The sequence below is a fragment of the Apus apus genome, chromosome 3 (genome assembly GCF_020740795.1).
Source record: "Apus apus isolate bApuApu2 chromosome 3, bApuApu2.pri.cur, whole genome shotgun sequence".
Taxonomy (NCBI): domain Eukaryota; kingdom Metazoa; phylum Chordata; class Aves; order Apodiformes; family Apodidae; genus Apus; species Apus apus.
In genome coordinates this window covers 70,705,005-71,128,566 of record NC_067284.1, presented here as the reverse complement: position 1 = coordinate 71,128,566, position 423,562 = coordinate 70,705,005, and the positions used below count along the sequence as shown (strand labels likewise).

Genomic DNA, 423,562 nt, shown 5'->3' with positions numbered 1-423,562 from the left:
ACAGATAAGTACTTTACAATGGAACTCGAGACTTCAACAGGCAAAAGGGGAATGTTGGAATCTGAGAAGAAAAGATGTTTGACAGAATGCATGCTACCCGACTTAACAAGCCACACTGTGAGTTAGGCTAACAAGTCATCTGTTTGCATCTGTATTGAGCTCCTGAGGAAAGAGCAGCCTAGATTATGTCTGGAAGCCACTCTTAAAAATAGTAAAGCCCTGACCAATTAATTAACAGCTGCCAGTTCTGCCCCACCTTTCCAATATTTTGAACTACTGTAGCAACTAGCTTTTATAGTAGAAAACAATCAGAACTTTGTGTAGTATCAGAGCTACAGTGTGGTTGTGTGACCTTGCTTGTGCCAGTGGTCAGCATAAGACTTATCTAGTAACATGGGCAGTTTTTAAAATTGGGTGGAATTTAAAATGGATAAGCATATATATTCAGTATCACCAAATGGATAAATGCAGACAGGTAACAGCGTAGTAGTAGATCCAGTGGATCATAAAACTTTAGTAACTTTGTGAAGCCTTGAGGACTTGGTTAATAGGTAAACCAAATAGCTGGAAAACTCTGTCTTCCTTATCATGGTTTTAAAACGCAGCTGAAACCTCTGTCATCCCGCCTTCGTTTATAGAGAGCAAATTAAAAAAAAATACATCACTGCACATACATTTCACCACACACTGCTGGTGACTGGAGTTACTATTTAACTAACTCAAGCAAGAACCTTTAAACCCTTAGCAGCAATTCCAGAAGAGGGTTAGCAAAATCTTATATTGGAGTACTTATCTGCTGTGTGTTTGATCAAGCCTATTTATCAAAGTATTCTTCCAAATGACGATGACACATTGCTCCTTGCATGATTATCATCATCAGCTGTTTACTCAGTTCACTAGAGGGCAGGATCTGCTCTGAAGGTGGTGTTTTCACCACAGAGATGGTTGGAAGAGTTTGATCTTGAGCCAGTTTGCAAGAGAAACCCGAGTGGGCCGGGGAGGGAGGAGGTTTTGGGGAAGATGCGCGGTAATGGGAAACGATGCACCTTGCTGCGCGGGAGCTGTAACCCCTCGGTGGGGCCAGAGGGGGGACAGGTAGGGGGGGAAGCCCCGTGAAGGCAGAGCCGGTTCGCAGCGGAGCGGGCACTAGGGGGTGGCAGATCCCCGCGTAGCCGGGCGGCAGGAGGGTCGGGCGGGAAGGCGAGACGGCGGCTTCGCTTCCAAAAGCACCCAGCTAGTGGGGGGGGTTTGCTTCAGGGAAGTGCCGGGATACGGGAAGAAAAGAGGTGTGGGCGTTTTATCCTCCAGCTCCTCGTTCTGCCCGGGCGTTTTATTTTCTTCGCTCTCTTTCACGCTCAGCCCTGACGTGCCAGGCCGGGGGCTGGCCCCTGCGTGGGTGACTGCTCACAGCTAGTGCGCGGGGGCGTACGGCCGCCCTCCCGCTGCCCCCGCGGGTCCGGGCGGCCGGGGATGCGCCCTCCGGGTGCCCCCTCCCCTCCTGCAGCCCTGGGGAAGAGGAGGGGAGGAACCACATGGGAGCGCCAGCAGCATGGCGGCGGAGATGGGGGGCGGGGATTCTGGAAAACCAACGCGAAATGCTCTAATAACCTCCCCCCGCCCCCCACCACCCTTCCCCCCCCCACCACCCTTCCCCCCCCACCACCCTTCCCCCCCCACCACCCTTCCCCCCCCAGTCCAGTTGCTTTCCTTTGCAAATGTGTTTTCAAAGCGTAGGGTTCCTGCTGACGTGGTCAGATTTGCACCCTTGGATTTCCAAGGGTCTGACATCCCGGCTCGGAAAGCTAAAGAGGATCAAACGCCTCTTGCTGGCTTTAGCAGCAATAAATTTTTACATGTCCCTCCGTTCTCCCCGTTTGTTCCGGGGCTGAGCAAACGCGGGAACGGACGGAGGGTGCCGAGCCGCTGCCTCCCGCCGCCGTTCCCACGTCGTGTTTGCGCAGCCTTATCAGTGCCGGGGGGCGGGGGTGTTTTGCACGGCGGCTCCGGCCCGCCCTGGGCGGCCCGAGGAAGGAGCCCCGCCGGCAGGGACCCGCAGCTACCCCCGTCCTCGCCCAAGGGGCGAGGGCAAAGCGGGCAGCCCCGCGGGGGGGGCTCCCGGGGCGGCAAGGGAACCGCGGCGGGGCTCGGCGAGAGGCTTGCGCAGCCGGGCGGGTCACAAGATCTTGGCGGCTGCCGGGCCGCGGCGGGGGGTGCGGGGTATCGGGGGGTGCGGGGTGTCGAGGGGAGCGTGGGAGGGGTGCGGAGAGGGAGGGGGTGTATCAGCCCGGCCGGTGCACTTAGCACCGCCTCGTCTGCCCGCCAAGCTCTCTCAAACTCGGAAAAAAAGCAAAAGATTAAAAAATCAAAACTAAAATAAAAACAAAACCCAGAAGAGGGGAGAAGCGGCGGGGCGCGCAGCCCGTGCCCAGCCGCCGTCCCGCAGCCCGCACCGGCGCAGCGCTGGCCCGACCTTTGTTTCAAAACCAATTACGTGGCAAAAGTTTCTTTTCTGTGGGGCGGGAGGAAGGTGTCCCCGCCGCGCCTCTGCCGCGGCACCGCGCTCCCGCCTCCACTCGGCGGCACCCGCCGTCCGCCCGGGAAGGCTGCGCGGCGGCTGCGCCGGGAACTCCCGACCCCTGTTCGGGTCCTGGGGCCGCGGCGCCCGCGGGGGCGCCGGGAGCTCGGAGAGGGGTGGGGAGAACGGCGCTTCGCAGGGGCCTCAGCCGGTTCCGCGCCGGGAGCGGCCCTTGCCCCGCCAGCAGCGCACCCGAGTCGGGGAGCAGAGCTGAGGTCCAGTGCCCCGCAGCTCTTCTAACCGCTCTGCAAAACTTGGGGCGGCCCGGCCGGTCGAGGCGGGCCGGGGCGGGCCCGTCGGGGCGGGCGGAGCGGGGCACCGCCCCCGCGGGCCGCGGCGGCGGCGTTTATATGGGGGCGGCGCGGGGCGTCGCGGAGTTCCCGCAGTTCGCCCGCTGCTGTGCAGCCGCCGTCGCCGCCTCGGCCCGGCACCCGCCGTCCCGCCCGCCCCGCCGGGAAGGAGACGGCACCATTTCGGATCTCAAGCAGACGGCCCTCTCCTAATCTAGTCGTGGCTTTTCCAAATCCTCCGAGGAGAGCGGGATCTTTCGGTCCTTCCTGTATTTCCGACCATTACAGGATCTAGAAATGTCGACGACACTTTTATCTGCCTTCTACGACATTGACTTCTTGTGCAAGGTAGGGAAGGAGCGTGGTTTCCCAGGCGCGACCCGGGTTGCTAGTGCTGACCTGGTGCCGGGTTGTGCAGGACAGAGCCCCCGGGCTGCTCGGGCTGGGGATCGATCGGAGCCCGGCGGGGCGGGAGGCCGACCCCCGCCCGGGACACGGGGCGTGCGGCTGCTGCTGCGGGCGGGTCGCTGTCTGACAGGTGGCCTGGGTTAAGGCAGCGCGGGTCCTGCTGCGAGGCGGCTGATGCAAGGCTGCGAGCCTCGGAGGGGCGTGCTGCAGCCTCCCCACGGCGGCTGTCAGGGTGGGTTTTTTAGTGAAGTTGCAGAGGTGCCGAGCTGCTTCGCTGGCGCCCGGTCGCCAATGTTGCGCTGGCGAGAGGAACTTTTTTTAAAGTTGCGCGTACAGCAAAGCCTGTAAGGAGGGTTTCTGCCCCGCTTGCCCTGGCACGCCAGCCTTTGCTGCAGGCCCGCTTTCGCGGCCCGCCGGGCGGCCCGACCTCCCGCAGCCCCCTGCGGTGCCTTGGCGGGGGACGCCTGGCCCCCGCGGGAGCGGGGCGGTGGGCTGGCGGTCACCCTGCAACACCCTCTCTCTCTCCCGCTCCCTGTCTCCCCCGCCCCTTCCCTCCCCTCCCCCCGCCCCCGGCAGACGGAGAAGTCCCTGACCAACCTCAGCAGCATGCTGGACAAGAAGGCCGTGGGGACCCCGGTGACCCCCCCAAGCTCCAGCTTCGCGCCGGGCTTCCTGCGGCGGCACTCGACCAGCAACCTGCCGGCGCTGGCCGGCAGTTCCAAGTTCCCCAGCCCCACCGGTTCCAGCTCTTCCTCCACCTCCTCTTCCTCCTCCTCCTCCTCCTCGTTCGGCAGCCTGAAGGAGACGGGCTCTGGTGGAGGCGGCGGCGGCAGCAGCAGCCCCACAGCCCTGCTCAACAAGGAGAACAAGTTCCGGGACCGCTCCTTCAGCGAGAACGGCGAGCGCAGCCAGCACCTCATGCAGCAGCTCCAGCAGCAGCAGGCGGCGGCGGCCGGCAAGGGGGGCGGCTCCGGTGGGGGCGGCGGGGCCCCCATCAACTCGACGCGCTACAAGACGGAGCTGTGCCGCCCCTTCGAGGAGAGCGGCGCCTGCAAGTACGGCGAGAAGTGCCAGTTCGCTCACGGCTTCCACGAGCTGCGCAGCCTCACTCGCCACCCCAAGTACAAGACCGAGCTCTGCCGCACCTTCCACACCATCGGCTTCTGTCCCTACGGCCCGCGCTGCCACTTCATCCACAACGCCGACGAGCGCCGCCCGGCGCCCGGCGGCGGCACGGCCGCCCCCCCCGCCTCCGCCGCCGCCGCGGGGCACCACCACCCGCACCACCCGCCCCCGCACCCCGCCGGCAGCACCGGCGACCTCCGCGCCTTCGCCCCCCGCGAGCACCCGCTGGGCGGCGGCGGCTTCGGGCATCCCCGCGCCGGCGAGAGGCCCAAGCTGCACCACAGCCTGAGCTTCTCCGGCTTCTCCGCCCACCAGCACCACCACCAGCACCACCACTCGCACCCCCACAGCGCCGCCCCGCCGCCTCCGCCGCCGCCCGGCGGCCGCCTGGACGCCGCCCTGCTGGAGAGCCCCGGTGGGTCGCGCACGCCGCCGCCGCCCGCCTCCGCCTCCTACTGCGAGGAGCTGCTCTCGCCGCCCTGCGCCAGCAACACCTTCCCTTTCACGGGGCAGGAGCTGGGCAGCCTCATCGCCCCCCTCGCCCTCCACGCCCAGAACTTCGCCGCTGCCGCCGCCGCCGCCTACTACCGCTGCCAGCAGCAGCCGCCGCCCCCCGGCGGGGGCTGCCCGCCGCCCCCCGCCTCGCCGCCCTTCAGCTTCCAGCCCCTCCGCCGACTCTCCGAGTCGCCCGTCTTCGACGCGCCGCCCAGCCCCCCGGACTCCCTCTCCGACCGGGAGAGCTACCTGAGCGGCTCGCTCAGCTCCGGCTCCCTCAGCGGCTCCGAGTCGCCCAGCCTGGACTCGGGCCGCCGCCTGCCCATCTTCAGCCGCCTCTCCATCTCCGACGACTAGGGGGGACGGGCGCCCGGCCCCCCGCGGCTGCCGAGCAAGTAAGTTCACAGCGAAGAAAGCGAATCCTCTCTTCTGTCTTTTTTTTTTTTTTTTTTATATATCTATCTATATATACACCGAGAGCTGAACAAAACAAACAACAAAAAAAAAGCATTTTGCAAAAGGGCAAATGACACGAACTGAACAAACCTATTTTTATAGAGAGACCTTGGAAGAAGGGGATTTTTGTTTCGGGGTTGTTTGTTTGTTTGTTTGTTTTCGTTGTTCTTTGGAGACAAGTTATGATACGCACCAGCAGCAGCCATTCCATCTGTGTTCCAAAACAAAACAAAAAAGCGTTAGAAAAGACGCCACCAGAAAGCAACAAACAATCCGGGGAGCCTGAGTCGTGCCTGTCCAGCTCCTCCAAACCTTCAGACACACACGACAAAAGTCACAGACTAGTTTGTCTTTCAATCCAGTTCGAATAAAAACACAGACCGTACTAAACGTATAAGCTTTTAAAAGAGAGGAAAAAAAAAAAAGAAAAATCCAACATCCTGCCAAGAATATGCCTTGATAACAACCTTCTTTTTTTATATATCTATATATTATTATTATAACAAATGCTAAAACCTTCATTCCAAAGTTTAATATTGGTTCCATTGCCACCACTTAGTGGATGTTTGGCTTAGAACAATTTTTTTTTTTTCGTTGTTGCTTTATTTGGAAGCACTCAACTGAGTTTAGTTTGTAATTGTTGGAGAATAACTGCTGATTTTTTAAATTTTTTTAGCTGTTTTGAGTTGATTGCATGAATGAGTCACTGCACACAACTCAATATGAAACTATTTAACTTATTTATTATCTTGTGAAAAGTATACATTGGTAATTTGTTCATACTGTATTTATCGGGTATGATGAAAAGCAATAGATATATATTCTTTTATTATGTTTAAATTATGATTGCCATTATTAATCGGCGAAATGTGGAGTGTGTTCTTTTCACAGTAATATATGCCTTTTTGTAACTTCACTTGGTTATTTTATTGTAAATGAGTAAAATTCTTAATTTAAGAGATTGTATGTAATATTTATTTCATTAATTTCTTTCCTTGTTTACGTAAATCTGAAAGATTGCATGGTTTCTTTATAGAAATCGATCTCGATGCTGTGGAAGTAGTTTGAGGAATTTCTGAGTTTTAGAATGTAAATGGTTGTAGCCCGTCCGAGTTGCAAAAGAAAAAGAACAAAAAAAGAAACCAACAACAACAACAAAAAGAGACTGACTTAGCAATCAGACTTCAAAGTGGCGAACCTAATTCAGACTAGTTTAAAGTAACCAAAAAGTATTTTTGTTGCCTAACTCCACCAATCACACTGTGATATAGTCTCAAGTATGTAGCAATAATTGGGGGTCCCAGTATTATGTCTCACAGTGCCTTCTTGAGGGTCCATGCTTGCCTTAAATATCTCTCAACCAAATAAGTATTTTTCTTAATGCTTGAGATAATTTGAATGTAGGGATGGGTTTTTAACTACAGCAAAATTTTGCCACTCTTTATTTTATAAGAATGGAGGCCATCTTTGGATCTGAAACTTTATACAGTACATGAACATATCTTGTTAATTTCTGATTAAATTCCAAAACGTGTAATGTTTATTTTTCCTTATGTAGAAAGTCGGGAGTTTTCCAAAACTTTCCTGGACGGTGGATGAATGAGCAGTAGCTTAGTTTTGTTTGTACATAGGTACAGATTGAGCACTATGTACTCTTTTGGACTACTTTAACAGAAGTATGTTTTGAATGTAACTAAAGGATAAGTCAACTTGAGTTGTAATATATTTTTCGGGAGTCAGTTCACTACAAATTGTGTGAGACTGTAAACTTTGTACTGTAAATGTTTTGTAGTTCTCCCAATAAAATTTTTTTGGAAAAAAAAAAAGAGAACACTTCACACTGTTGAAGCCCTGTCTGCCAGGCAGCGAGTATTTCTTGCTGAACACCACCACCACCACCACCCCCCCAGTCCCAAATATGTCTAGCTACAGATTAACCAGTTTGCACTGCAGCTCCTGTCCACTCCTGCAGCAATCACTGGTTGCGAGCCAAAGCTAATACATGCTTCCAGAAGGTTCGGGACTTTTAGTGGTGTGCTGTTTGCTGCTGCTTTTTAAAACTTATTTTTGTTTCAGAAGGGGGGAAAGGATCAAATCTTTGCTGCTTGCAGCTTAACAGGTGGAGTGGAAAAACCTAGTAATGGCATTTATCAATTGCATTGCTTATGGGGATGTGTGAGCATGCCATTAGCCTTCCTGCCTTTTTTTGGGGTAAGGAGGAAATGGCAGTTTGGGTAATAAAAAGGCATAATTAAGGTTTACCCTTTGTCCCAAAAGCTTTCTTCCTCTTCACTTGCAGGAATGTGGACTTCTGCCTCAATGCTTTCATCACCCAGCCCAGGGCATATCGGTGTTAATCAGGCTAGCATTAAATGTGTTAATCAGTTTTCAGGGCTTGGGTTTTAAACAAATTGCCTTTCTGAGTGTATATAACAAAATACTTGGCAACCTGGGGACTCTGTATTCATTAATAGTGGAGGAATTTTAGCTAATAACTCCACAACTTGGTCCCTTATTCCAATCAGTCCCTTAAACTTTTAAGTAATTATCTTTACTGGCTTATTTTTTGTTCTTTTGTCATACTAATAATAAATGTTGTGAACATTATGGCATCTGTGTGCTGCCTGGACTGCTGCAGTACTTTCTATAAATACAAGACAGAATGTAATACCAGTGCCATATGTTTGTGTAACAAACCTTGGACTGACTCTCAGTTTAAAATTAAAACAAACGTAAGCAATGTATGACAACACAGTCCAGCAATCAGCCTTTTTTTTTTTTATGGATTGGTCTGATGTGTTTGTTCAGAATCGCTCGCTTTGACTCTCAAACCAATTTCTGAAGAAATTTCTTTTTTGAGCTGCCTGCACAGTAGCACCAAGCATGGCCGGGTCCTTCCATGGGCATCCCTGGGACAGGTACCAGGGCTGCAAGGAGGAGGCATTTGCCAGGATTTTGCAGGAATGGAGTAGCTGTTGGTTTTGCTGGCGTCTTAAGCTGATGTCTTAGCCCACCTTAGGGATTTTGAAACTAATTGTCAAATGGTGTTAGTTAGGAGTGCAGGTCTCTTTTTTAGCTTCAGATTTTCTTTCTTCCCTAGGTGTTTTTTGCTTCCCTTCATTGCCCACCTCTTCCTGTAAGCCTGCCTTTTTCCTGCCATGGTAGATAAGGGCCTTACTTATTGGTGTATTTCCCTTATCTAGGACAGCTGTACTGCATCAGCACAGCACTTTCATCTTCCCTGCGGTTTTCTGTTGCTCGAACAGAATCTGGGTGAGGGTGCTGGGGTTGGCTGCCGTGTCTCCTGGCTGGAAGAAGAGCTCTGGAAGCTTGTCAGCAGCTGCCCCGCATGAAGCACAACTGCATTTTGTGTGTCAAAAAGGCTGTCAGGACGGGATGGGTGACAGCCCGCGAGTGTCTCCCTGAGGGCTGGTGGTGTGCCAGTCTGGGAAGAGCAGGGCCTGAGCCACCCACGGTCCTGGTCCTGCTCCAAGTCAGTGATGCTCCGAGGCCACCCGCCCCGCACCCTGCCTGGTTTGTATCTGCAAAAAGTGTACTGCAAAACAATCTGTGGCAGCGTTATGTGCTGCTGGTCAGAAAACCAGGAGTCCTTGAACTGGGAAGATAAGTGTCTGTTTCTTGTGCTGCACAATCAAGTGTTAACCTTTAAACTGGTGACTTATGTTGTTGATTTAAGGAAATGTTCTCTTGGTTTCATTTCAAAACTCAGCAAAGCGTGTAAAGCTGGTCAGACCATTCAGAAATTTCCTGATACCTTGCAATAAATCGATAAATGCATACAAATAAACGGATTTTCGTCAAGAGCTTTGGGTAGAGAAGGAACTCAGGGTCTCTCCTATTGCCCATTAGAGGTGTGATACTTCTCTGGATTTGGAAAATGGGGATTTTACTAATTATTGCTTAGGACTGAGTATTGCATGCTTATTGCAGAAAAGACTTAATTTTGTTGAAATAGGTGTAATGATACAGATCTTGAAATAGGAATTAACGTGGCTTGGTAGGATCATTAGGGGGTTTTCAAATGTATTGAATCAGCAGTTTTGATGTTTATGCCCTAGTTCTCTGAGGATCTTGGAGGGCTTATTTGTTTGGGTTTTCTCAGTTTGTCTTTTTCAGGTAAAGTGAGTGCGCTGTAACTGGTGCTTTTGCCTTCCCTGGGCTTTGAGGTTTGCTGCCTGACCCAAGGTAATACAAATTAAACCTGCTGCAGCACACAGCTGAACTGGTTGTGCACCACCGAAAGTAGTCCCAGCAGTGTGCCACGAAGCACAGGAATGTTTCTCTTTGCTTAGCCCACCACAGTTGAAACCTGAGCGAATCTCTATACCCCCAGGTACACCCCCAGTTCAAGTGTAGAGGCTGGAACTGCAGCATGCTCTGGGTCGGTCGTGGAATAGGGCTCATGGCCACCAGAGGCTCCTCTCTCTGCTCTGCTGCTGAATGCAGGCTGCAGCAAACCAGTACCTCAGTGGGTAAAAACATAGGCAGGGGGTGAACCCTTTTCCAGAACGTCATTTAAATGTCCAATGTGACTCTTAGTTTTTTTTAAAAAAAAAAAGTATTGTCTTCCCTCTGCTTGCTTCTCCCATCACATTCCAATTAGGTGTGCAGCTCAGATTTTTATTTTTTTTTAAAGGGTGCATCTGAGAAAATAATTTTCAAAGAAGGCCCAACATTTCATTTTTGTTTATGATCAAGTTGTACTTTTTTAAAAATTATTTTTATTTTGCTAGTTTAGCAGTAAAGCTAAGGGACTTGTACTGTATGTTTTTAATGTGTGGTATGTCTTTTCTTGCTGACCTTGAGCATGAATCTTACTTGACAGAGCTGCAGGTGGGGATGCCCTGTCATTCATAAGGTGGCACATTTCAGGTTTTGCCTGCTGAGCCAACAGATCTTGGCAGCACATAAGCTCTGGAAATTGAAACTTCACTTTTTGACCCTTCAGCTTAAACTCGGTTCCTCAGTAGTTTAAAGCAAAGGTATCAGGCTTCCTGCTTTATTGCATCTGAAGTGTAGTTACATCATCCCTTCTGCCAAGCCTGCAGCTGGTTGGTACCTGCCCAGAGAGGGGCAGGAATATCCTGAATGACCACAGCCAGATCTGCAAGGGCTCATTTGCTGAAGAGCTAAGTGGAAGGTTGGGATGAAAATGATACACTAGAGGTGATGTGTAGCAGTCTGCCTCCAGCAGAAGAGAGCAGCTTCTCTGCTCTGCTCCTCCCTGGCCCTTTCTTACCCCATCCCTGAACCAGTTTGGGTCCTTGATCCATCTGCCAGAGCACCCCAGCACCCTGCTCGCCACTTGCACCCCATGTCTGGGGATGGGTTTGTGGTCCACTGCCACTAAAAGGTCCTCTTGCCTGCAGACAGCTCTGACACTCTCCACCTCTGTTTGGGGGTTGATACATTTTATTAGCCAGGGAGCAAGGAAAAATCGGTGTTTTCTGACGGAGTAGAGTTGAAGTGGGTTAGTAAAGAGTCTGGTGAGTTTCTGTATTGGTGATGATAAATTACTCACATAGACCTTGAGTATTTCATTTGCCGTTTGTCGTGATGCCGACATTTAAGGGAAGGCTCGGATCAGGGCAGGGCTTAATCAATGAGAATGTATCCCTGAGTAGTTCTTTTTTTCTGGTTTACTGGAAATCAAATAATGGTTGTGTGGCAAAGCTCTGCATTATCTGAGAAGTTCTGAACGTGAAAGGAAATGCTTGTTATCAACTGGCATAGATTTAACAGGTTGCGTAATTTTTGCAGCCTGAAGAACTGCACTGAAGAGCATTGATTTGTAGGTCTAATTCCTCCAATAATACTAAGAATTTAATGTTGGAGAGAGGATGGTAGAGGTAAAGGGAGATTCCTCCCTTGAGGACTAAAGGGTCTTGTCTCTAAAAAGACTTTTTTGTCTCAAAGCTTAACCAAACAGGTACAGTAATTTCATCTCTCCTTTCAAAGAGATATAATGGATCTGTTAATGGAGACATTTTGGGGTGAAACCCCCAAATTTGCATTCCTGAGGAAAGCAGGCAAAATTACCCTGACAAATCTGTCTGTTGCTGAAGAGGGATAGATGACATCTGCTGAGTAATTTCTATTCTGTACACCATCTGAGAAGGAAATACAGGGTAATTTAACCCCCCTTTTTTCTACCATGGTTAATAACATAAACAGGGAGCTGGGTATGCTGAAATCTAAATACGAGGGTCCTATATCAATGGATTATTACCTTATCTTTTCTGAATGACGTTCACTTGAATACCTGGAATCGTAATGGCTACTCAAGATAAGAAATGGAGGGAAATTCAATAACAGTAAGAGGCCTGGTAATTTAGGAGATCTTGATTAGCCTTCAGCTGCGCCTAAATGCTGGAAAAGGATTCCCTGGACTGTATGCAGAGGGAGATGAATTGCATTGTGGAAACCATTCCCTCCTTGCAGAGGAGCACTAGCAACTGGCTTTTTGTGATTATTAAGGCTTTCTTGTATCTACATATATATGTGTGGACCTTCTGACTCTTCCACGAATGACCATTTTTCACCCTAATTTTTATTTGCTTAAAAATTCCAGCTTTGCTGGCTGTGGATAGCTGGTAGCTCTGGCCTCTGTAGTGGTCTCAGAGCTCTTGCTGGCTTGGGGGGGCACAGAGTGAGTGGTGCACGTGCCTCTCTGAATCTCCTAAACACCATCAAATCTGAATTTGGACTTCCTCTTCTTGGTAGAGGCCCTCATCCAGCTAACGACAGTGCGTGGTGCTTTGCTGGTGAGGGTGGGTGAGCGAGCAAGGGGAAAGAAAAAGAGTTTGGTGGTGACCCATCCAGCTGCCTGCCCTGGCAGGGCCCATGAGCTGGCCTGAGACCTTGCTGCTGCCCAGCAGCCCAGTGGGAATGGTGGACGTGCGTCAGAGGGAAGGCCCAGATATCTGCTTCTGGGGCAGCAGAGCCCCGGGTCAGTCTGTGCCCGTCGTGTGCCTGCAGCGGGGTGAGGGCAGGTTGTTCCTTGTGCTGGGTGCCGCCTGGCTCTGCTGCAGCAGCCTGAGCTGGCAGGGTGCGAGACGGGCTGCTGCCCTGCAGTTCAGGGGGCTGAACAGCACGCTGTAAATCTTAGGAGACGAGTTCAGTGTTAATAAATACTTTTTTTAAAGGTCAGATTAGATGAGGAATGCAGCGATTTGCCAATCCAAATGAATGCTAACTCTAAAAAGACAGGAGTTTGTTTTCTGCCGAGATGAGTGCTCTGATCTGGACTCATCCCGTGGCCTTGTGGCTGTGGAACAAAAGCACGAGCGAGGGCAGGAGTATGTGAGTAACGTGAGACTCTGGACCTCCACTTTCAGCATCAGTGCAACTTTATAGGGACTTGAAATGCTAGTGAAACTGCAGCCTGGGTTATGATCCGTGGGGGTGTTTTTCTGCATACGTGGTTGAAATCCCAGGATGTATCAAGAGATGTCCAGGGGACAGGAGGAAGCAAAGCCTCGTGCAGCAAACTCTATTGAGCTTTCTGGAGCTGAACCTGAATATTTTTTCTCAGTTTGGCTGTTTTGTGTTTGGGGAAGTGTGGCTGGGGAGACTGAGGAAGTGATGTTGAGGAAGGGGAAGCCTGGAAGCCCGGAAAAGATGTCCCCTTGGAAGGGGTGCACACCTCTGAGCTAATATCAGCATGAACACCAGGTCATGACCTCTCCTGTCTACTCAAAGTATTTCCTGTGGTAACCTGCATCTTAAAATGAAATTCAAGATGGAGTTTAGAATTCATAGCACAAAAGTGAATACTAAACAATTTCCTTCAGGAGCATTGCAAAGCAAGTAATACGCATCTCATTTTATGGGGTCTATCTCCATCTGCAAATATAAGGCAAGCCAAAATGAAAGGCTGTCATTTAATGTCTGTCACATTTGCAAAAAAACGTGTTTTGATGACTGTAAACAAAGCATGGGGCTGGTTAATATTTCCAATAATACAACTCTTCTACTGTCACAAATGATCAGTCATAAGAAGCTGAAGGGATGACACACCTGAAATCTCCAGATCTGCTGAAGAGGGTGAGAGCAGCTCATTAGAAACTTTCTCTCCATTTTCCCATCCAACAGTGGATGTGGGCACACAATCATGGACAAACGTGGATTGGGTTGGTATGACTTAAAGAAGTATGTCCCAAAAGTTCAGCACCTGGGGAGCTGGTAGAACTTGGAGGAAATAATCCTAACTCTTAAAATGTTTACAGAAATTCAGCTTGACTGGTGAGCACTATGTCCTGTGGCAAGACTAATGGCAAGAGATTTAGAAATGGATTCCTTCGAACCACTGGTAAATATGAGCTTTCAAAGACGTTACATGAATATCACAAACAGTGGTGTATATATCATGTATAGGCAATGATATATACATTAGGCAATACTAAACTGATCTGGGGAGCAGCCCCTTGTAGTTTAATGTAGAATAGGTGCTATTAGCTTGGTAGGAACAAATAAAATGTGATGATGAATTAAAAAAAAGTTGATTCACTGTTAATAACTGTAAAGATGGTAAATTTAGATGAGATGTACAGATTTATTTCTTAAAATGCATGTTACCAAAACCTTCCAGAACATAGAAACTTCCATGTATGTTTTATGTCCTGAAAAACAGTGTTGGGGGTGTGTCACTGAATCAAGAAGCCCTGGTTCTTGCAGAGGCACATCCTGTTGTCAGATGGACTGCAGCCTTTGCCGAAGAGCAGGCAGTGGAACGAGTCTGTGCTCCCAGCTTGCTTTCACCATTCAAAACTGGGAAGAATTTGACTCAGAGTATAGCTAGGATTGAATCTGGAGGAGACCCTTTTGGGACAGTAAGGCCAGGAGGGGCAGGATCCTGCTCAGGCCTTTACTGCAGAGGTGCAAGTGTTACTTTAGCATACCAGAGATATATTTGCTGCTGGTTTTACTCATTTTGATTGTTTTATTCAAAAATACTATTTAGCCTTACAAAGACTGCTCCTGGCATTATTGAATTGGAGACCTTAATCCAGTACTCAGTATTTGATTATAAATTGCCTCAGCTGTTTACCAGGGGCTCTGGGAGCTCAGCTGGCCGTAGTTTTTACCATAATGTATAGCAGGAGTCCCCAGTGAGTGTCTTGAAGCCTGGAAGAGCTGGTAACCTACCAGGTGAAGGTAGTTGTCTTGCTTATCTCTGCCCTAAAACAAGAGACTATTGGTTCTAGGTGGGATGCTCCCCTTGGGTCAAGCTGTTTCCTAGGCTAAGATTTGGTATCTAAGCAAGGGCATGTGTATTGAGAAAACAAAGGAAAGCCTCTATGAGGCGAAGTTCTTGATCTTCTGATAGGAGCCATGAAGGGAGAAGGATTTGGTTGGGTTTCTTTGCTTCTTTTTGTTAAACAGCATTTTATAATGTGGAGTGTTTTCAGCTTTCAACTCTGAAAACTGACTGGAAAGAGCAATTGGTCAAGCGGTGTGGAATTAATAGAGATCAAGCAGGTAGTGTTGTACAGATGGTGAAGGCAAATGCTAAGTGTCTCAGGAAGGCTTCCTTGAAATTACAGGAAATGTACTTTCTGTAACTCCAGAACTAGTAGTAGAAAAAGAGAGGGGGGTGGAGATTAGCCAGTTAGGACTACAATAACATAGAAAAAAGCAAAACTTAATATTTCATGGTTGTGCCGTCCTTTGCTTGCATAATGCTATCATCTTGTAAGTTAGAAACCACAGTGTGTAAATAGCTTTGTTGCCTTGGCTGCATGGAGAAAAGCAAAAGAAGTTGTAAATACTATTGTATGCAACTTCCCCTTCCCCTTGTACTGCATCCAACATAAAAGAAATAATTCACTAAAGCATTTGATATCCCACAGCCTCTTGGTATAGTTAGCTTTTTGGTCCATCATTTTATTATTTTGGACACTTCCCAGAGACTAAAATGTTCCAACAGAACCTAGTCTCATGGAATTTGTTCAGCATTCTCTGAATGAGCCCAGTTACATCCAGGTGGAAATGCTTGTACTTCTAAATGACTTGCTGAGACACAGCAGTCCTGATGAGCTTTGGGTGAAAGGAAGGTCAGGTTCCCAGTAGGTAGTAGAGCCTATGACTACTGCTTCCCATGGCTTTCCACCACTCCTCAGTGGTTTTCTTCCAACTCAGTGCACAGCCTGCAAGTAGCCTTGGGTCCCACGCCCTAAAGGTGTCCCATGCTGGCTGGTTTCCTCCATTCATGTGTGCCCGTGTGCTCTGTTCCTGCATATTGTTTTTGTCTTGCCAACTCTGACACAGGCAATAACTGTATCTTCATGTGGGTGTTCAGCAACTTCAGTGGTCTTTTCTAATCCATCATAAAATACACTGAACTGTGGCCTTCATGTTTCCAAATACATGGTCTCCAAAGGACCTTGTAAATCCCTCTGCATTACAGCACATTTTTAGCTGGCTAATGACTGTAGTATAGCCATAGAGTAGATGCCTTGTGTCTCTGTTATGTATATTGTGCTTTAGTTAGAAATGATCTTCTGGTGTCTGAAAGGGCCAAGGCAGGAGCATGTGTTTTTCCCTTTACTTGACTGAAGCTATGCACAAGTGCACCAACACTTATTTGCTGTATTTCTTTGCATGTGTTCACTGAACTTTCTCACAACAGACTTTGGTTTGTTTGCTAAAAAGTGGAGTGCAGTTGCTGCAGTTTGTAGGGTTATGTGCCTGGGCTCTCATTTAAATTTTATCAACTTCCTCAATTTGTTATTCTGAGTGTTAACCTTGCATTTTGTCTATATATTCCCTCATGGAAAACATGTAGCCTGGCATTAGTCACAGGAACACCAGATTTCTGTAGAGGGCAAGCAGCAACCCCATTCCAAGTTGTGCAAAGCTGTTTATTGATCTTGTGATTGTAGAAATGAAAGAGCTGTCTATGTTTTAGCTGGGCTGGTGTGTGGTATGTGTGGCAGTATACATTTACACATGCATATGTGTTTTATGCATTTATAGCTGATATATTTAAATATAGGTGTTTATCTAATGTGTATTTGTAATAGATAGGTATTTAATAATAGCAACTTAGGGATCATGCCATCCATTTGGCTTCAATGTGGGCAAACACCTTGGTCTGTCATGAGGTGCAAGATACTGGTAGAGGGTAGAATTTCTTGTGTAAGGATAGATTGAGAGGCTGCTGGTGACACTGTATACGAATACTTACACAAATCAGTGACTTGTCATTACCTGAGCCATCATGTTTGATAGAAAAAGCAATGATTTCACTCATGCTGTGTGATGATCTTTTATCAGGCTGTGTATGTTGCTGATGGGTAACGTGACATTTATGACAGGTTGGTGAATGTGACAGTTGTGGCTGCACCCTCTTTAAAGTCATTATCAATACAACAAGTGTTGTTCAACATCTGACCATTATATTCTATTACATAACTTTACATTCTGGCAGCAGAATTCCAAGCAGATGCTGATGCACTGTTAGAGGGGACCTTGTATTATTAAAGGGTACCTTGTATTATTTGTGAAGAAGTTGGAAAGAGGTTCTGAAGTTACAAGGGAAACTTTCCATGACTGAAAAGTGTTACAGTGTGCACTTGCCTTGTATCTCCTGGATCTTCATATATAGTTGGATGTATATTAATAATCTCGGAGCTGCCAGGCATCTGCTTCGTCTCCACACCATTATATCTATTTGTCCAGAGTGGCAGCTTTGTCATTCTTGAGCTTATTTATTGCTAGGCTAGTTCAACTTAGGCATACTGTGCTCCAGATTTTCTGATCTCCTTATTACTTGACCTGGGGTGTTAGGCTTTGCTTGGTATTGCACAGCTCTTCAGGAATCAGTTTTCTGTCTTGCTGTTCTGGCTTGTGTGGGCATGCTTCCAGGGCTTCAGTCCTGATTTTCTTCTTTCCCCTTTCAGTGTGGGAAACTGAGAACTACTTTGGATCAATAGGAAGGCTTTCTCGGGAAGAAGGCTGCTTCATATGTCTGTGTTAGGCGATAGAGTTTTTGCAGCAAGGGTTTTTTCTCTTAGACACCAGGGAGGCCGTGTTCCTATTTTCTCACTGACCTCTATTGAAATAAATGGAAATGCTTGGGTGTAGGCTTAAGTGTAGGTGTATTTGTATTTGGACAAGCTGTGATGGTTAATGTGGTTAATATTCAATCACTCTTGTGTCATTATTGAGATGAGGTGACCACGTAGTGCCCCCTTATATGGCAGTTCCTAGATGGATGTGATGAATCCAGTGTCTGCTGGTGGAGTTACAATATTCCCCTGTTGGTCTGAAGTGCTATACTGAAAACAAGGTTAATTTAAGAAGACATTATGCTATTTCCCCTTTTTCCCTCCCTTCCATCAACCCATAATGACTCATTCGTGGCACCTGAGGATGGTTAGCATCTTTTATGTACATAACACTTGGTGGTTGTAATTGGTGTGTGGTTTGTCAATGATTATTTACTTGGGTATGGAAGGACTTACAGATATTATTATTGATGCCAGTTCTAATAAGAGGTTATTCAGCTGGCAAGGAGTTTTTGAGAGTAGTCCTTTAAGAGGATATATAGTTTTAGGAACCAACAAGAGACCATCATGCCTGCCTCTTCCTTGCAGCTATTGGGAGCCTGCTGTAAGAGGGAGCCCAGTTCTCTGATTCAATCACATCTGCAACCAGTGTGCCAGCATCTTCATTTGGGCTGGATGACTTGTCCTCTGGGCTCTTGAAGATGTAAATTGGGCTTTAGCATAGAGGAGGTGCATCTCTGCATTAGAAGTGCACCAGAAGTTGACTTTGGTCTGTACTTCTGAGGGATGTTGCCTGAGACACTGGCCGTGTTAGAAGTAGACATTGTCTTTAATAGCAGTGGATGTCATTAAAAATGAGAGTGGAAAAAACCAGCAGCTCATGTTTTTGTTTGCTGCCTCAATAATTCTAATGCCAGTTCTGGTGAGAATCTCTGCTTTCTCAGAATTTGTAGTGTCTAGTGGAGGGGACAGTGGTCTTAAAACCTGGGTGCCCTGAGTCTAGGCTGCTGAATTTTTAATCTTGTTGTGATCTTGCACAGACTTGCCCTTCCTTGTTTTTATTTCCCTTCAGTGCAGATGGCCCAAGGCATACCTGCTTCGCAAAGCATTTTGAAAACTACAGAGAAAAGGATACCTCTAGCATGGTAAATCACTCTTGCATATTTGACATATTTGCTTGTACAGTTCTTAAAGGTGTGCACCTCCAGCACGTTTCCAGGCAGGAGTAGCCAAATGCTGTTACTCGGGACTGTACCACAGCTCTGAGAGAGAGAGAGAGAAAAGGTGTGTGGCATAGTTTTGGGAGGGGAAGCCTTCTTTAAAGCTGCAGTGGCTGCACTCAAATGGCAAGGAGGTAGAAAATCCTGCTAAACACTTGTTTTTTTAATTATTTGTTTCACCCATCATTTTTAAACTAATCTACATTGATGTGTTCCTTAGGGACATGGTTTAGTGGTGGACTTGACAGTGCTGGGTTAACAGTTGGACTTGATGATAATCTTAAAGGTCTTTTCCAACCAGAACAATTCTATATACACTCACTAGTGCAGAAAGTAAGCCCAGTCTACAAAGCCTTGGTAAGAGGCTTTCAAACCTCTGGGGACTCTAAGGCAGGGATCAAACTGTCTCTTGCACATTTGGGATGCAAAACCCTTTTGATTGCGTCTGAAACGAAAGTGACTTGTTGAGTCGTTGACTTTTATTACCACTCTGTTTAGTGACTGTAGATCTTTGCTTCCCATTGACCTTGTGTTCCAGACACTAAGCCTTCGTAATGTTGACGATCTATTAATCTTAATATTTATCCTCAAAATACATAAAAAGGAATTATGACCTTGGCATAAGAAATGAAAATAAATAGGTAATGGAAGCTATTATTTATTTTTTCAACATTTGCATTCTGTGTAAGACTTCACAAAGTGTTTTTCTAACATTAATTCATTTCTTCTAACACTCTGATACCCCACTGATTTGTTCTTAAAATACTCCTTTCCGCACAGCAAGCTTAGTGCTTCACAGACCACCCAGAACAATTGTACTTAAACTGCAAGCCACATACAGTGATTGGGCCTTTTTAAAGTTTTAAATAATATTGTGTTTTCCTTGACTTTTTAAAAATTAAAGCTTATGTTTTATATGTGAGATTTTAGAGGATTAAGAAAGGGAGTGGCTGTTCTTCTCCTATTTGCTAAACCCACCGGGGGGTATTTAGCCTGATCTCATTTGAGCTCATGTTTGTCTGACAGAGCTTACTCTAATGTCAGAGGTATAAACTGTACCTATGCAAATAATAGATGTATTTGCTCATGCTAAGGGATTGATTAGTATGTGTCCATCAGTGGCTGTCAGTACACATTCTCTGTCTAGCTAGGCTTTTCCCATCTGTGGGTTGTTTCTGCAGCAGAATTCTGCTCTTTCTTTAAATTCACTAAGAGTCCCTCCAGCTTTGGTTTCAAGAGTGTAAATTCAGTTTTAAAGTATGCCATACTGGAATAAGTTGCCATGCTTGCAGCTCAAGGAAGTAGAGGCGAGGTACAATAGGCAGTGAAATGGCAGTCAGACCAAACCAAACCTGGGGTAAGAACCCACCATGCTGGTGCCCTCCTGCTCAGCAGCCACGTGTCCCTGGCACAGCTCTTCTACCTGCACTTGGCCAGAGATACAGGAGCTCTTGGGATGCTCAGGGAACATTCACTAGGAGAAACAACACACTTGCCCATGTCATTTTGGCAACAGCTACTCAGTGCAGTGGTGGCATGTTCACCATCCCCTGGTAAAGAATTAAAAGGCAAACCCAATGAACTAGAACAGCCCTCAGGGAGTTATATGATGTGATGCACAGCCCTGCCCCCGAGGGGATGCAGCAGCGAGTATGTGTGGGGAGAAGGCTGCTTAAACTGACACTGAAAAAACTATCTGCAAAACTGCACGTTGGCTCCTCACACAGCACTTTTGCTGTCTTTTAGCTAGGGTTACGTAATTGTGCAGAACTTCCTAATTTGTCACTAGAGAGGAATTTCCATCTCAGAATATTTAGTAGATGTGTAAATACAAGAGATCTACATTCTTGAGGATGTTTTGCTGACAAAGTACACCTACGTGGATTTTCTTTTAAATTGCACTCTCAATGGAGAATTCTTCTGGCCTTTTGGGGATGCATTCTGTATTATACTTTGAGATGGATAGAATGCTAAAGTATATTTCAAATTTTCTGCCATTTCTTGCTCTCTTGACAATAGTTTAGTCGTTTAGTGAACTCAGAAGAAGCAATAATTAGACTTGCCTCCTATAAGCCAATCTACAGTAAATATTGCTTCGCAGCCAACACATGACAAAACAAAAATAGTGTTTTCAAAGGAGAAAATTGTACTGCAAAGGATCCTCTAATGACTTGGGGCAATGGCTTTACCCTGGAAGAGGGCAGACTTAGGTTAAACATTAGGAATAAATTCTTCAATAGGAGGGTGGTGAGACAGTGGCACAGGTTGCCTGGAGAAGTTGTGGATGCCCTCTACTTTGAAGTGTTGAAGACCAGGTTGGATGGGGCTTTGAGCAACCTATTCTAGGGGGAGGTGTCCATCCTTCTGCAGGGGTTTTGGAACTAACTGATACTTTAAGATGATCTTTAAGGTCCCTTCCAGCTCAAACCATTCTATAATTTTATGTCTTGGGTCTCAAGACCTGAAGAGTGTTGTCTGCTACAACAGAGCCCCCCTTACCTGTAAGGTGGTGTTAAAAGCAGCTTCACAAGTTATTGTGGGAACTTGTGTTCTGTAGGATTTCTTAAGTTTATCTTGCCAAATATATGACACACCAGTGAAAAACTACTAACAGTGGGCACAAAAAGAATAATCTTAGCAGTTGCCTGTCAAACCGTCTTGGATCTCCACAGAGGCAGCTGGGAGATTGCAGCAGATGAAGAAGACACTGAGCATGTTCTCAGTGAAGGAGTTTTGGAGGTGCTGAACAGGAGACAAGGACCAAGTCGAAAGTGCATCTGGGTTGCAAAGAGGGAAGGGAAAGTCTGTTCTTGGTTGTTAGATAAAAGACACTCAAACACTGAAAAGGGGGAGGTGCTGGTCTTGTTTTCCACTCTGTTTTAGTGGTTATGTTGGTGATGTGTGCACAGATCAGTTATAAAAGTGACTGCTGGAGCATGTGTTGGGAAGCTTGAGGTCTGCTCGTGTTGGCAGCACTGGAGCTCAAGTTATCCTCTAGTCCCATCTGTCCTAGGGAGCCTTTTGCTACAAAAAGGCTAAATCAGAGGCATCACTGAGTCAGTGGTGATGATGCAAGCAGCTGGCTCAGGTAACTTGTGCCCTGTCACACAACATGGAGCACGACACTCTCCATAGACTGCTTAGGAGGCCTCAGAGTTTCCTGCTGCCTTTCCAGGCAACTGCATCTTCTGTGGTGCAGGTTATGAGCCACCACAGAGCTAAGTCAAATACTGGGCCCCCCAGTTGGGCCTAATCCTTCTATACAGGCCACAGATATTTCCAATATCAGTGTGCCTTGGGCTACTGTGCTCCTTCTAGGCAGCTTCTTGAGCCTGGTTCCCGGAATGGCTTTTGTAAATTACACTGGAAAAACAGCATGAAGCCTTCAAAGCCAGCTGGGGAAGAAACTTTCTCAGCAGAGCTCAGATACCAGTAAAGCAGGTTGCAGCTTGGTTGTCATTTGCACTGAGTGTCTCTCACTGTGGGGAAAATTAGAAGAAACTATTATTTTGAATTCTCTCATTAAGTGATGATTGATAAGAGCTGTTCATCACAGGGAAACTAACCCAGGAGTCAACAGGTGCATCTTCTGCATTCTGCAGCCAGTCATGGTAAAAAATGAGAGAAAACACAACAGGTTATTCTGATGTGACATGCAGTACCTGGGAACAACAACTGACAAGTCCCAATTTGTGTCCAGCTGCTTAAAAACTACCACCCAGTTCAGTATTATCCTTCTGCCCTCGGGGGAGCTTGTCCTGTGAGAAGAGTTATTGATGGCCGATTTCAGCATTCCTCAGGGCTGTGCTCATGGTGAAATACCTGCCCCAAGTCCTGATGTCAAAGTAAATGATCTCTGCATCATGAATAAGAAATACTTTTATTTAATGTATTCCCTTTGTCTATCATCTCAATTCTTATATAAATCACTCCTTTTTTTAAGCTTTCTGCATGGAAATATCACAAGTTTGAGCTACAAGTCTTAGCAGAGGTGATGCTACAGTGTTTTCAAGTTCCATTACACGACGGACTGCATTATGTGTTTTTGTGCTCTTAGTAGTTACCAATTTAAATCTGATTAATAATCCATGTTTCATACAACCTTCCTGATTAAACTACAGTTTCCTCGCACTCCCAAGAGCTTTTCAAAAGGGATCTTACTCATTCTCAGGTTTCTTCTGGATTGTGGGGGGCTGATAACAGAGGTCATGGTAGGGGTTGTATGGCCGGTGGGTGTGTTCAGGCTGGCATAAGTGATGTGCCCTGATGTGCTGCCAGCTCGCTGCAGACCTCTGTCTTGAGATCCCAGAGTGGACAGGCATGAGGCTGGGGTGAACTGTCCTGGCATCTGTCTTTGCATTTCAGTGGACTTGCTGCCTAAGACCACATTGCTTGGCACGTGCTATACAGCCAAAACTTAGATATCACATGTGGAATAATGCAGCTTCATAAATGGAGACATTTCATGCCATTTATCTATCCTAGGGTAAGCACAGCTCAACCTAGTAGAGCTGGTTTACAGCTGCTGCTCCAGAGAGGCTGGGTCTCCTGCAGCTCTCATGGCATACCTAGCAATCCTTAGCAAATGTCCCAGCATTGGGGCAGCCCAGATGAATGTGAATGCCTGTGTTTGGGCGTTTTTTGTAGATAATGTGTGGTACGTACAGCAGCCTGGTAGAAGACAGGCTAAGAGCCCCTGATGATGACTATATAAATATGTATTTTAAAAAGGAGGTATCAACAGGCTTCTCTGCTTCTTGGCACATCTGTGCTCATTAACACTGTATTAGCTTCCTTTCTGCTCTGCCTCTCCCTTTCCTTTTATCTCTGACATATCAATCTAGAAACAAGGGTTGGTGGACATGTCCTTCTTCCAGAAAGGCATTTCTTTTCTCAAAAATAGGTGCATCGGTTAGTTCAGTTCTCACTCTCTTCCCAGGAGAAGAGATGTACCTTTTCTATTCCCCCTCTGTGCACGTTGTTTACATGAATGAGTATCAGTGAATTGTGACTGGAAGTATTAACCTCTGTAACCCAGAAAAGAAAACAGTATTGCCAGCTACGTGCTTAGAGTTGCATCATTATTAATCACCTGTAACTATTACCATCTGAAAAGCCATTCTTCTGTAGTTGTTTATGGCTGATTTGTGTTAGTGTATAAACACAAATAAGAGATAATCCCGTCTACCTAAATAAACAAGCTACACAAAGCCTGCAAGAAAGCAAAACTGTGAAATACTTCAGCATATACAAACTCTTAATCTTTCTGGTTTTCACCTCCATTTCTGTAAAATGGAGTAATGGGTTATCTTCTGAATTCAATTTAGATTGTGACCCCACCAAAACAAAGATTAGCTTCTAATTGTTTGGGGTGGGTTTTTTTTTGTTCTTTTGTGCTTCTACAGTGTTGATCATCAGATGCCCTGATTTCCATCAGGAGTTGGGAGTACCACTGCACAAAAAGTGTGTTGGGAGGAGTGAATATTTCGAGTGCAAGGAAAATTATGAGAGACAGAATGGCATAGATTCATGTGATACTAATTGCCACCTCTCATTGCCTCATTTGCTCTACATACGCAGATATGTCCCTCTGCCTTCAACTGTGCTTATGCAAAAAGCATGAAATGGAAGTTAGAAATGCCATTCCTACTACAGCAAAATTCAAGGCTTTTGTAATGAAGTAGGAGTTCCTGAGCTTGATTATTAAGTTATAGGATAACTAAGAAAAGAAGAACCTTTTTGGACTTTTCTGCTGTTGTGGTTGTTTGTTTTTGAAGTATATTAAAAGCACTGATCTATAGACCAAATCGTTGTGCCTGGTACATTCTGTATTTTAATAGAGGCCTTTTTACAGGACTAGGTGACTCTAAGATTTTTTTTTTTTCAAATAACAAAAACAACTGGGTGCATGAATCTCCACTGGAATTTTTCTCAAAATAAAGCTAATCCTATTCCCTTCCCCACTGCAGTTGATTCTGCATTGAGATATGTAGTGCATTTTAGGTGTTCAGCTGATGTCTATGCACAAGTGGAATTTGTAATGAAAACTTTGGTAAGCATCTTTCACAAATGTTTGAAAAATAAGGGACTTGTAAGTAATAAAAATGTGTGGTAGCCTTGGCAAGATGGTATTCAAACAGTATGTACTATTTTGTGAAGTGTGAATTTGATGTGTCATCAGTCAGTGAGGAAGAATGCACTGATCATAGACATGGGTGCTTGCAGAAGGGAAGACTGGGTTAAAGATGCAGCTTAGGGCACAAGATGGGGAAGCAGCTATAGCCCTAGGTCCCCCTGTGCTCCCTGTAGCACTTCTCGGGGCATCTCTGCCTGCAGGACAGGGCTACTGGGAGCACGGAGGAATCTATTCCTTTTCTTCAGCCAGTCTCAGCTGTGACTTCTTTGCTTTGGATGTTTAGTGCCTCATGCATGTAAATATCAGAAAGAACTTCTTTACTGTGAGAGTGACAGAGCACTGAACAGGCTGCCCAGAGAGGTTGTGGAGTCTCCTTCACTGGAGACACTCAAAACCCACCCGAACATGTTCCTGTGTGATGTGCTCTAGGTGATCTTGCTCTGGCAGAGGGGTTGGACTAGATGATCTTTCGAGGTCCCTTCCAACCCCTAGGATTCTATCCTCTGTCTCCTTGGCACACAGAGTCTAGCAGAGAAGGACAAATAGTTGAACAATGTAATATTCCCTCATGTAAAGCTCCCTGATGGGAGATTTGCCACTGCAAGATTGGATCCCACTAATGGAAAAGACTTACTAGGGGGAAGGACTAGATCAATGCACTAATGTTCCCTATGCTATATTTAAGTGCATGTATTTTGCGGAATTTTAAAAACTAAACTTCTACACCACATGTTTCTGAAGGCCCTATGAATAATTGGAGCTATTCATTTACTGCAGTGGTGTAAAGTGCCTGTTGTTCAGAACAGGGCAGTGGCTTTCCTGTCTCATCTTCAGCAATGGTGATGAGAGAATAATTGTGGTGGCAGCAGGCGAAGGTACTTATTTTTGCAGGGATGACTGGCTAGGCTGTGGGGGTAAACTGAGCTTTGCTTATTCCTTCCCCACCTGGGTTCCTGGGCTGACTTGAGTTTTAATTTCTTTTGCTGGTTTAAATTTGTAATAAAGATGTGGATTAATTTCACATGCCTGGTGATCGTTAAAGGGCAGCTGCTCTTTGCCGTTTCCCTTTAGCAGATAAATGTGTCTTTGTTATTTTTGCATTTGTTTTCCCCTGTTGGTTTTGTATCTATCGGTTTTTCTAATTAAAACAACAACAGATGAATGAATGCTATTTCTGAAAAGCAAAAGCCCACTGCCCCCAGTACAGACAGTCAGTGTCATTTTGGTGACAGGATGCTTTGCTTTTAAGAAAATCTGGCATTTGAGCTTTTCCTTGTCTTTTGAGAGGAGCCAAATGCATAATTCACTTGGTCTCTGTGTGCTACTTTTGAATTCTGCTGTGGCTCCATTTGCAAGAGAATGGTGGGAAGAATGTACAGTGCCTACTTCTTTCTTGAGCTTGTGACACAAAGAAGGGGTGTTGGTTTGATTAACTATAGGCTACTGAAGAGACAGATGAAAAGTAGCAAAAATGTAAATGAACTCACCCAGCTACTGTTATTGTTTGCCATCGTGTATAATGGCCCATGACACTGAAAACACAATTTCTTGAAAACTGGTATTGTGTGAGCTTTCATCAGAGTGTTCTGAAGGCACACTTAGGATTTTGGAGGTGCATCTTCCGGAAGAGAGAAATCCTTGAGAATACAATGAATGTGATGGCTGTTTTTGAGATGATACCGGTGGCAGCACTTTGGGTGTTAAATGGTGTGGCACACCTGCAGTGGATGCCTGTGCATGCAATTTTGCAGGAGCAGGTTTTGAAACCTGAGCTGTTGGGCGTGATCTTACCATGGATTAGTGTTAAAAGCCTTGTTTTTCTTGCCTGAGACTCTTTCCCTTACAGCTGTAAGGCTCTTCCTAGTATAAACAGCTATCCCTGAATGCTATCTGTTGTCTGACTTAAAGAAGGTTTGAGCTGCTTTTCTCCAATTCCTGGCCTGATAGAGGTTGGAGGATGGTGGAGGTTTATGGCAGAACTACCAGGATAAGGTGAAAACATCTCTTCTTGCTCAGGCATGTTAACATGGCTGTTGGAGCGAGTATCACCAGGATCCAAACTCTTGGGAAGGTGTTTTGTAAAGAGGGAGAAATGGGTGAGGTATCCACAGTCTGAAGAGTCTAGGATTCCTCAGGAGGGAAGACTAGAAAAATACATTTCTTTGTGTCCTGCCAAGGGTGAAGTGATACAGAGATTGCCGAGTTGGGACCTGTGTGAAGTATGCAAAAAAAAAAAAAAAAAAGCCCAGGGCAGGTGAGAAATACATAAAATATCTGGATTTCTGGGTTTAATTTGCAGTGAATTTTTCTTTAAAAAAGAGCTACAGAGCTTTTTTTCCCCTCTCCCTAACTATGTTAATTCTCTAATATTACTAGGGATGGTATACTCACACTTTTCTCTCTCATACATTTTCCGAGTTCTTTGCAAATATTAAATTGTTTGGGGTTTTTTTTTCCCCTACTGATCCAACATCAAAAAAAATCAGTTTACTTCTCTTAGCATAGATTTGACCATAAATACTTCCTTGTAGTATAGTGATGGCACGCAATATTGTGTGATACTAAAAATTACCTTAGGTACAAGAAATAGTTGACTGTAGTGGGTAAATGTAAAACAGTGCAGAAAACTGAAGATGTATTGGTAAGGATATGAAAATCCCAAAAAAGCTCTCTTTGACAGGTGATACACACTGAGGCAGTATCATTAACAAAGTCTTTGTTTCTGGAAGCAGCTTTTGACTGGAAAGGTAACATCTGTGTGCATTGTAAAAACCTGGTGTGGGTAGAGGGACACCTTCTGCCCAGATATCTTGGTGGGATCTCTCATGTACACAAGGCTTTTGTAAGAGATAAGCAATGCAAAACCTTGCCTTGGCACACAGGCATATCTCAGCCTCAGCTAATTCACGACCTACCCAATTTGATTTTGTCTGCTCAAGCTGTGGCACCACTTGTGCCATGAAGACTATTAAATTTGAGAGTGTCTAAGCACAAACACCAGACAAGTGGTGAAACTCGGGATTTGCACTAGTGTGCAGGAGATGAGACACTAGAACTGGTTGCTCAGGGAAGTTGTGGATGCCCACAACCCTGGGAGCATTCAAGGCCAGGTTGGATGGGGCTTGGAGCAACCTGTTCTGGCAGGAGGTGTCTCTGCTCGTGCAGGGGGGTTGGAACTAGATGATCTTTAAGGTCCTTTCAACGCAAACCATTCTGTGATGAAAATGGGCAGCCATCGGTTGCTGAGAGGTGTGCAGCTGGTGTGACTTGAGCTGTGGCATTACTTTGCTGATGGAATGAGATACGAGTAGGGAAACTGCACCGTGTAAAGCTGGAGGAGTCCTGGCAGGGCCAGGGTCTGTAGCACCTCTGCAAAGCCCACAGAGCTAAACATCCCCCTTACGGCATTGGTTTGCTCTGTTTTGTGTCTGCTTCAGCACCTGAGCTGCACCCACTGCCAGCAATAGTCCCAGCCTCTCCCTGCCCCGAACACATCCCCAGTGTGTGCTGGCACAGATACACCTGGAAACCAGCTTGGGAAACTGATCCAAATGAAACCAGCTCAGCAAATACAGCCCAAATACTTAGCTTTTGCTGAGATTAGCTTCCCAATTCTGTTTTGCTGTGTGGCCTCTTGGTTGTTTGTCCTGGTCTCAACGAGGGGTGAGCAGTCGGACAGGGTCAGACCATGCATTCAGGATCAATATGGCCTTATACTGCCTTTGAGGTACTCACAAAACTAGACTTCAGATTTGCTAAAATGTGGTTTCCTGTTTTTTAGTGAAGTGTTCACTTTCTTCTTTGGTATTCAGGGAAGAGTGCTAGTGATCTTAGATTAGCCAGCAACATTCATCGCAGCACTAAGCCACAGGTTTATTAAACATCAATAGTTGCCCAAAATCAGTTAAAAAGTCAACAAGCTAAACCACACAGAATTACATTAAAATAAATTGTTTTACATTTAAAAATGTGGTTTATTTATTGTTGGCAGACCGAGCAGCAAGATAAGGTGGTGTGGAGCACTGCCTTGGTGAAACAGTAATTTTAGTGTCTAGAGGACTTTGACTATATGCATCAATATACAAAGCCCTGGTATATTAGTGGTGGAACTCTTCCAGTTGTCACTCATCACTTGCCCTCTTATTTCACGTTTTTTGGTTTTTTTTTGGGGGGGGGGGCGGGGGCAGGGAAAAGCAACAACAACCCCCCCCCAAAAAAAAAAAAATCCAAAAACCCAAAAAAACCTGGGCAGTGAACCTAGAATGTGTTAGATCAATGCAGACACCATGAAAAATAACCAGGACATGCCTTTGTGGCTTTTTGTGTAGCCATGGCTTTTGCTGAAACTAACAGATGCAAAAGCGAACTGCCAGATACCCAGTGCCTGTGCCAATGCTGACAAACCTGCCAGATGCCTGGCAGCTGGTCTTGCCCCAACTCCAGTGGCTCTCTTGTGCACAGATTGCCTTTTGAACAACAAAAAATGTTTCCCTGAGCTATCTCATGAGAGCATCTTTCCATAAATACAGTAAATATATATATTTTTAAACATCAATAATCTACTGAGTTCATGCTAGGAGGAAGGAGGTTGCTGTAGCCTTGATAATCTTTATTCAGTACAAGTCAAGCTTTTCAGGGTGTAGCTGAGTTGCAAAAATTGGATGGTCTGCAGTTCAGACTGTAAATGGTCATTCTGTCCCCTACAGCAAAAGTTGTTATAGGTAAGCCAACTGGGCAGGTTTGAGAGAAAAAGCTATTTGGATTTTTATAAACAAAGCTTTTGCTGTTCCAGGCTATGATGTTGAAAGGAAATAAATGTTTTTCAACCAAATGTGGTTTTATCTGACCAGAATAAACAGTTGTGACAGATTATTGATGCTAAGTTTATTAACAGTGTTCTCTAGCTTTGACATTCTGGGAAAAATTACCTGAGATAGCCAGAAAAAGTTAAAATCACCTACATTTTTTTGCATTTACTTCCTATTTAAGCTTCAGTTAGATGTATGACAATTTAAACAGATGACCTTGAATATACTGTGCAATAATTTATATTATTATTATTATTATTTTGTACAAATACAGTTGAGGCTAGGATAAAATATTCCCTGAGAGGACTATATGACATGATCCGACAAGGAACAGGATCTCTAAATCAACCATTAACTTGATGCTGACATCTTAACAACTCAATGTGGCAATTTTTGTTAATAATTTTCAGGAAATAAGATTTCTTTCTGTTCAGATTGCAGGGCAGGTGGATTGACTTACAGATTGTAGTGTGTGAGCTTCAGTTCTGTTTTGGTTTTTTTAAGTCCAGAATTCATTTTGTCCATCGTTACGTTAATGAGACTCTGTTCTCCAAATGATGCTCCAAGATTTCCCTGAAGGTTGGAAATCACCACAGTTTGCATCTGCAATTCTTTTATGGGGCGTTTGGCAGTTGGGGAGCGGTGGGGGTAAGGATGCATGTTTTTTGCTGTGTATTATGCCACAAACCCTCCTGAATCCATCACTTCCTTCTGTGGGCTTACCATCAGCATGCTCCCAAGATGAGATCAGACAGCTTTATTTCCAGTCTGAAGTATTTTATCACCTTACATCTTTCTTCCTTATAAATTTTTCCAAATGTGAACACCAATGCTATGACTGAATTCTTGTGGCCAAACCCACAAGACTAGTTTGGTGTTCCTACAAATGTACAAAGGGCTCATCATAAAGGTCATAAACCTACAGACTTGTGTAGGTTGGGTGCAGATCATGAGTAGGTGCATCAGTTTTAGCACAGCAGCAATGCTGTAAGGTAATTTGCAGGGAGAAAATAGAAAATAAACACACCTTCCCATTTGCAGCTTCAAGTGTGAATTGTGTTCTGCTTAATCTGCTACAGACCTCTTTCTTTTTTCCTCACTTACTTTCAACTTTGCACTTAGCCAGACTAAATTATGCCAATGCTCCTAGTGCTTTTGAAGCACGTTTACTTGCTTTACGAGGTATGGAGAGGAATGCTTTGAAAAATCAGTTGTTATTATTATATGAGCCTCTTTTAGGTAAAGGTAACTGTAATACTCTAGTTTCTCTGTGTTTGAAATATTCTATCAAAACCACCATTTGCTCTTTAACCCAAGTTAGCAAACATGCTGAAAATGAAAGAGCTCATTCAGGGCCTTGGCCCTGCCAAGCTGTGGCCATGTGTTTCCCAGGACCTTGTTTACAAATGAGTTCCACCTTCCCAGACTTGTAAGTGATTCAAGAATATGAAATTTTCAGAAAGGATAAAAAGAATCACTTATTTGCTTGCCCTATGAAGAACTGTTTAGCAAGATCACTGTGAGGTGTTTTGCATGCTGAATGAAGACTGAAAAGGAGCTTATTTACCCCTAAAGTGAAGTATGTTGCAAAACTGGAAAATACATAACTGCCTTGGAGTCAAAGGCCTTGGCAAATCCACTCACTTGCTTAAGAAAAGGTACAAAGCAGGATTTGGTCTTGAGTGGCCCAGTTCCTCATGCCTATCCCAATGTATACAGTAATTATCTTAGCATAAAAGACTTTTTTTTTTTTAACTTCATCTTCTGAACTGCCAATCCTGTTCCTTTTTTGAATACCTTTAAGCGAAACATGGGGAAGAAGTCAGAGAAGACGTAAGTGAAGCTAGTATTTGAGTGATATGAAATTATCTGTTGTTTGTTCTGTTGCATATTAGGGTGTACAGAGGTGTACAGTGTGTACCTTGATATATGGTTGTACTCATTGATACTATGACAAGGCTGAGAAGAAGATTACTAGGCTACATACTGCTGGCGTGTGACACTAATAGTTGGACTCTGTGTTTCCTCTCGAGTATTTCCACTATTGTTTTTATTTTAGCTTTAGAACTGTGTTAATGTGCTCCTTTATATTGCTGAAGTCACAGTAGGAGCCTGGAGGTAGGAGTTACCCCCATCTGATGGGATAAACCCCTCCAGTTGTCTCCATTACTGCCCAGTCTGCTTCCCTGCCTTCCCTCTGTCACCATCCTGCTCTCAGGTAGACCACTGGGTCAGGCTGAGCAGCAGGTACAGATCCTGCCACAATCTTTCAGCAGGAGCAGAAGTCATCTGGCAACCACCTGAAGAAGCTGTTATCCTGCCTCTGTACAGATGTAGCAGGAGGGATCGGTGATCAAGTCTCTCAGTGTTTATCTACCTCCTGGTAACAGGAACAGTTTTCACAATTGCTTTCTTACGCAGTCTGCCTACCACTGCAGCAAGGACTGGAAATCTCTTCAGGCAAAGTGTGGAACAATGACCATGAAAGGCAAAGGGCACTTAACACTAGCGACCTCTGTCCTTGGGGCAGGTAAAGGAGTGTTTTTGCTGGCTCACTTCATAAGAGGGTTCCTCTGAATTTTTGGAAAATAAGTGACAAAGCAGATCTTTCAGTTTGTGCATAGAAATCAGGCATGAGGTTGGGAATGTTCAGGCAAGCAGCTGGGATAAGGAGAGGCCTGTTCTTTCCAAGCCAAGAAAGAGCCAGGGACAAGTGTGGGAAGTGGTAGCACTCACCTAGATGTGCCCTCTGTGTGAATTTATGTACAGAAATTCGTGTATCTGAAGGAAGAGGAGAAAATCTGTTGTCTAAGAAATAGTCTGCTTGAAACTTCCATTTACATGGACTTCACCCCAGAGGATGGTTTCCAAGCCAAAGTGACTTATGGACCAGGTTTTTTGGGAAGACCTTGATCTTCAGTGGATATTGCCTTGCAGAGAGGACTGTGTGAGGGATACAGGTGTTGTGGTCTTTTATATGGCTGCAATGCCTGGGCAAGTGACAGCATGGGAATGAATGCAGGTGGAACCAGCCCAAACAAAGGCTGTTGCTCAATTTTCTTTTACAAGTGTTGGCTCACTGCTGTCAGCCTGAACACAAACCTACAGCGGGCTTGGATGCTGCAGGTGTTGTAGCACATTGGTCTGCAAGGGAACAGAAAGCCACTTTGATCTGTGGGGCAGTGAGGGGAGAGAGGATGCTGGGCATGAATAGATGTGGGGGGATGGGGAGCCCACTATGGTGACCCTGTCTCCCCAGGGAGTGTGGCTCTTGCTGAAGTTGTCTGTCTTCATGGACATAATGCAGTAGGTTGCACTCCAACAGGGACACGTCCCCTGGAGGAAGCTATTTAACAGCAAATTGGCCTGGTAATTTTTAGTGATGACCTTGTGTTAATTACAAGTTGCTATATTAGTAAATCCCTTCTGAAGGCCAGCTGTTGTGTTGGCATTAACTCCCAGACTCAAAATCAACTGCTTGTTTACTAAGTCCCAGGATAATTAAAACTCTTTCTTTTTTCCCCCCCTTTTATTGTTTTTATTCAGCACAGCCGGGTGATGAGCCCTCTTTTGCTCTCCCTTGTCACTGAGCAGAGTCTTCCTGTCTAGCTGCTTGAATAGACCATGTCTCATAGACTTCTTGTGAAGCCCTGGGTGCTTGCCTGCCTTACTGTGAGATGTTGGCAGCCCTATCCTGGACCAGTGCTCTGCTGAGAGGCATTGAGCACAAAGAGAAAACTGGCAGCCCCTTTACTGAGGGTCTTGTTTTCAGTGAGGTGTTGGTGGTCACCTAGAAACTCTTTGGAAGTGGAAAATATTGTTTTAGAATGGCAATAGTCATGCTGGGAATAGGTCATCATGGAAACAGGTCTTCCATAACTGGAGAGACAGGGACTGGAGACAGGGAAAGGAAGATTTAGGCTTGGTTTGGATGGTGTCTGGTGGTCGCAGCACCATCCAAGATGTGCCCAGGATCACAAAACAGCCGAGAAAAATAGCAAAAAGGCTACTCGGGTTAGGTTGTCCCTGCAGCAGCTGCTGTCTGCTGTACCTATTTGGGATAGCATGTCCCATTTGCTCTGACAGTGGTGTGGTACAGAGCTGTTCCATACAAGTCTCCTGCTCTGGGACCCAGTGTGGTGGTAGTGCCGTGTCCCCAACAGATGACACAGTTTCAGAACTGGGTAAACTTTTGGTACCAAGTCCTTCTTAAGATTGTAGGGTGCATGGGGCTGGGGAAGCGAGTAAGGCAGGGGTTGTGTGGGGGGCTGGGGTGCTGCTGTTCCCTCTTGGTGTTGCAGCTCAGCTTTGATGTCTTCTAACATCTCTGTATGCAGGTACTGCTGGGAAGGACTGACTTCTGGTTAGGGAGGCTCATGTACCTGTTTCATTAGTGCTTGGACCAGAGTGTGGGTGTAGCTCTCAGAAGTACTAGTTTACATAGGTATTTGCATAGGAGGATACAGGGAATGGAGCACAGAATACTGCTGAGGACTGAATGAGGCTCATCAGTGGCTCCCCTGGGCATCATGCCTGGCACTGGCCAGAGCAACTGCCCTGGCACCACAAGGATGTCCACTCAGATGGGGCCGCAGTGGTCCTTCAGTCCTTAGAGCAAACTTCTGGGCCTAGGGAGGAAAAAGTGACTGGGACCAGTCCTTCTGGATGTACTAGTCGTGGATAACGACTGATCGACCTGATTCATTTATTTGAAATTACTGGATCTGTGGATGAGGGGAGAATAGTCATTAATATCAACTTTAGCAAGGCTTACAATCCTGTCTTGCAGTGTTCTTGGATCTAAGCTAGGGTAGACATCTAGGTGGGTTAGTTGATCAGGTTCAGAGAGCAGTGGTTAATGGGTTGTACTCTGTCAAGATGCCAGTGGCAAGAGCAACACTCTGAAGGTCTGCCCTGGGCCCTGTCCTGTTTAACATCTTTATTAGTGACCTGGAGCAGATGACAAACTACACTCTTATCAGGTTTGTGGATGACACTAGGCTGGGAGGACCAGATAGTGCACTTGAGGACAGGCCTGCCATCCAGAGGGACATGGAAGGCTGGAAGGATGGGCATACAGAACCTTATGAAGTTCATCAAGGACAAATGCAGAGTCCTGTGCTAGTGGAAAGGAAGACCCCATGGCAAGGATATGGGCTGGGGAATGGAAGGGCTGGAGGGAACAGCTCTGTGGGAAGGGCCCTGGGAGTGCAAGAGGGTATGTGAGTCAGCAGTGCAGCCTGATAGCAAAAGAGGCCAACAGCATCTTGTGCTGTATCAGCAGACTGAGGTAAGTGATTGTCATCTATTCAGCACTCCCTAGCTCACATCTAAGAACTACATCCTGGCTTGGGCTCCCTGGTACAAGAAATGAGTGATTTCATCACAGGCCACCACCACTACTTGCCAGGTGAGGACAGGCTGAGGAATTTGGGCTTGCTCAGTCTGGAGAAGAGGTGGCTTTATGGAGGAACTAATGGCAGTCCTCCAGTGCCTGGGGAGAGGTTATGGAAGGAATAGAGCCAGGCTATGCACAGCACTGCACAGCGGGAGGGTGAGCGAAAATAGACAGAAATTGGAAATAGAGGTTCAAACTGGGCATAAGGAGAAACTTTTTCCCCCATGAAGGCAGAGAGTGGAGCAGGTGTCCAGGGTGGCTGTGCAGTTTCTGGCCTTGGAGGCTATAAAGACTAGACTAGATAAAACTCTGAACAACTTGGTCTGACCTTACAGCTAAACTTGATTTGAGCAGAGACCTTGGACAAAATACTTTCTAGGGGTCCCTTCCAACTTGAATTGTCCAATGAGAAATGTTTAGAAAGCTAAACCAGTAGAAAAATCTACATTCTCTGGAAAACAAACATGGTTTGCATGCAAATACATTTCATTTAGGAGTGAAGAATGGAACTAAGTCAGGCAAAGTATACCAAATACTACATTTATAGATTGTCCTCCACTGTAAACCTCAAAGTACATAGGAAAATGAAAGAAAAGACATCCTGTGCCCCTTTCATAGATAAGGCATTTGGAATTGTATGTGCCTAAAACTTGTCTGTTTCATCCATCAGAAAGCAATTGGTATTGAAGATACAATGTAGCAGGTAGAATAGATCTTTATCTGGATACTGATTTTTAATTTTTTTTTTTTCCCCCAAGGGTTCCTTATCTGTCTCCTCCTGAAGACTAGAAGGGAATCTTATACGTCCCTCCTATCATGAGTGTCTCATCACCAGTGAAAGCTGCAAAGCAACCATACTTTTGTACATTTCTTCTACCCCATGTTTTCTGACCACGTGTCTGTCCATGGTTGCACGCTGTAGCTTCACCTTGTCCCCAGCCCAGCTCCCTGGCTGCTGTGAGGCTGCGGTGCGTATGCAGGCACCATGTGGGTGACAGTGGCAAGTCCTACTTTTGTGTTCCACCCACAGGAGAGGCTTCCATGCAAGTGTGGTACAGCTGGAAAGCTCTGAGCATACACCCCTGCCTTCTCTCAATGGTGGGTTGATTATTTTCAGACAAATAATAGAAAAGGGCGTTTGTTTGTTTAACTCGCCTGAGAATGGGCACCTTGATGTTGCAGGATGTGTTGTGTATGTAACAGTAAGTGCACTTGCATTTCATCTGTGCCAGTCCCAAAGCCCTGTGTATGAGTACGTAGGTGGCATGTCACTGTGTGCTCTCTTGGTAAACCTCCATTCCTGTCTTGACTGTGAGTGATATTGGTGTGCATAGTCCCCAGGTTGGATGGGGCTTTGAGCATCTAGAGGCGGGGAGGGCATCTCTGCCCATGCAGGGGGGTTGGAACTAGGTGATCTTCAAGGTCCCTTCCAACCCAAACCATTCTCTGATTCTATTTTGTCTGTTAATGAACTTGAAAGCTGGAGCTTTGTGTTTGAACAAAAATGTGATGCTTTTAGCAATTGAGTAACTTCTGGGCAGATAGTATTTTAGCAGTACAAGAGGAGAGTTTTTCAGGCAGTGTTGCAGTGGGAGCAGAGGTATCCCCAGAGTCAGGAGCCTAAAATGTGCATCTTCTGCTGCCCTTTATGTTAGCCTCATGTTTGTGTAGCTTATATCTGGTGTAAAGCAGCAGATGCAAGTTCTTTTCTAGATGGGGGAAAAAAACCCCAAACAACAACCCACAAAACTTTTACTATTAGGATCCCCAAAGAGGAGGGGGTTTTGAGTAAATGATGTAATAAATTATTCTCTAACTTAAGGAAAAAACTTCTCCCAATCAGATTATATCCATGCACTTAGATATGTTAATATAAAAACATCTATTAAATATATAGTAAAAAATATAATTTAAATTTTAAAAAAACCTCACCCCAGTCATAAAGGTGGGTAACTTGTTCAAAATTAATTAGGTTCCCTGACTTCCCAGGAACTCTACAGGAAACTTGCAGCCCTCTGCTTCCCCATTGGCTCCTGCCTACCAGCTCATAGTGAGAAGTCCTGATAACAAAAGCGAACACTGGGCTCAGCTGAGGGAGAGGGAGTGAGTACTGACTTGAGGTCTGACCTGTCCTTGAATCCAGTGCTTCCAACTGGGACAAAATCACAGGTTTACTCGTTTTAAATGAAGGTGCTGAGAAATTAATCCTGAGAGCATTTTCAAAGGGCTTGTTTTTCTGTTCATTATCATCTTGTGATCTTTTTTTTTTTTTCTAATCAGCAAGATTGTACTGAGGATTAAGAAATGCCAGGGAGCTATATTAATGGAGCTGTGTCCATAGCCTCTCTAAATACACAATATACGTGCACGTCAGTGGCACATTGTCTTTTGTAGGGAGCAGGATGGCTACATTTCATAGTTACTTCTAGCTGGTTACTTTTGTAGCAAACTGCTCTCCTTGTCACTAGAGGCCATTGCAAAAATTTACGCTTTTGTGCAGAGCAGCTAAAATAATTCATGTCACCACTACAGTATATCACCTTGTTACAGTGCCTATCTGCAGGGCCAGAGCAAGGTTTTTCCACTGCCCCAGGCAGGTACAAAATTGCTGCTTAGATAAGAAGGGGCACTGTTGGTATTGCTGCTGGCAGTCTGAGCTGCTCTTCTGACATGGCTTGCTGCCCTCTAGTAGAGGTGGCAAGAAGGAGGCATATGGCCAAATTTTAGCTGCTTCCAGCAGTTTGAATAAAGATGCTAATTTGTGACCTGTGAGGGTGGAAGGTGAGTGTGCTCCCCTTTCTTCTATGTCTGCTATCAGCTACGTTGGGTGGCAGGTGGTGTAGGTAGCTGGAGGCGGTGAATCCTACCAGAGCAGGTGAAGTTGGCTCTGAATTGGAGCGGTGGAAGCAAGGTCTTAATCTTTGCTTCGCTTCCACAAGTGGGGTAATAATTTCAAGTGGAGGGTAAAGTGAATAGGTGGGCATTGTAGCACCTTAAATTGGGTGACTCACATGCCTGCACTTTCCCTCAGCTGAGAGAACCACCACTGCAACAAGGGTTTTGCTACCGTAGATCTGTGCCATTTGTTTACTAGAATCAGCCATGCTGAGACAACACCCAGCAAGGCTGTTGCTACATCTCAGCCTTACATCCACCACTAGATTAGACATGCCTGTGACAAGGGGCTATGGTAGTCTGCTTGGAATAGAGATCAACATGGTGAAAGCAAAGAGAAAGATGAATTGTACCTGTTGGGTAGATCCAACATATGGACTATGAGGGAGGTAAGGCACTGGAACAGGTTGCCTAGAGAAGCTGTGGATGCCCCCTCCCTGGAAGTGTTCAAGCTCAGGCTGGATGGGGCTTTGAGCAATCTGGTCTAGTGGGAGGTCACCCTGCCCATGTGGGAGAGTTGAAACTAGATGATCTTCAAGGTCCATTCCAACCCAAACCATTCTATGATTCCATGATTCTATGACTGAAGTGATGTGTCAGCATTTCATAAGCCTCAATGGTGTAAAAATGCGTTTCTGTCAGTGTTAGTTGCCACTGGGGATGTTTGGCAGTTTTGCAAAGCACATCAGAATGTCAAATTGTTCACCCAAGAAATCAGAATATGCTTTTAATGACCATGCAGGGTAGTCCTGTTTGGTTTCTGTGAATTTAATTCTTCTGTTTGGGTGCTCAAACTACCAGAGAAAAGGCAAAGACAGTTTTCATTTCTTCAGAGCTGGTGGGTGTCTAACACCATTTGAAGAAGAAGGCTACGGTAATTATGATAGGCTGGGAAAGAGATGCTAATCACACTTGCAGAAAGAACTAAGCTGTTACATTGAAGTTTTCTCTTAAACAGAAACATTGACCAGAGGCAGACACCTGGTATGGAGCATTTCTTCTCAAACAATGAGAATTTAGCAAGCTGTTAATTGGTAGAGTTTTACGATGCCAAGTCTTGGGTGACCTTAATTATAGGCCCTGCTTTCTGTAATGTGTGTGAAGTGTTTGCATGACCGGGTGACGTGTAGATACATATTCATCTCCCTTTTAATTTTAATAGTAGTCTGTTCTTCCAAAAGCATTCACCCTTGAGGCCACCTGAAGGCAGAATGATTTCACTTGGGACTCTGCATAGGTAGGTAGCAAAACACTAAAGTTTTAGCACTAATAATAGTTTGCTCGCATTCGGTAGGGAACCTTCCTTGGATGTAATCCACATACCAGTGCAACAGCATACTGGGACCATAAAATCCCCACAATCATGTGGATTTCCACAGTGTAGGCATTGCACCAGTGCTGTCACTAGCAGCCCCGTTCTGCTCCCTGTCAGACTTGTCCTAACTGGTATCCTTGTGCCACGTACTGTTGTGAGTCTTGGGGCTGCTCCACGTTGCTGAGTGAGCCCAGGTCAGAAGTTACACTGTTTTAATTCTAACCTCTGGTGTCTCCCACAAACTGGGTGACCTTCTTCCTGAACTGTACCTGTGCTACTTCTTGGCCACTGGTGAGATAACTGGAGATTTATGCCTGCATATAAAAGAATGTAACTGCATTGCCATTATGAGAACACTCTTCAATTTTATTCAGGAGTGATTTGTCCAATTTGCATAGAAATTTAAGTTTGCTGGGAGGAAAAAGTCTCATAGAAAGCAGTAAAATCAGAGCCATAAGTGTATTGCAATAATATATAAATTAAGATTTAGGAAATTATAAAACATAGGGAAAAGATCTCTACAGTGTGGTGGCTTGTGATTCACAAGTATTTGGTGCTGCGCTATCACCAGGTTGAGAATTAGGTTTATAGTAGTTGGTAGTGCTGATATAATCCATTCAGTATTCAAGAAGCTGTATTATAAAACTTGGTAGTTTGACATGGAAGTGTCTTTGACCTGTTCATACCTTTGGAATTTTCTAGTGGTTGTTTTGTGTTTATGTTTTTGTTTTTTGGTTGTGTTGTGTTTTTTTTCTGCAAGTCTTAAATGAATATATTGATTTTTCATGTATTTAAAATGAAAGCTGAGATTCTCAAACAGAAATACAGCAGCCAGGAATTGAATAATTGAAAAGTACCACCACCCTCAGGCCCCTTCTAAACAAACAAAAGTAAGCTGGCCTGTGTATCAGGTAGGATACTGGTGTACTCAGCTTTGGAGAAGGCCACTGAAAACCAGAAAATTTGACAGGTAACACTGATCTCAATGGAAGGCAGATGCAGTTAATTTTTACTTTTTTAGCTGACCTAACAATTTAATTCAAACTTTCTGCCAAATATATTAAAGCAGCACTGTTTAGACTTCCCTTCATTGTAGATTTTAATATCTGCTGAATCCTTACAGGACAGTGTGTTGTTTCAAAGCTGGTATTGTTTCACTGTTAGACAAAGTTACATCCAATTGAAACCATGAGTGACTGAACCTTGCTTAAAATTGTTAGCTGAGCAGTAAATGTTTTTGTTCCTTTGCTTTAGTGGACTTCCATTTTTTTGACACTCAATGCAGGAACAAAGGACTGTGCATATAGCACACCAAGTTTCTTAGTCTCCCTGTCTCCAAGTAGAAGTTCATGGGTGTTATGATAAGGAAAGATTGCAGTGATTCTGTCCAAGTTTTTCTGTTGCATGAACTTTAAAAATTATGTTAATCAAGTATAGTAAAAATAACAGATGCCTGTTTCACTGGAGATCTGGAGAAATGTAGTGTCGTTCTTAAATTTACACTGCTCAAGGCAATGTCAAGAGGTTGTAGAAGCTTATCAAGAGTGGTGAACATCATTACTGGAAAAGCAAACTCTACCTAAAGCCCTACCCCCAGTCACCCGTTCTTAGGAGCCCGACTCACGTTTGCTTCTGGATTTAGGTGAAGCTGTTGGCTCCTCCCTGTGGGCTGTGTCTCTGTCAGCGAGATCGCTGTGCTTATAGTGAGCTGACTGGCTGAGATGGGCTGCCAGTACTCAACAATTTGCATCCGTGCATGTTCGTGTCTACTGCATTTGGCAGTAGTTTGTGAGATCAGTTTTCCTTTTCCCAAAACTGTTGGAGGAAAATGGGAAGGAGAAGGTAAACTAAAATACACTGGTTCCCTAAAATAAAGGGAATGAGGATATGATTGGTAAACTTTTACCCTGATAATTACCTCTGATTCTTGTAATCAGCTCTGAGATGGAGGAGATCTGGATTAGAGGTAGTAGGTCTCTTTTTGGCATAATATTTTATTCATCTTCATTAAAGAATTGTGGTCTTGAAGAAGAGGGTCTAAACCTCAGTTCTCACCACTGCATAATATCAGTTACAGATGAAATGTAGTCATGACATCTTTAAGGAGTTTTCTAATATTATTTCCCACAGTCAAGGTGACAACAGGGGAAACTGAGCAGATGTTGTCAAGGAAAGTGGCATCAAAACAATTTTGACAGCTTCGTTTGTAATGAGGATCACATTGATACTGACAAAAGTGAAGTTGGAACATTAGCATAGTTCCTTGAAGACTTCAGGAAATCATTGAAACTAAATGGCGTGACAAAGTATAAGTGACAATTAGGCTTTGCATCAAAAGTGCTTGCTCTTTGGTAGGTCAAATGACTGCCACGCTTCCTAATGCCATGTAAAATGCAACAGTGGTATATCTGTAACGCAGAGACCTTTGGCCAGTTCACTGTTGACGTCTGAATTGTTTTTTCCTCCTGCTTCTCAGTCTGAATTTAGAATGTGGGACCCATGATATACAAAAGTCTTTATTTTAGAGATAATTGCCCTCTTGACGCTCATCAAAGGTTTAGTGTCCAATGGTGAATGCCTGAACAGCCTTTTTTTTTTGGCAAGTTTAAAAAAAAAAAAACAAACAACAACAAAAACAAAAAACCAAAACAGAAAACCTCCTTGTGTCTTGGAACTTTATATCTTTCATTAGTTGTTTTAAAACTCAGATTATGTGCTCAGTTGTAATCAATGAGTCTTCTTGACTTGAAATCTGATCATATTCTAGATACTTAAAAAAACTCCACAACTGAAAAGCTGTGTGTGATCCAGCATTTCAAATGTTTTTACTTTTTTGGTAAATTTTTGGATGTTATTATGACCACATTTTAAAAAAAAATAAAGTTTAAACATGTGAATATTGCTTGTCTGCTGTTGTGTGATGTCCTTGGATAATAACAAAAGAAGCAGCAATAGCATTGTGTGAAATAGATTAATATCCTAGATTTGTACAAAATTAAAACCAAATGAGGTTTTCTTGCACCATGATTTTTTGAGATCTGGAACTTGTCAACAGGACAACTTCTCTCATAGGTCTAATGTAGCTAAATATTTTTACTGCCACTGCTGTAGATGGACAGTTTATAGGCAGCTTCAGCATTTTATCACAGATGCTTTTCTAATGTTTAACATGGTATTTGCAGATTTAAAATACAGGTTCATTTTCTTAGCTGACAGTTGCTGTCCAGGTAAAGCGAGTTATTTGGGAGTTGCCTTGGACTGAAGATAATACCTGCATCTAGATTTCACTGTTGCAAATGTTGACTTATCTTGAGGAACCTTTTGCTGAAGTCAATTTGGTGTGATCTCTCTACTAGTTTTCAAGTGCATAGCACACTACGAGGTTGGAGGATGAGGAATAGCTTCACTGTGCCTCACTCTTTGTTGCTATTTGTTTAAATTTTACTTTGCTGCTATCTGTTCACTGAGGAAAAATGATAACCGTAGGTTGCATCTCCTGCTGCATGCTTACATCACCTAACTTACGGCCTGAAAAAAGAATGAAAAAGAACAAAGCACAGCTACAGAGATGGAGGGTCATTACTGGAGGAAAGCCAGTTGAAACCTGGTCCCCCATCCTTCCTGGTCATGCATGTAGGCAGCCTGGCAGGTTGGCCATGGCCTGCCAGGAAAGAGCATCCCGTGGGAAAAGTCCACTCTCATGCCCCTCTGCAGCAGCCAGCCACTTCCCATCCTTCTCCCTGCTGAGTCACGCTGTCTCTATGTTGGGAATGAAAGCACAGATGCTCCATGGGCCCAGTGTGACTCAACCTGTGCAGAGTAGAGGCCAGAAAAGTGCTGCTGCTGCTAATGGCTGTGACATCATTCATGTGTCAGAGCTGGGCTTGAACTCCTGATGTAGAAGGCCTCTGGGGACCTACAAGAGTGGCCACAGTGTGTGGTGCTGGCAAATTGGATTCAGGGGCTGTCAAATTTGCCACTCTTTCTTGCTGTCTGGTGTTTTTCTTTAAAGTATTTTCTGGAAACATGGAAAAGGCACCTTTTGTTGGGTTTGGAGAAGAAGGTAGAAATGTGAGTCCTAAACATCTATGAGACAAACAGAAGAAAATAACTACCTTATTTTTTAAATTTTAAATCTTAAGATTTTACTTTTTAAAGTCCTTCTCAAAACAATGACTTTTGAATGGTCCTTCTGAAATTACTCTTCCTCTGGAAGTCCAGCTTCAGATGGTATAGTGACTAATTGCACAGTGTCAGATGGTGTAGCTACTCAGAAGCCCAGAAAATCGGATATTTTTCATCCTGTATCTTTACTCCTCTTGCACACGTGCATACACACACAATCCAGTCCCTGATAATGCTTGGGTTTTGCTGAAGTTTTGAGTGCTGCTTTGTTTTTTGGAACTGCTGTTTAATGGCTTGCCTGTATCTTAACTGAGAGATGTTTGCTTGCTCATCTTTAGGTCAGAAACCCAGGTAGTATTTTGGTTTCAGGATGAACCCATTCTTGCTCCGGTAGTCAAAGCTGGAATATTTTTTGACTGAAATAATTTATAAGGACTGCTGTTTCATTGATAATCTAATTGAATTCTTGTTTACATAGGGGTGGGCTTTGTGCTGTGTTCTTTCTCTATCCACTTCTGTACTGAAGTGAAATGGTATGTGTGCTCTGCTAAAGAACAAAAGGTAGCTAAGTGGCTCACTCAGGACTATCCTCCCTGACAAAACACAAGGATTTTGTACAAATATGCCACCCTTTTTCCTTCCATGAGTAGCCAAATTCAGCTGTGCCAAAGAAAGGACCTTTTTTTTTTTTTTTTTTAAATGCAACCCACACACAGTGGAAGTTGCAGTCATATTTTCCACTAACCACAGAGCTGTGAGTGATGGCACGTGTGTGTTAAATAAAACTGGGAGCAGAAGTGATGTTAATGCTCTCTGAGATGTACTTTTTTTTTTTCCTTTCTGCATCTTTCCCCCTGTTTTTTTCTTCCTCCTCCTTCCTCATCTGTTGAATAATATATGGATTTTTTGCTTGTGTTTTTTTTGGTTTGTGTTTTGTTGTTTTGTTTGTTTGTTTTGTTTTAATTTTTTTTTTTATTTTTCTTGCTGCAAACTCCAGTGAGAAACTGCTTAAAAGGGCAGTTGTAACACCTCAGGCCAAAGTATGGATGGATTTCTTTAAAACCCTTAAAATTACAAGGTGGTGCAATGTACCAACTTGTATAATCATTAATAGGTTTTTTTTCCCTTTCTTTTCTGGAGGATATAAGCGCAACATGATACTCTGGTAGGATACATGAGCAATGTGCCTGTTTTTTCTAGTGGCATGTTGAACTGCAATTATCAGATTCTTCAGTGAGATCACAAAATGATTTTGAAGAAAAAAAAAATTCAGTTTTAGTTTAATAAACCACAGAGAGGCTCATTCTAGAATGACAAGTGAAACCTGTTATTCCTCTGCTGCTTTTTCTACTGCTGCTTTCAGTGATTAAAATAGTTCAGCTTCTGCTAATAATGGCCTGTTTGGGAACATTCAGATCCAAGATTTTATATATTTTCATGGGGAATAGCACAATTTTTATTTTTTTTTTCTTTAAGGAAATAATTCTAAGTAAATTTTTGTACTTACTAAGGTTTGAATTCAGCCTAAAAGTAAATAAATTCAGCCAGACTGCTTAGTGTCTGGGCATGTCTTCCTCTTGAAGTCCGGCTCCTGTTGCACCAGTACAGTATCTCTGCCCTGCAGCCCCCCTAGGGTGGCTCCAAAAGATGGATCACAGTCACTTTTTGAGGAGGCTTAATAATCAGTACTCCTTAATTCCCAGAGGTATTATGCAGTTATGTGACAGGCCACCATGTCAGCTGGTCTCTTTGCATACTATTGGCAACCGGGAGGTATCTCCAGTTAAATTCCAGAGACTGAAGGGTTAAACCTGTGCTATTCAGACCTCAAGGTTAAGCCTGAACTCTGAAGGTTGGGATTGCTCAGGTTACCTCCTACTTGCTGTGGGTGAAGAGCACAGGGGCAGACTGCCTCAGTGGATGATCTGGCAGTGTAATTCATTAGCTGGAAGCACCTGGTTTGTGTCTCTGCCCCTGGCCACTTCTGACAATACCACTTAAATTCATAGTTCCATTTTCAAAATAACCTCAGGATAGGAGCCATCACCATTGGAGCTGATCTGACTTGGGACTGACGTGGCTCTTCCCCAGTCACTCCTTCCCACCCTGCTCTTGTCCCAGGAAACCGTGTGGAGCTGATTTATCACACTAAGCCAGCTGAAAGCTGTCCCCTGTGTTTATTTTGAGAATTACCTTTCTGCTAGCAAGGCTGTTTGATGCAACACTATGTATGGTCAGGAGCATGCCTGCTGTGGAAGGAGTGGGAGCATGTAGGGTGTAAGTCAATTTGAGATGTGGTTGCACAGTGGTTTAATCCAGTCTAAATCATGTCAGACAGTCAACGTAAATAAACCTTTACTGTAACGGAGACAAAGAGACATTTGCCTTGCTGAAGTTGCTGCAAGCAAGAGACAGCTGAGGGAGTGCAGAACAGGATCATTCATGAGCAGGTCTCTGCTGCAACACCTGAAAAATACTCCGAGGAGCTGTCAAAACTGAAAGTCATGTGCTGTGAGAACTAACAGATCTCTCTTGGATAGTGCTGAAATATTTTTTTGACAGCAGATACAGTGAGAGCATACTGGAAAAGAAAATGCTGAATAAGCCAGGATAACAAAGTTTTGACTTGATGACCATGGTGCAAATGTTTTGTTCTCCCTCTCCCAGAAGCTTGCCCCCAGAAACAGCTGAAATACAGGGCACAGGTCCTTACTCTCAAAGCCTAAGGTTGGCATATAAAGCTACCATAATTAGGATTATATTTAACATCAGCCTATTGGAGTAACTTTTGTTTAAAACTTCTCTGTTTTTCCATAGTGGTAAAAAATCCAGAATTATGTAGCCTCTAAAGACAAAACAAAACAAAAAACCAGCACAACAAAAACTTTCTTTAGAAAAGAAAAAAAAAAATCTTAACTTTCTTAGGCTTTGGTATCTACTACTAATTTAAGTGTTATGGGTTTTTTTTCCCTTAAGTTTTGAAGGTCTGCTGTAGGTAATAAGACTAGGATTAGACCTTTTCCAGTAGCTATGTTGTATATTTACTTAAATCCTAGTTCTTCAAGAGAGGAGACTTATTCTCCCCAACTCTATACCTCCTGTGCAGGTTTTCAGTTTTCTTCAGAAAAACACAAACTCCTCTGAAAAGATGTGTATTTATTAATCAGACAAGTAGGAGGAACTAATTTCAGAATTACATCTTTGTTGCTTTCAGGGAAAGCAAGTGACATTCAGCCCAAAGGAGCTGCCAGGAAGGCACGTGTTTTTGCAGACTTCTAATAATCCTTATACTTTCTTTGACAAAGTCAACACCATCTACTGTGTGCACAGTAAAAGCTTTGGAGACAACACTTTGCAGGGAATGTGGCATAAGCTTGGCAGGAGCTTGTGTGCAGGAACTTCTCAGAGCTGGCAGTTATACACCACATTTTGATAAGAGCAGAACAGTGTGGCTGTAAAATATAAAACCGAGACCAAAGCGCTGCCATATCAGTCCAGCTCAAACCCCAGCACTTTATGACTGTTAACAGTACTTTGCCCTGCTCAGTGTGCACTTTAAATGTTAGTTAGAGCTGACAGTAGGCTTGCAGGTTACTGTTATGTCCCTGCAGTGTAAATGCTATTTATAATAAGTTATGACCATAATTTATTTACTAGAGGGAGGAGGAGGGGAGCAGACAAAGAGGCAGTCACTTCATGTGCTAAAGTCAGTGACCAAATTGGAATAAAATCCAGGTGCCCCTGAATCTAGTTCTTCCACTTCCAGTTTTTCCACTAAGCTGTATTTTGTGTGACTGATGTTATATTTTTGTAACTGCACCTCCTCGAGTGGCAGAGATGGAAGCCACATGGATATTTCATTCAGCAGAAGGAAAAGTGACTTACTCCTCTGTCCCCCTTCCCAGGAAAATAGTAGTAAGTTTGACACTACAGTTAGATGGGAGTGCAACTTGATAAATAAATGAACAATAATTCTGCATTTTTCTTCTGTGAGCCTCAAACACTCACTTTTTTTTTTTTTCTTGTAACAGTGAATAAGAAACTTTGAAAACTATACAAACAGAGGTCAATAGTTATTTTGCCTCACTTTACATTTTGATATAGCTGGAGATCATCTTGGAGCCCTGTTCTTTTCAAGAGATAGTGTATACATTTCAACAGCCTCAAGACCTGCAGGATGCATAGATTGTGCTCTGTCTTATCCTACCCAGGGCAAACTGCAACAAACTACTCCCTGGGACAGTGCAAAGTTATAGCTGTAACACATGTGCAAACAGTGGGGTCACACTCCAGTATTCAAAACATATATAAGCTTTGGGTGTGCTGGTGACTTCATGAGCCTCACTCTTAAGTCAGCCAAAATAAGCTAGAAAGAAAAATAAATACATGCAAGCCAAATGATTTTGAGCTATGAATGAAGGTGATTTGCAGCATTAAAAATGGTGTATCTTTGTTCCTACGTGAAACCTACTTAGTGTGAGACAGATTGGTTTAGTGACCACAATAAGCATTAATGTATTTCCTGTAGAACAGCATGTTGCATGCAATAAATATTTTTGCTATAATAAAACAGGTTAGTTAACAAATGCTTTCTGCCAGTCTATGGGCAATACTTGTGCTGACAGGCAGATTGAAGACTTAGCCATCACCTAGACGAGGTGGAGCTTAAGCTCTCTTTCTTGCAAAATAATTTTTTATAGGCTTGGTAACCTTTGTGTAGCTAAGCATGTGCAGAGGGAAAAAAGAAAACATTTTCTGGTAATGCTGTCAATAAGAGCTCGTTGTCCGGCTGCCTGTTGCACCTGGCTTTGTGTGATAGCCTCTAGTCCTAGCTTGCCTTAACAGGATAAAGTAAAAACTGTGTGTATATGAATGAGAAGCAACAGTCTCGCTGCACACTGAATCCAAATAAAGAAAAATACCTATGAGGTCAGATTCTGCACAAGCTGTCATATATAAATGCTGTCCTCAGGGCCTGATTCTGATCTCATTCCTCTGTAACTTCAGACAAACTCCAATAAAGCTGGTAGTGCCTACTGTGAACTGCCATGAGGTCAGGCTTATTTACCATTATATTAATTATAAACAAATGTTGTAATGCTTCTGCAGCTTTTAGAAAGTGGCCTTCTCATATTTTAGTGGTGGCATTGTTGTAGCTGGGGTGGTTTAAGAAGCAAGGGCTAATCTACACAAAAAAGAAATTCCATTTCACCATTTGCAATTTAATGGACTACAAGGAGGCAGGGAAAACACTCTACATAAATACAGATGTCTCCACTTCTGAGGCTTTTCTGTGTTCCTACTACTTAAATGGGATCAAGAATCATATTGTTCTGTGGGTTCGCTCTTCGTTTACAATAACCTCTTTGAAAGTCAATGTCAAAATGGGTTTCCTGGGTTGGTTATTGAATTCTGCAGGCTGAGCCTCCACTGTGAGCACTGGGAACCTTTGGCTTTTTCCTTAAAAATAGCCCAGGTTTTGAGATTTGAAAAGCAGCTGTATTTTGCCACCACACAGACTGTGGAAAGGGCTTGTTTCTCTCCTTCTCTAAATTTCAAGTATAATGTTTGTACCAGAACAAAAAAGTCTCAGTAAAACCCTTCTCCACCCAAGCAGTAGAATTTTACTCTCCCTTTGTGTGGCCATAAATGACCAAAGCATGGGGATGAGCAAATCTAGCTCAATGGTTTTACGGATGCCTGAGCTGGTGGCAGTGAAATATCATACAGCAAATGTAAATTGTCAAGGATGACAGTTTAACCTTGTGAACATATACACAGAGACCCTCTTGTTCTTCCTCAAGCTCTGCCATGTAAGTCAGCTGTGGCCAGACGCTGTAAAATATCACAGACCTCATGCTGGCTTTTGCTGACTGTCCATGCTAAAACCTCTACTTTCCCTCCAAGTGTGTTTAAACAGATCAACTCTTTTGCCAAACTCTCCTGCTGTGCCACCCAGAGCATCTACCAAAGGAAATGGAGCAAACAGGCCCAGTTTTAGTGTTGCCAAATGTGATTATGTTCTTGATCCATTGTAGACGGGGATGGCAGGCATTTCCATGTACACAGTGTCATATGCAGCTTCCTATGCTTACTGTACATAAGATAGCTTAATGACAGACTTCTAGCCTCTGCTCCAAATGTTGTGGTTTTCTATTTTTTGTTTCATTTCAGTCAGACCCCTGAAGTAATTAGCATACCCTGTGGGTTTTTTTGTGTGGTTTCTATCTGAATACCCATGAAGGAGTTAATTAGCTTGTTTGCAGTATCTCATTAACTCATTTTCAGCTCAGAATTTAATTGCTTCTTTATTACTGATGAGTAAAATAGCTTTAGGCTCCCAATCAAAATGGACTTTGATGGATGTATAAAAGCTGGGCTTTCAGCTTGTTGAATGGGTGGTAGAATTGCCATTCTGCATCCCAGTGTATGCCAGTCTCCTTCACGGCAGTACTTCTTGGGGACAAACTCTTCCCAGTGGCAGACTTGGTCTTGGAGTTGGAGCCACTGACTTCATCTGCTGGGAGGGAAATCAAAGGGAAATTAGTACCTGTAAAGGTCTGTGGGCAGGTGACACTCAAAAAACTAGATGGGACCACTGGAAAAAAAGCTTGTCACTGAGGCAGCTGAGACATCTAGAGAACAGTAGTTCCCTCTATTATGAGATGGTGACTTTACTGAAGTCAGGTTCCCAGATTTCTGCCTAGGGCATCCTGTGTTGTACTGGAAGGCAAAAGCTGTTTCCAGGTGTTTGGGGCATATCAAGCATTTGTTCTTGAAATAACTTATCTTCCTCCTGGTGTATGTGAATGTCTAAATGCATATAAATTTACTTTTCTGGGCTTTGATTTCTACTAGGACAGTAGTACTTCCTTTCTAATGTATTTTGAGATTGCTGGATGTCAAACATTATAGAAGAACCAGAAATATGGATGTTATAAAGAGAAATAGGCATATTAATTGGAAATAAGAAAGTTGCAAATCTGTCTCTTGCTTTTTTTTTTCTTTCTTTTTTTTTTTTTTCCCCCTTCCCCCTCTGTGTGATTCAACATGAAGAATACATGATTTATATTCCCAGTGGTGACTGGCTTGGATCCAATGACCTTTGCAAAATATCTATTGCTAGCATGGAAAATGTAGTAAAACAATGTAAGCGTGCTTACTGCAGGCATGTATATTTCTTAACACAATAGGGTCCTGAGACTAGCTGAAGTCTCTGGATTCTTCTGCAAGAAATGATCCCACATGGGAGCTATTGGGATGCTCCCTCTGCTGGCTCCCGATCTGCCTCCAAATTTTCCTTAGAAGACCTCACTTGGGCATTGATCCAAAAACGAGGCATGGCAATGTGAAGGGTCAGTACAGCCCAAAGCAGGGAGACTATGTCTCTGCTTTGAATCATCATGAAACAAAATCATAAAGAAAAAGGCATCTACCTTCAGATAAGATGATCACAGATAGCAGGGGGAAGAGCAAAGTCAAGACTTCTATAAAGTCTTCTTTATAGACTAAAGACTTCTATAACTTCAATTGTAATCTATCTAAAAGCTATTTGAAATGCTTTGAGTACATTTATGTGAGAAATAAATGCTATGAATGGTTTCTATTATAGAAAAAGACCTAAAACTTTGTAAGCTGAATCACAGAATGTTTTTAATACTGTGACAGCTTATTTGCTTCACTCATAAAATCTGAACTCTTTCTGACATTTCCTTAATTATGGGTTTGGGAAGAATTTCTGTTTCCTGGAATAGTGAAGGGGGAAAATCCTGTTTACTTTGGAAATAATTTTTTAAATTTTTTTTGCTTTTCTCAAATCAGAAGGTCACAAAATGTGACACAAAAATTACGAAACAAGATGATGGAATACAAATTTAAGCCAAATTAAAAAAAAAAAGTAAAGAAAAAAAAAAAAGAAATGCTGACAAGCTTGTGGCATTACAGTCTGCTAACAATTTACTCTGGAATTCTCTATGAAAATTTCAATTATTATGCAATATGTGAAATCTAGCTATGACTATTCTTTTTCCAAATGGCCAGAAAGGGAGTGAAGTAGCTCCCTTAGATGATATTATGGCATCTCTGTCCCTGCTTTAGCTGAATGCTTAAACACATGCTTAATAAATGTGCTTAGAGAGCCTGCTGATCTAAGCTTTGCTTTGTTACCAACTTTAGTGCTAGCTCAGGCTGACTGGAGGTACTGGAGTTCATTACTGGTGTAATAGTACAGAGGAACAATTGCTTTTCATTCTCAGAAGTAACATGTCTTGCTGTCTCAGATGGTGTCCCTTTAGACTGAGAAGGGGAGAAGGTGCCTTGGGATGAAGGCAGGGTATGGTTGTGATCTGGGGTGGGGAGCCCAAATAGTAAAGCTAAGCTTTCAATTTTATGAAGTGGGAACTGAAACAACAAGATGTGAGTAGGACACAGGGAAGGAGTCAAAGGGCAGCTCACATGGGTGCAGGCAGGCAAAGGGTGCACCAGAGACCATGTATGGCTCGGGGTAAGCCTGGCTCCTGCCTGTTACTTCTTGCTTTCTCTGGGTTTTCATGGTGATGAAGCTGCCCTGAACTTGCAAACAGTTATTCTGGGTGTTGCTGAAAGGAAGTACTGCTCACAGGAACCTCAGTTCCTGGCAAGAGCTGCTCTGCCCTAATTCTGGCAACTCTTTTGGCCTGTCATCATCACCCCAGTGCCTAGACAAAGACTCTTACTGAAATATCTTTCTGGATGATGGTCGTATTTGTGGTTCCTTGGGTCCTGTTTCCCTGTAGGCACTGGCTTATACAAGAAAAGCTCATTAAAATATCTTTCTACCAGGAAGGTTTCTTCTAACTTGACCTACAGAGGAATGAGGCACTGGTGCTCAGGCCTATGTGTGCCAGGCTGGTTTGTGGCTGTGGCTGTGGACAAAGGCAACTAAGTAGAGTTTTAGAAGTGTTTTTTGAGAGTCTTGTACAATAAAGATACCTGTGAAGCTGCCAACCAAAATTTAACCCAACTGTCCCTGCCAGCACTGGCTCCATTCTTTCCCAACCAAGGTTCATGTTTATTGAAGCAATAAAGATAATTATTTTTTAAAAGACCCAAAAAAAGCAAGCAAAAAAAAGGTTGTCACACTTTTTGTTTAACTAGTATTGATGCTTCTGTGGATTGTGTTTATTGATGACTTGGTGAAGTATCTTTGAGGTCCGGTTATATTCACAGAGGATGTATGTGTAAACTCCACTGTGTTAAGGGAAAGTGACTTTTCTCACAGTTCCTGCCTGCTTTCTAGCAGAAACATCACTTCCATCTCAGTGTTCCTGGGCTAGTGCCTCCCTGGTTGTATCTGATGTGTCCTTGCTGCCTTCTTTCTGTGCTTGTGTGGTATTTTTTGCTGCTTATCTCTTGCACACAGCTCCAAGTAATAGCTTTCAAACCCTCCAGAAACCCCTGAGACATCACAGCACAGCTCTGCTCCTGCTCCAGCCCTGCACGTGGCCTGTGTTTTTGGCGGTGACTTCTCTTGTTTTGGTTATATATCTTATGAAGTAGCTTCACACTTTTTTTACACTGTCCCTGAGTAGGAGGTGGTTATTGCCCCCATCAGCTTATAAGGCCATAGCCAGCGACCACTTCACCAAAGTGGCTTAAGTCCAACAGAAAGAGAGGGCCAGACTATGGTGAAACTAAGCAACGTAATTCATAGTGTGTTGGACATAAGTTATCATCACTACAGCCTCATTTTAAAGCTTTTATGCATGCTAGACTTGAGTATCATGGTTACTTAAATTTGCACATGGACATAATTTCCATGTGACCTACCTTCATAATTACCTAAGATGTTTGCAGTGTCTTCCCATTTAGATGAGTTTGGTACGAGATCTGAGCACTCCCAAGAGACCAGTGGCTGATTGAGACTCAGGCAGACCTGGCATAATTGCACTGCAGTCAATGGCAATCTGACCCTGGACTTCAATAAGCACAGGGCTCGTCCCTTCAAAGAAAAAAAGAGCAGTAAAGAGGCAGAATGATGGTGCAGTAAAACACATCTGAAGGAAGATGTTTGTCATGGCAAAAATGTCAAGTGATATTTTTAGTTTGCAAACTTTCCCTTTTGTTCCTTTTCAATGTTTTGATTGTTAGGAAAGTTTTGACTGCATTGTGAGATAACTTTCTCACTTTTAATTGTTTTTGAAAAATCATTTACCTTGTTAATCTGAATGGATCTGAAGACATGGGGATGTATTCTTCTTTTTTTGTATGAATGGCTATAGATTAGTACAGGAGCTACCCACTTACAGCAGATGAAAATCTGTCCCTTTGTGTCTTTTAAGGGAAAATTTCTGCAACTGTATTTCAAAAAGTCACATTTTTTTTGTAATGTGGGAGCCCCAGGCTGAAATAATACTGTTAAACCAGTATAAAAGTTTCTTAATTGCTGCTCTGATAGAAGGCATTTGGTTTATATACTGAATTAGAGAGTGCAGTTTTCATTGCAGTGTGGTGAAGTTATTCAGGATGGTATTTTCCTGTAGCAGCACAAGAGGGCTTATATCCCAAACAGCTTCAGGAAAACTTAAGGACAGTTTCCCCTCTGTCTTACTATTTTATGACTTCCATGTTACTACCATACAGTCTAAAATCTGCTAATAGATGCATGTAGCATTAGCATCAGATGTGGTAGGTGTGAGAACCATCACAGTTCTCACATCATGGAGTTGTGAACTCCTCTGAATCTGCTTCTCACCTTGGTACTATCGTAGAGGAGGAGAGTGACCGTTTGCAAAGTCGAGCTCTCTGTGTCCTGGCCAAATCCTTTAGAGTTGGGCCAATTTCCTTCCCAAATGTTTGATCATGGTGGTGTCACTGATGTTCCAAAGACAGCCTGGCAAACGGCTTCTTTTTACTGGCAGGAAGGACCAATCTGTGGAAATTTAACTCTGAGTTCACTTATTCCTGGTAAAATGACAGTCAGATTTCAATGACCAAAAAGATTCAGACCTTTAATCTTGGTCAGTCATCCCTCATTTTCCCTTCTGAAGTCCAGAACGGTTATTTAGAAAGCAAAGAACTTCAGTGAAATGGGAAATATTTTCTAACCAGATAAAGACAATCCAGAAAGTGCTTCTGGGCTCTGAAGTATTGGGCTACAGTTAAATGAGAGTTGGGATTTTTTTTTTCCTGATAATTAATATATTCTTTCTCATTTTACATATTTGATTAAATAATCATGGAGAATATTAAATACATGATATTTCATAGTTTCATACTGGAGCCTCTTTTGTCTCCCAGTAAGTTTGATTCTGACTAAATGTTTCCGACTATTTGAAACTGAAGATTAATTGTTGTACTCAACTTTACCCGTGCATGCAAATGTTTCTGGGAAGCTGACCGTAAACTAGGCCATAAGCAACCAGTGTCCCATAGATTATGTCCCAAGGCCAGCTGCTAAGATATTGCAATATGTTATATTTTGTTGCAAGATAACACAGTGCCTTTCCTGGATGTGCAAAAGACAACTAGGGAGAAGTTTTTGGTGGGGCAGCTCTGGGGAGACTGGGCCAGAGCTAAAAGAAACTCTGGGTGGGAGCTAAAATTATAATTATGAAAACTTCTGCTGACCTGATACCTAAACACTTCGGCTTCTCAGGCACAGGGAGCTCTCTTCTGCATGTGCGTTCTGCCCAGATGTTCCTTGGTGTTGGTGGGGTGAAACAGCTGGGTGCCTGGTGTACCTGTGGACCCCTGGCCCCTGTGGTGGGTGCCCCTGCCTGCAACATGCTGCAGCTCTGCATGCAGTGCTTTGGTAGCTGCTGTTTCTAAAACACAGCTGGAGGGGGAAGGGGCAATGCTTGATGTCTGCAGCACTTGCCCCAGTTCTTGTCTAATCTGATATCTAAAGGGAAAGATTGTGGTTCCTGCTTCTGATCCAGAGGATGCTTGTGCAGGGTTGTGTGGAAAGGGGTGGAAATCCTCCTCCCCTCTTCTCCTTAGTCACGGGGGCAGACAGCATGGAGCAGTCTTTGCTCTCTTTCCCTGGTGCAATGAATGTTGTCTTGTGCAAGGTACAGTGGCTTAACAAGGAAGAAAAGGCACGGAAATATCTTCTATCCCTTCAAACAAGCTTCAGCCTGGGCACTGGGGCATGTCCCTGAGGGCAGGAGACAGGACAGAAATCTCTGAACTTGCCTTTTCTATTTCTGCTTGGTGCTTCAACCACCTTGTTATTTTATGGATCTGGGAAGGTATCACTGGCTATGGACTAGCAAAACAGTTGAAGTCCAGGGCAATTTTTGAAGGAAAGGGAGTAGGCAGGTAACTTCAGGGTGTGTTTCCTTGACACTCAAAATGAAATGGCACATTGAAAAAGCCCACCTGCCCTCACTTGTTATGGAGAGAGCCAGAGCTGCCTGTGTGTGGTAGCTACAAATTGGGGTGTGGGATCGTGTTTGTGCAGTATTCACAGAGGCACGGAGCTTAACAGTGGTCCTGAAGCCCACTCTGTGGCAATGTACCTGGTTTTTAATAGTTAAAAAAAAATTTAGGCATCCTTTTCCCTCACTGGTGGGTGTGTTACTGGCAGCTTTTTAATTTCACCTAGTGTCAAGGCTGTCTTTTTTTTTTCCTCACAGAAAGCAGGAGAAGCTCTACCCTGGAAAGGTGCTGGTGGTGGCATTTCTGACTCAGGGCTTCTTGCAGATGTTTGTTCTGCTCCTCCCATGTGAGGAGTTATGTTGCTTCTTGAGTTGTGAGTGTTGCTCAGTGCTCCTACACTGCCGCTTGGTCCCGTGCGACGGGTACACCACATAACCATAACCTCTTCCTCTGGCAAACAGTTGTAAAAATAGTGCAAACAGCAAACTGTGGTCTTTTTTTTTTTTTTTTTTTCCTTGACGACTTTCTCCCAATACCTCCAAGTTGTTACAGAAATGTTAAATCATAATGTGTATCTGCAGCCTGGAATCTCTCTGTTGACATGCTGGGTTTAGCAGGCTTGACATGCGTCCCTTGGTAAGGCTGTGGAAAAGAGTACACTGAGAAATGTCATGGATAAATGGAAGAAGTTGCTGTCCCAGCTGTTTCTTGCTGCTTTTCCACAGTAGATTGCAGGGTGGTAAAGCTGGAGGTGAAATAGCATGAGTGTGTGCATCTCAACTGCTTCTGGGCAAAGAGCTGCGGCTCAGGCAGCTTGTGTCAGCAGCTTGTGCTGAAGGGTTTCTCAGCAGTCATACACCTGTGTCAATCCAGCAGCTTCTCACCACTGAAAGGGATGTCCCCCTCTTCCCCTCCCACCCTGCAGTTGCTGTCCTCCATTTCTTGCAGAGGGAGCGGCACCTGTCTGATCTGTTGGTTCATTTCATTTGATGAGCAGAAAAAATATTGGGGGGAGGGAGGGGCTGAGTTTGTTGTTTGAGTTTGGTGTTTGGTTTTGTTGTTGAGTGTGCTTTTAGATGTGTTTTGTTTTGGTTTTTTCTGTTGGTTTTTTGAGGTTTTTTTGTGTGTTTTTTTTCCCCCCTCTCGGTTCAGTGAGCTGAGCTGGCTCTGGGAGGCCAGTAAGACTGGGAGCCTCTGCAAAGAGGCAGTAGGAGTGGCAAGAAGGGAGGATTGCCCCTTTAGTCAACAGTAGCTGTTAGACCAAGCTCAGCTGCATTGGCAACCACAGCCTAATTAAACAGCAAACTCTGTGGCATGCTCAGCATTTTACCCTTCTCTGAATGCCACAGAGTGTAGACCAAGCTGCAGATCTGCAATGCCAGGAAGAAATCTACTTCTGTGAACAAAAGAAAACTTGCTAATTATATCTTATTTTTATGGGGTAACTTTTATAGTTTCTTCACTGTATGTTTTTCTATGTTTTCCTTTTTTCTTAGCCACAGAGAAGAAAAAGAAAAGAAAAACTTAAAGAAAAAATCCTGACAGACAAAAATGTTATGCCTAGTGGCTAATGCAGCTAAGTTAATTGGGTATTTTTGTGTTTGGTTAAGAAAATAAGACTTCCAAAGATGGAAAAAAAAAAAAAAAAAAAAGTTTAGAGACATCAATACTTCAGATGGCTGTTTTTGCTAGTAAACAAAAAAAATTGTGCAGGTAATTTTGAGCTACTTCAAATCCCACAGGTCAGAGAGGTGGAAATCCATTCCTTGAATTTGAAGGAGTTTGTGGAAATAATTTCCTCTGTCCTACAAGGAGAATTAGGAGCTCTGCTCACAGAGATTCCTGGTGGTTTCACTGAAGATGTGGGGGCTGGACCTGCCTTTGCATACGCAAAGGGCAATAAAAGACACAGCCAAATGGTCAGAGAGGTCCCCATAAACATATCAAAGTTTAATACTCAGTTTATGTAGTGAGCCTCCAGTGTCTGTAGGAGATGGGTTTAAGCTGGACTGCCAGACTTGGAAGCAACGCAGGCACTAACACATACTTGGATTCCCAGCCCTGCTGTGAGGGCAGTAACAAATAGGGGAAAGGAATGGGGACCAGAAAATGGACAACACTTTTAAACTACTGGTTTGTGAGTGTTTGGTGTGTGAGTGTATGTCAACACCTATAGAAAAGGGAAGACGTGCAGCATTCGGTTTGTTTCATTTTTTTGCAACCCTGTCATTTAACAAAGAAAGCACCAGGGCCTCAAACAAGCAACAGCTTCTGCCATTGATGCCTATAATAGGACTGTGCGGGTAATAAATTATGGCAATGAGCTTGTTAGCAGAGTCCAGGCCTTAAACACTTGCTTAGTTACCGTAGCTATAGCTCCAGATCATCCAAGTGCTCGAGGCGACCCAGTGCCTGTGACAGGAGAGCTCCTCTAACCCAGGCTCTGCCAGGGGAAGGGACAGAATTTCTCTCTCTCTGCCATACAGGGCTGTTAGTAAAAAGGCTTAGCAACGCTCCCCACAGCACTGCTGACAGCATTTTTTCTTAGCTTTTTTTTTTTTTTCCTTTTAATGTATTAATTTGACGTACTGTTAAGATGTGCTCTGACTAGTTGCATATAGAAAGAACCTCTGCCTGAGCCTATTCTGCAGGCAGAAAACAGCTTATCTTCAGTCTTCCATGAAGGACTTAGACGAAAAGGAAGATGGGATCTTGTTTCACTCAATACTAATCACAGTAATGTAATATGTATTTGCTTTTCTCAATTATAGGCTTCAAATGGGAGGCTGTAGGGAAAACATTTTTTTCCCTTCTCTCTGACAATCTTATCATTTTAATGCTGCCTGCTGTTTATACATGAAGGAAGGGAAAAGAGGGAATGCATGAAGCACTGTTACCCAGGCTTAGAGCAACAAAAGCTCAGTGGCAGGTCCACAGTTGCAGGCTGCTGCATGCAGGTAAGGAGGAGGAAGCCCCAGCACACAGCCACATCTGCTAGCCTAACGTGACTAAGGGCCTCCTTTGCTGGTGACATTTCAGCATGGCTTTTCTTGGTGGCTGGGTCTGATGGCCTCATCTGGCTGGCTTCAAAATGTCAGTCTGATCTGGTGCATCAGCCAGCTCCCTCAACACTCTCGGGTGGATGCCATCTGGGCCCATCAATTTGTACAGGTCAGACTCCTGTAGGAGTTGACACACCAACTCTTCCTTCACTGATGGCGGGCCAGTGTCTGCATCAACCTGGACTTCTGTTCCTATGGCCTGGGACCCAAAAACATTGGTAGAGAGAGGTGAAGAAGGTGTTGAGGACCTCTGTATTTTCAGCATTGTTGGTGGCTAGTTCACCTCTCCTGTTTACTAGTGGGCCAATATTATTCCTCTCTTGCTATTTGTGGTTAACGTATCAGAAGAACCCTTTTCTTGAAGTTTTTGACATTTCTGGCCAATGTCAGCTGAAGCCGAGCATTTGCTTTCCTAACTGCATCTCTGCATACCCTGGCAATGCCCTTGTAATTTCCAGTTGGTAATGTTTCACTTTTCCACCTCTGTTACATTTCCCTTTTGGTTCTGAGCAGACCCAGAAGCTCACAGTTAAGCCAAGGGGGTCTCTTGCTCAGCCTACTTCCTTTGCCTTTGGAGGGGATGAACTGGTTTTGTTTATCTAGGAGAGTGTTCTTGAAAAACTCCCAGCACTCACGAGATCCTTTACCCTCCATGGAAGCTTCCCATGGGAACCCTTCCAACTAAGCCCGGAGCAAACTGAAGTTTGGTCTTCTAAAATCTTTGTCCTGGAATTAACCTTCATTGTGCTCAGCAGTATCCCAAACTCCACAACACTGTGGTCACTGCAGCCAAGTCTGGCACAAACCAAGATATTACAGAGCAGTTTATCTTGTTTAGTGAGTAAGAAGTCCAGCTGTGCCCCAGTGCTGGTTGGCACATCCAACATTTGTGTGAGGAAGCAGTCTTCTACACATTCCAGGAACTTGATTGATGTCAGGTGAGCTGCAGTGTTGTTCTTCCAGCAAATGTCTGGGTAGGTAAAGTCTCCCATAAGGACCAGGTTCCTTTGACCCAAAGTTTGCTGAGCGACCTGAGTATTGCTTCGTTTGTCATGTTGTCATGGTTTGGGGGCTAGTAACAGATGCCTACTGTAAGGTCACCCTTGGAGACAACCTCTCTCATTTTGACCCAGAGGCATTCAATAGGACTACCACAATTACCACAGCTGACTTCTGCAGGGATTAGGGGAGAACGCAGGGTGTCTGTGACATGAGAAGTGTCAGGGAATGGGATGGGTGGTCCAGGGTTGTCCCTGGGGGAGACCAGAGTGACTGAGAGGTGGAGGGACCTTGAGAGGTTATGGGGTGGTACGGGAAGTCCAGAAAGGCAGCAGCAGGCCATACAGCTACGCTTCTGCTGAGGTATTAAGTGTGTTGTTTCCAAATAGGTAAACCAAATCACTGAACTTGGCTCTGTTTGGAGAGACATATCTGACCAGCTGTGTACTTAGCTACTGTCCTTTTCTCATGTAGGATCTAGTCCAAGCTTCAGTAAAGTCAGCAGAACCTTGTTGACTTAATGGATTGTGTCTTTTAGGGCCAAGATATTTTTTCCACAAATATCTTAGAATTTGGGCAGTGGGCAGGAGGGCAACTGGCCAGCCCTGCTTCCTTTCCTTGCAATTAATTTTGGTCAGGGAAAATTTTGTTCTTTTCAGAAATGGTCTTTATTTAAAACCAGAACATTTTTTTTTTCAAAAGAATGCTTATGATTTTAGAAAACTTTTAATGATTGAATTGAAAAAAACAATACAAATACATTTTCGTGGTTTTACGTTTCTGATTTTTTTATTTTTTCATGTCTTCCTCTTAAGAAGCTAAAAAGGGAAGGAATGAAAGGAATAATTATAAAGTTCTTTTTCAAGAAGAGGCTTTTGAAAGTAAAAAAAAAAAAAAGTCAGTTTATACAGATTATCACCAACTTCTTGCCTCAGACCTTGCACATACTTTGCTTAGGTAGAGTTGATAGGAATTTTAGGCAGTCGTCCAACAGGAGAAAGAATCATGGAATGGTTTGCGTTTGAAGGGACCTTTAAAGGTCACCTAGTCCAACCCTCCTGCAATGAGCAGAGACATCCTGAACTAGATCAGTTTGTTCACAGCCCTGTCCAAGCTGACCTTGAATGTTTCCAGGGATGGGGCATCTACCACCTCTCTGGGCAACCTGTACCAGTGTTTTTTTGATGCAGCCCAGGACACAGTTGGCTTTCTGGGCTACAAGTGCACATTCTCAGCACATGTCCATCTTTTCATCCACCAGTACCCCCACGTCCTTCTCTGCAGGGCTGCTCTTAGTCCCTTAATCCTCCAGCCAGTATTGATACTGGAGGTTGCCCTGAGCCATGTGTAGAACCTTGCACTTGGCCTTGTTGAACCTTATGAGGTTCTTATTGGCCCACTTCTTATGCTTGTCTGGGTCACTCTGGATTGCATCCCATCCCTCAGGTGTGTCAACCACACCATGAAAAGGGAGCTGTATGTTGTCCAGTTCTCCAGTTAATTTGAAACCTGAGGAAAAAAAGTTCTCTATTTGTTCGCATCCATCTCTCAAATTCAGCAGGTCGCTGTCAATAGGACAGCTCAGAACTGGAAGATTACTGAACTGGAAATACGATTCGGAGTTAAGATGCAGTGTTTCAGTGAGGGGGGCCGATGTGTCAGTGAATACATACAAAGATGCTAAAGAAGGCTACAGGTAGATATCAAGGTCTTATTCACTCCCAAAATCACTAGCCTGTCTTATGTATTCAAGCTTCCGGTTTTCTGTTTAAACCAATATTTATACAGAATGAAAATATTCACACTATAATATTTTTAATATATAAACTGCTCTATCCTCCTAATTATTCAGTCAGTTTGGACATGTTCACTGACAGAGACGGTATGAAGAAACAGTGGCTTGAGTGTCTTTTAGTGTGAAGGGTGTTTTTATCTGTTAGCAACTGTTAGTAGGCAGCAAGCACTTCTTAATAAATATTTTCTTATCCTGATTTTGTTTTATTTTTTCCTGTTTCCTTATTTCTACAGCTTGCCCATCAGCTTCATGCCAATCTTGGTTAGTCTCATCTGAAGCATCAGAGGCAGTGAAAACTGTCCACTTTCTGGGTGGGTTTTCTTCTACTGCATGGCTTTGTTTACAGAATTTTTATTTCTATAAAGAGCCCTTCATTGCAGAGAATCCCTGGCACCATCAGTGGGTTTATTGAGAAGCACCAAACTGGTTTTTAACGTGTTGCGAAAATGCAGCCACCTCTGAGGAGGAAGGTGTTATTTTTGCTGTTTGAGACAAGGTGCAAGACAAAAATATCTGCCTGAACTCAGAGTGTGGAGCATAGGGAGGTGGATTTCTAGGATGTTGTTAGGTTTCTGGAGTTAAAAGAGGATGTAGAAAGGCTCTGTGTGTTTAGGTGCTAGCTTGGGTCTTATTTGAGAGATGGCATCTCCTCGACTCCTTTTCTCATGTTATAAAATTTGGTATAGGTTTGAGAAACAGTACACAGTCTGTTGGGTCAGAAAGTAATGCTCCCCTTGGTGACTCCCCCTAAAATGCTAACCAGATTGAAAAATATTGATCCTGTGGTGTGGTGTTTCAGAATGTTTGAGCATGCAACTGGGAGCCCATACCCAGCAAAGCACAATGACATTTCAGCGCAAAGAAGGCTCTGCTGGTGCTGAGGTAATGAAGGACCCCACAGCTGTGTTCCTCCAAGGTTTCTCATAGTAATTTTCCATGAAGCTATGGAAAAATATTTATCCTTCCTTCTATAAACATGTCTGTAGGAGATTTAAGGGAAGGCGAGCGAGCAGACACACACAGAAAAAAATTCCCTTACATAGCCATAATTAACAAAATGTCTATGTTTTAATATTCCAGGAGGTTACAAAAACCCCTGTGTTTTCTTTGTCACCCACCTCACTTTTATGTATAATTAAATACAACCTATGCAGTAGAGGTCTAAGGTTTGCCCCACCTCTGTGGCAATCTAGGTACTGGGAGAACCATCCTCTGGGATGGTATAGGTTAAATAAACTACTTTCATGTCCTTCAGTAAGTTTGGGGTGCAGAACATGAAAATAAATGCTTACAAGGCTGACCTACCTCTCTCTCTGTTCCCTCCTTGCTCACGTATACCTGGATCTCTTGTCTCTGCTTTCAGGAAATGCACTTCTATGTAATCGCTAATATCTCATTGCAGCAAGGCCCTGTTAATAGTGAAGCTGGTGCTTTTATCTGCAATTATGTCTCATCTTGCCAACATGCACAGTAAGGTAAAAAGGGAGAGCCAAGCACATGCATACTCTCAAATGGAAAGTTGTGTTTATGTGGTTGTGGTAATGGTCGGACAGTAACCAGCTTTGCATTCCTGGGCATACACAAGAGATGTGTCTGAATTTTCTGAGTCTGCCAGTTTGCTCAACATTATGTTCAACAAAAGCTCTTTGATTGGGTCACAGAGTGCAAGGTAAGAAAGGAGTTCTTTGGCCAGGTGTTGTGTTTCTTGCTGATTTACAGATATAGGACCGAAAGGGGTGGGCATGGATGCAGGTGACTTTTCTGTAGGATGTAGAATCTGAACAACTTTCCTGAGCCTAAGTAGACTGCGATTACTGGACCAAATCTTTCTTCAAGCCCCATCCAGTAGGAAATGATGATGTTTCTCTACAACAAACAGCTCTTCCTAGAAATCTAAAAATACCCCCACAAATCCAAACCTGTCATGTAGAGCGAGTCAAACCTATTATAGCAGTTTTATGAAGAACCATGTCACTTTGAAATTTGTTCCTGTTCTGCAGCTGAAATGAAAATTACCATTTTCAAGAACTCCTCATTCACCATCATTTTCCAAGAGTTTTAACTTCTGATTTTTTGTTTGTTAGATGTTCAAAATAGCGTCGAGGTGTTTCAGTGCCAAACGTGATATTTTGACTTAGACTAAGATTGGTATATCAATCAATAGATGACATTAAAGTCATAACAGTATTTCTAGAAAAAAAACAACCGACAAACAAAACCAAAACCCAAAATTCTGGAGTAATTAATCTGTTCTGTGCTCATATTGTAGGCAATATTCCTAGAATCACAGAATCATAGACTCATCAAGCTTGGAAAAGATCTTCAAGATCACCAAGTCCAACTGTGTGCCCTACAACCCCTAACCACTAAACCATATCCTGAAACGCCACATCTACCCGTTTTTTCTAACATCTCCAGGGATGGTGCCTCTACCACCTTCCTGGACAGCCTGCTCCAATGCCTCACCACTCTTTCAGTGAAGACATTTTTCCTGATACCCAACCTGAACCTCCCCTGGCGCAACTTGACTCCATTTCCTCTTGTCCTATTGCTGATCACCAGGGAGAAGAGGCCAAGACCCACCTCACCACAACCTCCTTTCAGGTAGTTGTAGAGAGCAATGAGGGCTTCCCTCAGCCTCCTCTTCTTCCAGCTGAACAGCCCCAGCACCCTCAGCCTCTCCCCATACGACCTGTTCTCCAGACCCCTAATCAGCCTAGTTGCCCTTCTCTGCACCCTCTCCAGCACCTCATTGTCCTTCCTGTAAGAAGCATGAAAGGCCACATAATGGCATTTTAAATCACATTTCTTAACTTTCCTCAATTACATTTTAAATACTTTTTCCTGTGGGGCTTTTCCTAGCATTAATTGAATTTTAAGAAGAAATTGTGGTTTTATCAAAACAGACTTTTTGGAAAGCTATTCTGACCACATATAATATTAATCAGCTGGGTTTTCCCCCTTTCTTTCTTTTGGAAAATGTTGACTGTTGATAGTCTAGTTTTTGGTTGTTGGTTTTTTGACGGAAACATCAAATTTAGATAGTGAAAACTTGTAACTGTTAAAGAGTCTTTGGCGTGGTGAAGACAACTAGGAGTGCTAGCCTTGATACTGTGATGAGTTTCTGTTTGGAACATTTAGCACCTGTATCATAAAGAGAAATATCGTGGTCCATAACTGCATCCTGCTGAGAACTGCTGTGTTAACCAGGCCAAAGGGACTTGGCAGGTTCTATAAGAGGAAGATTAAACCTTAAACAATTATAAAGACATCAGCCTTGGTAAGGAAGCTCAGGTGATGGAATGCTGTTCCAGTCCAAGCTTTATTATCCTCCTACTGATACTTTTTTTCAGTTTAGAACTTGGTGCTTTCTTTTGGTCTGAACATTATTTTTATTTCAGCTTCCAGACACTCTTTTTCTGCCAAATCACAGATCTATATGACCTCTGACTATTCACATTCCCTGCTGGTAACTGGAAATTGTAAAACATGTTTAACTTTCAATTTGATGTGCTATGTTGATCCTCTTACATCTGTCAATGTCAAGCCTTTCCAGATCTCCAGACACGCACTTGGCCAGTACTGGTCTTATTAGATTTGGAAACACAAGGGAGCACTCCCCCCCTCCCCGCCCCTTTTTTTTGTTTGTTTGTTTTGTTTTGTTAAACAATATTCCTAAATGTAAGTCTGCTTTAGCACCATGCTATTCAGATGGAATATGCTATGGAATATTCAGATGGAAACAGCTATGGAAGCTGTTAAAGAACAGGCCAAAAGACTAATCAGTCTTTGTTACTACATACCATGTTTTGTCACTTTCAGATGTTACCTGCAGTTATTTTATACATACTTCTTCAGATTGTTAATTTGGGTGTCAGAGCCTGTTGAGCACAACATGGGCTGCTACAGTGTGTCACTAGAAACCCATCCTTTAGAAACCACCATGCCACTGGTGCATATTGCCCAGTGTGATCCTTAGGTGGGTTATGAAGAGATGCTGGTTTTAGTGGGACTCTGCAAAGCTCAGGGAGCTACCATCATGCAGCAGCTTGTGAAATCATGGATCAGAATTTCTGAAAGAGAGACATCACATTGCCACTTTCTTATTTTACTTACTGTGCCTAAAATCTTGCAGTGCAATTATTATAGGGGCCATTACTATATTCTGCCTACCACTGAAATTCCATTTTCTGCCTAAGTGGCAGTACTTTTGAAGAAAGTTGTCTCCAGGGGTTGTCACTCTCTCTCTCTTGTGCCTGATACTTCTGACTTAACAGCACCCAGCAGAGCTGCATTTAACTTTAGCTTGCTCAGGGCAGACTACTGTTGGCTCCAAGTTACAACAAGTAATGAAGCTGAGAATCTTATTGCCACAAGGAATCAACACACCTCAAGGTCTTAGCAGGATCCTAGAAAGAAACAGAAGCTCATTTGCATGCAAACAGATGAATGAGAACATCCATAATTGTGTGAAGAAGGTACTGGCCTGTCATACCTCAGACCTGCTGCCTTTTCTAGATTGCAGTTGCTCCTCTTTCATCCCTTCCTTTCTTTACTTTTACCCTTCTCCCTCCTCTGGCACGTGATAGTGCTTGTCTACCTACATTTTCATTTGTACAGCAGCCATGGTATGGTATCAAACAATATTCTAGCTGCTTCTCATTGCAATATAAAAAAAAAAGCACTATGCCACTTCTGTAACTAGTATCTAGAAATTGATTTAGAGGAAGGAGTTTTCACTAAAATCGTCCAACTGGGTGTTGAAGGTGAATCATTTAGGTAGGACAGTTGTAGCCATTGCTCTCTTCGTATGGCGTTTATGCCCATGTAACTGGGGGATGTGTTGAGCCCTATGTCTCACTGTCTACTTCTTTTAGTAGCCTTTCACTTTTATGTTGACTAAGCCTTATTTAAATATTGGTCCTGTCAAGCTGGGAAGAAACAGAAAGGAGAACTGCAAGAATGAGACAAAAATATGATGTAACGATGCTAAAATAAACATGGTACAGGAAAGGCAAGAAAGTCGAGCTCAGTGAAAGCTGTCAAACGAGCTGGAAATCTTCGTATGGAAGACTTTTCCAATGGAAAACGCTGATTCATCCAGCCCTTTGCAAAAAGGTGTTAATTTCAAATAAACCTTATTTAGAAGGAGTGATTGAAAACCATTTCCATAACATTACAGTCAACCTTTGAAGGTCTGAAATTACTCCAGTTTTGTCTTTGATATTATTCACTCTGTTTTGAAATTTTGATTGGCTGGGAATTTCATTTTCTGTTTAGCTTTTGCTCTTTTTCAGAATGGATTTGTTAATAAGCACTGTTTGATTTATTTTTTTAAAATAGGAATGCTGGCCTTTCTCACAAAGGCAAAAAAATAGGTAGGTTACACAAATCAGTTATAAGGAAAAAGGGTAGATGAGCAAGAGTAACCTGAAGGAAAAAGTCTACAAAGAAAGTTGAGAAGATTTTGTACAATGGTACCTACAGCAGTACATGATGCTGAACCAAGCATTTCAGTGGCAGGATCTCCAGGGAGCCCAGCACTGGATGTACGTAACCAGACCATCAGAGTGTTTCAGTCAGAGCTCATCCCCATGTGGTGGCCAATGAAGTATGCCACTAGGTTTCAGCAGGAAAAACCTGTGCTTTTCTTTTCTCATTCTGTTCTTGATCTCGGTTTGCCTTTTGAAAACCAGCAGAGGATGGTCCCACCTGGCCACAGCCCTTTCCCATGGCATAGGATGGCAAACACGCTTTCCTGCTTGGTGTCTGAACCCTTCAAAGCTTGAAATGAGCTAGCAGAGTCAATCTGCCCGTGTTACTGGCGTCTGTACTTTTTAACCTCATGGTCCTGTGGGGTTCAATTTTGTGATTTTTGGCCACTCAGGGGTGTCTATCCCAGAGCACTGCTAGAAAACACTGTACTTACTTACAGCCAGGATAAAGTGGGTAGGAAGACTGGCCTTAAAGACCAGGAAAGGAAAGCAAGGCGAAAAGCAGCATGTTTTTGTAGGCTGGCTTCTAGCCAGATGAGTAACAGCCACCTTTTGTTTGACATGCAGGTAGAAGCTACCATGGAGGGCTTGGGTGGGGGCGGGGGGCAGGGGTAACACTGTGTGGGGTTAGAAACAGTAAATGCCAGCCAGGCATAGCTATTGAAGCCTGTTTAAATGGCCCTAAAGGAAGAGGGAAAAAAAAAAAAAAGAGAAGCTTTTTGAATTAAGTACTCACTGCGTGAGGCTTGAAGCTTGCCAGTGTAACTATCTCTTGAGTCTTTGTTCAAAAAAAAGTAGGACTTTGAACTATTATTTTATTATTATTATTATTATTTTAACAGAAGCATTATTGCATCAATAAGAGAACAGACGCTGTCATCAATTTTTCTGCTTAATGGAAACAATTTTGGCTAACTGCCTGGGGTCAGCAAAGACTGAGAACTCGTACACTGCTGAATCACTTCTACAGCACGTGCAGTGTTCTGCCCACAGAGGTCTAGGTGTCCAGGTGACCCAATTCAAGAGACATTCGGGTCTTGGCTCCTTAGTCAAAAGAACATAGGTACGATGTTTTGCAGCTGTGGTATTTGTATCTTCCAAGTCAGGAAGCTGTAGAGGCAGTAGCCCTTTGTAACCACTCTCCTGGAAGAAGCAGCCCACACCGGAGGGGTGAGATGGAGAAATGGGGACAGCTTAGCTTGGGGCAAGGACTGTGACGCTGCACCTCACCAGTGGTGGTTCGCTGTCACATGTTGGGCTGTGAACTGTAGCAGATCAGCTGTTGTTTCATAAGCCGCAGAGCTGTCCCGGCAGGGAGGGTGAAAATCGCCAGTATAGGTGTGGGAGGGAAACCTGGGGAACTACTGCAGAAGTTGCAGGGTAAGCCCTTTCCCTGCATGAATCAGAGCCCTGGCTACGAGACGCGGGTTTAGCAGCTACCTGGAGACATAAACACATGCCTTTATTGCTGTAATGAGGAATAGCGTGGAGACTGTGGGCCACAGGCAGGGAAATGACCTGTGTCTGTGTGAGCAGCTGCTGCTGACCTGTCCGCAAATTAGCATGAGAAATAAACACGAAAAATGCACATAGGCCCATCGCGCATTGAGATCTTTGTCTGGAAGGAAAACAAAGCATGTGTTTTAGAAATAAAAGCAAAAAAAGAAAGTCTGGTAGCACAGCCCGCTGAGCCAAGCATTCCTGCTCCTCACAAGGACAATGGTTTGAGACGATGCCTGTTGTATAGGAAGATACACTAGTAGGGTGATTATATCTGATTTGCTGTCACTTAGCATATGAAAAGCTTGCTAAAAGAGTGGGTGGGTAGTAAGAATGAGTTGTGATATTAGAAGAACCTGCTGAGCCACCTTTGCAACTATAACACTGCTACAAGAGAGAGAAAAACTTAAATGCGACCGACCTACTCTGCAGCTTTGGTGGTAGAACAGAAGTTCCCGGAGTTCCTGAAACAATCTTTTGTATAAGGCAGATTTGATCTCAGTCAGGGCTTAACCACCTGCATATTCTCCTGCAGGTCGTGTTTAGATCATGAAAACGGAATGTTTAAGACCTGTCAGCTAGCAGGCTTAATTAACACTGCTTTTAAAAGTTCAGTCTGTCTAAATTAATGTTTAAAACAATGAGTGTATACATATAGGTTTTTTTTTTTTTTTTAATATTGAAGATGATTAGTCCTTTTTGATAACAGGTATAATATATATTTAAAATGTTGCTAGTTATGAAATGCAGACAAGCAAAAATAAAGCTATTTTCCCGTTGCAGCTGTGGCCTGAAGCTGTATAAAGATTGTTGATTTTTTAAATAGTGCTAGAAGTATTTACTTGTCTCCTGTCAGCCCTTTTCAAATCTGCTTTGGTTTTGCGATGCAGATGGGATGTGCCTGGCTTAGCCAGCTTGCTAATAACCTGGTGATAGGTGCAAGCGTGGGCACCTTCCAGAGAGCCAAGATCAGGGGCAAGGAGGTGGCACGCAGAAGTAATCAGGCCAGCGCAGCATCGCTTGCCTGATGCGTTCAGGTTCGTGCTCATTCTGCCCCGAGTCCTCTTTCACAAGCACACACATTTTAATGACGAGTTAAACGGGCTTGCTTGTTTAGTTGCGCGAGGCTTTTGGCTTTCCGAGTGAATCATCCTCGTGGTGCATCCACGGGTGCTGGTGGCGGCTGTTGTGCGCGGGGAGCTCCTGGCAGGGCGCCGGGCATGCGCCAGCGGGGAGCAGCGGCCGCAGCTGTGGGACCCAGCACACTGGGGTTGTTTGTAGCTGGTGGACAACTTGCTCTGTGCCATTCTACAAAATCCCTGCTCCAGTACAGCCAGGGTCCCATCCTGTCCTACGTTTTTCAACTGGATGGGCTATGCTGGCTGCGGGCTCATGTCGCTACTTAAATTTCTCTAATGAGTCTTGCTTTCCCCCCTCCCAAAAAAAAAGGTGAACGTTTTTGTACCTGGTGAAATCCAGTACAGTTACAGGATGAAGGGAAGCAATAAAGCCAGTTATCTGTTTAGTTCTGAGAAATCCCAAGCTCAGATAGCAGTAAACAGCACTAATTTATTGTTTTGGCAGGTATCTAGGATAGTTTTACCTGTTATCTGTATAATCCAGGGCGGGGAGATTACATGTACACACACGGCTGAGAGGGCTGGGGAGGCAAAAAAAAAAGCCCATCTGACTTAAATATTTACACAGTTTTGGTTGAGCAGAAGAACATTTGAGTTCAGCTCACCCAAGCACAAAGGATGTGTTTCTTCATTTCCACAGGGCGAGGGGCTCCTTCAGCTGAACTTTGCTTCTCTCCCACCTGCAATTTCTGCTAAAATAGTTCCTGCTGGTGCTGTTTTAAGGCCAACTCTGTGTCATTAACCTTGTCATCAGGTTTGACTGCCTCTGGACTGACCTTGTCAACTGCATAGGAACAAGTCAGAAGTCGTGAAGAACAGACATTTTCTCTATGTACCTGTCCTGCTTCCAGAGGTGGGCCTTAGTGGGAGCCCTTCAGCATGCACATTCCAACCCCATATTCTTAATTTATGGTTCTATGTTTAGGATAGTGCTTGGCTTTTGCAAGTATTAGACTTTTAGGGAAGGGGATGTAACTGTCTCTAAGGATTTTGAGAAAATGTTTTTGGTTGACCGTTGTTTTAAATTCTGGTATTTGTAAACCCATTTTATCTGCATGTGTGATTAACAGCATAAGTCACCGTTGGTGTATGTATTTGTGTTTCTTTGCCAGCTAAAGAACAACATGAAATTTACCCAGAGTTTTCCCTGTAACCCCTTTGTCTCCATCCCTCCCCCACCCTCCTTTTCCCTTGCATTTAGAGGTGCTGGCGAGGAATCCGGCATAAACTTGGCTGCTCTTTCCTTCGTATTTGCTTCTCCTTCAAATGGGATGTCTGTTGTGGTCATGATTAGAACTTGGAAGCTGCCTGATCTTAGCAATGGGTTACAGGGTTCTGTGCCTCTTCTCCTGTTACCTCAGCATCTGCAGCCCTGGCAGTGTTAAGGTGTGTTCAGGCATGTCAGTCCACCAAAGCCTGAGGTTAAACAAATGTGGCTGGCTTTTGGTTTAATCTAAAGGCAAATATAAGCACAGAGTTGTTAGTTCCTACTCCCCTCCCCCTACCACCCCTCCTTTTTTTTCTTTTTTTCTTTTTACATTCTAAAGAAAAAAAACCCTGATTTCAAGTTACACCAGGACTGTTTTGGCCCTGACATAACTTTTGAATGGTTGGTAGAAATGGGCCCTTCTGTCACAGGAACTACAATGGACAGCAGGTCATAGGCAGGCAACAGTTTAACGAGCTTCACTTGTTCCCTGGAAATAGAAGTTCCCTGTCCCTACTAGAAGTATGTTTTGGCAACAAAATATTATTTCTCCAGGATCCCTGAGCTGCCTCAGCCTTGCAGGATGAAGTTGCACAATATGTTGGCCTCAGCAGTCGACCTGGGAGAAAATCCTTCCCAGCCCTCCTTTCCTGCTCTGGCTCCAGTGCCAGGCTTTGCCGCTCCCTCAGCTGTGCCGGTCAGCAGCCTGCATGGTGGTGGTGAGTGAGCTGCACAGAGACACCCTGAATTAAATTGTCCCCTTTCGCTTGGGTCTGCAGGAGAAGGAGAACAACGAAGGAGCTGCGAAGTAGAAGGGGAGCTGGCCTACCACAATGGATGCAGGGGTGAGCGCTTGCAAATCCAGCCGCTCTGCTGGTGGAATAAGAGGCTGCCCCTTCTTGCCAGCATGAAGGGTAAAGGGTTCCTGGTCTGGCTGGAGGTCTGCAAATGTCTGGGTAGGCAGCCATGATCTCTGCTCTCTGTCCTTCATCCTTTCTGGTGTTAGTTGCATAGTGTTAGGTGACATTTTGTGTAAAGTCGATGAAAGCAGAATACACAGATACTGTAGTGAAGTGCTGAAGGCCGTACCCGTGGTGCCATCCTGCATGGGCCGACCCCAGCTTTATCTCCATTTACCTGCAATGAACCTAAATCCAGTATGGAGCTGAGCAAAAAAGAACAAGCATTGGATCTTGGAGGCAGAAGTATGAAGAATCTGGCTAAGAACAGCAAATTAACTGCAGCAAAAATGTGTTTGGCAGATATAACCTTTCTGTTTACAAATACTATGCAAGCATTCTTTTATTTTTTTATTATTTTTTTAACCAGCTTTTCATCTTGCTTAGTGAATGGTTAGAGGGATCATAGCCGAGTCTGGAGTGTACTTGTACATGATTTGAATATTTGTTATTTGCTTTAGCTCCATTGGTTGCTTGCAGTGTGCTGTGTTTTTTTGGTGTTTTCTTTTTTAGGGTTTTTGTGTGTGTTTTTTTTTCTTTTTTTGATACCTACCTTGGGAATTCCCAAACCACAACAAGCTTTTACATTAGCTCTGCAAATGTTCTCAATGCAAATAGTTGTGCCAGTCTTTTAGCATATCTTCATTAATGGATATATGTTTGCACAAGACCTTGCAGTGTTATCCATGTTTGTGAACCTTCTTGAAGATGGAACTAAATTGCTGTGAATGTTTGCAGTAAGCTCATGAAAAGAAACCTTGAATGCCATGAATTTGCAGGGTTTTCTTGAACAAATACCTGTAAATACTTCTCCTTTCCCCTGCTGTACTATGCTATCCAGTATGCATGTAGCTGGGAAAAGCAATATTAAAAATGTTTTTAAAAAGGAGAGCTTCACCACTCATCACTGGAAAATTACTTATTTTTGTCAGCTGAATATAAAACAGTTCCTTAAACTTTTGCTGTGCAGTAGAGCGAGGTGTGGACCAGTAAGCTCTGCAGCTTGTGGAGAGAGAAAGGGTAAAAGCAGGCTGAATTCTTCCAGTCCCATGCCATTGCTTACTGGAAATAAAACTTTGTATTTGTAAAACGAGTCTGGAGCCTATATGAATTGGTTAATGACAGCAGCTGCCTGCAAGAGGCAGTCGGTGGGCCTGTGGAGGTGGTAGAACTGTCCTGGTAACTGCTCCATGCTCCTGAATGGAGACAGTGCACCTGGGAAGGCTCCAGTCCTCACCAGGCATTTTCTGAAATGAATGCTCCAAGTTCCTACATGCAGCCCTGTTTGTTCATAAAGCTTTCCTGTAGGGATGTGTTATAGCACTACTTTTGTGTCCATCAAGATAGGAAAATTCAGTGTAATTAGTGAAGCTTTTTTGCATATTAAATATGATAGTCCCTTAATATGTGTCTCATCATATATACGACACACTCTGTCTCTGCTTGAATTATTTGTTGTTTTGACTAACTCGCCTTTACCTGAAAAAATACGTACTCGCCTTTACCTGAAAAAAATACATTTTCTAATTTGGGGAGAGCTATATGTTATTTGTTTCATGCCTCAGTATTTTATAAACTCTTGGGTAGTCTTTGAAGGTGGTTTCATGTTGAAGCAAGCGTAATCCCTTTTTTTTGCATGAGGAGAGACAGCTTTGGCTCCTTTTTTTTTTTTTTTTCAGAGGTGTAGAATTTTCAGAGAGTATATGCATAACTATCTGTCAGTTGCTTTTTGCCTTTCTTTTTGTATGTGTATCTTGCTGTTCAAGTCTCAGCAGAGAGGATGTTTTGTTGTCTGCCGTGTCTGTGGTTTTGCCCTGTGTTTGTAGAGTGTGTATATATTTACTATTTTTGTGAAATATATGCCTATCCATTATTATGTTATACAAATGGGCTTTATCTGTTCAGCCCATGTTGCTTGAATCCGAATGCATGATTTGTCCTGAGGAAATAAATTAATTCTGGCACTGCCTCCTGGTTTTAGTCCTGACAGGCCTTATCAGATAGTATAGACTTTGAACTTTGCATGTCTCTTCCTTTTTGTCTGTTACTTCTACTAGATTAAGTTGAAGTAACATTGAGCCTATGCATGGCCTGGTATATATACAACCCTAGTAATACATGCTAAAAGTTTTGGGGTTGCTATCGATAACTCTTACAGTATGTTCTCTTGTGGTTTCTGGTCATTTTCTACTCACGTGGTTTCGCTTCCTTATCTTCTCAAAAGCAGATAAACAGATCTGCCGTTAGATTACTTCAAACAGGAATATAGAAACACATACTGTGGTTGTGAGGATGGCTCCTTGATGATGCCATTTGTCTTTCCAGACCAGGCTCAGGATATACATGCACAGTTGTCCCTCACACATGGTCCTATGCATGCAGGAACTAAAATAGCATTTCTCAGCAAGACTATAGCTTTTACATATAAAATCGTTGCATTACCCAAGGCAGACAAGACACATTCTGTATTACCACTGAAGGAACTTATTTAAAATTGGTCTTCTGTGGGTTTTGTCTTTTGCTTTTTCTCATCTTTGTTACTCCTATGTGGTTTGTTACAGTACAAGACTATATCAAGAGACTTGTCAAAGCAGAAATGTTGAAATTGTCATTAATATTTAGCAGTCTTAGATTTAAAGTTATTTCTCCAACAGACCACCTCTGGAGTATGCTAGTATAGTTTGCAGTTCTCCGAACACCAACCTAGCTTTCTGTTGTCTGTGTGACCACCTGGACCACTGACTGTAGGGTAATGTCAAAGAATTCAGAGCCCTGCTTTCAGGAAAGGTCTGATGACAAAAGGCAGTTAATGCAGAGGAAGTAATAAATGCTGGATGGCTTTGGCTTCTTGCCTATCTCTTGATCCTTAAATGTTGAACTTGGTGTCAGAAATAAGTGGCTTTCTGTAAGGATGTTAAATTAGAAACCTAAGAATATTTATAATACTTTCAAGTCATGACCACATGCCAGCAATACAAAGCAAGAATGCTGTGATATTGCTCTAAGGACAGTAAAAAAGACAAAGAGGCAGATCCTGCTGAACTCCTAGTAAGAAATAGCTTTCATGGGCTGCAGAAGCAGCAGCAGTAGCAGTTTGAAAGAACCCATGTAAACTTCTAGTAATGCTTCAGAAATATCTTCAAACTGCAGAAAAGGCAGGAAGTATCACATGCAAAGAGTTTCATCAGCTGTGGCTGAGAAGTGCTTGGTTAATATCAGTGGTACAAAATGGATGATTTGTGTGAACATCAGATCTCAAAAATCAAACTATACCTTAGCAGTGAGGACAGAAACAGTGTCATATTGAACAGGGCTGCTCAGAAAGCTAGGAATAAGCCCATTAAATATGACAACTGTGATCCAAGATAGTGAGGCAGCTCACCTCAAACACAGTGTAAGCAGAAGAAAAAGCATAAAAACAAACCAAGTTTTGTTCAGAAACAATTGCACAGAAGAAAGCAGGAAAAGACAGAAAAATGAGAAGCAAGTTCTGGGGCAAAGAAAATCTTGCTGTATTGAAAATTCTACAAGTATGGTGCCACCTGCATTAATTTTGGCAAATGATATCATTATTGAAAAGTTTGTCAGCATATGTAGACCCACAGAAAATATGATAATGCCTGTAAAAGACAGTGCTCCAACTCTAGAATAATGTGAAGCGGTTGTAAACCTCAATCTAACACCAGCACAGGGCAACTGCCTGCAGACAGGAAACTATGCTGTGTGGTGTGTGTTATCAGTGAAAGCATTGCATATTAAAAAGAAGAACTTGTAATCAAACACTGCAAATATTAAAATCTTCATAACAGGTCTTCCTCATTCCACTGTGCCAATCTGAAACACAGGGAAAGCAGCAAGAGGAGTTTTACAAGACAAACAGTGCAGTTCATACTGACAGTGCTAAAGTTGCTGCTGGTCATCAATATTAGTAAATTCATAAGCCTAGTATACACAGAATGGGACAGACAAGTGATTCATATCAAAGAGGCACAAGGAACTCTAGACATCTAGTCTGAGCAGACATATATTGTGGTATCCCTACAGCAAAATTACTGAAATATTATCAAAATGTATTTGAAGGTCTGATATTTCTTCCAGGCACCTGGAAAAAGATTAAAGAATTCCACTATAGCACTTGCCCCACATGGTAATTGCTGTACAAAGAGGAAAAAATGTGAGTTATAGAGAAAAAAGGTAATATTGCTGGTTGTAAATTCTACACAGGGAATTGGCACGTGGTCATAATGGAAAAGCCAGCCAAGTTGTGATTTGCAAAGCTGAGAACCTTTGAGCTTGCTTGAAAGTGTGTATGATTGAGGAACCACTATCTCTGTGGCAAAAATGAAATGCAGCCATCTTTGGCATGGAGTATTGAGGGTACTGGCAAATAGATGTGGAAAAACACTTACTTTACCACGTTCTGGGCATCAAAAAGCCATCAGAGCCAGTTAAGGATGGTGTTTAAGATCAAAGCTGAAATGAAGATTATCAGTGTTTCTAATAGGATACATTAACATACAGGATCTGTTACTGATGATGTACATTTTTGTGGACTGATACAGGGATGTGAGTGGAAACTGAAGCAAATCAAAACCTCAAACTCATCAACCTGTTGGGAACAGTCAGGAAAGTAACTCCATAGACAAATGGAAGTAAAGCAAAACAGTGGTTGTCTGCAATGCTGTACGTAGTTGTGTATGCAGTTTCTGGGTTGCAATGTCCTGACCCCAGTAGTGCAAGTTCTATGATAGATGTCCACAGTGAATTGGTGGTTACCTCTCTGATCAATTTAAGCTCATACCAGTTCTCACAATCTCCCCAAGGGTATTTATTTCCAGCTTCTCAGTAACAATGTGGAGATCTGGATATGAACATGTGGCATGGGATATTTTTCAGATATGCTGCACCTGATACACTTGTCTGTGCCACCCACGGACAGTGGCACAGTCGTCACTTGTGTAAGTGTGCTGGTGACCTCACTGTTCCCACTGAAAATTGTATCAAATGTGATGCCGGTGAGATAGTTTATGAGATGTTCTTTAAAAAGGGCAGTTAGTGGCTCTCATGTCACGCCACTCTGATTAACAGTGCCAAAAGTCAATCCTATTGAAAAGGGTCTTCAGTGATATGCTGTGTTTTTTATGCAAATAGTGTGAATTTTGGGTATAAGGATTTGCATTTGCATCCTGTGGCTTTTAATTCTTCATATATTTCTATTTTTACAGCTGTCTCTGCCCACTGTGGTGATATGTTGGTCTGTATTGAGACAATCTATTGTAACATAAATGTACTGACCTTTGGAAATATAAGCACCTGAGGTAATTTTGACATTAAGCCCTGTGAATGTTGGAAATGCCTCCTCTGAACTGGGCAGCTTTGTACTTTATAGAAAGAGCTGCTGAAAAGTCTTTACTGGGAAGTACCTGTTTCCTGCCTCAGCATGGAACTTCCCTTGTGAGTGGAAACATGCTTGAGAAACAGCCCCTCATGCCTGTGTCAAACTTCAGTTGCAGTGGTCACTGTGGTGACCTGCAGAGGCCACTGCCAGAACTGCTCTGAAGACTTGAGTCCTTCTACCTCAGTGAGTCTAGCTGCAGGTCTGGTTATCTGCCCAGCTGTAGAAAAGGAGTAAAGGTATTTGAGCAAAAAAGAACCATCGACCACAAGAAAACATGTCACTAAAACTTCTGATAGTAGTAACTCCACAAGTCTTTTAGTACAGTGTTGCAAAAAAAAGTGTACAATACTGTAAAAAAGATGAATATGTGATTAACAACCTTATGTAAAAAGAGTTTATAGTAAGAAATTGTGCAACTGAGTAAGATCGTGAGATCCTTGGCCTGATAGAGAGAATAAGCCAATCCTGACACGGGCCAGTGTGTGGGCAGTGGCTGGAAGGAACTGTGAACAAGCTGCTCAATGCAGACAGAGGTGAAAGAAGGGATGGTTGTAGGGGAGGAGTTGCACTTATCTCCCAGAGTTATCAAAGTGAACAAAAAGTCCAAGATAACATCACCTGAAAGCAGCTGGATCAGTTTGTTCAGAGAAGAAAATATTTAAGAAGGATATAGTGAAGTAGCTGATTAAAATGCTAGTGATATCATATTCTTGTCATAACAACCCGTTAGCCAATACCTGATGAGCAGTTGTAAAGTAATGAAGCAATGAAGCCAAGAGAAAAAAAGATAAAGAAATACACAGCATTTCTGAATGGCCTTGGAGACATTTTCACATGAAGCCCTACAAATTGCCTCATTGTTGTAAATGACTGTTTGGATTTTGAGAAATCAGTTGAATTGTTAGATGTTGTTATTGTGATGGTTGTGGACAGAGCAATGGTGCTTCCAGGTGACGTGGTGTCCCAGACTACAGTTTCCATTGGTGGGCTCTGCTGTGCTTGTTTGAGGTTGGGCAGTTTATTTGGCAAAGAGAAATCTGTCATAATGCATTATTGTCACTCCACAACTGTTTAAGTGGTGGAATCGAATCAGCATTTTAGGTTGCTAAGGTTCTTTTAGACAAAGCTGCAGCAAGGAAAACAGATGGAAAGCTGCTCTTGCTTGAAGAAAGTGCCCAGAAAAAAACATAAGAACATCCAGGTTAAAAATTTGGTGTCAAGATGTGCTTGGACTTTGGTACCCATTGCTGTGGCCTGCAATAACTGTCTGAGAAATCATCGTGTCCTGGTGCTCTGGAGAGTCTGTTTAGACTTATCTTTCCAGGCTCTGTATAGAATCATAGAATAGTTTGGGTGCAAAGGGACCTTTAAAGGTCATCTAGTCCATCTCCCCTGCAGTAAGCAGGGACATCTTCAACTTGCTGTGGTTGCTGTGGTGGTCCCTATGAAAATGATTCTTTATTTAGACTTTGATTTATAAAAGATTAGCTTTTAAGGCCCAAGTTAGTTTTTCATCCCTCAAGATGCAATATACACTGACTTCCAGATGCTGAGGTATAAGGCAGAAACTGTTCTGTATAGTTTTGCGGATTTCCTTTACAAGACAAGGGATAAAAGAAATTTGATTGACTGGTGGATACACTGGTGAAAGAAGGGCAGGCCTCTCAGAGCAGAATTCCAAGAGTTCTGGGCTTCACAGAGATATGCAATCAAAACCCATGGAATTTTTCCCTCTACCCTTCAAACTGGAATGTGTAGGATTTCTGTTCATACACATTAGTAGTCCTTTTGGGTTCCAGAGACAGCCTGCACATATCTACATGACTTGAGATTTTTTGTACTGCTTTGCCCCCCTAGAGAAAGGGGCATTTTTATCCACTTGCTCATTAGAGTGCACACTACTCGTGTAATGACCAATATTTGCAAGTCTCTTTCCAGGCTGAACTAAACAGCCAAGGAGGCTGAGTTGGCCCTAGTGAATTGTCACTTTCCTTATGAAGTTGTTTTGGCCTTTTCTTTCCTGTTTCTTTGTTTTTTTAAATTTTATTTTATTTTAATTTTTTCCCCCTTTTGTGAATACAGAGATCCTTATTTGGTGTTTTCAATTTATTAAAGACCATGTGCTGAAGAGTTGCTGTAAAAATATGTGAGCATGGAGGGAAGGCACACACCACAGTGATAAGTGCAGATGAGATGCAATAGTAGCTTGGTTTTAGGACAGGGAATCACCAAGTCCTGACAACTTTCTTACACTCCTTCCCTCTGAGGCACTGAATAAGTTGCTTCCCTGCGTTAGTTTCTCTATCTGTAAAAACATAAGACCAATGTGATGATGTCCCCTAAGGGGATTTGAGTGGATTAATTAGTTAAAATCTTTAAAATGCTTTGAAGATGAAAAGTATAGTGTAGATATAGCCCTATTAAAAGTCTAGGATCAAACATTCATATTAATGAGAGTATTATTCTGGAAGTTCAGCACAACATGCAATATAAAAAAATTCATTTATAGTGGTGCAGTTCATGGCTTTGTTCTCAGCTCATAAGTCTGCAGTGAGAATGCAAAGGTGGGAAAGAGAATAAGGGATTACTGTAAAACAGGGCAGAACGCATGTTGTGGACTAGTACAACATGTAATTTTGCCACTAGAAAACCATCTTCAGGCAGCTGCAAGGATTTTCATGTACTGGAGCTGGAACAGGAGAAAAGGAACAGATCTTGGTAGATTTGCTGCTATAATAATAATAATAATAATCTATTTTTCCTTCCAGGCAAAGCCACGGGGCTAGACCTTGCTTGTTGTGGTGTTTAGTCACCTTTGCACTTTATCATACCTGCAAATCTCAGGCTGGGAATCAAATTGCAGCCCTCCTCGGCAGCTTAAGTCACTGTGATCTACCTTCTATTGTTGAAGAGTCATTGCTAAACCAAATGCAGGAGGAAAATTACCTGTCCTGGGGTGAAAATCAGAGGCAATGCTGTCCTTCCTTCTTGAGGCACCAAAAGGTGATGAGGCCGGAGAACTCTGATTTTCTTTTCGCTTTGGGTGGGACCAAACTTCCCCCCCCCCCCCTTTCTTTCACAGCAATACTTTTTGTGTGTCTGATACATGGCTTGAAACCATTGCAACTTCGTTGCTTTCCCTTGAGTTAATATTTAATTCCTTCTTAAACATTAACCTTGGCTAGAGTTGTTTTTATAAAAGAGGGCTGCTGTGCTAATAACACTAATCATTTCCTTTGAAAAGCATGGGAACAATGTGGAGCACTGTACATGTCTGAAAAGTAAACTGTCTTTTAATGACATGTTACTGTTTCACAACCCAAATTTTTTTTTTTTTCTGTTTCTTCTGATGTTTACAAACTGTTCCTGTCCAAACTGCAAGCCATGAATATTCTGTGGTGAACCCACCTCTTGTGCCTACACCTTTGTTGTGAAGCAAAGTAGTAAGGCAGGGATCAATGTCCTTTTACTCTCACCAGTTCATGTGGTATTAAGGCAAGTGCAAGTCAAATATAAATATATATGTAGCTATAACTACCAGATGAATGGCACTTGGTGCAAATATTTCTCAACCACAGACACCAGGAAGAGAATTTTTTTTTTTTTTAAAGTTATCAGGCACCAAGGACTGCACAGTCAAAGGCATATTAGCCATTTCTGCAGAGGTGCATGAGTTGGAATGGTATCCTTCAGGTGGGAGCCCAGCTGGATTAATCCTCCCACATGGGAAACGGGCATTTAGAGCCAGGGACTGTGGGCAGCAGGGGTTAGAAGAAGAGGAGGAGTTGTTTCCAGGCACCCACAATGGGCACAGCTCTGCAGGTGGAAGCAGGTTGCTAGAGAAGGTTTAGGCTGGATGGCGGCCTAAAAAGCCTAGCTGAAGGGTGTGAGGCAGCCCGTGTTACAGGCCCCAGTCTGGAGCATTGACTCACAGCTGGAAAAGCTTTCCCCCTTGTCTCCCATGCAGAGTTTAGCTGTCCTCCATATCCAAAATATGAGAAAATATTGATTTTTATTCCTTTTTCTCCTTATAGAGGAGTAAGGCTCCTCTATAAAAGCAGCTTTTTAGGTAATTAATGGACATTAAAAGAACAAAAAAAATTTTCCCTTCAAAAAATAATCTGCATATCAGCACATAAACTCCTGTGCTATTTCAAAGATCAGTTCTGAAGCCAATACAAGGAAAGCAAAACTCAGGCATGGAAGGTATTTTATGCTGGCTGTGTTGAGGAGAGAGGCTGTGTCAGGGAGGTGAGAGGAGCACAGGGGGCCAGGCTTGATGTCTGCCCTGTGAAAGTGAAAGCCATCGGGGGAGCTTTAGGACAAAGGGGGAGAGTGGTAAATGTAATTACATTTTTGGGTTTATATTGCTATGAACAGGAGCAAAGGGATTTGAAGCAGCCAGACCTGGAAATGGTGTCCGTGCTGGGTGTTGCTGGCAAGTAGAGGATTGAAATAATCTGTGCGAACATAACCGCCTCCACTGTCTGGGCATCGGTGCTTTGGACCATGATGGCAGAACTATGAGAGGTGCCAGAACCAGTGCTCAGTGCTGTTGTCACCCTGAATCACAGGGCCTCATCTCCCGTGTGTGTTGCTGCCACCAGTGCACCTGGTTGAGCAAGGGTGGTAGCAGCACAGGACTGCAGAGACTGAAGACTGAAGGAGGTGCTGCCAGGGTGGGCAAGGGGAAGGATGCATGGTGGTTTAGATCTGCTTTTCTTGCTGACACTGTTCTGAGTACAGTTAGCACAGGCTTTCAGCCCTCTGCTGATGCAATTAAGTTCTCCTAGATACCTTTTCTGCAGGGCAGGAATTGTCCTAATTATTTTGCGGTTCTGGCAAAATCAATTTTTGTTGCTGTTCCCCTTATATTTGCATAGTAAGCTATGCTGACCAGTCAGCAGCTCTGCAGAAAACATCCCAGAAATGCTGCCCCTCCAGTTCTGCCAGCCTGGGTGATTGCCCAGTTTATCTGCTTAGATGTGCTGGCCCCACTGAACTCCCCCATGCTCCTCTTCAACCTTCAGCAGTCCTAGGAACAGAAGAGATCCTGGAGCTAAGGACTTGTTCAGGAGTTTTGGTGCATACTGTTTTGCAGAATAAGAGGGAACGGAAAGACAGGCCATTAGGTATTTCAAAAAAGGAAAAAAAAAGGCTGAAACTTATTTCTAAAAAAAAAAAAAAAAAAAAAAAAAAAAGGCTCTGAAGTTCAGGCACTGCTTTGCTCCCTCCTCCTACCTTGTGAAAATTATACCAGTCCAACAAGCTCCTTTACTCGTTACCCTTTACTTCCTGAAAAAATGAAGACACACAGAACTGGAAAGGACCTCTTGGATTAATGAGTCTAGGCACTCCTGTCTCAGCAAACATGTTGCACTTGTGTGATCCCTTTTTTAAAGTTGTGAGGTTTCTTCTAAAAGCCAAGTACATTTTTTTGGAGCCAATACCCTATACAGACACCATAGGCCCAGCCTGGTGACCAGTACCTTTCTTACAATTTGTAGCCTAAGAGATACCAAACCCATCCAGTTGACATGAAATGTCAGCAGTGTCCTGCAGGTTGTTCTTTGTTTCTTTCCTTTCCTTTTCTTTTTTTTTTTTGGTTGGGTTTGTTTGTTTTTTGCCTGGCAGAGGTAACCCTGCTATCTTTCTGCTTTCAGGAGCTATTTCACTGCACACCCAGCCAAACCCAGTGCTTGGGTAGCCCATGCTTCCTGTACCTGCTGCCCTGTCGGGCCTGTTGCTGCCTCTGCCATCATTGCCACTGCCATCACTGCCTCTGCCAGCCCTCTGCCCCGACAGGCTTCCCCTTGACTCAGACCCAACCTGATGTGAGGAGTAGGAAGGTGTGGAAATGTTTTTTGATGAGGAGATTGGCATAAGAAAGCATCACAAAAAGGAGTGGTATTCGCTGGAGACGGAGGTAGGTAGAAGGTGGGTGGCTGCTTTACCTATTAGACAGGGCCTCTGCAGGATGTACAGAGCTAAAATGGGACAAAAATAGGAAAGAAATAGGAAATCAGAGTGGAAATAAAGACAGATGGACCCTGAAGTGAGCCTTGGAGAAGAGAGGGCAGACTGTTGTTTATCAGGAAAGGACAAGAGGCACCACAAGCAGAAGGGTGGCACAGTCAAATCAGTAGGCAAGGAGAAGGATTGACAGTTAAACTGATGGGTTCTTGCATGGACAGATACGTGGCTGTCGCACACGGAGCTGTGTTTGTGTTAGGCGGCAGGTATGAGATGACTGTGCACCGTGCAATGCTGAAGTATAAACTTCTCTCTCTCTTTGTATAAAAGCTCCAAGGATATCCCAAACACAAGGCCCTGCGTTTCAGATTTTTCTGTTTAGTCTGTGGACTATAATTTAATCTAATATGACAAAATATTTGTAAGCACACATTTGTTTTGTCATGTGCATGTTTTACTTCTGATCTGAAGCAGAATTGGCATCTCGCTTGTGACGCTCTTTCTTCAAAAGAAAGGAAAAAAACCACCTCCTCTGCAGCACTGGCCTGATCTTTTGCTAATCTACTCCGATCAGGTTTTATGACCTGGGGTCACACTAATCCCCAGTGGTCATGTAGTTACTATAGTTTCCCTGATAGAACAAGGTTTGTGCGCTGCAAAGCGATGCAGCGTCTGTTCCTGGCCAGGGTAATTCTGGATGGCTGCGCGGGCCTCGCTCCGACCTCTCGGCCTCCTTTGTAAATAGACTCGGTGACTCTTTGAACCAGGCAACGCCCCTTTTCCGCTCATTCAGCTCTTTCTTCTTTGCTTGCATGATTCTCGGGGGGATTTAGTGTGGTTCTGGACTTACTGTGACTTTTGAGGTTGAAGTCGCATGCTAAAAAAATAAAAAGGGGGAAAGAAAAAAAAAGTTTGCTCAGATTTTGTCTCTTGCTTCATAAAAAATTTGTGTTGCTCTAGACTTGCAGATAAGTAATCTTCCCAGGACAAAGGTTACAGTAAAACTGCAAACTTTATGGATTCAGTGGATGGACTATGGGTGCAAATATCAGTAGTTCAGCAATGTTTTAAAAGCTTGGCTTATGGGTTTCTTTTTTCTTCCCAGTTCACCTCCACATACCTCAGTTTCACCATGTGTCAGGTAGGAATAATGACAGTTTTTCTTGCTTTATAAATCACTGGTGATTCTTAGAAGACAGGATAATGCCATATTAATTAGTTTGGGGCAAGGTGAGATAAAGCCTCAGAGATTCCTATCTGCTGGGCTTATCTTCTAACTAACAGATAAGCTTTGAGCCTGTTTGTTTGTTTGTTTGTTTTATGTTGGTGAAAAGGAAAACTCCATCAAAAAGTGTGATACTGCTCATATAAATGCTGCCATGACTCTGCTGGTGACAGACTGTTACTAGAAACCCACAGAACTCCTAGAGTTCAATTGAAGTTGTATTGAGGTCTTGATCCATTGCTTTGAATTTACATTTACATTTAAATTCATTGATTTGAATTGCACTGAGAAAATAAATTCTCAGCTGGGGTGCAACTTCCTTGTGTTCCTCTTACCTGCAGGAGGAAGAGCTGAAGGGCTAGTTAAGGAGTAAGGCAGGAGGGATGTGGTGCCTAACTACTTTACAGGAAGGCCCCGTTTGGTGCTGGGCAGGATTTCCACACGTGCACGTTCCCACCCTCCACCTCTGCCCTGGGACCTGCAGAGCTGGGCAATGCCTCCTCCTGGTTTGTCTACTCTGCAACTGGAGGATGTCGGTCTCCAGAAATGTCAGCCCATGTCAAGCTGCTTTCAGCAGCTCTAAATTTTGCTAATGGCGTTAATTTACTTTAAATACTTTTCCCCTTTCAAAGTCTCTGCCAGTCTTTGTCAGTAGGAAGGGACTGGCCTCCTTTTGAGTTTGAAATGGGGAAACCTTTCTGCTCACTTGCCAGACTAGCTCTACCTTGGATGTAGCAAATGCAGTTTGATATCTCCAGCAGACTGTCTCCTTTTCTTTGTCTCTTATCCTGTAAACCCTTCTCAACCTGGAGGCAAAAGCTGAAATGTCACAAAGTAGGCAGCTGCTTCTTCCTAAAACACCTGTGAGTCATTTCCCAGTGGGCATGAAGATGAAGATAACCTGGAAGGCTTGCAGGGACAGGCTTCATTCATCACCTTGCAGTTCCTTGCTAATCTGTTTTAGCCCTCCCAGACACTTTTTTCATCGGTCTTACAAAACATTTCAAACTTCTTGTCAGCCAAAAGGACCATGTTGACCACTGGATATAGGAGGAAGCTGGGGTTCGGTTAACATCTGACCCGAATCTTAAACTGGTGTGCATTTAAGGTGTTTGTGAGCTTTGATTTCAGCAAATAATAACAGCTATTCTTATTTCCATTGTTGTGAAAGCAGCTACTGACATGGCACGTTGGATGCCTGCCAGTTCACAAAGTGATACTGTTGTATGTTGTCATTTCAGTTATGCAGAGTTACCTTTCAGTAATAGTTACACAACACTATCTGTGATACAGAGATAATTGCTGAATTGTTTTTAATATCTTGAGAAAAGCTCCACAGTAGTCCTAGATGTACCAGAAGTATGCTGTTTGTTTAAAATAAAAAAGGATATTATACAAAGAGATTTTCTCTCCTCTGTCCAAACCCCCCCCTCTTTTTTTTTTTTTTTTTTTAATATCGCATCTTCTGAGGATTAATATAATAAACCCTGCTCTTTTGTTTTAGTGTTTTGTAGCTGAGCTGTCTGCTGGAGAGAGTGAAAAGAATTTAGGCAAAAGAATGAAAAAGGCTGGATTGCTTAACTGTGAAGCACGGCCAGGCTGATATAAGATGCTACTGCCTACTGAATCTCCAGGCTGCAGCATCAGGCTGAGGGTATGCTAAGATACAAATTGCTTCACTTCATGGGGCTTGAGGGGTTCTGGTTTATAGCTGTGTTCTACCCACAGAAAATTCTCTCATGTTGCTCATGGTACTCATATTTCTTTTCCCTATGTCCTTGTATTGTCAAACACACCCATGTAATTAAATAGCAGAAAAAAACACAAACCCCTTACCCCCCCCCTCTATTTTTTTGTGTATTTGAGGCTGTGGGAGTGCAATCTTATGTTTTCCAATTATTTGCGACTAGCAAAAGGCTAGAGATAGATTTGTTTGGAAACAATCTATTCACACTCACCCCCCCACCCCACAAATGAAAGCTGAATAGCTCACCTCATTATCTGGATGGAATGTTTGAAGAAAATCCTGGAATAACATGAGAATTACTAAAACTGGGTAACAAAAAAGAGATTCGTACTCAAGTTCATGACAAAACACCTGTTTTTTGGTGTGAAGGCCCTGACAAGCAGTAACACACCAAAGACTTGTAAAGCCTGCAAGATGGTTAATGTTCTTACAGGAAGTCAGGCAGAAACAGGAATATTTTTCAGAGTTTTGTTTTGTTTGTTTTGTTGTGGTGTGTTTTTTTGTGTGTTTGTTTTTTTTTTTTAGCTTGCATTGCATTATTACTTTCTCTGAATAGCTACTGTGCACAAAAACTGAGCTACAAGCTTTGTGGCTTGTTCAATTTTTTTCACTTAACTCTTTGTTAAACAGTCATTTGGTACATAGTTCCCCTCATTATTTGATATTCTTTGGTAATGCGCTCAGGAGAACACGTAGCAACAGAGCAAGCACATTGTAAGGCTATTAATAGTTTATTTCTGAAGAGGCCTGATTTTTTCTTGATGTTTATTTCTTAAGTAAGAACTGCTGTGTAACATGTTGTGAATAAAAGAAAATTCTCTAAAGTATAAGCAAAATGACAAAATGTGGACATCATTCCTCTTTAACTCTTTTGCTTTAGTCATAAACCTAAAGATGCGTTTAAGTTTTAACTTTTCTTAATAGTTTGTGCTTTTGGGGAACGTGTACTGTAAATCAGTTATTCAAATGAATAAATTAAATGACAGTGGGTTTGAATTCTACATCCCCTAAAGTTTTTTTGTGTTATAAAGCTCAATTTCATTTCCCACAATGCTAGTATCTTTGGAATGCACTGCAATGTGGCCTCAAATATTTTATGAAATAAGCCACTATTTTAGTTCCTAACATAAATGAACATGCCATTCCATAACTAAACTTACTCATTTGCCACAGAAAGAGTTGTGTTAAAGAATTATATAACAAACACTTTTTGCTATGGAGAATTGCAAAGGCTTACTATTTATTCAGAGTTGTCTATTTAGTTCCTTTATTGTTTAAGAACAGAACATAATAGGATTATGCCAAAGCTAAATCATACCTGTCCACACAGAAAAAAGGCTTTTAAGGGTGTAGGTTTTTTTTGTTTTTTTTTTTAAGACCAAAGATTAATCAACACAATAGTAATTATTACTTCCCACTGCTGAAAGATTTGATTTTTCCATCATCTGAGTGGTTTCTGAACTGGAAGATTTGGCAGACACATTGACTAACAAAAGATTTTAAAACTCTGAAGTTTTTGCTGTAGCTGATGTAGCCTTTTTCTGTACGTAGAAACTTGGGCCACTTTTGCAGCTCTACTAACAAAGACCTTCAGGTACGTTGTGATTTGCTGTGTCAGCACAATTGATGTCAAAGTAGTATGTCCAGTTGACAGAACTGTGGTCCCTATTTGCAGGGATTATTTGTCCCTGGAAAACACTTATTTTTTCAATGGTGGGGACTGCTAAAAGGATGAAAAGATGACAGGTTTAGACTGTCTCGTGCATTCTTTCAGACTCAACCTTATGTTTGCAGAGAACAGTGAATCTGACGATATTAATAAATATTCCCTTTTCCTGTCCCTTTCACTTCTGAATTAGAGTCTTGGGGAAGGGCAATAGGAAGTGTGAAATAGAAAGAAGTGCATAGGAAGAAGTAACTGAACAATGCCCGAATATAACTTATTTTCTAACACTGCATATGTTTTGTCTTTTTTCTTTTTTTTTTCAAATCACGTATCAACAACATACCCATCAAAAAGAGTTATAACAAATAATTATACAATGAAATCACAATTTACAAAGTACCTACTGTGTGGGAGGGTGAAGGAAGGGGATAAAATTTTATTGGAGATGAGGCTTGCAATTTATTTTGCAAGAATTAATATGGAAGAGTCTTAATCAGTTATGAAGCATAATTAAGTTCATTAAATAACAATAACTTGTAATTGCTTTTTATCTATATTACCTGTGAGAGTTTTCTATAAGTGTATAAACTGATCTACAGGATACAGGGATCTCTCACTAATTAGTTACTCAAAGCCAGTGCTGTGAGTCCAAAAAACACATGGACCACTTCTATAGTGCTATGCAGTAAACTTGAAGTATTGTTAACCTCTGGAGAAGCCATGGCCTGGCATTATCACTTATCTTTTTTATAGGGTCTGCTTCTTTATGATATGAGTAATGATCTGCCATTAAGAATGTCCTGAAAACTCAGTTTCCTCTGCTGAAAACATACTGTTCGGGAGTGGCACAGAAAACACTCAACTGCAGTACTCACATTAGATCAAGACCTGGCTGCATAATGGTAAGGTTTTCTGCAAAAGAAGAGGAGACTTTCACAGGGCAGCAGCTTACTGCTTTCTGCCAGGAATGTCTTGCTGATGAGCAGAGAGCGTGGCAGTGCATGCCAGAGAGGATGCTCAGGACTTGAGAAAAACTGGAGAATAATTAAAGGCTTTTGACCCTCTTGATAATTTCATCTTTTGCAACAGTTGCAGTCAGAAGAGGGTAGCCCTGTGGAGGGGGCTTGATATGCTAGGCATGGCTACATCAGCCTGCGTGTTCGGCAGCCACCTATACAGGGAGTGCGTCTAGAATGCGGCACAATTGAAGCAATACATTTATAAGGCAGATGGCCAGTGGTGGTCCTTCACTTGTTGGCGCTAGGAAAACCTAGTCTGTTGACCTCAGAATATCACCCACTAATTGCAGGAGTCTTCTGCTTCTGGGGAATTATATGCCCAAGCGGAGAAGAAGGAGAAATTGAGAGTGGTTGGTGGTGTCTTGCAGTAAATTGTTCATCCCGATTACCAGGGTGGTTTTTCCATTTCATTACAAACTTTCGTCCTTTATGCAGCCTCCTAAGGATTTTCTCTAATGACATCAGTCATGGTAGGTTTTCTTGTAAGTAAATTGAGCTTTTGTGTTTCAACCCACTGTATCATGTTGAAGTATGCAAAAGCTAAATGAACATATGAAAGAATTATGCAAGACCATGAGGACAGAGGGGAACTTCCCTGAGAAACTCTGTACTTTGTGAGAATCTCTGGGGCACTGCAGGTATACAGGGTTAGGTAACAAGTTTTATTCTCAACAGTTCTGCAGTTAGACTGACAGTTACAATGTGAAAAAGTTCAGGCCTGGGTACCCTTTGGCTGACAGATGGTCCTAAATTCATGTTTCTGTCTGTCATTCTGCCATGACTTTTGCAGAGATATAGTCAACACACAGACACACGTGTGATGTATGCTGTACTTGGCATTGCTGTATGAGCTAGGCTGCATCTGCAGTCTGTCCTGCAGCATAATTCAAGTCTGTGAATCTTTCTGATGAGCCCCTTGGCTCATTCCTCTTGTTTATGTTTGCTGTAAAAGTATCTAAGGAACTTCTGTGAGATGAGGTTCACAGTGTGGGTTTTGCTCTCCTCCACTCCCACTGCTTGGAGCTCCAGAGGTTCTGATCAAATTCCAAGTTTGCTGCAGCACAGAGACTTTATCAAGAGAAAGCATGCTGTATGCAAAGCATTTTGAAGTGCCCTCTTATGAAATGAGGTTTGACTTTCTGAGATATAAAAAAACCCAAACATTAAGCCAGAATTTAATATATCCTGGGAAATCATATTTCACAATCTAATGCCTGGAGCCCTTTTCTTTTGAATATGAGGATCAGAATTTGGATCTCTCTTCTGGTTTGCCTAAACATTTTATGTTAAATGACAGTAAGTTAATAAGTACAAAAATAGTGGGTGGCGAGCTACCGTTTAGCAGGCTAATACTTTGTCTAAATGGGAAAGCTGTTGGTATAAGATAAGGAGCAAATTTTAAACAGTAAAGCTAAATCAGTGTAGCCACATCTTGTAGACACTCCTGTTTTGGTATTTAACTAGACGGGGTTATTTTGGCTTACTCTTTATGAAGTCTTTTAAATAGTGAGTCTTATCCTGCCTTATCGTGGAACAAAGGTCTATCCACGTGAGGGAGTTGTGCTAACGCATCTCTAGCTGCTCAGCCATCTTGGTAGGATTGTTTAAAGCCTTTGAGGCAAGGAGAGCTACTGAAACTGTTGCCAAGTGACTTACTGAAAAGAAAAAAGTCGACATGTGCTAAATGTGCAGTGACTCCTTCGATAACATGTGATAGTGTGGAACAATGGAGTGGGTGAGCTTGATAAGAATTTCCAGTAGCTTTGCACTGAGGGAAAGGAGCTATGATAGCTGGGCAGAAAGCGGCTTGGAGCAGCCTGATGAAATGGCAGCACTTGTGAAATGAAAGGAGGGGAGTGGATGCCTTCCACCCGAGCCAGTAATGGGCTGCTGAAGCCAGGGTGGAATTATCAAGTTGGGACACTGCTGCAAAAGCTACTGTGTGAGCACAGGCCTCTCCTCCTTCAAAAGGAATGGTGGGGATGGTAGTGAGATAATGTCAGACAAGGGTGATGTTGGTGGCTGTTACGGCTGTTTCGAAGAGCTTTTTAAAATACCAGTAAAAACACACTGTAAAAGAGTTTATACTATAGTTGCCCTCATGAGGAGGGTGTAGTATCCCCACTTGTCATACAGTGACACTGTACATAATCTTTTCTCCATTGTCAGATGATACTGTACAGGATTGATAATAATTTCACATGCTTTACTTAGGTATGAACCATGCAATCCTCCTTATCCTAGTAGTTTGCTACGATTAAGTCTTGAGTGGTTTCTTTAGGGAGAAAAAATGGATGATGTGTATGTCTGGGATGCAATAGTTTACAAACAATACCTATAAAGTCCTGAATATGTTGTGTATCAATCAGCAGGGGAATGTTTCTTGGCATTCTAGCTTTTCAGAGGTCTCTGTTATTTTTTTTCCCAAAGTGTTGGCACAAATCCTTCTCTACTGTCTATTGATGATTGTGCTTTGCTGATCTTCTCTCTCATATATGCAAAGCACCAGCAAACTCCATGCAGCCTGCAGCTTTGCTCTTTTCTACCTGACATGCATATGTTTGCATTTAAATCCCATGGAAAACTCCTCAGGCTGTGTCTGGTTTGATTCCCATTTGTGAATTTTTCACAGAATATTTTGCTGGTGGTTCCTATCACCTGGGTTTCCTATTTCATTGAGTAGTGTAGCTGCAATCACCAGCTTCAGTGGGCATCCCAGCCGTGCATTAGTATGGTGTGACTGTTCAAGGTGAAAAGAGGTGAAAAATTTAGACAATGAAAACACTTGAAGGCCTTTCCTAGACTAGGCAGAGAAATGTAATATCCTTGATTAGGGGTAGGACAATCATATGATCACAGGGGAGCTGATCTTTGACAGAGACTACATAGTAACAGTATGCAACCATTGCAAAATTTACCAGAGCACACCAGCACTGTTCATAGGTATGAAAATGAAGGGGCATTTAGGAAACTTTCCAATTCTCTGCACAGCATTATGGGATGGTATAAAAAAACATTCACTGCAGCTTTGTATCTGCTCCTCTTTCACGGGCTCAATGGGACGCTGCTCAGAAAGAGAAACCTCAGTCTGCTGTTGCATATGTATAGATGAATTATAAGATTGTGATATCAGAGTGCTGCAAGGATTCAGTGTTCATGCCATGGTGCTGTCTTGGCTGACTCTGCAATATACATCAGCAGATTAAAAAAAAGTTGCATTATAAAAAGCAAACTAATACATTTTCCATATTTTTTTCTTTTCAAACTGCCTCAAGAAGGTCTAAATTATCTGAAGTTGGCAGGTTCAAGTGTGACTCAACTCATTGTTTTCATTCTCTCCTTTTGGCAGCCTTCAGTAATTCCAGATGTTATTTCTCTAACCACATGGAAAAAATCTTATAAAAAAAAAAGGGAGGGTTGGGGGGGACGTGGGGAGGAGAAAAACAGTTTTCCTGCATTTGGTGCATTTTTAAAGCAATGATGATATGGCATAGACAGTGATCATGCACAGGAGGCACTAAGGGTAGCTGGAGGCATGCCCAGGAGGAGACAGCCCCAAGATAAAAGGCTCTGTATTATAGGGGAGAAATGAGAAAAAAAGCCAAAAGCAGCTAGTTAGTTCAATAAAATGGAGTTTTGTCATTCTAGGACCCATTTGTTGGGAATTGTAAGGGCAGGCCAAATGGGAAATTTACCCTGAACTGACTATACTGAGGAAGCTTGGAGAACTATAGTATCATTTCAAGGACAGAATGAATGTTTTTCTTGCACTGTTACCATGGGGAAATATATAGTTAACTGATAAATAATACCTTGCTCTGAACAGAAGGTTTCATGCCTGTTTGGATGGTGTTTTTTTAGAGCACATGAATCTACTTACTTTTCTTGGCTCACCTGACATTACTCAGCATAGGGAGAAATGGAGAAAGCGCTTCCTAATTTAATATATAATATAGGCTTGTATGTATATTGTGGCAGTACTGTTCATGAGGCCAGCCCAGCCTCTCCTTCTGCAATTTTGAAGTCTCCATCAGGATCCAGGAAGACCTACCTCCTCTATGCTGAAGGGACTAAAGGGCAACTCCTTTTTGCAGTTCCCAGCCCAAGGTGACAACAAAAAGTGGTGGACTGAATCACACGGCAATAGTGCCTTTTCACAACACGGGATAATCCTTGGCTGCAGCAAAGCTGAGCTCCCAAGCTCTTGTCCCACCAGGAGAGAGCCCTCATGGCGTGTTTATAGCCCCCCCTCTGGGCCCAAACTGCACCTTGTACTGATAGTCGGTGGTTTTTCTTTCTAACCCAGCTGGATGCTTGAGGGCATGAGCATGTGAACTTAGGACCCTTCAAATTTAGGAAAATAATATATAGTGCATAGATCATCACCCACACTCTCTGAGCTATCACGCGAGTAGCAAAACTTACTAATGAAAGCTGGTTCAGTGAATACATGTATAGCAGCAGGCTCAGGAGAAAACACACAGGAGGAAAAAGCAATTTGCTTTCCAGAACTGTGAGTTTTCCCTCTTAAATGCAGCTTTTACATAAAGGACCTCATTGACACCTCCTTATAAGACCAAGTTTTGGAGTTTTCTCACTCTTAGGGGGAAAAAGGAAAGCCCTTTCAATGTGAAAAGAAAGGCCAGCCTGCATCTAATTGATTGGCTTGCCATGGTTTACTTTTTTTGCTGATGTTGCTTCCCACCCCCCCCCCCCCCCCCGTCCACCCCCCCCCCCCGTCCACCCCTGTCCACCCCCCACAGTGCACAAGATGCAGCAAAATGGAGTGGTGCTAGCAAAAAAAGAGAAGGGTTTTCTGTCTGGAGGTGGTTCAGTGCTGAGAGGCCAGAGAGGAAAAAAGAAATGCTCTGTTATGTCGCTGTTGGTAAAAGTGAGAAATGTTACTGGAAAATATTTTGTTTTGAGATTAGTTGGTGGTAAACCATGACTAATGCTCATTGTGCCAGTATATGCTTGCATTTGGGTTACCAGGTCTCCCTCCTGCCCCCCTTGCCTGTTTTATGTAGCTGATGGAGCCTGCTAAAACTTGTACTGTGAAGTCTTTAGTGCAGGGACTACTTCAAGATTGTTTGCACATTGTGGGGGCCCTGGCTCAGGACTAAAGACTCTGGGCATTATGATAGCAAAAATAGTAAATTCAGTGGTGGTTCTTGCTTGCACTGACCTTTGCAGCATCTGGGTCACTTCAGTTTTGGGACTCTGGGGACCCAGAGCTAATGTTGGGTTTCATTCAGGGAGTGGAAGCCAAGACTCCAGTCATGTTCATTGTGAAGTTTTCAAAATGGAAAACAATTGTTGATTCAAGTCCAAGACATTTTCTGGCTCTGGTAATCTTGTGTTCAGCATGATCACAATTAAATACATTCAGTATTGGTTTTAGGGGCTTAGTGGGATGCATTGTGTTAGAAGCAAGGGAAAACAATGCATTTGTTACTGGTTTTTGTTTTATTTTAGGCATTTACTTACTTGGGGTTCTCTGGTTTTGTGGATAACCCTGAAGATCTTCTTGCAAAGCTAGCACTGATTGCTTCACTTTTCAGTAAAAATAAAAATAAAAATGAGAAAAGGCCACACATAGCTTTTGTCTCCTTCAGGTATTCCAGAAAGGACTTGCCTTACTAAGCCCCATCTGGCAAATTAACAAAAATCTGCGTCCCCAGATGATCATTGATAAGACACTGTGCTGGGAAGTGATGTGATGATGCAATTACTAACAGCTAAGAAGTGCTTGTTCTAGTACTGACTCTTGGTGACCTACACTGGACCAGATACAGACAGGACTGCTACAGTCAACAGCAGCTGCAAGGTCATAACAGCATACATTTTCCAGAGCATATAAAAGCCTGCTGGAAGGATTCAAATGAAAGGAAACATACTTGACAGCATTGCTTCTAGCTTGGGTTATTCCTTTTGTGTAGTGTAGGGAGAGGACACAAGAACTATGGTGCTTGAAAGGAAGACCTGAGTGTCCATATGGAAAGGATTGATTTTGTTCTGTTCCCAGGGCACTGTTTAAAAGAGGTGTTTGTATACCTTGGTAACATAAGTTAAAATAAACCATTAAATGTTCTGGGTGTTCAAACTCCTGTTGCATGAGACAAGGTATGAGTACACTGGGGAAGTCAAATGTGTCTACCAAAATACTGGACCAATCAGCCAGGCAAGAGCTGCCAATATTGCTGCTGACGGTATTATTTCCTGCAGGTTCAAATACTTGCGGTCTTAAAAATCTCTATGGAGGTTTTAGACAAAGGTCCAAGTTTTACTGAGTTCCCACCCTTTTATAAAATCCTTCTCAGAGAAAAATTTAAGAAAAAAATACTTTGGTTTTAAGTCCTGTTGCCTGGCTGACTTACCTTAAAGAACAAGTGTTTGGTGTACTCTGATTCAACCTGATTCTCTGTACTTGGTTTGTAGATAGCTGTTTTCTTCAGTAGCAATCCAGAAGAACCACCACTTGGTGATTAATGAGGGATCCTTTTAAAAAGTAGCTAGCTGTCATTTTTCTGCTTCTTCTCCAAGTGCTGGCGAAGTCTAATATCTCTTTTTTGTGTGTGTGTACAAAGCAGCTGTAGGCAGCAGCCCCTCAGTTAGACAAATGGTTTGACTAGAGAACAAGGTTTTGTAATCTGCAGCATCTGGCAAACTTTTTTGTGTCTTTCATTCATGGTGTAGTGATAAAGAGAATGCTAGCATGTCACTTGTGAGGTATATGTAAATAGGATATGTGCTTTCTTTAGACTGTGGTTAGACCATTATAAGAATCAATACCATTTTACTTAAAACCATTATTTTGCCTTCTAACTGCTGTCTAAGATTATTCTTAAGAAGGAAGAGCTGAGTGTACTTTGTTGTTCACCCACAGGGGAAGTTGCCATCATTTATACGTGAACAGGTAGGAGGATCAATAGTCCCAAGTACGGAACAGATACTGAATTGGGTAGTATGCAGCCTGAAGGTTCCTGAGGCCTGTGGTAAATCAGTCCATCAAATGGGACAGCACTCTATTTTGAGCCTTCATGTAGCTCTCCTTATTTCTTGCATTCATGGAATGCTGATTCCCATCAAAAAATGGAGGGACCATAAGGAAGATGGAATCATTGAGAAAGTAAATGCTAAGTACATTTTTACAGGTGATAAGGTGGAATGTAGTCAGTTTATACACAAATGTTAGAGGCACAGGACTGGCCCTTTGAAAGCCTTGAGTTATGCAGAAACCAGTGTACCAAGTACTAATGAGTATGGAGGTTGAATGGAGACTTAAAAATTGCTTTAGTTTCTGCATTCAGGGTGTGCCTGCTAGTAGTAAGATTATATGAAAGCCATTTGACTATTTCTGACAATAGTTTTGAAATACCTGACATTTTCAGTAGTTTTCAGTTGACTCAGGCAGAGACGTCTTAATTATGAAAGTGTGTAATGGTAGCAGGGAAGTGCCACACAGCAGTGACTAACACTCTAGCTTATAGTGAATATTAAGCAGGGTGACTTTAAACAGAAGGAGAAAAGAACAACACTGGGAAGTGCCCATGACTGCTGTAAGGCTGAAGTGTTACTTCTGTTATCCTGGAGAGTAGACGAGTCCAGTCAAAGGCAAGTTTGTGACTTGAGAGACAGAATGAGAGTTTATGAAATGGAAGATGCAGAATAATTCTCACTGGTCAGACTCTATGGGGCCAATGGAGTTGCTGAGCAGTGCTGAATTTTGAGACTTGCAAGCTCTAGCTTGTCCAGTATCTGTCATTTTGCTGCAAATTGTCAGCAGCCATTTCCAGTGGCAGCAGGTCCTATCTGTTCCAGCAGTGGCAGAAGGCATACAAAGAATGGTTGGAAAGCGGAGCTCTGCTTGGAAATCTTTGCCTAATTAATAGGGAATGTAATAATCATATAAGAGCAGCTCCTGTTGTCCTATCTCTGGCAGTGGTCAGTAATGAGCTAAAAGTGTAGGACAGACTTAGTGATGCTTTTTAAATGTACTCTGAGTTTTCAGTAGTGTGTTGCACTCTGGAGCCAGAGGTGATATACTTGAGGTTAGTAGCCCTGGATGGATAGAAGGTCAGTGATGTCCACCTATTGTGCTGGTTGAGTGGTTGGATGTAACAAGGTTGATGGGACTTATTGCTGCTGACACCTGCAGGTCCTTGTGAGAGAAAATCTGGTTACTAAGCTCTTTGCTTCTGTCTTTCAAGTGGTTAGGCTGACCACTTAGGTATTGTAGGAGACAGAGATGTGGACTTCTTGGAGGCTATGGTATGACTCAGTTGTTGTACTGTGCAGTCAGGATCATAAATAAATAAAACCGCATCTCTTAGAAATCTTAGATCTGAGTAGTTAGTGACCAATGCAGTTTGTCTAACTGCAACTATGTCTCATCTGAGCATTTGTAAGAGGAAACAACTCAACCCGACTAGGAACTTTCAAGATCAGACCCATAGTACTTGTGCTACTAGTAGATGATTTAATCTGTGTACGAGACTTTTATTTCTATCAACTACACTGGAATAACTGCTTCAGTGATCTCTGCCTGCCTAATACTGTTGCTTTTTATGACAGACAATGTAGGTCTTCCTGTTTACTTTCCCAACCAACAAGTCAGTCAAGTAACCTTTTAGGAAATACTGCAGGTCACTTCTGAAGCATGCCTCACTGCGTGGAAACCTTTATTGCTGGGATGAATGATATTCTTAGATATTCATGGGAAATAAACAGCAATAATCCTGACAGGAGGTGTTGGCAGAATGAAGTGTGAACAGGAAGAGATTAAAGATAAAAGGCAATCTCAGGAGTTACCTGTAGTTCTCTGTGTTATTATAGGTGTGGCTGGAACAGGTCACAACACAATGTAGCACCTGCTAACAACAAAGCAAATCAGGATCCAGAGTTCTCTCCTCTCCCAGGCTGGACCCATGTATCACTGGTCTGATCACACTGAATACAATACCTAGTGCTTTAACACATGCTTTTTTAGCTTTGGCTGTTTTTCAGGATAGACAGAAACATATGCTATGTGTCTTATAAACCAAGTTGTAGTGACTCCTAGATTAAGCTTCCAAGACACTTAGTGTTAAAATATTTATCTTCATTTTCATTATAATTATGCAGTGAATGAGGCAGCAGTCTAGGCAAAAACAGTGTGTGATCGTGTAATAAGGACTGTCTCATAATGACGAGGGAGGCAAATGATGGTTGCACCATTCCACCTTCATTATTGTATTTCCCAACCACTGTGAGTTTTGTGGGTGGTTTGTTTTTTGTGGTTTTTTTGTTTTGTTAGGTTTTTTACTTTTAGTGCCATTGACTCCTTTCCTTACAGATTTAGTGTAGGTTTTAAATTGTTTAGTCTAGTTTTAAATCATACTGTACATACTCTCTAATACAGAAGGTCATGCATATTATCTATGTGATTATCAAAGTATCAGTGGCCGGTATAAATTTTTTATCTATTTTAATTTACTATTAGTTCTCATTTATGAATTAACAGGATGTGTGACAAATGTCGGCCATGTATTTTGTGCATGTTATTTTCTTCCATTTCTGAGTATACAAAGTCTGAATCCTTGGGCTTTGGGAGAAGAGACAGAAAAGATTAAATAATAAATAATACTTAGTGTTTTAATGGAACTCTCTGAAGTTACTCTTTCAGTTTACAGCCTGGAATGGATACCCCTCCATGCCAATTATTTAGCTTACCCTCCACCACCCTGACCTGTCTTCAGAGAAATCTAAATCAATTCAGAAGAGAGATGTTTTCCTGTGGGGAGCAGGATGTGCAAGTCTTGCATAGGACATGCTCTTCCTGCAAATAGGTAGCCTTTATGTGGGACCTGTCATTTACATTTCAAATGATGTGGCCAAGAGGTAATCGGACTACCCCGTGTAATTAGAACATGCATATGTGGCAGATGAGTTCACAGATCTGAATCTGAGCATCCTTAAACCAATGTTGGTGGTGAGAGGGGGCAGATGAAGGGAGCAGATCTTAGTTCTCCATAGCAAAACCCCTTCATGCTCAGGTCTGTCTCTGGTCCTTGCTCTCTCAGATTAAGAGTGATTACCACTCACCCTTATTTATTCCTACCCTTTTCTTCCCCCTATGTGATTTCTTTGTGCTACTGTTTGCATTTGTTGCCAGGTCTCAGCTTGCTCAGGCTTTTCAATTGTTTGCCTTGGTTTAATCTTCTTTGAAAGGTCAGTCTTGTGCTAAAGAAGGATGAGCTCTGTATTGAGCAGTGCAGTTCTGGGCATTCTGCAGCCTGGGAAGTTCACTCTGAGGTGGTACTCACTAGCTAGAGCAACCAAATTTACCAGGAGCAGAATGTATCACTTATGCAAGTCTTATGTAAGATACTCTGCAGAACAATTTAGACATAATCATTGAGGTAAGAGGGTGGTTCCAGGATGTACCCACTGTTCTTAAAATATTAGCTCAACAAATCAGCAGTAGGTAAGCAAAAGGAGCAGACTAGTTAGCTAAGCAGTTTCTTTTTGTTGATGAGTCTTTCTAACGCACTGCCCCACCCGTGATGAAAAAAAGTCTGATCTCCCATCTTTCGAACTGCTGCAGAGAAATTCACTTAGACACCAGAAATGTTGCTGCATTCCCTCACCTGGAGAGGGAGTAATTGTTTGGGACACATGATTTGCAGTTCAAATTCCAGCTCCTCCCTGGGTAGGTCTGTTTACTCTAAACTGTTGGCTGGGTTTGGGTCTAAGGGCACTCACACACAAATGGCAAACAGGTTTGACTTGACTGAGGACTTCACAGTGGGGAGGTTGGAGGCAAATTGCAAAGCCCCAGCAAATGAAAGACATGAAAAATGAAGCAGCCTAGTTATGTTTAAAAAGTCTGAAGTATCCAGCCTTTTGTTTCCTTTACTCATAACTTTGAGGGGGAACTGGCTTAAGAGGAAAAGAAAAGCGAGACTGCTCCCAGGCTGCCTCTCCAGTGCTTCCCTGTGTTGTTTCGCTCCTGCATTGCACAAAGCTAAGTGACTTTATCCTTGGAACTGTCAAATCTGGAAAAAATTTGGACTGTCTGAACAATGACTAAACTATTTTTCAAAGTTTCTAGGATTAAATGTTAGTTCTCAATCATGCCTCCCAATCATTTTATTACAGATATGCACATATGTTCTTCAAAAACACAGAACAAGAACCACATGAGTATATAATTGCTCATAAAGTTAAAATTTCCTTTGCTAGCACCTTTCAAAACAATTTTGGTGTTGTCTTTAATGTTAGGGCAGAATAGTCCTTACAGATGTAACCCAAACATCTGAATATATATTGCTGTAGAAGACATCTTTCACCAGCAGACAGCTGGAAGCATTTCTGATGTCAAGGGAGGGAAAGGAGTCTGCAGAAAGAGGTGAGCTCTGACTCTCAACTTCAGAGTTCATAAAGGCTGTGTTTGCAGTAGCCCTGCCAAGCATGCACTATAGAAAGGCTTTGCACTGCTTCAGGGACTCAGTGGAGTCATGGAATGATGGAATTGTCAGAGTTGGAAGGAACCTCTAGAGATATCTATTTCAACTCCCCCTCTAAAGCAGGATCCCCTAGAGCACATCACTCAGTACTGCATCCAGGCAGGTCTTGACTATCTCCAGAGAAGGGGACTCCACAACCTCCCTGGGCAGCCTGTCCCAGTGCTTTGTGACCTTCATAGTAAAGAAGTTTTTAATAATCTTTAAATGGAACTTCCTATGTTCCAGCTGGTGCCCATTTCCCCATGTCCTGTCACTGGGAACTATGGAAAAGAGTCTGGCTCTATTCTCCTTCCACCCACCATTTAGATAGATACTTGTAGGCATCAATAAAGTCTCCCCTCAGCCTTCTCTTTTCCAGGCTAGATACCCAGCTCTCTCAGCCTTACCTCATAAGAAAGATGGTTCAGTCCCCCAATCTATGCCTGACAGGGCTCTCATGTAGGCATGAGGTTATGGGAGCTGGTCAAAACACAGCTGTGAATCCTAACACTGTTGGACAAAACAGTCAATTGTTAACTCCACACCTCATTTTGCACCTGCTCTAACAGAGCTCTGCATCCCTGCAGCACCTCCTGGTGTTGCCCCTGACAGCACCTACGCCTGCACCCCTCAAATTAGGGCCAGGGCCCACAGTTTTGTTAGGGAAATGGTGGTTTGGAAACTTTCCACTCTCAGATGTGAAGCAAAATTGAGACAGCTTCTTTGGTTTAAAGGACATGGCATGTGAAATAAAATTAGGTGTAATGGGGATAGCACTCATATTATTTGATGTGAACCATAGAAAGCAACAAAAACCTTGAAGTTCTTAAGAATTCAGACAACTGAAGCTAGCTGAGTAGAAAGTGTGTGTAAAAAGCTATGTTGTCCAGTGTAAAATTTCAATTTAACTTGCTCCAAGTGTGTTCAGGTCTCTGTAACAGCCTTCAGTGAATGTTCCAAATTTTAAATATGCTATGTAGAAACTCATGACACATGAATCATATACAGGTTTTGGAAGTGAAATGTAAATGTTCTTCCTACAACAATTAATATTCAGTGAAAAGAGCTGTGCTGGGTCCAGCACTGTTGCTATATTTTGTATGTTGTTATTTGGAAAAAAGAAAAAAAAAAAAAAGGGAGAACATGCATGGACAGTAGGACAGGAAAGCCAACAGTCAAAATGTTTTCTAGATACATGGTTTTGAGAAAAGAGAGTGATCATGGACTAAGGGCTTGGAGTGGGAAGGTAAAAATGCAGCCTGGGGCATGGTGTAATAGGTAGATTGAGCCAAAACAGAAAAGTGACGCTATGAAGAGGGGAGGATCCTGCCCCCACATCAGTGTTTGTTCCTGGCTGTCGTGGTACTGACAGCTCTTCTTTTTTTCTTGGATATTTTTTTCGTTGGTTGGGTTTTTTGGCTAGTATTTGCTCTGTGAAAGGAAAAGTGAATGCCAGAGATTGTGCCCTTAGGAGATGACTTGGCCACATGGCTGGGACAGGGGGTGAAGTAAGGAACTCACTTTTCTGCAGCTCTGAGCTGTTACGTTAGTGCTGGCTCAAGCTACAAACCACTGTAAGGGGTGAGAGCAGCTGAGGGTTCATCTCTCCCACATCTCATTCCAGAAATCAACCTAGCAAACAGGCGCTGTGAGCTGGTATTGCAGGCAATTCTCAGGTACCTCCAGGCCCTTCCTGTGTATGTTTTGCTCTCTGCTGTTTATGTGCTGCCCTTGTGTTGTCCTCATGTTAATTTGTGAGGTATCTACTGACATTTAGTGACATCAATAATGCTTTTATTTTAACTGCAGAAAACCTGGGCTGTTGTATTCAGATTTGGAAACTAGTGGCAGAGTCCAAATCTAAGATGACTGTAATTTTCTCTAGGGAAAAAGAAGGAAACTATAACTTCTGTGAGTCATTGCTGATATTCAAAACCATGTACTGTAAATGTTTCTATTAGGGAAAAATTTGTATCTATTCTGCAGGAGCACTGCAGGCCATCCAGCAGTCAAACCAGTATTTCTGCTGAGGCGATGGAGGCTCTTCTCCCTCAGAAGCCTTTCTTTTTTCTCCCCCAGTATGTATAAAAGACACACAAAGCCAGCTGGTCAGATGGATTAGAAAGCACTGCACCACGTCAATGGGCACCCTTGTTTGTGTTGTTGAGAAGAGATTCTTAGTTAAGAAAGAAAGAAATGCCTCCTCTGTAATCTCCACTAACGAGGAGACCCTAGTGAAGTTTTTGTTTTTTAAAAGGCTTTGGCAAAAGACGTTTCAGACTCTCAGATTAGTTTATGTTTCCTCCCCCTCTCCACTTGATCCTTGAGGATTTGCCTGAGTCATGGATTTTTACTGGGCTTGTTAACTCTGCTGTTATTTTTTTTCAGCCAAGGGGATAAAGAAATCTTTTAGTGAGAGCCACTCACTGGGGATTAGCTGTGAGTGGACGGAACAGTGCGGTGGCTCCCCAGAGGGGCTGACCCCTGACTCCCAGCTCAGCTGGTGACTCATCTTGTGCCTCCTAGTTGGGGCAAGCTGAAGGCTCCCAACAAGGGTTTTCTCCATCCTCACCAATCTCCCTCCACGCAGTGACAGGCAGTGCAGAAGATGGCTCTGTGTTATCACAGCTGCTGTTCTGCAAAACTGGGGAAAATGATAAAGTAGGTAGAATATCAAAGGATATGGCAACTGTTATTGGAAGGAAACCGTAAACTCTTTTACCACCTAAAGGGACCTGTCTGCTTTCCTGCTCTATACTTTTCAGAGCTGCCTTTCCAGCAGGGGTTTTCCCTGCACAGCAATGATGCCTTAATTCATTGCGGAGTTGAAAGGTGGCAAGAGTGGTTTTTGGAAAAGTTTCTGTTATAGATGGTAATTCTGTCTGGTCCTGATGGTATCACAGATGCTGTGGTGGTGGCGGCAGCAGAGAAAGGTTTCAAGTGAGCCACTTGCACAAGCTTTGACTGCTGTATGAATTGAACCGATTTACTGTGGCTGGGAAGTCACAAGCAATGCATTTGGGATGCAAAGCACAACAGGAAGAGAAGCCAAAAATTAAACTGAAACCTTACATGTATTGGAGGTCAGACTGTGTAAGGCTAATATGTAGATGAGTATCACTGAACAAATGAGTTATGCAGATTAACTCTGCTTTTGAGAAAATGGGTTAAATACTATACTATCCATTGCTTTACACAATCTTTGAAATCCTGGCTGTCTTACAAAGCAGTCAATGGCATCTTTTATCAGGTTATCAAGGGCTTGGATCAATTCATGATGAATAAGTGTCCAACCTACTCTATTGAAAGGTCTGTCAGTCATTGTAGTATACCGATAGGTTTTCAGGAAACAGCTGTGGAGAAAGAACCTTTCCCTCCTAGCTATTGTTAGAGGAAAAGTAACAAATCACTTTCATTGTTGGAAGGGAGTGTCAGCTCACACAGAGTCAGCTTTAGTGATGTGTGTTATTTTTTTATGTGAATAAACTGGATGGAATTAGACGAAACTCCAGTGTATTAAAGCATCACACCTTAAAATGGGATTTCCCAACAAGTCAAAGGAATTAAGCTCCAGTGTAACTTAGATAGATGCCCTGGCATGCAATGAATGTGGGAGGAGGGGAGACAGTGGTATTAAATATCCTGCATGCATTTAAGTATATATGTATTTGATACATATTCATGTGCAAATACAAACATGTAAGTGTTAGCTTTTTGCATCCCAGCTTTTCATTAGTAGTTGATTTCTTGTAAACATGGGTGGCAGAGGAATGCTCCTAGAGTCTTTATAAAAGGCTAGGAGCTGTAGAGATAGGGAGGGTCTTTGTGTAGGAGGTGGCAGGGAAATAGGAGGAAGTTGGGTAAAAAGCAGGCAAGGAGCAGGAGTAATTAAGAAAAGGGGCAGGTGCTCTGCAAGAAACATAGAAAGAGGAAGACCTTTAGGATTAAGAATATGGCAAACTTTGTGGCTTTCCAGTATCATCTCTGTCACTCACTCTGTGTAGACCTGGTTTATTTCCAAGTTGTTTGCAGCTCATGAAATTCCTTGTCAATACAAGCAGTCTTAAAACTGTTAGCCATTGGAAAACACAGACGCTGCAGTGTACATTTCTCCAGCAATGGCAGCTGTCATGACTGCATCAAACTTACCCCATAGAAAGCCAGGGCAAAAAGTATTAGAATAGGTTCAAAGTCTCTCTGTTGGCTGTCAGGGTCCTTACTGGCCTGGAGTCGGGGTTTGTGGCAGACTGCTGGGAGCTTGAGGAAGAGAGCTCGCTGCAGCTGGTGCTTTCACTCCTTGGCTGCAAAGAAGCCTTCCTTCTTCAGTCAGGGTCAGATTGCTGAAGGTAGTGACCAGTTACAGCTGATCATGTCTCTTTTTGTAGTGGGGACACCTGGTGCGCTGTCCTCATTTTATTGCTCTTCTTCCCTGCTGCTGGCTGCCTAGTCTCCTGGCTGGCAGCAAGACTAGCCCTCGTCAGGCCCAAAGTAAAATGGATTCAACTCACTGGCCTGGAAGAAAGCTAATGTGACAAAAAAGTGAATTGTTTGCTTCTGGGTTAATGAACTTGAATCAGCCCAGTGCAGGCTCTGATGAACATTATTTTGATGCAAGAGAGGGTGTGTTAACATGACTGGGGTGGAGAGAAGAAAGGGCAGGGTGCAAGCGCGGGATGTGCTACTTTTGGCAATGATGAGCTAACTGTGAGGGTGACTCAAGTCTGACATGTAACTTCCCCAAAGGGTCTTAATATGGGACTGTGAAACAGGAACTGCTTTTAACACGAGCTGTGCCATCGCCTGTCGCTATCATAAACAGCCAGCGGTATGTGTGCTAAAACTAGACATTGCCCTGCACATGCAGGACTCCCAAATTCAAAGCACACATGATAGATGTTAGCCACGCTGTTAAATGCACTGCTTCAAGTCACTTGGGTACTGTAAAGGTGAAGGTTGTGTTGAAACTTACTTGGGGGGGGTGAGAATAAGTAATGAAAATGGAGAGATTTATTCCCAATCTATTTATAACCATCATGAAAGCACCGTCATCCTGAAGAAGAAACACGCTGTCTTTAGAATATGATGAAAAAGTGTTAATCAGAGGTTAATTTCTGTAGTCTGGACTTTCAGGGTATTCCAGGTTTCTCATTTATTTTGGTTGTGAAAAGCATTTATCATGGCTTTATTAAGGCTCATGTGACAAGTGTTTTGGAAGCTCTGTTTCACATCAGCTAGCCAGGTTCCTTTTAGTTGTGTTCCACTGAAGGTCAGGGCTGAGACCTTTGCCTCACAAGGTGATCCAAGAACTTGGGCAGAGAATTATGTTCTGATTTATTGAAAATATGAAGGAGAAAGTTTGCATTTCACAGTGTGTTCACAGCTTCAGTGACTTTGAACAATCAGGTCTCTAATGAAAATCAGTAGTAACTAGTATGAGTAAAGATTTTACTTTAGTAAAGGAGAAACGTTAGATATTTAGTCTAAGCTTTTTGCCTGCATGTCTTTTTCTCTTGTAATTTCATCCCCACATTGCATGCTTTTTTCTTTAGTTGAAAAAAACTTTAGTTCAAAACACATAGCTAAAGTCAAGAGAGAACGAACATGCTGTTCTACCTGAAAGGTTTTCTTTGCTGAAAATATAAGGCCAAGCCATTTTCCTAGTAAAATTCTGTAGACAGCTAATTGTGGAAGTTCAGATGGTGTGTGTGAGTCTGGGACCCTCCCGTCACCCCTTCCCAGCTTGCACCTGGTGTTATCCACATGCTTTTTGACACCTCTGTGCTTCATTTGTGGCAGGAGAAATGCAAGTGCTTCAGTCCTGAGCTGGCTGCTCAGAGAAGTGCGGGACTCTCACTACTCTTTTTGTAAAGGCTCTAGTGCAGTGCAGCGTGAATATGATGGAGCAATCTGTGGGCTGCGGTTAGCCCCCAGATAACTCAGGATTAACTAAGCCTGTTGGTACTAACCTGTCACCCATGACAGTGAAATGGCAGTTGAGGACATAACACGCTGAAGCATCACCCTTCAAACAGGTAGCAGCTCTTCTGCTGAAACAGGACGTCACACAAAGGTCTCTCAGCCCAGGGTGTATCAGGGAAGGAACGAACCATGCATGCATCTTGGCACTGGTCACACTTCAAGGGATAGCCCTTAAACTTCAAAAAAGAAGCATGCATTTTAATAAACCAGCCTATCTTCAACACTCTTTCAACTTAGATGTAACAATTATTGGTATAACGGAGTAATTGGAGACATCAGAAAGAGCTAGATACCATAAAGTTGTCCTTGATACAGTTGTTTATAGTAACTTCAGGATTTAATTGCCTCATATCCTGCTGTGGCTTCAGGAAACCTCAGGTTTGCCACAGTTTAGTCCCATTTTAAGAGTCCATCAAGTCTTAGTTTTGCTCTGACCTGAGCTAGCTTTTAGCTTTCACATGCATGTTATTGCTATTGACATTGTGATTTCTTCTTTCCTCAAGGGAAGCAATAGCCTTTATTCACAGGAGGGAGGACCCTGTGGAAACAAAGACTCTTATTTCAGGTTTTTCTTTTTAGTTATAAATGCCTTTGAAATATATCTGAAAATGCGGGATATAATTCGGATCAGCTGGACCATTACATTCAGTGGATCATGCACAGAAAATTGTGGGTGTTCCTCATATGTCATCCAGATTTTAAAAAGTGTTCTTGGCTTTAACATGATTTTTTTGTGTGGACAGCAGTACTAACATTCTGTTGACCCCCCCCCAGCCCGCTGCTAACCACCTGGAATTAAGTTATTTTTATAATTGGCAGATTTTCTATAAGCAAAACGGTGCAGATTTAGCAGCTGGATGGAAATGCCTGGCATGCTTTCTGTGGTCATCCTTGATTGCAGTCATTACAGGGTAAGGCAGATGTGCTGCACACATGTGGTATGTTTGCATCTTTCTGAAGAGACTGATGACTGGCCTAGCTGACTTACCGAGGCACAGGCCACCTAGTCTCCACCTTGAAATCTTCCTAAAAGATTGGTGTGTCCTGAAGCTGGAAATTGGCTAAATCTGTGGTGAACTCTGAAAATTCACAAAATCTGAACACAGAGTCAGTTCAGTGGAACTGTTGAGTCTGGCAGATTGGTTTAACCAACATTTGCTGCAAAATGCATTATATACTCTAATATTCTCTTCCAAGTATCCTGACGTTTTTCTTCAGTGCTGTGGGACAGAACTTCAGAGTGACAGTCTTGATGGGGACCCTTCAGTGTTTCTTAACACATCTTTGCAGATGCTGAAATTATCTGTTTGCCTTTTCTGCTCTACAGATTTCTTCCCATTTTCTGTTTTGTCTGAACTCAGGCAAACTAAATAAAGAGAACTTTAGACTCACCTTGCCCTGGGCCTGCATACTGTGACACTGTCTAGGCTGTCATGTCACTCTTGGATTTCTAGAGGAGGAAAGCAAATAATGGCTGACTGAAGTACAAGAAAAGGGAGAAAATTACTGTTTGATGGGTTTTGTTTGTTTGTTTGCATTTGTTATTTTTCCCCTCCCCACAGTTCACTTAGATTAAGAGAACTTTCCACTTTTCCTCATACAAGAAATAAATTCTTGAAATGAGCAGGACCATGGTGGAGTCACAGCTTAGCATGACCTTGAATCCTATTGCCTCTGGAGAAGGTGATCCCAAGCACTATGGACTCCCACAGGTCAGGTTGGAATGAGAGTCCCCTGAGCCTGTGACAGGGTGCCAGATGCTCCATCCCAGCAAGCTTTAAGTCCTAGTGCTCAACATAGCCAGTACATGATTTTGACTTTGCTGCATGGCCCTCAGTCTCTGACAGTTACACACATTTTCAGCAGCAGAATAGGGTTCAAATGATGATAAAACAGATAGTGGGAAGCTGACAACTGAGTGTCAGTGGAGTCTCAGTGGTTGTCAGCCTTTCTCAGTGTCCTATAACTGTTCTGGTGGAGGTGCACACTAGCTTGTAGAGCTGAGTGTCTCAGGCCCTTGATGTTTTGCTTAATATTATTTACCCATAATTTAGGCCAGGAGTCTGAGGGCCATAGACTGAGATAATTTCCTGCTTTCTCTGTATGCAGCCAAAACTGTGTGTATGGTCTTCCTTTTGTGCAAAGCTCCAGCAAGCCTTTCAACATGGGTGCTGTTAATGTGACAGGGTTGGGATTTTACCCCAGGCATTTCTACATCACTGTGATTAAAAATGTCTGGGCAAGTCTTCACAAGCACTGTCCCTGTGCCACATTTCATAGCACTGTACAGATGTTACACACATGAGGTGGCAGGAGTAGGAGGGTGACTTTCAGAGCAAGTATTGAGCAGATAGGCCTCAGGGCTACAGGAGCAGGAGCTCTCTTTGAATCTTCATTTTAAGTGGTAAAACAGGGTGTTGCCTACGGGCCAACACAAGCACTTGCCCAGCACCCACTTTGAGGCACTGCAATACTTGTACAAACAGTTTTTCTTCAGCTATCATCCTTCACCGATACTTTATGCCTCTTCCTCCTGTGCCTTTTTGGCTGCCCCACATCTTGGTGGTCTCTGTTCTGTTTGAGTGTGATTCCTTGCATCCTCCTGTTATGTTAGGAAATGCCTAACCCATTACCTTTAAGAAATGTATATGGTAGGATAGACATTGGTTTCCAAAGAAACAGCACAGAGATCCAGACCTGTTCATTCCTTGGCTTTTAGGTCTGGGGCTCTTCTTTGATCCAGCCCCACACACGGTAGGTCTGAACCTGTGCCAGTGTCTGATCTGACAATGTTTTGATTTGAAGAAACATGCCAGTGTTTCTTTGATTAGTTTTTTATTTTTTTTTTTTTTTTCCATGAGAGAAATTAAACCTCAGTGGTTTGAAGGGGAATCTTTTAACTATTTGGAACAGTTTCTATGATATGAAAATAGTGTGATTGATAGCTGCTGAAATATGAGTGACAGTCAGACCCTGGGCCTCATGTCCCTGTACTCAGAAAAGGACCTGAGACCAAGACAGCTGGGGAATTCTCCCAGGCTTTGCAAATCCCTAGGTAAGTTCATTAGCAAGTAAAACAGATGTAAGTCAGTTTAAATATAAAGCTAGGTTATGGTGGATAGTTTGAGAGATGCGCAGGAGAAAGCTGTCACAACCCTTCACCATTGACCTCAATTAGTTCCCTGTCTCCAGAGCATGCCTGGTGAACCCCACACACTAGTGGAAACTGCTTGGACAGGCTACGTGGAGCAAGGAGATGGGCCACTTGTTCCAAGAGGTTTATTCACCCCCTCTTGTTCTGTTTGATTGTAGAGCCATTTTGACAATATTTTGGAGGCAGAGTTTTTAACCTCTTGAAGTGTTACTTGTACCTAGCTTTGTTAGAAGGAAGAATTCTGCTCACTTGTGCTGTGTTTTGGTGAGTAGAAATTGTATCGTGGTATTACTTACAGCTTTTCATTGCTGCCTACTCTTGACAGCTATTTCAGCTAAAAGGTACATTTTGAGAACCAAGCAAATTTATGTATATCTGGAAAATGAAGAGTCACTAAGCAGAGAAGCCTATCGGTAAGATTAAATCCAATTATTTTTGGACCTCTGGTGTGCCAAGGTCATGGCAAGGCTTTGCAGTCAAGAGTGTTGTATTTGTAGCCTGGAGTACACTTGGCAGTGTAATGAATTGCCAAAGAGGAAAGGAGGTGTACATGAGGCGAGAGGGGGTTGTCAGAACATTCGACTATGTCTAATTTTTAGGTGCCAAACATAGTCTCTGCTGTTTGATGTTGGGATGAGGACTCCTGTGAGTAGCAGTTAATGTCTGGCAGTTGCTATTGTATTTGTACATGTCTGGGGTGTCCACAGTTTTCCAAGTATGTGCCCATTTGGTCTCTCTGATCTGCCCATCTCTCCACAGCCTCGTGGTGCAAGTTTGTTTTCTGAATTTTTGCTGTTCAGGGTGGCAGCCGTGGAAGCTGGGACCATGCAATTCTGTGGCCTAGAAAACTGCGTTGGTTCATGATGGCTGCAGCTTTCTGTCTTAGTCAAGAGCCAGGATATGCTCCAGGTCAAGTTATGCATCAGTCTCAGCATTTCCTTACCTCCCATCTGCAATAACACAATTACCCCTTCTTTTGCACCAGCACCAATGCTCATGGAATTTTGCTGCACTCTCTCAGGGAGCTGATTCAGCCAAAACGTATCCTGAAAAAGAAGTTATGACCTTTGTGAACCTTCTCCCAGGAGGTCACATAAGTGTTAGTGCTGGTCCATGGGAGAGAGTGGGAACACATATGCCAGAGTGAGGGAAGAGCTCTAGCTGTGTGTCAGAAGAGTTTATGCTGCATACAACCACAATTATTTGGATGGGGAATTTATAACTGAGAACCATCTGAGTCACCAGCTAATTATTAATATTACCATGTTTGCCCTGCAGTAAGTAATATTGGGAGGCTGCAATCGTGATAGCAGCACCACTGTGCTCTCTATGCACCAGAGGAAAACTTCAGTGTTTGCAGACTTCAGAGATGTGACAGACAAACGCAACCAATGACAACACACATGCTTTGCCCAGAGGAGCTGTGCTGTTCCTCACAAGTCCCTGTCACCCCCCTGCCCTGCATTCTGCCCAACAGGGGCAGTAGCTTTAGAGAGGGTGCAGGAAATAGGGCATATATAGTCCTGCTATATCCTGGCAGCTGCCGGGAAGTGGGATTTGTGGGTTGTAGGTTGTCTCCAGGTCATAACAGTTACTAAGGGAGACTTATCCTACAGGAGTATGTCTGAACTGAAAAAGTTCTGTCTTGAATGCCTCTGCAACAACCCATTTTACAGTGTGTTTCTGTCTTAATCAATGTGATTGTGTTCTTAAAATTCACTTGAAGTTCCTTATTTTTTGTATCTGAGATAAGGTGAACAGTTACTTCTTATTTATCTTCTCTATGGCATGCATAACTTTGTCAGCCAGTGTAAGTTCAGCTATATTAAATTTTTCAAGTGAGGTGACCCAACCTTTTATGACCTGGGCTGTTAGTTGGGGAAACTGCTGCTATAGTGGTGGGAACTGTGTGGTCTCCTTTATAAAAGGGTTGAGTCCTCACCACTCCTATGGCACGATCTTCTCTTAGTAATTCTGGGAGTGGAAGTACACTTGCAGCTATATGCTGCAAGCTGAAGGAAGTATTCCTCTGTGTGTTGCTGTAGGTTTAGCTCTGTGACTTGATCAGCGGTATGGCAGATTTTTTTTTTCTGGTTGGATTTAGCTGTAGGCTAAAGGTTGAGCGTTTCTGACTCGCCAAAACATTGCTCTGTAGTAGAAGATTCTGTAATGAAGGTATGTAGCAACTTTTCAGCCATCACTTATTTCATGCTATTACCATGGGCTGTGAACTGCAGAGCACTGAGGAGCAGATATTTATAGACCTCACAACTGGGCAGCAACCCTGGGTGGAAGAGAAAACACCAGCAGGGGCTGGTATCCTTTTTAACCAGTACAGTCAATCCTTTTTTGTTGAACTATTTAAAAGCAAAAGGAGTGACCTACAAGCTTTAAAGGAGTGCACTGCTGCCCTCTTTTCATGAGGATCACGGTCACATCCTAGTGTGTGTCACCTGTTCAGGGGCACGCTGCATCATCTGCTGCAGGTGCCTTGATGTCCTTTCTGCTGGATGAACACAGTGTCATTTGGAGAATAAACAGGTAATATTTCACAAGTTGGCAAGTTTGAGAGGATTTCATTAGTTATGATCAGTAGCTCCCAGGAATAATTTAAGGAACAAGTCCCTTAGCTCAGTTCACAACAGAACTAGAAAGGGAATGCAGTATGTCCCAATCTTGTTTCCTGTGTAAGTACAAGCAATATAAAATAATTTACATCAGTTTTTTTGTTAAAACTAATGATTATTTCCTTCTCCCATTCTTTGGTAACCCTAAGGATGTAATTAGATGTTAAATAGATTTTATTTGACACAAGACAAACTCTAAGAAATTCCTGCTTCCCAGCCCTGCTTCTTGTGGCTGCCCCTGCACTGCAGTTTGTCCCTGCACTGGTTGTGCTGATGCAGCAGTTTGTGGGGCTCTGCTGAAGTGATCCAGTTTAAACACCTCCATGCACAAAAGCATCCACCACTAAAACCTTTTATTCTCTTATCAACTCAGATCTGCAGGTCCAATATATACACGTATTTATATACATTCCTCCACAAAGTTTTACTGATGTGAGGTGTCACTGGACTGTGGCATGTAGTACAGGTTTGTAGTACATGTACATGTGGTACATGTAGTACTGGCTTTGCACCCAAGGAAAATGGGTGGTAAAACACAGGACTTTTTGAACAGAATTGTGGAAACCAGTGGCACTGGTAATTCCTGGTGCACCCTGTGGCCTGACCCAGCTTCTGCTTTCAGCTCATACATGCGCACAGAAGCTCCAGATAGAAGTGGCCTTAGCTGCTGGGCTACCTGACAATATGGTAATACTCACTGAACGTGACGTTTTAGGGGGTCTACCTCATTCTGATTTTTTTTTAATACCTGTTTTATATTTAGCAAGAAAGCACCTGTGGTCTTTCACAGGCTCTTGGAATAGGAACAACTGCATTACATATAAAACACTCAACACAACTCTTCACAGCAACTGGAAAGAAAATGTGAAGTTGAAAAACCAGGCCACTGGCTTCAGCTCTGTCTCTGTGTTCTCCACTCATGCTACAGTAGAAGATGGTAGATAGAGGCAGCTTCTTCTGAAGATCACTTAGCATTTTTTACCTTTGTTTACTAGTATAAGAAGCATGGAATGATTTCAAGGCTTAATGCTTTTTCTCCCAGCTTACACAGTTCCTGCCTCTAGGACAGGAAGGTTTGGCTGAGGATGCTGCACAATGGTCCCATTTGTTACATTACTCAGTTCTGCACTGATATTTGATACCTGAATATAAAGATGAGTTTGGTCTTTTAAAAGCAAGGCCATGAAGAGATGTTGAGTGCCTGTTCATTGTTGGATTGCATCTTGTACTCTTTTACTTTTCCTCTAATCTCCACAGAACTGGGTAAGTCTGGAGAACTCTAGATTTTGCCTCCTCTGAGCATGCCAGATAGAACTGGTATGTAAAACCTTAAATAGTCTGGAGCTCAACCAATTGAGAGAGATAATTATGAACTGGGTTGCAGAGAACTCCTATTCACTTGCAGCATTCTATAGTTCAAAAGTTTCTTCAGAGGAGGTGCAGGGATAACACTCCAGGGTGGGAACACTTCCTTTTAAAATTACTCAGCAACATTATTGTCTTAAATGTAAATTAGATAATTAGCGAGGTCAAGAGACCACACAAAAGATTTTATTGGTTTGAATAAAATGCAGCCTGGCATCAACTAGTATAGTAACAACCAGATTTTCTGAGTAAGTATGAATCACTGTATTAGATGCAATTTCACTATGTGTCTCTCTCATCTACTGTGTTCCCAATTTATTATAGGCTGTAATTATTTAAATACAGCTTTGCTAGCTATAGATACTGTATTACCAACTCAATTTCTACATAAGGGCTTGGCTTTGATTTCTATTCAGTCTTTGTTCTATGCTTGATTTTTCGTTGACTTTTCTCTCCTTAGTGCTTTGTTTCTTCTTTTCTCCCTGAGGTCTGTTTAGAAGTTATGCAGACTATTTTTTTAAAAAGCATAAAGGCATGAGTATAACAGATTGTAAATTACAAAGTTTGAGTTGTCTTTTTGGCCATCACCCATGTGTTTTGGCTTTTACTACCTATTTGGCATGCACTACTTTTTCATCCAGATGTAAGAAGTGCTACTAAAGTGAAAAAGCTGTGACTGTGTTATAGTGATGTTTTTCACTAAATTCTCATGCTAAGGATTGTAGGTCTTCCCAGTGAAATAAATTTGTTATTCTCTGGAATATACTCTGAATAGATAAAATAGACAAATGGTGAGAGAAGAGATGCTATTTCATCTCGATCATGTGCAAAAAGAACAGAGGTATTGGGAAGATGTGGCGAGAACATATGTGAAGTTTACAGGAAGTTGGAAACTTAATTCAAGTCACGTTGTTCCTGTTTCAGTGCGTCGCGAGTAAGAATTATCTCCCTTTCCTTCAGATTCTCCAACTCTAAGTTTTGGATTGGCATGGTTGTTACAGAATACTTTAAATAATAGTATGTAAATTTTTACCTGAGGAGAACATGGAAAATTTTACATTTTTAAAATTCTTATTTTCTGGGTAATATGGTTAAAAAAGCATTGTCTTGCCTTTATTTACATATGAGAGACAAGGATCCTGCCAGCCAGCCATGGGAGCAGAGCTTCTCGCAAGTGAAATGCACTGTGAGGTGTTTAAAGCAGCAGGGCTGGAAGAGAAGGCAGGACTGGCTCTGCCAGTTAGGGAGACACGCTAAATAAATTGAGCGCTTTATGCAGTGGCAGGAGCTGAATCATGTGCCAGACAAAGCAGACAGCAGGCGTAAAGCCCAGTTAGCATCCACCAGTTATTAAGAAATATCTGACCACAGACATGAGGGTGACAGAATTGGATTTTGTTTAATTCTTCACAGGTCTGTGAGGTTGTAACCCTGTGCTTTTACTTAGGCCTTGCCTCTTTCAGGCTAGATGTGCAGCACAAGGCTGATGTGAAACCTCATTTTTGTTTTCATGCCTCTTTGAAGTGGAATAGCACCCAGCTTTAGCAGGTATGCTGACTGTCCTTGCTACAGCGGGTATTCGGTGTACTTGGCGAGATAGGGAAATGTTACTGTCTTTCATTTTATGGACAGTTATTGCAGCACAAAGTAAAGAAGGCCCAGACCCTCCAAGGTACGTTGCCTGGCTCTAAATTATTTCAAGGACATTCAAGGCCCTGCATATTTCTGAGGATGATGTGATTATATACTGACACCAGCAGCACATGGCTTTGTCATGGGCAGTGCTGGCAGAGCCAGGATAGGATTTCGAGGTCCCAACCTAGTGGTTTAACCACTGGACCAGACTGACTTTCCTAATCTTTTGTTCAGATCTCTGCCTTAAACCTGTCTGTTCTGCATGATGAAAACCACAGTGGTTTTTACGCTGAGCCTCTGCCTCTGAGCTTGAAAAGACAATGTGCTTCTTGGGTATGGGAGGTCTGTTTTGTTGGATTTCTGCGCTGTGGGAACAAAAAGCCCAAGTTACAGTGCTGGGTGAGCAACACACAGCACATGCTCACCCCAGGCCTCTTTACTGATTAAATCCTGCACTGTGAGAGTGTAGTGAAATAATAGCCCAAATTGCCAGATAATTTGTAGTGTTTAGATTGTTTTAGCAGGAAAATCTTCAGGAAAGTGTCCATGCAGGAAACAAATAGTGAAGTAAATAGTGTTTCTGCAAACTGATTGTGAACATGCTTATTATGCATGTCTGTGTTTAAAAACAGAGTTTAATAAAATCACAGATTAATTCCAGGTAATAAGCAGACTGAATTGTGCATTGTTTATAGAATTCTGCTGGAGAAGTGTGCTTTTCTGAAATTAAATTTTCTGCTTGATGCCATGCGGCTGGCTAAAAAGTGAGCAAGGCTACCCTTCATTTGCTTGGAATCTTCCTGTGAGTTAGAGAAGACATGCAGTAGATAACTTTGATGGGGATTTAGAGAAGGGGCGGGGGGGGGACAGAGTATCTCTGTTCCCTCCCACTACGAGGTTTATTGATGCTGTCTGCAGATTTGTGTTTGCTTTACTGCTGGTAGTTAGAACTGGTGATCAAAGGCTAGTATAGCCGTACCCATGAAGGGACATAATTGGCTGGACTCTTTGAGTCCTCTGTAACAATTCTCGGTTTTGTTGTGTTAGGCAGCGCTCCACAAAGTATAAAACATTGTATGACTGCTGGGGCAGTCGGTCAAATGTTTTCTTCTCGTCTCGATTCCTTTTATACAGGAAACCAATATAGCTCAGAGCCCAGGGATGAAAGCTTTAAACCTGGAGGGTGCCTGGTGCTTCCTGACAATCTCACTGGGGAAACGTTCTGTCCCGAAACAGCTCCACTGACAGATAGATTTTTATAGCCTATTATTTTCACTCCTCATTCTTTGTTTAATTTGAATATAATAGGGTCTTTATTTTTAAATACTCATCTGTTCCTGCTGTTTATATTTTCACCCCAAAATTATAATTCTCTGGGTTACTTTTTTTTTTTTTTGACATCGCATTTGGTTACTGTTGAACATATGTGCTACTATGCCTGTGTAGAGGGGACATTGTTTATTTTTTGAGTAATACATTTTCCATTTTCCTTTCTGTCTTTTCAAAAGAATCCCATATTCCAATTTGAACCAAAGAGTTATAGATCTATTTATAGTTTTTGAATTTTGGCAGTGTTGTAGGCATGTTGTGTGGTTTTATGACTTCATGAGAGAAAATGCTGGAGTTGCAGATGAATATGTAAAAATGTTGCTTTCCTGATTCTTTCTTTAATACATGATGTGGAGAAAATACTTCTGATGCAGCTCCTTCTAGGTGTAGCTTGTATATTCTGGGGACTGCTCCAGGGTCCAAGCAGAGAAGCCATCCATGTCTTTAAGCCGCTGAGAGAAGTTTCCAAGTGGATTCAAACACGATCAAATTTGGTGAAATAAAATGTACAGAATGGCTTCATGGCTGGGCAATGTTTAAATGTGGAATATGAGCCCCACGCTACTAGTGAAGTTATTTTTCTTTTCCATGCTTTCTAAAATTAACTGGTTTGTTTAGTCATTCAAAAATAAGAAATACACATCTTTCTGGTGGGATAGTTTTTAATTTAGACAAATAAGCTGTGTAGGGTAGAAACACAAGTTTTTAGGAAACATAAGATTGTATGTGTCGTGTCCGTTACAATTTGCCTGGAGGCAATACAGAAGAGGGGGGGCCTCTGAAGCAGCACTAAGTCCTGGGAGCTGAAAGGCTGCAGTGCCCAGAAGGCTGTCACCAAAAGTGACACGGCTACCTAGGCCACGTTTCTAAGGACATCCCACTGTGTGAAGCGTTCACAAGATTTAAAAACCACTGTAAGAGGAAGGCAGCATGTTTGATACTTGCATTCTTCATAGAAATTCCATTTTAGGGTGCTGTCTGTGAGAGTCAGCCTCCCATGGCTGCTGCGCCCCTGCAAACCTGCACCCTCCAGCCCTGGGGCCAAAGCAGTGACGTTTGCCCAACTGCCCTTTGCACGCAGGTGACTGTGCACAGCACCGGGTCAGCGTGACATGAGCGCACTGCCTCGGATGCATTGCAGCAGGCTTCTTGGCAGGTTCCTGCCCTGTGAAAGCAAAGCAAGCTGAAGAGCCAGAGGCAGGCTTTGCTCTCTGTGCTGCCACTGGCTCTGAATGACTTCTGGGTGAATTCTTAAATCTGGTTCTTAGCTGGCCACCTATAACTAGGAACTGCAGTCTCTGCCTCGGAGAGTATTTGACAACAGAACTGGTGGGAAAAGAGACTTCTGTCCCAGAAAGACTGTAGAGATTAAAATGTTCTGTATATATGCATATGTGTGTATTTATGCATGTAATTATTTAATATAGAACATATACTTACATCTATGCATAAAGCTATAAATTTAGTCTCCAATTTAATCATAATGAAAACCCAAATAATTAAAATCTTAATTACAGAATATTTTCTCTTCTCCAGATTTGTTAAGGCTCAATCATAATGCATCTTACTGAGGCAGTCAAATGCTTCACTGGAGTTTTGCTAATCTGTGGTAAAAAATGGTTTTGGTGAAATGGGATTTGCTGCTCAAAAGCAATGAAGATTCAGGAGTGCCTTTCTGTTGCATAATTTAATGTAGTACCTGGAAATTGTTTTAAGAACAGCCAGAGATCCATTACACTATACTTAGTAATTATAATGCAATTAATAATTACTGTTATGATTACTTAACCCTTTTAAGTATGCGTGTTCCTTTTATGTGCTTTCCTTCTTGCAGATTGATAATCTTAATTATGGTATTTCTGTTTGCTTGTACTTAGCACCTATTAAAACGAAACTTAAAATGCTTTCTCAAGCAAATTGGAAACTGCTTTTTGTGTTTGGAGGCCATCGTCATGGGAATGGACTAGCATTTTTCACCTCTCAGTGCTGATAGTGCTTGGACTTTGCATTATGTCTTTTTCCCAGACCTTTGACAGAAAATGCCCTTGCTGTGTTCTCAGTATTTTGAGCATTACTGCTAATAGTCTAATGATAAACTCTTGGAGCAATGGGGAAGTGAGTGTATACCATCATCCCAATATAGTGAATTCTGCCATGTCCTGAAAGAAAGAAACCTCTATAAGTTTGCAGAATTGACACATTTTGTAACGGGTGTCAGTACTGGCTTTTCACGTTTCAGTCAATATTAAGGGTTGTCACTGTTCACAAGCATCTTGGCAATTAGACAGTTTTAAAATCTTCAGTGGATGGAGGTCAGCATGCAAATCTGCACAGGAAACGTCTGCAAGACTGCACAAATTACAGATACAATTTTAAAGAGACCTAGAAACTGTTTTACTCCACTCTAAAATAAGTAATAACAGGGTAACAGAAAGGATAAAACTACCTGCATAAGTGGTCTCCAAAATCTGGTGAGATTAGGCTTAAATTTGAGCCTCGCTGAGCTGAGGCCCTGCACTGTTTGCAAAGCCCTGTCTACACGAGAAAGATGAGTTGAACTTTGCGGGTTTTGTTTCTTTTTCTTTCCTGCCTGCAATGGAGTGGCCTGATGCAGCTGCTGCCCACACTCACCCAGACAGGCAGTGCAGCAGTGGTGTGTCTCTTGCTGTGTCAGTGTTTTCAGCTGAGCTTCTGTATCTGCAGAAGTGGCTCAAGCCTAGCCAGCGTGGATGTACTGGAAGACTGGAAGGTCTAATGCAATATGCAGCTCTTCCTCTCCCACAGATAAGCCCTTGCTAGCTGTGTGTCTATAGTATCTCCTGGGCAGCTTTCCCATTCCACTTCAGCTGCTTCTGTCAGGTCTCAAAACTTTTCCTTTTGATCTCAGGTTCAGGTCTCTACATTACTGGGGAAGGAGAGCTGAGGTTTGGGATTCAGAAGATCTGAGTGTTGTGTGCTCTGTTTTTCTTTTTCACTAAAGTAAACTATAATGAGGAGCAGAATATTTGACTGCCTTACCGGTTCATGCAATGTTATTTGTAACAGTTTTTGAGATACTTGCAGGCGAGTGCCCTTAGAAAGTGAAGTGCTTGTGGTGGTGGTGTGACACTATGATCATGTCTGAATCTTTCATCACTTAAACACAAGTCTAAGTGTTCTGCACCTCAGCTTAGAATCAGTTATATCATCATCACTGGAATCCAGGACACTGTACATCAGTAACTACCAGTTATTTGTGCCTTTCGTAGACCAAAGGACAAGGAAAGAAAAGGAATGGATAAAGGTTTCTGTCATGGATCAGAGCTCATATTGACCAAGTATTGCTTTCTTTCCTTCAGTTTGATAAGCTTTTCCAGTTTCTTCAGCCTGATTGCTTTTATGCTGCCGTATTTATCACTATATAGTTGTGGGTTTTTTTATTACTGATATTAGCTTATTGAGACTTAAGGAACTTTATTTGCTTAACCTTGGATCTCTGGAGGAGAAGCTGGTTACTTTGAACCTTTCAGCCTCCTGCTCTTAAAAGTGTTGAAAGAAACAACTAATTTAGTGCTTTTAATTGCAATTTTAAACACACAAATAGATGCCTTCATTCTCACGATCAACATCAAGAGGCCAGAGAGTATGGAGTGTATCAACCATATGTTGGTTGCTCAGCATTAATTGACTTACACATGCTGATGCTTTATCAGGATCTCTTCTCCTTCCAGTGTGTTCACTCAGCCCCACTGCTGGAGAAGTACAAAGTCAGGAGGAATCTGAATAGGCCCCAGTTGTTATATGCTGTGTATAAGGACAACTTGGTTCCTGGCATAATTTGGTACAAACATAGTGTTTTGTCACACAAATGAGTCTCTGTACTTATTTATATGCAATACCATTACACTTCAGCTACAGAGTTTGGATCTTCTCTTTGCACTTCTCATGAAGATTGCTTAAAATAACAGATCCTAACTGTTGCAGACTGATTAGTTAATTTTATAACTGATAAAAGCAATAAACTAATAAACATCAAAGCTCTTAGGTCCAAAGTCCAAAAATATAAAGAGCAAAGGTTTGACAGTTAATTTCCAGCCCCCGTGCTCATGTATATTTATATGTTATGACCCTTCCCTTTATGTGTTGTGCAGCCTGTGCATCATCACTGCTTGACTCCAGCCTGTGTGTTGCACAATTTCTTTGGGCTTGCATCTTACAAGCCAATTGGGTTTTGTGAGTATTCTAGTTCCACAAAGTGAACTATTTCTTTGGATAGGAAATACAGCAAAAAAACAGAGATATTGCTTTAGAAGGACAATGTTCTTGTTTCTGTACGTAGGTAATACTTTAACAGAGGTTGTGCATACTAGATTTCATGCCTTTTTTGTCTTACCTAAAATATGATTTGATTGCAAGTGTAATACATGGAATAAAATTTTAGATGCATATTTTTTTCCTAAAGCAACAGAGTTAAAACATACTTCCTTATTCTTCCCATTCTGATGTTCCCTCTGAACCTTACTATTATTACTTTCATACACCAAAGATAAGCTCACTTGCCATATAAATCTAGTGATAGGTAAACTCTACCCTGAAAATCTTGTATTAATGTGTAAGAACGCTAATATTCTTGCTAGATAAGCTTATTATGCAGAACAGGAAAAGTTATTAGATCATGTGACCTGCAGTCACGTAAGAAATATGTAAGAAATAAAGAAATTAGCCTAGATCTCCCAAATTTCTATCCGTGTGTTTATCAAAGACCATCTTTCCTCTGTTCATTTCTTCTTTTCCTTTCTCTTGCTCTTCCTCATCCCAGGAACACACTTTATGGTGATAGTCCCAATAACAAGGAATTAAAGATAATATATGGACTAACTGGTAGAGAAATATAAACTCACTGTCTATCTTATCTATCTTATGTATCTTATCTGCCTTATGTGTATTATCTATCATTCTATCTATCTATCTATCTATCTATCTATCTATCTATCTATCTATCTATCTATTTTCCGCCTGCCAGCTGTCTGTATTGTGGCAGAGAGGGAAGAAGCTGCTGGACCCTGTGGCTTGGGAGTTCAAGGAGTGCAGCTGAGCAGATCTACTTGCTCACCTTTGTCCCTCCCTTTCCCTACTGTTAGCTGTGATGCATGTAGGACAGTGTGCTACCGTCATTCACTTCACTGATGTGGCTGAAGATGGGTCCTGGGTAGTTTTTTGTGGGTTACTGAATTAAACTGTTAAGGTAAGGAGGTCTACAGGTGCTAAGACCACTTCAAGAAAAGCCATGGCAATTTCCCTCATGGGAACCTTTCCGCTTTTCTGATTCACTGTCTTTGGAAACAACAAGGAACGATTTGAGAGAAATTATTCCATGGTGATAAATGTAGCACAACTGTTTTGTAATTTTGCTTTTATTCACTAGATACAGATCAGTGTTTTTCTTTTCTCCTGAAGTCTCCTTTATATTGTGGGATTGTCTAATGACAAGCTCTTCAAAGGAGAGAAACAATATTCTTACGCACATGGAAGCCTTCCATTGTTTCCCTTGCTGCTCCTTTGGCTCGATGCTGTAGTCAAGGAGCAATTGTAGGAAGCCAGTGCTCCTCTTCCTAAACATAAACTAGGTTGAACTGCACTCTTCCTGCCTGCTATTGTTAGTAAGAGCATTAGAAAATTGCTGTGTACCAAGTCAGTCATGGAAAAGAAAAAGCAGAACAATTAGCCACTTTTTCATGGCTGAATGCAATGACTACATTTTCACCTGCTATACATAGGGTTGTTTGTCAAATAATCTCAATGAGAAGGATTATTTCATTCCCTTTAATGAAATAATATGCATAAATAAGCAAACAAGGTTAGATTCAGTTGTTGTTTTGTTTTGATTTCATACCAGCGTTAGCCCATGAAGGGAACAGTTTTATGTTTGTTCAGCAAGAATAGTAAAGACTTTTTCAGATTTTTAGTGTGTCCCTAGCTCAGGTCTTTATTAAATAATTTGTCCTGAGCTTTCTTCGTGTTGCCTCAGGAGAAGTCAGTGAAACACAGTCAAACTTAGAACCATATAAGTAACTAGCTTCTATATTTCTTAGGGTCTTCTTACTTTAGGTTGGGATCGGTGGAAGAGCAAAAGAAAAGAAAAAATAAACCCAAACCAAAACTTTGTATATCTGAATATATTTATTTGCAGCAAAGGATTAGTTTAAAATATCATTGAATTAGTATAAAATATGTGTCAGAGGAATGCATTACATGGTTGCATATGTTAAGGAGATTTCTACTATAGATATGTTCTTTTCAAGCCTGAATGGTTAGAATGAAGCTCTTCCTGCTGCTAAAATATTCTCCACTGATAGTCCTTGGGACTTTGTTATTCACAATCTTCTTTCCGATGCATGGAATTTTCACTGTGGTCAGAAAAAGTGTTGTTTTAGGGCAAGTGTGAAGTATCATATGGAAATTCCTAGTACAGAGGAAAAAAAATAATTTTATGTTTGGAATTAGTTTCAAGTTTTTTTTTTTGCGGTTTGAAAGATACTTCAAGAGCAATACTAATTTTCTTAGCAACACATTGAGTTGCCAACTGTCAACTTTTAAAGCATCTGTCTTATGACATAGTGTATTTCCAAGTATCAGATATGGCTGATTTAGATGAAGAGATTAATCAACTTAATCTAATTTAACTTTTTTTTTTTCCTTTTGTTTCTGCTTCTTATAAGGAAGGAGATTTATAAGGCATCCTTATAAGGTGGTGGCACATATTGTTTTGTTACATTATTCAGAGAAGCTTATCATCCTTTTGATTAGGGTAAGATTTTTTTTTTTTAATTCACAAAGACAGTGAATGATGCTAAGCATGATGGAAGGATTTTTAGGTTAATGAGGCATTAATAAGTGTTAGCTTTTCATGAAGAGATGAATAAAATGATTGTATTTACTGTGGCTGAGCAATGTATTTAAGAGTATCTAATATTGCTGTTCAAAAATGCTCGTTTAATAACCTTTTTGTGCAGATAATGGTAGGCCCAAGTGAATCTTAAAAGTAAGGAGTCCTTTTCTACATAGAAACTCATTAGAGATGAGTTTGAAATTTGCTTCTGCAAAAGCAATGGAAAAACAAGGGTTTGTTTGGCAGAAAGAGTGACAAATTGTAGGTCTTGAAATGTGAAATGAGATCTAATGGTGTGTGCTACAACAAACACTACTGACCTACATGGTTAGTTGAAAAGACTAGATGGATTTTGGGGTACATGTCAATCTTAAAAATGTATGTTTTCATGTCCTTGCATTCCAGAATAGTCATTATACAGGCCTGAAAATTGGCTTTAAAAGTTGAGACCTGTTATAATTTTCTGTCAAAGAAAAATGTTGACAAGTTTCAGTCTAGACAAATCAAGGCCTCATTCAAATGGAAGCATTTAAATTCAGCAAAAATAGTTGGAGCAGAGTCTATCTGAAATACTCTGGCCTTCGTGTATGAGTTCAGAAATGTGTTAAAATTGATCTTGAGAGTCTGGTTTTCAAGGAATTATTTGAAGTATTCTCATAGCAAAGCAATGCCATCTTCCTTATCACTTTGTGCACTGGGGTGCCATTTGGTCTTTGTATCTTAGGGCCTATAATGAATATTCAGCAGTTCTGTAGGGATAAGGAGTAAAACCCTGACCCAGCTGAAGTCAGCAGTTTCAGTTGATCTTATAAATACAGACTAGAATATTCTTTATTTTTTTTTTAAACCATAAATATTTGTTAATACCCTTCCCAGATGGTTAAGCTGGGTGTACACTGAGCTAGAAGGGCATTTCTTGGCATAGGATGAATGGTTCTGAAGAAGTTTGTCCCATCTAAACTTCCTGGCCAAACTTTATGGGACTGGAAGTACAGGAAGAGGGTTGAAGCAGCCACCATAAGCTGTTTGAGGCTTCCTGTGGTGCTCAAGTAACACCAGTTTTACAGCTATAGGACACATGGGATTACTTGTGAAATCTTCCTGACATTGGAAGATTTCAACTTTATGTAGGTCAGATTTGCATGAGCCCTGGTTTATGTATGGGGCCTGTTGTTTTAAAGCTGAGTGTAATGACTTACCCATTGCTTGGCTGAGGGCTCTTTTTTAATGTTAAACACCCATGGAACTACGGTGGAAGCAGCCTCAGTTGGCCCCATTTCTGAGAGAAGTGCATCACAATAGCACATTAGTCATCCTTGCTTGATAAAAACAAGAAGGGTGAATGAAAAAGCAAAGCACAATGTAGGGCTCTCAAGAGCGGCTTATATTGAAAGAGCTGGTTGTTTTGGGGTTGTTTTTTGGTGTTGTTTTTTTGTGTGTGTTTTTTTTTTTTTTAAAGTGTGTGTTTGTGAAGATACTGTTGCTACTTGAAAGCCTCTCAGTTCTAGGTTTGAAAAACTACCAGCTCCTTGGGATTGCAGGCCTTGTAGGAGTGGTTGATTTAGCCTTTATCCTTTGGAAGAAGAGAAACAAAATTCTGGCTTCTGCCGTAGCATGAGGCATCTGATGTGTCCTTGAAAACAACAAAGTAGGAAAGGTCTGTCTGCTCTGTAAACATTCAAGAGCACACAGCATTTTCTGGGTGAGCTGTTTTTTTGTCCTGACTCACTACATTCTTTTTTCTCTCCACAACTGTGCAGTTAGCTGTTGCTTTACAGCATGTTACACAGTTCAGTTGCATTGCATGTGAACAGTGTTTGGAGCACATGAAATACTCTTTAAGTAATAGTGACCAATGGCACTATATTGAACAAATACTCTTAGCCTTTTTTTATTTCAATGTGCAATAAATGGCAGTTTTCCAAGATTGATTAAATGGTGCAATCCCAGATGTTAGGATCTGTTGGGCTGTATGTAGATCTCAGGGGGAAAAAGCAGATTGGATGATTTATGGAAAGACTTTTGCTCACAAAGGAAAAACATAGAGATACTTTCTTTAGTCTTGTAGTTTTTGACAGAAAAAAAAAATAGAAGGAACTTCAGACGGAAAAGAATGATTTCAGCACTGGGTATGTGAGCTGGCTGATCAGGATTAGAATGGTATTTTACAAGGAGAAACGAATCAGTCAGATGTTACCCAGCCTTGCAGGAAAGTGGCAAAAATACAGTAGTAAAGAGACCCCAGTCCTACCTACCAGGTGATGCTCTTAATGCTGAAGGCACCAAGCTCACACCTGTGAGTTCAAGGGCTTAACACTTGCTCTTTCATTCCCGCATTTGTTCATCCAGCCCCTTTGGTTCTGTAGGCAAAATTATGTGGTGTGAGTTGCTTAAAACTGATTCATTAATTCACTAGATAAGAAGAGTCCTTTAAGAATATGAAGCATTTTTATATGTAATATGATTTATAAGTTTGCTTTTTTCTGTATGATTAATTTCATTATAATTTCAAGCTGTGATGTTACACAACAGAGAGAATCACCCTCTGCTGTTACAGTTCCTTTTATTCTCTGTCTCTCATTTGGTTTGCCATTGAAATTTTGGGACAAATGCCTCAAGAAATGGTGCAACAGTCTCTAAGGCTTGGGAGGCCTGGACAAAGCAGTCAAGAGAACATGCAACGTGCAACTTATGCACTAGGGAATCACGAAGAAGACATTCAGTTATTGTTTTTTGTTTTCTGCATAAAATTACAGTTGTAATTAAATTATAATGCAGAACTCGGGATTATGAGGTGTTCAGTACCCTCTGTTCCTTCTGACAACAGTAGGTCTGAAGAGTGACAGATCAGATTTTTTTTTTTTCCCCTCCCATGGCTGTACACTGCAGTGGCATTTGTTCCAATTCTGAGATGGCGTTTAATCTAAACTTTTGGAATCAAAGTCTCTAACTCTGCTTAGAAGACTTAACTCCAAGGCAGGTAATAAGTCTATGAAGATAAGCTGCTGCTTCTAATTAGTGGAAATACTGCTTTAAAAACCTATGTGTGTGTCATAAGAATCCAGGACTAGATTTGTGGGTATTTTTAAACTCTTTTAAAAAAATGCTGGATTATAATTGGGCATAGTCTGTGTTTGTGTTACTCTAAAATACAATTGACTATAAATGAGTCTTGACACAGTGTGCTTTTTAGGAGGTCACTACTCTTTAAAGAAAACCTTCATTTGATGAGTTACAAGTGGTGTGTCCTAAAATATAAATTTCCAGCTAAGGATTAGACCTTACGATACAAAACTTTGTTTCATGCCCAAGAAAATAATAAGATCGCTTGTCTGATATTCGGCATGAAATTAGGATTAAAGAAAGGTGTCTTAAAAAAAATGGGGAGTCCTTGAATGTAACTTCAGAAGGGCAGGGGTTTTTTACTTTGTGTATACTCCCTATACATTTGGCTTTGAATGGAATGACAATGTGAATTTTGAGCATGTCAAGGGGACAATGTAAAAATTAAATTAATTTTGAGAAAATGTGTCTTTGTTTCATGTCTTCTGTATGTCAAATTTAAAATGCAGTTGTCTCTGGAATGAAGTTGACAATAAAGAGAGTAATTAGTCAGTATCAGAGACCAATTATTTATGCATCTCACCTTAAAAGTCCACAAGGACCAAGACAGCCCTACCAAGAGTCTGGGCTGAAGCACCCACTCACAAGATGTCATAGATGCAATTTCTGTTTCAGAGGAACTGAAGTTGACACTAAGCTTGCTGGTAACTGAGCAGGTTCTGTAGGTGTGTGTATCACATGTTGCCTCCATGTTTGCCTGGACAAATCTCATTGCTACTTTTTATGCCTCTATCACTGACTTCGAAAATGTGATGGGGGGAAGTTTGTCTTCACTGTTCTTTGCACTGTTCTTCATATGATCCTACCTTTCAATCCTGATATTCAGGGACCTGCAGAATGGCACTGTTGCTCAAAACTGGTTTTGTTCTTGGATTCTTCCCTTAGAAACAGCTTTTAGATGAAGAAGAAAATAATTATTTCTTTTACTGAAAATTAGTAGACTGGGGTTAATTGAGGATGCAGGCAGGACTACAGAAATCTACTTAATGGAATGCATCTGAGTTTCCATGTCCTATGCAGAAATAAGAAACCAAGAAAAAATGCAGGTGTCACACTCTAGTGATCTGAATGTGGGAGATTAGTTTCAGAGCATGGCTGGCACTTTTCCGGAGGGAAGTTTTGGTTATTTTTAATCTGAATTAAAATATGAGCACACTTGCAAATTGAGCTTAAATATAATGAAAAAAAAAAAAGGGGGGGACCGAAATCTGGTAATCAGTTATGAAAATAAAAATAACTTGTGACAAAACCACTTTCCATTAAAAAAAACAACGCAGCACGGTAGATGGATCTTGTCCTGTTTGAAAATATAAGGTCTTTGTATGTCTCTGCAAAATGCACAAAAATTGGCTCCTAGAATTTCAGTACTTTGACAAAGCCTTAAAAAGAGCTGAAAACGAGGGAGTCCTCGATCTCAACATCAGCGACTTGGCAAGGCTTTGGACAGTTGGCATTAACATCAGTGCTAGTGTTCAGCTGACATCCTTGTTCAATGTATCTTTCTTACTGCAACTGGCAAGGGACAAGAGCTATTGTGACTGAAACTTTGAAAGCAATATTTAATTAAGTAAATTGATGTGCTTATTGGGAAATGGCAAATAATTTTTATGTGGCCTTCTTTCTTTTTTAAGGGCTCTTGAAGGGATGCTTTGTACGTTCAACCAAGTTATATCTTTACAGTAAGTATTTGGGGGCTTGCATGTTTCAGCTTTCTGTTTGCTTGTGTGGGTAACAGTGGTGGAGTTTTTTCTTTAAACCTATGCATTCTCCATCTACACCTTCAGGAAAGAATACATTAAATGGTGTTTGACTTGTGCCCAGAAGGTAAAAATGAGCATTTTTATTAAACCCTGAACTGTTGTTCAGTTCTGCTTAAGGACCCAAATCAGGAAAAAACCCCACCTATTTCACTGAGTTGCTTCCCCACTGCTTCCAAAACTGTTTTTGCATACATAGTGCTCATGGAAGTGAAAAGGAGAAAAATGCTAACATTTTGGAGGGGAAAACAATCAGTGGCTTATCCAGGGACATGTAACCATTGTCCTCTGCTTGGGCCTCCCAAAGAAGAGGAAGAAACCAAAATGTGAATGCTCAAGGGTTAACCACAGCATTGAGAGCAATTTGTCTGTTGTTTCTTTATTAATATCATTCACCAACTTACCACTCATCACCTTTTCCAAGTAGTCTCCCTATAGCAACACATGGCGCCATAGACAAACCAGATGCAATCTCGTCTGTGTTTTCTTCCCATAAGCATTTGCAAATTTGTTAAAAAGAAAAGTAAGGGGAAGTGGGAGAAAAATGTTTATTTTGTAGAAGCTGCACTAAGAAGCATTGAGATCAGGGGACTCTATTTTTGCTGTAACCCTCCTTTGCTATCTGATGGGCCTCTACATTTCTTTGGTATGATTTGATTTCCTTGAAGGAGCTGTTATGTGTCAGTGAAATGAACCTAGATTCCCTTCACAGCAATCTTGATGATCCTGAGCAGGTATTGTGAATATTTAAATCATGCTGTCAGAGCCTTAGGTTCAAAATTGGACTCTGTTCCTCCCCACCTTTAGTTTGCAGCTAATTTTCATATCTCTGTTTAATTCCATAACACAGCATTAGTCTTCCTCAGTGACATATCTGCACATATTTTCTACATGCATGTATTTCCACCTGCAGCATGGTAGCATGAATGCATGGATGGTTTTTTTGGGTTTTTTTCTTTCAGCAATGTTGCTCAAAGTTCCTGAATTTAAATCTTTACTAGGTAAATCCACTATTTTTCCTTAAAAAGACATAAATAGTTTTTCTCCTTTTTTGGTCTCTAAGCTCCTTTCAGTTGTAGCTGACTTTAAAAGTTGGAATGTATCTTTCTTTACATGGAGAACAACCATATGCTTTATTTGAATGTAGGTTATTTCAGCTTAAAACCAAACCAAAACCAAATGAAAAATCAGCCCAAAGTTGTGAAAACAAAAAGTCCCAGCAAGAGTAGATAGTTTGTATCTCTCTTCTGGTGGTTGAATCTGAGATGAACACAAAATGCCAACTGTCCTCAATAATAGCAGATTTCTAGGATTTTACAAGCATAAAGAATTGTTACATTTATAAGAGTTACTTGTTTTCCTCTGATGCATCTTTTTTTTTATATGAGATTTTCAATATGCTGCCCAGACTAGGCTCTCATATTGTGACCAAGTGCTCGTCTGCAGTCCAGGTAAAACTTCTGGAATCTGATCACATAAAGAAGTCATCCTTCATTCAACCACCAAACTGTAGCAAAAACTAGTCAAAATGGATTTAAAACAGTTGTTCTTTGCAACAGCAATTACTGTAGTTTTTGCAAGGAAGTTGGATGATCATAAATGGGGGGGAAGGCCAGTTCAGCAATTGTGATTCCTTGCTGCTATTAATTTCTCAGTGTGGAGCCTTGAGCGAATGGAATTAACTTGTATTTCTTTAGAAAATACAATTGAGAGAATATTTCAGATTTGCCACCAAGTTGCAGAAAAACTCATTAGTAAAAAGAAAATAAAAGGAAATTCTTTCCTATCAGTTGCACAACAATTGCATTCAAGTTTCTCTCATCGCATTTGATGATTTGAAGTGTGTGCATATAGGCTGGTTGGCCTATTTAAATAGTAATGCCAAGACCTGAAAAGTTTATGGCCTTATATGCAAGATTTTTTGAGAACTTCTGTCACCTCTTGTGACCAGTGGGGAGCTTTGCCATATGATGTTAGTGGAGTAAGACTCTGCCCAGTGTTGCTGTCCCCTAACACTAGAAATGTGCCGAAAAGGCAGTTCGGTTTCCTGACTGAAGTTGCATTTGATGTATCTGTGGCTCCTGGTGTTGAACAGGAGAAAAAAACCTTACACTCAGATAAATTTCCCTGGCTTTTGAAGAGCATCTTGTCTCCTTATCTGTTGCAGACTGTGCTGTAAACACTTCTTTAACTACTTCCAGAGCTCGTTTCCACAGGCGCAACATTTGGCTATGCCATCTGATTACCACCTAAACAGAGGAAAACAGTCTTACATGGCCACTTTGTTGCTTGCCTTATACTCTGTTATTGTCCAGCTGGTGTTTACAGGATACCACAGTTAACGCTGCCCAGATGCTCTATCTGTGGGAAACCCAGAAACCAGGCAGCACCCACCACCAGTGTTTTCTGAATTCAACAGTCTTATCCAAGGTCTGGCCTGTTTGTGCAAGCCAGGGTCACCCCATGGCCCGGGTGTGCTGTCAGTTAGCCCTGACAGGAGATAGCACTGCTGAAGATGTTGAAGTTTGTGTTGTTTAGGCCACTTAATGGCTTTTCAGCAAACATTTTAGAACGAAGTGATGCGTTTTCCCTGGCAGCTTGTTGACCTAAGGGCATTTTTTAACGTGAAATTAGGGTAGGAATACTGCCTCTTCTCTAACTACAGGAACATTTTATGCAGTTGCATGGATGGTGCAAGAGTTCCATCATTTCCAGAAGATAGACTATAAATTATATTCAGCCTGTGTTTTCCTTTGGTCATTATTTTTGTTTGTGCATACATTTTTTCCATTTCACTATTTCACACACGTTGATGATTACTAAAATCAGTCATATCAGCTTTTCAAGGATCAACTTTCACAGGATAGCATGCTCTCAAGGAACACACAAAAGAACATTTTCTTGTGACAGATTTCGAAATGCATGTATCACATTTGCATACCCACTGATCCTAAGAATTTAAGCAGTAAAACCATTTTCAGCCATGCTGAGAGGACATTGGAAATAAAATATATTATCAAGCTATGCAGTGTTACTATAGATTTATGCCAATGATATTTTTAGTAAAAGATAATTATTTTCATAAAGTAAACATGTCAGAAATGGTCACATTCCACCAAACATATATCTGGAGTGTTAAAAAATTTAAGAAATTTGTAGCACCTCCATTCATTTCCAACAAATAGTGTGAAAGTAACAGAAATCTGGCCTATACAGCTTTTAAAAATTAGATATCTGTTGTTCGGGTTTTTTCAATATGTATTTAAATTTCATCATCCCTTGTTTGAAACCTTTTTTTTTTTTTTTAAGAGGTTCTTTGGAGCTGTGTATTTCTATTTAAGAAAGGGGGAGTTCTGTTTGTTTGTTTCCTGTGGAATTAATATTTCATTTCCTGTGTATTTTGACCTCCTTATACAAGAAACGACCCCGTTACCTGAGGTCCTGCTATGCTTTTAAGTGTGAATAGATGGTTCTTCCAGTGGCTTCTTCCTTTAAAGGCTGGAGGTAGGGTTCTTTTAACTGCTTCATATCCACATTCCAGAACCTATTTAAAAACCTGAGTCTAAAGTCCAGCTGACAATGAACTCTATTTTCAGCTAAAACCCCCTCCTCCCCCACTTCACCACACACTGTTTCTGCTGCTGGTCCACTTGTGATAAAGACCAAAACTGTTGTTTGGCTGACATGCAGAAGGAGTCGTTTATCAAAAGGAGGCTATTCTAGGAGGATATGCTCTTTAAACAGAACAATGGGGATTTTGAAGATAACCAAATCAGTACTACATAGGTGTTAGATCTGTTTTAAATTGTCTCTGTGTTGGAAAGTAGGAGGGGGCCCGGGTATTTGGCTTTGAATCCCTGGCTTGCAAGTGTGAAATGGCTAAATCCAAATTAGCTGCCAGCTGTGCTTTGTACTGCAGCTCAGGCGTATCTATAGGGCATGAGCACAGCACCTGGGGAGCACAGCACAGCCTCGAAAGGGGCCTCGAAAAATCCAATTTCATGATCCAGCTGTACCTTGCACTTCACCCAGCGTTTTTAAATCCATCCTAGGTGCTGCCTAGCTCAAATGGTGGCTCCTAAAAGCAGATCTACAGACATAGTCACATTTTACTAGTCAGATCAAGTTATAGACTCTTAGCCATTCTACAGTTACAGATGAACTGGTTTCTGGACATGCGGGGAACTATTGATGGCTGAAAGTGAGAGGAAAAACTAAGGAAAGTTGTTGGAAACTTAGTTCCATACAGAAGATAGCAGATGTTATGTGATTAATTTTTGTTTGCTCACCACTTCTGCAGAGGGAGTTACCATGAGTAAAGGTGACCTTCAAAGGCAAGGGAGAGGAACATTTTCTGTCAGGCTCTTACATGACAGTTTCTCTTCTTTCTGAGCTATGGCAATCCCAAATTTCCTCTAATGAAAGCTTTCCTGAAAATATTTTCTCATATATTTTCCTTATTTAGTTACCAGGTCCCACTGAAATTTCCCCTTTCTCATTTACTTGCAGTGATCATTTGTGATACGGTGATCTCATTTAAAAATCTTTTTCCAAAAAAAAGTGGAGATTCCCTATAAATAGAGTCAACTTTTAAAAGCTTTCTCTTTCTTTCTTTCTTTCTTTCTTTCTTTCTTTCTTTCTTTCTTTCTTTCTTTCTTTCTTTCTTTCTTTCTTTCTTTCTTTCTTTCTTTCTGTCTGTCTGTCTGTCTGTCTGTCTGTCTGTCTGTCTGTCTGTCTTCCTGTCTGTCTGTCTTCCTGTCTGTCTGTCTTCCTGTCTGTCTGTCTTCCTGTCTTCCTTCCTGTCTTCCTTCCTTCCGTTACAGAATCACAGAATCCTAGGGTTGGAAGGAACCTCAAAAGATCATCCAGTCCAGCCCCCTGCCAGAGCAGGGTCACCCAGAGCACATCACACAGGAACGTGTCCAGGTGGGTTTTGAACGTCTCCAGTGAAGGAGACTCCACAACCTCTCTGGGCAGCCTGTTCCAGTGCTCTGTCACTCTCACAGTAAAGAAGTTCTTCCTGATATTCACATGGAACCTTCTATGCTCCAGTTTGCACCCATTGCCCCTTGTCCTATCACTGGATGTCACTGAAAAAAGCCTGGCTCCGTCCTCCTGACACTCACCCTTTGCATATTTGTAAACATTGATGAGGTCACCCCTTAGTCTCCTCATCTCCAAGCTAGACACTCAGCTCCCTCAGCCTTTCCATCCTTCCTTTCTTTCTTTTTCTGGCTAACAGCCAATAGTGCTGCCTGTTTTAATATATTTCCTCTATCCATGAAAAGAAAAGAAGCAGAAAACTTCTGATCGTATGTAAGTGATTTATTTAAGGCCACAGAGTAAATTGCTTGCAAAAGTGGGATGGTTCTCTCTGCAGTCATCCGGTTAAAGGTCAGCCTAAATATGCATAGATATTTATTTGCAAGTGGTTTAGGAGAAGATCTGAGCTGCTCACTTTTCCTAAAATGTCTCTTTGGATTGATTATGGAAGGGTAGAGGTTTTAGGTCTTTTGTATTCAGCTTATAGACATCTCATGACGCCAAAATCCAGCAATAATCTTTATTTTCAGCTGAAAGTTTCCTATCTTCTCCCTCTTCCAATACAAATGCAAGCTTGAATTATTTTAACTATGGAAAAGGCACCTACCCGAGTGACCCTGCCTAACATCGCTGACACAGTTTGGCATCTTCACCTGAAGCCTGGGTTTATTTTCTTGAAGATTACCCCTAGGTACACCCCAGGGAAAAACTAACTCTTGACAGCTCTTTCTGTTTTGACCATCACTTTTTACAGCCAAGAGCGATGATGTGGAGGTGAGGAGGGGCAGTCATCTGGTTTGTGCTGGAGCCAGCGTTTGCCGTTTGTTTTTTACTCTGTCCTGAAGTGGTGCATTTTCAGAGGCTGTACCACACAACCAGGAAGAAAAAGTGACTCCCTGGTTATTCAGACAGGTGGCACTTTGCAAAGCAAGGTAAGTGGTGTAGGCTGATTATTGCAGTAAGTTTTGCCAGAGGCAGAGCTGGCAGGAGTGACAAGTAATGAACCCTTTTCTGTGCTTGCTCACAGTAATCATGGTGTCGCAAGCAGACACAAGTATATCTTCGTCAACTGTGACAGCCCTGTAGTTTCCTGTGGTGGGCAGTCCTGGTGGAATTATGTGCTGTGCTCTGCTGCTAAGTTTGCAGACTGCTTTTTAGGTATGTTGCCTGGGATTTAACCAAAAACAGATCTCATTAAACCAGAACGATCCTATTTAACTGAAATAGATTCCTAAAGAGGGATGGGGCTTTAGTTAGTGCATCCTAGCACAGATTTAAGGGCCTGTTGTTTGCCCCTATGTTTGAAAATGCTGCCCTTGACTTTAATTTATTTATTTATTAATCTTACCCAAGTCAATAAACCATACTTCCATTTGACTGTGTTTTTTTGGCTTTGTTCTAATAATCCTTGACCTACCCACGTAGATTTAACTGACTGGGAGTGAGGGTTGTCCCTGGTTCTCGCAGTAGGTCATACACATTGACAGAGGTGATGGAAGCAGTTTTTATGACAATGTAAAGGGTAGAAACCCTACTGAAGAGGAAATAAATTCTCATACTTAAAATACCAAACAATATAGTGGAAGAACAGTTTATACCTCACTGTGCTGCTGCAGTCCAGTGAGCGCTTCTCTGTTTTGCAAGAGTCCACATGCCAAAGTTTGCCAGCATACAAATTCAGCACACGGATTGTTGCTGCTTGCACTCTGGACTTGCTTTGCTGATTGGTTGTTTGCTTCAACCACAGGGCTGTATGGAGCCTTTAGAGACTATCACAATGGAAATAAATACATGTGTGTTTGTTTGTAGCCTTTAAAAAAAAAAAAACAACAAAAAAGTGTATGTGTCAAAGAAGGGGAAAAGCTGTTAAGGCCTCATTTGCATGCCTTTGAGATGCAGGAGGTACAGGAAGCAATGGGTTTAGGGGAGGGCTAGTAAAATAATTCCATAGGGGTATAACAATAGGGAAACACCGAGAGTGGTTAGATGCTGTTAGATTAGATTAGTGCAGATTGATTTGGAAGTGGTGTTTATTTTGCTATTAATCATACAGAGGTACTTGAAACTTGCAGAAAAAGTCCTATTCCACAAATCACAAATGAAGAATGGTTAGTTTAATGGGCTGGTTGTTTTGTTGTGCTTTTTTCTATCATCCACAGAAAGAGATTACAATATTTAAAATATTTTTGAGGGTAAAAAAGCTAGACTAGAAATTGAAAATGAAAGGTGGCAGTAAAGTAGTTCAGGCATAATAAATTTCTCTGCTGCCATGATTGTCCCTAGGCTGGATTTTTGTTCATCCATTGCATTAGTGATATTTTTATTTGGGTTTTTGCCCTTGTTATAATTTTACACGTGATGAAATATGCTGACTCGTACCAAGTTTTATGTTTCAACAAAGGAGAGACTGCAAATAGAAAGAACAAATTAATTCACAGTTGGCTAGAGCTAGTTTTGTGTCGTTACTAGCTTACATCATGGATTTTTCTGCCAGTTAGCTGTTTGAAAGTAAAATAAGAGGCATGGCATGGCCTGAAACTGAGGGAAAGGCTGGAATTTCAGAGGGATAGCCTCTTCACACCATTGCCAAATCACCTCTCATTTACTTTGCATTTGTAGACATAAAATAGGGCACAAGTCTGGTTGCAGACAATCCTCCTCGGTATTTATGGATTCCCTTAAAAAGTTTTATTTGCTGTAAACTTCTAGTTTTCTGTGGGGGAGGAACATGGTGTAAGACAGGGCCATGGAGCATCACAGAAGTCGACAAAACAGCCTGAAATGCAGCGTCCCCACCTCTCTAGAGTACCTCCTGCTGCTTGCAGTGCTCCCTGGAACAGCTCAAAACAGCCATACTTGCAAGTAGGTTGTGATGCCTGTAGCCAGTGGGAATCTTTTCCAGCAGTATGTTCCTGGACTAGCCAAGCCCTATTCCATGCTTTTGACTCTCTTCTGCTACCTCCTTCTGGTACAGCTCTTTTATGCTTCTTTTTTCCTGGTTTAACTGCTTCCTTTTCTGAGGACTACAAAGATGTGTGATTCCATCTTAATTTACAAGCTCTTAATCCTACTGTGAGGGAAGGCTTCTTCCATTGCTTTGCTTCCTTGTAACACAACTAAAGCCACCGTCATCTAAAGGAGGGAGACGGTTTGTTATCAGAGCTTCACCTGACCTCCAGCCCCTCCTGTCAGGTACCTCACTTTAACCTGCACCTTTAGTGGATAAGCATCTCTCAGTGCAGGTCCTTCTTGCTGGAAAGGGACCTGTATTATCTTTGGTGAATACATGTTTGCCACTGTATTATTTTATTAACGTAGCCTTTCCCCAAATCCCATATGCTGGCCTACATATCCACACTGGTTCATTGTTCTGCTTTCTTTCTTTTGATTTCTAAACCAAATTTTAGCTAGCTATTAAGTGCTACAAAACCAAGTGTAAAATAGTACTTTCTGACTGAAGTTAAACTGTAGGATTGATTTGTATTTTTCAGCATTTCCTTTGACCCACTTTGCTAAATTAGTTTCCAGTTTCCTTGAAAAAGAATGTCTTGTCTCTTTTCTGGTTTTACTATTTCCTTTTGTTGGCTGAAATATTTAATAAAAAAGCTGCATCAAACAAAAGCTATGGACAGAAGGGTAAGTGGAGGAAGCTTCATTGGCTGAACGCTGCAGGTCAGAATTAGTGACCTTCATTTTTAAAATATATTTTCAAACCTTCCTCAATTCTTAACTGAATACAATTGTCAAGATTATTTTTTTTTCCTTGCTTGATTTAACTACTAACGTGTTAAGCAAGCTAAAAATAAATTGTGTTCTTGTTCAGATTTTACTTTCATGATGGTGTCATTGCACTTGCTCTTAGGTCATCCACAGAGTGTTTCATAGTAGAAGTGTTGTCTGGTAATAAACCAGTGGACTCCCTCTCCCTGTATTGATTTTTTTTGAGAGCAGAAGAATGTGCATTCTAAGTTATCTTGAAGGAATACAGGAAAATGAGATGAGCACTCCCTGCCCCTTTGCAGTCATCTCTTAAACACTTGGTACTGCACTTGGAAACAGTGAGTAATCCTTACCTTCACATCTCTGCCAGCCTGGGCATTTCAGGTGAGAAATGAAGTATTTTGCTGACACAGGGTCCTGCTCACTCCAGTGAGTTTCTCTTTGTACCTTCTGAGATGCCAGAAAATCTAGTACATAGGTCACACCAAGGCAAATTAATTGGGTGCCATCTCGTTTCAGTTCCCGCTTATCCTTATCATGTGCCTGTGCCCTCCGTGGGCTGGCACAGGCTTTACGGGGCGGCTGGTGACAGGAATAGCAGGGAGAGCTGCTTTGGGCTGGAGCAGGGCTGTCTCCCCTGCCCTTAGGGAGCTGGCTGGCTCTGTTCCCACCCTTGCCACTTGTGCCTCCAGCCAAAGGTGTCACACGCCCTCTCCTCGTCTCTCCTCCTCCTCTTGTACTCACAGCATTTCTGGATAATTTCAATAAGATAGTCCTGAAAACATAGCATAGCAGTTTTAGGGGCTGCCTTTGGGCAGGGTTTACATGCTAGACACCAGATCCTGCTCGTCTCTGGACAGGTATACCTGCTCTGAATTCACCTTAGCTGCAGGGAAACAGAGTTACAAACAGAGAGGAAGAGGGCTTGCCTGTGCTGTTTAGAAGGCCGGCAGGAGGGAGGCACAGAAGATGATTGTGTCAAGGTTTGATGTATTTGGGCTAGTTGGAGCCACAGTAGTGCAAACAGTACGTAGGAGACTAGGACAAGAGCAGTGAAAGCCACAACCGAAGATCCTCTCATCTCAGCGCCATACACCCCTACCAGGACTTGGTGGCATTGCAGCTACGTAAGTGTGGTTCAAGCGCTGTGAAACAAAACTCTTCCAGATATCACAAATAATTTTTCTTTTGGACGTTCCTCATTGTTTCAGACTTCCCGCTCCTCCCGGCCTCAAACTCCTTAGCATAATAAATCTCACCCTCATTTAAAAATCTTTTCTTATTGCACACACTACCTATGTTATGGAGACTGTGACATTCCTTTTTGATTAGTCTCCTTCTTTCACGTCATACCTACTGTTTAGCACTATCCTCATTCACAAACTGAGCATCTTTTTCTGTTTCATGTGAATTTGACAGTGTGAAATATGTGCACATAACTGTAACCACCTGCTGTTTTCTCCATAGTTACCAGTAAGCAAATCCACTATAATTATTTGTATCTCCACTTTGGATGCTAAAGAGACACTGGTAGCTTTTGAGCCAATCATCTCTTGGTCTGACATGAAAAATAGCCTCACTAGGGTAGGAACCTTGTCCTTCTCTTGTCTTTCTACTGTTTAAGAATTTATATTGCACCTATAATATTTTGGATATATGGAGATATCCAAATTTGTCCTAATCCTAGGTTTGGAAATAGCTTCATTTCATAGATTCAACAGCTATAGCTATTTTTAAAAATGTTTAAAGTCTGCACATACCTGGATAAACTATAGAGGACCTTTCTTAGCTCTTATTTTAGTGGTGTGTTTCAATGGTTATGCTAGTGACCTTTTTTATTACGAGAATTCTTGTTAATTCATGGCAAGCCAGAACATTATTATAAACCTCCTGACAGTTCTGTTTTTTAGGGCTTGGACATGTAATCAAAGGTGGATTTACCTAATACTAAGAGATGAAAGAATCACCAGCCTTTGGTTTCCTCCCTCTTATTTTTCTAGGAGGTTACTGCCAGAGTAAACTGAAATTGGAGGTGGTTTACATTAATACTGCAGCCTGTAGACTGTACTTGCTGAGGAGTTTATCCAGGAGGATCAGCTGATCTTGCTGCAGGATGGTGACCTCTGGCAGAGACATGGGACAGAGACAGCTGCCTCAGCTCTCCCAGCTAAACCTGCTTAAGGTGGTGAGTGGGAGTTGTTAAACCATTATTTGTTTAATTGTAGGGCTAATAGATTTTGTATGTGTGTGTGCTTTATTACAATAAAATACATTAAATGGAAGCAGGGGAAAAATTGAGTGTACTACTTGGGAGCTGGTTCCCAATTATTATTCCTTTTTCTTAACAAGAGCCTAAAATGAAAAGTAACTGGAAGCAGACTCGGCTTTAAGCTTTCTAGTTGTATGAAATTGCAGCCCACCCTGAAATGTCTGGTGACATGGGGGTGTATGGTGCTTTTAGCAATACAGGGCAAGGGTGAATTTTTAATTAGACTTGTCTTCCTATTTTTCTCCAAATATAGACAATCACTTAGTTTTCTCTCCTTCAATATTTGAGAATACCAGCCAGCTGTACTCTGGGAACTATTTTCTAGGGAAGTCTGTTAGAAAAAAGGGAATCTGAATGTTATTTCTATTTTAATAATGGCAGGGTAAGTTTTTAATGATGACAGCTTTATGAAAGTGCAATCCTTTCCCCTCCCTTGTTCCCCTCCATATTTCCCTTTATAAACAAAACAGAGATAAACCAAATCCTTTCTTCACAAGCTACTGCAGGGATCTCATCGGCAGCGTGCTGGCCTGTGAAGTGCTGCCTCCTTGTTTCAATATGCCCAAGCCCTGAAAATCCGAGGGAAAGACATGTGCTGTGGGAGCTACCTCCTATGCACAGGCCCACTGCAAATCTGCAAGTAGTGGTCCTCTCAAGAGAGAAGCTGAGAGCACTTGGCAGTGGAAAGTATCTTGCCCATACTGGAGATGGTGACAGAATTGGCAATGAGGAGGTGACTAGTCATTCTGCAAGGCCTGGTCTGGGGCCAGTTTTCATTTTCACCTTGTTCTCTTTCTGTTTTTCTTTCTCTTTTGCTTTTGTTATTTATACCAGTGACCAAATGTTGCTTATTTTTAGCAGCCTTTCTGTTTTGCTCAGGCACTGATCCTAAGTAATGGAATGCCTGTGGACCTCCCTAAGGCACCATCCCACCTCTATTAAGAGCAGATGAGTGCAAGCTTTGGTGTTAGGGAGTTAGTGGTTTGCTTCCTGGCAAGTAGGTGTGTGCAATACATGTAAAAGGTGCCTATGCATTCCATATACTAGTACTCCAACATCTTAGCGAATGACCTTGTATGATCTGCCTTGGGCTGTTGGTGAGAAATTATTTCTTTATGTTGTGTAGTTCCATGAAGCTAGCAGCCTTGCAACTTGCTTATTTTAGACCATATAAATCTGACACTCAAAAACCAAACACACCCAAAGACACACACCCATTTCCACTAACAGGGCAAAGCAAAGTCCTCCTTTGAATGCAGACAGTTTCAGTTCTGGGAGGAGGAGCAAAGGAGATGGATCAATTCATGGAAGCAGATGTAAGAGTTACATAGATAGGAGTGCTTTATGTAAGTGCCATTTTTCTTCCTTTTCTCTCCTAGATCTTGTGTTGCCGGCTTGCAGAGATTCTAAAGCAAGGGACAACAGAGTCCCGAGGCATGCAGTTATGGGAGACTGGCTACTGATTTGTGGATGTCCAGGGAACCCATGCCTCGCAGATTAGCAGCTGACCATCTTCCACTGAGCATCCTAGCAGCTTTATGTCTGCTTTCCTACTTCAAGAAACAAATGTATGACCTTAGACACTTGCCCCTCTTCTAAACCTCTCTAAGCTGGAAGTAAAATGTAAGGGAGGATGTATCCAGCCTGAGACACAAAGTTTATCCAAAATAACTTCAGAACCAAGCAGGAGTAGCTGCATACTTGAACTGCAAGGTAGGAGGTGCAGACTTTTATGTCTTGCCCATCCATGCCAGGTCTCCATCTCCTTGAGGTAGCGAGGGTTTTACTTGGTCACTTCTGCCTTCTTTGCATCAACATAACTGCTCGTACACACCAGCATTTCTGTTGGTGGTGGTGAGGTGTTTTCTGGCTTATGCCTATTGCATGGCTTCAGCTGGAAGGAAGGCAGATGAGGCGGTTGTCCCACACCCTCAGTGTTGCTGGGATCCTACCCAGCCTGCAAGCATAGATGTACAACTGCTTGGTTCTCCCAGTAGGGTCTGGCTTAATTTAAATTCTGTAGGTATTTGTCTTGCACAGTTTCAGGCCTGGCTCATTTTGTTAGGGTTATGGTCTTACTACATGCATGTTTCTGTTGGCAGAGGAAACTAATTTGTTGCTGATAGAGGAAGAAAAGAGGCTAGGATTGATGTTACTCAGGTGCAGCCAGAACAGCTAATGGCCCAGTGCTTAATTTGCAAATACCATGTCCACCCAGGTGTTCTTACTTTTGCCCCTGCTAGGGAATTACTATTGATTGCAATTGAAACATATTTGAGACAGGAGGAGGAGAAGAAACCTTGTTTTGGAAAAAAAGTTATGCTGCCTTTTTGGGGGACCCAAATACCTTTTCTACCACAAATTTTTTTTAATCCTTTCACCTTTTTTGCTGCTTGAGTTTCTGCTGATTTTATTCTCGCTCTGGTAGATCTCTGGGATGAAGCAAATCTTCTTTGTGCCAAGTGCCTGTCTGGTTACTGTTATTCAAGATCCAGCTTTTATTAACTATCCTGAACCTGTTGGAAGATGGGAAGGTATGTATTATGAAGCTGCTCTTTTAAATTCAGCCCTGTTTGTACACTATGATCTATGTGCCTCTTTGCTTCCAAAGTATTAAAACTGCAGCACAGTTGTCCAAGACTTATTTTTTAGTAAATGACTCTTATAACTGGCATTCAGCTTAATTACCATCTTAGTCTTAAATGCAGTAAGACATTTAAGATGTGTGGGTTATGATACCCACCTCAAATAAATACAGCACTGCATCAGTAGATGTTTTCGTATTTTCAGGTAAGCAGGCTGGTGTTGGGGAAAAAGTTTAGTCTATTAACACCTCTTCTCAAAGCAAGCCAGCTTCCTTTCTACATGGGATAATTATTTTTTCATATAAGGCCTATAGTACCTCTGATATGCTTGCACTTGTGAGTCTCAATGTTGCAATACAGATCACCCTGTATGAGCGGACTCTGAGGTCACGTGTCTGCATTTAATATTCACTGTGCACATGCCATCGTGCTCTGGCTTGTGAATTCTGTAGCTGTAAGGGCTATGGGCCCATATTTCAGGTGTGAAGAAATCAGGGCTTTTTTGGTACTTAAAGCACCCATGTGTGCAGCTCACAGCTGTAAGTACCTTTGGCAGAGCTTTAAGAATTCTGTTGATTCATAGCTGGCATCCACCATTGGTATGGGCAGGATTACATATAAAAATATCTGTCCTGTACATAACAGGACCATTTAGAGCATCCCTACAGTATAAAAAGAAAGTGAACTTGGGCACAAAAGTAATCTTACCGCTGTGGAAGACTTGCTGGGGAGAACATTAAATGGCTAGTTTGTCTGCCATAGTCCAGGGCTCACAAGTGATTTTAGGTAGCTGGTGATCCATGCTTCTGTTTACACAGTTCCAGCAAGGATTAAGGATCTCTAACAAAAACCAGTTCAGAAATAGGTGATGGTGGGAGAATGATTGTAACCAGCATGCCAAGGAAAAGTCAGCAATAGGAAATCTTCTATCCTGGATCAAGAATCCTGGGGCTTTCATGGATAAGAAGTTGCAGCTGGAGTTGGAGAGGGTGTAATGACACACAAATCTTCAGTTTAATCATCTTATAAAGTCATGCCCAGGGTTGGCTTACAGAAGATGAAAAAAGCTAATGAGCCCTGAGAAGGGCTGATCTGCAGCTGTCCTCAATAGCTTTCTTGAAGGAGGTCTTATTGCATTTGTAACTGCTGCACATTGCTGGTTTTGAGCAGCTGTGTCTTGGATTCTCCAATACACTCATTGCTGGAACTATCTCTTAAAACTCTGGCCAGCACCTGAAAAAATATTATTGTTTGAGATGGCATTAACATCTAGGATCCAACCGCAATTTTGTGTTGGGTGCAAAGCAGTTGAAGTAGGAGAGGCTGCCTGTGCCCTAGAAAGCTTATTTTCTACCTGCAGACACTTAACTTTGAAAGAGGAAATGGGTAAAGGTGATCTAGTTTTTTCATCCAATATGAGCTGGCTAGGTCAGTCAGTGAGATTCTTAACAGGTGTGAGATTGCAGTAAGATTGGAGCAATCTGGCAGAAGTGCAGAAAATTTTATTAAAAAAAAAAAAAAGTTCTACCAATCCACACTCAGTAGCAGGTCTAGCAGAAGAACCTCAGGACTGAAGGCTAGGACAGAATTTCAGCTTCTCTTACTAACTTTACCACTAAATTACTGTGTACCTATGTACAAAATCCTTCACTGCTGTTCTAAATCCAGAATTTATACCTTGTGCTGCTGTATGCCACAATCTGTTACTCTTGCACCTACAGCACAGGTCACTAGGGGCATGCCCAGGTGGGCCAGAGTGACTGTAACTGGGCTGGTGCAAGAAGTCCTCATATAAGGTTAACTCTTAGTCTTGCAGAGTATGAATTTGTAGAAGCAGATTGGCTTGACAACCTGAAGGGGGGAAAAAAAAAGACAGAGGAGAATATATGATGCAAAATATCTCGTGGTACAACAGTGCAAAACGCAAACAGCTGAGCTGCAAAGAGGAAGGCAATCTTGTAAATTCGGAAATGTAAAAAAAAAAAAAAAGTCTAAAAGGTATCTGTCTTTACTTAGCAGACTTATTTTATTTTACTTTATTTTTCCCCCAGCATATTTCCAGCTTTTTAAAATCAGAAATATTTACTGTGGAGAAATGATTAATGAAAGCCAGTGGAATGGTGACAGGAGGGGTAAGTGCATATAATTTCAGGCACTTAAGGGGTACATTCGCAGGGAAAAAGGTACATTACCAACATCTGTTAATTAAAATGCAATACATAGTTGGAGGTAAGAGTTTAAAGCTGCCCTCTGTGCTAACAGGCCCGGGTAGGAAAACTGGGGGAGCCCTGGGGTAAAATTTGCAGGCTGTGTGAATGCCATGTTCAATATTATGGCTATGTTTTTAAACTACTGCAAGTAAGGTGCCTTTTTGTCCTAGGAAGGATGAAGCATTACATTAGCTGTTTTGAAAATGTTTAAATATATGCTTTTGTTAATACGTTATTGGATAGTTAATGTTTTGAGTAAAATTAATCATTGTGAAAGCTTTAAAAATTAACTCTTTGCAACCAATCATTTAATCATAATTAAAGTCGGTGAAGGAGACCTGAAACATTTGTAGTTTCAGAGTAAAACTGAGGATGGTGTTTTCTGAGATTCTCTAATATTTCTGGTGCAAGAAGAGAGGCAGGGAATTTATTTTAAGAAATTACTTTTGGAAAAACATCCCTACTAGTAGGTTTTTTTGTTTTTGCTTTTTAATCCATGGAATATCCAAAAGATGGGGGGAACCTCTGGGAAGAAAAAAACCCAACCAATGCAACTTGCTGCTAAAGGCGTTAATACAACGCTAACGAACCGTAGCCTTTCCACCATGTAGCTGGCAACATTACCACTCATCTGTGCTGAATGGGAGGTGCAAGCAGAAGTCAGGGCTGAAAACCCTCCACCTGTTTTTGCAAAGTGCGCGCACACTGAAGTTACTCAGCGCATTCGTTCCGTCTCTGGCGGTCAGGGTGATGTTGTTACTACTGCTTTTCTGCTGTCTCATATCTCCCACCGCCATGTGCCAGCTGATAGGGGAGCTGTGACATACCACACCCCCGCGGCCGGGAAGGGGGTCACATGGACTGGGCTCATCCAGAACACTTTAAAGAAACTGATAAGCTCTATCTTGTTTAACTTGGTCTTTGGAAGACGCTTGTGGAAATTTCTGCAAAGGAGGTGACATCAGTTGTTGTCACAGCTGCAGTGTAAGTCTGCAAGACTGTGTCAGTTCAGTATCTGGCCAGGGTGTGTGTGTGTGTGTGAGTAGATATTGTTAATAGATTGCACTTAAATCAAAAACAGTTCATATGAAGTTGGTGAGGAGGTTCAATTGCTCAGAGTAGGTGCATTATCATCGAGTCTTGAGGCAATGGTGGAGGACATAAACTTAATAAAGGAGAAAGATGACCAGCTTTGGAGGGCCAGTGTTACATTTGAAACAAACCTCGGGGAATTCCAAGTGTTAGCATGTGGGACGTACTCCAACTGCTAGCTGCTCAGACTTTAAATAAACCAGGCAAAATCCTGTATTCAGGCTCTACCAACTGAGGCAAGCTGCTATTGCAAACCTTTCATCTTCTGTTTTCTTCCAGCTGGGTCAGAATGACAAATATTTTTGAAAGAGCATTTAAACCTTAGTATTCTGCGCAGCTTTTCTTCTGATTCTCTGGAGTGACGTGTATCTCAACATAGTTACAAATTTAGCAAAGAAATTGCTTTGTGCAGGTTGAAACTCTGTCCCAGGAAGGCTGGAATCGAAAAAGGGTTAGAAGAAATATTTCTACATGGAGTGACAATGACATTGCTACCAGTACTGCTATTTTCCTAATCTAGGTTCTTTTGCAATCACAGCATGGCTTCATTAATGGAGGACTATTCTCCTTATTAAGTTGAAGTGGGGAGACCCTTTTCCATAAAGAGAAACATGTGACTTTAGGGTGGCACTTTTTTTTTTTCTTAATGTACTGAAGAGGAAATAATTTAATGTATCTGGAATACACCATAGCAGAATCTCAGGAAAAAAAAGACAGCTGGGAGATGCATGTCTTTTTGACAACTAGAATGTGAATAACTTTGAGGGGGTCTGAAAATAGAATACAGTACTGTTTGCTTTGTCTTGTGGTTTGAGATTGACTTCAGGTTTTTTATGTTTTGGTTTTCTTTTTATTTTAATAACCCTCTGACTACAATTTATTTCTAAAGTACAGAGCTGCTTGGGAGGGGTGGGAAACAAGCAACTTAATGCAATCTATGCAAATGATGTCTAAATTTTTTCTTCTACCATTACCCTATATAAGACTTCATTCATCAAGACTGCTCAGTTTTTCTGTGATAAAACCTGTTGAGCAACGTAGTACACAATGTTTTGGAATTTAGTGCTCTTATTACTGTCAAAGCACAGATATCAAGCTATACCAGTCATCTTGAAAAAAATGTACAAGTGACACAACCTACCTTCCTGCTTCTTCTCTTCTTCCTTTAGACACAGACACACAAATTCTTGTTCAAACCAACAAGCTTATCCTGAATGTATTTATAAAGGTGAACTCTGCCAGGCGATGGTTAATCACATACAGTGCCAGGGATATCTTTTGAAGGTATCCTCAACGCTGCGACAGGCGTATTTGTCACTCAAACTATTTATAATTCTAGGAGTTTGGAGGGCAGACAGATGTTTTATATGAAATTGCAGCTCTTCTTTTGTAAAAAAGAAATGAGCTCTGTCTGTATGGACATGTCAGGCAGATCTGGAGCATGCTGGTTTTGGGAAATGTCATGTTTGCACCCCAGACACACTGCCTCTCACCCAGTTAGGCTTGTGGTGTCACAAATGGCTTTGTAACTCTGTGGCAGTCAGCCCAGTGTCTGCTGGACCTCTTGTTTCTGTAGACTGATGGAAGAGGTCAGTGCAGGGTAACTCAAGAAATGTGAAGCTGTTGTCCACATAGAAACTCCATTATAAAACTTATAAGGGCTTCCAAATTCAATAAAACAGTGAGCCTCAGTTCTAGTGTTACCCACAACATTTTTATTTTTTTTTTAATTTTTCCTCCACATGGTGTGCAAAACTGTTTGTCAAAGGCTGACTGGCCTTAATATAAGACTGATAACCATCACAGTTTGTTTTTTTTTCCTTATTTTCCTAACCACCTCAAGCAATTAATTTTGACGATTTTTTACAAACCTTACATGCAGGTCAGCCTTCCCTCCTATTCCTTTTTACATATCTTGAATTATTCTTAACTCTGTGTTTCTGGGGATCGTGGGTAATGCACACACACAACACCTTCAGCAGGCACACAAGAAATGTGAAAGTAGCAAGCATCCCATTTCCTTGGTCACTCGGCAGGTTTATGTGCCAGTTTAATGAGAATGAATGATGAGCTGTTGTTCGTTGACAGAGACCTTATGGGTCTGTCTATGCACAAGAGGTTTTGGAAGTAGATAACCTTTGTGCTTCAGGTTTTGTTTGGAATAGATAGAAGAGGAGAAAATATTCTTGATAAATGTAAAACTGGAGAGACAAACTGAAGGATATTAGCCGCACTCTGGCAGTAAAGCCGAAATATCAAGCTGTTTATACAGTTGGAAAAAGAGTTAGGGTATTTTCATTATTTTGGCATGCAGCTTTTACAGAATCAGGAGATGCTCCTGCCTAGACTTTCAGTCTCTTCTATTTTTTAGGCCTCAGTAAGATGATGTGATATATCACAGCTTTGGTCTGAGGGCTGGCCAAGTATAAATGGAAGTGCGGGTTTTGAACTCTGAAACTGAGAAGTCTCTAGGTCACTCTAAACTTGGCTGGAGGCAAGGCATGTTAAAGTGTTTTTTGCCATTGAAGAGCAAGATAAAATATCCATAGAGAGAACCACTATTACTACTATATAAGTTATTCACTTCAACACCTTTCTCATATCATATCAACTTAATGACTATTTTGTGCATCTGGTATACATCCAGAACCCCTGTTGTAAAGTCAAGGTTGCATGAGATATCCCAGTTTGCATTAGTAAATGCTATAGCACACTCTAGACAAGTATCATAAAGCTGTGTAAACAGAAACCATACTTTAAAGATTATATTTTTTTCTAGACGATACGAAGTAAAGATTAAATACTGAACTTTGATTTTCAGAGATAGTACACACACACTTCCACACATCCTAAATAGTGAATTCTTGGCAACCTAAAATGTCAAGTGCCTGAAATTTTTAGCTTTTTACACCTAAAATGTAACCATCTTTAACTGAAATGTAAGTATTATGTCTAATGGAACCATGTTAATTCCAGAAGGAACACTTGTCTTCTCTGGTATTTATTATTTCATAATATCCACTTTCTTAAAAATTTTATTGTCTCAAATGTTCCAGCAACTCTGCATTTTAAGCTCTTGAGGCTCATTTAAAATTTCACTATGCAGTTTTGCAGGGTGATAGAGAGCTCAAGCCAAGACTTAAGGAATTGGGTCCTAATCAGAAGTTACCCCTGTGCAAAAACATATTTCTGAAGCAAATGGGAAAGAACTGGGTGCTCTTATGAATATGCCTGGAAGATATTTGGAAATCACTGTGATCTGTTTTTCAGAAACAAGAACTATAAAAAAAACCTCAACCCTCCTGGAATGACGAGAAGCATGCGTGTTTTCTTTTTTGGAAGGCATTAGTGTAGTGTTTTTCTGCATACCTATGATATGGTGGTTGGAATGGCATTTGGAAGGGCTCCTTAACAATGGTCTCATCACTGTCCTCATATCTGTGCTGGCTGTAGTGGAGACAGTGTTATTTACCCCAGTGTCATTGTATAGCAACCTGTGGAAGTTTGTGGCATAACTGCGTCTGTTGCTTAGCCTTGGCAGCCAGGCCAGATCGTGGCAGTGGAGGAGAGAGTCTTGTGCTGTGCAAAGCCAGGGACAGTGATGCTTGTTGAGCTGGAGGTCTGATGGAGGGAGGAGGCAGGACTGGCCTCAAGAGCCCCCTTCTCCCATGTGGTGCAACAAGGGGAGAAGGCAGGTGACAAAACTACTCTCTTGGGAGCTCCATCTTTCCTAGGTGTGGGCCTGTGCCTAAATGATTTCATTCAGCCCTGAACTTGTAATGGAAAATCTTGCATGATTACAACTTAATATACCATAGTCTGTATTTATGGCTGAGTTGGCTTGAGTTAACAGTACCTTTGGAGATACACTGCTTGCAAAACATGCACCACTAGCCAAAGCATGCCTTTTATCAAGATGGGTTGGGAATATCCAGTGCTTCCCTACAGGCATGTCGCTACCTGTAGCTGAATTTAACAACACATATATTTCTAGATTATTGTAGGGAGGTTTATACTGGCTTTTTTTCTTCGTTCTTATGAATCTATTTATTTACTTAATTTTCCTACCATCAAGAAAAAAACCTCTATGAGTACTTGCAAGAGAAGGGTCAGATGGTGAGACTGGATTGAAAGACAATATTTAGGTTCTTAGGACGATGCTCAAAGGAGCCTGTGGGCTTGACTATGCTGCACAGCCAAGTACACTGCAGAGATCCTTGAGCTAATGTCATGATAGGAAATTCTGTTAGTGTTGTGTTCTCCCTGGGCTAATTAACAGGGGTGCCTCTCAGCATACCTAATTAGCTCCATTCCTGCAGCATCCTCAGGGCAGGGCTAATTAGCGTGGGTGCTTTGCTATACAGACACAGCTATATTGCCTCTGGGATCTAAGCTAGCATCCGTGCATGGCATTGCAATGTACCATGTAGACAAGCCAGTTTCCTCAAAGCTACCTCAGGATCTCTAGCAGCCGTTTGCTGTGCAGACTTGCCCGGTGCGTTAATGAGACCCCAAAAGCTTGTGCAGGGAGAAGGATAGCAACTCGGGATGTGGGCCAGAGGGTAACATTTTGGAAGACAGATGTGTTAGGGTGAGTCCCAGATTAATTTGCATTTACTTTACCTCTGGATCTACTTGTTACCTTTGGATTAAAGACAGTATTAAAAGTAAGCACCAGTTACAGTGAGGCAGAAAAAATGGGCCTATACTGAGGTGTATGAAGTCTGAACCGGCTACCTTGCAGCTTGCTCATTTTTGCTTGTAGGTTCTCAGCTAAACTTAGAGCTACAAAAGATAGTCCTGACCTAATGAACTGAAGAATTTTTAAAGCGTATTTTCCTCACTGCTGTGGTCAAATAATAATGGTAACTAAGTATCCTTTATGGTTTTACAGACCCTTCGCTCTCTGATCTTGAAGTGCTTTGCAAGCATGAGTAAGCACAGCTTCACATGAACCCTGTGATGAGGCAATACAATGATTCCCATAGTACCAGTAGTAAATTTGAGATGCAAAGACCAGCGAAAAGTAACTTCCATTTATTAGAAAGAACATGACCTCTCTGGTTTAACTTATTCTCGCACTGTGCTCCTCAGAATTTTCTTGTACTGACATTTTTCTTATCAGCACTGTTTTAACTCAATGATATCAGGTGATTGCAGATTCGGTTCAGCTGAGCTGACCTGAAAATGTTGCATTGCATTATACAAGAGCTGCAGAAAGGTGGCTTATTATTCACAAAGGGGCTGTATACTGCAGAGAGCTGATAAACAAAAGATCCACTGTTTCTGTCTTCTGCTTACAGTATCAGTAGCAACAAGCTGCACTGATACCTTCCCTGATAGCTCAGCCTTGCACAGAAAAATAGTACCATTTGTGGTTGCAAATTCCAGCCTCTGCATGGAGTCCTCAGGGGCTCAGCACCTCCCAGGAACTCAGTGGGAAACTCTTCCTGACAAGTGGAAAAGATCTCTCAGAGACAGCCTAATATACCTCTTAATCTTGCTTCACTTTATTTTCATGGTTCTAACCACCCCAAAGATGCGTAACATACAGCTACCCAATTTTCTCTCCTCCCCACAAGGAAAGGCTGTGGCTACACCTGCATCATATCTGAACTGATCTTGGGAGTGGTTTGAAGCCCGCAGTGCTCTTCATGTCTTTGCTGCACGTTCAGGTTGCACCTTCTCTGGTAAATTATGGTGATTCCCATTTATGAAAGACCCTTTCTTTACACAGAGGACAGACTGGATACATGGATGTGACCTGGTCAAGGCAAGGGGAGGTGTCTGCTGGAGTCCCTCTGCAGCCATTTACGCCCCTCAGAGCCTTGACATGCACAGGTCAGTCCAGAACAAATACCAGGAGGTAAAAAATTTAGACAGTCCCTAACTATGTCCTTAAGTTCAGCCTCAAGGATGAACGTTACCTAAAGTAGAGAGCAGAGGTAGCCTCTGCTTCTCTCACTTCCAACTGGGAGAAATGCTGTGAGCGATGCTGAGCCTTTGCAGCATTTCTCTAGCCATGCGGGCAGAAGAGGACTCTCTTGCAGCCATGTCACCCTGTGGCTGGTTCCACACCCACCAGCCAAAAGCAGCAACCTACCAAACCCTGCTGTGGTGCAAAAGGGAGTGATCTTCCTTACTTCACTGCTTTCATCAGTTGTAGTTAAGCACAGCAGATGAACTTTCAAACAAGAGGTAAGACCTTCTAGTTAGAGCTCTTTACAATTCCCCCTTCGTAGAAATAACTTCTGGTTTTAATAAATGATCATGTGCAGTTAGAGAACAGCATTATCTACACATATGGATTCCCCTTCATTGAAATCCCAGAAACATTCTTGCTTGAACTACGTGCAAAAGAAATCTGGGATTAAAAAAAGGCGTCACGAGCAAAGAGAAACAAGAGACAATAAGAGATGTGTGTCTCAGCAAGACTGCTACAGAGAAGCCTCAACATGTGTGCAAGGTGAAAAAGAATAACTGGATGACTTCAGCATTGGCTTGAGATGGGCAAGGGAGGGCCCTTTTCATCACAGTCTGGCAGAGAAATGTATAGCTTCAGATGAGGCAAGAAGTACAGATCCTTATTTCAGAAATATAAATCCTTTTTTAATAAGTGACTGAAACTGTAGGAGTTCCTTAAGAAAGTCAGCTTTCCTGATCTCAAATCTTTAACTCTTTCCCTGCTAGATGAAATGCTGCTATTGCTTTCACTTTCCTGCTTTGCTCAATTGCCTGTGCATTTTGGGGAATGAGCGAATGAGCAGTGTTACCTTACACAAAGAGGTCTCTAAAAGGTCGAAAATCAATGCCAAGACCTGCTCCAGAAATAGCTGAGAGTCAGGGCTGTTGCAGAGTTCCCAATGGCCACATGATCCCAGCTGGAGACATCAGCAGGGTAGGGCTGCTCCTTTTAAAGGATAGGGCACCCACATTCTTACTGAATGTGGTTTTTTTTTCTTTTTCTTTTTTTTTTTTCCCCTGAGGCTTAGGTTCCAGTAACAGATTAATCTTGCCTATCATGAGCAATGCATCTGGTCACCCAAGTCCTGTTTATAGTCAGTGAGGCTAAATAAGCATGTCCAGAGGGCAATTCATCCCACCTGTTTTGATCTGGGGAGGTGAGGGTGGAAATAAGTGCCCCTGGGAAGGGCTTGCCTACTACAGCTGACCACACAGGGAGCCCAAGCAACTTTCTGGGAATGATTTTTGTCCATGGCAAAAGTCTGAGTAATTCGGTGCTGTTTATGGTTTTGATTTGGTTGAAGCAAGGAAGTACTGGAAAGTACATGAAAGATGCTGTTACCTTGCTGTTCTCAGGCTGAAGCCCTAAACATTAGCCAGGCATCTCAAAAGTGTAAGTAAGGGTCCACGCCTTAGAATAAAGGAGACAGATAAGAAAAACACTTGTAATTTAAATATGCTTGTACATGAACAATTGCTAGCAGGATGGGAACATGAGACATGAAGTCAGTATTTGCATGCTGGTTTTGGTCTGTTACTGTTGAAGTTGTGATCAGGTTTAGAGGCTTACACTAGAGGAAATATGATATCCTTGAAAATGATTTTGCAACACAGATAAAACATAAAGAATCACCCAGTGCCATAATGCAAAGTTTTCCACTCCCCCTCTTATGTTCTATTCTGATATCTGTAATCCACCAGCATAAACAAAACAAATGGGTTTTGATTTACTTTGTGCAACAAAAGTCAAGGCTAATTTTCCTAAAAATATTTAATTTTTGTCTTGAGATAAGACTGAACAACCAGATTTTGATAGACAATTTTATCAGTGCAGTCTAACCTATAATGTTGTAATGACACTCACCCTGAGTAAGCAGCAGGTATACTAGCAGAGACGAGAGATTTCCCAGCCTAATGCATCCCAGATGATTCTAGTCTGGGCATACTGCGTATCTGTGCAATCTGAGTGAGGCTGGCAACTGCGTCTAGGTCTCTCTGCTGCTTTTGTTGGAGCCAGCAGCCGGCGAGGGTGCTCAGCACCCGGCAAGGCTGAGTCTGCTGGGCTCTGGGATGGTGCTGAATTGTGCTGAGAAGAAAAAGACTCATGAGAGCAACTCGATTCTGTGTTTCTCCGTAAGTGGCTTGCTCTGCTGAGTTTAGCAAAACTGTCCTTAGCACGTGTGTGTGGGAGGGCAGACAGTTCCTCTGTAAATTACCTTACTTTGTGTAAAATCAAATCCAGAGCAGTGATTTCTCTCTCCCTTCTCTCTTTGCAAATTTCTGGAGCCTCACTGAGGAAAAAAAGAATACTTAAAGTAATCAAGTTTATGCGAAGGAGGAAATGTAAATAGGAAGCAAGCTAGCAGAAAGTTTCTTGCTGAAACTTGAAACTGTCCTGAATAATGTCCCAGAGCTGTTTTCCTGCCGTTTGTTTCATGACCTGATTTATGAATTCCATGTGCCTAACAGGTACAACCCTGGCATGGGACATATATTTTGGTTCAGGCTGAAAATCCTTCCTGTGCCCTCTCCCTACTTCTCTGTCTCCCCATGGCAGCAGAAAAATTAGGACATGTTTGTAAAGGTGCTGTTTTTTCCTTGGCCCATCGTGCTGGTTGGATGACTCATAAACCAAACATTGATACTATCAGCTGGCAGTTACTTAAACTCCTTTAAAAGGAGTAACAATGAATGCAAATCTAGCTGGTGAGAAACTGTTTGCAATGCACGCGTGTGTGTTAGGGCTTGAACATTTATAAGGATGGTTACCACAAAGCCCTCTGACATGCAATTGTAAGACGCTGTATCGAGAGTTGCTTCTTGGTTGTCTGTCCATTTTGATTGTGTGGGGGTGTACTTGATTTTTAGGTAAACCCCCCAAAACTGCAACTTGACCCTGGGCTCAACAGAGAGGACACCTATCATTTTCCTTGCAAACAGCACTTGTTAATGACAGGGGATTGCTGGCCACTTGTGACTGCCTGGTGAAAGAGGAAACTATTGCATGGTAGTTTAAAAAGACATTAGTGTTGTGTAAGTACCAGTAATTAGTTAAGCTCCGCTTGGGAATGTTCCCATGGGCTGGGAGGTGATCATCTCTGTCTGTGATCCATAGGAGCATTCCCTGGTGACAGGGCATCCCAGAAACCATTCCAAGAGGCAGGTTGCAGGCAGCCATCCACTTCCACAGGCTAAGAGAGGTCGCTAACATAGACGTGGACAATTTGCAGGACAGTTGAGCACAGTTCTCAGAAGTGTCCAGACAGATTTCATCGTCTCATTCTTTCATTGCAGCAGTATCAAGTATGATGCTGTCAGAAATGTTTCAATTTAGAAAATGTCCAGCTTATTCTGTTAGGGAAAAATGGCCACTTACACACCCACACACCCCGATTTTTTTTTACTGTGGAGGGACAGGTGGCTTCACATTTTCTGGCCCCTCACGATTTTCCATAGCTTCTCTCCTGTGCTGCTGAAAGAACCGCATTACTGCTGCTGATTTACCTCTTTGCAGTGTTGCTGGTAATAACTGTTACAGACTCCTGAATGAGAAAGTTCTTACTGAGCCCTAGGCTGAACTGGTGAAACACCAGTGAATATAAAAAGTAAGCCAGCAGCAGACAGGAACTGTCTTAATTCTTGTCCTTTCCTACAGTGGCGACAGGAAATGGAAGAGCTTCTGGGATACATCCTCACTCTTCCGCTTCTTATCTTTAGGGCAAAGTCTGTTTCTGTTTCCAACAGTTGTCCACCCCCACCTCCTCCTAACCCCCAGGAGTTTAGATATGCTTAATTTTTCCAGGGGAAACCTGAGAGAATATAGCCTAGATTATATTAATATAAGTACCAAGATTGCTCACTTTGAATACTGAAATAGTTTTGAGAGTTACTTTATGGTGTGTGGAGAAAATCAGTCTATAATGTTCATGGTAATAGTGCTACTGCAGAAAAGGAAAAAAGTGACTTCTTACGAAGAGAGATTCTACTTAGACTGTTTGGTAGGTGTGTAACTGCATTCCTACCATCTTCTTGTTTTGATTAATTTTTGTTTGGTTTTGAGCAAAACAGGGATCAGGGATTCTTTTGTTTTCTTTTTGAAATTCTAGTCAGAAATGTGATATTATACTGAGAGGAATGGCTGGATCTTCTGCCAGTAGATCTTCTGGATTTGTGATTTGTTGGGCTGTATCACTTCACTGAACTTACTTCATTGTGTTAGTTGTATTGCACTGAGTTGTATATTCATTCAGGAAGAGAGACTTTGATCACAGCAACATGTATTACCTTTGGGCTTAGCCTTCACTGGGGATATTAAATTAAACTACTTGAAATCCTGGAAACATTTGTGAACAAGAAATATAAGCACATTAAAACATCCCAGAACAATTTACAAATAGTTTAATTAGTGTTTAGAGTAACTTACCTTTAGCATACTTAATAGCTAATTGAGTGTTTGAAACTAAGCTAGTTAAGTGCCAGACTGGACACAGGAATTAATTTCAGTCACCTAATTTCCCATGATGTGCTCACAGTTCATCAGAGACCTCATGAAAGATTCATAATTCTCAGGAATAGGAAATTCTTAGAAAAAACTGCAGATGAATATTTGAAGTTGTAGGACAAAACTTAAACTTCAGTAGGTCTTATTTATACAAGTCCAGTTCAGCTGATTCAATCACAAGCCGTTTGTTCTTGTTGTGTAAGCATGACCCAACTGAGATATGAAAGTGGAGTTATTTTTCTGAAACCCCATCCACTGTACCTCACAGCTGTGTCTTTCTCTCTTCCTGTGTGGTTTTGGACAACCATACATAGAAACCATACAGGCCTCCATCTGTAGTTGCTAGCTGTAACACAGCAAAGCCTGTGAAGTGGTGCAGAATTCTGTGTGCAGCTGAATCTCTGGAGTTTGGATCCATTCACTGGCAAATAAGATTGCCACAAGGACTGCTCCTTTTCTTTTTCCAGTTCTCAGATGGGAAGAGTCTTTCTGTGTGGCTTTCAGCCTCATAAGTCACTTTTGTTTTCCTTGTTGAAGACCACTCCTGGAAAGTTTGCTGTTTATTCTCTTGCCCTTGCTAGCAGGGATGCTGAAACAGGGGTGCAGCTGTTTACATGTTTAAAAGAGTAAAAGATATTTCCATTTTTAATAAAGCTAAATCCCCTCAAAGAATGCTACTTCTCTGCTGAGCCGGTGTGTTACATGAGACTTTCCCCAGTAATGGTTAGGACTTTCAAGTTAACGGTAGGGTTATTGTGGTGCTGTGGGCAAAGATTTGTAGCAGCCTCTGGACAGGCACTCACTGTCCCCAGTGGGACCATTTTCTTTTTCTTCTGGGGTGGGGGTGTGTGAGGAGGAGATGGAAAGGGCATGGGATCAAGGAGAAAACAGGAGTCAAGTAGCACATGACAGAACTCAACTTGGCCCAATAACAGAAATGTGAACCAGAAGACTCTTCTAAATATTTTGCCAATGTTGTTTACGCAGGTGGGAGCTCAGGTGCAGGAAGAGTCCATTCTATACAAGGAGCTAGCATACCTTCTCCCATAATATTTAAAATAGAAAGGGAGGTGTAGCTTGCCAAAATAACTGCTAGAAAAGCTCTTGAAGTGAGGAGTGAGGTGGACAAGGATGACCTGGATGAAAAAGGGTCTGGTTATTGATTGGGACATATGTATTAGGACACCAGTAAAGCAGAATGTTACATAGAATGGTGAATGCCACCAAAACCACAAAGAGTGCAGTTTTATTAACAGAATGGAATTGTTTTGTGTTTAGCAGATATCTGCTATAGTGTTTATCCTACCTCCTGCATGATTTGCCACCAATGTAAAATCTGAGAAGAGATGAAAGGATGGTGCCAGTAAGTGCTCTTTTTAGGAAAGTAAGACTGATACTGATTTATTTACCTGTGTTTATGTTAGTGTCCGAAATGTGTTGTGTGTCTTGCAAGAAGATCTGAGACAAAAGAATAAAGCCAGCCTCAGAGCCTCTTGCTCTGATTTCTTGCTCCTCAGAGTGCATGTTACTCCGCTGAACACAAGGACTGACCAAATCCCAGTCCATGTCAGTGCAATGACTTCTGTTGACTTCAGTTAAGTTTCTGTAGGAATGCACCTTGTCATGTTCTGTCATAGCATTTAATGTTAGCTTTTAAGGTCAGCTTCAGTAGCATTGCTTAACAAATTTTAGAAGTCAAGGTCTTGTCCAGCAATTTTAAAATATTCAGCAGTAAAAACTGAATTTCTATCCTTTCACATCACCTACAGTGATACCAAGTGACTACTGTATGCCCTGTCTGCAAGTGCTGTAGTTTTCTCCTAATGATTCTTCTAGATTGTGAAGTGATATATTAAGATACAACCCGTATCAGAGAGATTACAGATCAGAAGTAGTCTGATAAAAATACTTGGCAGGCCATGTTTGTTTGAAGGCATGTTAAAAGATAAAAAGAATTATCTAGAAAAAAAAGTTGCTCTAATGTGTAAAATATTTTTCTTCTTAAGTGTTTATAAGAACTTTTTCTAAATTATCTGTTTCACCTCTTCAAAGATTTAAGGAATTACTTAATCTCCTGGATATTTTCCCTTACAGCAAATCTTAAAGCACTGCCAAATTAATTTCCAAGAAAATCCTTCCTGTTTTTCTATATCTCATTGTATATCAAGGTGATAGCTAGCAAGCTATGCTCCAGATCTCTTGCTTCAACAAGAAAATTTGCTTTCCAACTAGCTTACCTAAGAGACATGCTGACATGTAATGAAAACTGTAGCAAAAACTTATAACCTAGATGCAAAATACTGGTCTTTGAAGAACTATAAAAGTTGCTAATAGCTTAATCTGTATAGTTTTTCAGGTTGCACAAACCCACCTAAATTTAGGTGGCAGGAAGGCCACCTAAATTTTTAAAGGGCTCTGAGTTATCTCAAGGTATTTACACAAATGCAGCTATACTTGTGTTGCCTAGATTCAATGTAACAAACCTTGGAGCATGTGGTCACAATTTTAAAGGCTCCTGCAGTTCATCAAGAAGACAAGGCTGTGGCCACATGTTTTCAGGTGCCTAATTAGGTAATATTTGTACACTGCTACAGAAAACAACAGGTTTGTATAGAGAAGTATGTAAATATTGGGTATTATTAATTATGTTTTCCTGACTGACATAATCTGTTAAATTATTAAATTAACTGTTGAACGTGTTTCTGACCTATACTTGTGGGGTCCCCTCTTCCACAGTATCTGAAGACCTCTGATTTCTTTAGAAGAACCTGTGAAGCAGGAATGTGGTGCTGTCCTCATTTAATGGGAAGAACTGAGACTTGATGCTGAGCCGAGACTTAACTGTGCACCCCACACGAGTGAGCGTGTGTGCAGGCTCTGGTGTGGCACCGTGCTGTGCCTGCTGTGTGGTGCAGAGCTGTGCTGTGGGCTGCACGATGGGTGCCTGGAGCTGCCCAGGGGTCTCTTGCACTCTGCTCCACCATGCAGCGTGGTTGGGTGGTAGACCAGCTGCTTATGGTCATGTGGAGGGCACTGGGTTTTCTAGTACCTGTAGGGAAGCTTTGGCCCATCTTTTTTCTCTCCTCTGGCACTGTGGAGAGTGAACTCAGAATTAATCTGGGCATCCACCACCCCTGGGGGAGAGGCTGCCCTGTTGTGTGAGGCTTACAGAACCAAGTTCAGGCTTTTAGCAATGTTGGGACAGTGCAGGGTTTTGTGGGCTGCCTGTCCCCATGGGGCTGTCCAGTGTGCCTCCTACCCCAGCTGCTGGTGGTTTTACAGGGAGTGACGCTTCTGCCAGTACTACTTTCCTGCCCTCACCTTGCCCTAGGCTGGCTTTCTCAGGAAGGCATCCCAGGGCTGACTGCAGCCATCACACGTGCCTTTTGAAATGAGGCATTTCTCCTCCATCTCAACAGACCTTACTTTAATTTGGGTGGAAAGTGTTTACAGATCATACCCCCTACTTAATAATGCCTCTGTGGCAACTGTTTTGTCCAGCTATCATAATGATGTCAACGTTTTCAGCCAAAGATCATTGGATCCCTATTAATATGGTACACTTTCTCATGTGTTTCTTAATTGCTATATATTTGTCCAATAAACTTGCTGAATCCACAATGTATATTTTTTCCCCCTCTACTTCTGTTTCAGGGTAATGTTTAGTCCAGTACTTGCAACAGCTTTTCATTCTCTTCAGTATAATAAATTATATGAAACGGCACTAAACTCCTTTAAGCTTAAAGTTGCCGAGCTTTTGTTTTGAGGTTGAACAGTGAATCTTACTTAGAAAGCTTGTTTTTCACTTGTCCTGAAACCTTGCCCCTCCTACCTCCCCCTTTTCATGCCAATAAAAGGTAACCAGAGACAGCTGGGGATTCTCTTTCTACCTCCCTTCAATGGGAGCGTCTTCTGAAAGCCTCTTTCATGTACCTGCAAATAGACCCCGCTCTGCTAACCGCTGCGGCCCGAGGTTCTCAAAGGTTCAATAGGTTTTCATTGCCTGCATTTCTGGTCTGAAGCAGACTGAGAGAAATGAGTGTTAAGTAAACGCAGTGGCAGCCCTGCCAGCGTCAGCATTCCAGCCCGCAGCCTCGCTCTGGACCGGGACAGCGCCGGCACATCCAGCTGTCGGGGGATTGTTTTACTTGTTAGCAGTTGAAAAGAAGAGGGATGCGAGGCAAAGCAAAGACTGGCGAGTTTAGTTTTTATGAGGCTGTTTATTCTTTCTATAGCAAGTGTGTGGTGCCCTATTGATGTTAAATGGGAATTTAATACAGTGATAAAGTAAAACTGTAAACTTACCAAGTCTGTTTTCATCTGCCTTTGTTCTGTACCTCTAAGCATCTGCAGAAAATGTGTTGAACAGCAATCAAACACTTCTGTGAAATAATACATAATCTTATTCAGCACCTTAGAAGTCGGTGTTTATAGGCTTTTAAGTGAAAAGAGAGTTTTATTTTCCACTTTCTATAATGAGCATTTTACAAATATTCTGTTGTAGTTTAAAGACAAAGATTTAGGAAACACGTACTTGATAAAAGAGGAGTTTGGATTTGCTGTTTTTGTGAGGGCAAGCTCCAAATGCTCAGGTCACAGTGGAAGTTACACATGGAAGGATTGTGCATTCATAACATGCTAATAACAACTTCTTTGTTTCCACAAACACCTAGGCATTGTGTAGACAGGAAAGTTTTCCCCTTCTACCAAAAGAACCCTATTCCTTACCACATGTAGGCACTCTTATACCAGTTCCAGACCTTCCCAAGTGAAGACAGTTTTATTCAGGAATGAGAATGTGCACTCAAGAAGTTATCTTGTTGCAAAGGTAGTGTGGGATATGCAGATTGTTCCAGTTGCCTCTCTGTCAGTTAGAGAGGTTACTCCTGTCCCAGCTGCTTGTTCGAGATCTTTTGCTGGGTGATGCTAATCCCTTAGGTCTGCCATGGAGTTGACTTGGACGATACTCCCCTTTTTGTTTCACCCCCACTGAGGTGATGGCTGTAGCTGCATTGAGGGCACTTGAATAATCTCAGCATTATCTAGGTAAGGTACCTAATGTGGATGTTCTAATGATGGCCAGAGTAGTGCTGTGGTGGTGTTAGTATTGAATTCTCAGCCTAATATGTGTGATGTTAGGAGTTAAAATGACAAATAAAAGAGCTTGTGGCTGGTTCATTGGTGCAGGTGTAACTGTAGACATGGGAGCTGGGAAGTTACTAGCATATGCATGTGTTCTGCAGCAGTCCTGTGCCACCCATGACCTGTGGCAGACACAGCAAAAAGGTCCTGCAGTGGAGATGGGAAGGAGGACTGCAAGCAGCCTCACCAGACCAGTGCACTTCCATTATGCCCTGCAGCACCACAGCTTCTGGAACCCAGAGTCCAGCTACATGCCGGTAGTCTTCTGGATGCTGAGAAACACAAACTGGAGTATCTCATCCTAATAATTTTCTGCATTAGTTCCCACAGCATCTGAAGTCACGTTTAAAAAACGTGTGTTCTTCAACTGTTGGTCCCAGAGGAAAATTGACATGCTGACTTCAGTGTCTACTGATGAACAGTGCTTCAACTTCTTGGAAATGGGCTATAAAACATCTTTAGAAAGACATCATCTCTGTATGCTCAGAACCAGGCCCAATGCATCTTTGATTGAAGGTAATTACAGTCTTAAGTTCTTGAAAATGAAGGTCCTTTTCCTCTTTTTTTTATTGTTGCAAGTATATGTTACCGTGCCATGAGGATTTATTTTTTTTACTCCTAAAAGATGGTGCTGTGTTATTTGGTTAGTAATTGTTTTCAGTTTTGTATGTAGATGTTTGTCAGTTTATTGAAATGAACTGCCATTCCAGCACCTAGCATCAAAGCAAAAAACATGAAATTCCACGTGTTGCACTTTTGAGAGCATCAGCAATGAAGCTAAACCTTTCACCCTTGACTTTCTTTTAACCCTAGTTTTGAAAGACAGTAGCAAACAATTTAGCTAACTTCTGAAGTGAAAGAATATTCAAACTAGCTTGATTGTAATGCAGTGTCCTTTTCAAGTGACTGGGAGATCTCAGAGTAATGCATACAAATACAGAGGCTGGGTAAGTTCATTGCTTTGGAGTTTCTGGTGTGGCAATAGCAGTGAAATGGTTAAAAGGCTGGCTTTAAAGTGGTCACAATTAGGCTTCAAAGTTAACACCCCACCCCACTGAGATGAATGGGAGCAGTTGACATTTCTTAGTGCTATTGTTTCAGTCTGGCTTGCTATAGCTTCTAAAATAAGACAACAGTACATCTGTTTACATTCTGCTTCCGCAAACCCAGATGGGCTAGAAACTTCATTGTTTCTTAAGTGGAAGCTTAGATTCTAGAGAATACAGCAATATCCACAGGGTATCTGTAGGCAGAAGAGCTGAAAGCCTCCTTAATCAGAGACATCTCTCCCATCCCTGTAAAATTCTATTGTCCCAGGACAAATCTGTAAACCACTGGGGAGAAAAATACAGTCATGTATATTTGAAGTACTTTTTACTTACTACATGACATGCACACAATAACTTCTCAACAACTCCCTAGCATGCAAATTTTCATAAGTGGTCGTGAGGTTTGTACTTTTTAAGTAAGTAATGTGTGCTGTAAAAGAAGGTAAAGGTCCTGCTTTTACTGAATGTGGTAGCTTCCCCTAGCCTCTCCTAACAGAAAAACTAGTTCTGTCTCTAGAGAAGCCAGAGTTTCACCCAGGAGCGTTTGAGACCAGGTGTTACTTTCTGTATTCACATGAGCAGAATCCTTTTATTTGACTCTGAGAGTGATAGAAGGTTCTTGAGAGGTATGTGGTGCATTTTTCTGTTACCTTAGTAGGGCAGCTACATTAACTGCAGTATGATCTTAGGAGCTGGAATGGATTGATAAAGGTGCAGCAGGGCCAGAATTTGTAGCAGATGGTCTCTATTACCCCATGCCTCAGTTCATGTAGGCAGTACACAGTGTCCTCTCTGACTTTTGTTGAGGGGTCTGCACAGTGGCAAACTGCCCTCAGTAGCAGCCAGAACCCTATGAGAGTTTCTCTGATAAAGGCGGCCCATTAGATATGCTCAGGCTGTAGATTGAAACCAGCTGTGAATCTGTCGGAAAGATTTTCTTCATTGTGCTTTCATCAGGGTGGAATGTTTGTGGCTCGTTCTGCATATATATGTATTTTGGGCTTCACTGCTCTGACTTTGCAAGCCCAAGAGTCTGCCAGTGACAAGAGCTCTCATGCATACAGGCTCCTTTTGTACGCTGGCACCCAGAGACCCTGCCTGCCTTTTGCTCGTGGACAACACAGCTTGTCCTTCGGAAGCGACATCATGGGGGCTTCCAAATGGTGTCTCCCAGATTTCAACCCCTGGTGAATCGTATGGTGAAGGCAAGCATGCCATCTGTGGTTTGGGCTCATAAAGCTTGTCTCCTGCCCAGCTTCAAGCAGCATTTTCATCCAAGTATAAAATAAAGCAGCCCTGAGCCTAGACGGTCCTCCAAATTGAGACAAATGTGGGAATTTCAAGAGTGTAAGCTTTCTCCTCTCTTGCTCTTCTCTTTAGTCCTGTGCTAAGTGGGGGAGTGCAACAGGCTGGTCTGTATGAAGAAAATGCATGAGAAAATCCAAGAGGAGTATTTATTTTGAAAACTTTTCTCATGAATTTATCTTTCTGTTTTAAAGCATTGCTTTACAAGTAAAATAATGTTAAATCATGCTGGAGAAAAGCAATTCCAGTGTGACAGAACTCCTACAGTGTGTAGCATGAACCACTCAATACAGCTACAGGAGGAAGGGCATGTTATTTAACCAAACAGAGGGTTAGAGAACATCAAAGCATCAAATATGCATTTCTCTTATTTGTTTTCACTTTCCCTATTCTATTTCTGACTGTGGAGGTCTAGAGTATTGCTCAGACATGAGTTATGTCTTGCTCATCTTCTGGAAGAAAATAGATATCCTATTAGACCTTTCAAAGTCAAAGTGACTTCTGCAATGTTATAATACGTCAGGGGCAGAGCTTAGAGAAGATGTTAGGAGACCTGTTGGCCAGTTCTATATATGCAAAACTAGCAAACTGACCTGCTTCCTTGTATTGCAATAACATTGTGACAACTACACGTTCAGAAGCCTAACCTTTGTATCCTCCCCTAACACGGAGAGTTTCCTGAATAGACCTGAAAAAATATGACTATAGCTTTTCTACCACTTGTGCCCCAACCTGCTTTTTGCCCCATATTCAAAGGTGATTTTGATAACAGAATTATCTTCTAGGGAATATGAAATACCAGGGATTCAAAGAGAAAATTCCAGACAGGGCAGGAATCTGCCATCATGATGACATTACAATGCAATTTCTGAAAATGTTATCATGTTATGAGAAAAAAACCACAAGCTTTAATTTTTTTTTTTTTAACTTTATGCTGTTTTATGTTTCTTTCAGAAAAGAAAATGAATGGAGCCTACAATTTTGAGACTACTTAGTTTTGAGTAAATTCTTAATTTCCCTTTTGTGGCGTATTTCTTTGCTCAAATTATGGTTTGCATACCTACTGCTCCCAGACTCTGCTGGTCTGAGCTTGTTTGCAATGGGCAGAATCCTAGTTCTCTTTCAGCAGCTTGGTACGTTATGGCAGTCATTATCCTTTAGAAGAGGATGAGGGATGCAGGTGGTCACTCCTGTAGCTCTCAAGAGAAATGCTATAAGAAAAGAGTCCAGCAAACTGAAACAAAATTTTTCATGAATACTAAAATCTGGAATTTCTTCCTCAAAAACCCCAGAGTTTCATTTCTTATTAGAAATTCTTTAAAAACATTGCAAAAAATAGACAATTACTTATCCTGGCTTAGGAAAAAAAAAAAAAAAGTCTAATACTTAAGTATTATATAGAATTACACTACCGTTTTTTTCAGCTTTAATTAGGATAATGAAGTACAAAGATTTTTTTTTTTTCCATTTCTTTGTCTTCTTCCTTTTTCCACCGTAGACAATGAAAATAATTTAATCTAATAGCTTTTGCATTGTGGTCTGTGGACCAGAGCTGCCTTGTAAAACTTTTTCTTTTAGTGGCTTTATTGTTGAAGAGCTGGTGCTTCCTGTTACTTCTGGCCATGCTTTTTGATTTTGTGAATGAGCATGCTTAAAGAAAAGAAGAAAACCAATCAAGTATATACCTTTTGTACAGCTTTACATTCTCTTTAAATTAAAAAATGATGCAAGAACTGTATAGGTAACAACTGGTCTGAAAGTTGGAGTGAACTGAAAAAACACCCAATTGGCAACATTTAGTAAGGAGAAATCTGGGACTTCTTAACTTCAGGCATTTGATAAGGAAGAGGAAACAGCACAGGTAAAACATGACAGAGTATTAGGTCTTACTACACATATTTTAAACTTGATGGCCTAGGAATGGTGTTTTGGATTGCTTTTCAATGAAGAGAAAGTCAATGGCATTCTGGTTCATGGTGGGGGCTAATAAACCAGGTAGTGATCAATTACAATTTAAATAAGTAAAAGCTATATGATCTTAGCTCCTGCATCGTACTGAGTATTTTTGTTTCCTTATTACCGGTTGTAGTTTTGCTGTTCTAATTTCTAATGCTTAACTTTGGGTAGTTTGAAGGTTGCTGTGTGTGTGACAAGGTTCACTCCCTACTGGGATTTAGGCCAAGATTTTCCAAGTGATTGTTTCTTTTCAGTGCCTCCATTTTTAAAGGGTCCAAACCTGAGAAATTTTAGAGTAGGATACCTTGGAAGGAGTGCGGAACATACAACTTTTAAAACTCAGTTGTCTGTGTGGTGTGTGAACATAGCACAGAAAAATGACAAAGCAAAATAAGGATGAAGTCAAAATCCTTGTTCACTCTTCATCATTTCAGTGTCTGATCTTTGGTTTGCTGAATGGAGGCAGCAGATACGGGTACTGCTGTGCTGGAACCTGGAACATGTACCCTGCTGTGATCCAGGCTAAAGTAAGCAAAGCCATGCAGTGTGACAGTGCCCTGACTCTGCACTTCTCTTCTGTAACTTCCTAACTGCTCTGAGGCTTTGTCTCAGATTCAGATGTGGTCTTCTGCTAAGAAGGTAGTGAGATCAGTGCTGACTGTACCAAAGGGGGTGTAGATGTAATAGCTACATAGTATACATTATAATGCATATATAACCAATGTATACCATCTCTCTGTCCATTGTGTGGGTGAATCTAGCTAAAGCAAGGGCAGCAGGAGGACAGCCTTTTAAAAAGAACAGCACTAGCATGGGTGCTGTTAGGATTGTTGGCTTAGAGTTTGCTTTTCCCTGAAATTCTTTCTTGCTCATACAGAGCAGTACTGTTTGGGTTGCAGAAGAAACTTAATTGAAAATAAATACTGGAGCTGAATTAAAAAAGAAGTCCTGGAAACATTTCTATAGGCTTTGAATGCCTATTTTTAGGATTAGATGTCAGCTGACATAACTACTTTAAAAATGCACTTTGGATTCAAGGAAGAAATAATGAAGTGTAAGCTGTGAAGTCTTAATTGTTAAAAGCACAATAGCTTAAAACCAGGCTGCAAAGCCTGCTCTCACAGCTGGAGGAAGGGATACTTTATTAATAGTTGCAAGGAATGGGTGGATAGGGCCTGAAAGAGGCAGCAGGGGATGTAAAAAGAAGCCTTATAACATGAAGCCATTGCCAAAACCCCCTAGTGAGCAATTTATGAAAGAGCTTGCATCATATAAGCATGAAGGTAACACACGATGAACACAGCATAACAGTGTTTGACTGATATACCTCATTGAAGGTTAGGGTTCACAAGTGCTCCGCTCCAGCTCTGCTGTGATAGACAGTTTGGTGGGCTGGCATGAGCACACATGACTCGCTAGTCAACAGCTTATCTTTTAATGACTCAAAGTTTCCATATGGTAAGACATAGATGATGGTTAGATTATGGTTGTGGTGACTGGAGAAGGCACTTGCTGAATAGTCATCACACTTAAGTACTTTTATAATTTGATAACTCCTCCCAAATGTCCTTGCAACTGATAGCCAAGATGTTCTGCTAGTATGACCTGGGACAAATAATTCTAAACACTCATTTTCTGGGCAACATGGCAGGGAAGATCCCTCTCTACCGAGATTTCATGTAACTGCACTTCTCCCAAATTAAATCTCCAATTTAAGCACAACTGCATGTTTCCTGTGGCCAGGAGCTGCCTGCACGGATGATAAGGGGACTGCAAAATTCCCCTTGTCACTCCAGCCCAAGCTGTAGGGTCTCTGTGCTCCCACACCACCTCGGTGTGCAGCACTGCAGTGTCGCACACTAGGCTGTGACTGGTTATGACAGATCCAAACTACTGCAATTTCCTCATTATTCCTTAAAATGAGTCCTTATATATCTGCCAATAACCCTCAGAAGTTGGGAAAGTCTTGGGAGCAGAAGGGCTAAAGTGCTAGGAGTTTTGACTTCATTTGAAAGCACATATCCACAAAATCACTTTAGCGCCGACTCCCTCTCTCATGCCGTGCTGACTCTGTGTGAGATCTGACATTGTTCTCTGCTCTTTAATCACAAGAGCTCTGGGGGCAGGGGAGAGGGAGAGGAAATATAAGCAAAAAATCTGAGCCTGATTTTTACCATCGTACAGATTTAATCCAAGTTGCCTGTGCCAATCATAATCCCTCCTTTCAGATTTGTCCTTTCCATGTGGGTCAATGGCAATGCAATGCCTGATGCATCAAATCCAGAAACTTGCTGAGACTGTCAGTATCCCTGGTAGCATCACATGGTGCAGATGACACTTATTTTGCCTGTGGTACATGGCAAATGTATTCTCAGGGCCAGTCTTTGCTGTGGGCATGGTATCAGCCTGGATTCCCTGCTTTTCTACTGCTTCCCTCTGTTGTAGGTGTGTTGCACCGATGGGAAGTGTTGTTTGTCTTCACCTTAGTTTTAACTGTGTTACCAGGTTTGTTTGTTTTATTGTTGTGCTTTTCCTAGTAAGCATGTTCTCCTTTTTCACCAGTGATCTTAGCCAGCTTCACTGGAGTTGATGGGAATCTCTGCTCCTGCTACTCTGCAGCAGATGTCCTTTCTAAAATATTTTTATTACTTTCTGTATGCTGTACCAAGCAGGTGTACCCTTGAATAGACACTGTTTGTTTGCAAGGGGAATTGACAAGGTAGGTATTTCCTTGCAGCTTTTCCTGCACAACATTTCCTCCCCACCCTCATTGCCCTCTCTGGGTTAATGGGAGCAGCAGAGCTGCCAGATGAGCTGTCATGTTGCTCAGATTTGCTTTGGGGCTGGTATAAGCAATTAACTAGTTAGAAGACCAGTCCTGCATTCATGCTGGTGTTTCTGTGGCTATAAGAGAAGTAAAAATGTGAAGACAGATATTGTGTGTGGCACTGCTGAGGAGAATTGGTGCTGCTAAGATGGGAGAAGAATTGCATTTCCATTAGATGTTTTCAGCTTTGTCTGCTGCATTCCTTATTTTCCTACGCTGTGCAAGAGAAATATTTAACAGGATACCCTGTTACAGACTGTCTAATCTAGTGACAAAAAGAGGGTGATTCCAACTGCTTTCATTAATAACTTCTAGGTTGAGAATCTGTTATGGTAGACTTTATAAGACTTGATCTGAAGGAAAGGTAAAGACAAATGCTCTTTGTTGCAACCACTGATAAGATTTATATCCACAGTTTTTTTATCAAAGCCATGCTGGCATGTGACAGAAGAAGGGACAACACCACTCCTCGTTCTGTCCAAAAGGGATATGTATTTCTTATTTCTATTGGCATGGCCTTAAGTCTGGTCAGGTTCTCTCCCTTTGCTCAAGTATGCTTTTGGTGAGAAAGGGTTTCCTTTCTTTTGAATGAGTGCTAGTCATGGTTTGATTCCATGTTTCAGCTGCCCCATACGGAAATATTTCCATCAGAATTTCCAATTTGGTCCCAGGAAGGCCTTCCTTACAGTTTTCTAAATGATGACAAGTTGATGTTAAAATGCTGCCAGCCATGCATCCGATACATAGAAAATATGATTAATGTTAAAGAAAATAATTCAGTCTCCTTTTTTCTTTTTACTCAGTTTTGGTTTAAAGTGTGTTGAACATCCTGCCTGTACCAGAACATGTTAAATGCTGCTTACACTATTACTATTATATTCCAAGAGAAACTAATCCTTTCAGGACCTACTCCTTATTTATTGGATTAGGAAAAAAGAGAATATAAAAGATGTCACACGAGGCAGAAACTGTAGCCCATCTGTTTGGAGTCTTCTTGCTGCTGTAGGAAAGGCATGGTGATGCTGTCCTTGAAACAGCAGGACTATTCCTTCCAGTGGCTGAGGCATGTTCTCAGTGTGTGGAGCTGCACACCCTGATTTTTTTTTTTTTTGTGATAGACAGCTCTGAAAGTAGCATTATCTCCCTGCCTTTCCTTTACTGGCCTTTTTAGTACTTTAAGGAAGCAGTTCTCTTCATGTATCTTTTTATGATTATAGTTACTAAAAAATGCAAGTGGCTTGTGTTGCCCACCTAAACAGCTTGACTGAAGGCCTGTGATACTTGCCTTTCTCCCTCCTTTTGACAGTGAGACTACAATTAATGAAAATTTGTAAGCAGTTTGTTTAATACACTATTATTTTTTAAGGGTTTTTTCTCATCTCACTACCAGCATTGCAACCTGTGCAGATTCCTTGTACATTTTCTTTAAACATTATTCAGAATAAACAATAATAATTTTGTTACTTACTTGGACTTTGAACCCTTTGAAATGAAATCAAGTTAGTTTGCCTGTACTCAGCTGGTTAGGATCTTAAGACCTTCTACTGTTTTTCTGTGTAGGAAGTGACATAGCTGGTTAAAAAAAGATTTAATCTTTTTTCTGATCCTCTAGATTAGCAGGTTAATTTTTTATTTTTGATTTACAGCAGTATAACAAAGTTGTATGGTATCACTGTAGTCTGACACTTCCATAGGAAAATATGTAACCTCACTGGATTTGACTCTCCTCAGTCCTACTGAAATGGAGAAGATGGAAAAATAAAAAGTACCAAAGATTCCATTGCTGTCTCCAAAACCAGGACTAAACATGATGACATAAACACACCCATATATAACACTATATGCTCATATATAAAATCTCTATATATCCAATTCTGTACATGTTCTCAATCAGCTCTGGCCTCAGTTCATTAAGTTACTACTGTACACGCCTTATACTACATATCTATACATGTGATAATTGCATGATAAAAATTAGACACAGGCAAAAGTGTCTTGCAGAATTTGTGGTCCAAATGACAAGATTTATCCCATATGAATGCCTACAGTGTGGTAATTTAAATTAATTCCTCTGCTGTCCTAGTAAGTGGTAGCTGCTCTAGAAAGCCCTCTGAGCTTTCCATAACCAGACATGCCACTAGTAAACTTTCCAAAATGTGTTGTCAATGGAGCTGCAGCTGGTTAAAGGGCTATGAGGGGCAAAAAGTGGTATTAGTGGCTAATAAAGGCTAATTCTTTTGCAAGCAAAATTAGCTCGCTTCACTAGCTTGTTATGACTTGAAGTGTCTGGCCATTGAACTATGCATCTGGTTCATTTGTTGCTCTCAAAGAGATAGCACCCTGACTGGCAGCTGTACTGGACTGGAAAAAAGTAGCCCAAATGAGTAAGAACAAGGGGACTTCAGTTTGTGTGACTTTAGGACAGTAGCAATTCATGCAAACAGCCTTAATAAGCAAAAGAGGTGAACCCAACAAAGAATGTGTGTGATGCAGGTCCTAGTTCAGGACACTGATTTTCTTTAAGTAACTGGTTCCTAATGCAGAACTTTGTCATCCACAGATGCTGCCTCCCACTCACATTATATACAACTACCTAAAAGACACAAATGTCCAATAACTGCTTGCAGCAACCCTAAATAATCTCTAGAAGCCTAATGTCCAGATCTTCCAGATCTTGTGATGCTTTAAAGTGATTCAAGCTGCACCAGAATAGCCTAAACTCTGTGGATGGGTATTTATTTTTACTCACTGATGGTTTGGGGTAAATGCCACATCAGAGTGTTTTTATTATTGAGTTCCTGTTCCTGCACAATGCAGCTGTACCTATTCTAAACTCCTTCATCAAAGGGGACCATTTCCTTTTTTTCTTAATCTCACATCAGTTTACCAAAAGCAGTTGTCCCTGACTTCCTTAAGCTTGCCCTACATAAAGGCTTTTTTAAAATCTTCCCTACATCTTTTCTTTCCTTAGCACATACTTAGAAATGTGTGTGTGTGTACATATAAACACACAGACACACACACACATGCCCATGCTTATTTTAATCAGTTTCTGCTTCAGTCCTGCAGCCTTGTGCATGGTCAGACTGGCAAGGGACTCATGGAAGAGCTTACTGCCGGACAGCAGCAAAGCACACACTTCCTTGTGTAATTTGGGTGCTTCCAAATGGTTTTAATGCCTTCTTTATTTATGAGATGGTTCAAATTTCTGAGCTCTGTGATAATATCATGCAGACAAACATGCACTAAGGTCAGGACTGATTACTTTTTCACTGTGGTGTTGTTTTTGCAGGTGATTTGAGACTCAATGTTAATACGGATCATCAAGAGTGAAACGTTGGTGATGTTGTCTTTTGTGAATTTAAACCCTTGAATCTTGTTCCTGGATTGAGAGTTTATAGAAACCTCATGGAAATACTGGTTTATGTTGTTAAGTAAATTCTGGGTCCCAAACTTTTTTCATTATCAAACAGTTTTTGAGTTAAAAGGAGACCTTGAAGTAATTAATGAGTTTGGCTTCTGTAGCACGTCTATGACATTGCTTTCTTTGCGCTGCAGACTCATGTGAAGTATCACGACCAGCATTTTGGTAGAGGGTGGAACAGTAAAGGGAAATCTCCCAAGAGAAGACCCCAGATCCAGCTCATCACTCCAAAAATGACAAAGAAGAAAGCAACTAACGTCTGTAGAAACATGATGCTTGAAATTGGGCTTTTGCATCTGTATTGTTTTGTTCCTCGTGAATTTTTTTCTGATTAGCCATGGTTGGGTACAGCCTGGATGCCCAGCCCTGTGAGAGGTTGCGAGATGGTGAGAGGCGGCAGTATGAATGCTCTTTTGCTTACTGAGGCTCTCAGGAAATCAGGCAAGACGAAACCCCCAGTATTTTCTTTTCACACCAAAATGGATTTTTCTCACAGAGAGAAAAAGAAAAAAGGTAAAGGCTCTTCAAACCAGTGGCAGACATAGAGATATACTTTAGTATTGTGTGGAGAGGAGCCCAACTTACAGTGTTTAGTAAATGATAACTTTGCATTTCAAAAAGATAATGAGAAATTATAGAAGAGGGATCTTGTAACAACCAGGATGGTAGAGAGGAGAATTGGAGCTAACATTGGACCCAGAACAAAACTAGCAAACAAGGAAAGCATTTGTGAGGTTAATTTGCTTGCCAGGGTACACCAGAGATTGATGCTGAGGAGCCTTCCTCTGTTTAGATGCCACCACGGTTAGAATGTCAGAAAGACACCAACCCTGCTGACCGTGCTCAGGCTGCAGGTGACAGCCACTTCTCCTCTGCATAGGAGTATTAGTAGCATGTATTACCAGCAAAGATTGGCAGAAAACTTCTAACGATACCATGATCTGACTGAAAAGTCAGAATTATCTGTCTCTTGCTGGATCAGACGGTTTCTCTGTAAGGAAGCAAATAATTACTGAAATAATGTAGGATGTGATATCTTCCTGCTGCCATTAGCTTTTACCATTGTCCTTCCTCTCAGTTTGTTGTCACAGAATTTTGAATCTGATACAGGGAGTGGTAGGCTGTGATCCTTTTCATATTTTTCTCAGTATGGGTTACACTGTGACCAGTGTTGTTACCTTTCCCTCTCCTTTGGCTGCTGAAGAAATCTGGCTCTATAGGAAGATTCTTGATTGTGTTCTGCTGTTACCACTCTGCCTCTGTGGTTTCAGTTCATCTCACCACACTCTTACCAAAGACAAAAGCTCTGTTCAGAATTTTTTTTTTTTTTTTTTTTACTTCTACAATCTCCCTGGTTTCTCTTCTGTAACTCTACATCTGAAGTTTTTTCCCCTGCTTTTCTATCTTTAGTCTGTGAAGATGTTTTTGTGCAAAAAAATAACATCATGCTACAGCAACAGCCAGAAATAGTGCAGTTGGCCCAGTGCTAAACTGATAATGCAGATGGCATTGAAGCATTTCTACTTTTGTGCTTTGAACTCCTTCTTGGAGCTGCTTTCCTGATTTGTCTCATTAGCACTGATTTGCTTTGTACTCTGAGTGCAATTGCCCTGTTGGTAAGAGTTACAGCAACTCCATTTTTCCCTAGCACAGGCAAAGCAACAGTGACGACTGCCTCTCCCTGGTTTTTCCTTGGCAAACTTCCCAGAAAGATGTGTACTTCATTGTAATTTGCCCTCTGTGGTCAGCGGCAATATCTCAGCTTTTAGTATCTCAACAGCGTCTATATTTAACTCTGTGTATGTCTAAAGTCTCACCTGCCCTCATACAGAGTAGCTCTGTGTTACAATTATTTTGCATATATGCAACAGAAATGATCGTGTTTATTGTATACACAGTTAATTCCCCTTTCATTTGCTGCTTCATCTGCTTGCTGTGACTTCACAACAAACCAACCAAAGAAACAGCCCCCTCCCCACTCCCCCCCACACAGTTTCCTTTGGAAAAATAATATGGCTTTCTGGTGAAGGCTTCCTCTCCTTCCTTGTTAAGAATCACAATGCCTGTGCATCTAATATATCATACTAAATCTGTTACTGAGTTTTAGGCAGAGAAGCAGTTGTCTGTCAAAATGTTTCAAAAGAAACCACAAAATGAGCAAGCCATAAATCCAGGAGCAGCACAGGAGTAGGAATATGAGATCTGCAGTATGTAATATGAGTCTTTTAGTCTAACCTCCCCTGTTTCCACCCTGGTGCTAAATATACTGCTGACGTCCGTGCAAGAAAACAAATGCACTGAGCTTGGACATCAGTGTTTTTGGAACGCCAATGGCACTGTTAGTTTAGGGTCAGTTTTATTTCTGTAGATTTGCTAGATGATACATGAGAAGGAGAGGCCAAAATCTCACAGTTGTATTTGTGACTGTGGTGAAGTTTGGCAAGTATCAGATCAAATAATCAAATGTTTAATTTTAAATCTAGCATTTCAATTTTAAAATATATTTTAATATAAATTAAACTTTCAATCCGGGTACATACCATCCTCTCCAGGAACTCCTCTTTTAGATTAAGAAAAGTAAAATTTGCATTTGAAGTGCATTAATAATTGCTGTAAGGTAAGAGGTTATTTAAAAACGTTTATCTTGCCTGCAGCATTTGCATCAGATCAGTCAGCAGTACTTTGCTAGCCACTGTTGTATTGCATTTTATGCAAGAGACAGATTACCATCCCTGCATGTCCTAGAATGAGCCTTTCCCTACTGTGGGTCAGGTGGTACTTTGATTTTTGTTTCCTCTAACTGCAGGGAATGTAAGGAAAGGCAATATTGTTGAATAAGACCCAAACAAACAGAATCAGGTAAGCTTGAAATTAAATTAAAAACTCAACTAATTTTTAAATTTTTTTAAATGTGTTTAAAAATAGTGTGTCCATTTTGAAAAATAATTCTTCAGCTTTTCCAGATTTCATATCTTTCACCCATCAGCATCTTTCCTGTCTAGTTTTATAATGATGCTTGTTCATCCCTGAACTGAATTTTTGGGAAAATGTGTGATTTGCCATTTTGTACTCTTATTTCTGTTAATTCAGAACAGCAAGCCTATCCAGTGCTGTAAATGGCACTTCCTCAGGATTTTACAGCCTCTTCTGAAATATTCTGCATTAGTGACAGCAACACTTGTTTTAAACTTTTACATGTAACTCTGCTTTCTTTCATAATAGCTAACTAGGAATATTTTTGACATTTTTTTTTTTCCTTAAAACCTCTGATACAACTTTGCAGCAAGCTTTTCAAGACCTCTTTCAGGTTCCATTCAATGAATAGTTCAAGTGTCTTTTATAGCTTTTTATTATCAGAATTTTCTAGTTACTCAATTGTTAAATGAAGTGTTTAATGGGTCTTAAAGTATTACATATTGCATACAAGTTGCTTACAAAACCAGGTAGGTTTTGTTATTGTGTTTTATTTCAATGTATAAACAGTATAAGTATAAACAGTAAGTTTCACTAAACGACTGTGCTCAGAGATGAATAGCACTTTCTATAGGTTTTTAAATAAGACTGCACGTGCTGCCCCAATGCATGTGGATTCCTAACATGTAAATCTGATGCAAATCACAGGGGTAAGGACTGGCATGTGCCAAATGTTGGACATGGTGGGTCACAGCTTGTATGCAGGAGCACCCCTAGCCGGTTGTGCTTTGCTGTGCCCCTTTCTCTCCAGGGGCACAGCCTCAAGTGGCAGTGGAAGGGCCATGGCATCAGTTTGCCAGTGGAAAATCCCTCTCTGGCCTCTATGGGGCACAGTCACCCCTTTTCAGGGATTACCACAGACTGTTGCCTCTTAGGATTACAGAGCAGTGCACTCAACTTCGGAGCGAAAAAGCGCTGCCCTGGAGATGCATGAGAACAGTGTTGCTGTGGTGCAAATTAGAGGGGAGGCAATTAGAAGTGTCTTTCGTCTGTGAGACCAGATAGAGTCCATAAAGTGCAGGAACTTCTGCCTTTTCCCTGATTTTTCCATTCTAGGCCCTACAGCAAGCCTACTACTGGCTGACTCCAGACACCTTGTGATTCTGAGTTGCAGTTTCTCCATCTACAGAATTAGAGGTAAGGATCAAAGTATCCTGAGATAGCGGGATGAAAGAACCATGGTTATTATGATTATACTGCTTGCTCTTAATATCAGAAAGGGAGATACTTATGTTCTTACATTCAGAAAGAATCAAATGCTGTGAAACTAGTGGACTTGTAACAATAGCAAGAGGAATGCTGGTAAAATACCAGCATGACATGGCTTGAGTTAGAAATATTGGTTTTTTTGCCACATGTTAAGAACCACTAACCCCAGTAGCTACTGTAACTGATTAATAACTGTATGAAAATCTGTTTTCAATATCTGTGATTTAAAAATATCTTGGAATGTAGTGCTAGAAAAGAAAATATATTTCCTGAAATCTTCCTTAATGCCATTTTGTCCCTATCTAATTTCTGGTTTTCTTCAGGTTTGGTTTTTTTTTTTTTTAAAGTGCATTTATTTTTTTAAATATTATTTTATATATTGTGTCTTCATTTTCCCAAATAACTGATATTTATCAGAGGTCACATGTGGTAAAATCAGCTGTATAGTTCTACTTGCTTTGTTTTGTTTTTTTTTTTGCAGAGAAAATGTAAGGCATTTCAGGGAGAATACTCTATTTGTCTTCTTGATTCTTGTAATACAAAAGAGAAAGGAAACTTGAAATATTTTCTGTATGCTTCTGTCACGTCTATTGAATGGGGTTTTTTTGCCTTAAATATTTGATCATCACAGCTGACAGGATCTGATGAAATACACTAGGTTTTTTACAGTTCCTATGGTCTCTACTTAAAGTACATTAAGCACTTAAGCTCAGTCTGACTAAACTGGAATGGATGCTTTAAAATAAAAATTATCTTCCATTTTGTAATAAGGAAATGAAAACTGTAGAGCTACAAGTATCATCATGGCCACTTTTGTTGTAAGCTTTAACTTACTAATAGCATACTTTCTGCCCTGTGGACTTGAAAGCTCAATGAGAAGACTTTCCCATGCCACAGAAAAGAACAAGATATCAGCAGTTCTGAGTCCAGTTTCTAACTCTGACACAGATTTCTTCTGTGGCTTAGAACAAAGTATTTTTTCCTCATATGTTTTAGCTTACTCACCAGCTATATAAAACCTCTGAGGTGTATATGTCTGTAAAATGCTTTAAAGCACTGATGTGGAAGTTTAAAAAAATCTTAAAAAAAAAATTTTCACTGAGGCCTCAGCTTCTGCAGTTGTCAGGGGAAGTTTTACCATAGATTTAAATGGTCAGAGTTAGGTTTAGACTAAGTTCTTTTAAAATCCCAGCTATAAAGAGCTTTGTAAATTTAAGTGTTGTCAGCAGTTGCTTTCATTTAAGTTATGGGCTTTATGTAGGTAAACAAGGTTTCTAGTCTTCCTCACACTACATTCAGATTAGAACCTGATTCTCCTAAACTGTACTAGGAAGTATTCAGGCAATTAATGTAGTTGGCCTAATTCTTCTCCTTTCATCCACCTAAAAACATGCCTTTCATTATCCTCAAAGCCATATAAAAAAAGGCAGCTCATGCCTGAAATGTCACCATATTTAACAGGTTTGTTTTGGAGGTGGCAAGATCCAGTGTCCCTGAATCTCAAAAAGCACTGGCAGTATTCCCTTTGTTCAGTAAGGGATTCTGGCTTTAAAACCTTCACTGCCCTTAAACATGGAGTAGGAACAAGTGCTGTTCAGATACTGGACTGTAGGCTAGAAGTGGCTCACTAGGACCAGAGGACTGGCTATCCCAGCTCAAGAGCACTGTAAACCTCTCAGCAAGGTGTTCTGATCAGTAAGCAAGGAGCAGCATGTTGTACAAGCACACAGGTCTGCTGCTGAAATTGATACTGCCAGGTTGTCCCACAACCTGACAGGTTCAGCATCTATGTATCTGTCTGTAGACCTGTGGTGAGTTCATTATCTCCTCCTGCTAGTTGCTCCTGGATTTTCCATATATCTGTTGGCTTCCTAAGGTCTGCACTGGGTACATTGTTGATTTGGAAGGCTCAGGTGTGTAGCCCGTATGGCCACAGCTATGCAGATAGTCCCCAGTTGCTTCCTCAAGGTCACTGTGCTCAACTTCTGTTTTCAGTGAACCACAGTGATCTTGCTCTGGCCTGTGCTTCAGTGTTCTGATAGCGGCTGAAGTAGATACAACCACAATAATAACAAGCAACAGCAGCAGCTGTCCTAATGGCCACGTGTACATTTTATGCAGAAATTATTTCAAAGTGGCATTCCTCTAGACTGAACATCAATGGGAACAGTTCCACCAGAGAACAGACTTGTCTATTTGTATCAAAGACTGCAGCTACAGGCTCCAGATAGTGAACTAGGTATGTGGTATCCTGCAGCAAGCCAGTAGAAGATGCAAATCTACATGCAAAAATAGAAATCCCAGCAAGGCAGAACTTTTCTCAATGTCAGATTGAATCTAGTGGCTCTTCAACCTGGAAGCAATGCTGCCAAATCATCTGCATACGGTAGTAATACTTAGCAGCAAGTTATTGAGCAGACAGTTGGAGGCATAACAAATTCTTACAGTCTCAAGAAAACTTTCAACTGCAGCATTCTGATTTGGGGAATTTTGTCCTCAGCGTCAGGAAAACAATTCCCATAGATGGACTTAGTTTCTTAAAAGCGCTGTGTTTTTAATAAGGTTATTTTAGACATCAGCACTTCAAAAGCTGAAATTATGTAAGGTGTTGGAAAAAAATATGTCTGCAGAGCTTGGTCTTCGTGGCTTTATAGAATTACTCATACTTCCTTTATTCAAAAAGGAAGCACATTTCCCACGTCCTAAAAGCGATAGTCCTTTAGTGAAAATAAGAATCTGGTAATCCTCAGCTTGATGATAGAGATCAGTGAGATGCAGAAACACACTGATCCAGATGCGCATGCAGGGGTTAACGGGTTCATAGCCCAGAAGAAACTATATAGTGGTTAAAAACTACATGGCAAACAAGGTCAGCTCTGAGGCTATTGTGAGTTTTCTAGTCAGTGGCCATAACACTTCTACTCTAAAACAAGTTATTTATTTGTCACTACAAGTGATGAATGCCCAGTTGAAGCACTACTTTTATAATGGGAACTGGCTGAGTTACTTCTCCTGGTTGGCACTGAACTAGACTTGGTAAAAAATGTTTGAATGGTCTTGGCACATTTGGTACTGTGTAACTACTGACAAAATGTAAATGATTACATGGTAACTAGAAGGATGCATGCCAGGTTAGTAGTGTGAGAATGCCTTGGCAAATTAGATTAATGACTGCATGGAGGACACCCTAGTACAGCTCCTATTAGTCATATGAGCATGTTTGATGAGAATGAAATGTGTCTGGAGGCTTGAGCAAACACAGTCTGAACCAAGTGTTCATCCTGTTAACAGAGAAGACTCCCATAGTCATATAATTGTGATCTGTCTTTCCATGTGTGTTCACACATCTTGCTGTCTGATCCATAAAGCTGCAATGACCAGTTGAGGCACTTGCAGTCAGTTGTTCAAAGACATTTAAGACAAACAGGAGTTTAGCAGAAGTGCCAGAAGCTATGAGCTATTTACCACTGTTGCTTTAACAAAGTGTTTGTGAAAATCCAATCCAGGACTAGGTCCACCAGAGAACTTCTGTGTTCTAATGCACCTAATGGAATTTATCCAGAAAAGATTTACTATACTGTCAGAGACCATCCCTGGACACCTTAGAAGGGAATGCTCAAAACTCTGCACATACCGACGAAGAAATTGCTAGCAGGTAGGAATTGTTTGGAAGAAAGATAGGACTTAGCTTACTTCACTTTTCTCTGAATTCAGGATGCAGGTCAGCCTCCTTCCTCCTAGTATCCTCAGCCATGAACTGCTGTTGTGTGACACAGGTTGTCGCTGCACAACTAACATAATCTTCTATAGTTTCCCAATGTACAAACAGCTCCCCAAAACTCTTTAGCCAGGTTTAGCCCTTCTTCAGCTCCTAAAAGTGTTGTCTTTTCAGCAGCTTTTCTGCAGCCCACCGCTCATTTTCTTACATTGTTCCTACTGCCTCTAAAATAAATCTCTCCTTCCCTGACCCTACTTAACTATTTTTTAGTGGTTACACAGATGCCAGCCTTCCAATTCAGTGGGATTGACACTGATACTGATCTACTGTTTCATTTCTTTGCTGATTAGAATTAGTCTCTACAACTGTTTTCTCAACAATCAGTGTTATTTTTTTGCAGCACTGCTACTTTTCAGCTCTACAAACTCTTACATTTTCTAGCCTTATGAAGGGTCCACATAATTAGGTAGCATAACCATTTATACAACATAATCCATGGAAATACACATAATTAGAAGAGAAAAACTGTAGTCTTGTTTATGGTCATTTATGGTCATGTGCTTAAATAGCATAACTGGTTTTAGGTATTTTCTTTAAAAAAAGTTGGCTAAATCTTGACCTGTGTAATAAAAGTATGGTAGTCTTGCAAAATAAGACCCACAATATGATGCTGAGATAATGAATCATGTTAATTCCAGGAAGTTTAAAGTGACCTCTTATTTTCCACAATAGAAAGGAAACTAAAAAGAGATGATATTTGGTTATTCTCACCAGTTAACAAGCAAGAAAGCAAGAAAGAAGCCCTAAGCCCTAAGCATTGTGAGGGGAAAATTAGGATTATATATAATGGAAAAGTTTATAAACATAAGGACTCATAGACAAGGAAACCAACTGCCAAAAGAAGCTTTGGAATCAGCACCACTAAAGATACTCAGGGTTTGGCTAGACACCCGTGTAGCAAAAAAGGATAAAGAAATCAGCCCAGTCACAGTGTAGAGATAATCCAACAGAGTTCCCTGCCAATTTTCTACTCCAAATAATGTATGGAGTAGCACTTTGGCTTTTTAGATCTCTCACTGATTTAATCTTAAAAGCACAAATTCTTCAGTCTTAAAAAAAATTATTGCTGCTAACTTAAAAAAATTAATATTTATTGTAACTGGATTGTGTAGGCTATACTATAGTTTCAGACACAATGATCCTAGCTTAGAATGTTGTTACATTTTAATGAAATTTTAAACACCCACTCTACTTAGAAAAAAAACAAAAAATAGGTCTTAGAATGAAAAATTGTTTCAAGACATCTTTTCATAGCAGTTTTCTGGATGTTGTCAGATCACTCATATGAAGCATGAGGAAAGACTGTCAGGAAGATGTTTAATTGGTTAGGAAGGATGATAAAACTCGAGAGTTAGGATAGTTATAATGGTATGGTTACCTTCTTACCTCTACATCCTGACTTCAGATACAGGCCAAGAGGGATACTTCTCATTCATTACTTCTGAGTTACTGTTCAAATGGGTGGTAATGGCCTGAGGAGGTAGGTAACACTCATACAGTTCAAGACTGAACTGAGCTAGCAGGCTAAGATTACTTGTCATTGAGAACTGGGGTTCAGATTTTTATGGGTATCTAGGCCTTTTATGTTGAAGTAGTTGCCTATCGCAGTGTTGAGGAACTTGAAAACACCTTGAGCTGAAGTGAGTGGAGCTAAGGTACCTAAGCTCTTTACAGAAAGCTAAGCATACAGTTATCTGAAACATTTCACAACTTTAAAATTACAGCCTAGCACTCTCAACAAATTTTCAATAAAACTCTGATTCACCACTCTAATTCACTGCCTCTGATTTCCTCGTTGTTTATACTAACACATACTGTAGAAGGGAAGATGGATGACAGTTTTTTAGCTTTCAAGTACACTGCTGCATGCATAGTCTCCTTTCACAGCAGTGTCTTCCAAAGCATCAGTCATATCAGAGATAGCAGGCTAGCACAGAGAGGAAGTAGATAATACCATTTCAAAGAGGCTGTTTCAGAAGTAGAATTAGCCTTAAATAACAAATGAATCTTCAGACTACTTGACTGTTTACTGATTCTCTACAGAAATGTAACACATCGAATTTAATATTTGCAAACACAGTACGGTCCATAACTTGAATTCCCTAATTTATACTGTAAAAGTCAGTGCTAGTTCCTAAGGAATTCTGTAGAGTAGGTCAAGGCTAATTCTTTGCAAAAGTAGGTCTGCCACGTTGTCACTCCATATTATGAAAATGTGTCACATGATGGAAGGGAAGTATGAATATCTGCTATCTGATGTATACAATTGAAAAGGGAAAACACAGAGTGAAATCATCAAGCCACATTAGCCAGAGTGAACAGATAAGAAAGGGTATAACATTGGAACTGTAAACAATCAAGCAGAGATTACACCTCTGTGGAACTTTGCATGCTTTTTATATGTGAAAATTAGATTGTTGATAGTAGAAGATATAAAAAAACCAACCCAAACTAGCACTGTTTATCACAGAAAACGTTCAAAAGGCTGTATGGATGGGGCAATAATAATTATATGTACAATAAAAAACCTGGTATTCTGTGTGTCTCTTGAAATTGATCTGCAAGTGACACAAAAGCAAGGAAAGTAACTGCCACTGGACTTTGATTTGTCTCATGTACGTATGTGCATTCTGTGCCTCGCCACTCCCTTCTTCTCTAGCTGCTTGCTACAACTCCGACAGTGTCACCGACTGTGCCACAGCTCTCTGCTGCCTCACAAGCCTGGCCTGGCACCCAGCACACCCTTCTCAAACACCACAGGAAACAGGTCATGCATGTGCCTGCTCATCACCTCTATCTTCCCTTCTGAACGTTTCTGTGAAACCACGTGCTCAAGTTTATAAATATGGACATCAGGTAAAGTGCAAGAAAGCTTCACCATCAGAAGATCTTGCCTTTGAATGTGGCAGTGTCTATTTTCCTCATTCTTTCCCCCTCCACCACTAAGAGAAAAAACACAACATACCATTTCCACTTGAAGAGACTCATTACTGCTGTCAGTAGCTCACATTTACCCAGATCTTGCTCTTTCAGTGCTGATGCACTTTAAGCAGCACAAAATACGAGACTTACCTGTACATTCTGTATTGCTTAAATAGGACATTTTGGTAGTGGAAACAAATTAAATCAAGTTACCTCATAACAAAAGCTTTAATAGTTGACTGTTCAGGCAGTGCTGCTGACTGCTGAGGTAGCTCTTAGTAAGAATGTGCAAGTTGTGCTATTTTTACTTGCTACTTGTTTAGCACTAGACTCGTTTAGAATAATGTATTTATTCTTGCATATACAGGTTAATATCTAGCAACATGAATTTAGAAGAATTCTCTGAAGCTAACAGTATTCTCATAAGCCTTCCATTGCGGAGGGAGAGAGAGAAAACCTTGCTGAAAGAGGCTTTGAATGAATTTCAAGTAAAATGTCTAAAGGAATGTCAAGGTTTTGCCTGTGGTGAGCTAATATCTTGTTAACTTTTTATATTTACCCACTCATCTAGTTCAGTGGGTTTTATTCTCTGGTTTTCAGCCACTACCCTTTTAACCAGTTTTCACTCTTTTCAGCTTGCACACAGACACCATCAGGCTTTTCCTCCAGGGTTTCTTAGACAAGGGCAATCTAGTCAGCCTTGTGAAATCCAAACCACAGGCAAAAGAAAAACTGTAGAAAGCCTCCACAAGACAGGCTTTCTCACTTCTGTGTGAGTGGCACCTACATTACCCACAGCAGTTGTCTGAATGAAAATCACATCTTTAACAGTAAATTATCTTCTCAACCAACCTGCTCTTTTCCCCAAACTTTTCCTTTCAACTTACTGGAGTTACTACAAGTCTGTTCCAGCGAAGAGAAAGTTTGACCAGTGTGTAATTACAGAGCTTCAGAGTAGAACATTATGTAAGAAACTGTCTATAAAAATGCTTGGAATAAAGTAGATTAAGAACAGATTTACTAAAGAAATTAGGAAGTCATTCCAGTGTTCTGTTCTAAATAACAGTGTGCCAATAAATCTATGAGGCAAGATTCTGGACAAAGACATTCCTTTGAAAAGAGACCACAAGATTCCTGGTCTTCTTAATGGAGAAAACAGAAAGAATTGGTCTTGGTCTGACACACTTGAAATGCTGATCCTTTTGAACAATGTGGACAAGTACAGAATATTGTCCAATATATTAATCCTTAAGCAGAAATAAAACAAATTTCTGTGTGCTCTGACTGCCTTGTAGGAACTGAAAAGCAACCAAAAAAAGAACCCTCACTGTCTTTTTAATGTTTGTTAGTTCCCAAAGTTTCTAAAGGAATTTATTTGGGCAGGGCATTTTGAACTATATATCTGTTTTTCCCTGAGAAATTATGATCTACTTACACAGTTTGGACCAAGGTATTCTTTTATTTCAGGCTTTGGGAATCTAAAGTCAGGAAGAAACTGCTTATCTACATAGATGCAATTCCCTGTTGCTGGCTACAGAGTGAGGACTGAGGTGAGTTCTAGACAACAACACAGCCATCCCAACTTCTAAAGACTTCATTTTTATTTTTCATCTTTTGTTATGTTTTATTGTCTCTCCTGGTGTAACTGTTACTCCTGTGTGTCTTCAGAGGAGGAATGCATATGTTGGTCCTGCTGTGGCAGAATAAGTTAAGTGAAATGAAGAAGACAAGCAAGTTTTCTGTTGTACATCACAGAAAGGTAAAAAAATAATCAGCCACTTTCTTTGCTTGGCAGTCACAAGGTTGGAAAGGAGGGTGTGTGAAGCAATAGTTGGGGACCATTGATACAGATAATAGTTTTCAACCTTGTTAAATGCTGTGTGAAAAGCAGCATATATTGCTGTCTGCTCTGAATATGACTGAGATTGTATGACATTTAGATGATAAAAGATGGTCACGTAAAAAAATAGGTGACAGATGTGCTGCTATCTTTGCTTTCCCCAGTGAAAACCACAATTTCACTTTGGTCTAATGAGTATGCCCTGATGATATTAGTAGGTTTACATTTTGGAAGGATCAGAAGAGTAGAAGTAGACTGGCTAATGCTAGCAGGGAGCAGTGTCTGATATTAATTTTGTAGTCTAGAAATGGGTTTTTATTGCTTTTTGAGCTTTCTTCTAAAATGGTGGCCTTTTCAGTTAACACTGTACAGGGAAAAATCTTACTGGTTGAAATTCTTGTGTTGGTTAACAAACTCAGTTATTTATCAACAGTCTCAGAAGGGTGACTTTTAAAGCATGTGAGATATATCAGCAATCTATGTTTTTAATTGCAATGGATGCACAGGTTGCCTTTGAGTTCTAATGAAGGATTTTGGATCTGGAAACCACAACATATTAAGCTTAATTTTTGTATTCATTTTGCAGCTTTCCAAGGTATCTGAGATGTTGCTAATAATAGTAGCAGGTGTTGTCTGTTCCTCTCAGCAAGTGGCATGAAAGTAGTGTGGTCACACAGCTATGCATTATTTACATGGTGTCAACATGTCAGCAAGTGGGATGGCAGAGAGCCAGATTAAATCACTTCTGATTTTAAATACAGAACACTGAATAATAACACTGTGTCACACTTGAGGACACTGGAATCTGGCAAATTAACCATAGCTTAATGTGCCAAGCTCGTTTAAATGGCTTCCCCCGCCCATGAATGATGAAGGAATCAAAACTAAGAGTCAAGGCAACTGTGAAAAGTTGTTTGTTTTGTTTTGTTTTTTTCCTTGAGGCAGAAGATTGTATCCAGTAAAGAGACACTCTTTGATTGCTTAATATAAAGATGTGTGGGTCTCTGCTCTCATGCAGGAGTGTCTACTCCTGAGAATGGGCAACCACCCTATGGTACATCTGTTTGCCAATTATCTTTGTTATCTCTAAGAGGTAAATCTGTTTGGTATGATTACTTTCTTGCATTGCTTTTTTTGGTAGAAGCTAATGCAGCAGGTTCACAATCTCCCATGTTAAGTGTGTTTGTAACAGGCAGTCACAATTTTTAGAATGGGTGCTTCAAGGGTTTGAGGTCTCAAAAAAAAATCTAGGAGTGCTGTTCTCAGCCATTGCTTCTTCTGCAGCAGCTCTGATTCATGTAGCACTCCTAGAGCTGATTCACCTTGTCAGCTGGTATAAAATTAACTCAGCAAAATAAAAACATGAGTAGCTTTCTCTTCATTTAGTAATCCAGCTGGGTTGACCAACAAGCCATGTGAAAAACAGAGAAAGTGGAAGTGAAGGAATGGGCCTGTATGCCAGGAAATGAAGGATGAAGGGAAAAGTAGAAGGAGCAGGACTGTTAGATGGGCAGCTCCTACATGGAGCAACTGTTTACAACAGTTGAAGGAAAAAAAAAAATATAAGAAGCACTGTAAAAAGGAGCCTCTGACATGTGATGCACACTTAAATAGCTTACCCAGTAAAGTTCATGTCACTATCTTTGTTTTAGACATGGGGTGGCTGAGGGTGTGATGCAACTTACTTGTTGCGGCACAGTAGAGGTGGGAATAAAGCAGAAATGGCCTAAAATCTTAGTCAAGGACACTGCTTGCTGGCCCTCTGTAATGAGTATCTCTAGGACAGTGAAATCAGGCAGCTGCTGAAGAGTGAGAATTGTGTTCATGGGGAAGATGAGATCCCAGCAGTGCACTCTCCTACCTAGTGTTCAGCGGTCTCTTGGCAGTATTGTTTTGTTTGCTGCAATCAGCTCTGCTAGGGAATCTTCTTTGCAGATCCTGTCCTCAACAGCATTCTTTTACATCCTTTGCATAGAGCTGAACTGTGTGCTAAACATTTAGGATGAGAGGAAATGACCTCTGATTGAGACAGGGAAGGTTTAGATGAGATATTAGAAAAAGTTTATTCACTGAAAACATTATCAAGCATTGGAACAGGCTGCTCAGGGAAGTGGTTGAGTAACCATCTCTGGAAGTATTTAAAAGATGTGCAGATGTGGTGCTTAGAGACATGGTTTAGTGGTGGACTTGGCAGTGCTCGGTTAATGGTTGGACTCCATGATCTTAAAAGTCTTTTCCAACCAAAACGATTCTGTGAACTCAGACATACTGCAAAACCGCACCCTAGAACGGTTAATGCACAGGGAGGGAGCTGTTGGAAGGTTAAAAGAAGCATCTGAAATACTGGGATTAATTTTACCTTGTCACCATAATACCCTTTTTATGAAACTAGAGCTATGTATGCTCATAAAAACCTCTTGCTTTTTTTATTTTAAAGGATAATGCAACCATTGGAGTCTCTGCACAGTTCTTTCAAGTTAAATGCTTAGTTAAACATTCCCCTTCCATTTCCTGGTAGAAAATATTTTATATGAAAGCAACTTTAACCTTTCAGAAGGGTTCATTTACTGTTACGTTTGGTATCAGCTTTCCAAAAAATGCAGTTTGCATTTGGCATATTATAGGTTCTGGTTTTAATATTGGTTTAGAAAAAAAACCAAACTCATATGGCATAAGTCAGAAACAAATTATTGTGCCAGAATTCTCTCTATACATGAATTCCCCCCATGAGTGAGCGGTTTAAAATAAGTCTGATCACTTAAAGCCAAGACTTGGGCTCAATGTATCCATGAACCAGCTGGTATATAACTCTTGGTCACAGGAAGCTGTTAGGTTGCCTTTTTATAGACAACTACAAGCCTAAAGCTCCTGAAGCATGAGAGAATATCATACGGTCTCGGAAAGTGTTGGATACCTACCATATGCATGTAAAGAAGGATAATAAAGATGAAAGACCTGAACTGAGCTTTAATTCCTATTTTTCTGCTTTTGATTTCTCAGTGGCTTCTGCATTGTGGCAATTTTCTTTGGCCTAAAATTAGGTAGAAAATGCTTGAATTGCTTAGTTTGATCAAATCAGTCAAACTTAGGCTTCCCTCTCTGTCAGTATAACAGATGATAAATGTAAAACTTCAAAGCACTTGCGTTCTATTCAGCATTATTGTGTGTTCATTTCTGAGGTGCTGACTGCTGTAACAATCCACTGCAGTGGGCAGTTCCTGGCTGTGTCACTGTTATGGAGGTGCTGCAGTCACGGTGATGGGCACTGAACTGGTAGAGCTGTATCAGGGTATCTCTGAACCAGACCTAGAGCTGACTTGGTTGGGTGCAGGGCATAAGAACATGGTTGAACTGCTTTTGGGACCATAACAACTTCTCTGCATAGTGCTGCAGTATGCTGTGGGACTGTCTCAGCTGTCAGGTTCGCTCAGGAGCGTCTCCACTGTGGTCCATTGCTGAGTAGGCATGTATTCTTCAAATTATCTTCCACAGGACTTCTGCTATCAATAAGCACCTCTCACAGAAAAAAGGGCCTTCAGACAGGCCTAGTCATGAGTGAGACAATAAAGGCTAATCCTCTGTGCTGCTGAGCCTCAGTTTCTAATAAAGGACTCAGAACTTGTAAGGGTAAAGCTTAAAAGTAAGTACAGATTTACAGAGGGAGGGCAGATAAGAGGGCTGTAGCCCACCCAGTAAGACCACCTGGTCCTGATATATGGTAGCAGTCAGCTTTGTGTGACACTCTTTCCATATCCTAACCTTGTTCCAAGGAGTGAGATTTCCAAGAATTCTGCTGGCGATGTACTTGTCAAAGTTGGGTGTACTACAGAGGTTAAGTCTGTCATCCATACATAATATTTTAATCACCCCTTGAAATGCTGCAGCTAAATCTAAGAGCGATGATGAAGCAGCACCTCAGTAAAATAAGGTTTATGACATGTAATTTCACTCATCTTTTCTGCTAATGAATGCATGTCTAATGCTTGAAAGATGGAAAGGTCTGCAAAAGTCCAAACTATTATTTTATCTGGAAATACGTTTTGTGGCATCCCAAAGAGTCCTCTTTTGTGCATGTGCAGGAGTTCTCAGGATTTTTCAGCAATGAGTCCATATGGGAATAATTTCATTGTGAAAAGAAGGCTTCCATTCTATCATGAAAAAAGGCTGCATGGAAATCACGGAAAGCTACAGAAGGAAGTATCAGTCATTGTTTGAAAGCATTGTGGCCTATGGAGATGGAAACAAGAATGTGGATTTGCCTCCAAATTTTATAAGCTTCTAGAAGCCCAAATGATGAGAAACAAATGTGAAAAGTTCACAAAGTAGCGGTTGCTTAAAAAAAATATTTCTTCAAGCCCTGTTGCTTTTATGGTGAACTGACCTGGCAAGAAGGTTATTAATTATCTCAAATACCATAATTTAAACAGGTAGAGCTATTTCCAATATTTTTTGATTGCCACCTGGATTAATATTACACTCCTCAGTTGTTAACAATTAAGTTATCTGCCACTGGAACAAATTATTAAGAGGAACAGTTAGCTTACCATTTCTTGAAGTCTTCAAACTGACAGTGGATGGTATGCTTTAGCAAACAATGGACACACAGCTGGGTGAAATTATACAATCGTGCTAAAGAGAAGAGAACGTGAGATATATTCTATGTGGTTCTTTCTGGCCTTAAGAGATACAGGTTTATAATTTCACAAAAATCATTACAAAGAACTCAGAAGTAAAGATGACCATAGGAGCAATGTGAATCCGTCTCCTCATTTAGAGTACATTATTCCAAAGTATTTTTAAAAAGTAAATTATAGACTCTAGTACTGTTTCTACATGTTTCTGCCACTATAACTCATATTGCTAGCATAATTTTACAATGTTGGAAATACCTTCCTCTCCCCCAAAGAGCTCAATGTACTTCAGTTCATGAAAGAGTGTGTAAAAAAGTAAGCATGTATGCTGCTGGTTTCCCACCTGATATATTTCAGTCATTAAAATCTGAAATAAATAATCTAGATTCACTCAGTGAAATAAAAGACAATCCATGAAGGAGATTACAATATACTTCTCATTATAGTAGACCATTTCTAAGCTAAACTTTAATTTTCTCCTCCTTGTAGGGTGACCTGGTACACTGCTTAAAAGAGAACCTGAAAAGACAATTTTTTTTTTTGCCCCATAGCAGTCCTGCAGATGAGAACAGCTAATCCATTCCCCCCCATATTTCCAGTGTTTTGGGGCATTGAGCACTGCAGAAACAGTTGGAAACTTGGGAAAGCTGTACATGACTGAGCAGCTGGACATGAAAAGAATTGTTCTTCGATGTTGAGATGCATTTTTCTTGCTATAAAGAAGGAAGGAATTAAGTGACTACACGCTTGGAAGAAAGACCTTGCCGTTTCATGATGGCTCTCAGACATCATCTTTATAACTCCACTGAACTGTTCCTCTGCTAAAAGACTTGTAGCCTATACTACAAAGGGCTTTGAGTTTATGTACAGCATATACTGTTATCAGCAATCACCGCAACAGTCACAAAAGGTATTGCTTCACTGTGGTTAAACAATCTAATTAATCGTATGACAAAATTACTCCTGTGCTAGTATGTCCTCCAACCACAGAGGTAGGTTTAGCAGCATAGCTAGGACAGCATATTGGGGATGTCCTAAGTAACACTAGAAGATCTGAAAAAACATCATGGTATAGCTTTTCAACTGTTTCAGGGAAAGCTGATCGTTTTCTGTCCAGAATGGATATGCGTAATTCCAGAGGCAGGTTTTTAGATTATAGGTGACCTTTGCTTCTGTGAGGATCTGAAACTCTGTGTCTCACTTCTTCTATATATGTGCGTTACATTTAAATAAATATCTCAACTGTCCCTCAGCTGGAGGGCTGTCTGCGAGACATTCTTTAGCCAAACACAGTGTGATACAAACACTCAGATAGTGACAGGAGCACAATATAAGAGAGCCCAGAGGAAATCTGATAGCTTGTATACAGGTATTCAGATTGCTTTATCAAGGAGTCTTTTCTGGTCTTAAGTTCCATACATTCAAGACTTGTTTTGATTCAAAGAAATTCAGCTTTCTCTTGCTATTGTGTTTTGTGCTCTTGAGAAAAGATAATTGGAAAAGCTGGATACGTAAAAAGAGGAGTGGTCTGTGACTGCTCTTAAACTTTCCAAATATATTATCCTTTAAAAAAACCCACCAGAACCCACTTTGTCATAACAGTTTCAGCATCAACAGTGACTAATCTATTTTCCATGCAAAGGCCATAGTAAAATGCAGGTGTGTTTAATACTTTGATTTAATGTTTCTACAAGAACAATTTTGGGTTGATTTGGTTGAAGGAACTGCTTGGTTATTAGTCCCTTAAAGACTATCTGTGTATCTGTCTTCTAAAAAGTATAATCATAGAAGTTAATAAAAGGGAAGGAGAATAAGTCACTGAACATTTGAACATTTGGAGGTCTAGACTATGTTTCCATTCGTCAAGGTTGTCCTCAAAAGTAATTTTTGAGCCACACTGCAAGGAAACTGGAAAGAGCTTGAACTTCTGATGTTCACTTTATTGTGCGGATACATAGAAAACAATTTTCTTGTCCCACAAGGATTCTGTTGATTCTGAAATTTTGGGCCTGGCATGGCACTCAGTGAATATATGAGTTACTTAAGAAACAAACAAACATATTTCATTTTAATGCTGACCTTTTTTTTTTTTTTCCCCTTAACCTTTTAATATAAATTTAATTAAGTTTCAACAGGAGAAGATGCTTTTAACCACAAACCAGAGACTTTTTGTTTAAAAAAATGTTGAAATGGCACATTTCTAGAATTTCAAAACCTGTTATTCTGGGTTTTTTTTGAGGACAGGAATCTCTCTGGGGAATAATTTCAGTTTTGATGAATTGTAAGTTGTGACCATCTCTCTTCTCTATGAAAGCCCTGTTCTCATTCCCAACACAAACCCCAAGCTTCCAGTAGTTTCCAGAAGTCTAAGGTATGATTGCCTTAGTCACCTTACTGATGCATTAGAATGAGACAGATTTTGGGCAACTAACTTTAATGTTGTGTAGTAAGACAACAGTGAGAGTGTTGTGATGGTCTTAATTGGCATTCTTCCTCTACAAGTACTTGAGATTGTAATAGTTCTGTTTTGTGTTTCTATACTTCACATATGTACTGTTTCATGTCAATTACTGTTTTACAGTTTGCAGACAAGAAGATACGAGTTTACATGTATGCTAGAAATTAATTTCATTAACACACTGTGTTTTTTCGTTACATTTGTCAAGAAGGATTACTTATAACTAATGACCATAGTTGTGTTGATGAAACAAATTTTATGCCTTCAGTGAAGGATTGTTAATGAACCCTGCTTTAAGAAGTCTGGATGGCTTGTACATCTGGAAATGAACACTGGATTGTTGTCACTTTTTATAGCAATATTTGTATATATTTGCATTACCCTAGAAATAAACTATTTTCATTACTTGACTGAATGGACCATCTATTCTGCTAGGAAGAAACTAAGGCACAAATTGCTCTGCAGCCAGAGGACCCACCTGTTCTGCAGGCTGGAGATGGAGGAGGCCACAGTGGTGGAACAGAAGCACTAAGGGCTGGTTAAGGTCTGCATAAATACTGCCAAATTACTCCAGTGAAAGTCCTTATGTTCCTCTCCTATGTGAGAAGAGAAATCCAAGCTGAGGTGTTCAGTACTCTGACAAGAGGAGTTGGTTCATAGGGATTGAATAAGGAAGTTATCAAATAAGCAAGAAGGGATTTCTTCCTAAAACCAAAAATGCTTTGAGCTCAGTAGGCTCTTCCCTTCCCTCCTCCAACCCAGCACTCCTATACAATGTCTAGCAGTTAGTAAATGTATGTTACCAACATTGTGCCCAGATACAGCATATGCAGCCTTTTCTAACAATATATTATTGTCATGCAGCACTGGCTTCCAGAAGTAAAGGGCTCTCGTGGCAGAGGTGCTGTTCTTTTTTCTCAGGAATTAACCACACTTCCGGTGAAAGCAGGTATTGGAAATTGCTTTTTATTCTATCTTTGTGGTAGTGTATTTCCTTAAAGTACATGACTCTGGAATGCTGAATGATAATAATGTAGCTGGACCAAAAGTGAAATTCTCAGTTGTCAGTTTTCTGAGATTAAGTGCATGTTTACAGCTTTTCAGACTTGAAAGTAGCTCTCCTCTTTTGTCTCAGGTTTAGCTGTGAAAGACCTGAGATTTCCTAATATAGATATTATCTTTACATAATAGCTTACATCACAAATTTTCCATCAAATGTGGTGAAGGCCTTGCATAGGGATACCTGGCTTCAGTGAGGTTTCCAGCACTTTATTCACTTAAATGGATTTCCAGCACAACCCATTCTGAAGCTCAGATGTTGTTAAGGACACACTTTAAGATATATATGTATTCTCAGTTCTCTCTTTGCTTTTTTTTTTTTTTTTTTTTTTTTCTTTAAACAAAGTTTTGAAATTGTAACAAATAGTCTGAGGTCCATCTGGAGACGGATTAACACTGTCTCTGGGATCAAGATGTCTTTATTGCTAGACAGCTGAAGGGAAATATATTTTGTCCATTTCACTGTGTCTGTGTTCCGTGCATATTATCAGAAGCACTCTTCTGAGCTGGAGGAATTAGCAGTGGCTTCTGCAAAGCATCAGCACTTCTCTATAGTCCCAGAGAGAGATGGTACTTCTTGATGCATCCTCTTCCAAGTAACAGTTTTGAAAGAAGCATCCCATTATCCTTTCAGCTGAGGAAACCAGAGTACTTTTCTATTTTCTGTGCCAAGACCTCGTTCCATCCATATTGCAAGCTGGCAACCCACAAAGAGCAGCTAGTGGAATATCCCATTAGCCAAATGTATTACTGAAATTAAATGCCCTACTCATGTATTAGCCTTCATGTAACAGAACACTTTGAGTTTCATCCCTTGCTGTCTGTGCTCATCATCAGCACTTTTCTGCTATCCAGTTCATTTTGTATTGTTTCAAATCCTAAATTTGAAGCATAACACCAGTGTTATTTTTGGACTGACAGAGCACCAGTGCATTGTAGAAGATCAATGGAAAGATTCTGGCAGTGAAGAAAGGAGCAACAGGGATTTGTGGTGCTGTCCTTTGTGCTTGGAATAGAGGCAGGAACGGAGGCTTTTGATGGGGGGAAAAACTGTGTGCTGCTTTTTGTCAGGCACAAGCAGTTTGCTGTTGAAGGCAGACGAGATTTGGTTTTTGTGCACCTCTTGAGCACTGTGAAAGTGGCTAACTGCTCTTTCATTCTGAAACTGAAAAGGAAGCACATCAGCTTGTGGTTCTGCTGCTGAAATCATGTGTTACAATGGCAATTCTTGTTTCTAAGTCCTGAAGATTATTTGATTTTGCTGATTGTGAGTTTGGAGCATCTGCAGGCTCAGGAAAATTTCAGTAGCATCTATCTGACATCAGTTTTTATGTCCTTCTTCATGACTATGGGATAAGTCTCTATAAAAAGAAGAATAGCTCTTCTTGTGCAGTTATATGGCAATTAAAAAAAGCAATTATTTGGAGGTTGATGGTAATGGCATTTAAGTGCATTTTCTACTTACCTGCTTACAGCTGCCTTGTAAAATGAGTGGTAGGCATTATAGTACATAGAAACCTTGTTGAAAATAGTATTACATCTGAAAATCAAATGACTTCTCAGAAGCCTACTCTTAGTACTACATTTTTACTCTAATAATTTTTGTGTCTTGAATTCTCACTGTCTGTTGGTTCAGAAGTAGGTGTGGTTGTTGTAACCTCATCCTGTCATTGCATTTTTTACAAGTATATTAAATATTATGTACATATTTATGCATGGGTGTTGTCAATAGATACTATGCACCATTAAAATTGAGAATACAGTTAAATGACTTGATAGATCAGGAAGGCATATAACATCTTGCAATGCTGATTTAAGTACCAGCCAGAAGAAGGGGCAGTGCTGATAAACAGTCTGAATGGTTAGGTTTAATTCTTTGTTAGGATAAAACAGAAGCACTGGATTCTGAATAATTTAATATTTAATGCATTCACTATGATGCTCCTCACTATTTCAGGCTTTTGAGCAAGCTTATATATACTACTAGCTGAATACAAGCTCACTCCATTGTTAGGAAATAATGTACTTAATATTTGAAGAAAGACCCATTCTTTATATTGGAACATTTTTTTCTTTCCCACCTGTGGTAGTACATGTTCTGTACTTCCACACTCAGCTCAGAATAATCTTTGCAACTGTTGTTATACAAACAAAGATATCTACTGTCATAGATTAGTCCTGACCTGACTTCATCATAGCACAGCTCCTGTCTTCAGATTAAATTCTTGCAGAGGCAGCTTAGGAGTTTGACTGAAGGAACCTGTTGTTTGCAACCCAGCCATGAAGAGCAGCATTTCATACTGACTAGCAAGAAGAGATTTATTCTGGACTTAGGAGATGTTACTTGTATGCATATTTTTGAAAATGGAAGGGAAATAAGTAGCCTTCTACCCCCTTCCCCCTGAAGCAAGGAAATTTGACAGCTGTGAATGGAACAGGCTGAAGCCATTTTGGAGATGGATGTTTAAGTTGTACAGCATGGATAGGATTCTTTAATAAGTATTCTCTCTCTCTTTTTTTTTTTTTTTTTTTTTCATTACATGAGGTTTTGCTTTTCTTGGATCACACAGATTCTTGTAAAAATGTAACAAGCTACTATTCTGAATATGCCAAATAAGAAACAGATGGATCTCTTTAAAGAATAGTCTATCAGTAATATTAATGGGATCTCATATTTAGGAACCAGGCACCTCCCTTTCCTCATGCCAGCCTTCTTGGACTGAAAAAAGAGGCTCTTCTAGCAATGACTTGCACATGGCAAAGGAGAAAAAGGAGGTTTTGGTAGCTACAAAATAAAGCACAGTATTTTTTCTCTTTTCACAGTGTATTTTAATGTGCTTGGCTATTGTGCACAAAGTTTACTGTGATGGACTGATTTAAACACAAGGCTTGACCCTGTTATCAATGCCTCTTTCACACCAGAATTCAACTGGTGTAACTCCATTGCCTCTGTGGAGTTAAGTGTGATCTGACTTAAGTGTGATCCTCCTGGATTACCATCGTGTAGAGCTATATTCATGTGACTAAGCAAGAGCCTTCTGAATGAAGAAAATTACAGTTGGTAGAGCATGTAACAGGATGTACATAATACTCCTTAGACAGCAATGCATTGTAGATTAGAGCTTTACTTCAGGTTTTGCATTATCTTTTTGCTTTAGCTGAAGTGGCCCTGTACCCTCCTGTTCTCTTGCCTTGTGACACCTTTCTCAATAAAGCATGCTTAGCTGTATGAGTGACCAAGTACCACGTGAATGGCCATCCTCTACTTCTTCATGAACAACAGCTTGGTATCACAAATAACATACATTTCTGTGCTATATACTAACAAAACTTGCCTTACCTGATATGCTGAAACTAAACCAGAATAACAGCTTCAGAAATGGCTGGAGTATGCCCTTTTGAGCTTTTTGGACTTGATGAGTGTACTTGGTGTGTCAAACCTTGGATTGCCTGTGAGACAGGCAAGTGGTTGAAGGCAAGTGCAAGACAGATTCTAGCATTCTTGAAGCCACCCCAACTGCTCCCAAGGATGTTATGGACAAAGCATGTGAGTTGCAAAAAAGATGAAGTTCAGAAAAATCAAATAATAAAGCTGAGATACTCCTTTACTTCTGTGATTTTCTTTTACTTGGGATATTTCCAAAGTTGGGTAGATGGGATGTACAGTACTTGTTTGTTGATGAAATGATAATTTAACCTTGATAAAGCAGATGCATACTGTTAATAAAAGAAACAAAGCTCACATTTAAAAGGGATATATAATACAGTAAACATCCCTTTGTACTGGCCTAGTTATTTTTATAAACTTGTGTGAGGCTGAGGTATTTGCCTTCCGAAGTAGAATTTTTGCAAGAGTCTGCAAGTCTTGTAATACCTTTTCCAGTATCTGTTGAGTGAGCCAAAGGTCTGTGGTCAAGTGGGCATCTCAGTTACAACACTGTTATTGAGCATCTAATACATTAGGCTTTAAGGCCTACAGATCTTTCTCTTCTTGAGCAAAACTGTTGAACATTTAATTTTCAACTTCATCCTAGTTCCAAGGAAAACACCAGAAAATCAATCCATGATGATGTCCATGAGTCTTGGGTGTCCATGATGTTTTGGTTTTAACTATTCAAAGTGATCAGGAATATATATATTTTTTTCATTTTATTTTAGAACAATCCAAAAACACAGGGAAAGAATATACATTTTCAAATTTTAACCCTATTTCCCTTGCAGTGCATTGGAAATTGCCTGAGTGTTTTGTATTTGGGGTTTTCTTCCTGTGACACCAAGTGTTAACTTGCATTTAGAAATCTTCCTGGAAGCATTCAAAATAGTTTGTCTTTACAGCAGATGAAGATTGCTTAAAGAACTGAGCCCCTGCCTGGAGGGGGTGCTTGAAGTTTCAGAATATATATAGTTTATTTTTGTCTTGAATTAGAACAGAGAGTAAAAAGTGCTTGCAGAAATCAAAAAATTTGAAATGTTTCTTTTTGATACTATCAGTTCAAATATAAGAAAACAAAAATCCTCTACTTTCAGAGAAGAAATGCTACATATTTGATGATGACAATATTAACGACCTTTGAAAATGCATTATAAACCCAAGACAATGTCAACATGGGTATTAGTGGTGGATAAGTTTGTTTAAATAGCATTTAAAGCAGCTTATTCATGACACACAATCTTCTGGATGTTTAGAAATGTCTTATTATATTATTATGCTTAGAGCTTACAGTTATTATACTTAGGGCTGACCTGTTGCTCATTTAGCTGGAACTGAGAAGTTGTCCTTGCAGTCTATCTTATTTACTTGGAAGGAAGAAAGACTGGCAAAAAGTAGCATTGCTGATAACTTTGCTTCCAGTGAGGAGGCACCGATAATGTCTGGGTAACCATTCAAAGCATTAGGCCTTCTCCATCAGAATGATGTTACGTACCAACATGTTCCACTGTCAACTGTAGCCAAAAGAATCCTAGTTTAGTTTCTCTGAACAATGTTGGTAGACTGTGTTGGATTTTTTGTTGTTTTGTTTTTGGTTGGGTTTTGTTTGTTTGTTTGTTTGCTTGTGTGTGTGTGTGCAAAAGCACAATGCTGGCCACACTTCTTCATAGGGTAGTCATTAGTTGTTTGATTAGCATTGTTCTGAAATATGCTTTTCCAGCCAAAGCCTAACAACCTTCCCCTCAGTCCCCCTCTGTGAAAACTATGCTAAAACTCTGTAAGAAACAATGAAGTTTTACAATAATGTAGTGAGCGCACTTCTGTTCTTCAGTTGTGCCTGTACAATAAGGGGAAATCTGCAAAGGGATTAATATCCTCATCCCCCACTAGATTCAAGAAGCACCAGAGTTTATTTAGTCTTTAATATCTCTTTCTAAGAACTTTCCATTCTGAATTATCAAGATGGCCTTACCAAAATGCTCTCTTCCAGCAATGAGGAAGTGTATTATATTGTAAACAAAAGACACTATGCTGTGCTGATTTGCAGAAGTCCAGGTTTTTCCATGGCTCTGAGAAAACTGATGTATATAAGGAACTAGGTATGTTTTGATGGGAATTTTTGGTATTAAAAACAAGACATAGGTCCAGCTCTCAAACTGAAGAGGCTTGGTGCTGCAGCAAGAGCTTGGTACTGAGACATGTCTGAATCTGAGCTTCAGTAGTGTGTGGTGGAAGATGTGTTCCTTTGCTTTATGAGTTTGGGGTTGATTAGTGTGAGTGATTGCCTCTGTGGCCCAATTTTCTGTTTCCAAGGTCAGCACAAGAGGAAAACCAGGAATAGACAGGACTAATGCCTTCTACAGATTATGTAGTATATTAGTATTGAGACTTCCCTGCTTTTTCAGTCTGTGTTACAGAGGTACTAACCATCATCAACAGCAGAGGACCCAAGAATTACAGAATACTCCTTACCATTTCTTTAACACTTGGGCATCTCTCCAGATCTGCAGAATACAAAGCTTTCTACAAATGGTGGATAAAAACATAGGTATGAATCTATTATACTCTGAATTTTTAATCATATCAGGTGAAGATTAAGGGGGAAAATATAAAGAAAATGTATCCAGTAAAGTTTGATTCTGTGCTTCAAGGCTGAGAATACTGAAAGATGTGCATGACAACCTACTCTGTATGTGCTAAAGCAGTAAGCTCTGTGCTCGTGGCATTGAGCATGCAATTTTCACTCAGCTACAGAAGGTAGCAATTCCTGACTTCTCTCTATGGACAAGACTTGATATCATGAGGTTAAGGGTTGCAGCCTATTGAGAAGTATGGGAAGCTGTAAAAGGTAGTTGCCCAAGCTATCTGCGAAACAGTGATACGTGAAGGGCAGAGGTGGCCTATATGGTTTACCCTATCTGTTCCACGGGAACTGAAATTATGCATGTCTCCATTCTTTCTGTTGTAGACCTGGTGAGGTTTTCTATTAACAGGGGAGGGTTTTTTTTCTCCATCAATCTGTGAGCCATTTCAAAACAGTTCTGCTCTTTCTCTTTCCTTCAGTGATGGCAGGTAGGGTAGAATGAGTGCTGTATGAGCTTCAGTAACTTGTTCATAGCTATGGAAAGTTGTATAGAGGGGACTATGCCACTGTGGGTGTGGCACTTAGAGCGATGGTCTAGCTGATGTGGTGGTCTTAGGTCATAGGTTGGACTAGATGATCTTAGAGCTCTTTTCCAGCCTCAATAATTTTGTGATTCTGTGGTTAGCTAAAATTGTCAGTGACCATGATATACATGACATCTTGTTTAAGATTGAAAAGGTATATCTTCTTCATGAAGTTAAAGAGGCTTATTTCTGCTGAAATTCTGCACAGATGGAAAATGATGGCTGCCTTCCCTGTTGCTGAGAAATGCTTGCAAACACTGATAACTGATCTTGCAGTACTCACTTCAGTGCCAGTATCTTACTCATGTGTCCTGTGTTGGCAGTCACAGACAATTATTTTAGCTGGAAAGCTAGGGCAGCACGCATGAGGTGTCTGGTTTTGTGGTTAGAACCTGGGTTTGGGCTTGTTGCAGTATTAGTAATCTTTTGAATCTGCTAAACTGAAAACTTAACCAGCTAGGATCTGGAAGTGAAAGACAATGTGCCATCAAGGTTTCACTGTGGTGCTGCATGAAGCAGGTAAAACAGGGAGCTTTCAACATGTAGTTCGGTTGGTTATAGGGTGTGTGTGGGGAAAGTCACAACTATTTATGGAGCATCACTAAGCTTGAGGAGTTTCCCTGATTTAAAAAACATTAAATAAGAGTGATATATATATTCACAATCCTGTAAATATGTTTTCTTTCTTGTTTCTGCCTGGATAGATTGCCCTGACCCATCTAGATTGTAATGTATGCTTTTGTCTGCCTTTGTCTCTGAGTTGCACTTGATCTTTCTAGAAGTACACAGGACCTAGATATCAGGACCTGTGGTCCTCCATGCCCTGGACATCTATCATATTCCTGCCTGAAAACTTTGTCTGTCCTTGGATATCTGCCATGCCAGCCTGCTTCCTGCATGTGCCCATAAATTGAGAGATCTGTGTGACCCATGCTCCTGGATTACACACGACTAAGCTCCAAATCCTTTAAGGCATAGCATTGTTTTGGCTTGTGCTCCTGCATGTAACCTTTGGTGCCTGTGATTTGGTCTGATAGAGGCCTGGGATCCTGATGGTCTACATGGCATATACTGCACCTAAGTGACCAAGTTAGACATGCTACTCTGATCCAAATCCTTGATCCACAAGAAAAGGAGATTCTCTTGGGACCACTCTTGTAGTGAGGAAGTTCACACCTTGTACGTTGCAGCTTATAGTGGTCACAGAGATGAAGGCATAAATGTGGCCATAAGAAGGGTCCTGTACCTGGGCCAGGGCAACCAGAGATATGAATACATGCTGGGGCAAGACATGCTAGAGAGCAGCCCTGTGGAAAAAGACCTGGGGATACTAGTGGATCAAAAAGGCTTGAAAGAGTCCAGCGCAGAGCCACAAAGGTGATGGAGTGGAACATCTCCCTTTTGAGGAAAGGCTGAGGGAGCTGGGTCTCTTTAGCTTGGAGAAAAGGAGACTGAGGGGTGACCTCATCAATGTTTACAAATACGTAAAGGGTGAGTGTCAAGAAGATGGAGTTAAGCTTTTTTCAGTGATGACCAGTGACAGGACAAGGAGTAATGGATACAAATTGGAGCATAAGAGGTTTAAGGTGAATATCAGAAAAAAATTTTTTACTGTGAGAGTGACAGAGCACTGGAACAGGCTGCCCAGAGAGGTTGTGGAATCTCCTTCTCTGGAGACATTCAAAACCCGCCTGGACGCCTTCCTGTGTGATGTACTCTGGGTGACCCTGCTCTGGTGGGGGGGTTGGACTAGATGATCTTTCGAGGTCCCTTCCAACCCCTATGATTCTATGATTCTATGAAAAGCTGGACATCAGCCACTGATGTGCAATTGCAGCCCAGAAGGCCAACTGCATCCTAGACTGCATCAAAAGAAGTGCCACCAGCAGACTGAGAGGTGATTCAGCCCCCTACTCTGCCCTGGTGAGACCTCACCTGGAGTACTGCATCCAGCTCTGGTGCCCCCAATGTGGATAGATGTGGACTTGTTGGAGCATGTCCAGAGGAGGGCAACAAAAATGATCACAGGGCTGGAGCACCTCTCCGATGAAGACAGGCTAAGAGACAGGGGTTATTCAGCCTGAAGAAGAAAAGACTCTGGGAGGACCTTATAGCAGCCTTCAAATACCTGAAAGAGGCCTATAAGAAGGCTGGGGAAGACCTGTTCACAAGGGCATGTGACGATAGGACAAGGGGTAATGGTTTCGAGCTAGAGAAGTGTAGACTTAGGTTGGACATTAGGAAAAAGTTCTTTAACATGAAGGTGGTGGATCACTGGAAGAGGTTACCTAGAGAGATGGTGGAGACCCCATCCGTGGAGACATACAAAGTCAGACTTGATGGGTTTCTGAGCAATCTGTTCTAGTGTGAGATATCCCTGCGTATTGTAATGATGTTGGACTAGATGACCTTTAGAGGTCCCTTCCAAGCCAAGGCATGATACTATGATTCTATGATTCTTTCTCTGCAAGGAATAGTAGGAAAGGGGCCTTGAATTCACTTAAAAAGGAAGCAGAACATCCAGAGGCATAATTTCAAAATCTTTCATGTTTGGAGAAGGAGAAGGAAAACCTCCAGCTGGGTGCAAAGGAAATTCATGGCACAGTGAAGTACACAGATGATCACAGTTTTTTCCAGAAGAAATGGGTGTTCTGACTTAATCTTAGATTTAGACTGAGTTCAGTCTGAGCGGCCAGAGCCAATCTTTGCTCTGTTATGGATCAGTGACCATTTTTAGGTGTTTTTACTTAGGTTTCTGTAATTTTCTGAATCAGACAGTATGAAGTTATCTGTTTATGAACACTTTTCTCACACAAATCTTTTCAGCAGCACATGAGCTTGTCAATCTGGGCAGAGATAACTGTTGTGATGTCAAAAAGGCACAGCTTTACTAGGCTCTGTCAAAATGGGAAGGGATTTTTTTCCAGCTAATTAGTACTGAAGAAAAAAAGCAAAGACCATGTCTTTCTGAAACACAGCACACCATGTACTTCTTATAAGGATAATACGTGTGCCGAGTGTCACATTTCAAACTTCAGCTATTTTTGCTCTTGTATTATTCAAAACCAAGTATGGTTAGAATTTCATTACAATGGGAAAAGTGTGTGTGTGTAAGTTTGTTTCCCACTATTCCATAGCACAAAAGCTGTTGGGTATTTGCTCCCATTTTAGCAAGATGTACTGGTATTGTGTTTTGTTTTGGTTTTTTACCCTAAAGTATTTTAAAAATCAGCTTCAAAAGTGGATAAATGTGAAACCAAAAGGCTGAGGAAGAAAATATTTTTCAACTTTAACTAGTTTAACTAGCTATTACTGTGACAATTGGCTGAATTATTTAGCTAAGGATCTCAAAGTACATAAAATTAAAGATACAATTAGTGTATGTATTTCTGAGGGTTCAACTGAGATCAAGCTGTTATGTGATGTAGTATGTTACTTCTGTAAGTAGCTTTGTGGCTTCTGTGTTTTGCTGCAGGAATCTTTTTGTGGCTGGATATGAGGTGTTTTAGGACTCTCCTATGTTATTCCAACCACATCATGTAGGGTGAAAGGGTTAGTGTACATGTCTAATTTGACAAGATAGATGAAGTGAAGGAGCCAGTCTTTATTGTTGAGATAGGGAAATGGGGTGAAGGAGACATATGCCAAAGATCAGGTAGATTAAATTTAAGAACTGAGGCCGTGTCTTACAATTCCCTTAATGATAAGAGAAAGCATTTCTTTTTGGTTATGGCAAACACAGGTAGTGTGGTGTACTGAAGTAATATCTGGTAAGGTCTTTTGGAATTCCCCTCTCTTCTCCCCTGCCTGTTCACAGCAGAATGTATTTTCACTAACAATGATTCTGCAGTGCTTTTGTACTATATGTCCAGGAAGCTGAATGACTGTCTGGGGACCTTTTAACTAGATCTATAAAAAGTCTGTGTCAATAAAATCCTGTCAGATCTATCCTTCAGTACTGTGATTACAGAAGAGGAAAAAGAAAGGCATTGCTCAATGTGACTGCAATATTCCAGTGTGTAATCTTGTCCCATGTGGCCATGTTTCCTCAGATAAGAAAAATTGCTGCTCTGGTGTCAGTGTGGATGGGGTCACTGAATGGGAACAGGACCGTTTTCATTTTTTTCACAATGGACAGTTGTTTTGTGTGTTTTCCTGACTGGATAAACTATGTCCATGGTTACTGAGCAAAGTTTATTTCTGTAGGAAATAGGTAACCATGTTTGTGCAGTGGGGGTATCAGAACACAGAGGATTTGAAAGGAAGGGTGCAGAGGTCATCAGCAGAGGGGATATGATGAGGAAATGCAATGAGATATATCATGTGGATTCTGGCATATACTTCATGGGATGCTTCCTTTCAAGCACTGGTGAGCAAGAGAGGCTGATAGAAGCTCTTTGATAACACAGCAGAAGGGTAAAGTCATTTCAGGGCCAGCTCTTCACCTTCTATAAAATAGTGCAGCTGATTTATGCCCACAGAGGATTTGGCTTGAAGCTTTAATTGCTTTTTTGGCTAAGTTCTCCTTTGCTTATGTGTGCTCAGACTATCCAAAGAGTGTGAAATGTTATATTTCACCTAAACCTGTTGCTCCTGCCACACTATTTGTTCATTATGTTCTCTTGAAGAATTGCTGCAGAATAACTTTATTTCGTAGCTCAAATAAAACATGTGTCCAGAACTACAGATGGCTTTGTGAATGGCAACAGTGTTTCTAGATTGTCCTTCCTTGTTAAGTGACCCGTGGAATGCTGACAGGCTGTAACTGTAGCATTAATCTTACCAGATAATTTATGTTATTGCTACACTATTTGTAACTTGTGTTTCCACATTCATCTTTAGGTTTCCAGGTATAAGGTGTGCTGTGACCTTGTGGAACATTGGTACCCAGAGCACCAATTAAACTGAGTACAGCTCATGTAGGCATGAGTGCAAAGCTGAGTGCAGTAGAGAGTGAGAAGTATTGCTCAGAGTAGACTCAAGATCCTGCCCAAAAACCAGAACAGAAATTCAGGCACTTGGTTTCTGCTGAGTGCTATGCTGTTATCCTACTTAAGTTTAGGACCTGAGGCTCTTCCAAATTAACATCTACTTCAATTGAATTTACTCTTGAATACTGTGTAGCTCTTACAAGGAGAAAGTGATGGTAGCTTCACAAAGGATTTACAGTATAAAATAACAACAAATAGTGGACAGCAAGAGAGACATATTTAAATAACTTTTGCAAGTGTTCTGGTTTGGTGGGTTTTTTTGATAGCGGGGAGAGGGCCACAGGAGTGGCTCCGGTAAGAGGCTGAGAAGCTCCCCCTACTTCCAAAACCCAACCAAAAATCCATTAGAGGGACAATAAATGCGCCTCAGCGATTAACATACGAAAGAACAGCTATAACACCTGAGTAGAGAGGTACTTGGGAGAAGAAGAGCTGTGTTGGAAGAGAAGAGCGGTGCTGGTGGTTGGTGAGGAAGAAGGGGAAGAAGGTACCCAAGCAGAAGTTTCCTTGCAACCCATGGTGAGATGGCAGCTGTCCCCCTGCACTCATGGAGGAACGTGGTGGAACATTCCCTGAAGGTAGCAGGAGGGGTGAACTTGGCCAGTGGACTTGGATTTTGTGACCAGTGGATTTGCTGCCTGTGGACTCTGATTATGCATCTTTGGAAGACCCTGGCACCAGGGGAGTTTATTCCTGAAGCAGCCCATGACTCTGTGGGAAGCCCAGGCCGGAGCAGCTCCAGACCTCATGGGAAGGACTCATGAAGGAGAAGTTTGTGGAGGACTCTGTCCCATGGGAAGCAGGGCAGGACTGTAAGGAATTCTTCTTCCTGAGGAGGAAGGAGCAGCAGGAACCACCAGCCTGTGAACTGACTCTAAACCCCATCCCCTGTCCTCCTGTGCTGCTGGGGGTAAGGAGGGAAAGAAACCGGGAACGAAGGGATTTGGGCCCGGGAAGAAGGGAGGAGTGGGGGTAACGTGTTTAAGCCATGCTCTTTGTGTCGTCTGTGTCCTGTGTGTGTTTGATTAATGTGAAATTAAATTATTATTTTTTCCCCAGGTTGAGTCTGTTTTGCCCGGGACCTTAATCGGTGAAGAACCCTCCTTGCCCTTTGTCTTGACCCAGGAGCTTTGTCCTCCTCATTCCAGAGTGTGTGTATGTGTGCTGGGGGAGTTGAGTGAGCGGCCATGTGGCTGCTCCTTTGTTGTCTGTTGTTCCAAACCACAACAGCAAGTAAGAATCAAATACATGAAGATGGAATGATTTACATAGAATCATGCTAAAAAATGTGAAATGTGGAGTTAAACTGAAATTTCAGGACAGGACCTTAAGGTCATGATGCAGACTACTTTTGTTTCACTGTTGCTTTGTACTTATGTACAAAAGGTATTGATATTTTGTTTATACTTGAATCATAGTCAAATACTCATGGTAGAAAAAATGGCTGTGGCAAATTCAGGTGTGACTGTATCCCTGGCTGTTTGTTACTATATTTCTGAGCGAGGTGGTGGAATGAGATGCAAGAAAGTACCTCATCTGCCTCAGTGCAGAAACCATTTGTGTCTGGTTTAGCAGGGAGCTGGTTACCTACAAGTATGGAGGGTAACCTATGGATGATGTTCTGGTGGAGAAAGTAAAAAAAAACATTCATTGAGACCATTTCCATTATAATATATACTATCATCTTGTACAATAGCCTAGAAAAAATTGTACTCATTAGAAGACTCATCATTACATTCCTCATATCCTCCAAAGGATGTCAAAATTTTTAGATCTTTGAAGTCTCACTAGAGGTGGTTAGAAAGGAGTGAAATTGAGCATTGCACTGCACTCATAGTAAAAGATAATTTTTGCATGGGTAACATACCTGTCTAAACTGTAGCAGATTTTTCATGTTACCTTTTCTCTCATCAGCTGTGTATTCTTGGTACTGGGAAGCTGAATGCAATCTAATACTCAACAGTTTGTGTGGCACAATCAATCTGCTGCTCTTACAGCCATAATAATGCCTTCTAGTCACAGCATGTTTTGATGCAGCACAAGAAGGACAGTTGTCCTCACAAGCATGCCTGAGGTGCTGCTGTGGCCTGAATGAAAGAAAGTGAAATAAGGTATTAGAGTAACTTTTTGGTTCATCTGAGAGAACCGGACAGATTGGAGCTTCCATTTCAGTGGTAAGTATTTTGTTTGATTGACACTCTGAGGGGCAAAGTCAGCTGAAGCTGAAAGCATTGGTGTAGCAGCTGGAAGTTCACATAATATAATTTTTGGGATTAATACTCAAGAATAACCCTTTTTTTGGTGCCTGCAAAATTCAAAGAGGAAAACATTTTTATATTCTGAGAAACACTATATTATATTGCAGAACTGAAGTTGCAGAAACTACAAGAGGAGAATAAATAGCGTATTTTTTCCAAGATCTCTATTAGGAATACTCTGAGTTAAATCCATGCTAGAAATTGAAGTATGCTTTTTGGTTTGAATCTTTAAATGATCTAATGCACATGGCTCAGTTTTTATTCACTATGTACAGGACAAGGTATATAATCAAGTAATGAGTGAGAGGATAAGATTTTGAAATCTTTGGCTTGTTTTTTTGGCATTTAACTGGAAGAACAATAGGATAGGAATCACCTTCAGATGGTATTTCAAAAAAGAATAGGGTTATATCATGCTGTCAACTCTGCCAGCTTTATTTACCTAACTGTTCAGCTGATATCACTGATATCTCAACAGGGCTATTCACTTGGGAAAGGAGGGGTTAGGCAAGCAATTATTGGCAGAAGTAACTTAAATTTAACTTGTTTGTCCCTACGTAATGAAATATATTCCTCTTTAAAAAAAAAGGTCCATCTTCTGACTCATTTTCTCATTCTCAATGGTATTGTACTCTAACTCTAGTAAGGTACTTAGCAGTGAAACACAAACAAAAGTAAATAATGAATTAATCTCATAGTTTAGCTGTCTAAAAGTTGCACCTATCTGAAGTGGTTGCTTTGGCTACTTCTAAAATGGAGGCAAAGTAATAGGTTCTCAGTCAAAGCTGTTCATCCCGTTGTAGGAATACCTAGGTGAATAAACTAAGGTTTGTTCACCCTTTAGTTAGTGAAGGCTACATTAGATGAGCTCCACTACAGACATGATAGAATTTAATCTTCTGTTTGCAAGACTGGTCGTATTTTTATATATTGACCTTTGTAGGTGGAGCTGAAGTAAATTAAGATGGCATTCTAGTATTCAAAAATAGCCTGTGAATCATTACAGTACATTATGTATTCTGAGAAACCTACATTCTCCCAGCCATTAAAAATAATATGATTTTTATTGTCTAAACTAGCAATCATTTGTTACAATTTTTATAGTATGCAGCAGACTTGTTCCTGCTCAACAGCTTTCTGAGCAGTTATTTACTGTGCCGCAAAGTGGGATGCAAGCCAGCAACATGAACAACATAAAATAACAATAGTGGATATTAATCTATCAGGTGCACACCTTCAGCTCAAATATTTAATGTATGTACTGCTTTTGGTCCTGCAGTGCACAAAGAACCTTTTGTCCAGACAGCCAATAGAAGTAATGGAGAATCACTTCATATTTTCTGCAGAAGGTACTGAGATTAGCCAGAGCAGAAAAATACCAAAATGTCAGTCCTGATTATGCAAACATTAATTCAGAACAAAGATTTTTCTTTTATAGCAGTATTTTTTTTTAACAATTACACTGTTTCTGAGAAATAAGAGATACAGTCTTAAACAGACTTCTGCACCAATTTCCACAGTCTCTTGGCCATGTATTCAAGGTGAATCTGTCAGCTGGGAATTACTGAGCCCAGCAAAGACAAAGTGATTTTAAGCATGATAGAGCTATGCAACCAGAAGTGCAGCCGCAGAATTAATACACCTGATGTTCTATGATCTGTTCTATGATCTGAAAGGATTAATTATAAAATGGGTTAGAAAGGGTTAGTTATAAAAGTCTTACAGTGCTGACTGTGATGAATATGCTGCTCCAGTGATACTTGTGCTGAGGGAAGTGTTTTTTTCACCAGATCTCTCTTCTCAGTGAACCTTGCTCACAGTCAAGTGGCTGAGAGTAACAAAGCACTTGCTTTTCATGAAATATACCAGTTTTATAAAGTTCCTTTTTTAACATCTCTCCAGCCAACTTTGTGCTTGGAACACGACAAAGTCCCCTCTTCAGTAGGCCCCCCATGTCTGACAGATGAGGCTACCCCAGGGTTCTTCAGCGCTGCATTACTTATGTTCAATTTATTTGCAGAACTTCAGTCCCCTGTTTTATAATGTCAGTAGGTCCAGCTTTCAGCAGACTGTTGGTTCTTTAGATGTCTTAAATGGAACAATGCATTATTCATACACCATAATATGAATTCATGGCCATTTCCGCAAAGGAAATTACTTTTACCTACTTCTAAGACTTCTCCCATTGAAGAAAATTAAATGAAGCACTCAGGGATGTTTTTAATTGCTTACAACTCAGTTGAGAAACTTCTAAGAATGAGTTTCTTTTTGTAATGTAACTTTAGAGCTCATTCATGGAATGTAATTATGCTGTATGATGGACTGAGAAGGGTAAGTGGAGAGCTAAATAAGATGGAGATGACAAAATAATGGTAATAAAAATAATAGTGCTTGGGTTATGTGATACTTCCTCACAGTGCCCATCACCACACTGTCACTGTCTTTGAATATGAATGTAGCCTTATGGCTTCTTCCTGTAGCATATATTTAGTAGATGGTATGCTTTGTCTCTCTTCTGGACTTTATTGTGCAAATGACTTGGCTGCATGTTTTGGAGCTCTTTGGAGAGGTCACAGTGAGAAGGCATTTTGTCCTCTCTGTGAAGTGACTGCAGACCTGGGTCCTTGGTGTCAGTGTGCTACCCCTCTCATCTATGAGAGGAGTTATTTTCGGTTATGGAGACTAGCCATGGTCCTGCTCTTTCCCTGCTTGGGGGCTTAGTTGGAGTCTGAGGTGAAGCCTCCAAAGAGCTGTAAAGGCTGCTGAGTGCAGACCCATCTGTCTAACACCATGGTGACCCAGATAAGGCACTGAAGTTGTTTACCACTAATGAAACCTCCATGACTTTTTCAATAGCAGTGTTAGAAAAGGCTTTTATAGATTCTTTAACACAAAGCAAACACATTTTATCAGTCACATGAATGAATGTGTTTGACTGTCTAAATTGCTGTATGGTGCTAGGGCTGTTCCTGTTAATCTGTAACTAGGAGGCTGGCTGGAGAAGAATCACTTTGCCACCTCAGTTAAGTGTTCACTGGGGCCTGCAGAGGAGGGGAACAGCCCACACATTCGTAGTAACTAATGGAGGTGGCTGAGGTATAGTTTCAAAGAGAGAGCAGGAGTACTTCTGAACATGAGATGTAGGGAGGAAAGGCTTATTACTGAACATTTTCTTTTCTGAGTGAAAACTTTCTCTGTAACTTAAGAAACCAGACTGCATGTGCTTTCCAGACTCCCTGGTTTTGTCTAGTGAGACAGATCCAGCCTTTCCCACTCTTCTGTTTCTCTTTTCCCACCCTATTCCAGATGTGCAGGCCTGCATGAACCAGCAGGATTCCAATTATAATGATACTTTCCCATTCACTATTCATCCAGTTTTTTCTTGATGTGAAAATGAAATGTGACCCAAAATAACCCAGCTGGGGGACGACGACAACTCTATCATTACGTACATGCAATTTATTTTTCCAGAGTGTTTCTTTTTTTCTTTTTTTCTTCCAAGTTCTAAAACAGAACAAAAACCCCTCAAACAAGAAGAACAAGAAAATGGATGTATACAGAAGACTCTTACTCAAACCAATGGCATCTGAGGACAGGAATTCTCTCCTAGATGGAACAAATGAGCAAGACTCTGATACATAATGATTACTAATTAATAAAAACAATATCAAGACCCATAGTGATGAGACTTAGAAAAATTACTTCTGCAAACAATACCAGCATTCTTGCTAGGAGGATACAGATGAATAATAAGAAATATAGAGAGCAAAATCTCTGACACTAATTCCTGGAACAAATTTTTGTTCAATATCAGCTTTTCTGGGATTACTGAAATATGAAATAGTATATAATAACTGAAAACTAAATGTTATAGTATGTACACCGCTTTTAATGCTGACTTGGGGATTGTAATGCTGTTCTATTTTTCTTTTCCAGGTAAGTTGTGAGAGCAAAAAGAACGTGCTGCATTTTGTTGTGCAGTTGTACATCAGAATTGGGATGTGTGGCATTTTACAAGCTAAACAAACAATATCCAGAGGCAAGCTCAAGTGTAAATCAGGAGTGTAAGATTCTCTCAGCTCCTCCCCACTTTCCAAAAAAAAAAAAGAAAAAAGAAAAAAAAAAAAAAAAGAAGAGCAGTTTTTAAGGAGTGAGCCATTGTATTTTGAGTCTGGAAGGAGGCTGAAACAGGGTATGAGGACTTAAAAAGAAAGGCTAGAAAGGTTTGGGAGAAGATGCAGCCAGCGATCATGTATCTCCAGAAAAAATGGAATTGATAATTTAGAAAGCACAGCTGGGTTTCTTTGGCTTTCCTTTGCTTTTATCTGAAAAATGTCTCAACAGTGCTTTCCTACAACAGCATTTTGAGTTTTGTTCAAGACAAAATATTTATAAAACTTGTTATAAGAGAGTCAGTAAATAAGTTGATTTGATTTTTGTTGCTAAACAATCCAAAGTTAGAGGAGTTTTGTTAACTGAGTTACAAACTGTGACAATGAAATTCATCAGGATAAAGAAGAATGTGCTGAACTATTATGAAGGAAATGTTTTAAAAATGAGCTGTTTCCAGTGACTTTGGCTTTCAGGTGTGGCAAACACCTGTCCCCTGCCAGATCTAATTGCTAGTATCAAGGTCAATGCAAAAGTTTCAGGAGAACCAGAGGAGAAAGTTGTGTCCTGATGTAAAGCCCAATGGATCCAGCCAGTCTCTGAAAACAAGGTGCTCCAGGCAAAGTTCTCAACCTGATTACCCCATTTCTGCACCACAGGAGATCCTGCCCCTTAAACAACAAGATTAAAGCTCTGATCAACAAAATGGTCACATATCCAGTAAGTTAAAAATGTAACAGTTTTAGATACTTTAGTCACATTCCTCTTTCCATCCCCATAGCTTCTTCCCCATAGTTTTTAATGATTGCAACTAGCCTTACTAAGGAATAGTTAGTACCTCTGAAACATGGAGTCCCTAATTACTGTATCCTTCCAGGAACATGCAGGGTGTAACTGTGCAACAGTGGTGGAAGGTGAGGATGCTTTTTCCTTTTTCTTCACCCTTGACATTTACTTAGTCACATACATACTACTTTCAAATCCTATTTCTCATACATTTGGAATAAAAGACACTATAAACTTATGATAGGGGAAAATCATGTAGTTGGCTGCCTATCTATAGACCCGTTAACAAGTTACTAGACATTGTAACAGAAGTGGCATGTTTTGTAATAATTTTGAATACAGGACTGTAGGTTCCAAATAACTTAATATTTTTAAAGCTTTATTGTATAATTAACATTATTTTTCTCTAGAATATTTTCTTTGTAAAACACTAGTGTATAGCTGGAATTTTCTTATGCTTCTCTGCTTGGCTAGTATCATTGCTTGAATTAATGGTAATCTGTGCCTTTAGCAGTTAAATGACCAGATTTTTGCAGAAGACCATGCTCTGAGCACAAGAGAGACATACCAAATCATAGACATTCTCATGGGCATCCATAAATCATTTAAGTAGATTTGTTTGAAATTTAGCTCTTTACCATTAACACAAAAAACTGGACTCAGAAGTGGATATTTATGTGAAAATTCTTGCTTAAACCAAAGGAAATATTCTAGCACAGGGCTAATCTATTAAACCCCCCCCAGTTATTCAAGGAATTGCATAGCAAAATATGCCTCATGAATTCAGAGCAGCCAGAAGAGCTGCCTGTTGCTAGTACTTCTCAATGGAACCTGATATTTTTATTTATTTATTTATTTGATTAGGAAATTAATATAAAGCTGAGACATAGGTGAGAACAGAAAATTACAAAGGAAGTCTATTGCATCCTTGGGACTGGAGCCTCCGTCTCCTGATACATATTCTTTTCCTGTGCTGGCAACTACCAGCCAAGGAGTTCCTTTCACAGTGATGCTGAGCTATCATTGGAATGAAAATAAGATACGTTCTTTTTCATTCATCCCACTGAAAACTTTCTTTCAAAATTAAATAGTGGAACTTCTGGGATGGTTTCAAACTGGTGAAATTCCACTGAGGTCACAAGTTTTTGATGGCTGACAGCTGGTGGGATAGGATAAGAATCAGGCTCAGAAATTTTGCTTTAGAAGCCTGGTTAAAAAAAATAAGTCACTTTAAAAAAGGCTGAGCACTGGCCTGTGCACTTGATAAGATTTTAAACAATTAGGCAACCAGCAATGGCTTCTGATCCCATGGAAATGGCTGTAGAAAAAGAAGGCCTTCCTCCAGTGAAAAGTGATTCGTTTAAAGCATTCTGTCCCATATTTGTGAGTTTGATGGCGGTTTCCATGGGGATGGGAGTAGAGGATTGCTGCAAATGGCACAGATGGAGGTTAAAAGATGTAAATTATATTTCAACAGCACCTGAAAATGTATTCATTTTGGAGGACGAGAAGGAAAAGGCAACAAAATGTTTTTCCCATTTTTCCATCTGTAATTCATCTCTGATAAGCGATGCAACTAGTCAGAATAAAATCATATGATCTTTCTGTCCTCTCATTCATAGTTCTGCAATGTAGTAATACTTACTGCATTGAGAACATGATGACCAGGGGTGTCAAGTATGTTCAAAAGTAGATATTATTATGCTTATTTTATAAATCGCACAACCAAGTCAGAAAAAAGGCTAAGTGGCCAAAAGACCAGAGATCAGGAATATTGCGGGAAAATCACTCTCTGTTTGTTTCTGAGGCCCTGCCTATGTGACTGTACAACTCAAATAATGATTTTTTTTTCAGGATTCCAACCTCAGGGCACTGGTGGGACCAAGAGGTCCCAGTGTCCCTGCCTGGCCCATGAGGCTCCCCTCGCTCTGCCAGGAGCCCAGAGCCCTGTGTCAGCACCCCAGGCTGCCAGCACCTGCCCCCCAGAAATGCTGCAGCAGGGCTGGGCTTCAGGTCCCCATGGCCCTGCCCTGCGCAGCCCTGGCCCAGCTCCAGGCCCACCTTCAGGACCATGACTGGCCTCAGCCTGTCCTCTTCCCCAGGGAGCTGCCTGATGCGTGAGGCTGGAGCTGCCCTAGTGCCCCCAAGCTGCTCACTCCTGGCTGGGGCAGTGGATTGTGTCCTGGCTGCCAGACCCTGCCGGGGGCATCCTCCTGGAGAGCTGCCAGTCCAGGCACCACACGGAGCCCCAGCAGGGGCTGATGGCCCTGGACTGGGCTGAGGTGGAGTCCTGGGCCACGGGCAGGGTGGGGGAGGCCCCCATCTCTGCTGGGGAGAGGCAGGGCTGCAGGTGACCTCAGAGCCTGGCTCCCCACTGCCAACCAGTAACTAGCACAAGAGTGTTCTCAGGAATTTATTTTTAAAGCTTTTCATCTCTGGCAGTCCGAAATGGAAAGGGAAATTTTGCAGCTTCTGCAAATGACCTCAAATTGAGTGCTGCACCATTGTGGCTTTCTAACATCTCACCTGTCTGTGATGCGGAGAAATTATGGCACTCGAATCCGGTGCTCTGTCTGTTTCAGCTGGTGGTTGGGCCTGAAACCTGAAGGGTTTGAATTACTCATGCTTTGATAATTTCTGCACTCAGCCAAACAGATACCTAAAGTGGTATTTTGGAAAGGAAGAGGGGGGGATTTGGGAGGTGAGGAAATGTGTACCACTCTCACAGATCCAAGCTGAGAAAAAGTCTTTTTGTCACCCTTCTTTGTTTTTCTCGTTGGTAACATTGAGGACATAGTTTGTGACTGTGAACTGGGAAGTATCTGCATGGAGATTAAAATCTCTTCAAGAGATTCATGACATGAAAAAAAATTGCTATGTGGATTGCTCATGGAAAATCTAATTTTAAACAGTATTACTTAGCTGTGATTTGTTGGAGAGCTGCACAGCATCATTCCTCTAGTCTGATGTGATGAATATTGAGGTGGTTCTATGTATTCCATACCAGCTCATAATTTCCTATGAAGGACATAGGATGCACTGAAGAACAGATATACTGGACTTTGTTTAATGTTGTCTCAGTACTGCATTGTGCAAACACAATGTTTTTTTGCCTATAAATATTTGTGACAAATATATAATTCAAGTATTATTAGTTCTAGTTTCTTTAAAATATATATATATTTGTTAATCATAATACATTTCAGTTTATCTTTGATCTTTTACATTGTACTGTGGAATTCTTTACAGTTAGCGCTGAAATTAATTTTAATTTCAAACTGACTTCTAACCTTATCAACATTTAGTGCTTCTCTGTGGTCTGCCTAAATTTATTTAAATAAGGAAAATATTCTTTCCACTGTCATGTTTGGGTAGGAAAAGGCATCAATCCTTTCACAAGTGACAAGAAAATGGGGGAAGAATGTTTTAAAGGTAAATGCCACATAATTACTTGCATGATTCTTGACATTTGTATATATTGTGATTTGTATATATTAATTTTTAAACCTCCATCTGTAGTTTTGTGACTTCGTGAAGAGTCAGATTTGCTAGAGAGAATTACTGAATCAGACTGCGGAAGTCTCACTTGCTAAAGTTCAAATCTGAATTTTAAGATTTCAGATTTGTTTTTTTGCTAAATATTTAAATAATAGAAGACCTTTTTAATGAAAACATTGCTGTAAAATTTTAAGCTTTGTTTGGCAATAAACAGCACAAAAACTATAAAAATGCCTTATCTCACAAAGAAATCCAGGAATTTCAGAAAATATGTGAAGATAATCAGTGGCTGAAGTGCAGAGACTGTATTAGAGGGATAAAACAGGGAAATCAGCTCTGTTTGGAAGAGCTACAGCAAGGAAATAATGCCATTGGTATTTCAGTGGCCAAGAATGTCTAGAAATCAAACGAAGGAAGGGGGTGACCCATCTCTTCTTGAAGAACTAGCCTTCATTTCTTTAATTCTCTGTAAGTGTGAAGACAAGAAAACATGTGAGTTCAGATTACATTATAAAATGTATTGTACCTTTTTTTTGGGTAGGTTTTAAAAACCCCTGAAACTCTCCATCACCTCCTGCTCTGTTCATGTAGAACTTAAAAACTGCAATTGTGCATCCTTTCTTAATAGTCAGAAGTAAATTCTGTGAGCTGAAAAATATTCTAATATTCTTTCAATAACTCTGGGAATGTGCTTTAATGGTTCTACAGGCTCATGGTAAAATGCCCATTATAGGTACATAATTCTGACAAATTTTGTAACGTGCTGTTCAAGGTTGAAGAACGGCTTACTGATAATGCATCTTTGTGGCTATTTAACAGAAAGCAAGTATTTATGCACATTTTCAGTTAATTTGTATGCTGAGTGGAACTGCTGATGGTAACGCCACTACCTGGTTTGACAGTGGTGCTGCATTATCACAGTTGAAATAAGTGGAATCTTAGTTTATGCTGTATTTAAAAAAAATTTTAGCTATGTCCACTGTTGACAGAAAAATATAAATTGAAAATTAAATAGGAACCTTTGAAATACATATTAATAAACAACTTTGAAAACTACACTGAGATTGTTGTGACTGTAACCCAGTCACAACAGAAAGTTAAGCTCTGTTATACTAAGATTTTAGTTATATCCGTCACTGAAAGAAGAGCTAATACAAGGCTCAGGATAGTAAACTTTCTTCTAGAAGAATATATAATTCAATATCTTGTGAAACTTGGAGAATTTTATTACTTAATTTGCTGTTGCAGTCCAGTGGTTTGTATGAATGATGGAAGACTAAACTCTCATATATTTTTTTTTTTTTGTACGAACATTAACAATATTTTTTGTTCCTCTGAGAGCCTATACTGATTTTTTTTCTTTCTTTCTTCTCATATCTGTACCTGAGAGTTCACTGCTATGAACAACTGAGAAACTCCTGCATAAACTGCAGCCTTGTGGCCAATGTTTGTCTTTATTGAGCTATGTGAAATGATCTTTCAACTTGCTCTGGAAAGAACATATTGTCTTCTTAGGGACTGGATGTAGGTGAGATGTAATCATTAGAGACACTAGCATGTCTACAATCTGTGAAGGGAATGCAATAAACTGAAAATTCCCAGCTAGAGCCAACCTATGGTCCTGATCACTTTGCTCTGTATTTTCAGTGTGTTGGTCCAGTAGACTCTAGACACCATGCAGGATTTTTCCTAGAGAAAGTATGCAGGATAAATCTTCAAATACTAAATGATTAAGCATACAGGAAAATCCTGGCTAACCTAATTTTAAGACAGACTGGAGCTATTCTAGGAATTTATTTCACACTTCTTTTCCTGTGCATTTCAGTGGCATTTCTAAAATAAGTTCATAAATTAATTTAGAATATTTGGATTTTAAGGTACTGCAAATGTGTAAACTTGTTTTAGATAAGTAGTACATTTGGATGAATTTCAGACAACAAGACTTTGAAAGGGGGGGAAATGAATAATTTCCACAAGTTTTCTTTATCTTTATATGCTATTTCTGTATCTATATGTACAAAACCAGAAATCTGGCTTAACATTTAGATTTAAAGAGTAAAATGTGAATGATGAAGCTAGATAATTTGGTTTAATTTCAGATATGTAAGTTACTGTATCAATGCAAATAATTCATTTTAAAAGTGTTTTTTAAAATTTTTTTGGTTTTAGTGTTTGTTAATAAGTTCTTGCAGAGAAATTCTCTACTGAAAACAAGGCTACTTAATATTTATATTTTTATTGTCATCTTTAAGACAAAGAAAGATGAGAAATTAATAAAATAAGGCATTCTGTTGAGGGATAGAGAGTCATTCTGTCTGATTTTGTTTCAGGCACTTTCTGACTTTCAAAAACTCAGCTGACTTCATTTTTGCACTGTAACTCTGTTTCTTGTTCCCTGGTCTTCAGTGTATGTTTATTTTTTTTCCAACTAAAAACATTTTTTTCTGTAATTCATATATTTACATGCAAGACAGACTCCATAGGCAGGTCTCCATAGTGGAAACTGCTTGCAGATCTCCAATTATCTTCTGAATGTAAAGATTTTATTTATGAACAGCAAGTTAATCTTCAGTATCCTTATAATTAAAATAAGTTGCAAGTTCCAATGTTTAGAAATGTAGAAAGTAAATAATTTATATATTATATGTGTACATATATATATGTATGTATGTAGTCTGCATATATATTAAATTCCTCTTCCCAAAATATCAGAAGCATCTGAGGTTCCGAAACTTGCTTATTAAGAGTGATAAGAAGCACAATGAAAAACTTCATTAGTGACTTTACGTGATGTATCCTAGCACTTGGTACAACCCATCACTTCTGGAAACAATGTATGAATAGCTGAGTGTGACTCTTGGTGCAGCAAACTGTGTGTACAGAGATTTCTAATATAGAGGTAGTTATTCAGAGTCAGTTACTGGCAGTCAAATCAATATAGATCTTAAAAATGTCTGAATCTATTTTTGATGTTGAAAAGTAAGAGCAGTTACTGAGACTCTAAAAACTCTGTGATACGATTTTGAGAAATTGCGTGACTGTTTATCCATGCCTTACTAGTCTGTGATAGAAATTGATGTGACTGTTTTTTGCATCTCTATATTTAATATATATGCCCATATACACAACACATTTTTCTGGTCTAAAAAAGAAAGGTCTGTAGTGGAATGTGCTATCTGTTGCCATGTCCAAAGCTGGCAGCACATTTCGAGCAGCTGATATTTGCCTTCACATGCAGGACATTCCTTCTATGCTGTACAATACAAAAAAGATATAAAAGGCAGAGCAACGTATAGCTGCTTTTCACTCCTGATGATTTTCTCATCTTAAACACTGGTTGTGTGCTATGTACTCTTCTGTCAGATCAGACTGACATATGGGATAGAGTAAAAGTCGGGAGAAAGGTTATTCTACAAGCTGTGAAACAGTTCTGCTGTGGCTGGGAGGAAAAAAAAAAAGTGTTAGCATATTTAGAGGAAGCTTTCATCCTAGGGAAATGCCCCAGTGTTATTTCAGTATAGTATAAGTTAATTTCCCTTACATCTGTTTCAATATTTTTTTGTGTCATGCATATTGATTATAAAATGTCTTTGTTGCACTTGCAGTTTTCAGCCTCTCATATCCACCATAGTCCCTCTGCTCTGCCCACAAAACCAGAGTCCAGTGTAGTGAATTCACTTGGTCACAGTGACTTCCCATGCTGCCAGATGTCATCTGAAATAAAATATTTGGCTGTGAGTGGTCTTTTTAATGAGAGAGGCTCACATCCTTCAGAGAGAATAAACTGAACCTCCCAGTCTCCCCATGGAGAATATACAGTTATTGACTTAAGTCTGGAAGATTTCATTTGGTTAAACCATTATAGTTGAGAGAAGTCAAAGAACTGGGCTGACATTTAAAACAAGACCCAAAACAAAACAAAATAGCAAAACAAACAAAAAAAAATTAAAAAGGGTTTTAAGTTTGAGAAAAACCAAGCAGTTTACCATAAATGTTGTGTTCCATTCTGGGCCTCATATTAACAGGAGGTATTGTCACCCTCAAAGGAACCCTTACAGGTACAACCCAGGTATGACAATTATTATGATGGGGGAAAAAGAGAACGACCAGCTGAGACACAATGTAGCAGCTCAAAAGACGTTTTAAAGGCTAAAAATTCCAAGCAGATAGATGCCAGGAATGGAATCTAAAATAGATATGTATTTCCTCACAAAAAGATGTTGAAGGGCTGTGTAACAAAACTATGTAATACAAAAATTGCACTGTAAGATCCCACCAGAACAAGACTCCAGGCTTGCAGTCACAAGGGACATTTTCATGCAGCATTGCCCCAAATTCAAATGTCAGTTTTGGTTCCACTGCCATTTAACGAGAAAGAAGAGCTGTCTCTTGATAAGACAGCTCTGGGGGACAAATATTTTTTCTTTATAGAGCTTTAGGACTGCTGTTGTTGCCCTGCCTGGATTCCCTATGAAGAACTCACCTGTCTCTCTTCTTCACGGTGTCTGCAAACAATTCAGTCAGAAATACATTATGAACTCTTTTCTGGTGACTGTAGCTGAGTACAGTATGCGGCATAGTAATTACAAGATGCCACAGGTTAGATCTGGTGTTATTTTTTTATTCACCTGGTGCAAATTGTAATGTATTTGGGCATTGTGATCCAATCTTTATGTTTCATCTTGCCATCTTCCTGCTGTAGCTAGCAGCTATTCTTAATTGGAAAAGTTATGGAATTTGAGTGTGGAGTACAGAATATACAATGTTGCAGGTTAAAAGATTTCCTCATAGGTGAGAATTTTGTTGTTTTCAGGAGGGAAAGGGCAAATTTATCTGGAGTGTCCTAATTCTGGGATGGAAATTACCCACATTTCTGTTGAGAAGGAGCTTTTATGAGCAGCAAGCAGATATGACATTTAGCAGAAAAGAGATATACAAGGAGAAGTTTTTTAGTAAATGGGAATTTCAAAGAAATCACACATCTGTATTTGTGCTTATGCTCCAGACATTGTTCTCTTGGCATTTCTTCACTTTACACATAGAGGTGTAGAGATACGCAGTTGAAATAGCTTTTGTACAACTAATATGAAACAGAGCCTTAGTTAATTTGTCTCACAAATATATTTTTTTTTTCTACAGAGACTCATCAGAGATTCGTAGCAGTAGCATTAATTGTAATTCTCAGTGTGTAAAAAGAGAACGTGGATTTTTCTGCATGCTAAGCAAATTCTCCAAATAGCGCTGACTGTACATTAAAAAGTTTACAATCTAAAAGGTGTTTGGCAACTTGGGGTTCTCTGAACCCTCACTTCCCCCTCCTCAACAGTGGTTCACATAGTGTATTTGTTTTGTATCTCTATGGTCTTTAAAGAGAGGGGGAAATACAACTGTGTAGGAGATGATGTCAGCCTCTGTTATCAAAAGATACAGTGAGTGTGTGTGTGTGTGTGTGTGTATGGAAAAAAGAAAAAGATACTGGCTTTGAACCCAAGTAAGACAGCTGTGTCTGCCACACCATTACTAGTGCTGGATCAGTACTGAGAGAGGAAAAAAAATCCTTTGGACCCTCTGCTTCTGCAGCTGTCAGACAAAGGTCTGAGCTTCCTGCAAACACTGTGAAGACATCGTCTCTCAAAGGGTCTAGGGAAAGCTTTATAAAAGCAGAGAGGTGGAGGGGAAACCTCTCCCTCTCCCTTTCTCCCTCCCATCTACAGGGCACTCATCCACTGGTCTGCCAGAAATGAAGTGATTTTCTGTCTGCTCTGCCTATACAGCCTCATTTCCTGTGCATACTTGGGCCTCAATCCTCAGCTAGTTTGGCACAGCTCTTCCCAAGTCAATGGAGCTGCCCCACTCAGGAGCTAGCAGCTGAGGATACAGCCTTCACTGTTATTCTTAGGCTCTCTGGCATGCTAAATGCAGAGAGGAGCATCATGCTAGTCTATGCACCTTTTGACAAGGTGACTTAATCTTACAGCTATGAAGCTGAATGGGTGTGAGTTTTGAGGGGATGGATGCACTGTTTTCTGGGAACAAATTCCTAGCTGTTGTTCTGTGTTTACTTCAAAGTTGGAAATCTAGACTGCTAGGTCAGTTAAATCCTTTGGGAAAGTGCAGTTTTCTTTAGTTTGATAGTCTAAATTCCGGCACTCTGGATTTGTTTAACCATTCTAATCTCTCCTGAGAGAAACTAATCCCAAATCTGGATTTTTGTTTTCATATTTATATTTTGTGCCTGAATTTCTGCCAGATTAAACCCAGGGAGGTACTTGAGCCTTTAGCCATATAATGGGTGACTGAGTTTGAGAAAGTAGGTATTTTCTGCACCTTAATACTTCTAAGGACCACAAAACCTACATCTAATGCATTTTTAAACTTCACGTGGGAAGGAAGGTCTGGAAGTATTCAACAAACTGAATTAATTTTCTGAGTGTTTTGAGAAATTCTTCCACTTTTTAGGTGGAATGTGGCAACTGTTAAAGCATACATGGCAGCCACAGAGACATTCTGGAACAGGATGGGAGACAGGAATACAATATTTTTGTGGAAATTAGGGGGGAAATAGAGAGAAACAGACTGCCATACAACAGAGTCTACGATCTGTTTATGCAGAGGAATGCACAGTTGGAGGGGTGGGGGGTGGAAGGGAAGAGAGGAACAGGAAAAATAGACTTCCCCTCTGTGAAACTGATATTATGTGAAACAATAGCTGAAAATTTCTCAAATTACCAGAAAATATGATGCTGAAGAATACAGAAACAAATACAAAACTGAAGATGGGGAAGGAGAGAGCAAGAGAAATTTCAAAATCATCTGGATAGTGCTGGTAATTTTGAGATTACAGGAGTAATGTTTGTTCTAATCTGTGAGCCTTCTTGATAGTAATTAAATAGTACACAGAAGATAATTTAAAATTGTTAATAATCAAAATTCTTATCACAGAACATAAAACCATGGGGATTTTCAAGCAAGGACTTCCTAAATTGAAATTTAGATAGGACCTTTTTTTGTTTGTTTGTTTTGTTTTAATTTCTCTTTTTAAGGTTGTTACTTTTTGCTTGCAGTTATTTTCAAGGGAAAAGTGCTAATTCTGAGCCTACAACCACAATATGGCAGGTTTCAAAATAATTTTGCTCCCATTTTTATCCTAAGATATATGACAAACTTTCAAAATCTTTTCATGTACCTTTTGTAAAAGACAGAGACCTCCGTGTCTGGCTGTAAGCTTTTGGGTACTGAACACTTTCAAAAATCTCTGAGCCTTCTTTAGCTGCCTAATTAGGCACCACTTGTGAGTAGTGGAGCATGTGAAAAATTGCTCTTTGCCCCAGATGTCAAAAAAGATGCCACTCAACCTTTCCTGCACTCTCTAAGTTCCACTTTGTCTGAGACTGTACATCACAAATGTGGTTCATGGCTGCTCAATCTTCAGTTTTGCTGTGTTCCCAAGGGCTTGACCTGTGAGTTTCTGAGTACTGCTGCTGACATCCTTTTAGTTTAGCTGGAGAGTACTCCACAACTCACCAGCCTTAATCTGATGGTGTTATCCTGTCATATGCTTGTCCTTCTTCAGGAAGCACTGAGGTTTCCTTTTTTCTTTTTGCCTTTTTTTCCCCTTTTTTCTTTTTTTTTTCCCCCTTTTTTTCGCTGAAGTCAATTTAAAATGTGAGTTACACAAGATTTATAGAACTGCTACTGTTGCTGATGCTAGAAAGTGAGGTATGTAGCACAAGTAAACCAGCTATATTTGAAAAATCTTCATCTGTATGGCTGAACTTCGGAGCCTCTGTCAACTTCAATGAGCACAGAAATCTGCTTGTGCAGCTCAGACCCTAATTTCGCAACCAGGACTGTTTCGTTTTTCCATAATACAGCATGTCAGCAGAAACATGAAGGGTAGAGCCAAGGGATCCTGGCTCCCAGGCTCTTATGCTTTCGCTGGACAATAGTTTTCCCTTAGAAACCAATAAGTTATGGACTAAAGACTGCTCCATTTAAAACTATCTTGGGCTTTAAGGCTAAAAGAATTTAATAAAATAGGAGTGATTACTAAAGTATGTTACTGCTGAGGGGGGTGAGGATAGTTAAAACTTATGAAAAGGTTTTGCTTGCAGCAGAAAAGCACAGTAACCACTTAAAAATATCCTTGCTAGTGTTTTTATTTTAAAAATGGAAAAAGTGAGTCAGCACTGAAGGCTCTGTATTCGCTGCTGTGTCCAAACTCAGCTGCTCTGGAGAGTCTTCCCATTCCCTCCCCCCATCCATGCTATTGGCACAAGTGAATATAGCTACTCCTAGTTTAGCAACAGGCAGTCACTACCTTTGCATGGGCTCTAACAATGATCCTGAGAGGTTTTCTGTTGTATGAATTTCTTTTCCAAGGCTGTAAGCAATGGTGACCTCTGTGCAAGAATACTAGGAAAATAATATGCAGGAATAATTTTCAGGTGACAGGTGTGTTCTGTCTCCAGACTGCTAGAACAAGAAAGTGATTCTAGTGTAGTACACCTCCAGTAGCAAGAAACCAAGTGGCTTTCCATATACATTTATAATTTATATTTGGTCGAGAGACTGATTCATTGTGGTTGTAGCTCTGAGCATACCTACAGAAATAAATCTTTCAGAATTCTAGAACATTTTGTACCTGTGCTCTGGTCTTGATCAGCTCTGTATTTTGCATCACGATAAGAGGTGGAATAGCTGTATTAGAAGGTCTCTAGCAGTTATGGGGTCCACAGGAAATAAATAAAGATGGACTCTTTTCTATTATAAGAAGTAAATACTGTGGTGTTGTCCCAGAGGTGTGTATGAAAATGTGGAACATGCCATCTTCTGTCTCCTTGTGCAGAAAGCTTTCCTGCCTGGCATGTAGGATTTTTTTTTTTTCCTAAGGAAAAGCTACAGTCCATTTTTTTTCTGGAATATCTCCTGCAGGTCCAAGTCTGACCAGGTTTTCAGTGCACACTGTAATCCTAAGTGAAATAGGCACAGTGCTGGGAGAGGGATACCTTACATAAGAGGTCTCTGAGGCTTAGGCAGTGCTGAGCTGCAGTGTAAACTGTCTCCAGGATGGACAAAAACCATCTTGCAATTGAGGATTAACACCTATTTTTGTCAGGGACTCCTGATTTGAGAGAAGAGAAGGAAATTTGCTTGTGCTGTTTTAGTGAGTTTTAGCAGCTATATAAACCACAGTTTGAAAGTCTGATGTATATCTAACCATCCGCATGCCTGAACTGTGTTTGATAAAAGGGGCAATGAGCTCCAGTTATGCAGACCTTGCTCTCATTGCTTCTCCTTTGCAGCTAGAGAGCAACTGGGGCTATTTACTTATAAATCCTGAGCATTTGGCAACTTTTGCTGCAGCATGAGAAAAAGGGAAAGAAATGCAGATTCTCCACAAGTTAGTTTGTGTTTCAGCCACACTACAGGAGGTTGAACTTATCCACTGCTTGGCAAGTGATCCCAGCAAGGCAGCTGGGGGTCTATCTGCCTGTCTGCAGCTTCTCTACAATGGCCAGAGCCATATATCTGAAAGATTATCTGATGTTCTGGAATAAAAAAGGTGGATGTAGTTTGACCCTTCAGATACTGTGAGTTTTACTTAGTTGAGAGTGAGACAGAGCTTTCCTTGAGGTCACTCCAAAACTCATGACCAGACATCAGAGACTGCTTGTTGTGACAGAGTTCACTTACTTCCCAACCCAGTGGAAGAGAAGCTACTTCCGCTTTGACTTCTCTAATACCCAACAAGCTGCCTTCTAGCAGCACACACAAGCTAGGCGGTGTCCTCCCAGACCTCCAGGAGGGCATTCTAACACATGCTCCTTTTTGCCTCAGGGCACAAAAGTTACATGTTACTCAAACTTCCTCACAAACCATTGGCAGGCATTGAGATTGCATTATAGACGATGAATACTTTAAATATCTGTGTTAAAACAGATAAAAAAACCCCTAGCTTGTGACCCATTATCCTTAATATGGGCCTGCATGGGAGAGAGGTGGGTTGGAAGGAACCTCAAAGGATTAACTAGTCCAACCTCCCATGCCAGGCTTTATAGAAGAGAAGGATTCCAGCTCCTTTCAGGTGGAGGAGAGTTTTGAACTGGTTTCTGTTGATAATAAAAATGACAGCAAAAAGTCAAATCCTTTGGAAGATCATGTGCAGAAGAACCTATGGCCTAAAGATGTCTAGACTTGGAATGAAATTACAGATTTCTGTTATATTTTTCCAATGCTTTAGCAAATATTGCCAAAACAAACTGTCCAAGTTATCTGAACCCATTAAACTGCCATCTATACTGAGGATAAACATTGTCCTACTGTTGGCAGCTCTTGTAGCAATAAGATTTTTTAAAGCAGGATTTTATGAACAAAATGTCTCCAAAAGGATATTATCATTGCTATGAAATCAGGCACTTTTTTTTTTTTTTTTTTTTGGAAAAAACATGCCAGAGTTAAGATTTTCTTGAAAGAGCCACAAGAAAGCATGCACTTTTAGATAAGGCAGTTCAGTTACTTTGCAAATGCAGGCAGATTTGCAGGCTCTTGTTGTTAGGGTGCATAAATGACGCAGACTGCAAGACATAAATGTCTGTTACTGTGGAAGAGTGGGTACAGTTTTGGGTGAGCTGTGGTGTGATATTTCCATCTGATACTTTGAGTCAGCCAATAGCAGCAGGTGATGAGAGGCTGAAGAGTACAATATGTTCCAGTAGCACCTGAGGTTTTATCTTTGTGGAACACTTGCTGCACCCTGCACGGCGAGCCTCTGTCATTGCTTCATTGCTGCCTCTCAATTTGGTGCATACAAACAGAAAGTATACTTACTTTCTTCAGATCTTCAATAAGTACTGACCATTTCCTTAAAGGTATGATCCACTGAACCCAGAAATAGTCTGTGAACGTCCTGGAGCAGGCATTGATGATTCTCTAGCAGATATGCTTTTACTTCCTTTCTTTCTGGTTTGCATTTGAGAGTTGTGCCTTCTGCAGAATTTCACTCCCTACTGTCTGCAGTAATTACAAATTATAGGGGTTTTAATACTTGCCAAGCTATGGTTCTTCTCTGCACAATTTAGAAAATCACAACCTCCATGATGAGACAATAGGTAATATGTCTTGTAGTACGTGGAATCAGAAGCAGGATGGATGTTTCTTTTCCCTTCGTGGAAAAAGAGAAGGTGTGAGCAGTGTTATCTCAGGGAATGTAGATGTGCCTACCCAGGCTATTTTACTACTTTCAGAAAAATGTTCTCTGGATTAAATGCATCAGTCTGGGGGACTCAGCTGCCACAAGTAGAGGGACTGTACCTAAAAGTTTGGGTTTTGCTTTGGGTTCCTCATCTCTGAAATACAAATCTTTGACAAATTGGAATGAACAGTTTTAATAAAGGTGATCCTATAGTTTGGCCTCAGGATATGTGGGGCTGTGGTGTAGTGCTTACTTCACAGGGTCCCCAAAGGCAGAAGATCGCAGAGCTCATTTTGCACATGCAGCTGAAAATCCAGGATGAACATTGTGTGACAGCTTTCTGTAGAGAGAACAGTCTGGAAAAGGGCTACTTGCCGCTGAATCCAAGCAGAGATAGCCAAGTATAGATAAGATAGTTTAGGTTGTGAAAACTGCATTGTAAATAAGAGTTTAGATCAGAACCGTCCCACTTACCTACTCCTGCACTTGCTGGGTTTTGCACATTTTGGGGGGAATATAAGTACGTGGGATTTTTTTGTGTCTCTTTTCTTGACTGGTTTGTGTTTTTTCTCTTCCTCTCAAAAAATGCAATTGTGCTTTCATGTCCCCAAGGAATCCAAAAGCCTCAAAGTGTGAAGAACCACAGAAGTGGCCTACAGGGTTGTATCTCAATTTTGCAGAACAAAGAAGAGCAATGAGTCTGGTTGCGATCTGTACTTTTATTTATTTCAGGATGGTACCCAGGACTTGTTGCTGCCCACTGATGAGCTGTGCAGTCAGAAGAGCTCCTCAGCTGCATGAAGTCATATTAGTCTAAGCAGCAGGCACTCCTAAGTTGCAGAGAGGGGAACCTGTTTCTTCAGTACTTTCTTCTGGTGTCTTCTAATGCTGGCTGTAACATCCTCTGCATGTTGTGGGTTTCAATCTCCTTTCAGTTTTAGTGGTTACATTGGTTTGTTACAAAGTTCTTTTCCTAGTCAGGCTGAATTATTTTGCAAACTGTAAGTGACAGGAGAATCTAATATCTCTGTTTTATTTCTACCCCCTAAGTCTGTGTGGCCAATGTGCCTTTTAAATCTCAAGTGTACAGAGGAACAACTGAGTGAAAAAAAACTAAATGCAAATTCCTGATCTTCTGACACACCAGAAAAAATGGTTTTGTCTTTCACACAAAAGGAGTGTAGCCTCATTTCTGCAGAATCCCCAGTTTTGGGCTCTAACTTAGATCGAGTTGATACCTCAAATATCCAGATGTAGGTGTTACTATAAATAAGATATCCTTTGAGAATTTTTCTTTTCAGTGGGAGTTCTTTATTTTCCTTTGCGATTCATAATGTACTTGCAGAATTTAGGTCAACACATTGTTTGCACAATGCAAACAAATGACAAGTCATTAAAGACAACTTTTTAGAATTAATATGTGTTTTGCCCAGATGGAATTTTGTGACTGTCAAAGAGAAAATGAAAATTGATTATGGGTGAAAAAGTAATTTGATACACTTCTAATGTATGAAATCCTTCAGCTTGTGCCAGGAGAAGGGAGTGTTACTGGGTTATACTTAGCAGGAGGATGCAAAGCTGAAGTGAGATTTATGTCTTACACATACTTCTGCGCCATTGTCAGTTGATTTGACTTCCACATTTGTCTCTTTTGTTTTTCTGGTATATTAGTCCATTGCATACAGAGAACCCTAATTAAAGAAACCATGTAAGATTTTAAGCCAGGCTGTGGTTAAACTGTGCCTGATTAAGGAGAGAATGGAGTTGTGTTTTGTGGTTGGTATATCCCATTCTTTAAATGCTCTGTGTTTGTTGAAGAGCTACTTATACAAGACACCTTTTCCACAGGGTGTCCAAACTGCTGTGTGAGGTGATGCCAGTGCCTGCACACCCTTTGGGAGAAGAGCTGCTCCTTGAGGCCCAGAAGAAAGAAGGCCCATGGCCTGTACATAAGGTAGTGGAAAGCTCTGTAATTCTTGCTGATCTGGTAGTGCTGTGAAACTACATAAAGGCCAGTCATTGCCTTCTCCTGGATAGCTGTAACAGTGTGTTATGACCATTTGTGAGAGGATCAGCTTACACCAAACTCCAGTGTCATGAGGCATCTGACTTTCATGTTGCTCTAGGAACCAACCTTCTCACCTTACCCTTTAACCCTTAGCACAGAGACAGACGTGAAAGCAGATTTGCTTGGGAATTTAAGACCAGAGAGGCACCTTGCCAAAGGCAGTTCTCTGCAAAATACAATATATGTATTTTGTGTTTATGGTATTGCTGCTGGAGTAACTTGATTATGAGTTTTGTGTTTTCTCAAGTCATGTCATCATTGGTTTCAGAAAATAGTTTTTTTCTGCTTTCTTCTTCTGGTGAAATTCCGGTGAAAATTAGAGTTGTGTAGTATCATTGTTAAGAGATAGCACTTATATGGACAACACTAGTCTTGAATGATCTTGGTCAGGTATTACTTTGTGAGTTTATTATGACTGTGCACTAAAGATGTTAAGCACTCTGGTTATGAAGAGTTTTGTGTTGTATTTGACTGTATGGCAGAGATCTTACCAACCTGCAATGTAGTGGTTGAGTCATGCAGACGTCCTGTGCTAAACATGGAGGTAACAAAGATGCTGACATCTTGGCTGTGTCTAAGGTAAAATTGCCCCAACTGTCAAAAAAACCTTCTTGCCTCCTGAGTGACAACTTTCCAAATTGCTTTGTAAAGTATTCTACTGGCTGGACTAGATGAAATTACCTCCTTTAGCAATCAATATAACACAGTGTGAGCATATGTATCCTTAATTTCCTATCAGGTGATGAAAACTCCCATTACACAATAGAATCAGTGGAAATTCAGGGGCCTTGTTACTTAGCAACACTATGTCAATAAATTAGGAGCTTTTGGGGCTACTCTGCTTTATTGCTTTTGAAGTGTCCCTACACATTTATAGTGCTGTGTAAATTATAATCCTTAGTCTAGCAATATCGCATTGTAATAAAAATAAATACATAATGGAAAACCAGGCTCATTAAAGAGGGATATCTTTTAAAGAGTTTTTAAACACCATTGGGAAGACCCAAGTTCATTCTTAATCAAAAGAGAGAGACTGCCTGTAGCATTTAAGTAGTTTATTCAAGTTCAGAATTTAGTTAAAGCTTGTCAGTTTTTGGGCTAACAATATTTCTGTAGTTAAAATTAAAAGCACTACATTAACAATTGTAGTAAATACAGACAACATTATCCAGCTATGTCAAAACCCAGTGCTGTATGCAACTTCTGTGTCATGAAAGGGGCAGTGGTGAAACACACTGGCTGCAACGCAGCTGGTTCTAGTTCCCCATGTATAGTCTAGGGCCTGTTTGACAACATGGCTCTCACCATACACCTGTCTTCTGAGATCAGCAGGAAGGTGCATATGATGGGCGAGGAAAATGGTGCTCAGCATGGACCTACTTGAAGATGTGGTCAGGATGTGGTGAAAGGGCATACCCTGCCCTTGGAACTGCCATGCCCTCTTGCATACTCTCTAGCTACAGTTCTTGAGTTTCCTTTTTCAAAGTGTGTGGAATATGAACTCTTAAAGAACTGGAATAGTAGAAGTTAAATTACATTTAAAATAAATTTTGTTTAGTTGCTGCCAAAAACAAAGGAAAGTTTGCATTTAGAATGTACAGCATGTTTACTAGTGCCTCAGGAACTGGAGTGATAAATTCTTCTCCCTTTCAGAAATAATACTTTTAAACTCCTCTAACCCGGATCCTTCACTGTGTGTCTTTGATTCTACATGGCACAGTATATCACAGGTCAGATATATTAGGTCAAGTCCCAGGAAGAGAACCAAAATTTAGTGCAGTTCTGCAGCAGAAGTAAAAAAACCTGAGCTTTGGCAAACTTTCCTGTGGGTTGAACACCCACAGTTGTAGGTTGTTACAGCATAGTGATCCCGAACTTTGCACTGAAATTGCAGTGTGTATTCCTGCCTGATAATAATTTCTTTTTGGGGTGCTAATACTGGTACTGAGGAGACCTACATGACTTTGGTATGGAACTCTGCAGGTAATGCATCTTGTTCCTCAGCTGTTGTTTGGAGCCACATGGGATTATATCCCTGGCAGAACTTGTAGTATGGTGGTCAGACACACACTTTGTGCTTCATAGTCATAACTACTCCTTCCCTGAGGTGGAAGATAGTTTTCCCCTTTCACCACTAGCTTGCTGAGGCTCCAAGTAAATCATACAACTTGCTGCAGAGTTTCTGGCCGAGCCTGGAACTGAAACAGCATCTTTGTGTCCCAGCCTATTGTCCTAGTCACTCTCTGTTCTTCGGGATCTGACTCAGCTCTCCTCAAACATCCCGATTTCCATTTTTCCTTTTTTCTGATTATGTATTCCTCCCCCTCAGCAAACTTCTGCCTCTGCTTCTGTTTTCCCTTCTTGCCACTCTTCATAATTTGATCTTTAAATATTCAGAAAACTCAATGAATGGCAATATGACATTGTGGAAAAAACTGTTTCAGTTGGATGATGCTACATAATCTCATTGCTTATTGTGTTCGAGTTGATTTATTCTGTTTTATCCATTTGTGAATAGGTTACCCTTTTCCAAATAATAGGATGTGGGGTTTTTTAGCTCACAATAGATCCTGAAAGTTCAATACTATCTATTTTCATTTATTAAAATTAGGCTCCTTTTCAGGGGGAAAGAAAAGAATACTGAGTTTTCTCCAAGTAAATTTATAGATTTTGCCAGTGTGTAAGCTCTCCAAGTCTGGACTGGAAAAAATGAGGAAATGATAAAATGTCATCCAAGATAGAAAAGAAATGAAAGGATTCTTTTTAAGCATGGTCATAAGAAACAACAATAATCTTTAAAGATATTCTGCCCCCTACATTTTTAAAGTAGGTCATCATAACCAAAGCCAGTAAACTCCAGTTGTAAACTATTGATGAGACCAACACTGGGAGGAAAGAGTTTGTTTTGGAGAATCATTTCAGGCTCAAATGCATTACTTTGAAAGCACACAATGTTACTAGGAAGAGGAAATACTACACCTCATTTGACATCATTGCATTGTTTCATGGTCTGTGCTTTTGTTTTATCTCCTTGTTGGTCTGGGAACATCACTTCTTTGCAGGTTAAAATGATGATAAGTTGGCATTTAGCTGGCATCCTTTGTTTTCTTCATTTAAAAAACATAAGTCGGACCAACTTGCTTTGGAGGAATAGTTTGATTTAATAGTTTGGTACTGGCACTACTAGTCTGCATAACTGTATCAGCAACTTTTGTGCTATGTAAGTATATTTCAGTTTGGTGAGAATTGGCCGAGCTAATTTTTCCATTAGTTCCAATTCAGTATCCCTACAAAGTCATGTGTGGTGCTGTGCGTACATTATAGGTGGGAAAGAGAAGGATAGTCTTAACCTCTGATTTCTGTAGTCTGGTTCCTGGACAACATACTGGGTTTATTACCATGATATCAGTGTTCTGTTTTTTCCTTTTCTGTCACCCACTTTTTCTCTTCATGCAAGTTGGACACAGGAGACAGACTTTTTTATTTGTCATTTTTCTAGTAAGTTTTCCTGTCTATCTTTGATGGGAAGCTGCAATGTTACTACTTACCAGCGACAGTAAAATCTTAATGAGGTATTTGAGAAGTCCCAATGGAGAACCTGCCACATGTTAAAGAAAACACAGAATAAATGCAGGAAATACACAGGCAAATGCTTTTCTTTATGGATTGTCCCATCACACATAACAGAGATCTGTTCATTTAGTAATTTGTATGACTGTTCTTGATGAATATTTTTCATATAATTATAATTTTCCTAGCAATTCCTCACAGGAAGCTAGGTAGCTGGTTTCATCCAGTCACTTGATCAGAGCAGCTCTGCCTTTTGAGAAAATTCATGTCTGTTTTGGAGATTCACACCCACTTCTACCCTTAACTGATCATGGATTAACTTTTGTTTTGACGGTTTTGTAGTAATCTTTTGTTTCTAAAGATTCCACTTTTGGTGTCTGTTGCTGAAGGTGAGGCTAGTGAAGGATCAGAAGCTGAGACTCCCCTCTCTCATTGTCTTTTTGTCGAGGTGCTTTTCCTATGGCTCATTTCTGGAATTTGACAACAACTGAGCTTTCAGCAAATCAGTGCATGTTAACACCCTCAAAACAAGAAAATCAAAGCTAACTTGTGCAGCTGTAGTGCTTTAGACAGTCTGAGAGTGACTTACTTTCTATATCAGGGTTATGCTCACACTGCTGTCTGGCAAACTGCAAAGGTAAACGCCCAAAGAGGGGAAGGCAATGGCCGTGGGGTAAGCTGTAAATACAGCAGTCTGTGAATCAAACCACTCTCTCTCTCCCACCCTTTCTAGAAATCTATCAAGCTGGCACACTGTCCTGCTTGAAATAAATGTGGAAAATATTATGTAACTTTGCCCTGTTCGCTGCACTGACAGCATCGGCACTAGGCAGGTTTTAGTTACACTATCTGCTGTGGCTATTTTTGGTGACCAAAGGCTTCTCTCTTTAAATTTATGTCTCTATTTCCTTTTCCCCCACCCTCTCATTAATTTTTTTTTTCCATTAACAACAGAGTGCAACTCATCATCTGCAAACAGGAAAACAACATCAGCAAAGCTGCTTAAGGGCAGGCTATTCCCTTAAAAAAAACACCCCAAAACAAAACAAAACAAAACAAACTGAAGAAGGAGGGTTATATTGCCTATAACTGTAGCTGAGCACTGAAACAGTCTCCCCTGGAGTTATATGCTGTGTCAATACCTCCCTCTGCTGAAAGCTCTACATTTTTCCTCTCTTGCTTGACTTTTTTCCCTGTGACAGGACTTGTATAGATCAGGAGCAATCTGTGATATATAATAGAGCAGCCTGCTTACTGCAATACAGCTGCCCTACCAGGATATAAACTCTGGGGAGTGCATAAACTTAAACTACTCATCCTTCCCCAGCATGACCGTTTGCAGGCTAGAATCTGAGATTAGGAAAAGATGATAATTCAGAGTCAGATGACTTTAAAAAATGCTCTCTATGGAATCCCTGTGTTGGATTGCCAAGGGACATTCTGTTTAAAGAGAATTCTATGTGCATGTGCCTTACAACTTAAATTTGTTTCCTTCAGTTTTAGTCACTTAATTAGTTTTTGTTCTAGAAATAGTAAAATTACAACATGGTTTGTGATCCATTGTTCTGCATAACCTACCATGTAAGACTTTAAGTGCTGTGTTACTCAAACAGATTGAATTATCTTAATGGTTGGAAAAATCTATGAATCATCTCAACTACAGCTGGTGTGGTTATTAGGGAGCTCAAAGTCAAGACCTCAGCTTTTCAGAGGCTGCAGGATAGGATAAAGATTTTAAAGTGGCCAGTAGATTTTATTTTTTTCTATTTCAGGTACCCCAGACTGAGACACTGAAAAGGCGGAGGGTTGGAACTAGATGCACTTTAAAGTCTCTTCCGACCCAAACCATTCTGTGTTTCTGTGATTTTGTTAAAGGTAATGATTGAACTTAGTGGAGAACTGGGCAACTTCTAGATGCCTTGAGTTAAGCTCCTAATTTTAGCAGAGGACTAAAAGCAAAAGGCCCTACTTCATAAAAAGCATTTTCCTTTATGTCTTCCTAACACTTCAGAAATGGTGAAATTTCTGCCAGTGTGGCAGGAAAGGCTGACTAATACACTACAAAGCAGTAGCAAACGTGCAGCAGCTCCTAGCTTTTTAGAATAATAATCCTTAATATTTCATCATTATGTTCAGCTGCTTCAGATGCAGTTGTTTTCCCTCTATGTGATGGCAGATGGCAACAACCTCTTTACATCAACCTTGTTTCTGAAGTACAAACAAGGTCATTCCTATTAACTTTTTCAACAGCACTTTTAATGTCTTCAGGAACTTTGGTCATGTTAGAGATGAGAGAAGGAGTAGGTCATAGAAGCAAGCAAATATCTAAGGAAAAACAATAAATTCTGTCTACAGACAAATTGTCCTCATTGGGTGGTGCTTAAAAAAAACAATACAAAAAGCAGGGCAAGGTTGGAAGGCAGACAACAGGGTGCAGGAGGGAGCACAGCTGTAGGGAATAACCACTCAGGGGAAGGGCTTATAAGAAGGAGAAGGAATTGTTATCACATGGGTGAAGTTTTCAGAAAGGTGCTGTTATATGGGGAATTTGAGGAGGGAATAAAGGACTACTTGCTGAAAAAAATGATGGTCGGAATTAGGCTTTGGAGGAAGAGGGGTGTTGTGTTTGACTGGAAGTGTGCTCTGAGGTTGAAGTTTCATGTTTCCCTAGAAGATGGCTTCTCCTAGCAGGAGACAGCTTGTCCAGGGAAACATTACTTGAGGAATGATGCCCTGTACAGAAAAAGAGGTGTCAAAGGTATGTGTGTGATTCATTAAACTTGAGGTTTTGTACAGAGGTTTGGTTATTCTTGATTACTGTGCAGAATATTGTATCATTTTTGGCCCCTGTTTTGGATATTTATAACTGATAGGAAAATGCTAGCAAAACTGCTGGATATATGGAAATAAAATCTTGACATGTGTTTATACTTGACATTTCTTCAAAATTATATGACGGTTAGAGTTTATTTGGATATTAAGTCGCTCATACAAAGGTTTTGTGAGATACTCGTGGATTTGACCTGTTGAGCTGAACCTGAGAAGCAGAGGTGCAAAATTACTTAAATGGATATGCAAAAAAGGATCCTTACAGATTTTTTTTTTTAAATTATTTTGGTTTTTTGTGCTTCAGTGGTTTCAGACTTCTAACATTAGGCTGGATGTCATTATTGCAAAAGAAAAAGGCATATTTTGCCTGCCTCTGATTCTTTCCCCCCAGACTGTGGTGGACAAGGCTGATTTAGACAAATACCTTTGAGTTAACTGTTCAGTAATTAGCACATAGGTATTGCTGAACTTTGTGTTAGCTTGTGCTCTGCAAGAGTTTTAAGTGGATGCAGTTAGGAGATAAGGTCCCAGCCTGTGCTTTGCAGTTTACTTAAGTACTGCAAGCACTCAGATGAATATCTCTTCTACACAAAATTAGATTTTGATGGCAAAGGAAGGCTGTAAAATGTGTGTCCTAGCTATAATAGGACACTTAGAAATGCATCTGTAATGCTGTGGGGATGTAGCTGTTTGCAGTCAGCTGAGTGACAAAATCTAAGTGGTAACTCAATGGGGAATTTGCTGCTGGCTTTGGATTTCCAGAGCTGGTCTCGATTCTGTGAGCTCTGGAAAGTTCCTCCACACTCTGCAAGACTGTTCAGGGATGAAAATACTTTATGGAAGATAGATTGTTATATTATGCATTATATTATTTTACATTGGGATGTGAAAGGCTGTGCACTCAGCATAACTATACTCAATTTCTATCACTGTTTCAGACAACAAGCTACCTGTTTCTGTAGGCCTTTTTGCTTAGTACAGTGACCGTACTCTAAGGTGCCTTCTAATGAAGCTGCATTTTAAGTTTCAAAAATGTCTGAACTAGCTGTGCTTACAATGGATGAAACACATGAATGTGTAAGAGACCTAGAGCAACTTGCTAAGGGCACGCTTCTGCAAGATTAATGCTACATGGTTATGTTGCCCAGCTGTTATAAAGTAAACAAAAAAACTCAAGGAAACGGAACATATATCAGAAGGGATCACTATCAGTTGTGCTAAATACTCAGTGAAAACTGAGAGCAGGCAAATCTCTAGTGGTTTTAAGTTTTCTTACAATCAAAACTCAGATCGGGTTCCTTGAAAGTTCAAGAATTTCTGAGCAAACCTAGACCTGTGGAATACTTGGAACTTGAATAGCAGCTTTACAGTACAAGTTTAAAGCACCTGCTATAAACAATACATTCCCACAGCACCCATGTGATTTAGAGGAGTTTGATTAGCCTCCTCTTACAATTCAGCCTGTAAGTAAACAAAGAAACAGATTTCTCAAGGGTTTTAGTATGAAATTATGCAGTTGAGTATCTCAGACAGACCTACACAGGTAGGCCCTCTAGGTTCCTATCTGGTTTCTAAGGACCTACAAGCCTATAAAAGTATTCTACTAGCTTGGTGAAGTTTTGTTGTGATGAGAACTAGATGAGAGCTATTAACTGACAACAATATAGGTCCTATTTTTGGTTTGTAAATTAATTTCTATTTCAGTATACCTGACTATTATACACCATCGGGTGAGTTATTAAATGGAGCATTCATAGATGGATCAAGTTTTGCTCTGTAAATACTATTATTTGAATCCTGGAGATATTCTCACCATCCCTTGATCCCATGGCTGCAAAGCCTAGTGAGATGTACAGTGTTTAGATGTGAATATTTGAGTGAACACATACTAAGGTGTTCTGCCACACATGTTCTGCTAATTGTTTATTTTTGGCAGGGATCCTATAAAAAGTGGTTGTTATTATTGCATAGGGTAGATAATTTGGATGCATATGGGTATGTGTATGCCAGCTTCTCCCCTTGGTCCCCTAAGGAGTTGTACAATGTACATGTGCAAAAGAGACAGGATGGCCTCTACATTAAGCCACTGAACAGGAAACCAGGAGAGTTAACTCCTGTTCCTGACTCTGAAACGTTTTGCCTGAGAATCTGGGAAACCCACTTAGGGAAACTGAGGCACATGAAATATGTCTATAAAATGGGATACTGGAATAATTTCACTGTTGTATCTGAATTCTTAAAACTGGCATGGAAAAAAACCCATGGAAGTGTCTTAAAAATACTGTTCAAACTGGCTTTGAAATCTTCAAATGCTTGTGCCCAAGTACAGATAATACTTTCAATACTTCAAGGTTATAGATAGATATTAGCCCCCCAAAATGTTCCTTTGACTACTTTTCAATAACAAAAGCAAAATTTGGCAATATCAAAAGACAGATCTGTAATGATTCTGTGAGTTATTCTTGAAGTGTTTGTAGAACTCTCTAGCAAAACTTAACATTGTTGCTTGATGTGCCCCTTTTTTGATGAGGGCCAAATGAAATATATTGCTTGTACTTTGGCTTTTTTAATGACATCTCAGTTTGTGTACAGCCTTAGCGTTCTGCAAATGCAAAATAATTCTTCCTTTTCAAAGCTGGAAGAGACTGAAACTCCTCTTATCCTTTGTTCTGATTAGTTAAATTGACATGCTTTCACCACCTGTAAATGCTTTGGATATTCTGTTTTGATTTTAGTGTTAGTACTCTACCATATCTCTGCTTGATTCCTTGAGGGGGTTTACATTCAAACACATAATCCTAGGAGTGCTAGGACTAGTAAGCCTGATGCCCTATGGTTTTGTCTTCTTAATATGGCTTGGAAATTTTTTGTGCACTTTGTGTTCATAAACTTTGTCTCTGTTCTCTGAAGACTCCTGGGTGTCTTACAAGGTGTGAGCTTGTTGTTTTTTCCATTAAAATGTCTACCAGGAAGTGTCCCTGTTTCCTTAAGGGAATGTCCCACATGCGCAAGAAAAAAATACTGCTAGGTCACTTCTCCAGGTTAATTGCCTTGAGAAAAGGATGGCATGTTTAGCTTGCCTCTTCGCTCTGCCTAGCTGCCTACTTTAAATAGAAAATTTGGAAACACCTAGGCCAGTTTAGGCCATGGGAAACAGACCTTAAACAGAGGGTGTCAATACAGAGTGTTAGACCCTTGAACTTTTTTCCTCTTCCTGAGTCACAGGGATGACATACCTTTAAGTTTCTGTGTAAACTCCTGAGCAATACTTCAGGAATCCAGTCTCTTTTTTTAAAGAAGTTGAGGCAGATACTTAATGGATGACACCTCCTACTAGCTACATTACTTAAATTCTAATTGCAACCTGATCCACTTCTCTAGATCTTCCTCCAGCTGTATAATCTGTCACCTTGCTGATCCTTTAGCAACTACTACTTCAGGCACCTATTTTTGTACATCTGTTCATCTCTCCAGAGTTCCAGCTCTGGACTGGCCAGCAGTGGGTGCCAGGGGGTGAAGCAATCAGCACCTGCCTATCTAAACACCAGGGCACCCATTCTGCCTGTGCAGGATGAAGACGCTAAGCTGGCTTTGTGTTTATAAACCTTGATTGATAACTGCACCTGCGTGGCTGCCAAGGTCAGTCTGTCTTTGGGAGTGTGTTTTATCACTGTGGGCACCTGGCTTACCCTAAGATTTAGGGACGTGGCCTGTCTTCGATGACATGATTCTGGCACTCTGAGAAAACTTAGTTGCAAGGCATTGGCTTACAAACTCTAGCCAGGTGACAACTTTGCTTTCTGACAGCTATGAGGAACTTTGAACAAGGTGGAAAGTCTGAAGCCCACCTAATGCATCAATAACTGATGTTAATAAAAGATAAAACTTTTTTCCAGTGATGAATATGCTCTTTCTGGAGACTTGAAGTTAAAGATGTTAGCGATAACTTGCACCGTTTTTGTTTTGTAAAGCAACTAACAGGTACTGCTCTCACAAATCAGTGTATTTTGACTTGAGGGAGGAGGGATGCCTGGGAAGTCAGATTGGGTTGCTCATGGCTTTTGCCAGAGAGCTACTCAAAACCTCCTTGGATAGACACTGCACACACTTTGGACAACCCATGTCACTGTCCTCAAGAAGTGGAGAGTTTCTCATTGCATTTAGTCTGAACTTCTCTTGCTTCAGTTTGTCTCTCATCATCCCAACAAATATAACTGCATTGTGTTGCTCCATCACCTTGGCAACCTTCACACAGGCAGTGGGAGACTGCTGTTGGTCTTACCCAAAGCTAGTTCTCAAGAATAAGCAACTTTGTATTTATCAGACTCTACTTGCTGGGCAAGTGTCCCAGCCATAGTGGGATCTCACACTTTTATCAGCAGAGCAGAATGGAAATCTTAGAATGAAAAAGGTAAAGGAGTATTGTAAAGAAGACTAGGGTAGATGGAAGGAAAAGCTATCCTTTTAGAGTAAGATGTTATTCTTTTAGTATTGCCTCACCCTTGAAAGAAGTGTATAGATTGTTTGTAAATGGGGACAGCCAGAGGTAGAAGCTTAATATGTTGACAGCAGGGAGCTGGAGCTGCTGAAGGTTGTGCAGATGGAAAAATATGCATGGTGCTTCTGCTTGGCAGGGTGAAAGGAAAGGTGGGAAAGCTGTGGGGCTGGATACTATTGTAACTTTTCAAACTGTGAATTGAGATGACACCATGAGTTGGTCATGACGATATTCTTCTAGAACTGCTATAGTTTTTAGGCAAATGTTCAAGTACGCTATGGTTTTATGAGCTGCGTTTACTATTCTCAGCTGTCACTTGCTGAGACAACAGCAGTGTAAATTTACATGCTTTCTCTAGTGTTACCAGATACTGAACTCCTGAATATATACTAGTCTTTCTCCAAATCATGCGAGCTGGTGTTTCAAAGCACTGACCTGGATTTAAAATACGAGACTATTCAATACTTCCTGAGGTTGCCTCCCAACTCTTTCAGAGCCTTGACACATCTCTGCAATGATAGTTTTGTATTGAATATAGCATGCTCTTTGTTATTCTGCTGCAGTGATCTTTTAGAATGCTCTGTTCTGGAATGGCTGGAAATAAAACAAGTCAATAGGATGCTTAAATGCTATGTTGCATTAATGTGTTTTACGGTATTTTGAGTTGTACTTGCAGTAAGGCAACCATTTCAGAACAGAAAACTTTGCTGCAAGATTTGGCTTATGCAGGGGTTACGTATGTTGGGTTATGTAGTATGTTTAAATTTTTTGTAGTGGTTTATGGTCCCTTGGTATCCATAAAATGACTACTTGTACTCAAGACAGGACTGCTAACATACTTAAGTAGTCTGTACTCCTCCTTCTTCACACCCTAATGGGTAAACTCATGTATTGCCTGAAAGTCCAACTCCAGCAGAAGCAGTACATGGGAAAATGTAAGTCTTCCTGGTGAATTGGGTAATAAAAATGTCAATCAGGCTTAGGCAATTATGCTAAAGCTTTTCTTTAGAAGCTTGTGTCACAGGGTTAATATGAGTGTGGGTTTTAACCCACAGTTTCAAAGAGTTTTTTGGCTGGATCAGAGGAATAGCTGGCTATGTTTGGTGTTCATGTATGGATTTGGGCAGGAAAATGATGCCAAGCACCTTTAATTCCATAGATTTCTAGATTGTGTGTTTAAAGGGGAAATGCACAAACTTTTATAGGTGCTCTAAACAACAGAGGTAAGGTCTAGGTTTCAGGTGCTGTTTGAAGATGAGGGTGAAGATCTTTAGTAATATCTTTTAAAATGACTGTCTTAACATGAGTGAACAAACAAATGTCCTTTTGGCATACTTGACTGCGAGTACAAAATGTACTGCTGTGTCTAGAGTTTTCATCCATATTATTCAGAACCAGACACAACTGGGAATGAATTTCATTTTACTCCACCTGTTTTTCTTCAAACTACAGTCTGTTTTGTCCCCTGTTGCTTAGTCTCCCATTTGACTGCTCTCTGAAAAAACCTGTTGGCTCTGTAAACTTGCTTACTCCGTAGGTTGTATGCTTTTTTGTGAGTGCTCTTGCATCATGATTATTTGTGTATTAGAGCACTCTTGTATTTTTCCGTGCTTATGGAGATAGAGAAAAATGCTCAGAGATTTATCTGAGAAAAGCAGTTTGGCAGGAAACTTCATGTCATGCTGGAGGCCAAACTCTGTCCAGATTGTTCATCTGAAGCACTATCTATAAAGATCTGAAGATACTTACTGGGTTTTGGATAAGGCTTTTGAATCCTGAGTTTTAAATACAATGTCTTTTAATTCAGTGGAGTTACTCCACTCTGTCATGCAAAATGAATAGGTGTATGGCATGACTGGCGAATCTTATTGCTTTGTTGTAAGTGTTCTGGTTCTTCACTATGTAGTTATGTACCATGCTGATTACCTATTTATTGATATAAAAATGTCAAGTATTTTATCCCTTTTCCAAATAATAATACTAGGACACTGCATAAGGGTGTGCAAAAAAAAATTATCTTCATGAATCTATTGCAAAGGTCTCAAAGTCCCCATAAAAGCAAATCTTCAGTCACAGCAGTCTGTTGTTGTCATCCACTTTTAGGTGGACAATAGCTAAGCTTACTGGCAGCTGCTTTCCAATTTATAAGCACCCAGCTACAAATTTATGATCTCCTACTCTTTTGGACAATGTGAAGGATGTCTCAAAAGCTCAGCTGAAGAGAAATTGGAACAGGATGTCAAAAAAGAGACCATGTGTCCTGATGTCTTCTTTGATCTGTTTACATCTAATAGACCTGACCTTGTTTCCACTGAAGCTGATGGAAAGATTGTTTTGCTTTATGGAATATATGTCTTAATTATATCCTTGTTTTTTGAATCTATCATCACCTACTTCTAGAAATCCCCAAGAGGGTGAGATTTTGTTGTGCTGTTTGCTGTAAAAATGAATAAATGAAAGAAAGATTGTACCCCTGGCAGCTCAGGATTATCATTTGACAAGTGGATCAACTGGGGGAATAATCACCCCCAACCTCCCTTTCCCGTGTGCTATTTTCTGGTTTCTTTTGAGGGAAAGACTTAAAAGCTTGGAGCAACTGGTAGCTTTAGACCACATGAGGTGATTCTTTCTATCAAAGTGATGTTTGTAGTAGCACTGGATGATAATAGTCTGACTGCTAAGGTGGAGCATAAAACGTGCAACTTCTAGCTTCTCACTGAGTTTCTATGTAATTTCCACCACTTTGTTTCTTCTGTTGTCTGTGTGGGAACATCTATATGAAAACTTTACCTTTGCTATATTCTGTCATTCCTATCACACAGTTGCCACTAACTGGCTCAGTTCTAATGTTTATTGCTGTTCTGGTAGAGGCTGTGAAAGAACGGCTGTGTGCCTGTACAGTGTGCACCACAGCACCTCAAGTGTGACTGTTCCATAAGCAGCAAGGTGTAAGCACACGGCGTTTTAACATGACTCCATTACCTCAGAAGTGTGAAACCACATACGGAAACCAAATGGGTACCAGGTTCAGAATGTGCCTTCCTGTTTTCTACTGTTTTCTGACTTAAGCTTAGAGCGTAAGCAGACCTTAAGTACTTGAGATTAGAATTAGGGCTGTGGTGTTCATCAGAGGTCTGAGTCATACGAAAGCCATTCCTTTGGTACTATTTGCTATTGTTAATAGAAAAGAAAATATCTAAATTAATGCATGGTACATACTTTGCCTATATTAGTTTTCACCATCTCTGGTTTTGTATTCCTTGGTATTGGTCAACTTCGGTAAGAAAAAACAAGTTGGATGAGTTCACACTAAAATACTGAGTGCAAAATTGTAATTAAGAAGTTCAGCTTAAAAGCTGCTGTATAACAACGTAGGGGATTTGCCATTAGTTGAACTCTTGACCTCCATACTGGATACCTTTCTGAAAAACATGCTTAGTTTAGTCAGATGTTTCAGACTTGCAGCAGGACTTGCTGGGTAAAATTCTTCTCTATTTATGTAGGACATCAGCCAAAGTGGTCATAGGTTTCTTTGTTTCTGCTTTTCATGTAACTGCCATTGACTTTCAGGCAGTGGAAAATGGCAATTATATGTACTCAGGTACTATGTATATAATCTTGCTGCCAAATAATTGGCTAAAAATACAGGCAACCAAGATTGGGGAAGGGGAAGCATTCAATGCCAGGTAAAGGAAAGAGTGCATGTAGAATGAATTGCATACAGGCAAAGCCATTATGAGGTAGTTCTTAAACCTAAAATAATTATTTTACATACAATATTCAGTCCCTGTTCCAAAGGCAAGTTGATGCAGGATTTTCCTACAGGCATCTTCAGGGTTGTTGTAATGCTGAGCAGCCACTGGTGTGTGTTATCAGTATGAAATGAAAGGGGAGTGTCTTGCATTTCTTAACTTATTTTTGTAACATTATCATGCTTTTAGTGCAGAAAACTTGGATGACTCACCAGCAGGACTTTGGAGCTATCTTGGGCTGACTGGTAGTCATAGAAGGTTGTTATTCTGTCTGGGCAAGTACAAGCATGGCATGAAATCTAAACCTTGCTATTCAGCTACACCAATATTGATGTATATGTAAGCAAGGGGGAAGAAGGGTAGTCAGGTTCCCATTTCAGACTTTAGAGGAGAGTAGACTTCATTCAGCAACTTCAAACTCTGCACCATTTATGCACAAGGTTTCTCTTGTCTTTAAGCTAGATTTTTCTTAACTTGCTCCTAATTTTGTGCATTAGTCCCTGCAGCTGCCCTGTGGTCAGCCTGGCTCTGAACTCTTTGTCCAGCTTACCTCCTTGTTTCTCGCTCTTACCTGCTCTCAGATCCCAGATCTCTTCCTGCATTTCTTGTTCAGTTGGGCAGCTTGTGTCTTCTGACAGTAAAAGCACTGTCCAGCCAGATCTAGTCCTGCCTGTTTCCCTCCCTTGCTACATTGCTCATGTGTCCTAGACCTGTCAGTCATATCCCTCAGACTGTTTAATGCTTATTTTCACGTCCACCTTCACTTTCCTGTTTTCTTCTGTGGGTCTTTAGATTGTACTTAGCCCCTCCTGGTCTTTATCACTGTTTTCCATTTGTAAGTGCTTAGTGTGGCAGAATAGAGGCAAGAATACCACAAAGGCCCATCTCTGAAAAGATTTCTCTTGTAAAATGTAGTATTCCTACTTCAAGCTCTAGAAATGCTAGGGATGCTTGAAGAAAAGGTCAACAGAGACTAACTTAACTTTTGATACCCCTTATTCTCAGACAAAGTTAGTCAATTGACTGAATTTCTTCCTCTTCTTCCTTTTCTTCCCCTTCCAGTAGGGTTTAGTCAAACACATGGCATGGACGAACTTCAGCCTTGTTAGTCTTATAAAATTATAAATTTGCTTTCAATTCATTATAAAGAGAAGTCTCTGAATATAATTAAAGGTAGGGCTATGTTCTCCACTGTTGTAAATATATCTTCTCATCATCTAAGCTAAGTAAAACTAGAAAGAAATCAAATTAAAGAACAAAAACTTACTGCATCCCAGTTTCCTGCTTTTGGTTACTGATCAGATGGATGGAGGGACATTCGTGTGTGTGTATATATATACACGTAGATTGACAATTTGGCCCCATAAATTTTTAAGAGTAGTCCTCTTCTAAGCCTAGCTTTTTTCTTTTCCTTTAGCCCCCAAACAAAAATTTGAAAGTTCTAGGTTTATGCTTTGTATTCTGAAAGTCATATTCAAGCTCCTTGATTTTATTTTAATTTTTTTTTCCTCTTGGAATGCTGAACTTCCTGACTCCTTGACCTCAGGTTGGGCACCCAACAAACTAATAGTGGCTTTAAGGTTATTCCCTTTGGACAACTTCAAGATGAAAAAAAAAGTGGAGACTTCCTGGCTGGTCACTTTTTTTTTTTTGATACCCATGCAATAAAACATTGGGCTTTTTTCACTGCTATGCAAAGTTTAAGCAGATAGAATCAGTAAGCAGCAACAGAAACGTCAAAATTAGTTGGATTTTTCTTCCCCAGACACATTGTATGTGAGAAGTCCTGAAAACTGAAGTGCTCTACTGTTGAGAGATTTAATGGCACACAGTTCAAGTTCAGCATTGTTTTATTATGAATGACTCTCTCAGAAATGAAACAAAATAGGTTATATTTCACAGTCTCTGCTGCTTCAGGTTTTCTCTTTCTTATGCTGCTTCCCCTGTTGGTATTGATAACCTTAGCCAAATTTATAGAAAGCTGAGAATGTGTATGCAGGAAACACTGGAGAAAATTTGGTAACAACAGTAACTTTACATTAGCATAAATAACATATAATTTAAATATTCCATTCTTACACCTGGTACTTTGGAGACAGATTAAAAATATGGGTTGACTGTAATTCATTCATCACCCTTCCCCTTATTTTTGGAGCAACTAGTGGAACAAGAAAAGATGGTACAGCTGAAGCCCCTAGGGACAAGAGAAGAACTAGAGCTGAAGCCTTCAGAGAGTACAAGGTTTCTGTTGTAGTCTCTGCTGTAACTGATCACAGCTGAGAAATGCCATGTGTTGACATCTGAATCCATACATTTCATACTGGTGGCTGCATTTTTCCCCCCCTCCTTATCCTAGATCTAAGTTTTTCAGACATCATAAGGTCTGAGCTGTTACTCTGCTAATTAGAGTGCAGTCCATGAAACTGAGAAACGGTCTTTCTTCAGTTACAAATCCTAAGGGAAAGGGGTGATTCAATCTCATGGAGCAGGGAGTAGAATGCTGGTGGGCCCTAGGGCAGAAATGTGTGTTGGTGGGGAGGCAGTCCTTACTGCCAGTATTTGTACTGCTAAACATGGCTGCTTTTTTATCAGCTTGCTTTTTGACTTTCCCACTTAATGAAATGTCTTTCTAAAAACCACTGTATTCAAATGGGATAAGTTACAAGAGTATTTGTAATGATTCCCTCTGAGTCTTTGCGCAGAATACGCAGTAACAGCTATTTCTATTAATACGGGGGAGTTTCCCCAAGGCAGCTATTCATATCTCTGCACAAATGTTTTTAGAAAGTCCTACACCGTCCTTTTTTACAGTGCAGTAAAAGTTTGTGGTTTAAACCTCTTAAAGAATGCTTATATATAACTAGACTGAAAATCCCCCTTTGTGAATGCTGTTAGTGGCCAGTCAGGTACTTCATATTTTTCTTGTAAGGATGAAGAACTGCAATGAGGTGCTATTTGGCAAAGATGCTAGTTAAGAAAAAGGTTTATAAAGTGTTATGTAATCTGTTCAGAAGCAATGTTTTCTTATATGTCTTCTCTAGATCTAGGAGTAAGTGTGTTTTAAACAGCTTATGAAGCTTCATGCTACACAAGCATGATTGCTTAAGTTAAATTCATGAGCTGTTGAACCCAGGTATTACTTTATTTCAGTAGACAATCTGGAAAAAAATACCCACCCCACACCTATTTGTTCTAGATTAGTCCAACTGAGTTTTCTCTCTTATAGACCAAAAATAATGCTCAGATTTAAAAGTTGGAACATTGTTATCTTTCCTCAAGAGGAAAAGCTGACACTAAACCTGGTTCTAACACCGGTGACAAAATGATGTCTCTCTGGTTTCTGCAAATTATTTTTCTTCATGATGCAGGAGAACTCCCTTGTCGATGGAAAAGGCTATTCTGGTAGCAATGCCAACAAAGTCAAAAAGGCTCATTTAGGACACAATATGTCCTAGTAATGTAACTGCAAAACTAAAACTTTGAAAACATGTGTTCTAGTTGCAGTCTTGGTGCTGATTGTCTCTGATCTTGGGCAAAAAGATTCAACTCTTGCCCCTTTCCTGTCTTTTAGCTGGCTTGTATATGTTGGCCTTGTCTCTGAGATTAAAATGTACCAAAGGGAGTGAAAAAGTTTTCAGCAACTGTTGCAAACTAAGTGAAAAAACACAATCTATTTTAGTTTATATCTCTCTGACCTTCATTTGCTTATTTTTTTCTTTTTCTCTTTTCTCATCCCCTTTCACTTTTTTCCCCAAAGATATTTGCAAAAGTAGTGGGAAGATGAGATGAAGCCTAGGGATTGCCCTTTGCATAGCTAGAACTTTCCTTTGAAAAAGAAAAGTTTTCCTGAGATTTCTATGGTTAATCTCCTGGGTAGATATCAGTCTGTCTACTGAAGTAAATGCTGGATGAATTTGCAAATTTTTCAAAAAATCAGGAGTGGGATCACTGCATCTGTAAGGGCTGGCAATAATCTGAGCAAAAAAAGCAGCCCAGTTCTGTTGCATTACACCCTTGATCTCAACTAAGCTTGCCCCTTTGAGCTGTATCTCATTACTTTGTGTCCTGCCTCCTTAGCAGAGATGAATGGCAGATGCAGTTTGGACAGCACCACCAGATCCTACTGTAATTCCAGATTATCTGAGCAACTTTGTTGTAGAAACCTCAGCCTGAGAAACGAGAGGAACAGTAGAGTTACGTGTGCCAGTGGCAACTGTGTAAATGTTCAGAGTGAGTGTGTTTGTACTCTGTTCTCTGTGCATACCTAAGGAATAAGACTGCCCAAGCTCTGACAGTAGAGCTGCCTATTGACAAGTGCCAGCTGCTTGAAAATGCCATTTTCACAGTATATTGTAAAAAAAAAAAATATTGAGGTTTTCTTTTGATTCTGTGAATATACTTACAGCATATTTATCCAAATATGTTTGCCTACTGGGTTTTAAAACAACATACTGTTCAAACCAGCTGGTTTTGCTGAAAATGGCTTTTTCTGAAGTTCCTACTCCTGTTAAAATTAACTTCTTAAGGTGGCCTAATTGGCCTTCCACCAAACTAGATTTTTCTGTTACTTGGCAACTGGAGGTTCATTTGGATTGTCACTTGCAAAAATGAGAGACAAGGCCTCTGGTTCTCTTCCAATTTTAATTTTTATATAAGCCCCTCAAAAGCCTACACCAGCCAACTCCCATCTCAGGCTTTCTACTTAACAAAATATTTCTAACATTGTATGTACCCCTTATTGACTCTGTGTGACTCTGTGTGACATCAAACACAGCTTTACTCTTTACTAGGTAAGCAATTACCATAACAGAATGCTAACACTGTAAGCCATTGTATGGTGATAGAAAGGCCAGTAAAAATATGTATATAGATTTTAAATTAAAATGCCCCATTAGAGGTCTTGGCAGCTTCTGTTAGCTTCTCTTAGCAACAGCAGCGAGAAGACAGAATTTGGCTCTAACAGCAACATGATCTCATTACATAGGATAGGAATACAGAGTGAAGAGACAAAACGCACTGTACTAATTTTAGGTTCCATTTGAATCTGTGACATGTCTTTAAACTTGTCTTCCCAGCATCTTAGTTTGGGTTGAATCTCTTCAATAAAATTTTATTTGAATGGATCCATGATGCACAACACATTCTTGGTGCTGCTTTGCTTACTGCCTAGTAGGAGAAGGATTTTAAATTTATTTTGGTACTTTCCAGAGTGTCAGTCAGATACTTGCATTAGAATCAGTCAGAGCAGAGTATCATCTTAAACTTACCTGTAGGGACCTACATATTCAAGCTGCCAGAGTGCAGATGATATTTCAGTTGGACCCATCTCTAGTATTTTAATCCAGAATGTTTAGAAAAAAAGAGGAATTCACAAGTAGTGCATTCTTAAAATGCCATTGATATAAAATAGTAATTTGACATTATCCTTTTTATAATCTTAAGTAACTTCTAGGCAATCTATACAAATTCAGTGCAGTCACTGTAATTCTGTAGCATATTTTGTGTTAGTAATGGGTGGAAATTCTGGGACACCTTGACATCAGAGCCATACCCAAAGCTGATCTAGCATGCCTGTGCTGCTTTGATAGCTCAAAGAACTCGAAGCTGACTGATTTCCCTAGCTGGGAACTTCCCAGGTGCAGGGGAATCTGCAGCTGGTACTCTCTGCATAGCTGTCCTCCATGAGTACCAAGCTGCAGCTGCGCATAGGGGAGCCTGGGACCAAGGCACCACGCATGAAAGCTAAGGTAGCTTTGTGGCTGCTCTGACACTCTCCCAAGAATTGTTCTTTTTGCAATCTGCTTGAAGCCTAAGTGTATTGGAAACTGTGCTTAAAAAAAAAAGGGGGGGGGGGGAGGGAAGGAAAAAAAAACCTACAAATTTTTGACTGCAGTGATCCACAGGTGGTTTGGATTACTTGCATATATTCTGAACTGTTTGAGTTACAGAAGAAATATCTCCCTCTCATGCTCTAAGGCATAAGCCCAACATAAAAGCTTAGATTTTTCAGAAGGACTTAGGATGTTAGGCACATAAATCCTACTGAATTTTAATGGAATTTAGCGTATTATTTGGTCTCTCTTGAAAAATTAATTATAAATCTGTGCAGGATTAGAGGAAACTCCCACTGTGAACAGAATTTTTTCCAATAATGCACACCTTTTCCTGAAGCTTCTAGCCACTGTTAGTGTTCAAAATATCACTTCATGCCTGAGGAGTCTGGCACAAATCTTTTAAAGTTCCCTTCACTTCAGTAGGCTGCACACTGGTCTAATTTACAGCAACAATTCCTATTGCCCCATGAAACTTTGGACTTGCCTTTCATTTTAGTTAATAGAATGAGAATTTATATAACTGTATTAACAGTTGCTTGAGGCAAAGAATATATTAGATAAAGTCTACAGCAGTGGGTTTTCCTCTTATTTTTTTAATGAAAAATTAGGTGGTTTCTGGTAGTGTTTTAATTGACATGCTGTAAAATCTGTGTTTTTCTTAAAGTGAACATCTTTCCTGTTTATGACAACATTTCAGACTTTCAAAATCCTAGGACTTACAATAGCTGTCTTAAGCAATATTGCCAATATTACTTCATCCTAAGGCTCTGCACCCCACTCAAACAACTGTCAGATGTTCTGCCCTACTGAGTCTGCGTTTGAGTCCCCGTAACTGCATATGGTCTCTGCTATAATTTCCTTTCAAGATAAAGCAGTTTACAGGTAGTGTAAATATTGTAAAAGTTGGTTGCCAGATATTTCTCAGCTCCAGAGAAGAGCTATTTTCCAGATACTACTTCAGTCATATATTGCTATTAGCTATTGACTTGCAGCTCTTCTTCTGTTCCACTCCTCACTGAGCTAGCTGCATTCCCGTCTCTGAGAAGAGGAATCTCCTGGTGCTGTTTGGCTTCCAAAGTGTTTACACTGAAACATCCTTGTAGAAATGGAAAGAAGCAAAGGTCATGTTAACAGCCCCATGTTAAAGGTCAGCAATACCATGGTAACAGTAGAAATTCATCCAGCTGCCTGCAGAAAAGGTGAACCCCTTATGAATAGGAAATAACCCAAATAAACAGGGAGGTAGATAAAAAGCAGTATCTTAGCTCTGAGCCACACATCCAGTGGAAACGTAACATTTGAGAGCTTGCTGGGTATTTCCTATGCCTAACTTTGAACTACATGGCTCAAAATGCAAAACAGAAGCAAAGATGAAGAAAAAAATAACTGCCTTATAAACGTTCTGACTCTCAACCTGAGGCTTTTTTTTTTTTACTGCAAGCATGTAATGCAGCCAAGTGTTGTTTAGTATCCTTCCTGTGCCTTAAAGTGTGACTTTTATGGGTGACGTTATGTTTATGGGTCTTTGTTCATCCTCAGCCTCATGTACCCCACTGCTGCTTCCTCTGAGGCTTTGCCGCCACACCGCAGGGTGTTAATTTCCTGTTTTGAGTCTGTCACAGACAAATTCAGAGCCTCCATTAAAACACAACACAGATACATGCTGCTGACAAAAGCACTAATAAAACTCTAAAGTTTAAAGGTGGCCCTGGTGTTTCCTCACTGAGCAGCACGGGGACCTTTCACCTTTTGGAGACATGCTGTTTGCAAAGGTTTCTTTTCTTTTTAATTAGGGCTCGCCTGAATGTGTTTTAGCAAGCTGCTTTAGCATTTGGTGTTTGGTTTATGGATGCATTGACTATAAAACTTGCACAGCTCACTTGAGCTTTTTTTTTTAAAAAAAAAAAAAGAAAAAAGGCAGCCTTATGAAACTTGCAGAAACTGCAAAGGAAAAAAAAAAGGCTTAAACAGAAAATGTGTTGGTTATGATGAGGGGTCTGGTATGCATGGTTTTTGTAAGACACATGCATGGGCATCTGAATTTCCTGGCCTCTTGTCTTGGTTGTTGAGCAGATTAAGGGGGGGAAAGTGAGCTTTTTCTTGCTGTTGTGAAAATCCTTCCATTTGCACTCACATCCAGCAGTGGAAGACTGGCAAAAGTCTTGCCTTAGGCATGAATTTCTACAGGGTTTTTTTTCCCCGCTTATTCATCTAGCATAGTTAAAATTGTCTCAGCAGACTTATTTTAGACCATCTTGTAGAGTCACAGATCTAACTAGCAAAAAACTTTTTCTATTAATCAGTACTTTTTTTTTTTCCTCTTCAGTTTTTAGTGTTGCTCCCAGCATTGCTTTAAAAGCCTTTGCTCTCTGTTTAAATACTGCACATATGTTAACAAGCATGCGTTTTAAACTTGGATTTGTTCTAAAGGAGACCTTGCTATTTTCATGCAGTGTTGGGGCCTTTCTTTTTCTGTTCCCAGTAAAAAACACCTTATTTCTGTATCCTAGTGAATGTTAACATTAAGAAGTAGATTTGAAAACTTCTTTTTCTTATCTAGTAATTCTGTTATATTACTACTTGTTTGCATGTCTGCTACATCTACTCAGAAAGCCAAATACTTCATCATAGAGTCCCTTCATAATCAAGAGGGAAGCTCTTGAGTTTCTACACTGGTGTGTCTTAAAAGATCTCTCTTGCAATATAGCTTACGGGTAACTAAACTGAGTCTAATTATATCTGATTAACAAATTTTGCTGTCTGATTTCTTGCAGCTGTGCCCCTCTCCCTCATGTCAAAGGAAATACCAGCCATGTGCTCTTCAAAGTCTTTAGATAGAAAGGGCTTTAAAGTTATGTAGCATCTGCCTCTGACCACACCTTACCTGGCTATCTTTAAGTCTGTCAAGTCTTCTGTCCTCCTTGTCCTCCAGAGTTCAATGTTTGACCCGATATGAATGATTATTTGCTTCTCCTGTATATCCCTACCACAGTGGTATCCTGTGAGCCCTGTCTTCTCCCCCAGCTTTCCTTGCCTGCAAAACCAAGTCTCGGTGTGGCTGTGAGGATCACTTCAGGCCTGATGCATGGAGAGGGCATCATGCTGGGCAGTGCGCAAATTCATGTAGTACAGGTGCTACACATCACTTTGTGCATATTACTATCTGGTACAGAGTGGAGGAAGTTAGCTTCAAACTATACATTTTGTCTGCCTTTCTGCTGCAACATCTCCTACTGTCTAGGTCTATAGCCTTACATTGTACCTGATGGGTTCCTGGGCCCTCTGTTTTCTGTCTTTCAGTAGAAGGAAGAAACTACACCTCTGACTCGCTACTCTGTATTATCTGCGCAATTAGGTTGTAATACTTAGCTGAGGGAAGCAAGAAAGGTGGTCCAGGTCACACCTCAGTGGCTGGTTAAGTGACATCTGGTACCTCCAAAGACATGGCCAGGCCATGTGGAGCAAGGTGAAAGACTACTTTTTAATTTCCTTTTTTCTTTTTTTGTAAGCAGTGTCCTGAGCCAAGTAAACTGCTAAAGGTTTTTGTCTGAATATGACTGAATTTTAATCTAATCCGTTTGAGATATTGTACTTGATGTTTTCCTTCCTTTACTTTTTATCAGCTGTACTTCGACCTCAAGACTTTCTCTTCATCTCTGTCCAGTTTGCTTTTCACTTTGGTGGCTGTTTCCACTCCTTCCTATTTAGCTTATACCATTTCATCTAAATCCTCACCTAGGACGGAGGAAAAAAATTGTTACTTCTGCAGACTGCTGCCCCAGACTGCCTCTGTCTTGTCTATTTAGATTGCAATGTGGACAATTCATGGACACGGAACCACTCTTGCAAAAGTTGAGAATGCCACACTTCCTTGGTATTTGTGGATATTTTTTGGGCAATGAATGTGGTTATTAATTTCATATAAGAGGCTGGTCTATTGCTTAGTACAGATTTTGCTCTGTATGTTCAACACAAAGGGAGCTAAAAACAATGTGGCACCTACAGGCCTCCAGACCTGTTGAAACAAACTCTTAGTTCAAACTCTGAAATTAAAATTCCAACTAAGAAAAGTTTGGCTTACAAGTAAGCCTAATGCTGTGCTTAGGTGCAGACCAGCCTTTGGTGTTGCTAGTCCTCTATAAAACACTGCAAAATGTGACATAAACCGATATGTAGGCATTCCCGTTGTGTAGAGTGTATATCAAAGATGAAATGGGATGCAATGGCTCTATGCTCCTCAAGCTGTAACTGGAAGGGATCAGGAGTGAAATGCTACTACAAAGCTTTGGGCTAAGTTAAAGTATTCATAAGAATCCTTAACTCTCCCCAAGGGTGAGTTTAGTACATTTTAAAACTCTCATATCTTTACTTTGCAGGAGCCCATTTCTGCTTTCAGAATGTCTCATTGTTACTTGCTATGGCTGAATTGACCTAAGGATTGGTAGAATTAAGCTGTAAGTCTTCTGAGGCAGCGATTCTTTGTTTGACTCTGCACTAAATAAACATCAATATGGGTGGCAGCCCATAAATGAGATCTAGACACGCCTGCTATATGTATGATACAAGTGCTAGATGAATGTTCAGCATTGTTCAGTCTTTTCTGTTCTGAAGTGGTACATTCTTCATTGGTCATGCCTTCAAGGTTTCATCTATGGGGAACAGTACTTCATAGTAATAAGCCTTTTTTTTTTTTTTTAAAAAAAAAAAGCTGTGTTAGCAGTGTGATAGCAGCCACTCTATAGCTGGGATGAGCTGTGTAAAAATGAGAAATGTGAATTATGTTTTAGATGAGTTAAATGTGATGTGTTCCATGTGCAGGATGTATGTACCTCCCTCTGCATTACAAGTAAGATGCAGATCTCATGCAAGTCATGGGTTCTGTTTTTTGCAAAATATCTGTGACTTCTGACCCTCCCAGGCTTGTGTTCATGTGAGTGAGAGCACTGGTGTGCTCACAGACTGTGGAACAAGCTTCACTGCAAATAACAGAGAAAATCTTGAATGCATGAGAAAGGCTAGTGGAAAGCTGGACACCAGTGGCAACACTGGGTGACACAAAAGACCTGACCAGTTTCCCAAAGCATTGAGTTTTTTTAGCTAGACCAACTGAAAAGGAGATGTTCTGAGGTTTTCTCAATTTTTGAAGCTGATGTTCCTAAAGTTATTCAAGTGCAAGAATGATATGAAAGTGATGCACTGAGGCTGTTACAAATGAGTTTATTTTAAAATAACAGGTAGCACCAGCTGTGTCTGCAGTGCATGCACCATTGAGTAATCTGTGAAACACACCTCTGAGTGCTGGCTGTCAGCATGATACAGAATAAAGCAGCATCATTCAAATCCTCTAATTTCACTCATGATAGTGGGGCATTAACAAATTCTTTAAGAGCTAAAGGTGTTTCTCTGCTCTAAAATAATTTTAACTGCTCTTTGCTCTTGGATCTTTGCCCTGCTTGTCTCTTGGCTACTCTTTTTCTCCACTTTTTCTCTTCCTTTTAAAGAGTGTGTGGTCTTTCTCTTTGAGTCCCTTCCCCAACTTATTTTTTCTTCATTAAAACTCTCTCTAACTTTGTTGACTTCTGTTTCTGCTCTCCCCTCACTTATTTGCAATCAAACACAACCACCTTTTTAACACAGAATCATCACAATTGGAAAAACCTCTAAGATCACAAAGTTCAATCGTATATGCAGGATGAAGGAAAAAAACCCCAACAAAACTAAGCAAACCACCCACCATGCCCACTACAGCATGAAGTGCCACATCTACCTGTTTGTGGTGTTTTTTTGTTGTTTGTTCTTTTTATGGTTGTTTTGGTTGGTTTTTTTAATATCTTCGGGGATGGTGAGTCTACCACCCCCCTGGGCAGCCCATTCTAGTGCCGGGCTACTTTTTTGGTAAAAAAATTCTTCCTAATATCCAATCTAAACCTCCCCTGGTGCAACTTAAGGTTGCTTCCTCTGGTCCTTCAATCATTATTCACTTGAGAGAAGAGGCCAACATCTACCTCACTACAACCTTCTTTCAGAGAACAATGAGGTTTCTCCTCAGCCTCTTCTCTAAATGATCCCAGTTCCTTCAGCAGCTCCTCAGAGGACTTGTGTTCTAGATCCTTCACCAGCTTGGTGGTTGTTCTCTGCATAAGAAGGGCTACAGATAGCCTTTATGCTTCTGTCTGTAGTGCTTCACTTGAGTGGTGATCTTGCTTTCATACTAAGTTATTTTCTGATGTTGTCCTTATTTCTTTTTGCCCAGAAGTCTCCAGTATGGGCCTGTTGAAAGGAAGCTGCTACCACTCTTCTAGTTTGGAAAACCTGAGTGGAGAAAAAAACACAATAAACAAACAAAATGTCTTGAGATGGCAGCATCTCCCTTAGATTATGTCTGCAGAGAGCTCTGCACCAACCTCCCTGGAAAAAAGAAGCATCTCCTGGGGTGTACAGACAAAAGCACTGATTGCTTAATGCTTCAGACTAAATCACAGCTCTGCCACCATTAGGAAAGGCATAGTCTTGGCCTCCTGTATCTGCAACAGGTTAGATGACAGATTGAGATTTTTAAGTCATTTTGAGGAGAATTATTTGAAGCCTGTCTTTATCAAAGGTTTTCTAATGTGCTGGAGATGTAGCATAGGTGCGGAATATTCCTGCTTGCAGACTACAAGAATGCTGTTGTATATGTTATGTTCTTTCAATTCATTTGCACATTGAAAGCTGCGTTTTTCAAAATTTTAATCAAGACTGCTACAAAACAATAAGTACATGATGCAAGAGAACAGCCTAGTGCTAGGAAAGTCAGTCACTGAACTCACAGAATAAATATATTGAGCTCTAGGTTTTTAGGGTCATCAGCTTGATCATGACCAGGCTGAAGAAGGATTGTAAACTCCTTTTCTAGAAGCTAGAGGCAAAGACAGACCCTAAAATTATTTGATTTTTTTTTTTAAATGAATAGTCCTTATTATAATAGGCTATGATATGCAAAAGGTTGCAGCCCTCAAAATTATGCACTATGGCTCCCGATTGAAGAAAGCCTTATAGCTGTTGAGTATACTCAACACAGCCCAATCAAAATCCTGCCAATATTGCTATGGTAGGAGTCACTAGGTGGCAACATTACCTGTGCTCCTACAAATCTATGTGTAGGGGCATTGTCCAGCCTTTTGAAGAACAGTGCCTTGTTTTGTAGAGATCTTTTGTGAGAGCAGGCCAGCAATAGGGATGTAGCCACCTCTCTTTTCAACCCCCTTCTGAAAGGGGAAATTCCAAGAATGCTGGTAACTGCACAGAGTGTCAAGTAAGGGACTGTAATGGTATACTCACTGATTTCTGTTCACATTATTGTGCCAGAAGTAAACAGTGATTTTAGGAGTATGTATGTATCCTACTCAGCTGCGCCTGCTGTCATTGGGATGTTATAGTGGGAGGTGGATGGGATGCAGCAGTCAAACAAGGTGTTTCTGTAGCACAGTCACCTAAATCTACCAGCAAATGTGAAGTAAGAACCTTTGTAATGCTTTGAATGGAGGCTGTACTGCCAGGACTTCACATCTGCTACCACTCAGAGAAGCTAAGAGTGTCCCTCTTCTTTCTGGGCTTGGCAGGTTTTGCACATGGCTCTGATTTTGTGTGAAGTTGATTTGTAGATATGCACCATAAAGGTTGTGGTAATGTACGTAAAACACGTTAATAGGATTTCAATACTTCTGTGAGCAGTGTGATTAAGAATAATGTTTGAGATGTAGCTGTTTACAGTTGAGTGAGAAATTGGCTAGGTAAGTAAATCATATTAATAATTGTGAGTGCTGGACTTAGCTAATTTTGCCAAAATTTTCCTTGTTAGAACTCTGCAGCAGTACTTTAACAAATTTTTTTAATTCAAATTTTAATTGACAAAATTGTGACTGGTTCACACAGGTTGTCTGGAAATCAAAGAGCTGCTGAAGTATGCAAAAAAGTGCCACCTTCTCTGTGCCCTTTTTGCTGCAGATGTTGTTTCTGTTCTTAAGTGTCTTAACTGCAAAATCTCATTGAAAAATCTTAGGGGGAGTCCAATTCAGAAAAGTCCTGACACAGTTAATTATTTCCTCTTAATTTAAACTTAAATGCAAAATAACAAATAATAGAGTTCTGAAACTAAACCCAAAACCAACCCAAACTTCCCCTAATGAACTCTTAAGATATCACAGTTGTGGAATATATATTTTAAACATGGAAATTTCTAATAACTATAAAGAGTATTATTTGTAATAGTACTTTTCCTCCTCTCTGTTATTGTTCAAAGTTTCTCACTGCAATGAGAGCATTGTACTTTTTGTTCTTGTAGCTACATATCCTATCAGGAAAGCCCATCCCAGGCTCTCATGTGGGACAATTTTTCTCAACTCCATAGTCAGCAGAGTAGGTCTGAGAAACATTCTTTTTCCCTCACCTGCATAGTGTTTCTTCTTTGAGAACTGATTCTTCTTGAAGAAAATTCAAAGGTCTATTGTAAGTAACATACTGTGGAATAGGGAAATACTGTTAGGTGCTGCTTCATTTTGTAAATAAACAAGAGAAATACAGATTATTTTTAAATTTTGTTGTTTTTTTCCACCAAGGAGTAAAATCCTTACACAACCCTATTGGAGGTCATTGTATTTTATTCTGTTGTACTGAAACAAAAGAACTGTTGTGCAATGTGAGCTGTAGAGTAATATAGATTAATATCCAGACAGCTGTGCTCCTGTCCCTCTCCAGTCCCATGATCTTCTGTGTTGGTGTTCATCTCCACAGGTTCCATGCATAGACAACTAGGAATAAAAATTTACAGGATTAAAAATAATTTTCTACTACTAAAAATGCATCAAAGCAGGGCAACAATTGATGGAGATGATACAGCTAATGATTGACATGCTTTCTTTAGCAAGTAGTAACATAAAAAGAGGAAAACTGATTTTTCCTTCCCCTGAGGTGCTGAACGCCCACTTTTTTTGGGGTGAGAGGGGGGCAATCTCTCCATAAAGTTAGCAGCTGATATTAAAATACTAAGTCTATATTCATTGGCAGCAGCACCTATATGGACTCCTATCCCTGTACTTAGCGAACTGCTGGGTCCAAGTGGTGTTGCCAAAAGACCATGTTGAGGGCTGCAGGGCCAGTGTACTTTGCAGAGCACTAGGATTTTTCCTGACTCTTATTTGCACTTGGCAAGGGCCCCTGGTGAGCACTAGTGCTGCTGCTCCTCATATTGAGTGAGGAAATTGAAATGTACTTGGATTAGAAACAGATGACTGGAATATAGAGATGAGTTAAAACTGCTCTAAGCAAAGACCAAGAGTGATAGTCTGGCTTGTGACTTGTTTGCTTATGGTATATATTAGAGCCCTTTTTTATAGCTTTAAAAAGTAACAAAAGAAAAATAGATACAAGCATAACTCTTGGATTTTAGCTGTACAGTTCACTCTTGGATCTAAAAAATCCCAAATCAAAATGCTAGAGCCTGATTTTCTGCTGGTCCAGGTCTTGCACTGCTGGTCCAGGTATGATTTCACTGGAACTAGTAAGATGGCCACCATGAAATTCCTTCCTCTCTGCCTGCTGAAAATTTGGCTAGCCTCCTTGCTTTAATAATGAGAAATTTAAATACATAATAGAATCTGTCTTAATTTTGTAAAAGGTTGAATTGCTACTTGAGCTATATAGCTTGGATTTGATGATGGACTTCTTTATTTCTGCAGTGACCTCTTAGCTTTGTTACCAGCAACCTTAAGAAATACTAAAATGAAAAACTTCTGAGGAGGAAAGTGGTCCCTTGTGCCTTTTGGATGCTTTGTCCAGCAGTGGCTGTGCTCCAGGACCATGGTGGTGCCAACATCCACTGCACTGGTGCATTGGTGCATTGGTACATGTAACACTGCTGAAGGACTCGGAGCGCCTTGGTTTTCAGGTGTAAAGGAACTGAAAACGTAAAAGTAGAACAAATCCAGGAACAGATTAATTCAAATGCTGAAGACAAACAAGGTTTTTCATGCATAATGTTCCTTTTCACCTTGTCTTTCAGAGTCCTTAGCTATTAGCTGAGACTCACTGTTTTAATTAGCATCAGTATGAATGGCTGCATTAAGGCCTCTGATCAAATAAATATGTCTGCAGATAATAAGTTCCTATTACAGCTGCAGGAGTTGAAGAATAATTTGTGCCAAAGTATATCAGAAGGTTAGAACAGTTTTATTGCTACAAACAGTAAAATATTCAGCATGATCAGGCTCCTTGTTTCAGAAAAGCATAGGGGAAAGGGGCTATGGAAGCACAGCCCCTCTCTTTAGTGCCACAGGCTCATCTTATCTAACCAAGATCAGTTTAAGTTTATGGAGAGAGTTCTGACCTCAGAAGTGACTATGATGGAAGAGATGCACCTTACCATTTATTGTATGTTGTTTATTTTAAGCTGTAAATACTGTAGCTAGGAAAATGGACCTGAAGCAGCCAAGTAATTGTGTGCTGTAAAATATGAGATTATCAGAGGATTTTGGCAAAACCTGGGTGGAAACTTGAGAGCGTATTTTCAGGAGTAGCACATTATTTGTTGTGCAATGATCTTCATGGAGGATCTTCCTCTAGAGCTCCTAGATGTTACTGTGATATGGATAATTGAACCATGTAATGAAAACATTCATTTGAAGTGTTTCTTCAGAAATGCTGTTTTGCTGAATTTGTGATATTTCATAGGGGCATAAAAGTTGTAATAATTTGTGGTGTTTTTTTTTTTTTAATTGGGGAAAACTTATTTTCATCCTTAGAAATGTCCTAGTTTATCTTTGAAATGCTAGAGAATGTTTTTAATGCCTTACTGTTTTACAATACAATACACACATTTAGTACTGTGATAAATTTTTATGGCTATAAATTAACTTTATTCAGATATTTCTGTAGAGACTAAAAACATTAGCCTATCACTTGGAATATCCTTTGTTTCCCCCCTTGAAAAAACAGTTCTGATTTCTGCCCATCTTTCTATACAGGAGTGTAGAGCATCCATTCTGCTGCTTCAGATGTTTCTCTGACTCAAGAAGGTGTGTGTCTATATGGGAAAAGAAGAATAGGTGCTTTTCCCATTAAAGGTATGGGGTGTTTTTGGTAATTCATGGTAAATCAGCTTTATGGGCTACTACACAATGTGACTGCAGCTACTCAGAAACATCTGAAATACCTGCACATCTCTGAAGAGTAAGGGGGAGTGGGGGGAGGGGTTAGTACTTGTCTGAGAAGGTGAGGAAAAAGTCTGTCAGAGTGGTGAGGAAGTAAAGACCCAGAAGCTTCCCCCTGTACAGTTTGGTTTTCTGGCTATCCCTGAGCTCAGTGACAGAATATCTTCATTTGAATACCTGGAAGTCAAACAGCCATGCTTTAAAAAAGATCTTGCTCCACTGCCAAGGCTTTCAGCAGTATCAGAGCTCTTAGATTGGCTTTGAGAAATGCCTTTCATCTGAATCCAGGAGGGATTTCTATAGTGTCCCCACCTGCACAAAATCAACAAATGCAGTGAGTCTTTAAAAACATTTCTGCTTGTGCAGAAGGGGACGGAGGTGACAAGTTAAAGCTTGTTGCCGCTAATGCAGAGTGCACAGTCTTAATGGTAACCCACCTAGAGAAAGGCATTTGTCTGGGTGTACTGCAGCTTGGTGGGATTGCTTGTTTTTCCCTCTGCCTTTCTGCTTGTTTTCTACCCCATTCAGTCTCAGAGGCTGCCAGGTTACCCTGACCCTGGAACAGCTTGGACTTATCCCTGTTGGTAAAGGAGGGTTACCACAACTGGCGTGCCAGGCAGCTGGTGTGGCCTGACACAGCTGAACTTGCACTGCCCTCTGTTAAGGAAATGCTTGAGGCATTGTCAGCTTTAGGACAGATTTAAGTGTCTGTTGCGCTAATTATGTTGTGCAAAGGACCCTTAAAAATGCTGAAGAGCTGATTGTCTGGTTATTATGACTTTCCAAAGTAATTACTAATGTTTGACATGCAGAAACTGCCAGTTTTTGAACTGCTATTTAGTTATTGTAAAATTATAGTAAGAAATTACTTTGTCTGCATAATATTCTCTAAAATTGAATGCACAATTAACAAAAAATCAAATTTTCCAGTTTGATGCAATGAAGCATCTGCAAAAATACTCAAGAGGACACAATGGTAACCACAATCTGCAGCTGTTGTGTTACTGAGAGCTGATCTCAGATCTGTGGTAAATTCTGATTTCAATTTTGTACCTCATGTAGGGATTCAACTTTTGTTTATAAAGTCTTATTCCAAAACGTTGCATCTGGTCTAGAAACACAGGATAAATTTGAGAGTCTAGAAATAAGCTAGTTATAAATTAGGTAACATACAAAACAATTTTTAATTGGAAAGTTTATCACTGCACTACTCTTTTGCACACAGGATCTCCTAAACAGAATAGCAGTTAAAAATCTTGTTTTACTGTTGCTGAGATTAAGTTAAAACTTGGAGACAGGCTACGTTTGAAGAGTCATTTTTAGAAGCAAAGATGACTCGTTACCATTATTTATCAGACTGGAACGTGGCGGCAGGGTGCTTTCCATCTGAGAAATTACCCTCTTTAGAGTTTCATGAGATTTTTTGTAATGATGGAGTTCAGACTTAAGGATCCTGGAACAAAGCTTTAATTCAAGTTTGTACAATTAGGAGCCTTGTAGCATTACTAATGATGATTACAGTGTGAAAATTTATCATGGAAGGGCACCCAGTGATCATTTGGCTCCTTTTGAGAATCTCAATCCTCATGCATAGCTTTCCACTAGGAAACATCTGTTTGTGAGTTGTCTGACTTTGAACCTCAACTTCCTATTGCATCCAATGCAAAAATGTCTCCTGCTGGTGCTCATTAAATAAGGAAAAAAAAAGTATGCTTGGTTAATAATGCCATGCTTTGGGGATTTCGCTTGTCATCTATGGGGTCATGAAAGAAAAACTTCCCCATGATAAGTTATAATTTGATGTGTGTTTTTTGGGTTCTCTGGTCTTTCTCTGAAGTACAGGAGACTAACCACAGTAAAAGAAGGGATTTAGGCAGGGTACATTTTTCGAGCAGCATTACATTTTCAGGGATCTGGTTCATGTTTTCTTGTAGACATGTTGGGTCTATGACTGCCAGCTTTTGGGTCAGATCCCTTTTGATTGTCAGGGTCTGCTGGATATTTTTTTCTTTTCTATGCAGATGCACTTTACTATTAAATCCCTGATAATGCAGAAGGCTACTCCAATTCAAACCAAGATGAATTCAGTGTCTCTACAGTTAAAATTTGAAATCTTAACTGATGTTATAAACTAATAAAACACTTTGTTACAATATTTGTATACCAGAACCTCCTAAATCTGATGGTTTCTTATTCTTTCTGCAAACATGTCACGAAAACCTCCTTGTCACTTCTTATCTGACTGGCAATTAAATGCAATGTCACTTCAAGCCTCCAAGACTTTCCCTTGCTATGTGCTGAGAAGTCCAAGAGTTACGTGTAAAATGGTGATTAAAATCTTTAATTACACTTGAAGAAAGATTTTTCCCAAAATAAATGACATTATGATTTTATGGAACTTTCAGCTACAACATGATAGACTGTCTGAGATTTGATCCTATAGATAAGGAAACAAAACTCTACTGCAAAGGTGATACTACATCACAGTTTAGAGGAACTGACAAAGTGAAAAGCTGGACAATTTTTTTTATGAGTCTTTGTATACTTTCATTCTACAAGGAAGTTATAGCTATGTGTTAGAACTCATTACTGCCTTATTTGTATGGGAATATTTGAACAGGATTTTGAAAGATGTAAGAGAAATGACTGCATTGAAGTACAGTTAGATTTGTAGCACTTACCCTGGTGCATAAAATTTGACAATTAGAAGTAAAAATGGATTATTTGAACCCTCTGCTTGGGAGCGGTGTCGTTGGTGTTTTCTGTTTAATACAAGCAGTAAAGAACAGCTGCTGCTCCAATAAATCAGACCTCTATCAAGAATTGGGAAGGTGAATATATTAGAAGAATGCAGGTCAAGAAAACAACAAAAGAAATTGTTTGCGTTTTACTTAGAACACAATAGTGTGGGGAATGGAATGGAGTAAAGGGGGGTGGACCAAAAGAGGTCCAGAAATGAAAGACCCTGAATTAGAGTGCAAAGCCTTTATATTATCCAGTGTAGGCGGACTGCAGAAAAATAAACCCTTTATTTTATCTCTTTCCTGAGTGCTTGATTCAGTGCCTTTTTGTTTGTTTCTGTGCTGTCTTCACACCTCAGGGTATCTGAGCTCCTGCTACCTGCAAATGGAAGTAGCTGATAAGGGCTGTATGAGAATGTGCACGTAGCAAGCAGCTGGGCCAAATCCCTTTGGTCTATTGTATTCATTCAAATCTCAGAGTATCAGAATTTCCCTCTGTGTGTCATTGTTACTGGATTTTCCAATTTATCTTTTTTTGGAGGGAGATGGAGGGCAGAGAGGAGGGCATAAAACATATTCAGTTACTCATACTGCCACCCTCTTCTCTGGGCATATTTAACCTGGATGTCACTTCAGTTATCTGGAATAAGCATCAATCAGGTTTGCTGCACTGAATACAATTGTTAGTATCAAGTCTCTTAACACTTTGCCAGTGATCTTCAGAGTTTATTCACAAACCTACTCATGCTCGTACAACAATAAATGTTCTCCAAATTCTATATAGTATCACCTTAGGCAGAAAGAATGAAAATCGCTATCTAATTCTGGAGTCAGTAATAGTATTTTAAAATTATTTCTTTATAAGCTCTATGATCGGTCTTTGAATACAGTTTTGTTACAGCTCCTTCTAGATTCTTAGTGGCTGCTGCTCATGTCTTTGCCACAATATACCCCATGCAGGCCTATGATCTGCAGGGGATTGTATAAAGAGTATATCAAAGGAGAGATTAGCTCTGTAGTTGTAGTGTCTAGGAGCTTCTCTGTTACTACTTACATGAGAAATGGGACTATCCTTTGTTTCCTAGGCATAATAAATAAAAGAATGAGTGACTAATGAAATGCCTTTTTTATTTTTTTCTGGAGATGTGAAGAATCTGCAAGATTGATTCAAAATTAAACTTTGATGTAGTAGGAGGTTGGAGGCTAGTATTTGTAGCACTGACTCATGTTCTTTTTGAAGTCTGTGAAACACTTGCTGTGATTTGAAAACCATCATTCACATTTCATGTCTCTTCAGTAAGAATTTGGTTGTGCTATCAGTATAATGTTTTTACTGCTGTAGTATCTCATGGACTGCTATCGATGCTTGCAGTCGGTCAGTTTGGAGTATGATAAATCTGTTTGAAAATGGTAGATTTTGAATTTCCCTGGAGAGTTTTCATTTACCTCTAAATAGAAGTTTCTTTTAAAAGCCACTGGGGTCACCTCTGGCATCCAGATTGGTGAGTAATCTGTACAATTGTTATAGAGGAAGAATGACTGTAGTAGAGGAGGTATGAGATACAGCAAACTGAGCAATGGTGGACACCAGAGTTACTGGTCCCCGTATGTTTGAATTCATTCTCAGTTATGTGGCATAGTAGGGTTCTAAGTTTTTTCCCCAAGATAACAATCTTAGACATATGTACATTTTTTTCTTGTGTGCAGCTCTCTGCTCTGCTTTGTGCTCAAGACTGTGCCACACCAGTTTTCTTGAGACCTTATGGTGAAATAGGGAAAGACAAAGATTGTCTTTCATTCTAGTTGACTGTATTAGTCCCAAATGGCTGAACTTTGTCTCAGCTATAGGGGATCAAATCCTGGAGCTGCCCTCACTAAAGGAATAAAAGTAATCTTAAGTCATTGAGCTGAATCCTGAATTTTGTGAAACACAACTTTTGGTTTGTAGGACTATGCTGGAATCAAAAAGACTCTTGGCACGATATAGGGCTGAATAACAGCTTTGAGATTTGGCCCACAGGAATTTCCTGTTTAAAGAATGCTGCGCTTGGCCATGAACTTCGTATATGCAGCACACACAACACCAGATGCATGTACTCTCTTTTACAAAGCTGAGGGAATGGAAGGCTCTCCTGGATTTAAGCAGGATCTGCAGAAGCTCTGACAGCTGATGGATACTAATATTGTGTCTGTAGCTCATGAGTTGCCATAATAACATACATTACTGCATAGCAATAAAGTATGATCTGTAGCTTCACTTCGGATAGCTGGAGTTTAAATATAGTACAAAACACTTTTATTCTTATTTTTTGATTTATTTTCCACATACATAATTTTGAGTATATGGAGCAGCAAAGTGGGTTTTAAAATGGTAATTCAGAAATAGCTGTGAAAGATTTCTGTGGTTCTTTGAAATAAAGTAAAAGAGTACCTGATTGGAGAATAATTTTTACGCCCATAAAACTGCTTGATCCTGAGATGTTGCAGAAGCTGCTTCAGGATCATCACCTGAGTATCTATTCTTAAAACAAAGCTTTGATCTGATTACAAATGATACTGCAGATATTTGAAAGCACATCTGATATAGCTCTGAATCCAATAAACATTTAAGAATGCAAAACCACCTAGGAGCGACTGTCACCCAACTGGATGCTTTAGCCCCTGGGACTGGAAAAGCTAATGGCCAAAGGCTCAGCATAGAGGGATTCAGACAAGACTTCAAGTGTTGCTCTTTTGTGTAGAATCTTATATTTCTACTAAATTTGGAGGTATCAGATGTATATAATTCACTTAAAAGATATGGCAAATACCTAGTATATTCTAGGATAGGGCAACCATTTCTGTTGAAATATTTCCTCACTGAAAGAGGGGTGAGGCATTGGAACAGGCTGCCCAGGGAGGTGGTGGAGTCACCATACCTGGAGGCATTAAAAAAAACAGGTAGATGTGGTGCTTTGGAAGATGGTTTAGTGGTCACGGGGCTGTAGAGCTGATGGTTGGACTTGATGATCTTGAAGGTCTTTTCCAACCTTAATGATTCTATGATTCCAGGCAGATTGGCAGGAGTTTTCAGGGTTGAGCTAAGCAGCTGTTCTGTAGCTGGGTCTGGTTCACCTTTCTAGCTTTTTTTCTTCCCAACCAGCTTTGTGTCTGTCTCATAATTATTTCCCTAATCTGTTAATGGGAATGTTAATGGTTACATCTAAGATACCACAAAAGCCAGTGGTTGTGTGTGTACACATAAGGTACACATGTACATAAGGTACATGTGTAGACTATCTTCTTACAGATTTATTTCCTTACACAGTCAACAGAAGAAATTAGATTAATTTTACTTTGTTTCTTCTTGACAAATCTGTACCAAAGTTTCTTAACCATTTCTTAACCTCTTCAGGCTTCTGGTGCATGCTGGTGTTTTGTGCAAATTCTGAGCACTCCACAGCTAGTCTCCTGTCTGAATAAATGAAAATAAAACCATTTGGAAATGGTCTGATGTGTATGATTACATTACTTTGAGGGTTCCTGATGGCCTTTTCAGTTAAAAACTTGGGAAATGACTGCTGTAGATCTGCTTACAAATTGCTTCATCACCTATATGACACAGATACCAACAGGCCAGAATTTCTGATGTCCTTCAATGCTGCTACTTTTTGACTCCCTGTGTCTCTTCCCACCTTTTCTTACATTTGGACTTTGCAATCTGTGTTATCTTTTGAGTTTCTGGAGGCATTTGAAATTGCTGAAGCTTTCTAAAAGAAAACTTGGTCAGTCCTTGCTGGCTGTAATTAATCTTGTTTAAATATTTTTAAGGTGCTCTGGCTAATATTCCCTTCTCCCCTTAAGTATCTTAACAGGTTTAAGCATGTTTTCACTCTTAACCCTTTGTAATAGGAGGGAGGAAAGCTCAGTTTCTGTTAGGCTGTGGCAGTGGTGGGATCAGCTATAGTTTGTGATAAAAAGCAGCTGTAGTTTTCTACTGACTGGAAGTGTTTCCAAGCCGTGAATCCTCTTTACAGATTATGATCTTGCTCAGCAACACCTCCTTTTCAGCATTTCCCCTTAGCTAACTTGAGTGGCTTCTTGTCTCACTTCCTGTCTGAATTGCCAACTTTGACACTAATTTCTTATGCTGTGCTCTGCAAAGAGTGTTGGGTCCTGACTGAGAATTTTGGATTTTATTAGACACCAATTGATTTCTAAGCACAGGGCTGAGGATGAGGTAATTTCCTGTCAAATCAGGCAATCTTGAAAATGATACCACCATTGGACTAAATGTTGTTTCCAGTATGCTTGTGCTTGAACTGGCAAAACCTCGTGACTACTCAAAAAAAAAATAAAATATAAAAAAAATAATTAAAAATTACTCTTACCCAACTGCAGAATGATAAAATGCTCTATTTATTTAACAAATAATAGCTCTGGACTAAACTGAGTTTACTTTTCCTGAGAGTATCTCCTCCCAGTGTTTTTTGAGGCCTTTTCTATGCTTACAAACTTTGCCAACACTGGCTGGGAGTTTTAAAAAACAAACAAAGAAAAACAACAAAAAAATCCAGAAACTATGCTGGGTAAACTTAGATTAAGAGATGGTCACTGAAGATCTATTTGCCACTACTACTTTTTTTGTTCAAGTGGTGATACATGTACAGAAAGGGATCATTTAGTAAATGTCAGCTTTACTTCCACTTAAAGAATTTGAGAAGGGACAGGTAGGAGCTCTGCTTACGTTTTCTGCATGTGATATATGGATTACCCATGGCTTCCAAATGAGCCTGCTAACTTGTTTGAGAAGGGCCTCTTCCTTCCCCCTGGGGGTGCACATTCAGGGTTTGATTATGGATAACAAAATGACGGCACTGCACTGGATGTAACGCACCACAGAGCACGCTCGTACATTCCACAAGCAAAACCAGCTGAAAGCAGGAGCATAGTAAAAGAGAAAAGGGGCAAAAGTCAGTTCCCTGACTTTATTGTGCCTTCGTATGATTTTGTAGGTGGATAGTAATATTTGCACCAGGATTCCTTCTTCCTATACTTGTCATCAAATACATAGGGATGTACTGAAAGCATAAGAAGAGAAAGACTTTTAAAACTGTGTCCATTTCCTCAATCCTGATGAAATGCGAGAATAAAAAGAAAAAAAAGTAATAAAGAATTAAAGGGAATGAGGAACCAATATAAAATTGCAGATAACATAAATAAATGACAATGGAAAGGTAATTAATATTAGAGATGGGTAGAATGAAAGGCTTAGAAGATCTGTATTGGTATCTTATATGTTCTTTACAGTGAATGAAGGGATCCATTGAGTAGTGCACCCTCCTCCAGGGGTATATGGTAGTAAGTATTATTATCCTCTTTTGTTTTCTCCCTCTTTTCCTCTTAGGCAAAAAGCAGTGTAATAGAGTTTTCTGGCAAAATCTTCAGTATGACTGAACAAAATATTTGCTTTTGTTCTTTTATCCTGCCCAAATCTTAGCGACATCAGACCTCTCTGCTGTGCGTGTCAGACATGGGTAGCTGAGTCATACTGAATGAAAGGGAAGTACAGTTGACCTGCCATTGTTAGAGTGCCCTCATCACAGCTGTTTTTGTCACCCATGTGAGATATTTTCTTTGCATTACTATTCCTGTCTACATCTGCCCACTTAATTGTGTTGAAAACTGGTCTCCTTCTCAACATTCACAGTACAGTAAACTGCAAGTAGACTAAAAGCTTAGACATACATCCTAAGAGGTACTAAGTGTCAGACTCCTGCTTGTATAAATTTCAGTGGCTATCAGAAGTCCCACTGTTGACTGGAGAAGCAGTATTAGTGAATGCTGGGTTGGCGTTATCCTACACCTGAATAATATGGAGAGGCTGAGGACAGTGATAAGTGGGTTCTGACTCTTTCCTGCACCCTTGCAGAGTCCCAGGTGCTAGGTACCAATGACTGTGTCACAGTGGGATCCAAATAAGAAGGGAATAAACTTCAGAGGTAGAATGTGTTGCCCACATTTTTCCCAAGTCCCACACTAAGTTTCTCTTGTTGTTAATTCTGGAGAGACGTGTCTATGCCTATAGGTGTCTGTCCCAAAGAAATTATTGCTAATGGTAAAGAGCATCCATTAGAATGAACTATCTAGATGTGCTGTATGTACAGCATTTGAAGAAACAAATACTTGCTTGTTCACGTGATGCCAGTATGTGTAATTTATGTATAGCTGGCTGGGAGAACTTGAGGAAGACCACAGGTAAGTAATACAAACCTAAACATTACTTTTATTTGTGTGCAGTTCACCACGTAGCAGTGCCTGTAAAATATCAGGTGGACAGGAAAACTGCTCCCTTGAAAGAAAGAGTATGGTAGAGAAAGATGAGTCATTTTATAGTTAGACAATGCTATTCGGTTCATGTTTCCTCCCACTAACAAGCGGAGATTTAGTCCAAAATTCAAAAAGTGCTGTGAGAGTTTAAGACTAGATGTTACATAAGAACTACTAGAACAGTATTTTCAAGATAGCAATCTTACCTTCTGGGGTACCACTTTGCAGGTGCTTTGTAGTGAATATAAGCTGTTCGCTCAATTTTTAAAACCTTTTTTCTGTTTGTGCTTTGTAAACCACTTAATTTCCTCCCACCTGCCTTTTCTAAAGACTTCATGGGTGCAATGATAAAATTAGCTGCTCAATCTTTGGAAGGGAGCTTCAGGAAACAAATGATATGCTTTCAGGCTAGACTTTCAAAACACTTCCCCAGAAGATCAGATTTATTCTGTATTGGATATTCAAAAGGGAAATAATAAATTATGTTGCTGTGTCTCTTGGCTGAGGAACAAACCAATTTGAATTGAATGCATTATGCTGGAAAAGGGAATGCAGTATTTCTTTAGGGTGGGCACTGTGGCTGAAGTTGTTCACTTTGTTCTAGATTCTGGAGGGAGTGTCCAGAGAGATGATTTCATGTAGCTCTATAATGAGTGACATTTGGAAGAAGTGCCTCCAGAAATGCTAAAAATGTCTTGCTCTATTTAGCCTTTTTCCCTGTTCAAAACAGATGCCTTGACAAGGAAGAATTTTGAAAATTTTTAAAAAAATAAAAATAATAAATATTGGACTGTGTATATCGTGTCTATATTAGGGATATAGGAAATTTCTACCAAGCAAATTCCTAGACTTCCAGCTTTAATGCCATCTTCAGCCCTGTATTTGGCCCTGTAACATTAATTCTTTCCTCAAGTAGGCATACTAAGGACAAGATTTATTCCTGTCTTATGTTTTTCCATGCATTAGTAACATCCACACTAAATTGCAATATATTTTCCTTCTGTATAACATGACAGTGTGTGGATATCCTGAATCACTGCATTGTTATCAGGAAGGAGTGGGCCTTCAAGGCACTTTACTTCTGTCCGTCTGTCTTTCAACACAAATAGCTGCTGTAACTACAGGTTCTGATCAGATTCAGAGATGATATGGGAAGAAAGTGTTTATTCCTCCTTTGAAATAATAGACAGTCTGTGAACACTAGCATACAGATCTCTGTGGAACCTCTTAGTGCCTTCACAAGAAGTCAGGCTGTAAGTGAACATTAAGTTCACTGGAAGGAACAGATATAACTGTGTGTAGGAGGGGGTTATGATGGCATAAGGGAGTCGGTAGCCTGATTTGAAGTAAAACTAGCCAAGAGGATTGTCTGAAAAAGCTGGAAGCCTGTATTTCCATCCTCTCAGGATGTAAACTTATCTTTACTCTCTAACTGTAATTAAAAACTCTGAATTGTTTGATATTTCCCATATTTCTACATGTTTTTTGACTTATAAATATGCAAACCAGTTCTATGAAAGGAATGCTCAGGACAATTTCGATGCAACTCAGTTTCTTGATTTTTATTCTGTGTCTGGAAGCAGATTCATTGGTTTTGAAGGCAGAGAAGACTGCTGGGATCACCTTATCAGATCTCTTATGTAAGACTTCCTTGAATTATTGCTATCTGGAACTAAAGGAAGTTTTTAAAAAAAACAATAAAGGCAAAAATCTTCCAGTCTTGATTTTAAGTAGAAATTTCCTTTATTAAAAATAATTTTTAAACAACTGCTTTGAAATGTTGAGTTTTGAAGAGTCATTCAATCCTCAGCATTTTAAGGTGGTTCTGACTGTTCATCTTTTAAAATTGTAACCTTGTTAACAAATGTGTTTCATGAGGAATAGGATTAGAAAATAGAACCTCTATTTATGAAGGGTATGTAACCTTTCAACACCTTTTGCTTTTCCCTCCTCTCTGGGTACTCCTAGATACCTCAACTGAACGAAGGACTACTGTGCCATGGTAGTTCAGAAGAGTGTAAGTGTTGACTGCCCTGATGTCAAATGTACTTGGTGCTGATGGTTCCTGCCTGCTTTTCTTCAAGTGGAGAGCATTAAGTGAAATCTCTGAGCCACACTTTTTTACAAAACCTGATGTTTATCCAGCTTCTAAACTTGAAATTGCCCTGCTGCTTCAAAGCTGACTGGGAAGATGTACAGCCAGGAGGAGAATAGCCAGATTGGTGGTGATTGTGTCTAAGCCTCATTCCCTTCTATGTCTAACTGACACCTGGTGAAATCTTAAAAGCTGGAAGTGTGGAAGATTTCACAGTTATAATTATGGCTTTGGTAGAGACCACAGATTGATGTTCCCTAGCTTTATATTTCATGGGAGGTGTAATCTTTGCAGCTGGCTCCAGTTTGTGGAGGATGTCAGCATGATTATCTTTTGGAAGTTTGAACTATGTATATTGGGCACTTTTAAATAATATTGTCCATGTCTTTTGCTGCCAATACAGCATTATTTTCTTTCTGGGCTTTTTCATGGCAAATGGAGTATCCCATCTTCCAAATTTGTTTCCAAGAGTCAAATGTATTATATCATTTCACTTAGCAAATCTAACGTAAATTGAGAATTCAGTACTGCAGGGTCATGGTAGACATGAAATTTCACAGACATTAAGATGTTTCATGGCTTTTGGATTTGCTGAGAACTATAATTGTAAGAGGCACCAGACATTAATGAGCATGGCAACTAAACTGCTGCTATGCTGCAGAAGGAGAAATTGTTCCTTTAGGTCATGGGTGCAGTGATGAAGCAAGAAACTGAAAGGAGTCAACAGCACACTGCCCATTGGCAATTACTTTTGGACTGTGGCTATAATGATTTTCCATATGTTACTAAAAAGACCTTCTTTCTTTATTGTAGGCAGAACTGGCAATAATAATTATAAGAATTCATCCCATTACAGAAGGTAGAGTCTATTTGGGCAGTTATCAACATTAATTTCAGTTCCTCTGCTGGAGATTTAAACTGGCACAGACAGTGATTACCAAGGTCATAAGAGTGAGCTGAGTTTCTCTTGTCCCAAGATGGCTAGCCAGTCTGTTGCACTGCATGTGTTCACACTGTGTTTACAGTACTGTCTATTGTTGTCAGTGTTGATGATCTAGAGCACTCCTGCCCAAAGGAAACAGGCTCTAGGAATGTAAGCTATTTCATAAATCTGCCTTTTTCACATAAAGAAATAAAAGTAATAATAGCCTTGGCTGACTTACACAAGGGCCCATTAAAATAATCAAACAGAGTACATTGAACTCATATGTTGGAAGCCCAAACATGAATGGAAACTTGATTAAAAAATAGTTGCTGTTATGTCCAAAATAGCAAAAGGCCAATAAATGTTTCTGTCACTGTCATTATATGCAACAGCATATTTAAGGATATACCATTTAATCCAGTGACAGGGAGACAGCCACATTAACAGAAAAGAAGTACTGTTATCCTCTTTCTGGCAGACTTTATATTCAGTTGTGTGAGTTGTCCTGTGTCTTGAATGGGAATGTGATTATGCTGAGCGTGTGTGAAGATGCCATTCTGGATTGGCTCCTATGTCCATGCAGGTAAGCATGTTATATGATTCCTAAGATATGTGGAATGATGTGTTGTGTTCTGAAGCATATATGGCATACTCACTGATTTCACTTTGCAGAGATCCAGCATGCATTTTCCTAAGGAGGAAGTGTTTGTGCTTTGTGAATTTTGGATTCCAACTTCCTTTTTGAAATTGAGTTGAAGCAATGTATGAAGCCAATATCTTGGTTTAAGATCAGATTAATTAGAATCACTATAACTCTAACCAGAATGACCTTTTTTGGATCTAGGGCTAACATCCCTAATGCTTCACCGTGGCCTACCAATTGCAACTTGCATTGTGCATAGTTCTTCACTGGCACATAAAAAGAAACTGATTTCACTTGCAGCTGTGCTCTTGTGAGTCTTAGGTCAGTAATTGCCAGCATGTAGATGATGATGAACAACGCAAGATGCTTCCATTTTTAGCTTGCTTGGCTCTTTACAAAATTAATATCTTTGTACAGCTTAAGCACTTCTGGATTTCTCTTTGAAATCTGTAACTGAGCTAGATGACTATAAATTCAGTCTCAGAAGTTTAGGGTTGACTTTCAGGTTGGTATTAAAATACTGGTGTAATTTAGGATTATTTTTTTATTTTTTTCTTTCCAGCATTAACCGTAATGTTGCCTCTTCCCTGTGCTTGCACAGGCCTTTGTGTGGTTTGATTTTCAGATCCTGTTTGCCACACACAGGCGAGATGTGCACAGTTTGCACTGTAAGGAATATGAAGGTGCGAATGAGTTGCCTTGAACAGAGACGCCTTAAGATGACTCGTGCAGTATTGTTGCTGAAAGTGCAACCACAAGCTCAAGTTTCTGCTGCTTCTGGTAACAAGTCCAGTTCAGAGGCTTTTATTTCTCCTTGGGTGGCGGCTATGGGAGGCAAGGCTAGAAACAGCTAAAGGTTTTTATAACTTAAAATACTTTATACCTTGAATTTACTGGAGTTATGACTCTAGTTTACATTATACCCTTACAAGGAAGTGAGGGAAACAGAAGATGAGATCCTTCCAGACAGCGATAAGCTAATTGGAAGGAGGATGTTATCAATGATCCTCTCTCATAATAGTGTACCCCTAAGAGGGACTCTGTGGAGGTCTCTCTGGAGCTTGGTTTTGTTGAATATTTACAAAATCTGGATAATACATTTTACGTTTGTAGATAACACCCAAAGTAAACCTGCTGAGGAATGACTAAAATTTGAAGTGAAACTGACAAAACAGTCTGAAAAAATGGGGTGGGCAGTAGTACAGATGCAGGACAGAGAATAATGTGCGTAGCTGATCAGTAGAAAAGAGCTGGGTGCTGTCTTGGCTAAGCAGCTCAACAGGAACCAACAGTGTTGTGTTGTTAATGCCATGAGGAAAAAAAGCAGGTGATGCAGAAGGGTGTAAAAAGACACAGCTTTGCAAGCTACATAAAATGAGCATTCTGATCTCTCATTATCTGCCTGTGTTTACATTTTGGATACAGGTGTAGGTGAACTGGGGAGAAGAATTAAAACAGACGTTTGAGGGATTAAAAAAAGATCCACATGGAAAGACTGAAACCAGGCTTTCTTAACCTACATGAGAGAAGAAAGAGAAAGGAAATCATAGTTTTGAAGTATGTACCAAGCAGCTGCAAAAAGGAAGTGTTCAATCTGATAACCATGTCCCTAGTAGTTAGGAATGGAAGTTAATGGGCATAAACTAGCAAAAGAAAGGCTCACGTCAGTTTTTCTACAGGTAAAGACAGATGGTAAAGTGTTGGTAAAAATTTATTGAGAAGTCTGTAAAGGACCTCCAGTGATAGAATTCCCAATAGGTCAGATAACAGGCAGGAAAGATACAGAGTTCGTATTTTCTTGAGGCAGTGGAATGACCTGGATGACCTTTAAAAGACACTTGCAGGCTAAATTTTCTGTTCTGTAATCAATTGCCCATGCTTTTTGAGTAATAGTGTCATTGCATAACTAAACTCCAGAAAAAATACTTTTTCCTGTGCATTTCAGTCCAGACATAAGCTACCCCTTTGCACAACTTCCAGCTGATCCCCCCCGCCCCATGTACACTGACTCACTGGCCATGTCCAGAAGCTGTGCCAAAATTGGCACCTTGTTTTCAGTTCAGATAATCAATGACATACAGGAAAACAGAAGCAGATTGTTAATAAGATCCTTTCTTTCAAGGCTAAATAGATAAAAAATCAGTTTGCTACATTTAAAATTGCTTATAAAAATGTCATTTGACTTTAGGAGTCGACCTGGGAAAAAGATCTGTATCCACAACTTCTTTACTTTGTCATTTATGTGTTGCCAATTTATAAGCTAATAACATGTCTGGGCAATTGTAATCTTGTTTACATTTGGAGTAAATAGTGTTAAATAGACTGAGAATTGTAACAAACATTTAATTCTTGAACTGGGCCAAACAGATTTAATTTGAAGGATTGTCTGACCAGTGTGGTTGCATTGCATATTCATGACACCCTTGCTAAGTGCATATTTGTGGCATCCATCTAGAATAACCTCTGTATGGAAGCCTGATGCTGAGCTGAGTAAAACATGGGATGCAATCTGACATGAAGTATTTACTATTGAACCTGGAATTTAATGGATGTCAGGGCTGGTGTTCCCTGCAATATTTTTGCCAGAAAAATGTGGAGGGATGATGGAGTGGTTAGACATGGAAGAAAACGTTGCATATGTGTTGGTTCCATCTTAAACCATCTTAAAATGAAGAGGTGTATAACATCAAGATGGAAAGAACTGGAAAATGTCATGTGATGCATTCATATGTACTCCAAGTAAAGCATCTGAATCTTTCACAAACCAAGAAATGTCTCTTGAGCTTCTGCCATATTCCCTACATTTTGCACCTATGTAGAACAAAATTGCCTTGTAACAGCGTTTGCAACAAATTTCTATCACTTGTTTCAGCAAAGCTTTGTATTCAGGGCAAAGGTAGATTTACATACCAAACTGAGTGTGTTTCCCTGTGGTATTCCAACTCATGAAGGTATCAAGTGCTGGAGGGAAAAGGCTTTGTACTGAAAGCTGGTGCCTGTGGTGGTGTCTGTGCTGTTAAGAGATCTTTGCTGGAATACAGTCACTCCTTCAGGGACTCTCCCATATTGTTTCTAGAGACACTGACCTTCTCAACTCTTGATGTCTTAAATATCTGCAGATTTATAGGAGGAGTAAAGGCTGTTTTACACTTTTCAGGTACTCTGTGTCTCTTCTCTCCTATGTCTAAGGTCATTACATTTAGAGGAAAGACAAAACTGTGTAAGCTGATGGGAGAATAGTTCATAGCTTATTACTTGTATCCTAGGTTTGCAAGCTGCATGCCACTGGATCGCCTTAGCCTTATGCTGGAAACCACACAGTCCTTTTCAGAATACAAACAGATTTGTGCAAACCCTATGTTTGTTTATCTTGTGGCTGCCTAATAATTGTAGATTATTTTCTAAGACAATGCCAACACTTAGCTAATTTAATTAGTTTTAACGAGCAAACAACTCCATTTTTTAGAGCTGGCAGAACAGGACTGCGTAGGAAATTGTGCAGATGCTGTTGAAATAGCAAAGATGCCTGATATGCCTGGTGCAGGAGTCTGAAAATGCTATATGAGAAAGCTGCTATCACTAGACCTCGGAAGAGAAAGATAGTTACTATGCTGACTTTACAAGGCAAGTCTATTCTTGCAATGACAGCTGCAGGAAACCATGGTGAGGCTTCCTTCATCTCTTCAGATAGTCTCCTGACCCTTGAGTTGGAGTCTGCTCCTATCTGTTGCAAGTTGGGGAAAAGAAATTTCTGTAGTAGGAAACTGTTTTACAGTGCAATGGTGGTGTAGGAAGTGCTACAAAACAGGCTTTGTGCTCAGTGCCATCTGAAGCCACATGCTGTCTCCTGCCTTGCACTGAGCACACGGCGTGTAAAACTGGTAATGAGAAATGACGCTTACAAGTAATCACAAAATAGCACAGCACCTTCCTCCCCATCAAAGCCATTAGAACTGATGGCTTTCTCGTAGAGGACAGTGATCAGACAAGTGTGTTAAAAGACCAGACAGACCCCTACCCATCATTGGAAATTGTAAAGCTCAGTCAGGCCTTGTAATAAGGTACTTTTCTTTGATGTAATTATCATAAGTTTTGCTATTGAACAAAATTTCTGTGGAGAACTGTAAGGGACTCTTCCTCAAAGGTGACCCATCTGCCTGACCCTGTGAGCAGAATATTTCTTATATGATGAAAGACACAAGACCCATGCCATCATCCAGGAACCAGGAGCACTTGAAAAGTGGAAGAAAACAGGACCTAAATTTTCTGCAGGGCAGGCTCAGGGGTACTGGAACCCGATTGTGGCTCAAGGAGTGCTGGCTCTGGGTCTCCTAAAGCAGGGATTGAGGTGGTACTGTGACTTGTGCATCAGGAAGGTGTGCCTCTGCACAGACATCCTGCTTGAACTGTATGGAAACCACAGGCTATCACTGTCTCTGACAAGATTTACCAAAGCTTCAGTGAGCAGCCTTTTCCACTGAACTCGGATCCATAGATCTCTCCACCCTTTCTGTTCTTTCTATGCTTATTGCCTTCATCATGTAAGAAATCTTATTTTTTTGGTTCATGCATGGGGATGAAATCTCTGTGGATGAAACTTGGACACCTCTCTTCAAACAGAGCAGTATCTTTTGATGGTTTTAGGTACTCCTGAAATGAGTGGAAGAACTAAAGACTGTTGAGCCTGAGTAAGAATTTGAAAGTCTGTTCTTTAGAGGTTTGTTACCCAGTTTATTTTCATCTTGTGTCCTAGTGCAGTTGCCAAAAGAGCCTGAAATTCAGGGGCAATTTCTCTGTCGTTCTTATTCTCTTGTCATTCTATAGTATCAGCCTATATTACCTTCCTCTGAATGTTTCTGACTTGATGGACTGCATTTTTAGGCCTACCTGGACATCTTATGTTTCATAATGAAACACAAGAAGAGAGGGGAATATAACAATAATAAAACCAGCTGAGCAAGATTTTATATGGGCAGCACACATTTTCTACTTTAGAAACTTGTGGTGCTCTGAGCCTTTAGTAGATGTACCAGAAATTATTGCAGATTTGTGTACCCCACTGTGATATGGGGAAATAAACTGGGAACATACTTATAATGATACCAGTGCAGTAGTAAATTGCTGATATGTACATCTAATATTCAACTGGAAAAGAGAAAAATAGTTTTGTAACTTGTTCAGTAGGTACTTGATGCAAAGCATTCTTGACATCTAAATGGAGATCTGCAGATTTTGAAATGTACCTGGCCATATTGCAAATAGCTTACACAAAATGTGGTTTTTAAAAGCTGTTATCAAGCTGCAGATTGGAATTGGTGAGTCTTGTTTATTCTGTATGTGGCTTTTCTGGCAAAGCAAGGAATTAGACTTGTACCTAAAGCCTTGTGAATAAAGCATGGTTATGTTATTACATTATTATTTTTATTATTTAATTGTCTGTAGATGTCAATAGTCAGGAACAATTACTAGCTATTTGGAAAAAAAAACAATTCCAAGTGATGGATACATTTTAAGCTCCAAGGGAGGGTCCTGGATGTTCAGTGGAACAAAACAAGAAGCATCTCCTTGCATACACACTTATCCCTCTTCCCTTTGTCATCCTCCCACATCTTCCTTCCCCCCAGATATGGAAAGAATTTGAGATGTTTTCTGCAAAAAGGAAACATTTCCTTCAAGACCTTGTGAAACTTCTAGTTGATCAATGGGAAGGCAGATGAATGTTCATATGGCACAATTCCTGCTACACTTGTTGCATTTGAATAGGCCCACTGGTCTCTGTAGGACTGTTCCTGTGCTGTATTTTTGGTTCAGTCCTTAACAGTCTGCTTGTAGTTTGGAAAGCATTATAACTGCTGCAGGAGAATCAGAAGGGCAGAGGCACTCTCTGAGGCTAAGAAATAGGCCAACATAATTTATTGCAAAGTCTTTTCAGAATACACGTATAAGACTGAAGCATCTATGACTGTGTGTCTGCAGTGGGGAGGGGCTGAAATGGTGCTTTTCAAGCTTTTTACATTTAGGTAATATCAATAGTCTTGAGCGGAAGTTGTGGTGGTGTGACACAGGACACAGCCAGTACTAAAGCTATCTGTGCTCTTACTATGTTGGGCAGTACAGCTTCAGGGCACCAGTGTTACAACCTGCACTCCAGAATTCAGCAAGCTGGAGGAGTTCTGGGGCTGCACAGTTCACAGACTGCAGGCTCAAAGCACGGAAAAAGATATTTCAGTATATGTAAAGATAATTCAACACAATCTGTCATCTGCACTTTTCTGTTTATTAAAGGGAGAGTGTAAAAAATAAATCCTTTGCTTGCTGGGAATATTATCTCCAAATTTGGAGAAGCATAATGAAAAGTTTGATCAATACCTTAGCTTTATTTAAACTTAATTTACTTTTCTCTGCACTGCTGGTGGTTTACCTAAAATGCTTTACCACTCACTGGATTCCTGTGGCTGAGAATAAAGTTGATAAAGTTTACATTAATGATTTTATGTCTATAAGGATGTAAGCACATAAACAGATACAAACACCACTGAGACAGGATTCATGCAGCCAGTTCTGCAAATAGTCTACACAGAGGTTCCATTTCTCACTTTGCCATAGTTACCAGAGTAGTCTGTCAGACTTGTCAAGTTGCTGTTAACTGATGAACACTTTGTTGTGACATCTAGATTCATAGCTCTGATCCTTTCATTTTCAAATATTGCCCACAGCCAAGCTAAAAACTAAGAAACAGCACAGCTGCTTATTTTAAAATGTTTCACTGGAGTGGAAAACCTGCCTTTCCTACCCTGTCTTAAAAAGATCCTGAAGTGTCATAATAATGACACTCAGCCACTTTCATGTTGCAAAATGTATGCTATGCCATTGTGTGTGTTGCTAACACTACAGTATTAAAACCATTTTGGAAAATCTCTGTCTCCTCGATAATTACTTCTTTGGGGAGGAGTGGATTTACTGGGTTTCTGTCAGCTTCTCGTGTTACAGTTAGAGGAGGTGGTGTGTGCCTCTGCCATGTGACATGATTGCAGCTACCTGGCTGCTACAGTCAAACATGGATTGTGTTTGCCTACAGGACTCGATTAATGATAGGTGGTTGAGTGATCCTGTCTTCTTTGGATACCAAGGACTCAGCCCCAATTCTTGCACTTTCTGCTGGGATTCTTGACAATAGAGATTACAGCTGGAACAGGTTATAAGGTTTTCCACCATACAGGCCCTTGTCCTGTTAGGGTAGTGTGGAGAGGACTTGCATTGGTAAGACTTTTATTGTACTCTTCCTTCAATTCAGTTATTGAGTATGAGGTCACAGTCTGACCCTCTGCGTTTTTTTCACAGACATGAGCAACGCAATACTGAAAATGTTTGTTTCGGTGGAGTTGCCTGTGTGATTCTTTACAAGCTCTAAAGTTTTGGTTGCCCATTCTCCAAAACTGGATTTTTTGTTTCAAAATGAGCTAAATTATTAGGGCCACAAATGTAGACCTGGATAATGCTGGAGAGACATTTATAGCAAAAATAAATAAATAAATGCAGCAGGATCAAACCAACAAAAGGCTAAATTTAAATCTGCATTACTTTATTCAAATAGGTTTTGAAACATTTACCAGCAGCTTTGAAATGTTGCCAATGGGCTGTGCAAAATATTAACAAGCAAGGATTTCTCGCTTAGAGTTCATATAAATAATAACAAAAAGAAACCTCTCGACTTTGCAGCTTTCCTTTTCCCCCACCTTGACAGCAGCAAACCTACTATCTGCTTCCTGACCAATAACTGCATTTCCCTCCTTATTCATTGCACTCTGTCTCATTGATGAGCTCTTGCTGGCTGCAGTTTTTCTATTTTGAGAAAACAACCTTGAAAATAATTGTTTTATTAAATGTATGTAAAATTGTGGTAGGTCATCTCTGTGGTACACCACCCTTGACAGTCTCTCTTGACACTTCCCTCTGTGTTAAAAATAGAGTTACTTTGGCATTGTGGTAAGGAATTAGTGAGAGAATGAAGGTGAAGTCAGGGACATGCCTGCTTAACATGGTAGAAAAAAGATGTTAGTTCTAGAGGCTTCCTGTTATGGAAATAGTAGTCAAGGCTGCAAGTTGACTTAACTATGTCAGACAGGTGACTTAGAGCCATTTCCAAAGTACCTTGAAGTCATTCCTTAAGAAAAAAAAGCTGACGGATTTTGATAGTGGTTTTTTTTTTTTCCTTACCTGTTGTTGCCAAAAGAGTTGTGTAGATCTCTAGGAGAGACTGAGAGTGCATATTATGAAGACTGTACCAAGTGCATGGATTAAGCTGCCATTTTTTTTTTTTTTTTTGCATGTCATACATCCTGTACTTCTGGAATCCATCAATTGTAATTACAATAATGCAGAATCGCCCTCTGTGTTTTGCTTCTTATCATGATTTATGTATATAAAGCACATATGATTCTGGTTGGCCAACAATGCTTGTGATTTACTTGTTCCCTACGAAAGAGAGGGAAAAATGATGGCCAAGGTCCTGAAAAATTATTTTAATAAAGCCTTTTAAAATGTCTGGTCAGTGAGTGCCCATCTGGGGGGCAGAGTCTGGGCTTACTGAGTGAATCCCACATCTCCAGGATTTGCTGATTGAATTTGTTCATTAAAATTTGGATGAACTCTCTGCGTCAGGGCTTTGACTCCCTTTGGATGCTTTGCTTTTGTCTCAGTCTTAGGACTCTCTTAACAGTCTGCTCAGCCTGTCTGCTCTTGAACTTGCCTTGAGAAACTCTAGGTGGCATTGCCAAGTGTCCATCATCTGAAGGAAGAGTTATCCATTTTTTACTGTCTCTATGACATGTTGTGACTGTAGAAAAAGAAAACTGAGCAGAGGCTTTGAGATACTTTGAAGTTTAAGGAAACATTCTTCAGATTTATTAAAATGATTTAGAAAAAACAGCATCTGCTGGCAGTGCCCCTTTTCTTGATTCCACAATGGACAAAATTATATTCCTTTAATTCAGTGTGATCTAAATGGTATGACACTACTTCATTCTGAGACTTTAATTTCAGAACCAGAATCTCTGTTCTATAGGTACTAACAATGTCACAGTCAGTTCGGGTGGTATCCATGAACCTCAGCTGACATCCTGCACAGAATAAAGAAGAGGGAAGAATCAGAGCAATTCCTCATACAAAGACAGAAACTTATCCTCTAGGTGCCAAGAGATGAGCTGCTCAGAGCCCATCTACCAGCTGTTGTAGGGGTGATACAATAGAGAAGTGAATTGGGACAGGTGGGGACACTGGCTTGGGTTTTGAATGGAATTTAGGCATCATTTAAAGTTGCGAGGCCAAAGTGCCTCCAGGGTCTGTCTGGTTTTGGAGCTGATTTATACTTCTGAGTGCAAAGAACATGTCTATACCATGCAAAAATGGGTGGTGAAAACATGCCTGAGTTAGCAGAGATGGTGCTGGAAGTGGAAAATATGTAGCTGGATTAGTGTGGTGCTATAGTGGATCATGTAGGACCTGATAAAATACTGTATGGGCGCAGCTATGTTAGCTCTTGGCTGTAACTCTTTGTGGAGCCGGACTGTGTGGAGGTCCCACTTTGAGCTGGTTCTATCCCAGAAATTTTGAGCTGCTATTGCTCTGGTTTTCCAAAATGCTTCTGAAAAATGATGTTCCTGTCCCTACGTGTTTTAGACCTTACAATACTGTTAGAAGCAACATTTGTACATTTTATAATATGGGCTCAGTGATCTTTCCATTTGGGGAACTCAACCTTTTAATATGCTTTTAACTTGGGGATCAAAATGAGTCAGAAAATATTTCTTAGCTGTGTAATTTGCTAAACAGTCCTTGTCACTGGGATTTTGTAACACTGTTTACTTTTAAATGTAATCTAGCTGGCAGAGGCTATTCTATTCCAGGAATGAATTGCTCTCAAAGGACAGGGACTGTTAATGTTTCCACCATTACCATCATATGGTAGAGGATAGAAGCTATATTTTCACCATAAAATGGAGAATTTATTTTTGTGGGTTTTTTTTCCTCACATAAGAATATTGATCTTGAGATAAGTATCCCACTGTGAAAACAAAGAGAAACAGAAAATCACTCCTTTCCCACTGCCAAAAAAAATCCCCTTCTATTCTTCCCCTCCTCCCCAGCAATGTGATGACAGTTTATACGTCTGACTGTAGTTAGGCATACTGAGATAAAAATAAACCATGCTTCTTTGTTACTTATCTCAATGTAAAATGCTATTTTGACATAACAAAATATATATTTTACTGTTATTATTCCCGTCCTTTAAGGGACACCCTCTGGTTGTGTGGGATGTGGGAGGGTGGTTTAGCGGCTTTATATAAAGGGACATACTTAATACAACAACATACAATTTTGGGGAAGCTATGAGATTGGCAACTACTTTTTAGGCCAGTCTGATTGTCCATTAGTGTTGCCATCATTGAAGATCCCCAGCAGGCTGAATTCAACTGCAGTGATATCAAAGCCCAGAATGACTCAATAGGGCAAAAGAAGGAGGTGAATGCAAACTGCTTTAGAAAGTGTTGTATGAAAATAGATTACACCAAATGTTTATAGGAAGATGTAAGGAAATCTAAATGGGTGACTGCATGTGGATATCTGCATATCTGAATGATATGCTCAGAGTATGTGCAAAGTGAGAGTGGTGGGACCCTGTTTAGCTTTGGAATTAATGGACTGCTTGAAGCAGGCACATATGTGTGTAAATCTGGGTGAGAGGAAGATTAGATGGGAAATGGAGTTCACAATCAAGCCTTATTGCTCACATGTAACCACTGTACCTCAATTACCCACCTACAACATGGAACTAAGAGTGCTGCCCATCCCTTAGGTATACTGTGAGGGTGAGAACAGCTTTTACTCTGGCAAGGCTTATTAAAATAAGATTAAACCTTTTTTTTGTTTGTTTGTTTTTTATTATTATTTCACACAGGGTATTAGCCTCAGCCTTCAGTTGTGCTCATGCGATCTGCGTTGTTATTACATTTGCCTCTGCAGTTTCATTTAAAACGCCTTCAAAATGAAACTCAATTTCCCCCCCAATCCACCTAGTTTTGGTGTGAAACTACACATTTCTCATGGCTCTTTAGATCACAAAGCTCTGCTTAAGGCTGGACCCCAGCTGACTGAATAGTTATGCAAACCTTAACAAATTTTCCCTTGAGCAAAGTTTCATGTTTGCAATGAAACCTAAACTCAAGCAAATTTTGTGTGGTTTTTACTGCAAGCATGTAGGTAATGCAAGAAAACTGCGTTTTCCTGTCTTTCCTCTGGAATGATCTGGTCTCCTGTGCTAATAACACAGTTGTCATTAATTTGCAGTTTAGTATCTCCATGTTAGCCATAACTTAGAGTGTTTGCTGTGATTTTGCAAGGCATTTTTAGTAATTTGGGCAATTTTCACTGATCATTTGCATATTAAGATTTTAGCCAATGCATGGAAAAGTCTCCTTTTTCTTCTTGGCATAGTCTGAAAACCCAAATGTACTTCTGTTTGTTTGTTTACAAGCATGTGTCGTTTGAAACAGAAGGCCAGCTGATTAGTGTGAATGTTTATTCCACTTCTGCCAGATATTATATTTGAGCTGGGGTGGCGGATGGCTGATGTTTTTGTAGATTGGCAAGAAGTATAATTACACAGAGCCCTTCCACCCCCTTACGACACACTTGCAGTGCTTAGTGCCACGCTTTTCAGTCCACGAAAGTCTGCCCTCAGTGAAGGAACTCTGCCAACTCTGAGCAGTGCTAATCAAACTTCTGCCACCAGCAATAATTATCAAGAGCTCTACCTAAAATTCCCCAGTTGTACAGGGCACATAACACGTAATGTCTAGGTTGTTCCTGCATTTTTTTTTTAATTTATTTTTTTAATAGGGAATTGTGTTTTCTGCTCCATTTCAGTTCCTTTTTCAGCTAGCTAAGAAAAATTAATTGCTTATGCATATTAACAGCCTACGGGAAATCTTGCACCTTCCCCCCCTGCCTTCCCTCTCTCCATAAGCACAAAAGGGAGCTCTTGTGAGCTAGTGCATGAGTTGGCAATTTTGATATATTGAGCTGTGATACCTTTGCCTTTATGTGATTACAGGCAAATTAGGAGTTCCTGTTGGTGGTAGTTTGCAACCCCAGAGGACATAGCTTTGAACAGAAAACAGAGCAGAGAAGTCTGCAGCACTCCTCAAGCTGCAGAAGCTGCAGCTGTGCTTGCCTCATGCTCTCACCCTTCAACTGAGTTTGAAGAAAGCAGCATGTGCCCTTAGTGACTTCCAGGCATAGTCTGGTGGGTTAGCTGAAATTTCCAGTGGAAGTGGTGCATTCACAGGGAAACACAGGTGTTTGCAATGAAGTGGGTGAGGTGCAGACAGTTTTCTTTTACAGGTCCTGCTCTGGTAAGAGAGTAACCTTGTGCAGAGGCATATGCTGGGAGGCTGAGGCTTCTGTCTGGCTCTTGTAAAATACTTAGCTGAACTTACTGGTGAAGTGCTAGTTACCCAGCAGGATAGTTAATAGTGCATTGGTCTCTGAATTATTTTATCCCTTGCTAGCTAAGGATATATCATAGAAACACAGGAGCTGTGATGCTCCAAATCTCGCTGTTTCCATCATAATACCCAGGGGACAACAAATATCCAATGCTTTTCAGCAAGAAAAACTCTTTATGAGCAACCATTCATTGCACAATGTAGTGTAGAAGGTATAAATTACTTACACTGCTGAAGGGAATCAGTTTCTGTCCTCAAGCATAGTATTTAGAGACTTACTTAGATGCAGAATTGTCCTATTCTTTTTATTTATAACACACATGATGTTGCTAATGCTTAAATGTATTAAGGAGTTCTCATCCATTCAAGCACATGCACAGTAGCCTTCAGTGGAAATTTGGTTGGTTATCACTGTACTCCCAGAGGCAGAAACGAGGCTGTTTGGACTGGGAGTAAAATGAAGCTCACAGCAGGAGGTCCTTTATAAATGTATGGACATCATTCTTGTTTTACAGTGCAGAACAACCAAATAATGTTGTTTTGATAGTATTATTTTGTTACTTCATCCATCTTCCTCTGTTGTCCTCACAGCTGAATGACCTTTCTTTGTCTTTCATGTGAATATGGTGAGTCTTTGAGATTAATGTCCTCTTGATGAAAGTAAAACAGACAGCATCACGGTGACGAAGCTACAGGTTTAAAGATACTTTTGAACATGCAACAAATGCATAAAAGCATACAAATACATCAATTTGTGCTTGTTACAGCTTAACGTGGACACATAATTTTGTACACTAATTTCTGCACAAATATTTTGCACTGTACACTGCTTCATCAAACAGCAACAGCCCCCTCCTCCATCTCCATATATTTATGCAAGTGTATAGGTGAATTCAGTGGCATACAATGTGAAGATAAGGGGTAGATGTAAGAAAATTCTGTAAAACATTAATAGAAAATATTGTTCATTGGTAGCCACGGAGAAAAGCACAGCAGGTAGCAATGTGCTAGTTAAATACATGTAGACCATGAAGGTACTTGGGATGTAGCTGTTAATGAGAACCTGATTATACTTTTTTATCCATCTGTCCTCCAGGTTGGCCTTGCAGGCATGGGAGGAACTGCAATATGCAACCAACGTTACTGCAAGAACATTGTCTCAAACTGTTCAAGTATAGAGCCTTGTTCTCTTGGAAAGGCTGCAGTTACCAACAATTAGTAGTATTAGGGAAACAGGGGTTTGGCATTTCTCAGCTTTGCTTGGTCTGTTTACTATTCAGCTAATATTGACATTTTTTATTTGGTTATTTCTGGTTTTTTTGGTTTTTTTTTTTTTTTTTAGCAGATCTTCCCCTTTTTTGTCTCAGAACTCTGAACCCTACTCCTACTACCTTACCTCCAAAGCTCACACTAAACCCTTCACCATTTTCATTGCAATGGAAAAATTAGAATTGACACACAAGTCTGCATGGTGGTTGTACCACACTTTGATTGTCTGCGTAACATGGCAGTATTTGCCACTCTGCAACAGAGAAAAAAAGATAACTTTTTTTGCTATCACTATACTCGTGTTTTTATGAAGAAGCTAGAGGTCTACAAGCATGGGATGAAGTTCCTCTATTAGGCTATGTAATGCTTTCCTGCATTAATTCATACTAGTTTTGCAATTTGCTGTGAATTCTTAAAGATTACTCGTAAGTCCCACACTTGTGTACACAGATTTGATCTGAATTTCATGTACCTCCTCTGAGTGACACAAGCTGGACACAATTCTTGTCTGCAATTTTTGTCCTCTTAGGGTCTTTCTCCAGCTGCTTGAATACCAGAGGAACTTCAGTACTGAATAGTTTGTTAATATCTAATGGAGTTAAAAAATCTCTGGTGCAAAGATGTTTGTTTGCTGTGTACAGTTTTGCTTCTATTATAATTACAGGTGAAAGAGCTTGTAACACTTGCAGGTTAGTTACCATTTCAGATCAACATTACTAGCTCAGCTTCCTTTGGGGTCATCAGATCCCTTGCTTTCTTTGAATCTCTTTTCCTGCCTCCCTACACCGACCCATTGGTTCCTATGTCTTTTTTATCTGTTTTTTTCTTTATGTATTTTTTTTTGCTATTTCTTTGTGGCTTAACTCAGAATTTCCCCTGATTTAGCATAGTAAACAAAACCTAAGACAGCATGGAAAACATCTGAAAAGATTAATGCCAGCTGCAATCATCTCAGCAGTGCAGTTTATATTTAGAGGGGAAGCGTGCTGGAGAAGAGGTGAAGAGTTCAGAGTGGGATTCAACCTGAGTGCTTGGATCTGAGTGAGGAAGGACTGACTGCTGCTGGGACTGAAATGCCCTTCCCAGCTCAAGCACGTGGTGTTGCTTTCAGTCTATTAGCGGAGCTTTTCCCTCTGCAGCTTTAGAAAAGCTGTTTGGAAAGAGAAAGTGCACCAACACCCACCCTTAGGCTAAGAAGTCACAAGCTCAGACAAAAGGAGCTTTTGATGCTCTATATTGTTGCAAGTTATCTGGCATTAACCTGACTCGGTTCTGTATCCTACTCAGTAGACCATAAGTCTCTCTACTCACCATAAGTTTCACTGTCTTGATACTCACTTGTCCCCTTTTAGTGTGTGTTGATCACTTACCCCAAAATTCATTACTTTATTCCTATAGTTCTCTTGTCATGATGAGAACTATTTATGGATCCCCATGTTATAGATGAGGCATTGGCACTGACAGGGATCACAAAGCAGAACTATGGCAAAGCAAGAAAAGAACAAGCTTCTGAGTTTTGATAGAAACATAGCTGAAATTTTATCCTTTAAGAGGTTTTAAAACTGGCTAAAAAACAGTGGCCTTTGTTGTAATATTCCTCTACTTCTTGCTGATCATTTAAAGAGAAAAATAGCCAAGGTTTTTTTTCAAATGTTACACTATGTCTGCCTCTTGCACAATAAGTACAAAAAGAAAGTTGAATGCAGCCAGTCAAGAATTTTTTAGAAGGCCTTATTTAATGTCTTTTAAAATAAGAAATTTAATCAGATAGGTTGGTGAAGGAATGTTAGCGTAAAACTGGAAGCCCTGAAATAATAGTTTCATAAAATTATTATTCAGAAAGGTAAGAAAATCATAGCTGCCTGTCTGTTAGCACTGCACCTAGTCCAGCATCTGGAAACTGGGAAGGAAAGCCATCACCCTCAAATGATGCTATTTATTAGCTGAAGGAAATTAAAGCTTTGAAAAAATGGCCTGAAAGCAGTATTACTATGCATTTTTTAAATTATTCTTTTAATTTTGCATTTTGAGAGACTGCAATGAGCAGGTATTATACCTTAATATATGAGGAAAATAATCGTATCAGTATGGCTTAGTGACAAAAGACTTTATATATAAACACAGAAATATTTATTAGAGGGAAAGTCTTATAGGGATAGGCTGAGGGAGCTGGGGTTGTGTAGCCTGGAGAAGAGGAGACTCAAGGGGGACCTTATCACCCTCTTCAACTACCTGAAGGGAGGTTGTAGTCAGGTGGGGGCTGGGCTCTTTTCCAGGCAACAAGCAACAAGAGGGCATAGCCTCAGGCTGCTCCAGGGGTGGTTTGGGTTGGATATCAGGTAGTACTTCCTCATGGAGAGGGTGATTAGACATTGGAATGGACTTCCCAGGGAAGTGGTGAAGACACCGTCCCTGGATGTGTTTAAGGAAAGGCTGGATGTGGTGCTTGGTGCCATCGTCTAGCCCATGTGGTGGTTTTCTTAGGTCACAGGCTGGACTTGATGATCTTAAAGGTCTTTTCCAGCCTTGGTAATTCCGTGACTCCGTGATTACCTCTTAAGTAAGACTTTAAATTTCTGAGTGGTAGCATATATATTGCTGTCAGCAAGAAGAAACAGACCTTCCTGAAGTTTCCTAGCATTCCCTCTCCAAACCCCCTGCATCATCCCATATGAAGGCATCCTGCAGTGAAGGGGTTAAGAATGCACAAGGGTGAGCTGAATTTAGCTTGGTAACCCAAGATCTTCATGAATGTGGCACGCTGTTACTACTGCAGCTATTCTTGTATTGGCTTCCCCACCAAGTCCTGACATGCTTCGTCTATGCATGCTTCTTGAGTTTCACTCCAGGGGGAAGTCTGGGGGAGATCTGGTGACAAACAGGGCTCAATCCCTTGCATGCTTAGTGAATCAAGTTGTTTATATTTTCCACACATCCTGTTTTTGTTATGCTGGAACTTTTCTTTCCGTGTACTTTGCTATACTCTTGTGTACTCATTAAGATGGCAAATTATTTAAGAGTTTCCATTAGAAAAGAGAAAACAAGTGTGAGCTTTGGATTTTTTAAATTTATTTTTATAATCTAGCATTTAAACAAGTCTCCATCTTAATGTGTGCAAACCATTACATGTGTATGAATAAATACTTAGGATAAACTTTTTTATTTATGCCTAAATAAAGGGCTTCTAGTTATGTTTTAATTTAGCTGGAGGACCGAGTTAATCTGGAAAAGGTATGAGTGCCAATATTCTCAAACTAAACTTTAATACCTAAAAAGAAATCCTGTAATTCAGAGATGTTGAATATCCATTTTTGAAAATGGATAATGGAAGTTTTCTATCTCTGGAAAAGCAAACAATAGTGTAGAAGTCCAAGGCTCCCAAGTTTGAAAATAATGATAGATACTTCCTTATCTTTAAAACTGGTTATCTGTTCAGAAGGAAAGTTGTGAACTTGCATCTGCACTCATTCTGAGAAGTGCTTTGAAATTGGTGGATATTATGTGCTGGAGAACTGTAGCATAGAATTGTTCCAAAGAAGCAGAACTCTTTTTTTTTTATTCTTTTTTTTATTATTATTCTTTTTTTTTTTTAGCAGGAGACAGTATTTTTAACCTGCTCCTTCAAACCTGGGATGATATTTACTCAACTGCTAACATGATTGTGGTGAAAGATACAAATAATATAAAAAGAAAAAACAAGTGCCTTGATGAGCTGGGTAGTAAATACATCCAACAATGTTACTATTATGAGGAGACTTCCTTTTTTGGGGAAAAAAATAAATAAATTCTGCTCAGCACAACATCAGCAGAAGTTCCTTTCCTTCCCAATTCTCTGCAAGACGAAGCTTCAGAGCTTACAAGACTATGGTCTCTCCAGTAAACTGATACTAGCAGTGCTGACTTCATGCCCTGCCCAGCAGTATGTGGTCGAGTGTGTATTAATAAAGAAGAAAAGTCTTAGTGGTTTGGCCCAAATTCTTTTTGGCTCTATAGGCACTCCTGTGCTGTATGTGGGAAAAGGAATCGAAATACTCTAAAATCCTACTACATTTGAGTGCAGTTTTATACTCTTATGAAAGCGGCAAGAAAGGAAGCTCTCACTCTGCGGACAGGCATGTTTACTAATTCCTCAGCTGATTGTTGTTTGAGATCTTCCTCAGGGTAAAAAAAAGATTGCTTTGAAAAAAGTCCAGCAAAAAACAGCAGGAGTGGGGGAATGCCTAAACTCCAGTGTATTTCTCAAGGGCAATCTGGGAGAATGCCATTGATTTCCCTTTCCTGCATCTCTGTAAGTTTCTCCTATCTGAGAGGTCATTGGAAGGATGTTGCTGAGACAAGAGACCCAGCTGTGATTTGACCATTTGCTCAGCTGGGATGGGTTGCTGAGGTGCCAGGTTCATGGATGATAGTATGAGTCTCAATGGTGTAAATGCCAGCTGATAACATCAACAAGAGTGAAAACTGCATACAATTTATTCCACTTTCTGTTCCCTAGGAGCAAAAGACTAGGATAAGAATGTGTCACGCCTGAGACTTGTTCCTTTGCTTATTATTTAATGATGAAGTATAATGAAGGCAAGAGTCCTTATTCAGTACACAGTGGTTAACAAATGGAAGTGAAAGCTCCTCAAAGGACCTGTAGCTTTTTATCTTTGCTGAATGTGTTAGCCATAGAGGTCATAAGAGGGGTTGCTCACTCTTCAGTGTCTCCATTTGTCTAGATGGGCTTGACTTACACTAAGGTGGTAGGGCCTGTGTGCAAGGTTTTGGTGAGCTTGAGTATAGTTATTGAAAGACTTGCCCATCACGCGATGCCTCTGAGGGGCTGGGCTCACCTCAGTGAGCAGGTGTGGGGAGTTCGCTGCCTCATCCCCTTTGAGATAAAAATGCTCTCAAGAGTCCTCCCCTGTGACCTGATTTTTCTAGGTTGCAGACACTCGACAGCTGTCAGTGTGGAGCTGTAAAAATTTGCTTTAAATTTGAGACTTCACTGCTCTGAAATGACACTTTCCTACCTTGCCTGGAAATGGACAATGGCTTCCATCTTCTGGAGCCCATTGGCAGCTTTGTTCTCCATTATCATGTATCTCTAAGTTCTGGAGTAGATGTAAACCACAGGCTGTGGGGGACAGAAAGCTGCCCTGGGAGGATGGTACATGGGCTGTTAAAGTCACTGTTGTGAACTTAAGCAGGTCTAAGGCTTATTTGTGCACAAGTCACTGAGACAATTAGAGTGCTTTTAGTACATTGAGTTGGATCAAGTCAGCTGTAGAATCATAGTCACTGCATGGTATTTTTATGTTTTCTTAACATAAAGCAGAAAAATAAACTTGTGTATTAAGCAGATTTGAGAACACATACCATGGTACCTGCTACTTTTTCAGACTCCACATCTACAGGAGGTGCTTTGCAAGTAAGCTCATGTCACCTGACGTCCAAGTGCCAACTCCCTTAGAAAATCCACTGTATTAAAGAACAAAACCAAAAAACAACAGCCTTCCTCTTGAAACAGAGAGCTCTTTAAAACATAAAAGCTGTTTGGAAAAAAACTGACTACAAGTCAGTTTTCTCAAAAGCTCAGTATTTTTAAAAAATGTGTCCTATGCGTCTCTGCACAACAGACAAAGGTTGCACAGGACTTGACCTTAAGAGAAATTGGACTGTGAACCATAGCAGCTCTCCTGATATGAATGTAGTAGTGCCAACCTGTGGGATTGTAGGGTTTTTGTAAAATAAATTATTTCAATAGAAAATCATGTTCTAATACAGTAATTGTCTTTTGAACCTCAGCTAATTTTTGTGATTTTTGTTTATTTGTTTGCTTCCCTTAGTTCTCTTGACCTCTTGTGTGACCCGGAGTAATGATGTTTGAGGAGGGGAAAATAAATCTTTGAAAAGAGGAAAGTAAACCACAAACATCTCTTTCGAAATTATATGAAACAGCTTAGTATTGCCAAATTCTTGTTCTAGAGCTGATGAACAAATTGTCTGTTTCTAATTCTGTCTTTTTTTCTTTCAAAATGTTCTTTATTACTGCAGTGTGTGAGATCACACAAATTCCTCTAAGACTGTTCTTTGCTAAACTGTTATACTACACTATCATTTCAAGAGATGCTGCTCAGATCCTGAAGTAGGACCCTTCTGCCTATGTACCACCCTGCTTTTCTTCTCTAGCCTCTGATCAGGTCCTTTGTACTCTCTTATGACACTTTTGCAAAGGAGCAGGATCAGGTCCCAGTCGGCAAAGATGTAAAGTGATGAAGGAACTACTACAGTATCTCTCTTCCTGACCAAGGAAGCAGGAGAGTCTGTGTGGGAAATGTTTCAGAGCCAACAGCAGTTATATAGTTAGTTCTCTGCTGGCTTTCAGCTGGTGGTATGGTCCTGGAGTGAGTGCAGCTAGATGATGTTTATTAAAATAGCACCTGTGGCTGAAGATGCATGAGTCCTTTCATGGCAGCAGCTGAAGTGGCTGAAGAGATTTAGCATCTCTGCACTCAACACAAATTGCAGTGACTAACCCCAACAGAAGGCTACAAACTTCTTTTCTACTGCCGGTTATGCTTCTTTTGATACAATTCCCAATTACCACTTTCAGTCAAAATGAGCTGGGTTGGCACAGACCAAAATTTAAATTGCTTAAATTATCTGGGCTTTTGAATGAAACAGGCTAGGGATGGCCAGTGAAGCAGCTCATCCAGCAGATGACAGGAGGCAGTAACCCTTGGCAGAAGGGCAGTGATGAGTAACTGGTGCTGGGTTAGAGCTTGCAGCCTCCCCAGTTGGCACTGCTGCAACTGGAAGAGGGTGGCTCTGGACAGCCCAGCCCATGAGCTGGGGTCCTGTATTCTCTATTGGATCCTTGCCTTTGCTCTTTAGTTTGGTCTAAGAGGAGATGCTGGATAATCATCTCTGCTCAATGTGTTTTTCAGGCTAATAATGCAGTGGTCCTTCCTCTCCCTTCAGAATAAGCAAATATTGTGGTACACCCTTAATGAATGGACATTGGGGAAGCCACATCCCTGGCAGTGTTCAAGGCCAGGTTGAATGGGGCTTTGAGCAACCTGATCTAGCGGGAGGTGTTCCTGCCCATGCAGGGGGGCTGGAACTAGACAACCTTTAAGGTCCCTTTCAACCCACACCATTCTATGATTCTATGATAATGCACTGCTGGCAACACCAAAGCAGTATATGAGAATTTATGCCACATTGCTGTGTGAGGCAAGATAAAGCTACAGATACCCAGGACCAAATGTCCTCTTTGATGCTGACCCTAGGATCTCAGCATTGCTGATTGGCTTCCTGGAAAGAAGAGAAAATTATTCTTCCTCTCTTCCTCTTGCCACCGATTTTGGAAGGTGCTATCAAAGCTGCTTTCTTCACCTGCCTCTATTCCATATCAAGAATGAAACTGCACTAAAAGCTTCCTCTCTTCCCTGAGCAGTCTTAAAATCTCTTCCTTTCATTTGTCAGCTGATAGTTAACCCTTCTTCTCACTACTGAGAAGTATCTTCCTAGAAACCTAAGCGACTGTATGTGTGTAAGTAACTTTGCTCTGACACTACTAAAACAATTTACAGTTTGAGCCTTTTCAAACGCTTGCATCACTTGTTTTTGTGTTTTGCAGAAAATTACTGAAACAATAAAAATAATCTGGGAGCTCTAATTTGCCATTCACTAGTTGGCATTTGCATTTCTGCTTCTGTCATAAATACTCAGACCAATGAGGCTTAATCACACTCATGTTCCATTGCTGCATCTCTCAGATCCAGTAGCTGTGACACAGATGTTTATGGGAGATTTTCTGGAGCATGGACAGAGGAAAATCTTCAGAATCCAGCCTGTTGATTCCTTCTGTTCATAACAGCTTCCTGTGTTTCTCTTCAAAACTTCCAGCTCCTTTTCCATTTATTTAAATGAGAATTGAATTGCTAAGCTTTGCAAACATTTTGACTACAGCTGGTTACACTGATAGTTCTTCTGGCACGATTTTTGTGCAGACTAATCTGTTCTCACTTGCTTGGGCTAGCATGATCCCCGGGGGAGTGTTTTGCAGGTTGGGATCAGTGGATGTACGTTGTACTCACCCAGAACAGCTCCCCTGCCCTGTAATGCCCCTCCTCTGCAGCCAGTCTGAACAAGACTCCAGCTCCTGTGGGGATCAGAAGTGTGAGCACAACTACTGCTTTGAGATCCTCTTGTCAGGAAGAGTCTGTCTTTACCCATTTTTGGTTCCTCTGCAGCTCATGGAGGACACACAGGACTGAGACTGCCAGAATTTTGGTTTCAGTTGTGTTGCTTAAAATTTCAAGTAAAACACCCTCATTTTGAGTGACTTCATTATTGTACCCTTGGCATTGGCATCTTTTGAGTAGCCTGGCACACTTGGTCTACAAATAAAATTGGAAGGGTCTCTCTACCTTATATGCCCAGAGGAATCACAGGATTCTCTCCAGGCAAGCCTGAACCCTGAACTTCTCCAAATAGTGTGAGGGCAATAGCCCCCCAGTTATGGCACATTGCAGAGTGTGCTTAGAAGTTGACAGCAATATTTTTGAGTCTTTCAGGCTTTCTTGGGAAATGTATCTTGCTAGCAGGACATCTTTTAAGTATGTTGTATGGTGTCAGTACTACACTGTGTACCCAGAAACTGGAGCAAAAACCAGGATGCAAAAGGAAGTGAGTGCACTGATGGTATTCCTTAGCTAAAATAGCAGATGCATCATGCAGATCAGCTCTAAAAAGGATGAACATGTGTCCAAGGTCATTGCTTCACCCTTGGCTGACTGAAGTCCTTAGGGGAATTTTGGTTTTGCCAGAGTGTATTTAGAGTCTCTGCAAGTTGCACATCATTTCCCAGGTGTCTCTTGTTTTCTGAAGTCCAGCTTTAGACTCCATGTTCCAAATGGCCTCTTTCATAATCAGCTTTGGCAGACTGCTGTAGAAGTATGCTGTGGTTTCATGGACCCTCCACACAGAAAAAAACCTCTTGCATTCCTGAAAAGAGACTGTAAATGAGAAGGATGCTAGTACAAGTATGGACATGAATTATCAAGTATTGAGAAGTTTCCACTAATTTCTGTTTAGATTATAAATACATCTCTTGAAGGTCAATTAAAGAATAAACATCACATATTTAGAAGGGAATCAGCTGTTGCACAATTTCAGTTTGTCTTGATTATGGGTATAAAGAATCTCACTGCAGCTTCAGAAACTGCCTTGAAGGGCTGCAATTTTTCCCCCCCTCTGCCTCTTCCTATCTTTCTGAATAAGCTGCTTCCTACCACCCCAGAATGGTCAGTGCCACCCCTTAATTTACAGTTAGGAATGTAGACATGAGGGAAGGCGAGGGGATGAAATATGGTGTCAAGTTTGTATCTGCTCACATTTCACACACTAAGGAGACAAGCCCCTTTGGCCAGTTGCCATGGGGAATTTTCTTGCAGAAGTAAATAACTCGGAACAGAAAGAGCTCAGATTCATACTATCCCAGCTGCAGAATGTCATTAAGTCTCAAAGGATGCTATGTGCATTGTGTGAAAGGAATTTTATAAGCTGGCTATAACTGCAGTTGCAAAACTATGCTTGAGTTTAAACTTTTAATTCTTAAACTATTGGCTTGTTTCTTGCATGCTGATTAAAGCACACATTGCCTGATAAATAGCTTCTATTTTTAAACCATAAAAAGGTTTAGAGTAGATGTTTCAATAGTGAATGAGTGGTTGATTTTGTTCTGTTTTCTTGTTTCTTCCTATGCCAACTACATTCTAATCTCCATTTCCTAATTAACTTTTTAAGGATGCTTGAAAAGGGAATTAAATCTAACAAGGCACTAAAATATCATGTAGATGGCTTTTTATTTTAAAGTGTCATTCATGACATGTCTTTCTGACCCCAGTAACCTTCACAAAGGTGGTGGGGTAGAGGTTTTTTGTTTGTTTGTTTTTTGTCTTAAAATATCTGAGAAGAGAAAGCACAGGCACCTCCCTTCCACTAGTAGTTAGCCAAATCTTTTTCAGTCTGAATTACAATACCAGAGGACAAAATAACACTTCTTCTGCTTTGGTGGGGTTTCTTGTAGTACTAGTACCTCAGCTGAGATTTGGTGAAGAAATGTGGAAGATTTGTGCTTTTAGCACTGATTACAAATCAGCATTTGAAAAAAAACCTGTTAGCTGGAGAAAACAAATGTATCTGCTAGAAAAATATTTTTTTCAAGTTGCCATTTAGTCAGTTTCTACATCCCTCAAATAACACACAGTGGCACAACTTACATTACAACTTTTCTTTAAACCTTGTGGTGGTTGTTTCTGGGGCAGTAGATGCCATGAATTGCTTGGAGAAAGGTTGATGTCTTTGTAGCTGCAGTCGTTAAGGGTTCATACAATAATTTGCATAAGTGCATCAAGCAGCCCATGCAAGGAAGTTTTAACTAAGGTGGTCTTTGAACCAACTGATTGCTAAGACTGTATTGACTGCAGGGTGCCTGGATAACAGCAGTGCAGGGGATGTGTCTACCAATCAAAGCCCAGATACCTGTGTCCCCATGACTCCCACAGACCTTACTCTTTTCCTGCAGAGTTGTAAGGGTGTGCTTCCAGGTCTGTCTCAGATGTATTGTGTTGGAGGAACCATGTTTTGGCTGCATGACATACTTCCAGTCTCATGTCCCTCACCTGTAATGACCTTTCATTAATAATTTCAACCTAAGCTTTAAACTGCTTTATACTTTTTTTGGTTAAAAGGCAAAATTGAAGGCAGAGTCTTGCAGTTCCTTAGGATTCCGGGTGATGCTCAGTGCCTCAGTCAAACTTCCCTGCAACCCAGAGAAAGAGGGGTTAGAAATAAAAATTTCACCTTGGTGGGAGGAAGAGCACGAGTATCTGACAGTGTCATCGTCCATTAGCTCCCCAAGCTGCAGTTTGGTGGAACGTGTACTGAGCTGTATGCCAGGAGACAGTACATCCTGCTCTCAACTCTTTCCCCTCTGACTATTTTTGTGCTCTTCACAACTGTTATTGAGCAAGACCACTGAGTATTTTTATAGCATAAGCAGAAGAGGTCTATCCTGCATTTTAGGGCTGTGAAGTGTCAGCAACCCATGCTGGAATATAGATATATGTAATGTATTTATGTAATCTGAAGAAATGTGCCCTGGGATAAAAAGGAATTTGGATGCTGTTAATGTTTTGCTCAATGTTTGATTAAACAGATTAGCTCATCATTGCATTCCATCTCCTGTCCACAAAATGCTTCCTATAAAGTTTTTCAAGAGCTGTACTTCTGATAATAGAAGGACTAACTATGGTTTACTTTGGTTTTGGTGTGGCATGGGTTGTGGGGGACATCCTAGACTGAGCACTAAGCAGTGCTACTCCAGGTTGTTCTGCCTGGGCTAATAGAGCCAAGCAAATGCAAACCTCCTGACCGCAATGTGATTATCTGACTTTGTGCTTGGACTCTTGAGAGTCTCTGCAATGTCATCTTTATTAAAGCTGACAAGCCAAAATATTTCTTCTGGATCTAATTGCTATTACTATTATACTGGACAAGAATACACTTGTAAAAATGGCAGTTTTTTAAGGACATCTTTGCCCAAAATTTGAACCAATGTTATATTTAGGCCACTCTCAGCTGGTTTTGCTTTCTGTAGAGTTTTATACTTCATGCTTAAAAGGTGTGACCGTATATATCCCAGATTTCAGCAAGGTTTGTTAATCTTTAAAGTTAGCAATTCCTATCCTGAGTTATTTCCTTTGCATAATTACATTTTATAGTTATATGAGAAGCCTCATATTCAGTTTTGTCTTCTATTTAAGCAACAGTTTGAAGGTTTGATGTGCAGTTTTGACCTTCTTGAAAACACTGAGTAACTTCATTCCCTAGACTCAGAATTTTTAAAGATTACATTTTAACAGGGAGATTGGGACCAGATGGTACAGGTGGGACAATGCAGCTTGTAACTTATGAAGGAGGCAGCTGAAAACAAGAAGGGTTACACAGAGTGCATGCTCAAGAGTGTGCTCCTGAGGACAGACTTGGGGACTATAATAGGGTGTACTCTGGAGTATTTCTGTGCCTGCATTTCATGCTGTGGGAGTCCCTCTGTGGTGGAAGTCTCTTCAGCTCTTTAGATCTAAATGACAGACCTATTGAAGATGGGCCATTGCCTCCTTTTGAGAATGCAGTGGTCCTGTTTCTCAAAATTCTTCGGTGTAAATCCAAGGTGATAATCAGAGTAAGTGACAGGAAATTTTGGCCTTTATTTTATTCCTTGTTTTTTTTTTTCTTGATCTCAGACCCTTTTGAGTCATACCTTTATTTTGTCCTGGGGATTACCATCAATTGAAGCTCAAGCTTTTGAGAAAGATGGAGAAAAATAAGGAGCTAAATCATCATAGAATTATTTGAGTATACTTTTAAAACATGGAGTAAGCATTAAAAAAAAGGAAGTTAATGACCTATTTCTGTGAGATGAGGCAAACTGTAGATTCTAATGAGTGGAGTTGAAGTGCCCCATGGCAGATGAAGTTGTTGCTGCAGAGCTCTGCTTCCTCTTTTGATATTCACTCATCCCCTTTTAAGAGATTTTTTTTGCGGACTCTCAATCTGGCAGCTGACACAGAATTGACAGAACAGAGTTAAAATTTCCCCTCGTGTTTATGTAGGATGAAACTTTAAAATGTTAGGGCTGTAGTGGAAAGACAAGGTAGGATGAGAGCCCTTGTGATACCCAGCCAGGGGCAACAGAGGCAGCCACTCTGCCCAGAGGATGACTGGCCCTGCGAGGCCAGGCTGAGGCATTTCACTAGGTTGTTCAAAGTGAGTCAGTTTGTTGTGGTGGTTGTTTGGCTGATCTGCTTCAGCTGTTGGGTTGACTATATCTATGCACAGATGAGTGTGTGTGTATGTCTGTGTGTAAGTGGAGCTAGTCAGGGAGCAACTGCTGAGCAGGTCAGCTGGCAGAGTGTGGGTGCAGGTAGAACAGTGGGACTGGCCTCAGCAGCAGGCAGGGCTGGGAGAAGGGTGAGCAGCAGGTCAGAGAGGGTGCAAGGCAAGCAGCAGGGTGTCTCTTTAGTCTCCTAATTTTACACAAGTGTGTGTGGATGGAGAATCTGTGTCAATAGCTTTCAGGTTCCTCTCTGATCCTTTTTGTAATATGGGGATAAATCCTGCTTGTGGTAATGCCTTGGTTTTCTTCTCTAAGGGAGAAAAATAGTCTTGGAGATGTATGAACAAAAGTCTCAGTCTGGCCTCAGTCCCTTCATGAGCAGCAGTGCAGCTGGGGACGAGGACCTTTTTCTCAGGAGGCAGACAGCTCTGCTCCATATTCTCTCTCTCTACCCCTCACACAGCAGTAAAAACAGCAAACCCTAGTCTTTGCTCCTTTCCTTTCCAGGCTCACCCTTTTCTGTTGCAACAGGAATGAGCTTCAGCCCTTCAGTAGAAACCTGACCTGCAGCCTTGCCAGTCTCCCCTCTTCTTCCCTCCAATACCTGCCTGATGCTGCTGCTGGGCTTCTGTCATCCTAGCAGGGAGAACGAGTTATTTTCTCTTTCCTGAAGCAGCAGATTTCGGTTCTACCTACACACACAAAATGGTTGCTCTGGCTCTGCTACTGTCCTGGTTGCACTGCAAGACTCCTGCAACAGCCAGGTTGAGGCTCCTCATGCAGTGCCAGCACCACAGGTGGACTGGAGGAGACAGGTCAGGGTGGGAATGAGGAGGGTTGCTTGTGCATTGCTAGGAAAGGTCCTCACCATGGTGGGGTACCGTGTCTACGGAGTCTGTGGGGAAAGTTTAATATGCCAGAAGATCCTCTGTGCTGTCTTGCGCTTACAGCAGTGCAACAGAGAGTCCAGACTGTAAGGATAGAGTTTAATATTGACTCTTGCTGCCTTGGGTTGGACTGTCTTTCACTCCTTTTAGTCTCCACTGCCAGTTTTGGGTAGGATGCCTTGAAATAGGTGCTGTCAATAGAGAGGACATGTCTAATTCTGTTACTGCACTTTAAGATCCAATAAAGATTTTCCTTCAGTTGAGAAAAGTCAGTGCTAATTTAGTAGTACTTTTACTTACGTGTTTGCATTACTTAGGATATGTTTAGCTGAATGTCATGACACTGTTTTTCCTCCACAGGTTTTCCCTTTCACACATATTAAACCTTTAGTTGTTCCTTTCAAGAGCTGCCACAGGGTTATTCAAAATTGTTAGATTATTGTTGCAAGTAAGGATTTTTTATGCGATGCCTCAACATAGATTTGATAACATCCAGTAACTTTGGATTGTGTGTAACACACAAGTGGCTCTTATTGGTTGGGAAAGAGAGTGGTCATGTTGGCTTGCTTTTCCTGCACCCCAGGAGTTAAAGGAACTGGAAATAGACAGTATGGATGTTGTATAACATATTAATGTTTAAAGTGTTTCTCTGATTGTCTGGAATATGAGCTAAGTATTTTTGTTGTTGTTCTTAAGTTACATGCAAATATTTATTTATGAAGTGATGCCCTTAAGAAACTTTGGCCTATTTCAAATATTTTGTTGAATTTTTGTTTGTTTGTTTTGTGTTGTTGTTTGTTTGTTTGTTTGTTGGGGTTTTTTTAACACCCCTCTCTCCCTTCCTCCCACCCCTTCATGCCCTTACTCCCTCTCCTCCATGCATTTCCTCCCCAGGTCAATGGGAGATAATAGAAAATTATTCTGTGATAAAAAGACTAGAAATGGCAAATTATAATCATCATAGAATGGTTAAGGTTGGAAGGGACCTTAAAGATCATCAGGTTCCAACCTCCTTGCTATGAGCAGGGACACCTCCCACTAGACCAGGCTGCACAAAGCCTCATCCAACCTGGCCTTGAACACCTCCAGGGAGAGGGCATCCAAATCCTGGAGGCAACCTATTCCATAATGAAAGAACACAAATGGGACCTTTGATTAGGATTGCTCTAATGACTTGTAATTTTTGTGTGCTCGTTTTTACACAGATGTAGGGTGCATTTTCCATTGAGCACACTGGTCTTTTCAGTGCATGCTGGATCTCTGAGAACTACCCTGGTTTTCACTCCATAATAACATGCAAGTCTTAAGATAAACTTTTAGCGAATATTTTCATTCCTTTTGACCATGAAGAAGTTAGAGTATTCTGTGAGTGCATTTAACTCTTTGCCTGGCAGTGTGTCCCACAAGCAATAGCCTGGGTGATTCAGCCTCCCTTGCAGCCTTACCTCCATGATGAACAGGTGTGGGTAGGAGAAGAGGAGGAAACTCGTCCCATTATGAGGATCTTATTATGACTTTTGCTTTTTAGATTTTACATAGTTCCAGCAGAAGGATTTTAAATGAGTGTGCTGACCTTTCTTGGGCATTGATGTAATTCCTTTTTGTAAAATGTAAAAAACCTACAAAATTTTCTGTCCTTGTTGTTGCTGCCATAAGGGCTGCCTGTCAAATTAAGGGGAGTGTTGGTTAGGGTGGCTAAAAGATCTGGCTTCTGAAAAATATTTCTGAAGCTAAGGAGCCAAGTTTTGCCCTGGGATACACCCACATAACCTCATCCAACTACAGCATCAGTGCTGCAGGAGCTGGGCATCTGTGAGCAGCTGGTCAACATCAGCCAGGGATGGCAGAGAGGGGCAGAGGAGGTAAAGAGTCCAAAGCAGTCCCCAGCTACCCTCTTTCCCAAGGGAACCATGAATTTTTTCCACCTTGTCTTTCAAAAAGTCGGTTGGTAAATGAGGCAATATTCCCAAGTATACACATGCCTGCTAAAATTATTGTGAAGCATGTGAGAGGTGGCCAGGTGATCTGGGCAGCATTACTGACACATTTTGGTGAATAAGCTTGCAGGGAATGAAAGCAGGGTGCTGGCTTAATGAGACTTAATGAGACTGAATTTGTTTTTCTGTAGCCCTTTGAAATCCTTTTGGGTTTTTAATTGCAATGTGTTTAGGAGGAAATTTAAAGCAACTTATGGTTAGGCTACATTAGAAGTTCAAAACAAGAGACATACCAAATACCTGGAAGGAAAGTATGGCTATTTTCTTTGCGGAGAAGCTTAGATTTTGCAGAGAAACACCATTTCAAAGCTCTAAAGCAGACACAACAGTTTTCCTGAAATAATACCAGCAGTAATCCCTTCAAACATCCCCAAGTGTATTGGCTCATGCATGTTTTAAAATTCTTTCTCAATTTTGTTATAAAAACTTGCATATTTTTCTCCCCTTCACCATATGAAAATCTTCTAAGAATTTTTTATGAGCTTTTGTAGACTTCAGAATAAGCTCTCCTTCCCCTCCCCTTCCTTACTTTCTAATCCAATTTAGTCAGATAGTTACTTCAAATCCCTCAGAGGCCTGTAGTTTGTTCATTCTCCCACAGTGCTGAGATTTCCCTCCAGCCCAGCTGGCAGGAGTTTTTAGAAATAACAATATCTCAGGGGGAAGGAGCTGGAGATTGAATGGGGTCTTTTGTCCAGGTCTCTATGAAGCCAGATTAATTATGCATTGCAGAACACAGTTTAAAGCTCTGAATTAGGTCCTCATTGCAATGAAAGGAGAGCACAGGCTTGAAAACTGAAAGAATTCCCATTTCCATCAGAGGGACAGACATATAATGACTGAAAGCAGGAAGAATTTTTGAAAATTGCAATTAAACAGTATTTTGTATTTACCACTCAGTAGCAGTTGTCTTAAGCATTTACAGAAGTGATTCTCTGACATTTTTTTCACATGATTGCTCCATAGGTGGCTGGACTTTGAGGATTTTCAAGTCTTTTCTGTGTTACTAGGCTACTCTTGAAAGTACTTGTGCTTTGATGAATGAGAGCGGGTTTTTTGGCCAGCACTTACCTGAATAGGGTTCTTTAAAACCTCAGCAGTACAATTAGTAGTCGGTCAGATGATACCGATGGTACAGGAAAAAAGTAAACGGTTTTCTCCTTTACTTCTGGGGATTTTCTAAAGCTGTCTGACCCAGTGTGATGTGCAATAACAACATTTTTCTTGGTTTCCTAATGCACTTTAATTCCAGTTTGAGGAAAGTAGAACTCTTTCATGGATAATAAGTCCATAATATTATACAGCTGCCAAATAAAAAGTTGTCCGCAGGCATTTATATTCATAAGGGCACTTTCTGTCAGGGAGGGGGATTGTGTTTTAGGTAGGGGACTGGGGCCAAAAGAGGGATAACGATAAAGAAAAGGTTAGCTATGAAACCTCTTACATTAGAAATCCTTAGTATTCTCAGATACAACCCAACTGGGATAACTGGAGTGTGAGCAAAATAAATGGATTATTTTCCTTTTTATTATCTTCTTGAAAAGCCATATTTAGAATAGCACTCTCTAAAATAACTATAGGATGTTGAACTCTGCAGTTCAATAAATTTTAATTGAGCATTATAAACCATGAACATCCACAGAGATAGCCAAATGCATACTTAGAAGGACAGCAGTGTTTTAGGGCTGAGTAAAAAATTTACTGAATCATGCTGGAAAATCTACAAGTAGGAACTTAGTGTAGAAGTCATTTGATATTAATATTGTGCAGGAGAAGAATTTTCTACAGAGTAATATTAAGTCATATAACTTTTTAATATGCAGCATTATGTGGTGCACATAAGCACTGTCTGTTAGCTACAATTCATCCAGCTGTCTGTTAGACTGTGAAAAACTATCAAGAGCACAACTGGAATTAGTCTGGAAACAAATGCAAGGCTGGCATGTCTCTGTAGGCAAAAAAGTCCTCCAGTTCAGACATGGCAGTTCTGAGGGTCTCTGAGCAAACTGTGGAAATGATGTGTTTGGTCAACACCTGAGGCACAAGGTTCATCCTAGGTTGTCTCCATGTTTCTCTTCTAGAAGTGCAAAGAATTAATTGAGAGCTATGCTGCCCAAAACCAATCACTGCTGGCAGGGAGTGGAGGAGTGGCACCTTTGGCAATGGTCTTGTATGGTTTGTCTTAAAGAGGGCACAGAGTCAGAGTGAATATGGCTGTATAACATCAGTTCCCAATTAGCTTGCAGTTATGGAGAAGCTACCTCCAACTGGCCTAATTTGGAGTCAACCCATGTTGCTCTGTTTTATGGTTTTGGAATGCGGCTGGTTGAGACAGAGCAAGAAGTGCACTGTAACATCTTCCTAAGGCACATTCAAGGGCATTTTAGTGTGTACTTCTGCTTCTCTTCACTTCTGCTTTGGGTATGCTTTGTTCTTTTGCAAAAAGAGGCAAAGAGCCTTGCTTTTCTTCTCTCTGTGCTTGTCCTGGAATGAACCAGCTGGAGTAATTAGTACTTCCCAAGTCTTTTCCAAAACTCAAATTAAAGTAAGGTTTCTAAGATTGGAAAGACATATGAGTGCTTCCTAATGTAATTTCATTTGCAAGCGTCTATGCCAGGGAATGGTAGAATAGTTCCTGCTAACTTGAAGTACTTGGTGAATAAAGGCTCCAGAGAAGTTAATGCCAGGGCTGGAAATACCCAGGTCACTAGGTCCACAGCAGGTGGTCTAGCTCTTAATATCTGCCACCTGAACCTTCCTATTGGTGGGTGTTGGACCACACACCAACTCTGTCCAGAGAGTCTCTAGGAAGTAAGGACAAAACTCAGGTTTGCCTGACAACTTGCAGAGTAAGTGTAGGGCTCACCACACTAGTTATAAGGCTGTTCATAAACAATCTCTTCTGTGTCACTGGTCTTGAAATAAAAATGAAAAGTTGTTTCTAAGGTAAGAATATATGGATAACTAGAGCTGTCCAGAGCCTTCCCCCACAAAACATGTTCTGTTAGAAAGCTGAACAGGATGAAACAAAGTGTACCACAGTGTCAGCTTTGATCTGCCAATAGAGGCAAAAAAGGCTTACTGAGGAAATGTGACTCTTTTTAAGGAAACCCTTTTAATTGTCTGCAACACAGTCTCCCTTGCAGCAGTCTGCTTGGGAGCTGCCATAGTTAAGGACCCAAGAGCCTCTCTGAGAACCAGGAGGTCTTTGGGCTTCCAGGTCTGAGTCAGTGAGTCTGCAGGCTTGGGCTCAGCTTTCTGGGGCCCTGGGATAGCTAGGCTCCCAGCTGCTGGGCTGAGAGCAAAAGAAAGGATTTCACAGTCTTCACAAAGCATGTGCTACTTGGTGAATCTCAGTGAGAAAGTGTGTACATGAGGGAAGCATTTCCATTAAAATAAAATAAAAATAAATAAAATAATCCTCCTGCCATGAACATATTGGTAATAACGACTGCAAAGGTAATGAAGTTAATGCCAGGACTGGGAGTATCACATCAGCTTTTTACCCATGGATGTCTGTTATCTGAACATGTTGGACAATTCTGTCAAAAGCTTTCTAGTAATTATATATATTTAACCCATTTCCTCCTCAAACTTTAGCTCTTCCATTTGGAGAATTTTTGAGTTTCTCTAGAAGAAGATCAGACATTTGTTAAGGTCCTTCAAACCATTACTTAAAAATTTTAACTGTTCACTTTTGAAAATCCTGCCTATCTAGTTCAAATTCCTGTTGAAGTTTATTTCTGTCATTCTAATTCTACATTTCAAAAAAAAAAAAAAAAAGAAAACTTAGGTAAGAAAAAACCCTCTAATGTCTGAAAGTGATCAGTTTAATACTTAATATCAGTATTGTTAATCTAAAGCTGAGGACAAGAATTCTGTATGTTAAAATTACACAAACTTCAAAGCAGCAAATCAGCATTGTCAAGGTGACTGATTCATGGTTGTCTCTGTTAGTGGGAGATAAGGAAAGTTTTTAATTATAGTTTGTTTTATCTCTTTTTTTCTAAGCGGGCCTTGAGGTTATTTTCCTGAGTCCTGTAGGGGCAGTTTCACGTACCGTAAAAATGCTTAGCTTTGTCTAGTTTCACTGTGAAGTCCTGGACCTTCAACACTTGAAAATCTGACATGTGGATGTAGGGGCTCAGCTGAAGTGTTCAGCAGTTTTGGCCCAAATAACTCTTGTTACTTCACTGGAGTATTTACTTTCATGTCAAGAACCATGGCGTTGCCACTCAAACATCTTTTTTTTTTTTTTTTTTTTTCCCAACTGTGAGGTTTTTCATGTAAGATTTTTACCCATATTACTCCTCCTGGACTATTTTAGTTTCTGAGTTCTCTGTATGTGCAGTTGTAAAGAAATCAAATATTACAGCTGCAAAATGTGAGATCAGCCTTGTCACTGCCCCAGCCTCCCATTTACCGTGAAAACAAACACAGTTCTCTTCTCGTTCCTGCCAGCAGGAAGGGGGTGGGGACGACGGCAGAGAGGCAGGGGAAAGTTTTTTCTTCAAAAAGGAAGAAGGTCAGCTATTTTGGGAAACTAAAACCACTCAGCAATTAGAAGAATTCTTTTCTCTCTGCTCAGTGATTAGAGAAGTCTGCAGGCAAGCAGTAATTGCTGCAAACAGTGGAGCTGTGTAGATGGACAAGAGGTAATTCATGTCTTTGCAGAAGATGAAGTGGATAATGCAATGTACTTTTCTATGCCAACAGTTAAACTATAACAGAGTCTATAAATCTCTGCACTGGATAAGTTGATTCTTCAGGTACAGTTAGCCAGCTGATGTGCTGAAGGCTGGGACTGTGTGGCTGATTTGCAGTCCCTGCTTCCAACATCTCTGTGGGGTTTACTGTTTCTTCAGTCTGTGTCCATATAGGACAGGGAAAAAAAGAGACCTTGAAGAAATTCTTACTCACAAGGTGTAAAAAATGAAAAAAAAATGGAATTAAAGCTGTGCAAAAAAAAATTGATAATAATACAAAGCTGGGAAGTTTCCTATTTGCCTGAAGCAACTACAGAATATCTGGTTAATGCAGCTTTGTTCTGGGGTCCTGCACCTCCTGCCAGGAGATGCACTCTTCTGGCAAGCAGAGTTTCAAAGCAGTCCATACAGAAACATATAGACAGGTTCTTCATGAGTCTTTAATGTGTTTTTGAGTGCCCTTAATTTCTTTCAGTTTCACTTCATGCCAATCAATAGTTAGAAAATTCTAGCACAGGGTAAAATCTGAAAAGTGTGTTTTTAAAATGGCCTATTAAAGTGATCTAGTCTTGTATTCTGCTAATGAGTTTTCATGCATACATTTTGTTCAAGAGATATTTTTTTCTCAATAGATGCATTACTTCTCTGTGTCTACAGTTATAATTGGTTCCCTCCATTCTTGGTGTTTACACTGCAAATACCATCGGCCTGCTGTTTACAGTCCTTTCTCTGAGAGCTCTTAGAGATTCTATAAAAGTGTTTATATAGAAAATGAAATAATAATCTATTACAAAGCATTGCTTAGCTCAGAAATTTTCCTACTTTTCATCATACGGTTCTGGTAATCTGATGCTCAATGAACTATAGTATTCCATGTAGGATCATATGGGAACTATATAAAATTGGACTGTTAAAATGTCCAGGCTGCACTATCACAAGATGCATATGTTCGTGCAACACAAAGTTGTATTGATCTTTGCAGCTGTGTTGCAAGCTGTTGTATAATTGGCTGTCTGCAATCACTCCTATGTGTCCTTTGTTCTTCATTCCTTGAGTTTTTTCATCTGATTGTGAGGATGTTGTCTTCCAGATGGATTCAACTGTTTGTGTAGTCTTCTAGTGGTCATGCCCCTTTTTTGTTCAGAAATATCTGTCAAAAGCCTAAGTTTCTACTTCTCTCACATCCTTTAGGAAGGATACTGTACTGTAATACCTAGCTAATTTGAGTCTCTTTGTCCCTCCGTGGCTTCAGTGAGGGTTTACCCAAAATACCTGGGTAAGAGATTTAAATCATGCTGCTTCAGACAGGGTTTTAAGTCAAAACGTTCTTTGGCTACTGATTGTTTTATTACAGCACTTCCAACCTTTTCAGAGCAAGTTGTGACAATATTTACAGCATAATTGTGTTAAAAGTTATTATTCTGTTTTATTATTTTCATTAAGTATTTTAAATATATGCTATATTAAGTATTAAAAAATAATTTACCGTTTTAATAATAATTTTAAGTTAAAATGTCACCTGTCTTCTATAGCATTTTGTTGCCAATAGTAGCGTGGAATGGATGGGAAATATTCAGGAGATCTGGTGCATCCAGCATATGAGATAGCTGCTTCATTTATGCCAGGTCTTTCTGAGATCACAAACCCTTGTTGTAGAGAGTTCAAATATTTTGAATGTTATGGGAGGTAGGGGAAGGGGGAGATTTTGGCCAACAGTCAGATTGTTGTCTCAAGTCTTTCATTTGACAGGGCTTGTGCCCTTCCTGTGCTGATCACAAGATCATTAGATTATCTAGGAGGACAACTAGTGAGGCTGATACTAGCCATAAAATTCTCTGTCATGTGCTGAGATTGCTGTGTTTTTGACAGCTCCTACATAATTAACTTAAATTGCTAGTTTATTGGAATGAATAATTATTCTGCTTTGAATTCATTCTCTTATTTTTTGGATGGCTCTGTGACGGGACTGTCACTAGGCAAAAGTACTACTTGAAGGTCTTGGAGCAGATGCATCCAAAGGTTAAAAAAATTGCTGTTACTATAATCCAAACCATTTATTATTTCATTGCTCATCTTCTCTTCTCAGAATGTGGAATGACACATCAAAAAACCCCGATGAACCCCTCCAACAAATATTTGGTCACAGTAGGTACATGATTCATGAGGCACTCTGCCAGCATAAGGACATGTTGGTTTTGTCCTGTTTATTATTAACTACTTGGAATCTTATAAACTCTAATATTGCACTTCTTCGGTGTTTATTTCAGAGACTGTAGATTTTCCTTTATTTGAGATGCTATAAACAATGTAATCACTATGCGTAGGGACTGCTATGATTAATGTTTTTTAATAGAAGTCACTGGCATCCATAAATTGTTTCTTATTAATGGGTGGAGATTTAGTGTGGGTTTTCTCAATGTAGGTTGGGAAAATCCATGGTGTAAGTTTAAGATAGGCTGATCCAAAGTGGATGCCAATCAGTAGAGGTAAAATGCGTTTCCCTTACATGTAACGGTCTAAATTTGGCTTTAGAGGCACATGAGTAGTTTTCTTTTTTTGCTTTGTGTTCAGAGAGTGATTCATCAAAACTACATAAACAACCTAAAATTAGGATGACACGATTGCTCTTTAGTAGTCCCTAATTTTCTCTGTTGAATAGTGTGCAGGAAACCTAGATAAGGTCTAGAGGAGGTACCCAGCTGTTACACAGGTAAAAGCAGATGGGATGAATCTTGCCAACAAAGACAACCATAGCGTTCAAACAACTGTCAACTCTACTGCTTCAAGCACCTTCATAAACTCTAAAATGGAGTGAGATTCAAAGAGGGAGGAACTGACATACCCCACTGAAATGCTTTTTGGCACATATTTCTGAGAAATATAGAGGGATTTAGTGAAGTGTGGTCCTGAATGAAAAATAAGGCTTCTCTCTTTGATATAAGTACAATCACAACAGTACATTATAATTCATTGACTAGCTGCACAAAATTAATGTGATTAACTTGGAATGGAAAACAAGTCACAATACTTGTAGATTTGTATTTCTACTTTCTTCATGTGCAGAAGCTTCAGCTCAAAACAAGCAATTCTAGTGAAAATCATCTGTTTCAGAAAGCAGGACTGAAGCTTTACAAGGGGATGAGAGTTTGCCATGTTGCCTTCTGATGACAATCCTTGTGGTGAACCTTAACTGGATCGTGCTGTGAACCTGAGTGGAGCAAAATGGTGGAAATAGCTATTCTCACTATAGTGCTTTCCATCAGTCACATAGCTTTCCTGAATCATAGAATCATAGGGGTTGAAAGGGACCTCTGAAGGTCATCTGAAGTCCAACTTCCCTGCTACAGCAGGAACACCTAGGGCAGATCACACAGGAATGCGTCCAAACAGGTCTTGAAAGTCTCCAGAGAAGGAGACTCCACAACATCTCTGGACAGCCTGTTCCAGTTCTCAGTCACCCTCACAGTAAAGAATTTTTTCCTCATGTTGAAGTGGAACTTCCTGTGTTGCAGTTGGTGCAGTTTCCCCTCATCCCATCACAGGGCACCACTGAAAAGAGATTGGCCCATTCTTGACATCCACCCTTCAGATATTTGTAGACATTAATAAAGTCCCCTCTTAGTCTTCTCAAGACTAAACAGCCCCAGGTCTCTTAGCCTTTTCTCATATGACATATGTTCCAGACCCTTACCTATCCTCGTAGCTCCCTGTTGGACTCTTCCCAGTATACTCCTATCCCTCTTGAACTGGAGATCCCAGAACTGGACACAATACTCCAGATGTGGTCTTACAAGGGCAGAGAACAGGGGGGGGAGAACCTCCCTTGACCTGCTGGCCACACTGTTGTTAATACATCCCAAGATACCATTGACTTGCTTGGCCATGAGGGCACACTGCTGTCACATGGATAACTTGTTGTCCACCAGGACCCCAAGGTCTTTTTCCATGGGGCTGCTTTCTAGCAGGTCAATCCCTAATCTCTGTTGGTGCATGATGTTTTTTCTCCCCAGGGGCAGGACTCTACACTTATTCTTGTTGAACCTCATTAGGTTCCTCTTTGCCCAGCTCTCCAGCCTGCCTAGCTCTTGCTGAATGGCTGCACAGCCTTCAGGTGTAGCAGCCAAACCTCAGGCTTGCTGAGGATACACTCTGTCCTCTGATCCAGGTCATTGATGAAGATGTTGAATAAGATTGGGCCCAGTACTGACCCCTGGGGAATACCACTAGTCACAGGTCTTCAACTGGACTCTGCACCATTGATCACAACCCTCTGGGCTCTATTGTTTAGCAGTTCTTGATCCATCTCACTGTCTGTTCTTCTAACTCACACTTCCTGAGCTTATTCACAAGGATGTTGTGGGAGACAGTGTCCAGAGTCTTGCTAAAGTTGAGGAGTTCTAGTCATGTTTTGAAAATTAAATACTAAAATTCTCTTCAGTAATTATTTTGACTTTCTGACTGTTGCTGAAATTGGGGGTACCAGTCAGAGTAGTGGTTTACTGCAAAGGGTTAATTTCAGAACTTTTTTTTTTTTTTTTTACTGTGGTTTATATGACCGAACATGTTATCATCTACATTTGTTAATTTCTGTTTTTCATATCAATGTATTCAAAGTGTGGGTGGTGTCATTCTTTTCTCACTCTAGATAAATACTGAAGTTACTTCTGTTTGATAGTAGTGTCAACACTACTAGGCCCAGGTACATTATTATGTGCCTTGTTTTTAAATTCAGGCTCATTCAAGGATACCAGGCAAGTTTTCAAGTATTAACTAACATTGCATTGTAACTCTTGCAGCTAATCAACAGTTTGTTCAAAACGTACTCCAGAACTGGTATTTATGACTTGAAGAATTTGTTGGTGCTTTCCAGCATGTGTTTTAACTGTGTTTGTGTGTTTCCTTTTGCCTTGCAAAGCCAACAAAATCTTTAGCAAATTGCTTTTTTGTGTAGGTTCATAGGCAATTGGCATTATTTTACAAAGCATGTGCAACATAATGAGTCGTTAAGATTTTGAAGTTTAATATGCTGGAGAGAGAAAATAAACCAAATTATGCAAACTCTTGTAACAATAAATATTTTATTTTGCTTATGTTGTGATATTCAATGACTGTGAGCCATACAAATTAGAATTCTTATTCTCTGCTTATGCAGCTGCTGCTTTTACATCTTTCATTCACAATGCATGAAGCAGCAAGCTGACACTTGCCATGCTTTTTTTTTCATTTTTCTAAGAATTCTAGCTTGGGATGACATAGTCCATGAACCATGTTTAAATCTGTGAACTATGTTTGATTTCTGCAGGCATATGTCCAACATCAGTAAATCTCCATGCTGTTTTGATCTGAAAGAATTCAAAATATTTTAAGAAGAGGTTGGTACTCTTAGCCCTATTTTATAGTCATAAAAACTGAAGCAAGCCTTGCCTAGCCTTGTGTCCTATGGTTAGTTAAGCAGTGGTGTCTGGATTTTGCTAAGAACCTAGGAAAGTAGGATTCATGAGGTTTTTGAAGTCGTTGTAGGATTTGAGGTCTGAGTGATTGTAGGCAGTTCTTGTGTTTTGTTACATTTTTAAGGTATTTCTTACAGCTAGGAACTTGAACCTGCAGCACTTGCTAGTAAATTGACTTGGGAAGTTGGTCAACATTCCTGTGCCTCAGAGACGTAGAAATTAATCTCTCTCAGCTTTACTGCAAGAATCAACTAATGTTTGGAGTTGCTAAAATAAATTGAAAAGAATCTCGATTAACGTGTATCTTTCTATATTTAATGGTAGTAATTTTTAAGTATTTGTCTTATTGAAACAAAGGGTGTTTTTTTCCTCCATGTATGTGGCTTGAGCCTTGTCAGACCACAGATTAATAGAGCAGAAGTCCTTGTGAGTTTTGTCTAAGAATTGAAGGCTAGATTAAAGATAAACGGTGCTTGACAACTTTCTATTCTCTTCTTTTTAGAAATCATCACTTTCAACTATAAAAAAAACCTAGGAGGAACACATAAAAAAAGTCTCAGAAATTTAAGATTACTTGAAGAAAAAAATATAAATTTATTTAAAATTTAATTGTATATGAAAGAATAATAAAACTTCCCGTTGCTATTTTAGATATACTTTTATATTCTTCATCTTTCATCTGCTTTATTTCAACACACATGATGAAATGCACTGAGATTTACATACGGATATTTTATCTGTCAATCTATCTAGTCATGCTTTGAAGGTTTCTATCAGTACACTTTTCCAGTATCTTGTAAACCATTACTTTAACATTACACATATCTTTCCCAGATATTGTTGCTTCAAGCATCTGTGTTAAAGTCTGCTGAAAGAAATGGGAATCTTTTGACAGACTGTCATGGATCAAACCCCCCAAAACCACTTTGGCCTTAATTTCCTATTTACTTAGACACAATGATATGAATCAAATTTCACTCTTCTTCAAAGAATGAGCTGTTTGTTAACTATATTCACAACTACGCTGGAAACAGAATTATAAAGAAACACAGTTTAACAGTATTTAGAGTTTAAGCTTGTATCTTTATGAGATATTCAATAAGGGCATTTTATACTAATTCTGATTCTTACTGCCATTTTATTTTTTTAGCTTTGATTTCTTCTATGTAAATTTTACCAAGAAAGAAGATTGTTGTTGTTGACATGCTGAAATGAATTGACTAATATTTACACATTCGTGTACTTGCATAAAAACACTGAATACAAATTGAAAAAGAGATCTGTCCTGATGATTTCCTCTTTATGCACTCTAATTTAGATACCAGAAATAATTACATGCTCTTATCTATGTGCCTGATTGATTTTAATGATATCAAAGTGGCAGAGTGACTGAAAATTGAATTCCTCACTCAACAAGTCATCCAGTAATTATTTCTGTGAAAAGTTGCAGAATTTTCCTGGAAAGTGCTTTAAATTATTCCATCAGTAGTAAAGCACATTTCTGGGAGGGAGATTGCTCTGAAATTTAGGTCATTACTCTCAAAATTCGCTCAGAAAAGCTATTCTGTCCATACTGCAATGTGCTGAATATATTTGTAATCATAAATACAGTGTTTCTTTTGCACTTACCAAAGGAATTAGGATTTTCCAAATGATAAGTAAGGAAAACCAGCCTTTTTCAGAGGCACAGGAGGGGCAAAACTACATGTGTCCTTTATTTTTCTTTTCTTCTGGCAAAAGCCAGTGAAAGGGTTTAGGGAAGAGAATAGTGTCCTTAAGAAATGAGCAGAGATTGTTGTCATGGAGGGAGGGAGAAGAGATTGAGGGAAAGCACAGAAGTGCTGCCATTGGAGAGGGCCGAGACAAGCTGAATCAGGGTGATACAGACTTTTCATTATCAGCAGCAATTACTCCGGCAAGAACAGCATGGGACTTCATGAAATGTTTTTGAACTTGGATTCCTGATAGGAGAGCATTACATAACTTGTGCTTTGTGAATGCTGGCAACTGGCAACCTACAGAAAGACACAGCCAGAAGCAATGTGCTCAGCTGCTTGCTTTTTAGAAAAACAATATATCTGGGCCAAGCATTAAACAGACAAGCCTATCTTTACCCTTCCCCCTGCCCTCTCCATCAACAGAAGCCTGGTTTTCATCACAGATTAATAAACGAAACCTTCTATCATTTTACTGTGCTTCCCACAGCCTTTTGGTAGGAGTTAACAATGCTCCGAGTCAACATTGCCATAGTACTTGAAATGTCTTTGCATGTTTGTTCACTTGAAAGAGTCGTGGCGATGGGGTTAGAGAGAGGGTTTTAAACCACCAGTGTGTGCAACCCCAGAAACTTCAGGACGGTTTTGATCATGTTTGGTTTGACAAAAATCTGTCGGGATGCTGTTGCTATTGCTGTTGCCTTTTGGTTTTAAAATAATCTTTGTTATTTAAAAAAAAAAAAAAAGACCCCATATTAGGTATTCCGCAGTCTCCTGAAGTGATTATTTGTATCATTTGCTGTTAAGGAAATAGGTCTAAGTGCTGAGGAATTCTAATTAACCAGGCTCAGCTGGAGTGAATAGCTGGAGGATTTCACAATACTGTTCTGAAATTATTGGCAGGTCAAGAAGCCAGGGAAATTCTCAGATTTTGGGGTTTTACAGCGGTGTACATAGTCACAAAATCTTACTTATTTTTTTTTCAAATCAATGGGTTTGTAGACAGTATTATTTCACAATCCCTGTCTGTGGTTGTTCCTCCTTTTTACTTTCTCATCCATCTGTCCTAAAAAAGATGCAATCCTAGCCAAACAAGCAGAACCTCTTCCACATTTCTAAGAGAAGTGTTTATAGGACTAAACACCATAGAATTCTTTCAGGTTCAAATGGGTTATTTATGAGGAAAAAAAAAAAGCAAGTTTCATTGTCCTTGGAGGTATAGACAGCTCTGCTGAGCCCTTAAGGGGAACTCTATTGTAGGTAATTACTGAATTTGTGAAATTTTAGCAGTAAAGTACATACCAAATTCTGCTGTAATATATCCTTTCCTGTGTCGTGTGCTCATGAAAAAACAAGTTAAAACTTTTCTGTGTTATGTAACTCTCTGTTTATATGGTAAACACTTCTCTGTTTTGTTTTCCAAGGGCCATCATTCCCTGCCTGCCTAATCTACTGCTGCTAAGAAAAATGACAGTAATGAACCAGGGAGAAGCAGCCTTCTCTGGCCCTTTGTTTTCACTTCCCTAGGTGAACACATGTGTTTTTTCTCTTTTCCTTTTCTCTTTTCTCCTTTTCTCTTTGGGGAAAGGAAACCATTTGTATGCTGCACTAAGGAAAAGTGATTGAAAAGTGGAAGCCCATACTTTTCTTTTCAGCAAGTGGAGATCTGTTTTCAGTGTGATGTTTGGTGAAAGGAAGCTTCAGAGCTGTGGGCCAGCTGCCAGGAATGTCTGATTTCCTTTCCACTCACTCCTATGATCCTCCCTTTTGGCAGTGATTACTGATGACCACAGCTGTCATGCTAGGTCATGGTAAGCTGTCAAGTAAGGTAGTACATGAGATATACAAGGCACAGTCCTTGATCTGTGCTGAAGAACAGGATCTTAAATTGAATCTGGTATCAGGTAGTGTGTGAGCATACCACAGTAAGCAGCCTTGGGCTGATGTCATCTTGTCATTCTGGTTTCTTGAGAAGGTGGACATGCAGGAGGTGCTTCTCTAGCCAACTGAAAGCTTCTTTGCACCTTTGTCATAGCTAGAGAAATCCTGAAGCATGAGGAGGGGTTGTGATTTAGTCATAATGGGTGGTTGTCCAGAATGGGCGAGTCTTCTAGCCAGCTGAAACTAGAAATAGCACTTTGGGTTGCTCTCACCCAGTTAGTATGTCATAATACAGGAGAATCCATAATCAGTGATCAGAACAACAGTGTTCAGGTGGTCATGCTGCTTGCAGCAATCAGTGTGGGTGACCAACTGTTTGCATTATGGATGTGGCTGAAAATCACAACAGAAATGCAGACTTCAGTTCAGAAAATTATGGATACTGTTGTCAGGGACACAACATCTATAAATAGGACTTGCACTCCACGTACGGTAGTATTTTGTTAAGCTTCATGTGTTCAGTTCCAAGTGCATAAATGTCTTCTGAAGAGGTAGTATTTTACTATGTTTTATACTGTTATGCTGGCTTCGTAATGCACCTTTTGCTGTAGCATCTGTTCCACTTCTAACAGCGTATTAAATAACGTGACTAAAATCCATTAGGTGTTTGCTCTGTATGGCTTCCTCCAAAGGGGGAGGCATTTGCAATGGAGTGTTTGTTTTAAAAACATGTAAGAACAGTTTGGTTTCTGTTTCCCAGAGAAAGAAAAGGTCAAATCTTGAGGGACACAGGGTCATAAGTGCTGCGATTGTCCATTGTTTTTGTGGGAGTTTATTGGAGCTTTAGGCTGGCACAGCCAAGGAGCTTGCCTTCAAAATAGCCTCAGGGTATGTGTATGTAGGCAATGCTGATTTCCTTCGGTTCTCATTTAAGATGAAGGGATTTGATCCTTGTGGTCTAACACCAGTTGAAGAGATGATCACCTTAGCAAATCCCATCTGAACTTCATCTGGTATGATTTACTTCAGAACAGCTACCATAATTCAGTTCTTTTGCTCTTTGTTCTCATGAAACATCTGTGGCCTTGTAACAAATCTTACATAAAATTAAATATGATTTTATTAATCTCTTACACAAGGTTGGGAGAAAATTCCAGGAACCCTCTGGACAAAGCTGGTTTCTTTACAGATTTCTCCTGGCCAAACAAGGCAACTAATGACTGCTTTCACAAGGCTGGGCAATCCACAGCTACAGCTAAGAGGGGTTAAAAAAATGTAATAAATAAACAAGTCCATCCACAAACCCTTCCTCAGGAAACCAGCATGGGAAGCACAGGCATTTAGTATGACAATCCAGCATGTTCTGCCAAAGAAAGACTTTCCAAAACAGCTGTATAAATGGCTACAGTTTCCTTGAATGTCCATTTTAATGGCATTATAGCCTCAACTGTTTGTATGTTAATCTAATTGTTTTCATGCTGTCAGCTGTTATCTATTGCAATTGTATAAAGTTTTAAACCCATGTAAGTAGCCCTCAAGAGGGAGTGATGCTGCTGTCCCTGAACCCAGCTACCTTCCAGCCTCCCTTCATTCAGGTACAGTCAATTATGAGGCTGTGACAGAACCTGTTGTTCAGTCTCCCTGTGGGAAACCATGTTTGCTTCATTTGTGCAGAAAGCTTTTGATAACTGCCCTATGTCTGGAACACTCACGAATGAATATGCTTCCTCTCTTTGAATAATGGCTGAACTCCTGGTGGAAGAGGAGGTATTTAAATAACCACATTGACATATAGAGTATCTCATGATTTCAACCCTCAGAGTCCCTGAGCTATCTGAGCACATATTTATAGTCAGCCTGGTGAATGCTCCCTCTGGCTGTTTATCAGCTGTGAGCCTGTGTTTCCATTTTACAAGTGCAACTCTATAACGTAAGAATATGGTGTGTCTTGTTGTTAGCAGATGTTGTATTTTTTGTGTCTCCAAGAACAGAAAGTTCCCGACATTGGACAAACCTTTGTGTAATCATATATACTTCCTTCTTTTTGCTTCACTCTCTTGGACTGTGGAACATAATTGCTGAGACATGAAAGGGTTTCTGTGTCTGGCTCTCACTACCCTCTGAGCGAATTTAGCTCTGAATGTCTTTGGAACTGGAAAGACCTTTGTCCATGCTATTGAACTATCCTACACTTGTAAAACTGATATTGACTTTTGGGAGCAGTCTTTGGCCTGTACTAACTCCTGAGCTGTGGCTAAGAATTAGCTGTAACCCGGCACTCTCCCAAATTTTAGCTGACCCAGACTAAAACTGTTTTGGGGCTGCTCCACCACTTTAACAAAAAAAAGGCAGTTGACGATGTTCAATCTACAAATATATGTGGAGCTCTTGGCCATAAACAGACCCCTCTGTACTGGTCAACAGGAGGACTCAAGACCCTTCAATGAGGCTCAGATGCCTAAATTTCAGCTCAGATTGAGAGTTTACAAACCATCTTCAGTCACTGTGGTCTCTGAAAGATCTGAGAGACAGTTTTACAGATAAAGTCCTTAAGTAGCACTGTCTTTATTCAGGACTAATACCGTTTTGGCCTGACTGAGTGTCCTGGCGTGATGAAGGCATCAGGCTTCCCTGATATTACATCTGCTGAAGAGTCAGATTCAGTAGGTCTGCTCACTGTGATAGTGGTGGTTTAAGCACAGAAGTGAAGCAGCTATGGCTGCTTTCATTCAGGAGTGTGGATAGCGCTGGTGGTGAAACACCGAGCTGTACGTCAGAGTTCCTGTATGTCAGTTTTCAAAGCAGTATACTTCACCTGAGATAAGAGTAACTGAGGTTTATGTGAAAGTACTTTTTTTGCTGAGCAAGGGATATGTAGATTTAGGATCCTAAGGGTGCTGTGGGTGTAGGGTCCTGGTTGCCTGTTTTCTGCAGAAGTCTTCTGTCCTCTGTGCTGCAGCTTAAGGTGAACGGTGATATTAATACTGGCTGCTTAAAACAGTGATCTTTACCTAGTCGTCGTCACCCTAGAGGATATGTGGGGTCCCTGAATACAGGAAGGGTTAATGAGTAGTTCTTACCATCAGAAGTGAGTTTAAAGAGGCTTAGTGGCATAGAGAAATGAAGGATTCCAGACACAATTCTCTTTTTGGAGTTTCCTTCAGCAGTTTGATTGACTGAGGCCTCTGGCTGCTGGGAATCCCATTGCCATGCATATAAGGACTTCATGATCACACAGGAGTTGCTACCTGGGCTGAGAGTGGACAGCCTGCTCCAGGAGTTGGGCCCCGCAGCAGAAGTGAGCATAACATCACCGTATGAGATGAAGATGCAAGCAGCATTGACCCAAGGAAGGCAGATGTCCGGTGTCCTCAGGTAATGCCTTGGCCATGCAGCTGTCTGTCTGCTCCAGACTAGATCACATTGCTGTAAATAAAAAGTGGTGCTTTGAAGTGAAGATGTTCTTGTCCATCTCAGCAGAACTTGTGCTAGCAAAGAAGGAAATTCCTGAAAAAAAAAAAAAAGGTGCAAGAAGACCTTTGCATTCTCCATCTATCAACTCTGTACAAGAATTATCTGCCTCTTGTACCCTTCACTGCATTTTACTCATCTTGTCAGCCAGTGTTGCCGTTATATATGAGAAATTTTACATCTCATATTTTTACTTGGTTGTCAATCAAACAACTGCTTCAAGATAGACTTTGGACTAAGAAAGCTCTGTTGGTCAAAACTTAAGTACTGTTAATTCCAGTAACTGCAGGATATCAGAGAATATTGAACACCCACTTTTTCAAGGCTGTAAACTGGCTTGTGTTGGATAATCAGAAATGAGAATCAATTATCAGTTTTGGAAGTTTAGATTTACAGTTGTAAAATAAATCTTCTCACTTCCAGTACCATATTGTATGTGTATGGTAAGGAGGGAGTGTTAAATAAAAATGGTGTATAAGAACGACATATTTTGATTACAGGAAGTGGTGCCAAATGTGGATTGCCTCAGATGTTTTTAAGACATAACATTAAAGAGAAAAACTTACTGAAGTGCATAAAAGTCTACTTACTTGCTATCTAAATAGACATTCGACTAAAGGTGTATTGATGTAAATTTCTGTTTAGGCCTACTTCAGTAGTTTTACAGAAACCTGGGTGAGGATGTGAACCAGATGTAAGAGAAAACTGCTTAATGCTTTGTGAGGAACCTTCCGCTAGGCTTCAGAACTGGATTAGAAATAATGAGCTTTCTCATGAAGGAGATAGCAGTCATGAAGTTTTATTCCTTTGAGTGCCCTTGAGACACCAGGCAGATCTGATCTGCAAGGAGTGCTGCTGACTCAGGCTGATGTGGGAGGGTGTCGAAGGCCAGCCAAGGAAATCTCTGACCTTCACTTTGCCGCTGACCGTCACTTGGGTTTTCCTGCCTGGAAGAGAAGCTGTGATGCTGGGGTAGCTGGGGAGGAAACGGAGACCAGAACCATTGACCTCAATCTAAACACAATACAGAAAAAGACAATAAACTCCTGGAGGAAAAACACAAGAGTGATTTACCTAGGAGGAAGTGAGAATATTAAATTCTTTCATGTAACTTCAGGAGGTGTAACAGAAGAAATCTATGGAAAAAACAGAAGACAGCTGTCTCTAGCCAGAGAGGCCTGTGACACACAGAAATTTTGGATATATACTATGTAACTCATATTTTACAAATCATTAAATCTGGAAATGCCATTGGATTGTTGCAGTTGTGCATTCATATTACTTTTGTGTATCCAGAAAAGTAGAACAATTATAAACTGCAATAAATTAATCCTATCTGTTCATCCAAGTATACATTCAATGTGGCAAACTTGTAAGCCCACTTGTTCAGTATTGACCAAGATTTTTAATGTGGGTCACAATGACCTATGATGAAGTCCCTCTCCTTGAAGGTCTGCTTTACCCATTTTGGTTAATACTACTACTTCTTCTCCCTCTTGCCTCCTCTCCCCTCTTCCATATATCAAAAAATATGCTGTCTTTAATACAGAGAAGAACTGTAGCTATACAAATTGCCAAAAGCATGGACACATTTTGGTTTTCCCTTTTCTGCGGATTTTGCACGTCACCTTGACTTTAGATATTCACAAGGCTTGTGCTCCTGATGCTTATCCTTACCAGAGAGTAAGAAGACCTTTGTGCAGTCAAGCCTTTTTTTAACAAACATGGGAAAGCAGCTGGAAAGCCAGTTTGTAACAGTGGACAAGTTATATATAGTAACTTGCAGAATCACACTCCAAACAGAAAATCTTTGATTTTACTCATTACTGTATTATATTACATTGACTCTGGTTTCCATGTACCAGAAATGTATATCATATCCTTATCCTTGCTTCTTAAACACATAGATCAGTTAACATACATCAAGGGTAATTCTTACACCCTAACTGTGCTTGGCTGACTGACAGCACCTATGCATGTGGAGGGTACAGATCACCAGAATTTAGGTCGCTTAAAGGAATTTTATCCTGTCAGATGATGAAGATTAAATAACGGAGAGTATTCTTTTTCTTTCCAGCCCCTCAAGTTTGATATTTTTAAAAATTCTTAACCCAGACTAAATCTTCATGCATTTTGAATGTGAAAATATAGATTTTCTGTCTTTTATAAAGTACACATTCATTAAAAAGGAAGCTAGAAAACCATATTTAGAGTAATTCTTTCTACAAGAAAAAGGCAAAAAGAACCAACTTATCCTACCCCCTGCAAACTAAAGCTTAACAGCACAATTCCATAATGAAAGTGAAAATAAATTTTACTCCTTTCTCCTAATTGATGCTATGTTGCCAGGTAGTTGCAATCCTTTTTGTATGTGTGCCTAGGACATTGTGCTCATGTCCAGTGCTGTGAAAGAAAATCAAGTAAAATTATATTTTGCAGAAACAGTTCTTGTTTCAAGGAAAATAATAAATTTTGTCAAGTTGACAGTTAAGACTAAACATGCCCAATTGCAAGACACACTGAGTAAAAGGGTATAGTTGCACACCTCTCCATTTTCTGATGGAAGCACACTGAGTCAAAGTGTCTCCAGAATTGACCACATAGCATATAGGTAAAGGAAGAACAAACATACCAGCTTCTTACTATTGATACGTCTCATTGTTCCATACTTTGGCACATCTTTTCTTTATTCCCTGTACTAACATTGTAAGTGAATGAACACATGAAAGCATATCTTACCATATCAATATTTCCTTGATGTTAACAATGTCAAGAAATGACATTGTAAAATCAGGAACTGAGAACAACTTTTAAAAAGAATAATTGCCATGTTTAACTCTCTGTTTACTAGCCAAGAATGAAAGAGGGGTTTAACATTTTGTTTATTGCTTGTTCATTGTGCATCATTAAGTGTACATGATGTGTTTGGGCAGCCTACTTCTCATTCCCATAAATGCAAGAATTCCTGAGTGTAGAACGGCTTCTGGGAAAGCAATAGAATTAGATCAGTAGAGGAGATTTGATTTATGTGAACTATTGTCTCTTGTGTATTTAGTCTCTAATCCGTAGTTTAGGAAGTTCTAGATATCAAATGCATAGGAATTTTGTGGGAAATGCTTTAGTGCTTCAGGCTCATTATGGACTTAATTTTGTTACGCAGTTCACAGCCCTTCAAATGTCTGTAGAGATGCCGTCATCTGTTGATGCCCAGCAGGTTTGTCGAGTCTAGTAAATGATTAAACCTAACTTTCTGGAAGTGATCATGTCAAGTGTAATGATATGACCAATTTAAAAGTATTTTGAAAGTTCTGTAGTCCTTGCTTAGAGAATCTAAAGTTATTTTTTGCCTCTGTGTTATCTTGACTCTGAGTTCTCAAGCAAATGAGCACTAACTAGTAGGAATACTTCTACAATTGCAGGGTGACATAATAAATAGGAATGAGAAATTTCTAAAGGTTTTGTGTTCTGGTTCACGGGCTGGTAGTGTTACATTTTTCTTGTGCACTCCGGCAGCATTTGCTGTCTAAGGGACTCTGCAGTAGCTAATGGCAGAATTAGCTGTAGCCTTGTAGCAGATCTGTGATTATATAGATTCATCATGGATACAACCCTGGACTTAAACCTAACCATAGAACCAACATTAAGTGCTGGAGTGAGCCTATAGAAGGGCAATGAAGCTGGTGAAGGGTCCAGAGAACAAGTCTTATGAGGAGCTGCTGAGGGAACTGGGATTGTCTAGTCTGGAGAAAAGGAGCTTGAGAGGAGACCTTACCACTCCCTACAACTACCTTCAAGGAGGTTGTAGCCAGTTGGGGGACGGTCTCTTCTCCCAAGTTACATAGATAGAACAAGAAGAGATGGCCTCAAGCTGCACCAGGAGAGGTTTAGATTGGGTATTAGGAGAAACTTCTTAACTGAAAGGGTTATCCAGCACTGGAACAGGCTTCCCAGACAGGTGGTTGAACCACCATTCCTAGAGGTGTTTAAAAGACATGCAGATGTGGTGTTTAAGGACATGGTTTAGCAGTGAACTTAGTATAGTTAGGTTAACTGTTGGACTCGATAATCTTAGAGGTCTTTTTAAACCAGAATGATTCTGTGACTCTGTGATCTAGGACATCTCAGTGATGTGCCTGTGAGCAGGGGAGGATGGTGTGTGCTGGATATTCAGAGAGGTCATGTTCCAGCAGGCCATGTGCCCTACAGTAGGATCCGGGTGGATATGGGGAGAACATCTGGCTGGGAGTCTGTCATAAAAACAAACCACAAATCAATATACCAAAGGAAATTTTTGTATGGTGTCAGTTGGCATTTAATTCCAGCAAGAAATGAGAAAGTAGAGCTACATGCCAAGTTTCCTGGTTGTCCTCTATGTTTGCCTTTCATGCTGTGTAGGTATGAATATGTAACCTTAATATGTAGGTTATATAGTCTCAGCCTGCTCTGTGTTTCAAATGTTGAAAGAAGAATTCTGTTACAGGAAAATTCTGGAGGAGATAAAAACAAAACGATAAAATACTAGAGGAAAACCAGGCAGAGGATTTCATGTTACAGGGTTGAGAAGCTAACACAGACACGCAGCTGGAGCAGTAGGCTGGGTACTGTGTGCATGACCAGTGCTTCCAATGTTCTTCCACCCTTCTTAAAACCACTGGCACTGCTGAAGAAATGGTGTAGAGTACATTCAGGGTTTGGTTTGTTTTGTGTTTTGATTGTTGTAACTTTCTTCCTTTGGATAATCTAAAATTAAATACTGCATGGATTCAGCTACAAAAGCTCGGATTGTAAATCAATCCTAGCCGTGCATGTGAAAGAAAACTTGTAAACCCAACGTCCTGCTGCCACAGAGCAGCACTGCGGCACTGGCACTTGCTGCGGGATGTTTGGTCTGCTAACAGGCTGGAGCAGGACGGGGAGTACATGGGGACTTATTGGAATACATCTGAAGAGTAATGGCTTATAAAGGCTTGCAATAAATAATAAATGCCCAAGGTGATATTCTTTCTAATGAACATTTTAATGGTTTCTTTTCCCCCAGTAGGGAACTCTCAGACTTCTCAATAGAGGCACAGAATGAACTCTTTATGCTGTGGCTGTCTCTCTCCATCAGTTTTTGTTTTCTTCTCGCCTGTCCCTTATTGCTGGCTGCTGCTGCCTCACTCTGCTTCCAGCTGTGAGGGCAAAGTTTACAGTGTCTTCAAAACCTGCTGTTTGTTTTCTTTGCTTGGGATAAAGCTTGATGAGGCACAAAGCAAAGTGCCTCCCCTGCCCACTGCAATGCCCCAGGCAGCAGGGAGAACATTTCTGTGACTCAGCCCTGCTCCCTTTACCAATATTCCTATATTGAGAACAGAAGAACCAAGGCTGCTTCTGCTTTAAGACACTGTTATAAGCTGTTGTGGTGACATGATGAAGATTAGCTGGATAACTTTTTAAATCTTTTTAAAATCACTCAAGGCAAACTTCAGACATTTTTCCATAAAAGCAACGTGTCCTCAGGGCATCCACACTCTCTACATAACTCATCTTTGTCTATAGATTCTTTGCTAGATGCAAGTTTCTTATCACACTTTTTTCCTAAAATTTCCAGAGGCACCCTGCATGGTGGAAAACAACTTCATGTTCTGCCTTGCTGATCTACAAAATTCTGTAATATCAGAAAATCTGAATAGTAGTTCTCTATCAAAAGAAGTGCTTTGTGTTAAAATTCATTCCCCCTGGGAGATTATACCTAGACACCTTTAAATGGTAAAGAACTGTATTTTTAACTTGGAGTTAGAATATTTCCTAAAGGAACCTGCAGTCTGGGATGGAGTCCAGATGTACATTTGAGATGGCTAAAATGGAAAGTCTTGATTTTTTTATTAGGCATGCCATTCAGAGTGCAAAATGAAGTGTGAACAAAGAAAACATGTTGGCATGGCAACAGCAAGTATAATTTAGTGCAACAGGTTTTGATTCTGACCTGAAAAAGGAACTATTTGTCCTGACAGTCAGCTTGTAGCCCATAAAAGTTTTAAAAGATACCAACTCATCTTCACTAAAGGCCAGCAACTGGAGAGATGGATACCTCAGAGCTTTTTGGAGAACAAAAGAATCTAATTATCGTAATGGTTGTTGTTCTGGCATAGATGTGCAAAAAATAATTGCTTCAATAATGCATCTATTGCTTACATGATAACTACCTGCAGGCAACCTCTTCAGCACAGGGTCTCTGTTATTTGAATAAGGTATGTGATGTTTGTTGAACTGTAAGACATAATGAGGCTAAGTACTTTACAGAAAAATATAGTGTCAATTACCAGGATTAATATTTAGAGTTTAGAAATTCCTGTCTTCCAATTCTATGATGAACCCAAAATTTTGTCCCCACTACTTGTTAGAACTATTAAACTGAGAGAAAAAATGGCTATGGGAAAGAAAGTTGTTTTCTAGATTACTTTATTAAGGCTGGAACTAGTGACTGATGCTTATACTGCACATCGTATGCCAGGTATTGGGTTTTGAAGGATGTGCTCATTTTCCTTTCAAGATTAGCTGCTCTGGCTTCCTGAGAGTGGAGCTGGCTGCACAAGCCACATACAAAATATTTTACTCTCTAATTCCATATGCTGCCACCTCATCTGTCTCTATAGGAAGACATAAATTTACAGGAGCAAAGGAGGAATGATCATTTTCCATTATTTTCTACCTATAAGCACCACAAATCTTAAGAGAAACATTATTCCTCCAAGATTTGCAATTCACCCTCTGGACTAAAGATGCTTTAAAAAGTTTGGCTAAGAGTAGGGTATAATCTTCCAGAATGAACAAAAGTTTCTAGACGTGACTCAGAGATTCACCATGGAGAGGACCTGGTTCACCTCACTAGAAGGCAGGCAAAGCGCAGGCATCTGTGTGCACTGCATGACCTGAGCATCCTTGTATTGTTTTTGCAGATGTCTTCATAGAACAGTGGGGAAAGCATTTTGTGCTTACAGACTGTGTACGCACTGAAGACGATAACACCTTCCACTGTGTAGATGCCTGGGAAGCAAAGCTTTTCTAGCGTTCTGACACACCGTGCCATGCCCTCACCATAGCCACATTTTAATATCTCAAGGTATCTGAAGAAACTAAAGTGTAGCCTCCTTGTTGCACCATGTTTTGTTGTTGTTCAAGTCTTGTATGACCTAATCATAGCTCTTTCTTCAGTGGAAAAAAAAATACTATATAATACACAAGACCTGAGTTTGGTCCGTTCCTGACCCTGTGACTGCTTACTGTATTTGGAATATGCATCTTAGTTAATATGGGCCTATGCTGGCCTCCATTAACAATCTATTTGTCTATATATTTAATATTTCTTTCATTTAAAATAAAGCTGCTTAAAATGCTCTACCATGGCTGAAAGCTTTCAATAGAGGTACACTAAAAATGCATATTATTTGGTTCCTATCTGCTGAAATAAGGAAGAATGTGAGATAGGGCTGCAAATTGTGAATTTCAATGTCTTTTGATGCAACATGGGCCACGTGCATGTCATGACCTGTGTGTTGTAGCCCTCTTTTCCATAGTTCTTTCTTTTCTGCTCTTGCTGAAACTTTTGAGATTTTCTCCTGTTAATCATTTTTTTAATCAGAAACAGTCGTATGTGAAATATCGTTAGTTAATAATGTCACCTAGATCCTCTCCCAGAGTCTGCTGAAATAAATGGAAAGAGCCATATTTCATCCGTCTCTTGGAAAGTTATTTGCAGTTCTGATATTTTTCTGATTGCTTCATTGTTTCTTGCTACAAGTATTTGAAATATAGGAGGAACCAGTGGTACCTATCCTGGGATGAACTTCATCAACCACATGCACTGTACACTGCTGCCCACTTAAAATTCATCAGGAAGATGCTACCTTTCACTTCGTCACAGTAGGGTGCAGCACAGGAATGCAATGGCCTAACAATGCACAATGAAAATACAAAAAAGATAATATTCTTTCCTTCTATTTAAAGTATACCATGTAGCACTTCCTTTGGAGGAACTGAGAAATAATTATACGCATATCACCGTTTCCTCAGGTTGACTAGATTGACAAGAGGTTATGAGGGTCCAGAGCTGGAGAATTCAGCCTTGTTACCATTTATAGTTTCTCTCTGTGTCCTATAATAGGTTTTCCCATTAACTAAAAGTGCCATTTCAGGAAACTGCCCACAAGGGCGTGGGATGGGGATGAGAGAAGCAAGCAGTTGCCCTATTCCACTACAGCTGTAGACATTTAATAAGAAGTAGGTATGCAATTTTCTTATTCATCAATTCTTTTTCCATTATTGTCCAGTAGGATGGCATCTTTGGACCATTGCATCTCATCCTTTTAGAGGCAGTTAGCAATGGGATAAAAACAGTGAAAGGATGGTAATAAATCACCTGGTTACAATTTTCCAGTTTAGCTAGTTGCTAAATTTTATTTGACAGAGACTGTAATTTAGCTTTATTAATCGTGATTAATCATAGCTACAAGAAAAGACATTTCCCCTTTATCCTCAGGACTGTTAAATGTCCTGAGATCATTTTCCTTTTGTGCCATTACTGTTCCTGACAGGACAGCTCCTCCTTCTCTGGAATGGAACAGTTGACAGTCCTGATGGCCATATGTAGCTCAAACATTTCTTAAAAACCTCAGTAGTTTTATATTGTGGTTTGAGAGATTTACTGTCTCCTTTTCCACATTTATGGAATTAAAAAAATCATACATGTCCAATAAAACAGTTCTGCAGGTGGACATATTTGGTCTCAGACTCCAGCCTCAATTATATTTTCTCCTACTAATTTTTTTTTTTTCTTAATATATCTTTTCCTGCTCCTGCAAATTCAGGAAGAAAAGGTTTTATTATTTTTACATAAAGTACTTTTAATCTTGAATGAATGAGTTTACTGGGTGGAAGAAATCTAGCAATTGAAACTCTAGACAAATTTGCAAGGAGAGAACCCCGTAAGTATCTAATTCCTTGCAGAGACATCATAAATAACACCAGAAGTGAAAAGCCAGCAAAGGCCTTGTGTGCTATGTATGAAAGCAAAGATCATTCTTTTCACTTGAACTATTTGATGTAAATCTGGAATAACTCAATTTAAAATTAGACTACCTGAGAAAAAATCCCTAAACAACTTGTGAAATTCTGCTTTCTAACTTTTTTCAGCATGCTTTCAAAAGTGAAGTTGCTCTTCTAGCAGTAAGTTTTGCACAAAGTCTTCTATGAACAGGAAAGTTCAGTAGCAATCAAATAGAACTGATACCTGGAAAAACTAGTCTGCAAATTGATTTTTATTCTCACATGACTCATTACAAACAGTTTATTCTTATGGGGTATTTTTTTCCCTGTTAATGCAGACAAACCAAACACCTAGACACGGAGTGACTATAGTGACTGTTAGGATTAGTGGGGGTTTAGTTTTTATTGTTTTGCACAGAGTTGAAGCCAGAGTTGTTTGGTTTTGTATAATGTGTATTTATATTTTATTTTGCATAAAGTCTAATAATCCAACATCTTTATTTTCAAGGGTAAATCTATAGGATTCTTACATCTGAATCCCTCGTGATCTTCCACATGACTTTATATAAAAAGTAGATAGTCTATTTTAGTAGTAAATACAGTCAGGGATGTCGTGCCACTTAATTTTTAGCTGGATTTTAATTTGACAGAAGTGTGTTTAGACAGTCTATGTCATCTGACTGATGTACGAAACGTATTCCTCTAAAGAGACCGTGTACCTCCTGCACCTTTTCCATTGCATTTATGCACATGTAGTGATAGTGCTGGCTATTCACAAGATATCAAAATGAAAATTATGACAATTTTTTAATAATCAGAACAGAGCATGACTGAAGCAAATCAAGAATGCTTCAAAGACTGTGTGCCAGACCTCCTTGACAAGAGCAGGTGGTTGAAGAGTCAACAATAAGTTGTAAGTGCTTTGAGTGTGATCCAAATGAGCATAATTGATTCACTACCACATGATATCCATGTACTATGTAGGGGCCTTTATTCCACTGAATGGAGCACTGAAACATAAATCAGCACAGGGGATGTTTCTGTCTGTGCTGATCAGTGAGATACAACATTTATGTGTGCAATGCATGGTTCTATAGTTACTCAAAATCTCTTAAAAATGCTGCCCACTTTAACAGTGAATATTTAAAGATAATGGTTTTGATGAAAAAGAATCTGAAAGTCCTTTTGATTTTTGTTCTAAAATTAATTTGCATGGTATTGTATGCTAGTACTTGATTGACAGTTTCACACTTAATGAAAAAATCACCAGAATCTCTCAGAAAAAAAATCTGCAGTGCATGTCTTAACATTCACAAGCAACTAGAACACAGCATGGAGAGGTGAAATAACTAACAACTTGTCAAGAGCCAACTACAGCAAAGCAAACTAACTTCCTGCGCTGGTGAAGTAACAGGTCCACAGATACTCCTATGTTACTTAAGTTTTGGCACTCTCTTGAAGGATATTGGAAAGCTAAGAAAACATTGTTTTGAGAGCAAATGCAAAGCTGAATGAAAAGTGAATCTCAGATAATAATAATCCAATTTTATTGTTTAATTGAAATATACTGAGAAGTTTCTACAGGGATTTGTTCTGAGTTAAATATTCTTAAATAATCTCATGAATGACATGAATGAGAGAGTAATATTATAGGGAGTAAATTTGCATATGACAAGAGATGAGGGGATTCTGAACATGTGGAAAGCAGAGTTGCAATCCCAAATGATCTCAACAAATTGGAGAGATCATCTGAAAAAAATAGGATTAAGTTCAATAGGGACAAATGCAAAGTGTTAGGCAGAAATAATCAATTGCACAAATACAGGATGGGATAACACAATAGACAGCAGTTCTCTGGAAAAGATCTGAGAATGAAAGTGAATAAAATTGAACATGAGTTGATGAATTATTAAAAAGCTAAGTGACCAGCTAGTGTGCATATGAAAACCAGAATGCAGCTTGCAGAAGTAATCTTCTAGTATTTTATACTGGTAAGGACTCAGCTTGGAGCACTGTAGCCAAGGAGAACTTGAAAAATTGGAGTTATTAAGCACAAAAAAAAGAAGATGGAAGGGTCAGGGCAATAATTAAGATGTAAAAAAAAATCCCACTGTTGTAAAGAAGGAGTAATGTGTCCTTTTTGTAAATGGCAGACATAATAAGAAATAACAAGCTAAATTACACCAGGGGAGAGTCAGAATAGTTATTAGGAAAATCTTTCTAAACATAAACATAGTAAAGCCTGGGGAGGTGCTGAAGTCACCATCATTAAGAACATACATCTGTCACAAGTGACACGAATATTGATTCTGCCTTGAGGACAAACCAGATGACCTTTTAAAGTCCTTTCCAGCTCTGCTTTCTATAATTTTATATCAAGACAGGAATAGATTTTGCAACTGCTGATCTCAAACAGCACCTAATTCCATGAGGAGATTTATTAAGTCACAGGACAAATTTTAGTCAACAAACCCAATACTTACCCATATACAAGAAGTAGATTTGGTGAAGTTATTGCTTAGCATTTTTGCTGTGTGAATTGTTTTGTTAAACTTATATTGACTTATAGATGGAATTATTTAAAGATCGGTATTTCAGGTTAGTACTAATATAATAAAATAAATTATAACTTCTGAATTTTTTTAATCTACTTAGGGAATAAGGGTGAGTATTCAGTAAAATTAATTCTTACTCAGTGGCCCATGGAAAGTTTTGGGAAAAGAAAGGTGGCTGACTCACGCCACCTTTATGTGTACACTTACGTGTTTCATGCTGCAGCTGTCTCAGGGGCGCGTGGCTGTAAGAGAACCACACAGACCACTGTGTGCTTTGGTAATGTGCACTTGAGTGTTCATGGCCTGAACCTCAACATTGCTCCTAGCAGAATGGGAGAAATTAGTTGCATCAATCCAGCACACTGATTATTTATCACCTGGGCTTTAACTTTGTCTGTTCATCTAGGGTGTCTTTTGCGCAACACAAATAGGATGATCAAGAGGCCAAGGAGTAAACGGTATCAATTGCATTCCTGTGTCTACCTAAAGCTCTCTCTTTTGATAGGAACTTGATGTTCTGAAGTGTTGCTTGAGTACTGCTCTCAGTTTGTAGTTTGTTTAGGCTGGTGATGAAGTGCTTAAAGGATGTAGTGGTGCAGAAATATTTGCCCTATCCAAAAAGTATGTATATTGCTGAATATTTAGGGAAGCTTATGAAGCTCTTCATATCTTTCTGCTCCTTGAAATCTGTGGTAACTCTTTTGTATACTGCTTCCTTCCAGCTTTATGTACCACATGGTACCAAATTGCTGTAGCAGAGATTGGGAAATTCTGTTTAGCAGATCTGGTTTATGGTTATGCTAAAAATAGAGGTGATATATGTAGCTCATTTCAAGAAGAATTTCTTCACCAAGATCACAGGATCATTTAAAGCTGTCCAAACACTCAGGGTGAGTGTCCAGATAGTCTGGACTTAATATTTTTTTGCAGGAAATTTGGAAGTGGGACAGCTTACTCACTGTAAATGATTCATACCTTTATGTCCTAGTTTGAAGTGGTTCACCACACCGTGGTCACAACTCCAGAAGTGTCAGGTGATCATCAGACATCACTCCTGCCCGTAAGACTGATTGATTTTTCCAGCTTTCTAGAGTTTTCATGACTTATTAACCTCTTCTCTCCAAACCCAAACAATTTAGGTTCAAGAACAAGCATTAGGAAACTGTTTACAAAATAATTAATATACTAAATTCCCTCTTAAAGCCAAAGCTCAGGGGACTCAAGTGCAGAGATACTGCCCTTCTCATTGACTCTTACAGCACTTTTCAATGTTCCCTGACAAAGGTTTTATCTTTTCCAGTTTTAAATCTTTTTGTCTAGACAGCAGTAAGTAACTGGCATACCTTTATGTCAAGAATGGTATGGTTAAGTCTTTCAGATAAATATAGCTGGATATTTAAATACAAAAATAAATGTCTAAAGCTCTGCTTATTAGTAGCATCTGTCTCGTGCTTGATGTGTACTTCTCAGAAATATTCTAATACCTACAGAGGCTATATTTAAGCAACCTTGCTTCTGCTTTGGTGATCACATGTCATGTGCTGCCTATATTGTTGATTTTGTTGCTAAGCCCCGCTGTGAGTTCTAGTTTCCAGTGTTTCAGGTTACATGTTTAAACCTGCCCTTCCAACTGTTTCACACTATCCTGTGTGTCCCAATCTACTAAAGATGATACTCCAGAGGCCTTCTCTTTCCACACTGGTCCACATTGGCATGAAAAAATTGGGTGGAAGGAGGAGTTAGGATTACAGATTTTTTTGTTTATGATAATTGTTAACTTTCCACTTCAGAAACTTCACTAAGAGGAAGTCTTAAGAAGCATATATTTGGTGTACGTGGTCAGCAGACCAGCCTCTGCTACCTTCCTCCTTTCCCAGAGAATTGCAGCCTTTAAAGGAACAAAACCCAGAAAATATGCTGAACTTGCCAAACATCATAGCTACAAAAACAGGAGGACTAGAGAAGAGAAATTCTACTATAAAACTCTTTCCCCTAAGCCTTCAATTTTACATTTTTTTATTACAGATAAGGAAAAATTTGATCTTATGGACGCTTTTTTGGAGGATTATATTTAGGCCCACTTGTGTCACTGGAAACGAGCTCCCTTTACACCTGTGAGGTGTCAAGTAACTTATAATATAAAGCATCAGTGACTTGCAATGGGACTTGGGCTATCCCAGTTAAATTTCGCTCCTGATGACATATCAGTCAGCATGATAGGGCTTCATTTCTGCAAGTAGAAACCCCTCATGCACTGTGTTATGGAAATTACTGCTCTGTGCCAAGAAACTTTATATTATTCCATCAGGCACAACTCCATTTCTCTGACTCTGAATATTTTCTGTACGTGGCTATGGGTAGTTTATGCTTCAGTGAAACAACTCTAGAGTCTGTATAAATGTTTTGATGCATTGTAAAATTTTTGGTAAACTGTTATTACACCTTTGCTTAGAGCAGGCACCCTTGCTTGTTTTTAAATTTAGAGCAAAGAAATGCAAACATCCTTACCATAAAGAAGGTTAGGCAAGGTAGTAATGAAGATAGATTGTTTTTAATCTCTGTACTGCCTGTATTCTAAGCTTGTGTTTGTGTGTGTCTGTTTTGACGTCTGGTTCAGGAGAAGCTGCTGTTTTTCAGAATGCAATAAAAAATATTTTCTGAAGATTTGCTTTTGGGCGAAAGAGAGCAAAGGAGAGAAAAAAATCCAAGCTGAACAAATCCACACACTAAGGTTGACTTTATCTTAGAAAAGTTGTTTGGATTTTCACACTGGTTTATTGATCTACGTGCCAAAAGGAGCTGGTTGGTTTTGATTTACAGATTCTACATTGTTTAGGAGATTATGGTCTAATTCTCCTTCTGCTATGGCTAGTCGGAGCATGAACTGCAGTCATAATGATAGGCACTCTGTTTCTGGGTTTTAGCATGCCAGGCAAGGAAGTAACTTCAAAGTAAAGCTGAAACACGTGAAGAAAAGTTGTGGGGGAGAGAGCACTACAAGGAGGAAATTAGATCGACCTTGGCTTATTAAAGAGTACTATGCATTAATGAATCAGTGAATTTAGGCACCACTAAAAGGGATAGTAGGGAGTGAAAATGGTATCTAGCTTTTAACAATATAGTTGGTGTGAAAAAGAAAATGTAAGAAAAAAGTAACTTGGAGAAGGGATCAGTTTTAATGGGAAAAGGTTTTCTTGTCAATGGTTGCTAGTAGTATTTGAATTAGAGCTGTGTTCAGGGTCTGCTTTGAGACGAGAGAACAGGCAGGAGCCACACTGCACTTTTCACTCTGCATGTGTCTAATAAAAGCTTCCCTGTCTTCAGTGGTTCACAGTTCCCACAGGGGTGGGATAAAGGGAGCTCCCACTTACAGAGAGCAAGGAGGGCAGGAGCTTAACTGCAAGACTTTGAAAATGTTCTTGAAATTACTTGGTAAAATCTAGTTTATGAATGTGTGAAGCTGCTCTAGACATTTTGGTTTCATTCAGATTTTTCTTTATTTTTTATTTACTTTCAGCTCACTCCATATGCCATTACGACATGATGAAGTGCATGAAGCCCTTGGTTAGGACTCTGGATGGTTCTTTGTAATAGAAAACTTATTTGCTCTATTTTGCCTATTTGTAGCCAAACCAGATCCTCTTTTCTTTGATATTTTACATTATTTCCTTAGTTATTTCTGGGACTAATTTTTGAGTTGTTGCTTGCTCAAGAGTACTCTATTGTGCAGTCTAATGGCAAAATTTGAGCAGATCAATCTTGATAGTACTTTTTTCTATCTAAAAGTGATGAGTTTCACTGTGAGGGCCGAGTTTCTGACACAATATTTGCAATTATAAACTCAAAAGTTGCATTCCGTGCATTTTCTTCAACAGGCAATTAAAATTCTTTGTCCTAGTTTCAGCCAGTAACTTTGCTCATTAGAGCGTTTTTATGTAACCACTTTTTGATCAATACATCTGTGGAAAAGTGACAGTGGTGAAAAAGTGATAACTAAGGGAAGGGTTAACGATTTAAACCAAATGGTAAACTTTACAAGATTTCAATTTGCGAAGCTTTAAAGCTCTCCTAGGTGTAAAATAATTTCAATCTTGATTCACAGATTCATCTTCTTTCAGGAAGCACTTCAGACTGGGGACTACACAGAGATTTTAAACTAGTTGTGTGCCTCTGCCTTATTGAATCAGCCCAGTGTTATTTTGCTCACCTAGAGATCTACTTCCTCTACTAGATGGAGGCCAAGTTTGTTTTATAACTTGAATATTAACGTATACCGAGAAAGCCAGATTTTGTAGGGGAAGCTTGATTTAATCTGAAAGCCAAAACACTTCCAACTGGATACATTTACATCCCAGCTGCACGTGCACACATTCTTTACTCCCTAACAGTGAAGAATATGCAATGAAGCAAAGATTTCTTGGACGGTGGCATTGTAGTGCCCCTTTCTTCTTCCTCTCCTTCTCTCCCCTACCCTTCAGTTGTGGATTCAGGGGTCAGAGAGTTTTGGTCTGGGTTTTGAATTACAGTGTTGCCACTATTTTGGAAAGGAAAAGGCTGACTGAAAACACGAAACCATTTTTTCTCCCATTTCACACAGTCAGCCCCATAAGTAAAAATGTATGGATGCAACTATGGTGCCAAATTAAACGCTATCAAAAGCATGTTAGCTTTAAAATTTTAGAGGCATGTGCAAGACTGTTTAATCTTTTATGTGCTGTATGTGATATAATAATATTGATATATGTTGAACTGCCATTTGGGATTTTATATATCAAACAGAGAGTCTGTGTGTTTTGAAATTTAATCCTCATGAAATATTTGACATCCTGAATAGGATAATTGACACAGGGACACTAATTAGGGTGTTGTAATTCAGAAGGTTCTGATCATGTAGTTTATACTGACATGTATATTGTCCCCCTGGTAACAGCGTTAATGGTGCTTAGACGTGTGCATCAGGAAAAGAGAGCGTACCCCTGGGAGCTCTGGAAATCAATCTCCTATGTAATGCCATTTTTATAATGCTCTAGAAGGAGTGGATTTACACATTTTTCCATTTATTAGGCTGATCATACATAAAATAAGCTGGCTTTAGAATAGTTTGACTCAGCTGATGTTTTCATTCTTAAAAATCTGTAGTGAATAATATCTCCCCCTGAAACTGAGCATTTCACCCACAGTGCTTTGCAGTTCTCAGTGTTTACTTGATATCTTGGGTAAATCTATTATATTCAGCTGAACTGAGTCCTGTTTACCTTATGCAGGGATTATTTCATCAGCTTCTGAAATGCAAAACCTTCTGTGATAAGAGAGAAAAAGCAGTCTTGTGACTGGCTCTGACCTAAATGACACACTCCCTCCAAATATTACTTCACTCAGGTACGGTGAGCAAGAGCTGCACTACAAAACAATGATTGGCCTTAGGCAGAGAGGTGAGCTCAGATTTTTTCTTTCTTTTCCTCCAAGCTTTGTAATCATACTACACACAATATCAGGCTGTCTGCTTGCTCCAAACAGAGCATTCCTTTATGGCATTTGAACAAATCCAAGGGTGCTTGGACTCTTTTTCATCATCCTTACCAGACTTTTCCAACTTTCTGCATGATTGTAAGACTTAAGTCAGGAAAAAAATTTAAAGCACTCATTTGCTGGATGGTAAGTGAACACAGTGAATTATTAGTTAATAGATCTTAAGGTGCAGTACTCTACCACTGTAGAAGACAGAAAAACAAAGAACAAAATCCAATTAAGATTTCTGGAGGCTGGCAAAAGATAGTTACCAAATTTAAAGCTACCTGGGGGACATTGATCTCATTCTTGAAAAATGTGTAGAGGGTTTTTTAGCTTTTTGAAAATTCAACATTTTTTAGGTCTCCTTGTGTGCAGAAGCTGGCTTTGCAGTACAGTGTGTCCTCTGATGCTCATGTTTGGACGTTGCTTCTGCAATGACTCAGAGTTCCAGCTATTGTTTCACTAACATCAGTTCCTGCCATCCTGGGGGTTTCCCCTCTTATCTCTTTCTCAAGTTATCAGCCAGACCCAACACACTTCTGTTCATACAATCTGACTGGAGGCCCCAGTTTTGAGTAGGATGGCTACAATATACTACATATGCAATTCTAGCATTACAGCTACCTTGCAGAAGAAATAATGGTTACTCATTTTCATATCTGATATAGGGACCCAAATGCTTTGAGGCATCAATGAGAGGAACAGTCATTGTGATACAGTGCGGGCAGGAGCACTTTGACAAAAGGCCTGTGCTTTGGCAGAAGTAGCTCCTGTAATTAGCGTATTTTGCAGCTCCATGTGGCTTCTCTGCAGAAGAGTCATTTCTGTAGTTCACTAGGGGGGAAAAAAGAGACAGATAGACTAAAAAATGTTAAGAATTACCAGTGTACAAAAATTCATGCAAAGCTTTTGGTGGTTAAACAGAAATACAAATTGATATAGGTGGTGTGTCTTGGAAACAGGACGTCAGCTGGATAGCTCTACAGCAGCTGTAAATGAAGACTGGATGGTACAGAAAAGGGCTGAGGGTATCAGCCTCATATGTCCTCAAGCACAAAGACATGGAAAATAGAATAATGAACAGGTGATGTACAGGCTATGACAATTTTTAATGTGTCCACACCACCACAGCCAGCCACCTGGGCTGAAACCCACTATCATTTTAGTCTAAGACTAAGATGGTTTACAGAACGTGCCTTTCACAAAACCAAACTTCTTCTTATGAGAGCTCTCATCTGTGCAACATGCATGCCACTGTGAAACAATTCCTAACGTGAACTTATCTGATACACTTAATCTCATCAAAGTTAGTGAGAATAGCCACTACATGTGTTCAGAAGTGTCCTTGACTTAATGGCAATGCCCACATACCATCTGGTTGCAATCTTCTTTGCATGTGGGTATTTCCCAAAGATTTTTGAAGTTGTTGGGTTTTTTTTGTTATTGTTTGTTTGTTTTTAACTTTTCACTTATGCTTCATCTAGAAATACAAACAAAATTACTAATTTGCTAATTTGCTCTGTGTATGGGCTTTTCTCTTAATGAACAATTTTCTGTATTCATGTTAACCCTACCTTTTTTTTCTTCACCTCTGTTTACAGTTAAGCTCTTTAATCATCTGCAAATATAGTTTATAATCTCTTTTGAGAAGAAGCTACATGTCCTTTACCTCTCTGAAAAGCATAGGGCACCCCGAAGTGTCATAAAACAATGTTATTCATGTTAAATCGTATATTTTTCATATGTCCTTAACCTTGCACATCAACAACAGTCTGCATTCAATTCATTCACTATTTAATACACTCCTCAGAGATAAGCTAGGAAGTGGAATGAGCAAATCTCCTAGTCAGCCTGAAAAGTTGTTTTGGTACTTTGCTTTGTTGGTGATGCTTCAGCATGAGATGCACAGATTTCCATTTTAAGTGCCTTTGCAGGGACTGTTGGTAAATTTGACAGTAATAAATATGATTCTTCTGCCTGAGTCTTAAGCTTTCCATAGACTTTTTTTATTTTGTGCTGCTTAAAGTGCTGGGACCCTCAATATATCAGCAAAGAATATCTTATTAAAACAAGCTGCTCTATAAAATGTGTGCTTATTCAGCTGGAAGCTACTTAGCCATTTCTGCTGCTGCTCTCAAGTTCCAGAGCTGCAGATGGAGCTGGGTTAATGTAAAATAACTTTCCCAAGTGTCTGCAATGGTGTGTTTTCTGTTACATATCCTCATCTTCTAAATTGACCTGAAGACAAATGGAATCTTGCTAATTTGTTACTTCTGTGTATTTGGCTGTCGTTGTAGTGTCTGCTTCATATTTTGAGTAAACCTGAGTCCGTAAGGAGCTGGTTAACTAAGACCAGCAAATACTGTATGTGCAAAAAAAGTTAATGGCACACTTCAGTAGGCAACATGACAGAGAAAAGACCAACAGAAAGAACTGCAAAATCTTATGAGAGATGGCATGCGTGCCCATTCAATGTTTTCCCCTCCTTCTCTGGGCATCTGACATTCAGTTGTGAGTATACCGAATCACAGAAAACCTGAACAACAATAGCAGCAGTGTGGAAACCAAACCATGTACCCACACTTACTGAATGGTTCCAGAAGATGTGGGAAATTCTATTGATGGAAAAGCTGATTCATGCAATTCTGCCTATCCCAAAAGTACAACAAACAAAACCACTCCTGTACACAAGTATATTTGGAATCTGTCCACTGAATATGCCAGGTGCAAAAAAAAAAATACTCTTGAGCATATTTTCAACAGGAAAACAAAAGGCAACATTTGAGAATAAATAATGAAAAACAAAGCCCATAACACATTGTGCTGTGAGTAAATCAGTCTTTAACAGAGGGGACTGACAGTTGTTACCTTTAATCTTTATTACAACTTTAAGACAGACTGAAACTGTAATGGGTCTGCAGCTTGTTGAACTGCTAGATCTGTAGATGCCGTCCCAAAGACAGTGTTAACTTCTCATGTCAGCCTTTCTCTCACATTAACCTCATGTGAGTTTGAAAGGGAGTAAGAGAAAGCTTTGATTGATAGGTAACAGTATCAGTTAGGACAAGCTGAAGCCATTTCAAAGTCCTACAAAACTTATAGATGAAAATATACACTATGTGTAGTCTTCAGCTATAACTATCAGTAAGTGCGTCCCTGATTCCCTGTGGCTGGCTGTATATCTGCCTAGCATCTTTTATGGTAGCTGCTGTAAGACCCATCAACCAGTTATTCCTCAGGAAGACCATATCCTCCTCCCACCTGCTGTTTACATCCCCACCCATTTGGCTACAGGGTGAGGCAAGGGAAGGAAATGGTCTTGCACTACATAACGCTCATAATGCTTACGTGACACAGTACAGCGTGTTAGGAATAGATGAACTGCTTTGCTGAGGGCTGAAGTTAACTAGATGTCTGGTTAATGCTGACAGAAGCCACACTGGGCCTTCAGCTGCCTGTTTTCCACAGGTGAAGGGAGCAGGTGATAGGACCAGCTCAAGGTAGCTGATTCCCAACACAAAATTGGATTAAAGCAAATGAGTTTGAGAGAAATAGTTTTAAAATTGTAGGCACAAATTTAATTTAAAAAACTGTAGGAAAAGACTCCAGGTGATGATGTGTCCATGGGAATGTTAGGACAAGTTTGCTCTTTTCTGTGCATGAACATTGATCAACAAGCTGCTTTCTTTAATCGGCGATGGTGATGAGGTGATGGTAATGTATTTATTTATTTATCTATTTTTACTGCACTTCTTTAATAAGATAAACCCTCAGCACTATTATAAGTATTGAAAAGTGTCAGTAATAGCAACATCAAGAGTGATGGCAACCACCACCATTGTACATTTTTGGTAATGTGGGGAGCAGCTGTAACTTTCAACTTTTTAGAATTTGTTTTACACAGCATATTAATAATAATTAAAAAAAACCCACAAAACAAAAGTGAAAACATTAGTATTCACTGAGATAAAAAACACAGCTATGTGCGATATGGTTCGATTGGGATTACAGATGGAAGTTGAAGAATGCAGCTTCAACTCCAGGGCCTAATAGGCTGTGAAAGAACAAGATGTGGAAAATACACAAAAACAACACATGTGACAAATTCCTTTGGAAAAGTTATTGCTCCTCCTCTTTTCCATTTCATTTGGAATGAAAAGAGAGTCAGACTATTCTGTTGTGTTGCTAACTGTTTACACTTTCTGGTTAATTGCTTTTTATAGCTCAATGGCAAGAAGACCTCAAATATCTCGTTTTAAAAGCTTACATTTTCTATACCAAAGAACTCACAAAGCTCACACTCAGTGGTACCTTCCAGTTCAAAATAGGATCTTTCAGAGTTTTAAAGAAAAAAGACCAAACACTGAAATAGACTCTAAGATGCTGCTCACGCTGAGACAACATCAGATAGGAAAAGAAAGTTTAACAGTTCAAATAGGGAATATTACTTCAGCTTCTGGGGCAAGACAGAGTTGCTCAGGAAGTGTGGCATTTTGCCAGAGCAGGGAGTCTCTAGGCATTAAACCAGAAAAGTCCTGATGACCCTTCACTGCCTTAGACCAGCTGTTGGAGAAAAGGCAAGTACTGATGTGTGTGCTGCTACGTGAGAGTAGAGACATGAGTACATGGAAGTTGTCATATCATTGTTAGTCTGGGAATGTGTATCTTTGCTGGCAGGAATGTAATATTTTCAGGGTTTTTTTTTTTCTGTAGTGTTCTTTATAGGCTCTATCTACAATTTATTTTTTTTCCCTAGAATTGTACCTATATTTGTGCATTTTCCTGCAAAACACTGTGTCATTCTTACGTGCTTGCAGAGAGTGAATATTGCAGTTGATGGGATCTGTCCTTTAAAATTACTTGAGTTTAAAGATCGTGCTCTGGGGAACTGGTTCTTCCCTGCCACCCTAACTAATGGAGGATTTAGACTAAGCAAGAATCACAAATGTTAGTTGCAGTGTTCTGGGGACCCTAATTCCAGGGTAACTTTTCATTCCCAGCTGCATGTGCATATGTAATGAAATCTGAACTGAGTGATAGTGACCAAGTGTGCAGTGATTCAGCTGACTAATTGGTGGATACCTGCTCTTTGTACTGGCTGAGCTGGAGGGTTATCACTGCCTGTGCTACACACAGTCTGGGCTGCAGGAAGCCTGTAAAGCAATGTATTGGCTTGCTGGGCAGCCCAGAATTATCCTGGGACATTTGCTGCCTTCCTGAACACCACTGAATGTAATTTTGCCTCTGGATTGCTGGGCCTAACAACAACAACAACAACAACAATAATAATAATAAATTAAATGTAACTAAGAGAAAGGGGAGGCTTAAGCCACGCACACTGTGATATTACAGATAGATTCACAGGGCACATGAGAACGGAGATACTTCTGCTGGAGTAAAAAAGAGCCAAATATTCAGTGGAGGGGACACACTTGTTTAACTTGCACAGTGCTGACACACAGTGGAGGGCTCCACGGTACCCTTTTTGAAATTCACTCCGGTTTCCAATAGGAAAAGAAAGCAGCATTTTGAGTACAGAGGCACTCAACCCTAGAAGGCGCAGCAGCTGTTGAGCCAGCTACAGACAGGGCTAACTACGAAACACTGAAAGCTGAGATCAGGCAGATAAGGATGGAGTGAAGGAGCAGCCAGAGACAAACAAAAGGACACAGCCCAGTGGGCTGTCTTGAATGTAGTTCTCTTCAACCATAGTGAACTGGGCTTAGTCCTAGAATGGGAAGTTTTCCTAAAACATTATAAGCCCCAAATAGGTATCTGATTCCATTTTCCTAGTTTCCACTGAAGTATGCTCATTTATACCACTGAGGGATGCAGTTTTCAACATACTTTTACATCTAGAAAGTTATAACTATCCATACTTCAATATCTAATTTAGGAGAGGAAGGGGCAAATCCAGTACAAGTAATTGGTAAGCACTTCTTATCCATATTGTCTGGATGAGAATTACAGAGTGTGTCCTTTTTTGAAACTCTTCTTACCTGTATGGACATGATGCTGCCAGTTTAAATGGGTTTCCTTCTGTTTTGAAATAAGTCATCTGAGAGGATACTCCTCGTGGTCTTGTCCAAATTGATAGCTCTGTGTCCTACCCTGGGAGTCATGAGCATTTGTATTCTAGGTGATCCTGCTCTAGCAGGGGGGTTGGACTAGATGATCTTTCGAGGTCCTTTCCAACCCCTAAGATTCTGTGATTCTGTGATTTGCTGTATTCTTCAGAGATATGTATTTGTAATTAGTCATCCATACAAGAGGACTGTTTAAGACAAGCCTTTTCCCCAAAGCAGTTAAATCTTAAAAATGAAAAGAATCAGATAATGAGTTCATTTCCGATTTCACATTTAATGCCAAACATTTTTGGGTAAACAAGATATGCTGGCAGAGCTCTGCTCTCATTGTATGTTTTTTATTAACTGGGAAGAAGACAGTTGATTCTTATCCTCTTTATCAGCTCAAATAAATTACACATATTTAAATATGAGGGACTTGTGCAAACTGGCTGGTTGGTTTCAAAGTGGGAGCCCATCAGCCCATCTGTGTCAACTGCACCCAGGTCCTGCTAGCAGGAATTGAAAGCCTTCAAAGACCCAGCTTGGGGATCTCCCACCCAATGGGGACATTTACCACAGCAAATCATATTTCTGCAGCATGAAAATAAGTAAGGCTGCAGAGAGTCTATATCTATCAACTTTACCAAATCAGACAGACCTAGTATCTGAGCTGCTGTGCCCTTTCTTTTACCAGCAGCCCTTGGTAGCCTGAGGGAGTCCATGACCATCATGTGTGCTTCTGCATGGCTCCATGCTGCTCGTGAGCCAGCTATAGGTTTCAGCTGTTCGGGATGCATAGGTTAGCAGATACTGCTACTTTGGGGTTGTGTTTTAATGAAGTTGTGGAGAGAGATGAGAATATAACAAATCATGGGACCGATATAAGTGTTGAAGGCTCTTTTTTCTTCCTTGAGCTCAGCTTTGGTCAGTGGACTTGCTGTGGTTTTACAGACCTGCCAAAGAGAACAGAATCTGACCCTTAGACTGGGGCCCCATAAGCTTTCAAAATCAATACTTCTTTCCAGGCAGGATAAGTTGAGAAGGGAGAAACTGAAAAGATTTATTTGGAAATGGTATTTATGACATATGCTATGTAAAAATATTTCAAGTTTACTCTTAAGGTGTCCCAAATTATTCACAGTAATTTATTTTGAACATTGTAGATTAAAATTCAGATCGATGTTTCTGCTTCTTATAGAAATAACATTCTTCCTATCTATGTAAAATGAACTTGAATATGTAATGAAGAGACCAGTCATTCACAAACAAAGCAACGGCGTCTTCCCAGTTGATCCTTTACATTAGCTTAGCGCTTAGGTTGATGCTGCTAGCTCCTGTCCAGACTGAGAATGTAAAAACAATTTCTGCTCTAAAGAGCTAAGAGCTCACAGTCTAAACATACAACAGAGTCAGGAGGTGGAGACAGAAAAGAGAAGGGAGTACAAATGCAGTGATACAGATCAGCACAGCTTAAGTGCAGCAGTAATGGCACAGCAGTTAAGGTTTTAAATGGGTATTGCAGAAAAGGGAGCCTTTCGAGCTAAGATCTGAAAGAGAGCAATGTGGTTATTTTTATAGACATTTAACTATTTTTTAAAAATAGCAAGAAGCAAAGAAAACAGTTTGTCTGAAGCCAGTTTGTGTTTTTAGAAAGTCATAATTGACCCAAAAGCCTCAGATTCAAAAGCTGAACAGAAAAAAAACAAACAACGATCAGTAGAGTTTACTGAGATGATTGTTTTTTCTGATGCACAAATAATGCCCATAACAACTGAGGGTGTAACAGAGCTATATAGGTGCAGCCAGAGGAAGACTGGCTCTGCAAACTCCAGACAAATCCTGGCTCTGTCAATGCTTCACTTTCCAGCTCCTGGGGACCTGTGCTTTTGCAAGGGTACAGAACAGAAGGAGTCAGGTGTCCACAAAATAAAGTGAATGAACATTGTGATTTCAGGGAAAAACAGTATTTGTAGCATGAGCTCCAGACAGGAGAAGCTGGGGCATTAGTAACGTGTGACTGGAGACAGTCTCAGCACTCCAGCTCTTGCTGTCAAGACAATAAAGGAGTGTCTTGAGAGAAGTGCTCCTTTCCAATCCTCTCCTTAGAGGGGGAAAAGTGCAAATATTTTTCTTTCTGCTGTCATTCTGAGGATGAAGCCACCATTTGGATTTTTCTAACCTAGTGTTTAACTTTCAGATGACAGAAATACAACAATACACAAGAACCTGGTCTCAGCCCTCACACATATGCTAGTTAACACCTTCATGGCTAAACTAAATGCTAAGAAAATCTAAGCTGCTTTAAAAAGAATCTGACAAATTGCAACCACCCACTCAAAAAAAACCCCAAACAACAGTTAAATATATGTATCTCTGCTCTTTTTTTTAAGAGCTACTCAGATTGTTTCTTTTCTTTTTCAGTAAAAGCCTGATTGGGAAAGTTATTTTCTGGAGGCTGTATTTGCATAACATCAAGAAGGGTCAACCTGCATTGTCCAGTGTTGAGGAAAAAATATCCTTCAGAGAAAAGGAAGGCAATTTGCCCTCATATGCATCATAAGGAGCTGTTGTGCTGAAGGAAGGAGACATTCTTGACAAAAAAGTTGCTGGCATAGGTCTACTGTAGGGGAGACTCTGTTGTTCCATTAATACGGTTTCACTGGGAGAACAGTTAACAAATTGGGTATGTGCTCTGCTTTTCTGTTCCCAGGAGGTGATAAGCCTTGGCAGATCGATAGGACAATTTCTTGTAATGCTACAAGGTCACTTCAGCCACTTCAAGCCATGTACCTAGTGTTTGGGTTTAAAGAAGTTTGAATATGGTTAGATGTCTACCACTTCTACATACAAGCAATGATAGGCTCTCTGTCTGCTATATATTTATTCAAAAGGTGCCTTCTGTTTCCTCCTCTGAAATTTCTGTTTCATGCTTGTTGTTTCAGAACTTGGTTTGTATTCTGTTTGTCTCCACTTACAGCAACTTTTATACTATGTGTTTTTTCAGGAAAAAAAAAAAGCCTATGGTGAGGGAACATTCAGAAAAGCACTCAGCTTCTCTGCAGAGTCCTTTGAGGAACTCCACTGCAAGAAAACAAAAAAGTTATACCTGAGTGAGGTGATATTTTTCTAATGGGTCTTAATGCTTTACTATCTGGTTTGCCAGTCCATTTCATCTGTGAAGCTGTATTTGGTCTGAGCTCCTCACTTCATCAGATAGGAAGGTCACCACGTGGTATAACCTTTTGTTGACTTCTATGCCCCAGTGACTCTAGAATATGTAAATATGGATTTACACTAGGAATAACTGTTTTAGAGTAGCCCCCTGTCTGCTCTTAGGTCTGCCATGGAGCAAACCTCCCCATGCCTGGACTCAACCAAGAGGGCCCCTGCCTGCAGGAGAAACGGCTCAGGACTAGCACTGTAACCTCCTATGAAATGTGTAGCTCTGGAATGTACTTCAAGTGTAAAGCCAATAAGGACTCTCTTACCAGTTTTTGAACATATTTCCAAGTATGGCAGGGCACAGTGACAGGCACATAATAGGACTTTTGGCATGTATCATACTGTGCTCAACAACTCCACTCTCTGATCCAAACATGCCCACCAAAAATAACTTAAGTGAACAGCTTTTATTTTAATTATTCCAGTGTGGGACTCATGAAGTTTTGCCAACAATCTGGTTTGTAAAGCTTTTTGTATCTAAGCACAGAAAACCATGGTGTGTAGTTAATCCCCCACTGGGATTTTCCTGAACCAATCTCAGGTCTCTTCTGCAACCTCATCTTTCTTTACCTGTTACTTGCTCTTAATGCTGTTCACCCCAACAGCTCCTTGAAAACTTATCCTTTCTTGGCTCCTGGGACTGTTCTTTCCCAGCTTTCCCCCTTAATTTTCTGTTTTCTCTTTCAGCTCCACATTTAGCTGTTGTTACTAGTTATTTGGTGGTTCCTTAGTAGTTCTGATCTCTGCAGGGCTCTCAGTGAGATGTGCGTGTGGGCTCTCCCCTTTACACTCTCTGTCCAACCTACGACAGGGTGTAATAACTGAAAACCTGCATTTTTGCCGATGACTCGCAAATCTACTTTTTCCTATCTGATCTGCTTCCTTTTGTCACTGGGTCTTTCAGATTTCTTTCTTCCTTTCTTCTTCCCTTCCTCTCTCTGTCATGAATCATAAAGCAAACAGAAGAAAAAGCATATCTCTGTGGCTTGGTGGGATGAGCTTCTGGGTTCTGCAGAACACTTCCAGGCTCTGAGTGGGCTGACTATGGTAGTTCCTCTCTGGTTTCTCTGTTGGACTATTTATTTAACCCTTCTTTCATCAAACTCTAATTTGCTTTGTGGAGAAGCACATGTAATACAGGACATGGCAATGGTGCAGTATTTAAGGAATTACTTACTTTGTAAATAGCCTCAGATAATAACGAAATTGTCCCTTTAAGGAGTTTAAATGTGAACAAAACCTAAACCCCCCCCCCCCCCACAAAAAAAACCAAAAAACCAAACCCACAAAAATTAAAAAGAATTTATATGATATTTGGTTTAGGTTAGGTTTATTTCCTTAGGTTCATTTCCTAAGCTTGCCAAAAGAAACACCTTTAGAAGTCTGAAGAGGAGATTTCCAAAGGAGGATAACGTGATAGCTCTTAGCACAGGTGTGGATAATACAGGTTCAGATCCCTTCATGCCTAGAGGGAACTGAGCCCAAATTTCCTGCAGTTTGAGGGAGTGCTCTGGTTGTAGGGCAATTGCATAAAGGAGGCCTGGCAGCAACAGTACCCACTTTTCTTACTGTTTTGATGAAGGAGGTCTGGATAGCAGTGGAAGAGGGTGGAGATTCCTGCCTTGAGGTAGGTGACTAAATTCCAGAAAGGTTTAAGGTAATTCTAATATCCTCTGCATTTCCTAATGGCTAATTTGGGCAGTCTTGCTCAGCCCTCCGTTTGGGGTGTCTATATTCTCTCGGCTTCCCAAAGTTCAGGGTCCCAGCTCATAAGCACACTCCTAACAGCCAGGAGCTGCAGTTTGTAGTGCTGTGGGGCCTAAACATTGCTTGAGTCCAGAACAAAATATTTATCTGTATTTATGTAAATGCTTGGCTCTACAGGGTCTTGTGCTTGGTTACCTTGGTAAGTTCTACTAATAATAACAATATGGACACTTATATGCAGCATTCATATAACTTTCACATGGTCTCTGTGACAACATCTAGAACACAGTGCTTAAGTTTATGAAGCAAAACCAGGGGGTTGTCTTTGCAGCAGCTAAGGAAAGACAAGATGTATAATTTTGTGAGAATGTGATTGTATTCAAGATATTTTCAACCTTCTGCTTACTAGTACGCTACTCTGTGTATGACTAAACCTGAAACATAACATCTAATACTGGTATTTTCGTTTTGCCTCACTTTTGGGCTATACTCTGATTCTGCTACCTTAAGTTTCTGTGTGTATGCAGTGAAGAGTAGAAAATGGGGGATTTTCAAATGTCTGGAGGACCTTAAGTGTCAAATTACTTTTGAAATTCTACTTCAGCATTTCCAGAAAGCCCTCAGATATTCTTGGCAATTTAGAATAGATCTTGCCCCAAAACATTTAAAATACATTTCATATGTTCCCAGAATAATAAATCTGAAAACAGGGAGAGAAGGAAAATATATACATAATAATAAAAAAATTAAATAATCCAGGGTACAGTTAGAGGATTATTTATTATTATGGTTAGTGAATATTTAGGTGTGCAGTATTTTATTTTTAGGGCTTGGATGGAAGGACACTTTGCTTTTAGAGGTTTTTTTATTGATTGTGACAGAGTAAGAAATGTTTCTAGAAGTCAGATTTGAATCAGAGGAGGTTTTTGCATGAAATCAGAGTGCTTTTGAGATAAAGAGTTGCAAACACTAGTACAAATACTGGAAACAAAATGATTCATCAATCTTCTCATCAACTTCTTTTTTCCAAATATACCACTGCATTTTCCCATCTGTGATTAAAAATATAGATAACCAAGAAATTTTCCTTATGGTAAGTGTAAACAGAATAAAAAGCTTTACTTTATAGTAAGCAGAAGGATGCTGCAGTATTTGAGCACGTAACAGCCAGCAGCTCTTGTGGTTTTTTTTTTGTTTTTGTTAGGTTTTTTTTTTAATAGTCTAAATAATGAAAAAGCTTCTGCTTTAAAAATTTTAAACTTTTAAAAAACAACAACCTCGGATCATGTAGATTTGGTGCCTACTCACTGGAAAGCCACCAAATCTCACTTGTTTTGCTTGGGCCTCACTCAAACATAACTGGCCTCAAGCTAGTAAGCAAGTCAGCAAATGTCTTGGCTTGTAAAGAAATCTGATCCAACTCTGTAAACCGAACCCAGCCTCAGAACAGTGGTGAGGGGAACATATGGAAAATTAATGACAGATAATAGAATGGTGGGACAGCCTTAAAGATTGTTATTAAGCTTTTGCAACAATTCCAGCTCATGGTCTTTTGGGTTAAGAAAGTAGGTAGCTGAGGGAGAGTTGCTTTTGACTTTGCCAGCACCTTAGCTCTAGAAATGGCTGCTGTGTTGCTCTTGCCTCTCTGCAGCCTGAAATTCCCCATTGCATGTTCTTAATTGATACCTGTAGCAAAATTGCTTTAGAAGCTGGTTCAGCTGCAATAGCACTTTGGGAAGTACAGCAATTCTGGTCCCACCTGTTTAAATAAATGGGAGCCTCAGGAAGAGGAGTGGATTGGAATTTGCTCGAGCTCAAACTGGGTATAACAGCAAGAAGTCAGGCTGAAAACTACAAGCCTGGCCAAGCACAAGGAGGAGAAGGTAAAGGTGGTGTGTGTGTTTTCTTTTTTCCTTCTGCAAACCTCCAGGCATTTTGCAAAGATAAGCTGCTCATGGTATGATGTCACAGAGTGGAAAGAGTCCTAGGGAGCTCATAGTTGCACAACCCCTCTATTAGTGGAGGGAGTGGGTTTCACAATGGAAAGGATAGTTTTGAGGACAGTACATGTACTTCTGAAATACTCAAATCACATATTGATTTGGCTGATGGCCTGGGATGTTGACCTAGGGTAGACTTTGAAAGGTAGCACCATACAGTAGTTATTTTATACCAAGAAAAAAATATCTTTTTCCTCTTATTCTTCCACTTTTGTTTTATTGATGACCAGCTAAAACACGAATATTCTTCTTGCCTGACCACTAAAAGGTCTCTCATTCCTCCCCTGTTATTTCTGAAGAACTGCCTGTTCACAGTGGAGGAGCACTAAGCTGCCTTCATTGCTGAATAACTCAGGTGTGTTCTCATTCCCTGTCACCATGTCCAGTGCCCTGGCCCATGCAGTGCAGGGGTGGCCCAAGTGATTCTATGTGCCAAAGTGATGCCTCTTGAGCTGAAGAAGGTTTCCTGTACTTTTGAGGAAAACCAGCAAGGACTGTAGAGAGGTAGAATGGCAGGCAGTGGTCTCCATCTCTTTATTGCTAAATAGCAGACTGTGGCTGCTGGATTCTTGTCTTTGACTCCTGGTGAGTAACCTAGCAGGAAGAGTACAGCTTATACTCTTGTGGTTGTAGCCTCTCTGCAGGCAAAACTCTTTTTCCTTTGTTTTATAATCTGAAATGAGGACACTGCGGTGATGCTTGCAAAACTGTTCCTATTTCTGGGGAACAGATGGTAAAAGAAGCTCAGCATTTAGAGTATTCCCCGTTCCTTGCTCACACTTGCGTTTTAGAGAATTGCACACCCTGTCATCAAGTAAAAAGTAAAGTGCCAACTGAAATGGAGGGGCAACACAAAGAGCTTGAGATATGACTGTGATAAGAAGAGCAGCCCCTCACCCTGCTGAAGAGTAGCAGTGTTACCAAACACATTTCAGGGTGCCTCTGTCCTGCTGCATGTGAGCAAATGATTTTCCCACTCAGAGACCCTCTAAAGCCAGAAGTTAGCTAACTCACCTGATAGTTTGTGGGTTAAAAAAAAACAAACAGGCTGTCTTGTTCCATTTAACACACTTCTATTTTTTCTTAAACCTGTTGCATCTGTGCAACAGGTGGCTTAGGTGCCTTCCTAGAAGAGACTCGAGGAGGCTTTGGAGAGGACCAGGCTTATCCCAGGCTCCTGAAGAAGAGGCACTGGGAGTCTGACATCAGCTCTAAGATCCCTCCCTGGCTGCTCAACAGAGAGAAGAAATGGACCTTCCTGTAAAAGCTTTTCAGGTGTCCATCTGCACCTTTATTGCAGTTGAAAGAAATATACTGTCAACAAACTGGTGAATTCTGTAGCTTGTATTCAGTAGTTGATCATATTAGGTAATCATAAGGATTCATATTACCATCAAGATTGATGTCTATAAAACTGAAAAAAAATACTGAGTTGTATAGGAAAAATGCATATGTAACGCACAAATATACATTGTGTATACATATGCACAGTGGTAGCAGTGATACTAACAGTGCAGCAGAAAGCCTTTGACTATGATTGGGGGTAGAGGTTATTTAGCAGGCAAGATTTTTTCCCTGAGAAGTAACTTTCAACCAACTTCACAGGCTCAAAGACTAGGAATTGGTATCAGTGGAGAAGGAGAAAAATAAGAAATGTTTAGAAATACCAGTGTTTCCAAATATAAATATTTCCATTTCTAGTTTGATAAATCTGTTTAAATCCTTTCAGGTTCCTGTGGAGGAGTAAAATAGCCTAAAGGTAAGACTTATGATGTAAAAGAGTGTTTTGTGTGACCTTGGCAAACCTATGAACTGACCAAGAGGTGATGGCTCCAGAGTGAACGGTACATGTTTTGCTTTTTTAATGTCTAGAAGATTCAATACATCTGAAATATAACAAAAAAATTCATGCAATGCAGTGGAGATGTCCTACTGACAAGAGGGAGCTGTATTCTTTTCTTATCACCTCATAAAAAGTGGGGTTCTGACTGAGGATGTTAGGTAATGCTTGCCATACACAGAACTCAAAGGGCGTATTACTTTCATTCTATAACCCTTTGAGATCTGAGGCAGTACTGTTTAACAAAGCATATTGTTTTTCCCTCTTGCTTTTACTGAGCTTTGATGCTGATTTTAGAACTTGACAGCTGTGTTTAGGCTTGCCTTACATCACTCATACAGATAGGGAGAAAATACAGATGTTTGGGGCAGGAAGCAACATAAACTTTGTGGAGGGGATGGAGGGGTGAGAAGAGAAGCAATATTTGTCTAGGAAAATTGTGGGATAGGTCCACAATGATGAATTTCTAGCCATCTTGCTCTTGGGATACTCCTTGGAGCTGAATGGGATGCTGGTCCATTATGCCCTACCCAGGAGAACTGTGTGCCATGGAGAGACTCATTGCCACCTAACACAAGTGTAGAGAGGTATGAAATCCTAGGACTTTTCATAGTAATAGTATTTAGGTATGACCATTTTGTGTGACGAAATAATTAAGGTGAAACAATATCTATTATGAATGTGACTCTAAAACAAGTCAGAACTTGTTACAGCTATTGTTATAAATGAAATGAAAATGAACTATTTAGCATTGCTTTCAAATTCCTAACATCAAATTAAAATTAATTCTTTTAGATTATTAACCAGTTTAATTCTTTAAGTTTATCTTTTTAAAGAGAGGTGTAAAGAGTTCATATTTGCTCAATAGCTGAGTTTTGCAGGTGGCCCATCTTTGAATAATTTTGAATACCTTGTTCAATACCTGAAACTTGTGATGTTTCACCATCTCTGCAGATACCCTTGGAGAATGTCTTCAACAAGTCAGTGGGACTGCTCACACAGAACCAAAGATTGGGGCCAAAATAGGAAAAGAAAAGGAATTGAGGTACATTAAAAACTCATGCACAACTCAATCAAAAGTCATGCACATTCAAGGTCTGAGTAGCCTTTCTCACTGTTCTGTCTAACGACAGAAGATCCAGAACTATTAATTCTTCTCAGCTTCTGTAATACACCAGACCAAATGAGCTCTTAATGAATTGTGTGTCACAATATTGTTTGTGTTTGTTTTTTGCTTTGGAAGATGACATTTCCATGGTGTTTCATTAAATCATAGCCCTCTCAAGAGATGTTTCCTGGGTTTCAGCAAGATTATATCTAAAGGAAGATGCAAAACTCTGGGTCCCTTTACATGTTTCTCTCTGTGCTGTTTATGAACATTCTTGTTTCCAAGCTGCAACAAATCTTTTGAGCAGAGAGCCTTTGTAGCAACCTCTCTGTAAGAACACCACCTCCCCAGACCATGAGCATTTCTGTTCTGTAAATACACTTCCCACAATCTGATATGGGATGTCTTCCCCTTTGTTTTCTCACCTTCCTTTCAGAATTTGTTTCCCTTTGCAGCTGAGGGGTGGGGCATGCTGAGCAATCCTTGCAACCCATTGCACACACTTTGAGTTTATTTTTAACTGGGTGTCAGGAGCAAGGGTAATTTAATGGCTACCACTGCTAACTATTTCAGAACTGATCAGTTTAGCAGGAATGTAAAATCATTATGCTTATAAGCCAATGTAATATTTGCTGTCACTGGTTGGTATTGTTTGCGTCCTTTATAAATGGAAATTAGCTGTTCATATTTGGGAACTGAGCATGGAAGCTGCATTTATTCTCATAGAACACAGAGAAAACACACTAAAGGATTGTCACTTCTAAAATATCAAACAAATATCCCCATAGCTTAGCCCCCAGGTTTGGGTCATCTTAGAGAGGGAAAAATCCAGAAGTTCTCAAAGTATTTTGCAATAATTTAGAGCCAGACCCAAATTTCATTGCTTGCAGTGTTCTTCAGTTCCAAACCACTGTGTCTGGTAGAAATGTCTGGAATGTGGAGTATTGTATTTATAAACAAAGCAAAACAATCCTTAATAGCCACTCTATCATTTAGCTAAACAAAATCCCTACCCACACCACTCTCTGAGAGGGGGAGTGGTGAGGATGGGAGAAATGGTGGGGAAAAAAAATGAAGTAAAACTGTACATACAGTGATCAGAATTAATCACTCTGAGGTCTGGAACAAAGATGAAAATTTACGTTAAACAAAACTGCCTTTATTCCATAAAGCTCTTAAAATGCTAGTTACAGAATTCAGAGGGTCCAGTGTTCAGTTCCAAAGAAAACTGTATGAAAGGCCAGGAAGCCACTTCTGCTTGGTTACCCTTACACTAAGCATCAAAGCGGAAAGGTATCTCATTTCCATGTATAACTTTGAAGTATTTTATAAAGAAAGTCAGAAAATGAATCTTTAGAGTAGTTCTTACTAGGTTTCTTTGCACCAGAGGAAGGAGTAAGAAAACAATGTATCTTTGCTGGAAGATGTACCAGTACTGTATTGCACAGCAAACTTCTTCATCTGTCTCTTGTAAGTTTTGGTTTGTAAAGAACAAGAAAGAGTGGGACAGGTTTTTTATTGCCTTGGGATCAAATTTTTTTTTTTCCCTCTGCTCTCATAAACCTTCCATATGCTTCTACATCCACGTTTTGTTTTCAATTTTAGTGAAGGTTTTTATTTGGAGTCTCATAAAATTCTAATTTATTGCAGCTTCTTTTTATAAAATGGAGAGGGGAGGGGGGAAGTATTGGGATAACATGTGCAGAGCAGTCATAAGGAATGCTTGTGTCAATTTAAAGCATTGGTCAGTTTACCCACCTCTGCTCCAGTTATTGGCAAGTACTTTTCCTCATTCTCTAACCTATGTGTAACCATGTATTCTCACTGTGTGCATAGAAAGGCTAAGTGACTAAGTGTACTAATGCACACTTGTTTTGGGAAGTATGGAGTTCAAGTGCTGAACTCCTAAAACTGTTAAATAGGCCAAACAAACGCATAATGTGTATAATGAGAAATGGTGAGGACAACATGCCTTCCCAGTGTGCCACATCTGGCACTACTTGCTAATAACTTCTCAGACATTTTTTTGTATTATGGTCCTTGAATTCTACTCAAATGGGAACAGGAATGTCAGCTTATTGAGTAGCTGCTGGTTTCACCACCATAAGAGTGCATATCTAGTGTAGGGAAAGGCATAATCTTTCTTCTTGCAGGGCAGAAGCCACAGCAGAAAGAACTAAGATGCCAAGTGAACATACCAAAATCAACTTTGAGAGCTTTGATGAATATCCAAGAGCACAGCGAACTCCCAGATCTAGTCACTTCTTGTGCATTTGGACTTCTGCATGCAAAGGGACATAAAGGGACAGCCTGGTTGGGTATGCCTGGTGGGAAACAAAAGCACTGAGTGGGCATGAATGTACATGGGCTTATGCATCACTCGTTTTGCATATATACATTTGCTCTCTACTTAGATAGCAAAACTGGTTCACAAACTCATATCCCTCTGCTTAAATAACAAAGTGCCTTTTTCAGACAGCAAACTGTCTGAGTCCACAGCAGAGTGATGGGGGATCAGGTATAAGAATTTCTTCTCTATGTGGTGTGCACCAGCAGTTGGTTCTCACTAGTCTGTCGTGGACTGACTTCCTTCAGCGCACACCATTTGTTGAATACTCGTAACAAATACCCTCCAAGATAGCAGTGGTATGTCTCTCTGGAAGTCACTGATGACAGTTGGCCTGTCCTAGATCAGGAGCAGAGAGTTTGCCTCTGAGGGAACAGGAACACTTCCAGAGATACCTGTGATACCATCTTCTGCTCTGTTCACAACTGGATCGAACCAATTCTTGTTCTGATCCAGAAAATCAGAATGAGGTGAGAAATCTTGTTCCTAGAGAATGATTTCTACACAAGGGAATAAAGTATGTTTCCTACTCACTGCCAGCATGGATATTTTTCTTTGCCCTTCTTCAGTGTTAAGTTGACCAACTTAAATCAAAACTTTATACTTCAAATAGTGAAGAATCTGGGTACTAATTGGTTCCTGTGGTTTGAAGTTTTGAGTAGCTGAAGTTTGAAATATCAAGTAGTCACTTATGGATTTTGGAAGAATGAGCACATCTTGTTCAGCAAAGAACCTCATCATTTTTACATAATGACATGATGTGCTGGATTCACCTGTAAAAACAAATTTCTAGGCTTAATGGTATCCTGCACCAGAACAACCTATATAGAAGGTACATGAGGCAAAACAACAAGTTTAAGAATCTTGTGCAAGCAACATGTAGGCTTTTGAGTATGTTTGGTAGACATGTAAATGTGTATGCACACACACATGCAAATATTCTCTGCTTATACTCTTATTTGTGAACCACTTTTCACTCTCCTTATATTATTGTATACCTTTAGGTATGTCAGTAATACAACATTTATGTTGTCTAAATGTTGGGAGGGAAGACAGGGGTGGCTCAACCTGAGCACTGAAAGAGAGATCCAAGACCTGTAGCACATTTGAAATCTGCTCTTCCAGAGGCTGTAGGGAAATTTGAGAGAAACTCTGCTAGAGAGAGAGAGAGAGAGCAAAGCACTAGACTTTTTTTTTCCCTTCTAAATAAAGCATAGAACAAGCTTTTAACTGCCTTTTCTCCATAATAGGTACTTAACCCTGTTCACTAACATTGAGAGGAAAAAAAGAAAATTCCAAGAAAAATTCCTATTCAAAGTAAAAAATATAAATTAAAACAACGTGGGCAACACACACCCTTTTCTTTCTTTCCCGTTTTGTTTGGTGTTTTCTAGCTCTGCTTTTTGGACAGCTGAATGGGGGCTGGGAAAGTGTTTACAATATTTTCACATGATTGAGATGGCAGAGTTCTTGCGCTCTGTGAAAGGCCTTCTGTTTTCAGATGGCATTGAAAGTTTACCGTCTTTCCAGACAAAAGGAAGAGAGCCCGTTGCCAGCAGATGAGTAATGGGCATGGCCTCCGCACAATACCTCTTATCCAGTCCTAAATCTACATGGTGTTCTTAGGCTTCCCGGCTTCTCCAAAGCAACCTTTGTCTCTGCTCTGGGAGACCAAAACTGCTCGTTGGGTGAGTGGGGATGCAGCCAAGAGGGGAAAGTTCGGTGACAACAGTTGCTCAGTGCTCACTGCCCAGTATCTGCCTTCTTACTATGCTGCTAGAATAGTTGGAAACCCATCAACAACTGGGCATCTTCTATACAAATATGTTGCAGACCATCTGTATAGTTTTCAGTTCCAGAAGATTCCAGTAACTCACTAAGTTTTAATACCTTTTTTTTTTTAAATTTTATTTTTCCTTGTTAATCTGATGGGCTGCCCTGAGATAAGTGATTAGCAAGAGCCTGCCATAATTACTTCGGAGCTAAAACTGCACAGAAGTTGCCAGTTCTTGTATTTTTCTTAGAAGCAACTTGAAGCAGGCATTTTCCACTGTAAATAATTTTTAGGTTCTATTAAGTAATTTCTCATTTTTTTGTAAGGAACAAATCTTTTGGTGAAAATTATTGCTGACATATTATTTCAAAATATTAAATAGACAATTCTAAAGTTTTTTTTTCCAGTGAATTTGTGCTCTTGTTGGCATTGCAGAGACCAGTAGGTAATTTTTTTTCTTTTTTCTCTTTTAAAGTTTTCTAGAGCATGTCTGTCTGGAATGTATCTATAGACTACATATATGTGGGGTGTGTGTGTGAGTGTTTTTCTGTCTACCTGTCTAAAAGAACTTGCATTTCACTTTCACATATTTTCAAGTGTACTAAGAAGAGCTTTCTAAGAATTAGCTAAGCATTCATTAACTGCACTTAATTTTGACTGTGTGCTCAGCTAAGAATTGTCACTATTGAGCTTGTATTCTTTCATGCTAATTTTATGTTGCACAGACACTAATTTATTGTTGTCAGGAAAACAGAAGCAAAGACGTAAGGGGTGCTAGATTTCTTAAGGGTTGGTTGTAGCTGGTCTCGGCAATTTACTGATTAACGTGTAGTAACCTGTAGTGCTGACAGTCCTAGGTATACAAGCAATGCATTACCTGAGTAGAGCTTTCAAAGTAACTAATTCTATAATTTATATTTTTTTCTTTTTTTTTTTCCTTTTTTTTTAAGGAGTCAACTGTTTAAAACAGCATTAAAATAATCTGGCTTCATTTCCTCTGCTGAAAGAGCAAGTCAGCTGAAACTCGGACTTTTTGCTGAAAGGGAGGGGAGGCGAAAGAAAAAAGAGGTAGTTTTTCTTTTAAAGAGCATGACCATACACATTCTGCTCTGGTGCCTTTAAAGGGGACTTCCCTGTTTTAAATGCCTCTGAGCACAGAAATACCAACACCTCTTAATTGTTTAATATATTACAGCCTAAAACATTCACAGAAGTGCTTTCCAAGTATTTCACTGTTCCAGGTGCTTGGTCCTGCACCTCCTTAAAATAATAGGCTATTTCCCTTCAGTTTTCATGTGCTTGGAGACACATGCCCTGTATCGAGGGAAGGGGAAGTGAGGGAAGTAAGTGGGACTGCCTGACATTGATGCTTGCACTTAAAGCATACACAGACTTCTCTGTCTTGTGTCACACAGCTTTTAAAGACTGAGAAATTAGTGCAGCTTGTACTTGGACTGTAAGATCCAAGGAGAAAAATATAATATTATTAAGCATTTGAATGTCACTCTGCACAAAGACCCCCTATCACTGCATCCTCTGAGCAGCATCACAGAAAGATTAATGATTCTAGTAATCAGCAGTGCTGAACATACACCAGTCCATGATACAGCCGTGTTGCAGCCATCTTAAAGCCATGCTCCAAACAGTATTTGTTGTTTTGTGGAGGTGATGTGAAGCCAAAGTCTGATTCTGTCATGTGTAACCATGCTTCAGACTGAGGAAAACATTTATTCTGAAAAAAAAAATACCTTCTTCTGATTCAGTGAGGGCAAAGTAAGATACAACAATTGCTTGGTCTATGCTAACTATTTTTCAACTTGTTTAGGCAAAATGAACTGAGGCTTTTCCCCGTTTGAGAAACAAATCTCTTCACACAGAGCACTTGAGGCTCCGGAGGCTTCCATGAGAACCTGACATAACAGGATCCGGGCTACTCTGTCAATTCTTATTCTCACATTGTACCTCTGCTAAGAGTCTCAGCTGCTGCCTCCTCCCAAGCTGTGCAGTCCAGACATCCACGTGCCAGGAGCACAGGTAACCTGAACACGCTGTCATTCAGTGCAGGGGCACTCAGTGAAACCGCGTGGTCAAAGGGACTACCTGGAAATGCCTATTCTAAAAGGCTCCCTTCTCTTTCTTGCAAATCCTCCCTACTGTGCAAAGCCAAGTGGATGCAGATTGTTTAGAGTTGGGGTTTCAAGACCTTCTCCAAATAAGTCCCTGTAAGGGAGCAGCAGCTGGACACTGTTTCCAGCAAGGAGCTGGAGAAAAGGATGGCTCTGGCTGGTCCGAGAGAGAGAATGCGAAGTTAAGCAATTCTGTGAGAGTGGAGGACTGAATCTTTCCGTGGCTGCAGTTTCAATCATGCACTTTCCTGCTAACTTGCCTGCCATCCCTTTGAACCCACGTCTCCCATGTGACAGAGCAGTGATCTGGCTGCTGAGCCACTAGACTAATATTGTTCTTCTAATCTCACAAAAATGTGTTAGAAAAGAGTTTGATTCACATGAGAAATTAAGTATAAGATCTGTCCTCATAAAGACATTATGCCATGAATGCTCTCTTTCTGCTGGCTGCAAGAATAGGTGGCTCAAGGGTGAAAGGGTAGCATTTACATTTAAATACACCTATTGGAATCACAAACAGCAGGCTAAAACTACTGCTCCTTCTCTGAATGCTTTTAGAGTTTGCTGCTTTTTTATTTTTTTTATACGGCAGTATTTTTTTTTTTTTTTTTTTTTTTACATAGTAAAAAATGGGAAACGTGATCCTTAGGATCCCATAAAATAAAACAAAGAAGGCCTTTGTGCTGCCAGGATAAATGGATGAACCTTTTCAAACTAACTATTTTACTTTTCATCTGTATGTGCCACTCAGGAGGCAAAATCCAGTTATGAGCTGGAGCTTTCTCTGCTGTTGCACTAACTGGTAGTGCTGGCTGGGTATGATGCAGTTTACATTTCCCAGAGAAAGTGAAATGCACGCTTTTTATGTGTGTGTCTGCCAAACCCAGATTTACCCCGTGATAAAACAGAAAGCTCTTAACCACCTGGAGCAAACAGAAACTGAAACAAGGTGGAAAGAGCACTTTATGCCAGGGTGGCCTGGCGGCCAGGATACAAGCTCAGTTAAACCCTTGAAATGCACCCACTCCACCCAGGCCAGAGTTTCTTCCCTTTCCTCCCCTCCATGCAGCGACAGAGGCTTATGGACTGGAGTTGCAAAAAGTCTGGGGCTACCTTAGCTCTTTGGGAACCCCTGCTGTGTAAAAAAAAAAAAAAAAAAAGAAAAAAGGCAACAAAAAGCATACAAACCAAAACTGTCTATTTTCCATGAATTTTTCCTCTTATTTTTTAATGGCTCTTTTATCATTATTTTCCACCACCCAAACAAGGGTCAAAACCAAACAGCATGAATAAATACCTTAAAATTAGAATGTAGCTGGAAATCAGAACTCGGGAGCTGCATTTTGAACAATTTTTGCACACACTCCCCAATTTGTATTAAATTACCACATAGCATACAGCTAATAACATTAATCATTAAATATGTTCCAGATGCTTCTGAACACTGAAGAAACTAAAATCCAAATCTGGATGTGGTAGTTTCTTAACATCTAGTTAATATTTTTTTCCTTTGAATATGTATGTAAAACTGCTACCTTAATATATTAACTTTGGATAGTGGTGAATGCTAAGGCATTTTTTACAAACTGAATTATATTATATGGATGTCAGCATCCCTTCTAAGTGGAGTGAAATGATCAGATTTTCAAGATGAATGCGAAGAAAGAAGAATTGAAGGAGTCTGTGTCTCCATGTTCATTAGCCATTTATAGGTTTTGTTTTGGGGTTTTTTTAAGTGTATATAGTTGTATTTTGTTCAGTTTTTTAATAGTTTTGACATTTACAACATGGTATGACTATATAAAACAAAATAGTGTGTCCCTTTGTCTTCCTAGAGTAGTATGCCTTGGTCTTCCAAGCTTTTATGTGATGAGAAATGCTGAATAATTGTTTCCTGTGTTCTTTCTTCATTTTTTTTTTTCATTATTTTATGTCAACTATATCAGTCAGCTTTTTTTTACAAACTGAGGAATCTTCTGGAATCCAAGCTCTTCCGGTCGAGAAGCTTTTCTAGACTTCAGATAATCCTTGTTGCTCCCTGTTGTTGCTCTCCTCCTTGTGGTGGTGAGGGGATCAGAAGTGTACTCAATATTCACCATGAACTTACAGAACTGCAGAATGGCATCCTCTGCATTGTTCCCCCTTCCCTTCCAAAGGACTCCTGACATCCTGTGTGCTTTCTGGCTGCTGCTGAGCATTAGCATGACGTTTCCATGGAGAGTAAAGGTCCATTGTAAGGAGGAGTTATTCTTCTGGCCTATGGATACATAAGGCCACGTTACTTGAATTCAAAGGATTTTGTGTCCTCTGAAGAGCAGTTTAGACAACCTAAATTACATACATATGTTTTGATCCTACAGTGCAATGAAGGTTCCTCAATGCTCCTGAGGGAGAAGTCCCTTCCAGCCTGCCAACAGTGAATATTATGCACCTCAGCCCACAAAGAATTTAGCTAAAAACTTTCTTTCTTCTGAGGAACAAAACAACAAGGTAAGCCCATTTTTAAAAACCAGAGGGGATAGTAGATGTTCTGAGGCTCTTGTTCCTGGCCTCAGTATCTTGTTTTCAATACTAGTGTAACAAAAAATATCAAGTTATTACCAAGAGAAAGAACCAGAATCTATCTACTACAACTGTCTAATTAGGTAAGTCACCCATCTTGTTTCTCTGATGCATACTTAATTGTCTCTGGGGAGATGTCCTGAGAACTTCCAGGTCAAAGAAGGAAGCCTGTAGTTGTTTTTTTGTTCTCATATCATTACACTGTGCAGGCAGAGGATGGTCCAAGTTGCTGTTTGAGGTTATAAACAGACACCTCCATGCCAATTCAGGCAATGTTATTGGATATGGGCCAAGAAGTTCATTCTGAAAGTGTAGTATCATAAAGTTATATCAAGCATAGCTCAACTACAATCAAATACTCATTTCCTAGCTTGAGGCTGTCATTTCACACTCTGAATGAATAAAATATATCCTGGCCAAAGAAAGGTTGTGAAACAAGTGCAAACTCTACTTAGAGGTGAACAACCTGATTTTTCTCTCATATCAGTTTTATGTTCGTTCAGCTCCATTGACTTTGGAGGAATGAGTCCTGATTTACAGCATTGCTTCAGAGCAGGTCGGAAGATGTGTTATACAATAGCAATACTGGTGCCAGGTCTTTGGGAGCAAAGTGTGTTTGCATTGTGGATGCCACAGTACTACCAGTTCTGAGACTCTAAAGAAAATGTTTATGAATTTTTGATCCATAGAGAATAGATTTTCAAGAAATTATGTAGGTTTCTCATTTGTTGCCTTACTTTTATGGTTTAATATCAGGTTTCTTTTTTGTGACTTGTCATTTAGCAATAAAATCCTGGGTTTTCAAATCAAATGTGTAGGTTAGATGTTTACAAAGTCCATATTTGTGCATATTTTTCTTTAAACTTTGACATGCGCCACCACAGGAGGTCTCCTGTGCTATTTCTTACCTCAGATTGACTTTCTAGTGTAGCACAGACAGGAAAAACCTATTTGCCATTTGAGCAAGGCATGAGGATGTGTTGACACAAAATATTTTTTTACTGTGGGAAAGCTAAGCAAGCCAAACGTGATAGACTTGCAGTCCACTTCCCTGCTTGGTAGATACAACTATGCCTGCTGGAGCTCTCCTTTAAGGACTTCAGCTCATCTTCACTGAGGATATGGAAGAGCACATGTGCTTTTGATGTCTCTCTGGTGTATCTCTCAAATTGCCAGAGCTCACCTTTCACAGTCCTTACCAGCTAGTCTGTCCCTGGGAAGCTGTAAGGGCTCTTACCTGCTTTGTGAGCCAGTCCCTTATCTTCACATCCAGTGCAAATGACTATGTTCTTTGGAGAAAAGATCAGCTAGCCTTCTCCCTTCTCTTTCCCCATAAAATAATCTGAAGTGGGACAGAAGCATCAGGAGTGGAGTGCAAAGGTAAAAAGAAGGATTAATTAATTTTTATTTTTATTTTCCCAAGAGATGTCATTGTTTCTCAGCTCCCGGCAGCAGAAACTTTAAACTAATGATCCTTCCAGAACATGTAGGCCAGCTGAGCCCAAGGCTCATGTTCATGTTGTGATTATTTAATATTGTATAGTGAGAATTTATATAGCAAGGACAGTGATTTGCAACGTCATATTAAGGATAATAATAAAGAAAACCATATTCCTTTTTGTCCTCAAAAAATAACCTCCACCATGGTTATTTATCCAATGGATCTTGGGGACTTAAAGGCCTTTACAGATGTCAGGGTTAGTGCTGCACAGACTTTGCTGAAGGAACCAGGTGGCTGTAGTGCTACCCATTTAGTTCTGTTCCTTCCTCCCCCCCAAATCCTGACTTCAGGGAGGGAATAGACATTTTTTCTGATGTGCCTGGTTTGCTGGGTGAGAGCCTCGTTGTTGCGGTCTATTTGCTCAACATTAGCTGTGCTGCCTGAGTGTGAAAGCAAGCATGGAGGGTAGATTCTCCCTGACTCTGTGGGATCTGGAGCAGATCCATGAGGAATGCTACTGTTTTCAGCACTTCCCTGGCTCTGCCTGAGATCAGGCACACTGAGATATGAGTGTTGTTGCAGCTGCCACATACACCATATAAGCCACATGTTGACGATTATTGCTTTAAATGAGAAGGTCTTTGTTTAAAATGCTTGTTTTCTTCCACCTAGAACCTTGAATTTTATTTTGTGTTTTTTTTTTTTTTTTTTACAATACTTCAAGTAAGGGTTTCTGTTTTTAATGTTTTTAACAGTGTAACTGGAATTTACATAATATCACAACTTGTATTTATAAAAAAATAGACTATCCAGGTATATATTTATTATGCAGACAACTTTATAATACCAGAGAGCTAGCCCCTAATTAATTGAAACAAATTGACCTATTCATGGTTCAATTGTTTTCATCATTTATGCTGTGGTTTATTTATTACTTCTAGGTCTGCTTCAGTCCATTCTCCAAGTAACAGTGGTTTTCTTTAAAATATAATGAACCATGTTGCATTTATGAGAGCTGCCTGGTCAAATCATATCACTCCTGTCACCCTACTGAATGCCATGTTGCACTACCGAAGTTTGGACTGAGAACTGATTGCTGGCTTCAGCAAGACTGGAAAGGAAAGGAAGACCTGGACATACTGACTATATCTAAACTATTAAATAAAATTAGTTGGAGACTTTTCCTGGAGGCCAGCTGGCAAGAAAGAGCTTGCATGCACACAGCTAAACTCTCTTACTCTCTGAATCACTGTGGCCACATCCAAAATACCTATTGGACATGGGCCCTGACCCAGGTTAGTACCCAAACTGTGCTTCAGCATTGTCTGGAAGAGTACAAGCAGGCTTGGTCCAGGACTACACCAAGGACCAATTTAGTAGTAGGGATAGTTTCAGGCCCGTTCCTTGTTGGTTCTCTTTAGTTTATTTAGTGTCAGAGTGAAACCTCAGTAACACTGCCAAGAGTCAACACAAAACCCCTATTGGCCTCAGGGACCATAAGCCACTGAGAAGTAGAGCAGTATCATTAGTTTGTTCACTTCCTTCACATTTCAATTCTTTTTTCTCTTGTTCTGTTTTGTTTGTTTGTTTGTTTTTTCCCAAGTGGGTACTGAAATGAATGTTTTTAAAAATCTTGTAGAGTTAAAACTCAGTTGTTGCCTACTCAAGAACTTCTGGTTAATTTTGAACTACCAAGAGGTTTATCACACAAGCTGAGGTTCTGGAAAAGCCAGCTTCAGGTCTTTTCCATGATGAAGGATCTCCTACAGCTTCAAGCAAGTAAGATCTTCTATGACTCAGCACCACTTTTGGATAAAGGGGTAAAAAGCTGAAAGGTGTTGAGATACAAACACACCAGGTACTCAGTCACACACTAAACTGATGTGAACGTAGAAGTCCCTTTGCTTTCTGTGGTAATTTTTTTCACATGTCTGGGAATGGAATTTATTTTAAACCCTTCAAAATGGACACAAAGGAATTCAACCCTGTATCAAGGTGTTTTCACAGAGCACTTGGATAAGCCTGAGGTGTCCTGTAGTGTAAGAGTTTTTGTGGGGGCTGGTGCTCTGTGTTTCTAGGGCTAGCTCTGTGAGCCTGGTACTCCAGTTAGCCCATGTAACATTGTCCTTCGCAGTACTATGTTATATTTCTGCCTGCAGCAATATAAATAAGAATCAGGCAATTCATGCTATAATATTTTCCTCTATTCAAAAGATAAATAGCGTTGGAGGCCAGTGAACGTTTAAAAAGCTCATCATACAAAAATATTATATTAGGCCATGCTGTATTACTGAGATTACATTAAAAGACTTGCACGTATTGAATTAAACCATGATTTTCCAATGATCTCAGCAGCAGCAGAATAGAGACATTTTAATCATTGCATTATCAGTTTTGTAGGTAACTACTATACTGAATTGCTGCTCAAAATGAAAAACTGTATTGTTTTATCCAGAAGGTTTCTAGTTTCTAGCACTAGCCTTTACTTTTCTTAGAGCTCAGACATATGATTGAATTACTGAAGCTGACAAGTACTGATTTCAACGACATTTAAGCTAATGCTTTTTTTCCTCAGGTTTATTACAGGCTAAGAGTGTACTGTTAATTAATGTGGTCATTTGATGTGCAGCACCTTGCTGGACTATGAGAACTTGATTGTGTGCTTTCACCCAATGTTCCTTTTAGGTTAGAAAAGACTCTTTGTTTCTTAATTGACCTATTCATGGATCAGTCTCATAGAACAGGCTATGGAGCCTGACATGAACATAGTCATACCTGGCCTGGGCTGTGTGAATCTTATTTAATGAATATGTTACAAAGAGCAGAATAGACTTGCTGCCCAGAATGATTTACATAGAAATTGATCACAGTTTTCTGAGCTTGACTTTGAAAAGCAGGAAGTATTACAAAGCAGAGGAGGAACATTTGACCTAATCTACCTTTGGTTCCCTTTCCCTTCCCTTTCCATGGTGCCCCTCAAGCCTGAAGCACTCTCCCATAGATGATCACATGTGGCAGTGACTCTACTCAGACCAATTGAAACCATTGCATCAGTTAAGGTTTGCAAGGCCGTATTGTGTTTATTTTTGCAGTCTGATGTTGAGAGAAGCTGAGGAGGGCTTGCATCTCCCTCCCACCGATAACAGGCTGTTGGAAGTGCTCAGTTCATTCCAGGGCAAAGCCTTGAAGACTGCGGGTTAGAGAGCCGCTAACGCTTTTCTGGAAGTACATGCAGATTCTTTTGGTTTTCACTCGGGAAAAGCCTGGCTCTCCATTAAAAAAAACAACCAAAAACAACCAAAACCCAACAAACCACGACAAAAGAACTCAAAACCATCAATACACAAAACCCCATTGCAGTAGTTGTAGTGGCCCAAACAAAACATAAAAAGCCCAATCTCAGCCTAAACACTCAGTTTGAGGATCCTCTGGAATTAGACAGAGGCTTGAAGTTTGACCCAGGGGGAAGCCTCTCATGGTCTTTTCATTGGCAGAAGGGTACAGGCTCTGCCCATGTGTGAGTGGCCTGCGATGTGTGAGGGTGTAGCCCAGTGGCCTGGTAGTATTCTCTGCTTGCTGGCAGAGAGTATCAGCATGGGCCGGATGCTTATTCACAACGGATAGGCTGTGAGCTGTGCTATGCAACATCATCCCAGGCTTAATTTCAAGCTCTTTTTGACCCTCTTTAGCTTTTTTTAAAGCTGGAACCTTTCAGCTTATATTATCTTTCTAACAATTCTCTTTTTTTTTTTTTTTTTTGTTTTTCTCCTACTTTCACAATTGAACATGCTTTGCCAAACTCCCCACTCCAACTTCTATCCACCCCATATGTTTATATTTTCCTATTGCTGAGGCATGTTGTGCTGACCTGCCTGGACAGAGCTCCTTTATCACAGAGATAAACATGATGTCCCCCTCACATAGAGTTTCTATCATGTGTGACCTTTCATCTTGAACTGCCATGACCTTTTTTTTTTTTTATTAATGCTGTACTGTGCTGCTTGTAGAAGCCAAGAAAGAAAATCTTTTGTTTCTAGACAGAATACTGCTAAAGGACATGATACGGTCTTGTTTTTAATCCAGCTAATTAAAATCTGCATGTGCAGTGTAACTGAGAATGCAGCCTTCGCCCACCACTTTCCCACAGGCAGGGAATAAAGGCCTTTAGTGCAGCAGCAGCTAGCCACCCTTGGATAACAGAGAACAGAGCCCACAATTCATCCCAGCTTTCCTTATCATATCTGTGGAGGGCTTTCCCTTCACTCCCTCCCTCCTTCCCTCCCCGCCTCCTTCCCTCCCTCTCTTTCCATGGAATCTCTTACTGTAGCTATGCACCTCTATACATCACAATGTAATCAAGTTGAAAATATGTTAGCTTTCATTTATCTATGCCCTGTGTGCTCTGAATATAATTCATTTCAAGTAAAAAAAACCAAAACCAACAACAAAACAAAAAAACAAAAAAGACAAAAAAACAAGGAAGAGAAATGAAAAAGAGAAAGGAAAATAAAAAGAAAGCAAAAAAGCCTATTTCTAGTCAAATGTTAAACCAATTGGTGTTAAGAGTGTTCTGCCAAGAACTAACTGAATAATGCAGTTTTGCAGTTCACACTTTCATGCGTTCATTACAGAGGCTTTTTTGGATTTGCTGGATGGTTGTGGTTATTACTAAGACTGCCTTTTGTGTGTGTTGGGGAGAGGGTGCCATGGAATTTTTTTTTTGTGAAACGTTTCCTTGGTTAGTTTTTCACTTGTTGCTTTTTGTTTTCTATCTGAAGTGGGGGAGGAATGAGGAGAAGGAGGGCAGTGGGTAGGAAGAAGCAGTGAATGCAGAATAGGAAGCACTAAAATTGAGCCTCCACCTGTTTTCTCTTTCTTCAAGTCATGTTTTATATGATGATGATGATGAGGTCAACAGGGAGCATAAAAATGTGCCAGAAGATCCAAAACTTGGAAGGAGATTGTTCAACATGAGTAGAAAATACATTTTAGTGCCCATAAAGAAGCCCTCCCCCCAGTTCCCCCAGTAAAGCACACAAGCAGGCTTTCTGTGGGCATTCCCTGGTAACCCACACAAAGAGCTGTTCAAACAGCTGTGCCTTCAGCTCAACAACATCCATGGGCTGCTGTGGAAAATGCCCATTTTTGTGCGTTTACTTCCTGAACTCAAATTCAGCGGAATATACTTACAGTTATTAAAGGGAGGGATTTTGAGTCCTTAATAAATATGCAGCATCTTGGGAAATGACTTACTTTGGTTGTCTGTAATGAATTATTTATATAGTTGTTGTACCCAGGGAATGATTAAAGAGGGATGAAAAAGCAGTGTTTGGAAATCTAATAAAGTTTATTAGGCAACACCAGTCTATCTAAAGCACCTAACATCACATTTTTTTAATACCTAAGTATTTTAAAAACAGAAAAGAGAACAATTAAAAGACACCAGCACTACTGTGATGCCTGTATTAAGAGATGTTATGTTGATCAAGTACAATAGTGCTTTTCATCACAACTTGGTTATCTTATGCTGACCTCTATAAGCATGAATAAAGAGATCTCTATATTTTTCAGCTTTCAGTGCCTATTAAAAGATAATATAAAAAGAGAAATAACTATCAGTATATGTATATAACCCTGATATATTATATTTATATAATACAACACAAAATTACAGCAAACATAAATTTTTATGTACTCTGAAATTGGTTTCTAATCAGTAGAACAGTGAGAGTCAAGAAGACATTTATCTATATTTTATAAATTTAAGATTTTTTTTTCCTAGTTTGAGGAATATATTTCGTAGTTGCTCTTTGATAGTAATGTCTGCTTTGACACAGTAAAAAGGTTGTTAATATCAATTCACATATTTTTTTATAAAATGAATGTTTGCATATTGCACAAGCAAGATAAGATTTATGAAGTTTTCTGTATTCTTTTTAAGTGTTCTAATCCTAATAAATATGGCATTTTAAAAATTATTAGTTAGCAGCCTTCCTTAAGAATTAATATGTATGCTGAGGAGACAAAAATTTTATGGGTAGATGGAAGTTTAAACCATGTCCTGTAATTCCATGTAACTAATAACATAAATTAGGGTGGTGATTATTATTTTTGTTACTAGTACTGTGGTTGTAGAGCCCTTCCTATGTCCAGGGCATGTAAAAAGAGCTGAAAACTGACCACATTGCTGTGTTTGTCACATATGATAAGCAGGATGGCATAAGTTCCCTCTCAAAGTTATTGAAGGATGCTCACATCAGGGCATGCTAAAGGTCAAGCCTAATAGCAGGGTGTAAGTCTCAGATTCTTACAATGAACATTTAATGTATTGGAAATCAGGGTGTCCTTACTAAGTCCCTAAACCATTTTATGCACTTAAAACCACCTCCAAAAAGTTTAGCTTCTTGGACATGGAAGTGTTTAGGAGGTTGTTCACAATAAGCTTAATGAAAAGGCTTCTCACATTCTCACATGGGACCTGAACCTGCACTTCTAATGTTTTGGTTCATCTGTGTCATTGGCAACCATTTACAGAGGCTCCCCATTGGTGATACTATGGAAAACAAGACTGACAAAAGGGAATACCTGAGTTTTTTTATCAAATATTTTTCAAAGTTTTCAATTTCCATTTCAAAAGTTTATTTCAAAGTTTTCTGATTTTCATAGTGTGTATCTCTACTTTTTATGTCACTATTAATCTTCTGCACAGCAGATATATAGTGATCTGCCAGAACAAGGAGCAAGTTCTGCATTAAGTGAAAGTTCAGAAAACTCAAGAGTTTGGCATGTAAGATGGCAGATATTTAAATTGTTCAGCTATGACTGCAGAAAGATCCCTTTAAAATGACCATTCTTCTTTCCTATGCTAACTTCATATTGAAGCAAGTTCTTAAATCAGCACCAAAAGAAGTGAAAAGTATAATTGTGATTAAATTTCTTTTGACGCTGCAGATTCCTCTCACAATCCAATTCTCAGATTTCACTGCATCCCTTCCAAACAAAAGCCATCTAACCCCATTGTGCAAGAATGTTTTATAAGGCTGTGAAACAAAAGGTTGATTAATTTTGCCCTTTGTACAAATGATGAAGATCATGGCAGTAATGTTTCATCCCAACTGGTGATTCAAAGGGACAGCTGGAGACAGCTGCAAACAGAAACAAGTCATCCCCCTTCTGACTCTTAAATAAAAATAAAAATAAATAAAAAAACCAAACAAAACCACAACAAAACAAAATTAAACAACTATATGATCAGAAATTTTCTTTCCACTTTTCCTACCCCCAGAGAGGAGGAAGAGAGTGGTGGCTCATCTGTTCTTGCGAAATAAGTAGGTAAGTTTGTTACTGGTGGTAAATGGTAGATGGTGTAGCCATGTAGATATTGAAACAGAACGTTGACCAAATAATCACACTGAAGTCAGGTCTTACCTACAGAGAATAATCTTGTGTGAATAAAAACCAAATTGGGAACTTCGGATTTAGCTGACTGCTAGCATGGTAGTAACAACAATAATCCTAATAAGTAGTTATTAGTAATGGGAACACAGTGACACACTTGTTACTTATAAATGATTAGCTATTAGCCATTGGAAGCCCATGATAGAAGAGGGAGCCCAGGGCTGGTTGCCCTGCAGATGCCTGGCAAATGGAGCGTGGTGGGAACACCACCTTGTCTCCTCCCCTTAGCAAGCTGGACTCATGGTGTAAACTGCTGAAATGAAACAGGGGTAACTGCTTATTAATGGCATTGTTTTTGGATGGGTAGAGTATCCAAAGTTTAGTTTTCTGGAATTGTGCCCACTAGCACCTAGCCAGAGTTTAGCCCTCTCAAGCTGTTCACTGTCTATGAGGACAGCAGTATTGTTACATTTAACAGCACTGCAATAACCCATATAAAAGCAAAATAACATGTTTAATGCATTTTCTGGTACTAAGGGTTTACAATTTACTGCTGTTGTTTTTTAGAAATACATACATACATACATGCATACCTGTAGCCTAATATTTTCAAAAGAAACTGGAGTTAGATTTCATCTGAGCAATATAGTTAAACAATTATTAATGTAACCAAAGTAATTAATGATTCATCCCACTTTTTATATACTCAAGTTTAATTTATTTATGTCAGGCAAACAGGTATGATGCAAATGCATGGTCCAACACTTCACCTTTCTCCCAGACACCACAGAAGGATTGGGATAATCTTCATGTTTGTACCAGGTCAGGTGGGACATCGGTAGCAGCAGCTCTTTTGCTGCCTCTGCAACACTTTTTGGGTTCCAAACAGCAGAAATGTAGTAGATGCATCCCTCACATCTTTAACATATTGGGAAAAAGAGAATATCTATGAAAGTTCCAGTTAAAAATTTATCCAGTGTCAGATCTGGCATAATTTGGTTTTCAGATATAAACATGTGAGTGCTTAGAAGGACATATCCCGAACACATGCAGCTGTTGAGCTTTTTCCTCTGACAACATATTTGGGAAACACACTGAAACAACCCACTGATACAAGGCATGCATAAAGCCTACAAGCTCGTGACCAGGTGGAAAAGCCATTCTGTGTCAGCTCAGGATGAGAAGAAACAAAAACTACTTGAGTTCAAGAAAGCACATGTGAACTTTCTGAATGAAGTCAACTAAAAGGTCAAGAGAATAATCTGAGTGATAAACAGTATAGTGAGACACACCCTACAAGTAATTTTCAGATGTGCTTCCAAGCAGCTTCTTGATTTGACAAAACATAATTTCAACTTTATTTTTTGCACCTGCAAGGCAGTTACCTGGATTAGCCTCATTCTGATCATGTGCCCCATCACTTCATGCTCCTTTCTGCTTTGGATGCCTGTACTGATACCCAGCCTTTGTGAGTAGCATGCTGTATGCTTTGTTTGTACATTGAAGCTTTGACATTCCTATTTCTTTGGCTTTGCCAGAAATCTATCAACAAACCTCTTATTTATTTTTTTTTTCCTCAACTGCCATTTTTTCTTCTGTAAAATGATGCCTGTCATGTCTTGAAGCTCAGTAACATAATTCTTTATGTAAACCTGCAAATTCTGCTCAAAATTATTTGAGCTCTGATCCCTTCCTCTGAATGTGCTACTTTCTTTTAATTTGTAGTTATAGTATCTTCTTCATATTCTATCTCAAATTATTTACTTCAGATAGTAGGATTTTTAATATCTAACTTTATTCTCTCTTCTATTTCAAAGTGCTTTAAGCTTTATCATCCCACTTATCACAGGCCTTTCCTTAGACAAGCTTTTTCAGAGACTTTCAGCTACCCACACCACATCTTTTCTTTGAGTTTTTTAGTTCGGTGATTATTATCCCAATGGATGGAGTTTCTGCCTTCTCTTTTTGAATCTGGTAAGTAATCTAACAAAAGTTAGGGAGAATTTGTGTCGCTTGTCAATTTAGGATTTAAATTCTTTCTTCTTTTACCAACAGCCAAGATAATAATTGACTTCCATAGTGAAGATAAGGAGTGTGAGTCATTCAAGCTAAATTGAGGTTCTGGAGGGACCATAGTCTTAAAAGCAGTGAATTTAGTAGGCAAATGTAAACTGTCTTCATGTGATGAAACGTAATACATTCCTGTGAAGTGTGTTTTAAAAAACAAGAAGTGCTAATTAGTCATGCTTTGAACTTAGTATACGAGCTGACTTTTCAACTTTGACCTTGACAATTAGCAGGCAAAATACTATTAATTAAATTATTCTTTTAATTTTTTTTTTAAAAAATTCTTTATATGTTGCCTTGATGAAGAGCATAACATAAACAGTTGTAAAGCTCTTGCTTCCATTTCTAAACATTTACCCCTGGAAGAAATCCTACTGAAAACCCTGGGAGTAAGGGAATAAACCACCTGGCCCATGAGCAAGGAGAGTTGCTACTCTCATTCTTACCATAGCTTTGTCCTGCCTGCTAGCCTGCTTTGCCTATGTCAGGTTCATGATGAAAATAAATTATCCTTTGTCAGTATGTTGTTGGTAGATTAAAATAATTCTTAGTAGATCAGTGAGACACAGGTTTTATCTGCAGAAATCCTGCTGTTTAGACTGTGTGGCATACTGAACATCCAGCTGTTTTTATATTATTTGACTTTTAATAAGCATTTAAAAGCAATGCCCTGAATAACCAATAGAGACTCTTCTAAATAAGGGTATGGTGCTTGACACCTCCAGTCCTGGAATAGTGTTTTTTTTAATGTAGTCTAAAAATTTAATTTCTTCACAATTTACATGCTTTATGGGTCTGGTAGTTTGTTTGGGTTTTTTGTTTGTTTGTTTTCATATATTGGCAATTTAAAACCTTGGATAGCTGCTCCTCTTTATTACAAAACCGACCTCCCAAACAAAAAAACCTCAAGAGGGTTTTAGATTAGTAATCCCCTGATGTTCCAAGCAAAGAACACTGATGCAGGAAAATAATTTAGATCTCCAATAAATGTCTCAGCTTTTCTAATTGCTTTCTTTAGGCCTTTCTGATATAACACAGTCCCTGACTCTTGTGTGAGCTTTTTCCATCTGATGGACTTGCTGACTTTTTTTTCACTAGCACTCAGCTTCTGATAACCCCTCCTATTCATGCCCCAGCTTCCTGTTTCTGATATGTAGAACACGGCAGAACAACTGGCCTAACTAGAGATGAAAAATAGTGAGAGAAATATAAGCTGTAAGAAAGGAGAAGTACAAACACCAATTCAGTATGAGCTTTAGGATGTTAAAATTGCGATTCTTGAGATTCAGTTGTCATGTAAATGAATCTGAGAAATTTTTTTTGTTAATATAAAATTATTTGGGTTGTAAAAGGTTCAATGAATGCATGGGTGTTTCTCATTAGTGGTGGCTGTCACTAAAATGAATATGTTGCTGAGTGTTCAGTTTCTGGGAAACGTGGTTGAAATATGAGCAGCTCTCTCGACGCAGAGCTCAGAGTCAGATGTTTTCAGAGGGGATGTTCCCCATTAAGTAATGACAGAGAACCATACGGAACACATTACAAATCGAAATACTGATTGATGAAGTGCCTGTGGTCAGCTTTCTACAGAAATGAGAATTTTGAACGTATTATCACATCAGCATGGAACTGATCTCACGTACAATCACATTCTGTTTTCTTTTCTTTTTTTGCTTCACAGTCTCACACGTGCTGTTCCAGATCACGTTTATAGCCAGCAGAACCTCAGACCAAAGGAAACAGAGCATCAATTTTGAGCTCTGATGTTTCATTGATTTAGCCCAGTTCACAGAAGCCAAATAAGTCTGAGTTTGTTCACACAGCTGGCAAGCTATAAACTCTTTCTCCCTGTTAACAACCATCTCTTCTCTTTCCCAAGAGCTGGGAGAGGGGACTTAGATTGCTGAAGCATGCCAGTGTTGGGGAAGGGGAAGTGGGGTCACCTGGTAAGGCAGAGTTGGTCCCATGCAGGTTTGAATTTTTCAGACTAAAAACTTTGCTTTGACTTCTCAAAAGTAGATGCTTTCCTTTTCCCACATAGCTCATTTGCAGGGGTTCAGTGAGGAAAATCAACTGGTTCATGCTGACTTCAGGGTAAGATTGCTTGATTTGTTTGCATTCAAGTTACTTATTACTCTAGCTTCAAATTCAGGTTTGTTTCAGATGCAGTGACCTCTTCTTTTTCACACAGAAAACAAACAGGGCTGGTCACACAAAATGTGTATGGATATTCATTGTGTATGCAGATTGCAAGTGAACCTATATCTGAGTCACAGCACATTTAAAGAAAAACATACAGTCAAATGGTAAATTTAGAAACTTAAGTCAAATATCTAGCTTTTTTTTTTTTTTTCCTCCAACAACAATTCTAAAATGGTGCTTCAGTAAAAGCCTGAGCAGGAATGGACTAAGGCACATATTTAGCATAGTGTTATGAACACTTGAGTATTTCTGTTTCTGAGATCTCAGCATGAGATTATTATAGTGCTAAGGCACATGAGGTGTGAGAGCCAAGTCTTGCGTATGCCTTTGCTAATGGAAACTCACTCAAGTGAACAGAGTTGCTTGGTTTACGTTAGCACAGCTGAGGCCACAGGTTGGCCCAGGACCTAAAATTCTGAACATAAGGGGAAGTAAAATCAAATGTCTACTAATGCCTAGAAATGTGAACAGTGGACTGGGCCTAAAACTAAAAATGAGGTAAGAGACATATCAGATGCTCATGTAAGCCCATGTATAAATTTTAGGGTCTAATTTTTCATAATAATTGATTTCAGGCAATCAGGAACTAATTACTCAGAATTGTTAAGAATGCACAATCCTTGGCTGAATGATCTAAGAACTAAATCATTGAGGCTCACACAAAAGTTGTAATAGTCTCCTGGCCTTCTTAAGTACATGTGAGAGTTTTTTTTCTTTTTCAAAGAATTAGCTATGGCAAACTGTTTTCCAGGGATCTGATTTCTGCCCTTCAGACTTCTACAGATGTTCTTGAAAATGCAGAACAAATGTACCTAGCTGATAAGCAATTTTTTCATTTTCATGTTATGTTTATTCATGGCAGAAATCTGTATTGGTATATATGCAAACAATAGTGTGTAAACGCTTCATTAATTCAAAGGATAAACAAAAGTAGAATAAAATTAGGAAACATGTACAAACAGCTGTTCAAGGATAAGAGATTTTAAGCTATCTGTAACTTTCATGATTGTTTCAATGTTCTTCCTCTTTTATTAAACACAATTCAGATATTATACTGATAATCATGATCCATAGTTAGCTGAGATCCTACTACCTTTCAGGTATAGATATTGAAGTCATTAAATAGTAGGAGTCTTTTTGATAGTGATGGTTAGTAATTTAATGGGACTGAAAGACTTTGTGGTAGGAGAAGTGCTGAGGAAGCTGCAACCATCGTTCAGATCACCTTCCTCATGTACAGTCATCTTACTTTACAGGAGGACTCTACCAGTCTTCATGGCTCTTCATACCTGAGCCACGAGCTCTGCTCTCAGAAAAGATAATTGCAATTGTATTTTTGGTACACTCCAGAAATTCAAGTTTGGGCTTATATGGGTCAGGATGAGGAAATGCTCACTGAGCTGGTGGCTGGAATGAGCTTCAGGTTTCATGCTAGCTTCTCATCTCTGTTAGTCTTGGAGGATCAAATGCTTCAGAGTCCTCACTGAAACTGCTCCCCCAGCCCAAGATGAGGAGTAGGAGCAATCCTTATCTGTAGAGGAGAGCAGTTCACATAAGGAGAGGGAAATGCTGATGCATTTTCTCAAATCTTTTGTGAATTTCCCACAGTTTTTGTGAGACATTCCCACAGTTCACTGTTTGGTATGGGAGAGATGCTGAAGACTTTGGTGCCAGAAAGATTAGTACTGAACTGGGTGTTTACTAGCATGGGTACACAACTACATTTCTGGCAGAGTAGCCAGAGGACAGCTTTTGTGACTTCTAGACTCTTTCTACTATGGCATGAAGCAAGGCTGTGGGTCCCTGGCTCTCGAAGATGCTGCAAGCCTGGGCTGAACAGGCTTGTCCTCTTGCAGACTCCTGGCCAGTCATTTGAGCTGCTCCCCTGAGCTGGGGCTAGGACTGATGTGAATGTGTGGTGAGCAAATTCAGAGCTGCAGTCTAATCAGTTATCTGCAGGCTGAGGCTACCTCTTTTCTTTCCACTACTAGGCTCCCTAAAACTGATAGACTATGTCAGTGAAGCTGAGGTTTTCCCATGAATCAGATAAAATAAAGAAATTCCTTTCTCCCTCCACTGAAAGTTTCTAAGCTTCTAAGCTTAAATCAGGGAATTAAGAATCCAGATGTTAGTGAACTTATCTTCTGCAGGACTCTGTTTTTTTCTTGTATACATGAAGATAACGGCACAGTTTTGTCTCAGATAAAAATGCCCAGGCAGCATTGTATGTATTGCTGTAGCTGTTCTTGCCATTTTCCACAAGTATGGGTTGTGGAGAGAGAAAACTTGCCAATATAATCAGCATTATTACAAATTTCTGTTTCTTTTTGTTATTGTATCTTCTGAATGGCTTTGTTAGATTCAGTTCCTTTGAGGAGGATTTAGTTATCTTTTAACTTGCCAATTCTTACCCATTTCATCTGCCTTAAAAATAGTATTTTCAAAATGCTACAGTAACTTCAGATCTCTCTTTCTCAGATGTGATCTGGTGGGCCTGGAAATGCTATTAACCGCCAAAATTGTGGTGAAAATGTTGTAATATAGACATCTAAGACTTCTGAGACTCTTGGTCTCCTATAGAAGATCTGGCACTGGTAAAACCATTTAGGTTACTGGTATGTGTTTTTATTGAAAAACATCCCAGTATGACCACATTTACAGATACAAAGACATCCTATATTATTCCTTCCCTATACTGCTATTTCCTTTCTAGATTGAAATAGATGATACTGCTAAGGATATCAGTATAACTGCATCAATATTAAATGCTGTATTAACTCTACCTGACATCTTGCTGAAAGCTGTGACACAGACTCCTAAGTGCTAGTCTGTCTTGAAGATTTAAAGTCTAATTCCACAAAACTTCTTAGCTCTCTTTTTAGATGGAGGCTTTTTGTCTGGCTCTCTGGAAAGTTTTTACAGTTAGCTTTATGCTGCCAAATCAGATCAGGATTCAGACTTTAGGTAGGACTTTGGCTACTATTCTTTCTGTCTCATAATAGTGATGTGACAAGGATTAGGAACAGTGTGAATGAGGGGTGAAGCTTGAACCTCTAGAGCAGAACTAGCTCTCACCAGAGAGCTAGTGCTTATCCATGCTTATGTTGCACTTCTTTTATAGGGCTTATTTTGAACTTCCTTAGAACTTTTGAGGCAGTCATCTGAGAACTAAACAGCATAGCTGCCTAAAAAGTAAACAAGTGCTTTTAGATGTGGTGGGCAGATCAGATTGGATATGAGTTCTAAGGATATACAAAATTAAATCAGCTTTATTTAGCAACAGAACAGCTACTGCACAGAGGTAGCACCACACGTGACTCATCCCCAGTGTTGCAACATCATTAACAAGAGAGATTGGACACGGTGATGACTGTTCTTGGCCTTGCTAAGAATACCAGTAAGATGTCTAAGAAGTCATGCTGTTCCTCAGCTCACATTTAAGTCATATACAGGAAAACAAATGAAAAAAAAATAAATCAATATTCTGTTGTACTCTACTAAGTCACACTGAGTAGCACCTAAGTATCATAGCTGCTGAATTTCAACAGGCCACCCCAGGACTCCTCATGTCAGAACACAGCAGCTGGATGATCACATCTGGCCATCAGAGAACAACTCTGGTCTACTGATTCCACAGGAAAACTGGTTTGGACTCGAGCTACCCTATGGCTGTCACAGTTGCCGTGTCAGCCAGCTTGCATCATGTTCTGACCTGAAGTCTCTGATTTACTAGAATTATGTAGCATTAATAATTACTTTTTTCAGAGTGTCATGAATTTTCCACCACCTTTTAATTTTCTGGTATGTTGGACACCCACTGTCCCCAAAACCCACCTTCTTTTTCTGACGGGCTCGTGTATGATGCAAAACTCCCTTTGTTAGAAGGGCCAAAAGTTGTTGCAAAATCCATCATGCGTTATACAGTGTTGCTTCTTTCTGTCCCTCTGATTTTGCACTGAGTTGTCCAATTACTGGAAAGCATCAAAGACAAAAGGAGAATATAAGAAAAGGTAGTAGTTCTTTCTCAGGGCCACTCAGCTCCCCAGAGAATCAAAACAAGAGAGCCCTTCAAAGTCCCACAGCAAGAGCATGTTTTTCTGAAAATGCTCTCTCATTCTCTCTTGCTCTCACATACTTTAAAGCATACATCTGACACAAATTAATCTGCAGGGTTTTCAGTCATTTCCCATCCACTGCTGGGGCAGATTAGACTTGCTGATGTTGTTTTGGCCTAACCCTGAAGCAGCATGAAAGGAATGGCCCAGAGAGAGAGCGAGCAAGCATGTTCTCCTTGGCTCTTCTTCCATGTACTCTCTGGCCCGTTCAACAACAACAAAAAAAAAGAGTTCAATTGGCCTGAAAGGCACTGGGAGATTGAAAACCTCTCTATAGTACCTTAAAGAACCAAAATTACTTAATTAATGTGGAGGCCATTGTGTACGGTTACCATATGAATGAGTAAGTGGACTGCCTGAGCTACAGAGCAGGAAAGAGGAGAGGATATCTGAGGTCAGCCTTGTCAGGGTAAAGGAATCCTAAACAATGAGGGCATTGGTTTAAGATTTGAGGAAGAATTTGAAAAAGAGTCCTGAGAGTGAAATTAAATGAAGCATGGGAGAGTATTAGTGGAGATTAGCAGTGCTGTGAAGGAACCCAGAGCAGCCTGCCAATCGCCCGAGTGCAGGCAGCTTTAACTGGCTGCTGCAGACAGGAATTAGGCACTACACTGCTGGAGTTTGACTGAAAAGTATTTTCTTGAGCAAGGCTGAAGTGTTTCTCTTCCACAACCCCTCTCTTTCATTGACTTCTGAAAGTGAACATGCCCCTTTCAGCTGCTGCTTTTTTTTTTTTTTTTTTTTTTTCCCTCCAGTCTGACTTAGGACAGAAGTAGAAAAAATAATCAAGATTTTAAAAGCACTCTGGCACTCTCAGTGCAAGTGTGAGATTCACTTAGTAGCACAAGGTTGTCATCATGAATATACTGCTTCAGCTGAGGAGACGACAAAGCCTAGTGAAACTAAGGAAATTAATGGCCGTGTTTGTAGCTGGAGCTGGTGAAGAAACTGATGAGATGCATTTGCTCACATGTAGAATGAAAAGGAAGGATATTGGTTAAGTGAAAACTAGATTATTTTTTCTGAAATACGAATGTTTAGTGATCTACATGTTTTAGAGTTCTTTGAGGCCATTTCAAGATTTTTCTCTGGAATTTATGAGCTTAGCCATAGTTTTGCAGAAAGCAGTACCTGTGTTAGAACAAACATCTGTAGGGCAAGAACCTGCTGAAGGCAGATATATTTTGGAGGATGCTTGTTACAGTGTTAATTTTCTTGGCTTTGGTTTTGTTTGCTGTCTCTTTGAAACAGTATTCACTTAAGTGTTCTGGAGTTAAAATCCTGACTGCTGGATACCAGTTTCTAGCGCTTACTTTTCCTGCTAGCTATAAACAGCATTGATGTTGATGATGAGAGAAAGTGAATCATATCTCTGAAAATACCATTGTGGTGTGTTAGTTTTACTGGAGACAGTGAGCTAGATATTGAGTAATATTTGCAAAGCTATCCTCAGAATCACAAGATGAGACCTGCCAGAGACTGTAGGAAGTCAGGCATCATATACAGGCCACGTCCTTAAGTTGTAACTAATGATCTTGATTGACCACATGGATTGGTAGCACCTATGAAGCTTGGAGAAGAGTCACTCAGTGCTTTGGTTTTAAATGTTGTTGTATTGTGATACCCAATAGCTGGTTGCATGAAAAACATGTTAGGAATCCATCTTTGGAAAGCTGCATTGTATTGTTCTCTATATCTTCATTCCTCAAGACTGTTTGTAATCTCGTATTTTACAACTCTAAGTCCCAATCCCTGGGTCCTAGCCTTCCAAGGCAGCCCCTGCACGCTCTTGAGATTCCAAGGGAATCCAGATGCCTGAACTGCCTCTGCGGAAGGGACTGAAGTGCCTCAGTTGCCTTGTGAAGAGGTGTACTTAAAACTTTGCTGATTTATGTCCCTTAAACATTTAGGTGCTTCTGGGAAGGGGGTGGGGGTTCTTGGGGATGGGGAGGGTAGAGCCCTGGCTATTAATAATTCTGATAGTTTTCAAGTAACACCAAAACTGGAGTCTGGCTGGTGTTTTGGATTGGAGTGAATTAGTGGAATCCACACAAATGGTGCTTCGTTGCATAAACTGCATTTCAGAAGCAGATTGGATGACATTTTCCAATGTTCCCTCTGCAGCAATTGTTTCATTCCTCTGCAAAAGAACAATTTAAGTAATTAAATTTTCCCTCAGGATAGGAAAAAATTACCCCCCTCCCAGCCCTCTCTTTTTTATTTTCCCCTCTATTAATTTAATTGAAACCAAAATTGTTTGAAATATTAAATACCATTGGAGGCCTCTCATTACTAAGGCTAGAGCTGTGTGGGAAATACTTTTCTAACCTGCAAAACTTTTGTGTTTTCCTAAACATTTCTGTTCTGCTCTGAGATAAAAACAACCCTCTTTAAAGCCAAGAGTACATGTGCTTTTGTTTATGTATGGGTGTTAGCATTATGCGTGGAATGTAAACACACACCCCCCAAGAAAAAAAAAAAGTTTCAACTTCAAAATACTTTTTTTTTTTTCTCCTGACCAAAGAAAAGAAAAAAATGCTGTAAAAAGTTCCATGTTTTTATTCTCTACCTGGAGCTTGAGCAGGCTTGCTAGCAGCTCACTGCCTTTTGGCTGAATGCTTTGCAGGTTAATATGAAGGCCCTGAGAAGTCTGAAATGAGTAGCAGCAACACAGAATGTGGCCCCACAAGTACTCAACCAGGCCACTTTCAAAACATACCTTGCAACCTGACTGAGTAAGAATTACATTCCCTTTGGGAAGCAGTGCTGCTTTGGCAGGCTTGTGACTCACTAGTCACCAGTTCTGTAGTTGTCATGCAGGATTTCATAGGTAGTTTCCAAGCTAGGCCTGACTAACATGTTCCACCTGGTCTAATGGAGTGTGTATAAGCAGATGAAGCTGGACCTTGCAGTGAAGCAGGAGAGGAGATGTGCTTGGGCAGCAGCTGCAAACCCAGCTGAGAGGCAGAACTACCTGTTGTGTCACAGATGAGGCCAATTCCTGACAGCACGTGAATTTGGACACAGCAGAAACAGGTCAGGAAACCCTCCAGAAAAACGCCTGATCAAACCTAATGTGTGTTTCTGCTTTTTTTTTTTTTTTTTTTTTTTTCCCCCCCCAACATTAAAACAAAAATCACACCGTATAAATGGGAAGCAAAGATGAAGCTGTGCATTTGTTGTTTTTTTTGTTTTGTTTTGTTTGTTTGTTTGGTTTGGGTTTTTTTGCTTAACTCTAGAGCTAAAAAAGCTGACAGAGGAGTTGCACACCCTCTAAACTCTCTGTGTTGCTTCTGGTAACAATAAGATATGTGTTGCTCCTCCTAATTCGGAACTGACCATGGAGTTACTCAATATATCCTCCTGCTGTGCAGCACTGATTGCTCAACATATGGGCCTAAATGGAGTTTGCAGCTGAGTGTGGCTTTCTGTTAATGTAATGTATAATCACCAAATTTTGCCAAGTATTCATCTAATCAGCACTGGAGGACATGTTTAGTTAAGAATGCTTTTTCTACTAAATATGTTGCAGTCAACATATTCCTGAACCATAAACTATCCCCATTTCTCCACTCCCATCTAAATAAAATGCAGTAACTTTTTATTGAAAGATTTTTGCGTTACTTCAAACAGAGTTTAACCCTGACAATGCTTCTTAATGAAATCTAATTACAAAAATGTGGTTTCACTCTAAAAGGTTTTTCTCTGTCCTTGCCAGTTCACAGCAATTAGAAATCCTTTGCCTTAGAGCTCACAGAGAAGAACGACTCGCATTACTTGAATTTTCAAGTTGTCTTTTTCATGTGTAAGCCACAAATGTAGTAACTTAATTTGTGATTCATTGAAAGCTAATAGAAATAAAGGCAAGGAGGCTAGTATCTTCATACTTTCTAAGAGTTTGGGAAGTTTTGTTTTGTTTTCTTTTCTTTTAAACCAGAAAAACAGCTGAAGTATCAAGAAAAAATGAGCGATACATGAGATCAAAAACTATGTAGTTCCTTTAAAGGATTCTGAATAACGAATCCATTATTAAGATTCCTTTTAATGGCTGGTGTACCTTCTAATTGGTTAAACTACTCAAGGAAGTATTTCAGTGCAATCATTAGCATAGAAAGCTTGATTGTATATGCCTTTTGATCATTGATGCTATCAGGGGAGAAGTTGGATTTTAATATTCTTGAGAAGGATGAGTAGAGTTCTGACTGCCATCCAGGCTTCTTGGTTGTAACATTATATGTCTAAGATCCTTAAGTTGCACGTAGATATCATCTTATTTCCTCTCATAAAATGTTTTCATAATAAATGCTCTTATTGTACTATTTATTATATGCTATCCAGTGAGCTCTTAGGGAATAAAATAACTTAAAAGTAAGAGAGAGAGAACACATCCTCCTTTTTTGTAGGCTGTATGGACTACATTGTGCCCTGGAGATAACTACTAGCTTTGGGATTTTTAATGAAGTATCTGACTTTCTATGATTCCGTGTGAGTAGTTGTAGAAGCTACATCATCTGCTGTCTGCATTTCATCTGTTCATGTTTGACCTAGGTCAACAAGGTCTACCACAGTAGGGATGAAGAGGATATTTAGGCAAAGAAATGTATCCCCTAGTTTTAGTTTGACAAGTTTACCAGCATGATCTTTTGCTCTGAAAATTGAGAAGGAATCCTTTCAGATGAAGCTTTCCTATTTTATTTCTAGTGCTTTAAGCCTTGAGATACTGTTTTGTTACAGAGTTTTGCTTTTAGTTGTTTTGTATCAGCCCAGAGGTGAGATACATGCCATGAAGAATGTAAAATTAAAAGCTGTCTGCTCTGAGGACATATTGGAAGTACCCAACCATGTCATGGCCTAAATTAATTCTTATTGTAAGCAGGTACCCTAACAGTGCTTCAACCTTGGTGACACCTGGTAGTGGAAATCAAAGGATTAGCATCTTTAACCTGAATTGCTTAGAAAGTATAATCATGTCAAGGATATATAGTTGTACCTTCTATGAACTGAAACCAGTGAGGACATCATACCAAAGAAATCCATTCCAGGTGCACATGTTAAGCTGAACTTTTGATCTAAAGAGAAACTGTATCATTTGTACAGTCCTGCTGCCTTGAAGAGTGGCCAACAGCAAGGCTGATTTTAAAAAGTTTGTCAAAGCTAGCAAAGCTAGCATTCTTTATTAGGGAAGTAGATAGGGGTACTTTAAGTTAATATGATTCAGACTGAACGCACTTGTTACTGATTCAAAACTGTATTGTGTGAATCATTAGCTCACATTGTGCTCATAGGTAGGCTCCATTGCTCAGGCTGACTTTCAAAATGCTGATGGGAACACACCCACTTTAGTAGAGCTGAGTGAATAATGATACAGCAACTAATTTGTCTGATACCTTTTGGTTAGGTTCAGGATATTTGCAAGAAAATTGTTTTGGGGGTTACACTGATGAGCAACTACCAAATCCTGGAAATAAAGACTGAGCTGTCTAGCCGCTCTCTGCCTTCATGTGTGCACACGCAGCTCTGGCACGCAGGCTGGCGGATGCAAACAGAACCTTCAGTTCTGGAAAACCACATCTGCTACTCTTCCCCTCCCCCAAACCCTGCTTTCTGCTGATACTTTTGCCAGTAAAACCCAACCCTGTGAGCATTTGCAGACACCAGTCATAAAAACAGGCCAGGCACAGCAACAGTTAAAGATTAATAAAAAAATATTAAGAGATGCAGAAATTGATCTGGTTTGGGTGCCGCCCTCACTTCTCTCCTGGACCCAGCTGTCCCCTTAGGAGAATTTTGCTGGGATAAAAACAATGTAGTTATCACAACTCTTGATATAGGTTGCTAAATGTTTGATTTAGGCAAAACTTACAAGTTAGATTCCTAATTTCTGCTTACATTGAATTCACAATATCTTTTGGAGAATCCTTGTTAAAAGGCCCATGAATCCTTGGAACCTAATTGCATCAAAAAGTTCAGGCACAGACATTAAGTTCCCAGTCATGGCTGTTGCAAGTTAGGCCATAAAGGAAAAGAAACCTGAGCAGGAAGGGTGCTTCGGAATGAAAGGTGTGATGGCTGCCACCTTGCAGCTATTTAGTCAGAAGTCTTGTTTAACACTGTCCTGAGTTACAGGAATTCTGCATTTAACAGCCTGTTGTCCCCTCTATGTAAGCAGAAAGCTCCCATCAGCAACCATAGGGACCAGAGAGAGTTTCATGAGGTGAGTGGGAGGTTATCCCTAATTTTACACATATTATACTAGCATTTGATTTCAAACCCTTCTGCTCACAAGCACGAATCATTCGATGTGCCGCATGACTCTCTGACTTGTGAATTTATGTGGTGAGAAAGAAATTCCTAGCTTGGGGAAGTGTCTATGCCATTAATCCATGTAAAGTTCTTAGGTTAATCAGAACAAAAGACAATGCTTAACTAGCTGACTTCTCAGGCTCCCAGTTTGTAATGTACAGAAAAATAGATACACATGCTGCACATCTAGCAGAGAGGGATTAAAGTTGTATCTCTAAAGTGCTTTGACAAGTAGCTCTGGACTCAGATGTATCAGCTACCTTTACTATAGAAATAAATAGGATTTTTAATATAGGTTAGAAAATGCTAGAAATCTCTGCTACATCTTGAAAACGTATTGGTGGGACTAAAAGTTATCTTCTGACAATACCAGCTATCCTAAAAGGTTTCTCTCTCACTGTGCAAACCTTGCATGAGAAATATCACAGGTCATGGCTTCCTTCCAAATTCTCCTTTCAGAGCAAAATGTATGTTTACATGTATTTCAACACTGGAAAGCCTCAATTTTGAGAGGGATCCAACCATGATGATTCTGTGATCCATAATTAACACTACCACAAACTAAGTCTGAACAGCTTTCTGTGCAAGGGAACCCAAACACTTTCTTGAGTCTACTCTCAATCCCTGTGCCTAAATTAAGGGTTAACATGAATTTAGTCTGAGATTGAACATGGTTATTTTACCGTCATCTACACATTCCAAATAGAAACAGCTCTCAGTTCCTTTCCTGGGTAGGCTTATATGCAACTTTCCTGTTCATCTATCATTCCTTCCAGAAGTGTAAGAGGAAGAAGTTAAACAGAGCTCTTCAGAATAAACTCTGGGCTTCTACACAGTCTTAAGCATTACAGCTTCAAATTATAAAAATGATTTGCCCTTTTTGGGGCCTGAGCTTAAAGAGCATGTATCTGCTCAGTTATAAAAAAGCAGGCTAGACTGCAGATGTGTTACTTGGAAGAAACATAACAGCGTAAAAAGGTGCAAAGTGTGTCCTGTCCATAAAGTGCATGTCCTTAAGCAGTAGATCTGGCATCTTGAAGGGCAATGTAAATTTTGTGAATTTGATAGGTTTCTTTGTTTAATGAAGGGAAATAATTTAGCCAAATTGCAACATTTCTGCCTGTTAGAGCTGCAGCTGTGACACAAAATTTTCTGCCTAATGGCTGTTTCAGTAGGTGTTGAATGATATTCAATACATTGACTATATTGTATTCTTGTGTCAGTGTAGGATATTTCTATTTTTAAGGAATGATTAGACAGCGGTTACATTCTGTACCATTGTATTTATTACCACTTTAAAACTTTGACCTAACTGAATTTTCACAGTCTCATAGGAATTATCATGGTGATTTACACTGCTTTATATTTTGTAACTAGTAACAGACACTGGTCCCCGTCTCCCTTTTGTGCTCTGAGCACTTGGTATGTGATGCTTTCTTAGCTGGCTAGGTTTTGTGCTGTCCTGAACAAATATTTCTGCAGTTTTCAATCACTGGACTTAACATCGTCCAGTGTAGCACCTGACACTGTTCTGACTTGCAAGGATCATGATCAAGGCTTAGAAGTCCTTGTCTGTTTTTCTCTCAGAGCTTATTAGGCCTTTTTTTGTATTATGGGTCTTGGAAACTAGTTTGGAACCACAAGCTTCTTTTCAGACACTTGAGAGTGGTCCCAGAGATGAGCTGGCACAAGCAATCACACCATGTGATAGAAAATCAGTCCAGAAGGTGCATTTGACAAACTGGTATTTTAAACAATTTTCCTGTTCCATTGTCCAACTGCCTGGTCACATCTGTTTGGCTACATCCTTGTAATCTAATGAAACTGATAGATTGAAAATTTGCAATGAATAATTCAAACCCCTCTGAATTCCTCATTGCTTTGCTATCCCCACAAATTTCCAAATGATTTAAAGAAATAAATTTATCCCGTTTTACTGTTTAGCAGTCCAGATTGACGAATCCTGAGCCGATATGGTTGTGTTTTAAGAGGACAGTAACTGTTGAAAGTACATGATCCTTATTTCATTCTGGAAGAAGAGATTAAATTTGAGACTATGTTTTGAGTTATGACTGAAGTGTAAAAATTAACAGTGAAAGTCGGGAATCTGGTCAACATCACAATTTCTAAAAGGTCTTTATTGGAATCTTTTCAAATAAGTCACTGCTGAAATCAGGCTCATTGCCCTTTTGTTATAGCATTTCAGTATCTTGGAGTGTCATAAGCATAGGTTGACAGTTGCATTTCATTTTGTATTGCATTTCCACATCTAATAAAATCTGCCATTATCTGCATCCCCTAAAAAATATGCAGAAGAATCTCCTGTATCCTTTCCAGTCTGTGTACATACCTACAGATACGCTTCATCACCAAAACCTTTTCTGTTTACATCTTCAAGTTGTACAACACAATGCACAAACAGCTACCCATGGAACACATTCATGGCAGGTTCACTATATGATTAACTTCAACAGTTCCAAATTATGTATTGTACTAATTACATATGAAGAAGCTAATTATATGGCTAGAGTTGCTTGTTGGCACTTGTGTAAGTTCATGAAGCACAGGAATCTCCTCTGTCTATACCACGCTTCTACAGGTATCAAACTGCTGAGGTTTGGTGATGCAGAAGCAACTTTTCCTAGAGTCAAAACAGGTCATTGGACTATACTCGGGACTTTAAGTCATGGCTTTTTTATAACCTGACATAGCTAGGTTTCTGATTCAAGGTTCAGACTTGAGACCTCCCTTTGTTTTCCTGTTAGACCACAGAAGTTGCAAAACACTGGTGGCAAGTATACATGGGAGAACCACATTTTCCATGTAATTTTATTTCAGTCACTGAGATTGTCTTGGTACTACTGCATTTTTTTAGAAGTTTGGGTAGTTTGTGTTACTAAAATAATGGAGTGATATAGCCACAAAGGTGATTAAGGGAGTGGAACATCTCCCTTATGAGGAAAGGCTGAGGGAGCTGGGTCTTTTTAACTTGGAGAAGAGGAGACTGAGGGGCGACCTCATCAAAGTTCACAAATACGTAAAGAGTGAGTGTCAGGAGGACAGAGCCAGGCTTTTTTCAGTGATGTCCAGTGATAGGACAAGGGGCAATGGGTGCAAACTGGAGCATAGGAGGTTCCATGTAAATATCAGAAAAAACTTTTTTACTGTGAGAGTGACAGAGCACTGGAACAGGCTGCCCAGAGAGGTTGTGGAGTCTCCTTTGTGGGAGACATTCAAAACCCACGTGGACACGTTCCTGTGTGATGTGCTCTGGGTGACCCTCCTCTGGCAGGGGGGTTGGACTAGATGATCTTTCAAGGTCCCTTCCAACCCCTAAGATTCTGTGATTCTGTGATATGAGTGGAAAAAAATTTAAGTATTTTCAACAGGATATCTTGATGAAGCTGAAAAAAATTACTTTACTCAACATTTCAAGTGATAATTGTCCCTTTTATTTTCTAGCCAGCACTTGGCCAGGTTACTGTCTGGAATCTGAATATCACAACACTAAAAGTGAGACAGCAAACTTCCACGGGAATGTCCAGATCAAAGTGCAAATGCAAATATATGCCTCTGTGCTGGTCTTGATCTCAACACCACAGAATCTAAGCATCTTTAATTTTCCAAAATTTATCTCAAAGTAAGAAGCATTGCAAAGGGTTTAATTGCACAAAATTGCCTTTTACTGTCATTGCATTCCTGTACTTGGCAAACTTGGAGCATCTACACTTTGCCTCCTGGGGAATGAAACTCTGATATAGCCCTTCCCTCTGTAGAGTTGAGTGGAGGTCTAAAGTAAGGATAATTGCAGTGAGAAATATGTTTTTTCTTCAAAAGAACAGAGGCACCTTTGGTGGAAAAAAGCAGCATAAGTAAAGGTAGTAAGTTGTGAGAGACACATAAAGGAGGAGATCTCTTGTATTTGTTCAGCCTGTGTTCAAGTTAATTTCCCTAAGCAATGGAAGGTGTGTATGCAACATTGGTGTGAGCATGGACTCACTGTCTAGCATGTCTAGTATGCTTAAGCGGTCATCCCTGTGTTCTGGCAACTTGTTTCAGAGACTCCTTTAAAAACTGAGGATCTGGGTCCTCACCCTTATGACCAACAGGAGAAGACAGGGTTGCCTAAATTAAGTTTGAATACATGTGCTAGAATAGGTGCCATCAGTGATCCAAGTGCTTTCTCCTAAAAAAAGCCAGCATCATTGTGTTAGCATTAGAACATCCTTCTGTGATTGAAAACACTTGTCAGGCGGTGCCAGCATGTTGCTGTTTGCATCCAAACAACAATCAAGATCTCACACAGTGATGATTTGTTGTCAGCTATTTTTCCTGCACTAAACAAGTCTGACACTAGCAGCCCACAAGCTAATTAACTCAAGTATCTGGCATGGAAATCTACATTATAGTTATCAGCAGAATATCCACAGATCTGAAATAACCAGCCAATTGGGCTGGTGCTCTGGGAGATGAAGAGTGTCTCCTTGAGGTAGAAAAGAAGAATGATAAATGTTGATAAACAGGATTTCCACTCTCTCCATCCCCCCACCCTCTGCCCCAAATAATTTTTTTTTTTTTTTAAACAAATACTTGAGAGAGAACTAATATTTTTTTTAATTAAAGCAAATCAGGTCCCTTCTGAGCAGACTGGTAAGAGCTATTGGGTCTATATGCATTAAGGAATTTGAGCATTTGGCTCACAGGGTCATATTTACACACCAAAATTAAATACTTACAAGCACTTGTTGGTAGAGAGTAATTTTACTCAACAAGAGGCTCTTGAGAATTTCAGGTCAGCCAGAAATTACGCAGAAGAGAGGGCTGCTGCTGAAAACTTGTGTCTCCACAGTCAGGTGTTTCCCACCAAAGTTGTGGTGCAGTGATCTGTTCCTGTCTATCTTTTCTATGGCAGATATTGGCACAGATTAAGCATTCACAAAGACATTTCTTGCCTTCCTAGCCAGAAGAGTTAGAGGTGAATCATTTTGTTAAAATGGAATTTGTTGTGTAGAAAGGGAACACAATATTCTTTAACTCCTAAGAGAGCATAAGCAGAGGGATAATGATGTCCCAGTCTTATAAGGAACGTACTCTCTTGGAGCACGGGAAGCCTGAATAGCTGTTTAAAACAGTAACGAGCATATCCACAATTACAGTGCCATTGGCTAGATTAAGAATTCTGTCTGGGAGCTTGGATCACTCCTCAGTTTTTAAGGGGGGTGTACACTTCACTCAAAAGCACCATTACATCAAACAACATGCTAAATTGCTGTCAGTTGAACTAGCTATAGTAACCATAATGTAACTGCAGCAGCATTAAAGTCATCACAAGATCTGAGCGTATTTTGCTAAAATCAGTGGTGCAGTGGGCTAGAAGGGAAGAGATTGTCTGCTCTTGAGCTCTTAAACTGCCCTGTGTGGGCTGGTACTGATACCCCCAGAAATTTGGTGCTAAACTCTACATCTTTTGTGGTTGATCCATTGTGGCCAGCCTGATTTTCCTTCAAGGGAAGTTAAATGTAAATAGTTACGTTAAGTTGCACCTTTTGCAAGTCAAAAGTAGACATGTGGTTGGCTTTACCCATTTGTCCTGTCCAGATTCGAAATTATCTCAGCTTTTTGGCCAATTTCAAAGACTAAACAAAGAAGGGAAAAAAAAACAACAACAATCCCAAACGCGAAACAAACCACCATCAACTTGAACTCCTGTTGTCTTGCCACTGTTTAATTGAGGGTTGACATGACAATTTTGTTGTATATCTGTGGCAGTGTTAAATTGCTTTTTTTAAGAAATATCTTTTGCAACAATGTCTATGCTTTTTCTTGTTCACTTTTACACTGAGCTCTAAGGTTTCATGACAGCATTCTTTTGTAGGTTGCTGTTGTGCAAGCTGAGCATTAATCAAGTGAATTTCTGCTTCTGCTGGACCTTCCACAGAATTTTCATTTTCTGTTTTTATTTCTCAAGCATTGCTTTCATCCTGCCCTTGGTCATTTACTATTATTCAGTTAATCCACTCTAGTGGAGTGGCAAATGAGACTGGTACCAAAGGTGTGCCTGCTGCTGCTGCTGATTCCCAGCATTTTTTTAATGTCATAATTGCAGGAGAGGACATTGTGAAAATGAATTTAATCCTTGTAACATAGTATGTCTGCGAGCTACATGGCAAGTGATCGTAACTAAGTCTGCATCAGGTACAGGTCATATCTGGATTAAATTAAAGGAAGTTAATTTGCATGGAGTCTATCACTTGCATGTGTCAAACCTAAAATGATCACATTCAACAAAGCCTGGCATACTTTTCATATTTTTATAGATTATTTTGTTTTGTTTTGTTAGAGGATTACTTATGAAAACAGCAAAAAAAAGAAATGTTCCATGCAACAGTGATTTTAGGAGGTCCCATGGTTCCCATTTGCCCTTGCTTTCTCTCTCTTTTGTACGTCATAGCCTAGATGTGTAAAAATTCCTAACTAGATTTTGCAAATCCATGTATAGTACAGGCAAAACCCTCTCCTATAGATGCAAATGTCCCAAAACGTAGAGGTACAAAGTCCTCTGAAAGAGATACCACCCAATTTCAGACTTGCCACATTTGGTTACTATTTGGGCTAGGTCTATTAAAGCCTCCAGAGAAATGTCTTTAGGAATTGCACATCCTGATTGCAGTGTGGACATAATATGAGTCAGTTATGAGACATCCTGTGTGGATTATGATACTACACAAGGATTCAGATCAGTATGCATATCAGGGTAGGAAGAGAAATCATGCCTTAATGCAAGTCTGTGCCTAGAAACATGTCATGAAGTGTCTTCAACAAGAAGACCCCACCAATATTTTTACAGTTTAAGTTCTCTATTAGGCTGCTGAATGATTTAATAAAGTTTTTTTAAGATGACATAACCATCCTGCAAAGTGCTATGTATTTAATAGCTTAACACTAAGGAAGGCAAGATGAGGGCATGTCAGTAAAGAAGAGCTACCCATTTTGTTTTGGTATCAAGTTGATTCATCTCACTAAGTTTATTCTGGTACTTTGCTGAAAGCATAATTTTACCAGATTCCCCTCAATTTCAAGAAAAAGTTATTTTATGCTGTGTTTTTAATTTCATCCAGAGAGGAAAACAGAATCAGTTAGAGCAAGGATGAAGCAGCACAACTCTCCCTTTAAGCTGTGATTATCATTGTACTCATTGTGTGTCATTGTACATATATGAGTACTGCATTATGGTAATTCCCAGAGTTAAGAGATCAGGATCCAACATATGTTGACATCTTTTAAATCTCTACACACAGGTTTCTGCAAATGCAGGACTCAAGCTAGATGAGCTGAGTCAATTAGTTTATTAATTAAAAAAAAACAAAGCAAACACTAATTCAAGAGTTCCTATACTCTGCAGTTACAGCACAGGGACAAACTGAAACACCCCTGTCTTGCTAACTTGTGTGTAGTGCTTATAAATGTTTTAACCACAGCTCTTCAAAAGGAGCAGTATGCATAGTTCTCTATGTTAACTGCTCCTCAGGGGAAAATGACTGTGCTGAGCACAAGCAGTGGTGGTATGACCCAAGGAATGAGATGTGTGGCAGTTTCGGCACCAGCTTTGCACACAGGGAAGTCAGTGGGCGTGCAAGCAGTTTAAATATAGGAAAAGTCTAATTTCCAGTAATCATGTGATTACATGCAATTATTTAATATAGCTCGGAAATTAGAAATTAAAAATTTATCATGTTCAGGCTCTGATATGTAACGTTGGCATAAGGATGTACTTTTGGCAGAAGTTACACTGTAAACACATAGTAAATGGAAAACCACTGCCTTAAGGAGCTATCAGTCTTGAGTTTATTACAAGATGCAATTAGAGAAGGAAACAAACGGATAGGAGCTCAAACAGAGAAGGATGTGGGACGAACAGCACAAGCATCTTTTTCATAGACACACTGTGTATGTAATGTCACAGTGAGCAAAGTGGCCCTAGGAGCCTCCTGCTTCATGTTGTGGCTTATTTGGGCACAACTCCCATGGGCTTCAGAAAGAGTTTTTCTTAAACAGAACCAAGGAGAAGATTTATGGTCTCCTTCTTTGGAGATATTCAAGACCCGCCTGGATGCAGTCCTGAGTTATGTGCTCTAGGGGATCCTGTTTTAGCAGGGAGTAGGACTAGATGATCTCTAGACATTCTTTCCAACTCTGACAATTCCCTGATTCCGTGATTCTGTGAAATCAGATCTTGTCAAAAAATGGTGATCAAATACGTACAAATGAATCAATGTGCTTCCCACTCTGCTGGCTTAGTGTCACAAAGAAAAACAAAGCTTGGGAGGAACAAAAAAGCAGCTTTTTGTAATTATGGATCCTTTTGAGTTAGTCTGAGCCTCCCCTTTCCTTCCTTTACCTTCCGCTTCTCCTCCCAAAATAATAACACATTTTGCCAGTAATTTTGAGGAAGTCTCAGTGGGCCAGATGGAATTCAGAGAGGGATCTAACAGAGTTTCATTTAATTCTTCTTTCTCCTGCTTTCCCCCCCTCCCTCAATTTTCTACTTGGTTTTTTTCTTTCTTTGGCTTATTGCATGACATGGAGGTGGTGAGGCAAAAATAGAAGTTAATGGTACTACCACTGTTTGTTTCTATTAGCGTTTACATGTGAAACGAAGGCATTTTGGAAGAGAACCAGACTGGCCAGTAAAACCTTTCACCCTCATAAACTGTACATTTGGTTTGACTTTGGCTTAGATCCCAGAACTTGTCACAAGCTTTATTATAAAGCTGTAGTTCAGCTAGAGTTTTGTTAGCTTTATTACAAGAGCTCCCCTCCTCCTTCTTAAAAAAAAAAAAAAAAAAAAAAAAAAAAAAAAAAAAAAAAAAAGCAAGCAAGAAAAGCTTTTATTAATTTCAAACACTTTTCTAATTCTGGAGAAAATATACTAGAAAATGCAATTAGCCCGATAACTGGTCATCATCAAGCATCAGAAAATAAATGAAGTTTATCTAAAATTTACAAAAATTATACATCACCTTCTTAAAATAGTCCAAGAGTGACTAACTATATAAACAATAAGGCAGCCACCAACACTCAAGCATGTTACAACTTCTGAGAAAGCACAGACCTAACAGTGCCGTAGAGGAGTCTGCAGCTCTGCTGGTGAATGATCCAGACATCTGGAGGGAAGATGCATTCTGCACTTCAAGAGAAGATTTTTATTTTTTTTTAAATACAATTTCCCAAAGTGGTAAATTAGCTCTGCATGAATTCACTCAGGGAATATATAAGGAAAAAAAAAAAAAAAAAAGAGGAGGAAAAGGAATGTGTTACACAATACACAATTATAAAACTACTGGTCTCATCCTGCTTTCATGCATCCTGTGTCTCTCGTGCACAGAACCCCCTTGGTTCCAGACCAAGTACACGTGAGAGCTGTACAGGATTTACACAGTGGTAATGGCATTTGAGGGGACTGCTTCATACATAACCATTCATGAATTTTTAAAGCCTGTTACTGCAGTTTAAACACTTACTGAGAGGATATGTAGAACTCCACTGGATGATCAGTTAGTTCATAGCACTCAGATGGAATTTGAAACACAGTCTTTCAGCTAAGGGACTAGTTTGAGACATGGAAGATGTAAGTTTGACTCTTGTTCCTGTCAGTCAGTTCCCATGTGATCCTTAAGTAAGGGACTTACACTACCTTTATTTGAATTCCCTGTTACAGAAGCAGTGACCAAAATTCTTAACTGAGTCTAGTTTAGACTCAGTCTAAAAAGTTTAGATTGATTTTCTAGTGTAGAATTTTTTACTCTTTTAAAACTTCTTGGGTCAGGAACTGTTAATTGGCTATGAGGCCTGGTTTTTGATTGGAATTTATAGAAACCAGATTTTAAATACCATTTGACTCTTCAAAAATACAAACAGAGGCATCAACTAATTTTTTTGCAATACTTTGGTGTCTAATTCCAACAGAAATAATTACAACCCTGCACTTTCCAATGTAGCACCACACTGATGGTGATGCCTTATTCTCCAGATGGAAAATAAAAATTTACAAAATCTTAACATTCCCTAAGAAACTGTTGAATTGAGTTCTATGTCTTCTTCAGTAGATGCTACCCAGGGCTGTCTGGAACCAGGGTACCCAGGGAGCAGGTCTTCTTGAAAATCTTTCTTCTCATGGAAAATATTTAGTGTTTGGATATGAGCAATAATTTTCGAGGGGGAAGGAAATGCATGTTCTTAGTACTGCTCTTGGAAAGCAAGCACATTTGGCTCACCAGAGATTAAGCCTGGCTCCCATGCCAAGGCCATGGTTGGTAATGGCTGCAGGCTGCCATGGTACTGTCTGAATATTCCCTGTAGAGCTGAGTTGAAAGCAATGTCTTGCTGGGACCAAAGATGTGCCTAGTAGACTCGTTGTCATCAGTGGTGAGTAAATCACTGCCAGAACTTGTCCTCCACTCCTTCCTGGAAAAGAACATTGTCTGGTGGTGCTTTGCTGTGGGCTGTCTGACAGAAAGTTAGCCATGCTGCTATACCAGTGCATTAGTGATATCCAGTGGCAACCTATTGAAGTTATTTATCAGATGAAGTTTATATGCAACTGTTCATCAGCTTTAGTCAAGTAGGAAAATCAACTAGGTAAGAAGTGCCATGTAACACGTTGCTACTGAATTTCAGTTCACAAGCAACGGATGCAACTCTCAAGAAATCTTTGGTAAATGCTGATTTTCAAATTTTAATCTGATCATTTTTAAACTATGCTTGAATGTTTGCTTGAATTACAAGTAAAGAATGTAAAAATAAAATTACTAAAGATTTGCATCCCTCAATAAAAAGCAAATGCAGGATAAAACTAAGGGCCCACTGATTTGTTTTGTGAAGTGTTGAGGATGAGATTGTTTTAATAGTCAGCAGGAGTCAGAGCCTTGATACCTCTAAAAAATCTCTCTCTGGGCTCTACATTCTTACTGCTTTCTTTGAGGGGGAGGGAGGTTTGAAGGTCACAGTATTGGGCCATTTGCATAACCAGAACCAGATGATTAATTACTTTTTTAGGGATTTTGTTCCTCTAAAAAATTTATTCAAAAAAAGCATGAGGACACATAAAGTCTGTGGTTGAAAGAAAATTATATTAAGATTACAGAAACATTGCACGTCACAGTTCTATGGGAAGTGGCTTTTCATTGTTCAGCGTAAGAAAAAGAAATAATAACAAATCAGGCTACACAGCTGGAGCTTGTGCTGTGTAATAAGCTCCAAATAAAGGACTTTTACAACAAAACTTTAAATATTGCACCCAAGCTGAAAGTACATATTTTGGAAAGTCTCAGACTGAAAAAACATCAGCTAGCAAAATTCACATTGAAACTATATTAACTGTCATTTTAGCTTAAGAAAAACCCTCCCACTCCATTCTTTCATGCTCCCCCCTGAAAAAAAATTTGGAACTCATCACTGGAAATATCACCTCAAAAATCTTTTTCTGGTTGCTATTATTTAAACCAGAGACGTATGTACTCATTTGAGCAAAATAAGAATGAATCTAATTTTTTTCTTAAATCAGAAACAGACCCAGATGAGGATTTCAAAATTATGAGAACACATTTTTATTTAGATTTCTGTGCATTTAAGTGGTATGTTCTAGGGAAAATGCTGATTATTGTCAAATGTTGAAGACTAGGTTGCAAAGCCCATTGAAACCGCTGGGAAAACTGCAAACAATGTTTATGTGCTTTGAGTCAGGCCCTTTCTGGAACAGTCCCTGAACATAACACATGTGATGGGATAAAGCATATCTTATTATGCTGCTGCAAAGGCTGTATTTATCATGGCAAACCGACAGGTTTGACCACCGTCACACAGTCTGTTTCCTTCTTTGCACTTTGTTCGGCCCAGTTTTGGCCTAGACTGACCAGCTTCTCCCAGTCAATGACCAAACACTGTTTGTGCAACTATTGCAGACCTGAGGCTGTTCCCAAAAGGTAGCCTGGATGTGGTAACCAGATTCAGGTACAATGAGGAGGGCTTATTGTTGGTTGTGTGAGTCCAGACCATGCTAATGCCATTCATTCTCAGAGCTGGAGAGTGGTTCTAGACGTATTAATAGTCCAAAAGCATAGCAGAAGGGAGTCTTCTGTCAACTCTTAGCCAAAAGTAACTTTTTTTCCAATGAAATGTCTCTGTTTTCATCTGGGTTTTCCAGAACACTATTTTTGTAATTTCTCATTTCCCCTCTCATTTCCCCTAACCTTGTTCAGCATGTGACTTAGTCACAGCAGCAAATGGGTATGGGAAGAGCTAAACATTGCTACAATGGACAGAGTTATAAGGAGTTCATGCTGTCTTCTGCAGGTCCTCTTCTGTGTGTGTAAAATCCCATACATGAGAATGTTTTCAGGAGCCAGCCACAGAGAGCCTGTATGAGGAAACACAAAGGGGCTGGTGCCATACCAAACTTGGCCAACCTTGGTTGAACACTGCTTTGTAGCCGACCGTCCAGGCTGGGAGAGAAGGGCCAAGCAGCAGTGCCATGTCCTCCAGGCCAAGCCACTCTGCAACTCCCTTAGGAGAAAGCAAATCCTCAGGTACTTTTCTTCTGGCCTGCTTTCTGGTGGAGCTGGTTGAGCCCACTGCTTCTAAAAACCCCATTCTTCCTGAATGCCACTGAATGGGCTTTTTACAAGGTAAGGTTTGACCTAAGGCTTTTGATATTCTGAAAGGAACCCCTTTTACAATAAGTGGCATTACATTAAAAGGACAATTCCATTTCTCACTGGAGTGAGATCAGAGTGGAGGTTTCTGCAATTTTTCTGTCTGCTCTAGCTTTGATACAACACAATCCCCCTGATGTTTCTGGTGCTGATAAATAAATGTATTTATCTGTTGTGCTTTTACATTCTTGGTACTAACTGAGGAAGTGGAACAATAACATGCTCTTGTCAATACAAGCACTGCCCTGGGAATGGACTAATTAACATAAAACTCAGCCCTGCAGGGACATTTCCAGGTTCTTTTTTTTGCTGCCTCAGCAAACTATAGGGTTTGGGCTGTTAACTACTTTCAGATGCTCTGTGTCTTTCAAGAGAGAAATAAAGAACATCCACATTGCTTTAGGCAAGTTAATGATTGTACATAACACTTACCTTTTTTACCATATGCTTCACAGCAGATTAAAATCCTGAAGGAGCTGAGGATTATATACCACATATAGTCCTTTGGCAGAAAAACACATATTCTGAACTAAAAGTGAATGGCTGAATGTGACATTTAAATTCATTGTTTTTCCAAAACGGCATATTGAGGATGCTTGATTTTACTCAAAATAATCCCAAAGTAGAGGTTGTTTAGGTGCTTTGATTTCTCAGGGTCTCTTAAGGTTATGACAAGCAGTTCACAGTGGCTTCTGAGAAAACCAGAGACACTTGCATCACCACTTCTGTAAAAATTAGAAAGAAATCTGGGCTAACTTGGCAAAGAAGAAATTAGCCTAAAATTATGAGAAACTCAGAATTCTTAGGTTTTGTGTGTGAACATATGTGTTTATTAATTACTTTTCATTCACATTATTTTTCTTGGACCACAAAACAAATGTCTCTTGTCTACAGGAAAAGAGAGAAAAGAGAGAAATTCAAATTAAATGAAATTTGAATCTCACAGGTAAATAAAATCACCTTGGTTTTATTTATTTTCTCTAGATCTGGATGCTATAACAAATTTCTCTCCTCTTTGTATTGTTTGTCTGTTATTATTAATTATTATCATTACTCTGTTATTAATGGACATGTCTGCCCATTGCTGCTACTTATGAATTAACATTCTGTGATTCATAGAAATAATCTGTTGAAAGTAACAATAGAATAATTTTCTATGAGAGGGCTGGAAACTGCTAAGTCCTTAAGTGCTACAGCTAAAAGGACTAAGAAGTTACATTTGAGTGAGCACAAGTCCATTCTAAGTGTTTTGTAAGAGCAAAAAAAGCACATGTGCAAAGTGCAAGCTTGAGAAAGCCAACACCATGGTACATGCGGGTACATGCAATATTTATAGTTCTGTTTTGTACACACTTTTGCTTGTTAGTGCATGAATACATTTACTTTGTGAGTGTTCTTCAGGTATGATTGTCAGAAGACCATGCGTGTATATGTAACTGTGCACGCCTATCAGCATAAGTTCTTAAGGTTGCCCAAAACTATCTGATTGTGGTGTATAACCTTCAAAACTTAACCCATCTGAAATAAAATTTTACATGATGTATGTCTGCCTACACTTCTCTTGCTGCAAATTTCAAACATAATTCCGTGTTTGCTAAAAAAGGAAGAAAAAACCTAAGAAAACACATATTGTTTCACTCTTAATCAGACATCCTGGAAAGGTTTAATTTGTGTCACTGTGGCTTTTAGGTTTCAGAATAGCAAACTGGATTGTGGGGAACTTTGAACTGAACTAGGAGAAATTTAAAAGAATCAGCAAGGTGGGGGAAAGTGAAATCTGGTGTGAGCCAGCAGGTAACCAGGACTACATAGGCAAAGTGACTCCTAAGAAAAGAGATTTATTGTGAGACATTGGTGACCATGGGATGAGGAGTCGGAGGCAGGGAAAAGGAAAGAGGGCTACAGAAGTATATCAATGAGGATGAGACAGCAAGTCTTGGGGTGATCAGAAAAAAATAATAATAAAAAAATCACGGCCTTTGTGCCCCTCTAGCATTTGGAATAGCACCAATTGTCTGCAAAAGTCACTAACAATAATTTCCTCTTATCCCCATCCACAGGAGCACTGGTGATTTACTATTGCCATCATCTACTATGACAACTGGTGTGCTAGTCACAGAGATCTGTGTGATGGTTTCAATGTTTCCAGCACTGCTGATTTTGGAAGTCAACAAATGCAAAGATACCAAAAATGCACTGATGAAATCTTAGTATTATTCTTTATTGCCATTTGATACCGCCCTCATGATAAGTTTAACGACTTCTCATCAGTTTACTCTGCCTTTACTCTCTTGAAAAACTTATGGAAAGCTAAGCATAGGCATTATTTAACTTTTCCCTGGAGATTCTCCCCTGCATACAGCAACAGTGGCTGTCTGTCACATATCTACAGGATACTAAAACAGAGGGAATGCTGCATTTTTGCCTTTATTGTCAGAAAGTGTCAAAAGTATTAATAGCATAAATTTTGCCAGCTAGCTGAAATTCTCACACTGCAATCTTGTGCATCAGCATTTTTTTTTACCACAGATGGTCATTTATGTAACACTGTTGGAAACTGTGGCCGTGTCCCACAGTAACAGGAAAATGGGATACATCTGCACTGTGTGGGGAAAAATACAAATGAACTAGAAGCTATGCAAACATTTAAATTACAGGGAAACGGGACTGCGATAAGCCCTGGACGGCATGAGCAGGAAGAGAGTGTCAGCCTCACCCATGCCCTGAAAAAATGGTCACATTTATGGGCTACTCTATTGTACTGAGTGGAAGTTTGTTTATGTGGGACCTTCCTTCCCTCAGGACTTCCTCTGAAAGGAAATGTCGTAACTATTCAGTAGGGGTCAATTGTTATGCATTCAAAACTCAAACATAAAATAGTATCCCTGAATGCAACAAAGTGGAATAACATTTCTCCATTTACATATTTAGAAACATTTACAACAGTTATTCTTGCTCACCAGTACTTTCAGAGAGCTGAGAAAAATCAAACAGGTTTTGAGTAGCTAGAATCATATTGTTTTACAGGTATCCCTGACACCAGTCAGTACTTGATGACTCCCACAACTCTTGTCAGCTCCGCTACTGCTCTATGGGAATATATTTTAATGGAAGAAAGCTAAAAGGTCTCCAGCTGTAAAACTGGAGTTGTGTTTTTACAAGAATATTTGGCTAAGACTGGTCCATGTTTTGAACGAAAGTGCTCTGCATTTGAATGTAGGCACAAATGAAAATGTTTGTTCCCCACTCACAGGAGGCAGTAAACTTTTCTCTTTCAGGTGAGTAGCCTTTGTTTCCAGTTATGTATTGGCTCCCACTTTTATATTCATTTTGCGTTAGGCTGTAGGATACCTGGAAACAAAGGAATGTGGGGAACTGGCCAGGGTCCATGAAGTCTCCAGCATATGTTGGTATCCAGAAGAGGCACAACAGTCATGACCAGTGCTGAAGTCTCTTGACAGCCTGTCTTTTGAAGTTTCAATGTCTATGGAATCTTCTTCCCTACTGCACAGTTTATGCTAAACAAAAATTGCCTGTCCTTTCTCAGACAAATTTTTCTGAGGGTGTGGTAAAACAATCAAGACAGCAAGATACCATTTAACCTTTCCAGAGGAATATTTAAGAATTCTCCTCCAAGGACGATATATGAAATAAAGCACAACACAAAGTTACAAACTGGCATGAAGCTGATTAAAGCTCTGTCAGATAAGGCAGCATAGTCTAGAAGCTGTTTTTTTTCCCAGCAGAGGCCTGGTCCAACATGTTTAAGCCAAGTCCTCCCTTCTTCCTCCCTTTCTCTGCCTCTCACCCTCCCTCGCACTCACACAGGCAGGGATTACCCAGTTTTTCAGCCTCACTGTGGAGGCGTAAATGAAGGGGCTTTCGTTTTGCACATGTAGCCACAACCTTCCTGCCAGGCCGTGCAGTCCCTGCAGCCCCGGCTCCGGGCCGTGGCCGGGCCACCAGCCCCTTGCATCACATCTGAAGGAATGTCGCCTGTGAGGCAGAAATTCCCACCATGAGAATCGCGCCTCTGTGTTGCACAACAAAGGCCACCGCATTGTCTCCCAGCTAAGCGGGGTTTAAAATGCGCATATGTTGCCAGGGCTATTGCATACGAGGGTCCACTTAGGAAGCAGTGGTTTTTCCCGGCTGCTGACTGCTCTGAATCCCCCCATATTAGCACATTAGCACACATGCGGGGGCTTCTTATCAGATTAGCTACAGTTGTCACAGATTAGTTCACCCTGTGAAGGAGCCGCAAAGGTACCTTTGACCATTCATTCAAAGAGCCAGAAAGGGTTTTTTTTTTTTTCTTGTCTTCAACCATCCGAGTGCAGAGCAAATTAAAGGGAAAGTCTCATTCTCTCTCTCTCTCTCTCTCTCTCATTCTCTCTCATTCTCTCTCTCTCTTCTCTCTCCCCCCCCACTCCCCCCCAGTTCCCCTCCCCCCCCCTCTCATTTTGGTAACAAGATAACTAAATGATAGGTAATAGGATGAACTCCACAGCCAGCCATTGATGGATACCTAATGTTAATCTAGAAAGTATGTATTTAACCCTTATAAAACATGTATGCGTTTTCTTTCTTCTCCAATGGCAAGTGTCTTTCAAGCAATGACCTTTCTGAAGCTCAATTTTGCTTTTTTAATGTTTTGCTTCTCCTTCTCCCCTCCCCCTTTTTTTTAATTACCGATAATTTATGATGTGGTTCAGTGATCACTATTCTGCAGATGGGGGCTAGGGGAGAGGAAAAGACTTGCTAGTAGCTCATTACATTATTTATTTAGCCCATCTTGCTCCTTAAAAGGTTGTGATAGCTGGTAAAATAAACAATGTCTTAAAATACCTTCTGCATGACTTGCAATCTACACAGACATTGAGCCTAGAGAAGACATAACACCTTGGAAGTGTAGTGACAGCAGCGATTTCAACAGTCATCTCTGAATGAACTTGAGGGTAGAGAGGCTGAGAAAGTTACAAAAACATAGCTGAAATTGCTGGTTAGCATTCACACCTTTAGCACAAAAAAAAAAAAAAAATAAAAAAAGGAAGGAAACTGTGGTGAGGAAGGAATGCAGTAATTCCTTACACCCCAGTCCTTTCTACGGGAGGCGTTCTACATCCTCGCTGCCAGGTGTAGCATTACTATGCTCAGTTTGAACTTGCCCCATGAGCCAGGGAAAGAAGAGTTAGAGGGCAGTTTTGGTGCCTTTAATGCCCTCTGCAGATCAGCTGTGCAAGCCCAAAAAGGCTGCATCAGGACTGGTGCTTCTTTTGGTATGCAGGTGAGATTTGGGAGCAGACCTGCAGTCTCCATTCAGTGGGGTCTGGTGCAGATTATTTTCTCTAGGAAGTGAAGAAGAAATACAAACCTGAAACAGGACTTCCCCCCGCCCCCCCCCCGAGTGCAAGTAACTAAACTGCTTTGTCATTAGTAGGTCTTTAACTGGTAACCCCTCATTCAGTTTTTCTAAAAAATACTAGAGCACATCTCAGTGATACTGCTTATCAGTCTGTTTCTCGGCACAGGCTTAAGCCCTGGTTACTTCAATGTGCTCGGTTTGTAAACAGTAGAAAGTACAATAGATCATTTGTAAGGTCGCTAGCTCGTTAACAGAGGCTGGAGTTGTGGTGCTTCTCAGCAAACAGCCAGACTATGGGTTCTCAAGTGCATGTAATCATGCTCTTCTAAGACTAAAACTTTAGGATCAGAGGGTGGACTTATTGGTCCTGGAATACTGTCTGACAGTGAAACCCTAAAGTACTCCAGCTCTGTCTTACTTTGTAGGTTCTGTGGAAATGCAAGAATATTTCTACCATAGTAATTTTTTTAATATATTGTATTCAAATCATAGCACCACATCTGTAAGAGTTGGCTGTGAAGGATGTGGTAAAAAGCTTACATCACTGGTGGTGCTTCCCTGCTGTAAGTATTAAACAATTTTAATTTATGATCAAGATAGACAGGCAATAGCAGTAACAGTAAAGCTGGGTGTACATGGAAGAAATCCCGCAGTTGCACCTTGCTTTTGCTTTAAGTGGTTGCATCTTAACAGTTGATGGAAACAGTCCCCATGCTATGAAGTCGCCAGAAGAGTTCATTGTGACATCTGTTTCTTCTTTTGTCAGATAGGATGGTAAAACCTTATATTATTAATTTCCTGTGTTGTTTTCAGATTAAAAAGTTTTTTATCATAAGTGTTTATATTTTTATATTTTCACAGGCACCTAGCTTAGTAGGGTAACTTAAAGAAATCTGTTTTGTTATATGTGTATATATATGTATATGTGTATATATGGTGTTAACTGATTTGTTCCAGTCTTGCATTTCTCTTTGAAAGGGTGTGTTATGAAAAGTAGCAGTGAAAGTAGAATGGTAGTTCTTTAATTGGTTGTTTTGCTATCAATCTATAACTTTTTTTTCTGTGTTTCTGTGAATATTAGTTTCTCAATCCTCCACTGACACCTTTCATATGCCTCCACTGTAAGTCTATGTAGCTAATTCACTGACTTCAGTCGTTAGTCTGAGTTGAGCAAACCTGTTTTGTTGATGATCTTTCTTTGTTCCAAAGCAAGAAAATAGCTGCAGAGGCTAAAGGCCTAAATTCACAGTAATTACATCTCTTTTTCTTTGTTATATAAGCACACAGGAGTCCGGGTCAGAGTATGAATCTTCTGATTCCATTAGGTATTGTTACTACATTTTCCCAAGTGTCACCTGTCTTGCCAGTATGAGTGAAGAGTCCCATTTCAAGTCCCTGTTGAATGGGAAAGTGCTGATTTTCACACAGTTTTCATCACTTAATGAAGTTGAGTGTTGTCTGCAGCAACACATTTTGGTACTGAGGATGTAAATTAGAGTATTTTCCAGAACCCCAGTTCAAACCCAAACACTAATTTTCCATGCCCTCAAAGCAAAATTTATCCTTGGTCTACTAAATGTCTGATTTTTATCTAAATGACAAACAGTCTGTTTTGCTTGCCTTGGGCAAAAGAGACTAAAATTGAGACCTGTGGCATTTTATGCTTTGATTGATGTAGCTGAGTCCCTGGCAGCTAACCACACATCTCATTTCTCTTATGACATTATGGCTTTCTCCTTTCACAATCCTAAGCAGTGTGGCAGCCCGATCTTTGAGCTAGCAACGCAGTCATGACGTATAGCATGTGCGGTCAGAAAATGGTGGGGAGGCCGTCCCATTGAGAAGGGAGGTGGAGAGGTCCTGCCTACCGTGATCCATGTGTGGAGAAAAGAGCAAGGCTGAACAGCATGCTCCCACAGGAGCTGAGCATCACTGCCTTCCCTCCCCTGGCCCTGTCACCTACCCACTTGCTTTTGTCACCTCAAGCGGTGGCAGTCTGGCACACTGGGAGAGAAGCAACCTGAAATGTCTGTATGACACACAACTTTGACTCTTCTTTAGTTCCTTGATACAGCTCACAGAAGAAACTTTTTGGCTTTGGTCATTTTGTCACCTAGTCAAAAGCAACACACAATTCTATTTGAGATATCTGTGAACTTTAAAAACCTAATTCATATAAAAATATCAAGACCACGTTGTTGAATTTTTGAGTTGCCTTTCCTTGTTTCAACAAGGACCTCCTTATTTCAGCACACTGGATTAAACTTGGGCTTCATCAAGCATGAATAGTAAATCAATTATTTTAAATACAGGGGAGCTGCTTCACTTATAGCAAGTCTTTCCCATGCTGATGAACTCCTGCAAGCTCCATGGCTGCTGACCTGGTCGGGGAAGCCTTGTTCCCATTGATAACATTACTTATTGTGAGAATACTGGCTGTGCAAAGCCTGAAGCTTGGTGTGCAGATTTGCATTCCAATACGTGGAGTGCTCTGTAAGGGTGAACAAGGCTGGTATGCTGGCTCTCAAAGCACAATGGGAATTATGGATATGTGTCTCTGGGCCAACAATTATTTCCATGTGCTTGCTAAATGAGTGCAGGGAGAGAAGACTTTCCTCTTGTTTAGTCTCTGTCACTGCTTTTGGTGCTGTACTGCATTTTAATACAAACCTCCACCCCCACCACTACCTCAGCTCAGCCCTGTCAGATGTTTGCCTGGCTTTCATTAAAACACTAGTGCATGAATAGCTGTAAGTTTACAGGTTTGGAGGGCATCTTTGCTGAAGCTGAAATCTTTGGTAAATAACTTGATGCTCTTTTTGGAAGTGTTAAAAATAATGAAGCACCTAATGAATGAGTACCTGAACAACGGAGCTAGTCAAACTACTCCCACTATTATTTTTTTGCTAGTAGAAATAAATAAATAGTAAATGTTTGGTTTTTTTTTTTTGGTGTGTGTGTTTGTTTGGGTTTTTTTAACCACTATGTATTGTTGGCAGCTCCCTATCATTTGTGTGTAGGTTCTCAGGGATAAAGAATATCATACTGGAGTACAGTGCCCTGTCTAGTCATCAAAAGCCACAGGTCTGTAGGTAGACATAGGTTTTCCTTCTGTTAGAATAGGCTGGGCTACAAAAATAACAGTATCAGAGCAACAGCTGGCTTAGCCACATAGTGCTCTGCTATATAGTCTGGACTTCTTGTTTTCATTTCACTTTCTTTTGTTTTAGAGACAAAAAAGGAAGCCCTTGGGGGGAAAGACTTAGTTTATTGCTTGACCAAAGTTAGCTGACTCCAACATCAGCAGCCTTTATGAACTGGAGCTTTAACATTTCTTCCTCGGAATGTAGTGTTGACACTGGCATCTTTGTTCAGACACAGAACCAGTATCAAAGAGGCCCTGGTGCAGGACAGCAGGCTTTCTCCCACTGCTTTTGCCATCATCACCCCTACTATAATTTGAAATCTGTGGCCTGTATCAGGCCACATGGTAGCAACAAGTATTTGCCATCGTGAGCTCTGCTAGAATTTGAATTCTGTGGCCTGTATCACGGACTGATGGAGCTACCATAAGGATGGGAAAGGGGAAGAGCTGGACTGTGCAATGGCAGCTCCTCTGCCAAGTAACAAGTACTGCTACTTATCCCACTCCTGCTATACTGACCTGTCCTAGCTGAGGACAGACTAGTCACTGAGCCAGCTACACCAGCTGTCTAATTTCTGTGCACTGTTCTTATGGAAAAGAAACAGTGGTCTCCAGATCAGCCGTATTGATATGTGAAGAAAGATAAAGCTGTAGGGAAGAAAATACTCCCTGTATATATAGAGTGACTTAAAAATTATTGCAGTAAAGGACACCTTTTAGTTAATAGGACTGCCCTCAAATTAGACTGTATTGCTCTTGCTCAAAGGGCTGATTTGATTCTATTTGCTTCAGTCCTTTGATGGAAGATCATATAAAAGAAGAATGAAATGAAGAATAACACTAGAAATTTTATCCAAGGTGCTTGTAATACTGTAAGTTGTTGATGGATGACTAAACATTTTTGAGACTTCATACCATTGTTCAGCTCAGCAGAGTGTGATACACTGTCTTCTTTCTTTTGCTTTTTATGCTGAGTTTTATGAACAGCTATCTGAGTTCCTGAAGCAGCAAGTTAAATATTTTGTCTATAAGGTCACTTTTGTTATCACATATGGTGTTGCAAGGAAATTTCCAACTTAGTTTCAAAATAGCTTTGGCAGAACATAAGATTCAGGCCAAGAAAGCCTCCTCCTCCATTTCCTAGCTTCTGTCAACACGCAATCAAGGGTCGACAACCTAAACCGGCCTTGTATGCAGTTGGCTAGCTCATTCTTTTTATTTCTCCAGGGACAAAAGCAGACTTCATCACTAAGTCAATGGCTCTCCCTTCCTGCAGTGATTAAGGTCTATAGTCCCTCTTAGGTGCATTGCATAACCTAGTTTTTTGCTTTCTGTAGTGGGGTTAGGCATGCAGCTTATACTTCAGTTAAAACAAACACTGCTCCCAACATGCCTGGCTTGTTCATTTGACACTGTTTCTTGAACAGGATTTGACTTTCCAGCTAGTTGTCAAAAAGTTGGAGAAAAGATAAATCTTTATTTGGATGAACTGTACTGTGTTAGATATAGTGGAGCTCGCTGTTTTTAATAACCAGTTTATTTTTTCTCATGTTATATGTAATGTGCTTTGCTATAAGTTTGTTCTTATAGGTTTTTTGTGTGTCTGAGTCTGTGTCAAAAATAGAAACAGGGATATAAATTGTGTTCTCTGTCCTGTTTCCTGCCTTTGAAGAACCTCTGTAGACTGAAGGATCAGTAATACTCAGGAACAGGTATATTCAGAAAAGGTACAGATCATTGACCCTATGGATCTGGTCACCAACAAACTGTGAATAAGTCTTCATGTAAGATCACAGATCAGGCTTCTCTTCCCCACTTAGCAGGCAGCTGAATTTGGATACAAGTACTGGATCCATGAACCTTTAAGTTTTCCTGCATCTAGTCAGACCCAAATAGCTTTCTTTGTCCTTTCAATGGACTTCAAGTATCCAACTTTTTTTCCTGCCTTGACTTCAGTCATGCCACTGTTTACAGTGTTCTTATTAGGAGAAACAACTGTTCTCTAATTTTCAGGTTTTCTCGTCTCTGACACCGACCAGCTGATTCAGTTTATTCTGACACTTTCAACAGTACAGCAGTTTCATGAAATTCAAACAACTTCTTAGAGTATCTACTTTTCATTCATAACTGCCCCATCACTTGACTAGAGCCTTACAGAGACAAAGCCTAGGTTTCAGAGAAACTGAGTACCAAAGTGATGAAGAAGAGCCCTGAAATTTATAATTTGACATTTTATTGATACTGCAAGACGAAGAGCACTGTGTTCTTGTCCTTGATCTGTTAAAAACACTCTCTATATACAAACTAAAGTGCAGAAGCTGAATGTTGACTAAAAGTGAACAAAAAGCAACTGTGATAGTGGAGGAAGTTTAGAAAGACAAAGGATAGAAGGTGTTAGGGAAGATAATAGGTAGTGGCAGAGCTAACTTATAAAGTGTAGTAATTTTTTTTAAAAAAAACAACAAACCCACAAAAAACCCCAAAACCAAACCAAAACAGAACAAACACAACCTCCCCCCCAAAAAAACCCCCAACAAAACAGACCAAAACAAAAGCCAGTGGAAAGGGTTGCTATAGTGAGAGTAATCTTACGACCTAATGTGTGAGTGCTCTCAAAAGACTGGATGTTCCAGTTCAGTGAAGCAAGATGGCCCCCTGCAGTATTGTTAGCCCCCTTCACAAAGAAATTTTGCTTCTAATCTAGGAACATCACTGTACAAAACACTAACAGATCTGCTGTGGTTTACCATTGCTTTCACTCTAAACACAAGGTAAACTTCTTTAAAACTTCAGTCAAAAAAAGAAATCCTCAGTTACACACTTTGCTCCTTATGCTTCCTAATGTCTCCTGCACAGTTCTGGTGTGAGATTGAAACAAAACTGGTTTTAGATTAATACCTCTGAACCCCCAGGAAACAAAAACACTCCCTCTAATTTGTGCGGTAAAGATTGTAATATGGTTATTGTAAAGATTGAATAGAAAGACTTGCTGGAGTTGTGCAGCCAGGAGAGAGGTAAAAGTTCCTTGTGATTGAGAAGGTAAACTTCAGAAAGAAAAGCACTGTGCTCTACATGCATCTGGAATAGGAACTTTAATGTGTATTGTGTGCATGAAAAACTTTTTATTTCTCCCATCCTATTACATTTCCCTGATAGTAGTGAGAATGGGATAGCACAATCTTTTGAAAAGAAAAAAGGTTTTTCTAATATATTGGCATTTTGTCAACATTTGGGGCTTTCAGGTTATCAAATTCTTTTCACTAACACACAAAAAACCCAACAACTATAAATTATATGCTTTGTAACAGCACAAGAATTTCATGCTTTAGAACTTGTACATATGGTGGAGTTGTATATGTACAGACAATATACATCTCTACCCTGTGGCTGATAATTGCAGCAAAATGCACAATTTACTGTTTTTTTAGTAGTAATGGATCAGCAGTTAGCTTCCCTCTGAAGTGCATGAGACTTCCGTGACCAGCACCTGCAACATCCATCCAGGTCACACATTGCAAAAATTAGGAAAAGGAGAGGAGAACCAACTAAAAAGGGACTCAAATATTTTCTTAGCACTTAAATGCAACAGTTCATAAAGTTCATGAAGCCAAATAAATTCCTGTTTCCTCTTCTCTCTCTCCCTACTTTCTATACCTCTATGATTTCTATCATTATTTGCAAGGCAGCAAGACTTTGCACAGTGCTTGACAGAGAGATGTACCAGACAGTCAGAAGTAAAACCATTAGAAAATAAGGCTGTGTCATACTATTTCTAATTCATACTTTAGCATGTTCCCATCAGATTTCCAACTAGAGTCAGAAATTAAAAAATGCACTTGGGAAGTTTGTTTGAGTGTAAAACTTTAATAAAAATGAATTTCCTCTCTACCTCCCAAAGCTGAACTTAACACTCACAGAAACCCACCCAGGCTCTAAAGAATCAGTGTTGTGAGGTCTGTGTGGCCTTCTACAGACTGCTTTGGTGTGGGAGCTTGGATTGTTTTTGACCCTGTGACACTGAATGGCCAAGAGCTTCCATGCAAGCACAATGGTGCTGTTAGTGCCCATTCCTAAAAGGCTTCTTGTTTCTTTCAACTGCTCACAGGCCTCCTAAACAATGAAAGAAATCCATACATCATTAATAAGGAGATTTAATTTGAATTCTGCTCCAAGAGAATTCTCAGATATCCTTCTCATTTATATTTTTGTTGTTGTTGTTTGGGTTTTTTTTTAAGTGAAAATTGCTGAAGTCTGATGTAAGGCAGAATCTTAATGCAGTGAAGTGTTGGGCCTTATTTAGGAACGCCTGGAAACTAGTGGGAATTGTAATCATGGAACAAACTGGAAAGCAGTATTGGCACACCAGTGAACAGCTCTGCTGGAGTGAAAGCTTGCTGAGCATGGAGATATGTCAGCTAGTGAAAAAACGTCTGTGAGCCTTCCTGTAAAATGATCCCATTTGAGTAGAGGGATTTTACAACATTCGCATTTTAATGATGGTAACTTTATTTGTATTGGGAATACACGAATTCAGGATTCCTAACAGCCATTTGTCACTCAAAATGGACTGATTTTCGCTAGAATAGGAAATGTGAAATTGGTACAGAAAGTTGACATGAAAGAATATTCACCTCTATAGTGAAAGAACATTAATATATACATTAATAATTTTACTTCTAGTAGTGAACACATGGCACAGTTAAAAATCAGCCAGTATGAAAGAGTTGGGGTTATTCGTCACATGAAAATAATGTGAGTTAACTTTGCCTTAGCTCTGTCTCCACTGTCTTCAGTGACATTAAGTACAAGATAAATGAATGTTGATTAGGGATTTCAAAAGGTTTTATTCTGCTGTCACTTTGAATTTGAAACCACTTAATAATTTTGATATTTTTTAGGAAAATAAATAACAACAGAAGATTTCAGGGAAACCTTTCAGTTGGATATTTTGTGAGAGACTGGTTTATACTGCTAAGATCAGTCCATCTTCTTCAGTAAGGCCAGAAACAATTAACGCTGACTTCAATGTAGAAATAACTAACATCTTTACATGTTTGAAACAGATTCTAAGAGTGTATATAATCCAGAATGAGCCAGGATACTAATGATTAGGTGGAGAACTATTGTTTCATGCTCATTCTTCATAGGTTCCAATGACCATACTCAGTTCCTCATTGAGTGTGTTTGGTAATGTAGATATCTATCTACTATATATATATATCTATCAATCTAGGCATGCACACATGGGCACACAAATATATATATCTAGAGAAAAAACTTGGAAGAAAATGTCTTCTACTCATGTCATTAAATCTAACTGAATGCCTTTGAATTAAACAGAGTTATTCTGTAGTTACACTAGACTAACTCAGAGCCGAGTTTGCATTTTGGTATCTAGAAATGTTGTTATATAAACTGAATTCTCAAGGTGAATCAAACTGGCTCATTAAAAGGTTATATATATATATATAAATATAACTATATATACTTATATAAAAATCAAAATCAGGAGATATTTATTATAGTTATCTCTCCAAGTCTGCCCTCTATGTGTATTATGGCATCCAATGAAGGTGGGGGAAAAAATAAGTCCAGAGACCTCCCTAAGGCAAATTAAGTGATACTTTTACCCCAGGCCCCTTCACCTCTGTAAACCTGAGCAGGGTATTATCAAAGATGTCACATTCAGTTTAAAGATTTTTTAATTCTTTTGCAGCTGTTCCTAACATGACTTGAGGGGTACACAATCTTGGACCTCTATGGAAGCCTTTCTATTTTGAGGGGATTCTGGAGCTTGTCTCTATGGCAGGTTTTCACACTGTACTTAGCAAGTATGTGATTGCTTTACAGAACAGAGAAATATTATTTCTTTGCCACAAATGTTTAGGCAGCATTACCAAACATCAGATTAAAACAGGACATTAAGGATACCTTTTTTTTTTTTTTTTTTTTTTTTTTAATGTAGAGTAGGAAAAAGTATAAGTGTTTCTGAGGATGAAAAAAGGAATGTGAGTACATGTATTAGCATTTCAGTGTGGGTCAGGACTGTGCTTCTAAAGTGAAACTCTTGCTTGTCCCCAGATACCATGTGTTGGTTCACTATCGGAGATAGCACAAACTTGATTCTTTTAGGATATCATTAAGCCAAAAGATGCAAACACAATGCGCTCCAAACCACCAACTAGCAAATCAATTCACACTTGAATATTCCTTTGAATGTGTAAATAAGTTCATGTTGAGCATGTACAAGACCTTGCTATGTTTTCTTGCACAAATATTTGAGCAACTGAGCCTCATTAGCTAGAACAGCATCAGAGCCTCGATCACAAAGTCACTTGAATGAATATGTGTGAAATCACCATTAGTTTTGCATTTAAGGTAATTACTCTGCACGCATATTTAACCAAGAAATGACCAGCAAAGAAACCACTCAACTCATGCCCTTGAGCTCAAGTGAGAAAGGTATTTCAGGCCTGAATTTCTACAGTTTTACATCTTGTATATTTCTAAAATATAAATGTGAAAACGTATCCATTCTGTTTTGAAAACATTTCACAACAATGAATGCTGCTCCTTCAGTGAGTAGTTATGTTATTCATCTGTCTGTATCTAATTCTTGCTTATGCTTAGAACGTTAACTTTTGAGATCAGGGACATACCATACTGGGACTGTGCTGAGCAGAGTAGGATCTTGTTCAGTGTCTGGAGCTCCTATGCACTGTTGCAATGTTACAGTGTAGTTATGCAATGTTCAAGATGCTGGAGACTCAGTCATCTCATACTTAGAGTCTTAAAAACTGTGGAGGATATATATAATCAAACTACATGTTAATATAAGAGTAGAGAGAATACTGATCACTGTGTTGTGCAATGGCAATCACAGATATTCATCTCATGAGCAGAAAAAAAAAAAGGCAAGACTTACCTAATAAGATTGGAATTATTACCTATGCTTTACTAGATACATATAAGGGACGACATTATGATCATGTCATACCATGACTAAAAATGGAGATTCTAGTATGGGAAACATTATTTTCTGCTCCCTCCCTTCCTCTTCTCCTTCTCCACCCCCACTCTTTTGTTCTTTGCCATTCAGTGTTTTGGTTCAAGTTAATTAAAGATTCCTGTTGCAGCCTCCTGGAGTGAAATTCTGGCAGTATGCCCAGTGCCGCCATAGTCACGTGTAAGCCGCCCCTCCACTGAGCTCCATAATGTCTCTAAGAAGCTATACAAAGAGGAAGAAAGAAACTGAATCCAGATGGAATGGGAAACCAGATATTTCTTCCATTTGTGCTGAAATCTGTGAAGACTGCCCCATAGGTTGAAAGAGAAGGCAATTCACATACTCTGCAGTCTCAGGGAAAAGCATATTTTCTCCCCCACCCTTTTGCTCTTCATTGAAGACAAATCTGTGAGAAAGCTTACAGTGAGACTGCGAACTCAGTAATGCAAAGCATGTTTTCCCAACTCTTCTTTACTCTGCTAGCTACGGAGTGGTTGGTGTAGGATAGACCTGTCAGGGGAACACAAACAAACAAACAAAAGAATCAAAAGAGTGACTCAGGCAAAGACTCTTCCTAATGACAGGGTTAGGAGAGAATTCGATATCCAAACCAACATTTTGACAACTCATAGTGAAAAGAGGACTTAAGGCATTTTAAATGCCCAACAGGAGAGTAAACCTGTCTAACGTGCTAAGCAATAACCACGTCTTGAATTGCATTTTCTTAAAAGGCATATTAAAAATATTACAAAAATGTATAGTATATAGTAATTTCTTGGATCTCACACTTGTAACAAAAATGAAGACTATTGCTGGAGAAGTACAGATGTGGTGTATTTTGTGTGTGTGAGTCTCCATCAACTTCAGTGTTCAGTTCTTAAAAGGATTCTCCTGTCAATTAATGACAGTATCATTAGAAATAAAAGCTGTGGATGTTTGCAGGTATATTTTTAAGTAAATTACAGTTAGTGGCAGATTTTGTGCTCACTAGGGATATTCTGAAATTTGGTTGGGGAAAGGAATAAATTGTGAAACTCTCTGCAGTATTACTTGTTTTCTCTATACATTTCAATTTATTTTTGGCACCATGCATATTTGTTTCTCTCCAATGGCCTGTTTAGTTTTTCAGGATTTTGGTTTTTTGGGGGTGGGAGGTATTACATGAAGGTTAAATTTCAACCTATATCAAAGGACTAACTTTTAATTTTAAAATACCAGAGCAGAGTGATTTCTTGGCAGAGAGAACCACCTGTTTTGACACAGGAGGTGCCCGCTTGAGGTGCAGACTTAAGATAGTTGTGATTTATGGTAGCAGAGTTTTAGCTGATGGTTTAGGTGAAATGAACCCGATAATTGCAGTGCAGGTTTCTCCAAATAGCAGGTTGACTACATAGCTCTGGTTCCTTGTGACTAATTGGATGTTTTGTTACCACTTTTTTTTTTTTTTTTTTTAAGCAAAAAAATGTTCTGAAAAGCTGTTCAGGTGAAAGGGGTAATAATAGATATATGCTGATATGGGTATGTGTGTTTCTTGTCCTTTCAAATCTCTGAAGCCAGGTTGGGGTCAAATTACTCACGCAGAACAGCTCTGTTGACAAACATGTGGTCTTCAAAAAACAATCCCAGTAAGAGAGGTGTTGCTAATTTAAAATAACAGAGGGGGAGGGGAGGAAAAAAGAAAAAAAAATACGAAAAAGAGAGGGAAAACCAGCACCAGACTACATGAAATTCAACCCAACTGCCACCTTCCCTGCTAGCCTCCTTTTGTGAGTCCACCTTCCCTGCCGCGTGAATCCGCCATGGTTGGGGTTAAATGGGTAGCTTTTGTCTCCTCACAATGGCCAAGAGTGACAGGTTGAGCTAAATGATTTACTGGTGGAGATGATTTGAAGGACAGAGCTGGGCAGCCTTGGGAACACATGCACAAGAAAAGGACAGTAGCGAATCAGCCTCTCCTCCCCCTCCCGTTTTCATGGTTTTGACTGAAAGATCACAGAGTGAGACTCTGACAGACACAAGGACCATTCAGAAACTACTTTTATTACTTATCCATGGCAGCCTTGCTTTGCTGAGAACAAACCTGAGGTTAATTAACCTTTTTTTTTTTTCTTCTTTTTTTTTTCTCTTTCCTTTTAAAAAAAACACCACAAAGTTGTTGTTTCCCTTATTGGGGATGCAAGCCTGAAAGTTGGCAGGGTCACAAGCCATGGGCAAAGGAAAAGTCTCTGTGTGAGACTTCAGCCCAAGAGAGCCCAACAAACCCGTCCGTAGCCAAAACAAAGCTTTCCACACAGAAAGGCAATGTAGTGGGGCCACAGTGAAGGCAGCTGCTTGGAGCGGAGCTGTCCCAGCTGTTGTCAATTGGAATGTGCTAGAAGCAGTGCCCTCACCCCTTTAAACTACCCCAGCAGTGACAGTACCAAGTACTAATATGGATCCCAGATTGTTTCCTGAACACTGTTTGATCTGGCTGTGTGGGCGTGAATGAACTGGTTTGTTGGGACGCAGGGTGTATCAGAGTACTGGTGTGCTGCCTTTTGCCTGTCTCCTCATGAGCAGGCCATGCACACGGGGACGAGATGGCAGGCTCACTGTGGGCCCTCAGCACCAGCTCAGGGGAAGGCAGCTCTGACCCTCCTCTCTGCCTGTAAGTTGAGGAGCAAAGGAGTTTGAGCAAACAGACAGCAGAACCCCTAGCATGGCTGGTAAAGAAGGCGCATGACAGCATCTGGGAAGTGCCCACCGGCCACCATGCCCACCTCCACCTTGTTGGGGTACCCACCAGGTTGTGGCTGTCTGGTCCAGCACTCTTGAATGCCTTTCCTGGGGAACTCGCCCTCCTTTGTGCACCCACGACCCTACTGGCTCTGCAGGACCAGCTGTGGGGCAAGCACTACTCACCATCCAAGGCAGCAGGCAGAATGGGGCCTGGCCTATAAAGGGCAGCAGGGGATGGCAGCCCTGTGGTCTCTCAGTACACAGTTGCAAGGCTTTCTTCAGAAGCTGCTCCTCCAAACATTTGTAAGGAAAAATAAAAAACTTTTCTTAATAGAAAAACAACCTTTTCAGACAGTTACTGCGGCTTAGTCTGAAAGAACCCAGAAGGTAGGCCATAAAAGAAATTAAGGTTGGGTTTATGGATAGGTCAGAACTTGTAAGAACCATATTGCTCAGAAAAGGCAACATTCTCTTTCTATTCCATATTTCATTTAGTCTATGATTTGCGAGCTGTTCTTCAAGATCAGTGAAATAATGTGTCGTGTCACAGGTTACAGGCTGTAATTGTCCTGTCATTATTTGATTCTGGGAAACAGATAGCAACAACAAAAATTCTTCAAGTAATTTTTCTACTGCCTAACACCTAATGACATCCAAAATCCTATGAAATGCATCATGTGAATGTGCAGCAAAGCTGTATCCCAATATATACTCAGCTAACTTCAAAAAAAGTCACTCAATGAATATCTCAGATGTCTTAACTCATTAGGGAAGAAGTTTAAACAGTAAACCCACTGTATATAACAACACATAGCTTTTTGCTGGCTAGCTTTCAATCATATTCTTTTTTTTTGGTAGTAATTTTAATGAAATCTTGTAGTTATTCAAAAGAAACAATATGAACATGTGAACATGATGGCAAAGTGGCATTTCACATCAGTGAGTCTGAAAGACATGATTTAATGGAAAAGTGAAAGGATCTATAAAATGGCAATTTTAGAGAACAGAAGTGTTTACTGTTAGTTAATCTGTTGTACTGTAGAGTTGCAGTTTGCTGTCACATGATACATTTCTAATGGCCTCTGAATGCTCAGTTGCGAATAAACACTTCTGTTTTAAAATACAAAGAGCAAAACAAACTAAATCTAAAAATAAAAGAAGGAACTGTGGTAATTTTTTTTTCTTGTGAAAGAGAGCAGTGTTTGCAGAAGATGAAGCAAATCTAAAAAAAGCTTACCCAGCAGGCTGCCAAATGCAGATTCGCCACTGAAAGGCTTATGGCAGGTGAAAATAGAACTATTTCCCTTGCCTATTTTTCAGTCATAATCACTGTCACTGTCCCAGTGTGCAAGGGGTGTATTTGGATTACTTCATTCTTGAAATCCCAAAGGAATAACTGTACTGGAGTAGATGCTGATTAATGCAAGGAATGGGTTTCATAAGCCTTACTCTTGATTGGTTCTGTTTTAACAAATCAGCTGAGAAAGATCTTGCAATTATATTTTGCATCTATTTATGTCCAGGCTGACTTTCTGATGCTTTCTGATGCTTTCTGATGAGAAAGCACTTGTCTCTCTCAGCTTCTTCCTCCACATCTCAAGTCCTAGTAACGCTGCTAGAGGCACCATTGTCTCCAGAACTGGGTACACAGTACTCTTGTAGGCTTGGGCTCCACTCCATTGCATGGTGAGTCCTGCCTTAAAAAGTGTCTCATGTAAGTTATGAAGTTTGTAGTGCGCTTTCAAAAATAAAGGGAAACATTTTGTATATTGCATAGGATCAAAGATATGATTTGAGGCTCAAAAGTGGCCTTCTAAATCCAGGACTGCGTGATAACAATTATGCTTGTGTCTAGGGTCATGTACAATAGGTTCGCACCTTACCTCTCTAGTTCGCGTGAAATAAATGTAAAATTTTGACAACTTTTTAAGCCATGATGTATGATATATCCCGTTCCTTCTTTTTCTGTGATTTTTCTCCTTAACTTAACTCTTTGTTTTTGTTTCCTGCACATTTTCCCAACCCTGTTTCTGTCTTCTTTTTCTCTTTCATCTGCCTTTTCTCTGACTCCTTTACACGTTTCGTTGTCTCATAATCCTCCTGAGCCACAGCAGCTGTAATAGTGTTCAGAAGTCAGAGGGTCTGAGCAGTGGTCTTTGAAAGTAAAGATGGAAAGTTATGTAAGAGTGGGAAAGGAACACCTGTAGGATACAGGGATCCCATTTAATTAGTTATTTTTCATGTTATGTCAGTAGTAGCACAATTTTGCTGCCTCTCTACTGTTTGTCTGTGCCTGATGAATACCTTGGTTGACACTAAGCTAAGTGGCTGAATATAATGTATTGGCAAAGAAAAAGCATGAAACAGAGTTGTGTTGAGTCACCCAAAGGAAAAGCAAGATGAAGTGCCCATGGTCAAGGGGATGGAGGACAGTAAGTGTTGTGTTGGCTCATTGCTGTAGGTTACCCCAGATGGCTGGGAGACAGGGTCCCCTCCAGCCACCTGGCACTCTCCAATGACATTGGGTGGCCTCTGATGCTGACATGGGACATGTGAGTTGGTCTGTTCCTTCCACCAGCACACAACCCCGGAGCACTGCTTGGAGCCAGCACTTGATGTTTGGGTAACAACCAGCCACTTAGTTTCTTCCCATGCTCAACAATTATTTCCTTCTAAAGAATCTTTCAAAAGCCTTTCTTTACATTACAATTCTTTCATTGCTTTGCAAGAGGTTACGTCACAAGACCAAAAAACACAGTGCAGCTTAGTATAGCTAGGCCCTGATCTGGCATTTCTTTGTGATGTGTCATGTCAGAAATTTAAAGAAAACAAAGTTGTCCTTTGAGTTTAGACAGCAGGGGCTGCTGAAATTTGCCTTACCTTCCACCTGGAAGATGTGTATATTTTATGTGCCAAAGAAGATTCTGTACTGGAAATAGGGGAAACCATGTTTATGAAACTGTACATGCTTTCTGGAGAGCTGCATGTCAGCTTAGCAAAAAAGTGGTCTGTGGGTCAGTGCTGTTGGGGTGGTTGTAGAAAAGCTGGCAAGAAAGGAAATAAATATTTATAGTTGCTGCTACAATCAGATATGAGGGAAATAGGGTAACACACTGTTTTGTCATTTTTGAGGATTTTTTTTGGAATACTGAATTTCAACTCCTTTTAAATATGCATTTTCTGAAAGGGATTTGAGACAGCCATTAAAAGCAGAAATTACCCTTAAACATTTGAAGAGTAAGAGATTCTAGAGCATCCTAGACCCAGTAACAAAGTCTTCTTTTACTGAGCCTAAGCAAGTGCTGACAAACAGGACCTGTAATAACCTAGACCCAGGCCTGATCACATTAAAAGGAATCACATCTGTATTAGTTTTTTCATGTGTACTCAGGAAATTATAATCCCAACTCACATCGCACAGTGTGCTACCTATTGTTGCTTACTGTGAGGAATGCGTCCTTTACATCCTCATAGCTACAGCCTGTTTTCTTGAAATGTCACACTTTCAAGAGCCTTTCTGCTCCCCATGCAAGGGTCAAGTGCTTCTTGTTTTTAAAAGAAAACTTATCACTTTAGCACCTTGAAGATGAGGAGCATGAAACCCTGATTTACAAGGCTTATGTGCTAGTAGGAATAGAGGATGGTTTGCAGATAGAGCATTCCAGGGGGGCCTCAAGTGCTCAATTTCCAGTCCTGCTACTAACCTGTAGAGTGACCTTGGGTACCTCACTTCACATAGCTACACTGCTGTTTTCCCTTTGATCTTTTCTGTCTCACTGGCAATGTACTGGAAGCCTTTCCTTAGCACTCTGTGAAATGAGTACTCATCTTATTTTTGTTCTAAGGTGCTGGTACATTAACAACAGTAAAAAATAGTTTTCAGCAGATTATTAGCCCTTTTTCAAGCCACTGCGTTTTAGCAAACGACAGTGCCTCACTGAAGAATGCAGCCATTTTAATGAAATATCACAGCACATCAGTCATTCTGGGTTTCTGCTGAAAGAAAAGCCCTAGGTCAGCCACATCCATCATAAAGCTTTGATACAGTTTATGTATTTTGCAGCTTGAAGTCATAGGTGCTTGGATCAGTACAAGCAGGGTTGTAAGACAGTGGCAGAAAGAAGTAGCTGGCACAGGGGAAAGCAAGAATTTCTGCTGAGCAGTGGGCAAAATACCCAAGCAGGTATGCAGCATAGCTATACTGTGTGGATCTTTGGAGGCGAGGAGAGTTGGAACAGAATGGGTTAGGGGAAGCAAAGACATAGCCTATTTAAATAGTATTTTGAAAGGTATACAAAAGTGGATTTTTTTCGAGTTTCCATACTTACTTTGTCTGCAAGGAAGAAATATTCCCATACTATAGGTCCAATGTATAGGGTTAGCAGTTCTTCAGCTATCAGGCCTCATGTTTTTACAGAAGAGATTGTGCTCTGTATCACAGTCTTGTCTTATCACCCATCCTTTGTCAGGAAGTTCAGGTGAGTAAGTGTGCTTAAGTCACATGCCAGCTTACAATGGTATTACTAATTTAAGTATCTTGCTTCCACTGATGTTTTGCATTTTTCTGTGGAAAAAAAAGGTGAGAGGTGAGATCTTTGTTATTAGTACATATTACAGAAAACATTTGAATGAATAGGACTGTTGTCATTTTGAATCTAATGTCTAGCTAACACTAGGTGCTTTATTCAGTGGCTGTCTTTAGCCAGAAAAGAGAAAAAAAACCAACCCAATCCCCTTAAAAAAACACCTTATATAATTATAGAAAAAAATAGTCACAAAAAGCATCTGCTTGATTATTTGTGAGTCCAGGGTATATAAAAAGGTGTTTTGAATTTAATTTACAATATTTCAACTTCATTTAATCCATTTAATAATCTTTCTTTTCCTTACAGTTTTGATTAAATTAATGTTTCAAAGTGTAGGAACCATCTCTAATATTTTAAAAGGTTTCCTATGTAGCTACCTAGTTCTGGCTTTTCTGCCTGGCATCTTGAGGCTAGACTTATTTAATTGGATTTCACTGGACTTATTAGAGGTCTGCTCTAACAGGAGATGAGTGGTACCCCAGAAGTGGTATTTCTCTCCATTCACTACAAGGGCAGAATAGATATTTAATCCAGATGCAGACAGGGACATTATAGATGGCTGTATTTGATCAGATGAATTGATCAAAATACTTGTACAGGAGCTTCTGACAATAAATGCCCAAGAGATGTATCCTAAGTTAAATGGATCGTTGATTCAAAAGCCTGTTGAAGGCTCTAGCCATCCTTTATTATGTCTGAAAATGACTATCCTTTAGCCAATCAAAGTAGAAATTGGGTTTTGTTAGCGTTTGTTATTTTCTACCTGCTTTCTGATTGTGAGACTTTATCTCCCAGGCCAGAACAGGAAGGGAGCTGGTGACAAGTAGCAGGCTTCCCTTTCCTTTCTGACATGTAAGTAAAGGTGCATCTTCATGCCTTCTTCAATGGCAGCAACTGCCTGATGACTGCTCTCACTGGGACTGCAGCCAGCCTGCTGAATGTGCATGTCCATGTGCCTTTCAGGGTATGGTCATGTGGTATTTCTAGCAGTCCCCTTTTTTACAATAATTTTATTTCTATAGCAGAAGACTTAACATTAAAAATAAGAATGTCTTCATAGGTGCCGATGATGATGGCCATAGATCAGCTTAAGTTCTACCAGTGATGGATGCACTGGCTGCTTATTACCCAGGGCTACCTGGTCATAGAGACTCCTAACTTGTCATTTTAGACCACAAGGTTCCCAGGATGTCTAAATATATATTTGCTCTCATGTTCAGAGATGTACCATTCTGAGTCAGCAATCACACGAGCTCACCTCCACCTCTCCCAGCAGAGCAGAGCAGTTTGGACAGAGAGTGAGGAGACTTGAGACAGTGTGCAAGGCATTTGGTAGGGATCTCACAGACAGCCTGAAATGCAGTCTACTGAAAAGTAGCCAATATTTCCAGGGTTCGGGCTTTCAGTTTTCAAGCTGTAATGAAAACCTTTTTGTGTGAATGTGCTATAAAGCCCTATGACCTATTTTAGCTGGATTACCAGAGGAAATTTTTTAAAAATTGCACTGCCAATTGTGAAAAATACATCTCAAGTTACATCAAGGATAACAACTGCTTATGACTGTGCACTTCTAGGGTAGCATCATTAGAACTAGTAAGTAAACAGTAGGACATGCTATGCTTTGTGGGCTTAGGATATATTTCAATTATTAAATATATGTGAGTATGTTATTTACAAATATCCAACAGTGCTTTTTTTAGGAAATCTGACCTCCACTTAGAAGTAAGATTCTTTTTCCATATTTTTTAAAAGGCAAAAAATAAAGATGACAAGAGAAACTTGGCTGAAGAACTGCAGGCTATGCCCTTCTTTACATAGCTTGAACTCTCCCTACATTTATCTGAAGCAGATGTTCAGGGCATTTGCATCCAGAGGTGAGGATGGAGGTGTACAGGACTTGAATACATTTCAGTATAGCTCCCACATCCTGTTTACACATAGCAGCTGGCCTGAGAGCAACACATGGAAAAAAAAAAAAGGAGGGGGGAGTGATAGAAAGGAACAGTTGATTGGAGTTGTGATACCAACACCATTGGTAGGTGTGCATTTTGAGAGTGTGATAGATTTGTGGTTCTCTTTGCATCTGCCTTTGCCAGCAACATTTTCTCTGCTACTTTGGCAGGCATTGATAGGCATGATGTTTTCTGCCATAGGGGGAGGGAGAAGGAAGAGAGGAAGAAATTCCCTAAAAAAACCCACCCAGCAGCTCACTTGCAGTGAAACTATATTTTCTCTTCAGCAGTGCTACCCAGACTCAAGAAAAAACACAGCTGGAATTCACTATACCAACTTTTCTGTCTCATTAAAATAACGGACTTCATTTTAATAGTAGAAAGGCAGTTGCTGTATCACTGGTGGGTAATGTGAAATATTAAAAATGCTAAGCCCCATTTAAACAGGCATTCTACTAGAGGGTGGATTTTTTTCAGGTAAGATACTTACTGGCTATTTGATTTCTACACACACAGAGCAGTGAAAAGCTCACTTTTCTGTGCACCAGACATATTTTTCCTTTCATGCCTCATTCCCAGTTTACTTTATCTATTCCATATAATCCATGCATATTTCTGCTCAATGCCAGGGAGATAAGGAAGAGGCATATATATATAATTTAAATCTTATATTTATATATCACAGAATCACAGAATCTTAGGGCTTGAAAGGGACCTCAAAAGATCATCTAGTTCAACCCCCCTGCCAGAGCAGGATCACCTAGAGTGAGTATGTATGTATGTATGTATGTATGTATATATGTATGTATGTATGTATTTATTTTTTAACTTGTAAACAAGATGCCTAAAAGACAAGGTTTTCCTTGTCAAAGATTCATAAAGTGCTAAGGGCAAAATTCCCAGGAGGCAGAAATGGAAGAAGCAGATTTTTCAAGGTTGTTTTTCACAACATTTATAATGTGGATGTGTTTGTTGTCTCTGTAGTGTTATATTCTGTAGAGATTGGCTACAGGCTTCACATCTACATGGTCATGCACACATGCAGCATGGTGTAGTTTGAAGGACATGTACTTTCTCATGCTTAAATGGTATGAACTTACCAACACCACAGATCGACTGATCAGCTTATTTTAAAATGCATGAGAGACAGAATGTATGCAAGACATGTTTAATGCCAGAAATAATTCAGTAATTAATTTTACTAGGACAATATAAATGGAGGTAAAAAACTTATAAAAAACTCTGCAAATCTGTATTATTATGGGTTATTATAAAATACTAGTTTTATCTCCTACTAATTCAAATGTAAAAATGTTAAAAGGGCCTCATGAAAGTTTATATTATCTCAGCTCAGACTGTACTAACTTCTTTACCTCTTACTGCATTTTAAATTATTTTTTTTTTATTCCCCCAAAAGGAAAGGAACAATTTTAGTGCTCAAGGCTTCTCTTTTATATGCAACAAGTTCCAGTAGGAATCAAAACCTTCCAAAGTATGCACAGAGATAAGCTAGGTTTCCCCAGACGTCTTGCTTTTCTTTACCCTGTTATATTTGGATTATTTTGTTATCCAAGCAACTACCATGATATTAAGCTTTGATTTTCTTATTTCAAATCATCTAAAAGATCAAAAGTTTTGAATCAAATTGGGAGATAGAAAAGGAAATTTATATTCTGCTTTATGCTCAAGACTTTTTACTAAGCTTCAATCTATTTAGCACTTGAAAATCAATCTTCAGATAAGGAACGGCAATCAATCTCTTTGTTGCTTCCCATTTGTTTTTGTAAAAGGCAGTCTATGGAATTCCTTTTTCCTTTTGGTCTTTCTTCAGTAGCTGAGATGACAAGAATGAACAGGGATAGCTATCACTTTGGCAGAGGATTAGTTACAAATTATGTAGAAAACTTTAAAAGACTTTGGCATTCATACCAGTCTGAAAAATACTGAAT

General features: G+C 40.4%; 2 protein-coding genes and 1 long non-coding RNA gene across 13 annotated transcripts; all 3 read left to right on the top strand.

The window, feature by feature from the left end:
• Nucleotides 1-2,952: 2,952 nt before the first annotated feature.
• ZFP36L2 (ZFP36 ring finger protein like 2) lies at nucleotides 2,953-8,099 on the top strand. Its single transcript, XM_051614944.1, has 2 exons — nucleotides 2,953-3,213; nucleotides 3,850-8,099. Exons 1-2 carry the CDS (start codon nucleotides 3,163-3,165, stop codon nucleotides 5,248-5,250), a joined length of 1,452 nt encoding a protein of 483 aa, XP_051470904.1. The 5' UTR covers nucleotides 2,953-3,162; the 3' UTR covers nucleotides 5,251-8,099.
• A 76,112-nt stretch (nucleotides 8,100-84,211) lies between these two features.
• Nucleotides 84,212-326,333, top strand: LOC127382340 (uncharacterized). Of its 10 annotated transcripts, none has more exons than XM_051613812.1 (12): nucleotides 84,212-84,306; nucleotides 128,020-128,067; nucleotides 138,909-139,093; nucleotides 140,557-140,745; nucleotides 141,606-141,711; nucleotides 143,814-143,894; nucleotides 160,993-161,187; nucleotides 175,262-175,342; nucleotides 181,852-182,048; nucleotides 183,582-183,664; nucleotides 183,783-183,873; nucleotides 325,700-326,333. In XM_051613812.1, exons 4-10 carry the CDS (start codon nucleotides 140,716-140,718, stop codon nucleotides 183,594-183,596), a joined length of 705 nt encoding a protein of 234 aa, XP_051469772.1. In that variant the 5' UTR covers nucleotides 84,212-84,306; nucleotides 128,020-128,067; nucleotides 138,909-139,093; nucleotides 140,557-140,715; the 3' UTR covers nucleotides 183,597-183,664; nucleotides 183,783-183,873; nucleotides 325,700-326,333. The 10 variants fall into 10 exon arrangements, 4 of the variants coding, with proteins under 4 accessions (XP_051469772.1, XP_051469773.1, XP_051469771.1 ...); XM_051613813.1 differs by lacking the exons at nucleotides 183,783-183,873; nucleotides 325,700-326,333 and adding exons at nucleotides 191,908-191,992; nucleotides 203,543-204,749; XM_051613811.1 differs by lacking the exon at nucleotides 325,700-326,333 and having other exon boundaries at nucleotides 183,783-186,187.
• A 23,630-nt stretch (nucleotides 326,334-349,963) lies between these two features.
• On the top strand, nucleotides 349,964-368,000 carry LOC127382342 (uncharacterized). 2 transcript variants are annotated; one of them, XR_007888934.1, is made up of 8 exons: nucleotides 349,964-350,123; nucleotides 350,578-350,607; nucleotides 351,643-351,733; nucleotides 353,950-356,362; nucleotides 356,868-356,985; nucleotides 357,795-357,951; nucleotides 360,404-360,533; nucleotides 362,988-368,000. It is a non-coding gene; the product is annotated as an uncharacterized LOC127382342 (long non-coding RNA). The 2 variants fall into 2 exon arrangements; XR_007888933.1 differs by having other exon boundaries at nucleotides 357,743-357,951.
• Nucleotides 368,001-423,562: the final 55,562 nt, after the last annotated feature.

What these genes read in the sequence shown, in the direction of transcription:
- LOC127382340 (XM_051613812.1), top strand. Translation starts at nt 140,716, where the DNA reads ATGTCTGCTTTCCTACTTCAAGAAACAAAT. An exon ending in TCCTACTTCAAGAAACAAAT is followed by an intron (nt 140,746 to 141,605) that starts GTATGACCTTAG and finishes TCGCTCTGGTAG; the next exon opens with ATCTCTGGGATGAAGCAAAT. An exon ending in GTGGAATGGTGACAGGAGGG is followed by an intron (nt 143,895 to 160,992) that starts GTAAGTGCATAT and finishes TTTCTGCATTAG; the next exon opens with TTCCCACAGCATCTGAAGTC.
- ZFP36L2 (XM_051614944.1), top strand. Translation starts at nt 3,163, where the DNA reads ATGTCGACGACACTTTTATCTGCCTTCTACGACATTGACTTCTTGTGC. An exon ending in ACATTGACTTCTTGTGCAAG is followed by an intron (nt 3,214 to 3,849) that starts GTAGGGAAGGAG and finishes CGCCCCCGGCAG; the next exon opens with ACGGAGAAGTCCCTGACCAA.